The 527,441-nt window shown below is 34.7% G+C and overlaps 54 protein-coding genes, 2 long non-coding RNA genes, 8 other non-coding genes and 1 pseudogene across 102 annotated transcripts; 29 read left to right on the top strand and 36 right to left on the bottom strand.

Annotated features, from left to right (window-relative positions):
• The first annotated feature begins 3,385 nt into the window (after positions 1 to 3,385).
• On the top strand, positions 3,386 to 14,347 carry LOC111024068 (Glyceraldehyde-3-phosphate dehydrogenase-like family protein). Its single transcript, XM_022301649.2, has 12 exons — positions 3,386 to 3,639; positions 5,033 to 5,183; positions 6,379 to 6,456; positions 6,651 to 6,766; positions 7,270 to 7,323; positions 8,792 to 8,879; positions 9,021 to 9,113; positions 10,473 to 10,513; positions 11,309 to 11,362; positions 12,138 to 12,307; positions 12,825 to 12,894; positions 13,823 to 14,347. The coding sequence occupies exons 1-12, from the start codon at positions 3,544 to 3,546 to the stop codon at positions 13,943 to 13,945; spliced, it is 1,134 nt and encodes a 377-aa protein (XP_022157341.1). The 5' UTR covers positions 3,386 to 3,543; the 3' UTR covers positions 13,946 to 14,347.
• A 165-nt stretch (positions 14,348 to 14,512) lies between these two features.
• On the bottom strand, positions 14,513 to 20,622 carry LOC111024064 (short-chain dehydrogenase/reductase 1). 4 transcript variants are annotated; one of them, XR_015791411.1, is made up of 8 exons: positions 20,415 to 20,622; positions 18,988 to 19,083; positions 17,385 to 17,628; positions 16,904 to 16,981; positions 16,473 to 16,658; positions 15,302 to 15,694; positions 14,775 to 14,853; positions 14,513 to 14,654 (listed from the first exon to the last, which is right to left on the bottom strand). XR_015791411.1 is itself a non-coding variant. In XM_088125001.1 (7 exons), the coding sequence occupies exons 1-6, from the start codon at positions 20,600 to 20,602 to the stop codon at positions 15,317 to 15,319; spliced, it is 1,170 nt and encodes a 389-aa protein (XP_087981127.1). In that variant the 5' UTR covers positions 20,603 to 20,622; the 3' UTR covers positions 14,667 to 14,853; positions 15,302 to 15,316. The 4 variants fall into 4 exon arrangements, 3 of the variants coding, with proteins under 3 accessions (XP_087981127.1, XP_087981128.1, XP_022157338.1); XM_088125001.1 differs by lacking the exon at positions 14,513 to 14,654 and having other exon boundaries at positions 14,667 to 14,853; XM_088125002.1 differs by lacking the exons at positions 14,513 to 14,654; positions 14,775 to 14,853 and adding an exon at positions 20,111 to 20,222 and having other exon boundaries at positions 15,076 to 15,694; positions 20,415 to 20,617.
• Positions 20,623 to 23,160: 2,538 nt separating this feature from the next.
• LOC111024077 (Ubiquitin carboxyl-terminal hydrolase family protein) lies at positions 23,161 to 29,370 on the bottom strand. 4 transcript variants are annotated; one of them, XM_088125765.1, is made up of 5 exons: positions 29,230 to 29,370; positions 26,933 to 28,857; positions 25,386 to 25,874; positions 24,901 to 24,958; positions 23,161 to 23,866 (listed from the first exon to the last, which is right to left on the bottom strand). In XM_088125765.1, exon 2 carries the CDS (start codon positions 28,471 to 28,473, stop codon positions 27,283 to 27,285), a length of 1,191 nt encoding a protein of 396 aa, XP_087981891.1. In that variant the 5' UTR covers positions 28,474 to 28,857; positions 29,230 to 29,370; the 3' UTR covers positions 23,161 to 23,866; positions 24,901 to 24,958; positions 25,386 to 25,874; positions 26,933 to 27,282. The 4 variants fall into 4 exon arrangements, with proteins under 4 accessions (XP_087981891.1, XP_087981892.1, XP_087981894.1 ...); XM_088125766.1 differs by having other exon boundaries at positions 26,933 to 28,976; positions 29,230 to 29,353; XM_088125768.1 differs by lacking the exon at positions 29,230 to 29,370 and having other exon boundaries at positions 24,897 to 24,958; positions 26,933 to 29,217.
• On the top strand, positions 23,352 to 25,657 carry LOC111024078 (non-specific lipid transfer protein GPI-anchored 4). The gene is made up of 3 exons (XM_022301663.2): positions 23,352 to 23,847; positions 24,926 to 24,988; positions 25,390 to 25,657. Exons 1-3 carry the CDS (start codon positions 23,352 to 23,354, stop codon positions 25,527 to 25,529), a joined length of 699 nt encoding a protein of 232 aa, XP_022157355.2. The 3' UTR covers positions 25,530 to 25,657.
• A 3,655-nt stretch (positions 29,371 to 33,025) lies between the features above and the next one.
• Positions 33,026 to 34,921, top strand: LOC148210620 (uncharacterized). The gene is made up of 2 exons (XM_088125804.1): positions 33,026 to 34,436; positions 34,533 to 34,921. The coding sequence occupies exons 1-2, from the start codon at positions 33,036 to 33,038 to the stop codon at positions 34,731 to 34,733; spliced, it is 1,602 nt and encodes a 533-aa protein (XP_087981930.1). The 5' UTR covers positions 33,026 to 33,035; the 3' UTR covers positions 34,734 to 34,921.
• A 6,244-nt stretch (positions 34,922 to 41,165) lies between these two features.
• On the top strand, positions 41,166 to 47,063 carry LOC148210619 (T-complex protein 1 subunit eta-like; annotated as a pseudogene). Its single transcript, XR_015791257.1, has 14 exons — positions 41,166 to 41,318; positions 41,422 to 41,680; positions 43,103 to 43,228; positions 43,310 to 43,511; positions 43,692 to 43,860; positions 43,945 to 44,078; positions 44,290 to 44,393; positions 44,526 to 44,644; positions 44,742 to 44,840; positions 44,929 to 45,018; positions 45,971 to 46,058; positions 46,282 to 46,370; positions 46,469 to 46,543; positions 46,637 to 47,063. The product of XR_015791257.1 is annotated as a T-complex protein 1 subunit eta-like (transcript).
• Positions 47,064 to 49,624: 2,561 nt separating this feature from the next.
• Positions 49,625 to 49,926, top strand: LOC148210618 (signal recognition particle RNA). Its single transcript, XR_015792082.1, has one exon.
• A 3,331-nt stretch (positions 49,927 to 53,257) lies between these two features.
• On the top strand, positions 53,258 to 53,559 carry LOC148210617 (signal recognition particle RNA). Its single transcript, XR_015792084.1, has one exon.
• Positions 53,560 to 55,269: 1,710 nt separating this feature from the next.
• On the top strand, positions 55,270 to 55,577 carry LOC148210616 (signal recognition particle RNA). Its single transcript, XR_015792083.1, has one exon.
• A 14,007-nt stretch (positions 55,578 to 69,584) lies between these two features.
• Positions 69,585 to 71,705, bottom strand: LOC148210615 (Galactose oxidase/kelch repeat superfamily protein). Its single transcript, XM_088125378.1, has one exon. It carries the CDS (start codon positions 71,297 to 71,299, stop codon positions 69,971 to 69,973), a length of 1,329 nt encoding a protein of 442 aa, XP_087981504.1. The 5' UTR covers positions 71,300 to 71,705; the 3' UTR covers positions 69,585 to 69,970.
• Positions 71,706 to 73,211: 1,506 nt separating this feature from the next.
• SCAB1 (plectin-like protein) lies at positions 73,212 to 83,804 on the bottom strand. Its single transcript, XM_022291956.2, has 14 exons — positions 83,370 to 83,804; positions 82,417 to 82,714; positions 81,484 to 81,612; positions 81,242 to 81,334; positions 79,887 to 80,027; positions 79,005 to 79,073; positions 78,588 to 78,671; positions 76,040 to 76,220; positions 75,811 to 75,927; positions 75,608 to 75,666; positions 74,621 to 74,755; positions 74,336 to 74,485; positions 74,033 to 74,103; positions 73,212 to 73,544 (listed from the first exon to the last, which is right to left on the bottom strand). The coding sequence occupies exons 2-13, from the start codon at positions 82,696 to 82,698 to the stop codon at positions 74,059 to 74,061; spliced, it is 1,485 nt and encodes a 494-aa protein (XP_022147648.1). The 5' UTR covers positions 82,699 to 82,714; positions 83,370 to 83,804; the 3' UTR covers positions 73,212 to 73,544; positions 74,033 to 74,058.
• A 5,812-nt stretch (positions 83,805 to 89,616) lies between these two features.
• Positions 89,617 to 92,960, bottom strand: LOC111016530 (uncharacterized). Its single transcript, XM_088124845.1, has 3 exons — positions 91,742 to 92,960; positions 91,524 to 91,642; positions 89,617 to 91,443 (listed from the first exon to the last, which is right to left on the bottom strand). Exons 1-3 carry the CDS (start codon positions 92,916 to 92,918, stop codon positions 90,970 to 90,972), a joined length of 1,770 nt encoding a protein of 589 aa, XP_087980971.1. The 5' UTR covers positions 92,919 to 92,960; the 3' UTR covers positions 89,617 to 90,969.
• Positions 92,961 to 95,014: 2,054 nt separating this feature from the next.
• On the bottom strand, positions 95,015 to 98,958 carry LOC111016520 (Ribosomal protein S5/Elongation factor G/III/V family protein). The gene has a single exon (XM_022291957.2). It carries the CDS (start codon positions 98,339 to 98,341, stop codon positions 95,228 to 95,230), a length of 3,114 nt encoding a protein of 1,037 aa, XP_022147649.1. The 5' UTR covers positions 98,342 to 98,958; the 3' UTR covers positions 95,015 to 95,227.
• Positions 98,959 to 100,273: 1,315 nt separating this feature from the next.
• Positions 100,274 to 110,580, top strand: LOC111016563 (ABSCISIC ACID-INSENSITIVE 5-like protein 2). Of its 2 annotated transcripts, none has more exons than XM_022292002.2 (4): positions 100,274 to 100,581; positions 101,022 to 101,720; positions 101,815 to 101,886; positions 110,275 to 110,580. In XM_022292002.2, the coding sequence occupies exons 2-4, from the start codon at positions 101,058 to 101,060 to the stop codon at positions 110,287 to 110,289; spliced, it is 750 nt and encodes a 249-aa protein (XP_022147694.1). In that variant the 5' UTR covers positions 100,274 to 100,581; positions 101,022 to 101,057; the 3' UTR covers positions 110,290 to 110,580. The 2 variants fall into 2 exon arrangements, with proteins under 2 accessions (XP_022147694.1, XP_022147693.1); XM_022292001.2 differs by having other exon boundaries at positions 100,277 to 100,581; positions 110,313 to 110,580.
• Positions 110,581 to 112,231: 1,651 nt separating this feature from the next.
• On the bottom strand, positions 112,232 to 115,994 carry LOC111016606 (mucin-like protein). Its single transcript, XM_022292054.2, has 3 exons — positions 115,217 to 115,994; positions 113,972 to 114,161; positions 112,232 to 112,862 (listed from the first exon to the last, which is right to left on the bottom strand). The coding sequence occupies exons 1-3, from the start codon at positions 115,807 to 115,809 to the stop codon at positions 112,656 to 112,658; spliced, it is 990 nt and encodes a 329-aa protein (XP_022147746.1). The 5' UTR covers positions 115,810 to 115,994; the 3' UTR covers positions 112,232 to 112,655.
• A 1,870-nt stretch (positions 115,995 to 117,864) lies between these two features.
• Positions 117,865 to 123,023, bottom strand: LOC111016446 (transferases/nucleotidyltransferase). Of its 2 annotated transcripts, none has more exons than XM_088125624.1 (13): positions 122,740 to 123,023; positions 122,544 to 122,590; positions 122,321 to 122,398; positions 120,714 to 120,794; positions 120,415 to 120,634; positions 120,286 to 120,344; positions 119,903 to 119,952; positions 119,725 to 119,812; positions 119,373 to 119,633; positions 119,173 to 119,265; positions 118,545 to 118,649; positions 118,313 to 118,429; positions 117,865 to 118,206 (listed from the first exon to the last, which is right to left on the bottom strand). In XM_088125624.1, the coding sequence occupies exons 1-13, from the start codon at positions 123,011 to 123,013 to the stop codon at positions 118,135 to 118,137; spliced, it is 1,545 nt and encodes a 514-aa protein (XP_087981750.1). In that variant the 5' UTR covers positions 123,014 to 123,023; the 3' UTR covers positions 117,865 to 118,134. The 2 variants fall into 2 exon arrangements, with proteins under 2 accessions (XP_087981750.1, XP_087981751.1); XM_088125625.1 differs by having other exon boundaries at positions 122,495 to 122,590; positions 122,740 to 122,939.
• A 7,283-nt stretch (positions 123,024 to 130,306) lies between these two features.
• On the top strand, positions 130,307 to 132,730 carry LOC111016451 (cysteine proteinase inhibitor A). Its single transcript, XM_022291861.2, has 3 exons — positions 130,307 to 130,539; positions 130,870 to 131,081; positions 132,473 to 132,730. Exons 1-2 carry the CDS (start codon positions 130,438 to 130,440, stop codon positions 131,071 to 131,073), a joined length of 306 nt encoding a protein of 101 aa, XP_022147553.1. The 5' UTR covers positions 130,307 to 130,437; the 3' UTR covers positions 131,074 to 131,081; positions 132,473 to 132,730.
• A 6,847-nt stretch (positions 132,731 to 139,577) lies between these two features.
• On the bottom strand, positions 139,578 to 156,693 carry LOC111016587 (Tryptophan/tyrosine permease). 3 transcript variants are annotated; one of them, XM_022292031.2, is made up of 14 exons: positions 156,149 to 156,673; positions 155,966 to 156,006; positions 155,319 to 155,411; positions 153,803 to 153,877; positions 153,018 to 153,067; positions 152,266 to 152,355; positions 152,056 to 152,112; positions 151,865 to 151,934; positions 151,256 to 151,357; positions 151,095 to 151,147; positions 150,647 to 150,797; positions 150,479 to 150,563; positions 140,528 to 140,656; positions 139,578 to 139,945 (listed from the first exon to the last, which is right to left on the bottom strand). In XM_022292031.2, the coding sequence occupies exons 1-14, from the start codon at positions 156,435 to 156,437 to the stop codon at positions 139,764 to 139,766; spliced, it is 1,467 nt and encodes a 488-aa protein (XP_022147723.1). In that variant the 5' UTR covers positions 156,438 to 156,673; the 3' UTR covers positions 139,578 to 139,763. The 3 variants fall into 3 exon arrangements, with proteins under 3 accessions (XP_022147723.1, XP_022147722.1, XP_022147724.1); XM_022292030.2 differs by having other exon boundaries at positions 155,298 to 155,411; positions 156,149 to 156,652; XM_022292032.2 differs by having other exon boundaries at positions 139,846 to 139,945; positions 140,528 to 140,569; positions 155,298 to 155,411; positions 156,149 to 156,693.
• Positions 156,694 to 159,185: 2,492 nt separating this feature from the next.
• Positions 159,186 to 163,941, top strand: CDPMEK (4-(cytidine 5'-phospho)-2-C-methyl-D-erithritol kinase). Its single transcript, XM_022291990.2, has 11 exons — positions 159,186 to 159,579; positions 159,674 to 159,769; positions 159,867 to 159,935; positions 160,459 to 160,560; positions 160,646 to 160,702; positions 160,824 to 161,024; positions 161,737 to 161,829; positions 161,918 to 162,017; positions 162,143 to 162,242; positions 162,443 to 162,528; positions 163,605 to 163,941. Exons 1-11 carry the CDS (start codon positions 159,385 to 159,387, stop codon positions 163,703 to 163,705), a joined length of 1,200 nt encoding a protein of 399 aa, XP_022147682.1. The 5' UTR covers positions 159,186 to 159,384; the 3' UTR covers positions 163,706 to 163,941.
• A 923-nt stretch (positions 163,942 to 164,864) lies between these two features.
• Positions 164,865 to 168,894, bottom strand: LOC111016552 (Ubiquitin-associated/translation elongation factor EF1B protein). Of its 2 annotated transcripts, none has more exons than XM_022291991.2 (2): positions 168,684 to 168,894; positions 164,865 to 166,904 (listed from the first exon to the last, which is right to left on the bottom strand). In XM_022291991.2, the coding sequence occupies exon 2, from the start codon at positions 166,880 to 166,882 to the stop codon at positions 164,930 to 164,932; it is 1,953 nt and encodes a 650-aa protein (XP_022147683.1). In that variant the 5' UTR covers positions 166,883 to 166,904; positions 168,684 to 168,894; the 3' UTR covers positions 164,865 to 164,929. The 2 variants fall into 2 exon arrangements, with proteins under 2 accessions (XP_022147683.1, XP_087981588.1); XM_088125462.1 differs by having other exon boundaries at positions 164,865 to 166,901.
• Positions 168,895 to 172,211: 3,317 nt separating this feature from the next.
• Positions 172,212 to 174,954, bottom strand: LOC111016591 (E3 ubiquitin-protein ligase RZF1). 2 transcript variants are annotated; one of them, XM_022292035.2, is made up of 2 exons: positions 174,796 to 174,954; positions 172,212 to 173,432 (listed from the first exon to the last, which is right to left on the bottom strand). In XM_022292035.2, exons 1-2 carry the CDS (start codon positions 174,941 to 174,943, stop codon positions 172,453 to 172,455), a joined length of 1,128 nt encoding a protein of 375 aa, XP_022147727.1. In that variant the 5' UTR covers positions 174,944 to 174,954; the 3' UTR covers positions 172,212 to 172,452. The 2 variants fall into 2 exon arrangements, with proteins under 2 accessions (XP_022147727.1, XP_022147728.1); XM_022292036.2 differs by having other exon boundaries at positions 172,212 to 173,474; positions 174,796 to 174,940.
• Positions 174,955 to 179,787: 4,833 nt separating this feature from the next.
• On the top strand, positions 179,788 to 181,847 carry LOC111016526 (calmodulin-7). Its single transcript, XM_022291965.2, has 2 exons — positions 179,788 to 179,966; positions 181,129 to 181,847. Exons 1-2 carry the CDS (start codon positions 179,891 to 179,893, stop codon positions 181,500 to 181,502), a joined length of 450 nt encoding a protein of 149 aa, XP_022147657.1. The 5' UTR covers positions 179,788 to 179,890; the 3' UTR covers positions 181,503 to 181,847.
• A 542-nt stretch (positions 181,848 to 182,389) lies between these two features.
• On the bottom strand, positions 182,390 to 186,039 carry AKINBETA1 (5'-AMP-activated protein kinase beta-2 subunit protein). 2 transcript variants are annotated; one of them, XM_088125089.1, is made up of 5 exons: positions 185,596 to 186,039; positions 184,726 to 184,904; positions 184,473 to 184,635; positions 184,224 to 184,364; positions 182,390 to 182,929 (listed from the first exon to the last, which is right to left on the bottom strand). In XM_088125089.1, the coding sequence occupies exons 1-5, from the start codon at positions 185,794 to 185,796 to the stop codon at positions 182,612 to 182,614; spliced, it is 1,002 nt and encodes a 333-aa protein (XP_087981215.1). In that variant the 5' UTR covers positions 185,797 to 186,039; the 3' UTR covers positions 182,390 to 182,611. The 2 variants fall into 2 exon arrangements, with proteins under 2 accessions (XP_087981215.1, XP_022147666.1); XM_022291974.2 differs by lacking the exon at positions 184,224 to 184,364 and having other exon boundaries at positions 185,596 to 186,033.
• On the bottom strand, positions 183,552 to 183,653 carry LOC148210614 (U6 spliceosomal RNA). Its single transcript, XR_015792081.1, has one exon. It is a non-coding gene; the product is annotated as a U6 spliceosomal RNA (small nuclear RNA).
• Positions 186,040 to 189,398: 3,359 nt separating the features above from the next.
• Positions 189,399 to 191,656, bottom strand: LOC148210613 (uncharacterized). The gene is made up of 2 exons (XR_015791800.1): positions 191,404 to 191,656; positions 189,399 to 189,962 (listed from the first exon to the last, which is right to left on the bottom strand). It is a non-coding gene; the product is annotated as an uncharacterized LOC148210613 (long non-coding RNA).
• A 2,807-nt stretch (positions 191,657 to 194,463) lies between these two features.
• Positions 194,464 to 200,924, bottom strand: LOC111016584 (putative nucleoredoxin 1). The gene is made up of 4 exons (XM_022292027.2): positions 200,543 to 200,924; positions 199,630 to 200,109; positions 196,178 to 196,657; positions 194,464 to 195,611 (listed from the first exon to the last, which is right to left on the bottom strand). Exons 1-4 carry the CDS (start codon positions 200,633 to 200,635, stop codon positions 194,973 to 194,975), a joined length of 1,692 nt encoding a protein of 563 aa, XP_022147719.1. The 5' UTR covers positions 200,636 to 200,924; the 3' UTR covers positions 194,464 to 194,972.
• A 1,038-nt stretch (positions 200,925 to 201,962) lies between these two features.
• Positions 201,963 to 208,504, bottom strand: LOC111016559 (BTB/POZ and MATH domain-containing protein 5). Its single transcript, XM_022291999.2, has 4 exons — positions 207,854 to 208,504; positions 204,761 to 205,106; positions 204,346 to 204,625; positions 201,963 to 202,308 (listed from the first exon to the last, which is right to left on the bottom strand). The coding sequence occupies exons 1-4, from the start codon at positions 208,267 to 208,269 to the stop codon at positions 202,121 to 202,123; spliced, it is 1,230 nt and encodes a 409-aa protein (XP_022147691.1). The 5' UTR covers positions 208,270 to 208,504; the 3' UTR covers positions 201,963 to 202,120.
• Positions 208,505 to 209,314: 810 nt separating this feature from the next.
• B73 (molybdopterin biosynthesis CNX1 protein / molybdenum cofactor biosynthesis enzyme CNX1 (CNX1)) lies at positions 209,315 to 217,886 on the top strand. 5 transcript variants are annotated; one of them, XM_022291910.2, is made up of 13 exons: positions 209,315 to 209,692; positions 210,023 to 210,149; positions 210,520 to 210,635; positions 211,735 to 211,857; positions 212,006 to 212,089; positions 212,420 to 212,647; positions 212,733 to 212,923; positions 213,052 to 213,156; positions 213,292 to 213,600; positions 216,078 to 216,235; positions 216,345 to 216,451; positions 216,571 to 216,627; positions 217,460 to 217,886. In XM_022291910.2, exons 1-13 carry the CDS (start codon positions 209,507 to 209,509, stop codon positions 217,676 to 217,678), a joined length of 2,010 nt encoding a protein of 669 aa, XP_022147602.1. In that variant the 5' UTR covers positions 209,315 to 209,506; the 3' UTR covers positions 217,679 to 217,886. The 5 variants fall into 5 exon arrangements, with proteins under 5 accessions (XP_022147602.1, XP_022147603.1, XP_087981716.1 ...); XM_022291911.2 differs by having other exon boundaries at positions 209,319 to 209,692; positions 211,756 to 211,857; XM_088125590.1 differs by having other exon boundaries at positions 209,552 to 209,692; positions 210,004 to 210,149.
• A 3,202-nt stretch (positions 217,887 to 221,088) lies between these two features.
• LOC111016496 (5-methyltetrahydropteroyltriglutamate--homocysteine methyltransferase) lies at positions 221,089 to 226,652 on the top strand. Its single transcript, XM_022291922.2, has 12 exons — positions 221,089 to 221,357; positions 222,094 to 222,447; positions 222,559 to 222,646; positions 223,514 to 223,641; positions 223,751 to 224,142; positions 224,241 to 224,404; positions 224,636 to 224,716; positions 224,819 to 224,985; positions 225,079 to 225,184; positions 225,293 to 225,543; positions 225,639 to 225,840; positions 226,046 to 226,652. Exons 1-12 carry the CDS (start codon positions 221,182 to 221,184, stop codon positions 226,412 to 226,414), a joined length of 2,478 nt encoding a protein of 825 aa, XP_022147614.1. The 5' UTR covers positions 221,089 to 221,181; the 3' UTR covers positions 226,415 to 226,652.
• A 601-nt stretch (positions 226,653 to 227,253) lies between these two features.
• Positions 227,254 to 229,753, bottom strand: LOC148210612 (uncharacterized). The gene is made up of 2 exons (XM_088124897.1): positions 229,548 to 229,753; positions 227,254 to 228,397 (listed from the first exon to the last, which is right to left on the bottom strand). Exons 1-2 carry the CDS (start codon positions 229,639 to 229,641, stop codon positions 227,439 to 227,441), a joined length of 1,053 nt encoding a protein of 350 aa, XP_087981023.1. The 5' UTR covers positions 229,642 to 229,753; the 3' UTR covers positions 227,254 to 227,438.
• A 2,599-nt stretch (positions 229,754 to 232,352) lies between these two features.
• Positions 232,353 to 237,952, top strand: LOC111016497 (protochlorophyllide-dependent translocon component 52, chloroplastic). 3 transcript variants are annotated; one of them, XM_088125567.1, is made up of 8 exons: positions 232,686 to 232,825; positions 232,906 to 233,032; positions 234,354 to 234,541; positions 235,062 to 235,151; positions 235,243 to 235,453; positions 235,799 to 235,993; positions 236,409 to 236,596; positions 237,427 to 237,952. In XM_088125567.1, the coding sequence occupies exons 1-8, from the start codon at positions 232,761 to 232,763 to the stop codon at positions 237,680 to 237,682; spliced, it is 1,320 nt and encodes a 439-aa protein (XP_087981693.1). In that variant the 5' UTR covers positions 232,686 to 232,760; the 3' UTR covers positions 237,683 to 237,952. The 3 variants fall into 3 exon arrangements, with proteins under 3 accessions (XP_022147615.1, XP_087981693.1, XP_087981694.1); XM_022291923.2 differs by having other exon boundaries at positions 232,353 to 233,032; XM_088125568.1 differs by lacking the exons at positions 232,686 to 232,825; positions 232,906 to 233,032; positions 234,354 to 234,541; positions 235,062 to 235,151 and adding an exon at positions 235,171 to 235,208 and having other exon boundaries at positions 235,243 to 235,431; positions 235,813 to 235,993.
• Positions 237,953 to 238,546: 594 nt separating this feature from the next.
• Positions 238,547 to 244,404, top strand: LOC111016565 (protochlorophyllide-dependent translocon component 52, chloroplastic). Its single transcript, XM_022292005.2, has 7 exons — positions 238,547 to 239,300; positions 240,080 to 240,267; positions 242,144 to 242,236; positions 242,326 to 242,533; positions 242,669 to 242,866; positions 242,945 to 243,132; positions 243,859 to 244,404. Exons 1-7 carry the CDS (start codon positions 238,782 to 238,784, stop codon positions 244,112 to 244,114), a joined length of 1,650 nt encoding a protein of 549 aa, XP_022147697.1. The 5' UTR covers positions 238,547 to 238,781; the 3' UTR covers positions 244,115 to 244,404.
• Positions 244,405 to 245,424: 1,020 nt separating this feature from the next.
• On the top strand, positions 245,425 to 247,534 carry SUB1 (calcium ion binding protein). The gene has a single exon (XM_088126166.1). The coding sequence runs from the start codon at positions 245,641 to 245,643 to the stop codon at positions 247,312 to 247,314; it is 1,674 nt and encodes a 557-aa protein (XP_087982292.1). The 5' UTR covers positions 245,425 to 245,640; the 3' UTR covers positions 247,315 to 247,534.
• Positions 247,535 to 249,743: 2,209 nt separating this feature from the next.
• On the bottom strand, positions 249,744 to 253,262 carry LOC111016566 (Peptidyl-tRNA hydrolase family protein). 2 transcript variants are annotated; one of them, XM_022292006.2, is made up of 9 exons: positions 253,102 to 253,262; positions 252,606 to 252,757; positions 252,423 to 252,507; positions 252,231 to 252,298; positions 251,879 to 251,929; positions 251,713 to 251,786; positions 250,789 to 250,847; positions 250,638 to 250,714; positions 249,744 to 250,136 (listed from the first exon to the last, which is right to left on the bottom strand). In XM_022292006.2, exons 2-9 carry the CDS (start codon positions 252,714 to 252,716, stop codon positions 250,005 to 250,007), a joined length of 657 nt encoding a protein of 218 aa, XP_022147698.1. In that variant the 5' UTR covers positions 252,717 to 252,757; positions 253,102 to 253,262; the 3' UTR covers positions 249,744 to 250,004. The 2 variants fall into 2 exon arrangements, with proteins under 2 accessions (XP_022147698.1, XP_087982197.1); XM_088126071.1 differs by lacking the exon at positions 253,102 to 253,262 and having other exon boundaries at positions 252,423 to 252,512; positions 252,606 to 252,747.
• An 8,830-nt stretch (positions 253,263 to 262,092) lies between these two features.
• Positions 262,093 to 266,391, top strand: LOC111016548 (mitochondrial dicarboxylate/tricarboxylate transporter DTC). Its single transcript, XM_022291988.2, has 7 exons — positions 262,093 to 262,250; positions 262,393 to 262,515; positions 262,773 to 262,856; positions 263,507 to 263,568; positions 264,374 to 264,735; positions 265,047 to 265,261; positions 265,880 to 266,391. The coding sequence occupies exons 2-7, from the start codon at positions 262,396 to 262,398 to the stop codon at positions 265,934 to 265,936; spliced, it is 900 nt and encodes a 299-aa protein (XP_022147680.1). The 5' UTR covers positions 262,093 to 262,250; positions 262,393 to 262,395; the 3' UTR covers positions 265,937 to 266,391.
• Positions 266,392 to 267,839: 1,448 nt separating this feature from the next.
• LOC111016484 (elongation factor P (EF-P) family protein) lies at positions 267,840 to 278,866 on the top strand. 3 transcript variants are annotated; one of them, XR_015791631.1, is made up of 12 exons: positions 267,841 to 268,201; positions 268,357 to 268,387; positions 268,540 to 268,553; positions 268,646 to 268,696; positions 274,563 to 274,632; positions 275,157 to 275,226; positions 275,343 to 275,410; positions 275,716 to 275,839; positions 277,409 to 277,448; positions 277,823 to 278,143; positions 278,307 to 278,374; positions 278,608 to 278,866. XR_015791631.1 is itself a non-coding variant. In XM_022291904.2 (11 exons), exons 1-11 carry the CDS (start codon positions 268,025 to 268,027, stop codon positions 278,618 to 278,620), a joined length of 735 nt encoding a protein of 244 aa, XP_022147596.1. In that variant the 5' UTR covers positions 267,840 to 268,024; the 3' UTR covers positions 278,621 to 278,866. The 3 variants fall into 3 exon arrangements, 2 of the variants coding, with proteins under 2 accessions (XP_022147596.1, XP_022147597.1); XM_022291904.2 differs by lacking the exon at positions 277,823 to 278,143 and having other exon boundaries at positions 267,840 to 268,201; positions 277,409 to 277,457; XM_022291905.2 differs by lacking the exon at positions 277,823 to 278,143 and having other exon boundaries at positions 267,843 to 268,201.
• A 1,741-nt stretch (positions 278,867 to 280,607) lies between these two features.
• Positions 280,608 to 304,058, top strand: GCT (RNA polymerase II transcription mediator). Its single transcript, XM_022291875.2, has 23 exons — positions 280,608 to 280,783; positions 281,223 to 281,349; positions 283,400 to 283,473; positions 283,661 to 283,800; positions 283,894 to 283,980; positions 284,322 to 284,409; positions 284,493 to 284,573; positions 285,660 to 285,737; positions 285,819 to 285,898; positions 290,781 to 290,859; positions 290,966 to 291,277; positions 291,387 to 291,446; positions 292,806 to 293,046; positions 294,569 to 294,829; positions 295,410 to 296,726; positions 297,246 to 297,513; positions 297,584 to 297,734; positions 298,510 to 298,597; positions 298,743 to 298,821; positions 299,675 to 299,970; positions 300,072 to 301,173; positions 301,692 to 302,063; positions 303,134 to 304,058. Exons 2-23 carry the CDS (start codon positions 281,326 to 281,328, stop codon positions 303,742 to 303,744), a joined length of 5,889 nt encoding a protein of 1,962 aa, XP_022147567.1. The 5' UTR covers positions 280,608 to 280,783; positions 281,223 to 281,325; the 3' UTR covers positions 303,745 to 304,058.
• A 3,190-nt stretch (positions 304,059 to 307,248) lies between these two features.
• On the bottom strand, positions 307,249 to 307,852 carry LOC148210611 (arabinogalactan protein 14-like). The gene has a single exon (XM_088124928.1). The coding sequence runs from the start codon at positions 307,738 to 307,740 to the stop codon at positions 307,558 to 307,560; it is 183 nt and encodes a 60-aa protein (XP_087981054.1). The 5' UTR covers positions 307,741 to 307,852; the 3' UTR covers positions 307,249 to 307,557.
• Positions 307,853 to 315,173: 7,321 nt separating this feature from the next.
• On the top strand, positions 315,174 to 317,693 carry LOC111016452 (uncharacterized). 3 transcript variants are annotated; one of them, XM_022291863.2, is made up of 6 exons: positions 315,174 to 315,524; positions 315,785 to 315,839; positions 315,960 to 316,196; positions 316,619 to 316,889; positions 317,006 to 317,083; positions 317,271 to 317,693. In XM_022291863.2, the coding sequence occupies exons 3-6, from the start codon at positions 315,964 to 315,966 to the stop codon at positions 317,319 to 317,321; spliced, it is 633 nt and encodes a 210-aa protein (XP_022147555.1). In that variant the 5' UTR covers positions 315,174 to 315,524; positions 315,785 to 315,839; positions 315,960 to 315,963; the 3' UTR covers positions 317,322 to 317,693. The 3 variants fall into 3 exon arrangements, with proteins under 3 accessions (XP_022147555.1, XP_022147556.1, XP_022147554.1); XM_022291864.2 differs by having other exon boundaries at positions 315,174 to 315,615; XM_022291862.2 differs by having other exon boundaries at positions 315,174 to 315,694.
• An 897-nt stretch (positions 317,694 to 318,590) lies between these two features.
• DEK1 (calpain-type cysteine protease family) lies at positions 318,591 to 341,320 on the bottom strand. Of its 2 annotated transcripts, none has more exons than XM_022291934.2 (32): positions 340,995 to 341,320; positions 340,723 to 340,898; positions 339,792 to 340,042; positions 337,188 to 337,370; positions 336,972 to 337,107; positions 335,593 to 335,723; positions 335,379 to 335,493; positions 334,259 to 335,291; positions 333,969 to 334,079; positions 331,760 to 331,818; positions 331,247 to 331,409; positions 330,888 to 331,161; positions 330,611 to 330,761; positions 330,339 to 330,450; positions 330,089 to 330,254; positions 329,891 to 329,961; positions 329,691 to 329,782; positions 329,396 to 329,558; positions 329,188 to 329,259; positions 326,346 to 326,723; positions 326,014 to 326,129; positions 325,635 to 325,932; positions 324,783 to 325,102; positions 324,027 to 324,378; positions 323,621 to 323,941; positions 323,433 to 323,537; positions 323,136 to 323,264; positions 321,317 to 321,697; positions 321,083 to 321,220; positions 320,701 to 320,937; positions 320,159 to 320,620; positions 318,591 to 319,092 (listed from the first exon to the last, which is right to left on the bottom strand). In XM_022291934.2, exons 2-31 carry the CDS (start codon positions 340,845 to 340,847, stop codon positions 320,315 to 320,317), a joined length of 6,489 nt encoding a protein of 2,162 aa, XP_022147626.1. In that variant the 5' UTR covers positions 340,848 to 340,898; positions 340,995 to 341,320; the 3' UTR covers positions 318,591 to 319,092; positions 320,159 to 320,314. The 2 variants fall into 2 exon arrangements, with proteins under 2 accessions (XP_022147626.1, XP_087982258.1); XM_088126132.1 differs by having other exon boundaries at positions 337,188 to 337,364.
• A 5,206-nt stretch (positions 341,321 to 346,526) lies between these two features.
• Positions 346,527 to 350,510, bottom strand: LOC111016541 (protein neprosin). Its single transcript, XM_022291981.2, has 7 exons — positions 349,917 to 350,510; positions 349,214 to 349,300; positions 348,852 to 349,112; positions 348,600 to 348,764; positions 348,459 to 348,512; positions 348,179 to 348,325; positions 346,527 to 347,280 (listed from the first exon to the last, which is right to left on the bottom strand). Exons 1-7 carry the CDS (start codon positions 350,091 to 350,093, stop codon positions 346,903 to 346,905), a joined length of 1,269 nt encoding a protein of 422 aa, XP_022147673.1. The 5' UTR covers positions 350,094 to 350,510; the 3' UTR covers positions 346,527 to 346,902.
• Positions 350,511 to 362,826: 12,316 nt separating this feature from the next.
• On the top strand, positions 362,827 to 365,574 carry LOC111016556 (nuclear polyadenylated RNA-binding protein). Of its 2 annotated transcripts, XR_015791323.1 has the most exons (3): positions 362,827 to 363,950; positions 364,851 to 364,981; positions 365,434 to 365,574. XR_015791323.1 is itself a non-coding variant. In XM_022291996.2 (2 exons), exons 1-2 carry the CDS (start codon positions 363,604 to 363,606, stop codon positions 364,912 to 364,914), a joined length of 411 nt encoding a protein of 136 aa, XP_022147688.1. In that variant the 5' UTR covers positions 362,829 to 363,603; the 3' UTR covers positions 364,915 to 365,167. The 2 variants fall into 2 exon arrangements, 1 of the variants encoding a protein (XP_022147688.1); XM_022291996.2 differs by lacking the exon at positions 365,434 to 365,574 and having other exon boundaries at positions 362,829 to 363,950; positions 364,851 to 365,167.
• On the bottom strand, positions 365,139 to 367,918 carry RLP46 (receptor like protein 46). Its single transcript, XM_022291995.2, has one exon. The coding sequence runs from the start codon at positions 367,859 to 367,861 to the stop codon at positions 365,414 to 365,416; it is 2,448 nt and encodes an 815-aa protein (XP_022147687.1). The 5' UTR covers positions 367,862 to 367,918; the 3' UTR covers positions 365,139 to 365,413.
• A 2,429-nt stretch (positions 367,919 to 370,347) lies between these two features.
• Positions 370,348 to 378,010, bottom strand: LOC111016483 (pumilio homolog 12). Of its 3 annotated transcripts, XM_088124909.1 has the most exons (7): positions 377,525 to 377,831; positions 376,140 to 376,780; positions 375,139 to 376,049; positions 374,836 to 374,998; positions 372,789 to 372,952; positions 371,711 to 371,972; positions 370,348 to 371,010 (listed from the first exon to the last, which is right to left on the bottom strand). In XM_088124909.1, the coding sequence occupies exons 2-7, from the start codon at positions 376,677 to 376,679 to the stop codon at positions 370,903 to 370,905; spliced, it is 2,148 nt and encodes a 715-aa protein (XP_087981035.1). In that variant the 5' UTR covers positions 376,680 to 376,780; positions 377,525 to 377,831; the 3' UTR covers positions 370,348 to 370,902. The 3 variants fall into 3 exon arrangements, with proteins under 3 accessions (XP_087981035.1, XP_087981034.1, XP_087981033.1); XM_088124908.1 differs by lacking the exon at positions 377,525 to 377,831 and adding an exon at positions 377,853 to 378,010 and having other exon boundaries at positions 375,139 to 376,780; XM_088124907.1 differs by having other exon boundaries at positions 375,139 to 376,780.
• Positions 378,011 to 381,010: 3,000 nt separating this feature from the next.
• Positions 381,011 to 387,219, bottom strand: LOC111016482 (pumilio homolog 12). Its single transcript, XM_022291900.2, has 6 exons — positions 386,896 to 387,219; positions 384,673 to 386,255; positions 384,371 to 384,533; positions 382,591 to 382,754; positions 381,734 to 382,010; positions 381,011 to 381,502 (listed from the first exon to the last, which is right to left on the bottom strand). Exons 2-6 carry the CDS (start codon positions 386,223 to 386,225, stop codon positions 381,395 to 381,397), a joined length of 2,265 nt encoding a protein of 754 aa, XP_022147592.1. The 5' UTR covers positions 386,226 to 386,255; positions 386,896 to 387,219; the 3' UTR covers positions 381,011 to 381,394.
• A 2,296-nt stretch (positions 387,220 to 389,515) lies between these two features.
• On the bottom strand, positions 389,516 to 394,078 carry LOC111016596 (ruBisCO large subunit-binding protein subunit beta, chloroplastic). Its single transcript, XM_022292044.2, has 14 exons — positions 393,919 to 394,078; positions 393,028 to 393,282; positions 392,787 to 392,912; positions 392,479 to 392,616; positions 392,307 to 392,402; positions 391,956 to 392,198; positions 391,630 to 391,864; positions 391,372 to 391,541; positions 391,213 to 391,290; positions 391,061 to 391,132; positions 390,808 to 390,912; positions 390,286 to 390,378; positions 390,103 to 390,195; positions 389,516 to 389,924 (listed from the first exon to the last, which is right to left on the bottom strand). Exons 2-14 carry the CDS (start codon positions 393,265 to 393,267, stop codon positions 389,787 to 389,789), a joined length of 1,827 nt encoding a protein of 608 aa, XP_022147736.1. The 5' UTR covers positions 393,268 to 393,282; positions 393,919 to 394,078; the 3' UTR covers positions 389,516 to 389,786.
• Positions 394,079 to 399,580: 5,502 nt separating this feature from the next.
• On the bottom strand, positions 399,581 to 403,599 carry LOC111016597 (putative serine/threonine-protein kinase PBL16). 2 transcript variants are annotated; one of them, XM_022292045.2, is made up of 6 exons: positions 402,577 to 403,599; positions 401,610 to 401,917; positions 401,380 to 401,527; positions 400,593 to 400,729; positions 400,301 to 400,424; positions 399,581 to 400,192 (listed from the first exon to the last, which is right to left on the bottom strand). In XM_022292045.2, the coding sequence occupies exons 1-6, from the start codon at positions 402,638 to 402,640 to the stop codon at positions 399,813 to 399,815; spliced, it is 1,161 nt and encodes a 386-aa protein (XP_022147737.1). In that variant the 5' UTR covers positions 402,641 to 403,599; the 3' UTR covers positions 399,581 to 399,812. The 2 variants fall into 2 exon arrangements, with proteins under 2 accessions (XP_022147737.1, XP_022147738.1); XM_022292046.2 differs by having other exon boundaries at positions 401,392 to 401,527; positions 402,577 to 403,595.
• A 7,627-nt stretch (positions 403,600 to 411,226) lies between these two features.
• On the top strand, positions 411,227 to 415,797 carry ECT2 (evolutionarily conserved C-terminal region 2). 2 transcript variants are annotated; one of them, XM_022291925.2, is made up of 9 exons: positions 411,227 to 411,501; positions 412,139 to 412,215; positions 412,538 to 412,598; positions 412,774 to 412,850; positions 412,967 to 413,572; positions 413,679 to 414,269; positions 414,361 to 414,573; positions 414,654 to 414,800; positions 414,889 to 415,797. In XM_022291925.2, exons 1-9 carry the CDS (start codon positions 411,468 to 411,470, stop codon positions 415,093 to 415,095), a joined length of 2,013 nt encoding a protein of 670 aa, XP_022147617.1. In that variant the 5' UTR covers positions 411,227 to 411,467; the 3' UTR covers positions 415,096 to 415,797. The 2 variants fall into 2 exon arrangements, with proteins under 2 accessions (XP_022147617.1, XP_022147616.1); XM_022291924.2 differs by having other exon boundaries at positions 412,448 to 412,598.
• Positions 415,798 to 418,424: 2,627 nt separating this feature from the next.
• On the top strand, positions 418,425 to 423,539 carry LOC111016561 (2-oxoisovalerate dehydrogenase subunit beta 1, mitochondrial). Its single transcript, XM_022292000.2, has 13 exons — positions 418,425 to 418,808; positions 419,572 to 419,683; positions 419,800 to 419,835; positions 419,957 to 420,016; positions 420,093 to 420,150; positions 420,247 to 420,344; positions 420,691 to 420,780; positions 420,880 to 420,948; positions 421,061 to 421,147; positions 421,552 to 421,647; positions 421,740 to 421,817; positions 423,089 to 423,175; positions 423,267 to 423,539. Exons 1-13 carry the CDS (start codon positions 418,645 to 418,647, stop codon positions 423,300 to 423,302), a joined length of 1,071 nt encoding a protein of 356 aa, XP_022147692.2. The 5' UTR covers positions 418,425 to 418,644; the 3' UTR covers positions 423,303 to 423,539.
• A 1,574-nt stretch (positions 423,540 to 425,113) lies between these two features.
• Positions 425,114 to 431,582, bottom strand: LOC111016510 (TATA-box-binding protein). Its single transcript, XM_022291943.2, has 10 exons — positions 431,304 to 431,582; positions 430,729 to 430,821; positions 429,129 to 429,216; positions 428,912 to 428,983; positions 428,305 to 428,355; positions 427,491 to 427,535; positions 427,017 to 427,109; positions 426,335 to 426,436; positions 425,652 to 425,725; positions 425,114 to 425,481 (listed from the first exon to the last, which is right to left on the bottom strand). Coding segments are annotated over exons 2-10 (603 nt in total). The 5' UTR covers positions 430,806 to 430,821; positions 431,304 to 431,582; the 3' UTR covers positions 425,114 to 425,480.
• Positions 431,583 to 438,213: 6,631 nt separating this feature from the next.
• Positions 438,214 to 444,235, top strand: LOC111016443 (chromosome-associated kinesin). Its single transcript, XM_022291846.2, has 8 exons — positions 438,214 to 438,507; positions 439,299 to 439,365; positions 440,214 to 440,291; positions 442,477 to 442,529; positions 442,752 to 442,888; positions 442,972 to 443,036; positions 443,625 to 443,683; positions 443,795 to 444,235. The coding sequence occupies exons 1-8, from the start codon at positions 438,331 to 438,333 to the stop codon at positions 443,882 to 443,884; spliced, it is 726 nt and encodes a 241-aa protein (XP_022147538.1). The 5' UTR covers positions 438,214 to 438,330; the 3' UTR covers positions 443,885 to 444,235.
• A 3,263-nt stretch (positions 444,236 to 447,498) lies between these two features.
• On the bottom strand, positions 447,499 to 448,365 carry LOC111016601 (uncharacterized). Its single transcript, XR_002602195.2, has 2 exons — positions 447,941 to 448,365; positions 447,499 to 447,832 (listed from the first exon to the last, which is right to left on the bottom strand). It is a non-coding gene; the product is annotated as an uncharacterized LOC111016601 (long non-coding RNA).
• LOC148210610 (small nucleolar RNA SNORD24) lies at positions 447,544 to 447,628 on the bottom strand. Its single transcript, XR_015792094.1, has one exon. It is a non-coding gene; the product is annotated as a small nucleolar RNA SNORD24 (small nucleolar RNA).
• On the bottom strand, positions 447,731 to 447,805 carry LOC148210609 (small nucleolar RNA R12). Its single transcript, XR_015792075.1, has one exon. It is a non-coding gene; the product is annotated as a small nucleolar RNA R12 (small nucleolar RNA).
• A 1,109-nt stretch (positions 448,366 to 449,474) lies between the features above and the next one.
• Positions 449,475 to 454,766, bottom strand: LOC111016516 (Pentatricopeptide repeat (PPR) superfamily protein). 4 transcript variants are annotated; one of them, XR_002602192.2, is made up of 4 exons: positions 454,303 to 454,766; positions 453,086 to 453,194; positions 449,882 to 452,460; positions 449,475 to 449,756 (listed from the first exon to the last, which is right to left on the bottom strand). XR_002602192.2 is itself a non-coding variant. In XM_022291951.2 (3 exons), the coding sequence occupies exon 3, from the start codon at positions 452,434 to 452,436 to the stop codon at positions 450,790 to 450,792; it is 1,647 nt and encodes a 548-aa protein (XP_022147643.1). In that variant the 5' UTR covers positions 452,437 to 452,460; positions 453,086 to 453,194; positions 454,303 to 454,766; the 3' UTR covers positions 449,475 to 450,789. The 4 variants fall into 4 exon arrangements, 3 of the variants coding, with proteins under 3 accessions (XP_022147643.1, XP_022147644.1, XP_022147645.1); XM_022291951.2 differs by having other exon boundaries at positions 449,475 to 452,460; XM_022291952.2 differs by having other exon boundaries at positions 449,475 to 452,460; positions 453,086 to 453,139.
• Positions 452,615 to 452,699, bottom strand: LOC148210608 (small nucleolar RNA SNORD24). Its single transcript, XR_015792093.1, has one exon. It is a non-coding gene; the product is annotated as a small nucleolar RNA SNORD24 (small nucleolar RNA).
• LOC148210607 (small nucleolar RNA R12) lies at positions 452,784 to 452,858 on the bottom strand. Its single transcript, XR_015792002.1, has one exon. It is a non-coding gene; the product is annotated as a small nucleolar RNA R12 (small nucleolar RNA).
• A 2,041-nt stretch (positions 454,767 to 456,807) lies between the features above and the next one.
• LOC111016521 (purin-rich alpha 1) lies at positions 456,808 to 461,768 on the top strand. Its single transcript, XM_022291958.2, has 5 exons — positions 456,808 to 457,624; positions 457,735 to 457,782; positions 460,714 to 460,854; positions 460,958 to 461,200; positions 461,300 to 461,768. The coding sequence occupies exons 1-5, from the start codon at positions 457,292 to 457,294 to the stop codon at positions 461,450 to 461,452; spliced, it is 918 nt and encodes a 305-aa protein (XP_022147650.1). The 5' UTR covers positions 456,808 to 457,291; the 3' UTR covers positions 461,453 to 461,768.
• A 1,075-nt stretch (positions 461,769 to 462,843) lies between these two features.
• LOC111016523 (Transmembrane proteins 14C) lies at positions 462,844 to 465,931 on the top strand. The gene is made up of 4 exons (XM_022291962.2): positions 462,844 to 463,025; positions 463,179 to 463,436; positions 463,572 to 463,706; positions 465,486 to 465,931. The coding sequence occupies exons 1-4, from the start codon at positions 462,902 to 462,904 to the stop codon at positions 465,623 to 465,625; spliced, it is 657 nt and encodes a 218-aa protein (XP_022147654.1). The 5' UTR covers positions 462,844 to 462,901; the 3' UTR covers positions 465,626 to 465,931.
• A 1,179-nt stretch (positions 465,932 to 467,110) lies between these two features.
• Positions 467,111 to 470,897, top strand: LOC111016522 (Ankyrin repeat family protein). Of its 2 annotated transcripts, none has more exons than XM_022291959.2 (10): positions 467,111 to 467,419; positions 467,525 to 467,581; positions 467,681 to 467,748; positions 468,256 to 468,472; positions 468,551 to 468,648; positions 468,903 to 468,948; positions 469,039 to 469,098; positions 469,164 to 469,214; positions 469,317 to 469,395; positions 470,314 to 470,596. In XM_022291959.2, exons 1-10 carry the CDS (start codon positions 467,339 to 467,341, stop codon positions 470,463 to 470,465), a joined length of 909 nt encoding a protein of 302 aa, XP_022147651.1. In that variant the 5' UTR covers positions 467,111 to 467,338; the 3' UTR covers positions 470,466 to 470,596. The 2 variants fall into 2 exon arrangements, with proteins under 2 accessions (XP_022147651.1, XP_022147653.1); XM_022291961.2 differs by lacking the exon at positions 470,314 to 470,596 and adding an exon at positions 470,619 to 470,897 and having other exon boundaries at positions 467,116 to 467,419.
• Positions 470,898 to 473,650: 2,753 nt separating this feature from the next.
• LOC111016509 (Haloacid dehalogenase-like hydrolase (HAD) superfamily protein) lies at positions 473,651 to 477,303 on the top strand. Of its 2 annotated transcripts, none has more exons than XM_022291942.2 (7): positions 473,651 to 474,141; positions 474,312 to 474,821; positions 475,455 to 475,552; positions 475,675 to 475,699; positions 476,480 to 476,600; positions 476,695 to 476,829; positions 476,973 to 477,303. In XM_022291942.2, the coding sequence occupies exons 2-7, from the start codon at positions 474,383 to 474,385 to the stop codon at positions 477,178 to 477,180; spliced, it is 1,026 nt and encodes a 341-aa protein (XP_022147634.1). In that variant the 5' UTR covers positions 473,651 to 474,141; positions 474,312 to 474,382; the 3' UTR covers positions 477,181 to 477,303. The 2 variants fall into 2 exon arrangements, with proteins under 2 accessions (XP_022147634.1, XP_022147633.1); XM_022291941.2 differs by having other exon boundaries at positions 473,652 to 474,141; positions 474,342 to 474,821.
• A 1,146-nt stretch (positions 477,304 to 478,449) lies between these two features.
• LOC111016508 (lysine-ketoglutarate reductase/saccharopine dehydrogenase bifunctional enzyme) lies at positions 478,450 to 497,999 on the bottom strand. 3 transcript variants are annotated; one of them, XM_022291939.2, is made up of 26 exons: positions 497,815 to 497,999; positions 497,573 to 497,688; positions 496,806 to 497,062; positions 496,640 to 496,726; positions 496,425 to 496,554; positions 495,760 to 495,933; positions 494,543 to 494,625; positions 493,204 to 493,317; positions 491,376 to 491,451; positions 490,172 to 490,343; positions 489,548 to 489,644; positions 489,215 to 489,381; positions 488,769 to 488,823; positions 488,527 to 488,667; positions 487,542 to 487,886; positions 487,273 to 487,353; positions 487,013 to 487,078; positions 485,817 to 485,934; positions 484,632 to 484,761; positions 483,275 to 483,354; positions 482,786 to 482,944; positions 481,891 to 482,125; positions 481,680 to 481,788; positions 480,592 to 480,753; positions 480,439 to 480,508; positions 478,450 to 478,747 (listed from the first exon to the last, which is right to left on the bottom strand). In XM_022291939.2, exons 3-26 carry the CDS (start codon positions 497,052 to 497,054, stop codon positions 478,692 to 478,694), a joined length of 3,156 nt encoding a protein of 1,051 aa, XP_022147631.1. In that variant the 5' UTR covers positions 497,055 to 497,062; positions 497,573 to 497,688; positions 497,815 to 497,999; the 3' UTR covers positions 478,450 to 478,691. The 3 variants fall into 3 exon arrangements, with proteins under 3 accessions (XP_022147631.1, XP_022147629.1, XP_022147632.1); XM_022291937.2 differs by having other exon boundaries at positions 497,573 to 497,999; XM_022291940.2 differs by lacking the exons at positions 496,425 to 496,554; positions 496,640 to 496,726; positions 496,806 to 497,062; positions 497,573 to 497,688; positions 497,815 to 497,999 and having other exon boundaries at positions 494,532 to 494,625; positions 495,760 to 495,777.
• Positions 498,000 to 501,361: 3,362 nt separating this feature from the next.
• RAD51 (RAS associated with diabetes protein 51) lies at positions 501,362 to 504,009 on the top strand. The gene is made up of 9 exons (XM_022291871.2): positions 501,362 to 501,838; positions 502,061 to 502,205; positions 502,309 to 502,419; positions 502,532 to 502,623; positions 502,769 to 502,863; positions 502,958 to 503,071; positions 503,211 to 503,340; positions 503,420 to 503,541; positions 503,618 to 504,009. The coding sequence occupies exons 1-9, from the start codon at positions 501,749 to 501,751 to the stop codon at positions 503,739 to 503,741; spliced, it is 1,023 nt and encodes a 340-aa protein (XP_022147563.1). The 5' UTR covers positions 501,362 to 501,748; the 3' UTR covers positions 503,742 to 504,009.
• A 711-nt stretch (positions 504,010 to 504,720) lies between these two features.
• LOC111016567 (RING/FYVE/PHD-type zinc finger family protein) lies at positions 504,721 to 507,675 on the bottom strand. The gene is made up of 5 exons (XM_022292007.2): positions 507,514 to 507,675; positions 506,344 to 507,232; positions 506,001 to 506,201; positions 505,584 to 505,779; positions 504,721 to 505,126 (listed from the first exon to the last, which is right to left on the bottom strand). The coding sequence occupies exons 2-5, from the start codon at positions 507,181 to 507,183 to the stop codon at positions 504,945 to 504,947; spliced, it is 1,419 nt and encodes a 472-aa protein (XP_022147699.1). The 5' UTR covers positions 507,184 to 507,232; positions 507,514 to 507,675; the 3' UTR covers positions 504,721 to 504,944.
• Positions 507,676 to 511,233: 3,558 nt separating this feature from the next.
• Positions 511,234 to 514,537, bottom strand: EIF3K (eukaryotic translation initiation factor 3K). Its single transcript, XM_022292037.2, has 8 exons — positions 514,305 to 514,537; positions 514,168 to 514,224; positions 513,793 to 513,843; positions 513,622 to 513,684; positions 513,112 to 513,162; positions 512,935 to 513,001; positions 512,460 to 512,542; positions 511,234 to 511,752 (listed from the first exon to the last, which is right to left on the bottom strand). The coding sequence occupies exons 1-8, from the start codon at positions 514,425 to 514,427 to the stop codon at positions 511,549 to 511,551; spliced, it is 699 nt and encodes a 232-aa protein (XP_022147729.1). The 5' UTR covers positions 514,428 to 514,537; the 3' UTR covers positions 511,234 to 511,548.
• Between the last annotated feature and the right edge of the window lie 12,904 nt (positions 514,538 to 527,441).

The raw sequence follows: 527,441 nt of genomic DNA, 5'->3' as shown, positions 1-527,441 counted from the left end.
GTCTTTATTAATTTGATGAAACTGTTTTTCAAGTTTTGGTTCTTCTAATTGTATGGGATGCTTTTGATTTGATGAGTTGAATTTGGCCATTTGTTGGTAAGTTTGAGTACTTTTCATAGACTAGATTTATGGGCAAGTTTTAATATTTTTTGTGATTAAGTTTAGGCAACTATTTGATGTGACGACTTCTGTATAATGTATCAATTGGTTTATGAGTAGTTTTTAAATTTAATTTGGAAAATGTACCAGTTACAAAATCATGGTCTAGATGGATGGATTGAAAATTTAAAATTAAAATTGACTTGTCCATCTAGTAGTAAAAATAGAACATTCCTCTTATACTTATTTGCCTAACTTATCTAACTTTATTAGATCAGACTGTCTCGTCCAAATATAATTTTGAAAAAGTCTACTCCATAGCATAAATTTAATATGTATTTAAAAAAATGTTATTACTTTTTCATTCCTTTCAAATATAGTATAGGTGTGACTTTTTCATTGTATTTTATTTACGGTTGAATTTAAGTTTGATTTTGATTATATTATTTGTCGTAAAATTTCATGACAAAAATGCATATTCTTAAGAGCAATATGATGAGCAAATTGATTAGATACCCATTGGGACATTTAAAAAGTCAATAATCACATTATTTAATAATCATATTACTCAAACTTTGTTTTGAAAAAAGTGCCAACCATTCATCCCCCAATGGTAAGTCTATATCATGCTCAATTGAAACCTCTAATAAAACTTAAGTGGAGTGGTGTGTCAACTTGTCCAATGATTTTGATCACATTAATAAATTTAATGCAAGTTGAAAATTAATGGGTTGGTTAATTAATGGTTAATTGACTCCTTGCTCTTTGGCCCTTAAAAAAAAAAGACCTTGCTTGGGTGTCTTCTTCATTTTTTTAGCACAGTAATGTGTGGGAGTGAAAATACGAATCCATGATTTTTTTTTACGAGAATACGTACTAAACCAATTAAGTTATGCTCAAGTTAGAACGTACACTTTTTATCTATATAGGAGATTTGTGTTTTTTTTTTATAATATGTACGGGGAGTGATTATGCATCTTATGTATAATATTATAGTGGTTCCAAAAAGAAGGGAGCTGATATATGTTGATTAGCTTCCTCTTGATATACTTCCAGGAATGCATATCATGGCATAAAGGGCAACCAATGAAGAATGAGACATCTACTTCAACATGTGGACTATCAAGTTTCCTAAAGATGAAGAACGAGTGGAGAAAATAACTTCAAGGGGAACATGAAAATATCAAACCCAAGAGCTCAAATTTATGAGGTTTTCATGTAATTAGTCTCGTAACATTCTTTTATATTTCAGGTATAATTTATTTAATAAGTTATAGGTTCAAGTATGAGATTTTATGCATTTTAGAGGCCCATTTAGAAAACCCCTTGGGTTGTGTAACTTAGTTGTGAATTATGTCCTTTTGTAATTAGTTCAAATCTAGGTTTAGTAAAAGTATCTTTTTTTTCCTTTTATTTCGGGGAAACTCAAGATGACTTATATGCCTCTTCTCGTACATTTGAGGGGATGATTCATATTAATGAAAATAGCCATTGAGCTCGTTTTCTTTGCTCCCAAAACTGCATTGGTGCATCTTGAATTAGTTGCACAAATCCCTTTGAAACATGCAAGTTTTTTGTCATCAAATTTGTAAAGTGTTTTGCTTTAAATTTAGAAGTTGAACAAGTTCTCTCTATTGAAAGTCTTGACCTTAGCTTCAAGATAAGTCCCGTCTTCTTTCCCTTGGGTGAATTCTTGTATGTGTATTAGGGGTTGCTATGTGTGTTTAGAAGACAAGGGTTGCCTAAGTCAGGGTTGAGTACATCTCTCGCCTTTCTAGGACCCCTATAACCCACAACTCAAAACAAGTCTTGAATGAGATGCAGACATTCTCAATACTATGATTCTTTGGTTGTGTTAGGTAAACATTTGAGGGATTTGACTTTGCAGATCTAAAAACATTTGAAAAATTGACTTTGCAGATCTAAATGCTCTCAATAGGTGCACAATAAGAATAATACTGATAGAGACTTTATAGGTAGATTGTAAGGAAACAATTTTGGTTGAGTTTTGAAACTTGATCCTAAGAACAATTGTTAGTAGTATTGCTGAACGTATTTCATTTGTTCGTATTATTTAATAATATAGGATCTTATTGACAATGATTGAGAATATTATTACCATCGTAGTATTGCTCCACCCTAATCAATCAATGAAAGATATAAAAAAAATTAATAATAAACTTGAAAACCTAACTTGTTAGGTTATTTAAGATGAATATTATGAAATTTAATAGAAAATATCATATAAATCGTATATAATTTTAACTAAAGATGAAGATTACAACATTTTTATTGCTTATAAGAGATAACTAATAAAAATTATAAAGTAATTAATTAGAAAGTTATAGTTTCCCAAATTAGAAAATAATATCGATGAAGGGCTTTTTTTTTTTAATTTAAAGGAATGAAATTCTTTCTTATGTGAGAGCATGGTTCAAAAATTTGAAATGAGTTTGCAAATTAATTATGTTACTTAATGTTTGATCAGAAAAATAATCACCCCGCGAACGTCAGATCGACAAGGATGAGCAGGATAATGAACTCCAGATGTTGTGCAAAGACTTGCAAAACAGAGTAAGCACTCTGATGCCAAAGTCAGTAAATGTCCAAATCAACTCGAGAGAGAATTGAGTTGTTCGCGTACCTGAGAAAAGGAGTGAATGGGTCTATTTATAGGCGACTTCCTCGACAACTGTCCTGACAGCGTCTCAACGACTCTTTAAGGTTGGGGTGGATCACGACGTGTTGTTGTGGAGTCTGGGACTTAATCGAAGTGAAGTTAGGTATTTCATCTTAGTTGATGAGAGCAAATCTAAAGGAGCTTAGATTAGTTCGGCCACACAAGACGTCGGCTCGGTCACATACATAAAATCGAGGTAATGAAACTTGGAGATAAATGACGTATGCCACGTGTACTGTTTGGGACCCAATCAACGTAGGCCACGTGTAAGGGCGAGAATGCCTTCCAACACTTAATTTTACCCAACAACAAAAAGGTAACAAAAATTTATACTAAGAGAAAGAATTTGGCTTGAAGAATGACAAACTTGCTTGCTTCCTGAAGTTTAGATATTTTATCATAATTTTCTACCTCTGTATCGCTAAAAAAATATATTTTTTTTTACCAACACGAGCATAATTCTGAAAATAAAATAGATGAAAATTTTGAATATTGATGGGAAGTAAACCACACCGTATGTGAATTTGATGGGTCGGGTAAAGATTAAATTTTTATTTTTTACCGACAAATATCATCCGATGAAGAAAAATGGGAAATTATGTGCTCTAGTTGCTGTTGATTGCTTCGTTTATATAGGCGACGCTACCTCACAACAGTGGCCACGATCAGCTCAGTGAAGGGCAAGCCAGCGAGAAGTTGATTTGAAGGCAGCACAAACAAATTTCCTAAAAACCAGAGGAGATTCTGCACCGGTGGCCTAGAGGATGAAGATCATCCCTGTGCTTGTGATGGGCTGCGGCGGCGTTGGCCGTCAGCTCCTCCACCACATTGTTTCCTGCCGACCCCTTCACGCTAAACAGGCATTTCTTCTCCTCCCTTTCTGCCTGATTTGGACGTTTTTCTCGAGATATATGAGTAGTAATTTCCGGGTGTTTCAATAATGTTAAGGGTTATGTCCAGTTCTTTTGATCGCAAGTGTTTGGAGTTTGAACTTTGTAATCGATGGTGTGGTTCCTTCTCCATGATTTGCATTGATGGCGAATTGAATCCATTGATTTCTTAGGATTGCAAGCAGAAGGTTTTTAATTGTTATGTGGATAAATGTTTCCTGTTGCATGTTTGGCAAATGGGGTTTCTGTTGGAGAGTTGATTGGACTAGTCATGTCCACGATAATCGAAAACTTGGTTGGAGATGGTAAGATTGGAGACAATGATGCTGGAGGAGTGTGTGTAGTTGGAACTTACTTGCAAAGGTAAAAGGTGTTGGACATCGTGTGGCGTATTCCAAACACTTTCAAAGTTTTAAGTTAGTTTAAGTCTTGAGTTTGACAGAATTTCAGTTTTGCAGGGAGCCTAACATCCATATATTCTTCATATTTTATATATCAAGAGAGAAAAGACAATATCGTTACTGTTTATTGCTAGTTGTAGGTTACTGGTAGAGTCACACTAGCTAATCATCAATTGCTGTAACTTGATAGGTAGTTAGCAGTCATGACTTCAACTATGAAGGATGTTGTAGGTGAGTTGGTGGTTTATGAGTGGCTGTGGTGCCATCATAATTACAACAATGCAGGATGTGATAGGTTGGAGTAGACTACAATGTCACACTATCAAGTGCACGTTTGATGTAACCTTCTCGGGACATTTGTGTCTGTGTATTAGCTAGACAACTTAGCGGGCATATATTTGATCTCACACAGGTCAAGTTTTGAACACTTGGTCTCACTAGGACAGAGCTAGCATACACTCGATCTCACTCAAGCCAAGTTATTGGCATGGACTCACTTAGACTAGGTAACTTCCTGATCTCAATCTCACCTAGTTGCAGTAGGTTACGTGGCTTCCTAGTCTCAACGAATTGCTCGTAGAAGTAACATAACCTTGCTTCAACCTTGATTTAGAGGGAATCTTGCTGGTTTTAGGAAGCTGATCTTGAAGCCAAAGAATAATTACCTCTTTGATAATGCTCTTTGAAATTTGCTGGAGGCACCTTTTGAACACATGAATCACCCATCACCTAGAAGCTAGGTTCATGAGTTATTACTTGATCTATTGCTTTGGATAAAAAAATTGGTATCCAGATTCAAACTTGGGACACCTAGAAGGAAAGGGGCATGTCCACCATTGTGCCAAAACTTAGAGTTGTTACTTCGATTTAAGTTTTTCACTTTCAATTTTGAGGTAAATAATTCATGATTGCATCCTCCTTTATACTTAACCTTTAGAAAATTTAACCAATTTGCTTGACAGGGGGTCCACTTGCGAGTTATAGGCGTATGCGATAGTAGATCACTAGTTGTTGCATCCGATGTGCTCACAACTGAGTTAAATGACAAGATTTTATTGGAAATTTGCAATGTCAAGTTGGGTGGTGCCTCTTTATCAAATCTTAGTAGTTTTGGTAATTCCGCAATCTTCTTAATCCAGTAGAGAAAGTGGTGAAAAAAAAAAGCCTAAAAATTCCAATGTTCATGGTTTGAACTTCAAGTATTCATACATCTTATATGTATAACTTCTAGTATTAATGAATCATGATATGATAATGTGATCTTGGGGTATGTTACTCGGTGATGTCCTCCTTTATAGTTACCTTTTATTTATAATTTTCATTTGAAAAAATTAATACTAATCTTATGGCTTTGTAACTTGTATATGTTTATGTATATATATATTTGACAGGAAACAAAGATAATTGTATTTTTATTTATTTATTTTTTTGGATAAGAGACAATATATATTAACACCAAAACAAAAGAACAACCTGGGTTGGAGGATGAGAAAGCCCTCTCCCAACAAACAACTAATGAATCAAGGCTTTCCAATCACGAAGAATCATGGATAAGCTGTAGTTACAAAATATATATATATTTTGTGTTTTAAGAACCATAAAGAAGTAGTAAGCTGCACACTCTAAGGGAATAAAAAAACACTTCACTGCCCTAAAAAACTCTATTATTTCTTTCATTCCAAATATGCCAAATCAAGGCTCTAGAAGCACATCTCCACAGAATTCTTGCTTTTCCTTTAAGCTGCCACCCAATTAGGAACCCCATCTTCCAATCATCAATAGAATCTGGGGCACAAAAAACTAGCCCAAAAACAGAGCACAAACAGTTCCAAGCTTTAGCCGTGAAATCGCAATGCAAGAACAAGTGATCCAAGCTCTCTTCATCTTAACATAGGCTGCACACCGAAGGAGGGAAACAAAGATAATTTTAATAAACTGTGAAAAGTACTAAAAAGGTAATCAACGAATATAGACAAAAGAATTAAAGTTCCTCCACGTTGAATCACAAAAGAATTCTAGTTTTTTACTCTAAAATAATAATAATTGCAAAGATTTTTAGATTAAAAACTCCAAAGGGGAGCTGCATAATTAGACATCTTCCAATTTCTCCTTCCCAAGAATTGAGAAAAATTCTTCACTTCCTTTTTAGAGCACATTCCCACAACATTCTTGGTGTTTGAAAGGATGACCCATAAGCATTTATTGATCTAGGCTTTGTAGAACCGAAAATGGGGCACACTAGGCAAGGTTTCTTTATTTTCGTTCATCATTAATCTATGATTTTCATATGTGTAATATTTTGTGGCAGGTGAGTGCAAACTATTTTCCAGAACAGAATCAACCAGAAACGTTATTGATATTGCGACCGTTCTTGGTAAAGCAACAGGTTTGTGGCTTATGTGAACTTTGATATAGCTTTCTCTCCTGAACATTTTAGTTAAAGTACGATCTTGGTTTTTGAACTTTCCCTCATATTGTGTCTCACACGATTTGAATGCTGGTTCCAAACAGATGTATATACTTATTTCTATATTATATCAACTTTGATCGTCACTTTTTGTTGTCAATGTCTTATTGTAGGTCTAGCCTGTGTTGATTGCTCTGCCAGTTCCGACACTGTTGGTTTGTTAAAGCAAGTGGTTGACTTGGGTTGCTGCATTGTCTTGGCAAATAAGAAGCCTTTAACTTCTACAATTGTAATATATTCCTCTTATATCTTCAATAAATGCAATGCAACTATAATTTTTGGTCAAGTGAATTCCCCAGGCTACCAGCATGCTTTTCTCTTCATTAGGTCTTTCACATCGACTGAGTTCATTACCATTCATATAAAATGCTTTTCTTGAAATGCTGAAGACCAATGGTAAATGTCATGAATTTTATGAAGAAATCATAAGTTCGAGACCCCTTATCAAAGATCCATGAGTTCCTTAACTACCCAATATTATACAGTTAGACCATGGTCTACACTTCTCAATTTGGCTAATGCAGAGTTTGGAGATTTTGGGAGTAAGGAAACTGTTTAAGGAACCAGTGCTATTAGGCCACAAAACCTTTTGCTTGCAAGATGTTTATTATCATTTTAAACATGCTCTTGAGGAGTTTATGGACAGACACCTCACATTTATTCTCTTGTATTATTTTGGCTGAGAAGCCTAAACAATTGACTTCGAACAAATTTATTATTTGCTGGTTACAGGAGGATTACAACAAACTGATTATGCATCCACGCTGCATTCGACATGAATCAACTGTAAGTAATATCATGGATTTATGTTGCTAATTTTTTTTTTCCGGCGAAGAACGTGTAACCAAAACAAAGACATGTTAAAGAGTTGTGACAGATATGCAAGGTCTCTGCAAGAGAGAGAAGAGGGTTGTAAAATTCTTTGCCAAATTTTGCATAAGATAACATATTTTAGTAAGCTGAGGTTCTTAAAGAGTAAATTGTTTCTTGATTGGTAGCTACTAGCTCTACACAAACCAATGATCTGATTTAACAGAGTTACTCAACTCTTTTAGACTTGAACCTTCAAGATGTATCATGTGTGAAGGCCATTGTAACTTTCACTAATTCAATTAAAAGTGTGTTTCATCTCAAAAAAGAAAGTTTAGGAAAAAGAGGATTTCAAGGAATTTAATCTCCAGCTAAATTAGGGTTAACTGAAATTAGGATTAGCTGACAGATAGTCAAATCCCTTTTTGGAGGAGTTTCCTTATCGTATGCCCTCACCTCACCACTAGCCAATAAGAAAGTATAGCACTAATTTTTAGTGGCAGTTGGTCATCTTGGGTTCTTATTTTAGAATAAATTTTACCCAGAAGAGGCAGGTGAATGGATAACACTTAGGCTTAAATTCCCTTAAAATTTGGATTGAAGGGTATAGACAGAGTTAAGAGTCTTTTAGTCAGTTTTTTATTAAGCTCTCGTCGTCCATTGTCGTAAAGTAGTCCCCGCGAAGCTTTCAGGATCATTTTTTTAATAATATATATCAAAGATAGAATCTTCAAAACCATAACATTATCTTTTCACTTGATTTGGAAAGTCAAAGTTCCTAGGGAAGTTAGGTCCTTGTGTGTATCATTAGTCACAGGAAGAAGCTTTATGTCTTTAACTGATCTAATGCTGTTTGGATTTTTTTATTTTTAAAATACCTGTTTTTAAGAACAAAAATAAGTGAATATATTTGGTTTACTATTTTTTGTAGGATATTTTCCTGGTTTTTTCTTACTTTATTCTTGCCTATTTTTTTATAGAACAAATGTGGTTAATTTTACTTAGAAAATCATAAACTTGTGAATGGTTGCATGATAACTTTAATATTTACAAACCACAAAGTTAGGTTCTTATTAGTAGTTTTCCTAAAAGCACTTCTACAGAAAAGGCTCATTATTGTTTTTGTGTATTCCTCTTTCGAACTTGGATAATGTTCTCTCTTTTAAAAGTCAGATATACCATAAGTGTGTGTGCTGATCCTTCCTTTCCTTTTTGTTTATTTATTAATTTGCATGGACTAGAGAACTCTTATGTTATGCCACTTTTTACTCTTATTTTTGTTTAGGGTTTGGAGTAAGATTGAGTTGATATTTATTTCCTTAAAAAATTCTAATTGCTTCTCACTTAAGCTAGAATGATGTTGTCATGTTCCCTGATTGAGTAACAGGCATATCAGTGGGATGTAACTTATGCGACTTCGTAACACTTGGTTTTCCTATGGTAGGTTGGTGCTGGACTTCCTGTTATAGCTTCCTTAACACGCATGCTATCTTCTGGAGATCCTATTCATCACATTGTTGGGAGTTTGAGTGGTATCAAACTGTTCTATGAATAATTTCTTTTCAACTCCAATATTATGTTTCTCCAAGGTTTCGTTGTATTTGGCATACTGCTTCGTACATATTTTTCTTATTTAGGAAATATTGAATTTTGCATCCTGATGTTTGTTTTAGGTACACTGGGGTACATAATGAGCGAAGTTGAAGAAGGAAAGCCGTTAAGCCAAGTTGTTAAGGCTGCTAAAAACCTAGGTTACACAGAACCAGGTCTATAGTAATACTTAAATTAGTATTCTTTTTCTAGAAGAAGTAATATTTCAAGTAGTATCATTACATTTGATCCATGTCATGGGAGAAATAAATCATCATTGCCTGTTATGAAAAGTATAGAATCTTTCTTTTCAATGATCACCTGTATAGCCCATCTCTGAATGTCTTGCATGTCAAGTTCATGGTTGGTACATTCCTTTTTTCTTTTTTAATAATTTTTAATCAGGTGCTTAGTCTAGTAGAGGCTTAGTGTCAAGCTCATCATGTTGCCAAGAAGCCACCCTCAAAAAGTTTCTCTTAGTCACAAGAGGATATTTAGCCTCTCTACAGCGTTGCATAAAATTTTAATCTTACGAACACCTGAAATTGCCAATAACTAAGCATATGTGCAAGCTTGATTTAATTGAAGGGGATTAAAAGCAAAAATACATAGTCCCTCTCTTGGACTTCACTCTGGAGTTGGAATCCCCCATATCTACCATCCCCCTCCTTTCAAGCTCTCTCCTGCGTAAGGGAAAACCAAACCTGGTGTGCCACGAGCTGCATTTTTTTTTTATTTCAGGGCACTTCACTGCTAGGTGGAAGATATCACATAAGCAACACCCTCCTAAGATCTCACACTCTACCCTATCATATGGTTCCTCAAAATCACTGATGATGGTGATCTCTTGCCTATCTCCTTGAGCTACCCTTAAAGTCCTACTTGCCCCCCAGTTTGCTCCATGTTCACGAGGTTATGGCGGCCTTCACCACATGACTAAGAACTGTTACCCATTGCATTGCCCTTCAAAAGCATGTATCCAAGAGCGATGAGCTTGTCCCTCATGTTGTCAATACAATCGGTCATCTATACATTCATCTCTAATTTAGTTTAGTGTTAACCACAATGCTAAAGTGGTTCCCTATCTGTCTCCCAAACCCATCCAAGGACTCATCCACATCCAAGAAGGGTTGCAGCTCTCATGTTCATGTTTTGGAAGTGGGTCTAACATAATATTTGCTCTTTATTTGTGAACTTTACAATCCCCAATATATCTAAATGCAAAATGATACTATCCCAGACCATATGGAACTTGAATAGTAGTCAATGGGGAATATGATCTTAATTATGCAAATTTACGAGGCAATTTGTGTTCTATACCTTGTTTATTGGTACTTTGAGTGAAAAGACTTAAGAAGAAAATGAATTGTTAGAAAAGCACATGAAGGATTAGGTTACTTTTAAATGGAACACATGCTTGAGTTCATAGAGATGAGCACACGTGTAAACATGTCCTCAGTGTTCTACATTATCTATCTTTTTATGCATGGTAAGAAAATTTAACACACTTATTTTCTATAATGGCATTGTTGCAGATCCACGTGATGACCTCGGGGGTATGGATGTTGCAAGAAAGGTTTGGTTTTAGCGCATGATTTCTGATATTAAGTGCCTGTGCTTAGTGAATGATTTCTGCTGCCAACTTGTTTGATCTTGTAGTTCAAACAATCTCATACCACATTTTTCTAGAATTATGTATCGGTCCTCGAAAATCCATCTGAAGCAATGAAACAAAAGACACGTGAATTGAAATGTGATAGGTAGAATCGAATATTGGTACGCTCCACTTACACAAGGGGGAGTGCATAAGGAAAATAACATGAGTGAGGGAGAGTTAGTTATGTGCCGGAAGGGAATATTTTGTAATAGAGAATAGGGACTGTGGGAAGGAATTATGTAGGAACAAGTAGTCAAGTATATAGGGCAATAGTATAGCAAGAGTAAGGAGGTAGTTGTTTAGCTTTTCGTGGAGAGCTCTATACCACTCAGAACCTTTGTATTTCCTTTTCTTTCATTCATTAAGTGCAGGAAGCTATTTTGATGGCATTTTTGCATATCTAAAGCATCAAAATTAAGTCGTCATCATTGCACTTCCTTAATGTTTATGCTCCAAATATCTTAAGATTGAACTTGGCACTCTCTCTTATCATTATTTTTGTCCCTCGATTTACAATGTAGAGACATTCTGTTATGTTGCGTGTCATTTACTCAAATTTTAATCTTCGAGCAAGTTATCTTAAAGTACAGTCCTATAAATTTTATCTGCTAACAAGATCCATTATTTATGCAAAATAAACTCTGAATAGATTCTAAAACTGGACTAGAAGATTTCATGTAGTTGCTTTACTTATTTATGTTTATATATAAATAGGCTCTGATCCTTGCCCGACTTCTTGGTCAGCAGATGGACTTGGATGATATTAAGGTCAGTGTTAGAAGTGATGTTCTTTCATTTGAAGAACTCTCATGCTTATGATTAGAATTCTCGTGAAGTAAAAATATATACACACTAGACAGTGTGTATCTATGATTAGAAAGGCATATGAAACATAAGGCATGCATTTATATAATATAGTTAAGCAAATTAGCAAATGCGTATCACGTTGAAAGTTTCTTGTAAAAAGAAGGTTAACTTTCAAGTTTAGTTTATGAAGTTTTAAGCTTGTGTATAATAGGCCATTCAACTTTAGAAAGTATCTAATAGGCGATAGAACTTTCAACTTTGTATCTAATCGGTTCCTAAGTGTTTAATAAGTGCCTAAAATTTTAATCTTGTGTCTATGCTTTTGAATTTTAATTTAATAAATCCCTAAAATTTAATTTTGTGTCTAATAGGTCCTTGGAATTTTTCGACATTTTTAAAAATTTACGATCCTGATAGACACAAAATTGAAAAAATATGTATCTAAAAGGTCCCTAAATTTTGTATGTATTCGGACACCGAACTTTTAATTCTGTGTCTAATAAGTCTGTGAGTTTTAGAAAATGTTTAATAGTCAGGGATCTATTAGGTACAAATTTGAAAATTGAGGAACCTATTAGACACTTTTTAACGTCAGAGACCTATTAGACATAATTTTAAAATTTTTAGGGACTAAACTCGTAATTTAACCTAAAAAGAAACATAACATTTGTACATGTATATCCATCCCCTTGTGTTGAATTTCCTGCCCTGCCCTAATGATAGTTCATCTCCTTAGGTCGAAAGCTTATTTCCGAAAGAAATGGGACCTGATGTTATGCCTATTGATCACTTTCTAGACAGTGGAGTTTTATCGCTAGACAATGACATCCAGGAGAGAGTTACCAAGGCTTCCTTAAGAGGAAATGTGTTACGTTATGCCTGTATGGTTGAGTGCTCAAGCTCGAGGTATTATTATTTGTACATTTGATTTTGTCTTTTATGTTACAAGTATTGCATACGTTCTATTTTGCCTTGAGTAGACAAAAATGTTATTTAGCTACAATTGTTTATCCTCATCTTAGATTATTAAGAAGGAAAGATAAACAACAAATAATTAAGGACAATTCAACTTTTATGTGTTTGAAAGGACAAATTAATTTTAGTCTTAGATAAAATTTATCTGTGTCTCTCTAGTTAGTAAACACTAGCTTTTAGGTATCTGACCAGCAAATATGTGATTATGTGGTTTGTATTAGGAGACAACCCTTGAGGTGCTTTCCACCTCTCTCCCTTTCATGCCTATCCTCTCTCCTTTAATTTCTCCCATCCTCCTCTCTCCAAACTTTTTGTTTTCTCCCTTCCCTCTCGCTGGCCTCTACGGTCTGGGACTATAGCGGGTGCTCGATATTGCTAGTGTCATGGGTATCTTTTGAACTATATTGGTCAGAGTTCTTGATTTTGTTTTGTTTTGTTTATTGGTTAGGTGTGAAGTTGGACTCCAAGAGTTTCCCAAAGATTCTCCATTGGGAAGATTGAGAGGAAGTGACAATGTGGTAAGCACCTCCCAACCACCTAAAAACCCAATGAAGTTGCATTGCATGTGTTACATTATAATGTTTATGATATAGATCGCATCCTAGCCCTACAATTTCCTTGAGTTGATTTTATCTTTTATGTACTATTTAAGTTACATGAACATGATATTGTTGGAGTATTAATAGGGATATATTGAAAATACTATTAGGATATTAGTAGTGACATATTATATTATTAGGAGTATTATTAGGATATAAATAGGGAAAGTTAGAGAGAAGGAAGATTGACATAATTTTGGGGAAATATGCATCCATAGCGGATCGTGGGAGAGCGATAACTTTCTCGAAAGGCTATTATTATTATAATTTTTCATTGATGTTGTACTAGTTACATTGTTGTTTTCTTACATTCAAGATCCTAACAAATATGGACATAAACAAAGGCATTGAGAACATGCCTATTTTTTGAAAAAGTTTGGACACTAAACTCGAAGGAGACATAGTTGGTAGAATATTTTTTAAAAACTATTTTGGAATTTGGTTTGGAAGAAGAAAATATATCATCAGTGAACTACTAAATATATCTCCCGCCTATCCTAGGTGGTACTCCAAATCATATGTTTAAAGCGTATCTAGATTTGACATCGACACTCCACTCAAAATAGAGTGCCTACCGTTGCTAATTTACTATAAATACCGAAGGTTAAGATGTACGTCGCATTAAATTGAACTATGCTATAACTCGTTTTTGAATGTTGATTCAGAACCCTTCTTGAAAGTTTGACAGAGAAAATAATAGTTTGATCACTATGCACATAGAAAGGAGGAATAAGTAACACCTTTACCCTTTTTTGCCGTGGTCTTAATTGTAAAGAAACTCTAGCATTTTCTTAGATGAAATCGGTATATGTGGAAGTTGACTATTGACCGTTCTGTGCAATTGCAGTTGGTGGTTTACAGCCGATGCTATAACGAACGACCTCTTGTCATTCAAGGCGCTGGAGCTGGTAATGACACTACTGCAGCTGGTGTCTTGGCTGATATCCTTGACCTTCAAGATTTATTTTGAAGAGACTCCTTTATTAGCTTCAACCAACCAAGGTTAGTAGCTCCATGTGAGCTCGAGGTGTTAATTACTTGGACCGAGATGCCACATTCGCTCTCGGGAGCCCATCGTGTAGTTACCTCAATTTGTGGTAAGTACGAGAAAGAGATTGCTATCTGAAATGCCAGTTTTTGAAGTGCTGTGAGTTGGATTCCCTAACAAATGGCCTATGTTTGTCTTGCAATATGAGAACCTTGGAGGAACTTAAAGTTGCAAAGTTTTGGCTAATTATATTGTTCCTGGGATCTCTCAAATCTTTTGGATTCAAATGAGCAGTTTCCAGCATTTCTGGTATGGAGATTTTGATGATTTAAAACTGTTCTTTTCAAATGATTTAGACTGAATGAAAGAGTGTTGGAAATTCTAGATTCTAATGTTCTATGAAGCTCTTTCAATTCTACAAATTTGCAGGTTTATTATATATTTTTTTCAGTTCTCTAACTCTGCATACAGAGACTACTTTTGGCTCCCTAAATGATATTTTATTACCTAAAACGCAGCATTGCGCCGCTTTCTGGTAATCCACCCCCATGCTGCAAACAGTCAAATAAACTCACTCAACTTTGATGCTCGTTTTTCCTTCGATTCGTTTGGCCAGCAGCTAACGTGCTTTTCTTATGTGACAACACTATAGAGGAAGTGACTCTTCTATGCAGGCAGCTGCATGATAATACTACATAGAAAGTTAATACTCAAAATATTTCTATTTCCAAATTATTGTAGATCATGCAGTTAACTCACTTTTAATCAATTATTGTAGAACGAGATGACCCATTTAGATTTCATTACTCACATTTAATCAGCAGGTTTAGCTGCTATCATTTTAGTTTTTTTTTTCTCCTCATCAAAGCAGCATCTTGTGGGACCTCCATCTGAAAAAAGAACTTGACAAATCAAAAGAAAGATAAGTTTTATCCCAAATGAAATAATGGGATCATAACAAATTCAGCACAGTTGCAAAAAAGTAAGCATCCTGTGAGACCTCTCTCTGAAAAAAGAACCAACATCATGGAACAAACACAAACTAAAGAAGTTGAATTGGGCTGAAACTTTTCCCATTCAATTTCCATCCTATGGGAACTTAGTCGCTAATCAAGTCAAAAGTTGAAACTTTGTTCCAAATGAAATAACAGAGTCACAACATAAATCATAACTGCAATGACTTAAAACACTGTCAATTCAATTTGGCTAAAGTAGCATCCCATGGAATCTCTCCATCTGACAAAAGAGCCAACTTGATAAAACAAACACAAAATTGAAGAAGAAGATGAGAAAAGTGAAGCCTTGTTCCAAATGAAACAGTGGGATCATAACACAAACCATAGCAGCAATGACTTAGAACTCTGCCAATTCAGTTTGATCAAAGTAGCAGCCAGTGGGGCCTCCATCAGGCAAAAGAGCCAACTTGAGAGAACCTCTAGCCCCTTCTTCAACCGTCATTGTTCCTGTGTGCCAGTTGATATCAGTATCAACATAGCCTGGATGAACACAATTGATATACATTTTTGGATGCTTTCTTGCAAGAATTCTTGTGTAAGCATTCACTGAGGCCTTGGAGATGCTGTAAGATGGAAGCATCATTGTCCATCCATTTTCTTCTAATCTATCTTCCTTCAAATCATGTAGAAATCTTTTCAACAATGCATCTATCTTTTTCTCACTCAGATTTGCAACATCTCCCAGTTCTTTTCGTATGTGCTCACCTGGAATTCTCTGCCAAACAGTAACTCCATGGTCAAATAATTCTGGCCTTATCTGAATATGATTTCTGGTTTTTGTTCTCTCTCGACAAATTAAGGTTTATTTTCTCACAATTCATTTGTTAAGTTTCCATCAAGAACACTTTACCATCGAGTTTCAAAAATAAAAACAGGTTTTCGAAACCTCTCTTTTCCCAATTTGACTAAGACTTCGAAATTGCTTTCAAGGAGTGGATCAGAAGACGTAAGGATGATAGGAAAATGAGTTTGTTTTTTAAAAAGTAAAATAAAATAGCTATCAAATTGACCACATGATTACATTTTTCTTAAAAAAAGTTGAAATGATCATTTCATAGTATAATAATTAAGTATGATACAGAAATAACGTAAATATTAAGCTCATCATGATAAATATATCAACCAACGGCAGTTTTTAAGATTCCAATAGTATAGCTGGCTTACTCGTTACTTAAATAAATTAATCTTGACAGTCAACTTTTTTACTTTGTCACTTTTTTTTTAATTGTTATTAATATCAAATTGTGTATTCAAACTCTAATGACCATTACACTTTAGTGATTTTCCAACTTCTAAAAAATACTGATGATATACAAACGTTATGGGATCAAAGGGGACAAATTTTTATCTCTTCAACCGACCAATAAGTGAAAAAGATTTTAAAAAATGAGAGAAAATTTTCATTCTTCTAAAGGTTATTTTAGCTATAAAAAAAAAAGTTGAAACAGAACCATGAACACTTGTCAAAGTATATAAAGAATGGGGATGCCTACCTTCAATTCGCTTCTGAGAGAGGAGACATTCACAATCCTTGCTCCTCCCAAGGATTTCTGTAGCAGTGGAAGAAGAGATTCTGTTACTCCTTTAAGACCATAGTAATTTGTGTTGAGACATTCTTCTGCCTTCTCATTGTTTGTCTTTATCACACTCTGAACCAAGTTCGTCGCCTTGCCTGAGAGCTGTGTTTAATTAAGTGTAATCATGTATGAGATGGATTCTCACAAACTCACACACATAAAATACTGGTGAAAAAAGTTTGCTTCCATAGATACTCTATATAAATAGTGTTTCAAGTACACAATAATTCTGATTTTTAGAAAGATGCAGTTTTTAGGAAATAGTGTTGAAAATAAAAATAAATGAAAACAGTCTTCCAAACAAGTTCTGAAAACATCTGAATGTATTAGCAGAAATGTAATAATACCCAAGAGGACGGATCTATGTTCAAAGCCCTTAATCCTTCCTCATCAACCACTACTCCAGAGGCCCCAGCATTATTTACCTGTAACAGTAAACAAATCAATTCAAGATGAACAAAAAGAAAATGAGAGCCACGTAGAGTAGATATGGTATTTTTTTTTAATCTTTGGGTATAAATGGCCACAGAGAAGAATGAATTTTAGTATGATTTGAGATTAAATATCTTTATGTAGTTATTATGAACTTTCCTTGTACATAATTTTTATTTTTATTTTTTGATAGGTTTGGTTTAAGTTATTAAAGGAATATAGAAACTTGCTATTTAATTTAATACCTGAGAAAGAAACTTGGAAAGAGATTAGTGAAGTGAAATGACGGCCTAGGCTTTTGTACAATAATTTCTTTTTTATTGTTTTCCTTTATTTACTCTCCTCTTTAATTTGCAACCCAAATGACAAATGATATTGAATAATTTAAACGCTTACCAAGATATCAAGCCTGCCAAACTTGTCTGCTATGAACTTGGCCAAAGAGTCGATACTGACAGGGTCCAAGACATCAAGTTGGTGAAAGACTACATTTGGCAAACCCAATTCATGGAGCTTTGAAACGACCTCTAGTCCTCTTTGCTCATTTCTGGCTGTCAAAATTACTCTTATGCCTTGAGAAGCAAGTTGCTTTGCTGTTTCAAGACCAATCCCCTTGTTTGCTCCTGTCACTACTGCATACCTGTGAAGAATTTGGCTTTCAAAACCCTTATCTAATAAAATAATTAAAAACACTCTCATTAGTGATAACAATCCTGGTGTTTAAAATGATCCTTTTTTCACACAATCTTCTCAAGGCAGAGCAAAGCATTTTCTCTTTTTTGAAATGGGCTCTACACCCTCTTACATATCTTTTCCATCATCTTTCTCCCCTGATTTCTCTATCTACTCACCGCTGTTTTACTATCATTCATTACTCTCTCATCTCTTCCTCTTATTTTCGTTATTTAACTTCTTCTTATTTACTCTCTCATCTCTTCCTCTTATTTTCGTTATTTAACTTCTTATTTAATTGCTTCAATTTTTCTTGACAAATTAATTGCTTCGATTTCGTCTCTTTTCTCCCAATTATAAGTATTGAAATCTTTTTTCCTTTTTTTTTAATGAAAATATTGAAGTATTATAATGCGAAGATTTTTTTTAATTCAATATAGAATTATACAATTTTTTTCAAATATAATTATAAACATTTATATTTTTTTATTTAAAAATATATATTCATATGAATTATAATTTATTTTTATGTATTTATGTCTTGATATAAAACAAATTTAAGAATGTTAAACTTAAATAATTAAATTTCAACATTTGATTCCATCCAATTAATTAAATATTTAAATTTAATCTTAATTTCTGAGTGAAAAGGTAAAATTTTTTTAAAAAAAATAATTGTTCTTTTTTATCCTTATTTAAATAATGGTAGTTAAAAACTTTGATTTAAAAGAAGAGGAGTTTATTTTAGATTCATATATATAATTTCAAGCTAACGAATATTAAAATAAAAGAATATATTTAATTTTCAAATTAATAAAAATATAAATTGTACTGTATTAGTAAAATAAATACTATTTAATTTAAATTAATTATATTAAATAAAAATGTTTAGTTTTTAAATTAACCACAATCAAAGTAACAATAATAAAAATTTTGAAATATATATATAATTTTACTTATATATAAAATTAAAATCCTCAGATGTGTTATTACTTTTCAAATATAACCATAAAAAGAAAAAAAAAGTTACCTGTTTGATTTTTTTTATGTTTTTTTCTTTCAAAATATTAAATAACAGGTTGTATGTTACCTTTGAAATATTTTTTAAAAAATAAACAGATTATCTTGTAAAAAAAAAATCAATTTTATAATTGACGGGAACACATCTTTATTAATTAAATAAAACAACGTAACCCCAGCACATCAACCAATCAAAAAGATCTACTACAAAGTCAATTTTATTCCTCGAAAATTCACCACTAAGAATAAACTCTAAATTAGCAAAGAATGGTTAAAACGATTAAATTGGATGAAGTAAAAAACATACCTCTCAGTTACAAGATTTCCATTATTTTCCTTTCTTGCTACAATTGGAAGTGCTGAAGTGCTTAATCCTTTTTTTGCAGTAGCTTGTATACTGAACCTGCCAAATTCAATCAAGTTCAAAATGCATTTTGCAAACCTTAATATGCAATGTATGATACATATATAATACATGAAACATGTTTTGATCCATCCTCTATCTCCTCGGTTTTTTTAAGACAAATGAAAGACAAGAGAACGAAGAAGGGTCTTGTTCTCAGGGATACTAATATTTTTTTCTCCCCTCATAACCCTAATCATTGTTCCTCTGTTAATCGAACCTTTAATTCCTGCAACAAAAAGTGTTAGAAGTTTTGCCAATTTATGGGGTAGTAGGTTTGCTCACCCCTCCCCTCATTGACCTTCTGTCAACTCCTAATATTCCCCTTGTATATGATGAATATATGTTTCTCCTAGCTAAAGGTAGCTTGTCTCGTCTTTTAAAACCAGCAAAAACAGTTAGAGAACAAGGAGGTGCCTGCAGTGAGGCGCCACCCACAACAAATAAAAGGGGCAAACTTGCTTGCTATGGGTTCCAAACCTCACCCTTGATAAAAAGATATTGAAGCTGCTTCATTTCTTTCCGTCTTTCTTTTCCATCTTTCTGTGGGCAAGACCTACGAATTCCAATCTTCTTCTTGTTTCAATTCTCTTTCGCCCTTATGCATTATGATGCATGAGGCATTTTGCATTAGCTCTTCGGCCGGAGCCTCAAAAGGGTTTATTTGTCATTCCACCCCTGATACTCTTTGTGAATACAGAGTGTTGTCCAATTCTAACATCTCGCCTCTATTTCAATGCCAGCCTTGGAAATGAGTCGAAATTGATCTTTGTGAAGCTCACTAACGGGAGGGACACGTACGAGCATCATACACCCATTTTAGTTGGATATTTCCTCTTAAACTTAAAATCTAAGAAATTTTCTGATCACAATACTGAGAAAAAACAAATGACAGGTAACCCCTTTATTCTCCATCACAATAATGTTTGATCCAATCCAAACAATTATAAGGGATGCAAGAAAGAGGCAAATTATAAATAAAAAATGCAACGGTAATATAAAAAAATATTTTAAAATTTGTAAATACATTAATCTTTTGGATCCATTGTCTCCACATCTCATCTGCCATCTGTGTCGACATCAATATTCATTCTAATTCGTATTTTGACTGAGGATCGAAATGTCATCGACAACGACAGCTAACATTGGGAGAAAGTACAAAAAGAAAGAAAAAAAAGTATAATGTCAGCACAGCAGGCAAAAGTATTCTCAGAGTAATTTCATCAAACACCTGGCGTGCATGATATATCAAAATCCAAGTCCCACAAAGCTGCGATCGTTGAAAGACGAAGACAGAATCAAATCAATGGAAAACATAATTTGGGCGTTACCTCCGAGATGACAATGGGCAAATCGTGGAGCGGCGAGAGAGTGAAGGCTGAAGCAACTGGAGCTTCTTGGAGGTGGAAAGTGAAGTGATTTTCGGAGGTTGAAGAAGAGAGTGGAAGTGCAGGGCCCCCACATGACCTACCCAACCCATTTCCGCGCTTCTCCATTGGCTCACAGCACGGCCATTCATACAGTGTTTGAAAACTAGTATTTTTATTTATATATTATTATTTTTAGGAAATGCTCGAATAACGTTTCTATTTCCGATAAAAAATTAACATTGTGTTATAAGATTCGAAACATGTCAGTTCCTCCCTGAAGCTGAATTTTTTTTCTTTTCCCTAGAACACTTTTTTTTTTTTCCTTTTCGTTGGATTTGAATGTTTATAAGTGAATCAAAAATTATAATGAGGAAAAATAAATTTTACCTCTAAACTAGACCACTTGTATCAACTTTCAATATAAACTTTTAATTTTATCAAATTGAACTGATAATTGTTCAATTTTTATCATCTATTAATTTACAATTAACTAATTCATTAAATTAAACAAAAAACAAAGTAAAAAAACTCGCTAATTTAACAAAAAAACTTAAAGTTTTTGCCAATTAAGTTTGATTAATGCAAAAAATTGACTATGAAATAACTTCGTCGCTTGCGACTTAATTTGACTCAATACGGAAAAACTTACCAGGTCCCGACATAGTAAGGATTGACAAACTGAGAGAGCTCTTTCTTGATTCTATGGATGATGGTGTATGGCCATTCTTAGTTGGTGGAGTGATTTGTCTGGTTAATGACGGACTATCATTGAAGCTTACAAATTAACACAAAAAAAAGTCAAACCTAATGTCATTTTTGTTTGAATCCTACCAATTTCATACCAAATATATGTTTTATAATTCATTTAACACATGGGAATGATTTTTTAACAAATTTTCATTTTTTTTTTGAGTTCATACCAAAATGTTAAATTTATTTTAAGGTACATAAAAGCTCGAATTTGGATCTTAAATGTCAAGACCAAAGCCTCTTACCACTGCGCCAACACCTAAGGGTGCAAAATAATTTTTAATTTATAAATTTTCAAATTAAAGTCTATCATAAGTACAATTTGCTACCCTCCAAAAAGTTTAAGGGGAAGATGACAACAGTTATCCAAGTTTAATATGCAATTTTGTAAAATTAAAAGTTTAGGGTTAAAATTGATATATATTGCCAAACGTTAAAAATAATTTTTTTCCATTATATTTATATGATCTTGTGCCCCCAACAAAGAAAACATATATTTTTACACATTTTAATCTAGAAAACAAAAAAACCCAGTTTAGAGAAAACAGGTGCCAAACCACCCATAAATTGCTTTACCATACCAAGCAGCCATAAATGTGCAAGATGAATTGATACTCCTCTTTGCAAATATTGACAAAAAGATAAAATTAAATAAAACGATGCATATTGAAAAAAAAAAAAAAGTAATGGGCAATTAAAGATATAAAAGTCAATTCAACAAAAATTTAATTAGAAAAATATTACAAAATCTAAAAGGGGGAAAAGAAAGTAGGCATAAATAAAGGTTCACACCAATATGACATTTAAGAAGAGAGAGGAAAATAGGAAGTTGGGGAGATGGAGTTCAAGTTGGTGATGAGCTAATAAAAGACAAACTCAAAAAAAAAATTTAAATGTAAGATATATGGTAGGAAAATGATAGGTACGAGAAGAACAAAGAGACTTGAAAATTGTCGTAGGCACACAATAAAAGATAAGAAATACAACATGTATCAAAATTGTGAAAAAAAAATAAAATAACTTCTCAATTATGAAAAATAAGTCTCAAACACTATCAATAGTCAAGGATCTAGAACGAATACTATACTGTCAAATGGTGTAACGAGAATAAATATCACTCTGAACAAGATGTAAAATAATCGAAGTGAGATATTTGTAAATTATGAAATCATGTTCTATTAAAATATGAGATATAGAGTCGGTCCAAACAATATCCTCCATACTTATGCAAAATTTTAATATTTTATTTTAATCAGTCAATTCACTCTTTCTAAGAAATAGGATGGAAGTGGTTGCAAACTTGTTAAATTGAGTCTCTCTAATAAGAGACAGTGATCCATGATAAAAGGGACAACCCAACCCATAATTTTCCCACCAACAGTATCCATAAAACTAGGAGTTCGACTGTGGTTCTCTTGTTCTTAAGTATTTTGATTTTAAGTCTAGAAACAATTAAATTTCGCTAGAGAATTTAGCTCTCACCTAAGCTCTCTTGAAGCATTATTGTATCTTCAGAGTAGGGTGAGAAATAACTCGGTGCAGTGGAGTTTGAAGCATTGTTACATCTTCAAATTGGAGTGTGAACTAACTCGAAGTTACATCTTCTCTGCTAAAATTTTATAGGTATAGACCTTCCTTACGTCTCTATTCTAATTATTTGTATGGATTATTTTAGAAATTCAATTTCCTATTATATATTTCCAAACTCCCAACAATTGAGGTCACTTATTCTCTCCATAGGAAAAAGAAGAAAGGCTAAAAAAGCCAAAAACTTTCACATGGGTCTCATTATTTCTCATCCTCAAACTCTCAAAAAGCTTTATGCCTTTGCCTTTTTGCCTAAAAGGAGAATTTGAACCCCAACATCAACTTCCTTTAAATTGTTCACAAAAAATAAAAAAAAGGGGTAACAAGAAAACAATATAAAGGTAGATATGATAAATATGGAAGCTTTAACTAATTTAAATTCTAAGAAATTAAATTAGTATTTAAACTCTAAAAAAATATTAATTATGTCTTTATACAACAATGTGTGGAGATGGAGATTTGAACTCACGATTTTTTTATCGAAAATAAATGTTTTAATCAATTGAGTTATGTTCAAGTTGACAATGTTAGTGTTCAATCAAAGCCCTGCAATGGCGGTAGATGCTGCTGCCATTAATTCCCGAACCACTTCCCTCTCCCTCTCTATTTAATCACTCTCCTCCTCTTCCTCATTTTCGCACAAGACCTAACCTATATCAAAATCAAACCTCCGCCTCTCAGATCTCAACAATGGCGGCCTCGATTTCCGCGCCGATCTTCTTGCTCTTGGCGGCGATAATCACATCCGCGGCGGCTCGCGGCGGTGCTCCAAAGCCTCCAGTTCCGGCTCCGGCTCCGGCTCCGGCGGCGATGGACTGCTTGACGACGCTTCTGAACATGTCGGACTGCCTCTCGTACGTGTCGATCGGGAGCAAGGACCATCAGCCGGACAAAAACTGCTGCCCGGAGCTGGCGGGGCTGGTGGAAAGCAGCCCGCAATGCCTGTGCCAACTGCTCAGCGATCCCCAAAAAACTGGTTTGGACATTGATGTGGATCGAGCTTTGAACCTTCCTTCCGCCTGCAAAGTCTCCACTCCTCCGATTTCCCTCTGTTCACGTACGTTCTTCTTCCTCATCTTCACATAATTTCAAATTATTCTTCGTTATAGTTTGGATTTGGTTTCAATTTCAATTTTTAATTGTTCAATCGCTCTAGCCAGTTAGGGTTTATGGATGATTAAAAAATGTTTAGGTAAAATGTGGTGTAATTACGTTTTATTTAAAAATTTTAAATTATTATAGGCATTGATTTGAAATGAGCTCAAATTATAATAATTAAGTTGGACATTTTTATTTAAAAAAAAAAGTTGTACATTTTAAAATTGTAAAAGCCAAGTTCAAATTAAGCCATTGAATTTAATTACTTTTTTTGCTTGTCATTTATTTTTAATAATTAGAATATATATATTAGTCTTAATTTACATTCAGGTTGACATAATTCTAGTAGGTAAGCTAAGGATATAAAATTATGATTTCTATTTGTTAATTTTATTTACAACCTTTGTCTCAAGAAAAATTAGTCAAATTTTTTTGTAAGGAAAGGATAATTTTGAATTTCAAAATTCAAACCCAAAGGAAAAATGGGGGAAAAGCATTTTACCCACGTTAGATTTGAGCAGCTTTCTTTAATATCTAACTAAATTGAATATTCAAAAAGTAATTTTTCAAACGCATAAAACTATTCAATTAAAAAAGCACTTTTTCTTTAAGGAGGTATTAAAAGGTTACAGATCATGTGTTACTATAATCTACAATGATTAAATTTAAATAATCATAGATCCATGTCTTAAACATGTGGTTATTTAAAAAAAAAAACAATTCTTAAACACAAAGCATGTCATCAAAATTAATAATAAGTTCAAACGGGTTCAATTCAACACGTACTAAATTTAGAACTCATGAATTAAGATTTAGTTTATATAAACAATTCAAATCAAAATTTAAGTTCCATTTGATGATAATTTTGGTTTTGGTTGTGTTGAGAAAAAAAACAATTATTTATGAAATAAATTTATTTTTGTATTCTAACAAAAAAAAAACTGTAACCAAATTTTAAACTAAAAGGACAGTTATCAAAACTGATTTTTAACATAAGGGGAGGCTTACTAACTTAAATGTGTTTTCTTCTGATGCAGTTTTGGGATATCCAGTAACATCACCAGCTAGTCCTGCACCAGCACCAACCACATTGCCACCAGGTAATAAATCTTCCACGGTCTAAGAAATTTCAATTTCGCTCTATAGCATAAATTTGATATGCATTTTCAAATATAGCATGATTTTATGCCCCATTTTTGTAACGCTTAAAACTTTATGCTATATTCGAAAATATATACTCATGTTTAGGGAAACAATCACCATTTTAAGTTCAATTTCATTGTTGAATGCAAAAATGTACCAAGGTTAATAAATCTTCCACGATTTTAGAAATTTCCCTCTATAGCATAAATTTGATATGTATTTTCAAGTATAGCATGATTTTATGCCGTTTTTGTAACGCTCTAAACTTTATGCTATATTCGAAAACATGTACTAATGCTTATGGAAACAATGACCCTTTTAAGTTCAATTTCATTGTTGAATGCAAAAATGTACCTAGGTGTTCAACCACCGGATGTGGGAGGCTTGCCCACCAACGCCACCCCGGGAAACAGTGGAAACAGAGCTTCGAGTATTGACCGCCTTCATCTTGCATTTCCAATAGGCTTAGCCTTGGCATTTCTTCCAAAACTTCTCTAACCAAATGATGTTTGATCATCTGTTATTGTTTGCCAATTTTTCTCTCTTTTTCAATTCAGAAGTCATTGTCATGAGATACTTTAATGATTGTTACTTGTTAGGCAATAAAATTTTAGCTTTTATTGAAATTTTGTTGAAAGTTGAAACTACCTGTACTGTAAGAAGTGCATGATTCTGTGAAAGTAAAGATTGAGAAAAACGAGTTTTAGAGGCTAGCAGGAAGACTTACCAGGTTGGCTGTACAGAAAGAGAACAATTTGTAGCTGCCATCGACTTTACAGCATCCAACGGTAAGTAGTCGGGAAAACTGCAGCAGTACCATCGACGTTGTTTATTCGTTTCTAACTGCAAAACAGAATGAATATCGAGGAAATGGATCATCGAGCACAATTTCTTGAATTACAAATTTAGTCTTTAACTTTGAATTTTGTGTCAAATAGGTCACTATCATTAACTCTATCAAATTCCATTAATTTAGTGCTTATGTGAGACCTGACTGCTATTTAAAAATTATGTAGCTATTACATGTAAAATAAAACTTGCCACATGGAATAAATACATTAAAAAAATAGTTAAATTACAAATTTAATCAAACTTTCACTATTGTACTTACCTTGAACTTTTAAAATTGTATCCATGGGCTCTTAAGCTTTTGATTTTGTATCTAATAGGTCCCTATCATTTTATTTTAGAAAACCCTCGGTGATGCGTGCAAGTCCCTTCCTTCCCCCTTTCTTTTTCCCTTCCCTTCCCTCTGTTTTGATTTATTTTGGTTGCGTTACTTTTCCCTTCTCCTTGTCTCGAAAGTTTGCCCTAAAACCCACCTCCAATTTCCTACACCCATTTGCCCACCCAAAATTCTGAAAATTTACCTAGAACCCACCCTAGTTTTAAAACCGCCCCAATTTTAGACCTAACCAAATTTATCGCAAGAGGCAAGTTTATTTGACACGTAACAGCCACATGATCTTTAAATAATACAGTCACACACCAAATTAGTGTCCTAAACTAGGAGTGACGAAGTTAATAGCAAAGACCTATTTGACACAAAATCAGACCTATTTGATACAACTCTAAATACTCGGGGACTAAATAACTCTGGATAAAAACGCTGCATGGCAAAATACAGATCCATCATCTTTAGACAGACCGAACAAATTTATGGCAGTAAAAGCTCGAAACAAAAATATGAAGAAGACTTCGACAATAGAGGGGAAGAAAAGCAACTTTGATTCAAGCTTTTGCATCACCAGAATGTTAAAAACCGCCTAAATCTGTGCAAAAATAGTGTTGAAAATAGTCACCAGAAGTTTACATCACGAGCAAAACTAGATCAGTGTAAAGCAATTTGCTAGAACACCAAATCATCCCTAAATCTACAGCCTCAGTGCCATTAGCATTACCTGTGTCAACATTGTCATTTCTCATTAAACTTCTCGAAACATAACTCGATGAATTATTCGCTCTCCATGCTCTTCAACCCTCTGATGAAAGATTGATATTCACATCTGTAAGAAGGTGCAGCAACATAGCCCATTCTCCCATTTCTATATTATTTAAGAAGGGGCAATCCCTCCAGCTTTCTGCACTCAGAATAACGCCATGGAAAAAATAAAGCATTCTTCTTGTGCTTTCAGATTGATGCCAATGTTTCACAAATTACTTCATACCGCTCAATAATAAATTCACCAACTCTAGGGTCGTTAACAAGCTTTGAAACACTTGTTGAAAGAACATAAATATTGTCCTTCATTTATTTGTTATCTAGAGGCAAGTCACCATCTTCACTGTTAATTTGATTCACCTTCTGTCTTAAGCCGCTATGAGATAAACCACGACGCCCCATGACAACTAAATCTAGGAGTTTTCTCCTTACAGTATAAACTGGATTTGGATCTATTAAACACCCCCTCTCGTAAGCTTCTCTTAGAAAAACAGTATGTCTCTTTCCCTTGGTTGACAAATAAAATATCCCAGGATGATCCAAGAATAGATCTCTTATATTTAGTTCAATGCCAAACCATTTCCTAAAATGGCTGATTTTCTCTACTTCCACCATCTTTTCCACAGTCAAAGTCATGAATTCATGAACAATTGAAACTGCTCGCTTTTCCAGTGCCATACTAGTATTCCCATACTTGTTTTCAAATATTCCCTCATATGGTCCAGTATATGGACACCTTTGCCATTCCTTAACCTTGGCCTTGAAATTCTTTCTCAACCGCATCCCCGGAGGGCAGCTATGTTTAAAACTGTACTTGATTTCTGTCTCATCAATGGTGCAGTCCTCTTTACAACACTCAGTAACTCTCCATTTCTCAACAGCTGCTCTGAAATGATTTCTCGGAATGTCATCGACCAACTTCAAAAAATGAGTATTTGGTTCATGCGCATCACAGAGCTGAAAAATATGAGAGTGTTTGTATATCACAGAGTCCTCAAAATCATCAGGAAGGCCAAGCTCCCTCCATACTTTGTAAATTGCACGCAGTGGTAACATTTTAGAATTCGACATTGATAAAAGCCGGACTAATCTGTCAACAACCTGAGGCAATGAAGCGTTGATAGCATCCGCTTCCTCATGAAATATTAGGGTGGCAGCATCTGTTAATCTGCAAAATGGCTGGGATTTGTTTGGATCATAGAATATGTGGAAAATATGAGGATATTTGCGAAGGAAGGAGGGAGCCCCACGATTGAGATGGAGCTTCTGGGAAAGCCTTGAGAGGAAATCTAGAGATACTGATTGATTTCTTGGATTAGCAAGGATAAGGTCTTGGACTGCAACCACTTTGAGAAAATTTTTGTACTTATCCATCAGTTTCTCAAATGTTGGATCTCTAGCTCTTGATGCAACATACTGGGAAGATGTTGTTTTACATCTAACAACCATACTGAGATGATGGTATCTTTTTGCGATGGACCTAACTATATGAGGTCCCATTTTAATGCACAATTTGCTCTCACAACACACGACAGTTTTCTTCACAAACAAATTCAGCCATCTCTTCCAGTGCCAATTAAATCACAAAATTAGCACAATAGTAGCTATAAAAAAAGCTACAAAGACCATCTACCTCTCAGAGTGAAAGAAAACCAGTCATTTGCTAAATCACGTGTTCGAAGCCCCCTTTTAGATCACTACTGACGCAAAATTTCAGCCCAATACAGATTTCAGATTAAGGCAATGGTTCATATAAGCCATCTAAATTCCCTCAACACAGCCGCACAAAAAATTCAAGAGAAATCCAGAGTGCCATTTAGAAAACGCTTGAGAATGGATTCATACATTCAGTTTTCTGAACGGCTTCGATTTTTCCCGCCATACCTGCGTCCAATTGGAGCTTGTGAAAATCGTGTCCTATATGAAGATAATCGAGGAAAAATCTTGTACGCGCCGTAAAGGAAACACGCATATATTATTTGTATCAATCAACACGATTTGCACTGCAAGTTTTCAGTAAATTATATCAAGAAATTGAATTAAGTTCTCATTCATCAACATTAAACAGCCAGCACAACTAAATAATCGAAGCCGACACTTGATTCGGCAAGCAGAGCGATGGAAATATCCATAAAATGATTGCATGTAAATAAAGCAGTAAAAAATCTAACAAATTAAGAGACGAAATATCGTAATTCATTGCAATGGAAACCCTAATTTGAGAAAAGAAACAATGGCGAAGGAGAGATATATTACCAGAAATCGGCGGTGTAGACTATACGGGACTTTCGTTCCATTTGCGCGGAGGAGTTATTTGGAATATTTCCATTTTCCAAGAATGATCCAAGTTTGGAGTCCTCGATGTGATATGTCCATTTTTTTAAAAAATTTGTTATCTTAAACATTGCCGTAATTATCATATCGCTACAAATTACTTTTTTATACTTTACTCATTTATTTTAGCTATAGCATTAGCATAGTGATAGCCATAGAAGAACGACAACAGTAATAATAGCGATGGTTTATATTATTAATAAACTCCCAATGTAGCCTCGACAATTTCAAAATCATTAGCAATAGCAATAACAGCAGTGATAAATAGCGATAGTAGTGGTGACAATAACAATATAGTAGTAATGATAGGATAACTTGTATTGCAGCATATTTTCAATTTTTTTCTAGATTCCTTATTTTTCTCTTTCAATTTTTCCCGACTATGATTCATTATTTTTTTCAATTCTAATTCTTTATTTCTCTTTCAATTATGTCTCTATCTTTATATTTATTTCTACCACTCTTTATATCTATATTTGTATCTCTATATCTACTTATGTCTATGGTTCTTTATTTTTCTCTTTCAAAATTTTTCCTAACTCGAGGTAGGAGGTAGAAATACTGATAAAGGTAGAGGTACAGATACAAGGAAAAAAATGAAAAATAATTAAGAAAATCGTGAGAGAGAAGCGAAAAGTGGGTATTTCGAATTGGAAAAAAAATTAACTCAAGATTTTGATTTTGAGACCAATGAGGGAAAAAAACGAAATTAAAGTGAACAAATAAAAATAAAATAAAATTAACACCGCAACAATTATGTTATTACCAAGAGAAATTTGAGAGATTCAAGTTGGAAAAAAATTGAACTAAGCAAGAAAAGAAAAAAAAGAAGAAGAAACCATTAATAAATATAAATGAAATAAAATTATTTAAGCTATAAATTGGATTGAGTTGCATGAGAAAAATAAAGGGAGTTCGAAGAGATTAAAGTTGAAGTACTTGGTTGACTCGTAGTTCATTGGTACGTTCTCTCCAAACTTTCAAACAAAATCATACTCTCACATTTTCAATTTCTTCCTTCTTTATTTTATTGTTGATTCCAACTAAACCATCGTGTATTGGTCATTGGTCCAAAGGGTTAAGAAAATTCAAAATAATTTAGAGAAAATGAGTTCAAACCTCATAGCGGCCATTTACTTATATCTTTGCGATGAAAATTTTTTGTTTTGTTCGGTCTGCGAGTCATTTCGATTTTTATTATGTTTTCAAAATAAATTTATACAAAGGGAAATAAGGCAATAGGTTTCGAAAAGAGGTCTTGAAAATTTAATGATCCGAAATTGATATTTTAAAAATTTTAAATCAAAATAAGAAATATATATAACTTCACAATTATAAAATTACGCATTTAAATAAGAAAAGAAAATTCAAAACAAATTAGTTGGTAAAAGAATTTAACAAGTAAGAATATCTATCTTCATGGTATTAGTCGGTAAAATAATTTAATAAAAGTTATTTATTTTGTTATAATAATTTAACTAAATTTATGGAATTTCGAATAAATATATTTTTTTAAAATTATCATCGACTATGAGATCTTGATGTTTATTTTTATAGCCTTTACTCAATTAAATACCGTGATCATGTACTAATGTTCTAAACAGTCTAAGGATAAAAAAGTCGAGTCATTATAGAAAATATCATGATATTTTGAAAAGATAAAATAATAATGTTATTTGAAATTTGAACTTAAAAATAGGATAGAAGGAAAAGTTTGAAAAGATTAATAATAAACCCTAATTATTTAAACTATAAATTGGATTGAGTTGGCATAAGAAAAATAAAGAAAGTTCAAAGAAGTTGAAGTAGTAGGTTGACTCGTAGTTCATTGGTACGTTATCTCCAAACTTTCAAACAAAACGTACTCTTATATTTTCAATTTCTTCATATCTCTTTTCATTTTTTATTCCGATTTAACGACCATGGATTGACCTATTGGTTCGAAAAGGCCAAGAAAATTCGAAAAGATTTTCAAGATTGAAATTAGACTCTTTTGAAAATTTTATAACTTGTGTTTGTTTGTGATTTTTATATATGTTTTCAAAATAAATTTATAAAAAAGGGAAATAATGCACTAGGTTTCGAAAACAGCTCTTGAAAATTTAATGATCCGAAATTTATATTTTAAAAATTTAGAATCAAAATAAGAAATATATATAACTTCAAAATTATAAAATTACGCATTTAAATAAGAAAAGAAAATCCAAAACAAATTAGTTAGTAAAAGATTTTAACAAATAAGAATATCTATCTTCATGGTATTAGTCGGTAAAAGAATTTAATAAAAGTTATTTATTTTGTTATAATAATTTGTGTAAATTTTGTATGGGATCTGTAATAATTTTTTAAAAATTATTATCTACATTAGACTACTAGAGATCTTGATGCTTATTTTTATAGCCTTTAACTCAAAAAATTTTAAATACCATGAGCGTGTACTAATGTCGCTATACAATCTAAGTGTAAAAAATCGGGTCATTATAGAAAATATCCTAATATTTTGAAAAGATAAGATGATAATGTTATTTGAAATTTGAACTTAAAAATAAGATAGAAGGAAAATTTTGAAAAGATTAATAATAAACCCTAATTTATTATTATTATTTTTTTAGAATAATAATAAACCCTAATTATTTAAGCTATAAATTGGATTGAATTGCATGGGAAAAATAAAGAAAGTTCAAAGAAGTTGAAGTACTAGGTCGACTCATAGTTCATTTTGAACGTTTTCTCTAAACTTCCAAACAAAACATAATCCCACATTTTCAATTTCTTTATAAATTTTTTTCATTTTTTATTCCAATTTAACCACCATGAATTGATCTATTGGTATGAAAAACCAAGAAAATTAAAAAAGAATTTAGAGGAACTGGTTCAAACTAATGATAGTGATGGTAGCCACTTGTACTGTCTTTGTTGTGTTGAAATTAGACTCTTTGAAAATTTTAGAACTTAGGGTTTGGTTTGTGCATTTTTACATACGTTTTCGAAATAAATTTATATAAAAAAAATAAATAAGTCACTAGGTTTCGAAAACAAATTTTGAAACTTCAAATATGATCTGAATGTTTTTACTTTTCTTTTACCATTGCACTCTTCGGTCTTCACACGTTATCACTACTGTAGATGCATTTCTTGTGGAATCATTTTTTTTTAACCTTAGATATCTTTTTTTTTTCTTTTCAGTAATAGATTTTTTAATTATTTTACTAATTACAGATTTTCGTTTCAGGATTGATTGGCATTAACAAATTTACCTTGCGATTATTTCTATTGCAACATGACTAGTTCCTACTCATTATCCGAAAGGTAAATAATAGACTTTCAAACTTATCTTTTGTATTTATTTATTTAAAATGTTTGCCATAGACATAAATTATGCATGTCAATAGGAATTTCAATTTTTCAATACTTTAAAAAAATGTGATAAAATTGAAAGTTTTAAAAATTAAGATTAAACCTAAATTGAGCAGCTTCGATTTTTTAACCAATCAAAAGATTCGAGGATTAACGGTAACTTTTGAAACGTTAACAATAAACCTAGCTTAGGCATTATAATGGAAATTTCATTTTTTAAACCAATAATAGAGATTGATGGTAAAATTAAGAGTTCTAAAAGAAAATCTTAGATGAAGCATTGTAACGAAATAAAACATTAAATGTAATTGTAGAGATAAAAAAATGGATTAAAAGGACTATATCTATAATTTAATTAGAAAAAAGGATTAATGACTAATTATAAAAATTCCATTGGCAGCGACAGAGAAGAAGATTTGCATTCAATTTTTATGGATATGGAAATGGATAAGAAGTGTCCTTTTGGCATAAGAGGTGTTGAATTCAATCCGAGTCACGAAGCTCTGTTGGTTGATTATCTTTACAACAAAGTACATGGCCACCCCTATTGTTTAGAAGCTGTCAAAGATTTCGACCTCTATGGCAACCATGAGCCATGGCAAGTTTTCGACCTATTTGGAGGAGTCGATGGCCAAGATCTCTACTTCTTCACCCAGCTCAAGAGGAAGTGGCCTACCAAACAAGACTCCTCTCGCATCAGCCGTCGAGTTGGTACCAATGGCGGTACTTGGAGCGGTGAGAATTCTGAGACTCCTGTTTTATCTTCCGTCACGGGTGGTCTTATTGGTTTCTCCAAACGCTTCCGTTATGAGAATGGTGGATTAGAACACCATGGTGAGTGGATTATGAAAGAGTTTAGTTTGGACGAAGCGTATTTGCCTAACGAAGGCAGTGACTATGTTCTTTGCCGGATTAAAAAGAATGATAGACCGAAAAAGAAAGGGACCAAGAGGAAATTCAATGAGCTTGAGCAAGAATCACTAGCACCACAACCCCCATCTTCGTCAGTTGTACCATGGGGGCAACAATTACCAGCATCAGAGTCTCAACGTTCTTTATTTGCTCAGTTGGAACAACTATTATCAGTACCAGAATCTTCATCTTCATTTGATGGTCAAATGGAGGAGCAACTACCACTATCAGAGCTTCCAACTTCTTTCATTGCTCAATTGCAATCGCTATTATCACCATCGGAGCCGTCATCTTCAAGCGATGCTCAGACGTTGGAGCAACAACTCCTAGCATCAGAGCCTCATTATCCATTTTTTGTTGAGTCAGAGCAACAAATACTAATACCAGAATCTCATTATCCATTTGTTGTTCAGTCGGAGCAACCATTATCAGCACCAGAGCCTTCATCTTCATGCCTTGCCCAGCCAGAACAACAAATACTAATATCAGAATCTCAATCTCCATTTGTTGTTCAGTCGGAGCAACAGTTATTTGCATCAGAGCCTTCATCTCCATTTGTTGTTCAGTTAGAGCAGACTTTATCAGAATTAGAGCCTTCATCTTCATGTCTTGTCCAACCAGAACAACAAATACTAATATCAGAGTTTCAATCTCCATTTGTTACTCAGTCGAAACAACAGTTACTCGCATTAGAGTCTTCATCTCCATTTGTTGCTCAATTAGAGAAAACTTTATCAGCATCAGAACCTTCATCTTCATGCATTGCCCAACCAGAACAACAAATACTAATATCAGAATCTCAATCTCCATTTGCTGTTCAATCGGAGCAACAATTACTTGCATCAGAGCATTCACCTCAGGTACGTTTATTGGAACCAAATAATCATCAGATTGTTGAAAAAGACCCTATAGCTAATGTTCAAATTGTTGAAGAAGATCTCATGACTAATGTTCAGATTGTTGAAGAAGGCCTCATAGCTAATGTTCAGACTGCTGAAGAAGACCCCATAGCTAAGGTTGAGATTGCAAATAATTATGAAAATGTGGAAGGATGGGTACCACAATTGGAGGAAAGCAATGAAGACTATTTCGACTTTGATGTTGAATCCTATCTTTCGCAAGTCAAGGAGACAGACATATATTTTGCTGAGGAATGAATGGAACCAAAAGATGCAAATGATTATCCATGTAATTTTTGCTATTGTAAAACTTCATAATATTTGGTGATGGGTGAAATGATGACACTTCATCTACTCATCCCTATCTTCAAATATATACATTCTTGAATTGAATTTGTTACATGGTTGTTGAATATTATATATAATCATAGATTTTTTTTCCTGTATTTGTGTTCTTATTCTTTTGCCAATTATATTCACTTTTCTCATTGGCACTGGACGAATTCCCACTAACTGAAAATCAAAATCATCCAACAAGTAAAGAATCCCCATCATTAAAACCAAATTAAAAAATCTCTACTGGGTTCATATAACCGAAAAAGCCAATGAAATTCTCGGTTGAAGTAACACAAGGTGTTTGACAAAATGCCAACTGGAGAATAGAGCCAAAAACCATGGAGTTTTGTTCGCATATAGATGCACTCGAGATGTTTGACAAAATGCCCAATTGAAATGTACAGAGCAAAACCATGGGATTTGTGCACATACTAAAGCACTCAAGCTGTTTGACAAAAAATGCCCAACTGAAACATACAGTAAAAAGCATGGGATTTGTTTGCTTACAGATGCACTCGGTTGGCGGATTCCTAGGAATGCTCTCTCCTGCGGACTCACCGGAGAATGTTAATGGCGGCGGAACCCTAATGAAGAACAATTCCCTCTCTCCATCGCTCTGTATATTTTTGCTTGTAATTATAATGTTGGTGTTCTTTAATTGGTCGTCTTCTTTCTTGGGAAGATTGTGTGGACAAGTTGTGCAATCAAAATAATGATAGTTAATAATGTTTGTGTTTGGGTTTGTGAATCTAGTATTAATGTTATGATGAGGTTTTATGATTTGTGTGCAATTTTTTTGTTTTGTTTAAATGTTGAGAACAACGCCTCAAGCAGCCAAAAAACACAGAAAGGAAATCGGAATTGTGGTCGGAGATAGACGGAATTGACAATTGGTGTCGAATACGAAATTAGATTGAACAAGTCAATCGAAGAAGAAGAGCGAGAGAGCTTTGAGAGTGAGAGTGAGTGTGAGGGTAAGACATGAAAAAAGAAAAAAAAAACGAGGGAAACTGATTTGGGACTATTCATATTACTCAAGTTAGTGGAGGGGCATCGAGAACAATTTGACAAGTAAGATGATGTAAGCAAAAGATATATCAAAGTTGGCTAAGAAGAGGGACATTACCCCAAATCCCATGAAAATAGATCTCTAACGTTAATAAAAGGATTTCTAAAAAATCATATGTGTCCTGACATGATTAACAAAATTACTGACTATTAGTATACACATCGATAACTATTTTGTTTTTTGTTTTATGTTTTAAAAAATTTATGCTATTAAATAATCTTTCTCGTAAAAGCATTGGTACAAAACTATTTTAGAGAGATTTTGGAGTCCTCTGTCATTTATATCTTTTGCTTATGAGGTTGGTTTGGCTAAGGATCCAAACAAGAAACTTTCAATGAAATGTAGGGTACATGTTATCGTCTCTAGATTGCATAGCGAATATGGTTATGGTGATCAATAAAAAGTTCCCTAGTATGACCATTAGAGATGACGTTGGAGATAGTATCGTCGTCAAACATCACCAACAATTTTTCCCGAAGACGTCATCATTCACTTGCATGGCATGAGGCAATTGGAATTCTGTGGGTTGATGGCATGGCCTCCATCTTGCAGTGTGCCATCAACCTCAGAGAAACCTTCAATTACCATTCAAATTTAATAGGGTGAGGTTGTCGTCAAAGACACTTTTTTTTCCTCTCTCCAAAGAAACAAAATTTTAATTGTTTCACTTGAATTTTTATAAAAAACGACTTTAAGGACACGTGGGAGTAGGGAATCGAACTCACAACCTCTTGTTTGGAGATATATGTCAATTATCGCTAAACTATACTCACTTTGACACTCATTAACCACCCATAAAAATTGGCCGTTGTTTATGACTTGTTTTGTTGTTTTGGAGCAGTATTTTAAAATTTGGAACTTTAAAATGCGTGATTTGATAACCATATTATTTCATGTTATAAACCCAGGTAAAATATAATATAATATAAATTACAGAACATTATAAAATAATAATTAAACAAAATTTGTAAAAAATGTTAATAACTTAATTAGATTTAGTTTAATCTAAAATAATATTAATTAAGTTATTAACATTTTTGTTATTTAGTTTGGAACTACTATGAGTTTACAAATATATGGTTAAACACACGTTGAACAATTTTTTAAATGAAAATTCAATTTTCATATTGCGTATCTAAAAATACTGAAACAAAAAATACAACTCTGTTTTTAATTGAATTCTTTGTTTTCTGATCACCAAAAGTACTATTAGTTTTTAAAAACTGATAAAAAATATCTATTTTCTACAATTTTTTCTATCCACCCAGACAAAAGATGAATTAACGAGTTTAGTTATGGCGGAAATTAATTGATCTTGAAATTATTTAAAATTATGTTTGGAGTGAATTTTAACATGATTAGAATTACTCTCGGTAAATATGAAAATATAATATATATATATATATAATAATTCTAATTTCGTTTTGGTTCTTAATATTTTTAATTTTTAAATTTCTTTATCTTCCATGTATTCAAAATGATCTATTAAGACTTTATGTTAAAAGGTTTGTTACAATTCATCAGAAAAGTGAGATTGGATGATCAAATTATTATTTTATTAATATATTTAAATCCACGAACCTACTATTTAGATGTTAATCAGACACATAAAATCCAACCAACCTTCAAAACCAGATATCAATCAATATTATACACAAAATTCCCATTCAAAGAAAGACTAATTCCATTTCCATTCGAAATACAAATTTCAAATTGTTCCACTTTTTCTTACTGCAAATTGCAAATTTCAAATTTTTTTTTACCTCCACAAAACTGTAAAGTTTTGTCGTTGTCCCACTAAATCAGGTTTCAAAACTTCCCACACGTGCGGCAATTACGTGGTAGAGAGAGAGGGTAGCACCTTGGAGGCGACAAAAAATGGTGCGGCGAGCGGCGTCGATGGCGGCGTCAGGCGGCGGAAAACAGAGCGGTTTTGAAGCGTCGAATCTTCCGGAGACAAACCACGGCTCTCTCCAGAACACATCCACTCTGTTCCTCCGCCCGATCATCTCTCCCGTCTCCGATTCGGCAGCAGTCGCTCTATGGAGTCTGTTTCCACATGCTTTCTCTGATCCTGATTCCTCTATTATCTTCCTTCTCTTCCTACAACTGCTCGACTCTGCTCCGAAATGTATGAATCAGAAAACAAGAACACAGAAGAGGAGATTACGGATTCGAGTACTGTACTGACCTGTGAATCGGGAGCGAGAGAGGTCGGCGAGGGTTTGGAGGCTTCGTGAGCGTTCGGATGGTCCGATTGCGATTGCGATTGAGAAGTTGGATGAAGGACTTGAGCTCGAGCTTTAGGTATTCGAAACGATCGGGTGGAGAAGTTGGAGCGCTTCTAATTCCTCCGTTGCCTGTTCTTCGATCATCCTCTTCCTTCCTTTGCCCCATTCCAAGCTCGACATTCTCGATTTTCTCCCTCTGTTTCTAGACCGCCATGGAAGTGGAAGTGGAAGGGGAGTGGGAGAAGAACTGAGAAGGCGGAAAGTTTGTTTGTTTGTTTTGTGGGGTCTTTTTGCAGGATTTCTTGAGTTTTTGGGGTTATCGAGGAAATTATTTTTAATTATTATGTTTTCTCTATTTGCGCCTTTTTTTTTACGGACTTCATTGGCGCACCAATAGGCAATATCCGCTCCGCCTTGGCTCCACTTGCAAACCTAAACCATGAGCCGGTTTCTTTCTCCGCGGTTGGTCGGGTTCGTAAATTTATAAAAAATTTGGGTCATTTTTTGCTATTCTCTTAATTTGCTTTTAGTTTTCCACAAATGTTTTGAGCAATCGAAAACTCAAGTCGACCGACCAAAATCGACTGAACAGAGGTTGTGCGGTCGGTTTTAATGAGATATCAATTGGTGTTGGTTTTGATTTTTAGAATCGATTACTCGATCGTCGATTCACGACTCTATAAAAATCGATCAATTTTGACATTAAAAGATTTTTTTTATTTGATATATAACTTGCACGCATGTCTAGGACATATTCTTCCTTCTCGCCGCATCCTACCAGTGTTCAAAATCAATATCGATGAAAATGTCGAGGTCCCGATTTTACGGACGTGTCGATGTCGATAGATATTTTGGGAAAAATAATGTAAATTGTGGAAATTGATGGAAATTTTTGAATTAGCAAATAAAACTTGAATGATAGTTTAATTAGCCTATAATTGATCACATTTAACCATTAAATGTAAGAATATGACCATTTTACTTCTGAAAATGTCGATGTCGATGGAAATATCGAAAAAAGATTTTAACTTTAATTATAAACTTTTGACTACTTCTTTATGGTTTTTCATAGTATGATTCATTTGGAAATGAGATAATTAATGACTTGGTTTCCAAACACATTTCAAATTCTAATTAACTCGTACTTGTTTACGTTTTACCTACTTCTCTTTTCAAATTATACATTTTTCAAACACATTTTCAAATCAATCATCAATCCAACTTTCCAATCAATTTATACAATTTTCAAACACCCCAACCTCGTGAATGTATCATTCATCCAATTATATCTACTAATGGGATTCATATGTGCTTCATATTCTACTACTCATTTAAGCAACTACCTTCAAAACTTTAGGATGACCGAGAGAACTATTGTAATTTATATCAAAGTTATCAGATAATGCATTAGATCATCTGAGATCATCTTTTTGATATTAATTAAGTTACATATTCTACTTCTTGTTTCACCACTATTTGTATATAATAATATTTTATTTTTTAAAAATTCTAAGATTATTTCAATCTTTATATATGTCAATGTTCACATATATTGTTCAATTGTGTAAGTAATGACTAGATTTGATTAGAAATATTAACAAAGCAAATTCCAATCTTATTAGTTATATTTTATACAGTATTATAATCATCGAGGTTGTGAGAAATTATAGACTCTAGTGACATAGTAAGAAGAGGATGAAAATAAAATAACCTTAAAAGAAGAAGAGGAACAAAAAAAGACATGTCGACATTTCGACATGTCGATGACATGGGGGAAAATCAACTTTTTCCCCTATATCGACGACGTCGACATACTCGACACGTCGACATATCTAACGACATATCGACATGTCTCTCGACATTGAATCCTGATCCTACCTCAGGCATTCAGGGAGGGGGAAAGAAACCCTCTAATCACTGTTCTTCTTCCTTTCTATGTCTCACTTCATGCTTAGTATCTTTTATATTAAGCTTTAGTCGACATTTTATGTGTTTATTAAAATTTTTTTAAAAATTCCTATATGTAGGCAGTTTCTCAACGTTAATATCTATATTAACAGGTCTATAAATTTTCAATTCAAGGTCTAAATTTATTAGAAAATATTGAAAGTTCAATAAATTATCATATCTATCTTAGAGTGTTGAGACATTTTAGACACAATATTGGAAATATAGAGACATATCAAGCACTTCTTAAAATTTAAGGATCTTGAAATTCACATATCAATTTTATATTAATATTGGTATAAATTTGTTTAAAAAAATGAAAATTTAAAATGATACTATAAATGGGTAGGTTTGAAATTTACATTTTCACATAATCACTAAGGTTAGTTATAATCATACTCTTGTATTTTCAATTTATCAATCACCTTCTAAAGTTTTGAAATTATTGCATTTAAAAAAATGATGATGTGACAGTTAACATGTAGCAGCTGGACTAGTAAATTTAATTAGTGCATGTATATACATAATTTCTTTAAGGTCGAAATTCAAATCCTCACTCGCACATCTATTACCAAATCGTCGTGCTTTTGTGCTATCCACTACCCAATGACAAGCTAACTACCATTCCTGGTGCATGGTGGTGGCACTACTACCTTCCCGTCTATCCTTTATACAGACTATCGTATGCAGGCTGCGACATGTCTTTTGTACTACGTAATAGACATGTAGCCATTGTCCTCTCATACTCGTACGTTCCACGTCGTTCGTAGTCTCCTTTCCCATTGCCACCCCTAAAACCTTATTTGCCCGTTAAACTACTCAGGCTCTCCATGGTTTAGTAAAAAGGAGGGAGATAGTTCCTCCCTTGGCTTTGTTCAAGTCTCGTCTCACCACCATCTTTTTTTGAAAAAAATTTGCGAATGGAATGAGGGATCTGTAATATGCTTGCTCGAATTTCTCTCCCAACAAATAATAACTCTAAAATATATATTTATATTTTTTAGGGCATATTTAACCCATTCAAAAAATATAAACTACAATAGACACGTCATTAATTGTAATATTATATATATATATTTATTATAATTAAAGAAAAAAGAAAAAATAATTCTCATTTCTTTGGAAGTTAGAAAGCTTACGCTCAAGAACTTCTTCTCCGACTCCCCACAAAACCCTAGACCGAACCCAAACACTTTGCAGCATCTTCTCCACTACCCTTCTCCTCCAACCTCCGCATCTCCAACAATGGCAGCCATGCTGGTAAGCGCTCCCACTCTCGCCTTCCGCCTCTCTATTCTCATGCCTTATTGTGGTACTTTTCATTCTCACTGTATCTGACGGCGTGCGGGTTGGAAATGTACAGCAACCTCAGATCATACTGCTGAAAGAGGGACCGATACTTCCCAAGGCAAGGCGCAGTTGTGAGCAACATCAATGCCTGCACTGCTGTGGCCGATGTGGTGCGTACCACCTTGGGACCTAGAGGCATGGACAAGCTCATCCACGATGACAAGGGGAATGTTACCATTTCCAACGATGGCGCTACCATTATGAAGCTCCTCGACATTGTTCATCCTGCTGCCAAGATCCTCGTGGACATCGCCAAGTCGCAGGACTCGGAGGTATTTTCCCGGTCTGTTTATCTCTCTTTCTCGTTAATTGAGTCTGCGGCTGGAACTATTGTGGTCGATTCCTGTCTTTCGTGTTTTTGGCTGTTTTATCATAGAGATATTGATCGAATAGTTAGCTGTGATTTTGGATTTATGCTATTGCAGTTATTATTATTTTTCGGCACTCGCATTACTAAATTTGAATTGATTCCTGACAAATCAAGTTAAAGCCTACGATATGTTGTTTTCAGACTCGTGTAATTTGCGGCACTACTTCAGACCATGATATAAAGTGCTGAAATTGAGTGTGTATGAGTTTTTATTATAACAATATTATATTATGGAAGGGTGGAGGTGATTTAACATGCCTAGAATCTTCAATAAGGGTTTTGGAAATGAGAAGATGCTAGATTTTAAACTTTTGTTTTTGATTGCTCAAAAGACTCTCAAAAGTTTAGGAGCTACTTATGGAGTCACTTCGTGACAGTTGTTCAGATCTATAGGGTACGTAATAGAGATTGTTGTTCTATATGAGGAGGAGGTTATCTTGAATTCCTCTTTTCGAGATAAGGGCACTATCCTCCAACAGACTTGTTTCTCTGCTATGTTGTGAAGTATTTGGCTTGAAATGACAAAATTTTTAGAGGGGTTGAGAGATCCTGGGAAGAGAGGTAGGAAGGTTTACCCTTCTTTGTGGGCTTTGGTAACTGAATTATTAGTTAGGTGTTATTCTTTTGGGTTGGAGTCCGTTTATGCATAGGTAGTTCTGAGACTCCTTTTCGAGGGGTGGTTTTTTTTTGTGTGCTTTGTATTTTCCTTCATGCTTCTCATTTAAACCTTGATTTTTTCATTAAAAAAATCTGTTGCTTCCATATTGCAGCAAGCAAGTAGAGCATGCTTTGGTAGTTTACCGAGTATTTTAATTTTTTTTGAAAATAATTTTCTTGGTCTGTCTGATCTCCGATGTGAAATCAAGATTTTCTGTAAAGATTAATTAGTTCTTTGCGGTGTTCCTGTTCAAGGAATGGAGGCGTCAGTTTCTGTATGTTTGTTTATTTTTATGTACCTTGAGTGGCATATTGGAGGTTAATAAGCTTAAGTAAATATTTTGATTCCTTACTATCAGAATAGATGAAGCAATTCTTGAATAAATAGGGATTAGTGATGCATTTGGAACATTAAAGAGGTGTTTGGTAAATTTCCTTTTAAGTTTCACTATTTTTAATTATTGTTTACCCCAAATGTATGGCTTGGCTTGATGGACAATAGGGAATTAGGGTTTTATGAAAATTTTTTAAATCAGATTTTATTCAGTCAAGTTTTTCTAGTTGTTGCAATGGCCCTTCAAAAGAAAAGAAAATAAAAAAAAACTTTATGTATAATGACATGACACTGAGGGGAATGTTCACGTAACTGTTTATTTTCGTGTCCCAGGTTGGTGATGGAACAACAACAGTTGTTCTCCTTGCTGCTGAGTTTTTGAAGGAGGCCAAGCCTTTTATAGAGGACGGAGTCCACTCTCAAAATTTAATACGGAGCTATCGGACTGCAAGCCATTTGGTCTGTGATTTTAATTTTCATTACTGTTACATTTATGGGTTGAATGGTCATGCTAACTTCCTGACCGGGTTTCTTTATTAGGCAATTGAGAAAGTAAAAGAGCTGGCAATCAGTATTGAGGGGAAGAGCTTAGAAGAAAAGAAAAGCTTGTTGGCTAAATGTGCTGCTACAACACTTTCGTCTAAGCTCATTGTGGAGAAAAGGATTTCTTTGCATCAATGGTTGTTGATTCTGTATTGCAATTGGCGATGAAGATAGGCTAAATATGATTGGTATAAAGAAGGTACGTACATATTATGTAATTCGTTTGCAATCCTTTTTATCTCACTACATGGACATATATGACATGTATTGATTACAATAATAATGTCATTTATTTGACTTCACCTTGAGACAATTTTAACGAATGGTTGGTATATTTACTAAATGGTGTTGTGCCATTGGAACTTTGAACGTGTGTCAGGTTCCTGGTGGGACTATGCGGGACTCCTTCCTGGTAAATGGTGTTGCTTTCAAGAAGACATTTTCTTATGCAGGTTTGAACAACAGCCCAAGAAGTTTTTAAATCCGAAGATACTCTTACTAAATATTGAATTGGAATTGAAATCAGAGAAAGAAAATGCAGAGATACGGTAGGATTCAGTTTGTTGAACTACTTCTTCATTCTTCCTTATATGACTATGCACTAAACTTCTGGAACAAAATGTTTTTTGTAGGCTCTCTGATCCATCACAATATCAGTCCATTGTTGATGCAGAATGGAATATTATTTTGACAAGTTAGACAAATGTGTAGAGAGTGGAGCTAAGGTTGTTCTTTCACGTTTGGCTATTGGTGATCTTGCCACACAGTAGTTATTTTTGTTTTTCTCGCAATGATTGCATCCCCAGTATACTTGGCAGTTAGAAAAGCCTTTATATCAAATTAGATTCTAGACGTGTATGTCATGAAGGAAAAATCTCTACTGAAAATTAACAAGTATTATTATCAGCATTTATTTAGTCAATTTTCTCTGTATCCACATCAATGGTTTGCTTTTGAACAGTATTTTGCAGACCGAGATATTTTCTGTGTGCTGGCCGCGTGGCTGAGGAGGATCTACAGAGGGTCGCTGCTGCCACCGGTGGGAACTGTACAGACATCTGTTAACAACGTTATCGATGAGGTGGGCTTGTTCTCTGTTATTAGTAATTTATCTAATTGTATAGAACCTTATGTGCTTTGTATTCTGTTTTTCATAATGGCCAAATAATCATCACAAGAATGTGATATCATTTATCTTTTGTTGGCTTTACAGGTTCTTGGGACATGCGAGGTCTTTGAGGAAAAGCAAGTTGGTAACGAAAGGTATATATATTCAGTGGCTGTCCATCAGGTAGAACAGCCACTATAGTCCTTCGGGGTGGTGCTGATCAGGTATGACTTTAGTTCCATGTTTTTGTCAATTTAACATGTTACAATGTAGTTTATTGAGCAATTGTTCTGATTTTGGTACACTGCTTTTATCATTTAGTTTATTGAAGAAGCAGAACGTAGCTTGCATGATGCAATCATGATTGTAAGGAGAGCACTGAAGAATTCTACTGTTGTTGCTGGTGGTGGAGCAATAGATGTATGTTTACTATTATCAGTTAGAGATCAATTAAATCATTCAAACTCCCTCTCTTTCCCTCTCATTCACTCAATCACTTTGGTGGCAGATGGAGATCAGTCGATATTTGAGGCAGCATGCACGCACAATAGCTGGGAAGTCTCAGCTTTTTATCAACTCATATGCCAAAGCTCTTGAGGTAGAATAGTGGCCTCCCACTTATTTTTTTTGTTGAGATATGTTCTGTACCAAAACTCCTCGATGGTCTATAAACTTTTACATACTATGAAGCTGACTTGAAGCTGACATTAATATATTCTCTTGCTATTGTAACAAGAAGATTAAAAAATTAGTTTTCATGCTTTGGTAATAAGTTTTTATGTGAAGGATTGGCATCTCCTCACTATTTATAAGTTCTAAGAGGTTATGAACTGCCAAAATTCAAAGTCAATACTTATTAATGGCTACTATAGTGGAAACCTAATATCTCCTCCCTAGTATTGCAAACTGTATTACCCAAAGTAGTAGTCCGGTTTGCAAGGACTTGGAGTCTCTTGGTCATACCGGCTTATAGGTCTCAAGTCCGAACCTCGGTTGAACTTAATACCAAAATTCTTGATGTCTCCTAAATTTGGGTCTTGGGATGGAAGCCTCCCTAGGTATAGGGGAGCAAAGCTGTATAGAAAAATAATAGAATTAGATAACTTATTTGCTTGCTTTTTTACTCATGGAGATTTTACTCAAATTTTGTCACTTTTGGGTTCGGTATCTCAACATGTAGAAGATGGTATCCTATAAAATCTTTGTAATAATGACTATGTTGGACTTAGGAAAGTAATGAAAGTTGTATCCTATAGTTGAAAGATTAGGGAAGTTAGGGCTATGTGTTCTGTCATATTGGTTATATTTGTACTGACTGAAGCAATTGTCCGGTAAAATCATCGAGTGTTATTTTTGACATTCTTGTACCCAAGGCTGTTGTCAATGATGTAGCCATTCACTACTTCTATACTTACGAACCATTAGATTATCCCTGCTGGATGATACCTGGACTATGTTCCCTTTCTTAATGCTACTGTAGTAGAAACTTGGTCTATTCATGGTTTTAGGAGGCATGCCTTACAAGGGTGTCTCACACTGTGGTGCTGCAGGTTATTCCACGACAACTATGTGACAATGCGGGATTCGATGCTACTGATGTGCTCAACAAATTGCGACAGAAGCATGCACATCCTTCAGGTATAATTTTTCATCCCAAAATTCATTGTTCTCGATTTACCTTCTGCTCATTCTGTAAATGGTCTAATTTAATTAAATGACGTGATATGGCGATCCATTCCCACTCCTTTCTATTTATTTTCCCTTGGTTACAATAACAAAGATGGTTTGTCTGTCCTTGGATTCACTATTCAACATCAGTTTTCAAATGATTGTATGGCAACATGTTGACGTTATCAAATAGGTGAGGGTGCACCGTTTGGAGTGGACATCAGCACCGGTGGAGTTGCCGATTCATTTGCGAACTTCGTATGGGAGCCTGCTGTCGTGAAGGTATCAATTGCTTCAACTCGTAGAAACAATTAATAACTGTAGAGGCACATTGAGTATGATATTTGTACTGTCAGTCACATAAAATCCTTTGTTCGCAGATAAATGCTATTAATGCTGCTACAGAGGCAGCTTGTCTCATACTAAGTGTCGACGAAACTGTGAAGAATCCTAAGGTTATTTGATTGAGTTAACTATGTTTTTCGATTGCTTTACTGCTCAGTTATGTGTCGTCATTGACGTTTCTTCCCTCTCCACCTTAATTGCAGTCGGAGAGTGCACAGGGTGAAGCTGCTGCTGGTGCCATGGGTGGAAGGCGTGGTGGGGCTGCATTCCGTGGTCGTGGACGGGGGATGAGGAGACGATAAGCTATATTTATCTCGTTCACGAGAAGCACTGTTTGGTCAGTTCAATTTATAAATTTTTGCCTGCGTGTGCTTTTCAAATTGTACCAGTCAAAATTTAATCTTATTTAGCCATAGACAAAACCTTGAGTTACATCCATTGGGAATATGGTCATATAGAACTTTCGGATGAAGAGTGATTTTGATGATGCATCTGATTGCTGTTTTGTTTTCCTTTTCGTGGACCCAACATTCATTTTGTAGTTTTGAATTATTTGTAGAGAAACGAATTTCCTTGCATTTATTTTTTTTCCTGTCTGGAATTAATAGTTATATTTGTTTTGGGGTTGAACTATTGGACCACCTAATTTGGCTCTTTTTTTTCCCTTAATATATATGCGTAAGTGTCCAGGTAAGTTTAACTAAACTCACCATGAATGAATCCATTGCAATACATCAAAAAACGAATGAAAATAGAGCCATCAATCATTATGATTTGCTTGTTCCGTAAAATATCTTATCATTCTTCATAGTTTAGCTTTATTAATCTAAACTAGCTTGATGGGAAAACAATCTTTTCATCAAATATGGACAAGTCAAATGGAGTTGAAAAAATCTTATGAGATCTACTCACTTGTATACCTGGTGGTTATTGGGGCGTTAAGATTTAAACTATGACGGTCAACTACCTAGAATTTACTATTTTATAGGATTCTTTGGCGTCTAAATAATGTAGTCGGGTTGGACCCTCACTGGTATAAATGAAAAAAATACAAAATACAAAGTGAAGCATGAGGGCCAAAATATGAAAGAGAACTAAAATAGTGCTTCAACCTGTATTTTTTTTTTTTTTTGTATTTTGATTATGTAAAGGCGATCTTAGAATATATATATCTATATAGATATACATGTTTTGGTCTATTTTTTTTCTTTGGTTCATTTTAATTTATGTACTTTCCAAACGTCTATTTTGATTTGAATACTTTAATTTTTGCTCATTTTATTCCACGTTATGAAATTTTTATTTTGGTTCGCTGTATTTTTTTTTAAAATAACTGTTTTGAGATATTTATTTTAGTTTTTATTTCATTTATTTCGATCATATGTTTAGAACGACACTTCATTCACCTAACTTTTAAAAAATGTATCCATAAATTTCTATTAAAAAGTTTTCTTTGTGTAAATATTTCGTGTTAAAATTTTACAAATAGAGAATAAATCGATCACTTTTTTAGAGTACAGAAGTTTTGAGATTACAAGAACTAAAACGAATAAAAGTTGAAATTACAAAGATTACAATGAACTCAGCCAAGAAAGACAAGCACAGAGACCAAACAAATAATATTGTACCTCATTTTTTGTCCTAAATCGAAAGTTATTGCTATAAACTTCTTTATGAACTGAAGCGGGAGACCGTGATATCGCCGAGCTTGGTAAGGTAGGATTGTGACACAAATGGGGGTACTACAGTGGTTGAAGGATTGGTTCTTTCCATTGAGCTGGGCCTTCGGAAGATATCTACTGACTACTGGTGGCCCATTTCACAAGATTGGAGTTGGGCCTTGCATCTTGGCGAAAGCACAAGTTGCTCTACCATTGGATGGGAGGCAACCGTGCGAGGATAGTTTCACATAGCAGCGTCACCTCCAACTTTCGTCACTGAAAGGATAACGGGTCGGTTTTCCTAAGCAAACACAACCATCTAGATGTTTATCCCATGGTCAGATTTCCATGAAACAAACCGCCTCTTAGAGTAGTATTTGAAATCGTAGAGCATTTCCGAAACACTCTAATCTGCCAAAAATCTCTCGAGCATTTGTTCAAACCTCTATCCGACCGAAGAGTAGTTTCATGGGTCCCTTTCTCATTATAAATGGTTATTTTTTTCAAGAGTAGCTACATTTTTGGTCATGGTGAAGAGAGTCTGCTTAGTGAAGGTTATTAAGTGAGGGTTTTGTTTAATTTTTTCAACAGTAAAAGGCAAAGAAAGAAAAATGGGGTTATGAATGATATTTTAACGTGTTAGAAAGAGATAAATTACCAAAAAAATATATATGTATGGCTGCCTTCATTGACCGGTCATAGCAAATTGAGTGATAAATAGAAAATATGACAACTACAATAATATTTGGTGATATGGATGATGACGAATCTTTATTTGTTGCACCTTTCTCAATCTGTCTCCTTTCATCAAATTTTTATTAGCTGAACACAACAATTTGTATAATATATAGAGCTTTACAACACACCACATTGTTGAGACAAAACAAGGCCGCCTCAATTACTTTTTAGTCAAGGACACAAGGATTCAATTTACACAATTAAGTTTAGGACATGACTCTATCTAGTATCGTATATTATAATGAATAATAAATATTTCCATATATATCTACACGATTGTATATACATGTTATTGCCTATTTTAAATCTTAGCTTGCATAAATATTTGTTTGTAAACTTTGCCTTAAAAACTTCATTCAAATAGATATATTGCCCTTAGTTTATCATTTCAATTTTTTCCACATGTCAATTGTCAATATGAAACTATATTCGTTCTTGCAATACTTTTATATCACATATATTATCAAGCAAACTAGTACTCAATTTTAAAATTTGGATAATAACGTAGGTTATGTTCATATGTCATCTTCGTTCAATTTCTTCAAATTTATCTCTCAACGCTTGTGTTAAAACCATTTTCTAAGTGTTAAGATTATCTCCAATATTCATTATATTGTTATATGAAATTAAAGCTCGGGTTTTTTTTCGATTTTCAGTTTCCAAATTTTGATAAAAAAGTTCTAAACAAAAAGTAATGGGATGAGGAGGCTTCCTAGTTCATTCTTTGTCCCATATTGAAAGAGTTTAAAGATACAACCTTCTTTATGTAATGAAGCAGAAGATATCACGATCGCCGGGCTTGGTAACACAGGCTTGTAACCCAAGTGGGGGCAACAACGTGGTTGAAGGTTGCGCTGATCCATTGGGCCAGGCTTTGAAGATTTCTTCTGGCCCGCCCATTTCAAGATTGGAGCTGGGCTTTGAATCTTGGGTGAAGGCCCATGGTGCTCTGCCCCTAGATCGGAAGAGACCGCATGAGGCTGGCTTCACAGAGCAGTGTTACCTCCAATTCTAGTCAGTGAAAGGATAACGGGCCGGTACTTCGTAAGCCCAATTGGGCCCAATGGGAAGCTCTAAACTCGACAACCACCTTTTTTTTTCTTCAAACTACATTTTGGTTAAAAAAAAAAAAAATTCATCTAGGTTATGCAATGACCGTCTGGTAACATAATTATATTATAAATGTATAACTGATTTCGAATATAATTATGATACGGTCTAATATTACAGTATTCATCATCATCATCCTCAGAATGCCCTTCGTGCCTAACCTTTTAGGTTAGTTCAAGGGCATTGATAGGGAAATGCACGCACTTGTAGTCGTTTCAGATGCGATCAAAAAGCCTTTTTTTTTTTCAAGCGTAGAGACTACATATGAGGAAGATGCGAATAGAGATGCGGAGTTCCTGTTGAAGTGTGAGGTGCAGGAGCAGTGAACGACTCTTGCAGAAGAGGAAGAAATGCGGTAAAGAGGAGTTCCGGGCGTAGGAGTTCATTCCACTATAATAGGAGAAGCAGGTGCAAAAGTAGTAGCAGTAGCACGCGCTCCCCTAGTAGCAGGAAAGGAGAATCGAATTAGTGCGCTACCTTCTCCCCAAGGCCTCCTCGGTCTTCTTGGACTTGGTTTATGTCTGATTCCACCCGAACTGCTAATGTAGGGTTTTTTGGGGTAATGATCATCTACTACTCTCACCGATTCACGACACTAAAACAATCTATTTCCACAACTTTGTTTAGTTACATGAATTAATTCTAGTTTAAAATATGCCACAACGATTTTCTATTATGCTAAAAAAGGTTAAAAGAAAAAAAAAAAAAGACCTGGATCCATTCCCACTCTAAATCCAATCATCTTTTTGTTAAGGATTTGTTAGTATAGGAACTGATTTTGAAACATAGGAACCAATCAAATGTATAGCTTCAAATTTAGGGAGGAAAAAAAATGTAATTTTCCTAAAATTAAACATATGTTTTTTTAGTCTTTAATTTCAATTTAGATTTTTTTAAATTTAGTCTTTATTAATTAACAAATTCAATTTAGTCTCTTATATTTTAACACTTTTCCATGGTACTATTTATTTATTTATTATTATTATCATTATTATTATTTATTTATTTTTTATAAAAACTTAAAAAACATAGATGAGGGAGGAAAGAAAAAATATCTGCCAGGGAAATCAATTATTATCCCTATTACTTGCATACATAAAGTATTAGCCATCTTCAGCTACCTCCCACCTCTGTACCAAAGAAAAAAATTAATGGTGTTTTTAATGTTTGTGTTGAAGCTTATTTTCTTTGCTGTTCTTCTCATTGCCTCTAATGTTTCTGCACCAAACAACACTCCTTTTTGCACCACAAACCGCGCACTTGTGAGTCCCCTCATTTCGATGACTAACTTCACTTTACTTCGAGAGTTTAGAAAGTTTGAGTTTATTGAAGCTGTAATTTCTATAATTTATGTAGCTTATATTTTGGTTTATGAGTTTGTTCTTTTTTTTTATTTTTATATTTTATTTTTTTTTGTAAAAAATAGTGTAGAGTATAGTTAGGTGAAATTTAGAAACCTAAGTTGTTTCTATAATTTGTGTTTTGTGGGGATAGTTAACACCTTCGTTGCTGGAATATAAAAAATGTAACTCACATATTGACCATGAATAGATAAGAAAATGAACATAATCCATGAAAACAATATCGATAAAAAGTTTAAGAATCAAGAATATCAGATTTATATACCGCCACCCAAAAGTAAATTTGTTAATTAACAATGAGGTTTAAACTTATATATTTGGATTATTGGTATGGTTTCATCAGGTAAGGTAAGATGGGGTGTGGAGGTAGCAAAAGTAAAAGAAACCATTTGCTGATGAGATTTTCAAATTTTTGGATCACACTTTGTGTTTTTCCTTTAATTTGGTGTTGTTCACCTTGTTTTCTCTTTGATGCTCAAGCTATTTTCTTTTCTTTATCGAAACCGTGCTTGATCATAACGATCATAACAGGCCAGTATTGCCTGCCGATCAAAAATAGATGAGAAATAAAACTCCAATAACTGAAGAGATTACTTGTGTGTGACAGTTTACTTGAGACTAGAGATGCATTTGCTAGTTCATATATTGATTTCATGGTAATCAAATATATGAGACACTAGAGAAAGAAAAATAATATATAAAAATGAAAAATCCTAAAACTTATCTTAGAAGAGAGTACATTTATATATTCACATAGTCGGTAAAAATTTATATAAACATATTATCTTAAACTTAATATATATATATTTTTGCAAAGGAATTAAAATCAATATAACTTTGGATTGATTGCCAAAACGAACATAGCTCAGCGGTGATTGACATATATCTCCAATAAAGAGGTTGTGAGTTCTATCCCCACTCTCACATGTTGTATTTAAAAAAAAACGAACATATAGGATTATTATTTGGATACTTCACTTATTTTAAACAATGATCCGCAACAAAAATTACCCCATCTCTTTTATACGTTTCTAAAAATGTGATTAGATGATTAAAATTAATTGAATTGGTGTATCGCTTTTTCAAAAAAAAAAAAAATAATAATAATAGTAAATAAATAAATAATAATTTAAAGGTACAATATTACTGTTTAGTAATAAGTGGGAAGGTTTTTAACCTCTCTTTGTACATATATTTGGTATTTTATCAATTTTGGATAGATGTTTGATTAAGACATGAAAAATGTTTGAATTCTAGTTTTTAACTTCCTACATGCAATCAAGAATGAGGAATTGTTGGTCCATGAACTCTAAAGGGAGGATGTGTTTAATTTCTGTTTTGTTTTTTCCTTTTTATTTGTTAAAATACGTCTGAGTTGAAGGATAAATTTGACTCTCAACTTTTGAAAATAATTCTAAAAGGTCGGAGATTATAAAAAGTTGAAGATCAAACTGTAATTTTGAAACTTAGGATTCAACTATGAGCGTCCTTGAGTTCATTGACTTATCATAACATAAGTTGAGTGGTAAATAAAAAATATTCTCGGAACATAGGACTTTACTAGAATGATATTTGTATGATAGGTATGATGATTAGTCTTTATTTGTAATACTTTTATATCATATCTATATTCAAGCAAAGTAGTGCTCAATTGTGAAATTTGGACTAAAAAATAGGTTATGTTTATATATCATATTCGTCAAATTTCTTCAAATTTGTCTCAAAAGTTTTCGTTAAAACCATTTTCTAAACATTTAAGATTTATCTCCAATATTCATTATATTGTTATACGAAAATTAAAGCTCAGGTTTTTTTCAATTTTCACTTTCCAAATTTTAAACAAAAAGTAATGGGGATGAGGAAGTTTCCAAGTTCCAACCTCATAATTTGTCCCATATCGAAAGAAATAGAAGATACAGCCTTCTCTATGTAATGAACTGGAAACTGCTCAATCGCCGAGCTTGGTAGCACGGGCTTGTAACCCAAGTGGGGGCATTATTGTGGTTGGAGATTGGGCTGACCCTTGTACCGGGCTTCTGAAGATTTCATCTGGCCCGCCCATTTCAAGATTAGAGCTGGGCCTTGAATCCTTGGTGAAGTCCCATGGTTCTCTGTCCCTAGGTAGGAGGATACCGCACGAGGCTGGCTTCACAGAGCAGTGTTACCTCCAACTCTGGTCAGTAATAGGATAACGGGCCGGTTCTTCAAAAGCCGAATTGGGCCCAATAGGAAGTTCCAAACTCGACAACCACTCTTTTTCTTTTTTTTTTTTTTTAACCAAAACTTTCCAGGTAAAACTCTCGAGCATTTCTTCAGAACTCTATCCGATCAGAGAGTAGTTCCATGGGTCCCTTTCTCATTATAAATGGTTATTTTTTTAAAAGAGTAGTTACATTTTTTGTCATGGTGAAGAGAGTCGGCTCAGTGAAGGCTATTAGAGTGAGGGTTTTGTTTAACTGTTTTTAGGTTAAAAAACATATTTGATTTAGTTCCCAAATTTTTAGTTGTAACGATTTAGTCATTACTTTCATATGGTAACAATTAAGTTCCTGAACTTTAATATGAAACAATTTATTCCCTATAATTCAAAATTTATAATAATTTAGTTCTTATCATGAAAATTCTCATCAAAATTAAGCATCAATTTTTATCATATAGCGATTTAATTTTTGTAATTTATAAATAAATTTGATCATTATAGGTTTATCGATCTACATATATAAAAAATTTAACAAACTTTAAACTTCAAAGACTAAGTTGTTACATTTTAAATTTCAGGGACTAAATTGTTACCAATTTGAAAGTTATGAGACTAATCGTTACTCCAACTAAAGTATAGGGACCAAGAGTGTTATTTAATCTTGTTTTTAACCGTAAAGACAAAGAAAAAAATATTAGGTTATGAATGATATTTTGACGTGTTAGAAAGTGAGAAATTACCAAAAGAAAATATATATCTGTGGCCGAGTTCATTGACGGATCATGATACAAGTTGATGGAAAATAGAAAACATTGATGGAACATAGGATTTTGGGTGTGTTTGGGGGTGACGGTAGAATTATTAATTTCGAAAAAAAAATTAAGTATAATTGATTTTTCAAAAATACCTTATAAATCAATTTAAAGTGATTTAAAGTTTTTTTTTTTAAATCAATTTTTTAACTCGCCAGACATGATCTGAAAGGAAAGTGATTCTGACAATGGCAAAAGCGATGTTGGCATCACTCTCAAACACACTCTTTCTCTGCTTCTAATTGATGTGGAAGTATGTTTGAAACCTCCAACAATCTTTTCTTCAACAAAAAACTATCGAGCCTTTCCTTCAAATAGTCATCCATCCGTGTATTAGACATATCAGGAGAGCTTGTTCTTATCATAGATCAACTCCTCTCTTATTTTAATGGTTTTTTTTAGTCTTGATACAACTCAACGATGGTATATACATGACATTGCCCATTTTTTTTATCTTAACTTGCATTAATATTTGTTGCTACACTTTGCTTTAAAGACTTCATTCAAATAGATATATTGCCTTTAGTTTATCGTCTCAAATTTTTACACATGTCAAATTGTCAATATAAAACTATATTCATCGTCTCAAATTTTTACACATGTCAAATTGTCAATATAAAACTATATTCGTTTTTGTAATTCTTAATTTAGACTTAAAAGATGGGTTAGGTTGATATGTCAGATTAAATTTCTGTAAATTTGACTCGAAGGCTCTAGTCAAAACCATTTTCTAAACATTAAGATTATCTCCAATATTCATTATATTGTTTATAAAAATTAAAGCTCACTTTTTTTTTCTTTCAATTTTCACTTTCCAAATTTTGATAAAAAAAATTTAAAACAAAAAGTAATGGGGTTGAGGAGGCTTCAAGTTCAAACCTCATTCTTCTCCCATATCGAAAGAAATTAAAGATACAGCCTTCTTTATGTAATGAAGCAGAAGATATCTCAATCGCCGGGCTTGGTTACACAGGCTTGTTACCCAAGTGGGGGCAACAACGTGGTTGAAGGTTGGGCTGATCCATTTGGGCCGTGCTTCTTGATGAAGAGTTCTTCTGGCCCGCCCATTTCAAGATTGGAGCTGGGCTTTGAATCTTGGGTGAAGTCCCATGGTGCTCTGCCCCTAGATCGGAGGAGACCGCACGAGGCTGGCTTCACAGAGCAGTGTTACCTCCAATCCTAGTCGGTGAAAGGATAACGGGCCGGATCTTCGTAAGCCCAATTGGGCCCAATGGGAATCTCTAAACTCGACAACTACTTTTTTTTTGCCTTCGTTTCAAACTACAAGTCATTTTGGTTAAGAAAAAAAAAAAAAAAAAATAATCACACTTTCATCTTGGTTATGCAATGACGGTCTGGTAACACAAATACATTACAAATGTATGAGTGATTTAAAATATAATTATGATAGAGTCTCATTCTAATATTTCCGTGTCAAAGCGTACATAGCTCAATGATAATTGACATATACCATATTCATATGAAATTCTATTAGATAATGGTCATTCAATAATCTCACCGATCCACAACTTTAAAACAACTCATTTATACAACTTTGTTGAGTTATATGAATTAATTCTTGTCCAAAATACGTCAAAAAACGATGGATCTAAAATTCAATCATCTTTTTATTAGACTTAATAGATTTGTTGGCATAGGGACTGTATTTAAACTTATTTTTTTAAAATATTTAAGGGCAAAAATCACAATTTTGGACCGTTTGAATGTTTTTACAATTTAGTCTCTATTATTTAAACAAATTCAATTTAGTCTCTTGTATTTTAACATTTTTTAATAGCACTATTATTATTTTTCTTTTCTGTAAAAGTTAAAATACATTATTTGTTTGGGGAAAGAATACCCTGGACACGTGGAGGACCCCTATTGGTTCTCCAAGATGACTTATGAGTCATGCCCATCTCGGACTGCCGAGATCACCACCGTTAGCGTTGATGGATGCTAAGTATGAGGGCCGAGGTGAACCTGGCCAAGGTCCGACCTACCGGGAAGCTCGGTAGGGGCCGATGTGAGCTGCTGTCAGCGGCGTGATTATCGGGTGTAACCAACGGTCCCGAGATTATCGGGTGTAACCGACGGTCCCGAGATTACCGGGTGTAACCGTCGTGAGATTAGCGGGACTACCACCCATAAGTAGAGGACCTCACTCCACGATCAGGTACGATGATTTCTGACCTCGAACTAAACTAAGAATCCGACCTGTACTGACTTGATCGTCGGAGTGCTCACCTTTTTGTGCAGGTCCGCCCCAGGTATTCAGATCGATCCGGGTTCCGAGTTCGAGCTGCAATCGGAAATATACTGTTGTGCATATCCTTGCATAAACATTTGGCGCCGTCTGTGGGAACCGACAATCTAAGTCATCTCAATCCTTTTAAACCAATACACAAGCGAAAATGGTTCAACCAGCAAACTCGACCAATACGGCGGATCGGAGGACTCCAGTCGCCAGCGATGCCCACCAGAGGGAGGTCGGAGCGGTAGTGGTAGAGTGGCAAGGCCACGGCGGCCCGGCAACAGAACCCCTCCGCAGGTCGGCACGAATCACCGCGCCTGTTCTACCGCCTGCACACCCGAGGACATCCAAGGCCACCCGTGGCCGAGGTGAGACCTCTAAGAAGGGCGCCCGGGGTCCAGCCCCGGCCCCAGCGAGTGAGGACTTTGATGCACTCCAGAGAGAAATGGAGGCAATGCGCACACAAATGCGGTCCATGGAGGAAATGTATAATGAAATGATACTAGCCGCAGGCGCATGGTCCCGATCTGAAAATCGAGTGACACGCGTTGACATACGGGAGCAAAGGGGTTCCCACCTCGGCCCAGCCGAGGAGGAACAACCCGAGGACAACGAGAGCGAGGGGCACACTCGCCAGAGAGGAGACCTTCGTGAGCACCTCAACAGAAAGAGAGACTCATCCCACCGAAAAGGACAATCACCATCCTGCTCACACCGGAGCTCCAACCAGCAGGCTGAATCCTCTCGCAACCCAGTAACTCCTGCAGGAATGATTACCAGGGAGGAGTTCGACCAGCTGAGGGGCCAGCTCGATGCTCAGGTGGAGGCCTTAAAGGCTAAATGTGAGTAGAAAGAAGGTCCACTGAACGATGGCGACTTGGGAGAATCGCCCTTCACCTCGGACGTTTTGGAAGCACCGATCCCTCCGAAGTTCAAAGCTCCTACTGTGAAACCTTATGATGGGTCGAAAGACCCCAAGGATTATGTTGAGGTCTTTGAAGGCCTCATGGACTTCCAAGCGGCATCAGACGCAATCAAATGCCGCGCCTTTCAGATCGCGCTTACTGGAAGCGCGCGATTGTGGTATCGGAGACTGCCAGCCAGGTCGATCTCGACCTACTCTCAGCTGAGAAGGGAGTTCCTCGCCCAGTTCTCTTCTCGGCATTATGACAAAAAGACAGCGACCCATCTCGCCACCATCAGACAGAAGGAGGGTGAGACGCTGCGAGAATATGTCACCAGATTCCAGGAGGAGCAGTTGAAGGTCGCACACTGCTCCGACGACTCGGCCATGTGCTATTTTCTCACCGGTCTAGCCGACGAGGCCCTCACGGTGAAACTCGGAGAGGAGGCCCCGGCCACCTTCGCCGAGGTGCTTCAGAAAGCGAAGAAAGTCATCGATGGACAGGAGCTCCTTCGAACCAAAACCGGCCGACCAGAACGAAAAATCAGCCGAGGCAGAAGTGGAAAAGATATAGCAAAGACAGATCCCAAGTCCAAGGACAAGGGATCCTTTTCCAGCGGCCGGGCTGAGTATCGGAGGGCGGAGAACGGACTTACCAGGAGCCGACCTTACGAACGCTTCACCCCGACCACGATTCCAATTTCCGAGATCCTAACGAACATCGAGGAGTCTGGAATGGAAAAACTACTCAAACGTCCTGAGAAGCTTCGGGGAGCCCCGGAGAGACGCAGCAAGGACAAATATTGCCGCTTCCATCGGGAGCACGGCCATAACACGTCGGACTGCTGGGAGTTGAAGCGTCAAATTGAAGATCTAATTCAGGATGGCTACTTCAAGAAATTTGTGGGAAAACCCAGGACCAGCTCGGCAGAAAAAAAGGAAGAGCGGAAGCGTTCGAGGACGCCGTCCCGGCGCACTGACCGACCTGCGGTCATCAATACCATTTTCGGAGGGCCAAGCGGGGGTCAGTCCGGACATAAAAGAAATGAGTTAGCTCGTGCAGCCAGGCGCGAGGTGTGTATCATCAGGGAGCAGAGGCCGACCTGCTCAATCACCTTCGACGGTGCAGACTTGGAGGAGGTTCACCTGCCCCACAATGATGCACTTGTGATCGCTCTCTTGATTGATCATGTGGTGGTCAGGAGGGTGCTGGTAGACGGAGGCGCATCTGCTAACATCCTATCCTTACCGACCTATCTCGCCCTGGGATGGACGAGGTCGCAATTGAAGAAAAGCCCGACACCGCTGGTTGGGTTCTCCGGAGAATCAGTCGTCCCAGAGGGTTGCATCGACTTGCCGATCACGCTTGGACAGGACCAAACTCGGGTCACCCAAATGGCCGAGTTCGTGGTGATTGACGGTAGATCGGCCTATAACGCCATCTTTGGAAGGCCCATCATCCATTCATTTCGGGCCATTCCCTCGACACTTCATCAAGTTTTGAAGTATTCCACCCCCAATGGCGTGGGCACGGTCCGAGGAGAACAGACCGCTTCAAGGGAGTGCTATGCCTCCGCACTCAAAGGTACATCGGTCTGCGCCCTTGAAACTCTCACCAGTAGGGATGGGACGCTCGAGTCAGAGGCCGACCCGCCGAGGAGGGAGTTTGCCGCACCCACTGAGGAGCTCGAGCTTGTTCCTCTACTTAGTCCCGAGAAGCAAGTGAGCATAGGAACCAAGCTGGGGGCCACCGACAGAGAGGAGCTAATTCACTTCCTCAGGTCCAACTCGGATGTCTTTGCATGGTCCCATGAGGACATGCTTTGCATTGACCCGAAGATTATGACGCATCGCCTCAGCATAGATCCGTCATTCCGACCTGTAAAGCAAAAAAGAAGGCCTATAAACAAGGAGCGGAGTGATGTAATTGTTGAGGAAGTTAGCAAACTTTTGAAAGCTAAATACATAAGAGAAATTTCGTATCCCGAGTGGCTCTCCAATGTTGTATTAGTTAAAAAATCTAACGGAAAGTGGAGAATGTGCGTAGATTTTACGAACTTAAATAAGGCATGCCCGAAAGATTGCTTCCCACTGCCGAGGATTGATCAGCTCGTGGACGCCACAGCCGGGCACGAACTACTCACCTTCATGGACGCCTACTCTGGGTACAACCAAATCAAGATGCATGTCCCAGATCAAAGTCATACCGCATTCATAACAGACCAAGGTCTGTACTGTTACAATGTCATGCCCTTCGGTTTAAAGAACGCAGGAGCGACCTACCAGAGAATGGTGAACAAAATGTTCGCTAAGCAGATCGGCCGGAATATGGAAGTGTATGTGGACGACATGCTTGTCAAGAGTAAGCAGTCTAAGTCGCATCTCTTTGATCTGACCGAAGCCTTCGAGGTTCTGAGGACATATCAAATGAAGCTCAACCCAGCTAAATGTGCCTTTGGAGTCTCTTCGGGAAAATTCCTTGGCTTCATGGTGAACAACCGGGGAATCGAGGCCAACCCCGAAAAGATTAAAGCCGTGCTCGAGATAGAGGCACCTAAGACGCTGAAACAGCTTCAGTGCCTCAATGGCAGGATTGCGGCCCTGAACCGGTTTGTTTCCAGGTCGACAGATAAGTGCCTTCCTTTCTTCAAAGTCCTACGGAGGAAAGGGCCGTTTGAATGGACAGCAGAGTGCGAGCAAGCATTTCAGCAGTTGAAAAGCTACCTCGGTTCGGCACCTTTGCTCGCCAAGCCCATGCCGGGGGACAAGCTCCAGTTGTACTTGGCAGTGTCTGACAGCGCCGTCAGCTCGGCCCTAATCAGGCAAGTGGAAGCGCGGCAAAACCCGGTTTACTACACAAGCAAGGCTATGACCGAAGCCGAGACCAGATACCCTCAAATGGAAAAGTTGGCTCTTGCTCTAGTCACCTCGGCCTGACGGCTTAGACCATACTTCCAAGCCCATACTGTGGTGGTGCTCACTAACCTGCCCCTAAAAAACATCTTCCATAAGCCAGAAGCTTCTGGACGCCTGATGAAGTGGGCAATGGAGCTAAGTGAGTACGACATCCAGTTCGAACCCAGAACTGCGTTGAAAGGACAAGCAGTGGCAGATTTTATAGCCGAGCTCACACCAGCTTCCGAGCTGAGCGAGTCCGACCTACCGTGGACAGTCTATGTCGACGGATCCTCCAATGAGAAGGGGTGCGGGGTCGGGGTCCTCTTGCTCGGACCAGGAGGCGAGCGATTTGAGTATGCCTTGCGGTTCGGCTTCCGGACTTCTAACAACGAGGCTGAGTATGAAGCATTTATTGCCGGCCTGCGGATCGCTAGAGCATTGGGGGCCTCTTGTGTTAAGGTCTTCAGCGACTCCCGGCTGGTTGTGAGCCAGATCAAGGAAGAGTACCAAGCCAAAGACTCTCGAATGAAGATGTATTTGGGCAAGGTCAGATCGTACCTCGTCCAGTTTCGAACTTACGAAGTACGCCGGGTTCCCCGAGCAGAAAATTCTAATGCTGACGCCTTAGCCAAGTTAGCATCGGCGTACGAGACCGACCTGGCCAGGTCGGTCCCCGTCGAGATCTTAGATAATCCCTCGATCTCAGAGCCAGATCTGATGGAGATCGGCGCTCCAGAGTCCTCATGGATGGACCCGATTGCGGACTTCATTAGGGGCAACTCACCACAAGACCCCAAGGAGCGCAGAAAGTTGGCAAGGCGAGCAGCTCGGTTCGTGGTCCGAGGTGGAGTGTTGTACCGACGCGACTTTTCCCTACCTTTATTAAGATGCCTAACCCCTGAAGAGGGCATGTACGTCCTCAGAGAAATCCACGAAGGAGTATGCGGCAATCACTCAGGCGCCCGGTCGCTGTCAGCCAAAGTGATTCGACAAGGATACTATTGGCCGACCCTCAGCCAGGACGCCAAGAAATTCGTTAGAACTTGCGACAATTGCCAACGCTACGGAACCATAATCCACCAACCTCCCGAGCTGCTCACCCCCATCTCGGCCCCGTGGCCATTCGCGCAGTGGGGGGTAGATATCATTGGTCCTTTCCCTTTGGGCAAGGGCCAGACCAAGTTTGCTGTGGTTGCTGTGGATTACTTCACAAAGTGGGCCGAGGCCGATGCGCTCTCCCACATAACGGAATCCAGAGTCACGTCCTTCGTATGGACAAATATCATATGTCGCTTTGGTATACCGCAGGCCATTGTGACGGACAATGGGAGGCAGTTTGACAACGCCAAGTTCAAAGACTTTTGCAGCAAGCTTGGCATAAGTCACCTTAGCTCGTCCCCCGCACATCCGCAAGCAAATGGACAGGTGGAGGCAGTCAACAAGATCATCAAGCGAGGTATCAAACTTAGACTGGACTCCAAGAAAGGCAGGTGGGCCGAGGAGCTACCAGAGGTTCTATGGTCGTACCGGACCACCCAAAGGGAATCGACGGGTGAGATCCCGTTCTCCCTGGCCTTCGGCTCCGAAGTTGTAGTCCCGGTTGAGATCGGCATGCCATCTGACAGAGTCGAGCATTACGAGCCTACGGCAAACGCGGAAAAGCTGCTCCTCAACCTCGACTTGTTGGAAGAAAGAAGAGCAATGGCCCAGCTACGCCTGGCGGAATATCAGGGCAGAATGGCCAGACATTACAATGCCCGCGTTCGACCTCGGACCTTTCAGGTCGGGCATCTGGTCTTAAGGAGGGTCCAAACCCATGTGGGTGCCCTTGATCTGACCTGGGAGGGCCCGTTTGAGGTCAAGGGCATAATCCGACCTGGGACGTACGTATTGGCCGATCTGAAAGGAGACGTCCTCGCGCACCCGTGGAACGCGGAGCACCTGAAGCGTTATTATCCTTGAAATGCCAAAAGGGTATTCAATGGATCTGTAAAAACTGTTTCACAAGAATTATGATCGGAATAAATGTGATGATTTAATTTCATGATTCCGAGCTCGACCAGAAATTAAATGGGGGCCACGGACTCCCACACGATCACATTCCAGCAATCGGTTAAAATTCAATCCTCCAAAACCTAAGGGTATGAGGTGCGATGCCAAAACCGTTGGTGAACTTAAAATTCAAACCTTCAAGGCAAGGGGGCGATGTGAAAGTTCAGAATGATCAAGCCTTTGAACTTGAGGGTACGAGGTGCGATATGAAGAACAGTTATGGACTTAGGATTTTAGCCTTTTAACGTTTTTAAGTTAAAGGTGTGATGTTAAAAAGTCCAGAGTTGGTGCAATGCAATGAATACTAGACAGCGATCCGAGTTCAAAATTTCAAGTATTTTAGTTAATGGCGCGACCTCAAAGGTACGAGGCGCGAGGTGACATTGGCTTCAACTTGAAGAAAAACCGAAGAAAGAAGGCAACAAAGTAAAAACAAATGAAAGCTTCTTCATTAAATGGAGAGCAGAGCCAAAGCTCATAGACCTTGCAGCTCTGCCCTGACACTTACAAACAAAAAAAAAAAGAGGAAGAAAGACAGAGAAATGCCTCATGAGGGATGATCGCCTAAGAGCCTGCCTGAGGAGCGCCCTCCTGAGTGGTGCCGACCTGGTCCTCTTCGAGATCGGAGTAGTCAGAGTCCAGATCTCTGACATACTTATCCACCAACGCTTGGGGGCCAGGGGTGCCGCCAGGCCCAGACGCCCACTGCTCGGCATACTTCTTCTTCAGACCACTGAGATCGATCTGAAGGTCAGGCATGTCGGAGGCAATGCCCTTCATGAGAAACTTGAAGCCCGCGTCAGAGAAGTCTTTGGCAAATCCATCGAAGTCAGGATGTTGCCTAAACGATTCCTCCAATAGGACTTCATTGTTGAGACGTTCCTTCACCGTCTCCAGCTCGACAGTCGCACGCTTCAGCTCCTCCTCCTTCGCTTCAAGCGCCTGGAGCATCTCGTCCTTCTCCTTGAGGAGTTGGAACTTCTCCTTCTCCAAGCCCCTGGTGATAGCATGGGCAGCTCGGAGCTGGGCCTTGCATCTGTCCTCTTCCTTCTTCAGCAGCTCGGCCTTGGTCTCCACCTCGGCCTTCAAAGTTTCCACCTCAGAGTAAGCCTTCAGCAGCTCATCCTTCATGGTGGAGGAAGCAGCCTCCAAGGCAGCGGAGAACTCCTCTTTCTCCCTCGCTGCCAGAGCTTCCCTCCCATCCAGCTCGAGCCGATTGGATGGAACCAACGAACGCCTGAGAAAAGGTACAAAGAAGAGAATTAGACCGAGCTACCTGTTAGGTAAATTAAGCAAAAATGGAGACACTAGTCTTACCTCAGCAGCGTAGTCGATGGTCCTCTGCAGAACGGACCCTGGGTCGCTCACAAATTTGGACGCCCTCCTTAGGCAGCGGTCCAAACTTGCGGCCGAGATGCGGGACACCTGGTCCCTCACCCCGGAACTTGACGGCTCAACTCTGAATCGTGCCGTCACGTCGGACGTCCCGCCCATCCTGGCCTCGGGATCGTCCACCCGATCTGCGTAGCTCGCAGGCAAGACCCCATGAGCTCCGACCTCCAAGGGGGAGGTTGTCTTCTTCTTCTTCTTCCTTCGCTTCAGAGGGACTTCCTCCCTCACCTCCTCGTCCGAAGGCAAGGCGTCCACCGCCTCGGTCTGATCCCTGGGGCGCTTCTCCCTCGAGGGGCCCCAAGAAGACTCCAGCTCGATCACTGGGGTTGGATCTTCCGAGGCTGGTCCTACCACAGCGGGAGTGGCAGGTTTCGAACTCTGGGCGGCCTCAAGAGCATGGGCTCGACCCTTGGACTTGCGCTTCACGTTGCTTGCAAATCCGCAAACCATGGCTGCAAAATAAAGAACAGGAGTCAGCACAAGGTCAGAGGAAAAAGGAGGGAAGCAAGCTCGGCATACCAAGTTCGGAGTTCGGCCTTGAGGATTCAATGGGACGAACTGCGGGGTTGTAGTCTAGCAGCCCGGACTCAAGCAGCAGCTTGTCGGTCACCAAGGTTCCGACCTTCCTACCCCTCGAAAAACGCTCCTTGTAGTATTTCAGCGTGTCGAAGGCGGCTTGCGTAAGCTCGGGGACTGGTCGGATTGAAACTGCACAAAGACAAAATTTGAGTCAGACCTGAATAACAAGAAAGAAGTTATCGCAAAAGTAAGAACTACTCCGTACCTAGGTTCCCAAACCCAGTGGGAACGTCAAAGAAGGAACGACCTGACTCGTCCTTTGCCAGCCATTCCCAAGAAGCGTAGAACCACTTCCTCACCCATCCCTTGATGGAGGTCGGCCCCTTAACTATACCGCCTGCGCCTTTCCTTGCGCACATATAGAACTGACCAGACTTCTTAGCTATCTTTTTCGCTTCGAAGCACGCGAGAAGCTGGTCTACGTCCAACAGCTCGGCCTCTTCACTATCTCGGGCTCGTAGCCAAAAAAGGATGGCCAAAGCGAAAATGACACCCCACCCATTGGGGGCCACTTGAGCCGGAGCCAGCCCTGTTCGGAAAAGAAACTCCTGGACGAAAGGGTGAAGGGGAAGTCTGAGGCCGTACTCAAACATTTTGAAGTAGAGAGTGACCCATTCCTCCGGAGGATTGTCAGCTCTCTCCCCCTCCTCTGGCATCCTAAGGAGGACGTTCTCAGGAATAGCGAACCCCCTACGAAGGGATCCGAGGTAATGCTCAGGTAGCCTAGAAGGGTATTCCAAACCCTGACCCGAGGTGGAGGCATCACTATCCTCCCCGTCATCGGAGAACCTAAAGTTTTCTATCTCCTCGAGCTCGGACTCTAACCTACGAGCCAAATCCTCCTCGGATCCTAAGTTGCTGCTAAAAGAGGACGACATGGCAACTACGTTCGAAAGAGAAAGTGAGGGAAGAGACCGACCTACCAAGGGTTCGAGCTACCTTCAGATCGAACTCCAAGAATTCAGGGAACGTAAGGTATGACCTGAGGGATTGGGGGTATTTATAGCTTGTCGGAAAAATTTCCCCCACCGTACACGTGTCATCAACGAGCGGCTAGGATCCTCCCTAAGATCCGAAACGTCGGAATATTTGAATATTCCGACGATAAATCTACCGCAACGGTTATATTTTCCCACGAATAGGAGATCGCCACGCGTCCAAAGCAAGTCGAATGAACTTCTCTGCCAGGTCGAGATCGGACCAGACAGAGAGGGGGCCAATGTTTGGGGAAAGAATACCCTGGACATGTGGAGGACCCCTATTGGTTCTCCAAGATGACTTATGAGTCATGCCCAGCTCGGACTGCCGAGATCACCACCGTTAGCGTTGATGGATGCTAAGTATGAGGGCCGAGGTGAACCTGGCCAAGGTCCGACCTACCGGGAAGCTCGGTAGGGGTCGATGTGAGCTGCTGTCAGCGGCGTGATTATCGGGTGTAACAAACGGTCCCGAGATTATCGGGTGTAACCGACGGTCCTGAGATTATCGGCTGTAACCGTCGCGAAATTAGCGGGACTACCACCCATAAATAGAGGACCTCACTCCACGATCAGGTACGATGATTTCTGACCTCGAACTAAACTAAGAATCCGACCTGTACTGACTTGATCGTCGGAGTGCTCACCTTTTTGTGCAGGTCCGCCCCAGGTATTCAGATCGGTCCGGGTTCCGAGTTCGAGCTGCAATCGGAAATATACTGTTGTGCATATCCTTGCATAAACATTATTGATTATTGGATACGAATCCTGGCCTGCCACGTGTCGTGATCGAAAAGGGGAGTTGGATGAACACACGGACGAAATGTGAAAATTGACTCCAAAGTACGTAGGTTAGCAGTCAGGGTAGGACCTACAGTGTCGAGCCGACCTGCGACAAAGTCTGTAACAATGTCTCTTTCGTACCCAACAACACGCCGTATTTTTAGGGTGTGTCAGAGTTCCTGTCGGGCCCAATTTCTATAAATAGAAACCTTAGCCTTAAATGCAAGGTACACAATCCTAGATAGACTCGGCAAGTTAACTCGGACTAGAACTGACTTGCTCGTCGGAGTGCTAACTTTGTTTTGCAGGTCTCAAGAGTATTCTGGGAAGGTGTTGGACAGTTGGCCGAAGCTCATTCCGTACTATCCGATCTACGTTGTATCCGAGCTCAGCAATTTCGAACTCCAACATCGATAAACTCACGTGAAATGATATTAGGAAGAGGAAAGAAAAAATATATTGTCATGCAATACAAGAAAACCGACTTTGTGCGACATTTTATAAAATTGGTCAACTAATAATTTTGGAAACCAATTATTATCGCTATTATTAGTTGTCTCTATATATAGTATTAGGCATATCCAGCTCCCTCACTAGAGTTTCAATGTTTGTGTTGAAGCTAATTTTCTTTACTTTTCTTCTCATTGCCTCTAATGTTTCTGTACCAAACAACACTCCTTTTCACTCCACAAACCGCGCACTCGTAAGTCATTTCGATGACTAACTTCACTTTACTTCGAGAGTTTAGAAAGTTTGAGTTTATTGAGCTGTAATTTCTATAAATTTATGTAGCTTGTATTTTGATTTATGAATTTATTCTTTAAAAAAATAAGAGTGTAGAGTATAGTTAGGTGAAATTTAGAAACCTAAGTAGTTTCTATAATTTGTGTTGCTGGAATATAAAAAATGTAACTCACATGCTAAATATATGATTGATAGATAAGAAAATGAACAAAACTCACGAAAACAATATTGATAAAAAGGGGAATTTTAGGAATTAGTAATTTCTATGTGTTTCCCAATACTAAATGTTGTAGAGTAAGACGATTGTCCCGTGAGATTAGTTGAGGTACGAAAAAAAGAGTAAAATTGTTAATTAACGATGTGGTTTAAACTTTTATATTTAGATTTTTGGTATGGTCTCATCAAATAAGATATAGATAGGTGTGGTATGTGGAGGTAGCAAAAGTAGAAACCATTTGCTGATGAGATTTTAATTTTCAAATGTTTGGATCACCCTTCTGTGTATTTCCTTTAATTTGGTGTGTGTTTTTTTTTTTTTTTGGTAACTTTAATTTGGTGCTGTTATTGTCAGGTTGGTCATCAATAGTAATTAATAATGTACCTTGTTTTCTCTGGATGCTCGAGATAATTTGAAATTCTCATTTAAGAACTTTGCTAACTAGACTAATGATGAACAACAAAACTTGCCTAATATCTTTTATATTTAGAGGTTGAATTTCTTACCTCCATATTTTAATATGTTTAAAATATGTTTTTAAAAATATGATTAGATGACTAAAATTAATTGAATTTGGCGGGTCGTTCTTTTTAATAAATAGAACAAGGAAGCAAAACAAAACTTAAATATTAGAAGCATTTAAAGTTTAAAGCCAAGAAGGGATTATCTCAACCCACATCTGCGAAACACCTGAGGAAGCCGCAAAGCTGGCTAGTTCGTAGCCAACCCGATGCTTCTGTCTTTCAACATGGCCGAAACCTCTATAGAATCTAAAGGAAGGAACATGTCGAATCTCGTTGATGAAAACACTAACTTCTGAGATATCTTCGTTTTCGTTGTTTATTGTTTGAATAACCCCAAATTATTAGACTCCACAAAACAAGTCGCATTTAGGTCGGTTCCTACCAAATTGATGGCCTCTTTTGATATTATTGTGTAGTAATGAGTTAGAAGGTTATTTTTAACCTCTCTTTGTATATATGTTTGGTATTTTATCAAATTTGGATAGATGCTTGATTAAGACATGAAATGAGGAGTGGGAATGAAGAGTGAAAAGTGCATATTTATTCTCTTTGAAAATTTGTAGTTGGATGTTTGAATTTGATGTGATGAGAGAGAGGGAGAGATGTTGTGTAGTCATCCAACAATAAAGTGAGAGCATAACTTTGCAATAATAGAAAATCCAACTTTAGAAATATGATAATATGTCTTCCATGCCATCTATAATTAGTATACCACAAAAACCATCCCTTCCTATTAATACTCATTAATTATCTTACCCTATTAAATCATATTACTAATTATTACCTCTAATTCATATTTTCAGCTATATTAAATTAAGAAAATGTTTGAATTCTAGTTATTAACTTGTTGCTCTATGAACTCTAAATTAAGGATGAGTTTAATTTTTGTTTTGGCTTTCACCATTTTGGTACTGTTTTTTTAATACATTTTTTATTCCTGAGTTTGATGATAAGTTTTTACTTTGTTCCAATACTTAAAAAACTGACAGACCTTCGGTCTTCGGTTTTAGGATTGAACTGCAGTTTTTAAAACTAAAGAACCAAATAAAAATTTATTCTCAATTTGATTTCTTTCCTAGATTTTTTTATGATTTTTACCATTAAATTTGTTGGTTTAATCCAATAATTTTGTTCCCCCACTTTGAGCATTGGGACTTAGTTTTTGACTCACAATTTGATAAATTTTAAACAGAAATGGTGCTTGGTGGTTAGTTTTCAACTGTGAAACATTTATCAAAGTTTTCAGATTTGTATTTTTTTAAAGCTTTTTGGGACTGTTTTTAGTTTATTTTACACAAACTTTTTTGAAATTTTTACAAGTTATATTGAGACTTAGATTTCCAGACTTGAAACTGTTTGCGTCTCTTAAAGAATGTTAATCACGACAATAAGTGTCTGAAATTATATTCTTAACTATATTCACGTTGGCAAAAAAAATTTATTTCTTATTTATAACTTTATTTTTCTTTTTTAATTTGGGAGTGATTGGTAAGGAAGAACCTATTGATAAATTGATTGCTATTTTAGGCATTAAAGAATGGAGCCATTCAATAAACATGAAAACCTATACATTTTGGACACCATTGTAATATGGATTTATAAGGAGGCACATCGATGTGATGATTGATGGGTATTTAAATGATTTGTAAAGTTCATCAAACTAATTGTTGTTAGTCATGCCATATCTAAATTTTATTCGATAGAACATCAAATCAACATATCATTTAAGTTGATAATTCAAGCAAAGTACAACGATTACAGATACGTATTATTTATTGATCGGCCAGTACTAAGTATGCTAATTTAATGGTAAACATATTAAGGTAAAGTTTACCTCTCTTTATGAAAATTTTTAACTAAAAAATCTTGTGATTTGTGTCACCTAACAATTATAAGGTTAATAACTCGACAGTAATTAGTATCTATGTCTACTTCTGTTGAAGTCTAATGTTCAAACATCCATATAATTTATTGTATTAAAAAAATCCTAATTATTAAGATGAATTAAAAAATCAATTTAAAAATTACAAAAATCCACCTAAAAAAATTAGAAAATGAGATGATAGACACTAGAGAGTTCCCTAAGAATCTCGAGCCTTGAAAAAAAAAATCCAAACCCCAATTTTAGAATTAAAAAAAAAAGAAAAAAAGTTCAGAAGTCCCATGCATATAAATCTTGAATTACCAGATCTTGTTTTGTACTAAATAATTGACGAATCAACCAATTGGATTTGGATTTTTCACGCGCTTCCATGAACCCCACGCTCTCCTTTTTTGTCCCTTTTCCCACCTTTTCTTCACGCGCCTAACCTCCACTCCCGGCGGCGCGTCTCAGCACTCTACACACACGCAGGCGGCGCGTTGCATCACTTCCGGCATATCCGCTCCTCTGCTCCACTCTCCGGTCGTCGTCTCGTAGATCAACACCAAACCTTCCTTTAATCCTCTGGTGGTTCTTCCGCTTCGTCTCAGCAAATCGTCGATGCAGCCGGCGACCTGAATCAGCACCACCGTCTCTCCCATTCCGACGCAGCTGAATCTCACCGTGGAGTCCAGCCGGACTTGCGGCGGCAGCGGCGGACTTCTTATTCTGTACCAGTCGCCGAATCCGGCGGATTTGCCGGTGCTTCTGCTGCCGCCGCCGCTAGGGCACTTTCTCCGAGCGTCGAATTTCCAGAACGACAGCTCCACGGCGTGGCTAGCGAGGACGAAGATGTGTCCCGCCGCCGCACACGCCGCCACCACGCAGCCTCCGCCTGGAACAGCGCGGCTTCTCAGCCACGCACGCGCCTCCACGTCGTACATATCCATGGAGCTCGCGTAGATGTGCGCCTCCGATCCTCCGGCGGCGCGTGATGTTAAGTTCCCCGAAACTCCTCCTCCAATCTTCAGTCCTCCGATTATGTAGAAAATTCCGTCGACGGCAGCTCCGATGCAACCGTAGCGTCTTCTCGCGGAATGAGCCACGACTTGCCAGGAATCGCTCTCCGGATCATAAGCCTCCACCGCCGTGGTGGTCGGAGCACCGCCAGCGACGTAGATTCTGCCGCAAATCACCGCATTGGCGAATTTCTTCCTGGAGAAATTCATCGCGGATCTCACCGTCACCATTCCAGACCAGGTGTCGTACAGAAACACCGCATTGCGGCCGATTAGGTAAATTCTAGGACCAATAGCGGAGAGGCGCGCATGAGAGAGCAATCCGTAGAAATTGCTGAGGAACATACTCTGTTTCGCTCGGAACAGCGCGACCTTCCAGATTCCGCCGTCTCGGAAATTGAAGCTCGCCGCGAATAGGCCATAGCCGGTCGCAGAAACCGCATAAACAGTATCCTCGAGATGGCCGCGGAGACGGCGGAGATCGACGAATGCGGAGGAGAGGAGAAGGCGGGCCCAGCTCCGGCAGACGAGGGAGACGGAGGGAAGAGAAGCGGAAGGAACTCTGGAAAGGCACTCCAGAAGGAGATCGTCCGGGAGAGCGGAGATGGCGGCGGCGGCGACGGCGGCGACGGGTTGGTGATGGTGAGGATGGGCGTCGGCGGTGGCTTGGAAGCAGGATTTGGAGGCGAGAGGGAGAGTGGGAGAGGAATCGTTGGGGTTAGGGAAGCAAGATTTGATGAACCAGGAGAAATGGCGAGAGTTGGAATTGTCAGACGCCATTGGAGGAGGACCTTGAACTTGAACAGAGCATTTGAGATCGAATTTTTCAGTGTGAGGCTCAGAAAAATTGGGAGAGAGAGAGAGAGAGAGAATGGGGGATTTTGATTTTGTTTTTTTCTCTTTTCTCTCTCCTTTTTATTTATTTATTTATTTTTTTTTAATTTTTCCTCTCTATCTTGCTAAATTGCAAAATCTATGTAATTTATTAATAGACAATACTTGTCTACAACTTGGTCACTGGTCATCATTCATTTTTAGTCATGTCAACTTTGTTTTAGGATAATGTAGGGTTACAAAAATCTTGGCGTGAACGTACGATAAAATAAGGGTGTTTATTGTTTATAAATTGGATTGGATTAAGTTGAATACTCTTTAGATCGAACTCAAGTCATCAAGTTTTTTGAATACCCTGTTAGAAAATGAACAATACTTAGATGCTTACTAATATGCATTTATCTTCTTACTGATCACCAATAAAAACTTTACAGTTTTTTAAGTTTTTGAAAAATAAAAAAATATATTTTTTAATTATTCGTCAAAAATTTGCTCGCATCTAACAAAATATGGGTGTTGATTGGTGAGGTCATAGGTTTGAATTGCTTACTCCACTTTAGTAACGGAAAAAATATTTATATTTACTAATATATGAAATGAGAAGGAATCTAATTTATATTAAAGGTGTTATACAAAGACATAGGTAGATATAAAAAGAAAAGTATTAAAAGGATAAATTTTGTCGAGGGAGATTCCTACAATTCCTACCATTGAGATCAATCTTATCCTCTAGAATCAAGAATCACATTCTCTTTTTTACAATTACGGTTGAACTAAGCTTGCTTTGGCAGAATGATGAATCCTGTTCTTAATTTAGTGTCAGACCTATAAATTTGGAATTCATTCTAATTTATTATAATAAACTATGATTCTCGTCTACTCTTTTTTTTCTGATAAATAAATGTAGCACATAATTATGAATGCGTTACAATTTGGACTAAATTGTAAAATAACACCTAATTTAATTTTCTTGAAACCTTAAAAGTCAGCCTTTCAAAGTAGATGGCAAGTAAACTATTCCATTTGATAATTATTAAGCCCAAGACTTCCACAATTGACATAATAACCTATCTAAACTTTGTTGAAAAATACTTTAAACTAAAGCTATATCTTACTACCTTATTGGTGAAAATTTTCATGATTTGATTAATTGTCTTATTTAAAAGTAACTAGTTTTCTTTTTCTTTTTAATTGTGAATAATATTATTTTTTGCTTAATCACTTTCCGTAATGATAATTGTTGTAGAGAAATGTGATGTAAATTACTCTTTGTAAATCACTCCTGTTCTTGTAGAATGGACAATATTTTTCAAATCAAGATGCAAGTTGCTTACATATTTTGTTTCGTTGTTTGAATATAAAATATTATTATAATAGAGAGATTTGAATGACAACTGGTACTAGATATAATATTATAATGTACTTAACACTTAATATATATATTTTTATAGTACAACCTGTGAGGATAAGAAATCAAACTCACAACCTTAACCTCTTAGTTGGAGATATATGTCAATTACGCTAGTCTCTTCATTTACATCAACATTATTATAAATTTGTTTATTGCAATATTTTTATCTTAATTTTTCATTCAAAATAGCATAAAGCTAATTAATTTTCAAGTAAAAGTAACCTTTTTTTCAAAGTACCTTTAATTAGAATTAAATATAGAATTTAAATGCCTAGGGGTGAGGCTTGATTATTATATCACACTAGCCAATGAAAGATTGCAAAAATCTCAAATTTTAAGAAAAACAATTCCTTGAGAAACACAATGACTGGAATTCTTGAGGCAAGAAAACAAATCCCCCATTTTATGAACTTTTAACACACATCATATCCATTTCATATCTCTTGGTGAAAGAAAAAAAGTATCCTTTCATTTAAAAATTTTCAACATTTTATCTATAATTTAATAATTATAACATTATAACTTTAATATTGTAAAGTTTGCAACCCCTCTCATCCCAAAATGTCCCACTTTTCGACACAAAAAATACTTGCCTACGCACCAGTCTATTGACTTTTCGATATCACATTTTTATTGTTCTAATAAAATAGATAAGTAGATCATGCTAAAATCTTTTAACCAATAGAAATACGTTGCATATAAAAAGGTTAGTAGAACTTTTACCGACCGATGTATAGGCAAGTATTTTCCTTTCTACACCGACTTGAGTTTTAACTTCATCTGCATTTCAACATTTACAGCTTGTATCTCAAATTTACTCGAAACTTAAAATAAACAAAAACAGACATTTAAAACTTGGAGAAATTTGAAACCGGGTATCCAGATAAAGAATATGACACTAGAGCCCTCAAGATTTTGAATTGTATCTACTTTGAAAAACTTCACACATGCACTATATATATATATATATATATATATATATATATATATATCAATCATGTAAGAGTGACAACTACTCAGAAGATTCCATTTTACATCTATTGGTTGGATGAAACACAACCACAAATTCAATCATAAAGGGGACAGCTTTGTTAGGACTCTGAACCAAAAAGGCAAACAGTAAAAAAAAATATGCCTTAATGTTAGGAAGGAAAAAAAGGTGTGGAGAAAACAGAAGCACCACAAACAAATAGGGAACCCAATATAACAGTTCATAATGCCATATTCAACTATTAAATGGTGAATAAAGGGAGCTAAGGATAATTTACATTTAGGGGAGATCTACAAAGGTTCATCAGTTTCCTGATGGAGCTCGGTCGTCGGGTCCAGCAAGAATGATCTGCCCAACATTTGTATTTATATCACTATTAGATCTTAAGTCAAAACAGGGAAAAAAAAAGTCATGTGGCATCCCATTTACTGGTATGTAAAATGGTATGTAAAGTCCTATGCTGGACAAAGTAAAATTTGGAGGCAAACTGAATCATTCACGTTAGTCATTGCTAAGCTCATCATTCAAACAATTAAGGATTCTCAATATTACTTTTGAGCAGGGAATGAATGGAACATACATTGCAATCGAAGGCAAACCTCCTGGCTAGCATTATGGCCGCATTCCTGTCTCTCTCAGATTCAAAAGCTAAGATGAAGGAAAGATCTTTCTTGGCTTGCCAAAACAATGCTTGAGCTGCAGCGTTGCCACCTCCTCGAACTCCACATAACTAAGTTAAATAATGTGTTAGTAGTGACTAGTGAGTCAGTGACTATGTAGATATGTTTAGTTGTTTACGTCCAAACTGGTAAAATTCTTCTTAGTTTTGCAGCTAATTCGAAATTTGAAATAATATTCAATTTACCTGCATTGAGGAAGAATAATATTCTTTAGCTATTGTGTTCTTTCCCTTGCAGAGCTTTATCCGCATTTTTCCAACATGGAGCACATGTATCAACTCCGATGGATGATTTACTCCATTCGCCTGGGTAAGAACTACCTGAAATAGAAAAATAAAATGGAGTTCGTGCACTCCATAAAAAGATGGCGGAGATAGTTGACAATCCACAGATGAAAAAGCAGAAGCAAGAGTCTTCTTTTTTAGATAAGAAGCAAGAGTCTTCAATGAAGCCCTGGTATAAATCTATGAAAAAGAAAATCTATATGAAACTATTTAAGACGTGTTATAATGACAGTAATATAATTATAAACAAAAATAAATAACTACAAGAGCAACATGTAATAGATAATGAGTTCATGAACAAGGAAATATTAAAATGCAGGTGATTAAGACGGGGCGGTTTTAAATTTTTATTTCTATTTTCTTTTTCAACTAAGAAACAGAACTGTTAAACTTTATATGGAAAGATAGGACAATGATATTTTGAAATTGCTCTAGATCAGCTTTCTGTTTTTTGAAGAAAAACAAGTTAGGAATTTGGTAACCTAGTTCTAAGATGGAGTTCTTTGTCCAAAAACCCTTGTAATTACTCTCCTTTTCTATTAACAATCAACAAAACACAATCAGAGAGTTTTTCCTTGCTTCCCCACTTGGTTCTTGTATATTGTCAAAGAAAAGTCTATGCCATGTTACATATCAGTTGACACGATGTACTGTAGTCCCCTTGTGGGTTTGTTTTATTTTTGTTTGGACAGTTTTAATTTATCTTGGTATACCTCAATCTTAAATCCTTCTAGGCAACCTTCACATTATGACCTTTTTTTTTTTCGATAACTGGGAGTCAGAACAGTCATATGTCGGTGTCGGAACAGTCATATGCTAATGATATTTTCATGAGCCATTACCAGTCTTGCATAATAAAAATTCTAAATAAGTAGTAGGATGACATACATTAAATTCAACGTCGTGCTTCCGCACCAGTGCTTCAACATAGCTTCCCAGACCAGCAGCTGTTAGAAAGCTAACATTTAGTTCCTTCCCATGAATTTAAGCAAAACAAGCGCTACACAGTTATAGAAACCAAGACAAGAATTATTTATTACTTTACATACATATCAATGGATACTTATACACACATCAACCTATTAAACTACCTGGATCAATAGGGCCAGTGGTTGTCAAAGTGATACTCTGGCCATCTAAACTAATTTCAGCTTGCAAGATTTTCCCAACATCAAAAGGCTCTGGAGCATAAACTGATTTTGTAGCTCCTGTGATAATAACAGTTCAAATCAAAATTAGGAAAAAGGAATATTTTGGAATTCCCGTGACAATGGAAATACCACTAAACTTAAAACCTTGTAGTTATCAAGTCTAGAGTACCTGAAATAAGTTCTTTCTTGCCACCTTCAGATGCTATGCGGTACCAATGAATAGAGCATTTTGAAAGGTCTGGAGCAATATCACAGCAAGGTTGGATATGGAGATAAGAACCCAAGGATTCGGTGCCATCTATCTCATAAAGGCTGGAGCTGTCTCCCATTGCCTTCTTGCTTATTGCAAGCTGGAAAAAGTGACAGGATAAAGAAGAGAGGGAAGCATAATTAAAAATAAATAAAAAAGAATCTGTATCTTCGAGAATACCGTAAAATTGGACCAGTTAGAGAAAAAAGGAATAAAGGAAATAACCAAAAAGAACTAGTGAATAAAAATGAACACTGAACAGCATACTCACACCACCTAACTACATTGCTTCAACTTCGATTACAATTACAATTGGTTCTCTCAATTTTCTTTATTAGAGTTAGTTTTTATCCAAATAAATAAAGAAAAGAAAAAGAACCTATTGGTAAAAGAAAATTGGAGAGTTTGGAGGCCCCCTTTTACTTTCGAAGAGATAAAAAAGGGTAAAATAATTGCTGAGAGCACTTGGATAGCGTCCTTATGAGAAATGATCCCCGCACAATCTTATTCTTGCAAACACTTGGATTGCCTCCTTCCTTAAATTTGTGGGAGGACCATTTCTCACAGTTACCATCTCAGGGCTCGTTTTGATAGAGAGGCGGTTTAAATTTTTCCTCTCTCTATCTATTATTCAAGGGTTCAAGGGGTTGATTCATGTCAGGTTATAAGGATCGATATGTGTGGTCTTTTGATTCTTTTGATGCCTTTTCGTGCAATTCTCTTTTAGCTGGCTTGTTTCTTCATCCAATTGGCCTCAATCCCCTTTCATTACTATTTACTAAACTTTGGAAGGTTAAATGTGAATATGAAGGAAATTGTTTCTCCTTGCTTCCTCAACCCTAAGGAAATATGAATATGTAAAATGTTCTTATTGATTCTTTAAAATATATATATATATATATATATATATATATATATATATATATACTGTTTCTTCTAAAAAAAAGCTCTTATTGATCGTTATTTTGAGGTTTTTGACAGGGTCCGTTTGTATTTGCAAAGCTTTTGGCATAGAAGAAACTATTGTTATGATTCTTCCGAATGATGTGCTGGGTTAAAAAATAATTCCCTGAATGAACCTCAGTGGCCTCTATTTTGGGGTGTTGAGGAAATCCTCATTTTATTTATTTGGGTCTCTATCAATCTTTGACGGATAGGAAAGCACTGGAGCCGGAGGTTACTACTTTGCTTGCTTTGTTAGGAGATGTCCGTCTCATGCAGGGGAGAAAGACATTAGGTCTTGGGCCCCTAACCTGTCTTTGGGTTTCACTTGTAGTTCCTTTTTCTAGCTTCGGAGTGCCCCGTTGCTTCCCCTTAAGACCTCAATTTTTTCATCCCTCTAGAAGGTAAAGATTCCGAAGATGGTTAAGTTCTATGTCTGGCAAGTTTTACGTGGAATAGTTAATACCTTGGACCGTATTCAGAGACATACTTCCTTGTTGTAGTTGTGGGCCTCAGTAGTGCGTCCTCTGCAAAAACGCTTCTGAGGACCTTAATCATATTTTGTGGAGTTGTCAGTTTCCTCAGCTTATTTGGAATCGATTTCTAGAGGTTTGCGAGGTCTCTTGGGCAGGTAATAGAGATTGTAGCACTTCGTTGGAGGAGGTGTTGTTGTTCCCACCGCTCCGAAATAAAGGGCCTTTGTTATGGCAGGCTGCCATCTTGTGAAGTGTTTGGATGAAAAGGAATAACAGGTTTTTCAAGGGAGTTGAGAGATCTTATAGGGAGGTCTGGGAGAGATTTAATACCTCTCTTTGAATCTCGGACTTTAACGCTTTGTGAGGTGTCATTCTTTTGGATTGGGGTCTATTCTTATAGGCGGATCCCCTTTTGTGTTTTTTTTTTTTTTTTGGTATGCCCTTTGTACATTCTTTCATTTTCTCTCATTGAAAGCTTGGTTTCTCATTAAAAAATAATAAATAACAATTCCCTGAAATTGCTGGTCTTTCGAAACTATATGATTATATCCAAATTTCATTTGCAGTACAATTATTACAGAGGCTTGAAAATATATATTTTCCTGTTCTTCATTTCTATCGGAGGATAGTTACATGTTGAATGTTCATAGGAAGTCAAACCGCACTGGAACCAGTGGGATATTAAAAATAGTTAAGGTCAACTTAGAAAGTTAACAATGCTGGAACAGCCAAAAATTATTTAGCTCATAACAACTAGTGGATAAGGGTACCACAGCCAACGGGGAGTCTTTGAGAAGAAATCTGAAATTAGATGACGCAAATATCCTCAATTATCATAGTTTATTTCATTTTTATGCAATTTTAGAAATGACATTTGTAATATAGTGTTTTCTTTAACTTACAGCTAAAAATATGCTTCACCCCGAAGAAATTGCATATAAAAGGATCACTCTCAAGGTCACATGCAGTGTTCACGAAACTATCAAACCAACAGAAAACAAATAATATCATAAATCAAAGTTGCTCATATCATAAGATAACAAACTTACTTCTTTTTGAAGTAGTATAGAATACTTCGACTTCTCGGCAAGTTGCAGTCTCAATGCCTGAAGCTCATGTTCCATGTCCATAACCTACATGTACTAAATTCTTTGACATACTTTACAAGAAAAATATATAATAGCAGGAAAATTAGTTAAAATCTAAGGGATATTGAGTAGCACTGAAAATAGAAGCGTTGAATTCTTAAGGCTTGTTCCAGTCTCCAGATGGAGCAATATCTAATTTATCCATTCTCAAAAGAACCACATAGAGAGTCATAGTTTTTGTTTTTGCTATTTATTACCATATAAAGTTATTCAAAATGCAAACTCAATGATGATAGAGCAACTTAAATTAATTTACAAGGGATATAAGTGTAAGCTATATGATAATAACAGCATAAAGAATGAGGATAGAATGCGAACCTTGCTTGGTTGGTGGAGCATTTTGATCCTTCTAGCCTCTTGAACCTCCTTCATTAGTTCTTCCAGGTCCTAAACACGTTAATGAATTGTGCTAGATAAGCTATTGAAAATTAGGGAAAAAATTAAGAGCGACAACAATGCACCATATATAGCTTTATATTTTACGTAGAAATCATATAAATATGAAAGAAACATTTTGAGAATAGATAGATGAGGATAAGAAATCCTCAGACTGAAAACAAAATATGGAAATTACAAGAAATTATCCCATTTAGAGAACATAGAAACGTAAGTAATATAAAAATATGAATACTTTACATTCTTTCACTAACAAAAAGTAAAGTAATAATATATCTATCCCCTAAAACTTATCAATCATTAAACTTGTCCAACTATAAAGCTCTTTAGGTTAACCAAAACTCTATTCCATAAAATTTCATTGAGAATAAATGAAAGAAAACACAAGATATATATATATATATATATATTTTTTTAGGATAGAGCGATATATGGCTTCAGGGTTGGAAAATAACGAAGGATCCTTCATGGTGGAAAGAAACCCATGGATAGTTTTTGTGATTTTGTACAAGTCCTCAATTCTTGTCGGGGTGCCATAAATACAAATTTTTTTCCAGCCATAGAGTCTTTTGAATCAACCTTGTTCGAAGGGTGCTCGTGTAATAGAGTTCTTTGACAGTGGTTTTTTTCTACCACCAGCCCCTAGCTTGTATCCATTCATCTAATTGGTTGAATATATTGTTTTTTAAAAAGGATGTTAAAATTTATTCTATAGGGAAAAACAAATACAAGGTTACAAATAAGAGATGGGTTGTGGACGCGTAATACATAATCCCTAAAAACAATAATCGAGGAGGAGAAAACCTGCTTCCCAGCTGCCCGAGACATTCGTTCATGTTCTTGAAGAGCTTCTTCCACTCTCTGAACTGCTTCTCTTGCATTTTCAATTTCTGCACGTGCAAAAGCTCTTTCCTCATCGACAAGTTTCTTAGCATCTTCTGATGCCTGCAGAACAAAATAAACTCTCAGCACTGGAACAAAAAAGAATGTGGAGGAATCATTCTGTAAAAGGCAATACCTTAGAGTAAAGTACTAGATATAAAATACATTTTATAATGAACAATTTCATAGATGGTATGAAATTACAAAAGGTAGGGGATCAAACGCTAATACAAGGGAGTCACAGTACTTGAATAGAATTCAAAACCAAAATTAAAAAATTAATTAATTTAACCACTTGCCCCCATTGATCTGTCAAATATTAAAAACAAAGTAAACTATTTAGCACTTTAATTTAAGTATAAAGCAATTGTTTGACGAGTGTTGGAGGGTCACACGTTCAACTAGTGTTGATGCGTTGCCTAAACTAAAATACGCATAACTCATAACCATTCAAAAGCTGACAAGTAACCAATAATTAATAAAGTAAACATGATTGCAAAGATGACTTTTCTTAAGTGGCTTTTTTCAAAATTAATAAAGGCACTATATTTGCCAATCGTCTCATAAGAATATAGTTGAGGGAAAAAGTCTACTAATACTCAATAGACAAATGACTAAATCTTTTCATATAAAAAAAAAAGACAAATGACTAAATCTCATCTAATGCAGCATCTTTTAGAAAATGTCATAAATAGCAATAACCTTAGGCAAAAGGAGAAAACATCACAGCATTTGTTGTCCTTGGCTGAATACTACCAAGGTCATGAAGTGCATCTATCAGCTGGCTCTCCAAAGAGGACTTTTGGAATTACCCAGCTCTTTGGGCGTCGTCTCTTCTTTTTGTATATATATTTTTTTTAATGAGAAACCGAACTTTCATCAAGAGAAATGAAAAGATATAAAGGGCATACAAAAAGAACAAAAAAAAAAAAGAATAAATAAATAAATAACCAACTAAAGAACACTCTAGAAACCGACACGCACAGGAACGTGTTAAATCTAATGAGATACCACAAGGACTCAAAGAACCTCTTTACACCTCTAAAAACTCTATTCTCTCCAGCCAAATCCCCCATAAAGTAGGGAAGAAAAAAAAAGCCTGCCACAAAAATCTCCCCCAAAAACAAGCCTGTTTCTCTTTTTGTATATTTCATTTATCACAAAGCTTGTTTCTCATTAAAATAAACAAGAAGAAGAAACAGCTATAAGTTCTTAATATATGTGCTTTTGAGATATGGAGAACTATCAACCAACTTTAATTACAATGCTAAACTCACCTGCTTGAGAAAATTAGCTAGCTTCTTCACTTCAGCCTTTTCTTGTATTAATTCCCCTTCCCGCTGAGTAAGTTGAACTGCTAAGGCCTCCACCTAGAATAAGCGCAATCAAGCACTCTCATTAATTTTCTCAAGTTCAGAGATAGCATCAGTAGCAAAAGAAGTTAGAAAATAAAATTATAATAATAATTCTAGATGCATGTTTTGAAGGGTGCGATCATCTAGGAAATCAGAAAACTCACCATTGCAATTGCTTCCTCTACATCATCCTTGTTCCTTCCAGCAACACGTCCTCTTAATGCTTCCAATGCATCCCTAAGCTTCTTCAATAGAACATGTTTTTCCAGTGAAGCTGCCTCTCTTAGTCTAGCCTGAATTGCAGAAATAATTAGATTTTTTTTTTTTTTTTGGGATAAGAAACTTTATATAGACAAAAAGAGGGAGGAACGACCTAAGGGCTGGGGTAGAGGGAACCCCACCCAAAAAAACTAGTAAAGACTTTCCAATTGTTCATAAACAAGGAAATGTTGTAATTACAAAAGAATTTCTAGTAATTGATACACCACCATGAGGAGGTGTGCCATACATTTCTGTAAAAAATATCAAAAGTGGAAGATTTATACTCAAAGACTTGGAAGTTCCTCTCTAACCAAAGGTGCTACAGCATGGCTCTTGAAGCACAGTTCCAAAAAACACAAATAATTAGATTATAATTAGTGTATTTTCGTTATTTACATCTAATCTCAGATATCCCCAATTAATAAATGAAATCGAACTATGAAAGAAAAATTCACCAAAGGGAACTAATCCGTATTCTTCAACTTGCACCAAATAATGTAAATGAAATGAATCCAATGAATATAACTTAATTATTAAAAGTTTAATATCTAACGGAAATTTATGTGTGTGCCAAGTGGGAGGGATAAACTTTTTTTTATACTCATTTACATTATGTACGGAGTAGCTAAATCCTCCAAACACATTCAAAGAAAAACATATTTTTAAGAGTATGATTTCTTATATGATTATCCAATTTTCTCTTGAACGGGACAAGATAACCTGACAATAATCAAGCAATACCAAAACAGATATTTAACTTCTAAAATAATTATGTACAAGTGGAGGGTTTTTCTTGTATTGATAGGAAACATAACTTTTCATTGGAAAACCCTTACCTCTTCTGACAACTTAGCAGCAGCAGCCAAACCCCTCTCAAATTTACTGGCCAAATCTCGAACTGAGAGGCGTTTCTGCTGTTCCAACAGCTGGGCAGTCTCACGAGCGATTACCTCCTTCATTGATATTACTTTGGGATCATCTTTAGCCTCCACAATCTGATTGTTAGCTCCAATCTTGTAATTTGGAAACCGACTAGAAGCAAATATCACATCAGCTGATACAGCTGAGACACCCTCTCTTTGCATTGTGTCACTATAAGTACGGCTTATCCTTGTCATTTTCAAGGCGGCTACTCTGTAAAACACCAGATTGATCTGTTTAACAGCATTCAATAGTCTAGAGCACCATAGAAAAAGAACCAAACGAAACAATAGGCAAAGCACATCTTTTAACAAAAATTTATTTCAAGGGCAATTTAAAAAAAACAAAAACAAAAACAAAAAATTGCTAGAGATGTGCCGTGAAACGTGGGTAAGAAAACAAGACGACAAAATATTGAGCTCAGTAAAGACTATCTAGCTTAGCTTCATCGGATCGATAATTTTTTCAGAAACTTCTAAAACAACTCATACAAGAAATTTCATTGATTATGACAAAAATCTCATTCTAATTGTCTAGTGTTTTTTTCCCACGTATACTTTCTAGGCACCCCATAGCCATCACAGAAAACACCCATTCCAGAGAACACAGACACAATTTGGCGAATTGGGTTCAAAATTGACCGTCAACAACGCGAATGGAAAACAATGTGGAAATTTATAATTACAACTGAAGATCACAACAACACAAAACAAACCCATAAAGAAGAGAAAAAAAAACCAACCAACAAGCATATAATTAACAAAAACAAAACCCCAATCCACCGAAGATTCCGTACGAACCCAAAACACAAAAAAGAAACCCCATATCAAAGCTCAAAATAGAGACAAAAAGGGTGCAGTAGACTTACAGACGACTGAAAAAAACTGCGTCAAGAAATCAAACAAGTGGGGGGGATTTTCTGGTCTCCGATTCTCGGATCAGATACGCGGTAGCTCCTCAGAAAAACGGAATAACATTAATTAAGCTCTAGAGAGAGAGAGAGAATGGAAAAAGTAGCTGGTTCGCTTTTTGAAAAGGGAGAGCAAGAGAGAGAGAGAGAGAGAGCCGCCCTGTTTACTTATTTGGGTGACTTTGTTTGGTGTTGAACGGAGGTGAAGGACTGTGAGAGGCCGAAGAATGTAGTGTGCTTATGCTTTAAACAAAAAACTCAAAACTCGTTGGCCATGGCGGGTCCTCCAAGTTCTCGCCATTATTGTTTCTCTCCCCGACCGCTTTCTTCTTCCTCCCGTTTTATCGCCACTCTCGCCTTAGCGTTTGCCATTTGGCCATTTGGCCATTTGGCCATTTTTGTTACATCTTTGAAGATTCAATCTCACGATTTTTCTATCGAAAATGAGTGAATTTCAAATTCTTTTATAACATAGAAATATTGATGGTTTAAAAAATACAACTCATCTCACAATTTTTTAATAGAAAATTGGGTGAGTTTTAAATTCTTTTATGATGTAAAAATATTCACGGGTTAAAAACTACCATTAATCTCTTTTATGTTTGGTTGAAATAACATCCGATCTCAAATTATAACAATTGAGCATCTTTACTCTCGAATTAGTAATAGTTTAGTTTCGTACATAACAATTTATCTTTATGGTTTGAAATTTGTTACAACATAGTCTCTACCTTGATTGGTAAAGTATACTCTCAAGTATCGATAAGTTATTTGCATCTACACTCTTAAAATTAAAGTTACACGAAACAAATAAGTATATGTTTCTACATGACTCTCTATTTTTCTTTTCTTTTACATCAAAATAATATATAGTCAACTATATTTTTTTAATTAATTCTTATAACAATGTTGACGTATTATAGAAGAAATATTATGCTAATGTGACAGAAAAATATATCACCTATCACCTCCACTAATTTTTTGTTCGTATAAGTGGAGGTGAGGGGATTCAAACTTGTGAGTTTTTATAGTCAGAAAACTGTGTCAATTAACACTGAGCTAAGTTCATGTTGAATCATCCACCAATTTTAATGGCATGAACTACGATGAATTATTTTATAAATCCAAAAGACTAAATCACTTGTTTTTAGAAAACTAGGAATCAAATAGACTTGTAAAAATATTAAAAGTGTAACGTTGAGTTTGATAATGTTCCTGTTTATTGTTCTATCTTTCTCCTTCTAAATTTTAAATTAAAAAATGTAAAAGCTTGATATAAAAGTTAACATTTCAAATTAAATATTAAAAAAATTTATGTTATATTTATTTTTGTATATTTAGTATGTATTTTATAAGAAATAAAATAATACTCTTACCTATGTTTTAGAAAAGAAATTGGAAATATGAATCAGAAATAAGAAATTTTATTTGTGTGTTTCTAAAATTTCTACACAATTTTAGAAAGGTCTTGAAATGATAAACAATAATATAAACATGAACAGTGATATGAACCAAGGAGCTACCGTTGTTATGCCTCATGGACCGATTACAAGATCGAGAGCTAGGAAACTTCAACAAGCTTTGCTACTTCATGTCCAAGCGTTCTTGAACTCGACAAGAGAAATAAAGGAAGATGTGCAAGAAGTTAGAACTATGCACTTCAATTTGGTGCAAGTTATGCATTTTTAAGTGTTTTTATGGCAAGTTAAAGTCCACTTGGTCAAGGTCAAAGTCAACTCCATCAAGATAAGTCAAAGTCAACTCATTCAATTCAAAAACCAAGTCAAACACTCACATCCCTCATTATGGACGGGATTGCAATTATTTTGGTTGGCTTTCTATGTTCTTAACCTTTTCATTTGCTTGTCTTTTCATTTCTCGTAAGTTATGTCTTTTCATTTACAAGTCTTTTCATTTCTTGTAAGTTACAAGTCTTTTCATTTGCTTAAGACTTTTCATATGGCTTGCTAGGATGGCTATATATAGCCTTGAGATGTCTTGTTGTAACACAATTTGAAGTTGAATGAAAAGTGAGTTTTCTCATTAGTTTGGTTGAGAGATTTATCTCCCATTTCTTGTGCAATTTCTTGTGTCTTTAGAATTTGCATGTTAGGATCATTCAAGCGGTGTTGATCATACCTCTTGTGGAGTGATTCGAATCACGAGTTTAGAAACAAGTTTTTTCTACTCTTGATATTGATCATCAAGGTAATCCGTTCTAAAACTTTTCCTTGGGTTGATTCCATACTTGTTTTCGGGGTTTTTGGGATTGAGTTCTATGGGTCTTGTTCGTTAGCAAGGTTCTTAGATCCAACTCTCAAGGGTTTCTTAACAAACAGTTACACAATTAATTTAAATTTATCTGAAAATGAGAAATAAAAAATAAGAAACGAAGATGTTACCAAATTATTGACCCTAAATTTTCACTCCATTTAAATAAAGAAAGAGAAAATTAAATTGGACGGAAAAAACACTATTATGTATTTTTTAAGAATATCTATACTTTTATTTTTTATTTTTTTAACGACCTTTTTCATTCTCCTTGTGATAGTATTTTCTGTTTGAATTCAAATCAAATTATGTTATTTGTGTAAAATTTTAAACTTGCTACTAAAAATACATATTTTTATTATTCCATTTTTGTAATGGCCTAAAAAAACTAAAAATATAAATTTCTTGCCAAAAGAAAATTTCAAAATAAGGAATTTATGGCGTAACATCTTAGATTTAAGAGGACTGTAGAGGACTGCAGGGTTTTTTTTTTTCTCTCTCTGAGGAAAAATAAGAATGGAGTTACGTGTTTAATAAAATTAATCGAATATATTTAATATTTGGAGAGTTTTTATTTTAACTATTTGGGAAGTTTTTAATTATGGAGGAGAGTTATGTGTCTTTCTATTAATTTTGGAAGTTTTAGCTTTAAATAGTGTTTTTTTTTTCTTTTTGGTACTTTCGTATTTAATTCAAAGGTATTCAAATTTTCTGTATATATTTCTCCAATTCTCTCTAAAATTTCTATATATAATTCTCATCACTTATTTCTTTTTATATTTGGGGTAAAGAGTTTTCTTTCGGTGCTGTTTTCATTTGTTTTAAAAATTTGATCAAAATAAAGATATTCCTGAAATCGTTCCAATTTAGATGTTGTACCACAACGAAAAGAAGCCAAGAATTTTTTTGTTAAATCACTTATAAATAAAAAAAAAAGAATTATAACACAAAGTTACAAGTGTCTTAACCAGAGAATTACGAACAAACTAAAGCTCGGTACTTGTAAATGGAAATTGTTACCTATGTTCATACTTGCTTAGTAGAGTAAGATATTTTTCGTGTAACTAAAGCTCGGTACATAGTCATGACTTTCAAGTAAACTTAACATATATCGACTCATTTACAAAATTTGTACATCGTACCCTCCAAAAGTATTTCTACGTCATATTCAATAATTATCGAAATTATTTGCATTTGTCGTTGTTCATACATTGAAAAAGTCAAAGTCCGACCCTCTATCTTATCTATTTCCTCACCATTCTTTTCTAAAAGAGACTGTAATTTGTCCTTACAAGATGATTTGATAGAAAGAGACACCAAAGTTTTCTTGATCAGCCAAAGACATGAGAGAGATGAAACTTCAATTGTGATTTTGAAATGCATAAATTTTATACTCTTTGTTAAATTCTAAACTATTTGATCCGCGCACTTTCACTAAAGTCACGATATAGATCAAAAATGTAATTCTTGTAGTTTATAATTTATATTGATTTAGTCTCTATTATGAAAAATCTTGTCAGGTAGAACTGTCAATTTTCAATTTGCATGATTTAAATTCTCTAGTTTGAAAATGCATTTGGTTACGTTTATCAATCTATATAAACAAGAAATTTCCGCTATAACTTAAATTAAATTTTTTCAAAGTAAAGATTAAATTGTTGCAAAACTAAAGAGTAAGAGCAAAATCCCTACAAATTTCAAACTACAGATACTAAAAGCCCATTTGGTAACGTTCCTGTTTCTTGTTTCTCATTTTCAATTTTCTTAAGAAATCTAAGCATTTTACAACTGACTTTATTTCTCTCTTTTTTGGGAATTATCACAATTGTATCAAAATTTTGGAAACAACCTAACACAAATTTCTCCTATCTTGTTCTCATTTCCAATTTTTTTCGAAACATAAATAAAAATTTATTTTATCATACTTAAATTCTTGGACGATAGAACCATACAATACATTTTTCTTCATTAAAAATAAAAAAAAAATAGAAACAAGAAACGTATACATTACCTAACGAGACCTAAATCATTACATACTAAAGTTTGAAAATTACAGCATTACAATTTTTTTCAAATTATATATTAAGATTTCAAAAACTAAATATAAAAGTTGAACGACTAAAATTTCCCAAAATCACCATAAGTCGTATTTTCTTTTTGACAAATGAGCATGTGAATTATAAAATAGTAAGATAAGAAGTCAACAAAACTACACAAGAATCAAATATGAAACTTGACGAGGACTAAAAGTATTTAAAAAAAAAAATAGTTCTGTTTGCTTAAAATTTTAAAGTGCTTTTAGCCAATTAATAATAGTTAAAAACTGTTTTATAAGAAAAAATAGCTTTAGAAATTCTAACCAGAGATAAAAAGTACTTACCACGCTTTCGATAAAATAATTAATTAGTTTTCTTCACAAGTGCTTATAAAATAAATACTTCATTTTAAGGATTTTTTTTTTCAAAAGCACCAGAAGACAACCAAGTAGTCAATCTAAGCATAGCTCAATCAATAATACACCTATCGACAAAGTCCATATTTCAATCCCGAACTAAATAAGTTTTACTTTCAGACAGAAATTTTCACCGAAGCCCCGACAACTTGAAAAACATTGCCAAGACACTGCTGCTTGAAATTTTTTTAAAAACTATTACTTTCTATATAATTGCTTCCTCTTAGTTTATTCTCATGGCTGACTTATTTTCTTTTGAATATCTGAAGTCGTTCTAACTTTAAAAATTAAAGTTACGAGCTACTCATTCACAGTTCTTAAAAGCAGTTGTTAATAACAGTTCTATGCTGTCGAATATTCTATAAATGACTCGAGATTCTAGCTAGTGACAATTACTACACTACTGGTGCATCATTTCGGAATATGAAAACTAGCAAATGACTAGAAGGGTACCTTTGGCCAAAAGCAGGAGGTTTTCTTGGAAAATTAGGCTCCTCAAAAGCTGGAGATTCGGAATTTCAGGTGAAGTCGAAACCTCGAGCCATCTCCAAAGATATGATCAATACAGGTTCTTGCACAAAAGCACACGACGCATCTCCTCGTCTTCTCGTCCTCATTATCAGGAATGTATTTTCCTGCACTGTTAGTAGTTAGTTTCTCTACTATGATAATACTGAAAAGAATTCTTGGAGTTATTGGAAGTCCATGGCTGTACCTAAAAGAGAATCCTTAACCATTTATGAGGATGTCGTTGCATCTATAGCAATAAAAACACATGTTTCTTCCATTAAAGAACACCGAGTGTAAACCGACACCTATATGCTGAAAGTGAAATACGACATTAAGCCAATCGGCCTACTAGCTTGTCATAAACTCAAAAGTTACCTATAAAATACTTGAAACTTTATGCAGTTTTTCCTTTTTCACTGGTTTCCCCCTAAATTTTTTAGTTTAGAACGTAAAAATTGTCCTTTCCTAAGAAAATTTATGGCTCCACCCCTCGAAAGGAGGAAGAATTTTATGGAACGTGTCGCTTGTGACCATCCACTTCCATCATCACCGAATGTTTTGGAAAAAATCACCAACATGTTTCAAGTCAAAACCCTAGAAGGTGCTTGAACTTCATAACATTAGAAAGAAAGGGAAAAAAAAACATATATTTCCGGTAGAATCGCTATTACTTTAATGCACTTCATGTGTTACAATGATATTCAAGGGCCAAACGACCCTCCACTCTAAAGAAACAACAACAAAAAAAGGAAAAAGCACGAGTTATAAGAGTGGAAGGACGCAACTCTTGATATCGATCACCGTTATGACGAGTACTTACCCCGGCAGCCACCTTCATCCTTCATCGCATCTGCCATATCTCATTTACTCCCTACATGTGCCACAATCATATTTGCAGCAATCTTCTTCCTTCTCCAGCCAAATGAAGCCTACCAGAAAAGAGATAAATTAGCTGAACTGGAAGTTCATGGATCCCATCATTACAGCTGAACCAAGTAACAATTAAAGAGCCAGTTAATAAAAGATAACTTCAAGCATCTTTCAGAGGAAGAAACATGACTTGACATAAAAGAACTTCCTCAATCAAGAAACCTTCAGCCAAAAACTATGGTAAATAGTATATTCATCACAATCTCAGGAGACAGAATCTTAGAATGCTATGATCCTTTAACAGTTAGACAGCATCAGGCCCTTCTTTAACTCCTGGAAAGGCCAAAAATACACAGCTTACTCAGAGCATATATGTATTGATTTGGTATCTTATTATTTAATATAAATGAAAATAGTAAAGGGCCTAGAGATGATAGGTTCATACCTATAATCTTGTGAATTTCTTTGGCAACTAAACATACTAAGGTTAGGCGCGTGCCCCTAGATTAGTCGGGGTGCAAACAAGCTAGTCATAAATATTTATTTGAAATTAAAAAAAAGAAAAAAAAAACTCAAAGATACTCTTAAGATATTGACCAAGGCCGGAAGCGGTCTCTAGAATCATCTGACTTGAAAATGACTCTGAAGCACAGTAGTCATCAAGTAATGAGAGGATGGAAATTAGTTGCACCTTCATTTAACTATCCAAGTTACCTGAGGATCCTCCACCCAAACAAGTGACAGAACCACAATACATTGATATGACTGACTTGTGAGTCCAATGAGACATCTAATAGCCTGCATACAAAAACCAAAGGCCGTCCTCTATAAAAGCGCCTATGATTTGGCAGCTTCTAAAAAACTAAGAACAAAGAAGCCAACCTTCAAAGACCTCGTAGAGTTTGGAGAAATATGTGCTCATATTTTGCTAATATATCTATTTATTCAATGATTGCATGCTTTCATCACAGTTTCTCAAGCATCGTGTTTGCCAAACTACTTTTCAGGAGAGAGAAATAGAGATACTCTTTTCCTTATGCACATTTGCATGATCTATTAAGTTATTAGATCCACCAAAAAGATTAAGAGAACAACATAGTTTTCAAGAGTATGCCCAAATTTCCTATGCCATCAACTTTCTTATGGACAAGGTAAAGTAGCCCCATACCAGTGTTTTCGAGGCGCAAGGCGCACCGCAAGGCGACGAGTCCTTTGATCGCCTTGAGGCGAGAGGCGATACAAAGGCGACGCCCGATTGAAGCGAGGCGCACCTTGATAAATAAGTAAAAATTATATATATAGTGAATAAATTACCTTAAAAAAATCAATACCAAAATAGTAAATGTCAACAAGATGCATAAAACAACCAAATTCTATAAGTTTAGTTCCAAATAAAGACAAGCAACATTAAGAAATTGTAGAGTCTGAAATAGAACAAAAAGTAAATATAAGTAATCAAAGTTCATCATCCTCATCTAAATCTAAATTCTCTTCATCTTGGACGTCCTCACAATCTCCCTTTTCCAACAATTCTTCTTCTTCTTCTTCGGTGTCATCATCATCATCACTAACCACAACTTGCACTGATTTTCGAACTCTTGAAGTTGTAGGAGCGGGAGTAGCAGGCGACTTTCCTTTAGATCTTGTATATGTTCTAGTTTGCCTTATGGGTTCTCTAACACCACTAGCCTCGGCTACATCTCCCCATGTGAGGTCGTCATCATCAAAGACCAACTCATTTTCTTCTTGACCATCTTCTTCTTCGAGTGTTCCGATCAACCATTCATTACTTTCATCAATATGATCCAAAGTAATTGGATCAAGTTGGTCTTGTAGAGTGTAGCGCTCTTTAAGTGCTTGGTTATATTTTATATAAACCAAGTCATTAAGACGCTTTTGCTCTAACCTGTTCCTCTTCTTGGAATGAATATACAGAATTATTAACGATGTAGAGTCAAAAGTGGATTTTTCAATCTTCAACTAACAAGGGAAAAACCAAATTATTCTCACTGTTCAAAAACACTCCAATTGCGCTCACAGCCAGAAGCGCTGCACGTTAGACTAAGGACTCTCGTGGCTAACTTTCGTAAAATCGAAGCATTAACACCATAAAGAGACCACCATGCAGCTGTGCACATATTAAACAAATGATTTAGAATTTTAGTAGTTCAAACTTAAATATGTCTATTAAAAATTTAAAACTAAAAGTAATAAATAATGTCATTACCTGGTGTTTTAACACCCCTCGTCCTTATTGCTACATTACTCGAAAACATGCCTTTTGCTTCATTGTACAATTCTAATTCGATTGAACATTGAACTTGATCATCGATAGATGGTATTAATCGTTCTATAACTTTGATCAGACCATCCATGACCTCAGGATCTTGCATTATTCTCTCTTTGTTGTCATAAAAAAGAGATGGATTCAAATAATATCCGGCTGCATGTAAAGGCCGATGAAGTTGACAATCCCACCTTTTATCAACAATCTCCCAAATCGGTCTATACTTCGCCTCATTTCCATTAAAACCACTCTTAATAGCCTCCTTTGCCCTATCCATAGCTTCGTAAATATAACTCATAGCTGGTTTATCACCATCTACTAGCCTCAACACACGAACTAAAGGGCCCGATGCTTTCAAAGTATACACAACTGAATTCCAAAAAGATGGCATCATAACGGTTTCAGCTGCTCTCTTCCCCTTTGGGTCCTTCGCCCATTTAGAGGTGGTCCATTTCTCAGAAATAAACATCTTCCTCAAATTGGCTTTATTTCTGTGAATACTGGCTAGGGTTAAAAATGAAGTTGCGAAGCGAGTCACTGCTGGTCTTACCAATTCATGTTGGTTAGCAAATTCTCTCATCATGTTTAGCACGTACAAGTGGTTGTAAATAAAACCACTAAGTGCCACAGCCTTTCGAAGACACCTTTTCACCTGCTCAATCTTTCCAATATCCTCCAAAATTAAATCTAGACAATGAGCAGCGCATGGTGTCCAATATAGATGAGGTCGCTTGGCTTCTAAAAGTTTTCCAGCTAGGACATAGTTTGAGGCATTATCCGTCACAACTTGGACAACGTTTTCTTCTCCAATCTTCTCCACCATTCCATCTAAGAGTTGAAAAATCTTTTCTCCAGTTTTGATGCATGAAGATGCATCGATGGATTCCATAAACAACGTTCCAACAGATGAATGAACTAAAAAGTTGATTAGTGTCCTATCCCTCCTATCAGTCCACCCATCTGACATCAGCGAACAACCATTTCTCTTCCATTCTACCTCATGATCGCCCATAAGATTTTTTGTGTACTGTACTTCTTTTTTCAAGTACGTTACTCGAGCTTCATGATAAGAAGGAGGTATCAAACCAGGGCCAAATTGCCCCACAGCTTCTAGCATCACTTCAAAACTTCTCAAGCGAATAGTATGTAGAGGAATACCTGCTTGATATATCTAACGCATGATGAATTGCACTGTAGCACCTCTCCCCTCTTTATCATATTTTTCAGTAATAGTTGATTCCTTCAACCTCTTCAATCGATTTCTATCATCAACAACTTTTCCAGGATGTTGATACACAAATTTATCTATTGGCCCCTTTGGTCGCGGTGGTTTTAACACTGATGGACTACAAGAGTTACTACTTCCACTTCCACTTCCACTTCCTCTCCCTCTCCCACCCATACTACTCACATTATCACCTGTGTTTATTCTTGTTCGCTTGTTCATTGGGGTTGATGTTGATCCAGATCCACTACCACTACCACCAACTACTTCCATTTCATCTTCATCATCTTCTTCAATCAAAGTTAAATCTTCATACGTTGGGAGGGCATTACTCTCTTCCCTTCTTGCTTTTGTTCTTGTTTGATACTCCTTCAATTCTTCTCTCACATTAGTTGGGCATTTCAAACATGCCTTTACATTTCTATTTCCCCCAACCAAATGGTTTGTTGCTCGGCAAACTCCACCTTTGGTAATTTTTCCACAAAACACGCATTTGCACGTGTTTGTATCTTTTGGATCATCCAATATGATGTATTGCCAACCGGGATGCTTGCGTTTGTTTCCACATTCTTCCATCCTAATATAATTCAAATTTGGAAGATAAAAAAAAAATGTAAAGGAAAGACTAAAGAGCCACTGTGAAGTGTGAAGAAAGCCAAAGATTTAGAAAACTTTTGTGTGAAATAAAAGAGAGGAAACGAAAAGGAGTAAATGAGATATAAGAATTTTTTAAAAAAAAAAAACCTACGAACTATCGCTTATCGGAGTGAGCGGCGGCGGGGGCAGACGGCGATGGTGGTGGTCGGAGACGGGACCGGCGGCGGCGGGGGCAGACGGCGACGGTGGTGGTCGGAGATGGGGCCGGCGAAGACGAAGGTGGTGAAGGGCAGGTTGAAGATGAACGTGGAGAGGGAGGCAGATGGGTTTCGTTGTCGAGAGGAAGGGAAGGGTTTTTAAAAACTAAAACCCTTTAAAAATTTAAAAAAATAATAATAATAATAAGACGATCGCCTCCTTGAAGGAGGCGATCGCCTTGCCTCAGGCGACAGGCGCGCCAAGGCGCCCAAAGGCGAGCGCCCGATTGAAGGCGCTCGCCTGGGCACCTTGCGAGGCGCACCTGGGCGAAAACGCCTCGCCCCTCGCCTGAGGCGAGCGCCCGGGTGCGCCTCGAAAACACTGCCCCATACTAAGCAAGCAAAAAACATAAGAACAAATATTACCTTTCAAGCTGGTAAGGATGTTGTGCTTCAAGCTCCAGGAAGACTCATATGGCCATATCTCAGGTTGCAATCTCCAAAAATTATTTCCCAAGCTAAATCTGGGAGTGCGAGGTCGCATGCCGATGGAGTACGTTGAATTGGGATTGAAGGTGACCGAAAATCTCTCATGTAAGCAGTAGTAGTCAATCAGAAAGTCAAAGCCTAGGCATCCCTTATGGCTACCGTTGAAATTTATGGATGCAAGTAAATGGAATTTGGAGAGACCAGGCCTTTCTCGAGCAAGTTTTTCTCCAAATCAGAGAATTGAGTGTTTATCACAAAGAACTGGATCATTTTCTTTATTGGCCATCCTTGCCTAACTGGGAGAATTTATTTGGCTCCTTTGATTTGCAGTGGTTTGTCTTTGTCACAGAGGATTCAAGGCAGCTTAGAGCAGCTTTTGCATGGTCAGTGGTAAAAAAGAAAGTAAAAAGATTATGTGGACCATTGTAATCCAAAGCAGGGGTAAGGAAATTTTTGGGTGAAGAAGTATAGGATCTTCTTGATAGATGCCAAATGGAGTTAATAAAATCCCCTGGTCTATAGTGAAATCAAACTTATCTTATTTCTTTTGTACTTTTTCATAGCTGACAAAAAGTTTGTTTCTTATAGAAGTTATAAATAGATATGTTCACTCCCTTTTGGGAGTTCCTTCGACTTTTTTCTTTTGTTGAAAGCTCCATGAGAAGTTTGTTTTTTATAGAATGGAAAGTTAGATGCGTTCCAAAATTGATCAAAACTTTATCAATTGAAAAGAATTGAAAGTTAGAAGTGCTCCAACCATCATTTTACAATCAACAAGTATTACCTACTATGTTCCCTCGCCCCCTACAGGGACCCAAAAAGAAAGTAAAAGAAAGAGAAAGAGAGACACAGAAGGTTTGAACAAGAATCTAAGGATGTATTGCCTTACAGTATTACAAATCATCAGGTGTTCTATCTCTATACTTTCCGAGCCAGTGTTCTCTGCTTTGTTGCATGCTGCACAACTTTTTCTTCCACTGGAAGACCCTTACGCCGTCTTACAGTATCAATAAGCTTTCTAGCTGTGTTGGGCAGCACGCTAGAACCATCTCCAAACTCTTCAATTTCTTCTTCTGTCTTGGGGACGAAAAAAGGATCTTCACATAGTTCTTCCCAATGGCTAAGCACTAGAAGAGCACTTGCTGCTCCAGAGGTCCATCTCCTTAACTCATCCGCAAAACCAAAGCTTTCTGAAACTGGCACATATGCATGCACAGTAAACAAAGGTGAACCTTCCTGCATTTCTTCTTTCAAAACCCGAGCTCGCCTCCGAGCAAGTACAGCATACATAGGACCCAAATACTCAGTGGAAGTGTTCAATTCACAGAAGTACATGGCTTCAACAAGTCGTGGTTTCTTCTGAAGTACTGCTGCTCTACAGGCATCCTTTACAGCTGTCATAACTTGTCCAGAAAAGATAGCATTGTTCTCTGGTTGAAAGGGAGCTTCAGATTCATCTAAATTCCCGGACAAAGAAGAAATAGAGGCCTCAACAATAAATGCCAACCCCCACATCGGTTCATCACATAAGGGCCCAGCTGATGTAGCCAGCTGAAACCCAGAAAGAACACTGCTCTCGAGAGATGCTGCTTCCGTGCATAGTGTCTGAGTTCCTTCTGGTGATGATACAGAAGATAAATCACCTACCAAAGATGTTTCAGCATCCAAGTCACCATTTGAAGAATTGCCCACAAAACCCAATCTCTGGGATGCATGAGGCGAACCCCGAATAAGGACAGAGCAATCAGAATCCTTTACTTTTGGATCTGGGTTAAGCAGAATGTTAGGACCAATCTGTTGTGGTCCAAGTGCCCAAATCCGCTTAAGAAGCTTTGACCACAGTGCTTTATGTTTGTCAGCTCGACTGCCATCATGGTCATCCTTCAAAGATGTATTGTTACACGCTGCATCCTCTATGAGTTTCTTTACTGCTTCTGCTGGATTCTCATTTTCCCTCAAACTTGATCTCTTTGTTTCCAAGTTTTTATAGCTCTGCCCCAACTTGGCTCCAATAATATCTCCTAGTACATCAGAATTTTCATCAAGTATTTTAGTTAGAGCAGGTGGAAGCTTCAATACCTGCACTCTGACAACACATCTACCATTTGGGGTTTTTTTAGTAACACATTCTGTGCTTTCAGATAACACTCTAAAATAATCCACCACACTAGATTCCACTCCTTCAATTGTCTCTTTATACGATACAAGAGGTGGAGAGACTTCCAAGCTTACCCTGGCAAACCTCTCTTTCAAATCCTTTATGCATCTCTCAAGATGAACTTCTCCTGCTGCAGCAAGTACATGTTCTCCCCTTGCTGAAACAGTTACCTCTACAAAAGGGTCTGCACGATTTAAAAGCCTCAAGCCTTTCAATAATGCACCTATATCTCCAGGATCAGAAGGCTCAAGTGCAACTCTAAGAGTTGGCGCAACCTGGAATGCCATACTTGAGAAGGGCCAGCAATTTCTTGTGGAAGAAAGAGTTGCACTTTTCAGTATATGATGGCTAAGGCCACGAATTGCTACAAGGTTTCCTGCTTTTACTGAGGTCACTGGTTTCAAGCCTTGGCCCATCATTAGATAAAATGAATGCAGCTCAGCCTCCTGAATGTGCTTTTGCATTGATTCCCCTTTTGTTGGGTCATACAAAGCTGAAAGTACAAAAACTCTCTGTCCAGAACAAAGAACCCCACTAAATATTCTTGCAAATGCAAGGAAACATTCGTCTGATTCCCCATCTCCACCATCATCAGCTGAAAAGTTTGTAGTCTCTCCCTGATTGTCCCTCCGTGGAAGCATTTTAACTGGAACTGCAAACATCTTGGACACAAAAGCAACAAATGGAGCTTCAGGCCTCGAATCACAAGCTTCAATGGATTTCTTGACAAGATCTGCCTCAGTCAGCACATTGACCTCAACCCCAGTATCAATGATATCCCTCTCCGGGAGCAACCGTGGTATTCGAAATGATTGTGCAGCAATTGGGTCAGGCATACACTTCACAACCATCGACAATATTGCATCTGAAAGAGGAAGCCAACGACTCATAACAGCTTGAACAACCACCTTTGGATCCTTGTTAGAAAGTTCGCGAGCTGGTATATTCAAATTAAACGTACTATTAACCTTTTGAAGCACCTCCTTATCGCCATCAGTTTCTAAAGCAGCCGTGTAAACTTCCCATATTCTTTCAAGCACAAATTGAACAAACATAGGCCGAGCTTTACTTCCTCCAGCCAAGCCCTTCTTTCCAACGATCATCTTGGTCTTTGGGTTAAAATACCGAGGACCCCACAAGGCCTTCTTCAACGCAGACACATTTGCCCCGAGCTTTGAAGCATAAAACTCAGCAAACTCATTAATGCCAAATCCCCATCCATCTAACGCACACACAAACACCACATTCCCTTTCTGTGGTTGAAATGTATCTTCCTCGTCGTCCTCAATATACTCGAGGTTCTCATCATTTACCTCGCCCGAAGAACCTGCGAGTATTGAATCCACATCTGACAAATACTTCTCGGACTTGTACGCACTCATAATCCCATTAACCTCATGCACAATCCTCAACAAACGAGTGTATGCTTCCATCGGACTCAACTTCAACTCACATATCAATCTATCAATCTTATTAAGAACCAAACACGGCGTCAGTTTCTCAATCCAAGCTTGCCGCAAAACAGCGTGGGTTTGAATGTGCACACCCTCCACAGCATCAACTAAAACTAACGCCCCGTCACTCAGTCTAGCAGCAGTTGAAACTTCACTACAAAAGTCCATATGACCTGGCGAATCAATAAGGTTTATAGAGTAGTCCTTATACCGTAGACCAATCGACGAGCTCTTCATAGTAATCGCCCGCCGTTGCTCCTCGTCGAGATAATCCATGAAACGGAGGCGGCCCGCCATCTTGGGGTGTATCAAACCGCCGCCCGAGGCGGCGATTAGATGGTCGGCAAGCGTTGTTTTGCCATGATCGACGTGTGCTAATATACATATGTTCCGAATTCTTCGAGTCTCGAGATCACCCATTTTAACCTACTGCTGAGAAAAAACCCTAGAAACCGCCAATCCTTGGAAGCTAAAAGGATAAATTTCTTCCGTATCTGCTTCGCCGGAACACGCCGCCACTGCTGGTTGCGCGGCCGGAGGTTGCCGCACAGAACAACGACGTGGAGGGTTGCTGGAACGCCGCTGGGTTCGAGTCGTCGCCGCACCGCCGCACAGGTCCGCTGCCGCGGGTCGCGGGTCGGATCCGGGTCTGCGCCGCTGTTCGTGAGCTTTTGGAAGTCGACGGCCGTCGCTGGTTCAATTCGTGCTGGCGCGGGTGCAGGGGAGTCCCCGGAGTTCGTGTTTGCAGATGGCCCACCCAGCCGTGGATGATTGGTTCGCACCACCGGCGTTCGTGGAGGGTCGTTGCAGATCAACTCCTCGCACGCCGTGTTGCCGCCGCTGGTGCCGCCGTTGGTGAGGAGTCGTCGCCGGAAGGACAGCGGAGGCAGGGGAGTGGCGGCTAGGTAGTGAAAGAGGGGATTAGGGTTTTTTTCCTTTCTTTTTTTTTTTCAGAGAGTGCAGAGAAAATATGTGCTAAAAACAAAATGGAGATTTAAAAACCGACCCAAAACGAATATAGATAAACTTAAGGATCAAAACTTAAAGAAGTTTCCTAAACTAATTAAAATCTCTTCCAAAATTATAAAGGTTAATTTATGATTTTCGAAAACCTAATTTATCTAAATTAACGAACTCAAATATTAAGAGGAGTATAGTTGAGTGATAATTGACATGTACTACTCGGTTTTAGATCGGAGGTTCAATCTCCAATATCTCCAAATTGTTGTACTAAAGAAAAATACTAATAGACTCGAACTTAAATTCTTATTATCCCAAAATTATAACTTATCTCAAGAAAAATACATTAATTTAAGTTATCAAAATGGGGAGAAAATCAAAGATACAATCAAGGATACAAATTAAACCACTAAGTAATTTAGTCTGAAGAAGTATGCACTACCTACCTTCAAAAACTTTCATTATCAGAAGTTGACTAGTCAAGCAGTTAATAGCTTTCTAACTCTTACTATTTATAAGTAATACCGAGCCTGAGGGTGAGAGAATCTAAAGAATGACTCATCGTCGAGTCAAATAACACAAAAGCGATAATACTCACAACGAGGATTACTCAAATAGTAACACTCTAATAGGTAGAGTCTAAACAAGTACAAGACTCTTTAGTTAACTAAGGGGACATTCTATATCTACCTAACTTGCGAACATACAAGAAAAGTGAAATATAAACAAATATGTAACAATCAGTGCTAAAAAAATCAATCATCAATTTAAAAAGTCAATAAAGTAATCATCGATAATAAGTCCGCCAAAATGAACATAGCGTAGGGGTAATTGACATATACTTCAAACTAAGAGGTTGTGAGTTCGAATCTCCTCCCTAACATGTTATACTAAAAAAAAGACAAGTAATTTCGTTGAAATCAACAAGATTTGAAATTTGTAACAAATAACAATCTTTATAGTTTATAATTTGTAACAATTGAATATTTATCTGAAAAAATTCATATAGGTTAAAGTGATGATTTTTGTCGTATATGATTTAGCTTATGTAATTTGTAAACATATTTAATCTTTCGTCAATTTATCAATCTACATATTATATATAAGGAACTTGATAAAATAAAAAAGATTAAATCGTTACCATCTGTAAACTATAATACCTAAATTGTTATAAATTTAAAAGTATAGGACTAAATTGTTATAAACTAAAATCCATTAACTTAGAAATAAATATTTTTAGGGAAAAAAAGAACGGCCTATTAAATAATTTAATATTTTTAGGGGAAAAAAGAACGGCCTATTAAATAATTTAATACTATACCAGCGCCAAATAGATGAACCAAAAGAACACGCATATAATTTATCTCATAAATTCACAATTTATTGACTAATCGGCGCGACGAACAACCCGTATCCAATAAGTTATTTGTTTCCATTAAATTCTAGCAGCCAAAATCGTCACGAGTGCCGAAAAAGGCAACAGAAGATCGAAATTCCGAATTCCAAATATTAACCAAAACCCAAAAGAATCAGTGGGTTCCGATTTTCTTCCTCCGATTCGGAAAATACGTGCGTGATAAATCAAGAAATTTGAAGGAATATATATATATATATATATATTTTTTTTTTAATTCACATCCCATTTTCTTCCTTCCACTTGTCGTCTCAGATCGGATCCATTCATCTTCTCACTCCCACAGGTGCGTACTTCTGATCGGTTTCGATCCATCTTATTGTTCTCATGTCATATTTCGTTATACGTGTTCGTTTCATGTGAAGCCGCGAAACAATTTTGGTCCAGTGTTTATGTTTCTCTTTATGGGTTTTTTTTGATCCTCAATGTTTTTCGAGGAATTGGGAAATCAAGATGCGGCAATATTTGAATGATAACAGATGTTAACGTGTGAATTCTGTTTAATCATTGTGAACAGTGGCCGTAGGTTCCAGTTGGTGTTTAAATAAATTACTTTTGCTTTAGAATTTTGAAGTATACTCTGTTTAGTCTTTGCTTTGAGTTGCAATTATGAGTGTTCATACGAATTTGCAAGATGGTTGTTTCTTAATTACCCGTATGGCTGGTAAATGAGGGGAATAACTGTTATTACTGCTAATAATTCAATCTTAATTCTCATAATGATAGTTCAAACTTCGAGGTTAGTTTTTGAGGGCGTGGTGGATGGGGATTCAGACGATGGGTTCTCAATTGAATGGCCAACAGTCTCATTTACAGCCATCTCCATTGATAAGACAAAACTCATGGTACAGTCTTACTCTAGATGAGGTGAACAATCAGTTAGGTGAAATGGGAAAGCCAATAGGCAGCATGAACCTTGATGAGCTTCTTCATAACATCTGGACTGCTGAAGCTAACCAATTCATTGGAATGGAGAATGAAAGTTCATCTTCGGTATCGTCTCTCCAACGTCAGGCCAGTTTCACGCTGGCTAGAGCGTTTAGTGGGAAGACTGTTGATGATGTATGGAGGGCAATTCAACAAGGGCAGAAGAAACGGTATGGGGAAGATTTGAGAAGTCAGAATAGTGAGGTTACACCTGGTGATATGACTTTGGAGGATTTTTTGGTACAAGCAGGGCTTTTTGCTGAGGCTTCTCCGACTGCTACTATGGGCTTGGTTGCCATTGATGCTATGGCACAGCAGAATTTTTCGCAGAAAATGTGCCTGCTGTCATCATCTCCTTCATTAGGCACACTGTCAGATACAACGACGCCGAAATGGAAAAGGGATCCATCAGATACCCTTGAGAAGACTATGGACCGGAGGTTAAAGAGAAAAATCAAGAACAGGGAGTCTGCTGCACGCTCTCGAGCTAGAAAGCAGGTTACATCTGGGGAACTTTTCATATAAAGGACTATTTATTTATCATATTGCTGGTCTGTTAATCTCCACAGCTGACCCAGTAATCCGAATGCAGGCCTACCATAACGAATTGGTGAACAAGGTTTCACGCCTTGAAGAGGAGAATGTAAAGCTCAAGAAAGAGAAGGTGAGTGATTTTATTATATGCCAATCCTTGTGTGACCATGCACCCACATGCCTGCTTGACTCAGTGACTCTTAAGTTTCAATGATAAATCTATGATTGAGTTTTTAATTTGTGATACCATGGTAACAAAAGAGGCATACGTTTATGAAATGGCACACATTTCTTAAGAAAAGTTTGTGCTGTCTGTCTTAGCCTTTATGCATTCTCAATATCGATATGCTCTCAATCTATTGACTTTCAGAGAGTTAGAGATGCAACAGTTGTATCTTTAATGTAGTTCATTAAGAAACAGTCATGAGAACTTATTTGAAGCAGGAGGTTTCTTATAATTGCCTCCTTGTCAAAAAGGACTAGTCATGAGAATAAGTTTGTGCTTGTCTAGCCTATATGCATTCCTTAATACCAATATATTCCCGCCAACCTGAACATAGCTCAGTGGATTGAAACACCTATGTCCAACTTGAAAATCGTGAGTTCGAATCCCTCTCACTCCACATGTTCTACTAAAAGAAAAAAAAAAGTATCAATATATTCTCAATTTATTGACTCTTAAAAGGTTAGAGATGGGATTGTTGTATTTGCATCTCTAACATAGTTCATCAAGAAAACCATCATGGGTTGGCTTTCGTTCAATAAGCACAAATGTAAATAGTAAAGGGCTTAGAGGAAATTAGTTTAAACCATGATGGTCACAATACATAAGATTTAATATCTTATGAGTTTCCTTGTTAATCAAATGTAGTATGATAAGAGGTTGTCTCATGATTAGTCTGAGGTGCACGCCAGTTGGCTCGAAGATGTGGATATAAAAAGAAAAACATAGTTCATCAAGAGACAGTCGTGAAAATTAACTTTAAGCAGGATGTTTCGTATAATTTTCAGCAGGGGCCTTCATTCCTATTCCAAACAATCCTAATAAAAAGAAGGATTTCTGTTCCAACCATTATTACATAGCATGGACGACAATATTTTTTTGGCAGTAGCTACTATACTAGTCCATTTGGCACCTGTTACATTCCAGACTTTTATTTCAATTCTTCTCTAAACTTATTCTGATTTGGCAAATACGGTCTTAGGATACAAATATCGCTGTTTAGAGCTTGCAACATGCTCGTGGGATTGGTTGGGTAGGCAGAAGTTGCACGTATTCTAGAATAAGATGGGGGGTGTCTCACTCACTCGAGAGGTGCTTTTGTATTCTGCCATTGATCTCCTGATGAACAGATCCTCTTCTGATCTAATCCAATCAGTGGTAGAGCCTTTAAAATAATTGGCCATAGATATCAGTGTTAATAGTAGGAAAAGAAATGAGGCACTTTAGTTGTAACGACCATGAAGATTCCCCGTAGAGACACGGGAGTTGTTCTGCTTCTGACAATAGTTAGCATAGCATTTATGGGGAGTTAAAAGGGCGGGAGTTGTTAGGACTCCTTTTGTGGGGCTGATCTTTTTGTATGCCATTTTATCTCTTTCATGAAAGTTTGGTTTTCTATTCAAAAAAATGAAATGGTCATTTCAATGGAAGGAAGTTTGGCAGTAGATGGAAACCCTTGGGTGAACATAATCAAAGGTAAGCACATATGGAGAAACTTTGCTATCTTCAAATTGGAGATGGAAAAAGAATTTTATTCTGGAATCATTGCTGGATTGAGCCCTTGGAAGCAAATTTTCCTCTATCGTATGGGTAATAATGTACAAAAGAACTATTGCTGTGATTCATCATTCATTAGCCTAAAACACAAAATCATGAAATATAGTAGATAGGTGGGTGCTAACTGATTCCAGAGCGGGAGAATTCAGTAAACTTTTTCAGATCTTGGAAGGATACAAGTACAGGGAAAATTCTGGAAGTTGCAACAATAAATAATTCTTAGGTGAAGTCTGTAAGGTTTTCCCTTACTTTTATTGATATTCAAGAACAAGAACAACGGAATCAATCCAGCCAATTCGAGAGGGCTGGGGAAACTCTCCAAGAAAGCACTCTGCTATTCTTACTTGCTAAGGAATTCTCTACCTCCCTCAAGGGAACATTCTCCCTTTTAACAAACTACTCCCCATGTCCAAGTGGGCCCTACTCTTCTAACTAACTAACTGGAAGTATAATTCCCCTTCTACCCCTCATAATATATGTCTTCACTACCGAGGGTCTAACATCACCCCCCCCCCCTCCCAAATTCACCTTGTCCCCAAGGTGATCAGTACCAAAATGCTGGGCATAAAAATCCGGAAACTGCTGACGAATATCCTCCACAACTTCCCAAGTAGCTTCCTCCTCCGGTAAGCCCTTCCAACTGACCAACGCCTTTTCCTTATGCGTAGTCGTGTTAATCTGTGTTGCAAACACATCGTCGGGCTCAGCCACCCACTCAACTTCATCAGTAACCCATGGCACGAGCTGTTGGACCACCACAACTACCCCTACAGCCAGCTTGAGCTGAGAAACATGGAAAATCGAGTGTATTTTAGCTTCGTTCGGCAATTTCAACTTATAGGATAGGCGACTGCACCAATCCTTTGAATAATCTCAAAGGGACCAAAATATTTGGGAGCCAGTTTTTCATTTCTCTTTTTAGCTACACGCAACTTCAAATAAACCCATGTCCCGACTTCAAACTCAACCTCTCTTCTCTTTCGATCAGCCTGCTTCTTCATCCTTTCTTGTGCCAACACCAAATGATCCCGCAGTCGCGCAACGATCTCATCCCTCTCTAGGAGTTGCTGATCCAATGTAGCATTGGACGTGGACATATAATCATAGCCCAACAACGGTGGGGGTGGCCGGCCATACACAATGTGGAATGGAGTAGTGCCAGTGGAAGCATGAAATGTGGTATTATACCAAAATTCAGCCCAAGATAACCAATGAATCCACTGCTTACTCTTAGGCTTTCCACTGCAGAAACATCGTAAATAAGTCTCCAGACATTTGTTGACCACCTCAGATTGTCCGTCAGTCTGCGGATGGTAAGCAGTGCTCCGACGAAGCTGAGTACCATGTAACCGAAACAACTCTGACCAGAAGTTGCAGGTAAAGACGCGATCCCTATCACAGAATGGTCCGAGGGAAACCATGGAGCCGGACAATCTCTTTCACAAACAGTGTAGCCACAGTCTTAGCGGTGAAGGGGTGACTCAAGGATAAAAAGTGGCCATACTTACCAAGCCGATCGACCACCATAAGAATCGTCTCACATCCCCCAGATTTAGATAGCCCTTCTATAAAGTCCATAGCAATATCTTCCCAAATACGATATGGAATAGGGAGAGGTTGTAATAACCCAGCTTCTCAGCCACAGTTTTGCTTTGTTGACAAATGGGACATTGCTGCACATATTTCTTAACATCAGATTTCATCTCTTGCTAGTAGAGTTCACTTGTCAGTCGTTTGTAGGTCCTTAAGAACTCGAGTGGCCACCCAAAACTGAATCATGATAGGTGTGCAAGATTGAGAGTATTAAGATGGAGTGCTTTGAGAGGACCAACCGCTACTTATACATTAATTATCCTTGGTGAAATGGAATTTGGATCCTCTGTCTGGGTCTGCTCCAATTCCCTCGTAATCATTGATAGATAAGTGTCCTTAACTTCATCATGGATCACATTACCATCCAACAACGTGACACTGGAAACAGCTGCCAATTGACCAACTGTAGGCATTCGAGACAAAGCGTCCGCAGCCTTGTTTTCCATCCCCGACTTATATTGAATCTCGAAGTCGTATCCCAAAAGTTTGGACATCCATTTCTGGTATTCAGGTTGGACCACACGCTGTTTAAGAAGAAACTTCAAAGCCTGTTGGTCTGTTCTCACAATAAATCTCTGCCCCAACAAGTATGGCCTCCACCTTTGCACTGCCATAACCTCAGCCATCAATTCACGCTCATAAACTGATTTGGATTTGACCTGAGGCGACAGAGTATGGCCAAAATAAGCAATGGGACGCTGGTTTTGTGCCCCCAAACCATACCCTGAGGCATCAGTCTCAATGACAAATGGCAGAGAGAAGTTAGGGAGAGCCAAAACCGGAATGGTCACCATTGCCTGCTTCAAGAGTTCAAAGGCCTCAGTAGCACGAGAATCCCAACGAAACGCATCTTTTTTAAGGAGCTGGGTTAGAGGAGCCGCCATAGTTCCATAGTTTGCTACAAATCGCCTATAATATCCGGTCAACCCTAGAGAGCCCCGTAACTCCTTTATGTTCACTAGTACCGGCCATTGGAGCATCGCTTGCACCTTCTCAGGATCCGCCTCTACTCCAATTGCAGAAACCCAATGGCCCAAGTACTCAATCAGGTTTTGAGCAAACTGGCATTTCTTCAAGTTTGCATACAATTTGTGGTCTCTCAGGAGGTTAAACACCACAGTTAAATGGGATACATGGGTCTCCAAGTCTAGACTATAGACTAGGATGTCATCAAAAAAGACCAAGATAAACTTGCGCAAGAAGGGACGAAATACCTGATTCATAAGTGCTTGAAACGTCGAGGGTGCATTTGTCAAGCCAAAAGGCATTACTAAAAATTCGTAATGGCCTTCATGTGTGCGAAAACCCGTTTTAGGTACATCTTCTGGTGCAACCCGAATTTGATGGTACCCAGACTTGAGATCTATCTTTGATTATATGCATGACCCATGGAGCTCATCCAAAAGTTCCTCAATCACCAGTATGGGAAACTTATCAGGTATGGTCACGTTATTTAGAGCTCGATAATCCACACAAAATCTCTAGCTACCATCTTTCTTTACCAGAATGATAGGACTGGAATAGGGGCTGACACTAGGGCGGATAATCCCTGCATCCAACATCTCTGTCAGCAATCGTTCAATCTCTGTTTTCTGTACCTGAGGATATTGATACGGGCGAACATTCACAGGGTCTGCGCCCTCCTTCAACACTATACGATGATCTATGGCTCTACTTGGGGGCAACGATTCTGGGAGATGGAAAATAGAGGAATACTTCTCTATCAGCCTCACAATAGATCGGGGATGGGTGGGCGGAGTGACTGCATTATCCCTCAGATGTCCTTCAGCCATTGCCTGTAGAGCCCACATTTCTACGAGATACCCTTGATCATGGCTCTCCTAAGCTTGAGACAATCTTTTGAAGGAAACTTTGAGCTTAGTTAAGGTCGGATCACCCCTTAGTTGGATCTTCTTCTCGTCCATTTTAAATACCATTGTCAGCGCGGGCCAGTCCACCTTCATATTTCCCATCTTTCGCAGCCACTGCAATCCCAAGACTACATCACGATTTCCTAACTCAAGCGGAAGGAAATCATCGCTCACCGTGATCTCTGGTAATTCCAATAGCACCCCTTTGCAAATTCCTTTCCCCTTTATCGCAACTCCAGTGCCCATGATCACTCCATAATTGATGGTCTCCGATCAAGGTAATTTCAGTACCTCAGCCAGGCACTTCGACACAAAGTTGTGGGTTGCTCCACAATCAATAAGGACTACTACCTCCCTATCCTGTAATAGGCCTTTCAACTTCATCGTTCCCGAGGGAGTGAAACCTACAATCGAATTGAGTGCCGCCAAAATTTCCACAGCCTTTCCTGTCTCATCATTCCCAACCAACTTGCCTTAGCTTGGATCAATCTCTTCTTCCCTGACCTCCATTTCATCGTTATGGACCATATAGACTCGTAATTCCTGATTCTTGCACTTATGTCCGATTGAATACTTCTCCTCACATCGGAAACATAAGCCTTTTTCTTTCCGCTTCTGATACTCGGCCTCCGACAACCACTTGTGTTGACTCTCCAGTTTACTAGGTTGTCACACCCCTGCTCCACGATTCGCAATCGTGACTACGCGAGTAGGAGTAACTTCAGTCGGTTTCGTCGCTATCTTAGTCCCAATCGAACTTATTCTGGAAGCGTTTCGTGTCAAGTTAACCTGTCCTGCTTCTTGCACCGCTAAGTCGATATCCTCAATGAGTTGGGCCTTTCTCATGATCTGTTCTAACCCTACAGGTTCCATCGACGAAACTTCTGCTCGAATTATCGGTTCTAAACCATTCAGAAAAGCACTATCGAGTACTTCATCAGATATGTGTGGTAATGGCGCAGTCAGAGCCTCAAACCATACACAAAATTCCACCACCGTCGTTTCCTGTTTTATCGATAACAGTCGCGCGCACTGCCTTGCCTCCTTCGACGGCAAAAATCGTCGAAACAGCCTCGTCTTCAGATCTTCCCAATCAACGAACCTATGCCGGTTGTTAATCCAACAATACCACGCCAACGCTACTCCATCAAAACTGATAACCGCCACAGTCATCCTCTCCCATTCACTCAACTTGTGGATCTCGAAATATCGTTCAGCTCTGAAATACCATGACTCCGGATCGACTCCTGTAAAAATTGGCATCTCAACCTTTTTAAATTTGCTCCGATCTACTCCCGCTTCTTGCATCCAATGACTTTGAAATCACCTTTGATTTCTTTCATTTTTGACGACGATCCCTCCCCTGTCACCGCACATGAAGGAAAAGACTTACCTCCGATAATCTCCGTCATAAATTGCTCCAACAATTTGCCGGTCCTTTCTCCTTGTTCGCGAATTCCTTGAATCGTCTCCTTGAGACTCACGAGCTCTGCTTCGGTCACTTCACAACGCTCTTCGAGCCTCTTCTGTGCCATTGTGCTAACCTCCCCAGATTGTTACTGCTCTGATACCAATTTATAAGGTTTTTCCTTACTTTTATTGATATTCAAGAACAAGAACAACGGAATCAACCCAACCAATTCGAGAGGGCTGGGGAAACTCTCCAAGAAAGCACTCTGCTATTCTTACTTGCTAAGGAATTCTCTACCTCCCTCAAGGGAACATTCTCCCTTTTAACAAACTACTCCTCATGCCCAAGTGTGCCCTACTCTTCTAACTAACTAACTGGAAGTATAATTCCCCTTCTACCCCTCCTAATATATGTCTTCACTACCGAGGGTCTAACATCGTCCCAATTCAGCATTTTGGCTAGAAAATAATTAGGTCATGACTGGAGAGAACCTATTTCTATGCCGACGACCATTAAAAATTTGACAGTTCATTATTTTTTAAAAAAAATTTCTATTTTTTTGTATTTCTCTCTCAGTTTGTCCATTTAATAATGGTCAGGATAAAATATGTTCTCACCGATTAACATCTAAGTAATTTCCTTTTGGTAGCTGCTAACATTGCACTAAACGGCCATCTATCAAATGTGGAAGTAAAATTGTCCAGATAAGATCAAAGTTATTTATTATTTATTATTTTTATTATTATTTTAAACAAAATACAACAAAAAATGTTGTGACATGTTTTTATTTGGACTGTATGCCATGGAGGAGTAAGTATGGTTGAAAGGAGTAAGTGTGGTGTGTGTTGTGTTATGATGTATATATGGAGGCTGAAGAGGCTCAAAACCTCCTGCTTTTTCAATGGCCTTTTAGTATACTAGATGCTGCTGGTGTTCTCTTCGAGATTTTGGATACTCATGGGTGATCGATAAGAATGTTTAAACTTCAAAGGAATATTTCTCTGTCATGTTAGAGAAGACAGTAGATACTATGGACTAATTGCTATAATGGCGACAGGGCTTATGAACAGGTAGGAACAATGAATTTTTAATGATAAGAAATTGGGATGCGGAGAAAATTCTAGACTAAGTAAGATTTCACTACTCTTTGTTTCTGCTGAAATCAATCAACTTCTTTTAACAAGCACGCTTATAATTAAAGTTAAAAAGGCATAATTGAAAATTTTTGAAGTATAGGGAGTATGTATGTAGATATCATTTGGAAATTAAATTATAATTTAACCTTGCTAGTGTTTTGGGAGAATCAAGTTATTTAATTAGTTCATAACAATTTTAGTAAGAGCAAGGGACAAAGCTCCTACTAGAACTTTTTTATCATGTTTAGGGGAAGACTTTCTTGATTGTCATTCTTCCCTTCTATCTAAGGATTAGTGGCCAAAGTCTCTCCAATGAATTTTAGTATAAGTTCTAGCCCTCTAAGATGTCTTTTCGTAAGTAAAACAAACATTAGTCACATTTCTGAAGTCTGGACTGCAATTCAATATCAATGCACAAAAGAGGGCATGTTCTCCCTTACAGTTTATCGATTCGTCTTATAATCTGGGATCAAATGTTCGATTCTCCATTCCATTATGCATGGTATTCAATGTTTTCTTGGATGAAATGTAAGTATATTTCTTCACATTTATAACTTTTCTTGATTGATGAACTAGTTGCAAATTTGTTGCTTGACCACCGTATCTTCACTGTATGCATAATTCTGAATTGTTCATTCATTCTCCAGATTCTTTTTTCCTAATCTTCATATGATGCTCGAACCTAGTTTTTTCTCTTACCATCTCTTGGCGAACCGAAATGCTTCAGGTCTTCCATCTCTAACCCTTGTTCTTCTAACCAAGTAGGAATTCGAGAACATGGTGCAAATGGAACAAACCTCAGAACCGAAATATCAGCTGCGGAGAACTAGTTCAGCATCCTTCTAAGGTATTGGTTTGGGTGTGTTGAGAGGACTGGACTGGGTATATAATGGAGTCAGCTGAATCTGTTTTTGTGGGTCCAATGCTGAATAGAGTTTGGTTACTACATCACATCACATCATATGTACATTATTTATTGATCCATATCTAATTTTCAGTTATAGAGGCAGCAAAAAGTGCAATGTTCATAATATTATTATGGTTCTGTTTCACTTAGAAAGGATAGGAAACAGGTTGGAAATTACTGAAAAAGTTGCTCACTTTTGATTACAACTAAATGTTTAAAATATAAGTGATTTTCTTTATAGGTAAGAAGTTAGAACATCCACTCCTCATACCTATTCACTTATAATATGCTAATTTTGGAATCATGAGTCACCAAAAATGTGCCATGATTGGCCCCCAAGGTGCGCAGCCCTATTGGCAAGGTCTTAGGATCTCTTAGTCATATCGACTTAGAGATCCCAAGTTTGAAACTTTGGTAAGCTTAATACTGAAAACCCTTTATATCTCCTAAGTTCGTGCCTTGGATGGATGTGAGTGCTCCTAGTATAGGGGAGCAAAACTTCGACTCCTAGTTATATATATAAAAAAAAAAGTACTAGGACAATGTATTGTTTTCATGGTTTAGGAAAGATAACAATCTTTTTGATTTAGTCCCAATTAAAAAAAAATCAATTTAATCCTTTATGTTTTAACATGTTTTAAGTTAGTCTTTAACCGTCGATAAATGTTATTAATATTGGTTGATGATAAACTTATATGATATAATATTTAGTGAGTTGATGAAAATTTAGAAGGAAAAAATGTTATCACTAGAAAATTTGAAAATTTCCATGGGATTTGGGAGGATAAGAAATTTTCCTCTCATGGTCTCTAGATATTTTTGTCGACTCACGAAATATTCTATCATGTAAGTTTATTATGAACTAATTTTAATATTTATCAAGGACGATGATTAAATTGAAAATTATTAAAATACAAGGGACTAGCTAAAACTTTTCAAAAGACTAAATTAAAAAAAAAAATCTATTAAACATAAAAATATATTTAGCCTTTATTTATCAAGATTGACAAGTTGGTGGCTTGGTGGTGAGATTTTAAAGAGAACAAGGTGTATAAGTCAACCGAGAATGAATTGATTAGTACTTGGGCAATATTTCTACTTTAGTTTGGAACTCTTAAAACCTATTTTTGGCACCATTCTGATTCGTATAGGTTTGTGTTAAAAATAGTTTAAAAAATAATTATTTTTCTCTCTCGACGCCAATATCTCCTCTCATTTCTTTGAGAAAATGAGACGACAAGAGTAAATAGATGAAAACAATCAAAGTGAGTACTAAAGACGCCACAAAAAAGAAAATGATTGAAAAGTTGCTATTGTTTAGTTTTAAGAGTATTCCTCAACTCTCTGACTATTTTTTGGTTCAATTTTGAATACATTTGTTTCTATACAAAAAAAAAAAAAAAATCAAAACAGTAATAGGGAATGATTGATGATTTCTCGAGCTTACGAAGAAGAAGCAAAAGCCGATGAAAACATGAGAGCAATAATTAATTACTTTTAACTATTTTTTTTAACACATCAACCTTCAAAATATATCCTGTTGTTACTGTAGCTATTTGAAAAGTAAAAACCTATTTGTCAAAACTTAGGGACTAAAATGCACGATTTTAAAACAAACTCATACTCAAAAACTGAGACCAAAAAGGTATTTTTCCTTTAACCATTATCAATTTCTCACTTTAAAAAATCATTTGAAAATGCACACGAACCTTAAAAATTTGATTCCATAATTCACTTCTCTCCTACTTGTACCTCAGGATGAAAATGTGTTTAAGAATTAAACAGCACTCAACTAGTTATGATACTTGTATTCGACTATAAGGTCGTGAATTCGAATCCCTAATCCCGCATATTGTATTTTTTAAAAAAAAAACTTCTAACCTAAAAGCAACTTAAATTCCCTCTGTGAACTAACATTACAAGATATCATCAATCCTTTCCCAAATTAAAAAACCATCCTTCTTCTATGAACCAAGTGCAATACTTTCAGTTTGCTTCATGGTTTGTCAGGCAAGCATACTCAAGATTAGAAGCATTACTTACAAACATCAATTTCACCAACATAACATTTTACTTGGAGAGCATGAGATGTTCTTTCTAATGGTTGCAAACCTGTTTTAGTCGTGTAGCCACTGATGTACTGCCCTCGGGGATAGAATCAACAGCACATAGAGATAGTCCAAGATGTGGCTTGTATCAAGTTAAATTCTCTTCAAGGGGCTCAGAGAGGGGGAAGCTGCAACTTTTTCCTCCTTGAAGGGCTGTGTTGAAGAATCAGAAAGACTAGGCAACCTTGAAACACTACCCTTCCCTTTCTTGGCATTTGGCCCGAATTCCTCTATCATGTATTTCCACCCATCAATCGGTCTCCGACGACTAAATATATGGGTCTTGATGAAACTAGCTATCTGCAAATGAAAGCGAGCAACGGGGTAACAGGTATACTAAAGAGAGAGACTTCATAAAACAAAAAGAAAATCCAGAGAAATGAGTTCTAACATCTGTTGAGTCTCATGTCAGGCCAATAGTGCAGAAGGAAAATATAGAGTGCATGGTGAACTCCACATTAACGAAATGATATCCTTGACTAAAGAAAGTTAAGATTGTAACATCAAATTATCAGAAAGAAAACTCTGAGTTCTTAATTCCTTTGGCTGACATGATAACGCAAGCAAATATTAATTGTACCAGTGAATAAATGAGCTATTTTTCTTTTTTATAATTGGGAATGCCCAAAGGTACTCATGACTGTCCCAAAGCTTGAACTTGAGATCTCTAATCCAGTATGACTAAGAGATCCCAAGCCCTTGTCAACTGGGTTGTCCCTTGGGAGGCGATAAATGAGCTATTTTAATAACTATAAGACAAGCCATAAAGTTCTATGATTGTATGCATTTTAAGCTGGGAAATTTGGTTTGAAAGAAATATGGAAATTTCCATCAAAAGAATGGTCTTCAGCAAAGTTGTGGGATTTTATACTGTTCATCTCGTCCTCTTTGAGTTCTTTGTTTTCTTTTTGTGATTACTCAGTTTTTTCTGGTAAATTCCTTTGATGTTTTAGATGTATTCTTCCCTTTGTATATTCCATATTCCTAATGACATGTTCTGTCTCTCATCAGAAGCAATCTGTTTCTTTAAAGAAAAAGTGGTTCTGGTAGCAAAATGAGGAACAAAAGAACTCTTTCAACGTGTAACTATGAATTTGTTTTGATAACTATTTTATTTTTAGTTTTCTGTTTTTGTTTTTAAAAATTATACTTGTGTTTGTACTATATTAGTAACTTTTTCACCTCTCTTGTACTAGAAAAAAAGTTTTTCACCTCTCTTCAAAACATATTTGAATTCTTAGCCAAATTTTTTATTTTTTCCCCAAAATTTAGCCTAGATTTTGAAAATATTTATAAAAACTATATAACAAAACAAAAAATACATGTGAAAGTAATGTTTCTCAACTTAATTATTAAAAACAGAAAACAAAGAAGGAAATGATTATCAAGTGAGACTTATATTAACGCACCTGAAATTTATTGTATGCAATACGACGATCGAACTCCTGGAGAAGAATGTCTTCTTCCCTTTGGGTCATCTCCCACACATTTCCATCTTGACCTTTGGATGTTGTCTCCCAACCATCAGGCTTGTTTCTGAACTCAGAAGAACTGGGAACTTTTGAACGGTTTAAATCATCATTGGCAGACTCAAAAATCCTGCAATCACATCAGTTTAGACTTGCTTATGTACACATAAGAAATTATGTCTAATAAATCTCTAAACTTTAAAAAGTGTAATAGATTTTTAACCTTTGGATGTTGCATCTAATAGGTATGAACCTTGACAAATGTAGCCCTTGACCTATCAAACATTTTCTAAGACTCTACATATTGGAGGTGCTCAAACCACAATAAATTCTTTTGTAATTATAGCATTCTCATGGTTTCAAATTATTGGAAGACTTTAATGGCTTAGTTCTCTTTTGGGAAGAGGTTCTCTCTCCACCAAGTTATCTACTAGCCATGTTTTCTTTATGTGAGAATGTCCAGTACTCCAAGAATTCAGGAAGCTGAATACACTCAAAAGATGCCACCTAAAGCATTTCGCTTTGATCATTCCTGTCAATTGAGTGAAACGATGTTCTCGTATGGACTTGACAGCTTTAGCATCGCGGGTCTCTCATTCCCAAAGAGCTCTAGCTCAAATGACTTTGCCACTGAAAATCAAAATCTTCCAACCAAAATCCACCTAGCAAGGAAGGAGGTGATCCTACATCCTTCCAAAATTTCAGGTGCCGTCTTCTCCTCTTGTTGTTAATACATCTTTTGTTTCTTTTAGGAAAAAAAAATCTAATATTTGAGGTTCATCCAACATAAAATTGAAAATTCAAGGGTCGACTGGACGCTATTTTTAAGTTTAAAGATTTATTGGACACAACGTAAAGATGAAACATTTTAATGCTAAGTCTCAGTGACCTATTCTATTAGACACCATTATAAACTAAAGAGGTGCCAAAGCTCTACTCTTTGCATTATGCTCATTGATTAACCCTTTCTAATCTCTAGTTTCACCCACCAAAAGCAAAGACCTCCAAATATCTCAAAACATACTAAGCCCTGAACACCAGGACACCCTAGGGATTGCCTTATTACATTATCTAAATCAAATAAACTAACAATCTTTACAGGATAATATGATCAGAGCAGAAACACAAACATGAGGCTTTAATCATTTGCACTTAAACAAAAGAGAGAGAGAGAGAAGAACTCACTCAGAGCAGCTATCCATCAATCTTTCAATGTCGTCCCCAGTGCCTGTAATGGAATCCCCCAACCTAGCTTCCTCTTGCTTCTCAATCTCCTTCATCCACAAATTGGCATGAATCCTCTGCTTCTTCAATCTATAATCCTTCTTTATGTTCTCCAAGCTATAAAGCGACCCGCCACCGCCATCGCCATCGCCATCCTTCTCTTGCTGAAGCATTCCTTGTTTCTGCGTTTGGGACGCCTTTCGCCTCTCGTTCCAATTCTCATTCATGTCCTCAACAAAGGCTTTGGTCTCTGCATCCGCGTCCGACGGCAGCACAATCGTAGGGTTTCCAGTCGGGAAGTTGACATCACTCTCCCATGGCGCTTTGTTCTTGGGCGAAAGGTCTTCCGGAAGCCAAGCAGATTCCCAAGTATCATTCCACTCATCGTCGCCATTTCTGAACTTGGCGAATCCGGAGGTAGGGGAAGATTTGGCCGACAACGCTCTGACATGGAAGGAAGAGCTGTAATGGGTGGTTTCTCCGAATTGCAGAGGCAGTTCAAGAATCCGATTCTTCGGTAAACAGAATTTTGCAATGCGATGAAGGGAATTCATGTGCGATAAAAGAAAAAATATGAACAGAGAGTCCGATTGGAGAAACCTGGAGGCAGCTGCAGCAGTCGGAGGATCTTCAAAGCGGGGGAGCTCCGAAATCGGAGATGAACTTCAAATGAATTTGGATTTTGGGCTAATTTTTCATAATGTAATTTGAAAAAGAAATAACAAATTTAAGGTACATTACAGATTAAAATTAATAAAAAAGTAAATAAAATAATATAAATATGAAATTGGGTGAATTTCAAAATTATTGACAAAGCTAGGGGAGTGGCGGTCAAAGTCAAAATTCATGGACATAGGTTGTACGCGATTCCAGTGAACTTGCATACAATGTACACAAATTCAAGAAAATTATATACTTTTTTATGTTATTCTTTGAACCATAAAAATTTGCCATAATATCTTTTTTTTATTAAGTTTTCAATTTTCTATCTTGAATTAAACTTAAATTTAACTTCAATTATAAACTAAATTCAAATTCATTAATAAGATGATTACACAAGTGGAGAGAGAGAGATGAATTTTGAAAATAGGGTTTGAAGTAGAGTCGAAAAGGAAAGGTGGGGACAAAATTAAAGACCATCGAACTCGTGTGCAATGCACACGATTTTTGACCGCTCACGTGGCTTCAACGGCACACAGTTGGAGCCACATCAAACAAACTTGCAATCTCATAGTTGAAAGTATATGTCAATTACCATTGAATTATACTCGCTTTGCCTCTATTTGTTTAGAATTTATTGATAAAATTTTGTAAATATGAATCAAAATGCCCACTACTATTTTTTTTTTAATGTAAATGGATTGAACCTTTCGAACCCTACAAAATGAATAAGATACAAAGTCATGTTCATGTTGGTTAAAATAGTTACTTTTTTTTTTATTAAATCCAGTGATCAAAATAGACTATAAAAATTTAGAATGGACAAAAAAAATAAAATTATAGTGACCAAATTGAACCTTTTAAAAATAAACTAAAGTTAGATTACGGACTAAAATAGTATACAAACTCGATAAAAAATCAGCTTAAGAAAAAAAATACCTTAAATCCATTTTATGGTTTATTTATTTATATCTGTATACTTAAATTCGATTTAAATCCTACTTTGATTTTTTATTTTAGTTTAGTTTTTGAATTTTTTTAAAGTAATTATTTTAGAAGTGTCTATTTTAATTCATGAACTTTAAAAAAAATAATAATTTTGATTATTGTTATATAATTTTGCCACATAATAACTATTTGTTTAATATTACTGAAACAAGTGGGGGTGATTATAGCGATTCTTTCTGATCCTACAAAATGTCCAAAAAAATCTACTACCCTTCCAATCTGGATAGTTTGACTTCTCAATCACAATAAAAAAAATAGTATACATACTCAATGTCTTGTTATTAATTTGTTAAAAATAAAATAAGAGTAAGGATCAAAATGAAGTTTAAATTCTAGAAAAAAGTTCATGAACCAACTAAAAATTTTAAGTACTAAAATTAACTTTTTAAAATTTCAAAAAACTAAAATAAAATAATCTTATAAGTTCAAGAACCACAACAAAATTTAAATATTTACATTATATTTATTTACATTATATTTAATAGATAAGTAGATAAGTACATAGGTGGTATAAGTTGCGTCCCTCGTGGCTTGAACACAAGACCTCGAGGTTTATTCTTTGAGGCCCCAAGTCATCCCATCTATCCAAGATCCTACTTTGTAATATTACATTTAATAAATTTCAAACAAATTTTTTTAATCCCTTAGAGGATAATTTAATGAAGGTTAGACGACTAAATTTGAGATTTAAAAAGTTAAAAATAAAAACCTAAGCATCAAAATCGAACTTCCACACATAATTAAAATAAAACTCCAACTTTAAAACATCAACAAAAGTTGAACGATGAGATCTCAACTAGTTAAGACACTAGTACCTCCTTAAAAAGGCAGGAGGTTCGAATTCTCACCCCACTTCTTGGTGTACATGTAAAAGACACGAGTATCCGGGTGGAGAACAATGTTCAAAAGAATAGAAACTACTGCAGAAAAGGAAACAGAACTGAGAAATCTGAAACATGAATAATTTCACTAGGTAAATACTGTCTACTCTGACTAACATATAAACTACAAATGAAATAAATCAACAAGAATACAAGGAAAGATGCCAAAAAAGCCAAGAGGAAGAAACATTGTGATTATATGATTGTCAAAACTCTCTCTTCTCTGCTTTCCATCAAAACTTTCAACTACTTCATATATTAATTCACACTTATTTTTCTTCAAACTTCAAAACAATGCATTTTCTAGGCAATGTCTTTTTTTTCCTAACCTCATTTTTCTTTTCTAGCCAGGGCCTCTCCTTTGTACTCGCAGGCAGCAGTGACCACAAAACCTGCTCCTACCTGGAAGGAAAGTTGAAGTAATATAAGAAGATGACAGGAGACGGGGTACGGGGGGTCGGTGACGCCCGAGAAAAATTGTGGGGTGGGGGAGTGAGTGAATAATTACTTGACAATCTCTCAATACAGCACGCTCCTGAAGTTGTACGTTGCTGCAGATAACAGAACCTTGAATTGAACAACCGTCTCCAATCGTAACGTGATCCATGACGACTGAATTAACGATCTGTATAGGTGGAATGCACAAAATATTTGGTTCCCGAAGAAGCAAATTACAAAATTTTGTTGTATCATGTTTATGGCAGAACAAATTCCTTTCTAACCCTAACCGATCATAATACCTTCACGTTAGAGCCTATCCGGCAATGGCGGCCAATTACGGACCGTTTGACGCTACATTTGTCACCCATTTGTGAACCTTCTCCCAACATACAATGGGGCCCCACCTGAAACCATCATATTTAGTACAAGGGAATGGCCAATATAACAAGTACAAAGTAAACCAACATTGTGAAGTTCAGATATTTGATTGATTCAGAAATAACAAGGGAATTACATCGATCTCTAAGGATTTTTTTTTTCTTTTTCTGGGTGAAAAATCAAAGTTTTCATCCAGAAAAATAAAAGAAATCTCTAAGACTTTTTTGAGGAAACTCTAAGATTTTTTAAGAGTAGAGAGGTCTTGAATCTCTTGCTAGGTTTAATGTCTCCCATACATTGGTTCTCAAGTATTTTTGTAATTCTCAATTAGGCCCTTTTTCGGATTGGAGATGTTTCTTGTATGGTTAGTTAAAGTTTTGTTTGGGCTCTTGTAACTTTTGTGTTTTCTCAATGAAAGTCCGGTTTTTCATATTTTTCTTTTAAAACAAGGAAATTACACTAAAAAGACCTTTTACTGTATAATAATATATACCGCAAGTGTCAACATTAAGAATTAGTTATATATTAAAGGTATTGAATTTAACTCACAGTGGTTTTTGATCCGAGTTGTGCAGAAGGCTGAATGATGTTATTTTGAGCAGAGAAAGAGTAACCTGAAAGATGACTTGCCTCTCCAATAACCTTACAGATATTAAATCAAACTTCAGTCAAGGAAATTAAATGGAGTCCAGAAAACCAATGCAACATAAAAAGGTCAAGAGAGAGCTTAAGCAATACGGTAAACTTACATCTCGATTAATATCGCTGTATGCTTGAATTGAACATAAGCGACCACAATAGTTGCTACTAGTGGGAATATAAACACAACATTTATGCGTTTTTCGAACAGGAACAGATCCATTAGCACCATATGCACAATGATCATGAAAACTTGTACTAGATGAATTAGAAAGGATCTGTGACAGCAATACTTGGTTCTTGTGGGAACCGACTTTCTCGTTCCCATTTTCTTCCGCTTGTGGTGTTCCATTCACTAAAACTTCAGACCTCTACATTAATTGAAGAAATCAATCTACTTCAGTAAATTTATATGCACTTGCTGTTGACACAATAGAATATGTTGTGGCGTTACAAACTAACCAACTGGCTCTGCACAAGATAGGGCAACACATCTTGCCTTAAGCTTCGGAGAGTATCTTTCTGATCTAGAACCTCTTGCAAAGCAGATCTGTTAGACAAGTTTATACATATGAGGATATAAACATGATAATCACTTAAATGTATGACATAGCAACTAGGAGGATAATTAGATCGGGACCTTTTGAACGCATACATATATGCATCCATGAGATCGGCCCGGATGTCCATCTACATTAAACAAAGACAAAGATAATGTAAATTTAGATCCAGGAAGTTCACATTTAACATGGAATAAGTCATATTCTTCCATTTAGAACTTGAATTAATAAAATGTAATAATCAAATTCTAATCACAAAAAAGGAAAAGCTAATCAATTAAACAAAACAATTGACAGATTCATATGGAAGCAAATCAAATCAAGTGTTTCACAATTCAAAGGGCAAACAACGTGGTTTGGTGCGATACCTTTGATCAAGGACATTAGTAATCAATAGAAAGCCAATTAGGTTTTAAAAGTAAGGAAACTTTTACCAAATAACATATTATCAGGCAACCATTACCTGGCCAACAGCACGGAGTATGCTCTTCTGAATCTTATAGTCTTTCTCTATTTCAGCACCTGAAAGAAAATAAAGATGATATAGGGGACATATTGAAATTCTATGGAGAAATTATATACAAATGCTAACCTGTCGCTATATATAATAAAAACTGCTTGGTAGGATCAAGTCCAACAATATTGTGGACTACTGCCTTTTTGGTCTTGTCTTTTCCACCAGAGGATCCAGATTCTAAAGACCCACTGATTGGAACAGAACATAGCATTGCAGTAACTACAGCATCGTGTCGTCTATGTGCAGCTGCAACTGCACCAGGAGGAACATCAGAAACAAGATCACCACTCACGACCTGCAGAAAAGCAAAGGACTCATAACTGTAAATAATTAGAATTACAGAAAATATGCTGTTTAAAGCATTTGAGTCTAACCAAAATATCATTTGCTGTCAAGTGGTGAGCAATGGCCCTAAGTGCACCAGCGGTTCCAACATCCTCAGGAACAGAAGTAACCTAGAGATCACCAAATGGAAATCACAAACTCTTATAATAGAAGCAAATTTCCTTTTCATTATTTCAATGAGAAGTTCGTATCTTGTTCAAAAAAAAATAATAGAAGCAAATAAAGAACTCTAAGCGCTCCTTCTCTTTGTAGGCATCCTTGGGGGGGAGAGGGGGGTGTTAGTTAGGAAATCATCTTCTGACAGAAATTTTTGTAAAAGCAGTACAGACAGTAAAAGAATATGTATAGAGATCACCAATTGTTGATCGACGTATTCAATATTCTTGCAGTCACTTGTGTATGACCTACCTATCTACCTTTTCTCTACTTTATGAAACAATTTAGTGATATGGAAAAGATAAAAGAAACTGGAAGTAAGGTCAAACAGCAACATTGAAAACATAAAATTATGCAGAGCTATCAAACATCAAATGTATTTCAATAACTAGGATTCGGAAAGCAAAATAAACTAAACGTATGCTTCTAATACACTTCGACAACATACAAAATAAACAATTTTTTACATTCTGCATAAAAGAATGTCACGTTCATACTATAAATATAGTTGCTACTCCATTCACAATTTTTAAAAAATGCTAAAAGATCTCACATTTTCCCTCTCTGTCCTTCAACAGCAGTTCACAATTTTAAGGCCATCTAAAATACACTAAAAGAAATGCTCTCGCATTTCATCATTTTAACCAATTGTTTCTTGTTGGGAATAAAAAAAAAACATTTATTTCATCAATACAAAATGAGGGAATGACTAGGGATCCAAGCCCAACATAGAGGCTAGAAAAATCTGCTAGAAAACCCTCCAACTAGTCATTAGCAATAAAATAGGATAACTACAAGAGTTCTTGCGGTAAAAAGCCAAAAGGAATGATTTTATCCGATCCAAGGCCACCCAGTGTCCAAAGAAATCTTGTTGTTCTAAATAAACCAAATTCTCCACAGAATGGGAAAGACACCAAAGAGGCGATTTTTTTTTTTTTTAACTAAAACTAACTGTTTTGTACTAAGGTCAAGACTGAGACCGGGCAGGATCAACAAATCGTCAACAAAGGATGAACCCACCCAATAAATCGATTATTTTATTGTGATGTAATTTACAAATTTACAAATTATAGTTTTGATTTTTAATAAATTCTCAACATTATTTGCTGAGTTCTACCGACCTATCCATAAATATGATGCTATTATCCATGGTTAGTCCCTCAAGGGTGAGTCAAGACCTAAGATCAATTTTGAAAAGCAAAGTCAATGGATAATAGATGAATGTTCCAGTGCTACTCCAAGTTCCGTGAGACAAAAGAAGCTACGTTAGTGGAAAGATGGTTTTTGGTTCAAGGACACAGAGTACCCCTAGTTTCTCAAGGTAATCAGAGAGCATGCCTTAATTCTCCCCTGCGTTGGGAAAATGGGGTAAAACTAAAGGCAACCTCATATTTCACCCAGCAATTCGATCATAGAAACACTCAACCAGCTCCAAAGCCAAGCATAAAAAAGAAAAAAAAAAAAAAAATCAGCTCAGTACCTCTACACGCAGACGATCATCATAAGCCCCTGATATCCAACTCCCAATACGAAGAGCCACATCTTCACCTTCAGCAACCTGTATAGACATAAAAACACAGCGAAATAAAAAACCCTATACACCGAAAAGGAAAATGCGAGAATATACACATTCGAGCAATAAAAAGAACCATACAACAATGAGATCCTTAAGATTACTGAGTTCTAAGAGCTCCAGGACGTACGAGAGGACCGGGCGATTCGCCACCGGTAGCAGTGCCTTGGGAAGTTCCTATCAGTGAAAACACCAGTCTCGTCAAAAACATATTCAAGGCGAACCATAAGACTACCAATTTTGAAGCGCAGATTCATAGGTTAGTGAGAGAATTGAGATGAATGAAAGAGAAGTGCTGTAGATGAAGAAATGGTCGGAAGAAAAACCTTGGAAACGAGAGGGACGAGGTTCTTCGAAGTGCCGCCGGCTAACACCACCACCTGAAAATCCATGGGAGAAGACGGAGAGAAGAAAGTGCTCTGGGGAGAGATTTTCAGCTTCCGTGTACCGATTGCGCTCGAGAATGGGTAATTTCTTCTTCTTCTTCTTCTTCTTCTTAGCTGTTCTTGCCTTTTTTTTCTTTTCCTTTTTTTTTTTCGAAAAAATAACTCCCTCTCTTGATTTAAGAAATGGAAATTTCGTAGAGGTCGTTTTGTTCATCGCGTGGGATAAAAACAGGGAGAAATTAATAATGGATTTTTTAAGAGAATTTGCCGTGCGTAATCATGGATAGCAAAAGATTTACTCATAGTAAAAAATTAAAAATGTAAACACCTTTTTAAAATTTGAAATTATGGTAAAATATTTGCATTTTTATAATTCTAATTTTACCTTGGGTGATGTATTGCTGTTTATTAGACTAATATCAATATAGTAGGTAAGGTAAATCATTATATACATATAATAGAGATATATTAGAAGTATAACATAGATATACTATCAGAGGTATATCAATAACAGAGATCAGCGGTATATCAGTAAAATAATACTAATGTCAACATGGGAGGGAATTCTAAATTTGAAAAATTCCAAGTTTAAAAATTACCGAATCACTTATGTACTGCTCAACAAAGAGGGAAACACGTTATATTATCAACAAAATTGTCAAACATAAGATTAAATACAAAATGTTTTACATATAAACAAGTTCAGTCATATTATTCAAAATCTAAAAGACCTTTTTATTAAATACGAGTTTTCATTCTATTTGAGAAATTTTAAAGGCAAAATTAGGTTGATGATTATTAACTCCATTTTTCGGTGATTAATATATATTTGGGACGATATATTGACATTGTTTCTGTCTCTGATGTTGGTTTAATCTGTCTTTTTAGATATGCATGGTCCATATTAACATTGTCTGTATTAATTTTAGGTTTATTTTTCCTTATTTGCATTATTTTTTAACCTGAAAAAATTTAGTGGATATATTAGTAAATCAGTGATAAATCAAAAGTAATATTTCATAAGGTAAATCAATAATAAATCAATAGTAAATAATTGGTAAATAAATAAGGTTGATTAAAACATACATATTGCAGATATATAAGAGGTATATAAGAATTAAATAATCATATTAGAAGTATGTATCAGACGTATATTAGTGTATATCAACATATAATCATAGTTATATCAATATGGTAGATCGGTAAATCAATAATACAGATCATCAAATATATATTGTAGGTATATCAGGTTTTGGACTTTAGGATATATTTGATATTTTATTACTTGAGCCTCCATTTTTTAAATATATTTTTGTTATATTTACAAAACTTCAGGTTGCTCATTGTATTATTTTCCTTATTTTTGTTTTCAGAATGGTAAGTGCCCATTTTTCTTAACTAATTATTTAAACATAATTATTTCAAAACTAAAATTTAAAATATCATAGTTTTAATTTAGGTGATTTCGTCTTTTAAAACTTTTGGTCTCTTTAAAATTGGGTTTACAAGTCTCCTAACTTTAGAAAATGTACATTATATTTTTAAATTTTTAATAGTATATCTAATAAATTTCTAAACTTTCAATTTTGTATCTAATAAATTTATGAATTTTCTTTTTATAAAATATAAAATCACTAATTTAAAATGTCTAATAAGATAAAAGTAAATTTTAAAAACTATTTAATAAACCTAGAATATATATGTATATATAAAATTAAAAGTTGAATAACTGACCAATGATATTTAAAGTTTAACTTATTAAACATAATTCAAAAAGTTTATGATGGAATTTGTAATTTAACCAAAAAAAATAATCTATTCTGAAAATACTTTTACAAACTTTCAATTTCTTCGAGCTGAACTCTATGCTTTTATAAGTGTTGTAAGTTTTATATTTCGTTCCATTTTTGCTAATTCACCTATTAATTTGAACCTAAAACAACTTAAAAATCTCAAAAAACTCACTAAGATTCAATTTATATCAAGATTTGCATAAAATTAAATTTGATTAACATATGATCAACTATTGAATAAGCTCCCAAAAGTCATAAATTTGAACAAGAATTTAACTATATAATTATCTTTCTGTGAACCCGGTCAATCTTGTCACAAAATTCTATTTTGTAATTCATTGAATGTATATGAGAATATCTTTTTAAAATGATTTTCCAAACGAAAATCCAATAGAAGGTAAAAGTTGCAACATTCATTCACGTTCAGGTGCACATTGTAATGCTAGGATAAATTAAACGTCAAGTTTGATAAAAATTAAACTATAGGATAAAAATTGATATATCTTACCAAGTTTAGGGGTGAAATTGATTATTATTATTTTTTAAATTTATGGTTAAATTATCAATTTAGTCTCTAAATGTATCTATTTAGTCGATGGAATTTAAAAAGTCTCAATTACCGATTGTTAGCCTTTCTGGTTAACAACATTACTTAATGTTATGTGACATGCTATTTTTTTACTGAATCATCTTTCAGTTTCACTGTGTGTAAATGGTTAAATACCCTACACTTAGAATGTCGTATTCACATAAAAAAAATAGTTTCCAATTTCAAAATAATTATTTCCAAGACTTAGGAATAATGTCAGTCATGCCCTTTTAACTTTTTTTAATTGCTTGCATTCTATAATTTTTTATTGCAGATGTCTTCTACCAGTAAATGTTGGGTATATATACGCTGTATATGTAAACTGAATAATACTAACAACAATTTACAACGTAACTGACTACAAACAATTATAGATCTTGACAACTTGATGAACACCAAAACTTGATCAAAATAGTCGAGGCACGTTTCAATAGCACTGACCTGAAGACAATTATTCGTTCTGCATAAGTTGCTAGAAGACTACAACGATTGTCTCAGCATGATACAACGACTAACTCCGGTAGAATAGCAACCTTGAACTACTCGGATGCAGAACTCTTAGGGTGCGTTTGGTTGGTAATCAGAAAATAGAAATTTGAAAACAAGGGATTCAATGAAAACCAGAGTTGTATTCTTCGTTTTCAGTGTTTTCAGATATGTTTTTGGTAGCAGATTTGATAATTGTATCTCAATTTAAAAAATTGTTCAATGTTTGTTTAGTAATATATTTGTAAACTAGAAGTAATTGCAAACTAAATTTTAGTTTAATCTAAACTTATATTAATTAATTTATTAACATTTTTTTTTATGAATTTTGTATAATTGTTATTTTACAAGGTTATATAATTTAGAATACATTATATTTTACATGTTTTAATTTTAACAAACATAAAATGAGTTTATAATATGAAGTAATATATTTATCAAAGTTTTTATCATTTTTAATGTAATTCTGCATCTTCAAAATTTCAAATTCTGAATCTGAAAACATTGAAAACATAAAAAAATTGTTTTCAGAATTTCTACTGTTTGAATCACAGAATCCGAAAACAGTTTTCAAAAACAAATATCCAAAATCCTGTCAAACGTGTATTCGCTGGATCCATTTGATTCAGTGAATCTGAAAACAAAAAACACAATCCGAATTTCCAACCAAAGAGGCCATTAGATACTTGCTCTTAACATAAACAAGAAGAAGAACTCAAAAGAAGAGAGAACTCTTGTGAGTAGAGGAGGAACTCAAAATGAGAATTGCTTGATTTATCAAATGAACACAACAACTATTTATAGTTGTCCAAAACAAGTAACATCTCACACGTTTTTAACACATATGTAACATTTTACATAGGTTACATATGTAACTTAACACATACAAAATTACAAATGTGTAGCTTTGTAACCTTAACAAAATAAAGAAACATTTTTTCAATTAAATAAATAACTTCAAGTTTAATAAATAAAGAAATAAAACCACTATAGAAATAAACATATTTACAATGTATATGTGAATAAATTTATTAAACTTTCACTTTCTTTCCCACCTTAAAATCCAACGGTAAAGACTTTATATCTTATTTTAAAGGTCTCAATTAATCTGTTAGGGGTGAAATTAGCATCATGAAACATGTGTCTAGGCCTTAGATCGAATAGATCAAGGGTGAGATAGGCCAGCAAAGTCACCTCTGACTGACCCGGTAAAAACCCAGCTCGACACCAACTTAAAAATATAGACGTCACCGACGTAAAATTAGCTGACAGTAAGTATGGAGTGTCAAAGTAGCAGGAAAACACTTCCCAAAACACACTTATAAAAGGTGGAGTTCCTTCCTCACAACGTTATACAATATAACATAATTCATCTAAACTTGCCTCAACACCAGTTCGGATTAAGTACTAACTTAACCTAGTTTTGAAGTATATGTAGTCAAATACTACACTGGTGTAAAGTTCTGTGACAAGTTATCAACTCGATTAAAAATATGAGTCATGGCCGTTCATACATTGACACAACACCCCATCCTACAATCCATCATCATCACTCAACAAGATTCTCATTCAATTGGTACAATATTAAATGGAAAGGGATGGAGATAACTATGTAGAGGGAATTGATACCTCATATAGTAATCACTCTTAGCATAATAGTGATTAGAGTACATAATAGTGATTATAGTACAGATCGGCTCAACTCCTGATGTGATCATAAATGACTCCAAGTTCCAAGACTCAACGATCTTCAAAACGAAGAAGACTTCATTGGACACACCAACAAATTTTGTCAATCGTGAAGGCCAATAAACAACCAACGAAGGTCATATCAAACGCACTGCAAACGCCATCGCATGTCCACGCACGACAGCGCCCACGTGCATGCACAAAGCGCACGTCCCAGCGTGCACACGTCCTTGTTGTGCACCTGTCGATGCAAGGCGCTAACCTCATCGAGTTTAAAGGTGAAAATTGATTTATTTTCTAGTTTATGGTTAAATTTTCAATTTAATCTATAAATTTTGATGATTATATCTATTTAGTCTATATAATTTACAAAGTCTCAATTATACTTTCAATTTCCATTAGTCTTTTCTTATTAACAACATTATGTTATATGATATATTGATTTGACTTACTATCATTTTTAAGTGGCACTATACATATAGCTCGACGATTACACATTAGTAACTTGTTTTTTTAGGTCAATGGTTCAAATTTGTACTCCACATATGCTATGTTCACCAAAAGAAAAAAAATAATCACCAATTTCAAAATAATTATTTGGTTAAAAAACACATTTAGTCCCTAAATTTTCATTAAAGTAACGATCTAGTCTCTGAACTTTCAAAAGTAACGATCTAATCCGTGAACTTTCAAAAGTAACGATTTAGTCCGTGAACTTTCAAAAGTAACAATTTGATCCCTACTGTTAAAATTCTGATAAGATTTAACAGAAATATGAGATGCCATCCACGTAAGAGCCGTCGATCTTACCAACAGATTGTTGATTTTTTGCGGAGAGTAATACTCTGTTTTTATTAAACATTGCAGGAGGTCCGTTTTTTCTTTTTTTCCTTTTTAAGCCTGCATAGGTGGGTTACGAAATAAATTTTAGACTGGCATCATACCTCATATTTCTGTTAAATTTAAACAGAATTTTAACGGTACGGACCAAATTATTACCAATTTAAAAGTTCAACTAAATCGTTACTTTTGAAAATTCAGGGACTAAATCGTTACTTCCCTGGAAGTTCAGGGACCAAATGTGTTATTTAACCTAATTATTTTTCAAGATTTAGGAATAATGTCACGCATACCCTTTTTTAACTTTTTTATTGGTGGCATGCTATAATTTCTTATCGCCAATGCCTTTTACAAATTAGACAAAACCAAGCCTCCTAAATTTATTCACGTGATCAATTAATCATGGTCACGACAATATTAAATATTTTAAGGAATAAGAGCTTGCCCGTTGATCTTCCTTGTAAGAAAATAATTGTCCAAGCCTTTCATACGGACCAGACAAAGTCATTTTTAACTTACGAAGTGAAAGTCCATCTTGACACTCACCTGAAAACATAGATGCCACCAATATAAAATTTGTTGAATAATATGTTTGAAGCATCGAAATGACAAGGTAACATTTCCCAACGCTCTTCTATAGAACTAGGATTCATTCATCGCAATATAACACAATTTCTACGGAGCTCGACTAATAATTAATAAGGTTAATAATTGAATGAGATACGAGGTGTGAAAAGGTTCTATTTTCAAGTTCCATTTTCTTATTGATAAGGCCAACCACCCATGCCAACAATGTATTTATTACATGATGATGAGGTGTAGCTAAGAGAGATAAGTTAGAAAACTTTCATACGATGGGGCAAAATTTTACGTCCAAACTTTATACATATAACATCCCATTCTAAAAATTTAAGGAGGTAAATTAGAGATAATTTTTTTTTAAGTACAATATATAATGATGGAGATTCGAACTTTCAACATACATGTACTCTTAATCTTAATCTGCTGTTGTTGGCAATTAGAGCGAAAACTTTTAAAAACTTATTTTTTTTTGTATAATTTTCTAAACCTAAAACAAATTGAGGGGGTCAATTTCTCCATTATTCCTTCTCGTCTTTGTCTCTAATGAACCGAACCGAATTGTCATTACAAGTGTTATTCCCATTTAATAAGGCTACCCACTAAAACAGTACATTTGAAATGTGACCATTCAAAAAAAAAAAAAGCTATTACAAGTATTAAATAATTGGTGTACACAAAAATTGTTGAGACAGTTGGAGCTATCTTGTTGATTAAGATTTATTTCTTTTATCACTTTGATAGTTTGTGGATTAAGCATTTAGTCAAAAAGACAAAAAAAGGATTTCATAGTTTAACCTTTAATTTTTAATAATTAAATTATAAATTCTATTAGAATTTTAATTCTTTAACTTTGAGAATGGTATATAATGAGTTAGAAATTTTTAAAAAGTATCCCATTAGTCCTTGAAATTCAATTTTATATTTAATAGGTCCTTTTGTATAGAAAATTGGATCTATACCTATATTCAATTTCTAAAAAAATCATGATAATTTAAGTGCATAATTATAACATCAATTATTGTAAAGGTTTTTTTTAAAGTATAATATGTGGGACGGGGATCGAACTTACAACCTCTTGATTAGAGATATATGTTAATTACCACTAATTTATGCATGCTTTGACAATTCTTATAAAGGTTTTTGTAATATTCCCAAAATATTATAAAGAGTATTAAATTTTCGTCTACATGTCAAAGTAAACATAGCTTAATGTCAATTAACATATATCTCTAATCAGGTTGTAAGTTTAATCCCGAACACATTGAAAACCCAATACTTCAATTGATTTCCATATTTAAGATTTGGATACAGAATCTTTTCCTAAAAAGAATAATAGATTGATGGCCATTCTTCTTATTTATTTATTTATTTGTTTTTGTTTTTATTAAATAATTAAAAAAAAGGGAAAAAAAAGAAGAAACCAAATGGTGAATGCGAAGAAAAGGCCGAGCGTGTTCCACACGCTCCATCATTCACGGATGCGCGCCCATGGCGATTCTGCAGACCAATCAATGCTCGTCGGTTCGAAATTCTATAAATCGAAGCGTTGGAATTTGGAATTGGAAGCAGGAAGAAGAAGAAGTCTGAAGATCAATCTCTCTCTCTCTCTCTCTCTCTCTCTCTCTCTCTCTCTCTGTGCACTGAAACGAAGAGTTCATAATGGCGAATGTTGGAGGTATTAAGGAAGTTTCTGGAAACCAGAACAGCGTCGAGATTGACGATCTTGCTCGTTTCGCAGTCGCCGAACACAACAAGAAAGAGGTTAGGTTTTCGATTTTGAAAATTTTGAATTCTGTTCTCTTTTGCGGATGGATCATTTGTTTGAGTTTTTATCATGTGGTTTCTGCGTTTATTTCTGTGTGTGGTGTGTTTGATTTGTCGACGATAGCTTACTTTATTTCTAGCGAACAGAAAGAAGAGAAATGGATCGAATAGCGGTCACGATTTACCATTATGTGTCTTGTAATATGCGTCTTGCACGAAAATTCATTTTTGTGTAAAAATTGTCTGGATTTAGGTAATGGATGAAATCATGGAGGGATTCGTTTTTCCTATTTTGAAGTTGTGATTGAAATCAGTTTCTGTGTGCAGAATGCGCTTCTGGAATTTGGAAAAGTGGTGAATGTGAAGGAGCAGGTGGTTGCTGGAGCAATATATTTCATAACTCTTGAGGCAACTGACGGCGGTAAGAAGAAAGTTTATGAAGCCAAGATCTGGGTCAAGGCATGGGAGAACTTTAAGCAGCTTCAGGAGTTCAAGCTTCTTGGGGATGGCTCCGTGGGCTCCTCTGCTTAGCTTTCTCGGTAACCAAACTGCTTTCTAGTTTCTGTATTATAATGATATTCCATTGTCGAAATTGTAGGTGACTGAACTCCATTTTATGTTTTGATAAGTGTCTTCCAAATTAAAGTCATTCCATTACCATTTTGGTTTTGGTTTTCTGTTTTTTAAAAGTAAACTTTTACTACTTTCACCTATCTATTTATTTATTTTGCTACCTAATTTTTGAAAGCTTTTTTAATCTAGAAAAAGTAGTTTTCAAAAAACTTGTTCTTGTTTTTGGAATTTGACTAAGAATCAAAATGTGTTTTTAAGAAATGTGGAAACATACTCAGTAAAGTGTGAGCGAAGGAACATAATTTTAAAAAACAAAATACTAAAAAAGAAATAGTTTATCAAACGAGGCCGGAGTGTTTCACGTTCAATGCTTTGGAAAAGACCAATTAGAGCTCTATTGTTTCGAACCGGTGTGTTAGCGTTTCAGGGAGATTTGTGCAAAAACGTGGGATTAGTAGCTAAACAACGAGTCCTCATTGTAGGTCAAGGAAGATTTCAAAGATTTGCTGAGTTTGGGAAAAAATGCTTTTTAGTTAAATAACTATCATTAGAAGCATTTTCAGAAGAAGCACTAATTTAGCGTTTTGATCAGGCTGAAAAGCCCTTTTATCCTTCCAACAGTCACTCCCAACTCATCAAGGATCTTACCTGATTAAGTATACAGTTTGTTTGTAATTTTCTAATGGTTTGAGATTTTGAGAGTTGAGACTTTTGCTGCTATTTTGGGGAGTTCAAACAATTCAGAGGCTCTCTTTTCTATTAAACTATCTACCATTTGGGAAATAGTTTAGTTCATTTTTGGGGGACCTCCACCCCCTTTTAGCACATGTAACCATTTAGCCCAATATGAGGAAAGAATTTTGTATGAATTTGATGTGCATGCTTTATGTTGTTTGGGTACATCTGGAAGTTGTTTCTAGTGCTAGAATTTCATAATTTACAATACTAATTTAAGAAGTATGGATACCCACATAGAGCATGAATATAGTGATAATGATGCTCATCGAAAGAGGAAGACATTCGTCTTGCTTATTGGATTGAGTGTGCGGTAGATGTTTCTGACCAAACTGCTCTTTGCTTCACTAAAAATGCTGTTTTATTCTATAGATTATAGAAGTTAAGTAAACCACAATTTCATTAGTGTTTCTTTCAGGAAAAGGGCAATGAGGCCTTAAGAAAACAAAAACAAAGCGCTCCTCCGCACCAAATGGGCTCTAAAACAGAGTTTTTCTTTTTAAATCTTTTCCTCTGCATGCACCATACTTCGTAGTTCAAAATTTGAAGGATTATTTGGATTAATGTTGTTGGATAACACCTACATATTTCTAAAGCTTATGTGTTTCTTTTTGAAATTTAGGGTCCTAAAATAACGATGGAGGAATGTAGATACAGTTGATGCTTGGAATATACAATAATGTCAAAGGTTAGTTTCATTTGTGACAAAAATGGAGCAAAATCCTTTGCTTTCTGTGTTGTATCTTGAAATTAATATTTCTGTAAACTATGGAGTATGGATATTTATTATCGATACTTGGTAGTGATTATATGCCAACTTTGTGAAATTATATGTATAAAAAAAAAAAAAACTTTGTGAAATTATATGCATCTTCTGTCAGATTTATATCTCTACAGAACAAAGTATCGATCGTATTTATATACGTGCCAACATGAGCATAGTTCCGGTAATTGATATGCACTCCTTTTGAGGTTGAAGGTTCGATCTTTCATATCCCGAAATTGTTATACTAAAAAAAGATCTTATTTATAAAAGTTCGGTTTGGTATTACAAAAAATATGAACAAAGTAAAGCTACTTGGCTTAGGCAAGACTTAAATACTCCTTTTTTTGGACAAAGATTGTCCAACTTTCGATAAACATGCCAACATGAACTTAGCTCAGTGTAATTGACATCTGTTTCTTATCAAGGAGTCATGAGTTCAAACAAAAAAATCGATAAACATCTTATTCAAGCAAATCGATAAACATCTTATTCAAGCAATGTTTTAAGTTCATGAGACTTTAACTTATTAAGGGTCCCTTTGGTAATGTTTTTGTTTATTGTTTTTCGTTTCTTTTCCTAAAGAAAAATAGAACTGAATTGGATAATTGCTCATTGTTTATTATTTTTTCTATTTTTTTTGAAAGAAGAGTGGTAATTATTTCTGGTTCTTTTTTTTTTCTTTACCATTTCAAGTAAAAAAAGTAAAAATTTTACATGAAATTAATTTTTAAAATTAAAAATTAAAAATTTTTACTTTTTTTTTTTAATATTTATTATTCATTTTATAACGCAAGAGTGGTTCTTTTTTGTTCTTTACCATTTCAAGTAAAAAAAAGTAAAAATTTTACATGAAAATTAATTTTTAAAATTAAATGTTAAAAATTTTTACTTTTTTTTAATATTTATTATTCATTTTAAGACGCAAGAGTGATAAAACAATGTTTTTATTTATTTTTAGATTGAAAATCTTATCCAATAAATTTTAAGTTATCTTAATGTTACTCATATATGAAAGGTTTGGAACTTCTATCCCTTGTTTAATGACTTAGAAGGATAGACGTCTATTCTTGAAAATATCAAAAAATCTAGAAATAATTGATTTTTCAAAATTACTACCAAATGATACCTTAAAAATCATTTTTAAGTGGTTTTGTATTTTCTTAAATTCAAATTTTTAATTTGCAAAACATGATTAATAGAAATGGAAGTGATTTTACCGAACCCACCTTAAGATGTAATTATGAGCGTAGTTGAAATACATGCAAGTCGAACCCGAACACTAATAAATATAAAATAAGCATACACAATGCTAATACATTGCACCTTGTAGCTGTGGTGGTTGAGTTTATTATTATTTTCTACATTGAAAGAAACACGTAAGCAAAATGTCAAAGGAGAAGGTGGAAATTTTTTGCTTCTATTATTGTTTTATATAATACCGATCATTTTGTAAAGTTTAATAATACACCGACTTTACAGGCGATTTATTTGATAATGTTTTCGTTTTTTTAATAAAAAAAGTTTTATTTGTACTTGTAAGTATTTTTCGTTCTTTATTTCTTTTATTAAAAAAGAAATTGGATATGAGAAAAAAAACAATAGAATCCACGTTTCTAAGAGGATCATTGGAATTTATATTTTTTTTAATATATTTAGTTAAGTTTATATCATGGAACCTATTTCTTTTATTGTAATACCAAACTTAGATAAATGCCATCATCTTTTTATCACCTTGTCAATACAAAAGCCAAAAAAAAAAATTACTATTTTAATAAAAATCAAGTTTTGAAATGTGGTTGGAATGATACACAAAATCTACTGTTAAAAGTAACTTAAACTTATAATTTTAAGAGTAATTGTAATGGGTAGCAAAAATATTTTATATATTTCAAAAAATGTCATCAGCTTTTCAAAATTTCAAATATAGCAAAATATTTGAATTTTTATTTTCGGATTTTTTATTATTCCAATTTTACCCTTATGATATCTAATATATATCTGATGTATATCTATATCTGATATACATCCAATACATCATACATCAAATCTATATCTGATATACATCTTATGTAAATTTGTATATGATATACATCAAATCTATATCTAATGTACATCCGATGTAACTCTGATATACTTCCGATATACATTCGATGTATCCCTAATATACAGTATCAGATATACCATGATATACATTATCAAATATACCACTGGTATACATCAAATGTACGTATTATACATATAATATATATATCTGATGTACTTTTAATTTATGATATACTAAATATATTTCCAACCTATATACTAAATATACTAGCAACTGATATACTAAATATAAACTATATCAAATGTTTAATTTTGAGTGGTATATCAGCTGTTTAAATTATAATTTATCATTTCAATTTGTTGTTTAATATACTAATATTATCAATAATGTTGATTACTATATCACTACTATTTATTCAATGTTAATATTAATTAGATACTAAATATAAAAGATATCAACTGTTTAAATTTATAAAGTACATCAAAATGTTAACTCAACTGTTTAAATTTATAAAGTACATCAAAATGTTAACTTGTCATTTTGGACTGCATGGTCCACATAAACCTTTTATATAATAACTTTATATTTCAAAAATAAAAAATAAAAAATTTTGCACCATTGTTTTCATATGAAAAAGATATTGGATATAATAGTATGATATCAACACACATATGATATCAAAATATATATATATATCAACACACATATAATGGTTATATTAGTAGATATAATGGTTATATCGGAGGTATATAAGTGGTAAATTAGAAGCATATTAAATATATATCAGTGTTATATTCGTGGTAAATCATATAATCATATAATAAATTATATCAGTTGATACCATAGTTATATCAGTGGTATATCAACGGTAAATTAGAGACATATCAAATATATATCACATATATATGTATTGTATTAGCATGGTAAATCAATGGTTATCATACGTACATCAGTGGTAAAACATGATAGAAGTTGAGTAGATATCATAGTTATATCATAAGTAAATCAATTGTATATCATTATTATATCAGTGGTATATCAAATATATATATCAGTAGTCAGATATATATTACAGATATATTAAGGGGTGAATTTGTAATTTTACAACTGGACCTCCGTTTTTTCTGAAAAAAATTGCTATATTTGAAAAAACTAAATGTGGTTGCTATTTTGCTTATTTTACTAAAATGTTTTGCCATATTTGCAAGTATCCTAATTTTAATGATACACAAAATTTACCGTTAAATAACTTAAAATTATAAATTTAAGGGAAAAAAAACTCTAATAATGTTTTTGTCTAAATCCTATCAACTATTTCACACCAAAATTTTTTTTTTCTAAATCATATGAACCTACGAAAATATTTTTTTCAACAAAATTTCAAATGAAAATCTATCAAGGTAAAATTTGAAATACATTTGAAAATTACAACACTTATCGGTGTATCGGATAGAAATTGATACATATTTCCAAATTCAAGTTTAAAATTATTTTCTGTTATGTTTATATGCATTTGTGCCCATAACCTAAAATCTTGGATCCGACCCTACATAAGTTTCTCAATAAAACAAGAAACAAGAAATGGAAACGTTACCAAACGAACTTTAATGATCTTATTTGTCGTTCCATGTTTCTAATTCCAGATTTTGAGAGATATAAGTATTTGGTAAATATTCTTATTTCTCGTTTTTTTATTTTAAGAAAAAATTTCAAAATTGGATGGAAAGTCTAGGAACAACAAAATCAAGTTTCTTATTTCTGGTTATCATTTACAATTTTCTCCCACATAAATAAAAATATTATTATTTTTACCATTCTTGACGCATAATAAATACTAAAAAGTAAACCTAACATAAAAATTTTGAATATTTTGATTTTTAGAATTAATTTTCAAATAAAACTTTTGTTGTTTTAATTTGAAATGTTATAGAACAAGAAATAAAAAATATATAACCATTTATATTTGAAAATCAGCAGTTGAATAAAGTTGAAAAAGTGACTTGTTGGGATTAGAAAAAGATCGAAATTTCATATTTTTGCTGTTTTTTCTTCTCATGGGTAATTGCGTATATTTCAAAAGGTGCAGTGAACTATTCATTATTGATTAATTGTTGCTAAACATAGGCTTCTTTACTGCCAATATTGTTCTGAAACAATTATGAAATGTTTTTTTTTATGGTTATATTCGTGCCAATAGACTAAATTAACTAGTTAAAACATATATTATTATAAAAGATCCAAGGTTCAAATTTTAATCCCTACGTATGGTTGAATTCTAAAAAAAAAAATGACAGACTAAATCTTCGGTTGTCATTTAAGTTTAACCCATGAATTTTTGGTCGGGAAATCTATGTCTAAACTAGTTGTTCTACGACTTTGGTGGTCATTATTTAAGTTGTTAAGGATCCATTTGACAACGTTTCCATTTCTTGTTTCTCGTTTTCAATTTTATTAAGAAATATGAGTATTTCACAACTATTTATATTTGGGACAACTTGAGATACGACAAAAAAAGTTAAGAAAATAAGCAAAATAGCAATAAGATTTGGATTTTTCAAATATAGCATTTTTTTGGCAAAAAAACGGAGGCCCATGTTCTAAATTACAAATATACCCTGCAGGCCCGAACCAATAATAAATTACTTCTGATATACTAATGATTGACAGATATACTCCTGATATGTATGTGATATATCTTTGATATACATATGGTATGAAATTGATTTACTTCTGATATAACTATGATATCTACTACTATAGGTGACATAGAATTAATTAACTTCTGATATACTATTGATTTACTTATGATATAACTATGATTGATAGATATACTCCTGATATACTCCTGATATAACTCTGATTGACAGATATACTCCTGATATATGTGTGATATATGTTTTATATATATTTGATATGAAATTGATTTACTTCTGATATAACTATGATATATACTACTATAGGTGATATAGAACTGATTGACTTTTGATATACTGTTGATTTACTTATGATATAACTATGATTGATAGATATACTCCTCATATATATGTGATATATGTTTGATATACATATGATATGAAATTGATTTACTTCTGATATAACTATGATATCTACTACTATAGGTAATATAAAACTGATTGACTTCTTATATACTATTGATTTACTTCTTATATAACTATGATATCTACCAATTATTTCGAACATATTACCTCTAATATATGTTTTATGATATACTACTAATATATGAAATAATTTTTTTTTTCAGATAAAAGCAATGATACAAACACGAAAAATGAAATAAAAAAAACATCGTCGAAAATGTTGATGTGGCTCGTCCCAAAAGACAACATAAACCAACGTCAAAAGTGTTGTCTATGGAAAAACGGAAAGCTTCAAAGATAGTATCTCCGAAAACACGACAATCACCAAGAACGAAGATTGATGTCCCAAGCTTTTACCTAAAGATTATACAAGAATGAAACTTACATTTTTCTAGACTGTTGGAACTTATGCTTCTGGAACTTATGCTTCTTCTTTTATAGAATTTTAAAAATGACATTGTTAGTCTACTTTTGGTTTATGCTACTGGTTCGTTTTGATGTTTAAACTTTTAAGTTTTTGGTTGAAGGAGTTTGCTGCTGATTTGACGTTGATGTTGATACCCAAGAATGATATTTAAACCTTTTAAGAATGACATTGTTGCTGCTTTTATTTTTATCTTTAAAACTTTAAATAAAACTTAATTGTACTATTGATATATGTACAATGTATACTTGATATATCACTGATATATTATTGATATACAGAAAAACTCTAAGTTTCTATTTACCTCTAATTTCTAATTGATTTCTCATTCACAGTAATTTCGAAAATCACCATTGACGTTCACATTCACGTTCCTCTCAAGTTTTCTTTCTCATTTTCAGTAAGTATCAAATTTTTTTTTCTCATTTTCCATGCATGCCAATACCTACTAATTTATAATTGATCAAAAAAATACAAGACAAAGGGTTAAAGCAGGTAAAATAGTGATTTACCATTATACAACTGATATAGAACTGATTGACTTTTGATATACTATTGATTTACTTCTGATATACTAATGTTGTCGGATATACTCCTGATATATATGTGATATATGTTTAATATATAATAACGAAACGATAAGTGAAGAGAGTAATTTGGAAATACTGAAAATTTTAAAATCAGGATTTTCAAAAAACTGCTATATCTGAAAATATCAAAAAGACATGTTATTTTGTTAAATATAGAAAATTTATATGCTACCCATTATAAAACCCCTTTATACTTTTTGTTTTTCACATTTTAAAAAGCATTCACAATTCTTTTTTAGAAGTTTTAGAAACAACCTAACGTACTTAAGTGATTAAAGCTCTCTATCCCTCTAAAAATCGTATAGATTTGAAACTCTTTTCTTGTATTTATGGTATTATACATCTTTCCAAGAAAGTAATAAATTTACATTTAGTATAGATCTGGAACTCTTCTCTCGTATTTATGGTATTATATATCTTTCTAAGAAAGTAATGAATTTACATTTAGTATAAAAAAAAAACTGCTAGCTTGCTAACTTTCTTGCTCTACAGTTTGTGAGTTCGATATCCCACTCCCACATGTTGTATTAAAAAAAGAAGAAGTAATCCTTAATTTAATTTTAAATTTTTTAGAATTATCACTCTTACCCTTAACGTATTAAAAATGTCTGGTTTGTCCTATGTTAAAACAATGTTAAAATTTATTAGCAAAGAATGTATCATTAGATTATTGTTTTAATTACATATTTAGACACGGAAACATGCCACTTGAAGAAATTGATTTTATTGATTGGTAGGTCGAGTTTTGCTAATGAATGGTTTAAATTTCATGTGTTATGTATAGCATCTAAGTGACATGTTCATGTGTCAAAAGTTGTTTTTAAAACAGTAAGTTAACATAAATATTAACTTTTTGTTAACAAAATTTTACAATTCTTTTTTATAGAACGACCTAATTGAGAATTTTAAAAGATTAAGAACTAAATTGAAAATTATACCAAAGAATAGGGACCTTCTTGTATATTTACCCACACATTTATTTCCCTATGGTTCATAGATGCCCAAGGTTGTTCAATAGTTCTGAGAAAATTACCCATCCAGCACCTCCGATCACGAGGGAAAGAGTAAACCTTCCTCCGGGAACCACCTCCGGTAGTTTCACGGACGGGGGTGAACCCGAATACCGATCCGACCACGACATTGCAGCTGGAATAATTCCAAACAGCAGCAACACTATAACGGAAAACAATTAATCAGGAAACAAACTTGGTTTCTTTAGGTTGAGGTAGAAAAATAAAAGGCTAAAATACTATTTTGGTGCTACACTTCGAGCTTTGATTCGTGTACTTTCAAAATCTCAGTTTAGTCATTGTACTTTCAATTTTGGTTCATTTTAGTTTCTATACTTTCAAAATGTTCATTTTTGTTCTATACTTTTAAAAAGTGACCATTTTAGTCCGTATTTGAAAAATTTTAAAACAAATTCTGTACATAACGAAAACATTTTAATATAAAATTATGGTTACATTTCAATAAATACATTAAGTGTAGTGTCGTGGTGAAATTAAGATAGCAAAAATGAGATTATAAATAAAATTAAAGGACAAAAACGATCACTTTGTAAAAGTATAGGGACCAAAACAAACATTTTGAAAGTACAGTGAGCTAAAATGAACCAAAGTTCGAAATATAAAGATCAAAATGAACATTTTTAAAGTTCCGCAGAAACCAAAATGAACCAAAGCACAAAGAACAGAGACCAAAATAGTATTTTAACCAAAATAAAATTACGAGAATAGATTGTTAATGATTTACCTCCATATGTGCCAGCCAAGTCCAGTGCTTTGAAAAATATTTCTGGGTCAAGCAATGACAGTATAAGGGGTGGAATTAATGTCAAAATGAATGGCAAAGGCCTGCTCTCCCCAGTTGGTAGTTTTAGCACTGCTTGTGATTTTGCATAAAACATATAAATTAGAGAACAAACAAATCTCTATGTATTCCGTTTGGTTCATGAACTTTCATAGTTGTGGCTATTAATGCTTCATACTTAAAAAGATTTTCAATAGATCTTTGAAATTTTAAGACGTGTCTATTTGGTCTTTGAATTATGTAAAAAAATTCTAATAGGTCATTAATATTTAAATTTTGTTGTTACCTTTGTTTATTTAAGTTCGCACTATTAAACGATGGAACCGAACTAGAAATATATTGAAATATAAAAGATATAAGAACTAGAATAACTTCCAAGTAATTCGAGGTACTTGGATCCTCCCTCTCTTGTGAGTGTTCTTACTAAGCCTAAACCCTAAACCATGCTCACTAATTGTCTACTTCATCCTTTCTCTTTGAACTCTATTTATAACAACACCTCCTAACACAATTACTAAAATACCCTCATAATATTTCCAACAGCATTCCTATCATAAACACCTAAACATGGCCAAAATTGACCTACCACGTAATTTTAAAATAATATATTTTCATGGTAATGGTTAATTTTTAGTTTTTTTTAGTGAAAAGGAGTAAACTAATCAAGCAAATGACGAACATTCGTTCCTGTTTCTTGTTTCTATTTCTTTATTTTTAATGAAGAAAAATGTATTGCATGGTTCCAATCTCTAAGAATTCAAACATGGCCAAAATTGACCTACCACGTAATTTTAAAATAATATATTTTCATGGTAATGGTTAATTTTTAGTTTTTTTTTTAGTGAAAAGGAGTAAACTAATCAAGCAAATGACGAACATTTAGGATTCGTTCGTTCCTGTTTCTTGTTTCTATTTCTTTATTTTTAATGAAGAAAAATGTATTGCATGGTTCCAATCTCTAAGAATTCAAGTATGATAAAACAATATTTTTATTTATGTTTTAGAACAAATTGGAAATAGGAACAAGAAAGGAGAAACTAGTTTTGGCTGTTTCCAAAATTTCAATACAATTGTGAGAGTATTCTCAAAAAAGGAGAAACAAGAATCAACGTTAGTTGAAAAATACTTAGATTTTTTAAGCTTTTAGATATCTCAAAATACGTTTATCAGCTACTAAATGAGAAACCCGAGGAGAGTGTATAAACTTGTCTACAAGTCCAATAGCAAACGACTGGGCGAGTCAGAGTAAAGTACTGGAGACCACCCACCATACATACTCTTATAAGCCGATAGATCTGATAGCAGTTCACCATCATGAGAATACAGCTTGGCATTAAGCTGGAGTCACACAGGGCAATCTGTGAAGCATTCCATGGCGACTTAGAAGATCCATGGCGTACTTCTGTTGAGTTAGATGCATACCCGGAGACCAAAAACTTCAATCCCAGTTAGAGGACCAAGATCTTTCATATAAAACAACTTGCCAAGATGTTGCTTCGTTTGATGAATAGCAGCAGAATCATTACCAATTCCATAGTTCCTTCCCGCGTCAATTTTCAATTCTTGGTCATTGAGATTCATGGGCAATTTGGATGTTTATTTAGGTTTGGAACTCTCTCTTTTTTCCCCTCTCAAACAAATCTCAATGATTACCATTTTTCTATTTTGAAATCGCAGGGTGGTTGTAAATCACTAGGTAGCCCGTCTTTACTTAACTCGGTCCCAATTGGGAACGAGAAACAAGAAACGAGAATATTATCAAACGAGCCCTTATTAGACACAAAAATTTCAAGGATTAAATAGACACAACTTTAAAAGTTCAAAGATCTATTTTAAAAAAAAAAATTAAAAATAACTTGATAGACACACCAAACTTGTAATTTTAGAATTTATTACATTAAGCATGCATATAAACGGGGCCACCATCCACTTATATTAATTTAGAGTTTGGTGGACAATCCGTTTCTTGTTTTTAGTAAATCAAATAGATTTGGATTGACAGATTTATTTTTTAAAACTATTTTTGAATTATGGGATCCAAATAGTAAAAATTTATGAAAAAAATATTTTTATATTTTAAGTATTTTCCAAATTTAAATTTTAAAATACAAAATTACATGATTATAAATATATTATTTCATGTTATAAACTCATTTCATTTTTGTTAAAACTAAGATAGGTAAAATATAATATATTATAAATTATACAACATCATAAAATAATAACTATACAAAATTTAAATTAAATCTTTAGTTGGTAACTACGGTTAGTTTACAAATACATTGCTAAACACACGTTGAACAATTTTTTAAATTGAGAATTTTCAAATCTGCTACCAAACACATGTTTGAAAACACTAAAAACTAATAATAAAACTCGTTTTTCATTTGAAACCCTTGTTTTTTGACCACCAACCAAACGCACCCTTATAAACCCACCTAGATTCAGAAGGGGTCTCAATAATAATTTCATAACAATATAAAAAGGAACTCGAACTCTTGCAAGAAAACTGGTTAATCTTATTAAGGATAAAGGATCAAAGTCGATGTTAAAGATACTTAGACGAATGAGGGAAATACACGACCGCAGAAGATGGGCAGGATGACGTCCCTGGGGTAGGATTCGCCAATTGTTGATGCTTGGATTCTGCAAAACCGAACAACCCTAACCCGATGTGATTTTTGTCACACTCCGATGCTTAAGTTAGCTATGAGAGAAATCACTAAACAAGTAAGGCACTTGAAAGTGGCATTTTGGCTTACCTTCAAGGGGTGATCCCCTCCCTATTTATAGTCGATTAACCCCCTGGGGTTTCACAACGTGCTAACCCTAGGTCTTGATACTTGTGGGCTTACGGGCCGGGACGTTGCAACCCTAGGTCTTGGAACAACAGCAGAAGAACAAGGACGGGGCTCAACATCAAGCAGGGTAGGAACCAAGCCCTGCTCGGTTCGATCCACTCCTTGTGGGTTGACTCACCCGATTCGATCTTGCTTCATTGCCACTTTTACCTCATAACAATTGCCCCTACTCTCGAAATGATGTATTTCCACTTTTTTATCTATCACTTTGAGAGTACACTTACTGGCGGGTCACAGGAAGTGTTGTAGCTGTCAACCTCGGGTTTGCATCTAATGGACCCGTGAAGGACGAGTCAGATCCGTCATTTCTTTATCAAGACCCCTGACCGAGGTGGCCTCTTCCTCGACTGCCAAGCTGAGCCATGTTGGAATTTGTGATCGAGTTGTCACCTTGACTGTCTCGCCCCACTTTGTTGGTTCTCGTGTAGGTATGATCACATCATCCATTCTCGTGGAAGTGTTGTCATGTCCTACACTGGTTCACGTGGAGGTGTAGTCACCTCGCAGCAGGACCCGTGACCGAGGCTGGCTCAGGTTTCATGGTGGCCGAGCAGGCTTCGGCCTAGTGGTTTATGACCATTGGTCTGAGTCATGCTCTCATGCTTTCTGAGGCTATATAAACCCGTTCTACCTCCTTCACATTTCACTCACCCCTTTCACTTCGAGGTAATCATCCTTCCTTTCTTGCTCTTTTGTTACCTGCTTATTTCCATGGCATCTGGTAGTGATCTAACCTTTGAGTGGACTACCTCCGACGACAAGTCGTCATCCCGCCCGTCTTCTGAGTCCTGATCCTTTCGTCCTTCCTGGGTGGACAACTCTACGTTTTCAATGAGAGGCTTATGCCGTCTCTGCTCAAAATACTGCATTCTCGATTCGGTCAAACTTCGCCTCCCAAACCCCGAGGAGAGTATTAATGGATCCTATCCCGGGGAAGTCGTGTTCTATGCGGCCATGTTCAAATTTAGAGTTCGCCTACCATTGCCACTGTTTTTTCAAAACTGCTTAGCTTTTAACCAAGTAGCTCTTTCCCAGATCGTCCCTAATGGGTAGTCTACATTGATCAGTTGTTTCATCTTGTGGTCCTATCTTGGGGGTGACCAACCCTTAACCGCGGCCATCTTCATGTCACTTTATTTCCTTAAGCATAGCCCCAACGACAACTTCCATTTTTACGTTAGCTCATGAAACCAAATTCTTATTTCGGGTCCTTCCTCGGTAAAGCACTAGAAGGATGAGTGGTTCCTTGCCGGTGGTGACTGACTTGCCCGGGACGACCGTGGATTGCATTTTCCTGTCCCGATGGAGTGTAGGGAGTTAGGTAAGTAGCTTCCCGAACTCTTATCGGGACTTTCCTATATCATATTCTAAACCTCATCTTTTTGTTTCTTTTGTTGACAGATTCCCGTACCTGTGAACTTCCCACAGAGGCATTGAACTTCTATCACACTGTCCTTCAGTTACCCGACGTCGAGTGGTGGGGACCAGACTTGGTAAACGAGTAGAACTTGATAGATTTTAGCCTGGCTCCTCCTCTTCCACTTTCAGGTAACCATCAGGAGTTTCCTTTAAATCTACATTTAGCCGATTTTTATTTCGTACTTCCTTTGTAGGAATGTCAAGATGGGCCACTTCCTTATTCGAAAGAGAACGTCGTCGAAACACTCGGAGCTCCGGTGCTGGATCTAGTCGAGCCTCTGATGTCGACATCACTGATTTGACGGAGGATGATCCCCTCTCTCGAGACCAAGTTCAACCCTCGATGCCCCCTACTACGCCTCGTCGCTCTGCTCGACTTTAAGGGACATCTACCTCATCTTCCTCTCGCGGCCATCTTAAGTCTTCCTCCCATGTGTCGGCTTTCCCTTTTTCGGGTCCGTATGATGCTGATGCCAACGGGGCGGCCTACTTAGAGAGAGCTTTCAGCCTTTGGCAAGGGCTAGGAGAGTCATCAAGCGAGTCGAGTTTTGGTTACTCAAACCCCCAACAGAGCATCCATACCTGTCTTAGTGATCTCTACCCGGTCAGTTTCGTAGTTGGCTTTTGGTATTCAATGTCATACTCAACCTAACGTCGCTATTGATTTTAACATGGCTCGGCTCGACAGCCGAGGAAGAGGCCACCTTGATCGTGGGTCTTGATCAAGAAATGACAAATGTGACTCGTCCTTCACGGGTACATTAGATCCAAACCCGAGGTTCAAAGTGATAGATAAAAAAATAGAAATACATCACTTCGAGAGTAGGGGCAAGTGTTATGAGGTAAAAGTGGCAACGAAGCAAGATCGAACCCAACAACTTTCTCAGAAGCATTGACTCGAACCCGACAAAAAATATATGGGTGCAAAAGAGCTACTTCATTCAAAATTGGATCTCAACAAAACTCAAGACCAATCAAATCAACGAGATCCTAAAAAAAGATATGCCCCAACGATAGTCCCGCTCGAACAAGAGTCAGGAGAGAACAACGAGTATTGCGGGGATACTACTACGTCATCTTGAGAAACCACAAGATCGTGTCCTTTTTAATGATTGAATAGGTTTTTATTGCTTACGTATTATGTAGTATATGTCGTTTGTTTCATATTACGTATGATTTTATGTTTCCAAAAACGATCAATTCTAGCATCTGGGATTTAATTAGCTTTTACTACTTGAGCATTTATTTTGGTTCTAAACAAAAACTCCTCAAGTGGGGGCATGGATAAGCTAATCAACAGTTGGTCAAGGAACTCGAACTGGGATAGACTTAGAAGCAGACCGATAAGCTAAAAAGTCAATCAGTGAAACCGGGGAAGAGAATCCCAAAGGTGCTGAAAGGGTTGCGTACAGGCCCACAATATTAAAACAGAAAGCAGACGTGTCAAACCAATCAACGAAACTCAAGGTATAAAATCATTTGACAAAAGTCAAAATAGGTTAGAAATCCAAGGGTATTGATGAAACTCAAGGTACAAAACAATTGGCAAAAACCAAATAGGTTAGAAACCCGAGAGTAAACCTGGGGTACAAAACCATAGGCAAAAGCCAGATAAGTTAGAAACCCAAAGGTGGTACCGCTGGCCCAGCTAAAAAGTTATACCCCAAGGCCAACAAAAAAAAAACCTAAACAGTTAAAATTAACTGTATAGCAAAGCCCAAGAGACTTGATCACATCCGATTACGACAAAAAGGTATGGAGGCTAAGAAGGCCAACCCATGAAACGATAAACCGACAACAACAAAAGGATATCGACTGGACTCAGGATATAAAACCATTCACAAAAGCCAAAGAGGTTGGAAACCCAAGAGTAAACCCTTGAGTATAAAACCATGGGCAAAATCCAAACGGGTTAGAAACTCAATGGTGGTACAGCTAGCGCAACTAAAAGTTAGATCCCAAGACAAAAACCTAAACAGTTAAAATTAACTATACGGTAAAGTCCAAAAGACTTGACTATGGACAACTACGACAAAAGGGTATAGGGGCTAAGAGGGTCGACCCATGAAACGATAGCCAACCACGACGAAAGGGTATGAGGGCTATTCTACAAAAACAGTCACCCATGGAACGACTGAGCGACAAGTACTCTCAATATAGAAGTCTTAACATTTTACTTATGCTTATTGGCTTCTATTTTGAGAGTGGAGGCTACTGTTATGGGACGAGAACTATAGAACAGATGAAGCGACAGAAGGAGAATCATCGAAGACCATCGGCTCGGGCCATCCTGGATCGACCCGTGGTCAGCGTCGAGCAGTGCTCGGCGCCGAGGTGTTCTCGACCAAAAGGTCGAGATCCCTAACTCTACTCCCCTCGATCCTCGCACAGTCCAATCCGAAACCCCACCTGATCTCGACCCTTGATTTGACATTAGATCCACGACGAAGCACATGGGCCCAGAAGTCCAGATCTCCTAAAGATACTAAGGTTCGACTTCTGTAAACCCTAAGGGAGATTATGATTCAATTTCTATAAATAGGGAAGTAAGCCAAACCCTAGAGGTATGCTAAAACCTCCTACTCTCCTTCTACTTTCCTCACTCGACTTCTCCGATACTAACTTAAGCATCGGAGCCCGTGTGGCCAAAGTCACACCGATCCTAGCGCTATTTTGTTTTGCAGGTTACGTCGATCCCTTTCATACTTAGAAGATTGGTACAAATTTGGCGAGATCTCAAGAGACCAAATTTCTGCATCAAACACTTTATCATTTGAGATACATACTCTCTAAAGCAAATTGATTTTAATTTACAATCACCTAAAATATTATAGGCATATGGTGGGAAGGCACTTAGGCTTTACTCTCTATAAAGAGAAGTTTAAAAAAAAAAAGGCAAGGAGTCAAAAGGTGAGTGCAAGGCCACCGCAACAAAGGGATAAAACTTGACTCATCATTAGTAAGGAACAACCTTGTCCTTACAACCATTGAATATTTGAGAACTCATTATATCTTAAAATAATTTTTTTGTTTTTGTATTTTTTTTCTTAGTTATCATATATTTAATGGTGGTAAGGATAAGATTATTCCTTATTAGTAAGGAGCCAAGTTTTATTCGCAACAGAAGATAAAGAAAAATATAGTGAGAGAGCCGTCGGGAAATTCTCCAGAGGAGAGCTAAAATTTTCTGAGCTATATAAAGACACCAAAAAGACCTATTTTGTCGTCATCTACCGCGGTGAGGAGATGATTTTATATTTTCTAAAACTTATCTATTAGATTACAGGTGAAGGTATATTTTATGCCCATTTTTGTCGCCCAAAAATTGTGACCTTTCATCAATCCCCATAAATGGTATCAAAGTTGGGCAGTGGAATCACATTGTCAGGTCAATACCCACAAGTGGTATCAAAGTTGGGCAGTGGAATCACATTGTCAGGTCAATAAGGTGGTTGTCGTTTCTGTTGATACAAAATTATTGTTGTTGTGTTATAGGGTAAAATTTAGTGCAACATTGTCCTCCTCAGCCCGGACACATGTACCCATGTCTCTAAATACGAGGAGGATAGAGTTCAGCTAAGTTCTGACCAGGGAAAGATCTGGACTTCCTTGACATTTTTGTCGGGCAGCGATTCTCAGCACTCCCCTCAAGACAAAGTTCCACTCTCTCAAAGATATACTCAAATTAAGCTTGGTTCGATACCAGCTTGAACTAAGTACTAAAAATGAACGAAGTCGAGCCCACAAGTTGCTGACTTGTCAACCATTGTTGTTGTCATTGGATTAGTTGTATAGTCATGGAAGTGGACAGTAGGATGGTCATTTTCAACGGCTCAAATTGGCAACTATGGAAAAGAAGAAAGGAAGATCTTTATTGTAAAGAGATGCGTGCTCCTATTTTGGGCGAGTCAAGCAAACCAGAGAATATGAGCAAAGAAGATTGGGACTTATTGAACAGACAAGTTGTTGGGTATATTCGGCAGTGGGTGGATGACAGTGTGTATTACCATATCTCAAACGAGACATTGGCACACTCCTTGGGGAAGAAATTAGAAGAGTTGTATGAGAGAAACGCTTCGCATTATCTGGATCTAAAAAAGCATTATCTGGATCTAAAAAATCAACCAGGCAAGATATGTTATAAAATACGAGGGTACTACTACTTCAGTTGCAAATCATTTGAGTGAGATGCAAAGTATAATGAATCAGTTCTCATCGATGCAGATAGTTTTAGATGATGAGTTGCAGGCGTTGCTGCTTCTTAGTTCTTTGCCGGACAACTTGGTTACGGTAGTCGAATCACCAAATGATTACTCTTCTAGCGAGAAGTTGAGTACGATTATGGTTTACAGTAGTCTGTTAAACGTAGAAGTGATGAGGATAGCCTTGGGTTCTTTAGCCATGGAGTCGGATGTTCTGGTCAAGAAAAATCGAGGGAGGAATCAAAATCGAAAGGGTTGTAGTAGTGATCACGGTCGATCAGCAAGCAAGAACACTAGAGAGATTCAATGCTATTATTGCAGGAAGATGGGCCACAAGAAAGTTGAATGCAGAAAATGGATAAGTGAACAACAAAATGATGATTATTGATTAGAATGGAAAAAAGGACTGTTTAAATAAAGAGACGGATGATGAGGTGCAAGGCAACCATAATAGAGAGAAATATAGGGAGAGGGCCACTGTAAAGTTCTTGAGAAAAGAAAGAAGAAATTTTCAGGAATTCGTGAAAAGGCCACAACGTTAGAGAAATAAGTCATTTTTTCTAGCCGTCTAGGTCTACTACAATGAGATCATGCCATATTTTTCTAGGATCTGTTATACAAAGGTAAAAGGGTAATTTACCTGAAGTGTAGGCTAAAGTACAAAATTTATCCCTGAACTTTGCCCAGTTTTAAAAATACCCCTATTCTTTAAAAAATTTCAAAACTAGATCTTTGATAAAAGTTCCAAAAATACTTTTGAACAAACATCCGTTAATATTTGAACGAAAAAAAGAGAAGTAATGTGAAATCAACTATCATTTTTAAAAATGATAGAAGAAGTTGAGGATGAAAATAGAATGACGGATTGGCGGACTTTGAAGACGATAATTTCTTCCACATTTCCTCTCTTTACAAAATTAATCTAGGCAAACTTCCACGTTAATTGTTATGTCATATTTTAGTTCAAAACATTAAAGGGATGTTTGTTCAAAGAGCACTTTAGAAACAAAGAGTAGTATTGAAACTTTTGAAAGATATGGATAATTTTTTTTTAAATGACAACAATTTTGGATGTTTTTTTTTTTTTGGTAATTTAACCTTTTTATTATTGTGATTTCCTCTAATTATGACCGGTGAAATTTATTGTAATCCTATTATGTGATACTGGAAGTTTTTAAGAGATTGTCCTTACGTTGATGGGTTTTCCACATAAATTCAGTGTCTGTTTTCCTACATTTACTTGTATTGTATTCTTTGTTACAGATTGATATTTTTCAAGTGACCACACAGAATTAATCTATATAGTCATTAGGCCTAAAACTGTGACCCTTAAATCCCAACAACAGGCTCCAGACTATATAACATGTCTAATACAGTTCTGATTCTAAAAACTAATGAGAGAAGTCACTTACAGTCAGCAAGAAAATCCGATAATCCCAAAACAAATCCGATGTAGGATGTTGCAATCGCCAAAAGAGAGAATACTTCTACTATAGGCTGCATTAAGAAATAGTTGCTTCAAATAAGTCATCCGATAAAAGTGTTATAAAGTACATAAACTAAGCAGTCCAGAAACTTACTCCTACAGCTCCATTTGCTGATCTCAATTGCTGTAATGGGTCTATAATCTTATCCGATCCCATTTCAAGGCTTGAAATAGTGCCAAGAATGACACCATTCCAGACAAGAAATAGAACTAGAGGTATTGCAGTGCCAAGTACAATGGATGTCCTGAAAAAATAGCCAGTAGATGGTATCAAACAACTTTTGATTGTTTCAAAGATGACTGACAGAATACAAACACTTACAACCAAAACACAACTGATTATGGGATTCGGATAAAATCCGCTGTAGTTAAGAGAAAAATGGGATGCATTGAACCAAATGAATAACATCAGGAATTACAAATTCTATTGAAATTTTTGGTTCTAGACATGTCAAGTTAACAAAAAAATGATTTGAGGTAGTTTCATAGTTTATACACAGTTTACAAATGTTGCCAAACATGGAAAAGGAAATATTTGTCACCTTACTTTTGTCAGGTTTCCTTCCAGATTCGTACAGAGTACTGGCACCACGTTCTGAAAAAAAAAATCACATAATGTTTTTTTTTTTTTTTGAAAAGATAAATCACATAACGTTATTACATTCACAGGACAACTTTGAAATATAGCAGAGCCCTAATTTACCTGGTAAACAAATGAAAGGGCAATTATAGGTATACTCATAGGAACAGCTTCGAAATTAGCTTTAACGAGAGCATCCCAATGTAGGCCTCCACTGGCGACTGCCTAATAAATAAAATTTGATATTAGTGCATCTATCAAGCACCAAGTGAAATAACTGACGAAAAAGCATCCATAACCAGAGAATAAAGTGATGTTTTATTGAGTACGGAAGATCATTCTTGTTAGTCCTAGAACTAGTAAACTGATAAAAAAACTGAAAGAAATGGGCCTACGTAATATAATCAGAGCAGTAAAAATGTAAAATGCAATGCTCTTCCAAATTAATATTGTGAAAATGTATTTTTCATAAGTTGTGCAAGCAAAGTATACTTTATTTCAGCTATATCCGCAGAAAAAATTTCAAACAATAAATGTCCAATGAAGTTCTCTGGTCAAGGGGGCTTTCCCACTATAAAATTATCATGAATATTCAAGAAAATGTGGTTAACTACTACATTAACTCAAGTATCCATACCAAACACAACATACGGGTCACTTGCTATATGTTAACAATCCTTGTAACAGCCCAAATGGGAGCATGTAATTCCTGAAGTGAAGTGAGCATATTACCACAAGACCTGCAAAGGAAATGATGATTCCAAGTACTAGGGTTCCATTGACAGCACCAATTAAACGTTGGCTGCAATTAAAAACATCTTTGCAGTCAATATGCAGCAGAAGTGACGTATTTGTAATATGTAAATGCACATATATGTGAATATGAAGTTGAATCAATACAGTGTAGAGAGTGAAGTACCAACCTTCCAAAGTAGCATATACCTCCAAAAATCAAAGAGAACAAGGTTGCACTCTCCCATCTGCAATTACAATGCTGCATCAACACCAAAAAAAAAACATATAAAATGTGCTTGAAAACAATGCATGAGTCTTCTTTGTATGATCACACTGATTAGAAAGGCAAACAAGTTCTAATACTGGGACTTTAAGAAGGTTAGACTCCTCGTTCGTACAAGGGAATGCCAAGAAAATTGGTCAAGATGTCTGAAGAACGAGCCACATAAGCAACCAGAAGCGCATAGTGAATGAGAATGTATGACCAACTGCAAGTTGCAAAATATTATTGTCAGAATTAACAGACAGACTGAAGAAAAATGCTGGAGGCCATAATAAATAAACATATTAAGTATAGTGATGAATGGTTTATCACATCATTGCACAAGCAGCCACATGCTTAATTTTTTTGACCCCGTATCATTTCCATATCCATATGAACATTATAAGATTAATAGGGCTCACTGACACAAGTGTAAGTCACCAGAAATAAGTTTCCGTCTGTCATAATTGGTCTACTTAAATGATTTATTTTTCTTTAGCAGTAGCACTGCCTAAGAGTAAAGCGTTAAGGCATTGTTACGGTCTCTAATACAAACTTACCTTTTATTCATCCATAAGCTATATACAATAAAATGAATTAATCTTTTAATTTTGTTTCACTCATTATTTTTAAAGATCTTTTAATTTTGTTTCACTCATTATTTTTAAAGGTAAATGCTCCATAAAAATAGATCTAGTTGCGAACAAAAATTACAAATTGCACAATAAATAATATAACCATCATCAGCATGTAAGGCATCAAGTTGCTACTCATAGTTAAAATTTGGCAGAGATACTTGCGACATTTTGTCTCTACAAGTACATATCAAAATTCAATGTTTGGAAACAGATAGACATTAGAACTTAAAACAATTACATCTCTGCCTACCAAGAAACTTGAACGCCAACTGTCCCAAGAGTTCTCAAGGCCATCGATACCTGAAAAACACAACTCAAACACTTGGATCTCTAGGCTTATCACATACTAAAGATATTGCAATAGGAAACAATAAAATTAAATGGTCGCAACAAATCAACCTACATAAGCATAAAGCAGGAACTTGGAAAAAATTGAGAATGGAATACATTCGCAAAGGTAACAATATCAAATTTTTTATCTGGTTTCTCCTTTTATAGTTCATGCGTTAAAGTTTAATGTGTCCCTTCTTTCTTTTTTCCAGAATAGAAATCGAATGGAAAATTGTTCAAAATTCACAATAACTTTCACAGTACAAATTCTGGAACTTACTTTTGCTCAATGCTAGAAACTTTAGCATGCTTATTTTTCAGTAGGTTTTCTTATCCACATACTCCATTACTCAATTTTTTACAAGAAGAATTTCAATAACTTATTCTTCAGATATATTTGCACAATTTAATGTATAACAATGAATAACAGTACATCTTTGCAAACAAAATAATAAAGAACAGTACTTTACTTTCTGCTGGGAGAAGATCAGATTACTACGTTATAATCGAAGGCAATTTCCTATCAGAATTTTGATTTATGATATCATATCACCTTGATGGTTAACCAACAAGTTTAGATTATTTGATAAAACTTTTTTCCCAATGCTCAAGTTGAATAACAAGCATCCGGGGCATGTATTTCTCCTTGCAAAAATGGACATTTCCCATTTAACCCCAAAACTTTAGAAACAGAAAAGAGCTTACCAGAGACACGCCACCAGAACCCAGTTCGCACATGGTGTTCACATTGACTTCAGCAATTAGCAGTCCTGTCACAACCTGCATGGTTCAATTATGTAACTGATTATTCAGGACCCCAAATATGGGATGAAAGTAACCATAAGTTATAAACAAACTTTATCATATGGAAAAAATGCTATGCCATTATTAAGGTGGTGCTGCGGCTGTTCATTGTACTAAGCATATAAAGAATTGGGCTGAGAAATTGAGAATTAGAAACAATATAGCTTGTATTCATGGTCATCCTAAATCTCCTTCAATCTTGGACTTAAAACCTCTATTGCTGAACTGGATTCTTAGAGAACTTTAGAAACATAGGGCCTGCCTACTAAGGTTTTCTTTTTTGTTTGAAGTTTTTTTTTTTAAGAAAGAAATTATATGTTCAACAATCATTTCTTACTTCTTGTTCCCTCTTCGTTTTCAAAAAAAAATAATAATAATAAAAATGTACTTATAACCATTTCTAATGCTTCACTCTAAATATTTAAATTAGAGAAATAGAAGTTTCACTTCAAAGCAAAGTTGAGTGGTAAATAAGCTTAATTTTGGGGGGAAAAAAAGCAAAACCCTTATCAAATGGGATGCACAAAAATTTGCTTCCGGTAACTTCTAATGAGAAACAATAAAACTGGAAATAAGAAACAATAAATGGAAACGATAACAATGCAAAATAAGTCTCGGACCATTTTAGTTTATTGTGAACACTGTTTAATGCTTACAAAAACCATTTTTCAGATTAGTTTAGAAACTGTATCTATTATCATGAATTTGAAAATTGTCTAAAAATTCTATTTTTTCGCCACTATATAATTCTCTTCAAGTCTGAAGTATTTTCAGAAAAGTGATATACGATGGGGATCTTTTTTCTAAGTTACTATCAAAGGGCTAATAACATACCTAACCACTTTCAACAGGAAATTCTCTTTAATTTTCATTTTCTTTAACATTTCATATTTGTTGATTTTTACTGCTTGCATTATATCTTAGTTTAGTTAATTATAGTGAATCTCTCTTTCATACCTATGGACAACATTATAGAAAAGTTTGCTAAGATTTTATATATTAACATTTAATGCAGGAAACTAATATAGAGATGCTCTAGAATATATAAAGCGATATGCAACACATAAATCTACCAACAGACTACAGGAGAAATACCACAGTTCCTACTTTAAAGTAGTTCATTCTTTGAGCCCAACTGCCCAAGTAGGCAATTCAAGAGAGTGAAATTTCAAACAAATTGTGTCATTTTTATAAGGTTTTGCAATAAACTAAAAAATCAATAGAATCATTGTGAAACAATAATTGGACAAAATTTTATGGAATCAAACATAAAGAAATGATAGAACTGCACAATCACATTCTGATTTCTGACTGCATTCTATTGCAAACTTTAACTATACTATTAAAATAAGATTTTGATAAAAATAACAAACAAAAAAAAAACTTTAAAACATACAAGCTGCTGGTATAGCTTTACCATGTACACCCAACAAAACGTGCACGTAATAGCTGAGGCTAGAAATCCGGATTCTTGAGTTACTGCAGGAATGGCGAGGATCCCAGCACCAATCTGTATAATATAAAAAATCCTTGATAGAGATATAAAGGAAAAGATTATTAAGAGTATTTCCCCAGGACATATCCACGAAATCTTGTAGCATAGAAGTTATAAATAAATCATTTTATTGGTATAGAATTCACAACTTATTATGGTACATTAATATTAGTTTATAATTTATGAAAGCATTTTGCACTTACATTGAGGAGAATGTTTAGTTCCCTTTATCCTCGGATGTAAATGCTACAATCTTCTTTTTTAGTACAACAAGTAGGGTGTAAGATTGGTTAGATATAGATGCTAATTACCGCTGAGCTTAGCTCATATGGACGAAAATACTACAACTTATTCTAATGAAATATAGAGACATTTCTTAAGCAACAGATTCAAGTAAAATATTTTCAAAAAGAAAATTATACAGTTTCCAATATTGTCAGTATTAGAGTAATGAACTCAGAAGCTAGGTAAAAAGTCAATAACATAATTTTGACATGCTCAGAAATATTAACTATTCAAAATAGTGTAATATTAGAAGGAAAAGGGAAATTCAGGAATGAAATGCTTACTGTCGTCCCAGCCACCAGGAAAATCGCGCTGGATAAGCTTCCTGCCGGCCGAACCAGAACAGAAACCCAGGGCAAGAGGAATCAAAATTCAAACTACAATTAATTTTCAACTTCCAATGAAACTACGACGCCAATTTTCAAAAGAATCTCGAATCAAATAAGCAGAGGGAACCGAAAAATCACCAGGTTCTCGCTTGAGTGTGACTTGATTAAGGTTGGAGAACAGCCTCTCCAATTCGTACTGTTGCGATTCTTCTTCCTGGACGATTTCCTTCTCTTCTCCGGAGACAGTGGACTCCGCCGGCCGTCGCGAGAAGCAGGTGACCGTAGATCTTAATCTTGGACGAAGAACCGTGGGCCGACGCGGTCGAAGTGACTCGAAAGACCCGAGGCAAGGCGCATTCTGCTTCGGCAAATCGAGGCTTCTTCGAATTACAGGAAATGTAAGCCGGAGACAGGAAGAAATCGCCATTTCTGACTTCTTCCGTGTCTGGACCAGCGGGCGATTATCGAATTTCGGCGAACAAGCAGAAGAAGAGTGATTGCTGAGGGGAAAATCGAGTTGATTGTATGAAGAGCGGGCGGGACGGGATGAAGTTGAAGAGGAAACCGAGAAGGAGAAGCCATGGCTATGGAGATTGAAGAGCTTCAGGTTGGGCCCCACTGAAGAGAAAAGAGATAACGTGGGACCCACGCTACGTGTTACACCGTTACTGTTGGTTCTCCAGTCCACCACGCTCAACCAAAAAAATAAAATAAAATGTTAATTTACAAGTTTCGTCTTCGTTATTGTACATTAGAATTCTTGTTTTAGTTTAAATTCAATTTTCTTTGTCGGAAATTAGTTTTGGTTCATTTTCGTTTCTATATTTTTAAAACATTTATTTATACTCAATTTTGATTGATTAAGAGCATGTATGAGATAAGACCAATCGAGTTAAATAGAATGATCTAAGTGAGAATTACGTTTTGAAGAATAACAAATATTCTAATGTTCAAATTAGTCTGTTTGGGAGAAAGAAGTCTGACTGCCACGTGAAGGACGATGATTCGTTATTGGAAATTGACCCAGATAACATTCTAGGCAGTTCCACCTCGGATCCTCCCGAGATGGAACACGATCGTTTTCTCCAAAAGTTGAGTTACTATCTCAAGAAAAAGTGTCCGAGTTAGATCTGTTCGAACCCGACATGTCCAACTTCAAATCCGACCAAGATAACCACTTGTCGGAACCTAAACCTATAAATAGAGCGCCTCATTTCACTATCAGGTATAAAAATTCTCCTCAAACTTAATATTGAGTCCAAGCTACTTACTGACTTAAAGTATCGGAGATTTTGCCCTCTTGTGCAGGTATTCCCTTAGAGTTTCAGGTCGGAGCAAGGACCGAGTTCAAGTTAGATCAAATTTGATGTTGTGCGATTCATTGCATAAACATAGTGAAAATATGACTTATAGCTATCGAAACAATGAATCAGATTGCACGCACTTACTCATGGAAGTGATTGATTATTTAGAAAGTTGGAAGTGGATCAACGACTCTGATCTGTTACATGGTTGCCACAATTGGTTAGACGATTGTAGAAGGTGAGATAGTTGATGGGCATAGGCCTTAGCACAGACTCATTAGGACTCTAATCTTTCAATGAAGGAACTCTTATTGATCTTGATAAGTTAGTTACATCTGTATGGCTTTCGAACCAAAAAATGTAGATCATGAGGAATGGCGTTTTATGGTGTGCTATGTGGTAGGTCATATTTTACCCTTCAACAATTTTGAGATTATATGAATTGGCAAGGATTTACAAATCAAACTGTTTTAAATCATTTCCAAGTATTTGGTTGGAAGAAAAAATAAAAAGAATTTGAAATCTAAACGTTTTGGGTCAAAAAATTTTGGTTCCAAATATGTCGAATTTGGAATTAAAACCCACGTGAGTCCAAAATCCTGGAGAAAATGCATATGGATTTCTCTACCTCTCTTCTAGAGTTGTCTTTTTGGATCAACAATTTCAAATCACAATCTCTTGGTTTAAGGTATATGTCAATTACTGCTGAACTATGCTCATTGTGGCGGTTGATATTACTATTTTATATTGAAATATTATATTATTATGAATATAATGTCATACAAAATATAACATGTACTTCATTTTTCTTTCCAGTAAACCCATAAAAAGAAAATTTTAGTTTCAATAATTTGAGATATATTAAGAATTTGAATTTGTTTTCATATTCTAATATTTTAGAATTCGAAATGATTTATGACTAATTTCAAAAATTAAACGGAACATTAATCTCAAAGAAAAATGTTGACTCAACTCATGGTGGCATGTTGCACGTGCCAGCCAAAAAGTCTTAGAAATCTATATTTAAACACACATGCATCACGTGGTAAGAATTGTTGCCTTTTCAAATCAATAATAAAAGAAATACCATATCCCTTATTATTATCCAATATTATTTTGATGTATGTAATTTTTAATTTTAATTTTGTTCATTTTAATAATTTCATGGTGTCTATTTTAATTATTGTAATTTTTAAAAGTCACCCATTCAAAATTTTAATACAAATTTTATATCTAATAAAATTTTTTAATATATTAAGATATTTAGTGATTTAAAGGTCATACTACAATTATAAAATAAAAAAATAAGATAAAATATTCACTTTTGAAAAATATAATGGCCAAATAGACGTTTGGCCGTCAAAAAGTACCCAAACTAAATAAAATTAAAAACATAGGAATTAAAATAGACCTTTTAGAAGCGATGGATGCCAAAATTAACAAAACGTAAAAAAAAAATATATATATTATGACCAAAATACTATTTAAATCAATAATTTATACAATGTAAGAAATTATCTCCTCTTCAAAAAAAAAAAAAAGGTAAGGAATTATCCACAAACAAATTGCTATATCCTCGTTAGTTCTTACCTACATTCAAGGGGAAAACAAATCTTTGATTGCTTTTTTTTTTACGACAAATATTTGATTGCTAAATTTGTGTCTTTTCACAATTCTCCAAAAATTTAAAAACTGTTTGATTATTCAAATAATCTTCGCTATACCCACACCATTTGATTGGCGAATCAATAAATATTCTCGAGTTTTTAAGTACAGAAAGGAAAAAAGGAAAAAACTTTATGAGAAAATTGTCTGTCCAAATCAAAATGGAAGGCTCTCTCTACCAACCCAATTCCAAGTTTTCATTGGCGGGAGTAATGCTGGGGGAGGGGATGGGGCCAAAAACCCTGAATTCAGCGATATTTATACGAACTCCGAGAAATGCCATGAAAAAAACGCTACCCAGAATGCTAAAGCTTCGTCTTCATCTTCTTTCTCTTCGAAATTCTTCAATTTGTCGTCTCTGATCATCTGGGTCCGTTGCCGGTGAACAAATTGGAGCCATCATCAATGGCTTTCTGTACTATCCCTTTCAATTCGCAGCTCCAATTTCCTGCCATTTCGTTTAGGAAGAATTTCGCCTGCAATTCTGTTGGGTCTCACGGTTCGTTCGCTTTTCCCTCGAGGTCGAAGAATCGGAAGAGTTCACTCATCCAGAAGACCGCCATAACATGTAATTCCACCGCTTCCAAACAACAAGTCGAGGTGAAATTCTGGTTTCTTCTGTTGAATGCGATGACATTTTAGTTTGTTCATCGGTTTAATTTGTGAAAGTGAGTTGGTTTTTGCTGGAGATTAGATAGTTTATAATCCTGATGAAAGGATAAACAAGTTGGCTGATGAAGTGGACCGGGATGCTCCTCTTTCGAGGCTCACTCTGTTCTCGCCTTGCAAGGTAACAATGGTGTTGCCTCCAAGTTTTGCTTCGTGATGGTGGGTTAGGGTTTTGTTTCTTCTGCCAATTTTATATGTTAAGAGTGTTGGTGATGCAGATTAATGTTTTCTTGAGAATAACTAAGAAGAGGGAAGATGGATATCATGATTTGGCATCTCTTTTTCATGTAAGTAATGGAATTTTGTTATTTGATGCTATTAGATGCAACAATTACAGTAAGTTGAAGTTGGGTGAGTTTGAGAAGCTTTTTCAGAGTCTTGCTTATAAGTGAAACACTTTCCATGCTTGTTTTTAGGGTGTGTTTGGGAGTGATTTCGACATTATCAAAATCACATTTACATTGTCAAAATCACTTTTTTTTTTCATTGATTATGTTCGGCAAATTAAAAAATTGATTTTAGAAAAGTTTGAAATTACTTTTGATTGATTTTTAAGGTATGACTTGGATGGTGATTTTGAAAAATCAATTATACTTAAATCTTTTTTTTCTAAATCACTCATTCTACCCTTACTCCCAAACACCAGTATCTTTCAAAATCACTTCTGATCGTTTTTTTAATTGGCTAAAAACACTTGTACCATTATAAAAGTCTTGTTGAAGAAGTTTCAAAGATAAATAACTTTGAGGAGTATGTTCTATTTCTCTCGGTTGCTGAGTTTTGGGTGTATCATTTTTCTCTCTACTTTAGGTGATAAGCTTAGGGGATACAATTAAATTTTCGCTGTCGCCATCGAAGAAGGACCGTCTTTCTACCAATGTATCTGGGGTACCCCTTGATGATAAAAATTTGGTAATTGTTCTTGCATAATGCTCTTGTTTTATTTCTTCTGATTTTCTTCGTTTGTTTAACTTATTGGTCTACCATATATCTGCAGATCATAAAGGCTCTTAACCTTTACAGGAAAAAGACTGGCAGTGAGAATTTTTTCTGGGTGAGATACTGTGAAATGATTGAATATCTTTAATGAATGCCACAAAAAATTCTGCCTGTATGAACGGTAAATGTCAGTTGAAATGATTGGGGTTATGCTTTTATACAAAAAATATGAGCAGATCCATCTCGACAAAAAGGTACCAACTGGAGCGGGGCTTGGCGGAGGAAGCAGTAATGCTGCAACCGCGCTGTGGGCTGCCAATAAGTTCAGTGGATGTCTTGCTACTGAGAAAGATCTTCAAGAATGGTCAAGTGAAATAGGATCTGATATTCCCTTCTTCTTTTCCGAAGGGGCAGCCTACTGCACCGGGCGAGGTGAAGTATGTCTAACAACCACATGCTCTAATAAGAAAGAAATATGCAATTGATTTTGGAAATGCCAATTCTTTTCTCACCTTCACATCAACACAACAAAAATTCAGAAACTGTTCTCTTGATTCAGATTTGATAGAATGAGTGTCTTCTGTTTTGATTCATAAGTGAGTGGACAAACCAAGTATCTTTATATGAGTACTCTGATAGGCCCCTATTAAGAACATGTATTTCATGAAGAAGATAGCGCGTGAGGATTGAGTCGAACTTTTTGGTGGGAAGTTTTGGGCCCAAAGTAGTTATCGTAAAGGTTGTTTCAGGTATTTTATGTGTGTGTATCGGCAGTAGGAGAGAGAGGGCTATATTTTTGGCTAAGTTGTTACTGAGGTAAGCAGATAGGTAAGGAATTCTCATATTTCCCTCTTGGCTCCAGAATGTCAATAAAATAGGATTGGTTCCTATCATACTCTTGCTCACTAAAGTGAACAAAGATTTCCTTTTAAAGATTCATGTTCTATGCTCAAAAACCTGCTTTCTTGTCTCCTTTGGTTGAGTACTGTCCACTATATTCACATTATAGTAGTTCTGTATGCATCAGCTCGAATAGTTTGATTCCCATTGCTCGTTCTGAATACCGATGAGCTTGCGGTGACCCTTTCGTGATGGATGATCATACCAGGCTGGCATTTGAGAAATTTTAATGTGATTCTCTTTTATCAGGTTGTACAGAATATTCCACCTCCAGTACCCTTGGACGTTCCAATGGTTCTTATAAAGCCCCAGGAAGCATGCTCTACTGCTGAAGTTTATAAGGTAGAGGAAATTTTAGTATAAGGTGGGAGAAAAATGAGAATTAGTTCTTATTTCCGTCGCATAATCAAGGCTGATTTGTATTCCTCAGCGCCTACGGCTGGATCAAACAAGCGGGATTGATCCTTTATCGTTGTTGGATCAAATCACAAAGAATGGAATATCCCAAGATGTGTGTATCAATGATTTGGGTATGTCAGTTTCGGTGCATCGGGTTTGGTAAATTAGTGTCATAAATTATATGCTGCATAATGAACCTTTTGCCTTAGAACTACATTCTGTTGTATTTGTTTCAAATCTGACATTCTTTCTTCAGAACCTCCGGCTTTTGATGTCCTCCCGTCTCTTAAAAGATTGAAACAGCGTATAATCTCTGCCAGCCGTGGAGAGTTTGATGCCGTTTTTATGTCTGGGAGGTAAGAACGTTAAAACAAGAGACGCGTTTTCTTTTGTTGGCAATAAGACATCATTTTTCTGGCCATATCTGATGCCATAATCAGTTTTTCTGGATGTTTATATAGACAATGTCACTCTTTTCTTATTCTGTTGTTGATATTTTGGTTAGGTAAAGAGAATTAGTATATCTTCTCACCACTTCAAATTTCATTTCATGCAGTGGTAGCACAATTGTAGGGATCGGGTCCCCAGATCCTCCAGGCTTCATATATAATGATGATGAATTCCAGGATGTATTTTTGGCAGGTAACAACCCGAACCCGAAACTTCTCTGACTAGTTTCCATGATATTATTTCGACCCCGTGCCACCACCGATGCACAAGTCCTTGTTGCAGGGACTTACCCAATAGGCCACTACCGGTTAGAGAAGCTATGTTCATTGACTATTTTTCTAGTACCGTCGTTTGCAAACTCATAGAACCCAAACAACTATTAATATAAAAGATAGAAGAACTTACAATATAACCTCAAGTATTTCCAATACTTGGAAGTTCCCCTCTCTTCAGATACCTCAAGCCTAAACCAACTAAAGAATTGTCTACCTTCATCCATTTCTTATCGCTCTATTTATAACGAATTCCTTCTAACGAATTTCAATATATCCTTTATTTTATTAATGACCCTAATCATCCTTGGAGGTCATTCCTATCACAAGCTATGCTGCAATACTTACATGACCAAAAGCTTAACAAAAATATGACTATCTCGTATTTGAAGAACGTTGCAGCCTAAAATGCTTATCAAATTAAAAATTTAGTCGAGAAGTGATCTGACTGATAGTTGTGTGGTGGTTTTGCTTGGTATAAAGGGCAGAACTTGCTGAAAGGTTATGTTTCATCTCGTATATCATGTCAGGGATCTTAGAGTGAGTTTGGGATGGCTTTTGAAAAAAAGTACTTTTTAATTTACTTTTATGAATACTTTTAAAAGAAACATCTTCTGAGAGCACCTTAGAGTATTTTTGGAATTTTTAAAGCCACTATTTTTGGAATTTTTAAAGTCACTTTTCATCGACTAAAAATAAAAAATACCTTTTACTACTCTAAAAGTCATCTCAACTCACCCTTCAGTGATTTTTAAGGTCGTCTATTACTTATCTTCAATGTGGTGAAGATTATGACTACTTCATGCAAAAGATGGATATATATTTCTTTATGATAGAATATTCAAGAACTTGTCGAGGATGAACCAATCTAGTTAAGATACGGCGACATACTACCGATTATCCACGATTCTCCAGTGTTCGATTAATTTTTTTTTGGATACCTTCTCTATTTCCAAATGTTCGGATGGATTCTTATCTGAGAAACTTTGAATGCAGAGGCGAACTTTCTCACTCGTGAAGCTAATCAATGGTATCAAGAACCCGCTTCGGCATCAGCCTGTAGTCCGCCCTCCGAGCATCTGGATTCGGCTACATAACTTGACCCTTCTAAGATTAAGTAGAGTTTCAGCTTATGTCTCTTCAGTCTGATGAGAATTCCAGTCTGTATGACATGAAACCCCCTCCCTCCCTCCCTCCATTGGTTAACTTGAAAAGTTATCTTTAAGTTCTCATTCTCTCCAGCAATGCCAATAAAATGTCAAAATTGTTGGCAGGTATTGAAGATAACAGTAGCATGAATATGAGCATTAATAATAATGATACTTTTTTTTCATGATTTTTGTTAATCTGGAAAGTTCTTTAAGAATTTATGTGGTTTTCATGATTTTTACTGCATCTATGGGTAATGGAAAAGATTAATCCAAGAAGTTTTTAGGCTTTAAGAAAGTGACTCAAACCTTTCTTTTGTTGAAGGCGGGAAGACGAAAATGCCCTTATATTTTAAAGAAATGGTTTAGGGTTAAAATGAATACAAATTGTTCTTGAAATCTTGATTGTTCTACTTGGAGAATTATAACAAATAAATAATTGGAAGTAACTAAAGTTGATTTCGAATTTTTTCTGGTGCGATGAAGATTTATATAATTTAACCTAAGATTGCATTTATCTCAATTGAAATTAAATGAATCTCAAAGTTTTAAGCAATCTCAACTGAAATTACATGGGATTCATGCAATCTCAACTGAGATTGGTGAGAATATCGTGAGTTTGACTTTAGGTAAAAAATTATTAACGAGTTCCTGTGTTACAAATTTCCACAGTTTCCTAAAATACACCACCAAAAATTGAAAAGAAAAATTTATATGAAAAGAATAGAACAAATGTTTCAATTGATAAAAAAGCCTGGTGAGTTCAATTTTGTATATAATGTATGAGATAAAAATGATAAAATTACATATAAATAACATCCCCAAAGGTCAGAAAATCTTATTTTCAAAGCGTGGATCAATTATCCAAAACTAAAGAACTTTTCAAGTCACTTTTTAAAATTCTCAATTGATGCCCCGATATTTTTATAAATTTGAGTACTCGACATTCCTAAACAGGCGCCTAAATTCCCGAGACGACCAAAGATATTCATCCATTCAATTTGAAATGTATATATTATACTTTCAACCTAATATTTTGGGGTAAAAAAATGCACCCAACCCTCAAACAATATGACTTCTAGAAACATTTACCAAATAAACAAGCAAATTCGATCAAACTCTTCATTTTTCATTTTCTTGCTTTCATTTCATTTTATTGTCATAATTTTCCTCTTACGGTGGAGAAAACACAAACTGTCTAGGAAAACTAAAAATATCCTTCCCTTCAAACGGAGAACTCCACTCTCTAGAACCATTACCTGATGTTTCAGAAGCCACCCCTCCGTTTTGCAATCCTGCAATTGAAACTCTGTTGTTGAAGTTGGAGGCTGCTGCAGGCACAAATGGCTGAGCATTCGACAACTCGTAAAGGTGGCCGTTCTTCTGCATATACGAATTCAGCCCCTGCAACAACCCGCTGGGTCTTACTGAACTTAGACCTCTGTCCACGGACCAGTCGATGTCGGAGTAATCTAAATGTGGCATTGAGTTTCCGGTGCTCCAATCCACTGGCGACGATGCCCCGGATTGGGTTGAGCTTGCTCCTGAAAATAGTCCGAGGGAGGAAGCAGCAGCTATGGAGGTTGATGAACCTGTTCTGCTCCATGAAGCATTGGTGTAGGTGGGTTCTAGGAAATCCCCACGGCTATTTCCAGGGGCGAAATGTTGTTGTTGCTGCTGTTGCTGCTGAAACTGAACTTGAGGATACATTTGGCTTAAAGTCACGTCGCTGGGCTTGAAGCTTCTTGCATTGCGCATTTGCGGCAAAAATCCACCGGAAGGGGATTTTATATTTGCAATGCCATTGGTAGAATACCAACCACCGGGAGGTGATGAACTTATAGTACCAACTGAAGCCTGTTTTGTGTGCAAAGATGGGTTCCGGCCCTGAACTACCGAAGTCGGTTCTCTCGCTGGACCAGATTGAAGGCTATTAAACTCGGTTCCAACTGTGAAATAACGAGGCTCGTTCTTGATTGGTGGAGATGACAACTGGGTGGACGCTGATGCTAAAGAGAAGGAAATGGGGCTAGTTCCTGTACTCGGCCACCTTTTCTCAGCTGCTGTGATTTGTTCATAATTTCCCCATTCCATCTTTGGCTGAGTCCTCCTCAAAGGCTGCGGTATATTTTTGCCAATAGTTTCTATAGACGTACCGGCTGTAATTGCTCCTTTTGTGTAATTAAAATCCTTTTCATCCTTCCTTTGTTGTATAGAAGAAGGATTGGGCTTTGCTTGTGGTCTTATGGCTTGACTAGTATTGCCAGGGAACTTATTGCTTAAAGCAGTGGGAGGATCACCAGTTTCTTCTGGCTTAGGAGAAGCCGCGGGCGGATCGAGCTTCAATTCTCTCAAGGATTCAGCTGCCTTCTCAAGATCACCTTCACAAGCAACAATAGCTCTCTCAACTTCTTGTTTTGTACACTTGTACTGTGATTCCAGGTCTGATATGCGAGCAAGCTCTTCTGATATGTCAAGTTTTAAATTTTGCCCACCAATATTTTGATTCTCCGAATCATTTGGCTCTTCAACACCTTCAAAAAGCCATGAAACTGACTCCTCTAGTTTGCCTTCATTCAGTATTAGTGCTAAGGTTGCCCGATCATGTGAAAAACCCATAGCTACTAATTGCTGAGCAAGAGCTTCAAGCTTTCTGGACATAAGGTAGCCACTACAGCGTTCATGCAATTCTTGAGCACGTCTCTCTTTCTGACGCTGATGCTTCTTCTCATTCTTCTGACGAATTTTCTCCCGTTTATCAATGTCTGCCCCTGGAATTGTTTCTTGCCGTGCAGTAGCGTTAGATTTTTTGTCTTTATGGTCCTCTGACTCCCCAGACCAGCTACCATTATTAGAAACAGTATCATACTCTGCCACTGAAGAAAGTAGAACTCCAGATTGAGCATCCGTATCATCTATGTTCTTGAATCGACCATTGGAATGAAGAGGTGGAGCAACAGAGACTGTAGATTCAAGTGCATGGAAGGTTCCTGAGAGAGGATTATATGCACTAGCTGGAACACTAGTACCACCACCAGCAGCAGGCCCTGCCGGCTTTGGTGTAGGCTTCTGTTGCTCTTTGCTGGCTTTCTTCTCTTTTGATTTTGATTTGGATGCTGGAGACATCTCGATATCCAGAAACTGCCTTCTGAAATATGAAATACACAACATAAGATTTCTGTAACAATCTACAACCCGATAATGCATAATTCATCTAAACAGATAAATGACTGGATTTGACATTCTGCAAGCAACTAGAATATGATATAAATACATGTAACTCCATATACTTAGATCTGAATACCAATTTTCCATGTAATGTGAAAACTATGTAAACACTGGACACATGAGAATGTAAGATACTTTACAAAGGAACACACACATAAACAGTATAAAAATATACATGAAGAACTGCTTATTTATACTCTTAATGTTTGGTTAGCAGTTAGCACCTTTTAAATCAAATCATTACTTGTGACACTGCTTAATCTACTTACCCATTGCACTTTTTCCTGGAAAAATATAAACTGAGCACTGTCGTATTGTGAGGTAGCAAAATCTTCACTATTCCAATTAATTATTTATCGAAGCCTAGTAACTCATCTCTTACAATCACAACATGGACATGAGATTGCCAAATATAAGATTCATTATTGAATAAGAAAAAATTATACTTGAAATTGTTTAAGGTTATTTATTCAGGTACGAGAGAACACTAACCCAGCCCAAGAAAGATTACAGGAAAATCATCCAATTGACACCCAAAAATGACGGAAGGGAACATATAATTTACTACAAGTCAGAGCAACAAGAGATTTCTCTTCATCGTTAAAGACCCTTCAATTTCTTTGAAGCCATAAGTTCCAAAGAAGGCTGTAACGAACTATAACTGCAAAACTTTTATCTCTCACGTAAAAGGGTGACCACCAAGTGTGATCCCTGTGGAGGCCATTGATGTTTATGGGGAGAGCAGTTTGCCAATTAAAAGAGAGAAGGATTTGGTTACAGAACAGTTTAGAACAGACCACCAACTAATTAAGAGAGTGTCCAACTATTACAATAAAAATAAATAAATAAAACAAACTATTCCATACACTAAAATCAAATGCAACGACTATACACTCCAGAAGAAAACTTATGTGCACTGAATTATAAGACCAACTATAAATATATTCTAAAAAGGCTATTCCAAATCCAGCACAAGAAGAAGCATTCCAACACCTCAGACTGCCATCCATGGATAAGCAGAACGATTTAGCCTCTTTTTTTCCCCTCAAAAGCAAAGAGTATAGTCCTTAAATATCTAGCAGTATCAATAGCAGGAGAAACAGCAAGCATATACTTAACTGAAACTACTATACGAGATAAGGGAGCCTGAAATATTCTAAAAGGCGTGATAGAACAACCTCTCGTTCATTTGTAACATTGATTGGAAAAGAAATCGAGACATACAAAGAATGGCCAAACAGAAGCCAAAAGAAAGGCAGAAGGATGAGGAGTTCATGAAAAGAAGAACAATAAAAACGAGAACAATAAAGTAAAATTCAAAACCCAAAGTTCATCCTAAGTTTACGCGCGACATTCAAATTAGTTCCAGTTCCTCCAAAAACACAAACATTCAACAACAAACTAAAAAACCAACGCGACTACGCCCAACACACGACTGAAGATTCAACAGAGCCAGAGAAGACAGTAAAAAAAGCAACAAAATCCACGAGATACACAAACGGCAAATTCGAACTCCCGAGCTGCCCAAATTCAGCAAGAAAACTCCAACAAAAACGCAAATATATCATACATCCCAACGCCTGAAGTTGACCGAAGACGACAGAAGGGAAAAAGAAAAGAGAAACTGGAACACAGTCGCGGGAGGGGAGCAGATAACAAAATCTTCCATAACAGCGAGTGAGAGAGTAAGAGGAGCAACCTTGGAGCTTGAACAACGCTTCTGCGTCCTCGTCGTGTTCTTCGGTAGATCGAGAAAGCAGGGATGAACGATAATGGTGAGGAGAAATGGGATAGGTATCACAAGGCTGAAGCTGAATCAGATGAAATTAGGGTTTTGAAGAGAGAGAAAGAAAGAGAGAGAGAGAGATTTTGATAATTCCAAATGCCAATTAACTGAAAAGTGGACTTCTGAAAAAATTTTGACACGAATTTGTGTACACGAATATATATAGTATACAGTATACATGTTTTATAATAATAATATTTGAATAAATTTCTTTGTAAATAATATTATTAGATTTAAAAACACTTTTCTTAAATTTAAATGATCATTTACTCCTTAAAATTTAAATTGTAACGATTTAGTCAAAATATTGGTATATATCTCCAACCAGTTATGAATTCGAGATTAGATCCTTGTAAATTAAAGTTGAAAAATATTTTTAATATTTTCCAATCCAATTAGCTAGAATTAAAATTTTGTTTTTTGAGTTTTTTCTTTCTATATTTCTATTTAAGAATGAAAACCTATGTGTTTGATAAGGTTCTCTATTTTATTTTTTAAAATGAGGGGATTAAATTTTGTTTGATAAGAAATTTATTATAATGATAATAATCAACTTGTAATTTTATTTTTATTTAAAAATCAAAATTTATTCTTTTCTCTTTTATGTTTAGCTTATAATTTTCAAATTTGACATTATACTTGTATAAATAAAATATTAGAGACGTAAAAAAAAATTCCTAAAAAAGAAAAACAAACTGAGAGAGAGGAGAAAGATAAGTTAGAGAAAAAAATGGGTGAAACTTTTAAAATTGTAGTGTATTGTTATCTTAAAAATTTTAAATAATATTTAGTTGAATATCAAGAAATCATGTTTTTTTTTTTCACAGAATTGAAAAAAACAAAAAACAAAAAACTTATCGATTAATGCCTATATATTTACTCTCGAATTGTCAAACATATTAAATGTAATTCAAAAATTATTGTTAAACAACATTCTATTGAAATGCTACAACTGTGGTTTTAAAATTATAAAACACTGCAAAAGATAACTTGTTCATATTCACCAAAATTTAAAATTTAAATATCAAGAAATTTGTATAAGCTAGTTTAATTAATAATTTATAATCAACAATCGATTGGTGGACTCACCTGAACCTAGCTGAAATCGACAAGCGATTATATCATCGATAAGGAAGTCGGAAGTTCAAATCTCTATTTAACTAAAATAATAATAATGGTATGTTTTGGATAATCTAAGGATTAAGTAAATTTTACCTTAGTCTTAAATTCCTTAAATGCTAAACATTTTCTAGAAACAGATGCCCTATATGTATCTATCTATTCATGGTTTTTGTAATTATAAGTTGATATCACCACTTCCCAAACTAAATAATTATATATATTATGAGTATTTGACGATACAATAACGGTTATAAAATACTTTTGATTTCTATATCGAATAACGATTTAGTCGGTAAACTTTAGCTGGTAAATAAAAACATTTGAGTCCCTGAATTTTAGTTTGTAACAATTACGTTCTTTAATGGGTAACACTTAGTTATTGAACTTTATTACGTAACAACTTAGTCTTCGTAGTTAACCATTTGTAATAATTTAATCCATACCATAAAACATCTCATCAAAACTAAGTATCGATTGTTATCACGTAACAATTTAGGTTTTGTAGTTTGTAAATACATTTGGTTCTTCATCATTTTATGGATATACATATATAACTATAAGAAACCTCGCTAAATCTTAACAACATTTTTTAGAGGTTAGATCGTTACAAATTTTAATTGTTACATATAAAAGTAGAGGGATTAAATCATTAGAAACTAAAGTTAAAGAACCAATCCGTTATAAACAAAAGTTCAATGATTTTTAACAAAAGTTCAATGACCAAAAGTGATTTTTATCGTACCATTCAAATAAATCATTTTTAAAATTGATTTCTTAAAACATGATAGATGAAATATTAATATATATATATATATATATATATATATTTTAATTTAAGAATATATATTGTTTGTTGTTACAAACCTAATATACTTTTTATATTGTATTTTTTTTTTTAACTCGATCTCAAAATATATATGGAAATAATAGTAAAACAAATCTTGAAAGCTCCATCCAAAATTCCCTTCCCAAAATATCTGAACAAATAATTTAATACTGTAATCTTTTTAGAACGAATTTATTTGATCAATTAAATGAAACAAAATTCGTTTGAGGGTTTGAAACCAATGAATTTTATCATAAAAGTATCTAATTCCACATTAATTGAATCTATCACATCATGGCATCAATTTTAATCACTCTTCTAGAAACAAATTTAATCAATTCAATTTCTACGAGTTTTAATTGGATATGACTATTATTGTACATTTTCTTCACATTAAAAATATATTTAATTAAAAATAAAACCCGTAGTTTAGGACATTAAAAGTTTAAGTCTTATTATATTCTTTGAAATGTTGCAATTATTATTACTATTATTTATATCTAAACTTCGAAATCTTCTAAAAAAAAAAAAGTCCTAAAACTTCTAAACGGTTTGTTTTAGTATTTAATTATTTATGAATCGAAATTTTAAACCGAGCTAGTGTAGTATATATTTAATATTAAAATATGTCAACTCGTGAAATAATATAATTTAAATATCTCTTCATCATTTTAAGATGCAATTTAAACAAAATTTGGAAAGATTTGATAAATTTTTTAATATAGGAACGAAATTGACTATACGGGTGAAAAAAAACCCCAAAAGAAAAAAAAAATCATACAGGTGCCAATATCCATCAAGTTAAGTTCACGTTGGCTTGAACTGAACTTAGTTAATTTGATTTGAACAGAAATGGTTTCATCAATTTAGGTGTGATGAAGATCAAACTTAGTTTTACTTGCTTGGAGTCGAGGCCAGCGTCGTTTGAGCATTTGTCAGACGAAAAAGTCTGAACAACATCTGAGTGGGAAGGTAGATAGGGAGGGAAAGAAAAACCCTATCCCGAAGGAGTTCGGGAGAAAGAGTTGGCTTATGGGTGGACTACGAGCGTGAATGGTCGGGCTGAGTATTTGGTTTGGACCCAAACCAGACCAACTCGAACCGCACATACCATAGTTGACAAATAATGTATTAAATTTAACCTATAGCTTTGTACCTCCTTCCAAAGTAGAAAAGAATGAACAACCTTTATCCCACCTAAAGAATATTTGTGGCTTTACAAAAAGGTGAAGTAGACCAACACAAAAGGAAAAAGGCTAAACATGATACTCAAAAAGCCAAAAAAAAAAAAAAGAATTCAGAAACAAGCAATTGTCAATAGTCATCTCACTCCATCTGTGAGAATCTTAGATGCCAAGATCCACAACCATATATACATGTTCACAGAATAAAATCTCTTGCTCCTTTTCAAATCTTATCCATGGCAGCCATATATGATATCATATTTTCATCATTTCTAACTATTATGATTATGAAGCAGCTCACGAACCAGGGGAAAAAAAAGCAATTGTCTTCTCAATTGATTCATAAAACATGACTATAATTACACTTGATTTAAGCGCTAAGTCATAGCAGCAGATGGTCTGATCTTTTGACCATTGTACAGAAAAAAAAGGGAAAAAAAAACCAGCTCATGATATCACAGCTATAGAGCTGATTCTTATTTCTTATTGCCCCATTGCTATGCAATATAGGTTTCACAGAAATCATGCTCGAGTAGAGAGAAATTAAGACTTAGTAATGAAAAGGCCATTCGGGGTAACTCATCTCGTTATCGTGGTAGTGATTTGTGGATGTGCCATTTCTGCGAATACCACTGCTGAAACGATGAAGTACATTTGAAGTAGTCCAGAAATCGTGTAATGGATTCCTCCTTCCCAGACCTAGTTGAGTAATCTCTCTCCCATTTGAGACTTCACCATTGCTGCTGCTGCTGCTGCTACCGCCACTCCAAGCGTGCCTGGTATCTTGTTGAGGCAGCTCGAGACGACAAACGGGGCAAGTGTTGTGCTGGACCAACCAAGGGAGGATACAATCAGAGTGATAAATATGATTACACGGCATCTCTCTTGCTTCAGATCCTAGCTCAAATTTTTCTTTACAGACTGGACAATGAGAGTCGGTGCCAAGGTGCATTTGGTTGATCTTGATTGTAGGCATTGCTTCTATGGATGAATGAGATGCAGGAGCTGGAACTGGATCCCTCCTCTCATTCATGGTAATCTGTGCACCCAACGCTTGCAGTCCCGAAAGTTGACTAGATCTACCTTCTGGAGCGACACTAGCGAAGGACGGACCGGGAACGTGTTCGTGGAATGACCAAAAAGAATTGAAAAAATCCAAATTCTGTCCTGGGACAGAACTGGATCTTCTCCTAACATCAAAGTTAGGATTTCTTCCAGCCATTCTCTCTCTGGTAAAAGCATCAACAGCTTCAAGAAGTCCAAATCTCGGATAAGGGCTTCTTCGCCCCATCAATGCAAACATGGCTTCAAAAATTGGAGGCACCTGACTTGAAAAATCTTCTTCTTCTGTGCCCAGATTAGTGTCATTTTGAATCGTTCCATCATGTAAATCGTTAAGTTCTTCAATAAAACCACCATTACAGTAAGGGCAAACTATGTCTTCTCCACCAAGCCAAAATGAATGGTTGCATTGATAGCACCAATGGGTGTCTTCACCACCAGACGACATCCTCCTCTCAAATGCAACAGCTGAAAGAAAAGCCTAGATTTTGTACTTAAATGTAGAGGATTCTGCAATGAGATGCTCGTTGGTTAAGAAAATCAATTATGAAGACAAAATAAAACATTTATCCACAATAGACTAATGTATGTGAAAAACTAATGTATAATAACGATCCATCCCATGAATAGCTTTTTGAAATCACAGAATAATTTGACCGTTCGTGGAACACAATTTGGAAAAAGAACCTAACAACATAATTAAAAATATAGTAAAGTACATGTCATGAAACTAAAAATGAAAGTTGCATCACAGATCAAAATGAAAAGGTTATAAGCCTTGGCAAAAAAAAAAAAAAAAAGAAAGAAAGAAAAAGAACCCAAATAAAACAAGGATTAATGTTATATAAGCTTAGGCCAGCCATGCAAGTGACATCCAATTTGTCAGGAAAGGAGTCTATGGAAATATACTCATTAATTGGACACTCCATTATTCATAAGAAAAGTAGAGTTAGATTACATTTTTACTCCCTCTACTTTCACCCATACATATTCTCATTTGGTCCCTGTAATTTTTTTTTTTTAAAATCATTATGGCCACTATTGTTTGATTGGTTAAACCAACAATCCCCGATGTTAGTACAGGATGACATAAATCCCATGTAACATGTCACGAGGATCTCGAATGAAGGTCATATTAGTTGAAAAATACGAATTCGGGTCAAACTTTAAAGTATCATTTTAGTTGAAAAATGGATCTTGCAACATTGCATATGTGACCCTTCACTATTGGTAAGAATAACTAGTAAGCTTTGATAACTAAACATTCAAATGCATGTGAATCAAATAGAAACTAAAGGGACTAAAAACGAAATTTAACTATAATAAAGGACAAATACAAAACACATCCATGTGGCTTATTTAGATGCAACTGCACTCAAACAGGCTTTATAATTTTAACTTGATAGCAAGCAATTAACAGTAGCGTATCCTGTGTCCCCATTTTTTTCCAACAACCTTCATGATGCAGTGTCCGTGTGATATGATATCCACATTCCTTGTCTCTCACAAGCAAATAAAACAATCTCCTGAAGTTAAATTGGAGGCATCATCACTCAAACGAGGATTTCAATCCATCGACTGATGAAAAAATCAGGAGACAATCTTCCTCATGTTTCCCATAAGATCACAAGGAAACACACGAAAATCATCAAAATTAACGACAACCCTAATCAAAGATCAATCCAGTCACTGAGTTCAGATAATTTGTCGCATCAAACAACAATCTGATTCCGCTTCCGATACAGAATCAATCAAGATACGAAAGAAGTAGAAATAAAAACATAGATCCGTAAATTGAAATTGAACAGAAATACAGTAGAGAATCAAGTACCGGAGCTGGAGTAGGAGCAGTGGAAGCCACGGAAGAGGGAGAAACAGAGCAGTGGGTGAAGATTTGGATCAAGGGGAGAGAGAGAGAGAGAGAGAAGGAGAGGACCTTGAGAAACAAATTTGCTCCGCGGGGTCCGAGGCAGTTCCATTTGACTGATTCACCGAACTTGAAATTGTATTTTTTTTTTACTTCCTTTCTCTAAAATTGGTTTGAATTTCATCTTTACAAATCACAACTTCACAGGCTATTTTGGTCATTACATGTGTGTATATATATATATATATATTTTTTTTTTCGCTTTCATCTATTTTGCTTCCTATACTATCGCAATTTTAACGGATTTTAACGGTTTATATATTTTAGTAAGTAGTTTCAAAATGTGAATTTTTTTGAGATAGTTGAGCCAAGTTATACTAACCTAATCGAAGAAGTTGAATTTATGTTCAAGGATACATTTTTTTTTCTAAAATATCAATGTGGTTTCTGAAGGGATATGAATCCCCTTAACGAAAACAGTAGAATGCGTTCTTCAATTTTTTTTTTGAAATTTAAAACACAAAAAATATAAAATAGGAAAAATGTTAGATTTTACTTTGAATAATCTTCTTCGTCCCAACGAGACAACACCACTTATCTTTCTCGCCAATTGAGAGAGTAGAGAGTTTTGAGATTTTTATCCTTTAGCATAGTTCAGCTTACTATTATAGAAAATCCTAAAACTATTCTTCCCCGGGCGAAAATTCCAATGCCATCAAAATATCTTTTCCTTTTTAACTAATAACAAACAAATTAATCAAATCAATTAACAATGAACTAATTAAATTAATAAATAATTAATTTAAATCCAAATATTAATTAAATAAACAATTAATTAATTAACTTTTAATTAAATATCACATATTTAATTAAAACTATATATTTCAATCATATTCAAAATGCATATTTATGGTATAAACTATAGTTTTAATATGATTAATCCAATTCATATTAATTATTTGAATCCTATTCAAATATTTATCTAACATATAGTTTAATTATTGAATCTTTATTAAAAAATAAACTATATATATAATGTATCATAATATATATTATATATTGTATATATTCCCTAAATATAATTTGAACATTTCAAATTTTTTCAAAATTTTGATCCTCGTTTTATCCGTTGTGAGTTAGTAAGGGACCTAATGAACCTACAGATCAAAAGCTCCAACATACGAGATTAATCACTCAAATTCATTAACCTAGTTAATTAACATTCGTTAACGGTGGGTCATTCTACTAAATACTCGCAGCTGCACTCTTCTCACTGCATAATATTTTCGTATCCACGGATGTACGACCATTAACGGAAAGTCAATCATCCACGAGTGCTCGTAACTCTAGCTAGGTCAAATTACCGTTTTACCCATGAGTTACATCTTACTCCTTAAATATCACTGTTCTTTTAATGAACAACCCAGCTATGGTCTAACCAATAACCGGAAGTCCCTCTCGACCCAGTGAGAGGATAGGACCCCTTGTTCAAGTCCCAAAGTCAGCATGTAATGACACACTCATCTACTTCCCTAAATCAGAAAGGAGTGAATTCTATATTGCATAGTTATGTTTCCAACTCCCTACTCGATCTTGTCCCCAAAATGGTAGGATTATTGAGTTGATAGCTCGGGTCACTCTCACCCATACAAATCAAAGGACGATCCCTTATAGGCAAGAGTCCCTAAATCGCTCAAGATTAAGATCAAGTGACCTGATCATCATATGAGATAACAATCTATTGACTAACGGTGTTAGAACCGATAATTAATTATTTCGCGGTCCGATCTTATACAAACTCATTGTACAGGATACTCGCACTCGCATGTGTTTACATGAACAACCTGGATAAAGTCGTTTGTAACTATTACAAAGGGGGTCGTATCCATAGTGTTACCAGGATAAGGTACCTAACCTTATATATCCATGTACTATAGACCATTTATGTTATTACTAGAACAGTATCCACTTGTATATCGAATATACACTATATATCAATATACTGTATATCAAATATATACATTGTATATTAAATAATACTGTATATCAAATATATACATTGTATATCAAATATATATTGTTCTAGTTATATTAAATAACTTTAGATCATAGTTTACTAGAATGCAAGTAAATGCAAAGAAATAATAAGATAACTCTTTATTGAATAAATAATTTATTCATAAATTACAAATACACGAGCTAAGGGCACCAAACCCAACAATCTCAAGGAGGTTTGGAACCCTCATTCTGAATTTCATGTGGGATATTCACCAAAGAAATACTAAGAATTGTCATCGATCAATATAGGATCGAGGAGAAGGGACTGAATGTGAAATGAAGCTTGGAGTGACGGAGTCGTCATCAAAGTAGAGACATCATCCATTCATGGGAAACTTTATACGGATAAGATATGAGGATGTAACTACCAAGTTGGCGTGGATCCAAGATCATTCTAACGACATTTTTCAATTGTAGTATACCAACTATATGGAATAGAATTGACCGAACAAGGGGTCCCACGACCAATTAGTCCAAAAAAATTAACATAAATTCTAACAAGCACTATCAATTACACCTCAAGTAAAGATCAACTAAGCTTCGTTTCCATTTTTAACCAAAATTCATATTTTTCAACCAATGTAATATGAAAGGTTAGAATCTCATATCGTTAAAACAAAATATCATCACAATTGAATATTTTAAGAATTTTCAAAAATACTTTACGACCACGTAACCAAGCATCAAGATAATTTTTTTAAAGTACTTTTAAATTAGTTAAGAAAAAAAAGCATGTTTTACTATTCTAAACATTATACCAAACACATTATAAAACAACATTACACAGACAAGACATTCCATCTTCAAACCCTCCTATTGTCCTTAAAATGTACCTTTGACAAACACAAAGTTACACCTAGAAGTTTGTCCAACATAACTTTGTCTATATGTTTTTTCCAATTCTATAATGCCAACATTCCAACCATATAGGGATGAGAACACATGCATTTGTTTCTTAAATTTGGAAAAAAGAGAGAAAAAAAAAGCAAATTATGGTATATGGGACCCTCTCGAAGCTTATTTATGGGTAAATAAATGTGCAATGTCTTTCTATACGTGAATAGCTAGACCTAGTACTTTTAAGAGGAAAATTAAAAGGTCAGATGATAAGTCGGGTTTATGAACTTTCAAATTTATATCTATTCAGTCATTGTATTGATATAAAGAGTTTTTAATAGGTTTCTAGACTTTCAAGGTCGTGTCTATAAGATCATATATATACTATATAAAATTTCAGATTTGGTAGCTGAACTTTCAATTTTGTGTGTAAAATAGGTTACTACATTACATTAACTTCAATTTAGTGCTTGTGTGACATGTAGATTGTATTGCTTAAAGATTATGTAGTAGGTTTATGTCGGGTAGGTCAAAGTATTTTGGTGGCGTAATCATAAGTTAAAATTTTAAAGGGACTAATGATAATGGAAAGGAAAAAAAAACTATTTAAAAAATATATACGAGAATCTTGGTTAAAATACACTTTTGTCCATGCTGTGACATTTTTCTATTTGGGAGTTTAAAAAATCATCGCTCTGTTGTTGAGATTTAAATTTAGTTCCTATTTGATTAAAGTATAAAAAGTGTGATGTTTAGTATTGAAGTTTGAATTTAGTTTTTAATTGATATATGAGCTTTGAGTTTGATTTCTAATTGATGATTGAGTTTAATTTAACTGTTAGTTGACATAATAGAATGTTGATGTGGTAGTGACTGGATATTAAGGGATCTCTCAAATTACCTGATATGACTGTCGATTAATCTTGTTGGCCCTTGAGAAACTTTCTGATTCACATTGTAAATTAAAACCTACTCAATTTGAATGCTAAACTAGAAATGAACGAATATGAAGGGCCGTAGTGCGATTGGAATATTAGAAAGAAAAAAAAAAAAGAGAAGAGAGGAAGAAAGAAAGCGGAGCAGAGAAAAATGTCACTTAAACAAAAGAGAATAAAAAATAATAAAATTTACCAACACATTTTAAAAAATAAAGAGCAAAATTTAGATATCAAGTTAATCTAGGGACCAATTAAAAATTAAATTCAAACTCCTCAGACCAACACGTCACGTTTTGAAACTTAATAATTGAATTGAAACTAAATTTTAAATCTAATAGGATGATTTTTTTAATCTAGAGACAAAAAAAAATGAAGTATAAATCTCTTTGTATCAAAACTGTATTTTATCCAATAATTTTTGTATATTTACTATTCATAGAAGAATAGATATAAAAAAACAAAATTAAATTCCAGGCATAGGGCGGAAAAATCACAATCACAGTATTTCACTAGACGATTAAAATTGATTCAGAAAATTATAAAAACGCTTAAAAGAAACTCAAAAACATCTCATTAGTAACATTATTGCTCGTGCTGGTAGTGCTAAGTTTGTATCTCTGCACCCAGTATTTGGTTAAGTGTAGTTGGTCGTTCCTTTGATCGAATGAGTATTTGGAACCGACCATTCGATCAGTTGCATGCTAGACTATCTCGAACCACCATGTTATTATTTATCATGATGTGTCCTCCACGTGATAGTGTTTTTATGCTTCAGACAATATTTAAATCTATATATTAAAAAGAAATACTTCATTTAAAGTTTATTTTGTTGGTACTAACTTGAAAATTTTGTTGAAAATTCTTACATCTATTCTCTTCCATAATTTGATAGTGTTAAAAAAAATATGGATTAATCCTTCGCATCACTATCAAGTATGAAGCTTGAAATAGATATTATTTACTTATGACATTCTTATCCGGGCACTGTCTTATCCCAATCCAGATTCCAAACAGGGCGATAAAAGCGGCACGTGCGAAGAGGCAGTTGGCGCGCTTATTTCCACGGCGGCGTGCGTATCTGACACGTGCGCCCTTTTACTCGATATTTTTTCCCCTACTTCGCATTTCGGAACATTTTGGAGAAAATTCAGATCAGACTTTTTTGCGCTCAAACGAAAAAACCCTCTCAGGATTCGATTCTCGTTGATTTTTCTCTCTCTCCGACGATGGCCGAGCAGCTCACCGACGATCAGATCTCCGAGTTCAAGGAGGCCTTCAGCCTCTTCGACAAGGACGGCGATGGTATCGTTTCTCAGATCCCCTTTCTCCCTTTGTTTGATGTGATTTGCTTTTAGGTTTTGTTTTCCAGATCTAATTCTATGATTTGGTGTTCTCGTGTTTGTTTTGTGCTTGATCTAGGGTTTAGGTTGAATTTGAGGTTTTTCAGGCGTGTTTTGTTTTGGCTTTGTGATGGATTGTTGCTTTTTTGGATTGTTTTTACTTTTGAGCGACTGGTTATCATGTTTTGTGATGTTTTTTTGGAGTTTTGAGTGTTGTGGATTGGATCTGCCGTGATCTGGATGTTACGTGGCTGCGTTGTGCTTTGTTGACTTTATTTGTTTTGGTTTTGGAGGTCTGTTCAGGCGGCGATCTTGTGATAATGTGTTTGAGAAATGTTTTCTTCGATTGATTTTCCACGGTCCATGGCCGATTATTCTAGGTTCTCTTGTTGAGTGTTCTTTTCTGTAGTTCAAGTTTGCATGCTCGAGTTTTTTTTATGGTAAATGATGTGTTAAATTGGATTTTCAGAATAAGAAAAAGCTTGGGTGCTCTTTTTTGTTTTTTGCATAGAGGTTTCACAGCTTGGACTGGAGTTTGTTTTTAAGATTATGAATTTTGCTTTCTGTTTCCTAGTCAAATCTGATGAGTTGATTTGTAGATAGTGGTAATTTGAAACTTGTGTTCTTCATGAAACTTCTGGATTTTACTTGGTGGTCGAGGCCTGAGTACGCATCTATACCTGAAATTCTTGGACTGGAAATGCCAATGTGACTAAATTTTGATTATTAGTTGAATATTGTTAATGGAAATGACATTTTGATTCCATTTGATTACTATAACCTTAGGAATTACAGGCGAAGATGTCTGATGTTTGTCTGCTTGCGTAACTTCTAAGTTGTGAGCACATAATAATGATTTTATTGGTCTACTAGGATCCTATTTTCTAGCTGATTGATGGTTTTGTTCTTTGTTTGAACTTTGGTTACTCTTATTTTTCATCCCTACTTATTTCAGTTGGTAACTTGGCTTGTTCTTTCATTCTTCTCAATGACAGCTAATATCTTATCAATAAATCAACCATTTGGAAATCTTTAAACCTTTCTTCTCTGTGTTTTATGAGCATTGTCTGTTTCTGCTTCTCTGGATCTACGGTGATTTGTGATGATTTTACATTGGGATGCAGGTTGCATCACGACTAAGGAGCTTGGGACCGTGATGAGGTCACTTGGCCAGAACCCAACTGAAGCCGAGCTGCAGGACATGATCAACGAGGTGGATGCTGATGGAAACGGAACAATCGACTTCCCCGAGTTCCTGAACCTGATGGCTCGGAAGATGAAGGACACTGACTCAGAGGAGGAACTCAAGGAAGCCTTCCGTGTGTTTGACAAGGACCAAAATGGGTTCATTTCTGCAGCTGAGCTCCGCCACGTGATGACAAATCTCGGCGAGAAATTGACCGATGAAGAAGTCGATGAGATGATCCGTGAGGCTGATGTTGACGGTGATGGCCAGATTAACTACGAGGAATTCGTTAAAATCATGATGGCCAAGTGACAGATCAAATTCAAACATGAAAAGAGAACCTGCTAAGAGGCCAAGAACCGAGAGAGAGGTTAGCGATGAGAACTATATCATCCTACTGGAACACTTCTATCTAGGGGTAGACTTCTTTTTCGTGTTGCTAGGCTTCTTAGTTGGTTCTTCTGTTATCTTATTTTCTTGTTTGCATAATTTATGGGTACTGTATTCCGGTATTGTTTGCTGTGTCTTTTTTTCTCTTTTTCCCAGTAGTTTTAGATAGTGGAGTCTTCTATTATTAAATATTTGGTATGTTCTTTTTGTGTTTGGGAATATCAGCTCAAGTACATTTTGATGAATCCATTTCTTTTTGCTCCTCAAGATGATTGTTGTTAATACTAAAATTTCCACTGGCTTTAAATTTGTCGCGTGGGAATTTGTAAACATGTTAAATGGCTTTATAATAGAAGAAATAAATGAATTGGTTTTTGCTAATTTTTGGTCGCAAAAACAAAAACAGATGTTGATCGGTGGGCATCGAAGCATGTTTTCATAGGAAAAATTTAGTACTCTTCACGATAAGAGATATGTACAAGAAAATTTTAGTACTACTAAAACAAGAGCCTATTTTCCCAATAATGTTCGGATCCACATGGTCGATAGGTATACTTGTTTTTTCTTTTTTTGGAAAAAAATTGTTTTTTTATTCTTATATGAAATTAAATTAACTATAATCTTTAGTGTTATCAAATTAAAGGTTACATTTCAATAAACAACAAAATTTGTACTTGAAAAAGTAGTCTAAAAATGATTTAATACTTCATCAAAAATTGGGCACAAAAATTTAGCAAAACTAGATGCCAAAATTGAGTTAAAGAAAATTTTCAGATCTATCAAAATCTACTACTATTGATACAGTTAGAGAAGAGGGAATGAGACATCTTTTGGCCAAGCAGTTCTATAAAACAAGATTCCTTCACAGACTGAAGAAATATTGGATCGGAAAAAAAGAGTTTTTTGTTGCAAGCAAACATCTTTTGGCCAAGCAGTTCTATGAAACAAGATTTCCTCCACAGGTGATGGAGGACGTGGTCGTGGTTCGTGATCCTTTACAAAGTTCAGCACGAAAGAAAAATCAACGATGACTACCTTTTCAGCGGTTTGTAGAGGACGACGGTGACGTACTTGGAATGGAACCTATGGGTAAGTCCCAAGGCAACCACAGACTGAGAAGCCCATCCTTTCTCTATGAAGAGGTGGTTAAGCACAACATGTTGAGGCTTCGAGGATGAAGCTTCATCTGCATTCTCCATACCTAAAACTGTGAGGTGCAGCTGCGATGGCACGGCTGCTGGATCCTTAGCGAAATCTTCCTCTCTGGGGAATGCCTGGCTGTAAGTGGTCTCGGGAGACGGTGGAGACTCGAACTCAGCCACGCTCTGTAGAATATCGGGCACACTATCCTAAAAAACAGAAACAACTCCAAGATGAACGAATGAAGATGAAATACATAATCAGTATGTGCTTTGCATTGCACCAACTGAATGAAGAACACATCCTTTTATAAAACAATGTTGACAAATCTTTGACACTTCCAAATGTACATTCATTATTTTAACAAAATGTATCCAACAAAAAATGAGGGGAAAACAAAGAGAAAACTATATCACTTCGATTAGTTCTAGAATGATATCAAGTTCAGGCTCAGGCATATGAATGAACAACTACTATAGTCATGTCGTTTCATTCCTCTTCCTGTATCTCTTGAATAAAATTCCAACAGAACAATCAATTGGAAAAATGTAAACAACGATAACAGGCAAGAAGATCCATGAAATGTATAAAATGTGTGCAAGTTGCAAAGAGAATGAATGTTTCTGATTGCACGAACAAAATGACGAGAGAATTTGGATCATTCATTCATTGTCTACGCACCTTGCCACTTTGACCTATAATTTTATAATCAATATGTCTATATAACTCGTTCTCATCCAAAAATGATAAAATCAAGCGCCCCAACACAATCAGACGGTTGCAGGGGCAGTTCTTTGAACAGTAACACATTCATGACATGATGATTTCTTTTTAAATTCGGGCAATGTCTTGATTTGTGCGTGTCATCCTCACATTGGGCCATGATAATCTTCTATGCACCTTTCCAATTTTATTGGATATCCCCGAAGGAACCATTCATAACAAGACAATGAAAATACTCTCAGAATCTATCCCATGCATGTACGGTTGCTAGATAGAGGATTAAAACAAAGCTCTCAAGTACTTTGTGTTAATCACAATGGCGTTCAGGAGATACGTTCGAAAAGGCAAAAGGGACTCTATCCAGGAGATTTTCGCATTATTCAGAACAGCCAACACTGTAAGCACATGCCATTGCTTCTCTCCTTTGCTCTCACTTCTTTTCCTTTTTAGCGAGAATACCACTGCACTTCTTTTTTTTTTTTTTCCTTTTCTTTTGGAACTAACGCGGCAGTAACATGAGACATTAAAGACTGTTTTGGCAAAAAGTACTCATTTTAGGGGTGGATACAATATATGTATTTGTATCCACTCCTAAAATGAGTACTATTATTTGAGTTTCTATAGAACTTTACAGCCTTGGAAAAGGAGAGCTCTCCTCATTCTTTTCTTAAGTTCTTTTCCAGGTCTAGACCTAAAATATCAATATATATCTATAGCATATATGAGTGAAGACCAATACTGTGCTGATGCAATGTGAAAATGTGAAGCTGAGAATCAAACCATGGCCTTGATTGAGATATTTATGCTGGTAGTATGCCAAATATGGCCTTGCTTGAGATATTTATGCCAGTAGTATGCCAACATGGCCTTGTTTGAGATACCTATGGCCAAGCACGTATTCTTGCACCCACTAGTTAATCTCTATTTTCACAAATCACAAATGCATCATTATTCAACACAACGATGAGTCGAGTTCAAATTCATGCTAACTGGATGGTTAATACTGATGGAGGGAAGAATCAAACTTACAGAAACATTGAGAAGATTAAAGACATTGCCCATCTCGTCAGCTATGAAAGGAAGGTCTGGAATATATCTCTGTTGACCATCAACAATGAACTTGTAATGATATACTCCAGATGGAAGGACCATAACTATCGAAAAATCTTTACCAGACCTCTGCAGGGTCTTCCTGCAGGAGCAACATAACATAATATTTAAGTATTAATGCAAAATGCAGACTTGGAAAAATCTTGGTAGCCTGGAATTTATAAGAGATAACCTGGATGCCCAGTTGTCCCAAGACCCCTCGACAGCCACATTGATACCACCATAGCTCCACGTAATGATTGTGGGGATTCCTTGCTCTGGAGGATTATCTTCAACTCCATGGAATTCATTCTGCCAGGCTTCGTTGTAGGTTGTCGGACCATTACCTCCTCGTAAGGGAGCTACAGGAACCTGCAAGTCTTGTAACATAAACCCACTATCATTTCAAAAACCATGAGCAGGTCAATGGTCATACAAATTCACATTCAGATCATCTCAAAGAGAAAGGAAGTCCAACTTATAATCAAGCCTGGATACACAAAAGTCAAATACTTTCTAAGTAAGATCGAATCTGGCCTGGGAGTTTTATCACAACTCGATGCTTTTACCAGTAAAGAAGTAATATTCTGCTAATGACATACTTGGATTACAGGAACCAACTAACTCTAAGAATCAGCTGTTCATATACTAGAAATTGTAGTCGATTAGAGTAAGCAAGTCTGAACAACGAACAACGGACGTTTCAGGCATTAATCTCTACCAAAAAACGCAACTTATCATAGCTTTGAAACCATCATTAAAATTGCTGGGGAGTCGATCTTAATCCAAGTAGTCAACGAAGTGGATCTTGACTGGAATGTAACACTCCGATCTTTAAAAAGAAATTTCCCGGGAAAACGCAACTCCCTAGCTTCAAAACCCCTCCACTCGGCAGCGAATAACAACAAAATGGAACAACAAAACGAATTGTCCTCAAAACAACATCACTGGATGAATCAAACGCCACGTACAGTACAACCAAAAACAACAGTAAGACAAAAGAACAGAAGAGATAGAGACATAAAAGGGAAAAGATTTTGAGGAAGAGAAACGAAATAGTGACCTGCGGAGAGAACAAGATCGGGGATCGGAAGTTGCCAGGGCTACCAGGAGGAGTATTCCCCATGGAATCTGAAGAAACAACGTTACTGGTTTCAGCAGGCACCGGATTGTCAGTCACCGGACCACCATGTCCATCGGCATCAACTATTGATCCTCCACCGCCGGCGGAAGAAGTCTCTTCTCTACCATTGGCATTTCCCATGGACCTAAAACAAAGGAGTCGCGGAATTCCACCAGACAGAGGATAGTAATCAACATTCAACCAGAAGTTTGAGTTTGGATTGAAAAAATTTCGCAGAAAAAGAGAAAAAAAAAAAGAGAGCGCAATTGGATCGAATTTGAATCCGAAAATGCAATCCCTAATTTGGAATTTTTGTCGATGGAGGAAGAAGAAGAAGACAAAGGAGTTAGATATGCCCCACAGGAACGCAGCTGCAGCCGAGACCAGAGAGAGAGAAATCGGTTATTATCATTATTATTGATATTTTGTTGATGTTTTTTATAATATTTTACCATTTTTTCAATACCATGAAATTTCGATTTAACCCTTCCGTTGTATTTCTGTTTTTTTTTTTAATTTAAAACTTTAAAATCGAAAATCATGTAAAAGGGCTGAAAATTTTGATAAATATACTATTTCGTGTCGATTAAAATTTAAGACTATTTTTTCTTTTAAATTTTGAATTTGAAACAGTGCAGAATCCCATTAAGAAAAATATAAAATGTGTATAAATATACTATATCACGGGTAAACTTATTTAATTTTTTAAAATTAAAAAATGTAAAATAAAATATATTCTAAGTTATATAACATTATAAAATAATAATTTTATAAAAAATTATATATGTTAATATTTGTTTTATTACAATAAATGAAGGTGGACATGCGAACCCACAACCTGAACCAATTAATGTAGGCATAGATTACATATATGTTAATATATTAATTAATATTATTTTTTATTAGACTAAATATTTAGTTCCTAATTTTAGATTTACAAATATATTATTAAACATTTTTGTATAAAAAAATTAATAAACACTTTGAATAATATTTAAAATTGAAATTCAATTTTCAAACGTGCTACCATAAAATATAACTCTATTTTTAATTGAATATATTATTTTTAGATTTTTATTTTCAGACAACCAAACACACCATACTATCATTTTAGGACACAGTGTCTAACCCTAAGATTATTCCATTTCCTAGAAAGTGTTTTGGGTTAGTATCATTTTTTCCTTTACCATTTTTAAGATTAATCTTATAATAGTCTTTGAATTTATTTAAATTACTACATAATTGTTATTTTAGTTTTTGAACTTTTTATAATGTCTATTTTCAAATTTTAAATTGTTTATACACATATTACGATCCATTTTGGTTAAATAATTAATATGAACATAACTTTACAGTAGCTTTCAAGTACCGAGGTTAAAGTTCTCATTAATCACATTTGTTATAAAAAATTTTGATAGAAAATTAATGCAATAATCAAAATAACTATTTATTTTAAAAATCTATGATTAAAATAGACATTTTAAAAGTTGCGGTATCAAAGTGAAATTCAAACCGTTTATTATTTAAAATCCTTCTATGATAATTTTTATCTAAACCAACAGAGGACGAATATATGACCATAATAAAATTTGTGGTTTTTTTTTTAATAAAAATATACCAATATAGAATTAGGTCTAATAAACAGATTTCATTTATACAATTTTAAGTATTGTATTTGTTTTAGTCGATACGAAAAGCTTCGCAGCTTCGCGAGCCAGAAATTGGTATCTCTTCAGCAAAAAGTGAATTTCATCTCACAAGGATGTCGAGGGATTGATCATTTCTTGCACTATTCAATGTTGAAGAGGAATGCTCTTCCTTGTTGGCCTGGAGAAGAGATAGAATTTGCAGATAATCCGTATCTATATCAATTGGATGAATCTCATTTCAATCGTCGTAGATAAACTTTCTATAATCGTCAATGCTTCTACTTCACCCATTGCAAACAAATATTGATGGCTTTGCAAAAAGGTTAGAAAATCTCTCATCTACTGTCTTTAATAACTACTCCAACCCTACTCGTCCTAAGGGGGTGTTGACTCCTCACACATTATCGGAGATGTATATTTGCTAATATCTTAAACATTTAAAAAGATTTGTAAATCAATATTTATTAATACGGTGAAAAACTACATTAAAAAAATCTAAAAAATTATTAGAGAATTAATAAACTATAAATAATTACCGAATGAAATAAAATTAAAAAATAAATATATCCACATATAATTTATAATAATTAAAAAAAATTTAAAATTAATAATAAGTGCTAATTTATTTAAATTCTAAATAATATGGGTTAGGTTGAGTTTATTTTAACACCCCTTGCTCTCTTCTTTAATCAAGAGTTATCCCAACATTCTTTTTTTTTTTTTTTTGAAACAAAAGAGTTATCCCAACATTAAAAGAAAATATATATAAATGTATAATTGAATATAGATATTATTGAACTTTAAGTAACCCCTATATATTTGACAGATGTCAAAAAAGTAGATCAAAAAGGAAAAAGGAAATAGGAAAATGGAGGATAGAGAGTATGATGTGGATGTGAATTACTACCTAATCCATTTATTAATAATGTGATGTGTATATGATCATTTAATGTCACTATTTCAATTATTTTATTTTGGAAAAAAAAATAGTTTACTTCACTATTATGATAAAAAGTCAAAGGTTAAAAATTAAAAAAAAGTACCAATCATTTTACTTATTGGATCTTAATGAATATATAAAGATAGATATATCTAAAAAAAAATTCAATTTGAGCATAACTAAACCGATCAAAAATTGTCGTAGTCGTACCAAAAATCAATTTTTTGGGATATCTAATATATATAAAAAGATACATCCCATTATTTATTTGAGTGACTGTCATAAATGGAGCTAAGAATCAATATTGAAAAGAGAATTTATTAATTATTTCTCTCATTAAAAATTGGGTATTATATTTTTATCTCTACTTTCTTTATAATTTAAATAAAGAAATTTAACAAAAAATATTTTAACAAGTTTCTATTTTGGTCTCTGTTTGTAAAATGCAAGCACAAATTTTATACACAAAAGAAAATTTTTTAATATAAAGTTATGACTATATTTCAAAAAATTTATTGAATGTAGAATGTTGTTGAAAATTGTAATAAAAAAGACAATGAAGGACCGAAACAAATATTTTAAGAGTATAGGAATTAAAATAAACAAAAAAAATTTAAAAAATATAGATATCAAAATAATATTTAAACTTTTTTATCCATTCAAAAAAACATAAATGTTTTCTTCTCATTATCTTTTTTGAGTTCCGAGACTAGAAAGCTTCGAAATATTTAAAAGAAAAAAATGGTAAATAGGTTTGTCCATGCAATTATCATAAAAAGAGTTTCAGATCTTACAATTTTACTAGCGAGGTTTAATTTACTACTATATTAAAGATTATCTTTATTAAATACTCACATCATCATTCTTCTATTATCTATCAAACTTGTCAATCTAAACTAAAAGAGCAAAGGTTTGAATGCTCACCCTATATGTTGAGTTAAAAAAAAAAAAGATAAAGAACTCTGATTGAAAGGGTTTAATTCACGAATGACCAAATTGATCTTTCTTTCCCTCTCCCCTTTCACGATTACCTTATTTAAAAGCACCATTGTCTAACATTTACTAACAATAATAAATAATAACTTTATTGGAAAAAAAATTAATATACAAAGCATCAAATTGAAACTTTGAAGGAAAAAGAACATACAAAGTAGAAAATCAATAGTGACAAATCTATATATTTTAGCCTAGAAAAGATCCAATCTAGAAAAAGAGTTTGAACTTCAACCAAAAATGAACTTTCCTTAAAAGCCCAATTTGGCCAAAAAGTACATTCACTAATCCTTTTTTCTTTCTTTCTTTCTTTCCTTTCTGTTTTCCTTCCAAGAAAGAATTTTATAAAGTGTGATATTTACATTTTTTTTATTCATAATTAGGAGTCGGAATTTTACTCAAGGAACGGTTTGAACTTGAGTCTTGGTTATGATCAAGAGACCTCAAATCCTCGAGCTGATCCCAAGTTATTTACATTTCAAAACTCCGTCCCGAAAAAAAGGAAAAACAAATAAACAAAAAAGGAACAAAGTATGTATAAATGTGTTTGAATTGCAAATGAATATCATCAAGTCCGGTAATGGAGTAGTGTTGATCTAAGAAGTCTCTGCCTCTTCTTTTTACTTGAAATGAAGCTTCTTTTAAAACTTATTTTTCTGAGCCATAAACTCACTGATTTAGTAGTGGAGGTTTGAGCAAGAACATTTCCACATTCTGAGCAACATCTGCAATCAAGTTATGAAATTGCGAGAGCTAAAATTGTAAATTTTAGAGCACGAAACACAAATGTTTAGATTTTAGAAATCATATTTGAATTCTTAGCCAATTTTAAAAACAAAATCAGTTTTTAAAATTTAATTTTCTTTCTTCTAAAAGATTGACTAAGACTTGAAAATATGGATGCTACGCAGACGATTATTTACGCCATGGAATGAGAAATATGTTCAGAAATGGGGTGGGGATGGAAGTCCTCGAAAATATGGAGAATACTTTTAGTCTTAACTGATTCTTATGTCTTATCTTCGTTTGAGGAAGGGAGAGAAATAAAAAAAACAAATATATATTTTTTTTTAAATAATGAATTGTGAATTTTAATAAAGATCAGATTTGTTCAAAGGAGCCAATATTTTAGAACATTTCTAATATCAAAAGGAAAAAAAAAAAAAAAAAACAACTTAGAAAACAAACAACAAAATATTTATCCACATAAGCCTTAGGAATTAAAATAAGAAAAGCATGAGAGTCATAAACCCAAAGTTTTAAATGTTGGACATAAACGTTAAGATGTCACAATTTCATGAAAATATGGATAAAATTAACAAATAAACATTTCTCTAAAAATGATTAATATTAATATTATGTATATTAGGCGTATTTAACTAGAGTTAACTCCTTTAGTTAAACCACTTATTGTTTGTATTTATATTAGAGAGATAGCTAGTAAAGATTTAAGTGTGATAATAATAAAATCACTATTCTCTCATGATTACAATTTAACACTATGTCGATGTCGAAGACATCTATATATTAAAATGGAAATATAGATTGCACATTTTGTTATTTAATACCATATACCTAGAAAATCAAGAGAGATCATCTTTTAGAGGACTAAGTAATACTTTTAAAATATTTTTTGGAGTATTTTTAGAATTTTTAAAATCATGGTGTAAAGTCCTCTTGATTACTAAACCAAGAGTGTGCTGAATTTTATATTAAAAAAAAAAAAAATAGAGTGCGCTGAATTCAATGAAATTACTATAAGAATTCTCCATTATTCTGTAAAATAAAAAACCAGTTGAGATGTTTTCTTTATTCATGATCCTATTTAATTTCTATAACAAATCATAAATTCGAATCATCATGAAAATTTTCTAAAGCAACCGAATCCTAAAATCATAGAAAAACAAATTCGAAATAAAGAAAATATCTATATCATTTTTATGAATTTTTAAATATTCAAATTCATAGAAAAACAATCAAATGCAAATCTCTCGAATTCTTCGGATTCAATGTTCTGTAAACTGTTCTCCAAGAGAAACCCTAGACAACCGTCGAAGACGATCAGAAAATCCAGACGCCAGTATAGTTTCAGAGACAACAGAGAATGCAACGAACGAAAGTGAAAAAATGAAGAACATTGAAGAAGAATTAACGAATCGGAGGTACCTGAAATCGCCCTCGTTTCGGATTCTACAGGCGTCGAGACAGTGAGAACACCAATCCATCGATTCGTTCATCGACAGAGTAATCGAATCCGGAGATTCTAAATCAAGAGGAACGAAGAACACGACGGGAATCTGAGATAATTGGGAGAATAATTCGCCGTTTCTCTGAATGAATTTATAGCCATCGTTTCTCCGAATCCGAAATCCTTGGGGAGCAAGTTTTATTTCTTTCGTTTACATTTATTTTTTCTCGATTAAAATACTATTTTGTTTTGGTTCATTCTATGTATTGCTTTCGAAATATTTGTTTGGGTAAATGTGATCTTGAAATGTGATTATTTTAATCCCTTCCTATACAATTTTAACACAAATTAATTATACATATAATACAAAAAATCTTCGATATAAAATAGGGGCAGTTATAAATTATGGCAACAAATTTTAGTAAAATTAGCAACGTAACAACAGCAGAGATCCAATTTTAAAATAACAAGTTTACGCAAATGATATATATCCATAATATATTTGTAATAGATCTTACTACTGATATATGTATGCAATATACACTTGATGATATACCAATATGAGTGTCTGTGCAATATACATTTAAACTGAATATATACTATTGTTATAAGTGAAAATTTTTGCTATATTTGAAAATTTAAAAAACATGTGATATATTTTGAAATACATGAATGATTTTTGCCACTCGCTATAATTTCCCTATAAAATAATAATTACATTTCAAAAAATATGTTGAGCGTAGTGTTGTTTTGAAATTGTGATTAGAAAAAAAATGAGATTAAAAATAAAATTTAGGAACTAGAATAGTCATTTTTTAAAAGTACAAATACTAAAACAAATATTTTAAAAATATATGAATTAAAATAAATCAAAGTTAAAATATAAAAACTAAATAAAACAAAGCTAAAAGTACAATATTTTAACCTATTTTCTTTTAGGAAAAAAAATATTTGTATTTTTAAAAAATAGACTTAAATATTTATCGAATTTATGGATAAGTGATTTGAAGTATTAGTTTTTTTTTTTTTTTTAACTTAAATTATAAGTTTCAGTCTTACAAGTTTTATATAGCAGTTGTTGAGGATCTTTAAACTTGTTTAACAAGTCTTTGTGAATAATAGATCTTCCACTTGTTTGACTTTTTTTTTTAAATTCGAGATTCTGTTGTACATAATTTTCTTTATTAGTGTAGAATCTTTCGTTTTAGTATCTAATTTTTTTTCTTTTTTTTTTTTAATAAAAGGAAATGCTTTTATTGCTACCAAATTTTTCCTATCGAGGGAAATCAGAAAGCCAAAGACACGCATGCCCAAGCCTTCGTTGGATTCCCTAAAAATATGGTGAAAAGAAATCAAGCAAGAAAGCACCAGAGAGGGATTTGATCTCAAGAAATCCAGTTTGCTGCTTCACCTCGCCATTCTACTTCCTCACAAATCAGATTAGTGGTTTCTAAAGAGTCCGATTCGATCATCATCGTCAGCTCTATGTGCAAACCTAATTTCAGACCATCACGAATAGCACAAATTCAGCCAGACGGAGGCTTTAAAAAGGGGTAGGTATAATGCACGCAGGCCAAGTCAAGAAAAGGACTTCCTTACTTTATTTTGAATAATAGTCAACATGACGGGGAGCGCATTAGATATTTACCTAAACCGGTTTTTTTAGGCACACGGTTCCCCTCGACTTTGCATCATCAAGTCGACGTTCAGTTTACTTTTTCGATTCGGAACTCTTAGTCGAGCTGATGGCGAGATCTATTTTTTGTTCGAGGTGAAAGAGAAAAATCAGGTGACACCCGCAAGCAAGAGTGATTTCCGTATTAGAAAGAAATTTCATCCACTCAGACCAGCGTGCAAAGAAACAGTCATTGAATTTTGCAACCGACTAGAACATGATCCACAGCTTTCTCGTATCTCTTACAAACTTGACAAACAGGTACCACGTCCATACCTTTCTTCCTTAGATGTTGCAACAAGCTCGCCATAAGAACATCTTGATTGATCTTTGGGGGTAAAGAGGCTTTCCAGAAGGATCTCCACCAAAGCTCCTTGTGAATATCACTTGTTAGAAGTCTCAAGTAATTGGTGTCTCATCGGCACCAACACAATCCCTTAACTTAGCTATATCTCATTGTTTTTGGAGGTTATAAAATCGGCTACTCTGGGCTTTTTCACAGGATCCGAATTTAAGACGAAAAGTGCGATTCTCTAGGAACCCATGGGTCTTCAGAAAAAAATTATAATAATAATAATAATAAAAAAAAAAGTTAAGGATTTATTAACCACTTTTAAAGTTCATGAACCTATTAAATACAAAATAAAAAATTTATGGACTTATCTTCTTAATTTATGGACCTATAAGACAATAAATTTAAGTATATGAACTTTATAGTTCACCTGGTAATATATCCCCATCCAAGAGGTTGTGAGTTCGATCATTTACCCCCACATGTTGTAAAAAAAGAATACAATATTTTCATTATGACAAAATTGATCACTTTTTTAAAGTACATGTGTTATAAGAGTATAGACTAAAATGAAATAAAATTGAAAGTAAATAACCAAAATAGATATCTTAAAAGTACTGAAACTAAATCTAACCGATATAAAAAATACATGAATCAAAATAATTATTTAGACTAAATTCTTTTAAAATGATGGCAAAGTTTAATAGAATGGTTTGATTTTAGATTTTGTAAATTTCATTAATATTTCATGTTTAAAAAATAAGTATTAATTTATAAAATAAGGGAACAATTTTGAGTTGAATGGTGGTTTATTCGTCGTTAACATGATTCGGAATCCAAATTATTGTTTCTTTCCCCTTTACAATTGTACATTTAACTAGAGGTTTAATTGAATCGGGTTGGGTCATAACCGAAACGGTCCGTCCAACTTACTATCAGCTTTTTTAATTTAAATTCTCTCCCTTGATTCGAAGGGGGAAAAAAACTTGTCAAGCCATTACAAGATTTGTATAGCATTTGAAACAAATATTGTTGTTCAAAAAATTCAAATTATAACATTGACAAACCTAATATTCAATGCAGTAAATTTATAAAATCCTTCACGTTCAACATAAACAGTGATTCATCCCATATGACTATACAAACAAGCATTATTCTACGATTCTCTTGAGTGAATGATGTAACTATCAAATTACATTCGCAATTCTCCCCTCTAACATAATCCTCTAATATTACAGGCATGCGTAACAACGCAATATTTACAAGCGGCCTAGAAAATCCAAGATCACATTCCTCTACTTTTTCAAGCATCCGAAGCTCGATTAGTGGACTTTCTTTTACCAAACCATCCTATTTTACTACTGGTAGCAAAATTAGGATTATCAAGTTCAATAGGTTGAAAAGTTGGACTAGAGTGACTTGTTTTAAGGAATGAGTTAAAGAAAAAGATGAGAGCGAGAGCGAGAGCGGGAGCGAGATACACCTACAAATGGAGTAAGCTTGGCAAAGTGCTATTGAGGTTGCCCTGGCAAAGTCTCTACACAGCTTGTCAAACGTGAATATGGTGAATGGAGCAAGCTTCAACCGCAGTAACTCCATTCGTCCATCGTCCCGTGCCCATTTCGATATTCTGGTGTGTTTTCCAAAGCACACCTGGGATGGAGATCGAAGTCACAGTTCTCGCACCAATATGACCATAGATTTCCTTCCTTTTCGCATCCATCGCATACATACGGGGGTCGAGATGCGAGGAAAAGTTGATGTTCTTCATGGAGTGTATGCTTCACCATCTGAGGCCAATTCTTTGCCATCTCCTCAATTTCCAACTTCAGCTCTTCAACACGACCAGCGCTGAAAGGATAAGCCTTAGCACCATAAGCTGAAATAAGCTGTTTAGCATCCTTCATCACCGTGCGCCCATCTGCCCCGATAGCAACAAGCACCGGGATACCTTCTGCTCGGACCTTCAATTTACGCATCACCCATGCTTTCCTCGGGTCCCCGAATGGAACAGCCGGCCACGGCATTCTAGAGAAAACGTTATCGAACGACAATTCGTCCCTATCGCTAGAGATGAATATCACTTCAAAACCATCATCCTTCTCCTTAATGTTGTCATATGCTGCAATGAGTATTGGTAGAAATGCACGACATGGTGGACACCAATCTGCTGAGAAGTAGAGGAGGATGTTCCTACCCGTCAGACTTGACACCAAAATCTGTAGAATAAGAAATCAAATTCAGTTATTTTATGCACCTAAGATTTTATTTTGTCCAATAGGAAAACAGAAACTAATTGCAAGGTTCAGACAGATCAATATATGACATTTATACCGGTTAAAAACTTAAAATACTATTTTCGTTCATGTACTTTCAGTTTTTATTCATTTTGGTCTCTAATTTTAAAAAGTGACTATTTTAGTCCATGTTTGCAAAATTTAAACACAATGCAACAAAAAGTCTTCTTTAATATAAAATTATGGCTACATTTCAAGAAATATACTGAGTATAGTATAGTCTTGAAATTATAATCGAAAAAATGAGATAAAAAATAAAACGAAGGGATCAAAACGATAACGTTTTAAAGTATAGGGGCTAAAATGAATGTTTCAAAAGTACAGGGTCAAAAATAGACAAAAGCTAAAGTACGTGGCCAAAATAAACAAAAGTTAAAATTACAGAACTAAAATAGTCACTTTTTATCCTAATGAATGTGCAGCATGTGTATAAAGAATCATATTGAATTTGAAATAAATTGCACATCAAACCAATGCAAAACTCTAACCTTGGCTCCATCTTTCCCAATGACATAATCAAGATCCCCCAAAACCAAGACAGACTCCAGAGTTTGAGCTTCCTCTTTTGCCTTTTCAACATCTGCAAGCTCTGCAAACTTCTCCTTTGTAAATGGATATGCCTGAATATCATGTTCTTCTACAGCTCCAACAACATTAGACTGAAGAGTTTTTCCATCTTGCCCGATTATAACCAATATTGGTAAAGTCAAAATCTCAAAATACCGAACCAGCTTATCGCATCTCTCATCTCTGAATGGTAATGCAAACCAAGGAATGTTTCTCAACCCTTGTTTAAATAACTCTTCATCTTGATCAAGGGATATTTGCACAATTTCAAATCTCTCACCACTTGCTTTCAGTTTCTCATAAACATCCACCAGCTTTGGTGTAAAAGTCATAAATGGTTCGTATGAAAACATAGAAAAATAAAGACCCACTACCTTCCCTTCAAGCTTAGCGATGGGTACCTAGCAAGTAAAAGATAACTAAGATTATAAATAAGTTAAGAAGTACAGATACTTCAATTTGGTGTGGAATACTCCAACGTTGGACACGTATCAGACCCTTGTTAACACAATAGATGTGTGTCAAAGTCCGACACTTGTTAAGCATAAGAAATAGACATAAATAGTAAAATTTACCTACTTGTTGACTTTGAATTTTTGTTAGTTAACTCAAAGCTACAAATACGAAGTTTGAATGTTAGTTTCTAATTGGTTTGGTCAAAGACCTAGTTTTTAGGAAGTTGTTGATATTTCTCTTTTAGTTGTAGTCAAGTATAAGTTGCTATTCTTATGGGTTAGTTGAGTAGCTAATTATGTGGAGATAGTTATCTTTATTTTTAGCATCATAGTATGTATTTATATGGAGCACTAATGAATGAAATGATTACTTCCCCACTTTCTTATTTCTCTCTCAATAAGAACAGCAACAGTGGTATCAGAACCTTAAATTCTTAAGGGATCTGTGAGTGAGGATTAGTGAAATATTCCTCAGAGAAACTAAGTGATACACCTGTGAGCGTTTTGTCCAATGGAGTTAGGATCAAACAATCTTTCTTCACTGGCTCCACCTGTGTTTGATGTTGAAAACTATCAAGCATGGGCAATCAGAATACAAGCCTACATGGAGGGTTGTGATTATTGGAAAGCAATTGAGCAAGATTATAAAATTGCTCCACTTCTTGATAATCCAACAATGCATCAGATCAAGACTCACAAGGAGAGGGTCACCAGGAAGGCAAAGGCTCGAGCTTGCCTATATGCAGCTGTGGCCTGTGTCTCCTGCCATATTCAACAGAATTATGGTATTGAAGTCAGCAAAGGAGATTTGGGAGTTCCTCAAAAGTGAGTATGAAGGTGATGAGAGGATTAAAGGCATGAAGGTGTTGAACTTGGTGAGGGAATTCGAGAGAATGCAGATGAAGGATTTTGAGTCCATCAAAGAGTACTCAGACAAGTTGATCGAGATTGCTAACAAGGCAAGAGCATTAGGAACTGGATCTATCTAACAATAGATTGGTTCAGAAGATTCTGGTTTCAGTACTTGAGAGATATGAATCAACCATTGCTTCCTTAGAAAATTCTAAAGACCTCACTAAGCTCAAAGTGATAGAAGTAGTGAGTGCTTTACAAGCACAGGAGCAGAGGAGGTTGATGCGGCAAGAAGGAAGCATTGAAGGGGCACTGAAAGCTAGAATGCAGTAGGGAGAATATGGAAGAGAGAAGAAGTGGAAGAAGGGAAGTGGCAGCAGTAGCTCAGAGTCTGTTGTAAAGGATGCTAGTAGTGCATGCAAGCACTGTGGAGAATCATCCACACTTTAGATGCTGGAGAAGGCCAGATGTGAAGTGTAGAATGTGTCATTTATTGGGGCACATTGAGAGGTTCTGTAAAGAAGCAAAAACTCAACAGAAAGGAGGAGCACATGGCAGTACAACAAGAGGAAGATCAACTCTTTGTGGCTACTTGTTTCTCATCAGTCACTCAATGTGACAGTTGGTTGGTTGATAGTGGGTGTACCAATCACATGACAAGTGACAAAGAGTTGTTTAAGGACCTTGACAGGTCATGTAAGTCAAGGGTGAAGATAGAGAATGGTGAGTATCTTGAAGTAAAGGGGAAGGGCACAGTGTCAATAGAAAGTTGTCTTGGAACCAAGTTGATTACTGAAGTATTGTTTGTCCCTGGGATTGCTCAAAACTTGTTTAGTGTTGGTCAACTAGTAGAGAAGGGATTTAAAGTGTTGTTTGAAGATGAGAAGTGTCTCATTTCTGATTCTAATAGGAATGAGTGGTTCAAAATAAAGATGCAACACAAGAGCTTCTCATTAGATCCACTAGAGAAGGAGCAGATAGCTTTCAAGTGTCAAGTGAATGACGCTGAGTTAAGGCACAAAATATTGGGACATTTTCATCAAAAGGGGTTGCAGTATCGGCAGGAAAATGAGATGACAATAGGAGTACCAATTCTGGAGGAGCTTAAAACAAACTGCAGAGTTTGTTGCAGAAGTCAATCTGGAAAGAAGCTGAGAAACCGCAGCTCAGCCACACTGAATTATGTAGACCTCAACCAACTCTCTCACTGAATAGTAGCCGATGGATTGAAAATCAAAATGGTTGTAATGTCCAGGTGGTGAGGATTGATAATGGGACAGAATATACGTCGCAAAGATTCAATTCTTTCTGTGATGAAGATGGGATAGAACATCAACTCATTGATCCATATTCTCCACAGCAAAATGGAGTTAGTGAGAGGAAGAATAAGAGTATTATGAAGATGACAAGATGCTTGTTGCATGAGAAGAATTTGCCAAAGGAGTTTTGGGCTGAAACAGCAAACACAATCGTCTCTTTATTGAGTAGACAACCTACAAGGGTCTTGGAGAAGAAGACACCCTATGAAGTTTGGTTTGATACTAAACCAAAGCTAGCCAATTTGAAGGTGTTTGTAGCATTTGAGCCAGGAGGAGAATGTTAGTTAACTCAAAGCTACAAATACAAAGTTTGAATGTTAGTTTCTAATTGGTTTCGTCAAAGACCTAGTTTTTAGGAAGTTGTTGATATTCCTCTTTTTAGTTGTAGTCAAGTCTAAGTTCCTATTCTTATGGGTTAGTTAAGTAGTTAATTATGTGGAGATAGTTATGTTTATTTTTAGCATCATAGCATGTATTTATATGGAGCACTAATGAATGAAATGATTACTTCCCCACTTTCTTATTTCTCTCTCAATAAGAACAGCAACAATTTTCTTCTCATATCAAAATGATATGTACTTTAAAAAATTGTATAAACGTGTCCTTCCCGTATCAAAGTCCTAGATTTTAAGAAAATGATGTGTCACCATATCCGTGTCGTGTCATATATTTGTGTGTCTCGTGTTGCTTCTTCAAATAAGTTAAGAGTTTGAAAGAGCAAGGTTGAGCAAAGGTATTGGAACTCACTTTCTCTTCATTAGATGATACTACAAAATCACGTGAGTGAGAGAGCAGGATAGATCTCAAGGACTGATCCCTTTTGGCTGCAGCCTCTCGGCTCACCAATTGAGTGATTTTATCCAGTGTAAAAGGATACCCCTCAGCTCCATATTCTCGAACTATATCAACTCCACCATCAGTAGAAACTTTGCCATTCTTATCAAGGATGATAAGATGGGGTATTCCCCTCACTTTAAACAAGTCATCCAAGCGATCCCTTCTCTCTGCATCAGAAAATGGGACAGCAAGCCATGGCATCTTGGAGAAATACTCCTTGAAAGACTCCTCGTCATCATCAGCAGACACGAAAACGATCTCGAAATCGCCTTTAGAAGAGAGTTCATCATACGCTTCCACCAAACAAGGGGTGAATCTTTGACATGGGCCACACCAAGCTGCTGAAAAGTACAAACCCAGATTCTTCCCCCTTAGCATCTCAACCTGAACCTACAGAGTTCATGATTCAGTAATTAGTTCTTTTTTTCGCAGCTGAGATCAAGGCACAACAGAATCAAAGAAACCTAGCAACAAAAATGCAGCAGGAACACGAACAAGAAACAAGAAAGAACACCATAAAAACATAGTCAAACATCAGACTTTAGAATGAAAATAAATCCCAAGCGGACAGACCCATCAAAGTTCAGGCGCTCTAGAATGAACACAATACCGTTAACAAGCATAAACATCACTCCAAACAAGCGGTAAAATAACCGAAATCGGAAGATCAACGCAGGGAGACCACATATCAAACATCACAACCGCATCCCAGCCGAGACCACAACCACATAGATTGGATTGAGACAAAAATACACGGGCAACAGAATCAAATGCAAAAATTTAGTAAAATCGAAGCTGTGGGTTAAAGAATGCAAATGGGTACCTGGTCGCCGTTGTTGCGGAGGAGGTAGTCGCCGTTTCCAGAGCAGAAGAGTGACTGAAGGCCATGAGCGACGGCGGCTTCGGCACCCGCCATGCTCAGTGTTCTCGCAAATCAAATACAAAGAGAAGCACAATGCCAATGGAGCGGAAGCTGCTTCGATTCACCAGTTACAGAAGTCGCCGCTTTTGTATTCTTCCGCTTGACCACACTACTTTTTTTTTTTCCTTTTCTTTTGAGTGAAATGGTAAAACAAAAACGAAATTAAAGAAACTGAAGGAAAGTGGGTTATTTTCTCCATTGGAGGAAGCTTCGCGCTCAACAGAGCTTTTGGTTAGAGCATCGAAGGATGGGTAATGTTTCCATTTTTCTGTTTCTTGTTTTTCGCAGTTCTATATTTCAATCTGATTTGGTGGAAGAAATAGAAACGTGTTCGTTTCTCATCGTTCTCTACAAATTTTTATATGAAATTAATTCTTCAAATTAAAGATTCAAGCTTTTTATCTTTATGTTTATTTATTCTTAAATATTTATTATACATTCTATAAATCAATAATAATAAAATAATAGTTTGAAAAAAACTAGCAACACTTACGAATAACATTCCAAAATTCATATTTCTCAAAAACTAAAAACAAGAAAAAAGTTTCGCACTTGTCCTAATCTTTCTACTTTTACCTTCGTTTGACATAAAAAAAGTTGAAGAAATTATTTGAATGATTTAAAATGAATATAATTAAAAAAACTTTATTGAGATATTTAGTAATTCAATCTAACTATATCCAATAGAATAAAATAGATATCTAACATTCAAAAAGCAATTTCCTTTTAATTATCATATTATGATTGATTTATTAATTACAATTACATTATCGAGTAAAAGCTTGATTGAAATTTTTTTGTACCTTGAAAGTATAATTGAAAATTTAAAATTCTCATACTAAATCATATCATAACCCCGTTCTTTTTTTTTTAAAGAAAAAAACTAATATTTCAAAAGTAAATTTTTAAAAAAATGTATATATTATTTTTTTTTTAATACGAAACAAGATCACATTCAAAACCGAAACAAAAGACCACCTAAGAGCCGGAAAAGAAAGAAGAGGAGAAAGAGGGTCCGTTGATAAGTCTTGTGTATTAACCCAAAAAAAGGGTGAAATCCTCATTTTTCAGTTTTTTTTTTAAATCTAACTAAGAAAAAGATCCAAATTTCTATTTATTAATGATATCTTCTGTTTCGTTTGAGCGGGATCGATATCATAGTGCTTGTCTTTTGAAAATAGTAAATAAGAAACAAGAACTTATAACCTGACTTCTTTAGCTTTTTAGCCAACAGGTTTTCAACTAAAGTTTCCTCTGCAAATGAGTACATCTAAAATGGCAAGAAAATCCACAGAGCAAACATGGGCAGCACAACAAAATCGAAACTAAAAGATGAACCTCGAATTTGACTGCTATTGAATTTGTTCCACAATAAGCATATCGAAACCGAGCTGTTTCATTCGTTTTCGGTCCTTTTTTTACACGTTACTTGAAAAACACATTGGCATTTACACAAGGAACAATGATGGTGTGAGTTTATCAGGTTCTTTGTCTAACCCTTCTGCCATTTGAATCGCCACCGTCGGAGAGTTGAGCCCACACACTCCGGGATTTCGACCCGCTGCCACAAATGTCCCCACCACACTGTGCAAGTGTCTTCAGGAGCTCTGATTGAAGCGAAGGGTTAATTTCCTTCAAACGCTCGAAACCTTTTGATTGCATCACAGCTGCACAAGAGTGGTCCAATTTACAAGGCCATATGAAGCATGGAAAAACATATGCAAGTAAAAAGATGCGTCTGGGATGACGTTTGGTTGGGTAAAAAGTGCTTCTAATCCCTTAAAACCACTATTCAAAATTTTTTATAATGCTGGATTAGATATTCAAAAAGTGATTTTGAAAATTCGAATGATACGAAACGACACTAAAAATGCTTTAGGAGAAACACTTAATTAGTACTTTGGAACATTTTTACAAAGTACTTATCAAAAAGCCAAAGTTGAATCAGGTTGGAGACGAGAAAATGAGTTATTTTATTGTTAAACAGGTGATAAGGGAGTTTACCTCGACGCGGAAAGGAGAGATGCCAAAGCAGGTCAAAAATTTCCACTAAACTTACTGTTTTGGAGCAACTAATTGCACAAAAAAACCCCAATCTGGTCTCTCTAGTTTTTATTTAAAAATTTATTTATAAAAAACCGAGCTTTCATCAAGAGAAAGGAGAGAAATGAAAAATGTAGGGCATACAGAAAAACAGCCCGACCACATGACCTCCCAAAGAAAGGGACACCAGTTCAAAAGAATAACACTTATCTAACCTTGACCTTAAATGGACACTCTCTAGCTGTTGTGTTTTATGCCGGTCAAGGTTGGAGGTGGGACAAATATCCCCTTATGGAGGATGTATGGCTGATGGATGTTTCTCTAGCTCGTAAGTTTCCTCTCCTTTATAATCTATCTTTGAAGGAAAAAAAAGGCTGTTTACCAAAATTCTTGGATGATTGATTCAGAAGTTCGAAACCTAAGGCTAAGGAGAAACTTGAAAGATGTAGAAATTATAGAATGGAATGACCTCTCACAGCACCTATCTTCGGTTCGCCTAGAGCAAGCCCTGGGCAAATATGTTTAAGGAAGCTGGAACCTAATGGCTCTTCTCAACGAGCTCTTTCCTTCGGGATCTTCCTATCGAGAGACTTGAAGCAATCCCCCATTTATATGAGGCCATTTGGAAGGACCACACCCAAAAAAAGTCAAATTCTTTCTTTGGGAGATTGGCACAAAGACATACACACACATGATAAGCTCCTTCATAGGATGCCCTTCATGAGAATCTCTCCACACTGTTCTGTAGGTAAGAGAAGCCTTGAAACACAACATCACATAAGATGTCACATGTGAGTATGCTGCAAGATTTAGAACATTCTCTTATCAAAGTCTGGATGATACACGCCCCTACCAAATGACCCAATGCATCTCCTGTTCTCGAAAATCACCCTTTTAAAAAGGAAACGAAGCTCCTTTGGATGAATTTCGTTAGAGCATTCTTTTGGGTTACTTGGCAAGAGTGAAATCAAAGAATCTTCCAAGAGAAGAAACTTTCTTTTGACCCTTTTTTTTATGCTATAGTTTTCTTGGTTATTACTTAAGCATAAATGCTCCCCTTTTAACCATTACTATTGCTTTTATTCTCTTGTATCCAATTGGAGAAGTTCTTTGTAACTCCCTTAGATCATTAGATCAATGTTCTCCCTACCTATACCACTTGTAATTACATACCATCAATGAAATTGTTTCATTAAAAAAAAAAATGCAAGTTCAAGGAAGAAAGTCAAACAGTTATTTGTTGTTTCAATGTGAGTTTAGTGGTGTTCTAGAACTCAGTAGAGAGCAATCTGCAACAATTGACAAGAGCCCAGAAAGTGAAAGAACGGTTGAAAATCGCCTCGGAGAATCGATTAGAAGCAATGCTGCGAGAGATGTGATTGGAGAGAGAGCGTATCATTCTTACTAATAAGGACAAATTGGGAGAATGTAATCGAAAAGGCTAGTTCCAATGCTTCTTATGGGTGTTCCTTATGCAAATTATTTTGGAATTCTTATTGGACTCCTTTCATGTGAACTCCAAGTAGGCTCTATACTTTTGTAAACTTTTCATATATCAATGTAAGTTATATTTTTTAATTAAAAAAATAGTATTCCTGTGTTCTAACTTCTAAGCAACATTTTATCAGGAACATGGTAACTGAATCGGAAAAACAAAGTACCTCCAAGGTTCATGGCAGCAAATCTCAGGCAAACTGCTTTCAATTCAGCGGCATGATGCTGATCGGCAAAACTTAGTACTTGTGCAACAGACCGTACAGAAAGATTTTTACAAAGATGAGATTCACACATAAGTCTCAATCTCTCCAAGCCATATCTGTCTGCTGCTGCCAACAATTTTGCCATAAAGTTGTCGCCCATACAAGATTCAGAAGATGAATTTGAAGTTGATACAACCACATCCTCTGCAATGTTATCGGTGTACATAAAGTGCAGCAAAGCCTGTTGGAAATTAAAGCAACTTCAGAATAAAAATCCCTAAACATGATGCAGTTCAAAATAACCAACACAGAAGCAAAGACACCAAAACCTATAATAAGAGTAAAACAAATGAAGAGACACAAATCACATTTATACCTTGAAAACGTTAGGTTCTAGACCTTTCACAATAATCTCCTGCTTATTTTCCTCTAACATGTTAAAAAATTCAAACCGAAATATAGGTGATCTAGCAGCCAATATCAACTTATGAGCTTGAAAATTTTCCCCATCGACATTAAAGGTAACATCTGAACCTTCCAAATTTTCAAGCAGCGCCCCAAAATGAGCTCCAATATTAGACTCGGGAACAGAAATCGTATGTGAATGTGAATGCTCTATTGATGAAACCACAACTCCAACAGTACAATTTATTTGTAAGCAATCATCCTTGAGGTAGTCAGAGTTTTCAAGGGTAGATCGTCTAAGAAAACGCTTGTATCCCCTACATTTGCAAATCAAAGAAACGTCAAAACTTCAAAAGATATCCGAGGACCAGTGCAAAAAGAGAATAATTTTCAGGAATGGTTCAAGCCTTAAAAACCACAATGATTGTCTTACAACGACAAGAACAAATTCTTCATTAAAGTATGAAAAAACCAAAAAGAGGGGCAGATAAGCCAACACACCCAAAGTCAAAGAAGCTTTACGATAACTCTAGGTGGCACAAAATATATATACATAGTTACAAAAAATTTCTAACAGTACACTAAGAGAAGCCCAAGGAATTAATGATATGCCGACAAGTCATAAACATCCTAGAGTCTTCAACGATTGCAATTCCAAAAGGGCTTGAATTTTTAGATTTCCTACCTTTATTTGGTTCTTTGGTTTGCTGGTTTTATATTTTGGGTTTGGTTAGGTTGTTTGTGGATTATTTTAGGTTTCTGTTTGTTGTGGAGGAGTTAATCAGTTCCTCTTTTGGTTTTTTTTGGCTAGCTCATGGGTGTTCACTGGTTTGCTTTAGGTTTCTTTCTTTTGGGGGCTGCTGTTTCAGCCCAGTTAATTTGGTTGGTTATTGGTTTTTTATTTTTAAAAGGTTGGTTCCTTCAATATCTTGTATCTTTTCATCTATCAATGAAAAGCTATATGTTGTTAAAAAAAATTCTAAAGTCTTCAAAGACTCTTTGATTCCTTTGAAACCAAAATTTTCCGCAGACTGCTTCAACTATATTCATCCATTCTATTATAAAAATGTCAAGACCAATTTCAATGAACCACCACCTCTTCTCTCATCATCTCATCCACTGCTTTATTGGCAATAAGGATTGGAGTTAATCAAGTTGTCTTCCCATAATATAACACACCAATCATGTCCCAACTTAAAGATAGACCTTTCTCAATAAAATTCTTGCATTTACCTATCCCATACCACAAGCAAGAAGCAGCAATTATTGACACATCACTAAGAAACCAAAGGAGCTTTTAATGAGCCAAACACAAGGATCTACCACCAAAGCACGTACTGAGGGTGGGTGGAGGACATAGAGTGACTACTGTTACTAATAATAACCAGCCACAAAGTAACACAATCATCTCTTGCCCGAGCATTCAAGAAATTAAAATTTGGCTTCCCAATAGGCATATTTGATATTATGAAGTAAGCCAATGATAGTTTGAACAAATTACATTTAACACAAGTACTTATAATATTTTTTAAAAATCAAACAATGGGCAAGGCATGAAATAAATAGTGTTACCTTTGTTTCCAGAAACAAAATTGTTAATAACGCAAATTACACGGTCAAGTTGGCTTAAGAGCTCGTTCAAATCTTCTTACAAGTGTGAGTTTTTAATAAGAATTTAGATGAAATGCCCATGGAAAACTAAAGCAAAAACAAACATTGGACAGAGAGATTAACATGATTAATATAGTGTAGGCTTGGTTAAGTGAAGTAAATTGAAATTTTGAAACTAAAATATTTATATTACATTATAGCACTCATCTCTATTCTAATACTATAAAAGTTCGAATTAAAAGTTTTGAATATGGATTATATAATATTAAATAAGCTATATCGAAGATAAATATCTTTCAAACTAATGTTGATACAAACAGTAAAATTGCTTAAAGAAATATTGATGGCAGAGTTGATAGCATCATCATTGGTCCCAAATTAGATTTCATCCCTAATAACCTATATCAAGCAGATTAAAAACATGCATAACTTGTGTTGTTTGTAAGTCATAGTATGTCATTATGCACCCGGTGGTCTGTCAATTCAAAGCAGTCTACTAATGTACTAACAAGTTGCATCCCATCTATCACTTTATTGTGAAGTACCAGATTGGCCCATTCAGCCATAGGTACCTCCGTATTATGTTGAGTGGATCAGAGACTGTGATCGAGACTGCTTTGCAAGCAGAATTACTAAAATAGTGGAGCCTGATGACTGGCTAATAGAGGTTCTTCATGGTTGGAGCTCCCTAAAAAAGCAAGGTTTTTGTGGAGGTGTGCTTCGAGAGCTCTCCTTTGGCATCTTTGGTTGGAACGAAATCTTCGAGTCTTTGAAGATAAGTCTTCCTCTTTTGAGATTTTTTGTAGAAATGTACAGGACACTGCCTCTTGGTGGTGCATCAACTATAGCAAATTCTTGTGTAGCTACAACCTTTCCATGGTTTTGAACAATTGGAAAGTGATTGTGTAGTCCTTTTGAGTGGGGTTTCCTCTACCCCAGCCCTTAGGTTGTTCCTTTTTGTTTTTATACAGGTTTCTTATCTAAAAAAAAAAAAAGAGTGGAGCCTTGATGCTTTGTCCTTATACATATATATATATATGGATTTCATACATACAAGGAAGGAGATCATATACCCCCACCATTTACTCGTGCTACGAAACTTACAACCCAGAAGAATTTCCTAATGCCCTCGTTCTTCTTCTCCTTATCAGGGCCATTTTACAGGGACTTGTCGTGACAAGATATCATTTAAGCTTACTTTTAAACACCAATCAAGAACCGAATATTGATAGTTGATCATCACCCTTCACCACATACATAGCATAAAAAACAAAAAGGGAAAAAAATATTGCACGATTATAAATATACATAAACACCAATCAATAACCTAAATCCTACGCACGACAAAAGAACTGCCATATGTCACAGATGCAATAATCCAGACGTTCTATATCTACAAACAGGAAACTGGTCAAGAATTGATCACCTAATCAAAACCACTGTAAAAACATACCACATACTGCCGCGATACTTCAGAGTATAAGGACCACTCTCAAGCGACCGCTCAAAATGGCTATGAACCTTATGCTTCCCTTTACCGCTCTGATCGACAAGCGTGAGTTCAAACAACGCCCTGACGTCGGTGCCGTCGCTAGCCAGTGCGATGAAGATGGAAACGTAGGTCGAATTATCCTCAATATTCTTCCCGTCGGGATAGAAGTAAACAGCCCATTGATACCCTCCGACGGTGAAATTATCGCTGGCAATGTGCTTGCCGGGTCCCATTCCCTTCGCCAGAGAGTACCCCTGGATCACGAACTTGTGCGAGCCATTGACAGTGTGAGTCACCGACCTCGAGCTGGTCGGCGAGGCGGAGGGGCTCTTCTCCGGCGCGGTGGCGGTGGGGGTATTGGGATTGGTGTCGGCCATCTGAACTACAAGACTGTGATTGTCAAATTCATGGAAATAGGGGGAGAATTTCGGCCCTGTGATTGAGAAATTGTGAAGAAACTGGGAATCTGATGAAGAAAAATTGGAAGATTTGAAGAGAGAGAGAGAGGAATTTTTTGAAGAGAAACGGCTCAGGGTTGCGTTTCTTGGGTTTTGAAAATACGATTTTCGCTCGGCTTTTCTCTTCCTTCTGAAACTGTTTGCTTGCAGCCGCTGCTTCTCTTGATTGATTGATTGATTTTTTTATTTATTATTATTATTTTTTTTACTGCCAGAGACGGTTCTGTAATTTTCTATAGGTTAAAATATAATTACTTTTCTTTTTTATTTATTCGGTAGAAAAATGACTTTCGTTCGTTAAAAATTTATATAACAAAATTCAACTATTTACACTTTTTTTGTTCTAATTTTTTTAAATTTATGAACACTACTTACAAGGTAAAAAATCGATCCGATCAATTTGAATATGATTTAGTCCGCATAGATTTTTTTTTGCCAAATCTTACTAGTCGGCTCGTCCAATTATAAAACAGTTCGACTGAATGATCAATATGTTTTTATTAACTATCTTATTCATATAGACAATATGTCATTTATAAATTGAATTTACTACTCAAATATTGAAAAAGATAATATGTTAGAGTAATTTTATTTATTTGAATTTAACGACACAATGGAATATAGATTGAACATCTGATAGATAAATGATATATATGTTACTAAATTTGAAGCGACACAATATTTTTATAAACAAAATCGAAATTTTATAAATCTATTTAGAAGATTTTGGAATTTAGGACTAAATTTACATATATTTAATCACAAGTTTTTTTTTAATATTTAATCCCAAGTTAGATAGATTTAATGGATAAAACAAACTGGATGAACAGTAAATCATATCAATCGAATGATCATCATCCGAAGAGTGGCGACAATATACGAACAAAATTGTTACTTTCCGACAGAAATTTCGAGAAAGCTCGAAATTTTGTTCACAACCCTAAATTTTGTTCACAAATTTATGGCACCAAATTACATTTACACGGGTAATTGGGGATTTTGACCGATTGATTCCTTGTCAATCATCATCGCTCTTTGAAATGCCGAAGAGTCAAGCCCCCACTGCCACAATTTCGTCAACCCTTTTCATCGAACCCTATAAAAGCCTCCTCCTCGTTCGCTTTGACCCTCTTTCTTCTGATAAACCAGTATTCCAATGGCGGATCATTCTTGTGCTAAATCCTCCGCCATGATCTCCACTGATGAAGCTCTCCGAATTGTGCTAGAAGTCGCTCGACGCCTACCCCCCGTCGCCGTCTCTCTCAACGATGCTCTTGGGAAGGTCTTGGCCCAAGATATTCGTGCTCCTGACCCTTTGCCCCCCTATCCAGCCTCCATTAAGGTACTTCCATAGCCCAGTAAGCTTAATCTTTGTTCATATGGTCTCGATTTTTTACATCGGGCCCTGGATTGTCTCGTTTTCTTAGTTGACCGGAAGAAATTTTGGACTTTGCTTGGTGGGTTTTCTCTGTATTTGGTTTTTTGACTGGATGAAATGAAATGATATCAAATTACTTGGTCGACTCTTGACTGGAAGAAAATGTTTTAGTGGATTTTCCTTTTGATTTAATTTTGTATTGGAAGAAATGAAGTTATTTTAATGTATCATCTATAGAATTCCTTTGAAACGTGATGGCTATACATTCATCGCAGTTGGGAATTTTTCTTGTAGGATGGTTATGCAGTGGTTGCTTCAGATGGGCCTGGGGAGTATCCGGTGATTACAGAATCTAGAGCTGGAAATGATGGGGCTGGTGTGACGGTTACTCCGGGAACTGTTGCTTATGTAACCACTGGAGGTGTTCTTTTTTTCCCCCCTCTTATTTGAGTCGTGACCAAGTTTCCAATTTGTATTTAGCATGTGGTTAATAGGATATATTGCTTAGAGGAATTTTATTTTATTTTATTTTTTCTAAAGTTATACTCATCCCATAGCTGCTCAATATATTCAGAATTGGCTTTCGATTGAACATCGAGCAGTTATGTAGTTAAGTTAATCAGCCATTCTAATTGAAAATTTCAATTTGAATTCTGGTTGATGAATATAAAAACTTAAAACGCGAATGGTCATTTTATTATTTCAACTGTTTTCTTATTTTCTTACTGATTTGACTTTTTTTATTTTTAAATTTTTTCATCCCAATACATTCTCGTTGTTACATCTCTAAGGGCCAATACCTGAGGGTGCTGATGCGGTGGTTCAAGTTGAGGATACTGAGCGAATTGAATCCAAGCGTGTAAAAATAATGGTGAAAACGAGGAAGGGTGCAGATATTCGCCCAGTGGTATTAGTTCATTACTTCTTCAAGTTTTGTACTGGCAATTCATTTATTAAGTAAGAAAATATTATTGAGAGAAGATCAACAGAAATAATTAAAATGGACAAGAATTCATACCATAGTGTCGAGCACAAAGAAGAATTAAGGAATGTAATAACAAATACGATTTTTTCCGATGAGAATACAGTAGAGAATGGAGGATATGATGTGCTCTTTTTGGCAATAAGGCTAGATGGCGGCTTCACTTGGTGAGCTCTTTTTGGTACACTCCTTCAACTTTTTGTAAAATGACTCCTCTTCAATAGATACCAATAGGAGTACTTTTTTATATGCTCCCTTGGTTTTCTTTCCCTATTCTTCTATACTTCCAACATTTCATTGAGAAGTAATGCTTGTCTCAATAATGTATTAGTGATCTTGATCTGTGTGCTTACACTTTTAGCACTTGACTTAATATGAAAAGGATTTGAGTTCCTCTTCCACTTCCCACCCACAGTAAAAGGGTCGCAGGCAACAACCGTCATTACCATTGTGAGCGAAGGCTAAATCTTTTAGCATCACTTTCGATAGAAGATACAACGGAAGAAGAGATAGATTAGAGAAAAGGAGAAAGAATCATTCTTTCTATGTTTCTAAATAGTTAGTTAGTTTTAGTGGCCTAACTTGGAGATTGTTCGAGTGTGCAGTTGAACCAATGGGGCAACAAATTCTTTAGACAATTCCAGATTGACGACTATGTTTTATGGGTGAAGTCTTTAAAGAAGGGTGGATATCCTTGAAACTTGTAATCTAAACTCCATTGGCATTTTTGTAAATTGAACCTCGGATTTTGCTTTGGCATCAACATTTCATCCTACAGTTGCCCATAAAGACTTAAAATTAAAGGTTAGACGTAATTTATTCAGTATTGGAGAGTTGGTGTAATGGGATTCTTCATTACTTTTTACTACACACATCTCATACCATTTAGTGCATTAATTCTCTTGTCAAGAACATTTAAACAAAAAGTTCTTTTTCCTTTGTAGGTATGAGACTTAATTGCAGGAAATTATCTTTACTAAAAGTTTTATTCATGTCTTGTGGGCATTTCTTTACCATTGAATAGCTCATGACACTGCCTTCCCAGGGATGTGATATCGAGAAGGATGCTCTTGTTTTAAAAGCTGGAGATAAAATAGGTGCCTCGGAAATTGGCTTGCTTGCTACTGTGGGTGTCATGACAGTGAAGGTATTATAATTCCTAATATATCTGGTTTCTAGTTTTTATTTATTTTTTGTTAAGAAAATATTTCATTGATGTATGAAAAGCTGGTAGAAAGGTGCTGCTCCAACTCTATTTCCTTTCTGATTTACTGGATTTTAATGTTGTCTTGTAGGTATATCCTACGCCAGTTGTTGGTGTTCTATCTACTGGAGATGAACTTGTAGAGCTACATACTGAGTGTCTAGGTCGTGGGCAGGTATTATGGTACATAACATTGTTGAGATATCTGTATATATGTAAAAATTGTATATGTCTCAACCTTCATACTGGTCCTACGATTTCTCAAAGAGTTCACGTTGTTATCTATACATAGGATTGTTGAATTAAATCAGAAGAAATTTTCTGAAAGAAAAAACGAATCCTTGATTCATAACTCTCATGGTCCATGGCATTAATTAGTTCTAGTGGTATATAGTAAAGTCCATGGTATTGTTTCAACTCTCAACATCCACTACTTTTCATTCAAGGTGTTCGTTCATGTTATTTAGTTTCATAAAGTTCCTATCTAATAAAATAAACTTTGTAGATTAGGGATTCAAACCGTGCTATGTTACTTGCTGCTGCTGTCCAACACCAATGCAAAGTTATCGACCTTGGTATTGCTAGAGATGATGAATGCGAGCTTGAGAAGATCTTGGAAGATGCCTTTTCTGCTGGAGTTAACATCCTTCTAACTTCTGGTGGTGTTTCAATGGGAGATAGGGATTATGTCAAGCCGTTACTTGCTAAGAAAGGAGTTGTATATTTTAATGCGGTTTGTAGATGGTTGCTCAAATGCTTTCACTTAATTGTTCCTCCTCTTTGTAGTTATGGTCATGGAATTGGAAATACCTTTTCAGGTCTTCATGAAACCGGGGAAACCTCTGACTTTTGCAGAGATCAAACCAGATGCAACAGAAAATAAGGAATTGAATCAGATTCTTGCATTTGGGTTGCCTGGAAATCCTGTGAGCTCTTTAGTTTGTTTCCAACTATTTGTAGTCCCTGCCATCCGCCACCTTGGGGGATGGGCAAATCCTCATCTTCTGAGGTAGCTGAAAAATCCTACTGTTTTTCTCTTCTCTCTCTCTTTTTAACCATCCCCCTTCCTATTTTTTTAATTTGTTATATTTGCTTACATGGTAGTACGGTACCTCTGTTTTTCTCTACAAAATGCAGAGTTCAGGTTCGTCTTTCAGAGCCGATAAAGTCAGATCCTATTCGACCACAGTTTCATGGTGCAATTGTCAAATGGAAAGACAATGATGGGTCAGGAAACCCTGGGTAAGTTGTTGGGGTAAATCTTATTACTTGTTCTACGCTTTGAGTCAGTAGGACTCATTGCCTATAGTGCAACATGAGCTTGCAACTTGTTGCATCTTAACTTTCTTGAATTTCCTTCCTTGTCTGGATTTTCAGTTTCTCTGCAGAGGGTACTGGTCAACAGATGAGTAGCAGACTTTTGAATTTGAAATCTGCCAATGCTTTGTTGGAGTTGCCACCAACGGGAAGTATAATAGCTCCTGGCACTTCTGTATCAGCTATCATTATTTCTGATATAAGCAGTATTGCTGGTCGTGCCAACTCTTTTTCATCTGACTTGATAGTTTCCTTAAAAAGTAATATATCGAAAGAAATTACAACCACTCAAGCTCAAGATATCAGGTTTAAAGTAGCTATTCTTACTGTGAGTGATACTGTTGCATCTGGGGCTAATCCTGATCGAAGGTATGGCATTTTACAATATTTTTTCCTCCTTTTTGCGTATTTCTTTTTTCCCTAGTGATCTATATTGGTTCTTTTGCTAGTAGGATTAGGGATTCTAGAGTGGTCTTTTTTGGTGGCACCTCAGATGGTGGAGATTTTTATGACAAGCAAGTTGGTCGAGATTGTTAATTATTAACAATCCTGTTGTTCCTCTCATTCCAAAGAGCCTCCAAGAAGGTTTTAGCATTCCTCAAAAGAACCCTAGATTTACTAATTACTATATAACCACCAACTGAAAGAAAACCTCTGGGAGCTACCAAAAGAAAAGATGTCATTCACGGCAACACCACACTGGGCAGAATTTTTAGACCACGCTAACTGCTAGGCAAAACTCCTTGCAAAGAATATTCTGGCTTCGTCTTGCTAAGCCATAATGATTAAGTAAATAATTGAGGATTTGTAGACTTGGGCTCTGTTTGTTGTTGCTCATCTGGCTCTTTTGCTGGACCTTACGTTTATATTCCTTAATTTTCTCAATGGAAGTTCTATTTCTTATAAAAGATCAACAAATTGAATTATTGAAGGTTGGTATATACATTAATGGTTCATTTCCTAATAAAATATAAAGTCACTCTGTCTCCTATTTGGAAACCCATACAATTAGTAATGTTGTCTTAGTTCTATCTACTAAATCTTTTTTAAAGATTCTTTTTGTTTGAATATTAACCATATTGCCTTGTGGTGGTCATTACTACACAAAAAAGTTTTTGTAATTACAATCTTCTTTTGCTTACTCAAGATTGGAAAACGGTGATTGTATAGAGTTCTGGGGAGGGTTCTCTCTACCCTCCGCCTTTAGGCTGTTCTCCCCCTTTTTTTGTGGGTTCTTTTGATTTGAATACATCTTTGGTTTCTTATCAAAAAAAAAAAAAAAAAAAGTAATGTTGGTGTCCTCTCGATCCATTTCATATCGATGGTAATTGCTCTGCAACAATATTAAGCTGTTTTTCCTCATAGAAGGTATCATGGTAAAATATTTGCATCTGGATACCCCTCTTTGAATGGTTATTTCTTTGAGGCCACTATGTTGATGCTAAATAAAAATGAGCAAAGCTGGTATGGTATTTTTCCCTGTCAAAGAGGAAAGTGGAAGATATTGAATGCTTTGCAACAACACTTATGAAATAACCTAGGATTTCAAATCTTCGACAAATGGATTTGTATATATCATTTGCATAACATTAAAACTAGTGATTTGGAGATACGTTGATGCCACGATCAAACTAATTGAACTAGATGCTTGGCTCTCAACATTTATCAATTCTGTTTCTTTCATTTTGATCTAGATGCTCCGCTCTCAAAATTTCTCTCATTTGTAAGACAACTCCCTAGTTTGGTTCGCTTGTGGGTGTTTTGTTCCCTTTGATTTGTAAAGACAACTATTTATTCAGAGTCCTCGTAACATTAGTTCTCAGTGATGGATGTGATTGGATCCTCTAGTAGCTTTCTTTCTGTGAGATAAAATGGTTTTTGAGGTGGTGGAAGGGGCTTTCTCGCTCTCTATTAACAAGAAGCGGAATGTAGTTTTCCTTGTTGGACCGTTGGTTTTTGTGGCCCGTCCTCTTGCCACGTCAGAGAGGGCATTTTCGGAGAGTTTGACTACTTAGTGGGTTCATGGAGTGGTTGGTTTGGATGTGTGTGTTGCCATTGGATCGTAAAAGGTTTACCTTGCCGAGTCTTTGGGAGGGCTTCCCTGTTCCACAACAACAATTTCCTTCCTATCTTATGCATATTATATACCTAGGGCTGATCCGTAGGAGGTGGAGCACTGGTAAAAGCTTGGAATGTTGGGCTAGACACCAAGTTATGGGCTCCCCCCGCATTTTCTCGAGATTAGGTGTATTAGGGTCTTTGGCATTGGCAGGTGAGGTACCTAATTATGATCCTATCATTTGCTTTCTCATGGAGTTTGCTTTGGAATGGGCTGACTCCCAAGGGATTGGAAAATGGACCACCTCGGTGGGCTCCCAACAACTCGGATATCAGTATACACAGACACTGATATTATCAATTAAGAATTTATTGGGCATAGATGGAAGAAACGTAAACAGAAATCTTTTTGAGGAAAAATTGACTTCGATGGTTTCTTTTCCTGATTCTGTACAGCATAATACAACCTCTTGGTGGTGTTCAAACTAAAAAATATTATTGTGTAACTACAGTCTTCTCATGATTATTAGCGATTGGAAGACCTTGTTTTTGTTGTCTCTTGGACGGGGGCTCTCTCATCCCCCGGCCCCTAGGTTGTTTGCTTCTTGCTTTTATCTGAAAGTCATCGTTACTTATAAGAAAAAATTCAATGGTTCTCTTATTGTTTTACGAAACATAAAAGACACTTGGATGACTCTCTATTATGAATGAAGTCTCTGGATTCTTCTTTATGTTATCACCATCATGCATGAAGCCCTTGACAAAAAGCTTTTCTTTCTTCAACTTAGTGGACCAAGGGCTGTTTCTATTGTCCAAGCCTCATCAGAAAAACTAGGAGGAGCTGAAATTGTTGCAACAGCTTCTGTCTCAGATGATGTCAGTAGAATCCAGGATGTTCTTGTGAGATGGTGTGACATTGATAAAGTAGATCTCATTCTCACACTGGGTAATACTTTTGCTATACTTCATGTTCCTTGGGCACAGGATGGGGCGGGGGGCAATACTTTATCCTGTCTCCTTATATTTTCTCTTCTTGTTAAAATGAATCTGTCTAGGTGGAACTGGATTTTCCCCGAGAGACGTGACGCCCGAAGCAACCAAACCGTTATTGCACAAAGAGACCCCTGGTCTACTATATGTCATGATGCAAGAGAGCCTTAAGGTAAATATTTGGAAGTCTACAAGTCACCCTTTTTGTTACCATTTTGTTTTCTAATTGTTCTGCTATCATACATTTTCTTTATACTTGCTCTTAAGCTAATCTCGAACCTTCCGTGATAGGTAACACCATTTGCCGTGCTCTCACGTTCTGCAGCTGGGATTAGAGGATCAACCTTGGTAATGCCAACGATTTCCTTTTCATATTTCCGCGTAGTACTTTTTTCTGGAAATATGACCTTGAGGAGAAACCGACATTTTAACTGAACCAGCGATAAGTTACAAGAATGCTGTAGGGGATTATGAAAAGAGTACTGCAATTAGGGTTAGTAAGCATAGAATCATAGTTACAAGAGAAGAAAGTGGAGACCAATATGAAGCACAGAAAATCCTACACCCATGACAGAACAAGACCAAATATCTGATGCTCTAAAATTGTAGGAACCCAAATAGGTTACTGAAATGTGCCACCACCAAGCCTCCTTTCCCCCGACCTATTGATGCTTCAAAATATTCTCCGGTTCGTTTTCGAACAAATATTATGTAATATTAATAAGAAACCAGCTTGCCAAAGTAAACAGCATGGCTTTGATCTCAAAATGAATACCAAACAATATTTGCCAAGAATACAAAAGGGAACCAACGATATTTGCTCAAAACCAATAATTGTTAACTGTGATGTTCTTCCAAACGAAGTTGTCGTCTAGAGCGAAATACGAAACCCATTCTAGAATTATCTTTGTTTCTAAGTACCAAATTTTATACCCCATTTCTAGAATTATCTTCCACAATAACTCGTCCCCTTGATTGCCCATAAATCTTTCTTTCAAGCTCCATTTTGCTAGCCTTCCTCCTAATAATCTCCCTTTCACGAATTACTCGAGAATTCATTTAGAATTATATTTATATGGATTTTTACCTCCTCTAACATAAAGTCGTGGATCCACCATTGGTTATCACAAGTACACGACAATGAAAATGAAGTCTTTCTTTCGCATCATTTCTTTTTCAGATTATCAACATGCCCGGGAATCCCAATGCGGTAGCGGAGTGCATGGAGGCCTTGTTGCCAAGCCTTAAACATGCACTGAAGCAGATAAAAGGGGACAAGAGAGAGAAGCATCCTCGTCATGTTCCTCATGCAGAAGCAGCACCTACAAACATTTGGGAGCAGAGTTATAAGCTGGCTTCTGAAGGATTAAAAGAAACTGGGTGTTCCTGTTCTCATTAAAAGACAATGAGAATGTTTCAGCAAAAATCACTGAAACTTGGCAAGTTTTGTTCAATGTTCTACCATTGCTTTTTAACTGTACATCTCAACCCTCAGATTAGGAGCCTTTTGTGACTAATTGCTGCTGCTGAGTGTACTGTCTAAACAGACAAGGCTATGTCTATACTCTCATATGGCATGTCGTATATTATCATTATCATTAGATCTAGTTTCAAATTGTTTATGGTTGCCAACTTGAGCATAACTCGTTAAACTCAAAAAAAAAAAAAAATAATGTTTGTGTTGTGGTTTTTGCTTGATTAAATATGGTCGTAGACTCGTAGTCTTGCAAATTTTCCCTTTTTAAAACTTTTTATCTTGGCTAGGCCTTGTTTGATGGTTTTTTTCTTTAACTAATAATTTTCTTTACTCATCCTTCGAGGTTGAACCTCCCCGATGTTCGAGATTTCAGACTTTAAGTGAAAAATTTAGAACTTGTTTGGTAGCGTTGTTTTTAGTTGTTAGTTTCTTATTTCCAGATTTTAGAAACATAAATAGTTTAGTACCAATTCATGTTTCCTGTTTCTCATTTGTAAGAAACAATTTTTGTAATTGTGTATAAATTTTGGAAGGAAGACAATTAAGTTTATTGTTCTTGTTTTCAAATTTTTTTTAAAATATAAATAAATTGTAAAAGTTTTGAATATTTAATTTAACAAATTAATTTTCATATAAAATTTTTACTATTTTTAATTTAAAATGGTAGAGAGAAACCAAGAAATTATAGAAAACAAAGTTACCAAATCTCTTACTTTTTATTTTTGAAAAGAAACAACACATGAAATGAGAAACAATAAACAAGAATATAACAAAACGATAATAAAAGAACATTTTTTATGCCTCCTGTTTTCTTAGCTTAATTTTTACTTTCTAGACTATAGAAGTCGATTAAATTTTGAAAACTATTTTTTTTAGTACAAAATAAAAAAATGAATCGACAACTAAAATAGAAACTAAAAAAATAATAGTAATCAAATCATATAGTTTTTGTTTTGCATTTTGGTCCTATCATTGATTTATAATTAGTAATCTTGTCAACATCTTGTCAATATTTATTTTAGATTCATTTGTCTAAGTAGAGAACATATTTAACATATCAAAGTTTGAATTAATAAATTTAATTATAATATATTGTCCAATAAAATTTGATACTCTGGATAGTTTTGTGATATTAAGTCAATAATAAAACAATGATTAAAATGGTCTTCATAAAAAAAGTAGGTGAATTGGCATAAAAAGAAAGACTTGTAACTTGTAAGGCCAGAGAATTGAGAGATTGAAATGTTTGTTGTCTTGGTGGCCAACCACAACCACTACTTGTCCCACCAACTTTGTACTTTCAATGTTAAGTAAAATGAAGGGAAAAATACATTTTTGATCCCTGAAGTTTGGGGTAAGTGTTAATTTGGTCATGAAGTTTCAAAATGAACATTTTTTGTCCCTAAGTTTGGGGTTGGTGTCAATTTGGTCCTTTAAGTTTCAAAATAAACACTTTTTGTCTCTAAAGTTTGAAAATTTGTTCTAAATGATCCTCAAGTGTTCTTTGACCGTTAGTTGACTTAACGGAAAAATGACCTAGCAATTAACATGTGACTAGTTAGGGACCAAATTGAAAAGTAAATTAAAAAAGTCCAGTCACTCATTAATTGTCACGTCATTTTTTCGTTAAGTCAAAGAATGGTTAACGACCCTTTAGAACCAAATTTCAAACTTTAAGAACCAAAAGTGTTCATTTTGAAACTCAGAACCAAATTGACACCAACTCCAAATCTCACGACAAAAAATGTTCATTTTGAAACTTCGGTACCAAATTGACACCTACCCCAAATCTCAGGAACCAAAAATGTATTTTTTTCAAAAACTAATTATTTGATTTGTATACTTTAGAATTTAGAAAATAAGCTTCAATTTTAGTTCACGAATTTACTTGCTTCAAACTACAAATTCATTGCCAAATGACTTATTTCAAGGTATATTGTTCATTTTCAAAAGGTCGAATGTCCAATTCTCCGTGTCACTGCAAATTTACTAAGTTCATGACTCTTCTTTGAATAAAAAAGACTATAAATCTTGATTTCCTGAACGTACTAAAATTGAACTCGAATGTCTAAAATTGATTCTATAGCACCATGTGAACGTTTTTCATACTACACAAACTTAAGCTCAATGGATTATATATGAAATTGTAATAAAATTGTATACATATTGTTATGGAGAACGAAAATGACCCGAAACGAGACAAGGAGTTGAAGTCTGATTAGGGAAGACCGGCCCGGGACATAACGGGCCGGCCAAAAGAGTGACCTAACGCCGGGGCAGAGAACGAGAAAAGCGACCAGAGGGAAGCCCACTGAGCCACGAAGGGCTCGGCCCCGACCCGGTGCTCAGCCCCGATCCGGTGCTCGGTCCCGACCCGGGGCTCGGTCCACGGCCCAGCCAGTGATCCCCCGTCTTTGATCGACGATGTCGCCCAGGCCCTGCAACGGTGAATTAGGGTTAGCTACAGAAGATTCTGGAACAACTTCACGCTATAAGTATTGATCCAGCCTTAGAGGTATGGAGGGAAGAGAGTTGACTACATTTACGTTATTCTCTTACTAACTTAAGCATCGGAGCCCGTGTTACTAGAGTCACACCGGTTTAGCTCGATTTGATTTTGCAGGTACTAGTCCCGGATGAACAAGTTTGGTGGATGCGAGGTAGTGAACCGGAGAACCGAAATCCACGCATCAACACATATGAATATATATCTCTCTCTTTTAGTATAATATTTTATATATTTTTTTTTTTGGTAAAAAAATGACTGATTAAAAATACTTGAAAACAATTCCACGGTGTAATATTATATATCAAATTTTCATGACATAAAAGAGAAGTGTTTTTTGGATTAAACATTTAATGTCTTAAACTATAAGAACATACAATACTGGCAGAAGAATGTTTGAAAACTAATTTGGACCACATTTTCTCGAAGCAAAAATTACGCACAAACATATTTGGTTTACTGTTTTCGAACATTGATTAATACTCCACTAAAATCATATCTTATGCACAAGTTTTAAAAACTTCAAAATTGATCAAACCATACAAGTACATCAACCCCAAATTTTGATTTCACAAACCCATGTTCATTCTCACATCAAAACACAAAACAAATGGACCAGGAGGCATAAATCTCCCATAAATTTGGATTTGGGTCATCACCCATCACCAAGCAATGAGCTTTCCCCCCCAAAATGTAATAAATAATCAGAATTCATGGCTGTAAAAGAAGAGGACGGTGAAGAAAGAACAACATATGGATATAATTTGCAATAGTGACTGCAAAACCCGGCCCCGATTTTGGATCTCGCGGGTGGGTTGGTGGTGATGTGAGAGAGAGAGAAAGAGGATTTCAGGGTTGGTTGGTTTTTGGTAGGGATGAGAGAGAGAGAGAGAGAGAGAGAGAGAGATTGGGGGTATAAATGAACCATCATCAACTTTCACTGAAATCCCACGAGCCCTTCGCAAAATCATCGGCTTCTTCCATTATAGCACTGAGAAGAGGAGCAATTTCACCGTTTCCGTATCTCCTTTTCTCATCAATCCACCATCTTCCCTCCCGTCGCTTATCAATTCGCACCACTTCCACCGTTATTAGGTAACTTTTTTTATTCTCTCTCTGACTCGTGCTTCATTTCTGTTGTATGGACTCTCTTGGGCTCGTTTTTTGCCTCGTTTTATGATATGGGTATGGACTATGGAGGCTACTTTCAGTCTGATTCTTTGGAATTAAGCTTCAAAAGACCCAGTGAGTAATGAAATTTTGGGGGTTTTATGAAATGATGTTAGCTCAGCGGAAATGGATGAACATGAAGGGCTCTGACTGTTTGTTTCTGGGTTCCAAAGTTATTGTTTCTTTTTCTAGATGTTCTTTCTTTAAGGATTCGAGTTTGAGGAGCTCTGTAGTTTCTTTTCATTTCTTTCCTGTTGTCCACTGATTTGGCTACATATGGTGTTTTGGTTGTTCTGTCTCACCAATTCGATTTGTTTATATGTCATTTTGATATGAATTCAAGCTCCATAAGATCTGAACTAATTAGGTTTTTTGATTGGTTCTTCATCTTAAAATTTTCTTTGTTGATGGATGATTATTTTGAATTATGGTGACATCTTTTGAAATGAAGTAATTAATTTTGCTTTCAGAAATTTAGTTTGTAAGATTTTCCCCCTAATAATTGGTGAGAACCTAATGAAGGAATGAAGTCCTCGATACTACAATTATCAAAAGAAGAAAAAAAAACTGTTGTAGTTTTAACGATGACTTCATTTTTATAGTTTTATTATTTTTTCTTAGTTAATGAAAAGGAATGTCTTGTCTTGACTTTATGTAACAGAGCCATGGCATCCCACATTGTTGGTTATCCTCGCATCGGTCCGAAGAGAGAACTTAAATTTGCCTTGGAGTCTTTCTGGGATGGGAAGAGCAGTGCTGATGACTTGCAGAAGGTGGCTGCTGATCTCAGGTCATCTATCTGGAAGCAGATGGCTGATGCTGGAATCAAGTTCATCCCTAGCAACACTTTTTCGTATTATGATCAAGTGCTCGACACTGCAACTATGCTCGGTGCTGTTCCTCCAAGATATGGATGGAATGGCGGTGAGATCGGATTTGACACCTACTTCTCCATGGCTAGAGGGAATGCTTCAGTTCCTGCTATGGAAATGACAAAGTGGTTTGACACCAACTAGTAAGTGAAAAACTATATGCATTTCGCAACCTTTTTATGGTAGTTATATTTGTAAGACTACTATTTGCTGATGATGTTAGGAATCTAAATGACACCCGTGTTTTATTACAGTCATTACATTGTTCCCGAGTTGAGTCCAGATGATAAATTCATTTATGCATCTCACAAAGCAGTAAACGAGTACAAGGAAGCAAAAGCTGTAAGTTTCTTATGCCTCTCTGTTTTTAACTTAAAAGGAAATGATATGCTGATTTTGGAAAATTGTGGTGGGTTCAAGTTGCATTTGGATAAGGCGTGTTGTTCGAGGAAGGATGTCACTGGATTGCTCTTGTATTTTTTCAGAAAAGAATTTCAGAGTCTTGTTAACCTATGAATAGTAGTATAAGTTGACTAAAATTTTTATTTTTATTTCTTATTTTAATGAAAAACCAAACGTTAAACATGAAAAGAAATACAAGGGCATACAAAAAATCAACCCCACAAAAAGGTGTCCTAAAATCCGAAAGACTAAGGCTTAATCGATTATTACTAAGAAAGATTTCATCTATCCTTGAACATATTAACAAACATCCATTCGCTTTTCAAGTTTGATTAATTTATTTCTTTCCTTATAGTTGTCTGTTACTTCTTTTGATTCGGTGCTTTTTTCAGTAAAAAAAAAAGTGAAACTAAAAAACCTAAGCTTTTATTGGGAATAACAAAAGAGACCCGCTGCCTTTTTTGTTTCTGGTTTTTGACCACTTGTTCTACCTTTCTAATGCATACAGCTATTTTATACTTTATCTTCTATAATAGTAACTCTCAAGTGGTATCTTGACTTTATCATGTCATAGAACCTTATTTTTTAGCCATATTTACATCCTATACCAGATGCTTTATTAGAAAATGCTATGCTTTTAGCATAAGAATTCTTTCAGGTGAAGAATAATTGAATAAATGAATGGATAGCTAACAATATGCTATGAAACTTCGTAATATTTTAAGTTCCATTATGAAATTTCAATTCTAAGCATATTAAGCATTTTTGTTACTTTTTTTCCCTTATATTCCCCACTCTTTTATGCAGCTTGGAGTTGACACCATCCCGGTTCTTGTTGGTCCCGTATCCTTCTTGGTTCTATCAAAACCAGCCAAGGGAGTTGAGAAATCCTTTTCACTTCTCTCTCTAATTGACAAGATTCTTCCCGTTTACAAGTTAGTATTCTTTTTTCCTAATTTTGAAGTTCATATAATTTACATATTTGCCATTTTATCTTGGTTCCAATGTCTTCATCTTCTTATGAACTGTTATTGGTGCCTGCAGAGAAGTTGTTTCAGAGCTGAAGGCCGCTGGTGCCACCTGGATTCAATTTGACGAGCCTACACTCGTGAAAGATCTTGATGCTCACCAGTTACAAGCATTTGCTCATGCCTACTCAGAGCTGGAGTCTGTCTTGTCCGGTTTGAATGTTCTGATTGAGACATATTTTGCTGACGTTCCTGCTGAGGCATACAAGACTCTCACTTCTTTGAAGGGTGTATCTGGTTATGGGTTTGATCTAGTTCGTGGAACACAGACCTTCGATCTGATCAAAAGTGGATTCCCTTCTGGAAAATATCTCTTTGCGGGTGTGGTTGATGGAAGGAACATTTGGTCAAACGACCTTCAAGCTTCCCTCAATACCTTGCAGGCATTAGAAAACGCCGTCGGGAAAGGTCTGTTTCATAATTTGCTAGTATATTTTAGATTAGCTCAAGTTCATTTTTAAGCTATTAAGAGTGGTAACTTATGCTGTTTCTTGTGTCGTTTACAGAAAAAATTGTTGTCTCCACTTCGTGTTCTCTTCTTCACACTGCTGTTGATCTGGTGAACGAAACGAAATTAGATGATGAAATTAAGTCCTGGCTTGCTTTTGCTGCGCAGAAAGTTATTGAAGTTAATGCCTTGGCCAAGGCACTCTCTGGGAAAAAAGATGAGGTACTTTATGTGTCTGATTTTGTCCGAACTTAGATTCAGACTCCATGGTGATTACTTATTTAGGATATTTGTTCCGATACTCGGGCATGAAAAAAAATATATAACCCCCTTCCCTCCAAAGAGAATATAATAAAATAAAACAACCTTATACGAGACAATAAGTGGAAACCTATCATTGGTTGGGAACTGAAAATATGGAAATTTTGAGCTTATAACTGTCATTTCCTCCAGGCATATTTTTCTACCAATGCTGCAGCTCAAGCTTCAAGGAAATCGTCCCCAAGAGTGACAAATGAGGCTGTCCAAAAGGCTGTAAGAAATTTTCTAAAGTACTACATTAGTATCATCTCGTAAGATCTCTTTATATTTGTGCATATCATGCGCTTAACCCGATTTCTGTTTCGTCTTGCTTAGGCTGCTGCTCTGAAGGGCTCTGACCACCGCCGGGCAACGAATGTAAGTGCTAGGTTAGATGCTCAGCAGAAGAAGTTGAACCTTCCAATGCTTCCTACCACAACAATTGGATCCTTCCCTCAGACGATGGATCTTAGAAGAGTGCGACGTGAATTCAAAGCAAAAAAGTACAACTTCTTGTCTTTGAATGTGGAGTTGTTTGTCCTAAAAAAATTCTGGTGTTATTAATTTTAAGATAATTTTGCTTCTTGTTTCTTTAGGATCTCCGAGGAAAACTATGTCAGCTCTATCAAGGAGGAAATTAATAAAGTTGTTCAGCTTCAGGAAGAGCTCGATATCGATGTCTTGGTGCACGGTGAGCCAGAGGTAAGGGTTTGTCTCGAATGAATGCTGAAGTAGATTTCATTTAACTAACCATATATTGTCATAGGTAAAAGAACTGTGGCAATCTTATTACTTTTGTTAATATCTCAGAGAAATGATATGGTTGAGTACTTTGGAGAGCAATTGTCTGGCTTTGCCTTCACTGTCAATGGTTGGGTCCAATCCTACGGGTCCCGTTGCGTTAAGCCACCTATCATCTATGGTGATGTCAGTCGTCCAAAACCTATGACCGTCTTTTGGTCATCAATGGCTCAGAGCATGACGAAACGACCTATGAAGGGAATGCTTACTGGTCCAGTTACAATCTTGAACTGGTCTTTTGTTAGAAATGACCAACCAAGGTATGATAATATAAAGAATCTCACTTCCGTTTCTTGATGCTCTGGTTGGCTGAGGGCGGTCATTAACTCAGATATACCTCTGCGGTTTTTTATAGGTTCGAGACGTGCTATCAAATTGCCTTAGCCATTAAGGACGAGGTTGAGGATCTTGAGAAAGCTGGCATCACTGTGATCCAGATTGATGAGGCAGCACTGAGAGAAGGTTTGCCTCTCCGAAAATCCGAGGAAAATTTCTACTTGAATTGGGCCGTTCATTCATTCCGAATCACCAACTGCGGTGTTCAAGATACTACACAGGTTCTTTTCTTCTCTCTTTTAACGATCTCTCATAAAATTGGTTTGGCCTGTTTCTAGGCTTTGTAATGTGTTGTTTTTTATTGTCTGGATGTTCAACTTGTGGATCATTTGATCACAACTGTATAAAAACAGCAGTGTTTGCGTTTAACATTCCTATTGAACATTGGTCAATGACACGGAAAACTTACGATTTTGATGACTGCAGATCCATACCCACATGTGCTACTCGAACTTCAACGACATCATCCATTCAATAATCGACATGGATGCTGATGTGATCACCATTGAGAATTCCAGATCGGATGAGAAGATTCTGTCTGTGTTCCGTGAGGGAGTAAAATACGGTGCTGGAATCGGACCTGGAGTCTACGACATCCATTCGCCCCGTATCCCTTCAACCGACGAAATTGCTGACAGGATCAACAAGATGCTTGCAGTTTTGGAAAGCAACATCCTCTGGGTGAACCCCGACTGCGGTCTCAAGACCCGTAAGTACACCGAAGTCAAGCCTGCCCTCCTCAACATGGTCGCTGCTGCCAAGCTCCTCCGCTCGCAACTGGCCAACGCCAAGTGAATTTGAACACTGCAGAATTCTACACACTTCAGGAAAAAACAAGCTTAAAGTTTGAATAAGATTTTGGCCTTCTGTTGAAATGATCTTGTTGTTCTCTTTTTCTAGGAGTGTCTTCACTTTCTTAGGTAAGTAAATGAGATATGTAATCAAATTCCCAATGTGGCTTTTGTTGAAAGCATTTAAAAATTCTGTGTTTTTCATCAGTTTTTTCTCATTAAAGCCATTGTTTTGCCTTGCATTCTTATATTAGTTGCATTCCCTTCTTTGTTTCCAGTATTTTAAAATATGTGTTTAGGAGTAAATTTGAAATTTGAATTTCAAATTAAAATATTATTCAATATGTATTTAGGAATATATTTGTAAACTAGTTAAAAACTCAATATTTAGTTTAATCTAAAATAATATTAATTAATTTGTTCATATATTTTTTTTTATAAATTTTATATAATTATTATTTTAAAATGTTATATAATTTATAATATATTATATTTTAAATGTTTTAATTTAAAAAAATAAAATAAAATGAATTTATAACCTGAAATAATATATATTTATCAAAAAAAAATTTGTTTAATATAGTTTTTGTATTTTAATGTTTCAAATTCAAAATATAAAAACAATGAAAACAATTTTAAACAACAAATATGTCAAAATCATTTAAGATCTGTTTGATTGGAAACTCGAATTCTGTAAATATTCTAATAAAAACTTTAATAAATATATTACTTTATATTATAAATTCATTTTATATTTGTTAAAATTAAAACATGTAAAATATAATATTCTAAATTCTATAATCTTGTAAAATAATAATTATATAAAATTTATAAAAAAGAATATTAATAAAATAATTAATATAAATTTAGATTAAACTAAATATTTAGTTAATAATTAAGTTTTACAGATATACTGCTAATCACACAAGAATGTACGGTAAAATGTTGTAGAAGAATAGTATAGAAATTTTATTCCAATGTTTTTGAATCTAAAAACTCAGTTGTTCCATTATCCAATCCAATCATCTTCACAATTCTCCCTCCACGTTCCCTTTCTTTGTAACATTGAGATATAAAATCACAAAAGCCACAACCCCCAAAACCAGAGCCGCCATTGTTGTCCTCCTCACCTCCTTCAACTTGTATCCACTTCTTCCCTCTTCCACCATTTCCCCTCTCCTCTTCTTCCCCCTCCTCTCTGCTGCAACCCCACCTTCCTTATCCCCCCTTCCATGGCCGCCGCCTCCCTCCTCCTCCGCCATTTTTGATCCACTTCCTTCTTTCACCTGCTCTGCCATTTTTGACCCACTTCCTTCTTTCTCCTCCTCTGCCATTTTTGACCCAGTTCCTTCTTTCTCCTCCTCTGCCATTTTTGACCCAACCCCTTCTTTCTTCTCCAAGGCATCTTTCAGTTTTGGATCTGCTTCTGATTTCCCATCTGTTTGTTTCTGATCAGTCCTGTTCTTCACAGCAGCTTCTTGAACCGGCTGGGGCTTCTCGGCGGATTTTTGAGTCCTCGGCGGCGCTCCGGCCGCCTCCGTCGGCTTCGGCGGCTCCTCGTTCTTGGGGGGAGGGGTGGATTGTTTCCCAATTGCCTTTGGTTTGGATTTGTCATTTCGGCTCTTTGAGGCATTTTGTCGAACAGGTGGTGGGTCCACGGTGGGTTTCGCGGCGGTGGGCTTCGGAGCCTCGGCCGGCGGTAAGGTTTCGGACTTGTGTTTTGCGGCGGCTGCCGGCGGTAGGGTTTCGGCCTTGGGTTTTGGGTTTTCCGGTCGGTTATTGGAACTGGCGGTGGGTTTTTTGGGCTGCCTCACGTACAGAACGCCATCCGTCAATTTGGCGGAGATTTTGTCGGAGTCGGCGTCGGCGGGAACCTCGATTTCCTTTTGAAATCGGAGCCACTTGCCTGTTCCGAGCTTCCGTTCGCCGGAGATCCTCAGTTTCCCGGTGGACGTCACCTGAACTTTCAGTTCGTTGCTTTTGAAACCTGCAGAAAAACATAACTCGCACCCCGATAAATTTTGGCTTGGCTTTTTTTTTCCCCTTATAAAAAACATTAACTTCGAAAAAAGTAAAGGAGAAATTTTAAAATTTACAAAAAAAAAATAAAAAATAGCCCAATTTAAATTAAACTAAAACTCAAATGTAACAATATATATATATATATATATATATATATATGTATATGTTTATGGATTTTAAAAATACATATACTTTATGATATGGAGTAAAAAATTTCAATTTTTGTATTCTCGAGAATCCAATTTAAGTTAGTATTATATTTTAAGTAAATCTTATTAATTAGTCTCCGTTTCTAGAACCTTTCCTCTAGATTTGTTAGAAACATATTATTTTAAATAAATAATTTTTTTAAATACAGCGTAATGTTTAAAATTATATAGACATATTATAATATAAATTTGATGTAAAGCATATTAAGAAACGCTTTTATACAAAAAGAAAGAGTATATCAAGATAAGTTAAAAATCTCGTATTAATATTTTGGTCTCAGGCATTTTTAGTTCTTTTTTAATTTTTGTCTTTCTATTTAGAACTTTAATTCATTTTTTTTATCTTTGTAGTTTTAAAATATTCGTTTGATCTATGCACTTTTAAAAAGGGATAATTTTTATTCCTATTTGCAAAAAAATTAATACAAATTTTATACACAATGAGAAATTGTTTAATATAATAAAGATACTATTACATTTTAAAAAATATATTGAAGGTAGGGTCGTGTTAAAATTATGATAGAAAAAACGAGATTAAAAGTTAAAATAAGAAATCAAAATATTCATTTTAAAAGAGTTAAGGAACCAAACGAACATTTCAAAATTATAAAAATTAAAATGAAGTATTTAATATCAAGTAACATTGCATTTCAAAAATATATTGATTGCTGTTTTGTGTTAAAATTAAGAATAGAAAAAATAAAATGAAAAATCAAAATAGGGAATTAAAATGATAATTTTTAAAAATACAACTATCAAAATGTAGAGCTATAGTGACTAAAATTGAAAATAGTATTTTTAAACTTATATTTATAGCATTTTTATTACAAGGAATATATAAATTAACTTTCAAAATAGTTTAAAGGCGCGGAAAGAATTAGAAGAGAGATGAGATGAACGGCAAACCTAAGAGCGGAACGATAAGAACATGGGAATCGGGATGATGAAGCCAATCAAATCGAGGCTCAAAATCCTGGTAACTTTTTCCCGAAGAATTCATCGCCGTCGCCTTCGCAGGTAAATTCCAATTTCTCCTCCTGTTCACGGCGATTTCGATCGATGTCTTTGGTTGCCTCTGTCTGCGATTTTTATATCGAATGAATCGTTTGCGATCTTGATTCGAAGTCTGGAGTTGAATTTGCGATCGCAAATAGGAATTTCTTTAGGATTAGTAATTCCTCGATTGAAGCTTTCTTTGTTTGAGGCCGAGGGTTTTTGATCACTTCGTCCATTGGTAAAGTGAAGATTCTTTGTTTGTTTATTTCTGAAGTGGAGAATCTTTCTGTATGAACACTGCTGGATTAAAATTATTAATCCTCCTTATGAGCAGAGCCACTCTTTGTTCACAATTGGTGCAAGAAACTGAAAATTCCACTGTGTGATCCATTTTTTAAGCTTCAACTCTTCTGTAGTAAAGGTGAATTTTTATTTTTATTTATTTATTTATTTTATTGTTATTATTTTCTTTTTGTCTAAGTTTGACTAAGGATTCATATATATTTGAGAGGATCGCAGTGTAGAGTTGTTAAGAATTCAAACATGTTTTTTAGGAAAAAAAAAAAGCTCAGTAAGGATAAGTATAATATTTTAAGACCTAAGTAAAAAAACGGGACTCTCTTGATTTTAGCTTTTTATTGTTGAAAATTTTATATATATATATATATATTTTTTTTTTTTTTTTGTTTTTAAAAAATATATTTGAACTTTTACCCAAAATTTAAAAATAAAAACAAGGTTTTGAAAATGATTGTTTTTTTAGTTCTGGAATTGTAGTTTGGATTTTGAAAAATAAATAAATGCAAATTAAAGAAATATACTGAAAGTAATGTTTATAAAGTTTAATTTTCAAAAATAGGAAATAAAAAATAAAAATAAGTTTTCAATCTTGCCTAATTTTTTTTCAAATTTGTGCTCAAGGAATTTCTGACGTTTTATAAATTCATCGGTTATTTGTCTTAGCTGTTCGACTTAGGGTTAGGCATAATACATTTTTTCTTGTTGGGAGAACATGTACTCTCTTTTCGATCGAGGAAATGGCTTTCAAAACTCCTTTTTCCTTTTGAAAAATACAGGAGTGAAACAATCAACCTATTGATATTGGAAGAGTTAAAACGTTCTTCGAATGTATACTTTCTAGGTCCAATAAAATTCATAGATATAGGAAGAAATCGTGTCAAATAAATTGTTATTATGATTGTCATGTTATGTTAAAGAACGTTTTTATGAACGTATAAATGTTTTTATTAAAAAAAAAATTATGGCAATTGCTCTCATTTAGAGTAGGTATACACATACTGAAAAGTTAGGTGTATGGGTCTCGACTATAAAGGATGTCAACTATCATTTATTGGGTAAAGTCCTCAATGAAACCTATCTATGCACCACTTAATTTTTAGGTAGACTGAAGCGCTTTATCCAATGAGACTTGGCCTCTTCGTCGATCTAATTTTAGTCGATATCAATCTAATTAATACATTTTTTATTTGTAAGATATATTAAATTACCGAAATCAATTGTCTATTAAATATTAACTAACTCACTCATGGTAAGCAAGATTTTAAATGTCTATATCGATGGAAATGTCAATGTCTCAATTTCATAGAAATGTCGATGTAAATATTAATAAAATGTCGATATCGATGGATATTTATGAAAAAATTATAAAAATAAAATACTAAAAAAAATATTTAAATTAACAAATAACTGTCTAACCCTTTCTAAACAAGTTAAAAATGATTAATATTAATATTATGTTTATATTAGTAAAATTTTGTTGATATTTGTTATATTTTATCGATTTTTTTTGTAACATTATAGAAATGTCAATTACCCTCACGTTGATGTCGAACCCATAAATATACGGACATATCGATATGTCGATGGATATTTAAAATCATGTAGATAAGTACATTAGAAGTATTTATTTTTCAATAAATGTCATTAATTATTTAATTAAATTAAATTATTAACTAATTATTTATAACCACTTAATTGATATTAATTGTTTGTATTTAATTTTTGGTCAGATCATCAGTTAATGTTTACATTTACATAACAATTTAGCTCAAACATTATTCCTTATCGTAAAATGATGATAACAGGACCAAATATATACGTTTGATTACCATAAACTTCGAGCCAAAGCGAGCATAGCTCAACGGTAATTGACATATATCTCCAATCAAAAAATTATAAATTCAAATTCCCAACGTATTATACTAAAAACAATTGTTTTGTTGGTTCATTAATACTGCTTATCCGAGTGAATTTTATGCTCTCATTGGACGTTATTAGAAACTTTGTTCCAAAGCATTTGTTATTCATAAATATAAAGTAAACAACTTTTTAAAAATATTGTATCAAACTTAGGTCGATACATTTACATTTTTATAGGTTCACGTTCAACCTGAGTGAATCAATATTTTTATAATATCACAAACGAAATCGAAAAAGTATATAAAAATATGAATAAAATATTACTAACGTGGACATAATATTAATAAAAAAAATTTAACTAATTCGAAGGGTTTATTTATTAATTTAAATATTTTGATTAAAAGATTCTTTTGATTATTATGTTCTCATTAAAGTACAATTTAATTTATTAACTTCGAACTATAAAAATTTAATCTTTATACTTTAAGTGGTAACAATTTGATTTCTCTAACTATCACGAGTGATTCATTACTTGGGTATAGAGTCGGACCAAGGAAAAATCGAGAGAAAACAAGTTCAATTTACGTAATCGTCACCTGCGAATTAACTATCCTGTGTTTCCTGACGAGATTAAATTGCTGGACAATTCATGGCCACAAAGTTTTTCAAATCTACTTCACTTGCGTTCTTTCGAGAAATCCATGCAAGTCAAAGCTGCGGCCATGGAAGTTCTGAAATTCTCTTCTGCTCCACTCCACTCCACTGCCAAAGTGAACAAATACCGATTTCGGAATCAATGTTTTCAGGTTCATCTCTTACCTTCAACATCTTCTTTAACGATTCACAGACACAGTCGAAGATTCAAGCTCTGTGCAAACTCATCGCCCACCATTTCAACGGAATCTGCGAATCCGTTAGAGGTAGAGCCCGAGAGCGAACGGCGAGAGGAGAGATTCGATTGGTATGCGCAGTGGTACCCGGTTATGCCGATTTGTGACCTCGACAAGAGGGTGCCGCATGGGAAAAAGGTAATGGGGATCGATGTGGTGGTGTGGTGGGATCGGAATGAGAGTGCCTGGAAGGTGTTTGATGATGCGTGTCCCCACAGGTTGGCTCCGTTGTCTGAAGGAAGGATCGATCAATGGGGTAGATTGCAATGTGTTTATCATGGCTGGTGTTTTAATGGCTCCGGTGGTTGCAAATTTATCCCTCAGGCGCCCCCCGATGGTCCTCCGGTAAAGACTCTTCCTTCTTTCCCATGTGTTCTTTACTATTTAGCTTGAATCACAGATTTAGTCTAGGAAATTGTGGTTGTTTCTATTTAAACTTGTACTTATTTGAATTTGAATTGGGATTCTGTTGAGTCCCTGCTATTAACATTCCAAGCTAAATGGTGATTTGACATGAATATTGGACAAGCTTTAGTTGGCTTGACATTATTTAATAAATAAATGACAGAAGAAAATGTACAATTGAACAAAATTGAGCGACATGGTCTTCAAGCTTGAAGAAAATATTATGTTGTACATGTCGCTTTATTTTGTTCAATAAAACTTTGTCACGTCATCACGTCCTCCGGTAAAGACTCTTCCTTCTTTCCCATGTGTTCTTTACTATTTAGCTTGAATCACAGATTTAGTCTAGGAAATTGTGGTTGTTTCTATTTAAACTTGTACTTATTTGAATTTGAATTGGGATTCTGTTGAGTCCCTGCTATTAACATTCCAAGCTAAATGGTGATTTGACATGAATATTGGACAAGCTTTAGTTGGCTTGACATTATTTAATAAATAAATGACAGAAGAAAATGTACAATTGAACAAAATTGAGCGACATGGTCTTCAAGCTTGAAGAAAATATTATGTTGTACATGTCGCTTTATTTTGTTCAATAAAACTTTGTCACGTCATCATTTAGTTAAAGGTGTTAATGATAGAGATTACCTAGGATCAAACATTTCAAAGTTCAAGAAACTTTTTAAAGTTGGACACAACATTAAATTTATAATTTAATCTAACTGAAATCTGTATTAGTGAATCTTGTCATCTCATTGCTTTTTGTCCTATGATAATTTAGTTCCGTCAAACTTTGGAGAAACAATGCTTATTAAGAATCATCATTTCTATAAATGACAAACTATAAGAATAATGGAGCTCAATGGATTCGTTTCTTAATCGATATTACTGTAATCAAGCACTAGTTTTCTTCAATGCTGAAAGTTGTATGCATAAGGAACTTAGACTTGTTTATGAGTTTACAAGGACTAAAATTCTAAGCTGTTGGCGTATTTTGATTAGTAATCTCTTTTTTTTTTTTCTCAAGATTCTTCCTGGTGTTTTAACTTGGATTCAGAATTGGATTTTTCTTTCTATTTCTGTCATTATTGCATATTATTCTATTAGTGAGCAGTGTCCAGAATCTGAAGACGTATATTCAGAAGTTACCAAGATAGATCATAGTTTAATATGGTTACAGGATTAAGTATTGTGGTTATATTAGCCAACTTCTAAATATTTGGACAAGATTTGCTACTTTTCCTCCTGTGATATATTGCAGGTTCACACATCTAAAAGGGCATGTGTAGCAGTTTATCCTAGCATTGTGCAGAATGACATATTGTGGTTTTGGCCAAATAGTGATCCCCAGTACAAAGATATTTTGGTGAAGAAAAAACCCCCTTATATCCCTGAACTGGACGACCCGTCATATACCAAGTCAATGTGTAACAGAGATCTTCCATATGGGTATAAAGAGAGACAAATTGTCACTTTTAATTTTATGTATTTTATTTTATCTTGGTCAGTCCAGTGTAGAGGAGTTATGAAGGAAGTCATGTCGTATGTGGACGAACTTGGTGTGGAAATGTGTGGATCTAAGTGGCGTGGTAAAACTGTGCTTTTTTTCCCCCACTGAAAGAAAATTGATGTAAGCAGAGGAAATCCTATTTAACAGAAAGATTATGACCTTATTCTTCCAAGAATGGTTTAAGAGAGTCAGCTACTTAACTAATCTTCATAATTAAAAACCAGTATTTTATAGGTGGATCACATTGTAAAATACCGATTACAAGCTAATTAATGGTAGAACCAAAGAGGCCAAAATATACAAGATAACAATAACATTGATGAAATGAAAGGAGGAGCTCCAGTGCATAGAGAGGACCTCTCTGTTTAAGAAGTAACCTAGGAACCCACAATTCTTTATCCATTTCTATTTTTATTTATTTACTCAATTACTCTATGTTCTTTCTTTATGCACTTTCAGGTATGAAGTTTTGATTGAGAATCTTATGGACCCAGCACATGTCCCGTATGCCCATTATGGGATAATGGGAACGCAACAGCCGAAGAACAGATAAGTATTTTAGGGTGGAAAAAAACTCTTTAATATGTTTTTTTTTCTCAATCTCTAATGGGATCTAATGGCTAATATCCATGGACTTCACTGAGAAAGCAGATCGAGAAGGAGGCAAACCAATTGAAATTGTTGTGAGAGACTTAGATATATATGGCTTCATCAGTAATCAGACACTGGGAAGTAGCAAGTTTTTTGCACCTTGTTTGTATTACTCTTCTTTTAGTCTTGGTCCAATTTCTAAGGAAAAAAATCCAAAACTCCAAGACAATGGAACACTCTTGTCAGCTGAAAACAATACGGTAAGAAATCTAAAAAGAGCGATACTTAGGTGCTTATCGATCAACATCAATAAAAGTTAAACAACTTTTTAGTTTTTTTTTTTAAAAAAAAAGTATTTCTTTTTCTGCATTTCTCTTTCCTACTCGTCGGGACTTTAATGGTGGTTAGCATGGGTGTTGATCTGTGAGTACCTGAGTATTTTTCATTTATTGCACACATTTTTGGTGATGAAAAGTGTGTTACTCTTTAGCATTATCCGGATCCTTCCTTCTTTTAGGGTGAGTATTAATAATAAGGGTGAGCCTTTGCTTTTTATTTCTCTCCACTCTTTGGTATTACTTATGTTTCTTCTTTGGTTGTATCAGGTGACTCCAAACACATCACAAAAGAAAGGGATGCTAATATTTATGTGTATTCCCGTTAGTCCGGGTAAAAGCAGAGTAATATTTGTATTTCCAAGAAACTTTGCTGTATGGATGGACCGAATTATTCCGAGATGGATGTTCCATGTGGGACAAAACCTCATTTTAGATTCGGATTTGTATCTTCTCCATGTGGAGGTAATGACTATCATATTTTCAGCACATTGCCTAAGTTTTTCGAAGTATAGATCAAACTTTTACTATGGCTGAGTTATTCCTCCAGTAATGTTCGGTAGTGTTGGACTTGCTGATAATATTTGAAAGTACTGGATGGTTAGAAAGTTTAGGGAATTACCCTCATTATATTATGAAATGAACTTCAATAGGAATATTATGAAAAAAGCTTATTAACAACATTAGTGCAGTTGGAGAAGAAAAATTTGTTTTGAAACGAGCTTCAATCTTACTGTTTTCTATTGTTTTACTGTTTTCACCATTTTACATGTCTGTTTCGCTGTTGGAAGAACTTCACCATCACCATTAAAGAGCTCTCTTCTCTTGGATGAACTTTTATGAATTCGTATTCATATAATTATTTTGAGCACATTTACAGGAGAGGAAGATATTGGATATCGGCCCTTTAAATTGGCAGAAAGCTTGTTTCGTGCCAACAAAGTCCGACGCCATAGTGGTTGCTTTCAGAAGGTGGTTGAACAAATATTCAGATGGTCATGTTGATTGGAGAGGCAAGTTCAGTGGCAGTCTTCCCCCATCGCCTCCAAAGGAACAGCTGATGGACAGGTAACTCTTTCGCAGCTCATTCAATTCAATTCATAAACTATAAACTCCGATATCTTTGAGACCATAGTCCAGATCATGGCGGTCACAATTCACCTACCTTAGATCTAATATCCTACGAGTTTTTTATTTTCAAATGAATTTGTCTCATCAGTTTAGTTGATCCAAAGAGTAGTGCTTCGCAAAAGTCTCTGTGACTTGTTGAATGCGGTTTGACACGGATTTCTTTCCGCTCCAATGCCAGAGACAAACATATCCTTGACGCCCATTTTATATTATCTAAGCTTTTAAGAAATGGAGCTTTCATTAAGACAAATGAAAGAATACACAAGGGCCTACAAAAAACAAGTCCAACAAGAGGAAGTCTAAACCTACGAAAAGGAGCTCCAATCTAAAAAAAACACCTGAACGTTATTACGAAACTCCCAAGTAGCCTCTCAAAACTTCTCTAATCCTCTAAAAACTCTATGGTTTCTCTCTATCCTATACCCCACAAAATGGCGAAAAAACATGTCTGCCAAGAATTTTGCCATGCTCCTGAAAGGGGTACATCAAAACCTCCTCCACTATCCCTCTGTAATCTCAATTTCTCGCCTTGGAGACTACAAAAGACTCGCAAAACTGCCCCCATAACGACTGAGTAAACTAGCACCTCGAAAGGATGTGATCAAGATCCCCACCTGCATTTTCTATCGTCTAAGTTTCACTACCATCAAAAGTTCTGCAAATAACCTCCTTTCCTGTCATGTTTTTGCACTCTGTTTTGTATTTCATGTTCATATATTTGTCATGCCCGAACAAAACTGAAAGTCGGAAGCGGGGGACTGTTTCAGGTACTGGTCTCATGTGGTGAACTGCAGCAGTTGTAGGGTGGCATGCAAGGGTCTGAATGCACTAGAAGTTGTGTTGCAGGTCATCTCCATTGCTTCACTTGGAATTTTTGCATCAACAAAGCAGAGTTTGGTATCAGCAGCTGCTAGAAATGTGATGGTGGCTATGGCTATTCTCTGCTTTGCTGCTTCAAGGTGGCTGTCTCACTACATTTACAAAAACTTCCACTTCCATGATTACAACCATGCCCTTCGTTGAAATTACCGTTATGCCCTTTGATGAAATTACCACTATGCCCTTTGATGAAAGCTTTATAGATGCTGACACAGATACAAACTAATAGAAGAAGCATATGTATTTATTTATGAAATAAACTATTTTCTAATTGTATTTAACAGAAATTCTTAGTCCATAGTTTGATTTGATGATATTACCATTATGCCCTTTGAAGATGTTGATTGAAGGATCAGAACTTGGTTGCCTCAATGTAATTTTACAAAGGCTACTTTCAGTCTTTCACCATTCCAAGCAGTAGTTCTTTTTTTTTTTTTTTGAGAGACCATTTATTCAGAACAGTAAAAGCACCAAACAAGTAGAAAAAATTCTCTGTAAATTAATTAGTGAAATGAAATTTAATATGTATTTTTAGAAATGTCATAAATTTTTTATTTATTATTTTTTACAAATATGGTACAGTGTGATTTAATCACATTTAAATATGAGTTTTATTTAAATTTGGATTGTGTTTTATGAAATTAAAAAAATATTTTTTTTTCTTTTTCTGCATAGCCCTAAACCTCGATACACTTATACCTATATATATATAATCTAAACTTTACGCACAATAACAATGACGATTTGTAAAGCTTAGAGACCAAATTGAAACTTTTAAAATCATAGGGAATAAATTGAAACTAAGCTCAAACTATAGGAACTAAATAGAAATTTTTAAAATCATATAGACCAAATTCAACTTGTCCGAGACCAAATTTATTATTTAAACTTAAATTTATTTTCAGCTAGTTTAATTGAAAATGTTAACAAATATATAAGGATTAAATTTATTTATTTAACCTTTCAAAAAAAATTAATTTATTTAAACAATATGGACTAAATTGGGGAAAATATTTGGACTAAAATATTAGGGTAATTTCCCATTTCATCTTCGTTCCCGCGTAGACGTTATCCCGTTGCTTCCATTAATGGCTGAAAAAGCTTTCAAACTTTTCGGCTTCAAATTTTCTTCTCCGCAAGTTCGATCAACTCCATGTTTGCTTTCCAGTTATACACCTTGATTCCAACTCCAAGAAGCATATAATTTCCACTCTCTTTTTCTCTCCGCGCGAAGGAATCAGCCATGGAAGTTGCGATAATTCCTTCTGCTCATCTAACCACACTCGACAGAGCCATAGCCAGCAAGCCCTGCTGCGTCGCCTGGCATCGGAATCCGCCACCGAGATCGAGATCATCCTTCAATTTCAAGGCGGCGGCGCACCGGAATGTGTCGAGGAAGTTCGAGCTTCTAATTTGCTCGGCCGTGGCGTCCGATGTCGCTTCAGAACAGCCGGAATCGTCGGAGACGGAGGGGGAGAAGTTCGATTGGTATTCGGAATGGTATCCGGTCATGCCGGTGTGCGATCTGGACAAGAGAGTGCCGATTGCGAAGAAGGTGATAGGGCTGGATTTGGTGGTGTGGTGGGACAGGAACGAGAATGCGTGGAAGGTGTTTGATGATAGTTGTCCTCATAGATTGGCGCCATTGTCCGAAGGGAGGATCGACCAGTGGGGGAGGCTGCAGTGCGTGTACCATGGATGGTGCTTTAATGGCTCCGGTGACTGCAAATTCATCCCTCAGGCGCCTCCCGATGGCCCTCCGGTAATTTCTCCTCTCTATAACTGACCGATTTCTTCCCTGTTACTATGGCTGAAATTCAGCCACGTAAGGGGGTTTTGTTTGTTTGTTTTTTCCTTTCCATCAAAATGATGTGTGGGGTAAGCATGCTTTTCTATGGTCACAAATTACTTTAGTTTAAATTCTACTTTATTTTTAAAACCTTTCTAATTATTTTATAATAGTCTCTTTTCCACTCAAATGTTTTGTTTTGATCCTGAAGTTATAAAGTGTTTTATGTTGAATATCACATTGTGTTTGACATAATTCTTATGTGACATCATATAAACTCAGGATCTAAATTACAAATATATAGTCTGATGACAAATTCAACCTTAGGGGAACTAAAATTTGAAAATAAGAATTAAAACAAAGAAGTCGATTGACAGATTTAGATGATCAAATTGATAAAAAGAAAAATTGCGTTGAATATATATTGAAATGATTAAATTTTAATCTATTCCATTGAGTTTTTTTCTGTAGAATAGGTAATTTAATAGTTCAATAACTCTATGATTCATTTCGTATACAAAAAATAAAGAGATACATAATGGATCTGAAATTTTATTTTCTCACTCAACGATCTAAGCATAATTTAATAGTTAAGACATCATGATCTCTTTTAGGAGGTTGTTGGTTCAAATTTCAAGCCTACATTGAGTATTAAGTAGACAGGGGAGAGAAATATCTCTCATAAATAACAACATTGAAGTCTGAATTTACAAATGTTATGAACATTTACTCCAATTTGATATAACATGCAGGTCCACTCATCCAAGAAGGCGTGCGTCGCTGTATATCCAAGCACAGTTCAGAATGGCATAGTGTGGTTCTGGCCAAACTCGGATCCCAAGTTCAAAGATATAATTTCGGAGAAGAAACCTTCCTTTATTCCAGAGCTGGACGACCCATCTTATGTTAAGTTAGAGGGTAATAGAGATATGGCCTACGGGTAATCACTTCGAAGCCTCTTTCTGATTTCCCATGCCTTTTGAAATGTCAAATGCAGAGAATAAAAATTATGGGCTAACGCAAAATGAATCACATTCTGTCCGTTCATTCTTATTTATCTTTTTAAGGTAATTTTTATTCATTCTAGTATTTGAATTTAGGAGATAGTTGTCTCTATAAGATATATCAATCGTATTTGCATTGCTATGGGTATTCACATCGTGTTTTACAAAAGATAGTGTAAGGAACTTTGAAAGTAGATTGTACACAAGAAGATTGTGCTATGTTTTTGCATAAATTGTTGTCTGTGGTTAGCCACTGGATAATCTTTTGGATGAGAATGGGAAGCAAAAAGAGGTATATAAAACATCAAGTTAAATTACAAGTTTGTGTCTAACAAGTCTTGAACTTTTAAAGAATCTCTAATAGATCTCCTAAACTTTCAATTATGTGTCTAACAAGTCTCTCGCACCGGCTCGGTTTTCATGTTTTGAGCAGCAAGTTTTGTAGCCTCAGTTTCCATCGTTTTGGGGAAGATCCTTTAAAGGCTGTGCGCCTTGGTTCTCCAAAGGCCTTTTCTCTCCTCGAGGTATATTATCTTCTGGCAGCATCCAGGTTGGGTATTTCTGGGCTTTAATAGGAAGTCCTTTCATTGATGTTAAGCAGGACTTTGGATTCTTTGGATTTGTAAAGGTCCCCTCTTCTTGGTTTATTTGGCCTTTTGCTCTCAAAGTATTTGGAAGCCTTTTATTCGGCAATGTCTTCTCATCCCCCCTCCTCCATATTCTTTGGGATTATCCTGGATTCCTTTTCTACCTTGGAAAATTGGCTTGACTATCTAAGGAATGAATTGGAACGTTTCTTATCCAATAATAATAATAATAATAATAATAATAATAATAATAAAGAATGAATTAGAAAGGTTGCAAAAATAAATGACTTCTTGTGAAGAAGCTCGAATTAGAAGAAGGTTGGAGCTGCTATCTGAATGGAAGATGGATTTTGATGAGATTTTTGCAAAGTGCAGCGGTCTCAAGCTTGAAGATGATCAGGGTCAAAAAAATTTGATTGTCGATGGCCTCTTGGTGGTTGAAGTTCTCGCTATCAAGTTGAAGTCTTGGGCCCTCTTTAGTTTATGCTCTGTTGGTGTTTTTGCAGCCTTCTCCTTCGTTTGAAGGTTTCGATTCAATTCTTTTGAAGTGTCTCTTGGTCAAGCTTTTGGGTTCTTACAGATAGTTATCTTCTTGTTTTTTCTGAATTTTCTTGCTTCCTTTCACTCCCTTCGGAAGTTCTTATCCTTTGAACATTGTATTCCATTTTTCATTATTTCAATGAGAAGTTTGTATCTTGTTCTTAAAAAAGAACAAGTCTCTCAACTTTAAACATGTCTAATAGGTCTCTGAAATTTTAATTTTGTGCTTAATAGATCCTTGACCTATTCAATATTTTTTAAATTTGTGAATTTATTAGACCCAAAATTGAGTTTTGTATTTGACAAGATCCTGAGCTTTTAATTTTTGAGTCTAAATAATTCAGAAATTTAAAAGAATGTTTGATAGATTGGGGACTTGTTCGACATTGAAAGTCTAGAGATCTAGATAGTTTTAAAGTTTAAGAACCTATTAGATACAAAATTGAAAGTTCAGAAACCTACGCAACACTTTTAAAGTTCAAAGGATTATTAGACACAAATTGAAAGTTTTGAGACCAGATACAACCCTAATAGTCAAAGGACTAAACTGGTAGGGTAGTGATTTTGTATAGTATTAGAAGAGTAAATCCTGAGTTTTGAACTAGTGCAATGCCATTTTCAGCTCTTTGTGCTAGTAGCGATATTTTAATCAGGTTACTTTGTCGTTGAAAATTGATGTTTTCAGGTATGAGATACTGATTGAAAATCTTTTGGACCCTGCCCACGTTCCATATGCTCACTACAGGATAATTCAAGCCCCAGCAATATCCAAAAACAGATATGTTTATCAATTCTATCTTCTCAACTCTTGCATGAGGCTCTCACCTGGATTGCATTGACTAACAACAATCATTTGTGTTCTTTCACCGTGAAAGCTGACAGAGAAGGTGGCAGACCACTCGAAATGAGCGTAAAAACGCTGAACGCAAATGGTTTTGTTGGCCAACACGACATGCTCAGTCACAAGTTTATTGCACCTTGTGTCTATTATTTCTTCCCCGATCCAGAGTTGATTCAAAAAAGTATACAGAGGAAGAGTGATGAATCTGCATCATCATCAACTGCAAATGTAAAGGTATATTGGCAAAAGCATAATAGCATTTCCATGTCTTTCATCGGATTGGGATGATAATCTGAACTGGACTATTTATAACTGCATTTTTTTTCTGCTTGTGATGGGTTCTGATTCTTAGAAAGTTTGTTGGTTCAGAAACCGCCAACCGAAATATCGCAACGGAGATCGTTTCTCGTTTTCTTCTGCATCCCAGTTAGTCCAGGTAAAAGCAGATTGATATGGGCCTTCCCTAGGAACTTTGGGAAATGGATAAACTATATTGTTCCACGATGGATGTTTCATATAGGACAGAACTTGGTTCTAGATTCAGACATGTATTTTCTTCGTGTTGAGGTAAGAAATTTCTTTCATAGACAACATTGTTTTTGGCCTGTCGAGTACAGTTGCTGATGATGTTTGTTCTGAATTTAGGAGCATAAATTAACGGAAATAGGTTCTTCGAATTGGCACAAAGCTTGTTATGTTCCAGTAAAGTCAGATGCTTTGGTGGTTGGATTTAGAAGGTGGTTGAGCAAGTATGCAGGTGGTCAAGTTGACTGGGGAGGCAAATATTCTGGCTCCCTTCCTCCATTGCCTCCAAGAGAACAGGTGTTCGAAAGGTATCCTCTAATTCCTGAAACTCAGTTCTCTACTACCTCTAAAAGGCCTCTGTCCCTTTTAGGTGGGTAAGGTGTTCGATTTCTAGCCAAAATTAATGTCAAACTTATCGGTTTGAACCAACGTAAGATCAACTAAATTAACTATCAGCCTAAAACCAAATTTTCATTAGTACAACAAATCTGGGGACATGGGTTTGAAGTTCCGACCTCAAGATGTCTTAACCACTAAGCTAAACTCATGTTGGCACCCAAAAATCGAGTCAAAATCATCCATTTCCAAGTAAAAAACATTTATCAAAATATATGGGTTGAATTTTTGTTCTAAAAAAACTATTGGCTTTTCCATAGTTCTTCAAGATTGGAAAGCGTTGATTCAATAGTTTTTTGTCTTTTGATGGGAGGGGGTTTTCTCATCCCTGCCCTTTGGCCATTTTTTTGTTCTTGTCAAAAAAAGAAAGGTGCACCCTTTTTATCCCATAGGGCAAGTTTAGCTAGAATTTTCTAAAAGCATGTACGAGATTAAGCGAGGGAGAAGAGAGAAAAAAAAAATACTATTCTTGATAACCGACATAGAAGATCATGAACTTATAAGTAAAAAAACCATCTCCATTAGCTTGAAGATTCTTAGCTAGAATCTAAAAGCAAAATCATACAAATTTGTGGATCTCGAGCAGACTATATATACGGAAAAATAGATCGTTTATGTATTCGATTATCGATTTTCAGGTACTGGAGCCACGTGGTGAACTGTAGCAGCTGCAATGCTGCATATAAAGCTCTGAACATAGCTGAGGTGGCTCTTCAGGTCATATCCATGGCTGCCATTGGAGCTGTGGCAGTGACAAAGCAGGGAGTGATTTCAGCAGCTGGTAAGGCCACCATTATCACCATTGCAATACTCTGTTTTGCTGCTTCAAGGTGGTTGTCCCATTTCATTTACAAAACTTTCCACTTCCAAGACTATAATCATGCTCTGATTTGACTCTTTTGGTGTCTCTCTTGATGGGGTTATAACTCAATTATAATTTGTAGTTGCTCAAAAGCTTGTACATATCATAATTGAATTTGAGAAGAACCCAAAGTTTGGGTTCTTTCTTGTAAAAATATTATAAGTTAGTGCTCTTAGACAGGTGTCTAGAGATTCTAAGCTAGTTTTATAACTTAGACTTTGGGCGAAAATTGTTTCCGATGATTGTGTTAGGTGGTCACTTGCGAAAGCATTGAAATGTTACAAGCATTAAAATATACCCTCAAGTATGAGGTTATGAATTCGATCTCCCGCCCCCACATGTTGTATTAGAAAAAATTTTATCTCATCAAAATGTTTTAGAAGTCTTAACGAATAAAATTTTGATTTAGTAAAGTGAAGACTCGATGGATTTATTTGATTGGTTCTAAGTTCTCGAATGAACCCAGATAAACTAAATATTAATATATATATATATATATATATATATATATACACAATTATTGCTTTTACTTCTAAAATAATTGTTGAATATAATTCCTCATCAATCAAATTGTGATATTGAACTATTAATCTTAATTCGACATTTTGAAGATAAATATATTCTTAAATCGTAACATTTTTGCTATTTGAATTAAAAGGTACTCTTAAAAAACCTTCCAAACAAATAACATTAATTGAATAGTGCAACCAATTGAAAGTAAATTCCTGTTTCTATATTTATTGTACTAAAAATATTGAAATGATATTTTAGTTGTTAAACTTTCATATTTCATTTATTTTGGCCTATATATTTTAAAAATCTATTTTTGTCTTTGTATTTTTAATTTTTTGTTTGTTTTAGTCCATGTATTTTTAAAAAGTGATCAAACATAAATTTTATAACATTTTAATACAAATTTATGGCTACATTTTAAAAAATTTAGTGGGTAAGTATCATGCTAAAATTTTGGTCGAAAAAATGAAATAAAAATGAAAGATTAAATGGTCAAAATAATCACTTTTTTTAAAATACAACGACCAAATGAACATTTTAAAGATATAGTACAGATACTAAAATATAAATTTTAAAAATACAAAGATCAAAAGACTCTTTTTTCCTTAAATGTAACATATTAAGTGAGGATTCCAATTGAGTTAAGTTACATTAAAAACTATTTAAATCTATTAGACAAATCAAAAGCATAAGAATTATTAGTTTTAATTATATATATATGGTCTTGGAAATTGGACCAAATTTATAAAATAATAAAATAAAAGGGATGGCCAAAAACATTTCTTCCAAAAGATCAAAAAAAGGATATATATATATATATTATATTAAAGAAATCCATTCAACAACTTCTCAGCAAAGCAAAGCAAAGAGCAGCAGTCTGAGTTCGGTGCCGTTCCGTTGTAGATCTGCTCTCCAAAGTTTTTCCTTCAAGCTTCCATCATTTCCGCCCTCATTCCCTCCTTCTATCCATCAATCCTTTGGACGAATTTTTGACTCCATTTCAAGATCTGCTTCGATTTCGGTACTGGGGTTTCCACAAAACCCCATGAAAGATTCAAATCCCCCCACAGAGCCCATCGGGCACCATCTGATTAAGCTCATAAGCAATCTCTGTTTCTCTGTTTTTGTGTTTTCTGTTCTTATTATCACCGTCATTGCCATCACCTACCAGCCCCCGGATCCGTGGCTTGAATCCACGCCTGCTCTTACCAAGCTCTTCACTGCCTCCGAGAATGCCACTTTCAAGAACGACGAATCCGTCGTCAAAACTGGCGAGGATTTGGTCTCGGTTATATCCCCTGCTGTGCCGCCGGCTTTGGGGAACCAGATCACTGAGGCGGTGATCCAGAAATCTGAGGAGGTAATTGCTGATTCTGCCCCTAAACTGAATTGTGACGAATTGAGGGCTGTTAATTGTTCGGACCCGCGTATTTTGATTGCGGTCGAAAGGTTTAACTTGAAGGCGTTTAAGTCCATTGCGTTCTTGGAGTATCAGACTCCGGTTATCGGGTCGAAGGAGGACGAATGTGATGTTTCGTGGAGGTTTAGGAACAAGAAGGAGAAGTCTTGGAGGAAGTATAGGGATTTTCGGAGGTTTAGATTCGATATTGGAGATGATTGTCATTATAAGGTAGTTCATGCTGGTGGTTGGCATTCAGGAATGAATGCTAGACGACCGAGAAGTGGAGCTAGCAATCGTACTAGGGGTGGTGGTGGAAGTGCTAGATTTGCTGCACCGGTGCGGGATGAGGAGATAAACGACACGATCCCAACATTGGGATCGGAGATGAATTTTAGGAAGGGGAAGTACTTGTACTATTCACGTGGAGGGGACTACTGTAAAGGTATGAATCATTATCTATGGAGTTTCTTGTGTGGTTTGGGAGAGGCAATGTATTTAAACAGGACATTTGTGATGGATTTGAGTGTGTGTTTGGCTGGTAGTTATAACCCGAGCAACAAAGACGAGGAGGGGAAAGATTTCCGTTTTTACTTTGATTTCGAGCATCTTAAAGAGGTTGCGTCTATTGTGGATGAGGGTGAATTTCATAGAGATTGGAGGAAATGGGACAAAAGCCACAAGAAGAGAATACCTGTTAGGAAGGTTTTGAGCCATAAAGTGACACCAATGCAACTGAAGAAAGATAAGAATACGATCATATGGAGGCAGTTTGATGCTCCAGAACCCGAGAATTATTGGTACAGAGTGTGTGAGGGGCAAGCTGCAAAGTATATCCAGCGTCCGTGGCACGCCGTATGGAAATCGAAAAGATTGATGAATATAGTGACTGAAATCAGTGGACGCATGGACTGGGATTTTGATGCTGTTCATGTGGTTCGAGGAGAGAAGGCACAAAACAAAGAACTTTGGCCTCATTTGGATTCTGATACATCTCCTGATGCAATCCTTGAAAAATTGAAAGGGATGATTCAGCCTTGGAGGAATCTGTACATAGCATCCAATGAACCGTTCTATAACTACTTCGACAAATTGCGATCTTATTTCAAAGTCCATTTGCTTGACGATTACCAGGAATTATGGGGAAATACAAGTGAGTGGTATAACGAAACACGACTCATAAACAACGGACAACCAGTCGAGTTTGATGGGTACATGAGAGCTGCTGTGGACACCGAAGTGTTCTATAGGGCAAAAACCCGGGTCGAAACATTCTATAATTTGACCAAAGACTGCAAGGACGGAATCAATACTTGCTGATCATGTTGAGGACCGCATTACTCATAGGTGAATCATGTTCCCTATCTATATTTTGACTTGGTTCCATAATGACATGATAGGTTTGAGACCATTCTGGGTTAAAGTTATGCTTGCTCCTTTTTCCAACATTATATGAATTCATGATTTTGATTCATTTCTCTTGTATTTTGTAACATACAAACAACTCATTCCAATCTTCATTTTTATCTTCTTGCAGTTACATATTATCTTTTTGATGCCCCCCTTTCATTGAAGTCTGATTTGATTGAAAAAGTTCAAAGCTACTAAATTAGGGACTTAGTTGATTGATGTAAGCCCAAGATCTAAAGATCTCTTTCCATGCATTGTCTCCCATTTTTACTGATGATAGCATATTTTCTTTGGCCTTAGTGCACTTCTGAAACTTAACAAGTTAGAAATGAAAAACATATACATTTAGCATTTAGGATGTTAAAAGAAACAGAATATAACATCTGATGCATTATATGTTGCTTCATCTTTCCAAAGAAAAATCATGTACACCATTCAGCAGGATCTCAAGAATTTGCCAAAATATGCATCAAAATTTGAAGCTGGACATGTAATGAATACTACTTTCCTTCTTGTGAACTGGGTTGCCTAGCTGTGAAAGTATGTGATGAGAATGACTCTTAGAAGTAGTGTTAAATTAAATTACTTTTCTTGTAAGTACTTCTTTCAAAAGTCTTGAAGTTAGATTTGTTGGTAGTGTTTTGAACAGAGATTAGGATCTGGAAACTTGGCTTTGAATTATGAGCATGAAGGTAAGGTGGTTGTAGTGGAATGAATTCATGGCATCAATTTTTTCTCTCATTTTTGGTTGGTTGTGAACTTCAAAAGCTTGAGAATTGACTAACTACCACACATGGTAGGGACTTCTCACCAAAAACAGAGTTTGCTTTAATAAAAACCAAAGTTAGTAATAGATTTGATTGATCAATACCAACCAAAATCAACCATTCATGTTCTTGAAGTCAGTCTATGTTAATGATGTGGCATGTCGATTAATAGGGATGTCGGTTAGAAGCGGGAAATATTTTGCGGGATTGTCCGTGGGTGGAAATTCGATTCTACTACTTTTTCTTAACTTTTTGGATTTATGCATTATTAAAAAAAACTATTAAATAGGTTTAAGCTTAAAAATTATTAAATAAGTATAAACGTTGATTATTAAAATAGTAGATAATTTTAATCCGTCCTGATCCTGAATGGGAAGATATTATGGGATTAAAATTTCATACGAGGAGGATGATGGAGAGAATTTTTTTAGGAAGATTAATTGTTTGAAATAATAAACAATAAAAATATTAAGTCGGGCAGTATTCAAATAATTGGTATTTTAAAACTGCGATAATTCGTTTCCTTATTCTATCTTCAAAAAGAAATCTTTTGTCCAAAATTGGATATTCCATTACAATTTTTTTCCCCAAAAATTGGATTATTTCATTTCATCTTTTTCGAGAAAAAAAAAAAACAAACAAAGAACCGATATATCTGATTTCCTTATTCACCGGATATAATATTTTTTATACTGCTGATATAATTTCAATAATTTCATTTTTCAATTTTTTATAGACATTCTCAAAATTGTATGAGATTTTGGAAACAACAAAAACAAATACATTCCAACAAAGAAATAAGAATGCTACCAAATAAATTCTTATAAATCTATTTTCAAGTACAACAAAGGGCTAGTGGGATGGTCCAGTGGTCAATGAAGACCAATGTAAATAGCAAAGGACTTAGAGGAAATGTGTTTAAACTACGGTGGTCACCTACTTATGATTTAATATCCTACAAATTACCTAAAGTATTTCCCTACGAGAACGATCCTACCAAGCTGCATGGAATTATTCTCCATTTATTTCTTGTTTTTTGAAATTTTTTAATTAAATGTTGATTCTTCCTGGATATCTTCATTTAAATGGTTAAATCTAAATGATTAAAAAAAGAAGAAAGGGTAGAGTCGAGGACACACCAGAAGTAAAACCTCATATTTCTTCTAGAGAATTTCCTAATGGTTTCCGAGCAACTAGAAAGAGATTCTTTAACCACAAAGAATTCAGTTCAGATGTGGGATACCTATCCAAAAGTTTTCGCAACTCAATCATGTATGATGGAATCATAAAAAATTTGACCTTTTCGAACCCAGTCTGTAACTCACTCACTGCTTTGGAGCTTAAACATTCCGCCCCCTCTTCGCTCAGGGAAATGTGGAAATGTAACCCCCTATTGGTAAAGAATAGGGATGTCTAGTAAAATGCCGAATAAGGGTATTTTAGTCTTTTGCCTTACTGACTAAATTGAATTCACTAACGCTTGGAAGCTGAAATAGTCGCACAAAGAAGATTGGTAATATCTCCTAATCCTTAACTTTAAACATAGAAAATTGGACCAATAGTGAAGTAGAATGCAACAAAACCAATCAGCTCTACTTTTACAACCATAAATCATGTGGAATATTAACTCTAACAAATTCCCAAGCTTAAAAAATTATATTATAAGTTAAGACCCTAAAAATATAATTACACATCACAACAAAATGCCCTCTAAACTATCCCATGTCAGTAGACAAAATTATTTGTACCTTGAGAGGACCTCCACTCTGCCTCTGTTTCCCCTCTTCCCTTGGAGGATTTGATCAAATTTTAATTGACGATATTCATCGTTTTTCATGTTGGCATCGTCTGCAACCTTATATGCTTGTATTTCTGTTCATGGTTGAAGCGTCTCGCACTCTCCGATAAACCAAGAGACAGTAGGTCCTTCAATGCACCAACCCCCTCGAGCAATGCAGTGTCGATCTTTTCAAACAAAAGTGAATGAAGAGTTACGTCAGGATGTATAATAGGCCAAATGTAATCAAGGATTATTCGAAAGGAGTTAGTAATAGCAATAACTTATGTAAAGGTACGAAATATACTTGCCAAAAAATAAAATGGGATTGAGGACGGTCCAAAATATATATTTTAACAATGTTCTAGGGGCAACAAGATCAAGTCAGTAAGGATTAAAATATCCGTTTTTATTCCTTTCTATGATCATGGAGGGTTGAATAGAGAGCGAGAGACTGGAAAATTCAGGCATAGCTCAATGAATAAATCACCTATTACCTCCCCTAAAGTTGAAAGTTCAAACCCCCACTCCATACAAAAAAGTGAGAGAAAGACTTATGGATTCCATCAATGGATCTATGAAAACTACATGAAAAATATAGAGGATTCGATCATAAGAAGTGGTATTAAGCTTTTGACTGCAGACTAATGAGTTACATCAAGATAAATCAGCAGAAACCAAAAACTTACTCGTTCTCGAGCAGTGTTGTTGAACTTTTGAAGCAAGAATGCTTTGGGATCCATTTGACCAGGTGGCCTTCCAATGCCTAAAAAGAAAATGTTCTAAGAATGGAGGAGAAAACATGAAAGACCACAAAATAACATAGGGAACAAAACTTACCAATTCTTAACCTAGCAAATTCTCTGTTCCCTCGAAAATGATAAATGACACTCTTCAGCCTAACATAAAAATCCATTTCAAGAAGTCCAGAAAATGGAAGAGAATGTCATCACATTTTACTAAAGGAACAATATAGCCAATAAGTATAGACGACGACAATAATATGACCTCGCCAAACAAAAAAAGAAAAAAGCATTCACGCTATAGCATGCAGTTAAACACCATATTTTGAGACACATGGTTGTTTTATTGGAAAGTCAAGTAATATATCTGATAGAAACCAGTCCTATTTTATTGATATTCAGAGAGAGAATTACAGAGCCAAGGGAAAAATATGAGAGCTCCCGACCTCTCCTACTGCCTTCACTCACAACTTAACCAAACAGATACCTCTGTCTCTCCCCTACATCTGATGTATGCACCCACACAAAATACCCAGAACAGCCCTATTGATAAATAACCAACTTGGGACCACAACATTTCCTACCCAAACGTTCCTCTCAAGTCTCACACGCCCTCTTCTTCCTGGGATACATGTTCTTAATAGGGGGTTGATCAATATCTTAATATCTCAAATGCTATCCATTGATTCTCAAAAAGTCTATGAAGAACAGAACAATTAATTGACATGACCAAATATAGCTGATAAATCCGAATGGGATGTAATTATCAACATCTCCCTAGTATGCTATAATAAATGGTTTTCTAGACTTCTCTAGGACCCTTTTTTTTATTTCAAGTGAGAACAGATAAAGCCATTTCCATGGTAATTGAAATCAACTCCCTGACTACTAACCTCTACCACTGATCCAGTCCAAATGTATAAGCCACAGAAGAGGTGTGGCGCAAGGGACAACCTAGTCTATGGCTATATAATGAAAACATACTAAAATACAACACGACCACAAAAATATTTAAAGATACCCATTGTGGTAGTCGTGCCCTCCATCGGGTCGAAGGCGAAGCACCCCGCATGGCAAGTTCATGTCATCATGGAACTGCAGCAGTCAAAGACTCAAAATAATACCATGGCTTTATTCGTTTAAAAATATGTAATGAAAAAAATATTAAAATGCATATAACAATTTACCACAAGGACACGGTTAAGAGGTAGCTTATAATAAGCTGCAAGTGGTCCTGCCTGAAATAAGATGATGAAACGCAAGATGTATGGCATCAAACCAATCTCGGTACAATGGTAACCATTATCCAATACGTTATTGACATGTAATGAACTCCAACAGACCAACAGTATCCTGGGAAATTTCTAGTAGATTTAAATTGAATACCAAGTTTTTTTTCTTTCAAAAAGTTGAATATATAATTTCACAAGATGAATTCACTCAAATGAATCTGTGGACTCTAAGAATAGAAAGCTACAACTATAAATAACCTAGCTCTTAAGAAGCAAGAAGACAAAAGGAGAATTCTCATTCACATACAGATTCACCACTAAGGTTCATGTAAGTTTGAGGCTTTGCCAGAAAAACAGGGATGTCCCCAACAAAACCTGACAAACATCAATAGCCAAATATCCTGAACTCCATGCAATCAGAAGGAAAACAACAATAACTGCTGAAAACGTTGCACAATTGAAAAGAGATGTTTCTAATTTTTTTAAAAAATGAACATACCTTCGCCAAACAAGGCTTTGCAGTGAACCCTGTTAATTGGAATTCCAACAGACTCAGCAAACACATCAATCATCTCAAACCCCACCTGTACTGAACCAAAATAAGAATGACCAAACTTGTACTTCTCATTCCAAAACCAAAATGTGATTTAAGATGAACAGTGAAAAATGGATCACTTATTACATTGTGCCTGGTTCCTCTGAACTTCTCCCCAGGGTTCCCCAAGCCCACAAACAGCCAAGGCCGTGGTGATAGTGCCGTACAAAAGCCACGCTTAGTTAACTTACTGAACATTTTCCACTAAAAAAAAATCTCCTCATACACTTCCCTGTCAGCTGAAAACCAAAAATTTCAACCACTTGTTAATCAATTAGGGAACATAATGAACAAATCCAATATGAAAAAGGAACAAATATCATTATGCCATCTTGAGTTGCCACCAAAAGTTGATTGGCAAATTTAAGCCCTCACTTTAACCATGCCCCTAAGTTTATTCTGACTCAGATTACAAATACGGTTAAATTGGAAAACAAAAAGTAAGGTAAAGAAGCTGGAAGGTGATGCGGCAGCCACTAGTGGTTGTTTTGTTCCGCCGCTGGTACTAGACTTTGAATAGATGGGCATCGAATTCAAGTGGGAAATTGAAAGATCATAGACGAAGAGAAGGAAAGAGAGATACCTTATTCTACGAGGGTCTGGAAGCAGCCGCCATTAATGGTGAAATCAAAGCTTTGGGGATTCTGAGGGAATGAGATTTTAGAAAGATGGAGATTTTCTTCATAATAATAACTTTCACCCGAAAGTTCCCGAAATGTATTTATTTTTACTCTAAATTTTCATTTCATACCATTGCACGTGCACCCTAAATTTAATTTTGTAAAATTTTATTTTCATTGAAATTACTAATTTGTTTTTTTTTATTCTTATATTGTTTTATTATTACAATTGTGGGTGAAATTTAACCTAAGGTAAAAATTAGAATACTTATTTAAGGCTTCAATCCAATCCGATGAAATTAAAAGTTTTTTTTTTTTTTTGAAAAATTGATACATCTTTTAAGTTCAAGGATAAAAATTGGGGCATTTTGAGGAATAGTAACACTCACAATGACGGTTTCATAAAAAATACGGGACAAATATATTAGTGACATCATTGATGAATGGAAACTATGAGATTTATCAATTTAAAGTTTTGTTCATCATTCTTCTAGCATCCACCGACTTCGCTCTCCTCACATGTAGTTTCATCCTAAAAATAATTGTCACGTGTGCCTTCCACTTATGCAACTCGATCGTCCCATCACAATTTTGTATTCGTTTTGACAAGAAAACTGAGGAAATTGTTTGTTCAAACAACCCTCGAAGGGGCATCTTATATAATCTAACCTCAAATTTAATGTTCTCTTCGAGAGGAAAATATATAATTTTTTGACATTTCCCTTCTACATTTAACAAGTTAACTTTAAAAAGTTAGTTCCATCAGATTTAGCATTCAACTTTTAACCGATGAGAGATTTAATACATTGTCAAAATAAAATTAAAAGTTGTCACAAACGAACTAATTAATTTTTCTAAAAAAAAGGACCAATAATCAAAACCCATCACGCAATTATTCAAACATAAGCATAAAATGAAGCGATTAAAAATGGAAAAAACTTGCCTCATGAATTTTCATGACCACGTTACTTCTAATCATGATCCTAGTAGTAAATTGACATAGGTTACTTTTAATTTTTTTTATTATTTTATTAAAAATCACATCTGATCCATATCTCTCGATATCTCTTCAATATCTATTTTACTTATTTTCAAAATATATTTGATGTTTCTCCTCCCTCTTCTCCCTCCCTAAATTCTCTCTCCTTCCACTTTTTTCTCTCTCAATGGGGAAATTGAGATTTCTAACCCCATTATATAATTCATCTGTATTTTTGACCCATTTTTTTAAAAAACTAATTTGACCCCTTTCCACTTTTTGTCTCTGTAAAATTACCAAAATATCCTTGTTTATTTTAAGTAAAATTATCCACCAATCTCTTCTCTCAACCCTTAGCATTTTTTTTAAAATTTTGAATCTAATATAAATCTAATATAGATTAATTTATTACTTAACAAACGAATCCACACAAAAAAAATTTGTAGATTAAATTCTCCAATAAGTAAATTAGGGTGAAAAAAGATTTGCATAATCCAACAATAAATGCATAAGATTTGTTCGGAATTAATTACAAAAAAAAAATTAAGGTTTCATAAATGTCGTGTCAAAATTGCATTAAATACCCGAGATTTTCTTCACAATAAAGGCTAAAAGAAACTGGAATTCAGAAGGAGATAATGCACACACAAAAAAAAATTCTGGAATTTGGGATCCCGGACCGGGATCCTTCTAACCCAGACCGGGATCCTCCAATCCCGGTCCGCGATCCCAAATTCCAGAATTTTTTTTTTTTTGCATTTTCTCCCCTCTTTGCCTATTGTTATCAATTAAATCTTGAGCATTTAATGCAATATTGTCCCGAGATTTTTGTAATCTTGACTTTTTTGTAATTAAATTCGCACAAATTATGTAATTATGTACGTTTTTTTATTTTTTCCATATTAAACTTTTAATTTACTATTTGAGTTAGATATTTTTCTTAAAAGTTAGATTTTTTAAGGTTGGAATTAATTATTGTGAGAAATTTGTGAAGGGAATAAAGATTTGTAAAGAGATTTGTGGGGGAGATGTTGATTTTGAAACATGAGGGTACTACGGTAATTTTACATTTAAAAATTATGAAATTATTAATAAATAAGGAAGAGTGAGGTGATAGATTAGTTTTTTTCAAAATGGGATTATAAATCCAAAATGAATTATTGGAGGGTCAAAATTTCAAATTTCCCCTCTCAATGCATCTTCTTCACTTTTCTTATCCAAGTTACAAAATGTCAATTTAATGTACACAATTTTGATTTGCTTTTTATTTTTCGGTTTTTTTCATCTTTAAAATGAAATACTACGTATGTTTTCAGCAATTTGATTATATTGAGAAGTCCATAGCAACAACGTGAGAAACACATCAACAAGTTATAATAATCGAAAATAAAGAACGATTGATTTTGAACAAACGAGTTTGTTTTTCAGTTCTCTTTATTTTTGTTAATATATTTTTTTTGTCAATATTTTCATTATTTATTTTTTCTCCTCTTAAATATTTTCGTTTACCCTTCTTTTAGTCCTTTAATCATAATTTATAACTTTTTTAATTGTTTAATTGTTAATCTAAGTAATAAATCGATTTTTTGTTTTTTTTTCTTTAATGAAATCATTAATTTGTTATTGTAATATGTTTTGTTTTGGTGTACATGTATGATTTTAAATTTTATGTTAAAGAAGTTTGTAACCTTTTACTTGAGGTAAATTTTATATTAAAATTATTTAATTTTCTTTATTTAACGAATATTTGTTAATAATTTATATTATATTTGTTTCGTAGAAAGACTCGAATCTTGGTCCGAATCCTGGGCCTGGGGCGTTACAGATGGTATCAGAGCGGAACCTCTCCCAGTAGGATGTGGTTCGGGGACGAACTAAGGTGGAAGCTGGTGAGCATGTGACGTCCGACTAGAAAGGAGGAGTACATGAATGAACGGATACCACATCCGAATGAGAGGGATCCTGAGACCATAGAAGCATGGTTAAGAAAATGCTTAAAAGAATTGATAGTTACTACCTATGGTGCACCTTCATTTTTTATGGCTCACCTCCTAGTTGCTTTAGTAGGAAGCATGTGAGTGAGGACAAAACATGCTAAAAGGACACGTGTTGGTCTGTGGCGCAGCTAAGTAGAGAATGTCGGGGCAAAGAGGTGTCGAATCCAAATTCTGAATGATCCTGAATCCAGGGCCCAGGGCGCTACAGACTCTGATCAACAATAAGAATGTTGAAAATCAGAAGATTAATTTGACATGATCAATTTGAAGTGTTTTGAGTGAAATCACTCTAGAATTATATCTAGTGACGATATATTTGGTTGGATATTTTTATATGAAATTATAAACGTTGAACTTTTTTATAATTCAACTTTGATTTATTTTTGTTGATTAATTAGTAATAGATGAATTTTATTATTATTATTTTAAAAATGTATGAATGGAAGAGACAATTTTTCTATTCATTTGTGGTGCTGTTTAGCCCATGGATATATTTAGAAAGATCAACTGCAACGGTTCTTGAAGCACTTAAACATATAGTTGTTGTTGCTGAAGCATTGTGATAACGAATATGCATAATTTGGCTGGTTTAATATTTATCATTGAGAGTTGTTGCTCTTCTAGAATTATTCAAAGCTACATAAAATATGTGACATGTTTAATCTATTGTCATAAAGTTTCTTCAATTATATCTCTTTGTAAAAATGACTAGGAACGAAAAAACTGCAAAAGTTGCATATAAAATTAGAAGACAATTAAGGCAAAACTGAACAACAAAAGAAGAAAAATAAACGATATTTAGCGTAGAAAAAAGTATATTCTGAAAAAAAAATGATATTTGGAAAGAAAAAAGTTTCAAGTAAAAGCAATGGAATGAGTAATTTTACTAATTTCACTTTTGATTTTGAAATAATCTAAAAAAACGTCTATATATACCAAAGCAACAAACCAACTGGGATAGGGTGGGATGAAGCAATCATCAAACCTATCCATAAATGCAAGGTTTAAGATTTTGCACAATCTTAAGCGTAACTAAGAATATCACAGATCAAAAGGTTAAGAGGTTCGAATATCTTTGTTTTACATAGTCGTTGGATTAAAACAAAAATCTACAAAGTTACATTTAAAAAACAAATTAATAAAAGATATTATTTTAATATTTTATTGGTTTAAATACTATTTTTGGTCATTATAATTTTAAACTTGGTTTATTTTATTAACCTTCCTTAAAAAACGTTTATTTTGATCTTCGTATTTTTTACTTTTGTTCATTATAGTTTATGTACTTTTAAAAAATCCAATTTGGTCTTTGTAGTTTTTAAAAAATTGACTATTTTAGTCCCTTATTTACAACATTGCAACACGACTTTTATACACAATAGAAACCTTTTAATGTTATTTAATGTTACGTTTCATGAAATTTAGTGAATGAATATTAGGTTAGAATTGCGATATACTAAAAATTGGGTTAAAAAAGAAAATGAATTAACAAAAAATTAGACATTTTTAAAAATATATGGACATAATAAAAGTTGAAAATATAGCCTTCAAAGTATCTGAGTCATACTGACTTAAAAATCTCACATTCGAATATTCTATTGAATTTAATAAAAAAAATATATTTGATGTCTCTGGAGTTTGGATTTTGGATGGACACATGTGACAGAGAGTAAAAGAGAAATTTTAAAAATATAGGAACAAAAATAAATTAAAGTTAATAGAACTGGACTAAATAATATTTAAATTTATGATTAAATTTGATTAATTCAACGAAACATATAATTTTATTTGTTTTTTGGGTTCTAAAAATAACAAAAATCCTAATTTTCCACCTGGAAGCCTTGTTTGCTTGGCTTGGACGTCAATACCCACGTTATTCATGGCTTTTTCTTTAACCATACTTACTTACGTCATCAAAACGCATGACTTAACTCGCACTCTTTCTCCCAACCAAATTATTAATTTTCTTTTATAAATAGTTGTGAAAATGCATTAATCAGCAAAAGTCTTTTATGTATTTCAACCGTCTCTTTTAATTTTCAAATATAGTACAAAATTTCACTCTTAGTAGGATATCAGATATTATCACACAGACACTTATATCAATAATATATCAGATGTATATCACATATATATATAAGTATTAAGATATATTACGTATATATTACAAATATATATCATTTTGAGTAAAGTTATCATTTTAAAATTAGATCTCCGTTTTTTTAAACGTTATATTTGAGAAAAACTAAATGTGGTTGCTATTTTACTAATTTTACTAAACGTTTTTGTCATATTTGCAACTGCCCCAATATAATTATAGTCGGTGTATTTTTATAACATTTATTTTGGTCCCATAATTTTATTTTTTGTTTACTTTAGTTGCTGTATTTTTGAAATGCCCGTTATAGTTTTTTCGTGGCTGTTTGGTCTATTTATTTTATTTATGATCACAATTTAAGCATTTCATTACCGTCGATAAATTTCTTGAAATGCAATCACACCGTCGTAATTCAAAAGTTTCCCTTGTATATAGAATTTATTTCAAAAGTTTGCAACAACTAAATTGCTTGTTTTTTAAAACTACAGAGACCAAAATCTCAGTTTTGAAAGTATAAAAACTCTACAATGATTCAAATAAACATTTTGAAAGTGATTAATTTTGTAGGATCGACTAATTCAAAAGGGTCAATATGGTTGGAAGTCGAATGAACCAATTTTGGGTATTAGTTCATTTTAGTTATGTTTCAAATATTTATATTTTATTAACATTGTATAAAAAAAATCATTTTTATTAGTAACGTGTAGAGATGAGATTTTAGAGTGTGCCTTGACCCTACTCTGGTTGGTCAATAAATCCATATTGAAGTTATATTCGATCAAGGTTTTAAATGTCGATACCGATGGAAATGTCAATGTCTCGATTTCATAGAAATATCCATGGAAATATTGATAAAATGTATTCCTGTAAAAATTATAAATATTAAAAACTAGTAAAAAATATTTAAATTAACAAATAAACATTTTTACATTACTAAATTAGTTAAAAATAATTAATATTAATATAATATATATATTAGTGACATTTTGTTGATATTTTTCACATTTTGTCGATTTTCTTGTACTATGATGGAAATTTCGATGTCGAACCTATGAAGACATGAATATGTCGACGTGTCGATAGATATTTAAAATCATGTATTCAATAACATATTTGATTTGAAAGAATTAAATGATCACTGGACTTTTAGAAACTTATCAATATTGACCTTTTTAATAAATTTAATTTGTGGCCCTCCTATTATTCAACTCCTGGGCCCTCAAGTAGTAGGGCTTATTTGGCAAATTTAAGATATGTGGATGAAAATTAAAATATTTAAGAAATTTTGAAAATGTATGTACAATTTTGAGAACGACATGATATATTTATTTATTTAGTGAACTATCCTTCAAAATCATGCATTTTGTCACGAGTATAGTAGTAACAGAAAGATTGGATATTATCCTGGTTCATGTATTTTTTTCAATTTTTGTTTATTTTAATCTCTATATTTTCAAAATATTTATTTATGTCATTGTACTTTTAACTATAGTTATTTTAATCCTTGTACTTTCAAAATGTTAGTTTTGGTCATTGTATTTCCTAAAGAGTGACAATTTGGTCATTATTCTCAAAAGTTAACACCACTCCTATACATGACAAAAACTATTTAATATAAAGTCATGACTACATTTTAATATTTGAGTATTTGTAATATCGTGTCAAAATTGTGTAGAAAATGAGATTAAAAATAAAATTAAGTGATCAAAACGAACACTTTGAAAACATAAAGACTAAAGTGAACCAACATTGAATGTACAAAAAATCAAATTTAACGTTTTGAAAGTACATATATCAAAATAAACTAAAACTAAAACTGAATGTACCCGGACCAAAATACTATTTTTTTTAAACCTCTAAAATATAAATGGTGAAATATATAAATTAATTAAGGGTCTAATTTGCAATTAAAAGAAACTTGATCGCAAGTTTGGAGACGGGACGGATTCGACATCGAAAAGCGCGCCAACATAGAACTTTCCGCAAAGTGGAATTCAATAAATAGCCTTCCTTCAGACGTTATAATTTACATGAAGAATTTTTTTCATAATAAATTTCATTATTTTCCGTTTGTTCTCTACGATTTTTGAGCAACGGATTTGAAATTAATTATGTTTTTACTTGAGGAAAAAAAACATAGATTATAATGCTTGGATTTTACAAATTTTGAAATAATTTATTAATTTAACATGATCTTGTTTTAATTTATATTTATTAATGAACTGAAAATAAAAAATAAAGTAGAGTTGTTTTATAACAAAAAATAAATAAAAAATAAATCTGCAACTCTAGTCGTTTAAGTATTTTGTACTGTTCTACCATTAATTTAGGTTAGTGATAATTGACACATGTAGTTCGAATTCTCCCTTCCATGTTGTACTAAAAAAAGTATTTTATATGGTTTATAATTAAAAAAAACCACTGAAAATGTTTTTTTTTGGTATTTTATTTTTAATTTATTTATTAATATATTAAGTTAAATATGTTTAAATAGTGTTCAGGTCTTTGTAATTTCGGGTACAATTTTCATTCATTTTAGTTTTGATGCTTTCAAAACTTTAATTTTGGTCTAAGTTTTTGTTCATTTGAGTTTTTATACTTTCAAAATGTCAATTTTACTTCCTATACTTTTAAAAAGTGATTGCTTTGGTCCTTGCATTTCATTTTTTCTATCTCGTTTTTTTGCATCACAATTTCAACACGACATTGCACTTAATAAAATTTTTAAAATATAATAATGATTTTGTATTAAGAGTACAACAATTCAGATGAATCAACTTAAAAGTACACCGACCAAAATAAATATTTAAAAAATATATGAAACAAAATAACATATATATAACAAATTGATGTTATTTTTTTAGTACAATAGATTTTATAAAGTGGAGAATATTATTACTTTTACAAAAACCATTTTGACATTCTCAATTGCCATATTTCAAGTTAGATTCTACCCCACTTTTTTATTTTTATTTTTATTTTTGAGAAACTCTTCCCATTGTTTTACTTTATTAGAACTACAAATCAACAATTAAAACTAATATGTTTACGTTTATGTTTTTATCAGTATATAATTCGTGTATCTACAAATTATTTTGTTGAACAATATCTGTCATATTAGTAATGCAAGTCGAAGTAAATGTTTAATAAAATAAATAATTTTGTTTTTAAAGAAAACAAATACAGTTGAATTACTTATCCCACTAGTTATATACATTAAGAAAAATAAGTTTTTAAGTTTTTTTTTCTTTACTAGTAAATAACATTGTGGGGGTGAGAATCAAAAGCCCAGATTTTTAGTTGGGATAGACGTTTATTGATTTAAGTTTAGATTGATTTTTTTAACTTTCTAAGAAGTCCGTGAACAATTTAAAAAACAAATCTACGAACTTCAAAAAACATTTAACAGTAATTATGTTCTAATAAAACTCATAATTTTGTATTTTCAATTAGGCATCTAATAGTTATCTACATATTCGAAATTTATTTAAATTAACGAATCTATCAGACATAAAATTCATTTTCTTATCTCATAAAATTTTAAACTTTCAATTTTATGTCGGATAAATTTGTGAATTTTGAAAAGTATCAAATAGGTTTAGATCTACTGAGAAAGGTTAAAAATTGAAAGAGTTTTTAATACTTATTATAAAGTTCATAAATTTATAAAACACAAAATTGAATGTTTATTAACTAACTTTATAATTTGTCGAAATATTAAAAAGTTGTGAGTTCGATCCGGTAGGTTTGTATTAAAAAAACTAACTTTATAATTTAACTTAAAAAATTACATATATTTTGGCTGTACGAATTAGAAAATAAATTTGAAATCCGAAACAAAACAGAAGTCTCTATTTTGGGGAAAAGCCAACAAAAGAAATGGCAGCAGCAAATAGAAAAATTAGCCATTTTTCATGGTCGCTCGAGGAATCTGAGGTCCGCCATTAAAATCAACTCCACAAAGCTTAAAATTAAATTAATAGTTGCCAGTTGCCGCTGAGAGAGAGAAAAGGAAGGGAAGACTGAGGAGGGTTTTTGGTACACACTCCTATAAAACCTGCTTTCTCCACTTTTTCTCCTTCGCACTCTCAAAACCAGCGCATTTTTTTCCATACCCACAATTTCTCTCTTCTTCTTCTTTCTCCCCATTTGAGCTTTCACTCATAACTTTTCATTTCAGCAAATGGGAGACGAGAAGAAGCCCAAATCCGTCGGAGTTTGGCCTACCGTGAAGCCCTTCATCAATGGAGGGGTATCTGGTATGCTCGCGACTTGCGTCATCCAACCCGTCGATATGATCAAGGTACCACGAATCTTCAGATTTACCGCTTACGTCTCCATTTCGTGACAAACGATCTTTGTTTAACGGGATTTTGTTGCTTGTTGGTTGTAATTCGTGTTGTGTGGTGATGTTTTTGATCTTGAATGAGTTGGAAATGGAGTTCTTAAATGGAATTTAGATCCAGGGGTTTTGGAGATCGTATTTCGTCTCTTTTTGTTCTAGATGCGTTGATGGGTTTATGTCTGTTGATTTAATATTGCCTTTTTGATTTGGTTCAGGTGAGAATTCAGCTGGGTCAGGGTTCGGCAGGCGAGGTAACCAGGAACATGCTTAAGGCGGAGGGAGTTGGTGCTTTCTACAAGGTGCGTTTCAAAGATCTACTTGAAATCTGTGATTCTGATTCATTAAATTGCACTGTCGATCTTGGGGTACATTGTGAAATACTGGCTTGGAGTAAATTTACTTGTTGGTTACGAGATCTCGTTATTCCGAGGACCTCTGAGAGGGCTGGAAGAGTATTATTGTATAGTAATCAGCTTCTCTACTTGATTTTATTGGTACTAATTGTAAATGGTGGATTGGAGTTGTTACTCGAGCGAATGGAGTGGTTTAAGTTATCTGTTTATTTCTTCGCTTCGACCCACATTCCAATCTTATTTAGAAAATTATAAGAGATGTAGGCACTAGGCTGATGCTTCATAGATGCTGTGATTTGTAATCTAAAGAACTTAAAATTGGGGTTGTTTGATGTTAGTGAGTTGGTTAATTTCTAGTTCAGTTGAATATTTCAAGATTTCTTGTGTCGCTTTTGTGTGTGCTTCATGTGTCTTCGAATAAGTGAACCGACTAAACTAAGAGGAAAAATAAATGTCTGACGGTTTCAGCTTGTATTCTTGGGAATGCTTCGGCAGTCCTTTGTTTTAGTACTTGTATTATGTTAATCGCATGTTTGTTTGTATTATTTTTATCAAGAAACAACAGAATTTTTTCTAAAGTGCATAATGTTAAACAGGGTCTCTCTGCTGGGCTTCTTAGACAAGCTACCTATACCACTGCACGACTTGGATCATTCAAGTGAGTGTTATGCTGAATTTCATTTTCCAAAAAGTAGAAGTGTTTTGGTAATGAATTGCACTAAGTCCTGATTTATTCGGTCATTCTCTCGCTTTAAGAATTTGGCATGTGTAGATGTTTTGGTTGTGTCGTGTTTGTTTAGATTTGAGGTGTGGAATGGAAAAGAAAATGATGCAAATTTGTTATTTTTACTTAAAGCAAAGAACTATTCTTTTAGAAAAGGAATTTGTCTACAAATTGGTAAGGAGAAACTCGTCCAAATTGACATGTCGATGTTTAGATCATTAGTGTATCTGCAAATATCTACTCCATTTATTATTTGAAAATAAAGTAGTCTTAATATCACATTTAACATTATCCAATGAACTATTCCTTTGCAATTGTATTCATATGGAACTTGATCGGTGTTAAGGATGAATTCCTCTTTAGTAGCACTAGCAAGGAAAAAATTTTGTTGAATAAATCCTTTTTCCAAGAACAGACAATATGGAACTATTCTGACTTTTGTTAGAAAAATGAACACAAATAATTACTTGGTATTGTTTCCTTCAATCAAATGAAATTCCATGCATTTCTTGCACAATTCTGTTAAAAAAAAATGATCTTTTTAATTTTGATTATCATTGTATCCAGGCTCCTTCTATTGTTTCACTCTCTGGAGGTCTTGATTCTGTTCTGATTAGCGTGTTGATGGATAGAAATGTGTTTAGTTTATAGTTCTTCAGTTTTTTCCCCGTCGGCTCGGTATGTGGATAATTTAGTTTATTAATAGTTCAATGAATTTTCTTTCTGCTTCATTTTGTAGGATTTTGACAAACAAAGCAATTGAAGCCAATGACGGCAAGCCCCTTCCTCTGTATCAAAAAGCTTTATGTGGGTTAACTGCTGGTGCTATTGGAGCGTCTTTCGGTAGTCCTGCAGATTTGGCACTTATCCGAATGCAGGCCGATGCCACCCTGCCGGCTGCACAACGTCGAAACTACAAAAATGCATTCCATGCACTATATCGAATTGTTGGAGACGAGGGTGTTTTGGCTCTCTGGAAAGGTGCTGGTCCAACAGTAGTGAGAGCAATGGCACTGAATATGGGCATGCTTGCCTCCTACGATCAAAGTGTCGAGTTTTTCAAGGATAACCTTGGTTTCGGTGAAGCTACAACGGTCCTAGGTGAGATTCTTTGCACATTTCGTGGTCAAATTTCTTTCGATTCATCCCAAATGGTGGCATGGACTTTGGACTAGGATAGACCACATCTTCTTCTTCAATCTTTCGTGCGCAATGGGATCACATTGTCCATCTTTATTCTATACTTCAGAATTAGATATTCATCCCACTGCCTGGATCAACATCACTTGGTCAATTAAAATTTTGCAAGTTTCTAGATTCTGCATAAACTATTCGGGGAAATATTTAAGCTCTTGAAAGTTTATTTTGTGCTAATTGTGACATGTTCTTTTTCCTCTGTTGCTCTTCTCCAGGTGCAAGTGCTGTTTCAGGATTTTGTGCCGCAGCTTGCAGTTTGCCATTTGATTATGTGAAGACCCAGATCCAGAAAATGCAGCCTGATGCTGAGGGCAAGCTTCCTTACTCTGGCTCTCTGGATTGTGCCATGAAGACCTTGAAATCTGGCGGACCCTTCAAATTTTACACGGGTTTCCCTGTGTACTGTGTTAGGATTGCTCCACATGTCATGGTACGATCTCCTTCTACCCCACCTGACCTCAAAACCAAAACTTCTGACATAAAACTTAGGTCCCGTTTGATAACCATTTGGTTTTTAGTATTTTTTTTTTTTTTTGAATTATGTTGGCTTTCTCACAATTTCTTGGTGTGTTTTCACGTCTGAATTTTTAGCTAAGTTTTTAACAACTGCTTTAGTTCAGTTTAAAAAAAAATGAAACACATTAGTATAAGTATTGTTTATAAGCATGATTTTAAAAAACATGTCGTGGTTATCAAACAGGCTCTTAATAATTTAAGCCGATGTTTGAATTCACATCTCCACGATTGTCGTCGGTTTAAAAGAAAACCTTAATAATGACTCCCAATATCCCAATTATTTAAGGAGGAAAAAAAAAACAAAACTCACATTCTCTCCATTTAAGATGGTTAGGTTGGAAAATTATTCAATGTGGCTGAGAATGCACGATCAAACTATAGTTTAAAATTTTTCGCACTCGTACCTCCAATGGTATTAAATCGTCTTGTGGGACGTTACAGCCCCTCCAATAACATATCCCCGTCTATAACTGTCCATCGATGATTATATCTTCATATTGTACTTCTAACTTTTGGATATGTGACAATGCAGATGACATGGATTTTCCTCAACCAAGTTCAAAAGTTCGAGAAGTCCATCGGACTATGAGGTCCAGAATGATGGGGATTCCCACTGGACCTGCACAATCTTAAGGAAACATTTTTTCCGCCCGTTTTGGGACTACCGTGCCTGTAAACGTCAGACTTCTTCTTATTCTTACTTTTACTTTTGTCGTAAGATCATTGTAGTAGGCTGAATTGCACCGATTGATTTCGGGTTGTGATTGGATATAGGGTAGTTAAAGAAAGAGCATAAAAATCCCGTTGAAGTATTTTTGGTTAGGGAATCAGTGGGAGGACACTGATTTTGAGCAAAATAAAATTTGGGGCACTCTCTTCTTAATGACAGAAGGGATTCTGACATCAGTTTTGTTAGAACTTTGTTGTCATATTTTTGGGAGTGGAGGTTGCCTCAACTTCTCATAGACCATTAATTTTTTTGCAATGTATTTGGTAATTTTACCTATAGTATTGATAAAGTTTCATTAGAGGACTTTTTTGCTATATGTATCTTGTTTGTATCATGCTTTTATTTGTTAGGCAGATATGGTTCCACATGAGAAACCCGTACGAATATGACCTACCGCTCCAATTGAACTATGAGCTAGAGGTCTTTTGACTTTCGTTTGGATAATGGCGGCTAGTGCTATTAAGATCATAGAAGCAATCCTATAGAAAAAGAAGATTTGCTACTAAGATGATAGAAGCAATACCGTAGAAAAAAGAAGATTTGTTATGATGTAGCTCCATAGGAACCATAAATAGAAACACGTGAAATATCAGCAAAAATCGAGATTTTAGGTGCAATAGAAAGGAATGCTGTAATTGGGGTGGGGTTGTTTTTGATGGAAATTTGTGCTCTGTAGCACTTATTAGGAACTTGGGAACCAGAAAAATGTGGGATCATTTTATAATGTTTTTGTTTATTGTTTTTTGTTCTATGTACGTTGTTTTTTATATTTTTTTGAAGCATAAGCGTTGGTAACTGTTTTAGTTTTTTTGTTTTTCATTTTTAAGAAAAGTTTCCTTGGCTCTTCTTGTTTATGTTCTCATTTCTTTCCAACATAAATAAAAATATTATTTTATAATTCTTTTAACTTATAAAATGCATAGCAAATGTTTACTAAATAATTGAAAGTGTACAGATTTTGAATGTTTAATTTTAAAAAAATTAATTTTATATAAAATTTAAACTTATCTTAATTTAAAATGGTAAAGAATAATAACAGTTTAGTTATATTTTTCTATTTAGAAAATTAGAAATAAGAAACAAGGATATTATCAAATTGGTCTTTTGTGATTGATGTCTAATAAGCTCGGTAGGGAGTTTCGGTTCTTTCTAAGATCTCAATGAGAAATTTTAATAATGCATGATAATTTGTCACGTATGATTTATTTGGCGTAAATATTAATAGATTTGAGTAATTACAAATAAAAAGTACAAATTTCGTAATTTTTAGTCCCTTTTGTTTCGATTGATAATGTTCTCCCTCCATTTGTCTCATCTAGGAATATTTTCAAATATCATGCTTAGTAATTAAACTTTATGCAGCATATATCTGTGCTCTTAAAACATTAATTGCCCGCTATAGTCTTTAAAGTTGGTCATATTATTTATTTAAGCATACTAATCTTGAAAAACGAACATATTCAATTAGTTAAAATACTTATATGTTTCGATCCACAACTTTATTTAAACAAAATAATAATAATCATCTTCATTTATTGACTAATTTAACTCAATTTAGTTATTTTTTAAAAGTATAGGACCCAGATAAATAAAAATTGAAAACAAAATAGCATTTAAGCCTAAAATCAAAACCGAGTAAAAAAAAAAAAGTTAGTTGTTGAGAAAAGGTAAAATTAAATTTGTATTTATTTATTTTTTAACGTTAAATTTTGATAACCAATGTTAAGAAAATAGGGGGAAAAATGTAATTTAACGGACCCTTAAAAAAGTTAAAAATCCATGGTTCCATCTTTAGACCCCGCGGCCACCGGCGTAGAGAATCGGAGTTGGAACTTGGAAGAAGATTGATTGGCGATCATCACTGCAAATTCCGAACACTGCTAATGGAAATGGAGCTCTAGTTTCTTCACTCAGCTGCTGGATCTCGCCTCTGCAGACTGCAACACGATGCGAGCTCTTCTTCTGCGCAAGGCCTTCTCTCGGGCTCTCTCTCCCCCTTCATCTGCAATTGCTTCATCCTTCAGATCAACGGAATTCCCCTCCTCCGCCGACGGCCGTTGTCACTTGCTTGGTTCTCTATGGTCCCTCATTCAACACCGTGGATTCAAAGTGCATGGTTCCGATGTAAGTTTGTTTCTTCTACTCTCCATTTTCATTGTATTGTGCAGATGTGCGTTTAGGTAATGGGTTTTACATTTAGCTTAGCTTAATACTGACTTTAATTTTGTGGGCTTCGTTTGTTTGATGCGTCTGAATTTCTATATATTTTTTCATTGCAGGTGAGAGTGGGGAACATAATTGAACGGAAAGGTTACTTTCTGTGTTAATATTGGATTGTGAAACTGCCTGTTGATTGATAAATCAATTTCATCCCTCGCTCCCTCTTATATATGTATACTCACACATAATCACATATACTGACCGAATGACTTTGCTTTTGTTGCCTGTATTGTTTGCTTCAGAACGTATTTTCCAGGTATATTTTAATGCCTTTACATCTCATTGATGTGATTGAAATAGCGTAGTAGTATTATCTTACGCGATGCTTGGCTATGCCTCTTGGTTTAGGTTACAAGAGTTGATCATTCACATGAAGGAAGAGGAAAGGCCACGATCAAGGTTCATTTCTGAACTTACAACAAGTTCCTATATTTGGAGTTTGATTGAAACTTTCCTTAGATGTCTTTTGGGATAAACGATAGTATTTCATTTAAGAAGTAAGGTGTAAAAGAAACTGAAAGGCTAGGGGAGATTGTAAAATGATCCTCTAATTGGCATTAAGCAAAGGTGGGAATGATCGCCTAAGGTTCTCTCTTAAACACACCCAGGTCAAGATCCTTTATAATAGTGCCCTAAAAAGTCCCCAAAATTCCTACATATTGGAGGTGTCAAAAATGTTTTTAGATATTTTCAGAGGTGAATTTTTACCATTTTGTACGTGCTGTGGATTTTCCAATTTGGCATCTTCTGGTGTTCAATAAAAGCCCAAAAGAATCTGTGTGGCAAATACTTTGCAGTCACCCTAGAAGAAGGCTGGAGTGTTATGAGACAATGTGTAAGGATACTCCTTACTACTTCTTGGAATTCAAAGACAAAACACCAAAACACTAGTACAAAACACACCGACGGCCAATTCGAGAGGGCTGGTATCTCTCCGCACAGTTCAACTGAACATACAAAATACACAAGACAAGTAACTTCCTACTTTTATCCCATAACACGTTCTCTCCTTCACTCACATAACTAACTAACTTAATGATGGATTCCCAATTTACCCTTCCTAGCATAGACATTTACAATTGGCCCCCCTCCAGTCACCTTGTCCCCAAGGTGATGAGGACCAAAAAACTTCTCATGAAATGCTGGAAATTGGTACTGAATTTCGGGAACAGCTTCCCAAGTTGCCTCTTCTTCAGGAAGATGTGCCCAACTGATCAGCGCCTCGTCCACTTTTGTTATGGGGTTGGTACGGGTAGCAAACACATCTTCTGGTTCCGCAAGCCATTCAAGATCCGAAGTAAGCCAAGGTGTAAGAGGTTGAGTGGCCACATGTTATCCGAGCGCTTGTTTGAGTTGAGACACATGGAATACCGGATGGATGGCAGCCTCCGGAGGGAGTTTAAGCTTGTAAGCGACCTTCCCTACTCTTTGCAAAACCTCATATGGACCAAAATACTTCGGAGCTAGCTTCTCATTTCTTCGTTTAGCCACAATTTTCTGTCTATAGGGTCGTATCTTCAAATACACTCAATCTCCCTCTTGAAACTCGACATCACGACGTTTCAAATCTGCAAACTTCTTCATACGACTCTGAGCATTGCTAAGAGAATCCTTGAGAAGGTCAAGCATAAGGTCTCAATCAGCTAGTTGTTGGTCAAGAGTTGCGTTGGTTATCTTTTGGCTACCATAAGCAACAAGTGTAGGAGGAGGTCGCAACAAGTGTAGGAGGAGGTCATCCATAGACAATGTGAAATGGAGTAGTAGCAATGGAAACATGATAAGTGGTGTTATACACTTATACCAAAATTCAACCCATGGAATTCTATGACTCCAAAGTTTAGGAGCGCCGGTACAAAAGCAACGTAGATATGTTTCCAAACACTTGTTTACCACTTTCCGAAACTATGGACTGAGGAAATCCATACAAACGAACAATCTCTTTCACAAACATAGAAGCAATGGATTTAGCTGTGAACGGATGACTGATTGGGATAAAATGACCATACTTGCTCAAACGATCCCCACTACAAGTATAGCACTGAAATTATGAGATTTAGGCAAACCTTCAATGAAATCCATCGCTATATCTTCCCAAATTCGATTAGGAATGGGCAGCGGTTGTAATAGTCCAGCTGGTGCTACTGCCAAGGACTTGTTACTCTGGCAAATAGAACAATGTGCGACATATGTTTTTACTTCACCTTTCATTCCTTGCCAATACAATTCAGCAGTAAGACACTTGTAAGTTCTGAGAAATCTGGAATGGCACCCAGTACAGAATCATGGTACATGTTTAAGATGGCTGGAATGAGAGAGGATTTTTTGGACAACACCAATTGGCCTTTATACTTCAATACACCTTGCTGAAGATGGAGCTTGGATCCTGTTGCATTGTTGGAATTTAATTCAGCTATGACTGTTGATAAATAAGATCTTTGGTGACCTCCTTGGAAATCACTGCAATGTCAAGCAAACTAGGTACCATTAACATGCCAAATTGAGCAACAGGGGTCATGCGAGATAAGGCATCAGCAGCTTTATTCTCTTGTCCAAGTTTGTACTGAATTTCAAAACTATAACCGAGAAGTTTAGAGACCGATTTTTGATATTCTGGTTGCCCAACCCGTTGTTCTAACAGGAATTTCAAAGCTTGTTGATCGGTCTTAACAACAAAACGTTGCCCTAACAAATAAGGACGCCAACGTTGGACCGCCATAACAACTGCCATAAGTTCCCTCTCATACACTGATTTCGATTGAGCCCTTAGGGAAAGATTGTGACTGTAGTACGCTATAGGCCGTTGGTTTTGAGACAAAACAGCTCCTAATCCATAACTCGAAGCATCTGTTTCAATGACAAAACGGATACTAAAATCAGGAAGGGTTAAGACCGAAAGAGTGATCATCGCTTGCTTCAAGCGTTCAAATGCCTGTGTAGCTTGATCTGTCCATAAGCAGGAATCCTTTTTGAGGAGTTGTGTTAAGGGAGCAGCTAAGGTCCCATAATTGGCCACAAATCTCCTATAATAACCGGTGAGCCCCAAAAATCCGCGAAGTTCTTTCAAGTTTGAAGGTCGAGGCCATTGTAACATTGCTCTCACTTTTCCTGGATCGGCTTCGACTCCCCGCGCCGAAATCCAATGACCAAGGTACTCAATTCTGGCTTGGGCCAAGCTACATTTCTTTAGGTTGGCAAACAAACTATTTTCCTTCATAACATTGAATACCATAGCCAAATGTGTCAAATGAGATTCCATATCAGGGCTATAAACCAGGATATTGTCAAAGAATACTAGTACACAACGTCGTAGAAAGGGACGAAAAACCTGGTTCATAAGGGATTGGAACATCGACGGAGCATTGGTTAACCCGAAAGGCATAACCAAGAATTCATAATGGCCGTCATGTGTTCTAAACGCTGTTTTTGGAACGTCATTCTCCGCCACCTTGATTTGATGATATCCAGACCGAAGGCCAATTTTGGAATACACTTGTGATCCATGGAGCTCATCTAATAACTCTTCAATGATCGGAATAGGAAACTTGTCTGGTATAGTAGCATTGTTGAGAGCCCTATAATCCACACAAAATCTCCAACTCCCGTCTTTCTTTTTAACTAGGATCACCGGGCTGGAATAGGGGCTGATACTAGGACGTATGATACCAGCCGCTAGCATATCACCCACCAAATGTTCAATCTCAGCTTTCTGGACATGTGCATATCGATAAGGTCGCATGTTAACCGGCTGTTCCCCTTCTTTTAACTGAATCTGGTGATCTATTGATTGTGAAGGAGGCAAGGTATTAGGCTCACTAAAGACAGTACTGTACTCTGCAAGCAATTCTTTGACACCCGTGGGTAGGTCAGGGAATGGTCCGTCATTGAGGTTTACATTGGCTGCCTCCATGGATGACATGGTACGTAGTTCCACCAAGAAACCCTGATCCTCATTATCCCAGGCCCGTGCCAATCGTTTGAAGGAGACTTCTTTTTGTGCGAGAGAAGGATCCCCTTTGAGTTGGATCTTCTTTCCATCCCTCTTGAACGTCATCAACAAGGCAGGCCAATCCACCTTCATTGATCCCATTCGTTTAAGCCACTGCATCCCCAAAACGACATCCAAACTTCCCAACTCAAGCGGCAAAAAATCGTATTTGACCGGTAACTCAGGTAATTCAAGGACAACACCTCGACAGATGCCCTTCCCCTTAACAGCTAAGCCAGTTCCCATAATTACTCCATAATTGGATGTCTCAGAACACGACAGGTTCAAATCCTCCGCCAAAGAATTAGCAATAAAATTATGGGTTGCCCCACAATCAATAAGAATCACGACCTCCCGCCCTTGGATTAATCCTTTCAACTTCATAGTTCCCGGCATTGTGAAGCCAACCACAGTGTTGAAAGCCACAAATTCAACTGCTTTTCCCCTGTCATCAATTGGAGGACATACCTCTTCTATAACCTCTTGGCCCCCTTCATCTTCCCCAACGTCATCATTGTGCACCACATAGACTTGCAATTGGGGATTTTTACACTTGTGCCCAATCGAGTATTTTTCCTCACAACGAAAACAGAGGCCCTGTTCTTTGCACGTTAAATATTCCGCTTCTGTTAACCTCTTTTGAGTAGGCCCAGTTGTGGCCTGTGAGGGTAGCGGAACCGTCGGATTCTTACTCGCAATAGTGACCGTGTGAGTCGGAATGGATTCAGTGAATTTAGGTGAGATTTTGGTAGAGGAAGATGAAGATGCAAATTTGATTCCCAAGCGATTCTGCCCAAAATCTGCCGCCGCAATTGTCGCACTATTGATATCTTCCACAAGCTGTGCCTTACGCATCATCTCGTCCAATCCATTGGGTTCCATGGCCAAAACTTCCACTCTCACAACCGAATCTAAACCGTTCAGATATGCACACTCAAGAACTTCATCCGTGAGATGGGGAACAGAGGCCGCCAACGCTTCAAATTGCTCTTGATACTCAGTAACTGTGCCTTGTTGTTTGATGGATAATAACTGTGCACAGATTTTCCCTGACTTGGATGAATGAAAACGACGGTACATCCGTTGTTTGAGATCATCCCAATGAACAAATGATTACTCCAACAAAACCAAGCCAATGCAATGCCTTCAAAGCTGATAACCAATACCGTCAGTTTTTCCTCATCGGTTAATTTGTGAATGTCGAAATATCTTTCAGCCCTGAACAACCACGAGTACGGATCAAGCCCTGTGAAAATAGGCATTTCCAGTTTCTTAAATTTGCTTCGATCACCACTGGAATCTGGACCTTCCACGATTTTGACATCCCCCGAAGTTCCTCCAAGTCGTCCTGTCGAGGTCTCCCTGACCGAGACCGTATGCGAACCTTTCCCTCGATCAAATCAGTCATCACTTGTCCCATAGTCTTCTGTTACACCATAAACGCCTTTAACGCTTTTTGATTCTGTGATACCTGTTCACGAAGGGCCAACATCAGATCCTTCAGACCAAAAACCTCTGCCTCCGTGGCTTCACAGCGCTCTTCCAACCGTGTGGATACCATTCTGTCGATATTGCCCAAGAAGGAGTGCTCTGATACCAATTTGTAAGGATACTCCTTACTACTTGGAATTCAAAGACAAAACACCAAAACACTAGTACAAAACACACCAACGGCCAATTCGAGAGAGCCGGTATCTCTCCCCACAGTTCAACTGAACATTCAAAATACACAAGACAAGTAACTTCCTACTAACTTCCTACTTTTATCCCATAACACATTCTCTCCTTCACTCACATAACTAACTTAATGATGGATTCCCCACTTTACCTTCCTAGCATAGACATTTACAATTGGGGGTCTAACACGATGGTTCCTAAGACTATCGAATTGTAGATTTTGAATGGGTTGAGAGAATTGTGTATTTTTTAAGGGACGGTTACTTGCTTTCTAGCATTTACTTGGAACACTGTTTTCATAATTTTTTGTAATTACTTCCCCTATTTGATTAACAACAATTGGAGTGCTTAATCCCCACAGGTCCTAAGCTAGGGAGAATATCTCATCTTCTCTCATTCCTCATGCGTCTTTGTATTCTTCTGATGAACTTCTTTCTTATGAATCTTATCATCTCTCCCTCTCATATTGTATGTATTCATGAATGTATATTGGATTGTGTAAATATGTCATGGGGTCAAAGTTGGCTTTTTACTTTGGGATGAAATGCAAGCGGTTTTTCCCTGCTAATTTAAAAATTAAAATTAACCTCTCCTTTATCACAGGTTGAACTTCGTGACGTTGAGAGTGGAAACAAAGTAACTCAACGATTGGCTACAGATGAATCTGTTGACAGTTATGCACTGTTCTTTCTAAATATCCTCCCCATGGATCAGATAAGCCTTATATCATGCACATCTCGTTGCAATTGAAGTCGGATAACCCGGTTGAGGACGTTGGTCTCTATTTTGATGTCTTAGTTATTGCTATTACTGATATTACTTCTGTTTTAAAATTTTAAGTATAATTTCTAGATCCTAAATAGCAACAATTCTGAAAGAAATTCAATATGTCGTGTTGAATCTTAGGGCATACTTCTCCATTAATAAGCATGGAATAAACTGCTCAATTGTTTTGTTGGGATACCTATAATTATTATTAGGTGGTCCTTTATTGATGTGTGCAATGATATATTTTATGACCTTAAATATTCATAGTTTAGGTTTAGTTATCTCGTTATACAATATCTACTACCATAAATTTTTATTCCATCCTCGTCTATAATATAAGTCTAAACATCAGGAACAGTGTTAGGCTACTGCTGATGCTTCCATCTAACATGAGTTCCATCCTTTCTTGTGACTAATTAATTGTTGCAGGGGTTTTTGTACAGGAGAAAGCATATATATTTATGTGTAGAGATCGGGATGCCAAAGTATTATTAATGGAGTGAGTTCCACTATTCTACAGCTACAAGCCCTCCAATATTTATGTCTGGTGAACTTGACCTAGAAGTATTAGAGAATGAAATTTACTGAAAATTTGTTCCGTCAATTTTATATCAGCCCTGATACATATGAGCAACTGGAAGTCCCCGAGGAATTGTTTGGCAAGGCTGCCATGTATTTACAAGGTAATTAAAGTATATTGTGTAAGCATTACAAGTGATATTCCACTTGTTATTTATCCCATTCACTATCCAGCATGATTAAATATTTGGGATAAAAGTCTCATCTCTCTTCGAACTAGGCTAGGAGAAAGCTTTCCTTGTCTAAAATGTTTCTCCGACATTCTGTCTCTTTATATAATAATGATAATGATAATTACATTTATGCATGCCACAGATGTCAATCCATTTTATTTTTCATGTACCATCATCCATAATCGGATATCTTTTTGTTTATTCTAGGACTAACACTTGGTAAACATGAAAAATAGATGACATGAAAGTTATGGTACAACTTTTCAATGACACTCCCTTATCTGCATCGGTTCCAAAACGAGTGACGTGTGTTGTGAAGGAAGCACAGCCACCCATGAAGGGAATCGCGGCTACTCCCAAGTATGTTCCTACTTTTTATGACTGGCACAAATTAAATTGTGAGCATGCAATTTAAATTAAAAAATTTCTCACAGTATTATCTTGGCTGAAATGTACCAAAATTCTGTTCAAATTTAGGAATTCAAAGAAGTGAAATGGGTATAAGAGAAATCAAGTGAGATGTAGGGAATGAAACTTCCGAGTGTGATTAGAGAAAATACTGACTTCATGCAATCTCTTAAGTTAAAAGCCCAAACTCAACCCTTACTTTACCCATATCATGAGCATGTGAATGCAAATTAATTTTTACGATCATAACATAAGACAGACCATGCTTGGCATTTTATTAAATATTAATCAACATTAATCATGTGAAATCAAGAAGTAATTACATTATAGGTAAGTATGGGAAGAATCACTCTTTCTCCTATACTCTTGACTTAGGGTCGTTGGAATTGCTTCACTCTGCTGTTGGAAACGTTCTCAGGTTGCATTCATCTCTCAAGTTCTTCCAGAAACATAGAAACTCCTGCCCTCATCTTCTGGGCTGGAAACTTGCGATTGAAAGGGACTACTGCATTTAGATTCTTAGACTTGACTCTGATGTTAGTAAAGAAATTTTAAGAGTTTTTTTTTTATTTTTTTTATTTTTTTTTAATTTTTATAATAAGAAACAAACTTTTCAACTATCATGGATGGTTCATTGGTCCAAATGGGCTAGGGTTAATTGAGAGGGAATTTGTTCAAACCCCATTATGGCCACCTATCGTATGAATTAATTCCTATGTATTTCCCGGCACCAAATGTTGTAGGATCAAACTATTGCCATGTGAGATTAATCAAGGTGCGTGCAAGTTGGCCTAGACCCTCGCGAGTCACGAAAAAAAAACTTTTCATTGATATATGGAAAAAAAGGGAAAAAAGTTCAAGGATACAAGTTGGTGATTGAAATCAATATTCCTTGGAACTATTTGGTTGTGTTCAAGGATTTAGTGGTCAGAAATGAATATATGTTTGATAATTCCCCTTGCCAACAGAATAAGGCGAGTATGGAATGTGGAAATGAATGGGAATGGGCTACAAGAACTGGTTCCCATGGTTGGCATTGCATATAATGACTATTAGGTATTGACATCCTAAACCCACCGTAAAGCGTAAATAATTATTATAAGATTTATGACTGAACCACTCTTCATCTCAAATTGCCCTCAATTTCGACCATGAAACATTTAGTTTCTCTCTTGGCAAGTCGATTGAGGTAGCTGTTATTGTCAGTGACATTAATGTTTTCAAACATTTGATGGTAGTATAGTTGATTTCTTGTTCAGATCTCGACTGATTTAGTTTGTGAACAGATAAACAGAGATGGTAAGAAGATGTAAGCTAAAAGGGCAGAAAACAGAGTTCTTAAGAGTATTAATCAAGATGAATTAAATTTATTGAAAGCTTCAGAATAGATATTAAATTATTCCCTCACAAGTTTCGCCTGTCTCATTATTTATGAAAAATTTGTCTAGATTGTTGTTGTGCTAAATAAAATTCTTCCGGCTCGATTACAAACACTATACCCTAAAAACTTTATTGATTCAGGGAAAAGAAAGCAGTGCTGGACAATGGCATGACAATAAAAGTAAGTAAGGTGCTTTACTTATATAGTGCTACTTAACCTTCCTGGGGGACTACATCAAAAATCTTGTTGGGTTCGCTTGTGTAGTTACTATTTAGTGCTGTAATATCAGTTTATTTTTATTCTTGCCCATGTATTGAATCCGTTTCCATGCTTGACTTTTTTTGCCTTGATAAGCCCCCTATATTATGTTGTTACATTCAACATCATAATAACCCATCAACTACAATTTAAGGTTCTCTACCTCTCTGTCATGTCTGTGGTGTGCTTTTTTTTTTTCCTTCTTCTTCTTCTTCCTCTTCATCTTTGTGCTTGGATCAACTTGAATGCATCTCCATTAATCTCATTGAACAATTTCCTAACTTTGCTACGTTTAGTTGTCAAGAAAATTCCAGGTAGGTGGCAAGAACTAATTAAGAAGCCCATTTATTTTTTCACTGGCGCCAATGACCAAGAGCCAAGCCCGCAGTAGTTGATGCATGTGTTCATATGAGAAACATTGTCCTCATAGACTTCTTCTTGCAATCACAATGCTATTATTTGGGGTCTCATGCTGCACATGAGCACTGAACATGCGCACACGCATACGTTTTTATGCTTCTGAAAATGTGCACATCAATGGACATCAGTGTACACATTTGTGCGTAATGAAACTGCAAATGTGGACTTGATAGACATAGGCATTATATATAATTCTGGTAATTTAATGTGGGGAAGATTATTAGATATTTCCATACAATCTTGGCTATTCCATATCCTTTTGTTACTGCCATTGTACAGTTCTGTTTCAAGTTTCCATCAGCCACAGTTCTAATGCAAGTTTGAGTGCTTTAAAGAACTTTGCTCTACATGTCTCTACAGGTACCACCACACGTTGTTATTGGAGATGTTGTAGTTATTAATACAGAGGATGACTCTTATATCGAGAGGTACGCCTTCCCGTCGATTACCTCCCATGGAGGCATTTGTGGATCATGTTACTCTGTTTTATGATCTGTGAATATATGTCTTCTCACCCCAACCACCCTTCTCTTCTTATACTGTCTTCCTATCTAGTGTTACCAAGTTGTGATGAAAGAGGAGCAATTGAATGTTGTGGAAATCTACTTAAAACAATTTTTTTTTTTGCGCACATTTTTCACATTGTGTTTCTCATTTGTAGGGCAAAGGCATAGTCATATGATTCCATGAGAAGGATGGATAGGTCGTCCTTGAATGTGGTTGTTGAGGAATTTGCTTATTTATTATTTGAAATGTTTCTATTGTTTCATACAATGAGATATGCAATGTTGATTTAGATTATGAGAAATATCAAAATAATGGAGATATCGTCGAGATTTGTATTATCGACTATCTTTGTGGTCAAAATGTTGAGAGATGTTTATTTTGGTCAAAAGTTGATACTTCATATTTTGAGAGCATTATTCATTCGTATTGGAAATTTAAGAATCGATTTTAACCATCATGGATGGCTCAAGTGCTCAACGAGGACCAATGTAAATAACAAAGGATATAAAAAAATAATAAAAGAATCAATTTTGGTCATGCTTCGAGGTTATTTGTGACATGCCATAGATGGCATAATTCAACGTGCAGTGATGAAGCATTCGAATCTCTCCACTTCAATTTAAATTTACACTCAATTATGATGGGGTGTAGATCGTTGATGATCATTAAAAAAATTAGTAACGAGAAAGATTATTGATTTATTGGTGAATATTCGAGATATTTGTGGGTGAATATTCGAGATATTTGTGCAAGAGAGAAGGTTGAACTCGAAAGTCTTTTATAATGAAATGTTTTTGTCCATTTTGGTTTTCGTTTAGTTATCTTCTTTATCTTTGATTATCATATACATGTTTATGTTGGGAAAATAATTAACAGACTAAATTCCAGATTATTGGGTAAAGCTAGATTGAAATGCAACTAATTAAAATGGTTAAATTCAAATAATAACTTATCAAGCACGCCAAGTAATTTATTTCAGGAAAAAAAATACACGAAATGCATTTTAACTTTTGCAACATTAGAATGTGCTCCATTTTTTTATTATCCAAATATTTTGTCTATCGTATTAGACAATCAGAAAATATTATTTACGAAAAACGGTTTGGAGATTCAAAACTCTAATATTTTAGTTGAATATATGTGTTTAACTAATTGAGCTATGTTTAGGTTTGATCTCGTTACCTCTTTTTAAAACTATGTTTTAAATTTTATTCCAACAATATTCAGTCAAATATACTCTTATATTATGAATATCTATTTTTGGTTCAAACTAAATAAATAAATATATCAACACGAGCATAGTTTAGCAATAATTAACAGCTGTTTAGGTTGGAGGTTCAAACTTCTATACTCCAATTTGTTATTTAAAAAAAAAAACTACATATTATTTACCTTTAGATGAATCATTCATACCAAAAAAATAAAAAATTAAATAATTAAATTAATATAAAAATGAGATAAGAATATTGCCCATTTCAGAAAAAGAAAAAAGTTTTTATTACTCCGTTCCTTTGTTGGTCTCCATAAAATAAACAAACCATTGTTACTCAATATATGTATGTAAATGCGTTTTGTATTATTATTATTATTTTTAATATAAATAAAATCATGACTGTACTAAACATCTATTTTGAATCACATATATTACCAAACAAAATAATAAATATAAGTTTTAATATCGACAAATTACTCAACTAAATATAGTTGGGTCAAGCAACATAATAGTTTTTTCATTTTTATTTTTTGACTGAGCAACACAATAGTTGAAGTATGTACAAATTGATGAAGTGACATGAAAAATATTTAAAAATAAAAAATAATATATAATACATAAAAATATTTACAAAATTTAATACAACGGTATTGTGAGTAAAGTTGAAACCTTTGACCTACTAAACAAGTTTCCTTTTTAGTCTTGCAGAGACGCGAGAATCTAACCATCAATTATTGTTATTTTGGATGGTTATGTATACGTATATTATATTTTTTTTATTCAAAACATTGTGGTATTTACTATTTAGAGATATTAGGTACTCTAATTTTTTGTTTTTATTTGTTTTTATTTTTTATAGAAGATATTAGGTAATGCTTGAAGGAAAAGGGAAAAAAAAAAAAAAAACCAGGTATCCAAATTTCGTGAAAATAAATGGCGGATTATGGCTTTCCCCCCACAAATTTTGTTAAATTTATAATCTTTACTTCATGAGGCTTAATTTGTCAAAGGAAACGAGCGAATCGAAGCTTTTGGACTTTCCCACTGAAGAGGAAGAATAAGCTGTGCGTGCGCTTGCAACTCGCCTGTTCCACCCGACACCATCGATAAGCAACTCGTATGTCTTCGAATTCTCTTTTACCACCTTCTGTTAATCGTTTTGGATGCTGCACTCGAGTTTTCTTGCTCGGCAATGGCCGAATTTTGGAGGGTAGAATTTGTCTGGGGAATATATGAGCCCTGCTTTCCGTTTGAATTCACCCCAAGCCGTTTTATGAGTTTCAGAATCTTGGGTGTCCTTTTTTACTTGATGGGTAGCTAGGGTTGTGCATTTTATTTGTATATGTTTGAATTGGATTCATTTGTTTTCGAACTTGGCTGAGGAAGCGTGATTTGAAGGAGGTAACGAAGGTCTCTGTCGGGTTGTTGATCTGGGGGAAGCATGGTTTTGAGTAGACTACTCATTTGACCGATAATTTAATCTTAATGGTATCGACCAGCTAGTTGTAGGGCTTTCTTTTGCTCATTCATAAGCTGGTGCTTCTGGATTCTCGCAGGTCAGCAAATGGACGCTCTGGTAGTTGTTTTCTAGCACAGGCAGTTTGATTGGTTGGAAACTGGTATCTTCGTGGGAGTGGAACTTCGTAGATCATTGAAGTAATGTGGACGAATATTTTCAAAATTGTATGTTTCTTAGCTTATCCAATTTAGATCGGTTTCTAATGTAAATTCATGGTAGTCGTATGTTTTAATTCTGTGTTGAAATGCTCTTTATGCTTTGTTCTCATAATGAGAACTTGGTTACTTATTGGTGCTTTGCACATTTCCCCCCTATTTCTGTGCATGATAAATGGCATAAATTGTTGAAAATTTACAATTTTGAAAAAGATAACTGCAAGTGTATGATGGAGTGAGATTGCTTCTTGGAGCTTGTGAGAGTATTAAGCTTCGAGGTTAATTTTTTTTTGAACAAGATACGAACTTTTCATTGATATATAAAAAGGAACAAAAATGTTCACAGATACAAACTCCCGAAAGAGTGATAGAGAAAAACAAGAAATAGAAAATAAAACACAGGACAAGACTTTGTTTTTATCTTATTTTATTTTTTTAACGGACCATGGATAAATATTACATTTACTTTGCTAAATTAGTCAATTGAACTCTATATTTAATGCTTTTAAGGTAATAGAGATTGTAGGGCTTTGTTGGGGAAGGTGCTGTTATTCTTGCCTTTTCGGGATAAAAGGGTTTTGTTATGGCTTGCTTGTTTTCTTGCCATCTTGTGGGGTGTTTGGTTGGAAAGGAATAAGAAAAAATTTAGGGGATAACAAGAATTTTAGGGTAGTTGAGAGGTCTTGTGAGGAGGTTCAGGAGATGGTTTGTTAGATTTAATACCTCTCTTTAGGTCTCAGGGTCTAAGGTTTTTTGTAATTATTAGTTAGGTGTCATTTTTTTGGATTGAGGTATGTTCTTATAGGTGGATCCCCTTTTGTCGGGTTTTTTTTTTTTTTTTTAGATAAGAAACTTTGTTGAAATCCATAAAAAACAAAAGGGAACAACCTAAGGGCTAGGGTAGAGAGAACCTCGTCCAAGGAGCTAGACAATCTCTTTCCAATTGTTCATGACCATGGAAAGGTTGTAATTACAAAAGAATTTTCTATAATTGATGCACCACCAAGAGGTGGTGTGCTGTACATTCCTACAAAAAAATGTCGAAAGTAGAAGACTTATCTTAAAAAATACGAGAATTCCTTTCCAATCAAAGATGCCACATAAGAGATCTCGAAGCACAATTCCATGAAAACTTTGTCTTCTTAGGAAGGTTTCACCCATGGTGAGCTTCGGAGAGCCAGCTATCTATTTGATTGGGGAGACAAACCGATAACCCAAAAATGTCTAAGAGGAAATGCCACCTTTCTTTGCAAACTGATAGTGGAGGAAAAGATGATCTAAATTTTCATTGCTATTCAAACAAAGGCTGCACACTGAGGGGGATAACATCCACCTACTGCACTTCTTTTGTAAAGTTTCATGGGTGTTCGGGCTTCTATGGGCTAACTAAGGACCAAAGGAACACCTTAACCTTAGGAGTTGTAAACTTCCAAATAGCTGGAATTAAGGAGTTTTCTGTATGCCCTTTGTATATTATTTCATTTTCTCTCAATGAAAGCTTGGTTTCTCATAAAAAAAAATAATGCTTCTAAGGTGGTGCTGGGAAATTGGCGAGGCAGGTTGTGCTTTTGTGCTCCATAGTTTTCATTATAAGTGCCTTAAAGAGGTGCTTGTGTCTACAATTTGTTGCCTTTTCATTGTTCTATTTCCCGTTTGCTTCTTAACAAAGAAATAAAACTTACTTGGTGTCATGGTGATTTGGCTAAAATATCCTTGCTCCCTAAAAGGTGGTACCAAAGTAATTTGGTAATAGAAATGCATCATCGCTAATTCATGATCTTTTTAGTGCATGAATAGAATACCATCTTCTCAACTGCTATGTTGTGACCATCCATGCATGCACACACACACACACAATCTATTTGTCGTCTATTTGTCAGGTACTTTTTTCCATTTCTTAAAAATGTGCTCCACTACACTTAGGCAACTCCTTTTATGTTCCTCTGACTGCCGGCGTGTAGGAAGCTTGTTATCCAAGAATACGTTTATTGTTTACTCTAAAATTTATTACATTTGTATCATCCTCCTATTAATGATCTCTACTATGATTTTGTCATAGGGGGGTCTACATCAAATATCTTGGTTCCAGTTTCTGCCTAATGAATCTGATTTGATTACTCTACCTGACAAGAGGTTTGTACTAAGAGAAATTCTTTCCTAGTTTCACAATTAGGGTTTTCTTTTGTTGTCGCTGTTGTTGTGTTGTGCTGTGTGGTTGGGTTGTGGGGGGGGGGGGGTGGACTTTTGTTTTTGGTCAGTCGACTTTCTGTGGTTTTCCACTTTGTTAACTATGCTAAAATTAGGATTTTGGTGTTGAAAGTGCGAAGGTTGAGCACAATGATGCTGCCACATTCTTGGTGCTTTCATCACATGTGCAATTACAGAAGGAAGGATTTCTAAGTACTTGGACCAACTCATTTGTAGGGCCTTGGGACCCATCTCAGGGTTTGCACAATCCTGGTGAGAAATGCAATTGTGGTTGTCATATCTATTATCTATCTATTTGCCTAATCAATTTTACTTGTCTAACATTTGGTTATTTGGGATAACCAGATGAGAAAATTAAACTTTGGCTTTTTCTGCCTGGGCGACATTCTTCTGTTGTTGAAACTGCTCAAGCAGCTGTTTCCAAGTTAAGGGGTATGTGCTACTCATAAATACATTTTCCATGATGTAATGAGATATATCCCAACTTTTTTATGTATCATAAACACATGAACGTGGCTTTGGTTTGTTCAAACTAATTTGTTATCGTTACTGAATTTATTTACAAACTTTACTGCTCTTGTTTGAACACATTCTTCATGATACAGTGGAGTACATATTTATATGGACAACTCTATTATGTATATAAACCATAAATTTATATTTTCTGGGCTATGTTCAATTCAAATTATTTTTACCACTACTGGACTTATGTACAATTCCCCCCTCCCCCCCTCCCCATTCATGCTCTGTTGTCATGTCTTCCTTCACAATAGTTGTTGCATCCGGACTGTGGATCTCTCCTGGAGATTCAGAAGAGGTTGCGGCTGCCCTTTCTCAGGCGTTACGGAACTGTATCGAAAGGTCATTTTGTCTTGACACATTTACTGATCATGTTGTGTGATTTGGTTATTTATACTTAAAGCTAACTTACTTGGGATTGGCAGAGCACTAACTGGACTTTCATACATGAGGTTCGGAGATGTTTTTACAAAATATCATCATGCTCAAAGTGAAGAATTATTCAGGTTTCTCTTCAATTATTGTCAGCTTCATGTGATCTTTCTTTTTCTTTCTTTCTTTCTTCTTCTTCTTCATATATAAATATTTTTTCAAAACGTGAATGCTGTAGACTTTACACATATATAGTTGATTATGTTGCTATGCTTATGCCAACTTTGGTGCAATTGCATATTTCGGACCGTGCCTTATCAGTGCATGCAAGCAAGTTTCTTTTGAGTTGCAAAATTTTATACAGTTGCTCAACTGGGGGCAGAGTTAACTCCAAGCAAAATATTAATGGGTAGTGAGAAACTTTTTCTTCCTTAATTTTAGTGGTCTTTTAGGGATTAAAGAGGGTAGTGGTGAATCTTTTTGACGCTCTGGTATAGGGGAGTTTGTGAGTTCGAATTAGGATAAACTTTTTTTAAGTGAATCGTGGAATCAAATATTGTGTTGGCTAGAACTTATTCCTCTGCTTCCTGAAGGCTTCTGTTACCGAAGACTCCAATATATTTCTTTTTACACTTAATTGGTCCCATCATTATTTCTGCCGTAGATAGGACGTTAAATTTGGTAAATGTGCCGTTCTTGTGCTACCTGTTGAGCCATTTCTATATGCCAGTTACACATTGTATTCTAACTAGTAAAAAGATAGGTAAAAGCACACTTGTACTTTTCTTAACAAGATCAATGTAAAAAGACACATTGAAGGCGTATATAGTTAGGGTATTGGTGTCCACCTTTCCAACTGAAAATGACGCAAATGGTAGTTCTTTTTCTTTTTTTGTTTGAGTACAACATGTGGGGGTAGGGGATTGAACTCACAACCTCTTGGTTGCTTGCTTTGGCAACCCAATAGTTGGAGGGTACAGTTTCAATAACTTTATTCTCTAAGACTTTAGTTTCTAAACTGGAAGTCGAAGGTTAAATGTGTGACCATTGAAGTGGGAGTATGCATTAATTTATCTTTTTTGTTTTACTTTTATTTATTTCTTCCCTGTGTTTTTGCCCTGGTATCTTTAATGATGGAAAATGATGGTTTGGCTAACTTTTTCTTGTTCTAAAATATTCTGCTTGGGTCTTCCCTTTTAATGATGGATACCAATGGTCAGGAGAGGGCAGCCTACAATGGAGTTCATCTTTGCTGCTACTGAGGAGGCAATCTTCGTGCATGTCATTATATCTGCAAAGTAAATCTAGTTGCTACTTCTTTTATGATGCTTACCGTGCAGGTTGAATTTGATAATTAACTGATTTGATATTTTTCCCAGACATATTCGAGCACTATCAAATGGAGAGATAGAAAGAGTATTGAAGCATTCTGCTCTTAATTCTTGTCTTGGACTTCCAGGTTAGTGCAAGTTCTGGGAAATTGTTCCGAAATGGATTGATGGCAGCGAATACTGTATTGATAATTTTTTTTTTCCTTCTTGATAAGTTTGTTGCTATATGGAGTCCAAAGTTATTATTTTGATTGGAAGTGGGCCTTTAAAAGTGTATTTTTGGTAATTAGACGTGTCATTTAGAAGTGTTCTGCATAATTTTCTATCAATTTTCTGCTGCGTGTTGGATATAGGAAATTATGGGGCAGTTTTGTAATTTACTTATATTTTACTGTTCTTTTTGTGAATGATTCTTTGTTAGTTGATGATTCATTAATAAATAGAGGTTTAGGATCCTGTATGAGGAATGATTTGATATACTTTTGAAGATAGAATTAAGAATTTCTATGTGAATTCTTGGAGAGAGCTTAGGCTCCATCACAAATAGGTCGAAAGAGAAGTTTTTAATTTGGCCTAAAGATTCCTTCTTGAATCCTTTTCAAAGATTCCAAAGCATTTCAAAATATGAGTCCCAAAGTTACTTCGGACCATTGGCCTGTTTGTTTGGATTCAGGAACGGTTAAGGGGGTCCGTGTCTGTTTAGATTTGAAAATATGTGGCTCTCTCACACTTCCTTAAAGCCTCCTTGCCCTTGTGGTGGAATTCATCCTTGGGAGGTGGGAAGGCTTTCGTTTCATGAAGAAGTTAAAAAACCTTAAAGCTTCTCTAAAAAGCTGGAATGTCTATGTTTTTGGAGACGTCAGGGTGTAGAAGGTGGAGACTTTTGAGAAGCTTAAAGTCCTAGATTGTCTTGAGATGGAGGGCAATCTATCTTCGGAGCTTAAGGAAGAGAGGTTTAGGTTGAAAGGTTAGTTCAAAGAGTTGCTTCGAGAGGAAGATGAGAGCTGGAGACAGAAAGCTATGTTAAAATGGGCTAAGAAAGAAGATTGTAACTCCAAGTTTTTCCATAGTCTGGCCAGCGGCGGAAAGAATAAAAACGTTATTGCTTCTTTGGTTAATGAGGCTGGTGAGATTTTGCGAGAGGATTAGGCGACTGAGAGGGAGGTGTTATTGTTTTTCACGAATTTTTATGCCCCGCTGCCGTGTTTTCTGCCTTTCTTGGAAAGCTTGGATTGGAGTCCTATTTTGGTGTCTGATAAAGAGCGCTTGGAAGCCCCTTTCTCATTAGAGGAAGTTAGACGGGTGGTGTTTGGGTTTGAAAGAGACAAATCCCCTGGTTCGAATGGTTTTGCCATGGCGTTCTATCAATACAACTGGGTAGGGGTTAAGGATGATTTTGTTGAACGAGAAATTTCGGATAATTACTAAATGCCACTACATAAAATTAAAATTACATTTAGGACCAATGATAAAATTACACGTGTCCTAAGTTAATTTTTAAATCAACAAATCAAATTGTGCCACGTGTCTCTCTTATGGTCGTCCGACGAAATCAACTAATTGGATCAAAACCCATGAAAAGATTGTGCCCAAGCCCATGACCCATTAAGCCCATGACCCATAAAAGACCTGTCAAGACTCTATAAATAGAGGGGTCATCCCTCATTTGGAAGGGGGAAGGAGGATTCAGAAGGAGCCAGAAGAATTGGAGATTCAAAAGAAGCGAAGAATTGGAGACTTCAAGAACACTGAATCTTCTCTTCGTTAAGCAACCAACTAAAGAACTCTTCACCAAGCAACAAGGCTTGAAGCCAAAGACCCCATCAAGCTGCAAATTCTTCAACAAGCTACAAGCCGAAGAACTTCACAAGCTACAAGCCGAAGAACTTCAACAAGCTACAAAGCTGAAAAACTTCAACAAGCTGCAAAGCCCAAGAACTTCACAAGCTACAAGCCAAAGAACTTCAACAAGTTGCAAAGTCGAAGAACTCCACAAGCTGTAAAGCCGAAGAGCTTCACAAGCTGCAAAGCCGAAGAACTTCACTAGTGCAAAATCGCAGAACTTCACGAGCGCAAAGCTGAAGACTTCACAAAGTGTTCATCAAGCTACAAGCCAAAGAACTTCAGCTACAAGCCAAAGAACTTCATCAACAAGTCAAAGTCTTCAAACAAGCTCAAAGCCGAAGACTTCAAAGATCCTTCGTCAAGTAAGAAGCTGAAGGTATCAACCATTGATTCAAGAACAAGCTCACAAGCCCTTGAATTAAAGTTTACATTTGAGAGAATTAATCAGAGGATTATAATTAGAGATTGTAACACCCACATACACAAATACAAATACAAGTTCATAAATTTGAGTTTTCTCTTCGTTGAATTTCTCGTCGAACAGATTTGATGAAAATGTTCCGGGAATTTCATGAGAGGGGTGTGATAGATGCGTACATGAATGAGACGTACGTGTGTCTTATCCCAAAGAAAGATAATGCTAACAGAGTTAAAAGACTTCATACCTATTAGTCTTGTCACACGCCGTTATAAAATTATTACTAAAACCCTTGTAGACAGGCTTAGAAAGGTCTTGCCCTTTACCATTTTGGAAACCGAAGGAGCTTTTGTAGCTAGGAGGCAAATTTTGGATCAAGTGTTGATTGCTAATGAGGTTATTGAGGATTATAGGAAGCGTAAGAAGGAGGGTGTGGTTTTTAAGATTGATTTTGAAAATGCTACGATCATGTTGATTGAAATTTCTTAGATAAGATTATGTGGAAGAAACATTGTGGTTTTAAATGGAGAGCTTGGATTTGGAGCTGTATCAGAACGGTTAATTTCTCTATCCTCGTAAATGGGAGGCCTAGGTGTGAAATTCTTGCCTCTGGTCTTAGGCAAGGATATCCTTTGATTCTGGTGGTGGAGAATCAGGCTTAGAAAGGTCTTGCCTCTGCCATATCAGAAACCCAAGGGGCTTTAGTAGTTGGGAGGCAAATTTTGGATCAAGTGTTGATTGCTAATGAGGCTATTAAGGATTATAGGAAGCGTAAGAAGGAGGGTGCGATTTTTAAGATTGATTTTGAAAAGGCGTACGATCACGTTGATTGGGATTTCTTAGATAAGGTTTGGTTTTAAATGGAGAGCCTGAATTTGTTGCTGTATCAGAACGGTTAATTTCTCTATCCTCGTAAATGGGAGGCCTAGGGGTGAAAATCTTGCCTCTAGAGGCCTGAGACAAGGAGATCCTCTGATTCTGGTGGTGGACATTCTCAGTAAGTTAGTTTCGGTTGGGGTGGAGAAAGGTGCTTTGGGATCGTGAGAAGGTTTGTCTATCTCGTCTTCAGTTTTCGGATGACACCATTTTCTTTTGCTCGGGTAAGGATTGTTCGTTTTTGAACATTAACTGTCTTCTGGGCTTCTTCGAATCCATTTCGGGCCTTAAGATTAATAGAGGCAAAAGCTCAATCTTAGGTGTTAACTGTGATCTCGGTAAGCTTAGTGCTTGGACGACCCTGGTTGGGTGCGGAGTTAGTGGCTTTTCGTCCTCTTATCTTGGGCTTCCCTTGGGCCATAATCCAAACAGTGTGGTTTTTTGTTCGTAGGTGCTTGAAAAGTTTCAAAAGCGCCTTTCCTTGTGGAAGAAGGCCGTCTTTTCTAAAGGAGGGAGACTTACCCTTATTCAGTACGTTCTTCGGGGCATCCCGACCTATTTTTTGTCCCCAAGATCCCGGTGGCTATTAGTGAGAGCCTAGAAAAGATTACGAAGGATTTTCTCTGGGAAGGGGTGGAGGAGGGAGGTGGTTTTCATCTTGTTAATTGGCACATTGCTGCGAAGCCTTTGGAAGTGGGGGGCTTGGGCATCGGGAATTTGATCCCGGTGGTTTTCATCTTGGCTAAATGGTTGTGCCGGTTTTTTCAACCCTTGGAAGGCTATTGCTTTCATGGATTCGGGGGGGGGGGGTTGTGCCTTCCGTTTCTTTGGGGCTTTGTCGTTCTTTGACCGATCGTGAGACTTTAGAGGTTTCCGCTTTGATTGGTCTGTTGTTGGAAGTGTCCTTCAGCTCTCGGAGGGACTCATGTGCGTGTGTTGTCCCCCAACCCTTCTAGGGGTTTCTCTTGCAGTTCCTATTTCCATGTTTTGAGCTCTCCGACTTCTCCCCCGTCGGCTACTTTGTTTACCTCTCTTTGGAACATAAAATTCCCGAAGAAGATTAAGTTCTTTGGGTGACCAGTCTTACTTGGGAAAGTCAATACCTTGGATCGTATTCGGAGGATTTCCTGCTTTTATTTGGGCCCGCAGTGGTGTGTTTTCTGTAGAGGCGCCTCTTGAACATTTGTTGTGGACTTGTCAGTTTGCGCATAATCTTTGGCTTCATTTCTTTTGGTGTTTTGGAGTGGCTTTAGCCCATAGTAGGGATTGTAGTACGATGATGGAGGAGGTGCTGTTGTCTTCTCCGTTTCGTGATAGGGGTCGTTTTTTTGGCAAGCTGGCTTCTTGGCTACTTTTTGGGGTATTTGGTTGGAGAGGAACAATAGAATATTTAGGAGGTGGAAAATTTGGTGTATGCTGTTTAGGATCTCTTTAGGTTTAATACTTCCTCGTGGGGTTCGGTCTCCAAGGCCTTTGGATTTCTTTAATGGGCGTCCTCTTCTAGGACTGTTTTTTTTGTATGCCCTTCTTCTTTTTCTTTTCATTTTTCTCAATGAAAGCGTGGTTTCTTATAAAAAAAAAAAAGATCCAAAGCATTTAAAGGTTTGTAGATCTCTTGCATATTCTAAGATACTATTTGTAATGGGTGTAACTGTAGGCAACTTTCCTTAATTCCTTTATAAATCAGAAGGAACAGTAACTACTTAATTTTACCATTATTTTTACTAAAAATATCTTAATTGTTGAAATGTCTGATCTTTTTTGTTCTTTGACTTCAATTTTTGCTAGACTAAGTTGCATTTGTTAGGATGATACTGATTTTTTTCTTTATGCATTCACAGAATTTTGTAATATTATTTTATTTTCTTCAGTGATTGTTTCGCCTCATGGAATTCGTGGTAGGTTTACTGGATGTTGTGCCAGTGATGTTGTGAAACAAATATGTTCCAGGTACTACATTATATGTGGTATGCTTTTCACTTGTCAGAGTTCTCAATATGTATTTTCAATAGTGTTGGTCGTTGTTTTTATTTTATTTCTTTTTTTTTTTAAACAGTTCTGGCAAGTCTAGGACTTCATATGGATTTGTAGGCTTACCTCATCATGTTTCTCAAGGTGGCTGCCCGTCTAAGAGGCAAAGTTGCTACGTTGAAGTAACCCTAGGGTGCCCTAAATCAGTGAGTGAGAAGCAACTACAATCCAATTCAAATTATATGATGCCTCACGTGACGGAATCGCTTACTGGGCGAGGTGATCTGAAAGGATCATCGCACCATTTATCTTCTCATAAAAAAACTTTTATATATCCATCTGAGGCAGTGCTTGTTTTGTTATTGGAAACATCATTTGCCAGGTCGTCTTTGAAAAGGTAGTTACCAAATTGTCTATCGTTTTCGTCAGACCAATTATTTTTCTGACAACTACTTGGTTCAAGCTTAGCTGTTCTTTTGTAATTACTTTGATGTTGAACTTTTCAGATTTTGGCTGCAAAACTGGATAGGACCCTCGTTACCTGGTTCATCTTTCTACATGCATTGGTAAGAAAGAAGTTCTGCTCATTCTGACAGAAGTAATGTGTTATTAGATTAAATAATATTATGCGGATGTATTTGTTCTTGTTGTAGGTTAGGTAGGTTATGTAGATCATTCCTGGTTTTCTTGCTTGAATGGTAATATTTGCATGCTGAGCTTGATTCTAACGTAATATTTTTCCTTGATAACAAGAAACTAACTTTTTATTGATATAAACCACCATTTTTTTTTAGAAAAAGGAAGGACGATACAGAAAGAGAAAAAAAGGGAACGAAATATATCCCAACTATAAAGCGAAAAGAGGTTTCAAAAAATACCATCTAATTGACATCAATTATAAATATGGTTGAATAGTTACAAAATGTTTCTCAAGTGAGTCCTAATTTGTTAGTAAACTAAATGAGAACTAGAGAACCCTAAACTTACTTTAGAATCTTCAAACAATCCTCTATCAAAAGAAAAAAAAAGGAATATTCAAACAAACCTATAATCCTTTGAATCTAGATAAACTAACGTTAAGCTTTATTCCCACTAGAGGATATTTGCTTTATAACCTATTGTGAAACCACATCAGGGTAACCATCTAAGGGGGTGTTTGGGTGAGGGTTTGAGTTTTGGTGGGTTTGGCTTAAAATGCTTAACCCATGTTTGGGTTTGTCAAGTCTGGAGTTTTCCTAAACCTACAAACTCCCTCACATAGTTCTCAAAAAGTTGCACCCGAAACTTTATAATTAACATTCTTAAGTTTAAGATGGCAAACCCGTGCTTCAAATGCCCCCAATGGTCTTGAGAAGGAAGTTCTAGCTAGCATATGAGAATGTGTGGACTTCTTTCTTGGACCTTTCATGAATGTTGAGGCTTTTAAGGTCAAGAGACAGGGATTCTACTTTTTCTAACTCTGCTAGTAAATCTTTTCATGAAGGATAAAATGAGGCGATAAATGGGAATCGAGTGACTTTATTACAAATTGCTTTATAATGAACCAATGATGGCAACTATAATTTTTCAAAATTTTGGAAAATGAGAAAAACAAAAATTGTAGCAATTTAACAAGCTTGGATTTCTTCTTCATTTATTTTCTTTTTGCTTCTTTTTTTTTAGTTATTTGTTTTTGTCGTTATCCTTTATTCTATAGAAGAAAATATCTATTATTGGAAAAAATAATAAGTCACATGTCAAGTTTATTGGCCTTTTCTGATTTAAAGGTAGATTTTCATTTATCTGTTTCCCTTTCTGTGAAGTTTTTAAGTGTTTACCTTCTTGAATATTTTGAATAGGTTTCACATCTCTATATTAATGGTGATTGGGTTAAAATCATTGCTAACCTTTCACTTTTTCACTTACGGTTGTGGTGGTTTCTGTAGTGCTGGGAATGTAGATTATATGGAAGGGTTGTGGACTGAGACTGATAAAATACGTTCACAGCATGGTTACGATAGTAGCAGCAATAGTAACAGTAGCAGCATTGGTAGCATAAGTAGCAGTTCTAGTGATAGTGATTGCAAGACAGGAGCCAGCGAACTTGAAGCAGATGCCGATTCCTTATCTTGCAGGCAGTCTGGATTGTCTTCAAATGATCAGTCCGCAAATAATGGACGAAAAGTGGTATACTCCATTAATGTTCTCAGAAAATGATTTTAATTTCTTTATGTTGTTACATATGATTTAGGACCTGCAAGTTTGACTGTCTTTTGACATGGGAACTCCTAATTTTTGGGCTTATGTCATATAGGTAATGCTGGTTTATGATTTCATTTTGATTTATACTTGCACTAAAATAAATTCCGAAAAGAATTATTATTCACGTACACCTCAAATTAGGCCCTATTTGGTAATGATTTTGCCTTAAAGCTGGTTTGTTGACATTTCTTTATCAAAATTCTTCCTTTTTTAAAAATACTTTTGAAGTTTTAGCCAAATTTAAAAAACAGAAAACAAGTTTGTTTATTTTATTTTATTTTATATAATTTTTTTTTTGGAAAAGAAACAATTAACAGAAAACAAGTTTGTGAACATTACTAAAATTTAGACCTTCTAAAATGACATTACAAGAAAAAAATTGTTACTATATAGGCATGACTTTTATAAACAGAACATAAAAGGAAAAATCATTATCTAATCGGTTCTTATGTAATTCTTATGGGGGAAACTCTATGGTTCTTGTTTTTGAGGTGGTAAGCACCTTTCTCTTGGATTCTGGTCATCTTATTTTGGTATTACTTTCTATAGCAAGTATTGAGGATTTCTATATATTTTTTTTATAGTTTTGTCTATCTCTCAGATTCTCTGCCTAATTTTCTAGTTTGCTGTATAAAACTGCTATCTGATTGAAAAAGAAAAAGAACTGCCATAATGTTTTTGATTATGGTCATCTTACCAAAGCTGGTTAGCGTGCTTAATTTTTGTAGGGAACATAACAAGTATCATTATATGAAAGAAAATTAGAAAGAGGGAACATGGCATCACCCAAAGGGTATGAGGATTTAGGATATTCATGTGTTTTTCAGTGCTCTGTCTGCAGAAAAGTATGAGGATTTAGGATCACTTTGGTTTTTGTAGCTAAGGTTAAGAGTAATATTTACCCCCTATTTAGTGGGCACAGATTTAGAATAGAAACAAAGGTTCTATTGAGTAATTTGATTAAAGAACTGGTTTGGAAAATTGGGCTTGAAGGAATCAAGCCTTGTTTGGAGACAAGTTTTCTAGTTAGGAGGATTAGTTGGAATTAGTTATATTCCAAGTGATTTCTTGATGGTGCTCTAGAGATTTGTTTTTTTTTTCCATAAAATAATAATAATTCTACTGGTTGTATCAGCTATAATTGGTGTGCTTTGTCATAATTTTCTAAATGAGTCTTATATTTATATTGTAACTTCTCAATTATCCATGAAAAATTTATTTTGTGTTTCCTATTATCAATGTAATTTGTAACTCAATGAAATTTATTCTCTCTCATCCCTGGAAATCATCCATATAAAAAGAAAAAGAAGCTTCTATGAATTAACTTGATTCAAGCTCTCTTTTGGGTTACTTGGCAAGAATGAAACCAAAGAATCTTTAAAGAAATGGGAAGAAAATTTTGGGCATCTGAAACATTAATTGGTCAAATGAACTGTTTATTTGTCAGGGTATTAAGCGGCCTCGTTCAGGGATGCCAGATTCGTTAGATCAAGTGGGTACTGGTGCTCAAATTCAGGGTGCTTTCAAATCTAATTTTACTTCCACCGAGCTCAACAATTCCGCTATTACAGGAGTTAGTAATGAGCTGATTGGATCTCCTTGGGACTGGGATGACGATGACAGGGGTGTGGATGATATTGAAGATCTCCTTTCACATTTTGGAGGATTTGGAGACTTCTTTGAGAATGATGTGTTGCCTTTTGGCGAGGTATTTTCCATATGTCTTTGTAAAAACTTGTGCCACAGGATGATTATAAGATTGTTGTTATTGTTGCATGTCAAGTTTCTTGTGATGTGCAATAGTTCAAAACAAACTTAAATCTCAAAGATAGCTTCCTAAGATGATTGCTTTCTGTTTTTTTTTTTTTTTTTTTTTTTTTTACTGATATGTCTATTGAAGGTAATATTGTCCTCGAGTTACTGACTTGATTAACCTCTCTATAAGTGTCTTTTCCATTCATATACTCCTGGAGAAAAGATCTTCATTGGAATGAAGTTGGAGCTTAGCTGCAACAATTATTTGATTATTAAGATCTATCATCACTTTTGATAATTTACTCTGATCTGAGAGGATTACTCATTATTTATTCTACAAAAAACTAACAAAACCTTTTGGTAAGACATGTAATGAGCTTTATTTAGTTTATAGCTCATTGTAGTTTTTTCCCTCCCTCCACCTTCCTCAGTCAATTTGAAGGCAACCTCTTCCCTTTTTTTTTCCTTCCTTAATGTTCTTGCTGATTATATGAATATGCTTTTGGAGCTCATCGTGGTATTATCTTCTGAAGCCCCCAGGAACTGCAGAGTCACAATCTCTTATGTTTTCTGCTCCGGACTACACTGATGTAGGTAGCAGTCCAGTTGGGGTCATGGATGTTTCTGATCAGATGCTTTTGCCTGTGGGGTTTCCATCTTTTGATAACTTCAACCCAGCTGTTCCGATAACAGCAGAGGAGATTCTAAGCAAAGATCATGAAGTCACGAACAATGCATTGTCCTCAGTAACAGTCAACCATACTCCAGTGTCTTCTTCTGGGGAGTTTGATCAAATAACTAAAGCTGAAGCTCTGATGACACTCGCTCCTGAGTATGGAGCAGTTGAAGCACCTACCAGTGAGTTTTCTTCATCCATGTTCCGAAGTCCATATGTTCCAAAATCTCGGGAGCTAGAGAGTTCAAACTTAAGCATAAACAGTTACATATATGGTGCAACACCGCCCTCTTCACCACACTTTGATAGGTCGGATGAGAAGAGTGGTATCTCCTCAAATACAAAAGCATCTAATGTTCTACGTGCAAAAAACTATTATACACATGTTGACAATGTGAAAGAGAAACATGTAAAAAAATCAGCTGCATGTAAGAACGGTGTCTCTTCATCGGATGGGCTGGCATCATCTCTCTCAAATATAAATGCTGTGAATGCTGTCAGATCTGCACAAAGGAAATCGACTGAGGACGCTGTTGAAGCTGATTGTTTATTTATGTCTCAGAAACATGTTCTTGCAATGGAAGTTGAATGCCTAATGTTCCAAGCTTCAATGTGCAGAGTACGACATACACTGCAGTCTTCTGTTAGTTCCACAGTTTCTGGTACGAATCAGCTGTCTTGTGATCCAAGTAATATTACAGATTATATGGCAAACGAGGTGAAGAAGAAAGATAATATACCCATAAGAATAGCTGGAGATGTTGATGGGGGAATACTCGATGGACACCTCAATGCACCTGTCGGTGTTTGGCGGTCTGTTGGAGTTCCCAAGGTTTCAAAGCCCTCAAATTCGCCTAGTATGGAACTTGGCTCATCCTTACCCCATAATTCTTTCCATGAGGATGGAGTTCTCTCTTATGGGCAAAGACCATCACTTCAGGAGCTCCTTGATGCCATGCCTTTACTTGTCCAACAGGCTACTTCTTTTGTAGACCTGGCCCTGGATGCAGATTGTGGTGATGGCCCATATGGCTGGCTAGGATTGCAGGAACAGTGGAGGAGGGGATTTTCATGTGGGCCATCTATGGTTCATGCAGGCTGTGGAGGGACCTTAGCCTCCTGTCATGCATTGGACATTGCTGGTGTGGAGTTAGTTGATCCTCTTTCTGCTGATGTATGTTCATTTTCCTTCTAAATGCCATTGCATGCACACAATTAACTATCTTATATTGGTACTCTAGAACTTGACTTTATTATTATAATTTGTTAAACTTAATCACGCTGTTCATGTTATTGTTGTTATCATGCTTATTGTTGTTATCTTGCTCTTATATAAGTATTTGAGAAAATTAACTTTGTAAATGTCCTAACCTTTTTATCACATCTTGCATTACTATTATATTTTAATTGTGTGTGTGTATGTTTTCCTTTTCCTTGTATCTTGATTCTAGCTGATATGTATCTTCGAAGATGTTTTGCTACTATTTAGAAATGTGACTGATCCATGATTTCAGTCTTCTCAATACAATGAATCCGATCAACGTTTCCCATTTGACATGTTACTTCTATATTCTGATAATGACACTTGAGATCTCATTCGGGAGTTTGTATCATTGAACAATTTTGTTCGTTCGTATTTTGTTCAAAAAAAGATAATGACACTTGAGTACAAAATGCTAAATTGATCTTCCAGGTTTATGCTCCATCTGTAATGAGTTTGCTGCAGTCTGATATAAAAACAGCATTGAAATCTGCCTTTGGCACTTTAGACGGGCCATTATCTGTAACTGATTGGTGCAAAGGCCGTGGTCAAATAGGTGATTCAGGAAGCATTGGTGATGGATTATCTGCTGAGTCTGCTGTAAATGAGTCTAAAGATTCTTCGAGTACTGTTATGCTAAATATTGGAGAGCCCATAAGCCCCTCACATTCTTCTGCTAGTGGATCGTCTAGTCTCAAAGGTATGGATGCTGTAGTTCATACAAATAAAATGTTTAGTTCAGTGGATTATGCAGTTTTCTGACACTGTAGGCAGTACCACTATGGATGGGTCCAAAATGGATGAGACTTCCCAAAGGAGATCAAACCAAGAAATCTGCAGTTCAGGATCAGACCAGCAGCTACTGCCTTCTCGGCTGAGACCAACGATGCTTGTTCTCCCATCACCTGCAATACTGGTTGGGTATGCATTTGATTACTTAATCTTCATGTCAGTTCTTGAAAGATTATATTTATGACTAGCATGCATTTCCTGTTTTTTTGTCGACTAAATGTTTATGTACTTTCATAGTGTATTAATATCACTGATGGAATATTACTCTATAGCTCTTTAAGTGATTGTTGCACATTTAAGTTAATATCATCATTAAAATAGTAACTCTGTAGTTTGCGAATGGCATTCATTACATTTTTTTTTTTCACTTCAAGAACCACAGATTTTGTTGGTCTTGCATGTAAAGTTGTTAAATAAATGTTTCCATAGGTTGCTTAGGCCACTGTCATGCAAACACATGGAATTATGTGTTTTCAAACTGCAAAAATGTTTGTCCGTGTTTGAGAAAAAAATATCTACAAAACATCCAATGGACCAAATGGAGGAAATTCTTATATAATTATTGGTAGCAATTGCTGAAGGTCACATAGATGATAGACCAAGATTGATGATAATGTTGATTCTTAGGACTCGAGGACGCAGTCGTAGAACCGGTATTACAAACCCTTTTCAAGTAAGGTCGCATGATAATGTATACTCTTAAATGGTTAAATTCATAAAAAATGGTCCAATCGCAGTCTTGTTCCTATTTGAGTTAAAAGGTGAGTTTGTAGAGATTTTAGGAGGCCCGACATTTACTCAGTTATGCATGTGTGGTTGGTTGTTCTCTTAGATTTTCATGTAAATGAATTACTGTTACCAATATCATCTACTGAGATAGCTGGGAACCATGATTTGTAAATAGGTACCAAGATGATTGGCTTAAGACATCTGCTAACTCTCTACAACTTTGGGAAAAGGCCCCTCTTGAGCCTTATGCTGTACAAAAACCGGTAAGTTGATTGAAATCTGATCTGGCAGCATATGCAAGCACTATTTTTCTTGCACAAATTTATTTTTATGGATAAATGACTAAATTATATTATCCTTTGTACTCTTTTGGTGATTATGGATTTTTGTTTTTATCAATTGTTGCAGATAAATTACTGCGTCATTTGTCCAGATATTGATCCCCTTGCATCTGCCGCTACTGATTTTTTCCAGCAACTTGGAACTGGTTAGTAATAATTTTTATTTAAATACATATAAAACATGATTAAGAGGGTACTTTCTAACCAGTGGTGACTATGTAACTATGGAGAAAAATATTCCAACTGCACATTGATCTTTAAGAAATGGATGAATACTGTTCCTATGAAGATAAAATTTTCACTGTTACATTTTGAGAAAAGAAAAGTTCCCTAGATCCTTTTTACTAATGTGATACATGAAAAGTTTTATGTGATTCTAAAATGTTTGGATTGAAAGTTTTTTCTAAAATTATGCTACAGTGGCTTTATTGTGGAATGTTTGGATTGAAAGAAATCGGAGGTCTTTTGAGAGTACTTGTTCAAATTTATCAAACTTTTGGAGCATTGTATAGCTCACAGCTTCTTGGTGGTGCTACACTTATAGCAAATTCTTTTGTAATTACTTCCTCACTTCGGTCCTCCAAAATAGGGTGTATTATTTTGACCCTGCCCCTAGTTTTTGACCTCTCTTTTGTGAGTAATATATCCCTCAGGTTTCTTATCAAAAAGACAAAAAAAAGTTTTATGTGATTCATAGGGTGTATTATTAGAGCTTTATGAAACGCTCACAAAAATAACCTGTTGTAGTGTTATTATCATTTTCGTTAGCCACCAAAGAGTTTTTTGCGACCACTTTCCGATGATAAAGGTTGAAATATTCTTATTGGCTTTTATTATGATGTTGCAAACTCTGGGTATTGGACAGTCAGACTAATTTGCGAGTCCAAATACATTTTTGATTAAACATAATCCTTTTCGTAGGCTGATTAACTATATTCAAATTGTTGGGAGAATTTCATTTCAGTGACTAAATTTTTGTTTGGCCTTGTCTGTCACCAGTGTATGAGACATGCAAGCTTGGAACTCATACCCCGCACAATTTAGGGAATCAGATGGACGTAGACTCTGGGAAGTGGTTGTCTTCAGGGTTTGTTCTACTTGATTGTCCCCAATCAATGAAAATTGATAGCAGTAGTGCTTCAATTGTGGGTTCAATTAGTGACTATTTGCTTTCTCTATCAAATGGATGGGACCTGACAAGCTATCTTAGGTCTCTTTCAAAAGCTTTGAAAACTTTGAAACTCTCTCCATCCATGTCAGCTAATCCAAAAGAAGGAAGTAACGGTTCTTGCATGGTAAGGCACCTGAATATCTTCTACTATGTTCCCATTGCATGTTGCTCAATGTGTATTATTTCCTGTATACTTAGCTCACCTACAACTTTTTCCCGCTTTAGGTACTTTATGTAATATGCCCTTTTCCTGATCCACTGGAAGTATTGCAAACTGTTGTTGAATCTTCTGTTGCTGTTGGTTCCATCACACTACAGTCAGATAGAGATAGGAGGACAATATTGTGTAGTCAGGTCGCAAAGTCATTAAGCTGCTCAGCAGCTGTCGATGAGTCATCACCATCAAACGTTCTAGTTCTTCAAGGGTTTACTCTCCCTAAATTGGTACTGCAGATTGTGACAGTTGATGTAATTTTCAGGGTAAGTAGTCCATCAGTAAATGAACTTGTCATTCTCAAGGAAACAGCTTTTACTGTTTATAACAAGGCTCGTCGAGTATCAAGAGGAACATCTAATGATGTGGTCCAGTCATCATCAATATCCAGCAGATCTCATTCAGTTCTATCATCAATGCCATCTTCCATTCCAGGGATGTGGAAAGAATGTGTTGGTTCTAGAATCACTGGGCATTCCCTCCCACGAGAGGGCGAAATGGATGGTACCCTGAGGCCTGGAACCTGGGATAATTCCTGGCAAACGAGGGCTGGATCATTAAGTTGTGATCCAAACAGAATAGGAGAATATTCTGTTCAAGATGAATCTTGCTACATGTTTGAACCACTTTTTATTCTTGCAGAACCTGGTTCACTAGAGCACGGAATTTCACCAATAAATCCTGTTACATCAGGAGCAGAGTCTTCAAAACCATTATCTGATGACAACAGTGGAGCCTTTTTACAGAGTGCAAATTCAGCGGTAGGTGTGGATATTGGAACTAACTCCCAACTTGATGGAACTGAGATGGATGGATTTGGATGTAGCAATCAAAAGAATCCAAGCCTACACTGTTGCTATGGATGGACAGAAGACTGGCGCTGGCTAGTATGCATCTGGACAGATTCGCGAGGAGAATTGTTAGATAGCCATATATTCCCATTTGGTGGGATCAGTAGTAGGCAGGATACAAAGGGTCTGGAGTGCCTTTTTGTCCAAGTTTTGCAGCAAGGCTGTATGATACTACAGTCATGTTCTCCTGATACTGGTGTCTCCAAGCCTAGAGATTTTGTTATTGCACGAATTGGAATGTTCTACGAACTTGAGTATCTAGGTACAAGTTCCTCATATCATTAATATTTCCGGCTGTATTATATGCCTCTCTTAGTTCTAGCTTATAGTACATAATGCTGTGAATTTGGCATGCAAGCTGCTCATGGCTTTATATAGTGTTGAAGTTTTATTATATAATTGCATCCATAATCTCATTGATATATCATTTGATGGGATACGATCTCCTTTCTTATAGCAATTTCTTACTCTGATGAGTAACCAGTTAATCATTGGCATCTTTTCTCTTCAATGATTGGCTATTCACTATATTTTCGCATATGCATCCACTTAACATTTGCAATTTTTTCCATTGAAGAATTTTCAAAGGTTTTAAAATTTTTTTTACCTGTTCTGAATTGGAGTCTCTTTTTGTAGTTTTGGTTGGCCTTTTTGTTTTTAGCTCCTCTATCATGTGCTCTCTCTCTCTTTTTAATGCACTGCACTCGTGTATTCTGTAAAAAACAGTTTATTACCAATGTTGGAACTAATGTTTCACCTTTGTCATTTTATTATGACTAGAGTGGCAAAAGGCCATCTATTCACTTTGGGGATCTGAGGTGAAAAAATGGCCTTTGCAACTTCGCCGCTTCATGCCAGATGGGTTATCATCTAGTAGTAATGGGACATCCATGCAACAACAGGAGATGAGTTTGATTCACGACAGAAACCTTCCTTCCTCCCCAAATCCTTTATATAGCCCTCATTCAAAAACTACAGGCTTTATGAAAGCGGGCATTGGACAACCTGCCATAAGAAAGCAGCTAATGGGTGGTCATGCAGTGGTTGACAACTCAAGAGGATTGATACAGTGGGTGCATAGTATCAGCTTTGTTGCAGTTTCAATGGAGCATTCTCTGCAGCTATTACTGCAAGCCGATTCACAATCTCCTGGTAAGATAAGTTGCCAGTACCTAATATATTGCCTTGTTTTCTTTGATTGTTGTTCTACAGTTGCGTCTTCTTGTGTGACATAGTTGTAGATTGTTACTTGTGTTTTCTGATTTTTGGCTCTGGCTCCAGGAACTTAATACTTCAGGTTGTTTCATTGTGATATTCAGTAAATATTTCAAGGGCTATAACATAAATCTGGTCGGGGATAAAATTGCATGTTGAAATGTTTTGAGAAGTCGAGCTTTTTGTTTGTCGGACAAGTTTGCTGATCCAACAGTCATCTTTTATAGTACATGCTAACTTTTACCAATCATAGAAAACGATCCAATACAAATTTTTATGACTTATTCTTTTGCACAACCTAAAACGCAAATTACAAAACTTGGGTTCTCCAATCCCATACTTCATAAATCTATACTTGTTTTTTTTTTTTTTAATTTTATTATCCAGGAGTCGGCGGCCCTTTGGCCTTTATGCCACTATACCTGGGGGTATGTGCATTGTCCACATACCCGTACATACGCAAGGAGTCATTGCTTGGTGGGGGTTGCATCTCATGTGGCTTGAACCCAAGACCCTAAGGTTATTCCTTGAGGCCCCAAGCCACCCAAGCTATCCCTTGGGGACATAAACCTATACTTGTTAAAATTACGAGCTTAATTAAGGCATCCGCTTAGTGGATAGTGTTAATCCTTCATTCATTTTATCTTTAAATGAATAATTGTGGTCAATTGTACTAAGATGGAAGTGGGCAATATCTAGTTTAGACAATCCATACTCCATGCAAAAGTAGTAATCTTTTTCTTGTCTGTGTGTGCACGTAATCAAGCCTGTCTGTTCTTTCATTTTCTGGGTAAGAAAATCTATAACTTAGCTTCATTCTGGAAATTTCATGAGCAATAAATATTTCTTTATGATGGTCTATATCCGTTATGAAATTGCTTAGTTGAAAATTAAGAAAGTACATTGTAATAGCTGTCATATAGCTTGTCTACCATATGAAATGTCCTGGGTTTCTTGGAGAAACAATTATGGAATTCTTGGTACTAATTACCTAAAATTTTTCTCAGGTGGAAATCAAGGCAGTTTAAATACAGGTCCATCGGCCTATCTAGAAGGCTTTACCCCAGTAAAATCGCTCGGTTCAACATCTTCTTCATATATATTTATCCCATCACCTAGTCTGCATTTCCTTCCTTCAAACCCTCTTCAGCTTCCCACATGCCTCACTGCCGAATCCCCACCTTTAGCGCATCTCCTCCACAGTAAGGGCTCTGCAATTCCTCTTTCCACTGGATTTGCTATTTCAAGAGCCGTGCCCTCAATGAGAAAGGATTCTAGGAGCAACATGAAAGAGGAATGGCCTTCAGCCCTTTCGGTTAGTCTCATCGACTATTATGGTGGCAATAATGTTGCACAAGAAAAAAATGTCCGTGGGGTTATCAAGCAAGTCGGAAGAAGTTCAAGCGTGGAATCGAGAGACTTTGAAATAGAGACACATTTGATCCTTGAGTCTGTCATAGCAGAGCTCCATGCCTTATCATGGATGACCGTGAGCCCAGCATACTTGGACCGACGAACTGCCCTGCCGTTTCACTGTGATATGGTTTTGAGACTCAGGAGGATTCTTCATTTTGCTGACACGGAGCTCTCCAGGCGCGCAGAGAAGTCCAAACATTAGGACGATATCGAGTGAGGTAATTCTCACTCTCAGGTTGTTTCTTGCTAATTAATCTGTTAAGACCTTCTCCTTACCATGTAAAGTTATATGTACTATAATTCTTGTACATGCTAGATAGATGGGCGATTCTTAATTATATGCTGAGTTGGTAGGAATTAGGAAGAGAGAATTAAATCTTAGTTCAGGTTTATCTATAAAATTAGGACAAAAATGTATATGAAACAAAAAGGGAATTGCAACTTGAGAATCAGTGTGATTGAGATGCCTTGATTTTCTCAAGAATATAATGGAATGATAGAACCACTTATTTGACAGCCACTTTTGTTACTCCAAACCAGCAGTTTTTCCATTACCATTATAATTAGTTTATCATTATCTAGACTTTATATGTTGACCAAAGAGTGATGAGTTGCAAATTCTGAGATGGTATTCTTCCAAATAATATCCTCAATAGTTCAGTTGCTGCAGCAGCAACTCGTTTCGAGTAGGGTTTCTTATTACGAGTCGGGTCTTATGAAGTGGTTGGTTTTCTTTTTCAATCCTATAAGCAAGTGTTAGACTCTTTCCAACTCGGTTAGAATTGGACGTACAGTCACAGTAAGAGTTTGATTGAAAAAGCTTCATGTCGAAGTTTTTAGAAGATTAGAAAGACGATATAGAAAAAAAAAAAAAAAAAAACTATAAACATGAGGTAATTGTGGAAATGTGGGATGTTCTTATCTGGCTTGGTTGTAACACAGCCCCATGTGATTTGATCCTTGGTTGTATTGTTGTGTTCTATTTTCCTTTCCGTATGTACTGGTTCTATTTGTCAACCTACCCAACCAATCTTTTTCTTCTTTTAAAATATTCAAGCACATAATAAAGTAGATTCTACCAATGTGACCAAAAGAATGTCTTGAGTTTGTGTTATTATTCTCAATGAATGATATGAAGTGACATTGAATATGCTCTTTGAATTCAGCTTTTTGGAACTTACTTGGAAATGAGTTCTCATGTTCATTGATTGTTATGCATTTATTTCATCACCTATGTTTTTGTTACTCTTAGAGGTACTTGAAGGTTTTTTCTTCTCCTCTCAAATTAAGGACTATTTGAGAATGTCTCGGTCGAAGATCGAATAATTCTTTATCCGAACACGTATTTTATATTAGAAAGTTAATTGTAGTTTTTTAGTATATGAGCACATGAAAAGTAGGTTAGACACCAATGTAGTGCAGCTAACATTCTTTAATATTTAAACTGTAATTTAGTTTTGTTGGCAAGGTATTAGCGTATGTCAAAAAGTTAAAAGTTCCTTTGTAGTAATTTAAATATATTAGCCTTAACACGAGTATAGCTCAACTGGTTAAGGAATATATTCTAATAAAAAAGTAGAAGGTTCGAATCTCGATCTTCATATGTTGAGCCTAAAAAAACAAATATATATTGAAGCGACTGGTGTTTGATTAATCAATGTCATTCTTTTGTTTGAGTATCGATTATAATTATTTGTTAGGTCTTATTAGATTATCCTTTTGTATAGCTAGTAATATCCAGCGGTCATTGAGGCTAATGAAAAGTGTAGGGCAATCTATTTAAAATTTTACGGCACTAGTTAAATGGTAGTCAAGGGATTATTAAGGTAGAATATGAAGATCTTATTTGCCACTAGGTTTAATTTTCTTACTCCAAAAGACTTTATACCAAAGAAAAGTTTTGACGATAATAAAAATATATTACCTTTTAAATTTCTCTCTTTACAGGTCATCATAAATTTCTCACCTTAGAGCAAACTATTATTGGTATTTTTGCTAATATTGATACTATTAATATCTAGGCATAAGATCAAAAGAATTAAGCATAGATTTTTTTTTTTTTTTTTTGGTTGTGATATGCATTTTATGACATTTGAATAAATTAGATTTCTTAGCAATGATATGTAATGGGCATTAGATATCACAGCCCCATGTGCAGAAGTAGCATCAGCATGTGATGCCTTCTCTCTCTATGCTGTCCTTTCTCTCTCTAGACTTCCAAATTTCATAAATATGAGAGAGAGGCAAGAAAAAGCCAGATGGCAACTTCCCATTGGTCCCCATATTGCATTAATTAATTGTGACTTTTTCTATCACACAATAAATATCTAAAGAAACTGTGGCTGTTCTTCATTCCAAGCTGGAATTTTGAAATGTAATTTCATCATAAAGTCTTCTTGGTCTCAAAATTTTGTTTGTTTGTTATTTTTTTTTTTTGCTGATTTCTATGATATTTTTTTGTTTATATTCATTAATAATTTGGCATGGTCATGATTTTTGACTTAAAAATGCATTTCATTAAATAATCGGATTAGAAATAGGTTTGATCAAGGTGTTTGGTTGTGTATGAGATCGTTTTTTTCTCTTTTTGGTTATAAAATACAGTTGGCATTTTGGCTTTTTTAATTTCGCTAAAATTTAGTCACCGAACTTTAATTTGTAATAATTTAATCTCTCTATACTTTCATATTGGTAGCAATTTAGCCCTTAAATTTTAGTAGGTAACAATTTAGTCCCTATTGTGAAAAATTCATCAAAATTGTGTCGATTTTTATTGTATAACAATTTGGTCTTTGTAATTTATAAACACATTTGATCATTCATTGGTTTATTAGTCTACATGTATAAGAAATTTAACAAAAATTTTCACGGGATTAATTGTTACTAACTTTAAACTACAGTGATTTAATTGTTAATACTAAAGTTCATAGACTCAATCTAAAAATATAAGGGTCAAAAATGTTCTTTAACATATTTTCTTTTGTTTAATCTTAAAGTAGTATTAAAAGAAATGTTTCGGTTAAAAAAAGAAAGAAGATTCTTTCTTTCTCAAAAGTACACAATTTTTGTTATTCTTGACGTGAAAAAGGTCGTTTACGTCTTTGTCTTAAAACAAATTGCTGAATTCATTGTAATATATATTTTCATATAGATCAATTTTTAGTCCCTCTTTGAAATAGAAGCCTATTCTTCCCAAAAATGAGGGGAAAAAATACATTTTTGTGGAATTTTGTGTTCCAAAGAGAGCTAGAAAATGAGAACTTTTAATTTAATGAATATTTTACTTTTACTACCTTTTTTGTTCCAAATTTATCACCATATTCTCCATTATTTATTAATTTTTTTTATCACTATATTTTCCATTTGAATATCAAAGGTTCCCAATAATTGAGGCTCTGCCTGTAAAGCTACACAGCTCAGTCACTGCCCCCCATGTGCTAACTCTTTATTTTGTCTCAAAAATGCTTTTCATATTGTGAAATTTATATATAATATTTCAATTTTCACATACTGAAATACATAACACATGTATTAGTAAAATCAAAATCTCATTAAAAAAAAATATATAATCTATAATTTGGAAATTATACTTTTAATCTAACACACATTTCATATAGTTCTTAGATTTATAAACCATAGAGTTTAAATGGACAATGGAGGGTGGAATTAGCTCTTATTAATTCAAGGCGAAGATTTGAACCTCGAGGACACGATCAATTGTAGCAGATATATTTGCTTTCAGGAAAAAAAATCATAACATTAAATATGAAAATATACAACAAATTAATAATCCCAAATCACACCCAAACAAAATTAAATCATCACCCCACAATTAATAACCCCTACTAAATCCTCTCAAAAAAAAAAAAAAAAAAAAAACACCAACCCATTACCCATGTTCCCAAATTCTCCTCTCTTTCTTCCTCCATAGAGAGAGGGAGAGAAAGGGCAAAATGGGAATTTAACACATGATACATCCAAGAACTTACTAATAAATGAAAAATGGAGGATAAATTCAGAAGAAGAAGGCAAGAGCGAGAGGGGCAAGAGAAGCCATGAAAGTTGGGAGGGAAATTGGAGCAGCAGAAGCTGGGCTTGGGGCTGGACCTTCTTGAGCTGCAACAATGGAGGATGACAACGCCATTGCTCCCACCACCATTATTGTCACCATCAAAACTTGAACCTTCATTGCCTCCATTGATGACCTTTCAACAAATTTGCTTAAAGCTTTGATTTTTATGCCTCTATTTGAGAGCTTTCAAATGGGTTCTCTCTCTTCGCAAACAGAGGCAGTTTTGTTAAAGGGCAATGATGGAGGGTGTGTTGGTATTTATAGCAAAAACAAGAAGGAAAAAAACTTTTTCTTTTTATTATTTTTTTATTTTTTTGAATTTTAAAATTAAGAGGGAGAGAATTGGCCCATTTGGGTGGTTTGATTTGGTGGTGTATTGCCAAACAGCTGTCATCAAAATGCTGATTTTTTAAAAAAAAAAAAAAAAAAAAAAGAAAATTTATTGCTTTTCATATGAACTATGAAGTTGTTTCCTTTTTGTTGCATCTTTCTTGTTTGGTGGGTTATCTAAGGGGTTGAGCTGTTGGTTTTGCTTTGGTTTTGAGTCTTCACTCTAAATCATGATTACCCCTTTTTATCTTCTAAGCATTATTAGCTATTGGGGGAATAATAATATTCAAACGAGCAACTAGCTTTTGTCCATCCAACTATCACATTAGTAATCTTGTTGTTATATGTATATATATTTTTAGAATGTAACACTAAATCTATGTATAAGTGTAAATATATGACACTAAATCTTTCTCTCTTCTAAATTAATCTTTGAATTTGTTTATTTGCCCTTTTATATGAAATTGTTAGGATTTTCTTTTTGTAAAGTGTAAAAAAAAAAAAAAAAGCTTTTTGAGGGTTGAATTAAATTTTAAAAAAATAATATCAAGGGAGTTTGCTGTTAAATATGAGGCATTAATTTGTTAGTGATTGAAATTGATTTTTGAACAATAATATTGAGTTGTTGCATTGTCCAAATCTTGTTAAATTGGTGAAATCATTGTTCAAATTGGGCTCATTGTTGTTGTATGACAACAACGTTACCATACGGGTCTTCGAAACTTTTATCTTATTCAAAATAATAATAACATCAACAATAATAATAATAAAACTTTGATCTCTCTCTAAAGTTGAATTTAATTTTCACAATTTGTCTCTGTCCCCCCTCTGGTTTCCTAAAGAAAGAAGGATTGAAGATTGGGCTTATTGAGTTTGATCTGAGCCCACTAAGCAAACAAGATTGATTAGTGATTGGGCCAATTATGGATATTGGGTCTAAGCCCACAATATATTCTTTTTCTTTTTACAAAGGCCTAAGCCCACAATATTTCCAACCAAAAAGGCATTTCCACATAAAATGTAGGGGCAACTAGAGGAATGACTATATTAAATAGTTCTACTTGAAAAATGGCCAAAAGTATCTAATATCACAAAAATGACTATGAGACAGTTATACTTCAATACTAGAATTTGATATAGACAAATATACCCTCCCACTTAAAATAGCTAAATTATCCTAGTATTACCCCTTAAATTTTTTGGCAAAAATACCCTCGAAACAACTTTTTGCTCTAGCTTAATTTTAGGAAATAAAATAGTGAATTAAAGTTCAAAATTTTCAAAAATAAAATCTAGATTTAGAAATTTCAAAATTTCAAAAACAAAATCGGTTAAATGAATGATTTGAAAATATATATATATATATATATATATATATAATGTAGAAAAATATGAAAAATATATGGCCTAATAAAACGTAAATAAAAGTGGAAAATGATTAGAAAAAATAAGATTGAAAAATCAAATCCTATTTTTAAAACTATGGAGGGGGTAGCTAGACACGAAAATTAATACCAAATTCACGAACCGTCTCATTCTTGCCAAAAAAAAAACGTAATCTATCAAAAAAGAACATACAAAAAAGGTTACAAATAAAGGTAATGACGAACTAGAAACGTGGTGAAGCACCTGGACGAGGATGAAGCTAAGGTATTTTCTTATTCATACGTCGTATATAATAATACTTACGTGGTACTGAAAATAGTTTACTTACACTATAATAAGTGACTTGCTTGCACCATTTCATTACTTAGTTTTTAACATGGTTAAAGATAATCTCTATCTAATATAGGGTAAATAAGCGTATAGACAGAATAAAGAAAAAATGCGTTAAGACAGAATAAAGACAGAGTAAATAAAGATACACAGAGTACCTTGATTTTTCTTGACTGCAAAAGACGAGACGAGATCATATGACTGCTCACTATAATGACTCATGAGGAAGGAGACTCATTTTTCTTTCCAATCATCTTCCCTATCTTCTACTACTTTCTCTCAACTCTCAATAATTATATTACTTTAAATATCAATTATTCCAATGTTTGCTTCTAATTTTTGCAAATTAGGACTCAAATGCACAAATTAAAAAGGGATTCAAATGACACAATCCGCACATCCAAAGAATCAAGCTAGAGTAAAGCTTCACTTCAAATGAATATGACAACAAACGGTTTAGATGACATATTTTGTGGCAGAAAACTATCAAGGAGAAGAAAAAAAATCTTCAGTTCTTGTATTGTTGAGTTGAATTCTTCTTATAATCTAAATGCTTACCAGATAAATTTCGGTCATGGAATCGGAGACTCGAACTTTACAAGTCATTCTCTGCTCGATTTGTTGATCCCTCCATCACATCGGAATTTACTACCCAATTAGTTAGGTTTGTTATAGATTTTAATTAGATTATATGTTGGAGACAAATTAATAATATTTTTAAAATGTTTGAATGATATAGGTAGATTCGGTTGTTTGATAATGTAGATTTGGTAGCTTTACAATGTAGAGATTTTGCTGGTTTGGTTATGGAGAAATTTTAGGGATTTGGTAGTTTAATAATGTGATTTATGGGGTGTGGGTTGTTGAAAACTGGACGGGTAAAATGGAGAAATGATGCGAGGGTAAAATGGACATGAAATGTGCGGAGGGGTAAATATGAAATTCTACCCCTCCCCTAAAATTCAGGAAATCAAGTATGGTCATATATCCAATTTACGAAAATTTTAGTCATTTTTCATTATCATATACTGTAGGTAGCCATTTCTTAGGATTTCCCTGAAATGTAAAGATGTCATTTTTTTGGTCCTGGTACTTTAGGTAAAAAAAAAAAGAATATAATATTTATATAGTCTACCTAAAGTACCAAGACCAAAAAAAATGACATCTTTACATTATACCAAAGATTAGAAAAGCACATGTATTTCTTACCAAACTTTGATCATTGAGAATGGGCCCCATTATCGTCTTTTATCATCGAGAACCATTTTCAAGGTGGAGGGGTTAATTTTTTTTTTAAATTTTGATTGTGTTTATTTGCTCGATAAATTAGAACAACGAAGAAAATCAAAAACTGTTCAAAAGTATCATACAAATTAACCATAGAAGATGAACAACATGTGATGATTTGAACTTACAACTCATAGGAGAGATTAATGATATTTTGAACAATTAAACTATACTCGAGTCAACTCTTTAATAATCGATTATTAGTTGTTTTGAAAGAAAAAAAACTTTATAATTAACTTTACGACCGAGATAATGATAAAAATGATTTTAAGACAAATATATAATGTGCTTCAAGATGCAAAATGCAATGGGTAAGAGTTCAAATAGAGAAGAACTGGTTTGAGAATGAAGATAATAACAATGGGAAATGGAGGAAAAAAATGAATAGAAATATTAAATCTTGGTTTAAATATTCCTTTGGTTGATTTTATTATGTGTTGGAGAGAAAAATACGACATGATGTGTAGACCTGACACGGTGTACATTCATTTTTCTGTTTCATTTTGGTTATTCTATTTTGGAATGTCTATTTAATGATTTTGATCCTTTATTTTCATTTTTATCTTATTTCTTTCTATCATAATTTTAACATATTTATTTAAATGTATCTATAAATTTGTATTAAAAGGTTTCCATTATGTATACATTTTGTGTTAAAAATTTGTAAATAACAACCAAATATTAACCAGTTTATAAAGTATAACCAAAATAGACTTTTTGAAAAAAGAATAAATAAAATGAACAAACCATAAGAATACAGAGGCCAAAGTTAAAAATACAAGAATAAAAATAGTATTTTAAAAAATTCACTTTATTTGAACTAAAACAAATTAATAAGAGGTTGTTTAGTAGAGATTTCAGATTTGATTAGATTTATTGAATCAAATGAATTCAGCGAATAATTGTTTAGTAGATTTATTTTCGAAAACAATTTGAGAATTCTCAAAACAACATTTTTATTTTTAAGCGTAGATTCTAAATTTAAAATTTTAATATGCAAATTACATTAATTTTTTTTAATTGTTGATAAATGTATTGTTTTAGTTAATAAATTCATTTCATTTTTTGTTACAATTACAATATGTAAAACATAATATATGATACAGGATATAATATTGTAAAATAATAATTATACAAAATTTATAACCTATGGGCTAATGAATTAATTAATAATATTTTATACTGAACTAGATATTTAGTTGATAACTAACACTATTTTATAAATAGATTACTAAACACATCGAATCAAGACATTCAATTTCCAAATCTACGCAATTATCACTTTGCTAGCTTTTTTGAGATAAGGGTTTGGAGTCTAGAGCTTAAAAAACTTTTTTATAATATAAACTTTTTATTATTTAATTTTGTTTGAACTTGTATCATGGGTGTCAATATCCAAAACTTTTGCTAGAGCTTTATTTTAAACATATTTTATTGTGAAAAAAAAAATTCTAAAACTTAATTTAAAAACTTAATTTAAAAGACTTATTTTCTTTTTAAAACTTTAATTGGTAATAAAAAACAACCTTTTGTTTTGATTCCCAAATTTGAAAACCCAAAAAATAAACAATAAAAAAAGTTCAAAATCTAAAAATTTTTAATTAAAAAAAAATAATCAATTTTGTAAAAAAAAAAAAACTCAAAATCTACTGCAATTTTTCAAAAGTAAAAGCTTCTAAACTCTTCAAAGATCTACTAAATTTCAAAAGAAAACCGTTCATAAATCAACTTCAAAATCTTTAAATAAAACAACGTGGAAACCTCCCAAAAACACATAAATTTCAGCAATGAAAAATAGTGAAAAATAATCTCAAATTATGGGAAAAATGAAAAAAAAAAAAAGCGACAGAAATCAATGGAGGAAGATGAGATGATTTCTATAGAGAAAATGAGATGAAGTGGAAAAACGAAGAGAGAAAAAAAAAACTCTCCTTTCACACGTTTTCTCTCGGTGCTTTTATAATATGTCCCCCATGCATGCTCTCTCCTCTTAAATACACAAAATTTATATAACGGTAATGTGGAAGATTTAAACGAGATAAGGAGAAAATCAAGGAAAGAAAGTCACGTTAGTTGTTGGTTGGTGGTTTGAAAAAAGGAAGAAAAAAAAGAGAAAAACAAAATAGCTTTTTTTATTAAAAAAACAAAATCTTTTACTAAATTCAAATTTTATTTAAACAAATCTAAACAAAATCAATTTAATTTCTTATTTATAAAATAAAAATCTTTAAACAAATTTAATTTGAGTTAATTAAAACTTTATCTTAAAATTAATAATAAAATAAAATGACGTTATTTTTAACTAAAATCATTAAAATCAAACTTAATTAAAAATATAAAATAAAATAAGCCGGACTAAATACGGGATTATTATAGGCCAAAGTATCCTGAGCTAAAAGGCTTCCACTAAAAGTCACCAACTAATTATTTTATTATTAGCATCAACAAGCTTTAATCACAATTTCCAACCCACCTCTCTCTTTAATTATTCTTTTGAATTTATTTTAGAAATAGATGTCCTATATTTCAATTAAAATATTTGATAAAATTGATTAGTTAAGAATTTAGCTTTTCATTGTAACAAAAAATGATTTATAAGTTTCAAATTCATAATGCAGTACGAGGGAACTTCCGTTTCATATCGAAAATATTAAGATTTTAGATCACGTTTTACTAATTAACAACCCATTAAAAGAAATCAGCAATTAAGTAATTATGGTATCTTATTCATTTTCTTGAGATTTGGAGCTTCAAAATTCAATCTCTATATTTATTGTAAAAAAAAAGATTAAAAATATTGAAACGATAATAAAAATATCATTCTCGTATCATAGAATATTCGTTATTATAAACTCTTTCAAAGTGAAAATAGAATATATTGTCACAATTCCTTTTTAATGTGAACTAAATTGAATGGTTGGTATGAAACGCACCATAAAAACTATGAATCATACCAAATCAATAATGAGATTTGTATTTTCTTTTATTCCAACAAAAAAAAATGATTTGATCAACAAAAAGAAGTTAAATATTTACAAAAGACTATCAAGTTCAAGGGTGATATACTTTTAATATTCTTAATATATTCTCAAAAAATTTTCTTCCCTGGCGAGTTTGAAAATTATCCCGAAACCCAAACAAATGAATATCAAGATCCTCTGTAATGATACAATGTTAGATTATTCAAAAGCTCGAATGGTCAGATTATCGTAAGTTTAATCTTTTTAATGCAATAATATTGGTTTAAATATTATTTTGTTCATAGTAACTCAACGATAAATAATATCTACTCATTTTCTTGAGTCTGAAGTTCAAACTCACGTACCCCATATTTGTTAAAATATTATTTTGGTATGTGCTTTGGTTCTTGTACTTTTAAAAATTGACCATTTTGGTCTCTTAATATTTTTTTAATCTCATTTTTCTATCACAGTTTTAACACAACATTACACTCCATATATTTCTTGAAATATAATAATTACTTTGTATTAAATGATTTCCGTTATGTGTAGAACTTGTGTTAAAATTTTGCAAATAGTGACCAAAATTGTCACTTCTTTTAAAATATAGGTACTAAAAAGAATATTTTAAAAATACATGACTAAAATAAACTAAAATTGTAAGTACAAAAATAACATAAATATTTTGAAGTAAAATGACCAAAATAAACCAATACTGATGTATATTAACACACTAATATAACACATACAAGGAGTCAAATAGATTAGATGATGAGACAAATATTAATGGAGTCATCACAAAAACCAAAATAATAACAAAAACCAAAATGATGATTTTTGAATATATTCTGACCTCGGAAATTCAAATTCCTAATCCAATATATTGGTTGAACTCAATTTTTTTTTAATTTAAGAACAAAAATGAAATTTCGACGAAAATAGTCTAATAAATCTATATGAAAATAAAGAAAATGATGACGTGGCATCAATCGAGGTAAATTAGGGCACAGATGATGACGTGTCACAAATCAAGCCATTCAAATCAGTGTACGTGACCACAGCAGATTGTAGCTGCTCTGATTAGTGCAATTTACGCAAATTCATTCAATAGATTTCGTTTGAATCCATCAACCCGAAGTCACGTGCAGTGAAACTTATCGGGTCGACCCGGATTCCATCCAACCGTTCATTTCAAATCCGACGCGCAACAATATTCCGCAATTTTCCTTTTGATTTTCAACGTAAAAAAACAATTAAAAAAAAAAAGAAAAAGCAGAATAGGGTGAAAAACTGAGAACAGAGGAACAACAAATTAGAGAGAGCTTCTGTGCAAGTGAAGTGAAGCGCGGCCGATTTTTCTTCTCTATCTGCTATGAATGCTAAAAACTAACTGCGACCCAGAAATCAGAGATAACTCTTCTTCCATTGTTGAGAGCTTTTTTTCTCTTTTCCTTCGGAAGATTGCTCCCCATTTCCATCTTTCTCTCTGGGGGTTCAACGGTTCTTTTACTTTCACCACTGGGCTTTTGTTGCGACTTCTGCTGTTGTTGATGATGGTGGTGATGAAGATGGCGTTGGAGATGTTTTTGATGGATTCCCATTGAAGATTTCGTCGCTGTAATCTTATTTTCCCTTCTACTTCTTTAATGGGTTTTGTTTAGTTTTGGAGAAAATTTTGGGGAAACGAAGAATGGCGACTCCGAATCCGGTAATGGGTCGAGCGAGCTTCATTTCCTTGTCGTTTTTCCTCTTGTCTTTTCAACTTGTCCAAAAAACTGAAAGAAAGGGTACTTGATTTTTGCATCTTCGTCTGGAGAATCGTTTGTTTGTAGTGGAAGATTGCGAGAGGGTAATGGTTGTTAATCCGTTGAATGCAGGGTTTATATGGGGAAATCGTGTTTAATCCACTGAGTTTTGGCGTTGGATCTTGAGGTTAGTTTCTAATTCTATGCAGTTTTGTTTTTTAGCTTTCTTTTTTGTGGGTTTTTGTGTTGATTTTGGAGTCTTTCTTTTGTGGAAAAGAGCAAATGGTGAATGTGATTTTTGTTGCAGAGATATGGACAACGAAGGAATAGCTCAGAAAAGTAATAAATCTGGTGAAACAGATTTTGTGTTGCAGTGGGGGAATAGGAAGAGGATGAGATATATGAAGGTCAAGGAACCTGAAAGAGTAACTAGCAAACCTGATTGTTTGGGAAAGAAGAAAGTTTCTTCTAATGCTAATGGTGATCGCCGTGTTGTTTCAGCTGAGAAAGCTTCATCTACTCCGCAAAACTATCGCCTTAACAAGTAAGAAACAGGATTCCTCAATCAATACTTTTCCCTTTTCTTTGTTTATTCTTCTTTTTTTTTTTTTTTTTTTTTGGGGGGAGGGGGGGAGTAATATAAAATGATCCTAATGAAGATGAAGATGAAGTTGAAGTTGATTTTCCTCTGCTCTTTCAGAATCCAACAAGATTTAGGTATTGGACAGCTTTAAAAAACAAGATCATATTCCAGCTTTAGAAAACTTGACGATGAATCTTTTATTTGAATGCAATCATTTGAAAACTTGAGGATGAGGAAGAGTTTGTGATTGAACTGTAGTGAGATCCTTATGTATATCTCAAGCATTCTTTATTTCACTTTTTCAACTTGTAGCCTTAGGATTTACTAAATCATGTAAGCTGTTATTGGTGCTGATTTAGTCAATATATCCTTGTTGGTAACAGGAATGTTGTTTTGCCAACAAACAACCAAAGAACATCAGCAACATCACCCGAAAAGGAAGACCGATACTACACAACAAGGGGTTCGATGGGCGTGGATGAAAAAGCCTCATTGGATCAGCCGACAGGGAACGACCGAAAAGGGTTTGTCTGGCCAAGGCTCTTTCTTTCTCTGTCCAGCAAGGAGAAGGAAGAAGATTTCATGGCCATGAAAGGGTGTAAACTTCCTCAAAGGCCTAAGAAGAGAGCCAAGCTGCTACAGAAAAGCTTAGTTGTAAGTGTTCTATCCTTGATCCTCCAAGGAGGAAAAGGAAGCAATCCCAGTGCCAACCCAGGAACCGTCTCGGTTCGTCTAAAATCAGCTAACTCCTCTCTTGTTTGTGGATGCAGCTGGTGATGCCAGGCTCATGGCTATCAGACTTGTGCCAAGAGAGGTATGAGGTGAGGGAGAAGAAAACTTCAAAGAAGGTAAAACACCACTTCTCCATCCAACTGTTAATGTAAAAACCTTCACTGAAATGTTTTGTAGAAGATGAGAACAACAATCTTCATTCTTCAATCCATTACACATCATACTCTCTTTTTCTTTTTCCTTTTCATTTTTGTTTTGTTTTGGGTTCTCATTCTAATAATAAGAACTTGGGTTATGGTGCAGAGACCTAGAGGATTGAAGGCCATGAGAAGTATGGATAGTGACTCAGAATGACTGAATCAATAAGAGACACAAATAGAGACCATATGGATATAATAACCATAACCCACTTGTTTGGTAGCCATATTTTGGATAAACAAAGAGAGAGAGAGAGAGAGAGAGAGAGAGAGAGAGAGAGGCCAGAGGGATAGTGGACTTTTGGTGGGTTTTTTTTTTGGGTTGAAATTGATTGGGCACTTTTCAGATTTGAGATGTAAGTCAGAGTCACTCAATTTGTTCTATTGGCTAATTTGAGTAAATTTAGTTTGGAAGAGCACGAATGATTCTAGTTTTTTTTCATCTTCATTGGTGGATTCTGACAATTGTACCGTTTACTTCTTTTACAAGTCATGCTTGGGTTGCTGCTTCCTTTCCAAGTAATTTGCCTTTTGCCAATTGCCATCACCAGCTTGAAATGTAATCACTCTGACTTATTCTTGTACTTTGTTTCAGTCATTCTTAAACTCATTCTTGTGGTTAGTAGCAAGAAAAAAGGTGGTATTGGTTCGATTTAATAAAGTTGTTTCATTTTGACTTGGACATTACAAATTTCAAACATTCAAACAAATTATAATTATGTCAAATTGGAAGTTTTTAAATTTTGAGACAAAATTGAAACTAATTTTCTTTTTTTAGGTACAAAGTAGAGGATTTGAACTTGTGACCTCTTCGATAAAAATTACCGTTGAACCAAGTTCATGCTATCAAATTGAAACTAATTTTATATTTTTATAATATTTTATACAATTTATTGTTTCAATTTTACCGAAATACTGACGTTGCTACTTAGTTTTTTTCTCAGTACAACCTTAGTTATTTAGTTAAAATATTACTTCTAAAAGTTTTAAAAAGTTTCAATTTTTTTTATAACAAATTTAAAAGTTGAGAATGAAACTGACAAATTTAAAAATTGAAACCAATTACACAAGTAAAAGACATTTTGTATAATTTGGCCTAAGTTTAAACTTTATATGCTTGTAAACATTCTAAAGAACTTTGAAATCACCAAAAGAAAAAAAATGTACCAAACAAATTTTTTTTTTTTTTTTGAAATTCAAAATTACTCTCATGTCCAACCTTCAAATATCTGAGACCCTTCCCATTGTTGTGCAATTGGTGAAGATGGAGTTCTCTCCAACTATCAAAATTCCCAGATTTCCACATGAACAGACATTTTTCCAAGTTCTCATGCATTATATGGATAACTCCATGTTTCCAGTATCAACAAATATGAAAACTTTAATCAAGTCAAAACCAAACCATGGACAGTCTACGATACTCGAATATAAAAATCGAAGATTATATTGAAAAAATAAAGCATTTTTGTACAGTTGAACTGGATGATGTTCCGACTATTAAAGCTTTCAAAACTGCAGCTGGAAGCCATAGCATTACCAGCTGCACTGCTTTTCTCTATATTCCCCAAATTGACTTAGCTCTGCTAAATGCTAATTTGTGTTTCCTATTACTTTTTCGCCCCTCCATCCGAAAAAGGGAAAAAATAGAAAGAAATTTACATTATATTAGTTAAATACAAAATCTACCTATATACATACAAGATTGACAGAAGTACCTGATGTACTCGTGATACTCAGAATGTCAATTTTGCACCATTTCTTCAGCATCTTCGTCCCACAAAATCAGAAAACGAAACCGCAGCTCATTCACTATACCGTGTTTGTGCTTTTAGCTGATAACGGATTTGCGACTGTGGCGGCATAAATCTACCAAATTGCTGACCCAGAAGGGTGATTGCTTTGAGGCTGAGATTGTATGACATTGCAAACTGAGAAGAAAAAACTTGGTTAGATTCAACTATCCCATCCTTTCAAAAGGAGCTATGAGAATTCTAAATTCTAATGTAGTCATCTGCCCGTATACATGAAGATACATGCACAAACTTTTATGTTTGGTATTTAAATCCATGAGTATAAGGGCCAGCTTGAGTGGATTTTGATTAATCTCATGTGACAATTTTGTATGTTTGGTATTCAGATCCATGAGTATTAGGGCAACTTGGGTGCATACACTTTAGATTACCACCATACCATACATTTCAAGTATTAGGACAAGCTTGAGTGTATTTTGATTAATCTCATGTAAACTCGTACACTTTATTAGGTAACCACCATGGGTTTGAACCCATTGACTCCAAGAGTCCCTTTACCACCATTGCTGCCACCCTCACCTGTGAATTGACCATGACGAGCACCATTGCTGTCATGACCATGCTTCCGCAGTAATAACGTGAGTGTCATATTGTAGAGCCGAGATGTAACTGTTTTAAGTATAGTTTTTTTATTTTCGTGATTGTCTAAACCAGCTTGTGCGTGGCTCGACTATTCCACTGGACAACTCTTAACCCAACAACATTTGATTGCCAAGGTAACCCGTGGGATATTAAATTTTAGATAGGTGGCCACCATAATTTGAACTCATCCCCTCCGAACAAAACTCAAAACCCATTAGCCCCACTTGTAATGAACCCCCTAAGCAGCCTTTTTCCTGCCCCAACACCTTACAAAAGGTAAGCAAAACGTTTCTCCATCTCAAGAGAGCATTCTTCAACAACTCCCTACATTAGGCAACTGGTTGCTGGACTTTATTTCAAAATTCCCTTTCCTCATAGACTAGCGCCCACATCTCCTCCATAAAGGAGACACGAGTAAGTTCTAGACTCCAAACAAAAGGACACTAAACATACTTGTTAAAAACCAGATGAAATGCACCAAGATATGCATCTAAGGAAATATCCTTAAAAGAGGCATAAAGAGCAAATTAGGGTTCCTCCTAACATACCATTGAATATAGACGAAAGAGGAAAACGATAATGAACTTAAAGAATTGTTTACCAGGTGATCTCGCAGTGATTAATAAGGTCAAGGTCAATGAAACCCCAGAAGCAGAAAACAGACTGCCGCCAGCCCAAGCTACTCGATATGTCGGTGATGCACATAGGCATTCTCACCTCACGTGATAAAACCAGCTGAAGAGAGTGATCACATGTGCTATAAGACATCCAAGGTTATCGATGCTTTTGTGAAGACAGACAGAACAAATGGTGCTTCTTCGCCTGGGTGTATCGTCGTAGGCACAATTGTGTAACCCTTTGGATCGGGTTCCAGAACCATCTCACATGATATTTCACGGGAATTGACATAGTCTGTGCCCCCAACAGATTCGTGCAGGTAAATATTGTAAGCAGCTCGACGTCCACGGGTTTTCAGTATTCTCATTCCAATGTAGAACATCATTGAATCATGACTTGATTGATAGTTCCTGAAACCAGCTGCAGTCCTAGAGAAGCTTACACCCTAAACATGTACGAGTGAGTTTTAGGTTAATAATGTTCAGCAACAAGAATACATTTTCAAACACAAGAAAAGGAGAATACCTGGGTTAAGGTGATGAAAACATGTACAGGATATGATGCATCTGGCCCAGAAGCTCTCAATCGAAATTGTGGATTTTGATGCCATGTATCATAATCTTGACAACCACCAGCACTATAACCTCTCCACTGGCCATGGACAGAATAGCGCATCTCTGTAGGATAGATTCGACAAACATATATCGATCGAAAGTGAATCTGAAAATCTTGCCATGACATCCAGAATATTCCATCTTTCGACTGCAAAAACATATACAAAACATGAAAAACAATTATGTCGTGCAGTCTCGTGATTACTATGTCAAGGTTACACGTTTTGAATTTTAACACCCATTTGTCATTTCTTCTTATAACGAAATCTGGCAAATAAAGCACGAGAACACACCTGTGGAATGTGCTTCAGCTTGTGCTTCATCCTATCAGTCCATTCAGGGGAAGAATCAGCCCAAGGACCATTCCACTCAACTTCATTGGCCCATGGATTTCGTATTTGAATAAGCTTGTGCCCATCAACCTCTCTTACCTGAATATTCAGAAAAAAGGTTGGATATTCTTCGCTCTAACATTCAATCAATATATTGATACAAATTTATCAGATTCACAGGTAGAAAAAACTTACCTGTAGCAATGAATAGGCATGTCCTTGCACAATGCCACTAGAGGAAACATGCACATCCGATCCTGATGGACTGCCAGCACCAAGTAAAAATCCCTCTTGTTTAAAGCGCAACAATTGAGACCATAGCCTACCACTAGCTAGATCAATCTGGGCCTGGGCACTCCTCATGTCGATCTCCTCACCAGCACCTCCAGTAAGATCAACAAGAGCATCCTGAACTAGACCGCCCTCTAATGCTTCATAAGACCCATGTAATTTGGCATACGCCTTCTCCAATATGGACACCCAAAGCTCATTACCTTTCCTACTAGTAGCAAATGCAGGTTTCCCCGGTGATTCACATGGGATCCAATCATCAACGACCACAGGGACCCACTCACTCTAGAAAGAGAGAATGATATCCACAGTAATTAAAATGTTAATCACAACACGTCAGAATTGGAAATTAAGAAAATAAACACAGATATAGTTACGAGTTAGAATAAGTATTAGTAAACGGATACCAAGTTACTAAATTCAGGAACATGTTTTCCAGTTTTGGATGGTCTTTTGTATTTAACTACAAAGTGGCTAACAATCTTTTCTCAGCTTTCCTTTATCATCAATTCAAAGACAATGCAAAAGTCCTTTGGCTCAACAGAAGTTTTTTGTGGTGCACATGGTTATAGAGAAAAAAAGATAAGTTTCTTTACGTTTTATAGACAATTTTCTCTTTGTTACACCTTCTCGGTGTAGGTGGGCACTAGAAGGAAGTGGTTCATTCTCGGTCAAATCATAAGTTCCAAAGCCGATGTGGAATAGAGTCTTCTAATCCAATTCTAACAAAGGACATATGGAAAGCCAAAATTCCAAAGGTAGAAGTCTTTCTGCGAACTTTTGCCCATGAAAGGTTGAGTGCCCTATGCAGATTGCAAAAGAGACTACGTATGTTTAAGTCCCAACTGGTGTATTCTCTGTAAAGAGAACGAGGACCAAAGACATTTGTTTCTCTCTTGCCCCTTTGCTGAAGCTTGCTGGCTGAACCTCTTCAAGTTTTTCAACATGAAGTGGTGCTTTCCCAAAAGCAGTTCTGAGGCTGCTTTTCAGCTGTTGTTCGGTGGTGCGTTCCATGGCTCTGCTAAAGTTCAATGGACAAGTGCAAGCAGCTCTCTTGTGGAGATTATGGTTCCAGAAAAAAGAGAGAATCTTTTCAGGGGAGGAATCTAACTGAGAAGAGTTCTGGGATCTCATTAGAATCCATGCTTCCACTTGGTGCTCTCTTTCATAGTTGTTTTGTAATCATAACTTTTCTCAAATTTGTGCCAATTGGGAAGCCTTTTTGTAATCCCTTGGCTTGATGGGGCTTATCTCCATTCTCTTGTTATTCCTCTTTTGATAATGAAAAGTTGAGTTTCTTATAACCAAAAAAAAAAAGAAAAAAAAAAAAAAAGAAAGCTTCTTGGTGTAGGCTTAGTAAAGCTTTTTATAACTATTTTCTGAAAGATCCAAGTAGAAAAAAGGAAAAACAAACACCTCACACCTTGCTAAATAACAACTTCTAAAAAAGCTTAGAAGAGTCACAGACAGCCATCCTAGACACTGAGGACCTATTCTATTGATTTTAAGACTAGATACTAGCTCGAAAACAGAAAGTGTCTTTTCCCATCACAAGTAACCTCGCAATAAAAAATTAGAAACATAAATAAATTGGAAACAGTAGAAGAAGTTTAGACCAACCATGGTGAAGAAGCCAGGTTTACTAAAAAACGCACTATATCAGCAAAGCCGTGCTCATGACAAGCATGAGCAACCAATCAAATGATAACAAGGAAAAACTCACCTGAATACAGAAGCGAACTGTATAGATCCCCTCGTCATTATACTGTGGAGTAATAATCACTTCAGAAATTTTGGAAGCCTCTGTTAATACAGCAACAGCACTTAAGAACCAACAATCACCCAATCGTCCCTGTTTTATTTGTAACAAAGACGTGCATCTTGTTAAAGATAAGTAATATCACAACCAAAAAAACTTAGAGAGATTAAATGCTCAGCCTTGGTAGATTCAAAAGACAAACACAAGCGTTCCTTTGGTAGGACGAACAAAATTTTGAGAAGTCATTTCTCAGAGACAAACCTGACAAACATCAGATGGATTGGCAGCCTCAGAAAATAAGCAAGGCTGAGAATCTATTCTGCCCTCTTTTACTAACTCAACAGGCCTCATCCACTCAGAAACAACCTAGATAAAAACATATAGCTTATGAAGAAAATACTATACTGATTAAGAACCTCAAAAATCAGAAAATCAGACAGAAAAAGTACCTGCAGTTTAGAAGGTGGATTCTTTGGATCCACGTACAAGGACTCATCATTTGGAGGAAACTCCTCATCAGTAAAATGCATTTCTCCCCTCGCAGAGAGGGCTTCTTTAACAGCCAATTCTACAGAAAGCATTCGTTGGTTAATTTCCTGACACGTTTCCATTCGAGGTCTCCTAAATTTCCTTGTGAAAGAATCCACATCAACTACCACTCCTTCACGCTCCAATCTTCTTTTCCTTCCACTTGAATACTGCCCATCCCAATCCACATCATCCCTATCATACAGATCAACATCTGCAGGATCACTATCCCACTCATCAACCTGAAGAAAACAAAGAAGGGATCTATTAGGTTCCACTGGAATGGTAGCTTGCATCTCATATCATAATAGCAAAAAAAGAACATACTCTAGAGGGTGAATCTGCCCACTCCCAATTATCTTCGGTGAAGTCAATCATATTAAAGTCTGTGGAGCTAATAGCAGCATGGAGGGCAGCAATTTCATCTTCTGTTAAGCTCCTTCCCCAGAGAAAGACATCCATTATGTGCATCTTGGACTCAGCTCCTTCACTGTCTGATCTCCCAAATATATCAATGTCTGTGGGGGGCCTAACACCAACCCAAATTTCTGTCCCTTGCTCCCAAATGTTATCGCCCACATTTAATGGCAACCCAGTTTGGTAGCCATCAAACCCACCATCTAAATAGCAAGTTGCTTCTCCCAAATCAGCATCAATGGTCATAGTTACAATATGCCACCTGCAAGTAGAAGTTCAAATATCAAATAGAATTTATCTGTAACAAAAAACTATTCTCCACAACAGCCACGGCAAAGGGGGTTTAAAACATAAAACTGAAAATCTCAAGCACACGAGGGAGAGGCACCAAGAGATAGAGAGAGGAGATAGTTAAACACAGAAGAAAGCAGTCCCCGGCAAGGATGGAAGAAAGCAAGAGGGCCACTAAAATGCAGCTATGTTGATTGCTAAAAAAGCTGCCCGGTCTGGTTTGATAAAAAAATAAGACAGGCCTTGCATCAGCAATACCAAATAAAGCAGTCTCACGCAAAATGAAAGAAAGCAGAAGCAAGAGGGAAACTAAATGCAGTTATATGGATGCTGGAGGAGCTACTCGGTCTGGTTCTCAAAACAAACGACACAGACCTTCCATCAGCAATACTGGTTGCACTTATGCTCCACTCCTTTGTTACGGTAGATTGTCTGTCACCTTTAGTAATCAATCTGAGACCAACTTGACCAGCTTCAATGCCTTGTTCAGAACCAGCCACCAGAAATTCCCAGCAAATCTTCTTCTGATACTCAGTACCTAACAGACAAACAGGGCCTGACTCTGGCTGAATCAACACAGCAATTGAAACGCTGATTTTTCGACTTTGACATAAACTAGCATCAATCTGACCACAATGCTTGCCACTTCCTGTTGGCTCATCATCAAGTACACAGACAGCACCAAGAATTCCTGTCTGCAAACGTACAATGAATAAAGAAAACAAAATATCATCATGATTACAATTCCTTTAATAACAATTTCAAATGGAGAACTTAGGCATCAAGCAGTAATTATGCGGGATTAGCTAAGTTGAACATAGGTTGGTCAGCACAACCACAACCACGGTCATAAAAAATGGACCAAAAACCGCATTCCACTAAAATAGAAAAGAAAGTACACTGATGCAATGAAATAAGCAAAGTGGAGCTTTAGACAGTTAGGTTATGATAGTGGCACATCATAAAGCTGTACTCAGAAGGCTCACATCCCAATGTGAAAGAGGCCACGTAAAGGAATTTTGATCACGTACCCAGAATACTTTCATAAAGAAACACAAATTGCAAGAGAAACTTGACTAAAAAACATATCAGTTTGGCTAATCTACAGTACTTTGAACCTGCAAATACAAGATTTTAACTAAACATAGAATAATAATAATATTAAACCATCATACCCAAGAAAAAGCTTATGTTCCTTATTCTATTGGAGAGAGTGAAGTAATCAACCTGAACTGCACGACGAGCTAACTGCGCTACTCGAATCCTGCGAGCAATGCTTGACACCCTTTCTCGAGCAAAAGAATCCTCAAGCACAGAATCACCACCAACTGCACGCACTGCAGCAGCCATGGCAGCAGCTTCTCGACCACCAGCATTTGGAATAGAGGACATGAGAGAAGCTTCAATTTCCTTCCACTTACGCTCTTCTTTCTTCAGTAAAGCCTTTCTTCTTTCTTTACCTCTTCCCTCCTCCTCACGTCTTTGCATTAAGATTTCTTCTTCCATTTCTTTTTCCCTTATATAACTACAATTTTAACAAGAGAACATTTAGAAAGCGCAGAAAATTTAAAATCTTCAATAATTCCTCAAGAAAAAGTTATTATACCTCTCCTGAATGATTTCAAACTGCCTATGGTCCTCAGGCATCCACTTTTTTATTTTCTTAGCACTCAGGTCTGAAAAGCCTATGCTATCAAGAAAAAGTCTTAACCGAACCTCATCCTACAAAAAACAATAACAATAAGTCAATCAACTCAAATTAAATTTTTAAAAAAAGAGCTCAATTTAATTAAAATATTTCGAAACATATCAATAAAATGCATCTGCATATCCAAAAAGAAAACCATCAGGATTATCTGTCAATTTCTAACTACCAGTAATGAGTAAAGAGAAGTGAACATATATTTCATCAATAATATGCAACAGTTCAGAACATACTTGAACTCGCTCAGCTTTAGCAGTCAAACCAAGCAAAAGAAGTAAATAGCCACCAAATTTGTCCCACATGTATACCCATTCTGTATCAATTGCTTCTTCCAAAGCCAAAATACGAGCATGAGCACACATTTGCCTTCTGTGGTCAACATCGTTAGTTGACTCATGAAAAAATGCCCTCCTATATCTCAGTCTACAGAAGAATGATCCAGCAACTAACTCCTCATTTCTCAAACGATCTCTTAGTTTCATAACATCTGCCCTTGGAAGCACAAAATTTCCTGCCCTATCACGCATGACAGTAGGATCACCAACGAGGAGAGCTGCAGAACTAGCAGATCTCTGTGGAGCTGAATATGTTCCAGACAAAGCATTTCGAGTCTGAATGGTAAACAAAATTCATCCATTTAGATAAGCTACGGCATTTCAGAACAGAGAATAAACGAAAGGCATCAGTAAATGTAAAACATGCACTAGGAGCATGAATGTACATAATAACAAGCAGGGTATTAAATTTTCATCCCATGTCTATAGGTTCGACACGACATGAGGAGTGAATCAACATTTCCATAGTTGCAAAAAATTCGACAAATTATAAAAATATCAATAAAGTATCATTAATATGGACAACAAATATTAATATTAATAATTTTTAACTTATTAAAAATTATGAAATATTTGTTTGTTAGTTTAAATATTTGTTAATATGTTTTTATTTTTATAATTTTCCAAAAACATCCATATACATCGACATTTTATCGATATTTCTATTGACATTTCCATAAAATCGAGACCTCAAAATTTTCATCGACATCAATATTTAGAGCCTTGATAACAAGTTAGCTTTTGTGTGAATAAGATATAAAATAATCCACACATCATATAAATAATGGAGTATCAGAAAGAGAATTTTGACTACATGAAGGGTCAAACTTCAGTCAAGCATCCCAAGTAAGTAATAGCTACATGTAAGGTAATGAAATGGCAGCTAGTCCCTCCCCTTTTGATATTTTTTTGTGAAAATGAACAAATTACTACAACTTGGTGCCTTACTCATAGGAGATTCTTTTGTAATTACAATATAGCCTTACTTTCTCGAGATTGGGAAGCTGTAATGTTATAGCTTTTTAGGGGAGGGCCTTCTCGGGCCCCGCCCTTAGGTTGTTGCTCCTTTGATTTCTCTTTTGAATGAAGTTTGAAGTTTCTTATCCAAAAAAAAAAAAAAATACCCAATGCTTAAGGCATTCACATTAGTTAATTCAAGATAAAATTCTTTTTTTACCTTCCTAATAACATCCGACTAAGAAAGACTGAATTTCCATCTCCTTTCTTTAAGCCAGGTGACCTTGCTTTCTTATATTGGTCTTCCATCCCCCTTCATGAAAAATTCGAGAAGCATTTTGCTTCATCAGATCTTTTTCATCATCATAGAGTATCAAATCCTCCTACTCATATCTAGTGAAAACAATCTAACTTTCAATTTCTTCCTTTTGTAACAATAACATCTCCAGCAGTGCTTTCACTCCAAAATTTATATCTGATTCTTGACAACTTTAAGCTTCTTCATCAACTTGTAACCCAGCGACTATGTTTTCTTCCTTCCACCACTCCTAGTCAAACCTGTATGAGTTAGCCAAGAGTTTAACAGGCGAGGGCTCCACAAGTGAAGGTACATACAAAATCCTCTTCCAAGTGGCACTACAAGTGGTTCCTAGTTTCAAGAATGATGGGCAAATTGTCTGAAAGGATTAAGATCTCCTTGAAGGCGCTTGAATCCTTGAATTTGTCTAGCCATTTTTTTCATTAAAAAAATATGACCTATAGAAAACTACGACCACGTGAATTTTAAATTATTCAATTCTATTTAAACAACGCCAAATAGATCAATTTTTAATCACTAAATTTCTCCATGCTCCTTATCCTTCCTCCATTATACTTTCCAAGGAAATACCAAATTATATTGACTCCAGCAGCAAACCTCTTGGTAATACTCACAAGACCTAATTCTGCCCAAAAATCCTTCCTTTCTCTATACTTCAGAGCATAAATATTGAAAATGCATACCTTTTTCTTCCATCCCCCGCCTCCATTAGAACAGTCAAGAAGCATGCACCTTTCAGAACATCAAAAACTTTGATTCTTGTTTTATCCCACAATCTCAGCAAGCCCCCAGATCTTCCAGTAGACTCCACGATTGACCACACTATAACATCATTCAAACTCCACAAAAGAATATACCAATTTTCTATCTACCCAAAATAACATTCGGGACTGCACCTTCTTTTAAACCACCTATTCATGTCCTACCTTTTTGGTTAGCACCATCAAGTGGAGGTGCTTAGCATATTCGGATTAATCTGGGTTTTCTCCACGATGTCAGATCTTTCCAGACTTTGTTGTGCTGCAAAATATCCCAAGACAAAACTAACACTATTTGCCTAATTTAGTCAAAATGAATTTCTAAGGATATGTGAATTGAGAGAAATAGAAGTATTATCTGCCAGTGTCAGGTTGAGAGGGTTCTGCATGAGGTGTAGGATTTTATTACTTTTCTGGCCTCCTCATTGTGGTACCTTCGATTCATTCCTTCATAATTATTATCCATACTTAGAGATAAAAGTTGTGGAGGTATTCTTATCTCCTTTGATTGGGCTGGAAGAATCTGTCGTCTCCCCACCCCCTGCCCTTTCTATGTACATCCATTCTTCTAACAAAATGTTTCTCGTACAATATAATATACACACACATATATAGACATCCTACCATGTCTCTGAGTCTCATCCAAACATAAACAAATAAATAAGAAAAGGCACTTTTTATATGAATGTACTATAGTCAAGCACACCTTGGTGGCAGACCGAGAAATTGCTTGAATAACAGTTTCCTTGCTGAGGAAGTGAACCGCATCTTGCATCATCTACATAAATTAGATAGCATGGATAATGTATTAAATACTGAACACAAATTGGAAAATATGTTTCTTTTACAGAGGCCTTAACGAAGTCAGGTGGATAATTCACATATTGAAGAATTCAACACAACTAATCACATACCTTGAGAGTTAAACATGGACGAGAGACAGCAAAACCAAAGGATACAACAAGAGTAATTGCAGATACAGCAGCTCCAGCAAATGGTGGATAAATAATCAAACTCGCAACAACACCCCAGCCTTCAGTTGCTAACGCTATCCCATAAAGCACAAGAAATGCAGCACTATAGAGAATAAACTAGCTGATATCAGACGCTTATAGTCAAACCCCTATATACAATTATCACTTATCATGAAGAAAGCAACAGGCATTTGTCAATAAATAAAAGAAAAACATATCAGACAGCTAAACAAACCTGACATTCTTCCCACAATCTGCATGAGCATCATAAACATATACAGGAAGAACTCTTGGAGAATAGACTACAATTGGAGGTGAGAGAAGAACCTGTAGAAACAAAAACAAAAAAAATGTAATTACAAGTAATAAATATACAAGTTAGCTCAAAAAATCAAATATAAATAGCAAAATATTTAAAGGTCATGCATAACCCACAGTTAATGCTCTTCCCGCCAGAAGAAATAAGAATAAGAAATAACCAACAGAAGCTCCCACAAATGGTTTACCTGAGGGGAGAAACAGGAAGGCGTTATTAGGCAAACTTTTTAATCTTGTAACCAAAACCATAACTTTTCAAATGGGAAAAGAAAAAACACGGGAACAAGAAGTAGAAGCAATGAATCCTGATTTCACCTTCAAACCATCCAACAAGAAATGCTGCCAAAGCCAAAATAAAAGCAAGGAAACAAACAAAAAACATTTGGGTCCTCGTCAAATAGAAATTGTTTGAAGCCCAATGGTGGACAGAGCCAATTGCTAGCACAATCATAAGAAGCACCAAAAGAAATGCTGCCCCAATCTGTTCCATGGAAAGAAAGTGCTATCAGAGAAGTGAAGATGGTTGAGGTAGATAAAACGAAAGGTATTACTAATCTTCTCTCACCGTCCAGGGTTTAACTACAACTATAACAGCTGATATAGCACCAAGTAGCAGGAGGAGCCCAATGAAAAGAAATGCATATACACCTTGAGAAAGCCTCCAGCCATCATCTTTCCTGCAAACAATCCATGCTCAAAAGCTAACAAAACCCTCTCTCCTTAATGTTAAACATCCAAAAGTTTATCAGAATGTATCCAGCTGCAAAGTTCAACTGGATGACAAATTGATAATAATAGTTTCCCACCCTGCTGATTGTACGAGGAATAGGTTCTCACCATTTATATAATCCAGAGCAGAGAGAGAGCAAAGCAGGAATGCACACTAGCGGAAGCAAGGCAGCAAGGAAATCTCCATTTGTAGGAACCTCTTCAACTCTTGATTTCACAACCTCCAAATATGATGCACCACAAAACATGACAAGAACAACTATAAAACAAGAAAAAGAGCACATTAAAACCAACTGGTGGCAGACCTTTAAAATTTAAACCACTAGTTTCAAGAACCTTATTTGAACAGCCAAGAATACAACTATAGAAAACCAGAAGATGTTACCTGTGAATATGGCAACACAAACTGCAGAAGAGAAAGAAAACCGGTACGTCGAGAACCACGAAACTATTGGCAGCACACCAGTGACAACTAAAGAAATTACAGATGCTATTGCCCAGCCAAGATACACAGATGTAGCATAAGGCGATGACAAGCTTTTGTCATCACCAGTCCACCCCTTGTAGCGTAAATCATCAAGAGGCTTGGCAGACACAATAGCACCAAGCGCTATCACGGATCCAGAAAACAGTGACATACAAATCACAAGAACAATACCCTGTAAGATCATCAGGATAGTTGAAATTAGATGCAATGTTAAGCAGTGATTGAAGAGTTCAAAAGTATGAAAAAAAGAAACAAACCTCCTTTGTTACAATAGTTCGATGGTTTCCTCCAGAACCCATGCATTGTACTCGTGGAATCCAAAACTGGTACCCATTTCTGATCCATATAGGAATGGCAAGAGAAAGACAAGCTACCATGAGCGGAACTGTTAAGGACAGCCCTAAAAGAACCGATGACTTGCTGCAAAACAGACAGTTAACTGTCATTCACCAAGGAAAAAAGAAATTAATGCATCCAAATGAAACTGAAAGAACAGAAGGGAAATAAATCAAAAACTTTTGCTAATCAAGAAATGACCATAGTAAAAGAAGATGAAAGAAGGCACCAAGTAAATAACAATAAAACACAGAAACTATAGAAGTCTCTGAAGAAACTCGTTCCAATCTCAGAAAAGGGACTTCAATATAACAGAAAAAGCATGTGTATAAATAAAAGTAAAAATATTTCCAGTTTCCAGCTTTTCCTGGTCAATACAGCTCCAAAGCTTCACAAAGACAAAAAATAATTGGTGGTAGATGATATGAACAAACCTCAAGAAAGAAAGTAAAAGCCCCACAGAAGTGCTGAGCAGCCAAGCTATGAACCCATACTGCAGAAAATGAGCATATTAAAAGGCATAGACCAAAAATATTCTTTATGAAAAGCCATGCTTTCATAAAGAAGAATGAAAGATAGACCAAAATAAATGATATCATCAGAAACTTATGCATGTGAACCAAATAGCATACTATGCATGCAAAATAGCATCATCAAAAAGGTCAAAACCTAAGACTTCTGCAGGGTGTACCAAACCTTCAAGTCCCCAAGGGGCTAACTATCCATAAATTTTAATTTGAACTGTTTTGACAATTCTGGCCAGAAAAGATTTGGAAAAAGTATTTTACTATTCACACTTCATTTTGCAGACAAAAAAAGGATGCTCGCCCATATCAGCAAAGGCCATACAACTCCCAAATCCACAACTGTCTATCATCACTTTTAACTTAGCCTACATTCTCCTAGAATATCTAGGCCAATATTCTATGTTAGCATAACAGACAAAATTCACAGTTGTTTGCTCTCTTGTTTAGTTGCATTGTGTGTAAAGAATTGGTAACTTCACAGTGGTCCATAAACGTATATGGCAGAGTATGCATACGAATAAATGTCACAATGGTTTGCTACCTAACTTTGTAGCATTGTCTGAAAAGTTTTCTTTTATCTTCCAACACGATTTTCCAATGCAGAAAACATTGTCTAAAGTGTTGATAACTCCATAGATCATATGAGTTTAATTATTTTATTATAGATTCTAAAAAAATGTGGGGGAGGGGGTGAATAAATACACAAACAAAGAAAGTGACATCTCTGGGTCCGGGCAAAGTATTCAGCTGTGCATCAGTTGCAGAGATATGATATCCAGTTAAATCTCTGAAGCCAGAACCTATTAATTGGTTGAGGTCCATGATAACAGACTGTTCTTACCAATGTGATTCTAATATTCTAAGGTTCTTTAGTTTCTTATTACGACCTTACTTGAACACTTGAACAGGATATGTTCAATAGGTTGGTACAACTGTGTCCTTGAGTTCTAAGGTTCTTTAGTTCCTTATTTGGTGGTTCAAACTACACTACAAGCTTGTTGAGTATCCACGACAGAAAAAAAAGTTCTAATGCAACCTCCACACTTTAGAACTGGGAGTGGAGCCACCCAATGACCTAGGAGACATCAAGGATTTTTGGTATTAAGTCCACTAGAAAATTCAAACTTGAGACCTCCAAGCCAATAGGATCAAGAGAATCCAAGCTCTTGCCAACTAGGTTGCCCTGGCAACCTACACACTACATTACCAAACAAAATTTGTGAGCTGTTATCATTCTCTCTCTTGAATCAACTCAAAAATAGAAAATTCATAAAGCTTTTTTTACCCTTCTGGAAATGGCCTTCTTGACAGTAAAGGAATATTCTCCATCAAGACCCTTCCCTCTGACATGGTCACAAAGGAACATCTCATCCCTTTCCCTCCTTCCCTGGCTGAAGCTATATGGGATGAAATCTACCCAAAAAAGATTAAATTCTTCATATGGGAGCTATCACACAAGGCAATCAACTCCCATGACCGACTATAGGGAAAGCTCCCCTATCTCACCATCTCTCCCCAATGGTGCATCCTTTGCAAAAGAGATGGAGAAACACAGCCCCACCTTTTCCTCACATGCTCCCTTGCATCATTGATTTGGAATGAGATATTACTCGCATTTGATTGGAAAGTGGCTCTTCCGACTGATATCAAGGCTTTACTCTCATTTGTTCTTGCGGGCCATCCTTTCAAGAAAGAAAAGGCAATCCTCTGAAAACACATCCTTCGAGCCTTTTTTTGGACATTTTGGAACGAGAGAAACCCTGGACTCTTCACAGAAAAAGAGCTCACATTTGCTACTCTTTGACAATATCATTTTTCTTGCTATGTCTTGGTGTAAAGCATCTAAAGTATTTTGACTCATATAGTATGGTTTCTCTTTTGACCAACTTGAGAAGTCTCATGTAACTCCTTTGGTTTTTGGGGTACACATCCCCCTCTTTTGTAATTTCACTCATAAACGAAATTGTTTCTTATCAAAAATAAATAAAGCTTTTTTTACAATAAGTTCTCTCATTGAGAAGAAAAGAAATACTGGAAGCTACTAAAAATCAATGTAACTATTGAAACCAAACAAATTTCTTATCTGCATGGATTTAACCTCAGATGGAATACATACCTTTTGAGGTTTTGAGGTCATTGCCATTTCTTCCGCTTGCAGTGACTGGAGGAAAGCAGTGATTGAACAGACAACAGGAGATAGTAGTAACACAGCACAACCGAATTCAAACTGAAAGCACAAGAAAAAGTCTTAGTTTGAATACAAACAAAGGATATCTTGAACATATTTCAGAAGATTAATAATTTGTAATCCAATAATGGGATTGTTAAGTTTTTTTTTTTGGATAAAGACACATATATGCCATTGTTGAATATGATCCAATGTACGTAAATAAAAGTTTAATTCACCTGTTGATGTGTTCCATTTATAATGTTAATAGTTTTTGGACGGAATATGGCCACAATGATTGTTTCAATTATGAAGACTAGACTAAAGATAACCCATGCCCGTTCTGGGGTCCCTGCTACATTGTGTAGTACAAGTCTGGAGAACTGAAGCCACTTTTCAAGCCCATGAAGTCTCAGTTCTTCAGACAGAGAGATTTGATTGGGCAACATGTTGTCAACACTGTTTGAATCAATGATGGTAATATCAGTATTATCTTGATGCTCTCTGTCCGCATCTAAACTACTCCTTTGAAGTAATGCTAGGATAGTTGGATCTAAGCTCTTTTCCTTCAACATCATTGCAAAATTAGGATCCAAACCTTTATTTTGCAATAAACTAGCCAATTCACGATCCCCTTGTCTAGAGCTTCTCTTCAACATAGATGTAATCCTTGGATCACTCAACCTTTCCTGCAATGCCAGAGCCAAATTCAAATCCAGTGTTTGTTGGTTTGCAGAAGTTGACGTGCTAGATTCACAACCTTGGCTATCAAGCCCACTACTAGAACAAACCACCAAGGAACTATGATGATCAAAATTTTTATCCATGAAAGATGTTGCCACATCAGACTCTTGGATGATAGAACGACAAGAACTACTTCGCAAAGCTAAACTTGGCCGACCACTATCCATGCTCTTATCACTGCTAATCCCCTCTTGGGAACTACCAGTTCGACATAAGACACCATTCCAAATATTAGCATCAACAGTACATTGAACTGCTGCCCCACTCTTGTTAGTAGTTTCAACACCATTACCAAGGTGACCAGCTTCAACACTACTACTGCGTTTCATACTTGAACCACAACCATCTGACGAGCTTGATGAACTATTTGGTTCTTTCCTGCGGAAACCCTCTCTCAACCGAATCACAGTGCTCTGTAAGGCATCCCTCCTAGCAGCAAATGGATCTGTCGCTGAGAGATGACGCATCACAGCAGCACCCAATAGCACAGAAGCTACAACTGCATAACTAATACAATGTCCCAGATACCTGATACAGGAGGAAAAAGGAAAACCATGAAAAAAACATTATCAGGTCTAGTTACAAGCAGACCAGATGAAAATGGTAGGAACAAACCAGTAATGAACTCCAAAGCAAATGAGGAAAACACGAGACATGCCAGCCACAAAAAGTGCTAAAACACCACTTCTTAACAGCCGGAACCCGTACAAGCATGCCCCTATATTCCAATCTACAAAACAAGTATCGAAAACATTTAAAACATCAAAACATGCAGAAGTGCTAATACGAGAAAATAATGCTAAATATAGGTGAAGCAGTTAGGACATACCAAGAATGATAACAGCAGCAGAAGTAATGGCACCAAGCCATCGTGATTCCTTAGCAGTAAGGCCATATAAAATAGAGTAGGCTACAAGTACTACAACTGAACCAACATAAAGAAGCCCAAGATGTGAAGCCCTGAAAATGGTAAACCCAATCCAAAAGTGAACAATCATACTATCAGTTGGCAATAAAGTTACTAAGAATATTCTTCAGAGATGTGCAAATTCTAAACAACCCAAAGATGAATGATCGTTTAAGCATAATTTTAGCACATATTAACACTCCCCTTCCCAATCAGGTTTTATTGTTAGGAGAAAAAAATCATTTATCCAATTGTGACTAATGAAGTTTCTTATCAGCAAAAAGGAAGAGAAAGCAAGGAACCCTTTCCAAATTCGATCTCAAAATGCCTACAAAAAATTAGATTGGGATTTCTTGAATATGGTGTTACCTAAGTGAATTTGGTATTACTAGGAAAAAATGTACTCCTCGTGTCTCTTACTCAGTTACTCTAATCACACCAACATTCTCAATGGGAAACAAAGAGGAATCTCAGAGGTCCTCGTCAAGAATATCCTCTCTTCTTCTTTGTTATCGTCGAAGATTGTGTTGGTAGAATATTATCTAAAGAAGTTGAGATGTAGTTGGTGGAAGGTTTTCTTTCTGGTAATAAATAATACATCTTAATTGCCTCTAATTCATTTATGACACGCTACTTTTTTCATTAATGGCCAAATTAACGACCAGAGTTTAAGTGAAGTTGCCAATAAGTAGAAGTGTAAAGATGAGAATCTTGGCTTCTTAAATGTCTGACTTACCTCTTGGCAGCAATCTGAGAATTATGTTGTTTGGTTTTCAGAAACTATGGCTTGGGAAAATCCAAATAAAACTTAGCACTTATAAAGTATAAAATAGAAGGCCTCAATTTCCTGAGGAGGAAGACTAACGTTGCACCACACGGTTCTCTCAAACCTTCCCAATATTATGATTATTTGTTTCTTATTACCAGTCTACTTTGTTTTCAATCAATAACAATATTAGATATGATCATTGGACCATTAACATTTCAAGATTGGGATATAATTTCACAAACTTGAGAGTCTATATTCAAAAAATATATATATTGTTAAATAGTTTATTTCTTGTTCACAAAAAAAAAATATATGTTAAATAGTTAGTTGATTACAACACAACTATTTAACACCCACAATGTATATGGGGACACCAATACAAACTAAAAGAAATTACACACACAATATTAAAATCATGGGGACACCAACAAAGATGTAGCGATCATTGCAATCAATGACCATAACATAATAAGATTTGGTAATTAATTGATTTGACATGAAAGAATAATAAGTGAGAACTTCTAGAGCTTGCCTGATAGATTGGCGAGGATACAATTCATTAGGATCAGGTGGTTCGGGTAAAGAAGCCAAGGGACCCACTTCTATACAATCAGAATATGCAAACTTGTATGCCCTCCGCACATATTCATCCACATCTAATCCATTTCCTGCACCAAGAGAAACTATAACAAAAAGAAAGCAAAAAGATAGAAGGAATCGTTGGATGGTAATGGATTTTTGGGCATACCATTAAAGACCATCCGACAAATGAAGAGCATGTTGATCGCTAAGGCAATTGCTGATATACCAAAAAAGAAACCAGAGGGTGAATAACGCTCAGATGCACTAGAACCAGCTGTAACATATACAGCACAAAGTTCGTATGCACAGAGAAGAGCAACCGCCAAAAGAAGAAGAATAGCAACTGCCCCTGCCCAAGTACGAAAAACATATTAATGTCATGATGAATGTACAAGAAGATTAAATTCCAAGGGGGAAGAAAGATAAGAAAAGAGCACAGCTCTACAAATGATGCAAGAAAGCACTTTACACAAAAAACTGCAGGTATAATACATTACAATCGTGAAGTTAAAACACCTGAATAAATTCAGTACAATATTTTCATGTTTACCAATTAATTTGTCTCCGAATGAGTGTTTTGCTAATAACAATCAGATATCAGCACAGTATCTAATTTGCTTAAACATACATAATCAAAGCAAGCGTATGGTAAAACACAACAGGAATGTATAGATGAATTTCTAGAACAACTTTTCTCATTACTTCCAGAAAATAAACTAAAAACTTAGAAAAAGAAAAATAACAATAAAAATAGATAGATAAATAAGAGACATCCTCAATACCTTCCACAGAGCACCTTTATTATGAAAGAAATAAATAGGTTCCTCCTCCATCATGTCCTTACAACATCTACTCAGAGCCAAACTGACGCAAAAGAGTCTCTCAGAAACCTCCCCCAAATGTTCACAGCACAGTGATATCTCCATAATACATGATCTAAGTTTTCCAATGCCTGGTAACACAAATTGTGCCATCGAGGACCCAAAACTAAAGGCGAACATCTCTAGGTAAAGTCCATGGTGTTAATTCTTCTCACTTTCTCCAAACTTAAAGCAACTAAAGCACATGCCCCCCCCCCCCCCCTCAAGCCCTTCATGTTGTTTCTCAGTTTTGGGTCCTCGATGGCACAATTTGTGTTAACAGGCATTGGAAAACTTAGATCATGTATTATGGAGATGTCACTTTGCTGTGAACATTTGGGGGAGGTTTCTCAGAGACTTTTTTGCGTCAGTTTGGCTCTGAGCAGATGTTGTCCTGGAGTAGGAACCTATTTATCTCTTTCATAATAAAGCTGCTCTGTGGCAGGAAGTGTTTTTCACCATCATTCAAAACATCTAGTTAAAGATAAATAGGAGAATCTTCAAGGGTGTAGAGTCGGCTTAAGGGGAGGTTTGTCATGTGGCTCACTTCAACACTTAGGGTGTTCTTGACGAAGTTGTCTTCCATTGTTTTTATTCTTAACAAGTTTGTTTTCTCACAAAGAATAGAGCCGCTTTTTGATATGCCTTGACATGCTACATCATCAGCTACATATATACTTGCTACTAACTACTTGCTACTAACTACGGAAAAAGGTTCCCATCTACCCTTTCTGTACAAAAGTACAATACCAATGCAATCTGCTTCGCACCTTCCACCTTTCATGCATAAAATTTTGAAGGCTTACAGCTTACTAACTTTATGAACACCTTTGTTCTGAACTTTCACGTTGTCCTCAAGGTGAAAAGATGAAAACTGTTGCTCGATAAGTTCATACAGAATTGTTGCTCGATAAGTTCATACAGCTTCCGCAATGCTTCATCAACTTTTTCGCCCTTCCCAATGGATTAATACCTCTAGCTCTCCTATTTGAGAAAGTAGATATATTCCAAAATACAAATGCTCGAAGTGTATATATTTTGTACTTTCTTTCCCCGAATTGCCATACTACCGTACTAAGCAAAAATAAAATTAGAAGAAGAGTTCTCTCGTCCTTGTTCCATTAAAAGTGGTTCCTCGAGGGGTCATTGCTAGAGGGAAAATCTTTATCCTTGGACAGGAGACCACAATGCTTACATCATTTCTCAAAAAGAAATTAGTTCTAAAGTATCAACTACCTATCATCATCACTTCTCCCTTCAAACTATAGCACATGCTAGTTTTCTCCTTTTCACAAGAAACTGAGCTTTCATTGAGACAAATGAAAGAATGTGGTCATGTACAAGGGCCTAAAGAAACAACCGACAAAAGGAGGCTCCAATCCAAAACAATAAAACCTAACTGATAATTACACAAAACTTTCGTAACAAAATCCCATAGAGAGATTAAATCGAGTGAAATCCCAAGCGTCTCTCTAGCCAAATATCCCACAAAATAGAGAAGAAACAAGTCTGCCAAAGAGTTTTGCCCTTATCCCACAAGGGGGATATAGCAAAACCTCCTTCACCATCACCTGTCAGTTTTGTTACACACCTCAGAAACTCTGGAAGACTCGAAAACTGCACCAAAACAACTGAGCAAACTAGCATCGCAAGGTCCTCCAAAACACCTCTGCATTGAATATACCACTAAGGCTTGCCCCAAAAAAGAAGGGGATACAGTACATGCTAGTTACACTAAGCATGTGTAAAAAGCCAAAACGCTCCAATCACCAAACATTCTAGTTATACTGAGTTGCCATATTAAAGCTGATGATATTGAAGTTTAGTGAAATTTCCATTTCTTGTAAAAAAAAAATATGCAAATGAAAATGCCATATTTAATCAAGATTAGGCTGATCACAGCGACATACTTGAGCTTTGCCATTGTGTTCTCCACCAGAGCATAATTGAATAAAATGCCAATAGAAGAGCGGTGCCAGCCATTAATACAGCTAGACCAATTATATCTCGACCCAATATTACAATCAACCAGCAGCCCCATATGATCAGCACCACGATGGGAGAAATAACTAGTATCCATGCAGATAAAGAGAGAAAACCACATAACAGATCTAGCTGAGGTCCTTGCAAGATATTTGGCCACTTTCTAGCGAATATCCAACTGAAAAATAATTGTAATTGCATTAAAGTTTGATGGAAGAATAGACAAAAAACATATTCATCTACATCATAAAGACATAAACATATCAATTTCCATTGTGCACGTGTACACATAACACACAATAAAAATTAGGATGAGAAAGCTGGATAGACAATCATCAACAGCCAGGGAGACAATTTGAAACAGGGGCAATATTTAATTATAATGAATAATATAAAACAACAGATACCAACCTACTGCTTATCTTCAACAGATCAAAAACTAGTGAATTCACCTTAATGTTTAGGCCTTTAATAATGTGAGAACTTTAATTGAATCGTAACCCATGTAAGACCATAAACAAATGTCTGATCCAGGCTCTTCACCAAACTACGCATCTTTCCAACCCAAGATAGCCCAGCATTACGTTGATTCTCCCGCACATTTAACAGTGATGTGATACACAACCCAGTAAATTTTGATATGAAGTATGAAGTATGTAAAATGCTATCAAATACCGATGCCCCACACTTGCATCCAATACCTTACCCCAAACCAGTATAACTATAGCATTCTTGATTATAACCTGGAGCCCCTAAACTAATGCGGCATTACATTAATTTATTATTCCATCCAAGGATAATTCAAACAGAAGAAATCCGTATCCATAGCAAGCAAAAAATAAAAATAATAAACATTACCTATAAATCCGCCATGGGCGCCAGTTCACAGCCCATAGTATGAAAAACGAGGCGGAGCCAAGCACCGAGAAGAGCGACCCTGATATCACACACGCTAATACCACCTTATGCTCGTCCCCTTCCATGGCGTCCTCCTATTAGCTACACCGCATGCATCAAACCCGGAACTGATTCCACTAAAAAAGAAGAAAGAAACGAACAGAAACCAGTAAAGCTCGGGCCTCAGAGCTGAAGAAGCTGGGGGTGTGGGCAATGAAATGAACAATTCCTACCTCTTTTACTGCAGCGGATTGAGACAGAAACAGCATGATTATGAAATTCAGCTAAAATGGGTAGTGCTCAAACATGGAATTTAGGGTTTGGGAAGAAAAATTCGGGCTTAGCTAAGCATGTGAAGTAAAGGGTGAGAGAGAAGAAAGGTGAAGAGTGAGAAGAAAAAAGAAAAGTTGTTGCAATCAAAGTCAAAAAAGGAGAAATGAGAGGAAAGATTGGAAAAGTTTTAGGGTTTGTTGATTTGGTTTTATCTTTGTGATTTCATAGATTTGCATACAACAAAAGCAAAAAAGAAGTGAGTAATTTTTAGAGGAAAAGAAAAAAAAAAAAAAAAAACCCTACTGGTTACTGCTCTCTGTGTGATGAACAGTAGGGGAGTGAAAAAAGGAAGAGATTTTAGAGAGAGAGATACAGATAAAAAATATTAAAAATAGTTCGGGAAGAAGAAGAACGATGGTCTATTAAAAAAATTAAATAAATACATAAAAAGATATCTCCACACCCTGACTTCGCCCACTCTCGGAGACGCGCGTGTGGTAACGCGCTGGTATCATTCCATGTGTTGACCTGGTAAGACTTGTGGGTGTGTACGTGGCGGTGGTGATTGGAGAGTGTTGCTCACGCGCATAGGAGCGAAAGTGGGATGAGGTTACCAAATGTCTGAATGGGAGAATTTCTCCAATAAATTAAAAGACAAAAGGGGGAGGACTTGTCAATAATTTAGTTGAAATAGGGAAATAATAATAATAATAATAATAATAAAATGAAAGGGTATTTTTAGATTTAAAAAAATAAACTAATTAGCAAAAGTGGAATAATTTGTTTGAATTATTGAGTGTAAGAATTATCTCAAATATTGTAATGTGAAATTAGGTAGGGAATCAAAAGGGTCTTTTTGCTTGATTGATTTTGTATTTGACAACTTTGACTTTTGGGTAATTTGGTCTCTCTATCCCTTATCTCTCTCTCTCTCTCTCTCTCTCTCTCTCTCTCTCTCTCTCTCTCTCTCTCTCTCTCTCTCTCTCTCTCTCTCTCTCTCTCTCTCTCTCTCTCTCTCTCTCTAAACATGCTTTTTGTTAGCTTTAAAAAAGTTTTGTAGGATTTGAATCAAGTTGAGTCATAGGTTTTGAATCAAATTTAAAAGTAGGGGGCACACCGACTAGTAAACAAATTGAGCTGAATAATTAAAATCAACCAAATCGAATTTATTCAGTCGTTTTAGAGACACAACAATCAATAGACTGTTACATATTATGCAATCGAAAAGTCAATCTTTCTAAATCTACGGTATATATATGTGTGTGTTTCACGTTTGAAAGATTAGTCTTGCAACACGTGGTTTCATTTTAGGGTTTTTAGTTGTCGTCCCTCCCTCATGACGAAAGTTAAGTGGAAGCAGGTGACTCAAGGTATTTCATCGCTCTTGTCTCTTAACCTGAGACTCGGTTGGAGGAATTTCTTTCTTATTTTATTTCTTGCTTAATGTAGAATCATGTACCATTCAATAAAAAAACTCATAAATTTTATTCTTGTTGTGCGAGACTTCTGTTCCTTCCATTCGAAATATTATGTGTAATTCCACTTCAACGTTCAAGGTTGGCAACAAGCATAAGTGCAAGAGGAAGAATCCTACCAGACTTGAGATAGGAACGACTAAAACTTGTTGTCCCAAAAAGAAAGCTAATGAAAGCGGCCAATGAAGCATCATCTTTTAATCTCATTATGACTTGGTCGTTCGGAATCGATTTTTTCTCTATCATAATAGTATAAAGCATAATACATATGTTAAACGAGCATCCCACACCCAAAAGGTGCCCCACATAGGCCTTTTCCAAAACCCTCACCCAATATTGAAGACCATCTAGGACGAAAGTCGTCATTCCCTTCTTCAAAGCTGCAAACACTTAAAGTCTCTTTTCATCTTTTGTAAAAGAAATAAGAAACTCCATTGGGAGACATTCATACATAAACCGCTATACCATGGTTGTTTTTGGGTGAACCGTTGTTGTGTAGTTTAGTTGGATTTGACATCTAGTACGACATGTTCGTTCAATTATTAATATCACTATGACGAGTCATTCTCTTTCAGCTGTGGTATAATTTCATCGCTATTTATTAGGCAAAAGACGGTGACAACCTCACACTCTATAGTGGGATAATCGAGTTTCGAAGCTTTTAGATATCTCAAAATCCATTTATCAGCTACTAGACGATAAATCATAGGAGATTGTATAGTCTCTCACCTCTCTCAACCCTCCTTCACGCTCTCAAAACTTAAACGCGAGTAAACAAAAAAGCGTTGGTTTGCACCAACCAATGGGGAAAAAATATATACTGGTTTTCAAATGGAAATTAACTTTGTCGGTCTCGACATCAACTCGAGGATTGATCATCGGTATTTACAAATTATGAATAAATCGCGAATAGTGGATTAGGTCTAGGACCATTCACCAACATATATAAAGTTATATATTTTCATTTAGATAGTAATTTTCTCACACATTTGTAGGTACAATTTAATGTGATATTAATTTTGGCAAGGTTTATATTAAACTCAATAAAAATCTTAAGCTTTTTATGGCTATTGAAAATGTGACATTAAAAATATTCTAACAATTAAATTTACCCATTAAGGTTTAATTTTATAGGTTAGTTGTCAATATAAACATAACAAAACGGTAATTGACATATACTAATTATTTCCGATGTTGGAAGTTCGATTCCCATTTCCTCAAATTGTTAGTACTGAAAAAAATAATATTTATATATTATTTTGGGGAGGGAGGCCTTTTTCCCTTCCAAGTTGAGGAAGGAGTGGGACTGACAGGCTGTCAGAGTCCAAAAATGGACGGCTGGGCTTGGTTTTTGGGCCATGAACGAGGGAAATAGTGGGCTGAATATCCAGCCCAATAAGATTTCGGGCCCATTAAAATTGCAGAAGTATGTCACGACCGACCCATGAATCACAAGGCTCATCGGCCCACAATTATTATTCGTCCCAAGGGCAATGTTGGAAAACTAATATATTTTGGTCTAAAATTTAAATACTATTTTACCTCGTCTTTCATTCATTTTAGTTCCTATATTTATAAATTTATTCATTTTAATATTTATATTAAAAAATAGTTATTTTGTTCGATCTACATTTAAGACCAATTTGGTAAAATTAATATAAAGTTTATGCACAATATAAACATTTTTTGTATGGCAACATTTCAATAAATTTTGTGAGAAAAATGCCGTTTTAAAATTGTGGTTGCATGAAAGTAAAAATGAATTGATCAAAATGATGACTTTTTAAAAGTACGAGACTAAAATGAACAAAAGCTTAACGTATAATGACCAAAATGAACCAAAGTCGAAAGTACATGAACCAAAATAGTATTTAAATCTATATATTTATTATTTTCTTTTTGTCTTTTTGTGACTTGATTCACTTTTAACGTATCGACTTGAACATAATTCAACTTGTTAAACTCATAACATCCTAGAAATTAGATCCCAATAGAACCAACTTTCATTATTATTTATTCGTCAGTGTCTCTTTTCTTTTTTAACAATATAATGATTTAAATGTTTGATCTTATAAGTGATCTATCTAAATTAAATATATGTCTGTTAACATTTATACTTATTATATTACAATTCATACAGCAATAAACAACAAACGAAGAATAAAATGAGAGAGAGTCATGTATGTATACGGTTTTTTTTTTATGTAAATTCTTAAAATATAGTATTATAAATGTGAGATCGGAGATTTAAACCTCTAATAGATAAATTTACTTATTAATATCTCCAATAATTACAAAGAATTCAAAAAGAGATAGGAATTATAATGAAAGGCTCCTCTTCTTAGCATCAAAATAGGATATCAATTGAAATCATTATATTTTATACTTTTTGGGCAAATCTTTGAAACTTTATTTGACTGACACAAGTTCAACTTCAAAATCCAATTTAGATTTGTGTCCAAAATACTTATAATAATTCATTTAAAAGAAAAATTAATATAATAATTAGGAGACTCAGATAGAACCTTTTTTCATTTGATTTCTTTTTAGAAAACACTTTTATTTTTTATAACTTTATTCTTTTGTTTGAAAAGTTTGTAAAAAATATAATAATGATATTCTTGAAATTACAAATAGATAACCTGTGAGAAAAAAAAAGGGGAATTACAAATAGAGAGTTTTCGAAACTTTAAATTAAACTTCCAAGATTTCTTTTAATAGAATATTTATTTACTTTTAAAACTTTCAAATATTGAGATTTCCGAGGTTCAATACAACATAAAAAAACATTTGTAGACAAAGTATGAAAGCCTTTATGCAATAAAGATAAAAATAAATATAAATATTAAAAAGTCCAACACCATTGTCGCTTATATCTAGCCACAAAATTAATAATTAAAAATTTATGGTTGGTTTGATAATTATTTTATTTTTAATTATATATTTTTGAGTAAATATTACTTTTATCAATGTATTTATCTGTTTCACTTTATTTTTAAAATCTAACCTAAATTTTGAAAACTAAAACATAGTAATTTTCAAAAATTTGTTTCTATTTTTTTTTTAAATTTTATTAAGAATTTAAAGGAGTTGTTAAGAAATGTGAAAGCATGCCCGGAAAGAAACTAGACCTTTATTGGAGCATTGTCCCTAAATGCTTCAAAAATTTCTAATAAATTACTAAATCTTGATGATTATGTCTAATTAGTCTCTATACTTTAAAAAGATTCTAATAAGTACGATCTTTTAATTTGTGGTGTAGCGAGATGACCTATTAAACACAAAATTTAAAGTTAGAAGAAAAATTTATGAATTAAAAAGACACATATTTTGGAAAATAATGTAAATAGCGACGTACCAAAATAAAAATAAATAATTAATACCATTGTGGTATCATAAAATTTTCATACGCAAATAGTAGAGAGAGTGGTTGAAAATGGGAGGTTGTGAAGGAGGGACAAGATAAGATTCAAAAGGCAGACAGACAAATATGTGGAAAATATAGTATCATTCACCATCATTGGCATGCACATCACATCCCAATTGTCCCCACAACTTTACAGAAGGGTTTTTTTTGGTGATTTTATAAAATGAAAATCATAAAAAGGGTCGATGTAAATAAGTTCCAAATGTAAGTAGATCGATATGTCAGAGAGACAACCTCATATGAGTTACAATAAGAAAAGAGATAGTTTTATCCCTACTGATCCTGGAGTGCGAAAGCATGAAGAGTGAACGAGAAATGAACGTCATTTGAGTGTCCTCGTTTCCTATTCACTGCTCGCCTTGGATCTTGACTAAACATGCCTTTGAGACAATGTGGACAAGTATCGACAGTTCGCATTATTAATCAGTTGCAATCAATGTCTTTAAAATTTATGTGATTTTTAAAGGCATGTTTATATGTTAAAGAAACCTTTTGCAGAAGGTAAGTTCACTTTAATAGAGACAGGCAATGAAAACAAATCACATTAAGAATAGAATCTCCTTTTTTTGGCAGCAATATTCCCCATAATCTACAAGACCAAAACCCATTAATTAATTTTTCATTAATAAAGCAAACTCCAAGAGAGAGGAGTATCCAATAAACAAACTAATAAAATCCACATCAACAAGTGATAACAAAAGGCCCTGTTTCTTTCGAGCTTTTAAGAAACTTGGGCCCACTTCCCCTAACCCCTACCCCACCACTTACATGGAGAGAATCTTTTCTTTTCCTCTAACCCAAAAAAAAAAAAAAAAAAAAAAAAAACCCACCCAGATAGCCAAAACTTTCCACCAGTGAGAAAATGTCACATATAGCCCCTAACTAGCCTAAGAGGTAGTGTAGTTTACAGAGAGAAGGGCAAAATGGGAATTTTCACACTTTTTTTTTTTTTTTCCCTTCTCATTTCTATTGGCAATTAGGGTTTCTCCCAGGGCCTCCATAGTAAAAGAAGTGGCCCCAGTCTCCATTGCTGCCAGTTTGAACATCATAGCAATCAGGTTGCTCTGTGAAGGTGCCAATGCCTTTGGGGGGTTTGAGGTTGTTGGATCCATCAACCACTTGAATGTTCCTGAAATAGCTTGCTTTCCCAAACCCTTCCTCTGGGAAGTGCCCACTGCCCATCTGAGTGGAGGTGTGCTGCCCGTTTGGCTCTGAGTTCACCACTTCACCTCCCCACTCAATCATGGAGGCACTGTCTGCCAAGTATGAGAACAGAAACGAGGGCCAGTACCCCATCACATACCCATTGCCAAATTGCATCCACCAGTGCCCCTCTTTTGGATCCTGCACAAACCAGTAAATCCCCTTTAGAACAATCTCATGCAAACAGTATTTGTCGATGAAAGTGATCGTCGGTTCGGATCTGCGAGCTCGACTAGGGAGGGCAGGAGACTTGGTTATGTGGGGTGGTGGGGTGGGGAGAGGTTTGAAGGAGCTTACAAGTTACAAGTGGTGGGAGAATCGAACTCGTGACTTTTTGGTTAAAGACAGGTGTCAATTATCGTTAAGTTAAGCTCATGTTGGCTAATAAAGGACATAAACCCATTATAATATTTATATGTAGTTACTATGATCTCTAAAGTGCAACACTAGCGTCTCCAGCAAAAATATTCTGGTATGTAGGGGTTAGTGGGTTTGAAGCAACTTATGTACACCACGACTAAGTAAATTCGAGATATGAGATATGACTTGTTTAGTTTAATACTGGTGGTCACACCATGATGAGGTATAATAGTGTTTCGAGTGAAAAAGATTCTTGTTTGGTGGTAGTAGCTTATGTACATCATGACTAATCTATGGGACATGACCCCTAATATTTAGGCGGTCTCTGTGTTCACAGTTTATCCTCCGCTGAAAAGGCCAACCCGTGATGGTTAAGGCTAAGAGACTCTTAAGCAGCATAAGAACCACAATAATGCCTCTTGTTTTCAGATTCCCCTCCCCCTCACCATCAATGTCTCATTTATTGGTGCCAGGAATTTATTGATATGGCCAAAGGAGTTGAAATGTCTAGAGTGATTCAATTGGGATTGGGACAACAACCATCATCTAATGCCCCACATGCCATCTCTTTCCCTGGTACTACTATCATTTTCATGGATATTGGATTTATCTCCTTGTTTTAGAAACCTTCATGATCATGATTTTGAAAAAATAAAGATGCCTGGTTTTTGGCTTTTACCTTCCAGACAAGTATACTGATATCGTATTGCGAATTTCGATATGCCGAGACTGGAGAGATGCTCGCTCCCATCGCTATTTCGCTGTTGATCTGAATAAAGCCTGAGCAGAGGAGGTTGTAGCAGCCTGTAGCTTGATATGCATCACTCTGAAGAAAGAAAACACACATTCCAAGAGGAAGAAGATTGAAGCTATGAAAACGCCTCATTAAACAAAAACCCTTCGTTGATCTTGACAAAGCAAACAAATGAATAACAATCGAATATTTTGCAAGAGCTCACCGTCCAGTATGTGAAGAGTCTCGTGTTGTTGTCGCCATAGAGATCGGGACTGACCTGTTTTTCCCATGGAAGAGCAACAACAATGGGGGTAAGTTATTAATGACATATTCCTTTACAATTTCAATCATTTGACAATGGTACCTGCCAACCAGCTTCAATGCTATTCAGATCTTCACCAAAAGAACCTCCCAAAATCCAAAGCTGTGATAGGCTAAACTCATTAGGTTGTTGTATGCTAGGTTCCCACACATTCATAGTTGCTTTAGCTCCATAATATTTATCTCCTTCCACATAGGCTATGGCATGCTAAAAAAACAAGCCCAAAAAGGAAAAAATCAGAAGTGGAAAAAGAAGAGAAACAGATGGAGAAAGAAAGAGAAATGTGATGATTACCTGATGACCACTTTGGTTGATGAGATCAGGCTCAGCAGACCTAGGGGGTATTGGGCCTGATCTATGCTTTTTTCTTCCATATCTTTTGACTGAACTTGCCCTTAGAACATCCTCATGTTTAGTTCTTCTAATGGGGATGGTGCCATCAGGGCACTTTCCATTAATATGCCACAGTTGGTTGATTGGATTTGGCTTTTCTATGGGTTTCTCTTCTACTTTGTTCACGTCAAACAGCCCTTCTGGATGGTAAGTTGGCCTCATCTGAAGAACAAAACAAGAAATCATGAGAAAACTTGTGGGATTGAAGAGAAAAGGGAGAGGGAAATTTGGTGTAATGAACTGTTGTAATGACTGGAACATACTTGGATTTTGTGGTCTTTGAGGAAAGGATGGTCAAAAGCTGGCTGATGAGACATGTGAACACAGTCAATTAGGTCTCCATCTGGGCTCTGTTCAACCATTAGAACAAACATAAGAACAACACATCAAAGAGATTATTGAACATAAATACTAAGAAAATTCTCTTTGCTATAAACTGTGAAAGCCTAATTTGGTGAAGTGAGAAGGAGAAAACATCGTTTGGTGTTTGGCTCCTGAGAAAATGCTAAGTTGGGAATAGGGAAGAAAGTAAAATATGTCCATATCCACCCTTGTTTGGTTCCTGAGAAAGTGAAGGAAACCAAACATTTTCTCAGAAACCAAACAGAGCGCTACTAGAAGTAAACCCCATTTGAATAGAGAAGGGAAGAAAGTAGAATATATACATACACTCGTTTGGTTCCTGAGAAAGTGAATGAAACCATACATTTTCCCGCATTTTCCCAGAAACCAAACAGAGCGCCACTTGCAAGCCCCACTCGAATAGAAAAGAGAAGAAAGTAGAATACATATCCTCGTCCAGTTCCTGGAAAAAAAATGAAGGGAACCAAACATTTTCCCGCATTTCCCTCATTTTCCCAGAATCCAAACAGAGCGAGAGCCACTAAAATCAAACCCCATTTGAACAGAAAATAGAGGGAGAGAGAGAGAGAGAGAGAGAGAGAGAGAGAGAGAGAGAGAATGAACCTCAATAGTTTTGACAGCGGGCTTGTTCAAGCGCCGGAGATGTTTTTGGACCTCGAGCTTCTGGCGAGAGTCTGGTTCCAATCTCGTCGCAGAGCACAGAGAAATCAGTCCCAAGACGCATAGAACGGCGACGATAGCTTCCATGGTCCTGCATCTGCTAAATCGAGCAGAACCCATCTCCAAAAACCCACTCAAAATCACAAATCCACGGCCAGTTTCTCCGCCGCACTGCAGAAGGAGATAAAACCAAAACCAGAACCAGAACAAGAAGAAGAAGAAGAAGAAGAAGGACTACAATGGCCGCCGGCCAGCAACACCCACTTCACAGAAAGCTTAAGAACGGAGAAGAAGAAGAAGAAGAGTGAAAACAGAATCGCTGCCCCTCTCTCTCTCTCAAAAACCCACACGCGCGCTTCTCTCTAAAAAGCCCTTCAATCTCTCTCTCTCTCTCTACAAAACTGCCCCACTTTCTTTGTCATTTTCTCTCTGATTCGGATTTTTCAGTACGAATCAAAATCATTTTTCTTTCAAATTTTGTAATCGGAAAGAGATGATTCAGGGCCAATGGGATTGCAACAGGGTCAAATTTGGGAGAGCCGCTGAAACTGAAAGGTTTTTGGGTTTTTTTTCTTCTTGCATTACATAATCAAAAGATGAAATCTTTTTTCCACTAAGCTTTTCTTTTTCTGTCACCCCTTGAATTTTAGATCTTGCTTTCCACTTTTTGGTTATTTAATCCATTAAAGGAAAAGGAAAAGGAAAAAAAAAATGCCCTTTTTCTTTGTTCTTCCCATCGCTCAAATTTCTCTCTTTTTTACTTCTAGCCTTTGTGAATTGGGGAAAGATTTGCCTCTTTGGAGAGAGAGTGGATTTGTTGCATTTCTTTTATGTTGGAGGAAGATTTTCCCCTTTGGGTGATATTAATATTTTAAGCTAAAATGAGAAAATCCAAATCTCTCCTCTTTGAATTTCAGAGTATGTTTCTATTAAATATTTGTTGTTAATATCATTTATGCAAATAAAAATGTGGCATGTCGATTAAACAAATGTTGACTAATTTTGTGTCCTATGACGTATAAATTAAACAAATAATATATATATTTTTTCTTTTTTGTATTTGGTAATTGTGGGGTGGAGAATCGAATCATTATATTTGGGCTGATAATGAGTTCGTTTATCAAGTAAAGTATGCTCATGTTAGCGAACACACAAGTACCTACCAAACATACCTAACATACATTTGTTTAAATATTATTATACTGAATAATTATTATGCCAGCTTGCGCGCACCTCGACTACCGCCTAACCCTACTATATTTGGTTTACTATTTACAAAGGCCCTCATTGACCACTCGAGCCATCCCATGATGGTTAGTTAAAAACTTGTTAATCCCACAATCCAATAAATTAATAAAAGGCCCATAATTATTTCATATCTTAGTGCATATTGTTTTATAGTGCAGGTCATCATTCAACTTCTGATTTCCCACAGTCCTCCAATCTCAATGAATAATAAAGTGGGCCCCAATGTTTCAGTCAACAAAAATTCAAACAAATTACAACATCACACACTTTTCAATATGCTATATGTCTTAATTAAATTAATTCATTTTAAGTCACTACTTTGATATGCAAATCATACGCACAATCAAATAATTTCATCTATTAATTTTCAAACTATATATTAACTACATAGCTTATTTGTGATCATTACCCACATTTTGTTTTTAAATACTATTTTGGTTTTTATAGTTTTAATTTTACTTCATTTTGATATATATATTTTTTACTCTGGTTCAATTTAGTCCTTGTATCTATAAATATTTATTTTAATCTATATATTTTTAAAGGGACTAATCTAGTTCCTATTTACAAAATATTATGACAAATTTAATACGTAATGAAAATTTATTTAATATAAAATTCTATGGAAATGTCACGCTAAAATCATGATCGAAATAAATCAGATAAAAAAAATAAAATGATTAAAATAATCACTTTTTAAGAGTATAACAAAATTTGACTAAAATAAATAAAAATTAAAAATATATAAACCACAAATATATTAAAAGTAGAATGAGTAAAATGAAACCAAATAGCATTCAAAGAAAAATGGATCAAATTCTTATTTGATTAGTTTAAGAAAAAAATATTCATGAAAGTGCTGGAGGAATAATTAGAATATTCCAACAACGCATTTCTAAAAAATCACTTTTTTACAAAATAATGATATAATTAAGGGAAAAAAACATTATCCCCAACGGTAACAGACAAAGAAGGCATGGAGAGAAACAGTGGGGCAATTTCGTCATTTCGTAAGTGGAGGACGAAAATTCCCTCTTCCCGAAGGGAAAAAACAAGTCCTCGATTATGGAGAAGGCAGGTAGCCGTTGCAATTTCTAACACCCTCACTTTTTGGCGGGTCACCGGCAGGTCATGTTAACTGCGTCACAGCAACTGCAAACACTGCCATTCTGGAAAATATTCAAACATTTCAATTTCATCATTTTTTTTGGAGAAATAATAATAACAAATAATGGTGAATTTGACCAAGTGAACTAATTTTTATCTTAAATTTTTAATTTTATTGAATTGTGCCGTAAATTTAGTAATTATAAATTTTACCTTGAAATTTAAAAAGTATTGGAAGTTTTACTTTTTAATAAAAAATTTTGTTTAAAATTTGTTAAAAATAAGTATTTTCGATATTTATTTAATGAATTAATATGTCTAGTATGAATTTGATATGATTTTAAAAAAATAGATTAAATGGTTGATTTTATGCCTGGACCAAATTTAATACCACGTAAAACTTCATCTTCATTAAAAAGAGTGAGTTTTTAAAAAAATTTACATAATTTTTTTAATTAACGACGAATTAACTTAAATTAAAGAGTAGGTATAGATTGCAATATTTATATAAGTTATAGTCATGAAATTAAAAAGTTATTATTTTTTTCGGTCAAAATTAGTTTTTTTTTCTTTGACTTTTGTATATATATTTTTTCAATTTTACCTCACAAATTCATATGATTCCTAAATAAGTAATACATAGGTTAAACTACTTAAAAGTTAAATGGTGTTTTTGATGGATTCGTCTAAACTTGTACAACAAAAAATGTGGTAGTACACACGCTTCGATACTTTGATTTAAAATCGATTTTATGTGAAGCGTAATAAGAAATATGTTTTTTTTTAACTGTACCTACACTCTATCTGTAGAAGAGAAAACCTAAAGTCATTAGAATATCTTCTATTTTTTAATTCCTTAAATTACTAGATCTTGAATTTGATGAGCCGACTAGTTGGGCCATGGCAAGGCGACTCTCTCACTCATCGGCCCTTTACCGACCAGCCGATCCGCAGGCCTTAGTCCTTGGGTCGTACCTTTCTTAAGGCATCAAGCGTCGGGGTTCTTGGGTTAGACCTCGAGGTCCCGTTCAAGGACTTGACTCTTTGAGAATTAACTCATTGACATGCATTCCTGGTCTTGAATCCTATTGATAGAGAAATTAGTGATCACGAAAAACACGAGAAAGTCTGTTAAAGATCCCACATTGAAAAGAAAATGGACCTAACAAGGATTTATAATAGACATTATCTACTCTCATTGCCAACTGATTTTGAGATAGAACCCCATAAATATCAATAAAGTCTAAAAGATGAGAAAGCTCAAATTAGCTCAAGATTAAGTTTAATCTCTCGCAAGCTTTAAGTACTCAGTGGTCATTATTACTTATATCTTCGTGCTAACTACCAATAAAAGTTTGATTTCTTTTAATTTTTTAAAAAGTATAAAAAAATATCATTATATATATCTCCTACTTGTCATAAGTTTAATAGTAATAAGCAAAAATTGAATACCTATTCTTTTTGTATAAAGTTTTCAATTTAATTAAAAGAATCAACTTTCTCTTCACATTTTCCCATACTTTTTAGCCCTGCCTTTTGTCAAATTCAATCCTTCTATCACATTTTTTTTAAAATCATTCTTTCTTACTTTTCATCTTTTTTTTTCCTCTTTAGTAACGTTTAATGCATGATGCTCTTTTATTTTATCTTTTTAACTTTTGATAAAGTCTTGATAAACCTTTGATTAAGGCATATTTAACGATAATATTGATGTGATGCAAAAGAATATGATACGTGCAATGCATAACGATATGATGAGACATAGATTTAAAACTTTTATTATAACGTTACGAGTGGACAGTTGTAATAATATAATCAAAAGTTTGTCTCGACTTTATAATTTTTTTAATTGAAATTTAAACTTAAATAAACAATGGAATTAATATTCAATTAATTGAATTACAAAACATATATAATTTTTATATTTAAATTTTTTTTTGAAAAATTGATACTTATATGGATGTATTTTAGGGGCTGTTATTTGAGATTTTCATGGGATGCTGTTGGACACAAAATAGGAACCAGGAGGTAAAAAACGTTGTGCCGTGGGCGGAATCACTGCCTTGAAAGCAAAATCGGCACGACCTCGGTGCTAAATCGTTTTACTGCCGGTATGCTCCCAATATTAACACAACCTCTAATTAGTTGAAAGAGGTGGAAAAGTGAAGGAATTGAGTGGAGATTGAGATGAATGGGATGATGTGAAATGGAAGGAGAGTGAGCTTTTTATAGTGACGTGGTAGCCCAAAATAGAATTGAATTTTTTTTTAAATAAAAAATAAAAATTTATTTTGGCCACCCATTGTCTTTTGAATTGCTTGAATTTGGAAAATCAGGCCCGAGCCCGACGGCGCACGTGTGGGCCTTGGTCTTGGCTTGTCTCACACCAAGTTTATAATCTCAATACTGAGTCACGCTTATAAACCAACTTCGCAAAGGTTATTCTTTCGATGTGAGACAACAAAAGGTTTTAATATTTGTCATTCCCAACAATGGACATCCAAATTTTTGTGTTTGTTTGATAGGAATGTTGGATAGCGAAATATTTAAAAATGTCCGGACATCTTAGGATGCCTATACGGGAGACATCTCACCACTTTTAGATGCACGGCTGTAACATGAGTTTATAAGATTCCCATGTCGAGGGCATTTCTTTTGACAATTTTATCACTCGTCATTTTTGTTCTATAGTATTTTTCTCATCAATAATATTTATTTCTCATTTATTTTATTTTATTTAAAAAATAAATGTATGCATTAATTCATTATAAATGTCTAACTACAATTTTATTTATATGCTACTTTTAGATATAAAATAAACATGAGTCAATAGTATAATATCTTAATTGATTTTTAATTCAAATCTAGTGTGCAATTTTTCATTTGTGTTGCTCTTTCAAGAGTCGATAAACTAAAATTGACATAAAAATATAATATTAAATTAATAAAAGTAAGTTTTTTTATGAATTCAAATAATAGTAAATTTAATATATAAATTATTTGATGACCGGTAAAAGCATTTTTAGAACATTACATAAATTTACAATATTCCAATGAATAAATCCTGCCAAACAAACGCGATTATCCAAATATTCTCGGATATCTTTATAAATATTCCTATAAAATAAACGTGACTATCTTAAATTCCATATATCTAAAATTTCGGATATCTGAGATTCCAGACATCTAAAGATGTCGGACATCTACATTTCAAAAAACAAACCACGCGTTAGTATCAATCAATTTGGGCAGTTATTTACCTAACTTGATTTTTGTTGGTATGTTCAAATATTTATTTTTTGGTTGTTGAGTTTTATGGAAGTTAATTTAGTATTTCGTTGGTTGAATTTTGTGTTTTTTTTTTTTTTGGAAAGGAAATTTTGTATAAAGTAATAATTTTTATATTTAAAAAATATATATAGTTTTGAAAAATTGATACTTCATATTTGCATTGGATTGGATGTATTTTAGGGGCTGTTATATGAAATTTTGATGGGATGGACATCCAAATTTCCATGTTTGTTTGATAGGAATGTTGGATAGCGAAATATTTAAAAATGTCCGGACATCTTAGGATGCTTGTACGGGAGGCATCTCACCACTTTTAGATGCACGGCTGTAACATGAGTTTATAAGATTCCCATGTCGAGGGCATTTCTTTTGACAATTTTATCCCTCGTCATTTTTGTTCTATAATATTTTGCTCATCAATAATATTTATTTCTCATTTATTTTATTTTATTTAAAAAATACATGTATGCACTAATTCATTATAAATATCTAACTACAATTTTATTTATATGCTACGTTTAGATATAAAATAAACATTAGTCAATAGTATAATATCTTAATTTATTTTTAATTCAAATCTAGTGTGCAATTTTTCATTTGTTTTACTCTTTCAAGAGTCGATAAACTAAAATTGACATAAAAATATAATATTAAATTAATAAAAGTAAAAATTTTTTATGAATTCAAATAATAGTAAATTTAATATATTAATTATTTGATGACCGGTAAAGACATTTTTAGAACATTACATAAATTTGCAATATTCCAACGAATAAATCCTGCCAAACAAATGCGATTATCCAAATATTCCCGGATATTTTTATAAATATTCCTATAAAACAAAAGTGACTATCTTAAATTTCATATATCTAAAATTTAGGATATCTGAGATTCCGGACATCTACGTTTCAAAAAACAAACCACCAGTTAGTATCAAGCGATTTGGGCAGTTATTTACCTAACTTGATTTTTGTTGGTATGTTCAAATATTTATTTTTTGGTTGTTAAATTTTGTGTGGTTTTTTTATTTTTATTTTTATTTTTTTTTTGGAAAGGAAATTTTGTGTTATTTTTGGTCTGTGAATGATTTTTAAAATTTTTCTTTGAGGAAATATTATTTTCCTTCTTATTCAAGTAAATAGTCCAGAGTGATAATATTTAAAGTTTAATGTTAAAATCAATTCATTGAACCAACAGAATATCAGTTGAGACAAATTATTTGCCAGTTAATAACTTATTCAAGTATCTCGACCTTAGATGCTTCGTTTTTGTTTTCTCGTCTTCATTAATCTATGTTACTCACTCTTCCATTGGCAAGACTCCACTTATCTCCCGATGGTTTTTTTGGTTTGATTCTCCTTTGTCTAGATGGTTGGAAAAAACTTGATTGTTGATCGTTGGGACGTGAGGTGAGGATTCAAACTTTCAATATGTTGGTCGATAATATATGTATTGACAAGTAAGCGAATAAATAGTTAGGATTACTTTATTGATGATTTATCTTCTTCTTATTCTTCCAACAAAAAAACTTTTAGTTGAAAGAATCTCAAGTTCTTCCTTTAATAATTTATCTAGAAATAAAAATATAGCAATACTATGTCCTTTAGATTATAAAAAAAATCAACAAAAACAAAAATGCAGATAAATTCATAATGTTATATAAAAATCTAGAACTTTTCCAATAAACAGTGGGAAGATCTTTTATAAATTGTTCCATTAGCTTTCCTTTTTAATGAATTAATTAATGGGTGCTTTTTAGCTTTATCTCAAACTTTATATCAAATTAACTTTAAGCACTTTCTCATCCATATACTTTTTTTTTGTTTTTTTTTAATACATCCAACATGGTATCCCATCTAAACTTAGAGGTAAATTTTGATTTTCTTTTTGTTAACACCATTCATAAACTTTATATTAAAAATATTATTAGAAACTAAACTATGTTTGGATTGATAAATTGTTCTTGATTTTAGATAGTACTAAATTCGTTTACCATTCACTTTTATATCGTGGTACAAAATATTGTTCCACAATCTTTTAAGAAGTTATCAAAGTAGTCTGAGATCTTTTAAAATTCTCCGTTCTATCTCGATGCACTAAAAATTATTAACTAGGTTTTTTCCAAAAAAAATTGTTAATATCCGTTAACAAAAATTGATGTTTTGTTAAATTATTGTTGAATTTAACATATTTAGATACACACTTTATAAAAATGGACTTTGGTCTAATTGAGTTTCATGTATCAAATCTCATCATATTTAAATATGACAATAAAATAATAATTTAATGATAAATCAATTTTTTATTTTTCAAATTTTAATAATATAAAATATTTTAACCTATATATATTCTAATTTTGTTCATTTTAATCTATGTATTTTAAAAATGTTTATTTTGATGTTTAAACTTCTGAAAACTAATAATTTTGGCCTATTACTTTTTATTTACGTTAATATTGTGCAAATATAGATCAAATAAAATTAACAGTATAAAGACGAGGGAGGTGAGGTAGGGAGAGGGGGATGATGACCCGCGGGTGAGGAAGGTGACGTATGTCAGGGAGAGAGAGTGGAATGAAGGTGGCCGCATCACTGTACACGTGTAGGGTCGACAGAGATGAAAGTACACCCGTGAGCAGCCGTCCAGCATCACGTTACACGAGGACAAAAGGGGAAATAATGGCCAAAAAACTGACTCAATCTCCATACAAGATAAAATAAAGAATCCAATGCTTGGTCAAATTTTCAGGACAAAACGTGTGAATCATTGCAAATATTTTAATTCAAATAACCTTTTCATATATATATAAATCTTTGTGTCCGCGAGTATCGGGTTCAACTTACATACGACTTCGACTTATATTACATAAATCGAACCTAGAATTTTGATATCTTTGATAGATATAGCTATCATGTACGTTGAACCCATTTTCTCAGTTTTTTTAGTACAACAATTTGAAGATATGGATGATCGAACCTCAGATCTCGAGAAAAAAAGTACATCTCGATAACCGTTAAGCTAGGTTCATGTTAGTCATTTTCTCGTAGTTTTCTTTTTTACTTTTTTTTTTCTTCGTGTGCCTTACTTTCACTGTCCGTTAGTTTGTACTAAAAACTATTTTAGTGATTGTTGTTATTATTATTTTTTTTGTTAAATTATAAATTTGGTTATTTTAATTTTAAAATTTTTCGATTTTATCTCTACTTGAACTTAGGTTTACTTTGGTCTTATGTAATTTAAAATTTTCAATTTTGGTAATGTTGAGTAAAAAAAATATAGGAAATTAGATGAGATTTTTTCAAATGGTCAAAAGAGACCGCTTAAGGATTAGTTATGTTTAATTAAACCATAGAGACTAAATTGAAATTAAGTTCTGACAAAATTGAAACTTTTAAAACTATAGGAACCAACAAATATATTAAAACTACGTCCAAATCATAGAAACCAAATATATAATTTAACCTTAATTTTTAATAAACTATCAACAAAAAAACATAAATCTAATATAGTTAAGTCGTTTACTTATTTGCATTTATTTTTGCATTACCAATAAATGCGTAGTTATATGATCAATAATGCATGTATTTGAAGCTATACATATGGCAGATTGAGTGTGAGTCTTCTAAACAAATTTTAATTCTTGTTAAATAATTAATGATGAAAAATTAATGATAAATTATATAATGGTTTTTAAAGTAAACCGTTTATTTACTGCCGCATAATATTGGAAAGTTTATAATTATAAATTTATGCATACCTTCAAAGCATGATTAAATTATTTTGCACATTGTCTAAATATATATATATATATAGCAAACAAAAAAATGAAATAAAATATAAATCTGATAAATACATTAGAGATGATGAGTAATGTTAAAAGAGAGAAAAATCACTGTATTTTTTTAGTTCAATAACATGTGAAGGTGATAATTCGATTCTCCAACTAATTTCACCTTAACAAAAACAACCTATCATATAATTTGAAAATAAAGTTATCCACAAAATATAGGATTACGAAAAATATAATAGAGATTGCAAAAATGAGATCCTACTTTAGGGTAAAAAGGGGAAAAAAGGTTGGAATGATGGAAATGGAATTTTGGAAACAAAAGTAACACTTGGAAAAAGATGGTGAGCAAAGGGTGTTGGAACATAATGAAAAAGTTCGAAAATGACATCGGATTCGGTTTAATATGATGCGATTTAAAATTTTATGTTAAATTGAATATATTGATTAAAAAAGACGATGCGACGTGTATATTTTGAAGGAAGACTTCGCTACGAGTTCAAAATAAGTTTTAGAATAAGTGAGTTTGTAAAAAAATATGCGGAAGCCATACTCTCGATGTCCTATTTTTGTCACTAAGTATCTCCCAAAAACAATTACATACTAATGTACATTTTTCTTATTCTTTTAACTTTTCAAAAAAATATTTAGTAATTAAAGTGAGTGTTAGTGACATAAATGAGTTCGAAGAGACTTTTGTCGTACCGAATTAATTGTAAGACGAACTCTATTTTGACCTCATCTTTGATTTACTTGGAAAGTGATGATGTGATTTCGTTCGGATACTAAATACGATGACATTCGAGAAACTAACCCTCGGTCTATTAATTATACATATATACTTTTTCAAAAAAAAAAAAAACCATATATACAAATTCAAACAAATGTGTGAAAATTTTACTTTATAAATTCTAAAGGCACGTTGACTAAATGGGCCAAAAAAACAAAAAAAAGTGGGTTGGAAAATGGGCTTGTATGGGTACAAGAATCGGCCCAAATTAGAGAAAAATCTGGCCCAATTTTGGGATGGAAGAACACAATGTATGCCGATCAAATTCGACGGAGGCAGGAAAAGAAAAGAAGAATAAGAATAAGAAGAAGCTGAAACATTAATTGGAAATATAACAGATTTTATAGTACCGATTATTCTATAATTACTATAATTATAATCCATCAATATTGTTTAGTTTACAAATAGGTCAGAGTATACGAACTAGTTTAAAAACAAGTTTACAAACATTTATTTGGACAAATGTTTTTCATAATGCGTGGGATAGGGATTTAAACTTAGCTCTCATTTTTTGGACGATCATATATGACTTACCTACGAGTTTAGTTATCTTCGACAATTTCTACTTTTAGATTTTTTAGCTAAAAATTTTGAATGAAAGTTGTTGATGCAGAAATTTGGTTTTTAGGATTCTGTCAAATTGGTACCAATAGACAAAGAGATCGACGAGACTTGTAAAATAGAACCGCACTAAGGCCAGTGTGGTTCTTGCCACATAGACTCCGATGCTTAAGTTAGATCGGAGTAGTTGAGTATAAGGTGTAGGGTATTGTGTTTAGGGTTTGGCTTACTTCGTCCATGTGTTTCGTTGTGTACCTAATGTCGGATCAAGGGTCGAGATCAGGTAGGATTTCGGATTGGGCTGCACAAGATCGAGGGGAATCAAATTAGGGTTCTCGGCCAAACCTTGGCACCGACCACGGGTCGATCTGGGTTGGCCCGGGCCGACGGTCTTCGGCGACTCCCTTCTGTAGCTTTGTCCGTTCTATATTTTTCTTCCCATAACATAAGTAAAATATTGTTATGGATTCTTAAAAAAAAAAGTTGGTATAAAAGCTAAAATATTGTAAAAAGGCAACTTATGGAGTCTAAAATTGTGTTTTAGTTTTTATTTATATTGTTTTTTCTAATCATAAAAATTAAAACGTTAAAATACATTTTCTGGAAACATAATAGTTTTCATTTTATTAATACTTCCAAGAGAATAAATAGATATCTTTACTACTGAACTATAATTATATGAATAAAAACGATTTAATCCATGAAGTTCAAACCATTTTACATTGATCAAGTTCTGCAACAAAAAGTGCGTACTTAAAACTTAAAAGTATAACAAAACTTTAATCAAAACCGTATTTAATAATCCACGAAAATCATATTTAAAGAAATATACTTATGTTTTATCGGAGGGAGATTGAGATCGAGTTGAGAGGAAGAAAATAAAAACTGAAGTAAACGAGGCAAAAGAATTGAATAGGTTTGGTACTGGTTGAATAACCAAATCGAATCGAACCGCTCGATTCGAAAAATTGGTACCCCAATCTTGACCAAGCCTTTATATCACCTAAAGGATTGTATGACCTAAAGGATTGAGTTCTTTAAATTGTCGGTTTTTTTTAACACCTCTAATTTAACATAACTACATATTTTAGAAAGATATTAAATCTTATTGTGTCATGTCATTTGAATCCATGCCCTCAAAGTTAACCTCTTAAAATTGACTAATTTAGTTCACGTTCTTAAAATTTTAATACAAATTTATACCTAATAAAAACTCTTTAATACAAATTTATGACTACATTTCAAGAAATTTAGCGAGTGAATTGCCAAGCTAAAATTATGATGGAAAGAAATGAGAGAAAAATAAAAATGAACGAACAGAAAATCTCACTTTTTAGAAAAGTATAGATATTAAGACAGACAGAAAATTTCAACAAGGTGGGAAACGTCCTGCGGTAACATCCCGCCCAGAACCGTCCCCAACATTTTTTTATAAATATTTTAATTATTTAAAAAATATAACCAACAAAAACGTATAAACTTTTTCTTTTATGAAATAATGTAAAATTTAATTAAAGCGTTGGTTTTTCCAATTCGACAAATCTTTAATATATTGTTTTATGTTATAAACTCATATTTTTGTTTTAAATTAAAAAAGTATTTATAAAAATTAATATATATTAATATTATTATATATAATAATATTAAAATATTAAAATACGAAATGAAGACCTTCCCATCCCTGCCCCCTCCCTCAGTCAAACCAGAGATTCTTCAATTCGATCGTTCTCGACTCGGGTTAGATATCTACGGGGTTGAGTCTCGAATTTATTTTTTATTTTTGTTTTTGCTATCCCTAATACATATATTAAAATGGACAAAAGTCAGAAGTATAAAAATCAAAATAATCATTTTAAAAGTACAATAATTAAAATGAATCAAAGTTGAAAATACAAGTGGATGATTCAAACATCTAAGCTCTAACGTGATTACTAAGTTCTAGATTATTTGTTCTATTTGAGACATGAAAATTTTAAATATTTTGAAGACAAAATTATAACTTATAAAATAATCCAAGTAGATACCATCACCAAAGTTAAGAGACAAGAATAAGATTTAATTAAAGCCCCAAATAAAAAGTAGATAATTGGGAGAATAATTTTGACAGTTAGAGAACGACTGTCAACTTCCACTGTAATGCCTTCTTCTTCAGTTGGCAAATTACACTTCAATCTGATTCCCATTCTTCTGCAACTTCCAATCTCAGTTACCCATTCATTCATCTTCTTCTTCGCCATCTCATTCTCCAATTTGGGCAACGGATGATGAAATCCTGAGGAAGGAAAATAGGTTATGGCCGCCTTTTGATTACGCCGCACGTTTCTGTTTTTTCTCTGCATTAGCATTTCATAATGATAAAGGTATCTTTCATGGGAATAAAAACAAGATCGATTTTGGACGAACAGCCTTCTGCCCAACTTTAAAGGTTGCGTGGGACAATTCCCATTTCGTTTTCCCCTGTCGTCGAAGGAAATTATATGTTGAAAAGGGATCAAATTCACGATTGCTTTCTGGGTTTGTACTTGCCTTCCCCGATTGATCTTTCGTTGATACTTATTTTGCAAGATTTGTTTGGAGGATATTTTTTTTTTTCTTTCTGGGATTCGTCTCTTGTGGCAGGGGAATTGGATTTAGGAACATTTTATCCATGTTTTCGACTGGGATTGTCTTGCTTTCTCTGGGATTTCTTAATTTTGAGTTTTAGAGTTGTGGATTGATGTGGGTGGTGATTTGATTGAGATTCATGTTTCTGTTGGTTGGTGGTTAAATGGGCTAATTTTAGAATGATTAAGTAGTAAGAAGTCAATTTTTTTTTTTTTTCGTTTTTTGGTTTGTTCTTGATTTTAATGAGGTTTTGGATGTGTAAGATCCACTGTCCTTCATCCTTTTGCCTCTGCCAACCTTCCCCTCAAATAAATACCACTGGATCAGTACCACTGAAATTGGAAAACTCACCACATTTGCCTTCAGAAGTTGAGGCAGTCATTGGAACTTCTGTTTCCATTGTTGATACCTTTGAATTCAAGCAAGAGTGCAGAGATGACAAAGAGCAGGAACCTGAGTATGGAATCAAGAGCAGTCTGAGGAAGACAAGTTTGAAGTTGGGTGCCCCGGAGGGGAAACATGCGAAAAAAGTACAATGGATGGATTTTTCAGGCAAAGAACTTGTTGAGATCAGGGAATTTGAACCTAGGTAACTTCTTTTACCCTTTTCTTCTATTTTTATCTCTCTCTCTCTCTCTCTCTCTCTCTCTCTCTCCCATTTGAAAGTTAAGGGCCTGGAAGGAGTGGAGGGGCTGTGCTCTCTGCTTTTTACATCTTCTGGATCATGATTGAAAAAATCAAATATCATCTGAATGATTGAAATACAGTATCTTACTTATATTAAATTATTTGATTTTATAATATGTACTGGTATGCAAATTCTTGAATTACTTAGGTCCCGTTTGATAACAATTTTGTTTTTGGTTTTATGTTTTTGAAAATTAAGCTCGTAAAGACTAATTTTACCCATGTATTTCTTTGTTTTGCTATCTACTTCTCAAAATCTAAGCCTAATTTTGGGAAAAACAAAAAAGTATTTTTTGTTTTTGAAATTTGGCTTAAAGTTAAAATGTGATTTTAGGAGATGTGAAAACACTAAGAAAATTATGTACAAAATAGCATAATTTTCTAAATTAGGAAATTAAAAACGAAACAATTATCAAACGGATCCTTAAAATAATGAAGTTGTATAGTTTTAGCCATGCAGATGTGGGAAAAATGGTATGAAGAAATAGAATGGACTTGAAAAAAGTGTTTCTAAGTGAAACACTTGTTGAAGAAAACTAATTAAATGCTTCATCTAACTCCTGATTATTGTAAATTTTAAGAAGTGTTTTCAATTGGTTAAAAAAACGTTTTGTCACTTTGAACTTTTAAAGAAAGAAAAAATCACTTCCGATTAGAAAAATAACACTTCTAGTCCTCCATAAGAATTTTCCGCATGGTAACTGCTGTTTTCTGCATGTTCAGTTTATCAAGTCAACTTTTTGTGTGAATAACTGAATTTTTCCATGTGGGTTTTTTTTTTTTTTTTTTTATTATGGAACAGTGAGGGTGAAGATACTGACTATGAAGATGAGGATAACAGAAGCTGCATCTGTACTATTTTGTGAAATTGCTCAATATTTTATTCTCTCAAATTTAGAAGGAAGAGGAAGTTGCTGATGAAGGCCACTTAATGTCCGTTACAATCATATTCATCCCTAAAAATCTGTATTGTGGTTGAAAGTTTAGATTTAGCATTCCTTGGTGCTTCATTGTTTTCATTTCTCACATGATAATATGTGATAAGAATGAGATGCAAAATACATCTTTATTTACCAATAATGTGCCACTATTATCTAATTTAATTATTTTACTCAAAAAGTTGTCACTTAGTTTCTCTGACATGAACAAATTTCATTGTTCACTAGATTGCTAGAGAATTTTCTGCTCTGTAAATTATGACTGAATTATTAACTAAGCTTCCATGATTGTGGAAGTTATTGATGCATATTGCCTAACGCATGAGGCATGGACTTTGTTTATCATATATTGCTGCATTTTAGTGTTTTTAAAATGCAGACTATTTGATCCACAGCAGTTCATTACGTATGGTTTATTTGATGAAACTCATGGCCTTCGCCTTCTAGGCTTGCGAACGATGCTCCTGCGTCTACGTGGTGTTAGTGGACCAAATAACCCGGACATGAAAACAACTAGAACTGCAAACACAAAGCCAACTGGGAATCCGATTCCAGCACCTACCCAGGAAAACACCTCTGCCTTTTCTTCCTCCAATTCTGGTTTTGCTGGTTGCTTGTCATCTGGACATGACTGCTGGATTTGAATTCCACATAACCCGCTGTTGTTGGCATAGTAGCTTGGAATGTTCATGGTGTCCATCTGTCCCCCAACTGGAATCCGGCCCATGAGCTTGTTGTTACTCACGTCGAGAACCGTCAACTCTCGCAGCTTGACTAGTGATTCTGGGATTGAGCCTGAGAGCTTGTTGTGAGACAAGTCCAAGGTCTCCACATTCTCTAAGTTCCCAAAGCTTGATGGTACATTTCCAGACAGGTTGTTGTATGCCAGGTTGAGAAGCTTTATGCCCTTCAGATTACCGACTGATGTTGGAATCTCTCCACTAAGATGGTTCCCGGACAAGTCTAACAATACGTAGATGTCGAGGCTCGGATTGGTAGGAAGACCCAGGATTGACTTCTTCCAATTTACTACCAAGTCATTGAACTCAATAAAGATGTTGAAGAGATCATCAGAGAGAGATGAGAATGTGCTCGGTCTCTCAGCCATTCCCTTTAGTTCCCCGATCTCGGTCGGTATTCTTCCAGCCAAATGGTTGCTGGAGAGATCAAGTATATGTAGGCTACTAAGCTTGGAGATGCTTTTTGGGATTGGACCTGTGAGGGAGTTGTTTCTCAAACTCAGAATTTGAAGTGTGCGGAGCTCGGAAAGGAAGTCGGGCAATTCACCGGAGATATTGTTGTTATGGAGATCGAGGTGCTCGAGCAAGCTCCAGTTAGTTAGGTTCTTGGGCAAGCTTCCAGAAAATCTGTTATTGCTCAATGAAAGGATCCTAGTTTGTTGAGGGAAGGTTGTTGGAATCTCACCTGAGAACTCATTTGAAGAATAGTCTATGTAGGAAAGAAATGCATACGGATCAAAAGCTGGGAATGTATTGCCCGATAGTCTGTTTCTTGATAAGTCCAGCAGCAGTAGGCGATGAATATTTGAGATCGATTTTGGAACTTCACCAGAAAAATTGTTTCCAGACAACATTAGCAGCATTATAGAATTGGCATCACCAATATTTTTAGGAAGTTCTCCAGAGAAGCTGTTCCTAGACAGGGCGAGCACGGACAAACTCTTCGACTCAAAGAGACGGGGAGGAAGAGAACCCGAAAGTTTGTTGTCTGAGAGAATAATGGAACCTAAATCCATCTCAGCAAGCCATTGAGGAAAAGTTCCTTCAAGTTTGTTCTCACTCAAGTCCAGGAAATTCAGACCCTTCTGCAAAGCAATCCATTCTGGGATCTCTCCTACAAGCCCACAAGATCTCAACGACAATTGAGAAAGCATGATCTTCGGTTTTACGCTTTTAACACTGGTGTTCCAAGTCATCAAATTGCCCCCAATCAGCAGATCTACGAGCCCCTTCATATCGAACAACCATATCGGAACTTGCCCTCCAAGTAAGTTGTTTTCCAGTTCCAGTTTTTGCAACTTTTCCATGTGCTGTATTGAGATTGGAATTGTGCCATTCAGTCTGTTATTGCTCAAGGCCAAAGTGGTCAAGTTGAACAGAGTTCCAATATCTGAAGGAATCCCCATTGAAAATTTATTGCCCCTCATGTCCAGTACTTCCAAAGATTTCAGATTGACAATGGAGGGGGGAATTTCGCCCACGAACCCGTTGCCGCGAATAAACAGTTTCTGCAGCATTTTCAGGTTTTCAATTTCTCTGGGAAGGTTCCCTCCGAGTAAATTGCTGTCCAACTTCAGTACTCTCAGGCTTTCAAGAAACCTCACTTCCTCAGTCACAGCTCCACCAAGCAAATTGCTGCTCATGTCGAGATATTGAAGGTATCGCAGACGATACAACTGCGGAGGGATGGAGCCACCGAACTTATTTTGCATCAGATCAAGATAAACCAACTTGCTAAGATTAGCAAACCCGGCTCCCGGGATTCCACCCTCGAAGTAGTTCGAAGAAAGGTCAAGTAACATCAGGCTTCTAATGCTGAAAAGTGGCATCAATGCTGTGGCATCAAGTGGCAATGGATCATCAGTAATCCTCAAAGAGTAAAGATTGAGACCGCGAACCATCCTCCGGCGAGAATCCAGAGGGGAAGTGCAGACAACTCTTTCCCAATGGCAGCAATCTGAAGTGGAGTTCCAGGAGTCCAAAGAGGAGAAGACAGAAATGGAGCTGTTGGGAAAAACTGTAGAGGAAAGGAGGGAGGACTTGAAGAGGAGGAGGGATTGCTTTTGTCGGTCGGGACACGACAAAAGACCCGGGACGAAGAAGAGGAAGATGAAGAAGAAGATGAAGTTTGCCATGGATGCAGCAGAAGAGATTCATATGGAGCATTTGAAGTTGTGATATACAGAGAGAGAGAGGAGGAGGAAAATACAGTTGATGAGGCAACAGACCAACATTCAAAGTCAATGGTCCGTGATTGGAGAAAATGAGAAAGTAGATGGAAAAATAAGAGATTTTAGAGCTGACTATTTGCTAGCTTCCAACTGCACCACTCTATGCAAGTGATATATGGTGGGCCATGCCATGTGCAAAAATTCCAATATTTAGTCCAAATTTGGTTTTTGGCTTAGGAGATGGAAATTCTTCTCATTTTGCTCTGCTCTACCCAGTTCAAAAGACAAAAGACAGAGAAGAATGAATTCGAGAACTTAATCGACATTAAAAGATTTGTGTACCAAATAAGTAATATGTCGATTGATGTACCACCCAAGTTAGCTCGACTGAGACAGTTTATGACTCGAAATTGTAAAGTCGAGCTATGGAATTTATTGATTTTTAGCTATAGATTTATAATTTCATAGATTATCAAAGTCTAATTTGTATAAGTTTCAAAATCTTTTACCTCTTAAACTATATATTTAATGTAACTAACTAGACTATCTTACATCAATTCAGGTTTTAAAACATAATATAAAAGGTAGATAAACCTTTGGAGTTAAAATGAAGGTAAATAATAAAGAGTTTAGAGGAAATGAGTTATCTGGCACAAAATTTAATATTCTACTGTTGGAATATTGGATTCTTCTCTTGAAAAAAAAAAGAAATGCACATAAAGAAAAAATAAAAATTCAGTCAATTTTAGCGGCTGAATTGACTTTTATAACCAAATTCACGGTGAGAAATCCTCATCCATGCACTGATTTTCTTTTTCTCTCTCTTTTGTTTCCTTCTTATTTTAAAAGATGGGATAATTCCAATTTTAAAAAAGAATTATGGTAAAAACATTTCATTTTATGTTGATTTAAATATTAATGTGTAATAAACAAACAAAAAGAATAAAAAGAACAATGACATTATTTTGATTAATTTGGAGGGGGGAAAATAAATAAAAGAAATAATAATTTGTGGAAATTTGAGATGTTGGATTTTATGATGACATTTTTATGTTTTATTACTAATAAACACTTATATTGTCTCATATTCATGATCATCTTTATTCCCTTGAAATTACACAAGAAATGCAATTTAGTTTGGAATTTCTCGTCAAAATGGTCAATTTTTAGAATAATATTTCCAAGAAATTTTGGCACGAGTCCAAATTCCAAAGAGAAAAAATTAGGAATTCTCTAATTGGACGAACACTAAATTATTATATACATTTTGGTCAAGCTTGTATTATTTATTATTATTATTATTTTTTTTGATCGATTGGTCAAGCTTGTATTAATAAATTATATACCATTTTTGTATAAGATATACTTTATTTAACAGGAGAGTATAACATTGTTATCTAAATCAACTCAATATGTCTTTGTCAAAAAAAAAAATAAAATAAAATAAATAATCAACTGTAATGTAAATCAAATTAATTTATGAGTTTTTGAATTTTAAAAAAAATTATATTTTGAAGAGAAAACATAGGATGAATAATTGAAGTTATATCTATTATAATACATAGATACAGTAATTGTTATCTAAAAAATCAAGCTCATTTTTAAAATCAATTTTAAAAAAATCTTTTAACATTTAAGAATTGATTTTGTAACTATCTTTTTGTTCATTTTTTTAATTGAAAAAAGAAATAGAAACATGTGTTTTATATACTTTTAAATTAAGAAAGAAAATATTATTATATGAATTTTTCTTTTTTGGTTTAAATATCCGAAATTTGAATTTGTTATTTCCAATAAAAACGTTTCTCGAAATACTTACCAAAACGCTTATGTTTCTAAATAAACTAAGAATAAAAAATGAAAATAATGTCAAACGGACCCTAAAGTTCCCAAACATAAATGGTAAGCAAATATAAAAAATTGATCCTCATTCTCAATTTATTCTTTTTAGTTTTTTTAAACCACTTTTAAAAAACTAATTTTTTTTAATACTTTCACAATTTCTAAAGTCTAATTAGTAAACCTACATAATCTTAAAAAATCGAGGATAAAAAACAAAATCGTTATCAAGTCTAATTAGTAAACCAACACAATTTTTAAAAATTGAGGATAAAAAACAAAAATGTTATCAAATATGCCAAATCATTTTCTTCGTTAAAAAACAATAAATCAATCAAATATAATACTTTTTCTTTTATAATTCAAAATCGATATCATGCAGTTTTGCTAATTGGATACCCATAACATGGAGTGTCGATGGCCACCCAACACTATAACTAAAGTTGCGAGACTCGTCCCCAAATGAGGAAGCCCTGACTATGCACCCTCCTTCGAACCAAGGAGGGGTATCCCCATTCGACCACAAGCCCACTACGCCACCATCGTGGTAATCAAAGAGAACATATAATTCATAAGGGAGAGAGAGAGATTTTGTTGTCTAAAATCATAGATTGATAACCAAATGCAACTCTTTATAGAAAAATGAAAACAAGGCAGAAAAATAAACAGAGCCCAAATTGTTAATAATTCACAGGAGTGACAATTTAATTACACAGCCCCAACCAAAAAAAGATAGCAGCAGAGCATGGTACAAAGCTAAGCTACTTCGGTTCTTCAACCAAAAAAAAAGGCCTCTCTTCTATCACACATTTACCCTTCTTCTTCTACATGAATTGAGCTTCAGAAACAGAATCCCAACAAATGTACAACACTTCCATAGCCCCCCCCTCTCTCTATACCTTCACCTCTTTATTTACTATGCCGAAAAAACAAAGACAAACAAAAACAAACAACACGCGAGCCTTTACGCATCCTAAGCTTTTAACCAAAAACAACAATTAGGAGTGAAGATATGGATGTATCTTCACCTTTGATGAGTTTCTTTCCAGATACAACTGGCCTAGACAAATTCTTTACCCCAAAAAAGAAAAAACAAGTTCTGAAGGAAAACAAACACTAGTTTTGCTATCTTACCAAGACTAGAAGCGCGCTCTCGACGCAACCGGTTAGTTAGATTTTCCAACCATTGCAAGGACTTTCTTCCCGTATGGACTCGTCCTGAGTACAGGAATGTGTGGCCTTATTGCATCCACCAATTTAGCACGAAGAGGACCCTGCAAGGCAGAACACATTGATCTGATCGTATTAGAAATCAGCTCGACAAGCACCTGTTAATGTCAAAACTCAAAACAGACGCTTCCAAAAGCCTGCCTTCATTTGTTTCATCCTTTCGCTTTTCGTTTTAAATTTTCAATCAAGTTTCATCACCTTAAAGACCAGTTAAGAAAGAGAATACATGCACTGAAAGACCTTATATTGAATTGCCATAGCACCTATGTCTTAGGATGTTCTTGTAGAAAGCTAAAGGCAGTCCAAAGCTGGAAATTAAAGCAAGGTTGTGGGGTCAGTGTTGTAAGGGCTACTCTTTTAGAGCATTTGGTCTGAAAGAAATCAAAGAAATCTTTGAAGAAAAATTTGCTTGAGTGGTTTAAAAGATAGGACGTTGTAAATCATAATGCTTCTCTATGGTGCTCTCAATCTGGAGTTTTTTTCTGACCATTCATATAATGTAACCGATTCTAGTTGGTCTGACATCACAACAGGGGATGTAGGGTGTTTGTTATGAGGTTTGATTTTAATTGTAATATTTCAAATAGCAACCAAAAGATACAAACACACAACAGAAGACAAACAAGTTAAGTCAGTATTATGTTCCCAAGTAACCTACACAAAATCAAACATCCTGATTTCACACATTCCTCACACATGAACACAGATACCGAAAAAGAGAATGGAAATATTGGCTCTGCTAACCTCTGATTGATTCAACGCCGTTTGAATTGCATAATTGCCATACGGGTCCTGCATGATTTTATCAAATCGTGGATCCTTTATCAGTTCATTCACAATTTTAGGGAGGCGTTCTCCTTCCTTTGCAACTTGCAGGCATTTTTCGACGACATTACTACTGTATTTCTGCATGGACAAGTCCCCATAACTGCCCGCTAGCTGTTCGAGTATTTCGTCTGTAGCCCATTGAAGATCAATCTTGAGGATGAATTGCACAACATAGTTCCTGCATATAATAGAATTTAATGCAATGTTACCTGTAAGTTATAATTCATGGTTCTAAATCAACTCCAATACATCTCCAAGATGCAGTCAAGTGTCTAGAGAAACCATGTAATTTTGGCACATATTTTGTGGGTGCACAACAATAGTAACAAGTTGAAGTCATCGTAGTTTGTCTCACAGCGACCCTTATTTTTATAAACAGCAAAAAAGTATCAGGCACGAAACTTTGTGGACTCTTAAAGCAAGTTTGAAATCAACAAGCAGCAACGCCGACGTGAGAGCAATTTTGTTTTTCGTTTCTGTTATTGAAAATTAAGCTTATATATAAATAATACTTCTGTCGCTACTTCTGCCTACGTGTATCTTTATTTTGTTATAATTTTTGGAAGAAGGTAAATGTGTTTTTGAAGAAGGTGAACAATATAATAAAAAGATTGTGAGTAAGCAAGCATAATTGAAAGAAAAAAAATTAAAAACAAAATCGATATCATACATGCCGGTTACACATTCAAAAGACATCAGAAACAGAGACTTTTAAATTCTGAAATTCTAAACGGATCATACAAGCTAAACATGAACTCCGTGATCCTGTGGCTATGCAAAATACAAAATTCTTAAGATTAAGATTCTGAATCATAAATCAAACTAGGATCTTTGGAACAAAAAATTAAATAAACACGGATCAATCCAAGTGACTAAGCCACAAAATTACCTAAAGATTTTTGTCTGATGAAAATTCATTTATTAACAATAGCCATTATTTGCATCAACTAAGCGAGAGCTTGGGATTAAATTTGAAAGAAAACATATATATTACCCATATTGATCTTGGGAAATGACCAGAACATTTCGAGTGATCACACTGATTAAATCATCTCTGAGTCCAGTATCCGAACAACTGAGGCATTTTTGAAGCACACAACAACCATGGCGATCGGTTGCAAGCTCAACACAACTATTTCTTGCAGCATCAAACAGTAACTGCGGAGAAAACCATCACCAGCATTAAATTTCAAATAAACCATTTAAAAAACTGAACCTTTCTCACTGTGGGGGGGGGGGGGGGGGGGGGGGGGGGGGGGGGGGGGGGGGGGGGGGGGGGGTGGTACACGTCCTTGATAGAAAGGTCAATGAGTCCAGCCCTACAAATCATATATACTTTCACCATACATCACATGGAACGGAAAAAAAATTCACCAATCAATAAGGCCAGAAATACTATATTCTATTCTGTAGGAACAGTCTGAACTGAACTGAAAAGACAGCATCCAAGTCTAGAAGGATTGTTGATAATGATATATCTCATTACCACAGACCTTTTAATGAAATACAATAAGGATCTATGGAAAACATTGACAAAAAAACTGCTTGTCACTCGTCAATTTTTAAAGTTTAAGGGAGAGGGAGCACAAGGAGTTGAGAAGAAGTAATTTTCCAGATGATTAAGTAAGAGAGATGCAAAAACAAATGATAACAACATTTTTTTTATGAGAAACCAACCTTCCTTTGAAAAATTAATGAAAGAAAGAACAAAAGACTGAGCCAAGGGATACAAAAAAAAACCAGCCCAAAATGAGGGAACCTCACCACTAACTATACAAAAAGGGGCTCCAATCCAAAATAATGAGTAGGAGATTCCCCAGCACACATGCACTAACCAAAAATCTCATATAGTAGATTCTATGTCAATCATAAATTAGATTCTAGTCCACTTGTTTATTTTTAAATGGTCAAGTGAAGAATGTGCAATTTATCCTCTAGGAAAGCTTATGTGGCATGTAAGAGCTGAGCTCTCATATTAAGCTAAAAGGACGTAATAATACAGGAAATGGATGCACAATCAATGAATCCATGCACTCTTATGACCCCCATGTCTGATCTGAATCATCTCTCTTGCAAGTCAAAAACAAAAATCTAAAGTAATCGTTCAAGCATCATAGGATGACAATTCTGGTGCTTATAATTATCTTATCATAACCTCTAAGTCTCAACCTCTCCTTCCGCCTACAGCATTCCACTTGCCTGACTTTGTCAAACAATATACATCCCAATTTTCTTTGCACATCTAAAGACAACATGGAAAGGTTAAAGGTTACTAAAGAAAAGACTAAGAAAGCTTTGAGGAAAAAGAAATGAAAGGTTAAAAATGAAGTAAAAACTGGGAAGATATTTATTATTATTTAAGAGTCTTCCCTCGCTCCCTACTTGGCCACTCCTGCTTCCAGATTTTCAATCAAATCCCTTCCCCATACACTGACATCCCTCTAAACTCCCTGCTTCATGTCACTCTACCCATTCAAACTCTTTACTTAAAGAATTACTACTACTACATGCAGTATTACTGACTAACTAACTTAATCCCAAGTGTACCACCTCACGTGCTAGAAAATTCCCCAGGCTGCCCTTTCGTTCCTCATGTTACGAGTAAACTAAGTAAAAGACCAACCAAAAACTTTTGGACTACGCTTTTTCCCAAATGGGAAATAACCAAAGGAACACGTTGAATAAAAATTGCAAAAATACCCAGAAAGATGGAATAAAAGGGAAAATAAATTCAGATTGAAGAAATACTATTGTAATTGGTTTCATGTGAATATACACCTATATCTTAAAGGTCTTGGATGTATGATTTTGGCATATGATGAGGGCATTAAGTTGGATTTCTTGATGAATCTTTTGAATAATACCTCCTTTTAACAAAATTACGTTGTTGCATTACATATAGGCTTTAGTTTACAACTTGGTTTGATCAAACAGATATTGAAAGCCTTTTTGTTGTTCTAAACTACAGATGAAAAGGTCAGCACCTTCTCACATGAAACAGACAAGTTCAAAGAAAGAGATGTATATAGTGTATCCCTCACCTCACTGCAACCAGGCATTAAATACTCAAGGCAATGTTGTGCCACATGGTTGCCATTTATGTTTTTCATCAGAGTCACTATACCAGACTTTAAAGAAGAGACAATCATGAAAATTTGTTCTGGAGTTTTAAGAGTCTCAATAACCTTCTGAATAGCACGAGTCCTGTGATTGGGAATGAAGAATACGAAAGAAAATTAAAATAACAAAACAAAAAAAAAGGGAAGGAAAGAAAGGAAGTGCAATGAAGGATAAAGTGCTTGTGTTTGAACTGTGACACAGAAAATGACAGAAAAGGAGCATACCCATGCACATCACATGAAATTATAACAAGTTCACCATGGTTCCTCGTAATTTTATGAAGAATTTGCATCCGCTGATCCTCATTGCAAACTTCAAGCAGCTTCTGTACTAGATAATTTCCAAAAGCATCTGTCATGAGCTCAACAACATGATCAATGATCTCATTGAAAATCTTCTCAATATCTTCCTGGGTACCCTCTACAAATTTTCGTTGCAAGAAGCGACAACCATACTGGTCTTTAGCCATGAGATATATTTTGCCCCGGACTTCATTGACAGAGTTAAGTTTGTCAGGCAGTAACTTAAAATTTGCAGAATCAGAGTACAAAGCAGATGAGCCAAGGTGATCATGACAAATGCATTCGGTAGCTGGAGCCAAATTGTTGTGCCGAATACAGCTATTTGAGCGAACAATTCGACTTTGGTTGACATGAGCAGGTGATTTGTCAGCACCAATAGACACAAACCTCACAGCATCAACCGTGTTCAGTCCATGATTCCTTGCAAGGATCTTTCTAGGAAAGGAAATTTTCTCCATACCTTGAATTGTGTCCATATAATGTGTTGAAAATACAGGACTTAACTGGTTTGGACCCCTATGAAATGCACACGTCTTCCAAGATGGTTCATGATCAGACTGCTCAAGATGGTGAGAAATGGGAACCTCAAAATATTGCTGCTTACGATTTTGACATGAAGTCCTACTGGTAATATTCTCATGTGGTTGAATTGGAAGCAAACATTCCAATTGCTGGTTATGAAGATGCTGCAGGTATGGGTGCTGCTCCTGGATCCTGTAAAACTGTTCCTCTTCCCAACCAATTTGACGTTGATTTACCTGTTGTGGGTGTATGTAACGAAGAGGAGACCGCCCATTATGGTATATTTGCTGACGATGAGATGTGACAGGGAACTGCAAATTTGGAGCAGGCACATTGGCCACCTCGTGAGTTAACGGCATAGTTGGGGAGGAGGAAGTCTCAAATGACTGAAGGTGACTAACCTGCCACTTCTTGTACTGTTCAGGTACATGTCTTGAGGGAGAGTTTTGTATGCCAAGTCTTGTCATATAAGGATCATGAACACCACTATTCAAGTGATTTGAAGAACTCCAAGGAGCTAACATTGATGCATCCATATTGAGAAATTGCTTGTTCAAGTTGTCTGAGTAATGGTCATCCAACAGGACGGCATGACCCGGCACTGACTTCCAAGCATGCCCCTTCACTGCCGCCACCGCCTCATCACCTAAGCTTAATTTTTCAAATGCAAATGTCAAGGACTGGTTCCCTGGCATAGTATTTTGCCTAGTTAGAATTTGATCCATAGGTGATTGCTGGAGTCTACTCATTGGGATATTTCCATCCATCAAGTTCCCATTTCTATGGAGCTTTCCAAACGAAGGCCCTCCATAAGAATTCACAGACATTGAAGACAAGCTTTTTTCTTCAGAATGTGCATTTCCAGATCCAACATTTGGAATCTCATCGCCTATAAGCCTTGCAAGGTCATCAAATTCCAGTTCAGTTCCCATCTCTTCCATTCTTATAACTGATAAGAACTAACCAAGTGCTATAAAATATCAAGCAATCCCTTCACTAAAGAATAAATGATACGAATGGCACAAGTGTTTCTATCTTCAGCCTGCCAAAGCAAAAGGAACATGATTTTCAGTATTGACCGAATGATCAGATCATATTTCAAGTAAATTCTAACATACATTGAAAAGAAGTAAGTCAATCACAACCCTACAAAAAAGAAAAAAAAAATCACCTACCCACATACTCGCTCAGTAATAGAATCAGTTTTTAATATCGACAATCCGATCACATTTCAAACAAAATTCTAACCTACATTGCAATGAAAAATAAGCCAATCACAGTAATCCCACAACGCATAAAAAGAAGAATAACATTTTAAACCAAACCATTCAATCATAATCCTACAAAAATATCGCCTACCCACGTACTCATCACGATCGCGCACTAATAGAGTGTTCCCTTCAACACAGTACAAATAGCACATCGATAAAGACTAAAAAAACAAAATTCTTCTGAACATTTAACAACTCCTCCAGAATGGTTTCAAGCAAAAAGCACAAAACCAACAAAAATCAATCAGACTCCAACTCCACAGTAAGCCGAAACAAAAGGAAAAAAAAAAAGAACAAGGAAACAAAATGTAAACAGACGGCACACAAAATTCCCAAAAAGAAAATCAAAATCCATATCAAGAAAAGCCCCCACAAAATTTCCGATCATCAAAATCAGAAACAGGGTCACAGAGTCACACAACTTGATCAAAAGAAATCAGTAATCACAAGAGCTACCAACGAAAAAAAAAACAAAAACAAAAACAAAGGATCGATGGCAATAAATCGAAACAAACCCAGTTGGCGATGAGAGAAAAGCACGTCAGAAGAGTCGAATCAGTGAGAAACGGAAAAAGGCCAAAAGGGGCAAAAATGTGCAGGAAAAGGAACTGTTTTTCATCGAAGAAGTTGGAAAACAAAATGTGGGTTTCTCATTAATGATCCAATGAAATAGAGGGGAATACAGAGAGAAGGCAAAGAGGTGAAGAAGAGAGGCGGCGTGAAGAAGAAGAAGAAAAAGAAGAAGAAGAAGAAGAAGAATAGAAGGGATTAAAGAGGGAGAGATTATAGGAAAAATAAAGAGAGATTGGCAAAAATATCAAAAGGGGATAGTAATCGAGTAACCTGCATGGATTTGGAGTGTTACGTTTTCCATTCTTTCTTCCTCTCTCTCTCTTTTTTCAATTTTTCTTTTTTATTTTTCGCTTCTCACTCTCTGCGTGTGAGCCTACACTTTTGGGTTTTGTTTGTTTTGAGAATTGGAGTCATCAAACCAACCCAACAAAAAAAAATCCAAATCAAATCAAAGAATCAAATTTCTCTCAGAATAATGTTTTTGGAATATTTTATTGCAATCCCTCTTCCCCTTTTCATATTTTTTTTTTATTGTTGTATGAACAAACATTTCGTATTATTCTAATGTTTGACCTTCAAAGTCTCTCTCTTTCTTGGAAAAAAATGATTTTTTTTCTATACCCATTTCCATGCTTTGGTAACCATTTTGATATTGATTTTTTTTTTTTTTGGTGTTGGAGATTTGTTCAATGTTGGTATAGATTTTATTATCTAGAGATCTTCTGCTATTCGAAATTAAAAATAAAATCTAGATATTGGAGAGGGATTGATTTTATAGTTTATATTGGAAAAAATTCATTCCACTCTAATATATTATCTCACCTTCGAGAAATAAATTTAAATCTAATTTAAATCTCACATGTTTAGAGGAAATAAATATCTAAATGAGTCAATATCTAATTTTATGGAATACATTTAATTTATTTAGGTGGTAAAGAATAATTACTGTGAATTATATTATTAGCATGAAAGTTTCCATGAAATTAAGAGAAAAATATGGAAATATGAACCTAACTGCTTGAACACCATTCATTAATAACTAATGGTCTTACCTAATTCATATAGATAAATTTTGAATATAAATAATATGGACTATTTGATAACTTTATTTTTTTGTATATTCTTTTTTTTTTTAAGAAATATTAGATTTTTAAAATAATATAGCCACGTTTTAAGAACCAATAAAAGTAAATTAAAAGATTATATATATATATATATATATATATATATATAAATGATTACTTGAATGGCGTCTCAAGGTCAACCTCATAAAAATCTTATATTATGAGTTCTACTTCGTAGAAACACTCTTTAACGAAACTAACTTTAATTTTAGCTTATGTGACCAAGAAACTATTGATTTTGCTTGGTGGGCTGAGAATGTCTGATTATCAATTTATCCAATAAACTATTGGAGTCTCGTGTAGTCCATAATGGATTAATCGTTTGTTTCGAGTACAACGATGTGAGAGTGGTAGATCGAACTCACAACCTCTTTGTTGGAGATATATGTCAATTACTGTTTAGTTTTGCTCACTTTTAATCTATTCCAAGTGGTTCATGTCGTAAAAAAAAACATTTTTTTTAAGAAACAGGGAAAATACAGTTGAGAGGTTTCCTCTATTAGTTAGGTTAACATTCTGTTTAGTTCTATGCCCTGCGATAATGATTCATCTGTATCATTATTCTTACATTTAAAAGGTTAACATTCTGTTTCAAAAAATGAACCCAGTTCGCTTTTACTTGACTGTCTATGGCTCCATTGCGTGTGCTCGGGGTAGAAGTTTTGTATAAATGTATCGACATGCTATTAAGTATTTTGATTTAAGTTCTTTTCTTTCTAAGAGGGTGAATAGAATAACCTGGTTGAAGCGTAATGATCATATTCAAGTAGATCGAAGGTCATCGATAAAAAAGATTTGCCTAGGTCATTTCCTTTTTGTCCAAAGTTACTTCTTTTTTCTTCTCTTTTTGTCTAACTCATTTCCTTTTTTCTTTGCGAGTTTCGAGAATATCCTTTAAAAAACAAACTGATGTTTTAAAAAATAAAAAGAAAAATAAAATAGCCTACATAATCACACATAACAAACAAAAATCTTTCCTGGAGTGAGGGAGAAAACGAAGAGTTTTCAAGATTTCTAGAAGAATACAAAAGGCAGAATCGATTTTAAACCATAATATATATGCTCGGCTCGTGCATAAATGATCAACAAAAAAGATTTTGTGAAGTTTAAAAAAAAAAAGACAAACAAACACGAGTTTCATCTACTTCCACATATGAACCTCCATAAGTAAAAACACAAAAAATTCAGCAATCTTCCATCTCCACTTTGCTATAATATCAAGCGACTTAACAATAAAATTCGAGAAGGAAAAGACCAAAACTCGAAACTCTACAGTCAAACTTATGAAATCTTGAAAACTCTATAGTCAAATTTACAGAAATGTTTAAATTTACAACAACTATTATAGTTTAGGGATGATTTTTGCCATCCACATAAAAACCCATATGATTTTTGCAATCCACATAAAAACCCACTTTGTGTTGCACTATTAAAATGCTTGACCCTTAATATATTAAAATAAAAACTACTTTTATATTAGCAGACATAAAATCCACCCAAATGTTACAAAATTAAAGACATCATTTAAAAATCAAAGCAAAAATTACAAATAATTACTTCAATTATGAAGGTCTTAGGTCACTCTAATATTTATGATATATTTGTCAAAAAAAAACAAAAATTATGATATAACATTCAAACAAGAAAAAAAATAGAAATAGTTAAGAAATATAAAAGCACAAAGGCTAGAGAGAGAAAGAGTAGCATTTTTCATATTTTTGGAAAAAAGTGAAGAAAATGGAAATTCAATTATGGGATGTAAAATATTCAAGAAGGCAACAAGAGAGAGAAGATTGGAAAACAGTTGAAAGATTTAATTATAAATAATAAATAATAAATGTAGAGAGAGAAAAAAGCACACATTTTTCGCATCTCTCGAAAATGATGTTTGTTTCCCATTCACCCTTTTTTTTAATTATTAAATTTCTGTTGCTGACTTTGGTAGTTATTATTATTATTATTATTATAATATATTTGTTATTTTTTTTTAATTCCACTTTCCGACTTGTCGTATTCCTAAGCCAGAAACGACGTCGTTTAATTCTTCAACTTTTGTTTTCATTATTAAAGCAAACACAACAGCAACAAATGAGCCATTAGAGTCTCCAGACAAAGAGTGTTTGCATTTCTAATGGCTGCACCCACACTCCATTAAAGTTACCATTTTGACCCCAACACCATCATTACTGCCTTTTTTCTCCTCTACCCTTGATAGGAAACATGGCCCTTACTCTAATTTCTCATGCAGATGAGGCAAAACTGATCATTCTTCCAAAAAAGCAATCAACTTTCAGAGCAAAGAGATGAAAAATCCATGGACATGTTTCTCAATCATTAAACAACAACACTTCAGAGTTTGCAGTCTATACATTACTTTAAGGAAAAAAAGAGCCTAAGCTTACCACTACGAATCTACAAAAAAAAAGGGAAAATACGTACCGACTTGTTATCCTTCATCGTCACGGTATTCACATCCATGAAATGGATATCTATGTCTCTGATTGGTTTCTTTAGAGATAAGAGATCGAACCATGTTGCACTTGCAGCTAGTCATGGTTACTGGCCTAAGCTCTTTACAAAAAAGGAAAAATCAAACAAAAAGAACACTGGAGGGAAAGTGCTAGTTATGTGCTTTTAACAACAACAAATGGAGGTTAGAGGTAATCTTTGGTGGATTGATTGCACTGATTAGTGTGATTTTCCGAGCACTGCGAGGACTTTTCTACCGAACATGTTTGTCCTGAGCGCGGGGACGTGCAGTTTGATTGCATCCACAAGTTTAGCATGGAGAGAACTCTGTTTGGCAAACAAACATTCATGTAATTCAATTAGACATCAGTTTGACAGTCACCAGACAGTTCAGAAACCATTTTTCTTTTCTTTTTCTTCTTGTGTTCTAGTTTCATCGGTTATCAGAAAGCATCGTGGTAAAAACACAGCAAGATTCGAGTTCAGAAAATGTGTAGTAGCAACAAACATCTAACATCCTTGGACTCCACATAAAACAACAAAAAGAGGCATACTCACATTGCAAATGTTAGTGCGAGCCAACGCCGCTTGAATCGCATAGTTTCCATATGGGTCCTGCATTATTTGACTTAATCGTGCATCGTTTACCAATTCATCGATAATTCTAGTGAGATGTTCATCCCTAGCATAAAGACATTTTTCAACAACATTGCTGCTATATTTCTGGATAGACAAGTCCACGTAATGGCCCTCTAGACGTTTGAGGATACCGGCTTCCACCCAATAAAGATCATACTTGCCCGCAAGCTCGAGGGTAAATTGCACAACATAATTCCTGCATCATTGCAACATAAATTCTCACGCTTAGTTCTGAAACATCACTCCATAAGAAAAACTATGGAGATTATATTGTTTCTACACCAAAATTCAGGGCTAGGTCATTGCAAATTTTAAACTTCAGGAACTAAATTATTAGTTACTAAAGTTTAGGAACTAAATTGTTAATTTAGTAAAACTATGGTATCTAAATGTGTTTTTTAACTAACTAGTTACTAGAAAACTTGAATGCTGGCTAATTCATATGCATGTCATATCTATGCAGCCAATCATTCCATAAAAATCAGGTTACTTTGCACATAAACTGAAGTGCACGACAAAAAAAAATCAAACAGAAAGGATTTTAGCTTAGCATTTTCTGAGTATAGTTTATCTCACAAAAATCTTTCATTCCTAAACAGCTGTTTCCATTCAAATATTCCCTCACAAGTTTGCAATCTATAGCGATATTTTCTAAAAGTAGTTGAATCAAATAATTACATCTTGCATAAAAAATGAGTGGAAGAACTGAACTAGAAAACTGAAAAATAACAGAGGTTGGAGTCCATGAACAATATAAAGGTCAAAAAGTAAATTACCCATATTGATCTTGGGAAAGGACCAGAGAATTACGCACAATCTCAAGTATTAAACTATCTCGTTGCCTAACATTACAACAACCGAGGCACTTTTGAAGCACGCAACAACCGTGGCGATCAGTTGCAATCCCGACACAAAATTTTGTTGCAGCATCAAAAAGAAACTGTAGAAGAATTCGTTACCAACATTTAATTTAATTTCATAACAAAAAAGGATTGTTAATCGCCAAGTGCACGTGCAAGAAAAATAAAAATCAGTGTCTGGGGGAAAGATGGACAAAACCTCAACCATTAATACATGGTATTGTATAAAGCAAAGCATAAATCTTCAATTAAAGAGAAACAGGTTGAACTAAAATTGGGTAAGGTTCTATTACAGAAATAATAGTGACTTTGATATATAGACAAGAGAGTGGGTTAGACAAGGGCTTTGCCACATGGCACTGGTTGTGATAGTGATTATATTTTTAAAAGCTTGCACAAATATGTTTCAATAAGTCTCAAATATGTGATAGTGATTTAGGCTAATTGAAGATTGTTTTTATGCAACTCCTCCTTTAGCTATGGGGGCCTCTCACATTCCTTTGTAAATTTTTTACCAGAGACCTTCTAATGGTATAAAACAAGAATTCATGGAAAAATGACAAAGGAAGATATTGATGGAAAACAGCTTGTTACTGCAATTATTAATTTTAGCCATCAGTAAAGAGAACAAATTTTCCAGCTGATTAAGTTACAGACAGAGGACAATGAGAACATACAATGTAAGCGAAAACTAATAACAACATTGATAATGAAATCGACACCAAAGATAATTAAATACTTCAAATTACATACTTACCAAATCTTCAAACCACATAAGCTCCTATAACAAAATAAACACCGAATTAAAAGACTTGGTTTCAAGCCCACCTAGCTGTCTATGAATGAGGGAATTATGTGAATTTTTTGTTCTCTATAGACATTTAAAGAGCTCTAGTTCTCATATTTAAGTAACTCCCATTATCTGATGATCTTCACTCTGCTAGCATGGTGATGATACAACTGCTTCACAATATAAGTTTATCATAATATCTCGCGCTTTTCCCTTCCCTCCTAGTGTTTTCCACTAGGATTTGTCTAATTATCTCAATATAATGATAGGATCCCAATCTTGAGATGGGATGTAAGAAAATAAAACTATAATTGCATTGCAATAAGGAAAAAAAATAGACTAGTATAGCCTATCGAGAGGGGTTGTCTCTTCCGATCTCCTAGAACTCAATAGTCTCAAATATTTCCCTACTAGTACTCTCAAACACATTTATCAATGTGAACACCTAGAAGACAAAACAAATAGATTAAATGTGCTGCATGAAGAAGGTTTTTGAAGGTTATCCACTATGCTTACACCAAATTCTTCTACCCAGACATTATATCTCCCAACTTATCAAATGAACAGGGTCGAAATAACAGAAATGTAGAAAAAGTATAGCAAGATGACAAGCTAAATTCAAAGGAAACTTTCCAGACACGAGTTGCTGCAATTTACTCTGTTGCTTTAACATCAAGGTTGACAATATCATGTTTAAAGTTTTTTAAAACTCCACCCCTCCCCCTCCCCCCCCCCCCCCAAACGGCATCTCCTTCTCTCTGTTTGTATAGTGGTGTTGTTATATATCTCCAATCAGCATACAGTTTCCTATATTCTGTTAGATAGTGGGATCTTAACAGCATATAGGAATGTAAGCAACTTCAAATAATTTTAAAGAACAGATCGCGGAAATAGGATACCCCTTACCTCAATGTAATCAGGCACCAAATACTGCAGGCAATGCTGTGCTACATGGTTACCATTCAGGTCTTTCATCAGAATCACTATACCAGTCTTCAAAGAGGAGATAATCATTTTAAACTGCTCTGGGGTTTTGAGAGTCTCAATCAGTTTCTGAATAGCACGAGTCCTGTAGTTAGGGAACATGAATGTTTTAGAAGATAATTGAACCACAATAAAGAGAAGTAAATGCACAAAAAACATACAAACTAAATAAATAAATTCTAAACTGGGAGGTAAAGAGAGTGACAAAAGGAGATAGAGCATACCCATGAATATTACACGAAATTCGGATAAGTTCGCCTTGTTTGCTAGTAACCTTATAAATAATTTTCAGCCGCTGGTCCTCATTACAAACTTCAAGGAGCTTCTGTATTAGATAGTTTCCAAAAGGATCTGTCATGAGCTCAACAACATGCTCTAAGATCTCAATGAAAATCTTCTCAATATCTTTTTTGGCACCCTCTACGAATTTCCGTTGTAAGAAGCGACAACCATATTGATCTTTAGCCATGAGATATATTTTACCCGTGGCTTCCTCAAGAGAGTTAAATTTTTGGGGTAGTGTTGTCTTACGATTTCCATGATTAGAGAAGTAACCATATAAACTTAAGTTTTTGTGACAGAAGCAATCTGTAGTGCGCAACAAACCATTCCCCTGAAGATAACAACTTGAACAAACAGCTCCATTTTGGTTGTCATAAAAATCGCCATCGACAGCCGGAAGCTTTAGATAATCAACTCTGTTATGTCCATGGGTCCTCGTCGGGATCTTTCTAGGCGAACTTTGCCTGGAAATTTTTTCCACACCTTGAAATGTATCTACATATTGTGTTGAAAATACAGGATTTGACTGGTTTGAACCCCTACAATATGCATTCCCCTTCCAGAATACTTCATTATTAGACTGCTCAAGGTGGTGAGAGACTGGAACCTCAAAATATTGAGGCTCGTGACTCTGAAAAAGCATTCTACTTGTAGTATCGTCACAAGATCGAAACGAATTTGAATATTCCAATTGCTGCTGCAGGTATTGGTACTGCCCTTGCATCCTGTATCTTTGAAGCAATTCTTCTTGTGTACAATTTGAACCTATTTGACCATGATTCATTTGTTGTGGGTGTGCGTAAAGAACCGAAGATCGCCTACTCTGCAATATTTCCTCATCATGAGATGTTATAGGAAACTGCAAATTTCGAGAAGGCATGTCGAGATGAGGCACTTCATAAGTGAACCTAGCAGAGGAGGGAGTCTCAAGTGGCTGAAGGTGACCAACTTCCGACCTATTGTAGCCATCAGAAAAATGTCTTAATGAAGGAGAGTTCTGAGAGCCAAGACCTGTCATATGAACATCGGGATAACCATTGGTCAAATGATTCGAAGACCTCAAAGAGGGAACGGCAGCCATAGATGTTTCGGTGTTGAGTAATTGCTTATTCAAATAGATCCGCAGTTGGTCCTCTGTCAAATTGGGCTGATTCTGCATTACTCTCCGATTTTGCATCGTTTCCTCAGCACCCAAACTTAATTTTTCCAATGCAGATGCCAAGGACCGGTCTCCGGTCCCATTACTTTCCCCAGTCCGAATTCGACCCATATTTGATTGCCCGCTTGATTGCTGAAGTTTGTTCCTCAAGACCTTGACATCCTCCAAATGTCCATTACTGCACAGTTTCGACATCCCATTACAGGAATTTGCAGCTAATAACGACATTCTTTTATGAACAGATTCTTCAGCATGTCCATTTTCAGATGCAACTTTTGGATTCTCACCAATAAGCCTCTCAAGTTCAATCTCCAGTTTACTGCCCATCTCTTCCATTTGGTAAATGGGATAACTCCTTAAATGACCCTATTATAGAACAATAACAAGCCTTAGAAGAAGAAGAAAGAGACGAATAACAAATAATCCTTTCAGTTCACTCACAGAAGACAAAATAATCCAATGATACAAAAGATTCCTATGTTTAGACCAACATGACAACCACAAAAGAACAAAGTCTTTTCAATATCTCTAATCACAACATATTTAAACTCAAAAGGCAACCTCACATTGTACAAAAATAAACCAACCAGTACTCTCTGGCAATACCCCTTAATCAACAATCACAAACCAATCAAGAATCACCTCTTCACTCGAGAGGACAAAAAAAAACACATTAAAGCCATGAAAAAGAAATAGAAAATAACCCTGATCAACAGCACCTCAGTAAACAAAATAATAATAATACACAAAAATATCAGAGCTCCTTAACCTCATTACCAGATTTCGAGCTCGAGAATAAATCATCAATGGAGGGCAAAATCCAAGAAAGTGTCACTACACAATACAATAAACTCCCAAAAAACAACCGTGACCCATATCGAACAAATTAAAAGCCAGAAACTCTCGATCAAATGGAACCGAAAACATGGTCAAGAATCACACAGATTTTCAACGAGAAACAGCCGATGATCGAAATGAAAACGAATGCGAAACAATCGAAACTAACCCAGTTGAGAATATGAAGAGGCAAGCGAGACCCACGTCAGAAAAAAGACGAATCAGAGTGAAAACGGCAATACAGAGGCAAACAATCAGTGGTTTCAGTGGGAGAAGTGGGAAGGAGAAAATGTGGGAATTTGGGATTATGATACAACAGGGAAATAATGCAGAGAAGAGTGGCAAAACGCTGTAGGTAAGGTGAGAAAGAGAGGCGGCGTGAAGAAGAAGAAGAATAAGAAATAGAAAGAGAGAGAGAGAGAGATTGAAGAATGGAGAGATTACAGGAAAGATTAGCAAAATATCAACAACTGAATAATCATCTAAATACAAATCAAAACAAAACAAAACAAAAATTATTTGAAATCTTAAAAAAAGAATTATATATAATGAATTTGAATCCAAAAAGCACCACAAAGGGAGAGAGAGCATAATTTAGCTATTTAGTAACATGCATGGTTTTGGGGTGTTACGTTTTTCATTCAATCTTCCTCTTTTTCTCACTCCCTCTGTGTGTGCTTACTTTTTCTTCCCCCTTTTTCTTTTCCTTTGGGTTTTATTTGTTTTTTGGGCATTGGAATCACCAACTTCCAAATGCTTCTTGGAATCATGTAAAGTATTATTTTAATCTTTTGAGCTTGGAGATTCTGCCACTCAATCCCATAATCAAATGATTGCCAAAATCCCCATCTTCTAAAAACATTAAAAATTTGAACTTTTTTCTTTCTACATTATATTTTTTAATCATATGGTTTCAACTCTGCAGGGTTTCCCTTTGATCACAAACATTGGAATAGGACTGTATTTGATCATTATTTTTAATTAATTTTAAAGATTTAGTGATCACAATCAAATCTTTAAAACAAAATTACAATCAAAAAAATTCCAACATAATTCAATGGTAGTGGTATCTATCTCCCAAAAATATTTATCTCACCTTTAGAATAAATTAAGGATGATCAAAATTACATGATTCGAGTAAAATGGGACTTTTATTATTATTTTTTTTTCATGTTTAGTAAAATAATTGAACCTATTGGAATTTTAAAAAAGAAAAAGTGAAATAAAAATAAAAATAGAGAGGGAGAGAAATAAGGGAGACGGTTGAAGAAAATAGGAATATAAATAGAAAAAAAGGAACAAAAAAGACGCGCTTTTCGCAGCTATCGAAACTGATATGTGTTTGGCATCGTACCTTTTCTTCTGACTTTGGCAGCCATTCCATTCCCTCCCTCATTCTTTCTTTATTATTTTTATTATATTTATTTCTCATATATAAATACATTTTTTTCTTTTTTTTTAATCACATTCACATCTCCGTAGATTTCGTTGACATTTCGACATTCTCATCGATATTTTATAAAGCAAATCAACATTTCTATAATATATAACAAAAAATGTCAAAATATGAAGAAAAAAAATCAACAAAATCTCTGAACTTCTTATTTGTTAATTTAAATATTTTTGTACAAATTTTGTATTTTTAGAACTTTTCTAGAAATATCTATAGATATCAACATTTTATTATATTTCTATCAACATTTGCATGAAATTAAGACATTGATATTTCTATCGACGTCGACATTTAAAATATTTACTAAATATATTTTTTTAGTCTCAAATATTTTATAGTTTCTTTTTCAATTTATTCTCTTATATTCTAATATTTTTTTAACTTAAATTTTCATAAATGTTAAAATTAATTGATGATAAATAGGTGGAGAGATATGCTTAAGTTGCTAGTTGATAATATACTTGAATGGATGAGAATTTAACTTTTTATATTGTTTAATTTATATCAATTTACATAAGATATTATGTACTTATGATGTACATGAATTTCATATCCCCTAATTGTGTCCTTATTTTAGGCAAGTAGCTTCCTAGTTGTATTCATTGTGAAAGTGAAGTGGGTGTTAAGTAGGTGTTCGAATATCCCGACATATTGAGGTTGGTAGAGGGTATGTTTAGAGGCAAGAGTATGGTCGTAAGTAAGGGAGCAATTTGTTGTTATCACTTGCTACCGAGATTAGTGACCACCAGTTTAAAAAAAGTTTTGTTAATGTTCCAAGATAAAAGATAAATCACAAAAAAATAATGCATAAACTATACTATATCAAGAAATGCATATATATATATATATATATATATATATATATAAGGGAAAAAATTTAATGAAACCTACAATTTAAACCCATTAATTCAAACCATAACCTCTTATATAGACGATAGACTTTAAAACACTATCCAACGTTAAATTCTCTTATTTTAAGTACAACATTAAATGCACGTTATTTAATGATTATTGGTGAATTGCTGATAAATCATACCCAATAATCAAAGCCTGATTTTACAACCATTTTGTTGTATAATTTTAATAAACATTCTCAAAATTTGGTGGGAAAAAAATAGTTTTTACTTGTTTTGATTTTTGCATTTTTTACAAAATAAAAAAGAAATAGCAATTTTCAATTTTCTGATGAGCTTGATATGTCTCGCAGATATGAACCTTGGAACAAGTCGGAGTGCCTCTACTCTAAGTATAGGAGAGGAAAACTCCAATTCTCAATTATTAAAACGAAAAAAGAGACTAAAAACGAAATAGATATCAATCAATATTAGAGACTAAGTGAAGAAGAAGATGCTCTGAATCATTTAAAAATCCACTAAGTAAGAAGATCCTGTCAACCTGAGAATGCTTGATTTTTTGTTCCTCTAAGGTCTCTCTAGTACAAGTGGCTGAATCTACAAAAAATAAAAAAGAAAGAAAAATGGCCTCTTTTATCACCTCTCACCCATCTCTCTTTGGATCTCTCTCCATGGAATGGCTTTCTCTTCATTATTCTTCTCTCTCTCTCTCTCTCCTCTCTGTGCTGCTGAGTCTTCCCTCGACTGCTGCTCTCAATACCCATATCCTGAATTGTCCATGGGATTTCCTGCAGGAACTGGCTCTGGCTCCTTGATCTCCACCACCACACAATCTGACATCAAGAATGTCTTTGCCACTGATGCTGCGTGCTCTAAGCAGCACCTAACCACCTGAAAAATCATAAACAGCAGACATTTACAACTATTTCTATTTCGCATTCGTCATTCTCGACTGCTCGCGTTGAAATAGATAGGTTCATACATATCTTTATCCTACTATTGATTCTGTGCAGCGTTCTAAATTACTACTAGTTGATTTGAATAGACGAAATAAAGCTTCGGAACTCACCTTGGTTGGATCGATGATTCCAGCAGCCATCAAGTCTTCGTAGTTCCCAGTTGCAGCATTGTATCCATATCTATAGTTGTCACTGGATAGCACCTGATCAAACAAGTCTTGCACTTTTAGGCAATCATGATGAGAATTCATGTTTCAGAGTGAATGGTAATATTGCAATTGTACTGTATGTACCTTCTCGCTGACAACGCTACCATTGACACCGGCGTTCTTGGCAATCAACTTGAGGGGATAACTTAATGCTCTCTTGACGATATCTGCTCCGACCTGCCATCAGACCAATAGAATTTTAGAAAAAGACCAACTGTAGACATCAAGGAGCTGCGTAAAAAACGAAAACGACGAGGTGCAAATTAAAGGGACCAGGACAGTACAAAGAAGATGTCTAACACTGCCAATAATGAACCATGCAAAAGTTAACTTTACAGAGATTCTATTCCCAAACAAGATATCTTAAGTGCAGACAAGAATAAACATTAAGTACAAGCCATGATATACTGTCTTAATATGAGCAAGTTCTCACTGGTCTCAGCTACAGGTTTCAGATCAACCACTCGCACTGTTTCGTATTTATTATTGTTATTGAACGTGGAAAGGTACAAGATTAGGACAAGGAGTTAAGACATCCCCTTGCATTATTCAGCATTTTTAGCAAATAATTTACGAAGATGACACCAAATTCCCTAGATGGATTACCTTCTCTTCATCATTGTCAAAGGATTCCTTGATTGCGTCCACCTTTGATGCAAGTCTAAGGAGGGTGCAACCACCACCAACAACAATCCCTTCCTCAACAGCTGCCTGCAAATCATTTTAAATCATCAAAATTAACCAGATTCAGTGTTTTTAAAGCGTAAAACATGCTGAAGTGCAACAGCCTTCAAGGGCTTAAGCGAAAAAGGCAAAAAAAAAAAAAAGCAAGGTATGGACACAGCATATTAAACAGTACCTTTGTGGCATTGAGAGCATCTTCAACTCTCAGTTTCTTTTCCTTGAGTTCTGTCTCAGTTTGTGCTCCAACCTTCAGGAGTTGCCAAAATGTCACAAACACGTACAAGGTATATTTAGTAAAACAAGCTGATACGCTGAAAAATACTTTACCTGTATAACTGCAACACCACCTGAAAGTTTAGCAATTCGCTCATTAAGTTTCTCTTTCTCATAGTCCTGGTCTGCAGCCTACATAAATACAGCTAATCAGTTTCGAGTTTAACAAAAACTTCAGGCAAGTAGAAATATATCTAGATCACTATCCACTACCTCAATCAGATTTTTGATCTGTGCAACACGCTTAGAGACTGCGTCTTGGGTGCTGCCATCACCAACAATTGTTGTGGTATCTTTGGTAAGCACAACCTTAGATGCTTGCCCAAGTACCTCCTTTCCAGCTTTGTCCAAGGTAAGTCCTACCTCCTCTCTGATAACCGTAGCTGTATGACCATAAAAAGTTACTTTCAACAACCACCCAATGGAAAATTTCTGCATCATTATTATAAATGAAAGAAGAAGAGGGGAGACCTCCTGTAAGAATAGCAATGTCATCAAGGTACTGGCTCTTGCGATCTCCAAATCCAGGAGCTTTAAGTGCAGCAATCTTCAAAGATCCTCTCAGTTTATTTACAACAAGAGTTGCCAGAGCTTCTTGTTCAATATCCTCTGCCATGATCAAAACAGGATAGCCACCTCTAATAGCCTCCTCCAGTATGTTAATGAGATCCCTTGCATTGGTTATCTTTTTGTCAACAAGAAGCAGCTGTATGATTCACAAAGTACGTAAGGTTAGAAGACAAGAACATGTATTGCTAAATTTGTCTAAAAATGGTAAAATGGAATGTTGCATATACCTTGCAGTTCTCGTATTCTACGGACATTTTCTCGCTATCAGTGACAAAATAAGGAGAGATATAGCCCCTGTCAAACTGCATTCCTTCGACAACATAGAGGAAGTTTTCGGCACTTCTTCCCTCCTCAAGAGTCACCACACCCTTTCGTCCTACCTTGCTCATGGCTTCAGCTATCATGTTACCCACTTCGTAGTTGTTGCCAGCACTAACGGCAGCCACATCAGCCAATTCGCTGTCTTCAACCTACAACAATATCATATTTCAATCTAACCATTCACAAATTAAGTTGCTTATAGATAAAACAGTTCATCCAACCATCAAATGATAAAATCATTAACCATACAATGTTACCTCTTTTGACATCTTTTTAAGTTCAGAGACCAAGGCTTTGGCTGTTTTTTCAATGCCCCTTGTAATAAGAACAGGGTTCGCTCCAGCTGCTACAACCTATAACATGTTCGAATCAGTTAGTAAAGATCTAGATGGGAATGCTCAAACATTGTAGTACTCTGCAACTGGATACCTTGACACCTTCAGCAATAAGACCTTGAGCCAAAACAACTGAGGTTGTAGTTCCATCTCCAGCTAAGTCATTGGTCTTTGCAGCAGCTTGTCTGACTAGCTTAGCGCCAATGTTCTCAACCGGATCATCCAATTCAACCTAGCAAGCACAAGAACATTTGCGTCACCATAACATATAATTATTATCTATCAGAAGTAGACAAATGATTAAGCACCACAATGATGCAGCTATATATCTGAAAATATTATATTGTACAAAGATCAAGTGTAAGAGTTGAAGCTCGAAATGCAGATGTGGAAATGGGATACCTCTTTTGCAACAGTTACACCATCGTTGACGATTTTTGGGGAACCATATTTGCTCTCCAGAACTACATTTCTCCCTTTTGGACCAAGAGTAACTCCTACTAAATCTGCAAGTTTGTTCACGCCGTTCTGAAACAAAGACACATCTCGTCAGAAGAATTATAAAAGATACGTACTAGCTCTATTTCAAGTCATTGGGAGATAGCTATAACTACAGAATGAATAGGCAACACCTGGAGCTCACCTGTAGTTTTTTAATAGCCGAGCCATCCTGGTTGAAGTACAACTCCTTCGCCATGGCACAGATCTTGGAAGAACGGTTTCTTCTTACAACTATGCTCTGTCTTCTTGGGAGTGCAAATGAAGAAACGGATGTGCGAGAAGTCAACTTATCAGAAGACGATAGAAGCTTCTTATCCATTACACGGCTTCCAGGAGCAGCAAGGGTGCCAACTGAAGACATGGCTGTGAAACTGGAAGCCATCTACCCTCTTCGAAACTGAAACAAACAGCAATCGTTACACAATCATTGCAAACAAATAAAGCAGAGGGTTGAAAATGCAATCTTGAATCTAGTATTAAAATCCATGAGTTGAAGACCACGTAAACTCAAACACATTCAGGGAAGCTTGGAAAGATTTAACCCCAGAAATGTCATGAATAAATTCACCAACACAGGAATTGACACAAAAAATTCCAAAACAACATTGTAAAAAACCAAGCATACAGAAACGAATCACCAGCTAGAAATGTACACAAGAAATCCCAAAACCCATGTAGGGAATATGGAATAGATGAAAACCCAGAAACGAAATGACACAAACAAATGCATCAACATAGGAATTGCCAATTGACACAATTCTCAGATAACAATGGAAACCCAAAAATAAGAAAATCAAAGGAGAGAGAGAGACGCAATATATAAATGAATCAGCAAGCATCCACAAAATCCAGCTAGAAATGTGCACAAGAGAAGAAAGAAAACCCAAAACCCATGATAAATTAAAACCCAGAAACGAAATGACAAACATAGGAATTGACAACTGAGACCCAAAAGGATAAGAAACAGCGAGCACAAGCAAAACCCAGCTACAAATGAAGGATAAGAAAAAGAGCTAAAAGGAGAGAAACTTACAAGAAAACGGCGGAGGCGCGGGGTGTTTTAGGGTTTAGAGAGAGGAGATTGGTTTGGATAAGAGGTTGTGGAAGGCGAGGGCCAGTGGGTGAGGCAAAACTGCGCTAATACACTATAAAATGGGCGTCTGAAACGAGAAAAGTAGGTTTCTTTATAGCAATTCCAAAAGGATGGATAGAAAATTTGAGAGGAAAAAGGGACCCCATGAATCTTGTAGGCTCCTGAACCTTCCAGCAAATGGTGACCGTTGGATTTGGCTTCTCCCTCCCCGTTTGTCCGACTTCAGAACACTCTAGAACCTTTTCCTTCTTTTTCTTCAAAATTTTGCAACAAAGGTGCTGGCAAAAACCGATAATAATTTTTGGAGATACATATCATCTATTATTGAACAATTCCATTAATTTGATTAATAGATATCGATTGTTTCAATTAGATGTTGCAAAGTTAAAAACTTTAACGTGTATTTAAAAAGAGACTAATTCCATAAATATTTATCTCGTCAATTTAAACTCGCCCTCTTTAGTTTTAAAATTTTATATAAATATATTTATAAAAATATTAGTCTTTTTCTTAAGCAAATAATGCTATAAACTTGATCTGTGGTGAAAAATTCAACCTAACAAAAGTTATCATATATTTTGATTTTAGTTAACAAATGGAGAAAAAAATTATACATTTAAAATCATGATTCTAGATATTCGTCGATACGTGGATATTTTCATCGACGTATCCATATTTTCATTCATTCGATATCGACATAAGGGATAAATTGACATTTCAATCATAATATAAGAAAATTGACAAAATATGAAAAATATCAACAAGATGTCATTAATATATACATAATATTAATATTAATTATTTTTAACTAATTTAAAAAGTATAAAATATTTATTTGTTAATTTAAATAGTTTTTACAATTTTTAAATCTTTCTAATTTTTACATAAATATCTGACATTTTATCGATATTTCTATAAACTGAGATGTGTATATTTCCATTCACATTTAAAATCTTGGATTGGTGTGAGATTGTATTTTTGTATAAAATTCATTATAGATTTTAAAATGATAGAATATATATTTTAGCAAATCTATTCCTCTTTCTTTCCTCTTTCTTTCTTTCTTTCTTTCTTTCTTTTTCTTTTTCTTTTCTTCTTCTTTTTTTTACTGACATTGAAGAACATAATGGAGGAGGAGAAAGGAAATAAAAAAATAATAATAATAAGGATTTGTACCAAGGCGAGCAAAGCTTGACGGTAATTAGCATATATCTTACAATTTGGTTGTGAGTTTGAAATGTGTTCGTAAGAAATTTTAAGAAGATAAACTCGAATTAATCAACTTGATTTTGTGTAATGTACCATTTTTAACGTATGATCCTCTCATTTTAGTCTATCTAACCTCTCTGTTAATAGAGTCTCACACAAACTTTAGTGGATTTGGACCGATTTTGAACTCAATACACAGATTTGGGCTCTATTTGGATCATAAGCGCAATTTAATTTAGAGATGATATATTCGGATGGTTGTTTTAAAAACTTATTTATCTAAGATTTCTGCAGGTAGGATTTTCATTTAATTCCGAATTTACTCTATTGATTGCATTTTCATTTATTAATGGATTTGGATTTTTGAAATATAAAATTGTTATTTCCATAAATTAATATCACAATCATTTAATAAACGTGGGTCCATATATATTATTTCAATTCAAATTCCTTAATTCTCCCCTCCAAATCCCTCAAAAATGATTTTTTTCATCTCTCCTCCATTGTTTCCGTTTTTCTTCTTCGTTCACTGCCCAACACAACATCCTCGTCGTCTGCTACGGTGCTACGAACACTTTCCCTGCAATTTCTGCTATGGTTCACGGTGCTACAATACTTATTTTTCTTCTCTTTTGTTTTGGTAGCCTTTGAACTTGATCATGTTAATGTAATTCAACTAACATATATTCACCTAAACACATGTAAAATAGTAAAGGCTGATTACAGGGTAAACAATCCAAGCTGAAAGCCAATATGAAGTTCTAAAAGATATGGTATAAAGTATAACATATTGAGTATATTACATGGTATGTATTGAGAACCACGACTCCAGAGAATTTCTTAAGTAAAAACAATGAATTGTTATAGACTTTTATCATCGTGACAACATGTCCATCGGAATAAGTTAGTTATGTATAAGTAAGAATAATAAGTTATATGAAGTTCATAATTAATTGTTCCTTTTAAGTAGTGTAGAAATAGCTTGATGTAGAGACCTTCAATCTAAGATAGACTATCAAATCTCGGCTTGTATTTACGTGTATATTTTGGTTTTAATTTAGAAAAATAAAATTACATTGCAAAAGTCAAAAATGGAAAACCAAAATATCATCCTTGTATTGTGGTTACATTTCAATCTAAGATTCGAGGATGTTTTCTCAGAATTTTGTAACCATAATACAAGTCACTAATAAAACAACTTAGATTTTTAATATCATCCCTCAAACATAAAGTTTTGCAAATTTTAAAGGTATAAGGTTTAGTACGTCGTCCACCTAATTCAAATATTGACTAACTTTCTTATTTTTCAAAATATTTACTTTTTTGACACTTGATTGATTGAAACGTCTTAATTATCATATATATATATATATATATATATATTTTGTTAGAATGTTTGCTTCACTCCCCTTATAAAGCCTTGATGGTTTTATTTATTTATTTATATTATTAATTGAATCCCAACTCCTCTAACTATATTTCAACAACATTGTTTCATTTATTCTTTGGTTTTCTTGAAGGAAAAAAAAATAAAAAGATAGCTTGGTTTGGTAACCTAGACTCCAACAGTTTATTATATTACTAAAAAAATAATTATTGGTCCAACATTCTTCAAGTGGTGATAAAATTCTCCACTAGTACTAAAAAAAATAAATAAATAAGATAAAAATGAGATTCCAATGCCCATATTCGCCATCATAACGAGGACTGATGAACCCAAATGGGCAAAATATTTAAATATTTAAAAAAAAACAAAGAAGGAAAAATAATTAAATTATTCTTGAACACCGTTTTAGAATCTGGAGAGACTATCAATCTTACTTGTATTGAGATTTGTAACCAGCTTGATTTTAAAAAATTTGTCTAATTAATCTTTACTTATCATAGTGGAAAATAAGGCAACTTTGGCGGCAATTATTTTCCATCCCGTTGTGAATAGAAGTGTCATAATTGACATTATATACCCCCATTAATTGAGGATTCTCCCTCGACATTATTGAATGAGTTTGAGGACGTCGTAACTTTGGGGAATATGTTTGATGGGCTAAAATATGTTCGGTTCATAATTATTTGAACAGGCAAGTATTGCCTAAATTTGCCATTTTTTCTCGTGTTTATGTCCTTTGGGACAATTGTTTTCCTTCGTGGACTGTGATGGTGATCATTTAGTGATCACGTTCGTAATTCTTTATTTAAATAATAAAAATGGACATCTTGTTGTACTTAACAATTTTATACACATAAAACAATAAATCAATAAAAATTGACATATGCAAAAGTAACAAATAATTAATACAAATTTACCAAAGTAGCAACCACTTCTCAATTTTACGTAAACTATAATCTATGCAAAATAAATCAAAAGTCCAATATAATATGGAGCTCGTATACCTAATATATATCTAATTTGATGTACCTTATTTAGTATATCATCGATATGCACAATTTAATATATCATTGATATACACGAAGGGTAAAATTGGAATAACTGTAAAATCGAGAATCGTATTTCAAATATTTTTATTTGCAAAACTCAAAAGATTATAGGTGTTCAGTTGTCGGTCGGCGTTAATTTGGCACTGGTCAGTTTCCATTTTTGGAAATGGCCAAATTTTCTTCATTTTCAGTGAGTGACTAACCAATCGATTCAATCAATCGATTTATGTGTTTAAAATTCGATTGTTTAAAAGATGATGGGTTGTGAGTGTATGAGAGAGACAGGAGAGAGCATAATTGAGACAGAAAGTTGAGAGAGAGTGAGACAAGATGAGAGTCTCGACCTTTCAATGATTCGAAGAGATTGGGAGAGTTGGGACAAGGAAGAAATCATGAGAGGTAAGGTGTTGGTGCGTAAATTTGCTCCTTTTGGATCTACCAAATTTGCACCAATCTTAAAAAAATAAAAAAGGAATAGACAGACCTGCAAAATAGAAATGGTATGCACCCTTCAATGCAATTGGAGTTTTATGTGGAGCGTAAGAATAGAGATTTGCAGCGTACTTCAATTATGAGTAGTTCATCATATTTATAGAGGAAAAAACCTAACGTCACTAAATATCTGAAAAATTTTAACGTCATCAAGATATCTTCTTTTCTAGAATTCGAAATTGAAATCGTAGAAAATAAGAATTCTTCCCATCTATAACACAAGGGATTGGAAGATAGGGAGGAATGGCTACAGTGAGAGAAGTACGAGCAAGAGACGATATTCAATTGTTTGGTTATATTTGTGCATCCTTAACAAATATTCTAGCTACCAAGTGCGAAATTTCTTTTCAAATTATAGATTTAACATCACAAATCGTCCCTTGTTCGTTTATGAGCATGGTTTTAAATATCTTTCGATATTTCGACATGTCCATCGACATGCTCATGTATCCATGGATCCGACATCGACTTGAGAGGTAAATCGATATTTCAATAATATTACCAAAAGAAATCGACAAGATATAAAAAATATCAACAAAATTTTACTAAAATAAACATAATATTAATATTAACCATTTTTATTTTGTTTATAAATGGTTAGACGATTATTTGTTAATTTAAATATTTTTTGAGTTTTTTATTTTTATAATTTTTCTAGAAATATCAATCGACATCGATCAATATTTTTATAGACATCGACATCGATCAATATTTTTATAGACATTGATCGATATTTTCATCGAAATCGACATTTAAAACCTTGTTTATGAGTACATTGTTAAATTTAACTCAACTACCCTGCAGAATGATTTAAAGCATGTCAAAACAACATACATAAATTAAATTTATGAACTAATAACGTAGGTAAGCTCACACTCATGAAATAATTGAAAAAACTAAATTAATTTATATTTTATAGTAATATGGGTAATAGCGAAAATCTTTTAAGAACAATTATGTAAAAATTGATATTTAATCCGCGTGCCGTCTTTGTTGACGAGTATTCAATTTACTTTTACTTTTCTTTTTTTTTTCCCATCCAAAGAAGCCTTTATTTTTCATTTTTAATTAAAACGACACGTGTGAAACACTAAGCTACATCTCATTGCCTTCCCTTCAATGCTTTTGAAATATAATATAGTTTAAATACTATTTTATCGGTTGACTTTGATTTATTTGGATCTCGATCTCGATGCGTTTTAATTTTTAATCCTTTACTTTTAAAAAGAGACCAATTTAATATTTATTTACAAAATTATAATATAAATTTTATATATAACAAAAATCCTTCCATATAAATCTATGACTATGTTTCAAAAAATTTAGTGAGTGAATATCATACCAAGTATGATCAAAATAAATAAGATAAAAATAAAAACGAAGAGACAAAAATAGTCACTTTTTAAAAGAAAATACTATTTAAATGATAAAGAATCCATAAATAACTGTTTATACAAATCACCTAATCAAAGCTTATTTTGTATTAGAGAGAGAAAATTCAGAACATGTACAAATACACTTTCTATTATAAGCAGTGAGAATGTATTTAGTAACTGTTAGAAAAGTGGTTAAAAGCAAAGCATAATTTCATCATAAAACAAAAATTTCCACATCTAAGAAACAAGGATGAAACAGAAACTCAAAATACAAAGCCTTTGCCTTTGCCTTTGCCTTTGCCTTGCCTTGGTACAGTAGTTTCAGACTTCATTTTCCTTTCCCACAGTCTCATTAGCAACAGGTAAGGAGGAGGTTGTCTCTATCTCATCAGTTGGTTCTTCTTGTAACGGCTCCAACGAGTCGACGATGTCTCTCATCAGCGGCCTTGCTTTCGGGTTCTTGTTCAGGCAGTGGTATGCCAGCATTGCTGCCTTTTGGAATCCTTTTGCCGGGTATTCTCCTCCCAGTCTCGGATCTACGATGCCCGTCAGCTTCTTCTTCTCTTTTAGGAGAGGGAGAGCCCAATCCGTAAGGTTTTGCTCTCGAGCTGGCCGAAGTTTGTCCAGTGACTTTCTTCCCGTCAGTAGTTCGAGAAGAACAACTCCGAAGCTGTATACGTCGCTTCGAGGGGTCAGATGTCCTGAGAATAAAGGGTAAAGAGTTAATGTGATGCCACCATATTTGTAATACACGAAAAACCATTCGATTTTGAGCAGCGAACAAAAAAAAAAAGGCAAGGAATTTGTGCCTGTCAAAATGTATTCTGGTGCAGCATATCCATATGTTCCCATTATACGAGTAGAAACGTGAGATTTGTCGCCAACTGGTCCATCTTTCGCAAGGCCAAAGTCTGAAAGCTTTGGATTATAGTCCTGTTGTTGAATCAAACTGATCAAAACCAAACTGTTGAGCCAACGGTAGTGAACCGTTATGACAATAACGTCCTTATACACTCCTACAGAGCACATAGGTACTCGAAAATCTATATGTTCGACTTCAGACAAGGACTGACAAAATAGAAAAGACAATAATAAACCAACCGAGTCGAGCAGAATGTTCGACGTCTTGAAATCACGATAGATGACAGGCTTCTCTGCTTCATGAAGAAATGCAAGTCCTTTTGCAGCACCGAATGCAATTTTCATTCTAATGGACCAAGGCAAAGGAAGCAATACTCCTGCGAGGCATGGAAACATAAACATACTTGCCAAAGATTGTTCAATAGTACAAAATTTTATAATCGTAAAACCGAGCCAACAGAACTTAAAACTGGTTAACAAAATAGTCAAACTCCTCTAGATGTATTTCTAAAAACCTGCTAAAAGTAACCCAAATTCCAAAAGGCAACAATTTACACTAGAAAACAGAGAGAAAATGTTTACTTGAGATATAATATTCATCCTAATTATAACAACTTTACAATATAACCAAAGAGAAATAATTTTTGACATACTGTCTTGTCACCATCCATATATTTTATAAAGAAGGGATATAAATAAGTCCATCGCTTTCACTTTCCACAATTTCAATGTCACATACAAAAACCTTTGCCTTCTAATCCCGATAACGACATCCCAACCTATCATGTCCTGCAGGCATTGATGTCTTACTATGTGTTTGTATTTCATCTTTGTTTATTGCCGCATGTTGATGTTTCAATATTAAAATCATCGATCTTCTAATAGAACGAGTATGAAATCGAGAATGTTATGGTCATGGTTTCATCTTTCATGAAGTGTACGCTCCATAATATTCATTGTCGAAAACTCAAAAGAACTATACTAATAATGAAGTTAAAGGTTAGACAAAGAATTTTGTGGGATTTACTTGGCTGCTTACTTGAAAACAGATTGTTTTCCACGCTCCCCCGAGCCATGTACTCGTATATGAGTACCCGATGCTCATCTTCGCAGCAGTATCCAATCAACTTTACCAAATTTGGATGAGAAAGCTGTCCCAAAAATATGACTTCTGCCTAGAAAACAGTAGTTCTCTTGATTCGAGAGAGCATATAGGAATCAAATATGAACAACAAAAGAGGAAGAACAGAAACTTACCAGCCATTCTCTATGGCCTTGATAACTGTTAAACCCATCATGAACCTTAACAGCAACTGGAAGAGGAACAATTCCTTCTCTCAAGTCCTCTGTAACAAACCCTTTATAAACACTTCCGAACCCTCCTCCGCCCAACACACGATCCTGTCTAAAATTTCCGGTGATTATCTTCAGCTCGTCGAACGTAAACGCAATCAGAGGATTAGTGCCTGAGTCACGACGCAAGTCTTCTACTTCTTTGGGGTTAGAGGGCAATTTGTGATCACCATCCCTTTGATAAGCTGATGTACTGTTTACTTTTGGGGACTCTAGAAAAACATCACGAGAGAAGTTAGCATTTCCTCTTTATCATTTCTCAGAAACCAAACACCAAAAAGGTTGATTTGAATAATCAAAAGGAGATATTACAAAGGAAAAATGGCCAATAAACAAGCTGAGATTAAGAATACTCATACGAAAAGAACAATAAGTTAAAAAGATGTAAGAGGAAAGTGAAATTTCACTTTAAACTATTAGCCAATAAAAGGCTTGAGAATCAGATAAGAATCAACCCACTATGGAGGAAGTGTCCACTCCCATTGTTGCACATTTGAAGGTAGAGAAATATTGTCTCCACTTTCTGAGTGGATATACAGAGATTGCCTCTGATTCCATCTTTTTTTCAGATCAAAACAAATCAAATACCAGATTTCTTCATATTATTCTAAAAAAATGGGTTTCATGGTAAACAAAAAGAACAGAGAAAAGAACTAACTGATCAAAAATCCAAAAACCATTTGCAGAAAATATAATCATCCTGAAGAAAAGAGAACGAACAGAAGCTCTGCAACAGGCATGAAAACACAGAAGAGAAAACCATAGATGATCTCAAAGGCAAACAGAAGAAGAAGAAAACAGAGTTTCATCATCTGAATCATCATAAACACAGAAACAGCATCAAAATCCATGGTCCCATCAGAGTTTTTACCTGATTTTGCATTAGCCGAGACCCTATTAACCGTAGGTTCCCATCGGTACCAGCAATTTCCCATTGAAGCGAAACCAAAAAGAAGAAATGAAAAAAAAAAACCAAACCCAAACCACCACCCACTTCCTCAATATCCCACCATCGCCAAAACAAACCAGAGCCAACACAATCCTCCAAGAAAGAGAGAGAAAATCAGAAATCGGAAAGTAGAAAGTGACAGAAATGCCTTGAAACGGAAGAAAGGGGGAGCGCAGATTTGTTGGTGAGAGGATGAAGAAAAGAAGAAGAAGAAGAAGAAGAAGAAGAAGAAGAAGAAGAGTAAGTGAGACTTCTCGATGGTAATGATAGGATGGAGGATTGATGTGGGGTTGTTGGGTTGGGTTCTTGGCTATGGCGGAAAATGGAACGGACCCACAAAAAATTTTCAAAAGGGTTCTCCGATTTTGTACTGTTCTGTTCAATTTCATTCACAAAAATGCATTTTCAGTTCCCATCATCACCATCGGCGGGCTTTCTTATTCTTAGTGCGCATGAACACATATAGTGCTCCCACCAAAATCTTTCCCCATCACTCTCTCTCCATTCCTTCTCCTCGTTTCCATCTACTTTCTATTTGTTTAATATAAACCCCATTTTCAGTTTACATGTAAAAAACTACTCTCAATTCTCAACCACCTCGCCCCAAGTGAAAAATGTTTGAATTTTTAGTGAAACAGTCAAAGAAATGGCAAACCCCACTAAAATTCCCCAACCCAATTGGAAAAAAACAATGATTTAGTAAGTGGGTGTCCCTATTTTTGGTCCCAAATCCATCTGAAAAAGGCCATTTTCAAGAAGAAAAGAAACAGTACTCAGTAATTGGGAAGATGGACTTTCTTTTTCTCCAAAGACAACCAAATCACTGGAGGAAGAAGGTGAGAATTTGCCCAATTCTCATCTTAATCTAGTGGATTATGACAGTGTTACCAATGGGTAGAAAAATTTCCCCAATTTCGAGTTCGGTAAGTTCTTCAAAATCTCAATTAATTGAAATTGTTGCCAGAAAGGGGCATAACGCGTGAGAAGACTGAAGAAATATAGGGTTTTTGGTGTCGTGTTGTAGGGCTTGGATTTCGATGAAGTTTGTGTGCATGAATGCATGGAGGGAGGGTAAGTCGGTGGAATTTTAATATTTATCCATATTTTTTCTTTTCATTTCATCAAATAATTTTTAAAAAATCTTACATTTGTTCCTTCAACCTACAAAATGTCTATTTCAATGCCGGGGAAAATGACTATTACACCCTGTTTGCATCGAGAAAACTTAAATAAATAATTTTAAATTTCATAGTTTGAAATTCAATAAATGATTTTAAAATTTTTATTTTATTTGGAACATAAATTAAATTTCTTTTTGTGGGTGTTGGCCGAAAATTAAAAGAAAATAAAAATTTTACTGATTTAGACTTCTAATCTAAATTTATTAATTCTAAATTAAAATATTGACCAGGTTAAATAGGTAATTTACTTTGAAATTCTATGAAATTTGAACATTTTAATCCGATTTTTTTAACCTGCAAACCGGATTTGAAATTCAGTCCTCAGTACCAAATAGAGCATTAGTTTCTAAACTTTCAACAACTTTTGGATCGAGTTATTTACCTTCACACTTGACCTTTCGTGGTAGATCTGAAATTCCACTCTCTAACCTCTCGCTCGAGTGAATAGGTTTCAGGAACATTTCATTAGTTTTTAGCAATCTTTGACTTTCAACTTGACTTGTCGCCTTACACCGGAATATGAATTTATTTTTATCATTCAACTTTTAAGTTTGTTTTATTACCTTTACTTTGCTTTTAATAAATTTATATCGTGACTTTCAGTGTATATACTAATACGTGTTAAAATGGAAGCGAATATTGGATAAATATATATTGGCAAAAGAATCTAGCAATAACTAAAATAGTTATTTCTAAAGTTTATATAAAAATTGTAAAGTTTATTAACCTTTAACTTTTTTTGTTAAAAAAAAAAACCCTCTCACCTTTTTTTAGTATAATAAGTAGGGGAGATAACTCGAACTTATGACTCAAATATATACTAATTTATCACTGAACTAAGTTCATGTTAGTTGATTTTTTAATAATTTAAGCATACTGTAACCACACGAATTTTATGAAAATGCATGTTTTTTATCCTTAAGAGTAAAAGTCGTATAAATTATTATAAAAATACTTCTTAGCTTATCTAAAATTCAGAATTTAAAAAGTGAATGTATATTAACGTTAAAAAATCACACAATTACCGAATGCAACTAAATTACTATTATATAGCAAATTTACCGCATGCTCGAAAATCTATGGACAGCAAAAGTGGCAAAATAAAGCTTAAAGTCCAGAGAATATCGGTTGAATGAATATTACTTTCCCTTTTTACGGGAGGGGTAAAATAGACAAGCCAAAAATTTCCCACGTGTCATATCCAAAATATAACATTCAAATCATATTTTTAATTTGAATTTTCTCGAATTAAAAATTTGTTATAAATATAGACACATGAGAGTAGGATTCGAACTCACGAACTTTTGGTCTGTCTTAACTAGTTGAACTAAGTTAATAAATCATATATCATCAATTAAAAGTCATGAGTTTAAGTCTCCACCCCCACATGACGAGCTCACGGAAGTTTGGTTGGAGGATGCTCCAGATCTGTCGTTTGGTATTTTAATGGAGGATTTAGGGCACTGTTTGGATAAGGGGCCTCGATTTAGCTATAACCAATTAAGTTCAGCTCGTATTAGCAAATTTTACTGATTTTCAATTTATGAACATGGTTTTAGTTCTACGAGTAACATGTTGTTTCATCAAAGATAAGCACTTTGGCGATCTTGACACAATCTCAATTTGAACTAACTTGTTTCATGATTGTCAATATCCAACATATGTCCCATTTTTTAATTTAAAATACCCGATACGTGTTTAAATCCATTTAAAATTATAGTAATTACTAATTAACGTTCATTCTACATATATAATCGTATTCAAGACATCTAAGTTTAGCTTATGATTTAGGCATATATAATAGACGCTAATTAGCAATCGTTGTAATTAGCTTAACTCAACTAGTTAAGACATCTAAAAAATCACAAATTATTGTATTTAAAAGAAGCGTCCACAAACACATATAAATATTTGTTTTTTATTTTTTGAATTATTAATTGTATAGCATGGAAGACACTCATTATGTTGGATTTGTGTACTTTACGTAACATAAAAGGAAAAGACATATGGGGAAAGGACTAAAGAGCGTGAGGAGGAGTTGTATTCGTTTTGCATTATTGTTTGTTTCCCGAGAAAATCCAAGAAAGAAAGTGGAGTGGAGATGACCACATCTTATTCTTGACCTTCACATTCATAAATCCCACTTTCTATTTTCATCTTCTCATCACCACTCAATTATTTTCCACATCTATACTCTCCACTCATTTTTTTCAAAATATTTTATGGTGGGTGTGTAATTTTAAGATTAAAAACTTGAAGTTCCCCCTCAGATTTTTGTTTTCAGATTACCGATCAACGCATCCGAGTTATTTTATCTTTTTCACTCATTATTTTAAAATGAGTAGATGAGGGCTTCGTAACGGTTTGTATAGAAATTTTGGAAACAACAAAATCAAGTTTATGTTTTTTGAAAACCTAGATAGATAAAAATATTATTTTATCAATATCAAAGAATAAATATATAATATACAAAATTTGATTATGTAATTTTAAATTTTAAATTTCATACAAAACTTTTTTTTTAACTTAAAATTTTAGAGGATAAATAAACAATAAATACCGCACATGTTTATGTTTTTTTTCGATGAAAAATGAATAAGTTATAACAGTATAAAAAAAATAGTTACCAAACATAATTATACTTTGCTTGAGAAAACAAGAAACAAATAAACGTGAATACGGTTAAACATACTCTAAATGTCTTGACAATTAAACATTTTGTTACCTGTTTAGACGAATTACTTGAATATTGATGATGTAGTACGAGACACATTCATGAAAGGAGAAGCCATGAAAAATAACAACAAACAAATAATGTCGTACAAATGTAGGGAAGCTGATGCAATACCATAGTTAGTTTCTATACCGTTATTGTTTGATTATATTATTAGTACTAGCATATAGGGATGGTAATGAGGCGTGTCGGGGGGCCATCCCCATCCCTGCCATGTTGGAAACTTTGGGGATGGGGACGGTGAGGGGCAGGGATTTCTCGATTAAGGATGAGTAGGTCCACCCCATTCCCGATATAATCGGGGATTCTCCTACCTGATCGGATCGGGTACCTATAGGGATCGTGTCCCACATGTTTTTTTTTGCCATCCCTACTAGCATACTAGACACCAATTAGATGTTTTCTAAGTTAAAAACAATAGAATGAAAAACGAAACAAGTAAAAGTTCAATAAATAACTAAATAAATCATCGATGATGACTTTTTTTTTATAGTACAACATGTGGGGTGGAGACTCAAACTCATGAACTTTTGATCGAAGATAGGTGTCTCAACCAGTTGAGTCATATCATGTGAATGTGAAAATTCGAACTTACAACCTTTTTGGTAAAAGGTGCCTCGTTCAACTATAAGTTGACAATAACTTTAATCGAAATTGAATAAATTTGTAAGATTAATTATAAAGATAAAATAAATTTAGAGAACGTGATTTTTCTCCTAACTAACAAATTAGGAGTGCAATCCGAGGAAAAAAGGCTATGAAACAATTCACAAAAAAATAAAATAAAAAGAAAAAGAAAAACTGTTATCCTAACGTGAACTTAACTCGACGATAATTGATATATGTTTTTGATCAAAAGGTCACGAGTTAGGATCTCCACCCACGTGTTGCATTAAGAAAAACTATCATCATAAAATAAATATCAAAACTAAAGAAAAAAAAGGTGGAACTTTAGTTTAAATGTAGAAATTTTGATTAAATTGGGTCCCTGTTGATCATATTGTTTTTTTCTTAATGGCTATAAACGACGTACCTCCGTTAAAATTATAAGTCCAAATCTTCATTCCCCAAAGTTCCCTTAAATAACTAAAAAAAAAAAGTAGGGAGACTTAGATTATCAACTATAAGTTTGTAAGAAAAATAGTTGAATTTCATTCCGATTCATTAGCTTTCGAGTTTTTTTCATTTTGGTCTATATAATTTTTAAACAACAATTTCAATCATCGATCTCAAAAATAAGTAACTATTTTAGTACTTGCACGATTTTTTCATTTAAAATCTACTCACTTAATACTTATCTAAGAATTTTTATTTTGATCTTACTTAATATGCTAATATTCATATTTAAGATAATGTTATCCACTTGAAATAATCCAATGGCAAAAAATAAATAATTTTTTATTTATTTTAAAGATTAAAATAGATATTTTAAAAATGGTAAACAATCGTAAAATATTTACAAAAGCACGAAAAATAGTGTTTGAATTGAAAATAATTTTAATTTAAATATGAAAAGAAAAATATCACTATTTTAATTATAGAGAGAAACGTCACATTCCAAAAAAGAAGACGAAAAATGTGTGTTTTGGAAATTTTTCTGTGGGGGAAATTTTGTTTGGGAAATTGGGGAAATATTTGTATCTATAAATATCTATCGGTTGTATTTTTGGATATTTTCTTCGTTAAAAGATTCTCTTAAATCCGTTTCTAAAAAAAAAAAGATTCTCTTAAATCCAATCTTATTTACAAAATTGGGGAATTTTTTTGCTATTTTTTCCCCTTTTGGCAATGGATTTTTTTTCATCCATATTTATATCTCTCTCTAGAAGACCAAAAAAATTATTAAAATTATATAATACAAATGCTGTTTGATTAGACATAAATTCACCCCTTAAAAAAGGATAAATAAATAAGGGAAAAAAATTTAAATTCAGCTTGCTAATAATGACTTGGTGAAGAGTCATTTTTTTAATTAAATTAATTTTAGGCAGATAATTATTTTAAATCATATTTTACCTTCAAATCCGAATTATATATCAGATAAAAATTTTATAAAAGAAATAATTTGTTTTTAACGAATAAAATAAATAATATTTGACTGCACACCATAATAATGAGTAGGGAAAGCCATAGACAAATAAGGGATAATTAGCCTCCTTAATTTTTCTTAAATTAAAAAAAAGCATATATAAACTTAAATTTTAAGTTTTCATTTTATATTTTCCCTTTTTAATTTTCCAAATTAAAATAATATTCACACAAAAGTTGGAACATGAAAATTTTCCATGCACTTTTTTTTTAATACCGCTAAGCATAATTACTTGTTTTTACCTAACTTATTTTCGACCAAATGATTTATATCATACTTAATATGGATTTAACAAAAAAATTTTATTCAACCAAAACACGATATAGGCTACAAATAAGTTTATAATAGTTCTAATTTGTTCTTTTAAACTTTTTTTTAATCTTCTAAAAATAAAGGATCAATAAAATATTTATCTTATTGTTTATTTTTATTTTTTAATCGAATTCACAGTCATTTAATTGGAGAGATGCTTTAACTAATTAACGGTATATAATTGACTTATTAATAATACTTATATATAGTATATTGATATATTAATTTTGAAATAACTTTGTGTGAATTTTCAATATTCCACGAGCTATATAAACCCAACTTTCTATAATACATTATTTCAACTACATATTTGATAATATTGTTGCATAAATTTGGACTCTTGCCATCCATTTTTAAGACCCAATTTGCTAACTTTTATCATTAAATACAATAATAAACATATTTAATAACTCTTTTCTGTTTTATATTATTTTGAAAATATAAAGTCTAACACATTTGATGAATTTTGTTAAATGATTCTCCTAAAAATAACTATAGAAATAAAAAACAAAACGAAAGATTATTCAAGAATGATGTGTGTGTGTTTTTTAAGAAATAAATGATGTGTTTTCTTAATCAGCCATGCAACAATCATTAGAGATTTTACAAAAATATATATAAATCAGTAAGAGAATGAGAAAAACAGGTTACAATCTTATAGTAATTTACATAGACAAAAAGAAAAGCATTTATAAATATAGCATAAAGTTTAGAGTTTTATAAAAATTAGGTAAAACACACTAAAAAATGGTCATGTCTAATGATATAATTGAAGAAAATAAACATTATTATATTTTTAAAAATGCCTGAGTTATTTTTAATACAAAAAAAAATATTCAGCCTCAGCGAACTAAGCAAAAAAAATATCGTTTTTCTTTTAAATCCTATAATTTTCATACCAGGCACATGTTATATACTTCATTGAATATATATGAGAATATATTCTTAATTTTAATGACTATTCAAATGAGAATCTATAAAAAGATAAATTCTACAACACTTAAAATAAGTTTAAGGTAAATATTACTGACACTTGTTTAAATTCAAGATAAATATTACTCACACCTTTTTTGGGAAGCTAAAGCTTGCAACACATGTTTTAAAGTGAAATTAAAAAGTTAGTAAGATTTTTTTCTTTTTATTTAGAAAAAGTTAGTAAAAGTTGATACGATAAAAATAATTTTCCTCCCGTGCTTGAGAATAATTTTGGTATGATCAAATCACTTTTGACATGATCAAAATCACTTATGTTCTCATTCATCATGTTTGGTAAATTAAATATTGATTTTAGAAAAGTTTAAAATAACTTTAAATTGATTTTGGAAAATCAATTATACTTTAACTATTTTTTTTTTCAAAATCACTCATTCTAAACCATAAAACTAAGTATTAATAACATTTTATAGTGGTTGAAAATTCGATTCCCACAATTTAAAAAAAAAATTTATCCCCACTTATACATTTGTTGAACTCAAATAAAAATACCAAAGCGAGTATAGCTCCGTACTATAATTTTTAAATTTTTGCGTCTAATAAACTGTTGAGCCTTAAAAATAACTAATAAATCTCTAAACTTACAAATCAATGTCCAATAGATTCCCAACATATTAAATACAAAATTAAAAGGTCGAAGTTATGTTATACACAAACTCTGTACTTATTAAATTATTATTTTAAAATTTAAGAACCAATTAAATAATTTTAAAATTTAAGATTCCGTTGAACAAAAAAATTCATTGACTAAATTTGTATCGAGATCGTTGTTTCATGCTCTGTCAAATTTTCTTCCCATTAAATTTACAGTAGATTTAGATCATCTCAAGTCAAGCGACCAGCCTTAGCGCTTAAGTGGCAACAATCCAGCATAGGAATAACCCTATCCCGGATAAGGACAACCCTGTCCTGTAACAGGAATAGTTTTTTTCCAAAATTAGGATTACTGGAAAATCCCATCCCGGATAGGGACATCCCTGTCCTTTCCCAATTAGGTTTTCCTCCGCTAAGTGGCAACAACTCCACCACGTTCTCTTTTCCTCTCCCGACCTTATCCTCACCCGTCCCGCGTCACCCACCAATCAAACCCACCCTTGACTTCCAGCAGTCTTGTCACCGGACCAATACCGTGCCGCCACGTGTGGGACTCCCCCAATGAAAAGTCCGCTGAGGAACAGCGAAGTCACCCGCGGGTGAGGGCTCGCGCTCGCGAGAACTGAAGCGAATGGCGTGTGCTATTTGAATCACCGTTTCGGATGTACAAAACCCTCTTTTTTTTCTTCCGAAACCCAGAAGAAACCCTCTGGCGGCTGCGAGACCCGTTGGTTCCTCTTCGCCCCCTTCTCTCTCTCTATCATTTTCTTGGGTTTTCCCTTTGATTTTCCGCCTCTAAACCCCTCCATACCCTCTTCCTTGTGTTGGGATTTTGGGATTTTAGGGTTTTCATATACAGTTGTTCCCTCTTCCGGTTTGCTGCTGCTTTTGTGTCTCTCCGAGATCTACTATGGCTACCGTTGCTTCCCCTCCTTCTACGGATCGTATCCTTGCTCTCGTGTTTTTTTGGGGTTGCTTTCAATACTTGGATCTCTCTGTCTGTGTACCCCCTTTTTAGTTTGGAATTGGATCTTTGCTTTTGATTTGTAGATCTGTGTGGGCTGCGTCTGCTAACGTGTGTTCCTTGATGTTCTTGTATTCGAGCTTGTTTTATTTTTGTGGGTGTGGATTTTGTCGGGGGGATTTGGGGGTTATTGGGTTGTTTTGTTTTTTTTTTCTTTTTGTGGGAAAATTTTGTATTTGGCTGCCTTGAATGTTTTGGGTATCTGTTTGATCTGAGGTATCTTTGCGCTTAGGAGTGGACGAGCTGAAAGTATGATGTGTGTTGCTTGTTTGTTGATTCGTACTTTGTTTGCGTTTGGCTATTGGAGCTTTTTGTGTTGTTTTGTTATGGGATCTGATGTATTTTCGCCTTGGTCTGGATGATTTCTTTGTTATTAATGTTTGTCTACGTTGTATTGGAATTTTGAATTGGTTTGAATGTAAAAATACTGGTTTTACATCTGTTCTTCTTTCTCCTATTGCTTTTGGTTTGATGGGATTTTTTTTTTGTAGATTTTGAGTTTACTTTGATATATTTTACTACAAATATTGTGTTTCCTTTACTACTGATATCTACAGAAGCTGCAGATTTGCTGCAGAAGTTGTCATTAGATTCTCAGGCGAAGCCTGTTGAGATTCCAGAGCCAACAAAAAAGGTACTTGTCAAATGTTTGGCGTTGATATCATGTATTATGTTTTTGATGTTTTGTAAGAAAATTGAAACTTGTTGAAAAACCTCATTAGACGTTTTTGAGAGTAAATATTTTAAATTACAGAACAGAAAGATTGGCGTTTATAATATACCTTTTTTGTCAACTCTATCAACTTAGATGGAGTTGTTTAGATTGGGGATAAGTTAGGTGATTGTTGTAAATTTCCCATGTGCAGCCATCCGCTAATCAATATGGGTCCGTTGATTCGGGCAATGGTGTTATTGCTCAGATTCCAACTGAACGGTCTGTGACTCCATTTTTACAGGATTTCGTGGATCCAGCCCTGTGCTATCTTCACAATGGATACCCATCGTATTACTATGGAGGTATATGAATACAAGAGTGGGTTTAATTAGAAATCATATATTTTTATAATGTCATCAAGTTGAATTTTTTAGATGTAAGCTATAAACCATGGTGGAAGCTCTACTGAAAAGTAACAACATTTGTTATTGGAAAATTTACCTAGTGATTTCTAACTTCCTCTGGATTGTTTTGTAGGTTATGACGGGACTGGCAATGACTGGGGGGATGATTATTCAAGGTATTCAACTTCAGATGGGGTTGATATGACTTCGGTAAGTATTTGATACTATTTGATTATGAATATTGTCCATAATTGCATTTGTGGTCAAATTGGAATTTTTACTATGTTTTGATAAGTAACTTTTTTGAGTTTCTTGCATTCTTTCAGGGAGTTTATGGAGATAATGGTTCTCTTATGTATCATCATAGTTATGGATATGGACCTTATGGTCCTTATTCACCTGCAGCTTCTCCGGTTCCCTCTATGGGGAATGATGGTCAGCTGTATGGGCCTCAGCACTACCAATATCCTCCATATTTCCAACCTCTTACTCCAACCAGTGGGCCTTATACTCCTAGTCCAACAACAGTTCCTCAATCACAGGGAGACATTTCAACCTCTGCAGCCACTGAGCAAAAGCCATTACCTGTAGAAACAGCTAATCCAAATGGTACTGCTTTGGCAAATGGTGGGGGAACGAAGGGAAACAATGGCACAGCTCCCATAAAATCAACTTATCAAAATTCAGCATATGGTTCAAATGTTTCATATGCCAGAGGTGCGATGCCAGGACATATCCCTACTTCGGGTTATCAGGACCCCAGATATGGGTTTGATGGTTTGAGATCTTCTTTCCCATGGTCAGATGGTCCTCTTTATTCAGATGGACAGTCTAGGCTTGTCAACAGCTCTACAATTAACTCTTCTATTACAAATGCCAACAACATGCCTTCTTCGAGGAATCCAAATTACCGTCCCAACACTCATTATGTAGTAAGCATGCCAAGCATCACAGTTCTTTTAATTTTATTTTCATTTAGAACCAATATGGAATTCTCACCATTTAATATTATCTATTTCTTAATATTTTGTGATACAGGGTTTCCCTCATCCTAGACCAATGTCTGGTATGAATACCACCCAGGGATATATAAATAGGATGTACCCTAATAAGTTGTATGGTCAGTTTGGAAACACAGTCAGATCTGGTGTGGGGTTTGCTTCTCATGGTTATGATTCACGATCTAATGGGCGTGTGTGGCTGGCGGTGGACAATAAATATAAGCCAAGGGGACGAAATGGTGGTTACTATGGTTATGGTAATGAGAACATGGATGGCTTGAACGAGCTGAATAGGGGACCGAGAGCTAAGGGTAGCAAGAACCAGAAGGGATTTGTGCCCAGTGTTCTAGCTGTGAAGGGACAGTTTTTACCCACCAATGCAACGGAAGAGGAAGAAAAAGATAAGGTGTCTACCCCTGACCGGGACCAATACAACAAAGCAGATTTTCCGGAGGAATACTCTGAGGCCAAATTCTTTGTTATTAAATCATACAGCGAAGATGATGTTCATAAAAGCATCAAGTATAATGTTTGGGCTAGCACACCTAACGGCAACAAGAAACTTGATGCTGCATACCAGGAAGCTCAAGAGAAGCCCAATGGTTGCCCTGTTTTCCTCTTCTTCTCGGTGTGCATCTATCCAAAATAGTCAATTGCTGCTTTGGTTTATGATGTTTTTCTTCTTGCATTATTTTGATATAATCTTCATCACTGGATAGGTTAATACTAGCGGGCAATTCGTTGGACTTGCGGAGATGGAAGGACCTGTCGACTTCCAGAAGAACCTGGAATACTGGCAACAAGACAAATGGAATGGCTGTTTCCCTGTTAAGTGGCATGTAGTGAAGGATGTACCCAACAGTCTTTTGAAGCACATCATTCTTGAGAACAATGAGAATAAGCCTGTTACCAATAGCAGGGATACGCAGGAGGTAATTATCTTTTCAACTGATTAATCTCATTCATTGTCATCTTTTCTATTTCCTGAAAATTTCAACTGTTTTGTGTGTAGGTCAAGCTGGAGCCAGGACTTAAAATGATAAAAATATTCAAGGAGCACGTGAGCAAAACGTGCATTTTGGACGATTTTGGTTTTTACGAGGCCCGACAAAAGACAATTCAAGAGAAGAAAGCCAAGCAACAACAGTTTAAGAAGCAGGTAGCATATTGGAAGCTGGCCCCTTTTTTTAGTCTCAGGGTTGTTTTTGTTCATTGTCATGATCTTGAATACTTTACAATGCATGCAGGTCTGGGAAGGAAAGCCTACTGATGAGAAGAAAGAAGGATCTGAGGTAGTAGTAGACGTGAAACCTCCAAAGCCAGTTGAAACCCCGACTGATTTGGTGAAGGAGGAGACGAAGGTCTCTGAGAATGGATCAGTTTTGAAAACTGGAGATACCCAAAAGGGTGCAAAACTAGTAACAACACCTCCATCAGAGAAGAGAAGATACTAAGCGGCGGCAGCGGCCTAAGCCTTCTTCTCCCCTCCTCCTCCTCTGCCTGCAGTTTAATGGAGCTTCTTGGTACAAGGAGTTTTGTCAGAAGTTTTGCTGCTTTGGATATATAAAAAAGGAACAAGCTACTGGCTAGTTCTCTCCATACTTATTTTGGGTACAATTATGGAATATGTCTTCTTGCTTTGCTAGTCTGCAGAATGAATCCACAATACACTACTGATGATGATGCTTTTAGATTTTTACAAATCCAATGGTGGTGAGAGCGAGTTATGATGATGATGATGGATGATGCCAGTCTCAGTTCATAGGCAACGTCCTCATATTTGGTCTTCTTCTTTTGAGTCTTATTATTTTAAGTGGGTGGCATTTTAACAGGTTTTGGTTTCTAGGATTTTAGTTCTTTTTTTTTCTTAGTTTTTAGTGGCTTTTTTATATCTATTAATATCAAGTTCTTTTCTTCCTCCCTACCAGACAGACACCCATCTTTTCTCCCTATGTTTCTCTTTTTTTTTTTTGAATTTCCCTCTATTTCTACTCTTCATCTTCTACTGGTTTGGCAATTTCCTGTCTTGTGTAAATCTCTAGATCTGACGAAGTTGTTTGGTCTGCTGCTGTTTCATCTGTGTATCCGTAAGAGCTAGAAGGAAAGCAAGTTGGGAAATAGTGCATTATAATCTTCAATCAATCTCTTTTTCTCTACATTTTTGTTTTGATTGTGTAATGGTGATGTGATCTCCAAGTAGTGATTTGTTTCTTTCCCCCCTTTCTGTTTTTGTTTGTTTCTTTCTCAGTTTGGACACGGCGGCTCTCTTAGTTGGAAAGTTTTCTTCTTTGGCACGAATTTTTTTTTTTTGTTATTTTAGGGTAAAATAAACTCTTAGTCCTTGAATTTGAGCATTATAGGTTTAAAATACTGACACCGTAATCTCTTAATCTTTAAAAAATGGTTATAAATAGTTCATGAATTTATTTGATTGTGACTAATAGAAATACAATAGGTTTCTTAAGATGTATTCATTTATTATATATTTTTTAGTGATTAGACGACCTGGTGGTTTATCTAAGGTTCGTTGAGTTTTTCTTTTATCGAAGATAAATAGAATTACATGGTTGAAATCTTGCATGACTCTGGAAACATAACAAGAAATACGGAACATATTTTGTTTGTTTTTAAAATTTTTATACAATTTTAATAAAGAAATATGCAACTCGTTTTTTAGAATTCCATGACTTTAGTTCCTTGGATTTCATGAATGATAAAGTAAAATTTGTATCTACGTTGGAACACATATTGGAAATGAGAACAAGAAATAGTTTATTATAAATTTAGATTTCTTAATAAAATTGTAAACATATATATGGTTTGTTCTGCAAGCTTCTCTCTCGTCCCTTTAGTTTCGAGGTGAACAACATGTGAGGTGAGGTCGAACTCACAACCTCTTTAACAATTTTGAGGTGACAATTAGAATCACTAATATAAATAGCAAAAAATATATGGATCATTTAAAATCTTTTTTTAAAGGTAATGAATTAAAGTAATTTTTTTTAACCCATGAATATTCGAGGCACGTACAATGATGCTATCAATTTACTCTAGCACCTCTTGATCCATGAACTACCTGTAATGGTGAGTTAAGTTTTTGAAACCAAGAATAATAATTTATGTTCAAAGTAGAAAATTTTACCTTTTTTTTTAATATAAAAAAATAACTTAGGGACGCGTATCTGTTCGAACCCTACCAAACAAGAGTATTTTGATTTGTAATAATCAACAAAAGTATATGTAGTGTTATATATAAACATGTTTTTCACCATTTATGTTTTTGTTTTATAAAATATAAAATAGTATTTTTTTTATATGTCAGTCCTTTTAACTAATGGTTTTTTAACAAAATTTTAATAGATGAGTTGAGTAATTTTAATTGGCTTGATAGATGCAATTATTAGTTTAGAAATTTAATTATCTTGACCTATAAAATTTATGAGTATAAATTGATTTTTTCTGAATTAAATTCAATGATTATGGGTTACTTGTTTTTTATGACTATTTTAGCATATTATGTTGGTTATATATGTTCGAAAATATATTAACATTTATTTAATTGGTGTAATATTTACTCTATTGAGTTTCTCGCTTTTATGATTTTTTTAACAGCATATTGGGTTAATATTTTATTGACAAATTAATCATGATGTTATATATTATTTAATGGATTTAATTTCAATTAAATAAAGTACTTTACGAGATGGAACGGTTTTAAGACAGTAATTGGTTCGAATCTCTACCTTTACTTGGTATATTAGAAAGATAAGTGACTTATCATTGAACATCAGAATTGACAACTTAATGTTAGTTTATAAAAAAAGAAAACTAGATATATATTTTTTCTTTTTAGAAAAAGTACAAACAAACACAAACTAATATAAATCATTTTTTTAAAATTATTTAAAGGAACTGTTGTTAAGACAAGGTGTCAATTACCACTTAACTAAACTCATGTAAAATCGGTTAACCAGTCGAATAGATTAGTTAAATAGGTTTAAATATGTAAGACAACTTTAATTTATTATATTTAATAAACTTAAAAAATAATTATTATTTAAAATCAATATTTATTAAGTTAAAATACTTTACAATAATATTAGATCTTTTCAAACCTATGATTCAATCTCCATCACATGTGAGAGGTTAGGACGAGTGATAGGAATTTAACTATCTACTCGTCTTCTTTCCCTTAATTTTCGAAGAATCAATCTGACCTTATTTAATAAGATTACTTATAGATTTTGAACTAGTTCGATTTCATTGGCTTTTCTATATGCATTTTGAATACTGTCGTTTTTAGCGTCTCATCTTCTCTAGAAAAGTGAAACTCGAACCTCTCAACATGTGGCATAATTAAATAACTCATTCGTGGTGAAAGGAGAATCATTAAGGAGATTCAAATTTATCTTGGTTGGATAAAATTACTTGACATAATAGACATAAATTTAGAGATCCCTAAAAATTCTTTAGGGATTAAATTATTTTTATTTTAAATTTTACTGATTCACTAAACATCATGCCATGTTAATTTAACGCCAAACTAAAAAAATATGATTGAAAAATGTTAAAACGTAAGAGACTAAATTTATCCTGTTGTTATCCTACAAAGAACTAAAAATAGTATTATTCTAAAAATGATGTGAAACGTGATCAAGGTTTCATGATATTTTATTTCAATCCGGAAGAACATTCATAAAATTTTTCAAACTTAATATATAATTTGATAAAGTTCATCTTTTTATTTGATAAAAATAAACTCTATCTTCAAAGTCTTTTCCAACTTTGTCTCTTTGCATAATTAAGAATTCCCATTACAGAGACGCCATTTGTGTGAGAGAGAGAATTTAATGACTATCAGCAGATACATTGGATAATCTCAATGACTTTTCTGAGTTTTCCGCATTGGATTTTATCCGTTTGAGGCGTTTCATCCGGCAGTTACGCAAAATCGATCATCAAATTGCTGAGAAGGGAAGCTCTGTGTTAATTATCTCTTCCAAATGGTAACTATTTTGAGGAGATCGCAGACAGTGTTGAACTCCATTTGCAGGAGGAAATTTTCTTCTTCCTCTGATGGCGATCTTACGAAACCGAGCGGAAAATCCATGAACCTGTATTCTGCTATCAATCAAGCGCTTCATATTGCGCTCGAAACTGATCCTCGGTCTGTTTCTTTCAGAACCCATCTCGTTTTTTGGTTTGTGATGGACTGCAATTTGATTTTCTGCGGAGATACTGTAATCGCATGCTGATTTGAGATACTTCTTGGCTGATTTGTTGTGGGTTTTTCTTATGGGTTTCGTATGTTTAATCGACTTGTTTCTTTCGTGTTCTTTCATTGTTGGTTGCTGGTTGGTTGCCCTTTTTACGAGCCTGTGTTTAGAGTTGGCCAAAGCCAAACACCGTATCAAAGCGAGCATTGGAAAAATAAGAGAACATCACTGAATGAGAGAGTTCAAAATAACAATACCGATGGCTAAGGTAGTGAGAGCTTGCATGGAAATGAAAGTGAAGGAAAATTGATGAAACATGTCACCACATTTTGTAGAAATTGTTTGTGGGCTGGTGTTTTGTTTCCTCGTTCTATCACGAGACGAAGCTTCCTTCGGTTATTAATAGAATTAGGCGAAACCATGTTATGTGAGAAAGGCTATATCTGATTTGATTGGATGAACTCCCATAATTAGATGGTTCTGTGGAACTGTGGAAAATTGCATTGTTCTACAATTCTTAAGGAGTGAATGGAAAGATTCCAGAGATTGTTCATTCTAGGGCCTCCCTTTGGAGTTCTTCTATTATATATACATAGAGGATTGTACTCCCCTTGGCTAATTGAGCTGATTTTTTTATCACCCTTTTGTACTTAACATAGTTTTATGCTCTGGTAGCAATTTTGTTTTAAAAGGACATTATACTTTGCCATTCAGTTCTTATGTATTTGGAGAAGATGTGGGCTTTGGTGGGGTCTTCCGTTGCACAACTGGATTGGCAGAACGATACGGGAAGGACCGAGTTTTCAATACCCCTCTTTGCGAGCAGGTAACTTATTTATCCACTTTGAAACTTTGGAGTCCAATATGCGAGCAGAGCATATTAACTTTTCCTTATAATCAAGTATATGTGATAAGTTTCATTTTAACTTTTCCTTCATTCAGGGAATTGTTGGCTTTGGCATTGGTCTGGCAGCAATGGTAATTTTGAGGAATTTGTGCGCTCATTTCATCAGCATGAATTCCAAGCCAGTAATTGGACTTCTTTTTGTATTATACATCTTCTCCCTTTTCTAACACGGGAAATCATTTCGCATGATAGGGAAATAGGGCCATAGCAGAAATTCAGTTTGCAGATTACATTTATCCAGCTTTTGATCAGGTAAGCTTTCTTCTTCATTGAAAATTTTTCTCTTGCCTCTTGTTTGGCATTATACGAGAAACTTCTACCTTTATAGATTGTTAATGAAGCTGCAAAGTTCAGATACCGTAGTGGAAATCAGTTCAATTGTGGTGGTAAATTTTCTCCTCTCTTTGTATACAGTCTACTTCTTTCGTGTTTTTTCTTGTTATTTGGCCCTTCATGTCGTGCATATTTGTGACTCCTATCAGGTTTAACTATTAGAGCACCATATGGAGCTGTTGGTCATGGTGGTCACTATCACTCACAATCACCAGAAGCTTTCTTTTGTCATGTTCCTGGCATCAAAGTATGCTTCTGTCTTCTTCTGATCTGCTAATTATAGGGTTTTTCAGTCGTGCATTAGCTTCATGATATCAATCCTTGATTCTCTTAGCCGTCAAATTCCTTAGCGGGCATTCGTTTATTTCTTTCTGTTAATAGTTCCCAACAAAAGGCTCTGATCGTATTACACCACATAAAAATTTGAAGAATTTATCACTGTTTCATAGCCATTTTTGTTGAGAATGTACCAACACCAGGAGATATTGATGTGCATCGAGTGATTTGTTATTTTTCAAACGTCATAGCATGAATTGCTATTTTTGAAGAAAACGCAAATATATTTTTTTCAACATCATTCTTGTGCTAAATAGGTTGTCATCCCGCGAAGCCCGTACCAGGCAAAAGGATTGTTACTTTCATGCATCCGTGACCAAAACCCTGTTGTATTTTTTGAGCCCAAGGTAACTCTTTTTCATGAAAGCCTTTCTGAATCTTTTGGATCAAAGTTTGTAAACCAGAATTTAGGAATGCAAATATTTTGACCACGTCTTGGTCTTTAGTGGCTTTACCGTTTAGCAGTGGAAGAAGTTCCTGAGCATGATTTCATGTTGCCTCTATCAGAAGCAGAGGTATGCTCTCTACATTTCCTTTTTTTTTTTTTTCTCTGTTCAATTTTACATCGACTATTCCATATAGCGTTATTTACGCAACATTTGGCAAACCGGAAAATGTGATATTCAGGTGATCCGAGAAGGCAATGACATTACATTGGTTGGTTGGGGAGCACAACTCTCTGTCATGGAACAGGCTTGTATTGATGCTGAAAAAGTAAGTTTCTTAATTTTCTGTTTTGTTTTTATGATTACAGTCTCAAAAAAACCTGGTAAATGAAATTTGAAAATATGATTTATGATAAACAAATGTGGCCTTTTCATGATTTTTTCCTTAAATATTACTATAGAAAGAGATCATGATCCATGAACTATGTGATCAATTCTCCATATTCTGGCCTTTTCTGGTATCTTTATAATGTGACAATTAAACTTAATATGAGTGAGGTTGAGCTATCAATACTCCTGACTTGTTCTAAAACCTTTTGAAATGGTTGAGATTTAGTTAATGTAGGACATGCATAGCTTTTAAAAATTTCAATCTATGAATTCATTAAGTTCCAAATAGGATGGGCCGCTATTTAGAGAGAACGAATGATCTCAATTCTCGACATATTACAGGATGGAATCTCCTGTGAACTGATAGATCTGAGAACTCTACTACCTTGGGACAAGGAAACAGTGGAAGCCTCAGTTAAGAAAACTGGGAGACTTCTTGTAAGTTCTAGTTTCTCTGTTCATAACAAGTTTCCTTAGAACAGTAATTGAGACTAATATAGATTATCATTAATCTCCATTTCTCTCTATAGATCAGCCATGAAGCTCCGGTTACTGGAGGCTTTGGTGCTGAAATATCCGCTTCCATCGTTGAACGCTGCTTCTTACGGGTAAGCATGAATTTCAGTATATTGCCATGATAGTACCAAATTTTTGTTCCTATTTCCTCCTTATATAGTCCAATGCATCTCCATTTCCCTAGACTCTAACATTAGATTGCATCGATATAAATGCTTAGTAGAAATTCCAAAACTTGTTCGAAAGGAAGAATGTTGACGAATGACATTCAATTTGTTGACTACCTAGCATTGCTTATCAAATCTAGTTCTAAAATCTGATATTATTGTGTAGTTCAAATAATCCCATATTAGGACGTAGCTACAATAGTTAATCACTATTAGCAAAACAGAAATATCGAAAAGAAAATCCTCTCCCACAGCCCACAGGTCTGTTTTCAACACCCCTCCCCAGTCCATAGGGCAAGAAATTTTTCCTCTCACTAGACCGTTCCAAGATTAGTATCAAAGCTTAAAATTTGGTTTGAAATATTGAAGGTAAAAAAAAAACCAAAATTATCCTATATGGTCTGTCTACCATAATTATTTGCAGGTTTATAGTAATTTGAAGAATGTCATAAATTTGGTCCTACTTTCGTCTTTAGTTAGAGGCAGAGCGAAGAAGGAAGGATAGAGGCAATTGCACCCTCGTCCTCTGTCATGATTCAAAAAGCATACATAAAATATTTAAGATCTCTGCAATTATCTATAGTTCACCTCCCACTTTTAGAACTAAAATTTGATATATATAAAAGTTAGAACGTAAAATTTTGCCCCTACTGAGAAAATTTATGGCTTCACCTCTTGTAGTCTTTTTTCCTTTTAAAAAAGGCCATCGAAGCGTGATCTTTTAAGTTACGTTTGGTAACGTTTCCATTTCTTATTTATGTTTCTTTATGCATGACCCCTACTGTCCTACATTCATGAATTCAAGTATTAAATTTTTTTTATTTATGTTTTTGAAAAAATTGGAAATGGAAACACAAAAGAAGAACTGTTTTGGTTGTTTCCAAAATTTCCATACAATTTTGAGAATGTTCTAAAAAATGGAGAAACAAGAAACATAGTTAGTTATAAAATGCTTAGATTTATTAAGAAAATTGGAAACGAGAAACAAGAAGTAAGAATGTTATCAAACGAGCCCTTAAGGCTTAATTATCTGTCTCATCTTTTGTTGCTACTCACATGACAGATAAAAATCTAAACTCTTAAAACAAGAACATTAGCTAGTAGAACCCGTACTAGTTTTGAATTTTACAAGTCTTTTATGTTATATTCTTGTGATCTACAAACACAAAAATGAGTCTCTCTGTGTTGTGTTGCAGTTGGAGGCACCTATTTCCAGAGTCTGTGGATTGGACACTCCCTTCCCTCTTGTGTTTGAACCTTTATACATGCCTACCAAGAACAAAGTAAGAGAATATTTTCCATTTTGTTGTGAAACATTTGGCAAAACTTCATTCTTAACCCCACCACACAACTTCTGTGTCTGGTTTAATACAGATATTGGATGCCATCAAATCAACTGTAAAATATTAGATCATAATCAAAGATGAACGCAAACTTGGCGCCATCCTCACAAAAACTGACAACAAGAGGAAGAGGAATGTTGTTGATTCCAGCAGAGTCCCTCATTGAACTGTAAATGATGATTGTCCCATTGTTGCAGACCCTAAAGGGATGCCCTTCACTTCACTGTTAGACAACAATGGATTTTAAATTGTGGATGTATGGATATTGAGATGATTGGGAATAAAAATTATTATATTGTATACATATTTTGTGCATTATCTTTAAGAATTAATAATTGCTTCCAGATGATGGAAGTCTCCATGGTCTACGTGGTTAAAAAATCCATTGATTCAAGTTAATCAACTTATAATTTAATTTGGGTTGGGTTCAAAATTCTATATAGATTACCTTAGTTTAAAGGTTTACCTAAAATTTTTAAACCAAATCAATTTCCACATTATTAATTTTAAAGTAATTTATTTTACTTGTTATAAAATTATATATGGATATATTTAGTTTAGTTTTTATTTCAATCAATAATTTTTATTTTTTTCTAGATTATTTATTCTCCAACCACTTAAAAATTTTTGGTGTGTAAATTTTTATCGTATAAATAAATATTGATTTATGGATTTTGATTCAACGTTAAAAGATTCGAAGAGGTTCCTTCCTTTTTTTTTTTTCTCCTCTCTCTCGACATTGAAACCACTCCTTGCCTAGTAAAATTGGCGGACCAATGCCATCGAAACCGGACTCCAACCAACTCCGAAATCCTGGCTACCTTCACCATCACCGTCACCAGCGCCTTTTTCGAACTCCAAGTCCTCGTCGGCGTCGAGCGCAGAGAATCTCTGGCCGAGAACGAGAGTGAGAGGAATTCCGAGCAAGACGCTTTCTGAAATGCAGTCCCAGAGGATTTATTTTTTTGGGCGTACGTTCCCAGATTTCTTAGAGAGAAAGAACCCAATTTAGAATGATAGGACATCAAGGAGGGATATTTAAGAACAAACCAACCACTGCTGAACATGTGGGTTTTATAAATTTAATTAAAACGATAGAAAACATAACCAATGCATGCGATTTCTATCCAACCTGTGACTTCCTTGTCGCCACGTCACACTAAAGTCGCATCCAATGACAGTAACTTCCACTAATGGCCGCGATATCGACTTAAATATTTTTGTCTTTTGAAAAAAATCCTAGAGAGGGACATATTTTTATATTTTTAAATGGTTCACGATTTTGATTGGAAAAAGAGAACCCAGTTACAGAGGCGTATTTTTTTTTATTTCCAAATTGTTCATGATTTTAATTAAAAAAAATCGATAGAGATGGAGAGGGAGAAAAAAAAAAGAACAATTGCACGGAGTAATTGGATTTTGAAAACATGAATCTTTATTAAAACTACTTTTATTTTTATGAAATTTACTTAAAATTTAAAAAATATTTTTGAAAAACAAAAAATAGAAAACAAATATGGTTATATGGTTAGAATTAAATCAAATCAACCCAACCATAAAATAGATTTAATAATTAATGATTGTCTGGGTTTGAATAAATTATATCCCGAACAATTAATTGAGATCTAACATCTATATTCTATGGAAAGACTTGACAAAAAATAATGATATGGCATAATTTTTAATTTTTTTAAATTTTATCATCCTAGATGTTCTATGCAATTCTATTTACAAGAACCAATGGGGCCTAAATTTCTTGTACTTGTTCCTATCCCTAATTTGTTACTCAAAACCCATAATTATTGAGAAACATACAATTATATTAACATTACCAAACAGGCTTCCTAAGTAGGTGATGACAGATGACATGAGCTTGAGTAGAGCTTAATAATAATTGCATAATTGTCCGATGGTGAGTTGATGGAACAAAAATTTCTTCTATACACAATCCTGAATCCCCCACTTTGATCACATAATATCACAGATATCAGAATCAAAAAAGTTTGTCACACCTTCCCTCCACATTTTTATCACATAGACAGACACTAAAAAGACATGTAATGCTTCATCATTAGAGAACTCCATTTTATGCCTAAAACCGAAAATCTTCCATGTATTGTCATTGTATCTTCAAACAGGAAGCAATCTCTCCATAAATACACTTGTTCCAGGCTAGCCTTTTCGTCTCTGTGCCAGTCATTTTCGTCCCCAAAGCATGAAGGAAAATCTACTTCCCAACCCAAAATCTGCAAACAAATCTTCCCTTAGACATCCAGTATAAGCATTGTTGCTTATATTTTCAAGAACAGAAAACCAAAACTGAAATCATTGTCTCGCTATCTTTTATTTGCTTAAAAACTTTCTTATCAGTCACCATGTAAGCCCTCTAAAATCTCAATAGAAGCAAGCATCTTACCATTGCTGGTTTTTCCTGAACTCTGTAAGCACTGGGTATATGTTCTCAAATGCTGTATACGTCTCCTCCCTCACCTGAACAATTCAAAGTACAGAACGTAACAGAAGAACAAATATGACTGGAGTTGAGAATTCTGTAATTCTGTTTCTGAGGGATATTTACAGATTGATCAAAAGTGGTCATACATAAACCATATTAAGCCCCTCTTTTACAGCATAATTGAATCTTTAAATGTTATTCAGATAGTTTATGCATAATTATGAATTAACTGAAAGCTGGAGTATGAAGGATAAAAGAGATGTTGTCCAGGTTACGTGTGTTCCAAGTTATGAACTTCACAAATTCTTCATCATGTTACCATTGTAGGAAAATTTTACACCATTACTAATCATGGCACCACCTAACAACAGTATTGGAATAACCAACACAAACAGTTACTTGCATCTTACAGGAAGTCTAAAAACATTCCCATCATGATGAAGTTAAATTAAGATTTCTTTCCAGTTTAACAGGAAACAGTTTGTATTGGAGAAAAACCAAAATGATCGAGTCAAATCGAAGCCACAAGTTAGGGAGGCTAGGCTAGACAGGCGCCTTTAATCAGGTAAAATCAAAAGGAAAGAAAAGGGGCCAATGACAAGTCTCTGGTTCCAACAATCACAGAAACGGCAATAGAGTATTACCTTAGCTCCTGTGAGAACGATTTTTCCAGAAACAAAGATGAGAAGCACAATCTTTGGTTGTTTCATCCGATAAATCAACCCAGGAAACAACTCGGGCTCATACTGACAAAGAAATGAAAATCAAGGTTTCAAAAATAAATTACACTCTCAAATATATATGAAGTTCAAGATCACAATGTAATGTTTAACCTGATAAAGAATATAGCATATTTCAATTACAATAGAGAAATTTAAACATTATAAATAATAATAACCCTCAAGCAATCTGATGAAGGGAATTTATCATACATCATTTAGAAGACGAGCCTTAGATTTTTATTTTTTTTAAGAAACCGAAAGCCTTAGTGAAATACTATCACAAACTTGATGGAACATAAAAAATAGTTCTTTGGCTAAGCCTTGGGCTCCATACAGGTAAAGAATGCAAATCAACGAATCATTTAAAAGGTTGATGAAACAGCAGCCAAATTGTATAAGATGTACGCACATTCAAGTCATGCGCCTAAGGGAATAATATATGACAATGTTAGCAGGAAAACGCTTGACTAACAAAGAGAAGAGGCAGGATTGATATGGAAATACCAAAACTAAAAGTGCACCTCCAGAATTCAACAACGAGGACATAGAAAACAACCCCATATAATACACATACAGACCAAGATGAAGATCTATTAGAGCTTACACTTGAAAAGGCACCATGCGAATATGCAAGACCCTCAAGCCTTATGGGAAATTTAACATCGCAGGAGCCAACAATATTCTGAATCTTAAAATCCTGCACCAGATTAAAAATGCATATTGCGTATATAAATACAAGAACAAACAGAGAAAATAAAAAATATTTTAATAGGTTTGGCTCAAGGCATGAATAGAAATAATTCATAAGGTTACTCAATAGTTAGTTTAAACGTGAATGGTCAAACATCTATAAGTCCGTCCAATACAATTCGCAATTCTATGCCACACAATTGGCCAAAAGGAGCATGTGTAAATATTCTCCTGTTTCTTTTAGCCACATTAAGGCATATATCTTATCTTCCATTTCTCTTGTCTTTTTTTCATTATTATGGGAGTTTTTTTTTCTATTTAAATAAATAAATAAATAAGCATCCGAATCAAATTGCAGTGCCATACAACTGGAGAGAACAGCACATACCTTAAACTTAGCAGGAAAACCAAGTTTTTGGATGATTCGGGCATACTGGAAAGTGGAATCAAGGTACAAGATCAGATTAAGAAAAGCTTCATATTAAAAGAAGGGAGTTGTTGCATGAGACGCCCAGTAACTTTTAGGTTAAAAAGAAACTTAACTCACTGAGCATTAACTGATTAGTGATTCCCAAAAGACCACTTAATACCAGATAATACATTGACCCTTAATAATGTAAATATATATCCATGCGTACACTTTTTTGACAAAAAAATGGTAATACTAAATAATACTTTCAATTATCAACTATTTTCCACACCTAAAACCTAACAACCAGATTTCAACCTCATAAAACTAATTTTTGGCCCATAATTTGAAGTTTTTGGCATATATATCATTTTTCAAGATTTAGAAAATCTTTAATCTCTAGATCATTTATAGATCATGACAACAAAGTCTGTAAGCTATAAACTTTCAGAATTCACATTAAGTCACTGGAAAACTAAATAAGGTAGAAATTAGGAAAGGGGAATAAAAAGTTTGGGTGTCTAGTTTTCCAAATAAAATTTTAAAGGTTATTTTAAGGAGTTAAGAACACCAAATTTTAACAAGAAAAAGAAATGGACTGATGACTGATGCAAGAATACTAGTTGGATTGCCCATAAAAAATTAATGAACCAAATGATAACCATCTAAGATAAACCCAAGTAGACCTTCTCAAGCTGCGTAATGTATTCTATCATCAATTTCTTAACAGTCAGTATATAGAGAGAATTTCACAACGTCTACACCAACAGAACACTAGAAAGAAATTAAATACCTTTCGTGCTGCTAATTTTGATTGTTGTTCACTCTTAGCACCAGTACAGACCTACACCACATCATACATCTGAATAGCTAGAAGAAGATATTGTGAAAGTGCAACAATCAAATTACAAGAAATAGAACCCCATCCTTATAACTAAAGTGTCCCTCAACCTAAATTCAATCTGAAAAGATTTAGTCAAGTCTGAATATATTCGAGAGGAAATGATTTTGAAACAAATAGTTGTAGAATGTGAGCTTTTGTGCAAAGAATATTCACAGACCTAAAATAAAATATAAACATTAGTTTGGGTTTATTTATATGTAAAATATCATACTGGTCATGACATGGTATCACGGAGATACAACACAGGATTATGCCCCTACTCAGAGTTGACTATGATACACAAACTTGAAGGTGATAAAATAGGAAATTTTCCCTTTGCCTGATTAAGACATCGACCTCTAGCAAACATGTCCACCTAAGCTTTTTACATGTTTGTAATTTTCCCTTATCAATTCGAACCAAAAGAAGTTACAAGTACATGACAAACATAAATATATAATAAATTATTGAAAGCAACTGCAAAATGGCAGGCCAACTCTCATCACTGGTAACTTACCATCTTTCCAGATGCAAATATCAATGCTGTGGTTTTTGGTTCCCTTATTCTCATAATAACAGCAGCAAAACGCTGACATTGAAAAAAACAATTGAAAATCTTAAAACTCAATATCAAATACAAAAGGAAACAATGTTCTACCCTCAAAATAGATTCTTGACATCCATGATGTATTTCAACAATTATTTGTATTTACTTATCATAAAACACCACTTGCCTTAGGGTTGTATTCAGCATTGCGAGCTTGGAGAGCAATGGCCTTTAGATCCAACTTGCAGTCCAAATTCACCGTTGACACAATGTTCCTAAAAACAGTATAATGCATTGTACACGCATCAGGAGACATAAATAGTACAGTACATGCATGGAGTTCAACCCATAACAAATAGACATTTGATGCCTGTCCTATATCTTTTACTTCACAAAGGGATTAAACCAAGGAACAGTATAATGCATTGTACACGCATCAGGAAACATAAATAATACAGTACATGCATGAGATTCAACCCATAAAAAATAGACATTAGATGCCTGTCCTATATCTTATGCTTTACAAAGGGAGTATTTCTAAAAAAAATTCTTCAAGAGGTTGTCTCAAAAAGGAACTCTTCAGTTCGAGCTACATTCAAAACCGGGGAAAGAAATGAAATACTAGTAATACTAACCCGACATACTATGATTTATGTTGGAGTATAATTGAAAATTGAGCAAGGAGTATAGACGATAATCTTTCTCCAGAGGTAAATTACTTTCTATATGTTTGATTTACAAAGCTTACCAGTCTATTTTTTGTCCTTTCTATAAACTTCCTTGTAGGGTAAAAATTTGAAAGTAAGCTTTTTTATGTCTTTGAATCTTTTCAGAGATTCTCTGAATTTGAAAGTTAGCTTTGCCATTTGAGGGAAAAGTCCAAAATGATTAAAAGGAACATTTGGGACCTATACTGTAGTAGTTCTTCAAATATTTTCAATTTTTAACTCACATTTTCAACATTGAGAATAATTCTTGAGGACTTCAGAAAATAATGAGATTTGTTTAAGTAAAACATAATGTAGGGATGATGGATTAAACCTTGAAGGTAATAGTGAGCTAAGCTCGGATTGACAAAAAGAGTGAGAATATATGGATCATACACATACACAAGTATCACATAGTTGCATGTTTATATCTTAGTCATCATCAGTATCACATATTTATATTAGAGATTACAATTTATTTCAGGAAGGGAGAAGCTTTCCTGACTTATTCCAGACAAGGACAATGAACATTCAACATCCTAATCTTGCTAAATTCTTAGTTTTTTATATCTATATCAATATATGTGAGAATCAACTTTATACTAATGTACTAATGAAAATTGATATATTTTTACATAAAATAACTAAACTATTCAAACTTGGCTTCAGAAGTGTATATATATCAACTCATTAAAAATTTTGGGTGGATGTAACTTATCCTTGGAACTTCGTTTCAACTTTCTCTCTTTACCAAGATCTATCTGTGTACCCTTAATGTGTGTGAGAGAGAGGGGGAGGAGAAAGATATAGTTTTACTTTCGTCCCATTGAATGTCAAATAGATCAAAACTCAAGAATGAGAATCTATTAACAGGTCAACATTAGAGGTTCATATTGAGCTTAGACGGAAAAATTAAACTACCCGCTTTTCCATAGTAAATCAATTTCCCAATGCAAATCACTTAAAAAAGACACCCCCTCCCCACCACTTAATACTGTTGAAAGGCTTTAATTTGGCCTAGACAAAAGAGTTACCATACACAATTACAAGACACGAACGGTTGGGAAAGTTGAAACTCACTGTAGGGTAGGTACAATTCCAGAAGGATGCTTTTTAAGATCGACGGGTTGGGCTCCTTCCAAGCCTTGATCTGCCATTCCTAACAAGAAATCTCTGCAACGACGGAACTCTACATGCTTAAAATTTTGATTGAAAAAATAATCAAAATAAGACAAAATAGAGGCACTAAAACCAAGCCCAAAAACAGAACAAAATCTCTTCCAATTACAAATATACCAAGACCCCATGTCCATTGATGAACAGAAAACAGTAACCCACACATCGCAGACGAAATTTCTCAACAAAAAAAAAAATATATTTATCAAATTAACGAAGTACAAGGATCATAGAACCCCACTCGACTTTGATTGATAACAAGGGAGGGATATAAAATTAAAACCCATCCTATCTCGCTCTCTCTATCTGGGTATTTAAAAACAACCCCCAAACAAGCAAATCTAAGAAAACCCAACCCAACCCTAGAGCCAGCCGAGGAATTCCAGGACTCCCGAGCAACAACAAACAAAATCAAAAGGCAGAGGGTGGCCCAGACACACAAGATCCATCGATCGCAAACGAAATAACAAAAACCAGACCTCTTGGAAAAGGGAAACCCTAGAATTCAGCGGAGAATTCCCGTCGATCCGAGAAGGGGAAATTTGTGGGGAAAATTGGAGTGATCGGGAAGAGAAAAAAGAGGTGGGGTGGAGCGGGAAGAGTTTGAAAAGCGGGATCTTTTATATCTGGGTGGGTGTTGTTTGTGTAAGAGAGAACGAAGGAGAGAGCTTTATAAATGGAGAGAGTTTTCCGAAAGAGAAGAACGAAGGAAAGAGAGAATTATGAGTTTGTGGGATCTTTGGAGCTTATGGGAAGCGGGTGGTTTCGGGATTTATCTCTTCAGCCCTCTCTTTTATCGCCTTCCCATTTTGCCCTCCTCTCTTGTGCCCCGCTTGGGGGTGTTTCTGGAATTTCGGTCCTTTTATGCCTGCTTTTACGTGGCTGTTTGCTTGGTGCGTCACTGCCCAATGGATGAGGCCCACGTGTCCACGATTTTTTATTTTTTAAAAGGAAAGTATTTCAAATATTTGTATGCGACTGTTTCTTATTAATCTAGGATTTATATATGTTTTTATTTAGATCATCTAGGATTTGGATTGGTTCTATTTCTTTTATAGATAAAATTCAGAAAATTTGACAACAAAAGCAGATGAATGCATGGAATAAGTGAGAGAGAAAATATAATAAATAGTTGTGGATTTTTTTAACAGTGATACCGGTTCACATGAGATTTTCGAAGAAATTATATTTCGTGGAGTTGAACTTTTATATTTGTAGTATGTGTTATATAGTAGATTCAATCTCTAATCTTTATCATCTGACTCCTTCTTTCGAACTTAATGTGAAGATTGAGATTCTTGTTCTTGTATTCAGATCGAAGTTCTCTATTTTCACGCCAAAACTCCCATCGACCGACCACAAAAAATTTACATTTCGTTCATCATTGCAACAACCTAAAACTTTAAAACAAAAATGGAGTATGATTCACTGCAAATAGAGGGACAATTGGAAACACAGAGTTTCAAAATCATCCAAACCCCTAGCCCATATCAACCGAAAAGGGTACAAAATAAATGAAATCAAACTTACCTCGAAGATTTGACTTCTAATAAACGATCGAAATATGAAATAGCAAGAAGATGAAAGGTATAAAGAGGGGAAAACACAAGAGGTCTCTGTTTTGTTTCAAATCTAAAAACATAAGGAAGAAAGAGGGGAAAAAGAAGACGAAAACTAAAGGTCTTTGGTGGGTTTTTTGTTTTCGCCAACGCTTACCTATCGAGGGACATAATAGTCATTTCATCTACCTTGATAGTTCAAAAATGCATTTATCGGGGTAGGAAAATTTTGAGTAAAATACATTTTTAGTCTCTGAGTTTTAAATAGTGACAGTTTGATCCCAACTTTTAGAAAATAGTTATACTTCTACATGGTCTATAAGCATAATTGACCGTCAGTTGAATAATAGAAAAGTGACATGATATTGTTAAGTAGGCAATTTTTAAATGATGTGTCAAGATTTATTATTTGTGTAAGTATCTGTATGTTTGTGTGGATCTTTTTTCCTCTTGATCTCCTCTCTCCTATCTTGTCCCTCTTTCTTCAATTCTCTTTGGATAAGTGTCGAACCACCTACGAAAGTTCTTGTTGGTTTTAGTTTCATGAATTTAGACAAATTCTCCATGTAAGTTGGCTTAAAAATCAAAGATAAATCTAGTGGATTTAGAAGCTCTGTAGTTCTATCACTACAATTTGATGGGCTCAAAGTAAAGATGTTAGAAAATTGAAGACGTGTAAGAGGAAAGGTTGCAGGAAGCAACTAAGATGAAGCCTGTAGGATTGAATGATAACACTAAAAGGGGTGAATAGAGTTGCTTAGCACTTTTTCAAAATTAAGAATAAATTCAATGTAATAAACAATTATGCAATCAATAAAAGAAGATTAACAAGAAAAAGAAACATTGAACAAAATATTTAAGTAAACCTATATGCAATCTAGCAAAATTCAAAGCTAAATACCGGATTTAAAAGAGAGAAGATAAGAGAGTGGTGACACCGAGAATTAGTGGTTCAGAAATTCCTACTCCACTCCCCAGAACTCCTTCTGGATATTTTACTGCAAGTCCCAACAAGTGCAAATCATTATAAATAGGGTGAAAAACAACAACAAATTTCCTTTGCCCTCAGAGGTGGACCAAAATCCAAAACCAAGTCGAAGTGTCATGTAAGACAAAACATGTACTAATGGTATGTCATGATTTGTGACAGTGAGTACGAATCAAGATCGCCTTTTCTGTCCGATCCTATCGCGACTTTTTTATGATATGTACGTACAACAAAACCAACGACCTTCAGATTCTTATTGTTGTTCGATCCCGTTCGAGTAATCCCTCTAACTCGCTCATCCTGAGCGATTTGATGAAATGCGCGATTCAAGGATGGAAGAAGATCTTGTGACAAAAGAGTAGTCCTCAATTGACCATAATATTCAAAACACAAACTGAGTAAAAATTGATGAAATCTATTGTCAGAACGTCATTTTTCATGTAGTTTTCCAACATGACAAGTGCACTTTCCACACTTGCAAGAGATCAAATGCTCAAATTTATCTAATTCATCTGACAAGACATTTAGTTTACTAAAATAAACATCGACAAACATATTTTTATTTTGTTCACAATGATTAATATCTCCATTAAGTTGAGAAATACGGGGCCCATTGACAATCGAGAATCTTTCATTCAAATCATATCAGGTATCATCATAATCTGATAGCATACAACGTACCTTGAGATCGATTGTATTTGTAAGCCATGAGACAAGCATGTAATGAACTATGGCCTAATCATCATTTGTCTAAGGCAGGACAACCTTAGTAATAGTCCTGTTAAGAAAACCAAACTTTCGTCAAGACGAAACTCTAATGGCAAGTGACTGTTCGTCAAGATTATTGAGATTCGATGAACAGGAATAAAGAAATCACCAAGACGACTTTGTGGCCCTAGGTAAAATGGATAGCTTATATTAGTTTTCGTGGCCACTCCCAATGGAGTTTTTGCTAGTGGAGTTTTTTCTCCATCTGTCATGATGAAATCGGCAAGGCGAACCAAAGTCAATACTAAACCAAACTTGATGAAGGACTGAATCGAACCGGCAAGGAAAATTGAACCTGACCAAAATCGAACTGATCCGAACGAACCGAACCTAAAAAAACGTACGCTGACCTTCAACAAAGAAAACCCTAATAGATGCTGCACCACATCATCAACATTTGCAACGGCGATTTCAAGACCTTCGAACAACTGCGGCGAGCCACGGCAAAACAAAATAGTCCGCGACTGGTAGAGGACGACGACAACCTGCAAAGCCCAAATATCGATAATTCAAAAACGAAGGGTGCGATGCTATACCAGTATAATTTGGCGACATGTATCAAATCTGTGGTGGCACGATTACGCTGTAGCAGACCTCCCCGACTACAACGCAACACCCATGACAAACAGCGGTAGTCGGATCAGTGTAGATTTGAACTTGTGGACATGCTGCTACCCACGAGGACGACCGCGGTCGAAGCAGTGCAACGGCATATCGACGGCAATGTAACTCACGTATGTCAGTGAATCACGAACCACAAACAATGATGAAGGATGAGGACTTTGTAGGTGTTGCTAGAAATTAGGATAATTTGAACCAAAATCGTACTAAACTATAATAAAATAGGCAACCACGATTAAAGGCTGCTGCTAGAAATTAGGTTCACAAATAAATCACTTGTCATATAAAAGAACCTAAGATTCTGATAGGATGAATAAACCACCACTCAATTCAAAAACTTAAGTCGATGGATTTGGTAAATTTAATTCATATATTTGAATTCTCAGCACCTTGCATGATTTTGTCTAAAATCAATATCCTTAACACATGTTCCTTCTAGATTAAGTTAATAAAGAAATTGAGGAAGTAATTAGAATTTTGAAAGTGGAGACAAGGAGTTGTAGAGGCTAAAGGGCAATAATGAAGGTTGGAGATGAAAAGACACTGGTGGAATAGTGGGGTGAATACTAAGGTTTAGACTTTATCACAACTTAACACCATCTTATAGCTCGAAATAAAGACACTCTGCTTTCATAGCAGAGTGAATATACACGGACTATAAGCTTTTCTCATACCCCAACGAACCCACCCACAAAGGAAAACAATAGGAATTCAAATTCCCAAATTTCGAATCGGCCCGTAGAGTTTCAAAATCAGAAGTTGGAGAAGGGATTTGTTGGTCACAATTGTGGAATACTGCAGTAAATTCTCCTCTTGGAACTCCTCGAATTAGTCATCCTCTGCAAAATCACCACATGGCTCGAAGAAGAACCAATTATTGTGTTCGGCTTTAGGTTCTGGTTTGGGCTTGGTTTGGCCAGAAGGGCAACAAGGAAGAGTTGGTTGTAGCCAAAGTGGCTGCTGTGTAAATGTTGCATCCTCGAAACTGTGATAAAACAAGTGCAAGTATACACTATATTCGTCGATTGTAATACGAACGAGGTTGGATCCATAGGGACTAAGTGTAATATTTAAAATTGATGCTCAATACCACAAATACAAGAAAATAAAATAAAGTTGTTTTATATTAAAAACCGCAACGAAAACACTATAAACAAAAGTAGTAAACAATTCCAAAAGTGAGCACAACCTACAGATGTTGGGGCAAGAAAAGGTTCTAGCACAACGAATAAAGAAGGGGGATAACAGATATGGGAAAGACGAGGGAGACTTCTTATGGTCTCACTAAATCTCAACCTCAACCCTAGCTTAAAATCAATTGTTATTGCTCAACTCGACACGGTTCCCTTCCGAGATACCAAAACATGACTACCCACAACTCTTGTTGCTAGATACCCAAGCAATAAAAACGAGTTCTAAGCATAGAGTAGGGACCTCATTCCCGAGTTTCCACAAATGCACAAAAAAGTAGTAGCTAAAACAAAAATAGAGCAGTTAAACTAACATACGTCCTTCCAGATCATATAGAAGCTAGCAAACTAAACAAACACAGTGTTTAGTAAGATGAAAGAAAATCAAAACAACACTATTTAATAGCAAAACAAAATCAGTTAGAATATCAATTGTTTACAAGTTACAACACATAAATCTCCCCCAAAATCGGTTTAGTTCATGGGTAAGGGGGAAAACGAAATGGGTAGACAGAAGATACAACACATTTTAAAGAATAAGACAAAAACATAGAAGAAGAGACACCAGCACGTGATGACCAGCAGCAGCTTCTCTCTGTCGTCAGCTCTCCTTCCGAAAATGGTGTACTGGTACTCCTTGTCTTTTTAAGTACGCCAAGAATGTTTTCTATTGGGATATGTGTTTGTCGGCTAGGTCATGTTGTCCCTTTTTATATTGGGCCCGAATTTTAGGGCAACCAACTGAAAAACTACGGGCATGGTAAAAATCCGCGTGCGGGACAATTACTGCACTGTGAACTCATGCTCCAGCATTTGATTGCTCAAACGTCTCAGAGTTCCGACTTAAGAATGCTTCATCAATTGCTTTCTGGGCTCTGTGCTTTTCTCATGCCTTAGTCATCAACTTTCAATTCTACGCAAAATAGCCTATAATAAAATAAATCAGCTAGAACTTAAGTCAATAATCCAATACAAGGGAACTATGTTCATTTTAAAGATTATATTTCTATTTATGGTTTTTAAAGAGTTAGAATAGACACACAAAAACAATAATTAACACAAAACTTTCCAAATAATAGCTATAATAACTCTCTTTTGTAGAGTTATCAATAAGCCAACGAGAATGTTGAGAAAGACGTTTTATTGTAGGTGATGAGCTCTGTTTGGTTTAGAGAGTTCAAATTGTTAATCAAAATTTTTGGCTCACAATTTCCATGATGGCACCTTTTGGAAGAGAATAATAATATAAAAATAATAAATCTTGACATATCATCTAACAACGTAGTTCAAACGTTAATCGACATGTAATATCTAATTGAGAACTAAAAATGTATTTTACCAAAAATAAATTAAAAAAAATGTGGGTCATTTCAGCGAAGTAAAAATTTTTGTTTGGTTATTATATTAAGTGTTTTAAATTTTGAGCGACATGTCGATCCGTGTCGAGCACCTCGACATCAACATGGAGAGAGAATGTCGTTTTTCCCCTAATGTCGAGGAAATGTCGTTTTTTTTACCTATAATCTATAAATTGTTTTTTTATAAATAATTCGAAAAGATATGCTAACTAGTGGTGTCGATCGATATTTTGGTTAAATAATTTGAAAATATGTGTATAGTTTGTTTTGGTGAGGTAACGTATGAATTGATTTTTTTCCTAAATAATTTGAAATCCACCTTTAGAAAGTTTGTTTTCATCCCTTTATCTCTTATAACTTCATAGCAAATAAATAAATCTAGGAAAGAAAATCAAATATTTTATAAAGCAAATTAAAGAGGTTTGTCCATTCAAATTTGACTCAAGATTATATGTTTATTTAATTAAAAGAAAAGATTATCTTTGGTATTAGTAAAATTATATCCTCTCTATTTGTATATAATAAATTTTATTTTTCAATTTTTATTTCTATTTAATTATGTAATTAAATATTAGATTTTATTAGAAATTATTGATAAAACATAATTAATCAACAATAACTTTAATTTACTAATTCAAATAATTTACATGCAATTATATACATGATTTTATTATGACGTTATCATTACAACGACATTTTTATAGGTGTAATATTGATATATTTAGGTATGATAGTCAAAATTGAATAATTATGAACTAATTAAACTACAATTAAAGTTTTATTTGCATCAATATCTACCATTCTTATAATTTTTGTCTCAAACCGACATCGTCAGACGACATGTCTATCAATAAAATCGGGACATCGCCGTTTCCACGACATTTTGAACCTTCCTTATATGTTATATCTATAAAATCTTAACCTTTTAATTCATCATAGAAAAAATCGAACAATTAACGGCGGCGTAGGCAGAGGCGAGAGTCGAAGAAGGGCAAACACCGTTCGCCGGAGTCGGAGAAGAAATGGGCGCAGGAGAGGAGCAGCAACCGGAGCCATCGCTCGAGAATGTAAGCGCAGCATCCTCTATATCGTCAATAGCGGAGGATCTGCAGCGCACGGTAGTTCAATCGAAGGATTCTGCCATTCGCTCTGCTCGTTCTCTCCAAGAGGCCTCTTCCTCCCATATCCGTTCATTCCAGGTTGCGCTACTAGTCAACTTTCCTAATCCGATACCCTTCTGCATATTGCCATTTACTCTCGTTCTACTTCTACTCTCATATGATATCTGTAGAGTTTATATTCCGTATGACTTCAGTTGCTGGATCGACATCAATTCTACCGCAACAAATTATATAATGTTTACAGATGCTATTTACGAAATGGGGTTTACGGTGTGTTTGGGAGTGACGGTAGAAGTAGTGACGGTAGAAGTAGTGATTTTGAAAAAAGAGATTTAAGGTGTGTTGAGTTGGTCATGCAAAAATCGTCAAAATCACTCCCCTCTCCATCTCCATCTATCATGTTTACAAATTAAAAAGGTTAATTTTAAGAAAACTTAAAATCACTTTTAAGGTATCACTTTGACAGTGATCTTGAAGAATCAATTATATTTCAATCCTTTTTTTTTTTTTAAATTACTCATTCAACCATCACTCAAACACACTTTAGCATCTTATGAAGACAAAGAAAAACACAGGTTAATGAAGGATTAACAACATCTGATGATTCATCTATAGCGTATTAAATTAATTTTGTTGTGTTTGATATTGTATGTCCCACTAGCTGCTTGTGCAGTGTGCCTGTTGCTGTTTGTCCTACAGTTGATGGTTATGTATGGATGATCAATATTGCTTCTGCTCTTACTAATTTATTTTGTTATTAATGTCACTATTATTGAATGTGCAATTGTTAAATTTATGCCTTTCCCCCTATTTGTTATTTCCTTCTCCTCTTATAATTCTGTTTTGAGATGAATATACTCATCTTTCAGGATTTCGTACCCCGAGCAGCATCACAGTTTAAAACTCACGAAGATGCTTTTTTCAGCAAAGCGAAAGGTCTCTTTTTATGTTTCTTGTTCTCTGATTATCTGCGTGCTTTAGAACTTCAGCAAAATCAATATTGGCTTGATGGGAATATTGCCTTAGTCCTTCTTGTTGAAATTAATTAGGAAGTGAGTTAGAACCATTTCCTGTGTAATTTAGTTTTCTTTGCTATATGGTCAATTTCAGAATCAACAATTTTCTGAATTTCTCGATGGAGATATATGGATTAAGTTGATTGAATATATTATATATATATCTTTTTTGTACTAAATCTATGTTCACTAATTTAACAACATCCCCATATCTACTGGATAAGGATTTGCCTAATATTTGGTTTGGATAAGTTTTAAGCTTCTTCATGGCATTCTTTATCTGATTCTCTTTTGTAATTATTCTATCTTTGGGATAAACTGGAATAGGATAACTCTTGTTTTCCCAATATAGTTGGTGTTGGTGGATTATTTTGTAAACTCTTCACTAAATCAATAAAATTGTCTAAAATTGCCCAAGGTAATTTGGAGGCAAGGATGTCCCGAGAAGACACAATTTTCATTTGGATTCTATGTCACAAGCACGTGAACTCAGTTGATCAAATCTAGAGTGTATGTATATATACACTAAAAAGAAAAAGAGTAGATCTCCATGTATTATGACCTTGAGGGCAAGTTGTTGTGTGCATGTATAGGGATCGAATGGATCAAAATCATCTATATTATTATTCTTTCAGTGTCGTCACAGTCGGCATTTTTATTTTTGGATTTTGTAAAAAGAAAGAGAGAGGGAAAGAAACTACCTTGTTGTGAAAAATCTTGATTTATTTTTGTAATTGTATTTGTTTATGGTATGGTATCACTGTGTAGATGAGTTCAAGATTGCAAGGGACCACCCAGCTGCTACGATTGGGGTTGCTCTTGCAGCTGGCCTTCTCATTATGCGAGGTATGGAGTAAATATTTGCCTCAATATGGAAGCTGGTGATTAGTTGTATTTTTATTTTAAGTACTAATTTTCAATTATCTCACTTGCAATCCTGCCTACCTTTTTTTTTTTTTTTTGGTATGAAACAAATATTTCATTGATGGTATGAAATATACAAAAGGCCACATGAGCAATTACAAGAAAGTTTTCCAACTTATAATAAGTTTATTTAGATAATAGCTATTGAAGGGGGTAGAAACATTTACACCAACCAAGAGCTAGAGTAGTAACCCCATCAAAAAAGATATCAAAAGGGATGGCTTTGTCATTAAAGACCCTATTGTTCCTTTCTAACTATAAACTCCAAAGGAAGGCCCGAACAAACTGGACCCATAAGATCATTTTCCTTACTAATTGGTCAAGTTGTAGTAGTTAGTATGGGAGATTTTGTTTACTCCTAAAGGGGAAGCAACTGTTAGTGGTCAAGTTGTTAGTATGGGAGATTTCGTATACTTCTTACTAATTGGTCAAGTTGTAGTAGTTAGTATTTGGCCTTGACCCTATTAGTGTTTTGGGATTTCTATTTTCTCAGGAGATTGGTCCAGCATCTTCCACATTGATATCTTATTTATCTATGTAGAAAATGCTTTTGTCTCATATTATCTTTGTCGTGCGAGTCACTTGTGCAATTAGGTCCATCATACCTATCAAGTTATGATGCAGAAAATAGAGCCTATTATTATATTCAGCATCAATTTGACAAATAAGTTTAGACGAGTTTATTGAAATGAATTCATTTAAAATGATTTTAGATTGAATTTGTTCGTTCATCAAACTTGTCTGCATAATCAGAAAAGAATTAGGTAATATAGGCTTGAACAGGGAAAGAGAGTGATAGAGAAATGAACCGTGTGAAATCAGTCTAGTAGTCAAGCTTGCGGTGACCCATATGGTTTGGGATTCAACTTCTCAAGGCTCTTGTGTGGCAATGTTGTCAAGATTTCCCTATTGAGTATTGTCAAAAGGACATGTGAGTCATTCAGGATGGTGCACTGCTGGTTGTTATTATAGTTTAGTAAGAAGCTCGTGGCTCCTCATTGCTAATTGTTAAATGCAGAAATATTTTTCTCCACTAAAGTCAAGTTTATTCCTGGCCTCTTGGGGAATGGTAGATCTATTCTCTTCAGGGAGGCTGCATGAGATACTGCTACGAATGGGTTTTCCCCCATCCCTAATCTTTACATGTCTCTTAGTACAAAAACCACCGAATGTTGGAATATTTTGAGAATTCTTGGATCTCAATTTTGGAAAGAATTGAATGATAGTCTCCAATGGGTCCTCATCCATCTGTGAAGGTTGCTTCCCCTTATATTTGAGAAGTCAGATATTGGCAAAGTCAGGGTTGTTCACTTAGAAATGCCTCTCTCTTAGAGAGCACCAGAACCAAACTATTGAGAGGAATATTTTAGGGCCTCAGTGTGATGTTTTACTTGTCCAAACTTCTTCTATCTCTGCTATTATTGTAAATCGAAGAGCCTTCATAAAAGTCCCTTGGTTTAGCTTGATAGCCAGCCTTTTGGTCCTTCCTTCTATTCTTTTCATTGTATCAATGAATTTTGTATGTACAAAAGAAAATTTTCAGCAAACTAGTGAAGAGTTACAAAGTTCAGAACTTCCTTTAGGAGTATACAAAATCTCCCACACGATCAATAAAACTGAGAATTATAAGAACAATTCTTCTTGGGAAAATACAAGAAAGCACCCCATTCAAGAAAAGAAACATACATATCGATCTTCTACTGCACAAAAAATTCAAAGAAACCTCCCGAAGATCTACATTCTTTTTTTGGAATGGGAGCAACAATCCATTGGGCAATCTGATTTTTAGCAAGCTATAAAGGATGACAATATGTTTCATGAAAAAAACCTCAACCACATCAATGAATTTTGTTTCTAATTCAAGAGGAATAAAATACCAGCACAAGGGAAAAAAAGGTAAAGAAAGTCTAATCAAGGTTTTTTTTTTGTTGCATATGCAGTATTATTCCACCTTAGTAAAAACTTTCCTAGATATTATAGTTATTTGCTTGCCTGGAATTGCATTTATTATCTTTGTGTTCAATCCTTTTCCTTCTTTATTTGTTTTTCTCATTTTCTCTGTTTATGTAAAGGTAGACTTATTTTTAAGAATTGCTCTTCTCTGCAGGACCAAGAAGATTTCTGTTCCGTCATACGTTGGGTCGATTTCAGACCGAGGAGGTTGTTTCCTTTTTTATTTTCTTAATTTTTCCATCTATGGATTATGAGTAAATTGTTGATGAATGAATTCTCATTTTATATACGCCAATTGAGCTGGAAATTGGAAACACTCTGAGTTTTGACAGTACTCTGGATTAACTCATTGTTCTCCTTTGCCCTGCGCTATATTTCTCTAGTTGATCATTATTAATCCTTCTATCATTGTTTTACCCCCTTGAGCAGGCAAATTTTTTGAAGGCAGAGAAGCATGTAAAAGAGTTGAACCTTTCAGTGGACCTGATGAAGAAGGAGAGCAAAAAACTGCTCGAGAGGGCTGCTTTAGCTGAAAAGGATATGAAATACGGCCACAACGAGCTGATGTAGAAGCATTTTAGTAATTTTAATGTATAAAAGTCTAGTACTACTAGATTCTCTAAAATCTGACTATTTATCAAATATACAGGAATGCCGGAAATCAAATTCAACATCTTTCAAGGTCAATTTACAAGGCTGAAGCCCAAGCTGCAGGTGTGTTTTTTGATGCACGAAACTCAATAGTTCTCTTAGTTTCTACTTTATAATGCTGCTCTAGAGACTTCATTGGGACCTTCACATTTTCTCTCTTTGCTATAGTTCAATCTCTTGTTCTGGTTAACTTACTAGTTCAACTGTCTTAAAGTAATTAGACACAACATAACTGTGAATTGGATATTGAGATACTTCTTAACCATTATAAATATCCTTTGACGTATTTATGCATAAGGGACAATGTTATGGAAGTAAGGATCTTTTGAGACAATGCAAGAGTTTGGATGAAAAGAAGATTCTTGGACTAGAACTCATAATGTTGCATCTTATTAATATTTCACTGGTATTGATTTAGTTTGTAAATTCTTTAATACTGTATAACAACATTCACTACTAATATTTTCATATGGACAAAATTTTTTATTTAGATTGCATTCTGCTTCCTCTATGGCATCTGTGATCTGCCGATATAATGATGGGGATGTGATGAGTGATTGGTTGAGAGTACCGAGTGCATACTACATAGTGAACGAAACATCACAATTACAAATAATTGTTGTGAAGTCCTTATATTTTTCAAATTCACAGATTTGATGGATGGGCTGCGAGAAATCTCCGGTAGGGACGCGTTAAAACTTCGAGCAGAGGTCAGCTAACTCATCAGTCCCTCCTCATTGAGAGCTGAATTTTTACACCATGTAGTTCCTGATTGAATTCTGTCTCATGATTATCTCTCTTTCTGTTTCTCGCACTTGAAGGTGGCTTCAATGGCGACGTTTTTGAAGCGTCAGAGAACTTTGCTTGACAACAGGGCGATGACTGTTTCTGAATTGGGGATCCCTCTGTGATCAACAACTGGAGATCGAGGTATGAATCATGTAACTTGTTTTAAGATTGCGGAAAGTTGATGACAATTTTGATCTTAAATAATTTCCAATTTGGGAGTGTTGCTTCCATCCGGACTAAGTTTATCAGTAAATAGAGTGAATGAGTGATTGAAAACCTCTTGGAATCTTTCACTTGGAAAATTTTTTAACATTGACATTTCGTATATCTGTGTATGATCTTGTACTGGGTTGTTTTGGCTGAATATGATTTGGTCATTTTAGCAAATACCCTTTGTTGTGGGTGTTAAAAGATTGGCTAAAATACATCTTTTGTACCTATAATTTCAATTATAGAAGGAACGATTTAGTCCATTTCAGTTTGTAAGTATACATATTATTATTTTTTATTACTAACAATTTGTAATGATTTAGTCATAGTAATTTCAAATAAAGAACAATTTAGTAAATGTAGTTTAAGATTTATAACGATTTTTAATCTATTGGGAATTTTTTTTTGTTAAAATTTAATGAAAGTTTACGTGGGATCAAATGTGTTTATAAATTACAAAGACGAATTATTATACGATAAAAATTGACGTTTAATTTTGATGATATTTTTTACAGTAGAATTATAAATTATAAATTTTAAATCATAAAGCATAAGCTCTTGTACCAAATCCAATGTATAAAGAAGTCTAGGTCGATGTTAAATCTACACCCGTAGAGTATCAAAAACCTTCCAAATCATCAATTGAATAGTACATAAAAGGAAGGGTTTTTTGGGGTTTTGTGGTAGGGTTTTTGTATGATTTAGATAAGTAAGACGAGAGCTTCATGTATGATTTAGATAAGTAAGACGTTTGGTTTGTCACACAGTTCTTTAGAGGACGAAATAGAAGCTTGTGGCGTATCTTCTCACCATAAAACATAAATTGACAGAAAAAAGTACGTGGCTTGATTCAACTGCAAGTCTGGGTCTTATCGACGAAAAGTTGTTATACTCCTTTGGAAAAAAAAGACCCAAGCTACCTTCTTAGAGGCACGATAAATTGCACCTAAAAATATGAGTTTAGGAGAACTACTCCACTCGGTGGGATTATGACGGGAAGCGCGATCAAACTGAGCATAGCTAAAAGGAGAGTGGGAAAAAATGACAGTATGCGGGGCCAATTGGATCAGCGGGACCTTCTAAAAAAGTTTGAAAGATATGCTCTAACGACGATTCTACTCGAGATTATTGATGGAGATCATGACAATTCAAGAAGCTACTCAAATGCCCGAAAAGATTAAGACACCATCTCATAAAAGAAGTAAAGGAACATATTGTCTCTTCCCTCGAGATCATGACCATTCAGCATGATCTTAATGAGGAAGTTCAAGATCTCATTCGAAGGACGAATTGTTAGGGAGGCTAGTGCTGACCCAGGACAAGGAAGACACAAAAAATCAAGTTATCAAAAGGTGAGGTAACCAACCTGCACCACTCATAATGCATAACGACACATTGGTCACTTTAGCCATGTTAAAGTTCATCGAATCTTGGTGGATGGAGGCAGTTTGACAGAAATATTGTATCTAAGAACATACGAAGCTTTGTGATTGGGTTCGAAACTACCTGTGACGTGCATTCCCCTTTGAAAGAAGTAAAAAAAAAAAAGAGCGATAGGGAAAATGGAGAGAGAAGGTTGCAGAAGTGCTTCTAGATCTCATGGAATAAGGCAGAATTTGGAACTAATAAACTGATTACATTACCGCAGGCCAAAATTGGATTTAGAAGAGCAAGCCAGAGAAAAGAAGCGTTGAGATAATCTAAATTGACCCTACCAAAGTTTAGGGCTAAATTATTACTAAATTGTTACTTCAATCAAAACACATCAACTCAAATGGTACCGTAGAAAAGGGATTTGCAGTCTTTCAGCTTAGTATCTTACAACACACAATATCTAAAAACTAATAATAAATAAAAAAGTGGATTTTCATTAACAAGAGAAGATAAATAGAAAATTGTTATCTCCCATTATATTTGGACACTGAATACTGATGCGGCTTGGTCAGAGACTCATGCAGGGGGACTTGGATGGATCTGGGAAGGTGTCAATCATATAATGAAGATGTTGGATGCTTTGGCTATTCTGGAAAGAATGTGGAACCTGCTTGTGGCGTGATCCCTTTTAATAAAATAAATAGGGATGCTAATCTTTTCACCCACTATCTTGCTCCCAATACTTTCGAATTAGAGTTAATAGTATGTTGAATTACCTGTATCCCTGCCCTTGTGGCAAATCAAGACTTTATTTCTTCTTAATTAAATTCTCTCTTCTTTTCTATAAAAAAAGGGAAGAAAACGCATATGGACAAAATCACCAAGACTATAAAAAAAAAATACTCAACATTTTTCAAATAGAATTTCCGACCAAATTGTGTCTTATTAATGAGCTATACTTGTTACTAAAGAAATAAACCTAATAAACGCATCAACGTACATTATAACAAGTCTTTTGACTAAATAATCAAGTCATAGAGTATAGAGATATATATGTGGATTCCATAAATGATTTTGAGCATGACATTGATGGACAACTAATTGACCGATAACAAGAAAGAAATGGGAATACAGATGATAGTGTGGTATGAGTTGAAAATCATCTAACAATTAGGATCAAATTCAACACACCCAGCCAAGGGCTCAAAGAATCCATATTTTCAACAAACTTGTTCTTTAAACAAATTTGTCCATTAATAACAATCACATTGGTACGAATATTGGTCCTAAAGGTCTATCAATTCGGTCGACATTTAAGCCACATCTCATACGTGCAAATTTCTCGTTAAGTCTCAATTTCAAATAAATATCACAGAAAATATTAATAAAAGATGTTGATTTTTTCCTTGTACATATAAATTAAAACATAATATGGAGTAAAAAAAAGATTCTTGAAAGCTTAAAATCACTTAAAATTAATTTAAAAAAAAAAAAGAGATTTTCAAAATATAATGTGTATATTCATAACTTAGATTTATTTTAATTCCTATATTTAAAATTTTCGATCTTTATTCCTGCACTTCTAAAAAGTGATTATTTGAGTCTCAAATTACAAATTTTATAACACAAACTCTAAACAAATATCTCTTAGAATAAATAATGATTGCATTAAAAAATATAATACAACATCATGTTGAATGTCTCAATACAGTAAGGGAAACTTAATCACTAATTTCTTAATGCTTATTTTATTTTAAATTAATAACTTCCAAATTATTATTATTTTTAATCAAGAAAATTAATTGTTTTTTAATGAATTGCCAACTGGACCGTCGTTTTAAGCCCCAAAAACATATGTATTTTATAAAACATCACAATTACTGTTTAAAATTCAAAAGAGACCCTTTCAGTGATTGAGATTTTGATCAATAAACTAGGATTGAAAGTGAAAGATTTTTATGTAAAAGTTGTGAAAACATTCAAAATATTTAATATAGAAAATAAATAAGATTAGACAATTGTAATTTGAATAAAACAAAACTAAAAACAGCCATAAAGATTAAACTAACCTGGTGAAATGTTTATCACAGTTGTAACTCAATCCAATTCAATGAAATTTTTATTATTATTAGAAGCAGAAAAGCAGTTAAAATTGCAAGTTGAATCTTTCCAATCAAATTATCATAATAAAAAGAGTGGCCTCAGAGATCTTGGTGGTTCGTGATCATCAAATGGGAAAATCCCATCAAGAGTAGCAAATATTTGTAATTACATCACCGGCCTCATCAGTTGAAGAAAAACAAAACAGCGAAAAGAAAAAAAATTGGCTGTTCTTCAAAAGGAAAGGAAAGTCAGAAGAAACAGAATCTAGATGGTTGTTTAGATGTGATCAGAAGTAGCTGGTTGTGATATCATGGATACTCATTGGGAATCCGTCTGATTTTTTTCATCCTTTCACATCAAACTCACCAGAATCCACAAAATAACTTAACACGGAAGAGAAAAAAGACATCAAGATTCAAAACAGAAATCAAAAGGAAAAAAACACGGAAATTAGAACGAAGAAACCAGAGGGAAAAAGAGAATGTATCTACCTTGTCACCGAAACATCCTATCGAGGAGATCCGGAGCTAAAGGGAGAAATACGCACATTAATTTGTGCATACCGGTCTTCCGTATAGCCTAACGATAGATTCTTTGATCGATTCCAATCCTCCTGAAGAAGAATTTTTCCGATCAGAGAATTGCAATATTAGGCTTATTCTCCGTTCCTAATCAACAACACGAAATCAAACAAAAATGTAGAAGAACAACAAAGAGAGAGCTCCAGAGTCCGGCGAATTTCGCTTGGAGAGAAGTCGCCAGGTGCAGGTTTTATAGAGCGATGCGAAGAAACCCTAACCCTAAAAATCTTAAACAAGAGACGAAGCGCGGCTGTAGTTCACTAGAACTTTCGGACCACGCCAGGCCCATTAAGAAATAACAAATTGTTTAAAAAAAAAAAAAGGAAAAAGCTAGGGATCTGGTCCACGTTTTTTTCCCCCAAATTTACTGACTGAATCAAATGGATTTAGGAAATATTTATTTTTGAATTGTGTGACGTAGAAATTTTGAAATATATATTTTTTATTTTTTCATTGTTTTCAAATTTTGAATTTTTAAATTAAAAATTGAAAATTATATTAAAAAGATAAAAATTTTGACAAGTATAATATTTTATGTTATAAGTTTATTTCTTTTTTTTGGTTAAAATTAGAATAATTATATAATATTGTAAAATAATAATTATATTAAATTTATAACATATATGTTAATTAATTAATTAATAATATTTTATATTAAATTAAATATTTAATTGGTAAGTACACTACTATACAAATATATTACTAAACAAACATTAGACAATTTTTAAATTGAAATTCAATTTTCAAATATGTTACTTTTGAAAATATTAAATACAATTATGGTTTTTGTTAAATATATTGTTTTTAGATTTATGTTTTAAAATCACCAACTAAATAAATGGGTGGAAATTAGTATGATAACCTATTTAAGAGTGGCCTAATAATATATTGACCAACTTTTATGCTGGTATGCTTTTGAGGTCACTTTCAAAGGTGAAGGATTCGATTGAAAACCCACTCGAGTTCATCATATTGAAAAGTGGCATTGCTTCGCACCAAAAGGATTGGATCAATTGAAAACCTAGGGTTAGAAGGAGAATGAGAGAAGAAGGAAGAGATGAAAGGTTAAAAAAAAAAAAAAAAAACTGAATTAAAGTCTGATCAATTTTGATTCGAACTTGAAAATGGCTTAAATTGGTTAAAGACATATGTCCTATAAATTTGAATTCCTACCCCATGTTGTATTATTCAATTTAATGAATCTCTTCTTTTGAATTAAGCATCACAAACTACTTATGTCTATATTTTCATTATTCAATTATACGTTCTAAAACCAACAGTGAATAAACCAGGTAAATTATTCACACTTTTTTATAACCCACCTCATAAGATATCTGAAATTATAAATAAATAAATAAGATAGAAGAATAAAATCTGCACAAGATGTGAGGGTGTTATTAGTAATTTTTTCACATGTTATTTTAAAAAATGAGAGGTTTAAACATATTCAAATATAACTCAATTGATTAAGACAAATATCATTCACTACAAGGGAGTAACAAGCTAAAATGTTGTTGAACAAAAAAAATCAAGTTTTAAAAAGAAACCTAAGCTAAAAAAATTATTCTATTGGCATATTAACCAAGAGTCTATAGGGTAAGAAGCATGTGACTAAAATAAATATATCACAAACTCAGCTAAGGATATTCAAGGATCACACAGACCCTTCTCTTTTAGGGTGAAACAAAAAACTGCAGCCATGGGTTCTCTGACTTCCATGAAGCTTCTGCAAGGGAAAAGGAAATTGAAACAAAAACACAAAAACAAGAAAAATGTAAGTTCTTTCCACTGAAGATCTCTCCTTGTTGGAATTGAGAGCAGCAAGTTTAAACCTCAAATGAAACCAGTAACCTCGTGAAGGCTCTATGCCCAGTATTGTGATACATCCTCGAGCCCGCTTCTTTACTTGATCTTATTCAAAGAGATGTGACTTGAAACATATAGCAGATTTAGAAAAAACATAACTTAAAAGTGAAGGTAACAAGTTCCAGACATCACTTGATCAAATGGTGTCTCTCAATTGTCTTGAAAACACGCTTATAAGATGTGTTTCCAAACATCATGTTAAGCACCCACATCCAACTTCCACGCTAGTCCGGTAACTGAATCTAGAACTAAAACATGTACCCTAAGGTTGAAGAATTCCGTCGAAAAATAAATGGATGAATGCAGTTTCTCCATGATACATGATGATTCCTCTGCAGACTACATTTAAAATTCCAGTTCTATCATCTGGCAAGTATCTAAAAGACACGGTCCCCAGTGAATGTGATGTAGCAGACTATGGTTCCATGAATCACAAGATGGTTATATGACTAGTACAAAAAAGACCAGCAAGCAGCATGTAGGCCAGAAACTAGAGAGCTGAAAAAGAAATAATTGCTGCTTCACTTGGACAAGGCAGAATTAAGATCAAGAAGTTAAGGAAGCCCAGAAGAAATATAGCATCAAGTTTGCTCATGGCTGGGATTTAAAGGTTCCATCATCTAAATTTGTAATCCAATTGCTTGCCCTTTTCCAGCTTGGTTAGTGTGGCATGTTGAAGGTTATTTACTCTGAAGTCCCTTGTAAAAGATCTTTGGATGAACTACCCGCACTTTGTATCTATTTGGTCCTTGAAACTTTAAAAGTTGAATTGAGGTTAAAGGGCTTGTTTTGAAACATTCAAAGTTTGACTTGTAAATTTTGGGAACTTTTGGACAAAAGAGATACAGAGGTACGAGATATTTAAGAATGATTAGTACCCAAGCTTATCATGATCACTCATCAAAGTCGAGAAACTTGCTCCATTCATCCTGCAGCAACCCAGCCATTTTCAACTGCACAATTGTCTTGCACAAGACATGAAAAATCTCATGCAACTGTGAATCTGACTTGTCTCCAGCAAGAAATTCATATACTTTGTTATTAATTTCAATGAAGCTTCCGCCTGGAGCCTTCTTCACACCTGCATTTCTCATCACCTTCCTCACCATCCCAGATTCATTCCACCTGCCAAGAGCAGCATATGTGTTGGATAAAAGTGTGTAATTCCCACTATTTTCAGGCTCCAGCTCTGCAAGATGCCTCAAAGCCTGCTCTGCAAGCTCAGCATCCCTATGTATATTGGAAGCAGCAAGAAGAGACCCCCATATTGCTGCATTTGCTTCAAATGGCATGTCCTTTAGTACTTTCTGTGCCTCCTGAAGATGACCAGCACGAGCCAGTAGATCAATCATGCAGCCATAGTGCTCAATTTGTGGCTTAATTTTGTACGTTGATTGCATTCGATCGAAATAATAACGACCCATATCAACCATACCAACATGGCTGCAAGCAGAGAGGATGGCTATGAAAGTAATTTCGTTTGGCCTAACTCTCGCCTTCTCCATTCGAAGGAATATGTCAATGGCTTCTCCTCCACGTCCGTGAAGAGCCAAGGCAGCAATCATGGTGGACCAAGTTATAACACTCTTTTGCTTCATGTTCTCAAAAATTTCTAGTGCTCTTCGTATGTTGCCTGATTTTGAATACATATCTATGAGGGCATTGTACAATGGAACAATCCTACACAAACCATGCTTTACAATATAATTATGAATCCACTCGCCCAGCTCGAGAGCCCCCAGATCAGCACAAGCAGAGAGCACAGCCAACATTGCAATTTCATCGGGCTCCACTTCTTGAAGCTGCATCTTCCTGAACAGTGCAATCGCTTCATCAGGCCTGTTGTTCTGTGCATACCCAGCAATCAAAGCCGTCCAAGTGATCACATTCCTTTGGGGCATCTCGTCAAACAACTTACGTGCACTGTTGAGTTTTGCAACTTTAACATACCCAGCAACCATGGAATTCCACAAAGCCACATCCCTATAAGGAACAAAATCAAACAGCTTACGAGCATCAGAAACACACCCACAAGAAGAATACATTTGAATCAAGGAAGTGACGACATTCACATCTGTATCTAAAGCAGAAAAAACCGTCTGAGTATGAATCTGCCTGCCCACTTGAAGAGTGGATATCTTAACAACAGCCTTCAAAACAAAGGGGATAGAGTAGGAATCTGGCTGCAAGCCCTCGCTTCGAATCCTGGAGAAAAGGGAAATGGCATGAATGGGAGAGGAGGTCTGAGAGAGGGCTTTAATGGTGGTATTGTAGAGACGAAGGTCGGGGTTGGTCTTGCTGGAGAAGACGGAATAGGCATATGTGTAGAGGCGGAGAGAAGAGCAGGCATCGATGAACCGACTGAGGATGAGATTGTCCTGATCGAGAGCTCTGGGCACCATGAAGCCATGGATTTGAGGAACGTGGCGAGGATCACAACAACTACTTAGAAGGGAATTGAAGGCATGAGGGGCTGTGAATATGGTGCGTTGAATGAAGAAGGGAGACGATTTGCAGAGGATGGAGAGGGACCAACGCATTTCACCTATAGCAGCACATCGCACCTGACATAATTTCTAATTTCAATAGAAGAGGCATGAAATTAATGTAAATATTTTTTTGGTGTAATTCAGTCCAATGGATTCATCATAATAAAAACAAAACTTTGGGTTAATTGGTAGGGGGAAGCATTAGCATCTAAGAACAATGAACAAGAATGGCCTCAGAGATCTTGGTGGTTAGTGATCATCAAATGGGATAATCCCATCAAGAGTAGCAAATATATGTAATTACATCAACGGCCTCATCATTTGAAAGGGAAAAAAATCCAGTGTTCTTCAAAAGGAAAAGAAAATCAGAAGAAAAAGAAAATATATGGTTACTTTGATGTGATCAGAAGTAGCTGGTTATGATATCATGGAGATTCATTGGGAATCCGTTTGATTTTTTTCATCCTTTCACATCAAAACTCCCCAGAATCCACAAGAAAACGTAAACAAGGAAGAGAAAAAGGCATCAAAAGATTGGAACACAGAAATCAGAAGGAAAGAAACACAGCATTCTTCGGAATCAACAAAATCTCCCATAGGAAATGAAAAAACGTGGAAATTAGAACGAAGAAATCAGAAGGAAAAAGAGAATGTATCTACCTTGTCACCGAGAAATATACATAATATTATCTATACTGACCTTCCGTGTAGCCTAACGATAGATTCTTTGATCGATTCCAAATTTCCAATCCTGCTGAAGAATAATTTTTTCGATCAGAGTATTGCAATATTAGGCTTCTTCTTCATTCCTAATCAACAACACAAAATAAAACAGATTCTCCAAGTCTTAGACATCTACGATTAAGAAAAAGAAATTAAAAAAAATAAGTACGAAGAGGTCGCCTGGTGCAAATTTTTTAGAGCGATGAGAAGAAACCCTAACCCTAAAAATCTGAATGACATCATCCATTAAATGAAGTAAGATTGATCACCTAAAAAAGAAAATAGTCTGCAAAAGTATAATTTGGTTTGTGTAGGAGAGGTGTTAGCATCCTACCACACTCGAAAATGGTTAATTAACAATTATGAATTACTTGAGAAATTTCATGTACTTGAAACATTACTCAATTCTCTTTTATTCCTCCTAAAACATTCAAAATACTATTTTGGTTTATGTACTAGCCATTCTGGTCTCCGTACTGGTCATTTGGTCCGTATCATTTTGGTCCTTGTATTGATCATTTTAGTCAATGTACTCATCGTTAAGTAATGTTTACATTTTAAGAAGTATATTGACTGTGGCGTCTCTGATACTAAAATGATCCCTTTTTAAAAGTCAATAACCAAAATTTTGTGTTTATGCGGCTCATGTCATAAACAGGGACCAAAATGAACCAAATCAGAGAACACTATTTGAAAATAGAATATAAAGCATATAGAATTATTTCAAAAATCCAACCTCAAATATCCACATAACTATAAACATTAAACACCCACGGTATTTAAGAATTACAAACTTAGAATACGCACAGTAATTTTAGAACATAAACAATCCAAATACCCAAAGTTCAAACATCCACAATCACTTGTTCAACAAAATAAAACAAAATAAAATAAGAATAAAGATCCACAATCACACATTTAAATCCCAGGAACATTAATTATAAACTCAAATACCCACAACCACAACATTTCAGAATCATAACGTCCACAAATCATAAACCAGCCCAAACCACATATTTAACCTAAACAGTCCAGATATCAACAAAAATTCAGAATATGAATCCAAATACCCAAAATTCCAGCAAGCTTTAACTCATAAAGTAGTAAAAAAAATCTCCTCAAATTTAATCTTATACGAACAGTTCAAATGGCCACATATTTAGAACCAACATTTCATTCAAAACGTTCACTCACCTTGCTGAAGATAATGTATATCAACTAGGTCAGCAACATCGTCAGATGGAAAGAATCGAGCCGCCGGGTGAGTTCACCGCTGGGAGTGTCCAGAATCTGCGGCGGCCGCCGGAGAAGAAGGTCCGTGCCGCCGGATCTGCTACGGTCGATTGAGGAAGAGAGGGAATGGTGATGGTGACTGATTTTCAGAGAGAGAATGAGACGAAGAAGAAGAGGAGGCTAGGGTTTTTTTTGGGGCTGTGGATTAAATCCAAAATGACTTTTTTACTAAAATGAATTTTGGCTTTAGAAATAATCCATTTTAATTTTGAAATTTGTAATCCTTGACTAAAATTTAATTTTAAATCAAAAGAAAAAAATAATTGAAGGCGTGAGGGGCTATGAATATGGTGGTGCATTGAATGAAGAAGAGAGACAATTTGCAGAGAATGGAGAGTGGACTCCATTTGTGTATCTCACTTGGTGTAAAAATGAGTTTAAATCCTCTTGTAGGTCTTGGGTATCCACTTCTCCAATTACTCTCTTGCCCGCTGACCAATCGATAGAATTCTCGAGCTACGAGTACGAGTATGAGAGCTTCATTTATTGACTGGATTGGGAGGTCTCTTGTAGGATGATGCGTAACTTTTCCAACTCAATTAGACTAGTCCGATATGTTTTTCAAGAATACTTGCAAACAAAAATCAAGACCTTGTTGTTGTGCCCGTCAAAGATTATTAGCTAATTTTCATCTGATCCACATGGGGCCTCTGTGATATTTGCACGAATGCAGATGACTCGCCACGTGCTTGGACAATGAGCTATTACCATATCCCATAGTTAAATCACAGGTGAGTTATTGCTTTACTCTGACACCACCTATTATTGTGGCAATGTGCCACATCCTCGCCTTGAAGGCGTGTGTTTTAGATCACTCAAACTGACTCACCGAATGAGTTACATTTGGTGGAGGTCGGTCATTCATCAGGTTAGTTATGTTCGACCACCATAAACATGCTAACTTGGTAAGGTGTGTTGTTAGCTTAATTCATGTTGTATGTGGCCTTGCCACACGAAGTCACCTTATGCCATATCTTACCCATAACACCATTTTTATGTAAAGTGAAACTCTCTCTATGTTGCGAGTTTATCAGTTAAAGAGACCAATGAAAGAATAACAATATTCAAATGCTGAAAAGTTAATACTCGTCTCTTGTTAGTCTTAGTTAAATTTTTACAACTATAGGTAATACATAATAAATATATATTCAAAAAAGAATAATTGTTAGTGAGGAGTCTGGTAAGTAAACCAAATGATCCAATTTCAAATAATTATTGATGTTTGATGGTGACATAAATCATAGATGGCAATAACTATTTGAAACTAAATAGTAAAAAATAGTAATTATTTGAGATATCATTGAAGTAATTTATTTGAACCAAAAAACAAAAGGTAACATACTTATTTTAGTCAATAAAAAACATACTCATTTCCACTAGCTCTCTCCAAAAGTTATATATAAGTCCTATGTCAAGGTTAAATCATCCAAAATGTTCTTATTGTTAACATATATATTTCGTGAAAAAAAAGTTATGGTACGAAATGATACGTGTCTTAGTGAGGTTTACCACGACTTAATTGAATTATGTTTTAATTTGACTTTTTTCTAATGAGATATAAGTTATTCTTCATCAACTTTGATAGGGTCGATAACAAATCATCTCCAATAATTTTTTTTGTCCCGACAAAATAAATCAATTGATTTAGATTGATATATCTAAAATACAAAATCACTATATAAATAAATATAAAAATCAAAGTATTATCACGCTAAAAAAGTCATGTAGTATAATGTAGCACACTGAGACATTAAAGTATTTTTTTAGATATTTAAAAATAGTATAAAACAAATACGTATTTTAAATATATCAATCAAGTTTTACAAAAATAATAAAATCCAATCTAAACTCAAACATACTTCAACTACAAAACACAAAAGAGTAACCTTTATGCTATATTTGAATTTTTTTTTAAATACATATAAAATTTAAGTTATATATATATATATATATAACAATTTTAAAGATTTAGCCATATAATCTAAAACAAGTTTTCTACTATTGTTTAAAAAAAAAAGAAAAAGTTTTGTACTAATTCCACAAATCAAAAAGCAAAACACAACACTCTATAAATCATAATGATGCAAATAAAATAAAGAAAGTTTAGGATTTAAATCATAACTATATTAACTGACTTCCCTCTTTTCTTCTTCTTCAAAAAAATAATTATCTTCTGAAGAAAACAATTCCACAAATATAAATAAAACAAACTGAAAAAAAAAATTGAAAAAAAAGCAATTTATTGTGGTTCTTCTTCCTGTTCCAGGCAAGAGTTCGAGAATCCATTCATAGGATGCTGCCATTGGCCACCGCAATCAGAAAGCCCAGCCTTTGACCGAAGTTGACTTCCAAAGATTGTCAATATTACTACAGTGATACCACAGGTAAGAACTCTGAAAATCATCTTCGGAAAAAATGTTTCTTCTTCTTCATTCGCTGTCTCTTAATTCCAACAGTTAAAAGCAAAAAAAATCCCATCTAAAATCGTTGATCTAATCCATTTTTTTCACCAACCCTAATTTTGCAGAGCCCTTCTGCCCAAATCCCCAATTTTCTCTTTCTATCTCTCGTGGGTCTTACTTCTAGATCTGCCATTTTTGAATTCCCGCTTCTCTTTTTGTTATCCTGTTATTGATGAAGCGATTTGGCAGAGTTTTGCGTCGATTTCTGTTGTAATCAGGGCTTATTCGTTTCAATTTCTGTGTTCTTGTACACCCAATTGGTTTTCTAGAGAGGAGGTGTCCACTATTTAAATCCAAATTCTGGTATAAGTATTTCAAATTTTAGCTGCTTTTTGTATATCTATGTATTTGTTGTGTGTTTACACACTCGCAGAGGCAAATATCGGGGGGAGTTTCAAGTAGGAACCGAGTGAAGGTGGGAGTGGGTGATGGAGGGCAATTCTGGCGGAGGGGGAGTGGGAATTGGGGGAACGACGGCGGGTGCTGTTGCGGCGGTGGGAGGAGTAGCCGGCGGCGGCGGCGGAGGGAATGACGTGGAGCTGATGTGCAAAACGCTGCAGGTGGAGCACAAGCTGTTCTACTTCGATCTGAAGGAAAATCCCAGAGGCCGATATCTGAAGATTTCGGAGAAGACATCGGCTACAAGGTCAACCATCATCGTTCCCTTCTCTGGGATTCCATGGTTCTTAGATCTCTTCAATTACTATATCAATTCTGATGATCCGGAGGTTTTTAGCAAGGAATTGCAGCTCGACACAAAGGCATCTTTGTTTCTCTATCTCTGTTTCTCTTCTTCCTCCATACTTTTTTTGTTCTCTCTTTGTTCTTGTGGTCAACTTTTTGCTTTTTATGCACTCACCGTGCCTTTCAGGTGTTTTACTTCGACATTGGCGAAAATAGGAGGGGTCGCTTCTTGAAGGTAAATTGCTTTTTCCTGCTACCCTTTTTGTTGTTTTTGTTTCTTTTCTCGAGATTCCAACTTTCTCGAATTTCCAAATTTTTTTTCTTGAAAGTACTCTCTGTAGCATGTTTGTTTGATTCTACCAAATTAGTGTTCTGGAGATTGGGATTGGTCTTGTTGGTCTGGAATTTCACTTAAAATTTGCGACAGTGCTCAGAAAAAGCTGACAGATCCGCACATCTTTTCTCCTAACTATTCTGTTTTATACTTCAAATTTTCTTTGATTGAAGTTCTACTTCTGCCCAGTTCATTTCAATTACAAGTTCTAACTTGGTAGCTTCTGATGCCCAAGACGAATATTAACTCTTATCAGAATGGGGACAAGAGAGAGAATGGAATTAATTGAACTATGAGTTTGTAATGCTGTAACATTCCATGTTATGTGTCCTTTTTTTGGTGAAGGAAAAAGAAGTCTATCTTTATTTTTCTTGATGACTTTATAGCCTTCCGTATGACAATACTTCCAAATGTGTTTTTCCAAATATGAGCAGTTTCTCAAAATTATACCATGATTAATAGAAATTCCTGAACAGTTTGATTTGACCTTTTCTTTTCTTTCTTCTTCCTCCTTTTTTCATTCACTTGTTCATCTGCCATGGGAATTAGAAGCCAAGGCTATTTGCAAAATATTTAGGCTTTATATTGAAAGCCTAAGAAACAAATCATGGATATGTTGGCACCTGCCTGTTTAAAATATTAGCACAGACATATGAATGACATGGGATATAGAAAATGTTTTTTCTATAATTTTTATCTAAATAGTACATAATGATTAAATTAATGCTAGTGTAAAATTGATTAAATTATTTATAAGTAACATAATATTTTATATAGAAATTTATATCAAAAGTGAAACTCAAATATTTACTTACAATTATATACTTACACAACAAGTTCAAGTTCACACGGACTAACAAGAGCGTAGCTCAACTAGTTAAAGCATTATAACCTCGACCAAAAGGTGAGATGATGGAATCCCCACCTCCATGTATGAACTTAAGGGAAAAAAAAAGACACAAGTCCATGCAAACTAGAAAGTTCCATTTCAAATATTGTTTACTGAATCCTCCACACTTTATCATATGGGACAACTGAAAAAGGGTTCTTCATCCATTAATTATACTACACCTTGATTATAGCTATGTCTGATTTTTTATTTTTTATTTTTTTTTAATCATTTTGTGTTATTATTTCTTTGTACATGTTTGCTTTTCCATCTTGGTTTTGTCCATGCATATACTTCCTCTATAGCCAATTTTGTACCACTAGTTACATTATAAATGATTCATAGGGTCTTATGAAGCACGGTTCATACATAATGCCTACACCTTGATTACTTGGCCTACGGTCCTATGGACAACTTATGAGGCACATTATCAGAGAGTCTGGAGAGAACTGGGTTAGAAGGCATAATTCTTGGGAGCTTTCCAACTAATAGATTTCATAAATGGAGGATGAAACCATCATTTTAACTTGCTTTGCATTCTTAATCTGATATTAGATCTATTTTGCATTTATATTTTCTTTTATGTTGTCTTTAAATTATTTTTTGTATAGAGCATATAAGTGTTTCCTGCAAATTTTATGACGCCTCATGCACGTAACTCTTTAGTTTTTGTTTTTTTGACCATTGTTCTTGGAATGAATGATGGGACTGAAGTAATGTGACTGGACACTAAAACTAAAGATTTCCTTTGGGGAAAAAAAAAAAAAACTAAAGATGTCACTGGCACTTTTGGCTTTACTTCTCAAGTATATGTTTCCAACTCTGAGCTCAGACCTTGGAACTGGACGTGTTACTCAAGTTAGGCCAAGGTTTATAGCAAGTGTTGGAAGTGTTATCTTCTAAAACAGAAACAGATTTCTGGTGAAGAAAAATGCATGTTTTAGCTGTTCTCAGTGTTCATGTGATAGATCTTCTCCAGGATATTATAAAGAGAGAAAAGAAAATGCTGACGTAGAATGGCTCAACCTCTGCAGTAACCAGCTTTTTAAAAGTCCCATTTTTTTCCATCACCATCTTTGGCCAGCCATTACCACCTTCTCCATTATCAAAGAGTTGACTTACCGTGCAAAATAATCCCTACAGGCTGACCCATAGCCCCTTCATACCAGACAGCCCAGCAACCCCTCTTTTGATCTCTTTGGAGTTCCATCTTCATGTGTCCGATCATGCAAGTCAAATCTGCAATTCACTTGTTCCCAGTCTCTCATGTTCTGTCCCTTGTGCTTTTGCTTGTTGAATCTACAATAAGCTTCCACATGTGCTACGGGTCTCCAATGCTCCCTTGTTTCTACTTTAGGGTATAAATTTATTTAAAGTTTCTGTAAACATAGACGTGGTGTGTAGTTAATGAGTGTAAATTCACTTTCTGTATCTTGTATAATGTTTATTAATGGCTAAATACTGTCCACAAGATTTTAACTGATTCCATCTTTCTTTTAAAAATAATAGTATGGATCTGAACCGTTTGGTAGAATCCTTGACTACTTGTTGAGCCCATTTCAGCTCTGGTTTATTCTTACTTTGATCTGTTTTCCAACTTCAATTCTGTTACAAGTAAATACCAACTAGTGCTGAATGATTCAGATTCTGGGATTGGAGGGTAGATAATTTGACCCCTTCAGCTAGGCACAATTGAGTTACTGTTGCCTTCTTCTGAATTGTAAGGCTTAAGATTAAATTTTTGGAAATGTTGAATAATTCCATCCTCTCTTATTAGTTTGTTTTTGTAAACAAATATTGGTGTATAGACAGTTTATAACTTTTGTCCCTTCTTTCTTTTGGTTCCTCTAAAAAAGAAAAAGGACACATAATTTTTAAGTCTGGTTTATCGGGTTGCAAATAGAGATGCCTTTGGGGAATTTCAAAGCTTGTCAACTGGGCAGGTATCTGAAGCTTCTGTCAGTAGAAACCGCAGCACCATTATCGTTCCGGCCGGAAGCAACCGGGACGAGGGATGGACTGCATTCAGAAACATTTTGGCAGAGATCAATGAAGCATCTAGGCTTTTCATTCTGCCGAATCAGGTTTTGCTGTTCACAGCTAACTTCTCATCATTCTTTTTTAGGGCTAACTTCTCATCGTTTCTTGCTTAACACCACTTTGTGCGGTGTTTTCCCCGAAAACCAGGAAAATTCTGAACACTCGGAACGTATCGTCGGGCTTTCTGACGATGTAGGTGCTGGCTTCATATCAGGACATAGTAGTCAATCCGGGCCAAACTCTGACTTGAACGTTGACAGACAAGTAGACTTGTCAGCTCAAGATGACATGGGCAATCTGGGGGTGTCAAAAGTGATCAGAGCTGATCAGAAGAGATTCTTTTTCGATTTGGGAAGTAACAACCGAGGTCATTTCTTGAGGATATCTGAGGTAATGATCAAGAAAACTGAGTTTAATCTGTTAAAGTCAGTCTTGAACCGTTTTTTCAGTTTCTTGGTATGAACTTCATCAAACCATTATCGATTACAGGTTGCAGGGGCAGATCGTTCTTCGATCATTCTCCCATTGTCGGGGCTAAAGCAGTTCTACGAAATAGTGGGACATTTCGTGGAGATCACCAAGGACAGAATTGAAGGTATGACAGGCGTGAACGTTAGGACCGTGGATCCGCCTCAGAGATGAATTATATACGCCCCGGGGGCTCGTGGTGGGTAAAATAATTCCTTCTTTTAATGTTTGTGTAGATCGACATGCAGGCAGATGGTCGAGTAGGGTTGAAATTGTGCTGGGTGTGGTTTGATATTTTGTTTCATCTTGATTTTCTAGTTCAAAGTATGAATAATCCATCCTGCTAGATTAGCAGAGCATATGGAAATGCTTGAGAAGCTCAATTCTTCTTCTTCTTCTTCCATGAATAACAAAAAGAGAGGGGAAAGAGATGGCTTGTAATTGTCACTTTTATAATAATGTAATGGTGAGTTCAGGTGTGTTTTGTCCATTCCAGTTCCCAATCACTAATGGACTTTAACTTTCATTTCCAGCCTTCTTTTGGCTTTGTAGAACACTTCACAGCCTGTTACTGTGGCTTTTGGAGAAAGGGTTTCAACTTTAGGATTTTTCAAAAGCTGTAGAATGAAATGTGGATAACTTTTTTATCTTATTATTATTATGATTTTATGTTGAGAAGAACATTAATAGTGTGTTGGAGATTCAAAAGGGATCCTCAAGCTAGGCCGTATCTTATCATTGAAAGCCGAGGAATGAAATAGCTACATGCAAGTAGAGTCGAAGCAAGTCCACCTCGAATTTGACTCGACGACCTGCTCTCTCTCCCCCACCCGATGCAGACTATTTATATAATTTTTAGAAGTACTTGGAAATACTTATTGTTGCTGCAAACTAGTTATTTATCGTCGAAGACCGACAAACGAAACAACCATGTGCAAGCATTGTCGAAGCAAACTCACCTCGGGACTGCGTTTAGAATTTTTAAAGGGGCTTGGAAATACTTATTGCAGTGATCTGAATATATTTAGATTTATTTATTTATTATTATTATTATTTGCACATATGAAAATTCCTTTTATTTAGAGAGGAATGAACTTAAAAACACAAAGTTTGATTGTGATTTGAGGATTTTCTTTTTTAATATTCATTTCAAACTAGTGAATATTTTTATTTACTACGCCACTTGAATTCTGTCCAAGTGGTTCATTTGATGATTTTATTTCTGTAACAAAGTATGTGAAAATGTTACAGATGTTTCTTAGGAAAATTTTGAAATAAAAATAAGACATGTTTGTTAAAATATTATTTAAAATGAAAAATAAAAAGTATGAAGAGTTACCAAAGGCTTATATTTCTAAAAATTTGTAAAAAATCAAGAAACAAAGACAACATTACCAAGTTTTAAACTTTCAATTTTATGTCTAATAGATCTTGAATTCTAAAAATTGATATTAAAGATAAATTAAAAGTTAATAAATTTAATAAACAGGTAATTAAAAATTTATAAATTTATTAAATACATTTTAAAATTCATATACCTATTTGACCTTTATAATTTACCCTGTAAATCAAAACCCCTTTATTATTAGGAGGTTTAAGGAGGATTCGCGAGGAAGAAGGAAAATGGCGGAAGTTCTGGCCGGCGTGTCTCAGGCGTCTTTAATTTTCCGGCCGCGGCTCCGGGGAGCTCTCTTCAGCAACAGTTTTTCAGTTAAACGCCTGCAATTTCAATCTACCATCGGTAGCGGTAAGCAATCGTGTTCTTACGGATTCATCATCCGAACCTCTTCGTATAATTGGGCTATGTTTATCCTTTTTGAATCGTCATCTGGATTCAATCATGTTTACTCTTATTTTGTACTACGAGAGAAACACATTACGTATTTCATGTTTTCTGCAGGGATTTCATTTGATTGTAAGACGGGAGTATCTGCTATCCGTGTTACCGACTCCAAAAATGAAGATAGCGAGATTTATACAGATACCGATGGCGGCGACTCTTCCAATAAAGGGATTCATGGCGACGGGGGAGGTAGAGGTGGTGGAGGCGATAATGATGGCAATAGTGGGGAGGAAGAGGAACCTAACTCCAATAGCCAGAAGAAAGCTATGTCAATGTCGCAGAAATTAACTCTTGGATATGCTGCACTAGTAGGAGGTATTTTTCTTCTTCTTTCTTTTAGTTGCTGTTTGTTTGTAACTGCGGCATAAAGTGAAATTTGAAATGAAGATGTGAATTATTAGTTTCTATGAAATGTAATTGTATTCATGTTCAATTTTCTTTACTTGGCAGTTGGTGGCTTAATGGGCTATTTGAAGAGTGGTAGCCATAAGTCGCTATTGGCAGGGGGAGTCTCAGCCTCACTGTTACTTGCTGTTTTTAAACTGCTTCCCGGCAACCCTGTTCTTGCATCGGCCGTGGGTCTTGGTAAGAAATTCACTGTATCTTTTACTTAATTATCATATATTTTCCTTATCACGTAGCTGAACTGTTATAACTCTAGGTATTACTGATCAGATACATTGTCCTATTGTAAACTTCTAGTGGTTTAATTTTAATCGGAATTTAGGAATAATGAGTAGATACACTTCGTTTTGGGATGTTTACTTTCTTTCTAGCAAGGAAATGGCAAGCCTACCCTTCCTGCCCTTGTTTGGCATTGATTTGGTTTAATGGAAAGGAACAAACTCAAGTGTGTCCATAATTAACTTCTCTACATAGAAGTAGGTTGCTGGCTAGTTTCTGAAAGGAAATAATGACCTTAGTTATGGGAGTACTATTAGGCATCTATGATAGTACTGACGTTTTGTATTTTCTTATTGTAGTCATTCTATACAATTTTGGGATTGTTCTATACCTGGTTCCTAGCAAACTAGTAGCAGAGCATTCATTCTTGAAAAGGGATGCAGAATTTAGGATAGAATTATTGGAAACTCAAGTTACACTAGTGGATGTGATAGTGTTTTGGCATCAATATGTTTCTAAGTGGGATTGGAGCCAGGTTTAATGTAATTAAAGCTGGATATGGGAGAGCTTACAAACTACTCACCAGCCTTTTTTACAAGTATGGTTCAAACTATTCCTGAAATCTTGAGATTTTGAGTGTTACATTTGATATTGGTTGTGTTCACCTTTCTTATCTATAGTATCTTATAGCGGAAGTTTTTCATCCATTGAGGAAAATCAGTTTCTCAGCTCTTATAGTGGGAACCCTACTTCTAGTTGTGCACCTGTATGATGGTTATATGGTTTAGGGCTTGTAATGGCAACATAAGGAAGCTACAATCAGGTATACATTGTTCTAAGATGACTTCCAAACCCAAGACCAAAGGCAGCCTTGACAAGGTTCAACCAGACTTGCGGTGCTTTCATTAAGAGTCGCAATCCCACGCTCGTCACCTTTAGGACAAGGTGGTACTTGAGTGATGGGTAGTGTTTGGTATCTAGAGGGTCGTTCGTTTGTTGGCTATATGGGTAGCTGGAGTTTTCTGGAGTTTTAGTTGTGTGATTCAATGTTTGTTAGTGGTTGTGGGAAAAGGGTGGTGGGTGAAATGGGAGGTGAGGTGAATATCCAGAGTTTTGTAAAGAGCTCGGTTCAAGGGAAGGCTTCCAGATTCATTGAATCACCTGCAGTGCAGTTATCCTGCTTGCTCTGGTGTATAGCTTTTAGTCATTTGGCAGGAATTTGGACTGTTTTGAACCTGGTTCCTGGATGAAAAACTTTGTATTATGAATATGTTATACAAAACAGAGCTTACTTCATTTTAATACTTCCTCTTGCTTAGATATCATAAGTGGCTCATTGGTCCAAAAGGGCTAAGGTTAAGTAGGAGAGGATGAGTTCAAACCCCCATCTACTTTAGGAATTAGTAATCCTATGTGTTTCCGAGCACCAGCGGTTGTCCCGTGAGATTAGTCGAGGTGCGCGTAAGCTGGCTCGGACACTCAAAAAAAAAAAAAAGAATCCTCATGCTTGCAAGTAGTTTAAAATGATCATACATGAGGTCATTGTTGTCAAAAGTCCCAGAAAGCATGCACTCCTCACTTATATTATGAAAGGAAAACTTAAACAAAGAGCTGTTATTTCTCTTTTATTCAATCTTCTAACATGGAAATAAGGCTAAACCAAAGAGGAAAATGAAGTGGTAGTTAAATTCATCAACCCCATACCTTTTAGCTTGATGTTTTCGACCTCTTAATCTACAGGCCTATCTGCTTCACTTCTGGTAGTAATGGGATCTCGTTTCAAGAATTCGGGGAAGATATTTCCCGCTGGTGTTGTAGCACTTGTGTCGTTTATAATGACTGGAGGTTACATGCATGGAATTCTACGTAGCTCGCATTGAACATATGATGTTAAAAAAGTGGTGAGCCATGTCTCATGATAGTCGTAAACTGTAATCGACGGATGTGCTTGTTTTTGTACGATCTCTTTTCTTTGCTGATTGGAGCTTTCAGGTCTGTGAAAATGATTTGGTGTGCCTTCAGCTTTGTACTGCACCCTTTTCTCTTCAAGACTCTCTATATAAACTATAAAGGGTAAGTAATGTAGACCATTGAATATTCGAAACTGGCTTCTTGATTTGGCTGGTTTGGAAGCTGTTTTTTGGAACAGATTTGGAGAAAATATGTTTGGATAATTGTTTTTAGAAGATTTCTTTCAATGGATGTCCTAATTTTGGATATTGTTTTTTGTTAAAATACCATTTAGTCCCTATTCTTTTAATAAATCTTAAAAAAATAGTCCTCCACAGTTAGTTGGGGTTAATTTTCATCTCACTCCATTTTAGAAAAGATAAAAGGTAAATATTTCTCCTAAATTCATAGGGAGAAGGCCAATTTTATGAAAATCATGGACGTGTTGATAAGAGGTTGATAAATATTTAAACCAACAAATAAACAAATTTTTTAATTATTTTTAAATAAGTTTTATTATTATTATTATTATATCTATGTCAGTCTTATTCGAGTTGATAATTTTTATTTTTATTCGAGTTGATGGAAATTTAATGCCCTGCTCTTTGTAACTCAATTAATCTTGTGATTTACAGGTTACAGCTAGACACTACAATTAATCTTATGATTTACAGATTACAGCTAAACCAGTGTCTTAAAGCATTAAACCAAAATAATAAAAAGTTGAATTAAACAAAAACAAAAAAGTTTAAAAATCAAAACAAATGAGTACAATTTTTTTTTAATACAATATGAAGGTGGAGATTCGAACTCAGTTGAAGATATATGCTAATGACAACAAATAATTAAAATTAAACATGGATTTAACTAAGCACATCTTTATCTTTGAACTTTAATTCAAAACATTCTTCTTGTAATTCTAAAGCATACAGTTTTTGTTATTTTATTCTTATTTTTATCTAGTTTCTTCTTATAACAATTTTAGCATAATTTTTCACATACTAAGATTTATGAAATGCACTCATAAATGCTTATTAAAGATTTTCATGGTATACAAATTTTATGTTCAAATTTTACATATAGATATCAAAATAGTTGTTTTTTTAGGGTAACAACCCACCAAAGCGACAGTACCGATACCAAAATAATAGTTGAACCCATGGTAATAAATATCCGTTGAAAATAAATCAACATTTCTATAATGTTACAAAATAAAATCGACAAAATATTATTAATATAGATATAATATTAATAATTAAAGGATCAAATGCTTATTTTTTAATTTAAATAGCTTTTACGAATTTTTTGTTTTTATAACTTTTTGAAGAACGACATCCAAATTTTATTAATATTTCTATCGGCATTGTTTGGGAATTGGAATACGTGTAAATTGGATGAGATATGTAATTTAATTAATTTATTTAGTAGTTATTGTAAGAGTTGCAGAGGCAGCGCGTGTTCTCGAGGAGATCCGCTACCTGTTTCCCTCTCGGTTCTGTAACGTAGCATTTGACTGAGTTCGCCGGTCGGAGGGGGGCGTCACCGCACTCCGGCGGACGTTGCGTTGGACATCGCCGAAACTGATCGGAATCAGTGATTAACAATCGGAGATCCAGCCATCGAGAGGATCGGAGATCATAAAAATGTCGGCGGGGCCTCCTCTTTTTCAGGAAGCAGCACGCTGCGAAGTCTGCAAATGCAGTTTCAACACCTTCCGGCGACGGGTACAAAATTGTTCGAATTGAGCTACTGCAATTACAATAATTTTCGATTCTGTTTCGAGCTTTTTATCGCGAGATTGAACTATTTTTTCTATTTTTGTTTTGCAGCATCATTGCCGATGCTGTGGAAGGACGTTGTGCCACGAGCATTCTTCTTTTCAAATGGTATTATTCGTTCCTTTTCCTCTTGGTGGTTTTGCATAAATGGACTCTTTGTTTGCGATCTGAATAGTATATGTCTGTACTGGTTCGTGCATAATTCAGGCCTTGCCGCAGTTCGGTATTCATTCCCCTGTTAGAGTTTGTGCTGACTGTTTCAATAACTCCTCTCAGTAAGTCATGCTTAAATGTAGTCAATACACTTATCCTTGAAAATTAGCTGGTATTGGAAGTGAAGTTTCATGCGGAGTCCTTTGGCCATACAAGAAAGGATTGTATTAAGCTGAAGTTTTACTTCTCAACTCCTGTTTGATAATTCATTTCGTCCTGCATAAATTATAAGCTGAGAATTTAAAGTGCTTGAGTAGAAACTGAAAGGGAAAGATGCAACACGATACTTTATTTGATGCAAGAACTCCAGTTGCACCTTCTTGGTTGAAATTGCTTGTTAGAAGTTTCAAGTTCTAGAATATTGTTTCCTATCAAGAAACTTCAATTAAAAGATAAGAAACTTAAAAATTCTAATTGGAATCAGGCGTTTTTGTATCAAGGACTTAGGTTGTATGATAGTCCAAAAATTTTGGATTTTGGAACCTGTATATAGACAATCAAGAAAATTTATTCCTCATTTTTTTTTTTGATAACGAGCAAACTTATTAATTGGGTTTGCCATATCACAGATCTAGAGATGTTGGTCAATCACCATCCTTAGCTGTTGTTGATCAAGTTGCAGATACAGTTTCCCAATTAAACCTTGATGCAGATGTAAATTCTGAGTCTAAACCAGCTGTGGAGCATCAACCCGTGCTGGGCATTTCAGATTGCAAGTGTGGAATGCCATTATGCATTTGTGAAACTTCAATCCAGCCTATGGAAACAGAAGCAGTTCCTTCGCAGGTTTTAATATTTAGTGATTTCTAGTGCTCTTCATATATCAGCCATGCCCCTTATGGAACTTGATTATTCTTGTGGCAGAAGAAGACAACTTCCACCTCTTTTCAGTTCAACTCAAAACCAAAGAAGTCTGATTCCAATCTAAAGAATAGAGGATCTACCTCCAGCAGCAAGCTTCGGTATGTTATCTGGAGTTTGATTTATTCTAATAGGCTTGCGTCTGTCTTCTCTTTCTGACCCCATATATGGGAAAAGTAAGATAATCACACTCCTTCATAAGTATGTATGACTTGGGACAGAGACATTTTTTCATTGCATACATTCTTATGGATGGATTTAGTATCAGATTACCCTTTTTTAACACTGTTGGTGTTATTAATTTGGTAGATAAGTCGGATCTTAATCTGCAGTTGTAATTTTCATTATTGAATAGGAATCTTGCAGAGGAATCAAAGATTGATTATGAAGCAAGTGGCGAGGTATATAGTTTGTATTATATTAATATTTCTCTGCTGTCTGTTAAAGGGTTTTAAATTCTGCTTCATCTCTATAATTTCATATTCTTGCAGGGGTTAAGGGAAGCTATCAAGAACGGCGACACTAATGCTGTCAAAAAACTTTTAAGCGAGGTAATAAATTTCTTTCTGCAAATCAAGATATGTAATGGAATTATTTACCCTTTTCATGTTGGCAGGGCGTGGATGCCAATTACCATGACAAGCAAGGACTGTCTTTGCTGCATCTGGTATAGAATCTCTCTCTCTTCCCCCCACCTCACCCCTCAAGAACATGGCATTCTTGTCGGTTTAGAGGTATGATATTGAGATTAATATTACTTTGGATGTAGGCGGCAGTCTTTAATCAGACTGACATTGTTTTCGCTCTTATTGAGAGTGGCGCTAGACTGGACTACAAAAATGCACAAGGTAACTACTAGTCACTGGATCTTGATACAGAGTGTCTTAACATTTATATTAAATCAGAGTACTTTGAGTGGGAAGTTTTAGAATTGGGGCTGTTTAAAAGACTGTCTTGAAAGACACTTTTGTTTTTTAAGTTCTTTTAACCAAAAAATAACATTATTTATGTACAATGAATAATCACAAATGTGTGGTTTTAGAAGAATAAAATTTAACTTTTTCTAGAAATAACTCATTTGTAAGAACATGCTTTATTTTCTTTTGTTTTAGTAAAAAATTATTCAAACTTTTCTTCTAATAAAAATTTCATTATAAAAAACAGGAACTGTTCTGAAAACAAATTTCAGACAACCTTGATTATCAGTTCCATTACCTTTCTCTTTCTTCAAGCTTGGCGATTAAAAACAAAGAAAAATAATAACAATGGAAGGCTTCTGTGTGATTGCACTTACTACAATAAGGATAATATTCTGGTGGTGTCTGAAAGCCGTTAATTGTTAGCTTTCTAAATTACAGTGATGTTATTAGCATTTTTCTCTAAAAATTAAACAACCTAAGTCACGATTAGAATTTTTTATATTCCTAAAACATTATTCATTCAAAAATCTTATAATTATATATCGTCCCCACTCCCCTTCTGGCTGTTATTGCTGATCCCCGCAGCTGCCATCCCCCCTCACGTGAGAGAGGTGATTGTAAGTTGCAACTGAGTTGAAGCATAGACGTTCGTGTACTTAAGAGACTGATATGAACTGCCTGAGACTTTAATTTATGATAAACTTGTATTTAAAAGTTTCTGATGGAATTTTATTTCTTTTCAATTTTTACCCTTTCAAGAAATAAATTTATTAGAATGGAGAAATATCAACAGGGGAATTCCTACACGACCTCTTTCTAATTTTCACTTAAAATTTCTTTTGCTAGAGAAAGTGAGCATAAGGGAGAAGATAGTTCTCTTAGGAGAGAGAGGGAGAGGGAGAGAGAGAAGGCTGCTTCTTTTCTTGAATTCAACGTGCGGAGATGAGGATTCAAAACTTAGACCTTTTTGGTTTAAGACATATGCATTAACTAATTGAACTATGTTCAAGTTGGCAACGAATGTTTGTATGGTACTTGTAGATGCAAAGTAAAAGATCATAGGACCAAATAACATGTACATTGCTTGAGAATAACCTAAGAGAAATGCTGAGATATTACATAATGTTTATTCATTTTGATCACCACCACAGGGGAAACGCCATTGGATTGTGCTCCAGCTGCTTTGCAGTATAAGATACGAGAGAAGATGGAAGGACAGTGAAGGAGGAAGCTCAAGCAACAACTACCCACGTCACCTGGAAGATAAGATAACATCATCATTTTCTAGTAAATATTTCTTTAATTTCTGCTCCAGCGGCTTTACTTCTTCTTGATGTCTCAGACTGATAATGGGGCAGATAATTGGGCTGTTTCTGTAGAAGATTTCTGTTAAAATTCAAGCAATAAAAGACCATAAATCTTTAAATTAATTTCTCCTTTTAGATATTCACTGCAGTAAGTGCTTGTTTTTAACTCGGTTTGTCTTTGTTATTTAGTGAAGAGGCTATTGAGATATTTGAAAAACAAGACATTGAAATCAAGGGTGGGAACTGTTTGACTCTAGATTTTACAAAGTAGCTTTGTGTGGCGGTGCTTAACATATTAGCTCGTAGAAGTTCTAAATTATTAAGAAGGAAAGTGTGAAAAATTAAAGGACATGTCAATACAAGAAATTCAAAAGTTAGAATCTGAACCAATTGTCCAAACTTTTTAGGAGATGTTTTGCTCATAGTTCTAATGGTATTGAGTTTTTTTTTTTAAGTTTTAGGGTTAGGAATATTGATTGTGTAATCTGTGTTTGTATTGCTGAAAAAGTGCAAAGCTTTGTATTACTAAAAAAATGCTATTTAAGATTCAATTCAAAAGGTCATCATGCTTGCTTCACTGCAATTGCTTCCCGCAACAAAACTTTGCAAGTGATGTTTACTGGTTGGTAGTGAGATCAGGTCTTTTAGTAACTCCATGCCCAAAAGAAAGGAGACACTAATTAAAAAACAATCATTTAATTTATTATTATTATTTTTTTTTTTTTTGCCTTCCTCGGCATGTTGTGTTATCATCGAACTAAGAAAGTATTTTATTACAAATGAACAGCATATCAAGGAATTATCCCTACTTTTTCCACAAAATCCACCTAAAAAAGGAGCATAGTTTGTTACAATATAAGGAAGCTTCAATTCACGTAGCCCGTAATATAACTCGTAACGCTCATTTATAACTTTTCGAAGTTCATTGAATCCATGGCCATGTTGAGTCAATCAAAAGATGCTAGTTTATCCTTGAACCGTTTCAAATTCATTGAATCCATTGCTATTGTACATAGAACTAGAAGTTGCAAGTTTTTATCATGTGTAGATTTGGAATTCTATCTTTCCAAGTGGCCAACATGTGAAAACATGATAGTTTTGGCTCTATTTGGGATGGTCTCCAAAAAACTTCTATGGTGGGCTTGTTCTTGTTCTTGTTTTTGTTTTTTTGTTTTTATTCTTTCTTAGAATTCCTAGATGAAGATCTTGATGTAGGTTGTAAAGAATGATGTTATGAAATATCAATTTCAATAAAAAGGGTTGGATTAAATTGATTCCATGTTTGAGATTCTTAAAAAATTATATCAGGTTAGAGTTACGGCAAATAATATTTTGATAGGAGTTCAAGAGAGAGCTAAACATTCATTTACTCATTCCTAGAGGCGTACTATCAGAAAAGCTCACAATTTCATCTTATGTTACCAAAGAAAAGTCTATTCTTTGAGCATTTTTACTTTGATTTCTTTATTTGTACCTTCTTGACTTAGGCTTCCACTTGAACGGGAAGTACACGTTCGTGAGACCTTAGTCGTAATGTATAGGAAAGTCAAGCAATGAACACGGAAGATAAAATAGTATAATCAACGCACTCGTGTCTTAGAAGTTTGGACTTGATTTTGAGTTTGGAAAGTGATGGGAAAGAAAATAGTTTTAAAAATATTCTAAAAGTTATTATGCTTGAGACACTGCTAGAAAGTCTTAGCTTAGCGATTGAGGTATATTGTTGTAAATTTACATATTATTGAAGTTGTATAATCCATACTCTCATAGTATCAGAAAATTTTAATGATATTTTACAAGATGCCTACGTGGCCAATTTGAATTGTCGTGACAAAATTTGTAATTTAATATCAAAGTTTACGGAATTTTTATTATCTCATACTTTTTCCTATGGAGCTTCCATCCTTGTTCATCCATTCTAATAGAATAAATTCCCAAACAAAAGCACTAGAGATGGTCCACGTTAACTTCTAACCTAGATTTTTAATGTGTCACATTTTTTTTTAAAAAAATTAGATTTTGGGGTAAATATTATGTTTCTAATTCAACTTTCAACTTTATTTTATTTTGGTATTTTAATTTTCAATATCTTTTTTAACCTAAAAAAAACATATATTTTGGCACATATTATTATCTAGTGGTATGTCCTATACTAATATTTTGATGTAATCGTTTTTTATAACTATGTAGATTATTTTTTGTAAGTACGACATTTTTTTAATATTGGAAAAAACAAACTAATTATCTAACTAAAATTATTTTAAAACTAATTTTAAAAATATGGTTGCTTTTATATGGGCGATGACCTTGTGTAATTGGCAAAAAATTGTCTCTCCAATAGACTATTTTACTACGTACATGTAACACAAAGTCATCTTCAGAGACTACCGTGCCTCGTATAATAAAGCTTAGAGTTAGAAAAAAAAATCATCGAGATCATCTCTACCTGTAAACGATTTTGTCTCTTCAAGAGACATCATATGCCAACTTTAAATTATGTAGAGATGATGTTGCTTACCTCCACGTATGATACGTGTTAAACATGACATTCACGACTTTACTTTCAGTCTAATCTAAAAGACCTCGTACAAATTAAATAATTGTCCTCCTTTTTATACAATAGGATGAAATGCAACAATATAATTAATTTATTTTTTTTACCATATTAAAAAAATGTCCAACAAATATAGGAGTAAAGACATGAACCGAAGCATATAAGCCAGTAGAAATATACAATACATTCAATTTGTAATTATCTCTATTAATTATAATTTATACATATAATGCCAACAAGTTTCCCACCACAAATAAACTGTTCTTTTTCTGTTTTTTTGAAAAACCAAATTTAACTTCTTCTTTTTTTTCCTCAAACCATTTTTATTCTTCTTTTTGTTTGAGAAAAACCACATTTAAATTTCGCATAATTTCTTTTAGAAAAAAAAAATCCAGAGCCAAGATTGGGCAATTCGCGAGAAAAAAGGAAACATATATATTTTTTTGTTTGTTTCAATCTTATTCCACCGATTCTCCCTCGAATTTGATGAAAATAATGCGAATCCAAAACGAAGAAGGCACTTAGGACTAAAATCCCTTGATTCCCAAATGGAGATTTCAATAAATCAGCGACTTTTTGGTTGTGGGGACTGCGCCGACGCCTTGATATTCAACAACACCCTCCATTCTTTTTCTGTTCTTTGCAAGCCAACTTCGTCCATTTCTGTTCGGGAATGAAGTTCATGTAAGCAAAGAATCAATTGTTTCAGCAGAAGATCGAGGAGTGCGGTTTTTCCCCAATTCAGCGCATCTCGTTATGCAGAAGATCGAGGAAAAAATCAATTAAGTTTTTCGACGCTGATACTCGATTCAGGTCTGCTGATTCTCCCGCGCTGTAAAGTTTCTTTGCTTTTGGGATTCTTTGGTTGATATTTTTCCCCTTTTGATTGAACTGCTGGTGGATTTCTGTGCGTGATTTCCAGGCTGACTGATGTTTTAATTGTTTTTTTTTTGTTTCCGCCGTATCTGTTTGTTGTTTTTTAGGGTTTAAGACATGTTAATGGTTTATTGTAGCTGTGGCGGTGGAGGAATGTGAGATGTCTTAGAAGAAATTGATGTTAAATCGTGGAGGCTCGTTCCACCAAATATTGTACTATGCTCGATCACCTGTAATGGCGGCCCCTTCCATGACGCGGGATCTTCGTTTGGCGCATTTTAATCTGCAATCGCATCGTCCTCCTCAATCGTCGCTATTCGAACAGTGCTGCGGATTCCCCATTTCTGGAGAGCTTGTTCTGCGTAGTTTTCGGGGAAACCGATGCCCTCGGTTTGGTCTCAAAGCTTGCGTTCAATCCCCCAAAGACAATTACAGTAACGGCCCAACGCTTGTTCGTCGTCCACAGCTGCTTAACAATGTGGATATTGATTTAGTAGAAGGAATTGATCGCAGATATTCCATTGCTGTTCCGGGGGAATCCCAGTGGGGAAATCCTCTAACGTTCCATGAACTTTCTTCCAGGGATAAACTTATTGTTGCTGTCGACATCGATGAGGGTTTGTATTTTGCAATTTCCACTGCCCTTCCCTAGATTTTCATCTTTTGTTCCTCTAACTTATCTACTGTAACATGCCCCGATGGGACAGCCCAATTGGCAAGAGTTTGAGGCCTCTTATTCTTATTCATATTGGTTGGTGGCTTAGAGGTCTCAAATTTGAATTTTCTGATGAATTTAATACAAAAAATCTTTGGTGTCTCCCAAGTTCGGTGGGAGGTGCAGGTGCCCTTGGGTAAAGGGGAGCAGAGCTCCGACCCCCGGCTATAAAAAAAAAGAAAAAAACAAAGAAAACAAAAAAACTCCTCTTCTGTAACACTTCTTCTTCTTCCTTTGAACTCTATGTTTACTAGTGGTCTGGTGTCATGTGACAAGGACAGGAAATCTTGTATGTTGATATAATCTAGATGACTAAATCTATTGAATTGATGACTTAGTTGACTTAGAATTCAGCTACATTTGTTTATGACTTTGCATGACGATTACATGTGCTAAGATGGAGACTTGTTCTGGCCTGTACTTGATGTGAGCTAAGAATTTGATTATCCTAATAAATTATTGCTTGCAAATGATTATTGCTTTCTCAGTTCTCTTGTCTAATGTTTGTTTCTTTTGTTATTGTGTTGTCATGCAGTTTTGGGAAACTTTGTCTCAGCTCTTAACAAGTTTGTTGCTGATCGTTATTCTTCGAATCATTCAGTTTCGGAGTATCATGTCTATGAATTCTTCAGGGTATGAGATTCTGTGTATTATTTGTAGGGTTCCCTTTTGATTCCGAGTTTAATAGTCCTCAGGACATCCTGGGTAATATCTAATATGCACTAGTCTGATTTTGACTTTCGTTCCTGTTTCAGATATGGAAGTGTTCTCGTGACGAAGGTATGTTGAATAATATCAAATTTCATTCAAAAAATATGACGAGTTACTTTGAGGATTTATCACGGGGATTTAAGCTAAACTATATAGTTTTATGTTGAATAATCTCTATAATCTCTGCGGTGTCTTTATATTTGGAGTTGAAAAATCTACAGGATATTAATATCTTTGGGTTTGACCGGGGGCAAGCTGTAAACTTACATATTATCGAAGTTGTAGGCTCGAATCATAGTGACCACCTCTCTAGGAATTAAATATTCTTAGTTTTTTTATGCCAAATATTGTAGGTGGTTTGGTATGCATATATACAAGACTTATCCTGGGTCTTAGCAGTTGAATGTAAACCATACGTTCGAGGACTTCAAATCTATGATTTCAAAGTTAATTATGAATTTAACTCTAGTGTTGCAAAGGGTCTTAGTAATCAAAATAGTGTTCGTATCTCGAAGAGATCAGGACTTAAAAGATTGAAGATCTAGGACACATCTGTTCTTAAAAATTGAAATGGTTTTTAATTTTGATTGTTTAGTGAGAATTTTGAAAGGAAAATAGTTTTGGTTGTTACTCTATTTCCCGGTTGGTACTTTGTTTTGAAATTTGCACTTGCTTCTTTGAGAGATCTCTAGTCCATGACGTAACATGTTTGTGATTTTATTCTGTATAGAAAACTCTCGACGGATTTTATCTTTTCGCTTTTGAAGGTGTTCATGAGATATTTCTGTCCATGAAAATATTTTTCTCAACTTGGTTTAATTGTGGTTCTGAAACTATCCTGATTTCCAGCTAATGTTCGAGTTCACGAGTTCTTCAAGACGCCATACTTCAAGACTGGAATCTGGCCTATACCTGGTGCTCAGAGCACCCTTCTCAAGCTATCGAGATTCTGTCACCTTTCAGTCGTAACGTATGTATTGCAACACTCGATGATTTCGATACGGTACCGATTCCTCCTTACGGAAAAATGAACTGATCTAACTGTCTTTGAACGATAATTTTAGGTCCCGACAAAATGCAATCAAGGATCACACACTCGAGTGGATCGAGAAACACTATCCGGGACTGTTTCAGGAGATTCACTTCGGAAACCACTTTGCTCTGGATGGAGAGTCTAGATCAAAGGCAGAAATATGCAAGTATGTTCAAATCCTTACACTACCCATCATTTACTTTTGATAAATCCCATCTCTTAGCTCATTTAACCTTCACCCCAATCGAAAACATTCATTAGAGTAACAACATCATTTTTTGATGGTGCCGTGGTCGATCGACCGGGCAGGTCTTTGGGAGCAAGTGTACTGATTGATGATAACCCGAGATATGCAATAGAATGTGCTGAAGCGGGGATTCGAGTTCTACTTTTCGACTACGAGAATTCGTATCCATGGTGCAAGACAGAGTCTGAGGATCTGCCCCCCTTAGTCACTAAAGTTCAAAATTGGGAAGATGTTGAGAAGCAATTAACTTCATGGGTTATTTCTTCTTAGTTCTTAGGCCTTAGAACTTTAATATTTTTAATTATATTTTTCTTACTACTTAACAAGTAGGGTGATATTGAGTTGTGTCGTGTTTTTAGACCAACGCCAAAATGGAAATGCATTTATTTGCTATATGAGGTTTGTTCGTTATTTTATTGCCAATCTAACATAGTCTAATTGGTCAAGGCATGTATCTCACGAGTTCGAAATAGCTTAATTGGTTAAGACCCATAATTTCACTGAGGTGGTAAAAAAAAAAAAGTCACTCCTATGTGTTGTAGTCAACAAAAAAAAAAGTTATGAATAATATAATATTTGATGTAATATTAAGATCATCGTTAAAACTTAAACTCATCTTTCATTATCCCATCATTTAATTTTCTTTTTATATGTTATAATTTTATCTTTCTTTCTTTTTATCTCATTTTGGTCTTCGGGAAGGAAGATATTTTACTTGCTTTGAAATTAGAATGGTCGTTTTTGCTCAATTGCACGTCGTAGACTCTAAATGTTTCTCTACTTCATAAGGCCCTCTGACCCTCTATCAGCAGTTGGAAAAATTATTCCATGTGTTTCTCTCCCTCATATATGATCAAAGTCAAACTACTATTTTTAAATCTTCTCACTAATTTAATTATTATTAATTAATTAAGACATATTCTCGAACATAACACCTTCGAATATTGTTCTAACTCAATATATATTAAAATTTCTCAATATACATCCAATGATTAGGATTCACATTATTCCAATCATTCAAATAAATTTTTTTCAAGGAAATGCTTCTTTTTTGTCATTCAACTTTTTTAGCCTTAGAAGAGGTATGAATCTTAGTAAAGCATTCAATCCATCGCATTACTAACCTTATCAAAAAAAAAAAAAATGGTTGATTGCAACTTAGCATATGAAAGTCAACCCTAAAATGAGAAATAAAATTCCAAAGTCAATGCTTCCTTTTTGTTGTTTAACTTTTTGGTTTTTAGTAGATGTATTAATGCTACGAAAGGATTCGATCAATTGCATTCAACTTTAACGATCGGATGATCGCAACTTACTGTACAAAAGTTGACATTCAAATGAAAGATCTAAATAAACATGGAAATAATATATGAGAACGTCAATAATGACATACTTGCCAGGGATGATAGGAATTCACGTCAACCTTACCCAATTAGTAATAAAGTATTGTTCTAATAGAAATTCCAATGACATAATTTTTTTTTTTTGACGTGTGTATAAAGAAAAAATAAAAAAAGGCAAAAAGTATACCGTAGCAGGTAATGTAAAAAGACGCTTATTATTGAAGGATCATATCAATGGAAACTTTATTTAGAGGATCATATCATATAAGTTATACAATATCTAGACATCAAAATTTACCCGTGGAGTTGTAGTGTAACAGCCGCATACAGTTCCTTTTGATGTCAAAGATAATTATTGACTTACACATTACTATAATAAATCTTTGGAGCTATAGCTAGTTGATTGTACCATTTTTGTTTTATGAGAAAGAACCCAAGTTAGCGTTCAACCGTCTCAGTTAGCTTGAAACCATAAGCTTGTAAAAGATCCAAGGCTGCAACATGATAAAGTAATACGTTAGCAAATTAAATCCATTGTATAATAAACGGTAAGTTCTTAAAGTAATTTCATATATAGCATAGAACCACATATATTTACGCGAGCGTGTGTGTGTGTGTGTGTATATATATAGGATCCGAAGAGCCTAACTTTTAGATAGTTCTACTCACATCTCAAATCTACATAACTTTCGAATATGTCTTTAACTAAGAGTGTTTTTTTTTCCAACAAGTTGAGTATCCTGAAAATTTCAAGCAACTTAACCTAATTCAATTTTAGTTTGAGCTTAAAAGTAATTTGAGTTAGAAAAATTAACTGAGTTTAAAATGTAAGTGAGTATTATGATAACAATAAATTTATGAATATATATTATCATTCGTTTGGTCCACCTAGTGGACCCAAGAACCGGACCAAACCAACTGGGTTTAGAAAAAATGTAACCCAAATTAATATTCAACCCAACCGTGTAAATTAGGTCAGGTTGTTTGGATTGAGGTCGTTGGTTTTTTTAACACCCATAATTAATGACCATTAATCTTACATGGTAAAACTTTTTTTTCTAAAAAGATTTCTACACAAATTTGGTTGTCATATTTACAAATCTATCAGTACAGAAAAATAATTTGCAAATATGTCAATCATTTTAACTTTGCATAACTCCATTCGTGCCCCTATATACATTTTCATAATCAGTGATATACCGTTTTCATAATCAGTGATAACCCAAGTAGTAAATCAGTATGAAAACTAAATACCGATATACCATTTTCATAATCAGTGATAACCCAAGTAGTAAATCGTTATGAAAACTAAACACCGATAGAAAACAAAAGTTACATGATCATTGATATAAAATTTTAGTTTTATTAATATAGTGTATCAATGATAAACCAAATATGACATGAGTATGCCAAAAAAAATACTAATAGAAAATGAAAATTAAATAATTACCGCTATTTTTATAGAATCGATATGGTAAATTATTGATAGACCAAATATTATATAAGCATGCAAATAATGATAGAAACCGAAATTACATAATCACTAATAACATTTTCATTTTATTGATATGGTATATCAACGACCAAAGAGCAATTCAACATACAAAAAGAACACGGATAAAAAACCAAAATTACATAATCACTGATATACCATTTTAGTTTTATTGATACGGTATATTAGTGATATACCAAATATTAAATAAACGTAAAAAAATAACACTAATAAAAAACAAAAGCACATAATCACTAATATTGATATGGTATACCTGTGAAAGGCCAAATAGAAATTCAACATGCAAAAAAGAACCCTGATAGAATACCAAAATTACATACTCACAGATGTACCATTTTAATTCTATTGATATAATATCAAATAAGCACACAAAAAGATAATAATAAAAAAAAATAAAAGTTACATAAATATTGATATATAATTTTTATTCCAATATAACATATAATTTTTATTCCATTGATATAATATATCAGTAGTCTATTAGTGATAGACGTCTATCGCTAATAGTGCCTATTAGTGATAGACTTGTTTCACTGTTTGTAATTTTTTTTAGCTTCAGCTAGATTTGCTATTATGAACTATAAATGCAATTGACCTATTATTCTAATGCATATTCGTGCTAATGATTTAACAAACGGATATAAACCAAGAGGAAATGACGTTTGCACTTACCTGGATTATAAACTTCAGGTTGAATAGGCCTTAAAACACCTCGTGTCTTGATTCTATTGGTCAATAAAAGCTGCATTGACATAATATAAAGTCAACCAAAGTTCAAACTTTAATTAAGGATCAATATGGTACGGCAATGTACAGGTGGTTTACCAAAGCTCCAATAGCTACTGGAATACCAACACTAAGAGCCATTGCGCTGGTGGACTTTCCATTGCCCATTCTTCCAAATTCTAGTAACGTGGCCTTGCGACACTCTCTATGTTTGCCATCACGCGATTCTACTTGTATTTCATGATACACAAGTACCATGTCCTGATCATAACAAGAATCTGAACTTATTAACACTGACAAATACATGAAATATGTCTAATATATGATGCATGGTACAAGATATCGTTTATTAAAAGAAGAGAGATGAGTACTACTGGCCTTCCAATTAGTATCACAAGAGGATTAGTAATAAAATTTTGGACAGAATACACTTTAGGTCATTGACATTTGATCCTGGTATCTATCTGGTTCTTAAATTTTCAAATAAATTATTCTAAATGATTCCCGAGTTAAGTTGACGGTCAATTGACTAACAAAAGGATGACATGGATGGTACTCGATAGAAAAAACTTAATTCTCCTATTCCTTTGGCACTTCTACTGCGAATACTCAACATAGCTTCAGGCTTTGCCAAAGAGTTGCAAAAGTCTTTTTAGATAGTTGTGGAGGCAAGGTAGAAACTACTGGTATTGGAGCCCATGGATTTTTTGAGTTGAGATAAATGTAACATGGTTTAGCCAAAGAGTTGCAAGTTATTCTTCTTCCGAAAATCAGTGACCAACATTATATAACCTCAAGAGTGCTGGTATATTAAGAATGATCCGTAGGTAGACAATATTAGATTTTTAACAATAGGTCGCTCAAGGGTGTCTAAATTTGCAACGACCTGATAATATAGTATATTTTTTCTTTAATAAGATTGAATAAGTTCAATGAATGGTCATAGTTTGTCGCATCTTATAATTTCAAAACTATATTATTTAATGAAATTTTCTTCAGTCAACTATTTTAAGAAATCACCTAAAATCTGACAAACAAAAGAGAACCCTCAATACTCTTTTGCCTTTTTTTGACATCAAGATACATGAGACAAACAAAGTATAAAACGTAGCTGTCTAATAAATTTCAGATGGCTAAAACATAAAAAAAATATGAATGATCATTTTAAAGGGAAAAAGAAAGTGTACCTGCTCATTTGTTAAGTAGGTTAACCTTTCTTCCATTCTGTGACAAGTAACATCAAATGCACTTTGGCAAGATGAAGGAATCTCTGTTGGCTCATGAAGTCCCAAAAATCTAATCCATGAAAATGATAGATGTCAATGTCGTTGTTAGCCACTCATGCAGAATATAAAACTAATTTTTTGAACATAAAAAGAATGAGAAAGGGCTGCGTACACGATTGTTTTGGCCACTTTTACAGCAGTTTCTTTCTCCTTGCAGAGTCCACTAGAAATAATGCTATCGCTAATGTCATTCTCTCCAATCGAAAGGCTGTTAGATTCTTTTCTAATTTTGAGAAGTTCAAGCAAGAAATCTCGGAACAGTGGTTTCGTCCTATTCTTAAAAAAGGAATTAACTTCAGTGTTTAGGAATCCAATTTTTGCCAGAGTTCCCATCACTTTGCAAAATCCTGTACATAATAGCAGTAAACGAGTTACAGAAACAAAATTTCTTAAATGAAATCAGTAGACCTACATGCCAATCACTGCTAAAGTTGTTTTGTTTTTGTTTTTGTTTTTGTTTTTTTAGTCCTCACAAATAAATGTGGAGTATGAAGATTTGAATCTCCAACCTCGAGAGAAAAGTATGTCATTTACTACTAAGCTATGCGATAAAAATAGCATTTCTATTATTTATAATCAAAGGGCATTACAAAGAGCCAAAGAAAAATTAGGGAGCTCCCGGATCTCCCAAATAGGTCTCGATAAAATAGCAAAAGGTACTCCTCAAACTCACTACACTACCCAAAGTGTATATACCCTCAAATAAAATACCCACACTTTCATAGAAAAATGTAAATTGGTGTGAATTGTTTTTTCTAAAGAGCTTTCCTACAACCATTTCTTTGAAGCTATGGTTTCTTACGCCATCTCTTGGTGGAGAGTGTAAATTGTCTTCCATGATTCATTACTATAGCTTAAACACTCTATCATCCAATTGGAGATAATTTTTTGTAACTCTCTTGGATTGGAGTTGCTTCCTCTTTTGTAATTTCCTTGCCGTGTTGTTCATACATCAATGAAATTTTCTTAAAGATAAAAATGAAATAAAAAAAGTGAAGAGAACATACCTTCGTAGCGTAGGGTTCCACGAAATATGGTTGATGCCTCATGCCCTATGCCATATACATCGCCATAAATTAAGGAATTACGATTCGGAATGTACTCCAATGCAAAAGCTGGAAGGTCAGGTAAGCGTAGCCTCACAGCAGAATCATAAAGATCCTTCCCTGAAAGTTTGAACTGCTTGAATAAATTTTCTTATCAAGATTAATGAAGAAATTATGGAATGTCTAATGTGTCTTTAACATGTTGGTATTACATCATAATTGAAATTGAATACAGTAATTATTCAGAGAATTGACTGATAATTATCTAAGCTGAAGAGTGATAAGCTCTACTCAACAAGTTTTGTACTCTATAATCATAAGCATGTCCTTTTTTTTCTTTCTTTTTGAGATAATAAAGCATGTCTTCTTGTATACAAAGGAATGATAAATTAAGTGCAGAGTGCAACCTATTCTTGTTAACCCCACTTTTTCGGAATGTAGACAGCTCACCTTCAACTTTTACTGTTTCACCTTCAAATCTATATGTGGCCGGATTGCTTCCAGCTCGAATAGCTCCAGCAGGATTCCAACTGAGATAATTGATAAAGTAAGATTTGTCATTGAATTTCCGTAAATTAGATGATGCATTTAATAAATAAAATATTTAACATTCACAATGGTCCATCTTCACAAGGTCTAGTCATAGAATATTCGGTACTGGGGAGCTTGGATATTTCCATTCCTAACACAATCAAGAGAATCTGACCAAAAAGAAACTAAATCAAAGCAAGATTAAACACTGGATGCATGTCTTTATAAGCAGAGTTTCTTGGCCTCTCTGAAAACAAATTCCCATATTTGTTTGATGAGGAATGTGAAAAAATGGTGCGCGGGCCGGCTTACGTGAAACTCATCACTGCCTTGTAAGGGCATTGAGACCTATATCACATAGGCTGCATAAAAGTGGCTCGATCCGATCACAGAGTCCTAATATTTTATTTACATATAAGATATTCGTTCATGCAAGGCGTCTGGTATGCTCATTTGTCCACTCACTTTCATATAGCATTCATTCAAATGTATCCACTCTTCCACCAATTCAAGTCTATGGGATGATGAATTTTTGGCACATCCTATTGTGGTATCATGGCTTAAAAATCATAAGTATCACCAGAAATGATCTACGACAGATTACGTTACTGCCTTCCCATCTGGTCTGTCCGGCATGGCTCAGGCATGTCAACACTAATCCTAAGAGTTAACTTATTGTTTCGTCATCAAAATTGACTAAAAACCTATAACTAAACACTGTTTCCACCCCAGATCTTCGAAGTCCCTCCCCTTCTTTTGTAATATTTCATCTTATGAAATATTTGTTTCAATCTGATAGGAATTCCCTTTCCCTTAGGGTAATTAGGATTACTTGAGTTTAACAAGTGCATATTAGTATTATTTTTTATTTTTATTTTTTTTAGGATAAGTGCATAATAGTTATTAACCAAGTTATTGGTTATAAATAGAAGTGGGATGAATAAAGGTAGGCATTGTTTTTGTTGGTTTAGGCTTGAGTGATCTCAAGAGATCGAGGGTTCAACCTCAAATTACTCAATAGTTATCTTTCTGTATTTTTGTTCGTTATCAATATATTTCTCTGGTTCCTATCACTATCTCTCTCTGGACAATTTTCAGTTTGGACTATTTATGCCATGCAGTTCTCTATACTAAAGCCTTCGTAATTTGAACATACCATGGGCGAATGCAATTTTCAGTTTGCAACCTCAAACTCATTTTTAGATGTTCAGTAAGTTATGGGGAAACCAAAAGTAGTCAAAGTTCATGCATTACTACTTTGGACGAGTACAAGTACCTGAATTTATATGCTAATGGATTGTTTGCCGATTCTGGAGACGGAATTCCCCCACAATATGATATAAAGGACTTCACTCTCCTCTCTTGGAGATGTGACTCATTTATCATCTTCATTGCCAACATATGATCTGAAGCACAGCTCATTGAAGAAGGAAGCATAAAAACTGTTATAATTTTGTGAGGGAAAAACAAAAAAGAAACAAAAACTGTCCATACTAAAAAAAAGCATCGCATACATTCACAAAGTCAAAGGATAAAAGTTAATCAATATGTTACTCATTTCATACCTCTACCCTTTGATTTCGAAATTTGTGGACTGGTGATATGATGAATTTATTTATTTAAATGTCTGAATATCTTTGCTGTAAGCCTACTTAATTTTACATGAATTACGATGCTGTGTATCATAAACATTACCCGTCCACGCTTTAACTTTTCCAAAGAGAAAACTCAAGTGGACCTTTTCTTTTTTTGACAAAAAAAAAAAGTAGGAACTTAATACCCAGCTTATAAAATGATTCATTTAGATTAGATATTTCATTATTTTCTCTTGAGCATTATGAAGTTCTACTTATAAAATTATAATCAATTAACAGAAGAATGTTGATTACATAGTTATGCGTATCAAGTAAACAATCAGTAGAGAAGTTTACGTATCAAACAAATACATTAGCATAAGAAAAGATTTATGAAAAGAGGGATGCATGTAACACGCTTATGGGTGTGTGAATGAATCGTTAGTCTGCATGGAAATCAATTTTCTGCATATGACTCTTTAAAGGTAAAAAATCATTAATGGAGGGGCTCCACATTAAAATCTAAGAGATGCGATTACTTGGAAGGTAGAACGTAAAGGGCCGGTGTAAAAGTATGCAGGATTGTCAGAGAGTGAGGATGTTATCTACATGTCATGATCCAGATGCACCAGAAACTCCAAAAATCTTCAAGGATTCATGGACAAAAATTAGTCAAGCAAAGAAGAATGGATAACATTGTATCTGAACTCCATCTCTACGTGTTTTAACCATCATACAACCACTAGAAGTATATAAGTTTAAAAGCTAGATTAGTCAGAAAAACTTAGTTCAGATTAAAAGAAACCAAAAGATTATACAATTACATATCTAGATGAACCAAACTTTCAATAGCGTTAATATAAACAAAAAGAAAAGGTTTAAACTACCTATTCCAGGATCCAAACCCATCTCCCCAAGAATTGTTATACCAGCCTTCCTTGCCTTCTCGTCTAGCAATGACATGGAATCATCAACATAGCTAGCAGTGACTAGATGCTTTCTAAGCTGCAAACAGAATGAATCGTGTCTGAGTTAGCAGAGATGGGAAAGAAAATATCTACAATGCATAGTATTGTCACCTTTCAATCTTTAGTTTCTCCATAATTCAATGTTTTATAAGGATTGGAAACTAAAACATACTACTTTATAAAATAAGACGAGCTTGTATAGCTTGTACAGCTTGTTGAAGTGTGGCAAGCCATACAAGCTTTGAGCTCGAACAAATTCCCTGGACCAGATGGCTTCACAACTGAGTTCTAAAAAAAAATCGTGGAACATCATCAAGGAAGACCTTAGGAAGGTGTTCCAAGATTTTTTTAAGAATTCTATCATTAACGCCAGCATAAATGAGACTTATATCTACTTGATCCCTAAGAAGGTTGATGCTAAACGAGTCGATGACTACAAACCCATTAGTCTTACCACATGTTTGTATAAAGTGGTTGCTCAAGTTTTATTTGAAAGGCTTAAAAGAGTTCTTCCCTCCACTGTCATTGAATACCAATCACCTGTGTAGCTGGGAGGCAAATCCTAGATGCATCCCTCATTGCAAACAAAGTTATAGACGAGCAGTTCCCAAAAAAACAGCAAGGTGTTGTCATTAAGCTGGATGTGAAAAAGGCATTTGATATGGTCGATTGGGACTTCCTTGAGTTGATTTTGAAAGCCAAGGGTTTTGGTGATCGATGGAGGAGGTGGATTAGGGGTTGTGTATCATACTATCATACTATTATCTTTAGTTTTATTTTCAAAGTTCTTTTGGTGCAAACTTTAAAGGTACATAAATCTAAACTTATTATCCACAAAAATAGATGAAGCGTCTGGTATCTCCAGTTTCTTGAATTACTCAGAAACCAAAATAATAAGATAAATATTCAAAGAAAGAAGAACTTTCCTAAGTTGATCTATAAAACTTAATTGCTGAACTTCTCTCCGATGCTAATAGAAAAAATTCCAAGACTTGGTGAATTTTCACCTTTAACTGTAGTCCGAACTCAATAAATTATAATTTGGAAAAGTGTTCCAGGATGATACGATTGAAATACCTCAGATGAAACTTGTATTATTTAACACTAGATAGTACCTCAATGCATGCATTTGCTACAAGAAGATGGCAACTAGGTGGCAGCAGACTTATAACAACTTCAACCTGAAAACCGTTAAGACAACACAAACTGATAAATCACTTGTTGCTGCAACTAAATGCAATACAAAAGAATAAAGCAGCACGAGGTTTCAACACGGCCATAAGATTCTTTAAGCAACTACAAACATGTACGTTGTCACAAATATAATTTAGAAGCACTAAACTGGCTTTTAAAAGAAAATGTGAAAATAATATACCTGTGAGATATACATAAAAAGTTTCTCAGAATCCATAAAATCAAGCTGCACTGCCGTTGCATTAGGAAGGTCTTCAGTTATCTAGAATGGCATCAAATACCGATTCAATACTCGTAAGCTAAATAGTACGATATGCACATCAAAAGGAGATATGCACATAAATTTTCACAAAATGCATCGGAGTACAATCCCCATATTCTAGCCATGCAGTGTGAAGCCATAATATTTTAGCAGTACACTTCGCTATTTGCAATGATGGAAGTTCTTACTTCTTCTGCATCCTTTAGGTAAAGAGAAGCAACAATAACTTCAACATCATTCCAGTCTTCAGCATAGTTCTCTAGAAAGGTTTTCCAGAACTGAGAAGATGAATCAGCTCCACTTGATGCTAGAAGATCAGCAGCTGGATAACAAACTCGACCTGCTCCAAGGAGGAGAACAGCAGTCTTCCTTTTCACATCTTCACTTTTAAGGCTAGTCTCTTGAATCTTACCAACCTTTAGAACAATCTTATTTGTCTCCCGATTTATGAGATCAAGATTTTCTTCTGGATTAGCCATCAGACTTAGAGAGTAAATGATCTTATCCAAAATTACTATATCATCTGCACCAATCTGTCAAAAGTAGGATGGTCACTTAAGAAAAACATGTATTCGATTAATATGTTTGCTCAGGCATGGAGGAAACATGTTTGACTAATTACAGGATCAAAGAAAAAGTGTTTGCCGGGCTAGAAGAATCACAAAAAATAATGAGTTTGAATGGTAAACGATGGATTTTAAAGCAAGAAATCCAATTGGGCAGATAAAATTCAATAGTATATTTCCCAAACAATGTTCTGCCCTGATCACCTGGGAAGAGTACTTTAAAACTACCAACAGAAAGAGTAATATGATTGAATTTAAATAAAATAAAGCAGCAACTACTACTAATCGTTAGAATACGAGTTAAATTTTATGTTCATACAAGACACCTAACAAGAAACATCAGTTAGCATTTTGGAGAATATATTCGATCTATAACAAATACATGCTTTACAAAAAATTGATTCCAGTAAGTATGAGTCTCTTTTTACCTAAATGAGAAGAAAACATCAGGTTCAATTATTTCTAAGAATTATAAGAAATGAGATATAGGCATCGGTTCTTCATGACATAGATTGGAAATTTTGAAGGAAAGTAATTCAGATAAGATCAATGTTTTGGACACGTTAAGTCATCTCTCCTGTATAAACAGGATCAGGATCATGCTTACTTCAAGATCTGAATGTGACATAGCGTTTGCATTCTGGCCCACTTGACAGTTAACCAAGTGGAATGAACCACCTGCTGCTTCAATAATATCTAAGGCCTCATTTATTAGAAATTGATCAAATAAGTGGCCACTCAGAGACACCTGGCAGAAGAAATATAATTAGGATTTACTTCGACCATAAAATTTATGAATTATAGACAAAAATGAGAAATAATATCTAATATACGCCTTTAGCAACCTACCTGTATATTGAACTTTTTGTTGGAGCGGCCATTAGAAACATCCGCAGATAATTCTCTGAAAGTTAAGAATAGTTCTACTTATTAAATGGAAACGATAAAGCACAGCATTAGCCATTAAAATTACCTTTAAATTTTAATCTGCACTCAATATCTTAGAAACAAGTGGTTTATTTTTATTTAATAGCAAAGTATAATGTTTAAATATTTATTATAAAATGAAAAAGAAGTTCAACGATGCATTGTTGAAGTATTCTCAGGCTCTCGGACACGAATTTTCTGGACAGATTTATGGTAAAAGTTATTAAAATTCTGAGGTTTTGACATCAACTTCCAGATTATAAACTCCACTTGCATTTATCTAAAAGCGCACAATTATAGAATGAATTGAAGATGAGCACATTCTCGAATCAAAATGAAATGGAGAAGTGGTGAGTACAGAAGCTTACTCAGATTCAGACTCTCGCATACGTGGTATATATTCATACAAGGAGGTTAGTGCCCCTCTATAGGCTATGCAAGCTCTCCTCAAATGCATAGGTAACTCTAAAATGTCGACTGTAGAGGCAAGACTGCCAACAAATTTCGATAGGATGTCTCCAAAATGCTGGGAGGCCTTTTAGAAATAAAAGGATTTGTTAAACAGAGAGATAAAAGGCATATGTATGCTAAACAGAGTAATGGAATAAATCTAAAGTGAGAAAAAAGGGAGTTCCTTTTTGACAAAGAAACAGAACACCTAGTGAATACAAATCCCAGCAAAAGAGCAATATTCCAATCACCTCTTTGGCAAATTCTGTTGGAAGAATGTCAACAGCTGAACATATAACACCATTGCCTTCCAGATCACGGTGGTATGAATCATCAACAGGATCATATCTGGAAAGTGTACACTTCTTTACTCATTCAAGAACTTAAAAATTCTAGCCAACAATGATAGAATATCCAGACAATTCCACACAAAACCATCCAAATTTATAATTGCAGACCAAAAAAAAAAAAAAAGAAGTGCGACTCTCAAGAAATATGGCATTTAAAAAATAAAAAGTTAATGATCATAAAGTGAGGGGATAGAGAGAGTCTACACTCATCTGGAGCCTCAATATGAACACAAACCGAAAATGTCTTCATTTCACTATAATTGTGGATAAAAAAAAAACTAAAAGAAACAAGTGCGAATCTCAAGAAATATGGCATTTCAAAAATAAAAAGTTCATGATCATAAAGTGAGGGGATAGAGAGAGTGTGACTGTCTACACTCATCTGGAGCCTTAATATGAAAACAAATCGAAAATGCTTCATTTCACTACCCACATCTTTCTAAAGAGGGATAATGGAATTTCTTTTAGGGAAAGTAACACATCATATTGATTATAACAATACCCATGAATATGAATCTTATGTACCTGAAGAAAGGATAATCAATTGATGTTGTCTGGTTAATGAACTCTATTGAACCTCCTACATCACAAGTTATATCTGAAATTCCAACAAGAGGGCATCCGCTTCTCATTAGATCTTGAAACTGCATGGTGTTCAACAACCGAGGAAATCTTCCCTCCCAATACATGCAATTCACTACAAAACAGCAGGGAAATGACAAGATGTTTCAGATAAGCATGCAGTTGTATTCAACCAAAATATTCCCCATAGTAACATTCTAGCATAAGTATCCAGTTAATTAGGTTAAAATTAAATCCTATTGCGCCTCTGCCAAAAGCACAGATGTAGCACATGCGTTCATCTTTTCATTAAAGATATGAACGTTCTTTTCATAGATATAGACCAAGAATAGTTGGAGGATGTCAAGGTATCAATTCATATAGATTGCATTCCTTGCTATGAAAAATGAAAATCACTAGGAGCCAGATCATGGTTAGCTATTGCAATGCACAAGTCATACATAGTTACTAGATTTCTTTTTCATTATTTTCCATAACCAAAAGTTTTCTGTTTGAAACGGAAAGCACTATGGGTGTGCAATCATAAATAAATTTAGGAAAGAAAAAACAGACTTGTTCTAAGAATATAAGAGATGCTACTTTCAGAATTATGTTCATATATATATATATATATATATATATTAAGTGCATGGAATTCTCTGATGACTGCATTCTGCAAAACATCATCAAAAATAACATAATATTGCAGGCTTTTGCTCTTTAGTCCCTGATTATGTACAATTGTTCATTGAAGATCTCTTTTCATTATATGTGGGATAAGATTTCCTTCATTTTATATACTGCAAGTTTCGTCCTTAGAGTTGCATAATGAATGGAGGATGTAAACTTCATAGCACACACATACATGCCCATGCACGTACACATATTCAAACGACATCAGGACTAGAAATATTACAGAACAAAAGAAATGAAAGATGTTATTCACTAATTCAAATGCGAAAATGCACTCCTTTCAATTAATCTTGCTGCTGCAGAATATATTTTATGAACCAATCCTCTGTGCATAACGATCCAGTCATCCAGAAGTTTGAAAATAAAGGGGAAAATGGAAAAAAAGTAAAGAAATCAGACTTTCACTATGCCAATGGAGAGAAACAATGTGGGTAAATGTGTATCAGATGAAGTTAACAAGGAAGAGAGAGCATACCAATGACAGAAGCATATGGAGCTATCTTTTCATGGAATATAGGTCTATATTGCTCTGGATGAGCATAGTAGTCAACCTGAAAAACAAGATAAGGACTGGAATTTAGGTTCTTCTTCCCCCAGAAAACCACTAACCAATCAATAAGCATTCAATGACATTGAAACGCTTAATTACTGAGAAAGAAAAGTGAAGTTTAAACCTCATAGCAGATTCTAACATTCACAAATGAACTTATACATGAAGTAGGACTTAAAAGAAATATAGTCATCTGGAAAAAGGACATTCCAAAAGGCTCAAGGAAATAGATAATGGGAATACAGAATACACAGTAATAAATAATTGTCCTCGACTGAAGTAGATTCACAACATAAGACTTCTCAGTTCGAATCTTTTTTATTCAACCAGAGGTATTTAGACAATACTACAACATCGTAGCCAATTGAATAAAATACAAAAATATAGCAGGTGTATGATTGGGGATTAATATCATGAGTAATTTTGAATTGATTTCACATTGCCCTTATTCACGTTGATACCACAAAAGATCTCCATATTAATTTTCATAACTAATGTACCCTTCAAGAACGTCATATTAATACCAAATGTATGGTCAAAGCATCATAATAACCTTCAAGAACATCTAAGGACTAGGCAAACCACAAAGCAGAAGTGCAAAGCACGTATACAGGTAAGAACTTGAAGATGAGAACCTCAATACTAAATGCTCGAGCATAAGATAGATAAATTATCACATAGACCGTTTAAGGTCAAAATGCATTTTACTTTAATACGTGGGCTACCACTGCACGATTAGCCATCTAAGCTCTGATGTATCAGGAATTAAAGAAATCATGATAAAGGTAGCCTTGTCTAAGAATAAAAAGACATGGCTACTATGTCTTGCATGATATTGTTGAAAATTTGCGATAGTACACATAGCATGAAATAAAAGAGGATATAATGAGTTTAGTTGCAACATTGGAAGCATGGACACTTTGTTCTAAGCAGAGTAACAGTATTATCCATGTATCAAGCATGTACATGCTTGAATATGCTCTGAATACAAGACTTAGAGTGTCAAGATTATCGTTAATAATTTCAGATATGTTAGGAACAAGCTCAAGACACATTCTGAGGAACATATTCAGGATAGAAACAAAAATGAAGAAAAGAATACTGATAACTCTTTAATAAAACTTAGAAATATTTAATTCCAGAAACTAAGAAATGAAAAGATAAAAACGTAGAAACTAAAGATTGAAAAGGTGGGAAAACGGTTTATAAATTCACCATATAAAACTTAATTGAATGACATGAAACAATGTGGAAGATCATGTTTGTTATGAAAGTGGAAGACTTGATATATGATTAGTGAGATCTTTTGCTTTATTTTGATGTCAAAATTGTCATCACAGAAAAATTAACTTTAGATACTTAAATCTGTCTAAAAATTAAATTTTGAAATGAGAATAAAGTACATACATTTAAATTAATACTTCACATAATTCATTTTGTTTCAAAGCATTATTTAAAGTCATACAAAAATATATTCTGTTGGAAATGTCGATACCACACTTGTGTTCTAATGTTTTAAAGAATAATGTGGATGTATCCTCGCTGTGTCTATGAACATGATCTTCATATTGCAGATTTATCCAGAAACTATGCAACTTTCTTATGAGCAATTCATCAACTCTCAAATCAATTGATATTATCATGCAAAGCAAATGGCATTTTGTATATTTTACAATTCAAAAGGAAACTTGATGAATCTAGAATCCCTATTGTAAATTGTCTCAAACGAAAGAAAAAATAAATAAAAACTTACTCGATCAAATTTTTTTGTTGGATCTTTGTGTTCAGCCATGTATTGACAGGTCACAACACAACCATATACTTGGAAGACCCTCTCTTTGGATTTTGCAGGTCGGCGTTCCACATTCTAAAAACAGTGGGAGGAAAACTGTTGAGCAAAAGAATCTAAAAGTTGCTCAACAAAAATAAATTGTCCTCCAGATAGAGCAAGAACATGTTAGCTTTTCAGCAAGTATATATAAATAAGCATTGTCCGAACAGTGTTTCACTTCAAAAAGTGCTCCACTCGCATGGGAATACAATGCTTGAGAATTGACCACGAGTCATGGAGTCTTGCTAGAATCATAAATTCTAGATCATAATGAAAAAGATAATTGTTCTACATGTAAAATGTTCCACTTTTGTTTGATAGGAGGCTGAAACGAGTATCCCTCCACCTCTACGTTTTCATAACCAAAGATGAAATTATTGACATCCCAAAACTCACGATAATGATGATAATTTTTAAATAATGAAAAAAAAATCAAGGTTCCAAGTTTATAGACATCCCGACACGCAAGTGCCAAGAAGAAAACAAATACCGCAGAAAATAATTCCAATGATTAAAATTTCCAATGTAAACACTACAAATTTCAGATGCTAATTCTAACAATCAGTGTATCAAAGTCAATATCAGAAAATGCGCATCTATGTAGCAAGTACAGAATAATTAACACAATGGCGTGCATCTACTGTCAACTATACAAGATTGCCACAGAGTGAAAAATTCTCAAGAGTTTATATACAAGATTATAGATGTTACCTCAACAACACTGAAAAATGTTGACTTCACCTTTCAATCTCTCTTACAAAATGAAAATATGTGACAAATGTAGAATGCTCTAGTATTATAGTTGATATGAAATCATAATCAAATGTAAGGCTAGACCATTTGCTCCAATGATGAAAACTAATATTATGAGTAATTAAAGAGATCTATCAATCTATTTGTTCTTGATTATTTGATGTTTAATTCTTGAAGACACTAAAAATAAGTCTTCTCCACTATTGATGATCGGGCCCTCACCTTCCTATCGGCAACTATGGATTTTCAACTTACCAGCCTGATTACAATCAATTAGTTCATTATTGAAGAGGACAACTATGTCGATTAGTTCATTATTGAAGAGGACAACTATGTCAATTAGGATATACTATGAATTTTCAACTTACCAGCCTGACTACAATCAATTAGTTCATTATTTAAGAGGACAACTATTTCAATTAGATTATAATATTCAAGTCCCAGAGTGAACCATGAACCAAAGTAATAATATGTCAATAGGATATGTGAAGAGGTACCTGGAACCCACCTTCCCACATATTTCTGGAAGTTTACTTGGGTCCACAAAAGTGTGAGGAAGAAGCTTGAATATTTCTTGCGCTCCATGGGAAACTGTAGAAGAAATAAAAAGCAAATCCAATTTAGAGGAGGTATACGAACCAATGTAACAGTCATTTTCTTGATGACATAATTGATGCATGAGAAACTTGAAAGTTAATCGACAGTAATTCAATAATTAAAAAAACAAAGGATTTTGCATATAGGGAAACGGAAATATGTAGTTGATGCACAATTTTTCAACCTCAGACGAAAATCCTGTAACAATATCCTTTGTTTTTCAATAAGGATAACTCTTTATTCAATCTGTTGCTCTTGTTAATCTCTTTGTATGTCAGGTCTCAAGGTTATTCTTACAGAAGTCTATGATAGAAATTATTGTGGATTCCAACATCTCACCAACATTAGCTTCTTTAATTGGTAATAGCATGAGTGAATACCCTTTAAAATATCTATCATCTTCCAGGAGGCAATCCCTCCTCTCAAATTGAAAAAGTTTAACGTAATTGTCTTCATGAGGAAAGTGAAAAAGGCAAGAATTTTTAATTTGGTTAATTGGAAAAATATCTCAAAATTAAAATAGTAATAAGGGCTGGGAATTGGTAATCTTGTTCTTTGATATAAAGCTCTATCAGGTTAATTGGCTAGGGAGATTTTCTCGTAGGCCTACTTCATTTTGGTTTGTATCAATAAAAGTGAAAGTGGTATTTTAAATAATGGTTGAAATTTTAACATTGTGAAGTTTGATTTTTGTTGTTCTTATAGTTAAGTCAACGTTTGAAGAGTGAAGACATTCTGGATGTGCACAGTTTCAGCTCTTCGTTGAGTGGTTTTGGTTGGAAAGGAATGTTTGTATATTTTAAGACAAATAGGGAAATGCTCTAGAAAAAAATTTTATTTATCACTTTTCGTGGATCCAAGACTATAAACATTTAGATTTTGGAACCATTCTTACTTCTTCGTACTCTAGGTGCTTGACTTTTAATTTTTTTAATCTCTTTCCTTTTCTCAGAGCATGTTTTGTATTAATACAATCTTGCTTTCTATTAACAAAAATTCTAAACAAATATGTTTAATCATGCATACAAGCAGAAATTGTGATTATGGGGGGGAAAACCACGAGCAGCTTGTGGATTAGTAGCATTACTATGAATTATAAAGAGGATAATCAAGTAAAATGTGAAATACCATTTCCTGAACCAGTAAACACGATGACCAAAGGACAAATCTCTGGTGGTAAGCCCTGAGTTGCAATCTCCTCGCCCACAGATATTACTGCAGCCTTGGCAGCAGCCAGGGATGGGTACATGTATGACAAACCCAGCGAGAGGAAAGGAGTTGAAATTCCAAGACTCAAATACCCTGCATAGGTAACCATATTTAGTGGGGCATTATCATTATCCATTATACTAGAGTCCACCCGTCTCCGTGTTTGGTGTACAGTAGGAAACAAACATCAAACTCAAGCATTCTGAGTGTTCTAGATGTTATATAGACCTAAACGATTTGAAGTGGGCAATAAGTAGGCAAAAGAGTTTGATTACAACCGCCAATAAACTGCAGACGCAAGTTGAATTTCAGTTGACAGCCACTCTCACGCAAAACCAATTAATAAGAACAAATTAGGGAATCTGAAGCATGGTTATTACTATTTTTTTTTCCCTAGAAGACAGATTTTCAATTGATAACGAAAGCCTGGCCAGACGAATAAGTTCAATTTATCATTGCGCTCTACTCAAAACCACTCACCCACTCCTATCTTCACCCCCAAAATATATTCCGATCGAGTTGACGACACATGGAAAATATCACGAGTAAAAAAGTTAGAAGAATATTCCAGGAATGAAGCATACTCTGTCCTAATCCATGCAAAATGTCAATAAATCCAGCTCTGCCAGCATACTTTCCAAATGCAAGTAACCTCTTTCCATGATCTCCAACCATAAGCTCGTAATCATATAATGTCGCCTTTACTGATAAGATCTGAATGCCAGATAGAAAATTAGAAGAAGACTAATGGCCAAAAGGAATCTAAAGTTATCGATAAAAGAATCAACAGGTGTGGTACTTTATCTAGTAACGGCATGTTTTCGTTTTGCGCCTTGTGAGTGTGGGAGAAGAAGGCATAAGCTCTATCAGGAAAAATCATCTCCAGCTGCAAAAAACCTGAATAATTATCTCCAATTTACAACAAACAAAAGGGGAAGAAGTTAAACGTAAAGAATTTATCTCACCTTGGGTTGTTTGACTCCCACGATGAGGCCGCATTCTGACAAATCATCAGAAATCTCACAGCCTACATCCTTATACTGTGCATCGTGATAAATGCGTTTGGGCGATGGCTGAACAATTATACGAGATATTCCAGTTTTATGCCTTCCTCCGTGCAAAAGTCGAGCACAGTGTGCTGGGGATAGAGGCACCCTTCTTTCCCACTTATTACAGGACTCCGATAGAATCCCAACGACTCCATTCCCGATCATGGTGACCACTGCAGTGGACAAAATCGTACAATGAACATCGCTTCTGTTTACATTCAGCCGATATTAATAGACAGCCACACCTACAACTCTGTTCTTATATTTTACCAAGGAGCGGGTCACTAAAACCACTAAGCCACCGAATGGCTCTACATGTACAGTACAGAATAGATTAATCTATAAAACTGCAGATAACCAGAAACGTTATAAATTGCTTATGCTCTTTCTCATCGATGTTCTCTTGGAACTGATTCTAATCTGTACGTTTTAATTTACTTCGCTTCGCCAATGATGTAGAATTAAAGTATTGCTAAAAGAAGATTTCTCCAGATATACACAGCATTCAGGATGCTGTCTTCCACTTGCATTATGATCCTTCAGATTCATACACATGCATCAATAAAACAGAACAAAAACGAGTTTCCTCAAACATAAATAAACGCTCTGCCTCAATCTCGCATATATCAAACCAAATGCACGTAAAAAATAGTACAATCATACACATAAGCAACACACGTTACCGAATAAACGAGAACAATTGAATCCTCAGCGTAAAATTCGAACAAACAGAGATGTCCACCGTCGATCGTCGTAAAAAAAATCGCCAAATCCCGACCGCAGGTCCGCGTCCGCTTCTCTACAGCGTTGTAAATGACAGAAGCAGAATCGCCGAGAGAGATTAGAACAACCGCAGGAAATCAAATCAACAACATTCAATGGCGTGTGATCGATCGAGAGATTTACAAAATCACCGTCGCCTCACCAAGAGCACCGTGGTCCGCTTCGCGACGAAACAAATGCGTGGCGAGAAGATAACTTGCAGTGTACGTATGTTTCATTGCTTGAAAATGGTTACGTCGGCCATGGCTTCGTGGAGGAGTTCACGGAGAGCGCTTTCAGTCTGAAGTCTGAACAGAAAGAGAGAGAAAAACGACGAAATTTGTGGACGAGGACAAGTTAAACTAGAAAATTACAAGCAAGATCAGCAATTTGTACACGTGGAGGAAGGTGGTGGGCCCCGCCAGCTAATAAATTATTAAAAACTTTTTTTCTCCTTTTGGGATTTGCGTGACCGTTTCGGCCACGTAAGTATTTTTCCACGTGTATTATAATCAATTGCGCTTATCGTCAGACTGTTGATAATTCCAATTCATAATTAAAAAAGAAGCTTAATGGATAAGTGACGGCCAATTTTTTAATGGTTAGTTGTATTAATATTAAATTATATATTTACTTTTGTATTTATAGAGTTGCATTTATAATTTATCCAAAATTTTCGATTTTATCCCATTGGTCTCGGGTTTTAATTCCAGCCCTATACTTCTTTTAAAGTTTTAACTGGCGGTTCTCTATATTTTTTGATGGTTTCGGATTTGTTTTATGTAATTTAGTTACTTGTAAATCATCCTTAAATACACGTAAAAATTCAATATTCTTCTCCCTATTTTTGTTACCATTCGTGTTTCTATCAAAAAAAAATCCGTGATGAGATTCTTCTGAGTAATGAGACTTGCAAGTAAATAAAAGACACTCTGACACTTAAATCAGTTGTAGCTTCAAAACTTTAGGTCGGTTTATAATTACATATATAAGGATCCCAGAGTTGATCTTAGAAGTTATTATTATGCTTGAATTATTCTTGAACGCACATGTGATATTTTGGCTTGCAGCTCAACTCTTGGCTTCTGTCCTCATTCCACTAGTCGATGTCTACATATGATCTATGTTGCATGTGCCTCAACAATATAAATAAAAAACATATCATATATTAATATGGTAATTACTTGTAACCATAAGTAGAATTTTCTTTTTAAATTTGGCTTAAGATTTTTAATAAGACTAAACGTGGACAAAACAAAGAAGTGTGAGAAAAATTTTAATTTTAAAAACATAAGATTAAAAATGAATTATTTATCAACCCAAGTGTCTTACTTTTTAAGCTTTTAAATAAAAACAAAAACTAAGGATGCAAATGATTTAAAAACAAAAATCTGGAAATAGGTGACTCGATGAAAAGATAATTATATAATTTCATGTTTACATATATGTGTTAGGTAGTATATATGAAAATTGTATCTAAATTAAAACAAAAATAATCAAGATGTTTTGTAAATTTTGTTACCTACTAAATATTTAATTTAATCTAAAATATTATTAATTAATTTATTAAGCTAAGTGTTATGAATTTGGATAGAATTAGTATTTTACGATATTATATAATTTATATTTTAAATATTTTGATTTTAACAAAAAGGTTTAAAATATGAAATATTACATTTATCAAAATTTTTATCTTTTTAAATATAATTATTTATGCAGGTTAAAGTTCTTTATTCAAAATCTAAAAATACTAAAAATATTTATAAAAAAAAATTGTTTTCATAATTTTTGGATTATAGAATAAAAAACAAATTTCGAAAACATCTACTATTGATGGATTCGTGAATCAGAAAGCAAGAAACAGAAATTTTGATGGATTTGAGTTTGCATGACGGGGCACGTAGTCGTACCAACGATTTTGATCATGTCATTGACTTTCTATGTTTTTTGTTTTCCAACAGGTGTCTAGTTGTCTTTTTTTTTTTTTTAATAGGTGATTTAATTGTCTATCATACCGCACATAGCAACAAAAAAGGAGGCATCCAACGAGATTACACTTTAATAAATTATTAATGATATATTATTATATAAAGTATTATATTTTAAATGTTTTAAGTTAAAAAAAAAAAGTTTTAGATTTAAAATTTGAAGATACGAAAAATATAAACAAGTTATTTTCAAAATTTTACATTATAAAATTCGAAAACAATTTTCAAAAATAACTCAATAAAAAAATGTATCTAAAATTTCTACCAAATAGACTATAAATTATGCCACACATTTTTTTTATCTTTTTAAATATAATTATACATTTTAAAGTTTAAGATTTAAAATTTGAAGACACATAAAATATAAACTAGTTATTTTCAAATTTTTAGATTATAGAATTCGAAAACAATTCTCAGAAACAATTCATTTGATTAAGTAAATCTAAAAATAAAAAATTGTATCTGAATTTTCTACCAGACAAGCCTTGAATTATCACCGCACATTATTGTATTCTGCTGTCTCGATGACATTTGGTAGGAGTTTACATCATGGGGGCACTAATCATGTCAGTGACTTTTTATGTTGTTTTTTTTTTTCAAAGGTAATTAAATTGTCCGTCGTACCACACATGGCCAACAAAAAAGGAGATATCCAATGAGATAGCACTTTAATAATTTATTAATGGTCTATTATTGTATAGGTATATAAAGCACCTTTTTTTCCTATAATTTATCGAACCGCTTTTAATTGGTTAAAAAAAATTAAATGTTCAACATTCGAAAAGATAAATGAAAAAGCGAATACTTCAATTAAAAGAATAATGTGTTGTTAAATATTTAATAATATAGATAACAAGGTTGGTTCACATTATTTAAACGTTTAAATCCATATTAAAGAAAAAAACCAATTTGTTTACTCCTCTATAAATTTTTAATATATAATTATATAATCTATAATATATGTATAAATGAGGTTAACATTTCAATTTTATCATAGACATTTTAATGCACACCGATTTTGTCATTCAAAATTTTATAGGATGTGACTGTTCAAATAGAAGTGTATGTTGAGAGAAGTGGTGTGTTTGTTTTGCATATGAGTGTGATCAAAACCGAAGATGTAAAATATAACGATTTATCAATCGAGATGTATTTGTACCCATCATCCCACACAAAATCACCTCCAATAGTTTGATATTTGAACATTTTTAGTTAACATTTATCGCAAATCATAAGCATAAACTATAGTTACGTATGGATATATATATCAATGACAAATAATATAAAATTAATTATTAGTATAACTTCAAAAACATATTTTATTTTTATTGTAATATTATTCGATTAAATTATGTTTTAACCTAACTAATTAAATACTTATTTAAAGTTTAAAAACGTTTAAAATACAATTTTCAAGAAGGAAATTTTTTTTTAAACATACGTGCACGCGTGAAGGCATGCCAGCAAGCACTAAATATGCCTTTCTCAGAAAAAAAAAAGAAAAAAAAGAAAGAAAAAACAAGCACTAAATATGTAACGCTTGAAAAAAATATGAAGACCTTCCATTCTACTTTCAAATCAGTTCATATATTTTCAAATTTTATTTATTTTGTATTAAAGAGTTCTAATTATATAAAAAATTTCTACAAATAAAAACTAAATTGATCACTTTTAGAAGTACGGACATGTACAAGTAAAATTAAAACAAAAATTGAATCCACAAGGACCAAAATCGGAAATAAACAAAACCTCTAACCAAAAACTATGGAATGAGAGAGAAATTGTGTAGCATTTGGGATTTTGGGCTTTTGGCGATGGAACAGAACGAGACTCTTCAGCGATGGAAGAGATCCAATGGGCAACAACAGTTCATTATACTCCAAATCTCGGCCCAAATTTTGTTACCCTCTTCAGAAAACTTCCCGGGTAAGCCATTTCCGTACTCTCTCTCAATTTGGCGCCTTTGAATTTCTTAAATTCCCTCCACCATTTTTCCCCACTCGCTTCGTTTCTGCAATTTGCAAAATTCTCCTGGTTCTGGTTGGCAAGGCATCGCTTTGAAGTGATTATTTTTCTCCGTGGGGCAGTGGTGTAATCCAATCTCTGAAAATGGAGCGTCAAAGAAACCAGAAGCCCTCGGAGGAACACGAAGAGGCCGAGGAGATACAGCACGGCCCTTTTCCCGTAGAACAGCTTCAGGTACCACTAACGAACTAGGGTTTTTATTTTTCCTGTTGCGTCGATCGATTCCCGAATACCCGGTGAATTCTTGAATTCAAGACCGGACTTTGCCCTCTAATTTATTTACATTGCTTTATTGGAAACAAGGGCCAGTCTTAGACTGCGGCTTTATCAATTCCCTGTACGGGTTTCGAGTTTTAAGTAATTTTCTTATTTGAATCCATGAATGATGTATCAAAGGCATCGGGTATCGCCTCAATTGATGTGAAGAAGCTTAAAGATGCTGGTCTGTGCACGGTTGAATCCGTTGCTTACTCTCCCAGGAAAGAACTGCTTCAAATCAAAGGCATAAGCGAGGCCAAAGTTGATAAAATCATTGAAGCAGGCATGTTATTTGCTTTCTGTTTCATCTGCTTGCGATTTCTCATTTTCCCATTTACTTATTTTGTGTGTGTCTCTGTCTGAATCAATCAACTCACTGTCAACAGCTTCCAAGATAGTGCCTTTGGGTTTTACTAGCGCTGGCCAACTCCATGCTCAGAGGCTCGAGATCATTCAGTTAACATCTGGGTCAAGGGAACTTGACAAGATTTTAGAAGGTCGCTTTCTTGCAGAACTTCCAAGTTCTATTGGCCCGTTTCCCCCCTTACATTTTCCAGCATCAACTTTAAACTCTTGTTTGCTTACTTCAGATTTTACACCTTCTTTCAGGAGGAATTGAGACAGGATCCATTACTGAAATCTATGGGGAGTTCCGTTCTGGGAAAACTCAGCTTTGTCACACGCTCTGTGTTACCTGCCAAGTAAGACACTCCTCCTACTCCAATAATGGTGTTCACTTCAGTGAGTTCAGCTTAAAATTGTGTTATTACACTGTCACCAGTAATGGAATCTGTTAGTTCATATTAATCAATGGGTATTTCTGAGGCATTTTGAATTATCTATCAGCTTCCTTTGGATCAAGGTGGAGGAGAGGGAAAGGCGATGTACATTGATGCCGAGGGAACATTCAGACCGCAGAGACTCTTACAGATTGCAGACAGGTGTGATAGGGAGATGCGATTCAAGATTATGTGTTGTTCTGTTGTGTATGTGATCCAATAGTTTATGGTGCGAGTGTGATATTGATCGTTGCAGATTTGGACTCAATGGTGCTGATGTCTTGGAGAATGTGGCCTATGCTAGAGCATATAATACCGACCATCAGTCGAGGCTTTTGCTGGAAGCTGCTTCAATGATGGTGGAAACGAGGTACATACCATAGTTTGTGTAGGATTGATCAAACCAATTGCAAATATAGTGTTTTCCGAGCATATCAATTTTACAAAACAATCTGAATAGCTTATTTGATCATCTTGAAAAGAATCATTGAGATCCATTCTAAATGTAGGTTCGCTCTCATGATAGTCGATAGCGCTACTGCCCTCTATAGAACGGATTTCTCAGGAAGGGGAGAACTTTCCGCTCGACAAATGCATCTAGCAAAGTTCTTAAGGAGTCTCCAAAAGTTGGCAGATGAGGTAAAGACACTCATACAAGAATGAGTGAATTCTTATGTTCTGGGAAAGAGACTCAGCTTTTGATGTGCTGTGATTGTAGTTTGGTGTGGCTGTAGTCATCACAAATCAAGTGGTTGCACAAGTAGATGGTTCAGCAATCTTTGCAGGACCTCAAATTAAACCAATTGGTGGAAACATTATGGCTCATGCTTCTACAACGAGGTCTGTCTGTCATGTTATAACAAAGTTATCCTTCCCTCATGCTTAAGAAGTAAAACCAATCCCATTTCTGCTGCAGGCTTGCTCTAAGGAAAGGAAGAGGGGAGGAGCGCATCTGTAAAGTGATAAGTTCTCCTTGTTTAGCTGAGGCTGAAGCGCGGTTTCAGATTTCGGCCGAAGGGGTTACCGATGTCAAAGATTGATGAGTGATCCCTTTCTTTCAACATGGCTTCCAATTCCATGTATAGGCTCATTGGGGCTTTGTTCATTGCATCATGTTTTCCCCAAGCCATTAAGACTACACAATGGCTTGCTTTTGTTTCATCCTCATCAATGCAATGTGTCTTGAAGGCAAAGGCAAATATCTTGTTAAATGGCTACTCATGATATTTTTAAATTACTTAGTTATTTATGTTGATAAATTTTAATTTCATAAAGAATCTAATATATATGTATGTATGTTTAAATGCATTATGACCAAATCATCTTATATATTGCAAAACAACATTATTGGGATAAGCTCTCTGCCTGATTTTAAAAAAATGCGTACTTAGAAAGTTCTCAACAAACTTGGAGGATAATTCTCGTTCAACTATAAATCCAATAACCCAATTAAATTAGAAAACATTTCTAAAATTTTTTAGGACATCTCGAACCAAATAGGACACAGACAAGCAACTTGATAGACTTTTATTGTTCATAAATAGTAGTATAGAGATTGGAACATTCGTGGTTTATTTTTGTACTGGGTGAGTAATTTTTTTCTAGTTCAAGTACAATAAATATCAAAATAGTTATGTCCTTAAGAAGTTGGACTAAAATGGACATTTTTAAAGCGTAAAGACCAAAATGGTAATTTTTGTAAAATGTGGGGACTAAAATGAAAGTTCAAGTTAGAATAAAACCTACAAAATGAGATTCAAATAATTGAAAAAGAAAGGGTAAGAGGATCACATTCTTGGTTTTCACAGGTAAGGCTTTCCTAAACCTCACACATATTACAAGAGATTCTTCTCTGCCCTGCAAAAGCAAGGTCAGCTTCCAGCTTTCTTTACTTTCTTCCAAAGAGAAGAAGAAAACAACATTGATATCTATAAATTCAAATACTTAGAATTGACAAAGGCAGTTATAAATGAAATAGAACTACCCACAAGAAGCAAGACACAGGCAATCCATATCAAATATCAAAAGAAAAAAGAGGCTCCCTTTTGAATAGCAAGCATATGTACATATTTACACCAGAATAAACCAGTCAATTTCATATATTACAAGCCTTACTGTTTGGTGGGGGGAGAATATAAAAGAATTATATGCTGTTCTATTTGTGGATGTATGTTCATTTACAATTAAATTGTGGACTACTAACCGCAGCCATGGGAGACGTGCTGCAGAGGGGCTTGAGTTTGTTATTGCAGAATAGAATAGAAGTCTTCAAGTGCAGAGTACAATGGCTCAGCAGCCCTTGGTCTTTCTACTGTCCCCAGAAGAATGTCTGAGGTGGTTAGATACGGATCGCCATAGAAGCATAGATTCGTGCTCATCCTTGTTGCTACAATGTTTCCTTCCAACGACACTCCAACAAATGCGCCTGTTGAGAAGTAAACTAATGTATCAGTTACCATCTCCAGCTTCTGAAGAACTGTAATCCAGGCTCCAGGCCAACATGGCTAAATATGTAATGTATTGATGCGTTGGTAACAACTATTAAATAAAGGTATCTCCAATCTTGCAGCATATAAAGATAAAATAAGAGTTCAAGATGTAGTGACGTTGATTACCACTACACAAATTAATATAGTTGTTGCTTACTTCATAAAGAAAGAAATTTAAGCAACAGAACAAGCAGTTAGGAGGGACTAATTCCTAGATGATTCGCAAAGACAGAGTATTGAAGTTGGAAAAAAACTAGAATTTCATGGATTACTGCTAATTCAATGATCTGATACGCTATTTTCATTAGAGTCTATTTTGGTTCTGGTATAACATAGCTGCCAAAAACGATATGATCTGGGTAATACAGAAAATGCATAATCTGATCAGGATACCTTTGCTACAACTATACGTATAGCACATGCCAGAGCCCCTATCTCCAGCTCGAAGATCTGCTTCCAACACTCTACCAACAGGACCAGCAGCGACACTACACCCAGCACCAAGAGAAAAGTGCATTCGGCTACAGAATGTCTTCACTGCTTTTGAATCATGAAGCACGATTATGAAATCCATGAGCTCACCACCAATCTAAGGTAAACAGGGAAACAAGAAATTGAGAACTCAATAAGCATACAAATCTCTTGTGGCAGAAGTCTTTGTTCCCACATCTCATAGATGATAGAAGAGACAAGAAACCAAAATGTATGTTGTCAAATTATTCTCCAACCAAAGTACCCATTTCTGAAGATTCAAAATTCTTCCAGAAATTCTAAACATGTCAAAGATCTTTGAATTAAAAATATTTATACCTGGGCACCCCATCCTAATCCAACAGATAATATGGCTGAAGGGGCAGACCATGAACCATCTGACCTTCGCGCAATTACCAAGCCTGTGCCGAATTTGTAAGCAACCAACACTCCACCTTTAGCAACTGTCAAAATAGCAAGACCTTTGGCGCCCTTTAGTACAGCCACGGGTATGGACTTTTCAGGATTTAGCCTTGAGACCTGTACAATTCAACAACCAGGAAATTGAATGTCACAAAAGAATATCTACACCATGGCTTAATCGAATTCGATTAGGACAATATGCATGGCAATTCAAGTTATCCTGACTTCCTTTAACAACTAAATTGCATGGTACGCACACCTGGAAGTATCCTCTAAGCGTTTTGGAAGCTTTGTATATCTCATGTTCCATGGACAGACCAATAGGGAGATTCAACCACGCTCTTGTACAAGTCCAGTCCATCACATCATGTTTTGCTCTTTGCACAGCATTGCTAATGCTGTTAATAAGTATCCCCTGTAAAGGATCAAGTCTGTCATAGCAGGCATCACATACCCTCTGTGGATTTCTCTCTCTGAACTTCATCGGCATCAAACACCTTCCCTTGGAACAGTCCCGGCAGAAAATCCCTCCACAAAATCGACAATGATGCCTACCACGAGTGATTGCAGTAAAAGGGGCAGTACAATGCATGCAAATTGACGAAGAACTATCTGGAAGCCACTCTGGGGGTTCAGCCTCCAAAACATCTTTATAAGCATTGTAATTAACCATATTCGGCTCAAAAAGAGGTGGGGCACTGGGAATGTAAACCGAGGAATGCAAATAGGTATCTCCATTCTTTTCAGAACCAAGGAATGAAATATCTGAACTGGGAATTTGTTGATCGGAGGAGACATATGAAGATTTATTTTTACCAGTCAATATAGCAACCATACCATTTAGAACATTCTTCAAATTAACCTCCGGACGCACACTATTTTGCTTTGGATAGTCAATTTCGTCACTTGAATCATACCCTTCCTCGATAAAGTCTTCAGATTCAACAGAGAACTTTGCGTTCAAATGGAAAGGCGTATTACCATTAGGCATGGCCCAGAGAGAATCGCAGTCGTTGTCATCATCATCATTGTGGACTCTATTCCCCTTTCCAACATTAGAAAGGGAAGAATATGTAACCTTCCCGTTTAAGGTATCCATGAGCAACAACAGCTGCGTTCAACAACAGAAACGAAGTAGCGCCGGCCAACTACATAAAAAGAAAACCAACAGTCAGGACATAAATTACAAGAACAGAATACAAAAGAATCAAGTAAAGTGTCTATATACGAATGTTGAGAGAAAAATTATGAACCAAAGACGAAGGAAAACAAGGAGTCGCTTCACTCGAGATTCAAAAACCTTATACTTCCAAGGTCTGCGTAGACAAATTCACTATCTAGGGTTTTCCTCGTCCGAATGCAATAGAACAAAGAAACGGCTAACAGTATCGAAGTAAATCGTATCGAAACCGGGACCGAATTTCCATACCTTTCTGCTATGAAGATTTCAATTGAACGAATGATTTGTAAGCTAGGGCTTGAGCTGGGGAACTCGATGAGGACGACGATGGCGGATGGCGCAGAGGAGAACCGGTGAAGGAAGCAATTTCGGGGATTCAATTTCAAGTAATTATCGGTTTGGTCCTCGTATTTTAGGTGAATACGAATTCAAATCGGTGTACTTTGGAACTTATCGATTTGGTCCTCGTACTTTTAATTATTTAATTTTAGTCCTTAAATTTAAAGTATTTCATAATCAGGCCCTATTTGTTGAGTTAATCAGATGGATTTTTCATGGATGTGTGTAAGCGGTTAAAGTTGGGTCAATTTAAGCGATTAAGAAATATTTTAAATTTAAGCGACAATTAACTGTTTTTTTTAGGCAAAATACAAACAAAATTAAGAACAGGAACTACAATCCACCGCGAACATCAAAGAGATCTCATCAGGCCATTCCTCCACCCAGATTTGAAGGTGTGGTGAAGTCAATGCCAGTTGAGCTAACAGATGGGCTGCAGCGTTACCGTCCCTACGTGTAAAACTAAAAGAAACCCACATACCATGAGAAGACAAAAAAAGCTTGATGACAAAGTAGAGAGTCCCAACTTCAAAATCATCCACACAATCTATCGTCAGTAAATTAAAAATCCGGAGTGAATCTGTTTCGATCTGGAACCGAATAAAACCTGCTTCCACAGCAAGGAGAATACCCTCATAAACCGCAGAGCCTTCCACCCAATCAACATCACGAGCACGAGCAAGCGGACGAACGACCGTAAGATACACAAGACCGACCGAATCCCGAATAATTACACTCACCCCTACTACAAAAGATTCTTTCTGAAAGCTGCATCCACATTCACCTTGAGGAGAGGCGCTGCAAAAGGACACCAGAAAGACACCCGAGGTGGACGAGAAACCAATGGAGCAGACGCAGAACTCCGTTGAGCCGCTTGATAAACTCGAGGTAATTTTCCGACCAAGAAACAATGTCCGACAAAAGGCCACCCAACGAGAAATGTTGGGGAGTTTGATTACGCGCATTCCAAATAGCCCACAACAACATCACAATAGCTCCAATATGCTGCCAAGAAACCATATCTGTCCACACCCGCATAAAATGACCTATATCAGATCTCGCCAGCACCCACAAAAGATGGAGAAGATGAGAGAATTTAGAGCACTGCCATATAGATCGCACTTTTTTACATAACCAAAACACATGGGCTGTACTTTCCCCTTTCGGCCACAAAACCTGCAACAATTCAGCCCATCAACTCCTTTGGCTAAGAGATTCTCACCCGTTGGTAAACGGTCAAGGCATAACCTCCATCCGAAAATCTTAATTTTACTAGGGAGTTGGAGTTTCCAAAACCCTTCCACCACTGTAACCGTGACTCGAGGGAAGAAGGGGAAGACAAACCATGAACGATGCCCCGCTGTGCAAGACGGTACCCACTTTTAATATTGTATTGTCCCCTTCTGTCATAATGCCAGATGAGTTTATCCAGCGGACTAACACCAAGCGGAATAGGAAGTCTCCTTATCGCTAAAGTGCTGTCGAATTTTCTCCACATCCCACTAACCCGACGGTGACAGGAGATTACAAACTAAGCTATCCACAGATAATGAAGGCGGTGAGCGAATGGACAAAGACCCATCCATGGGAATCCAATTATCAGAATAAACTCTAATGGACTTACCGTTAGAGTTTATTCTGATAAACTCTAATGGACTTACGGAAAATCAAATATTTTAAGAATAAACTCTAATCGTTCAATCAACCTCCCATACATTTAGGCAAACACATGCACTTCCAGCTAACCCAATACAACTTATGGTCCTCATTCACTCTTAAACCAACTGACAAAAATTATCCAATCTAAATTGTCCATTTACCCTTTATGATCCAAATGATTCCACGTATTTTGTACTAGAGAAAAAGATTCCTATCATATTTCTTTTTTTTTTGTTCAATTTTAATGTGTGACCTAAGTTGTATGGTTTTAAATTGAGATAATTAACAAATGGGATTAAAACACTCATCACCTAATTTACTAATATATCCTTTTGTACCTCACTTCAATTAATTTTAAAAATCCAAAATTGACTATTGTAAGTTACATTTTAAATCACTTAAATTTGGCCTAATTAAACTTTCCAAAAGTGAAAAATATCAACCCAAAATCCTCCGTTATTGAAAAAATTCGAAAACCTCATCCTAAGGTTTCTTTTTTGTCGCCGAACGCCCGTCGATCATTCCAGCCTTCCATTTATCCCAGCCATTGTCTAGTCGCCGACCGAAAAATTTCTAGGTTATTAGTATTGTTTGTTAATTGTGGAGGGATATAGTTGTATATACTTTATAACCAGATATAGATTATATCTCCACATAAGTGTATGTTATAATCAATATAGTTTATATCACAATTATTAAGTGTGTGTATATATATATATATATATATAAAAGTCTGTGTTATAATGACTATATTATTGAAATTTGGCCAAAAAATGTAATGAAATGAAAAAATATTTGTAATAAATTTCATTATTTAGTAGAATATATTAAGAAGTAAATTTTGGGATTATGGTAATAATTGAATTTTTGTAATAAATTTTATTTTTTAATAGAATATATTAAGGAGTAAATTAGGAAATTATGATAATATTAAGGAGTAAATTAGAGAATTATGAGAATGATTGATTTAGGTCCCACAATAATTTAATGTTTACAAAATCAAATTTAGAATATTAATCTTTTGCATTTAAATAAAAGACAAATTATAATAAATATAAATACCATAAATAAGAGTAGATTTGATATTTAAAAAAAGTTTTAAATCGAGAAATCTAAAACTATAAAATTTGTAAATATTGGATCATTTGTGAAAATAAATTAACAAAATAGCTTATCCAAGACATTATCTTTTAACAAATTTAATCACATTGTCTCTAATCAAGTGTACTAAAAAACAAATTTAATCTTTTAAAAATGAAAATATAAAAATAAAAAACTTAGAAGTGCAAAATATCATTTTTTTAATTACAAGCTTATGAAAATTAATGTTTAAATTATTTGATAAACTTTGATTAAATAAAGTTCAATATAACTTAACTAATTTAAGCATATATCCTCCAACAAAATATCAAAATCAAATAAATGTTGCTATTTCTACTTTCTAATTTAAAATGTTTTTAAGAAAGTAATTTTGCATATTAAAAAAAATTAAAGAACAAGTCTACATGAAATTAATAGCACTTAATAAAGAAACATTAGAGACAAATTTTTAATTAAAATTTGTGAACTTAAACAAAGTTTCATCAATTTTAAATTTATAAAACACTTGATTTCAGTGAAATTGACGAGTATTGAAAATTTTACATCAATTTTTTGTTAAAATTAGTAGGTAAATTAATGAGACCAAACAAAAGGTAAACAAATTGCAATTATTTTATTTCATTTTTTTTAATAACTGAAAGTTGGAAACTTTGCTCTTCCATACTCAAAGGCCCCATGCCCGCCCTTGGATATAGGGGAGCAAATAATTATCTTATCTAAGTCAAAGTCCAATTCGATAAATCGAAGGCTTAAGAGTGAAAATATGTAAACTTTGGTTTTCTTCCCCACATTCTTTTAGAATATCAATAACCATACATACTGATCCTATAATAATTGGAAACGAGGGCAAGAACATTGGCAACAACACTATTTAAAACATGTGGTCTAATACTTATATGGAACTCAAGTCCTAAGGCACCCAAAATTAGAACCAATAATTAAAAGAAAACGCTTCAAAACTAGGCTTACAGAGGCCTCAGGCTTCACCCCAGCGCCTAGGCGCACCCTCCATGTCTAATAACCATTATGAAATGGCATGATTAAGGTACAGATATAAACATCAGACTAGCTGCCCCCTTTGCATGGCATAGTCGAAAATTTGACAGAGGTCCTCAAATGAAACGACAGAAACGAAAAACTAGGCGAATCGAAGAAACTAACATTAGTTACCAGTAAGCGGATTGATTAACCGAGAATTGGGAAGATGCGAGTGATGTGTTCCAAGGGAATGCTGTCGGAGGATTTCTTTTTCAGTTCGGGATGGTTGAATTCGTTGGGTGGTATAACGATAAGCTGGCCCTTCCCATGACCTTTCTCAAGAATCCAACCAGAGTTTGCAACTTGGTGCTCAAGAAATTTGTCCAAAGATAGGCCCTCAATATTGATTGCCTGTAACATGGCATCATGGAAATTCAGCATATTCACACAGAATATTAGCATTACAAAGTAAGGATTGAAGCAAAAACTCAAAATCAAATGAGCACACATGCAGCGTGTGGACAGGGCTCCTAAATCTGAACTCCAAGATTAGCGGTGTAGCAGTCTCATACTGCTATTTAAGTATCAACAATTATTCGTTTGTTAACATTTTCATTTCTCGTTTATTGTTTATTATTTCTGTTTCTGGTTTCTTGTTCCTCACTTCTCGTTTCCTCTTTTTTATTTTTTAACAAATAAAGGTCGAACGACATTTGGTAATTGTTTCTTGTTTCTAGTTCAAAAAGAAACAAACATTTTTGTTAACTAATTCTTGTTTCTCTTTCTCTAGCCTTTTTAAATTAAATATTAAAAATTTTAATGTTATTTTTATTTTTTTAATATTTATCCTTCATTTTATAAGTCAAGAATGATAAACTAATGCTTTTATTTATATTTAAAAAAAACTGAAAATATAAACAAGAAACAAGAAACTCGATTTTGTTGTTTCTAAACTTTATATACAATTTAGAAAAGAAACGAGAAACAAGAGCTACTAAGAAAAGACGGGAAACAAGAAATGAGAAACAAAAAATGAGAACTTTACCAAACGACCCAAAATACCAACCCTGAGATTACTCAACATTAAAATGGCAGAAATATGCTTTATAAATTCATACCTCAGCAAGCACAGATCTAGGAACCTTTTGATAAGTCAAGGAAAGAACATGAACTGCATAAGCTTGAATTGCTTGCTCAAAACCTGCATCATATTTTTCATATTAGAAACAACCGAACAGGAGGTGATCTACATACGCATATGTCTGCAAATTGACCACTCCCAAACATCCATGATTATTAGACTTCACAATTAACCAGAGCGTGAAAATCTTTTATGTTTTATGTTTGCGGTGGCCTACCCCACTACTCTATGGAGGCTTCGTGCACCCTAGACCCAACTCCACGAAACATAATAAGTTAAAAAATGAAAGATTTTTGCTAATAGAGCTTTCCACATAGAGGCTCCATCGCAAGACACCTTGAAGAGTATGTGTTGCTCATATATTATGAACAGATATATAGATCCCTGTAAGACTATAAATGTGTCCCAAAGGCTGCAAACAAACAAGTTTCTGCCTTATAGTTCCTAAATACCTGGCACAGCTTCAACTATGTGACGATTCTTAGCAGCTTCGTCCCAGAATTGACGGAACTTTCCAGTCTATACATAGATAGGATCAAAATAATCATAAATATTGCACGAGCATGCTCTGCTGTTAAAAGAAAATTAAATTAAGGGAGCAAAAAAAAAACGTAAAGAAACTTGCATACCTCCAAATAGTGGGAAAGTATAATCAAAGTCTTGAATTGATCCTCCATTTGCTGATAATAATGTTTACAAGATTTCAATAAGGGGCAGGACTGGAAATCACAAGAAATGCACAAGCAGAAAACGTAGGAGATGAAAATTGACAGTTCATTGTTGTTTACTTCAATATTTTCCTTTGCGCTTTTGGAAATTCCCCTTTCAATAACAATCAATAAACGAGACCTACAAAATCTAATACGGTATTCTCCCCTTTGTATGGCTTTTAGGCTCCTTTTTGGATGACATTGTTTTGCATTCTCTCATTGATCTTAACAAAAGCTTAGTTTCTTCTAAGGGAAAAAAGAAGTTCATAAAAGAACAACAAAGGGTATGTGGAACAGTTCATGTATCAAGGAATGAATGAGCAACCTGATTGTTTTCTTTAGATGTCAATTAAATTCACAAGGACATAGAAATCTTAAGATAAAATAACATTAATGAAACTTAAGGGCTGGAAAACCGTTAGAACATACCACTCTTTCTGGAATTAAAAAGAGACACAGGCTGAAATCTGGAGCTGGCATTTCCATCAGAGCCTATTCCCATCTCGCACAGAGACATAAAAATTAAGCTTCATGAAGCAGATATACGAATTTAATTCTCCACGAGATGTGATGACAAGGAAATTTGAAAGGAAAACATACCTTGACCAAGATGCGAGCCACAATTTGAGTACTCATCCTCTCGGGCTCGAACTGTAAACCAAGCAACAATGAATTTGCTAGAAGATAAACCATGTAAATGAAGGAAACACACAGAGGCATATAAATCAAAAGCTTTAAGGTCCAAGCCCAATGCGTTAAATAAGCTATATAATCGAACAGATTCTAATTTCTCTCAAAGCAAATGACAGTGAACTAAAAAAGTAAAACAGCAACGAACCATAAAAATCAAAAAGGAAAAACTATCCAAAAACATAGAGACTAACTTCAAATATTTTTCCAGAAGAATTTACTGACAAAAATTGAATACAAGTAAAACCCCAGTAATCCATTTGCAGCTAGTAGCATGGTAGGTACCTGATAGAGGCGAAGAAGGCATAGATTAGCATCTAAGCTGTACGTTTCGGATGAGACCTGTAACGATTTTAAGTTTGAATGCGATCGAGAAGGTGATTACAATTTACGAATTGAACTGAAAATAGAGATTGAAGGACCTGCTCGTTCACGTAGTTTTCGAGATCGGGGAGGATGTCGGGATTGTAAGGATTTACAGCGAGCAGCTGTTCCACGGCGGACGCCATCTCCTGCTGCGGCTGCTTCTGCAATTCTCTCCCCATTCCACCGATATCTGAATTAACCCGAGCTTCGGTTCCCGCTAGAAACCCTGGATTGGGGGAGGTCGAAGAATCCTCTATTTTAGGGTTTCCACCAAATCTGAACCAATTACTTTGGTTAAATTTACATTACGCATGTAAAAAATAATTATAAATATGATATTTTTTAACTTCTATTTAGTTTGAGGAAACATTCAATTTCCACCCCTGGATTTGGATTCAATTTTATTCTGAACCTTTAATTTCATAAATTTAAATTGTTGAATTTGATAATTGTTGTAATTTTTACCCTGACTAAAAATTTCCCTACAACTCGTTAATTTCAATGAAAATCAACATTTAACAAATTAATTCAAAAATTTTAGTTTTCGTAAATCAATGTACAAGATTGATCTCTTTGACTACAACTCGCAAATTTTAATAAAAATTTATTTTTAGTGTTGTGTTTTCTATTAGACCATATAAATTGTGTATCATACATTTGAACATACTAAATAATATATATACTTTTTTAATGATTCTTCGGACGAAGCTTCACATAAGATAAATAGTGAACATCTATTTGGTATAAAGTAAAATTTAATTTGAAATTGTAATGTAAAAAGTTGGATTGAATTAATTTAAGTTATTTTAATAAATATTTCAATTAATTATAAATTATTTTAAGGGTTATTTCCACTTATTTATATATATATATATATATATATATATAATTAGTTCCGGTCAAAATGAAAATTGACCAGAGTTATGACTTATAAACTTCTAATCCATTATAATCTAATGATCGAGTCAATCTCATGATTAGAAGTTCAGGCCAGATCAGAATAGGGCTATGTTCCGATCTAGTTATATACGTTTGAACTATGAGAAGGGGTCATTTGAATGTATTTAAGTAGATAGTATGTTGACATATGGATGCCTACATCCAACCCTTCCATTTAAGATTAGGAATAGGCGTAATCAAACTGTTTTTTCACCTATCTTGAAATCCTATTCATTTCTTTGGGCTTCTATTGATCTGAAGCGTAGTACGATTTTTAAGTTTGAATGCGAGAGGTGATTAAAATTTACAAATTGAACTGAAAATAGAGAGATAAGGACCTGCTCGTTCACGTAGTTTTCGAGATCAGGGAGGATGTTTGGATTGTAAGGATTTACAGCGAGTAGTTGCTCAGCGGACACCATATCCTTCTGCAGCTGCTTCTGCAATTCTCTCCCCATTCCACCGGATTCAACGATCGATTAGGTATCTAAATTAGCTTGAGCTTCGATTCCCGCTAGAAACCTAGAATGGGGATATTGAATAATCATCCATTTTAGGGTTTCAGAAAAATCCGGACCAATTACTTCAATTAAATTTACATTTTTTACGTGCGTAAAATAATTATAAATATGACAAAAAGTATGATCGTATTTATTTGAGGAAACATTTCATTTTCACCTCTAGATTTGTTTTTTTTTTCTTTTTTTTTTTAAGATGCAAGTTGTTTTATTAGTAGATGTTTTATTTTTTTATCGTTTATTTATCTTTTGAAATAACTATCTTCCTTCATGACTTTTGAATGTGGTGAGCGATCACCTATATTATGATATAATTCTTAATGGTCATGTTTTTTATTAACGCAGTTTCTTTTATTTCAAAAAAAAAATGGTTGAGTTCGATAACTATGGTAATTTTTACCAGATAATTGAAATAAAGAGAGGAGTTACTAAAAGTTATCCTCCAAACTTATTCAAACAAGAACCACAAACAAATTAAGCAATAGATTTGGAAATATAAAATCTTCAATAAACTTTCCCTCACTTATGACTCAAGTCCAATATAGGCCATAGCCCAAGGCCCACTTAAAATAACAGAAATTTTGGGTTGAATAGGACAGTATTTTTTTTCACTATCATTCCACTCATTTTTTAGATTTCTCTCTTGTCACTCCCTCTTTTTTTCCATATCTTCTCTCTCATTCTTGTTCAATTTTTTCTCAAAATTGGATTTTCTTTATAAACATCTTGGCAAAAGACTCATTTTTGAAACACTAAAAACAATTATCAAAATCGAACAAAAATCCAATTAATTTTATAAAAGAATAAAAAAAAGTATGTTTTTTTCCATCTTTCTTCCTTAATCTATCGAACACCTCCCTCTCTACAAAATTAATAATAATAATAAAAACAAGCACCTACTAGATACTGTCTCTCTAGTAAAAATAGGGGTTTTTTTCTTGGTTATCGGTTCTCTTTCTAAAAAACAAAAACCTTAATAGGCGCCCCCTCTACCCATCATGATTCATGTCCTTCCACTGTGCCTTCATCACACAAAGATTTCAAAATTAATTTGAGTGTGTTTGATTTTTTTTTTTTTTTATTTTAAGGTCTATAGTAAGAGATGAGTAAGAGAGACATAGGAAAAAAAGAGAGATTTTTCTTGGTATTGTTTGAATTTTGAGGTCTAGCAATGGAGTCACAAAGACGACAAAAAAAATCAAGAGGAGGAAGGGGAGGGGAAGATTAGTAGAAAATTAGAATAAGAAAGAAATGGAAGAGAGGGAAGGAAAATAAGGATAAAAAATCGTAAAGAAAGGGAGGGAATAAGATGAAAAAGGGGAAAGAGAAGGGAAAAAAATATTGTTTTTGGGTTGAATAGAACAAATGGGAGGAGAAGGGGGAGAGAGAAACGGAAAAGATAAGATATAGAGGGGTAGTGAAAGTAATTTAGTATGATGTCAAGGATGGATTAGAAAATATAGATTTTGAAAAAAGCAAGTAAAGAACAATACTGCAGGTAAAAGGGTCATTGTCTCTGTAGGAGACTTTAGAGCATCTATTTTGATTTATTATGTACTTTCAACTATGCACTTTCAACTTTTGTTTATTTTAGTCTCTATATTTGCAAAAATGTATGTTGTGGTCCATGTGCTTTTGAAAAGTGACTTTCTTCTTATTTGTAAAAATTTAAAGACCGAAACCTTACCATACAATTTTATGACTACATTTTAATAAGTCTATAGTGTGAAGTGTAGTGTTAAAATTGTAACAAAAATCTATGAGATTAAAAATGAAAATGAAAGAGCCAAAGATAACTTTTTAAAGGTTTACCGACCCAAACTAACCTTTCGGAACTACACCACTAAAATGAACAAAAATTAATTATATAGATATCAAAATAAACATTTTAAACCTAACACTTCACACTGTTCACATTTTAAAAACATTTCATTGTTATCTGTCTTTTCAAGCATTTAAACTAAACAAAATATTTTAAATATTACCTCTGGGTTAAAGAAAACCCAATCATAAATTTAAATTATACACGCTAGTTCATGAAAGATAAGTTGTTGAATAAAATATATGTAAAATAATACGTTATGTGACTGTCCATACTAGTTTGGATAGATATATCGAATAATCTCATAAAATAACTGTCTGACTCTAACTACTACATTTAGAGGTTAAAAGAACTCATAAGATATTAATGAAAATTTATTTTGATATCGCATTATGATTTATTAATAAAATTATAATTATTTTAACAATAAAATTATACTTTAAAAAACTTAATATATAATAACTAATTAAATTGAATTGAATTTTTAAGAGATTCAAAGGGCAACTTAAACAAAATTAGGACCATACATGTTTAGCCAATAATCCATAAAGAAGTTATCCTCGAAAGAAGTTTATTCAGTGCATGAATGAACTACTGTTTATTTGGCTAATCTACTTGTAATAAATGGAAATCAAAATTTTCATTCCATTTAATATTGTTTACTAAATGCTATGAATGAAATAAAATGGTGTATCACCCTCAAATTTTATAACCTCTCAAACTTTATAATCTCTTACTTAAATGGTATAATTTCATTTCTCTTCTATAACCTCATCAATTTCATTCCCACTCGTTATTTGTGGACTCCACATTTTATAATTATTATTTACATTTTTCCTTTTATCTATTAATGAGATTCATTAATTTTTTTATTAATTGTCGTACAATTTTATTATTTCTTTTTTATTTATATTATTAACAAATTTTCTTATCATAAAATTTTATAGTTGATGCGATTTTATTATAAAAGGTTATAAATTTAAATTTAATTTTTAATAGAATAATTTTACTGTGTTATTATTAATTAATATCAATACATTTTTAAATAGAATTTATTATTATTAAATATTATAACAATAAAGTTTAATACTATTTTATATTAAATAATGACTTTTTCTAATAAAAAATTATTTTAGTTGATGTAATTTTATTTTAGTTATTTATTATTTGTTAATATTAAATAAATTATTATAATAAAAAATATTTACAACCAATCAATAATATACTTGTAAGTAGTTAAAAATAAGGAAGGTGTATAATAGTAATTTTTTTTATCTGATAAAAAAAAAACATAATGTGATTAAGTTTTAGTAAACAACATCCAAGATTTCTTATTCCGATTCCATAAAATTTATATTAAATAACATCAAATTAACATTTTCGATTGATTTTTATTGTGATTTTGACACGTGTCTCTCGTAAGCGACGTGGATAGGGAGTTGAACAACTTCACTTCTAACTTTGTTACGTTTTCTTATCACTATGTTAAGTAGATATTTCAAAATTTGATCTACCTACTTGCATTTAATTTTAATCAAATTATTATGATAATTAAATTGGCGTTTTAAAAAAAATAGAAAATATCAAGATTTTAAATGTTGATGTTGATAATAATTTCGATGTCTCAATTTCATGAAATTGTTGATGGAACTATTGATAAAATGTATAGATATTTATAGAAAAATTATAAAAATAAAAAATTCGTGAGAACTATTTAAATTAACAAATAAGTCTTTAATTATTTCTAAATAAATTAAAAATAAGTAATATCAATATTAAGCTTAAAACAAGTGGAAGAGGCTAAAACAAATTGGAATCGGATATCCAAGAATTTTGATCTAAGAGGCTTTGCTTAAAATTTGGTATAAAAGTAGCAATCTCAAAATTCGTTAAAAAAATTAAGTTATTAATTTAATATATCATATAATTGTCCTTTACAAAATTTATCATATTATGAAATTGCTGTATAATAATTTCATAACTGACGGATTCAAAACTTTATTTCATAGGGTATTTGATATCCGTTTCTATATTTTGATAATTACTTTGTTGAATAAAAAGTATAACTGATTTTTCTTTATAAATATGGATCGAACTCACAAGCTTTTGGTTGAAAGTATATATTATCGAGGAGTTATGCTCGTTTTGAGATTTTTTTTTATGGAATGAAATGACAAGAGAATTAATTTCAATTTTATTTTTCAACCACTGTTCATTAGAGTGGGTGAGAGTTTTGACAAAACCAAGGTTTTTAGTAACATGAATTTGTTTGAAATTTTAAACTAAATTGACAATTTACACAAATGATGATCCTTTGAAAATTAGTCTGAACCTAAAGGATAGGTTGATTTTATCTACTTACCAAACTTTACCTGATAGAGCCCAACTTTTAACTCTAGTTAGAAAGCAAGTAATTCTAATCTTGGCTATGGCTTGCTTGCTTATTAATCTAATCTAATTTACACATCCTATCACAGGAATCAAAGCAATCATTGCTTGGTTCAAAGAGTCAAATCACTAATAAAATTTTGTAGGTTTAAAAATATTCTTGGCCATGTACTTTTGTTTGAACCAATAATTTAGCCTATGTGTTGTTGCATAGACTTTAATCGTAGTACTTTAGTTTTCATAGTTTAAAGTTTGCAACGATTTAATGATCTCTACTGTAAACATTGTTAAGATTTAATTGAGTTTCTTATATTATATAGGTAGTTAGATAAACTAATAAATGACTAAATGTTGCACCAAAAAAAAAGTTATATAACAAATTTAGCAATTTTCCGAATTATATCTAATAGGCTTTTGAATGTTTATAAACTTTCAATGGTGGTAAGTTCTTCAACTTTTAAAAATATACAGTAGGTACTTAGCTAATTTATTTTTTTATTTTTTATTTTCAAATTGGTTCGTGACCTATTTTGCGGTTTTTAAAATTCAATAACTTTTTTGATGCAAAAGTGAAAGTTTAAGAAGTGTCTAATTAGACATGTGTTTTAAATTTCAGGGACATACTAAACACAACATGAAAATTAGGGTTAGGACCTATTAGATACACAACCTCAAAATGTTAAGCGAGCAAACTTTGTAATTGAACCTTATAAAATATCTAATACTAAATTTAACTCAATCCAGCTGAGGAACGTTTTTAGTTTTGACTATTGCTTGTTTATTACTTTTGCTTAGAGAAAAACGATATATCGATACGGGATCGTCCTTTCTCTCTCTCGACAATTACAGTGAAGTTCCCCATCATTAAAATCTTGCCATATAAAATACATTGGCTTGATTGGTTTGCTTGGTTTTAATTTCAAGGAGTGTTATAAGTTGATGAACCATCAAAATCCTCTTTGACACAGAGGGCCTCGGGGAGGGGAGACAATGAGTAAATCAGAGGAAGATTATTGGCTGATGCTCCTTCGTGTCTAAGAAAAATTATCGCGGTAAATAAGGAAAGGACAATTATCTCCATTGGTGTGAGGTTTTTTTTGGATAGAATCAAAAGTAAAGCCGTGAGCGCTATGTCCAAAATGGACAATCTTCTGATATCTCAAACTACGGTTGAAGCAAAAACTTAAACTAATATATTAGGGTAAATTTAATTCATATGTAATCTCAATAGATAATTGTTGATGCTGGAAATTTGGTCTCCTTGGTTCTCTGCACCAAGTTTGATAATCATGGGATCAGATACCTGCAAAACCGAACAACCCTAACTCGATGTGACTTTGGTCACACTAGCTCCGATGCTTAAGTCAGCTATGGGAGGATTACTAAGTGCAGTACTTAGGGTTTATTTGCTTACCTCTAAGGTTTAGCCAGTGGTTCCATTTATAGGAGTCTTGCCTTCTGAAACCTTCTCGTTGAGCCCATATGTTCGTCGTCACTAGATCACACGAATTCGTGGACTGGACACCTCAACCAATGGGAGAGGAGAGGGCTGAGACCTGGTCGACGCCGAGCAGGGGTCGGAACCAAGCCCCAACTCGCTCGGTATGTCGCTGGGTTTAGGCCTCTCTAGTCTGAGGTCCATTTCCTTGGCCGGATCCAATCCCATAACAGATAACAATTTATGAAGTTTGACCCAATTATAGAAACTAAATTGAAAATTTTGAAATCACATTAACCAAATCAAAAATAAATCTAAACTATATATATAGTCACTAAATTAAACCTTTAAAATCATAACAAAAAGGGAAAAAAAAGGAAAAAAAAAAACCAAACAGATTTCTCATTATTTATAGACTTCAAGTTTATCAATAATATTTATAGGTTTCATCACAAAATTAATTAATTTACAATGAGCGGAATAGTTAATATATTATAAACATTTGTTAGATCTCTAATCTTTTCCAAGTAGAATCCTTAACCTGCTTCAAGAGCACAAAACATAAATATTGGATTTTTCTATTAAGAAAAGAAAAAAGAAAAATCAATTCCAATCTTATATGTTATTAAACAAGTAATTCAAACGTAACCCGTTTGACATTTGTTAGAGCAAAATAAGAAGAAACTAAGGAAACAAAAACTTATTAGTCTCCGCCCAATAGTAGTTTTGTTTCCTAAGACAATTTTGTTCTCTATATAATACTCAAGGTGTGACAAATCATTGTTTCACAAAATAAAGATAAATTACTTATCAAACTCAACAAACAGTACTATAGTATTTGAGCAATAGTACAAAGAAAAGAAAAGAAGAGAATGATAAATTTGAGAGAATATTTCTTTACATTTAAAAGAAAATATTTATTTATCGATTATTTGTGGTTATTCAAATAGTTAAATTTAAAATGGTGTATTTTAACAAATGACGTATCCTTGTAAGATTATATGTCATTCACAAAAGGTATATTCTATGCCGTGGTTCTTTATTTTAGATTAAAAATTTTATTCATAAACTCCAACAATAACTATTTTTTTCTGATTAAAAAAATTAAGTTTATTAATACTACTTGGATTGATGTGCTTTCTATTTTTTTGTTATTTTTTTTATAAAAACATTTCCAAAATATAAGCCAAAGTTTTGAAGAGTAATTAAAATAAGTAGTTTTTAGAAACTTCTAGTTGTTTTTTAAATTTCGATGTGAGTATAAAAAACATACGAAAGAAACTGTATACTTTTTAAAATCTAAAAACTGAAAATGAAAAAAGTAATTATTAAGCGGTCTAAGTATCCATTATTTTTTATTGTTTCAATTTTGATTATGAACTACGACAATAAGGCTCTTATTTTGATGAGACTATTAAAAATCATAACTAAATTGAAATTTATTACGATAAATTTACCTAAATACCATAAAATAAATATGTTTTTCACATATAGCATAGAATTTGAAATTTAATTGACCAATCTAAATGAAACTCAAACTGTCAACATTAGTATAATTGAACTGTGTTAATTCATTTCTTTTCAACAATTGAGATTCAACTTTACTCACGCAATCGTCCTATACTAAAATAAAAATATTTTGATAGGGAGTTGAGGTAATTTCAAAGAATTACTTTGATTAGCTAACAATTATGCTCGTGTTAACAAATCAAAATTAAACTTACATCAGATATAATATCACACATTAAAAAAAGACGCTCTTGACAATACGAACTTAATTCAGCGGTGATTGACATTTGTCTCTAATCAAGATGTTTGAATCTCTTACCCTCACTTGCTGTACTAAAAAAGAAGGTACTCTTATATTAAATTTTTTAAAAATGAAATATTAAAAAAAGTTGTAATATTGTTTTAAAATACATTAATGAGGTGAAATTTCTTTTTTTTTCTCTATTTATTAATCTACATAATTTTAAAATAAAAAATATTAATTTAATCTATAATTTACGCGGTGAGTCGCTATCCTAGGTTAATATTTTTAAACAAATCTACCTAATAAAAGACATCACACGGTCCAAGATGTTTAACCTTTATTTTTATATCATTATTCGAGAAAACAAAGAAATACAAAAATACAAAAATGTGATATTATGTATGTTGATAATAACAAAATTTTCAAATTTACAAAAAAAAAAAAGGAACAACTAAAAGTAGAAAATAACCTAACATCTTATTTGTCATGTTTCAAAAACTAATAATTAACATTTTATTATATTATTAGGAGCTTCTGCTTGAAGTTTTATTTGAAGCGACTCAAAGATATTAATAGACTCAAAGAATTTATTAATGTAATATAAATACGAAAATGTTTCAAGTAAAAATAAATAAATAATTGCAAAAGTTGGATTGGCAACATGCAGTGGGAAAGAATTTGCATGCGGACATACAAAAACCTTTCCAGAGATAAAACGAACCGTTTCAGTGAAGTTGCCCGAATCTCTGACCGACCTGGATTCCGGAACTTTTCGATCCAAACGCGCCATTTTCGGCATTTTCTGCTGCAAATATGACAGAACATATATGGCAATGGTTTCTCCAACGACGTCGTTTCCTGATCTTTGTATTTTTTTTATTTTTTTTTAATTTAGCTTTTTTTAAAACGATATTTTCAATTATACCATTTTGGTCGGTGAATGTTAAAATCAATGGATGATAAATTTACATGCCACGATAAAGAGTGAGTGGGTAGAAATTTATAGAAAAAATTAAGACATATCTAAATAAAGAAATTTCAAATTTTTATCAACTTCTTACAAATTTGAAGGAGAAATTAAAAGACCAGAAAATTAAAAACTTTGTATTATTATTATTATTATTTTATGAAGAAACCGTGAGTAAAACAAGGTTTGAGGTCCCCCTCCGACTTTCCTATATAATGTTTGATACATAAAATTTGGTGTGTGATTCGCTGCTTTTTGGTTTCCAAATTTCATTTCTATCAAAAACTACACCTTAACCTCCCCAATGATTGTTTTGCATTTCAAGTGTTTTACCATATAAATATTTATTGGTGTTTGTACCGAATCCCTAGCTGTCCTCATGACACGTGCAAACGGAGTAGAATGAACTATGTAAAGAAAGACTTGCACAAAAAATGTAAACATCATCACGCTCAAGTCAATAAGAATCTGATCCATGCTCTCGAATTAGGTAAGCAAATATGCTTCCGTATGGAAATGAGAGTTTGTTGCATGGTTATAGACGGTTGGGTGTGATACTTCAACATCAAACCTTTCCGAAGCTATCTCCAAGTTTGACCAAAATTAGAGGAATAAAGTCCACAATGATGATGTAAACGGGGGAAGGTCACGTGAGATGACCTTTCCCTATTCCCCACGTGGTAGGTCGTATTTTACACTCTAACAATTGGAATATTGGTTTAATTTTAGAGTTTATTCTCCACTCCAATCTCGAGTACAGTTATCGGTAGTACGTAACATTAGCAGACTCTGAGTTTGAATTAATAAATTTAAGTATTAAATATACATCCCGACTCCACTTGTTAATTTTATGGTTTGTTTAACTAACTTGTAAGTTCAAGTTTTTGTTCTCAAATTCTACAAGAACTATCCAAAATAGAGTTTTGAATCCGTGGCATAACAAACTCAAGATATGTATAACATTGGATAACCTAGATTCGTGTAGTTTTTGAGTTTAGATGGTATAGAAAAAATTTAGCTATTGTTGTTGTAATAAAATATATCCCTACTCATGTTAAAAAACACTAGAATTGTGATATGAGAATGATGGTACAAATAAAATTATAGAAATTAAACTTGAAGTTTATGGAATAAATTATGATTCGAAAAGTTTTTGTTGTATTTGAGAGATGCGCATCTATTTCGTACCTATGAATTTATGTAATTAGTGAGACTCAAAAAACATAAGATAGTAAACAAACGCCAAAACCTAATATGTGTATTTACATCTTGATATAGACATATACTGATGTCACATAAGTTGATCGAAAGAGATATTAGTTAAAATAGATAACTAAAATAGACATTTCAAAGTTCATAAACTAAAATAGCATAGACTTGTCCCTATAAAATTTGTTCACGAATTATATCCTAAAAGAAGAAACTCATATATATATATATAATTATATATAATTATATTCATGATAAAATAAATAATAAAACGACGAAAATGATTCTCAATGATGTAGTTTAATTGTTTGAATAAGGGTCAATAGTTTTTGGTGTGATATAAACTTAAAAGTATCTAGATATAAGAAAAACTATTAAAAAATTAAAAACTTAAATCATGCGAATATATAAGAGATGCATTGTGTGATATAAACTTAAAAGGTTAGTAAAATACCTGTTCATCCCACTCCTAAAGTTCATTTTTTGCATGCACTTATCTAATAGTAAATCATGTAAAAGTAAGTCTGATTACTGATTTTTTTAATAATGAATTAATCTAGGGTTTAAAATTCATTTTGTCCTCCAATTTTCATATCTATTTTACTATCTAAATTTTCAAAATATAAATATCTGGGTCATTGTCGTTATTTAAGCTATAATTTACTTAATGGGTAGATAACACGAATATATTTATTAGTGTCGGAGTTGAGCCCTACATTTTTTGGAAGAATGACAAAATTTTAAATGCTAACTTTGTATATAGGTAAAATTGTCCCTCTCTTTCTTTTTAAATCTTCCTTTCCTTTTTTTTTTTCAAACTAAATTAATTATTTAAAATTTTTAAAAATTATTATAGAATAAATTCGAAAGGAATAACTTGACGGAATAAATAGAGAATTTAAGAATTACATTATTGTATATTACAAGTGTTGGATCTCTGACTCTAATTAAAATAAAAATTAAATTGCCCTTTTAATGAGCCACATTTCACATTTGTAAATATGACTCCAATTGTTGGGCCATAAAATGCCCTCCTTTTTTCGAGGCAATTATGGCATTTGACACTTTCATATTAAAAGTCATTTATTTATTTATTCATTTATAACTTTTTCCCTCAATTTAGGTGTTTTGCCTTTATTAAACCAAAAAATGTCATCAAAGAAAAGAAAAAGGAAAAGTTTTCATGTTCAAAAAGTTCAAAATCTGTATACTATTTTTTTTTCTCTAGAAAAATCTAACTCTAACTTTGCCACTGGCCTCAAATTTTTAATTTCGTATCAAACGACTCTCTAAACTTTTAATTTTGTATTAAATAAATTTCAAACTTTCAACTTGTGTCTATTTTTTTTTTAAAAAAATCACCAATTATTAGATGTGAAAGAAAATAGAATGTCATGTCTAATAAATCCGTCAAATTAAAAAAATTAAATATAAAGTATATATTTGACACAAAATTAAAAGTTTACGGATTTATTAAATATTTTTAAAGTTTATGGATCCATTGAACATAAATTTATAATTAACCTATAATTAATGAGGTGAATATGAACCTAGCTCCAACATATATATTTTGAATTAAAAACAAATACAACTATATTTAATAATAAGGATAGGACTTAGGAGGGGTAAAGTGGTCCAAGCGCCGCCAAGGAGGTGGAAAAATGCAGCCCACAGCATTGAGACGGGTGGCTCCCCAGGAAAATGAAACGTGTTGCTCAAGAAAATAAAAGTTGGAAAATACTTAACATTGTTGACTTTAATTATTAATTTGCAAAATTAAAAGTAAAGTTATGTTAAATATCATATGTTATTACATTTAATTAAGATACGCGTCATTAACAGTTTAAAATAACGTGCCACGTGCCACGTGCTTTATCCAGAAAACGAAAAAAAGTGACACGTGGGATCTGCTTCGCTCAAACCATAGGCTAGCCACTGGATTTTGGACCGCTATTCTATAATTGTGAAAATAAAAATATATATAAATAAATACTTCTTTTAATACAAATAAATAAATACTTACGAATTTCTGTAAATTTGAATGGGTAGCATGATTAAGTAGTCAGTTTGATGGAATGAACTGATATTTACACGAGTATATGAAATTATAATGTGTACTTTATAATAAACAACTATAGAGCATATTGGATATATTATAT

Source organism: Momordica charantia (genome assembly GCF_013281855.1).
Source record: "Momordica charantia cultivar OHB3-1 chromosome 6 unlocalized genomic scaffold, Mcharantia_2.0 BLBB01000006.1, whole genome shotgun sequence".
NCBI lineage: Eukaryota > Viridiplantae > Streptophyta > Magnoliopsida > Cucurbitales > Cucurbitaceae > Momordica > Momordica charantia.
This window is presented reverse-complemented; position numbering and strand designations above follow the sequence as displayed.

Coding starts and splice junctions, on each gene's coding strand:
- LOC111016597 (XM_022292045.2), bottom strand. CDS start 402,640: ATGGGAAATTGCTGGTACCGATGGGAACCTACGGTTAATAGGGTCTCG. Junction 401,918..402,576: donor CTCGGCTAATGCAAAATCAG/GTAAAAACTCTG, acceptor ATGTTTTTCTAG/AGTCCCCAAAAGTAAACAGT. Junction 400,425..400,592: donor CGAACATTCTGCTCGACTCG/GTTGGTTTATTA, acceptor ATTCAACAACAG/GACTATAATCCAAAGCTTTC.
- LOC111016446 (XM_088125624.1), bottom strand. CDS start 123,013: ATGAACAAAACGACCTCTACGAAATTTCCATTTCTTAAATCAAGAGAG. Junction 120,635..120,713: donor TGACAGCAAATGATATTTTG/GTTAGACTCAAA, acceptor GCTTTTCTGCAG/GTCGTGAGTGGTGATCTTGT. Junction 120,345..120,414: donor TTTATTATATATAGCGACAG/GTTAGCATTTGT, acceptor ATTTTCTTTCAG/GTGCTGAAATAGAGAAAGAC.
- ECT2 (XM_022291924.2), top strand. CDS start 411,468: ATGGCTACCGTTGCTTCCCCTCCTTCTACGGATC. Junction 412,216..412,447: donor TTCCAGAGCCAACAAAAAAG/GTACTTGTCAAA, acceptor TCCCATGTGCAG/CCATCCGCTAATCAATATGG. Junction 413,573..413,678: donor GTCCCAACACTCATTATGTA/GTAAGCATGCCA, acceptor TTTGTGATACAG/GGTTTCCCTCATCCTAGACC.
- CDPMEK (XM_022291990.2), top strand. CDS start 159,385: ATGGCTTTCTGTACTATCCCTTTCAATTCGCAGCTCCAATTTCCTGCC. Junction 159,770..159,866: donor CTCTGTTCTCGCCTTGCAAG/GTAACAATGGTG, acceptor TTGGTGATGCAG/ATTAATGTTTTCTTGAGAAT. Junction 159,936..160,458: donor ATTTGGCATCTCTTTTTCAT/GTAAGTAATGGA, acceptor TCTCTACTTTAG/GTGATAAGCTTAGGGGATAC.
- LOC111016482 (XM_022291900.2), bottom strand. CDS start 386,225: ATGGAAGAGATGGGCAGTAAACTGGAGATTGAACTTGAGAGGCTTATT. Junction 384,534..384,672: donor ATTTCGTGTAATATTCATGG/GTATGCTCTATC, acceptor CCCTAACTACAG/GACTCGTGCTATTCAGAAAC. Junction 382,011..382,590: donor CTTTCCCAAGATCAATATGG/GTAATTTACTTT, acceptor GCAATGATGCAG/GAATTATGTTGTGCAATTTA.
- B73 (XM_022291910.2), top strand. CDS start 209,507: ATGGCGGATCATTCTTGTGCTAAATCCTCCGCCATGATCTCCACTGAT. Junction 212,090..212,419: donor AGTGTCTAGGTCGTGGGCAG/GTATTATGGTAC, acceptor TAAACTTTGTAG/ATTAGGGATTCAAACCGTGC. Junction 216,628..217,459: donor GGATTAGAGGATCAACCTTG/GTAATGCCAACG, acceptor TTTCTTTTTCAG/ATTATCAACATGCCCGGGAA.
- LOC111024078 (XM_022301663.2), top strand. CDS start 23,352: ATGCTGCTGCCATTAATTCCCGAACCACTTCCCTCTCCCTCTCTATTT. Junction 23,848..24,925: donor TCCGATTTCCCTCTGTTCAC/GTACGTTCTTCT, acceptor CTTCTGATGCAG/TTTTGGGATATCCAGTAACA. Junction 24,989..25,389: donor ACCAACCACATTGCCACCAG/GTAATAAATCTT, acceptor AAATGTACCTAG/GTGTTCAACCACCGGATGTG.
- LOC111024077 (XM_088125765.1), bottom strand. CDS start 28,473: ATGGGACCTCATATAGTTAGGTCCATCGCAAAAAGATACCATCATCTC.
- LOC111016520 (XM_022291957.2), bottom strand. CDS start 98,341: ATGGGTGATCTCGAGACTCGAAGAATTCGGAACATATGTATATTAGCA.
- LOC111016521 (XM_022291958.2), top strand. CDS start 457,292: ATGGAGGGCAATTCTGGCGGAGGGGGAGTGGGAATTGGGGGAACGACG. Junction 457,625..457,734: donor AATTGCAGCTCGACACAAAG/GCATCTTTGTTT, acceptor CGTGCCTTTCAG/GTGTTTTACTTCGACATTGG. Junction 457,783..460,713: donor GGAGGGGTCGCTTCTTGAAG/GTAAATTGCTTT, acceptor TCAACTGGGCAG/GTATCTGAAGCTTCTGTCAG.
- LOC111024064 (XM_088125001.1), bottom strand. CDS start 20,602: ATGAATGGCCGTGCTGTGAGCCAATGGAGAAGCGCGGAAATGGGTTGG. Junction 19,084..20,414: donor TGCCCATTGTCATCTCGGAG/GTAACGCCCAAA, acceptor TGAATTTGGCAG/GTTCAGTATACAAGCTACTG. Junction 17,629..18,987: donor GGAAATCTTGTAACTGAGAG/GTATGTTTTTTA, acceptor AATTCTTCACAG/GTATGCAGTAGTGACAGGAG.
- LOC148210620 (XM_088125804.1), top strand. CDS start 33,036: ATGACTAATTATAAAAATTCCATTGGCAGCGACAGAGAAGAAGATTTG. Junction 34,437..34,532: donor CATCAGAGCATTCACCTCAG/GTACGTTTATTG, acceptor ACTAATGTTCAG/ATTGTTGAAGAAGGCCTCAT.
- LOC111016497 (XM_022291923.2), top strand. CDS start 232,499: ATGCAAGTCAAAGCTGCGGCCATGGAAGTTCTGAAATTCTCTTCTGCT. Junction 233,033..234,353: donor CGCCCCCCGATGGTCCTCCG/GTAAAGACTCTT, acceptor GATATATTGCAG/GTTCACACATCTAAAAGGGC. Junction 234,542..235,061: donor AACAGAGATCTTCCATATGG/GTATAAAGAGAG, acceptor ATGCACTTTCAG/GTATGAAGTTTTGATTGAGA.
- LOC111016561 (XM_022292000.2), top strand. CDS start 418,645: ATGGTAACTATTTTGAGGAGATCGCAGACAGTGTTGAACTCCATTTGC. Junction 419,836..419,956: donor GCATTGGTCTGGCAGCAATG/GTAATTTTGAGG, acceptor TTCGCATGATAG/GGAAATAGGGCCATAGCAGA. Junction 420,017..420,092: donor TTTATCCAGCTTTTGATCAG/GTAAGCTTTCTT, acceptor CTACCTTTATAG/ATTGTTAATGAAGCTGCAAA.
- LOC111016565 (XM_022292005.2), top strand. CDS start 238,782: ATGGAAGTTGCGATAATTCCTTCTGCTCATCTAACCACACTCGACAGA. Junction 239,301..240,079: donor CGCCTCCCGATGGCCCTCCG/GTAATTTCTCCT, acceptor TATAACATGCAG/GTCCACTCATCCAAGAAGGC. Junction 242,534..242,668: donor CATCAACTGCAAATGTAAAG/GTATATTGGCAA, acceptor TTGTTGGTTCAG/AAACCGCCAACCGAAATATC.
- LOC111016451 (XM_022291861.2), top strand. CDS start 130,438: ATGGCGAATGTTGGAGGTATTAAGGAAGTTTCTGGAAACCAGAACAGC. Junction 130,540..130,869: donor CCGAACACAACAAGAAAGAG/GTTAGGTTTTCG, acceptor TTCTGTGTGCAG/AATGCGCTTCTGGAATTTGG.
- LOC111016516 (XM_022291951.2), bottom strand. CDS start 452,436: ATGCGTTGGTCCCTCTCCATCCTCTGCAAATCGTCTCCCTTCTTCATT.
- LOC111016559 (XM_022291999.2), bottom strand. CDS start 208,269: ATGGCCGACACCAATCCCAATACCCCCACCGCCACCGCGCCGGAGAAG. Junction 204,626..204,760: donor TAGAACCTAACGTTTTCAAG/GTATAAATGTGA, acceptor AATTTCCAACAG/GCTTTGCTGCACTTTATGTA. Junction 202,309..204,345: donor TGCTGCCATGAACCTTGGAG/GTACTTTGTTTT, acceptor ACTCTTGTGCAG/CTGTGATGCAATCAAAAGGT.
- LOC111016587 (XM_022292030.2), bottom strand. CDS start 156,437: ATGGCGATTTCTTCCTGTCTCCGGCTTACATTTCCTGTAATTCGAAGA. Junction 155,412..155,965: donor TCCTGGTGGCTGGGACGACA/GTAAGCATTTCA, acceptor TATATTATACAG/ATTGGTGCTGGGATCCTCGC. Junction 151,358..151,864: donor TTTCCTTTGCAGGTCTTGTG/GTAATATGCTCA, acceptor TTTATTTATTAG/GCAGTCGCCAGTGGAGGCCT.
- LOC111016591 (XM_022292035.2), bottom strand. CDS start 174,943: ATGGAACTGCCTCGGACCCCGCGGAGCAAATTTGTTTCTCAAGGTCCT. Junction 173,433..174,795: donor CTGCTCCTACTCCAGCTCCG/GTACTTGATTCT, acceptor CTTTTCTTTCAG/CTGTTGCATTTGAGAGGAGG.
- LOC111016596 (XM_022292044.2), bottom strand. CDS start 393,267: ATGGCTTCCAGTTTCACAGCCATGTCTTCAGTTGGCACCCTTGCTGCT. Junction 391,542..391,629: donor CATTGCTATTCTTACAGGAG/GTCTCCCCTCTT, acceptor ATGGTCATACAG/CTACGGTTATCAGAGAGGAG. Junction 390,913..391,060: donor ATGCTCTCAATGCCACAAAG/GTACTGTTTAAT, acceptor AATGATTTGCAG/GCAGCTGTTGAGGAAGGGAT.
- GCT (XM_022291875.2), top strand. CDS start 281,326: ATGTGGACGAATATTTTCAAAATT. Junction 290,860..290,965: donor GTGAAACAAATATGTTCCAG/GTACTACATTAT, acceptor TTTTTTAAACAG/TTCTGGCAAGTCTAGGACTT. Junction 297,514..297,583: donor TGGATCGTCTAGTCTCAAAG/GTATGGATGCTG, acceptor CTGACACTGTAG/GCAGTACCACTATGGATGGG.
- LOC148210615 (XM_088125378.1), bottom strand. CDS start 71,299: ATGGCGTCTGACAATTCCAACTCTCGCCATTTCTCCTGGTTCATCAAA.
- LOC111016552 (XM_022291991.2), bottom strand. CDS start 166,882: ATGTCTCCAGCATCCAAATCAAAATCAAAAGAGAAGAAAGCCAGCAAA.
- LOC111016563 (XM_022292001.2), top strand. CDS start 101,058: ATGGGGATTCAGACGATGGGTTCTCAATTGAATGGCCAACAGTCTCAT. Junction 101,721..101,814: donor GCTCTCGAGCTAGAAAGCAG/GTTACATCTGGG, acceptor ATCCGAATGCAG/GCCTACCATAACGAATTGGT. Junction 101,887..110,312: donor TAAAGCTCAAGAAAGAGAAG/GTGAGTGATTTT, acceptor CTAACCAAGTAG/GAATTCGAGAACATGGTGCA.
- LOC111016483 (XM_088124908.1), bottom strand. CDS start 376,679: ATGGAAGAGATGGGAACTGAACTGGAATTTGATGACCTTGCAAGGCTT. Junction 372,953..374,835: donor TAATGCCTGGTTGCAGTGAG/GTGAGGGATACA, acceptor TTTTCTCCGCAG/TTACTGTTTGATGCTGCAAG. Junction 371,011..371,710: donor CGGCGTTGAATCAATCAGAG/GTTAGCAGAGCC, acceptor TCTGCCTTGCAG/GGTCCTCTTCGTGCTAAATT.
- LOC111016509 (XM_022291942.2), top strand. CDS start 474,383: ATGTTAAATCGTGGAGGCTCGTTCCACCAAATATTGTACTATGCTCGA. Junction 475,700..476,479: donor GAAGTGTTCTCGTGACGAAG/GTATGTTGAATA, acceptor CCTGATTTCCAG/CTAATGTTCGAGTTCACGAG. Junction 476,830..476,972: donor TCAAAGGCAGAAATATGCAA/GTATGTTCAAAT, acceptor TCGACCGGGCAG/GTCTTTGGGAGCAAGTGTAC.
- SCAB1 (XM_022291956.2), bottom strand. CDS start 82,698: ATGACAAGGATAAGCCGTACTTATAGTGACACAATGCAAAGAGAGGGT. Junction 79,074..79,886: donor CTCGGGCAGCTGGGAAGCAG/GTTTTCTCCTCC, acceptor TAACGTGTTTAG/GACCTGGAAGAACTAATGAA. Junction 74,756..75,607: donor AGCACGACGTTGAATTTAAT/GTATGTCATCCT, acceptor TTTCTATTTCAG/GTAGTTCTTACCCAGGCGAA.
- DEK1 (XM_022291934.2), bottom strand. CDS start 340,847: ATGGAAGGGGACGAGCATAAGGTGGTATTAGCGTGTGTGATATCAGGG. Junction 337,371..339,791: donor AACACAATGGCAAAGCTCAA/GTATGTCGCTGT, acceptor GTACTTGGGCAG/GGGCAGTTGCTATTCTTCTT. Junction 330,762..330,887: donor TTGTGTTGCCATATTCACAG/GTAACATCTTCT, acceptor CTTGTTTTATAG/TTGTTCTTGTCATGTTTTGT.
- LOC111016541 (XM_022291981.2), bottom strand. CDS start 350,093: ATGGGTTCTGCTCGATTTAGCAGATGCAGGACCATGGAAGCTATCGTC. Junction 348,513..348,599: donor GCATTGAAGCTGGTTGGCAG/GTACCATTGTCA, acceptor TGGGAAAAACAG/GTCAGTCCCGATCTCTATGG. Junction 348,326..348,458: donor GACTCTTCACATACTGGACG/GTGAGCTCTTGC, acceptor TTCTTTCTTCAG/AGTGATGCATATCAAGCTAC.
- LOC111016548 (XM_022291988.2), top strand. CDS start 262,396: ATGGGAGACGAGAAGAAGCCCAAATCCGTCGGAGTTTGGCCTACCGTG. Junction 263,569..264,373: donor GCACGACTTGGATCATTCAA/GTGAGTGTTATG, acceptor TTCATTTTGTAG/GATTTTGACAAACAAAGCAA. Junction 264,736..265,046: donor TGAAGCTACAACGGTCCTAG/GTGAGATTCTTT, acceptor GCTCTTCTCCAG/GTGCAAGTGCTGTTTCAGGA.
- LOC111016556 (XM_022291996.2), top strand. CDS start 363,604: ATGAGGTTTTGGATGTGTAAGATCCACTGTCCTTCATCCTTTTGCCTC. Junction 363,951..364,850: donor ATCAGGGAATTTGAACCTAG/GTAACTTCTTTT, acceptor ATTATGGAACAG/TGAGGGTGAAGATACTGACT.
- LOC111016566 (XM_022292006.2), bottom strand. CDS start 252,716: ATGTTCAGTAAGTTAACTAAGCGTGGCTTTTGTACGGCACTATCACCA. Junction 252,508..252,605: donor TCAGAGGAACCAGGCACAAT/GTAATAAGTGAT, acceptor GGTTCAGTACAG/GTGGGGTTTGAGATGATTGA. Junction 252,299..252,422: donor CAAAGCCTTGTTTGGCGAAG/GTATGTTCATTT, acceptor GATGTTTGTCAG/GTTTTGTTGGGGACATCCCT.
- LOC111016567 (XM_022292007.2), bottom strand. CDS start 507,183: ATGGATACCTTAAACGGGAAGGTTACATATTCTTCCCTTTCTAATGTT. Junction 505,780..506,000: donor GATTAGGATGGGGTGCCCAG/GTATAAATATTT, acceptor TGTTTACCTTAG/ATTGGTGGTGAGCTCATGGA. Junction 505,127..505,583: donor TACGTATAGTTGTAGCAAAG/GTATCCTGATCA, acceptor ACTTCTCAACAG/GCGCATTTGTTGGAGTGTCG.
- AKINBETA1 (XM_088125089.1), bottom strand. CDS start 185,796: ATGGGAAATGCCAATGGTAGAGAAGAGACTTCTTCCGCCGGCGGTGGA. Junction 184,905..185,595: donor CGATCTTGTTCTCTCCGCAG/GTCACTATTTCG, acceptor CAAGACTTGCAG/GTTCCTGTAGCTCCCTTACG. Junction 184,636..184,725: donor TGGGACAACTGGGCATCCAG/GTTATCTCTTAT, acceptor TTGCTCCTGCAG/GAAGACCCTGCAGAGGTCTG.
- LOC111016522 (XM_022291959.2), top strand. CDS start 467,339: ATGTCGGCGGGGCCTCCTCTTTTTCAGGAAGCAGCACGCTGCGAAGTC. Junction 467,420..467,524: donor TCAACACCTTCCGGCGACGG/GTACAAAATTGT, acceptor TTTGTTTTGCAG/CATCATTGCCGATGCTGTGG. Junction 469,215..469,316: donor GACTGTCTTTGCTGCATCTG/GTATAGAATCTC, acceptor CTTTGGATGTAG/GCGGCAGTCTTTAATCAGAC.
- LOC148210612 (XM_088124897.1), bottom strand. CDS start 229,641: ATGAATTCTTCGGGAAAAAGTTACCAGGATTTTGAGCCTCGATTTGAT. Junction 228,398..229,547: donor TCTTATCGTTCCGCTCTTAG/GTTTGCCGTTCA, acceptor GTTTTTCTGCAG/GTTTCAAAAGCAACGAACTG.
- LOC111016452 (XM_022291863.2), top strand. CDS start 315,964: ATGGACAACGAAGGAATAGCTCAGAAAAGTAATAAATCTGGTGAAACA. Junction 316,890..317,005: donor TGCTACAGAAAAGCTTAGTT/GTAAGTGTTCTA, acceptor TTGTGGATGCAG/CTGGTGATGCCAGGCTCATG. Junction 317,084..317,270: donor AGAAGAAAACTTCAAAGAAG/GTAAAACACCAC, acceptor GTTATGGTGCAG/AGACCTAGAGGATTGAAGGC.
- LOC111016510 (XM_022291943.2), bottom strand. CDS start 430,805: ATGGCAGATCAAGGCTTGGAAGGAGCCCAACCCGTCGATCTTAAAAAG. Junction 428,984..429,128: donor ATGCTGAATACAACCCTAAG/GCAAGTGGTGTT, acceptor TTTCAATGTCAG/CGTTTTGCTGCTGTTATTAT. Junction 425,726..426,334: donor TCGTTCTCACAGGAGCTAAG/GTAATACTCTAT, acceptor TGAATTGTTCAG/GTGAGGGAGGAGACGTATAC.
- LOC111016526 (XM_022291965.2), top strand. CDS start 179,891: ATGGCCGAGCAGCTCACCGACGATCAGATCTCCGAGTTCAAGGAGGCC. Junction 179,967..181,128: donor CTTCGACAAGGACGGCGATG/GTATCGTTTCTC, acceptor ATTGGGATGCAG/GTTGCATCACGACTAAGGAG.
- LOC148210611 (XM_088124928.1), bottom strand. CDS start 307,740: ATGGAGGCAATGAAGGTTCAAGTTTTGATGGTGACAATAATGGTGGTG.
- LOC111016484 (XM_022291904.2), top strand. CDS start 268,025: ATGCGAGCTCTTCTTCTGCGCAAGGCCTTCTCTCGGGCTCTCTCTCCC. Junction 274,633..275,156: donor TACAGATGAATCTGTTGACA/GTTATGCACTGT, acceptor TAATTGTTGCAG/GGGTTTTTGTACAGGAGAAA. Junction 277,458..278,306: donor TGACAATAAAAGTAAGTAAG/GTGCTTTACTTA, acceptor ATGTCTCTACAG/GTACCACCACACGTTGTTAT.
- EIF3K (XM_022292037.2), bottom strand. CDS start 514,427: ATGGGGAGAGAATTGCAGAAGCAGCCGCAGCAGGAGATGGCGTCCGCC. Junction 514,225..514,304: donor AAAACTACGTGAACGAGCAG/GTCCTTCAATCT, acceptor AAATCGTTACAG/GTCTCATCCGAAACGTACAG. Junction 513,685..513,792: donor TGGCTCGCATCTTGGTCAAG/GTATGTTTTCCT, acceptor AGATGGGAATAG/GCTCTGATGGAAATGCCAGC.
- RLP46 (XM_022291995.2), bottom strand. CDS start 367,861: ATGGCAAACTTCATCTTCTTCTTCATCTTCCTCTTCTTCGTCCCGGGT.
- LOC111024068 (XM_022301649.2), top strand. CDS start 3,544: ATGAAGATCATCCCTGTGCTTGTGATGGGCTGCGGCGGCGTTGGCCGT. Junction 5,184..6,378: donor ATCAAATCTTAGTAGTTTTG/GTAATTCCGCAA, acceptor ATTTTGTGGCAG/GTGAGTGCAAACTATTTTCC. Junction 6,767..7,269: donor AGCCTTTAACTTCTACAATT/GTAATATATTCC, acceptor TGCTGGTTACAG/GAGGATTACAACAAACTGAT.
- LOC111016523 (XM_022291962.2), top strand. CDS start 462,902: ATGGCGGAAGTTCTGGCCGGCGTGTCTCAGGCGTCTTTAATTTTCCGG. Junction 463,026..463,178: donor TCAATCTACCATCGGTAGCG/GTAAGCAATCGT, acceptor TGTTTTCTGCAG/GGATTTCATTTGATTGTAAG. Junction 463,437..463,571: donor ATATGCTGCACTAGTAGGAG/GTATTTTTCTTC, acceptor TTTACTTGGCAG/TTGGTGGCTTAATGGGCTAT.
- LOC111016443 (XM_022291846.2), top strand. CDS start 438,331: ATGGGCGCAGGAGAGGAGCAGCAACCGGAGCCATCGCTCGAGAATGTA. Junction 438,508..439,298: donor CCCATATCCGTTCATTCCAG/GTTGCGCTACTA, acceptor CTCATCTTTCAG/GATTTCGTACCCCGAGCAGC. Junction 443,037..443,624: donor GGCTGAAGCCCAAGCTGCAG/GTGTGTTTTTTG, acceptor TCAAATTCACAG/ATTTGATGGATGGGCTGCGA.
- LOC111016584 (XM_022292027.2), bottom strand. CDS start 200,635: ATGGCGGGTGCCGAAGCCGCCGTCGCTCATGGCCTTCAGTCACTCTTC. Junction 200,110..200,542: donor TCCGCAACAACGGCGACCAG/GTACCCATTTGC, acceptor TGAACTCTGTAG/GTTCAGGTTGAGATGCTAAG. Junction 195,612..196,177: donor TTGGGAAAGATGGAGCCAAG/GTTAGAGTTTTG, acceptor CTTATTCTACAG/ATTTTGGTGTCAAGTCTGAC.
- LOC111016606 (XM_022292054.2), bottom strand. CDS start 115,809: ATGAATTCCCTTCATCGCATTGCAAAATTCTGTTTACCGAAGAATCGG. Junction 114,162..115,216: donor TTGATGGATAGCTGCTCTGA/GTGAGTTCTTCT, acceptor ATGTGATTGCAG/GATTTTTGAGTCTGCCAATG. Junction 112,863..113,971: donor TTGCATACAATAAATTTCAG/GTGCGTTAATAT, acceptor TTTCATTTGCAG/ATAGCTAGTTTCATCAAGAC.
- LOC111016530 (XM_088124845.1), bottom strand. CDS start 92,918: ATGCTAGAAGCTGTGGGGCAATTTGGCCCTGGTTTGATACCTCCTTCT. Junction 91,643..91,741: donor GAGGGGTGTTAAAACACCAG/GTAATGACATTA, acceptor ATATGTGCACAG/CTGCATGGTGGTCTCTTTAT. Junction 91,444..91,523: donor ATTGGAGTGTTTTTGAACAG/TGAGAATAATTT, acceptor ATAATTCTGTAT/ATTCATTCCAAGAAGAGGAA.
- RAD51 (XM_022291871.2), top strand. CDS start 501,749: ATGGAGCGTCAAAGAAACCAGAAGCCCTCGGAGGAACACGAAGAGGCC. Junction 501,839..502,060: donor TTCCCGTAGAACAGCTTCAG/GTACCACTAACG, acceptor GATGTATCAAAG/GCATCGGGTATCGCCTCAAT. Junction 502,624..502,768: donor CGCTCTGTGTTACCTGCCAA/GTAAGACACTCC, acceptor ATTATCTATCAG/CTTCCTTTGGATCAAGGTGG.
- LOC111016496 (XM_022291922.2), top strand. CDS start 221,182: ATGAACCATCATCAACTTTCACTGAAATCCCACGAGCCCTTCGCAAAA. Junction 221,358..222,093: donor ACCACTTCCACCGTTATTAG/GTAACTTTTTTT, acceptor TTTATGTAACAG/AGCCATGGCATCCCACATTG. Junction 225,841..226,045: donor GTGTTCAAGATACTACACAG/GTTCTTTTCTTC, acceptor TGATGACTGCAG/ATCCATACCCACATGTGCTA.
- SUB1 (XM_088126166.1), top strand. CDS start 245,641: ATGAAAGATTCAAATCCCCCCACAGAGCCCATCGGGCACCATCTGATT.
- LOC111016508 (XM_022291937.2), bottom strand. CDS start 497,054: ATGATCGGGAATGGAGTCGTTGGGATTCTATCGGAGTCCTGTAATAAG. Junction 488,824..489,214: donor ATGCGAGAGTCTGAATCTGA/GTAAGCTTCTGT, acceptor CTTAACTTTCAG/AGAATTATCTGCGGATGTTT. Junction 480,754..481,679: donor CCTACTTAACAAATGAGCAG/GTACACTTTCTT, acceptor TGTTATGATCAG/GACATGGTACTTGTGTATCA.